Here is a 520984-nt window from a genome sequence, read left to right on the forward strand (position 1 = left end):
ACCAGACAGAGATACTACCGTCCTGTACTGGCCTCTCCTTGTGGAGACTGACGAGAGAGAGAATACCATCCTGTCCTGGGCTCCCCTGGTGGAGACTGACTAGACAGAGATAATACCGTCCTGTTCTGGCCTCTCCTTGTGGAGACAGACCAGACAGAGATACTACCATCCTGTCCTGGGCTCCCCTGGTGGAGACTGACTAGACAGAGAGATACTACTGTCTTGTCCTGGGATTCCCTTGTGGAGACTGACCAGACAGAGATACTACCATCCAGTCCTGGGCTCCCCTGGTGGAGACTGACTAGACAGAGATATACTACTGTCCTGTCCTGAGCTCCCCTTGTGGAGACTGACCAGACAGAGATACTACTGTCCTGTCCTGGGCTCCCCTGGTGGAGACGAACTAGACAGAGAGATACTACCATCCTGTCCTGGGCTCCCCTTGTGGAGACTGACTAGACAGAGTGAATACAGTCCTGTCCTGGGCTCTCCTGGTGGAGACTGACTAGACAGAGAGAATACAGTCCTGTCCTGGGCTCTCCTGGTGGAGACTGACTAGACAGAGTGAATACCGTCCTGTCCTGGGCTCTCCTGATGGAGACTGACTAGACAGAGAGAATACAGTCCTGTCCTGGGCTCTCCTGGTGGAGACTGACTAGACAGAGAGAATACAGTCCTGTCCTGGGCTCTCCTGGTGGAGACTGACTAGACAGACTACTTCTCAAAGTCATTCAATTTCTTCATCCTTTAGAACGTATGCGTTTTCTAAAACGTTAATTTTGGAAGACAAAAGCTTTCCAGACAGGCCCTTTGGAGCCGTTGGGAGGGGGGACAGTTTTATTCTACGTTGTGTGTTCATTCCCTCGGGGTGTGGCGTGTTTGATCCCTGGGCAGCACAATAGCTCTGAGTGATTAATGCCTTCAGCCAAAATCCAATAAAGGGGCCGTAGAGTCGGAACAGGGTGGTACGGCATCTCTCTCTCTATCCCTCCATCCATCCATCCCTCCCTCCATCCATCCCTCCATCTCCATCCATCCATCCTCTGCCACCAGGGTCTAAATCAGCCTGCCGTTTGTTCTGCTGTGATCAATGTGTTCTGACAAAGTGAGAAGCCAAATTGCGGCACTTTATTGAAATGCTTCCTCCCACCTCCTCCTACCTGGCTGCCTGCCCATGTCTCCTGTGGTTTCAAGCAGCCGCAGCACAGGGACCAGACGTGTGTGTGTGTGTGTGTGTGTGTGTGTGTGTGTGTGTGTGTGTGTGTGTGTGTGTGTGTGTGTGTGTGTGTGTGTGTGTGTGTGTGTGTGTGTGTGTGTGTGTGTGTGTGTGTGTGTGTGTGTGTGTGTGTGTGTGTGTGTGTGTGTGTGTGTGTGTGTGTGTGTGTGTGTGTGTGAATATGAGGTTGTGTTTGTGTGTCTATCTTTGGTTTCAGGAAGCCAAAGCTAGAGCACATATATGCACAGACATCAGAACCTGTCAGTCTGTCTGTCTGTGTGTAAGTGCCAGGCTGATTCAGTGGCATGAGAATGCGGTCCTGTTAGTGCTTCTACAGACAATGAGAAGACGGACTAGTTAGCACCAAATCAACTGAACTTAATTTGAATGCTCTAGGTTTTATATTGAATTCTGATGTAATAGTCATTCGGCTGTGTGTGTGTTTGCATGTGTGCGCGTGTGCGCGCGCGTGTGTGTTTGCGTGTGTGTGTTTGCGTGTGTGTGTTTGCGTGTGTGTGTGCGCGTTTTTAACACCAGCACCCTGTTTTTCTTTTAAATAGAGAGGGTGAAATTAGGGTTGGAATTATGTTTTTTTTTCATTACAGTAAATCTCTGGTGACCTGACCTCGCCTCCAGTTGAATAAGTGCTGTGTATTTTACTACACTAATTAACTTTTTGGATGAATATGTGTGTGTTTGCCATCGTCTTGCAGAGCCAAGTGGCACGAGTGATGACCTCTTTAAGGAATACCTAGGATAGGTTAAGTAATCCCTCTCACCCCACCCCCCTAAGTTTTAGATGCACTATTGTTAAGTGACTGTCCCACTGGATGTCATAAGGTGAATGCACCAATTTGTAAGTCGCTCTGGATAAGAGCGTCTGCTAAATGACTTAAATGTAAATGTAAATGTAATGATTAGGACAGAATCAGAAAAGACAGGCCTGAATGACAGGCCTTAGAGCCTGTGTCAATGAGGCCATTACATGACCTCAGAGTTGTTAATTATTCAGTCCTACCAGTGTCATCCTCCCCTTAGAGATACAACAGTATCTCCTTTCACTCAGTAACAATACCAGTCGGTCTCATCATGCTGATTTTTATTGATCGGTTTGGTACAAGGAAATGGTTCCATTGTGTATGGGTGGGGAAGCATATATACTGTATATATGTTATGAGAATAATCAAACCAGACCACTGTGTAGTTGACATTTTAGGACACATGCCTCAATGGACAATCATGACATAAGGACTCAGTTCTTGATGTGCAATCAATTCATTGTACAGTATCAATGATCTGTTTTCCAATCATATCATACTCCTCAGCCCGTATGTGCTTGGTGTCTATTAAGCATGTTGTTTCATCTGCTCCACTGGACCTGTGTGTGTGTGTGTGTGTGTGTGTGTGTGTGTGTGTGTGTGTGTGTGTGTGTGTGTGTGTGTGTGTGTGTGTGTGTGTGTGTGTGTGTGTGTGTGTGTGTGTGTGTGTGTGTGTGTGTGTGTGTGTGTGTGTGTGTGTGTGTGCACTCCAGTGGACCCTCTCTATAATGAGATCCATGCTTAGAGACCATTCATAATTGAATTGATAATGAGGCATTAGGAGGAGTGCTCTGGAAAAGAGGGGAGATGGAAATAAAACATATGCACGTGAGATTACATTGGCATTAAATATTTGTCTGCTATGGGTCCTTTTCAAAAGTAGTGCACTATAAATTGAATAGGGTGCCATTTGGGATGCATCCCTAATCTGACTGTTTAAACTGGTGACGATGACATACCATGTTGACATTCAGTGTCTGGAGTGGAGGCATCTATTTTTCTCATGCCACTACGGTACTGCCTACTTCTCCACTATACAGTACAGGACCCATCGTGTCCTTGAAGCTACATTTGATTCTCTGAATATTGTGATGGCGAAATGCGTAGCTTCGCTTCATTTTATAGTGCTTTCCTGGGTGACTCAGAAGTTCAATCAGTTGTTCTAAGTTGAAAAACTATTACAAAAGGGACTGAATGTTGAGGTCCCCATGGAAGGCTTTTCCTCTTACTCTGAACTGCACTGCCGTACAAGCTTAGCCTCTGCAGGCTTAAAGAGATTCAGCATGGGTGTGTGTGTGTGTGTGTGTGTCTGTTCCGTGTGTGTGTCTCCAAGTAGCTAAGACTTGATTGAATTCAGCCAGGCCTCTCCCAGGCAGGTCACTCATGATCTTGACAGAGGGTCTTTTCATTGCCCCCCTGTCTGCCTGTCTGTCTCTGTGTGTGTGTCTGCACGCATGTGTGTGTTCACTTCAATTAGTGTGTGTGTGTGTGTGTGTGTGTGTGTGTGTGTGTGTGTGTGTGTGTGTGTGTGTGTGTGTGTGTGTGTGTGTGTGTGTGTGTGTGTGTGTGTGTGTGTGTGTGTGTGTGTGTGTGTACTAGTGGACAAGACAGGTTCTCTGATGGGGGGTGTTTCCATTGCCCCCCTGTCTGCCCTCCAGGCCGCCTTCTGCTGATGGGATCAGGACTGAGGCTCAGTACCATTAATAACAACCACAGCCTCCTGGACCCCTGGTCTATCGGGTCACTGTCCACAGCCTCCTGGACCCCTGGTCTATCGGGTCCCTGTCCACAGCCTCCTGGACCCCTGGTCTATCGGGTCCCTGTCCACAGCCTCCTGGACCCCAGGTCTATCGGGTCCCTGTCCACAGCCTCCTGGACCCCTGGTCTATCGGGTCCCTGTCCACAGCCTCCTGGACCCCTGGTCTATCGGGTCACTGTCCACAGCCTCCTGGACCCCTGGTCTATCGGGTCCCTGTCCACAGCCTCCTGGACCCCTGGTCTATCGGGTCACTGTCCACAGCCTCCTGGACCCCTGGTCTATCGGGTCCCTGTCTACAGCCTCCTGGACCCCTGGTCTATCGGGTCCCTGTCCACAGCCTCCTGGACCCCTGGTCTATCGGGTCACTGTCCACAGCCTCCTGGACCCCTGGTCTATTGGGTTACTGTCCACAGCCTCCTGGACCCCTGGTCCATTGGGTCACTGTCCACAGCAGACACACACTGTATTGCCATCAATACCTCAGATTATTAGCCTAGCTGTAAGGAAATTATGTGTGGGTGGTGTGTCTGTGTGTGTGTGTCTGTGCATGTGCGTTCCTGCGTGTGTGTGTGTATGTGTACATCCATCCAGCTGTTTCTCTGTGCATTCATGAGTCTATTCAGGAGTGTGCAGAGTCTTGTTAATCATATCAAGAGTTCTCTTTTGATCTATGCAGCTGTCCTTTTGAAGTCTGTTGTAATCAATTTGCTCATCATTTAAAGTGTCTGGCGGCCCTTGTGTGTGTGTTTTGTTTTGTTTTGTGTCCGCTCCAGTTAATGAGAACAGCACTCCTTCTGTTGTCCTTGAGATAGCAGCTAATTAGGCTGAGCCGGCTCTGCATCATTGGCTCATAATTCCCGCTTCACTCCCATAGAATGCCATGCAGCCCAGTAAAACGGTGTGATAATTCACTACAATCTGCTGAAATGATGGTGTTTGGTGGATTGCATGGCTCCAAGGAGAGGCTCTGGAGGTTGGTCATGTGTACGTGAGCAAGACAGCCTGTCTGATAGGCTATGACTTTTTTTTAATCGACCAATTCCAAAGCTGTAAGCAGATTCAAAGTAACCCCAACCCACATCTGTTTGTATGAGTATCGCAGCCATCCTGTTGACATCACACGCTCCTGTTATCAGTTCTTTTCAGCTGTGGCATACAACCCTGGCACATCTGTCTCCCATTATGGTGAGGATGGTGACACTTCAACATTTGTCCTTCATTGGTCCATCCCTGCGAGAGAGAGAGAGAGCAAGAGAGAGAGAGAGAGAGAGCTGACTCGGCCCTCACGGAGGTTCTTTATGAGTTCTCGTCTGTCTCGCCTGTCTCAGCACTCACGCTCTAAATTCTACCGAGGTTTGTGGACAGGATGGCAGTGAGTTACGACTGCAAGGAAAACCTTCATTCAATGCTCACACACACACAATTATACACTGACTCATACTGACACAGAAACACACACACACCTATCTTTCCGAAAGAACATTGAGTCTAAAATAATCGAGAGAGAGAGAGAGAGAGACAGAGAGAGAGACAGAGAGAGAGAGAGAGAGAGAGACAGAGACACAGAGAGAGAGAGAGAGAGAGAGAGAGAGACAGAGAGAGAGAGAGAGAGAGACAGAGAGAGAGAGAGAGAGAGAGAGAGAGAGAGAGAGAGACAGAGAGAGACAGAGAGAGACAGAGAGAGAGAGATCTAGCAAGAAATCGAACAAAAGAGAGAAAGGTGTTGACCTCTCCAACCCTGTTCACAACCTGGGTTTTGTGGGATGGACAATCAGAGGTCGTCACCCCTGGTTACTTGTACTCTTTGTGTTTCCTAGGGAAGAAACTGACCACTGAGAGAGACCTAGATGGAAGCCTTTTCAGAATAATTGATGACACAATTTATTTTGATACCATTAATATTTTTTTTTATAGAAGTAGAGTAGCACAGCCTATTTTCATTTTTTTTCTCAGAACGGGGTGAATTTTGGAAGTAATCAAACGCGATGGGGACAAGTCAAATGCAAGACAATGCTCTATACTACAGGCTTTGCATTGGAGCTTAGAGATTTGGAAATGGTATGTTGACTCAAACTGTGAGAGGTTAATATGGAACACATCAAAGGATTGGCTCAGTGATTCTCAGTGGACTCAGTGGTTCAAGGCAAGTTGTTGAGGAGCGGATCTTTCCCAATTCCAAGTTCCAACAAGGTATTTTTAAAAACAGTTTAATTAGAGGATCTAGCAGCAGTATCTCCTGTACAGCATAACCTCTTGTTTAACTATTTCATTTTGAAGGTTTTAACCGTTTGTTTAAAACACTACCTGCAAAACCACCCAAACAAATCAAAACAAGCCCCAGGGTTAAAATTCTCTCAGTAAAGGCTCATAGACTGTGCACAATGAAGAGGTATCAGGTAAACTTGAGATATGCACTTGATGTGACTTCTCTCTGTGTCCCAAATGGCACCCAAATGGCCCTGGTCAAAAGTAATCCACTATGTAGGGAATATGAGACTGTGAATACGAGAATGTGAGGTTCTCTGCCAACTAATGCCAATAATAGATATTTTGATGGACAGACACTGTGTGTTATTACAGATCAGACTGGGGTGGAGAGCTCTGTGGTTGTGTGTCTGGGTGTATGCGTCTCTGCGTGTGTGTGGGGCACACTGACAGGCCCAAAGATTGGAAGATACCATTTCCCTCCCCTTTCCCTCCCAAATACCCTTTCCCTCCCCTTTCCCTCCCAGATACCCTTTCCCTCCTTCTGACCAACCATACATCACTCTAGACTAGACACAGCATTACTATCTGGAGTCTGATGATACAAACGGTTCTCAAATTATCACTACATGACATGCCATATCAAATCCATTTAGCTGCTCACAGCGCAGTGTGATTGGAGGGCATTGTGATTGGAGGGCAGTGTGATTGGAGGGCAGTGTGATTGGAGGGCAGTGTGATTGGCGAACAGTGTGATTGGAGCGCAGTGTGATTGGAGGACAGTGTGGTTAGAGGGCAGTGTGATTGGAGGGCAGTGTGATTGGAGGGAAGTGTGATTGGAGGACAGTGTGATTGGAGGGCAGTGTGATTGGAGGGCAGTGTGATTGGACGGCAGTGTGATTGGAGGACAGTGCTATTGGAGGGCAGTGTGATTAGAAGGCAGTGTAATTGGAGGACAGTGTGATTGGAGGGTAGTGTTATTGGAAGGCAGTGTTATTGGAGGGCAGTATGATTGGAGGGCAGTGTTATTGGAGGACAGTGTGATTGGAGAGCAGTGTGATTGGAGGACAGTGTGATTGGAGGGCAGTGTGATTGGAGGGCAGTGTGATTGGAGGGCAGTGTTATTGGAGGGCAGTGTTATTGGAGAGCAGTGTGATTGGAGGGCAGTGTGATTGGAGAGCAGTGTGATTGGAGAGCAGTGTGATTGGAGAGCAGTGTGATTGGAGGACAGTGTGATTGGAGGGCAGTGTGATTGGAGGGCAGTGTGATTGGAGGACAGTGCTATTGGAGGGCAGTGTGATTAGAAGGCAGTGTAATTGGAGGACAGTGTGATTGGAGGACAGTGTGATTGGAGGGCAGTGTTATTGGAGGGCAGTGTTATTGGAGAGCAGTGTGATTGGAGGGCAGTGTGATTGGAGAGCAGTGCGATTGGAGAGCAGTGTGATTGGAGAGCAGTGTGATTGGAGAACAGTGCGATTAGAGGGCAGTGTGATTGGAGGGCAGTGTGATTGTAGGGCAGTGTGATTGGAGGGCAGTGTGATTAGGGGGCAGTGTGATTGGAGGACAGTGTGATTGGAGGGCAGTGTGATTGGAGGGCAGTGTGATTGGAGGGCAGTGTGATTGGAGGGCAGTGTGATTAGGGGGCAGTGTGATTGGACGTTAAGAACAGTTTAATAAGTGGCCCTCTCGCCTCAAGCCTTTGTATCCTAATCAAAATTGAATTTCTTCATTGTTGGAGCCTATTTTGACTCTTTGAACTGTGCTTCACACACCATAATAAAACCCTGGATGTGCTGTAACAAGTTGTTTTGTTACAATATAAATAAGGCAACGTTAAGGGGTGCAATCTGCGATTACTATCAGGACTTTTCTTCTGGAGTCTGTGTGTTGGAGTCTGAGTGGTGCAATGCAAGTTCTTCTCACTCAAAGCCTGTGTCCCAAATGGCACCATATTCCCTATATAGTGCACTACTTTTGACCAGGGCCCATAGGCATAGGTCCCTGGTCAAAATTAGTGCACTATAAGAAATAGGATTTCATTTGGGATGCAGACAGACTCTGAAGCAGTGCTAGAATACGTAACCACACCAGTCTGGGGAAACTGTAAGAGTGTAATAGGCTCTTCAACACTTGGATTTTCAGATTGGCAGCAAGGCCACTGGGTGCTTTCACTGATGTAGACAGACAGCAAGTGATGATTGCCCTCCCTGAGATTCTACTGGCTGCTGTGTATGAGTACTCACTTCCCAAAAAGACACAGCCCACAGACACACATTCTGTAGCACTACACAAAGACGAAGATATGCACTTTGTACTCTGTGGACTGTTTCCACTCTGGAGAATGCAAAGTGCAGACAGACACACAATCATATTATTTTGTTGTCTGGGGCTTTGTGCCTGGATAGATCACAGTCAAATAAATGACATTCCATATTATTTGTTACAACCCCATCACGTCCTGTCAATGCCGTCACTCCCATAGAATTAAAAATAGAATGTTTATTCCTATGCTCAGTCCCAATGCTCTTTTCTGTGTCCGAGACTCCGAGGTCAGATGTAATTCAAGCACATTCCTTGGAAAGCCATTTCTTCTGTTTTAACGGACCTACTCAAGTGTGAGCAAGGCGACTCAATAAAAGATTTCTACTACCCTCCCATCACCCTTTTACCAAAAAGGTCATTTTCTATCAGCCCTTCCTCATCTTGTCCCACATTCCTATGGTCTTCCCCAAGTGTGTAGCCTACATATTACCCCCCTCCTGCTCCCCTCCTCTTTGGCTCTTAACGGGCCTCATTGCCCCCCTCCCATCGCCCATTGCCCAGACCCCTATAGGCCATCTCAGAGCAGGCATTAAAAAGATTGGTGAGGTTCAGCTATTGAGTAGAATTAGACATGGTCAATGTAACTGCCGACGGGACCAAACCCCTTGGGGAGAAAGGGTGAGGAGGGAGGAGACAGGGGGAGGCTGAATAGGGATGAGAATATGGTAGCAATATGTTTGTTCGTGTGTGTGTGGAGGGGGAGTGTGGTGCCTCATGCCTACTAGTTATTTATGAGTTCAGGTGGTAAAAGACAGTGTTAGTTGAACGTATAATTGGTAAATGTTTTCAGATGCTATAGTGTGGTAATAGTTAGTAGGCTATAGATATGTCTTCTTACTGCCTAGATTTCTCTTGGGGCTATACAGTAGGTTGGTATGCTTTGCGCTCTTGCTGTGTGTGTTTGCTTACCGTAGTTATTTCCCTATAAGGGAACAATAAACACGACAAGCGGGAAGTGAAGTGTGCAGCACCTAATTTTTTTTTTTTTTAAAACAACATTTGATTATGTGGGTAATCAAATGGTTTTAATTGAGAAATGTGGATATTATGTAGATTTATTTGAGAAATGTGGAGATTAGGTACACTACCGTTCAAAAGCTTAGGGCCACTTAGAAATGTCCTTGCTTTTGAAAGAAAATCACATGAAAGAAAAGCAGAAGCATTGGCCCTTTTTTTTCAATTAAATTTTTCATACCCAAATCTAACTGCCTGTAGCTCAGGCCCTGAAGCAAGGATATGCATTTCCTTGGTACTATTTGAAAATAAATACTTTGACGTTTGTGGAAATGTGAAAGGAATGTAGGAGAATCTAACACATTAGATTTGGTAATAGATAATACAAAGAAAAAAACAACCGTTTCTTTTGTATTTTTTGTATCATCATCTTTGAAATGCAAGATAAAAGCCATCATGTATTATTCCAGCCCAGGTGCAATTTAGATATTGGCCACGAGATGGCAGCAGTGTATGTGCAAAGTTTAAGACTGATCCAAGGAACCATTGCATTTCTGTTAAAAAAATGTTGTATTAAGACTGCCCAAATGTGCCTAATTTGTTTATTAATAACTTTTCATGTTCAAATCTATGCACTCTCCTCAAACAATAGCATGGTATTCTTTCACTCTAACAGCTACTGTAAATTGGACAGTGCAGTTAGATGAACAAGAATTTAAGCTTTCTGCCAACATCAGATATGTCTATGTCCTGGGAAACGTTCTTGTTACTTACAACCACATGCTAATCACATTAGCCTACGTTAGCTCAACCGTCCTGCAGGGGACCCACCAATCCTGAAGAAGTTAATTATAATAACATCAAATTGATCAGGAATACAGTGTAGACATTGTTAAAGTTGTTAATTCCTATTGTAGCTGGAGACAGCAGATTTTTTTTATGGAATGTGTACATAGGCTTACAGAGGCCCATTCTCAGCTACCATCACTCCTGTGTTCCAATGGCAAGGCGTGTTAGCTAATTCAAGTTTATCATTTTAAAAGGCTAATTGATCATGAAAAACCCTTTTGTAATTACGTTAGCACAGTTGAAACTGTTGTTCTGATTAAAGAAGCAATAAAACTGGCAATAAAACTGGCCTTCTAGTTGAGTGTCTGGAGCATTTATGGGTTCGATTACAGGCTCAAAATGGCCAGAAACAAAGACAAAGTCTATTTTTGCTCTGAGAAATGAAGGCTATTCCATGCGAGAAATTGCCAAGGAATTGAAGATATTGTACAGAGCTGTGTACTACTCCCTTCATAGAACAGCGCAAACTGGCCCTAACCAGAATAGAAAGAGGAGTGGGAGGCCCTGGGGCACAACTGAGCAAGAGGACAAGTACATTAGAGTGTCTAGTTTGAGAAACAGACGCCTCACAAGTCCTCAACTGGCAGCTTCATTAAATAGCACCCGCAAAACACCAGTCTCAACGTCAACAGTGAAGAGGCGACACCGGTATGCTGGCCTTCTAGGCAGAGTTGCAAAGAAAAGCCATATCTCAGACTGGCCAATAACAAGAAAAGATTAAGATGGGCTAAAGAACACATACGTAGGACAGAGGAACTCTGCCAAGAAGGCCAGCATTCCAGAGTCGCCTCTTCACTGTTGACGATGAGACTGGTGTTTTGCGGGTACTATTTCATTCGTTTAAAGAAGGCCAGTTTTATTGCTTCTTTAATTAGAACAACAGTTTTCAGCTGTGCTAACATAATTGCAAAAATGTTTTCTAGTGATGATCAATCATTTTAAAATGATATACTTGGATTAGCTAACACAACGTGCCATTGGAACACAGGAGTGATGGTTGCTGATAATGTGCCTCTGTATGCCTATGTCGATATTCCTAAAATATCTGCCATTTCCAGTTACAATAGTCATTTACAACACTAACAATGTCTACACTGTATTTCTGATCAATTTGATGTTATTTTAATGGACAAAAAAAGAAGCTTTTCTTTAAAAAATAAGGACATTTCTAAGTGACCCCAAACTTTTGAACGGTAGTGTAGGTTGAATTGAGAAACGTGATATTATATAGGTTGAAATGAGAAACGTGATATTATATAGGTTGAATTGAGTAATGCGATATTATATAGGTTGAATTGAGAAACGTGGATATTATATAGGTTGAATTGAGAAACGTGATATTATGTAGGTTTAATTGAGAAACGTGGATATTATGTAGATTTAATTGAGAAACGTGATATGATGTAGGTTGAATTGAGAAACGTGATATGATGTAGGTTTAATTGAGAAACGTTTTATGATGTAGGTTTAATTGAGAAACAAGTGCTGTATTTCTTCTGCCACAAATCAGATACCTGGGAGCATCTTCTGATCTGATGAGCTGGTGTTAGTATTCCACTGGTACTAAAGCTAATGTCGAGGTTAGTGTGTTTGTGTGAGCTTGTGGTTGTGTGTGCGTGTATGTTTTTGTGTGTGTGTGTGTGTACATGTGTGTGCAACAGAAGGCTTAGTGAGAACAGCACATTTTTCATACACTTACTGCTCATGGGGCCTCAATAATACTGTACATCCTGATATAAGATGCTTAACAATCACATCCACTCAACATAACTTAAGATCAAATGCATCAAAGAACCCATTGGAGTGGAACCAGTTCTCCATGGAGACTTTCCCAAAGGAAATTACCAATTTAATTTCGATTATTTTTTTCTTGTTATTTTCTTGAAGCGTAAACATCAATAGCTACATCCGTTCATTCGCAGTGAAACACTTTATTTCTCTGATATGGGGTAGGTAGCCTACCTTGTTTTTTATGAACAGCACCAGTGATTGTATGCATCCCAAATGGCACCCTATTCCCTATTTTTCGTCAAAAGTAGTGCACTGCATAGGAAATAGGGTGCCATTTGGGACACAGACATTGTCTTCTCAATGGGCTGGAAGCAATTTAATCAGTGTCCTAATTGATTCAGATGAGATTTGGTTGAAGGACTTTCTATTGAGTTGTAATTAGAAGCAGTCCCCTGGGCAACAGGGTAGAGAGTAGACCCATCACCATCCGGATGAGGGAAGGTGCAGGCATGGGCGCTCAGGGCCCTAAATCATCCGTCTCCGGTATGGCGAAGAGTGGAGCCGGAGAGGAGAGCCAGTGATTCATCCTAAACCTTTATGGCTGGTAGGGAGAGAGAAACTGTCTGACACACCTGCTGGCCCAGCGGCCTTGTGGAATGGGATAAAAGCCCTCTGATATTATTAAAAGTCAAGAGTGTTTTGAAGGAGTTTTTATGGCCTCCATTCATCTGCTCCGCCTCTCCCTTCCTGTTCGTTGCTTTTGTTTGAGTGAAAAGGCAACATTTTGAGTGAGGCTGTTGCATTTAAAAGGTCTGAAAGACTGGGGGGGGCACCCCACCCCAAAGATGCACCCCACCCCAACCCACACACAGCAGAGAAAGAGAATATGAACAAGGGAAAGAAGACAAGCTATAAAGTGTCTCTACTCATAGGCTATTCTCCAGGGCCCTTTGCCTGCTATTGCACCATCCAAGCTACGCAACTATTTACATTTCATGGCATTAATCAGACTTCACTCTCTCTCACCTTGCTTTTAGATACGCAGTATGTGGGTATCACTTAGTGGGTAGGGAAAACATATTTAGCATTTTGGTCTAGAAGATGTACCTCCCTCGCTTTAGATGCTTTTCCTATGAGGGTATTTTCATGGCCTACAATACATCATCAATCTCTGAGCTGCTCTTTCTCTCTTCAGAACGTTTTCTCTGATGTGTCTTGACACACGCTGTGGGCTCAGTGCAAACACTCTACTCTACCTGGCCCCATCTACTTCAGACCTTGTTCAATATATTCACTGTTACCATAGCTACAGGATGGCATCCAATGTCATTGACTGAGCTGAGAGACAATATGAAATCAGAGCAATCTCAATGACTGGACCTCCCACCTCCTGTGTGTGTGTGTGTGTGTGTGTGTGTGTGTGTGTGTGTGTGTGTGTGTGTGTGTGTGTGTGTGTGTGTGTGTGTGTGTGTGTGTGTGTGTGTGTGTGTGTGTGTGTGTGTGTGTGTGTGTGTGTGTGTGTGTGTGTGTGTGTGTGTGTCGTGTGCATATGGGGGATTGTACCTCCTGCTTCCAACAGTAGTCACTCTGCTCGGTTGTCAGAGGGCTATTGACAGGGGACGTGTCTGGGCATTCATTAGTCAAAACCCCTGGAAGTTCCCCTCTAAGCCATGAGCACACTGTCCACAGTCCATGGATAATTTACTGACTGACTCCTTCTCCCAGCCAGGCAGTCTGTTATGTGTGTGTGTGTGTGTGTGTGTGTGTGTGTGTGTGTGTGTGTGTGTGTGTGTGTGTGTGTGTGTGTGTGTGTGTGTGTGTGTGTGTGTGTGTGTGTGTGTGTGTGTGTGTGTGTGTGTGTGTGTGTGTGTGTGTGTGTGTGTGTGTGTGTGTGTGTGTGTGTGTGTGTGTGTATCTCAGGGATTGTACCTCCTGCTTCCAACAGTAGTCACTCTGCTCGATTGTCAGAGGGCTATTGACAGGGGACGTGTCTGGGCATTCATTAGTCAAAACCCCTGGAAGTTCCCCTCTAAGCCATGAGCACACTGTCCACAGTCCATGGATAATTTACTGACAGCTACAAGTGTAGCTGTGGTGGCGAAGGCTTGGATTCACAAGTGGGATGTAAAAGTGTTGGATAGACAGCTGACAGAGAATCGACCGCCTTGGTTTCAATTTGGCAAGTAGCGTTCAAGCAGGAGAACAACAGAGAGGGTCTGTCCTACACTCTTAGACAAAAGGTGTTATCTAGAACCTAAAAGTTTTTTTGGGCTGTCCCCATAAGATAACCCTTGGAAGAACAATGTCTTTTTTCTTAGAGTGTAGTGGGCCTCTTTGATTGTCCTTGCTAAAGGAGCAGTGGTGGACACACTCACCCAGGCAAACACAGGCTTGGTGCCAGGTCTGCCTGCTAGCTGTGACTCAGAGGGGACTGTGGCCAGCTGTTCAAGGCTTTAATTCTCCAGTTTTGTGAGTTAGACATGTGTGTGAGTGTGTGCGTACTTGTGTGTGATTTGATGATGTGTGTATGTAGACTGATGAAACCACATCTGTCCACCCAAAGTGCCAGTGGAGCCTAGTCCACCCACTCACACCTCCACCTGCTGTTAGCGTTTACCCATGGGTCTAGTTGACTGTGTCTGTGCCAAGACCAGCACTGCTCTATGGGTGGTAGAGCTGCTGCTGGCCCTCCTGGTCTTCTCTCTCTACACCAGCCAAGCACTATTTTAATTAACACCAGTTCTATTTTAGTGTAGGGACTACCTTTAAGTTTGAATATACTTTACATAGCAGTGTATCTAACAGTAGTGTTTTCCTTTCTCGCAGATTCACTGCACACTTTTCACCGCAAATGATGTTCTAGCGAGGGTTGACATGAGGAATATTGCACCAAGTAACCCATCCCTTCTTGTAACTGTTTTCTGTATGCTTAGGGCTTTTCGATGTATGTCTAGTGGCACTTCTGTGTTCCTTGGCATCTACCCTGAGACTGTTGTGTTGACTGTTACTGTATTGTAATGACAAACATCCCAGCAGCTCATGTGCATTTGCCTAATTAGTTACCAGCTGTAGTGAGAGGGAGTGGGTTAATGGATTGTGGGCAATAAGGTTGATTTTAAACTCAACCAACCTAGTAATGTGTTATTGATCGGTCCATTTAAAGGAATACTATTACAAGGAGACCTAACCCTGTGAATGTGAGAGCAGGAAGTAAGTTATTAATCTACTTTACTGGTATTACGTGCCACAATGGTAACATTGTAAGAAGGCTCAAGGGTGGGTGATGATGGACTACAGGTTTCAGCCAGGCTGTATTCCCTTGTATATTATGTCTGCAGGAAATTACATTTACTACGAAGGAGGAAGTGGAGAATTGTGTGGTACTGTTCAAGGCTGCTTAACACGGTTTATTCTGGAGTGGCTGAGCTGAAATGCACTGAAAAAAAAGAGCTTGATTCAACGTACAATGATGTTGTTGAGCAAAACTCACAACAAAATGTTTATGTCTGCAAATGTTGTTCAGCAAATTCACAATCCTATTGCAGCGGGTTACCTTACAATTGTACGTTGAATCGACTTTTTAGTTTTTTACTGTGTGGCTGAAGGAAAAGACTATGTGCTTAACCCGACCTGGAGCCAGCGAAGTGCAGCCAAATGTAAAGTTTACATGAAGGCAAAAAGGCGCAACTATCACTCTTCAAGTTAAAACATTCGGCCAGTAGGTCAAAACATGAATGCTTTTATCTTAAAAAATTTACATTTTAAGAATGAGAGCTTATGTGAACTGAGATTGCAGCAATACCTAGGCAACTTAAGTACTGTGAGAGGTGTTGGGATGAAATGATGACTAAGATATTTCAGTTCTTCATGTGCTTTATCTACTCAAAACAATTAGTTTAAAACATTGTTTTCAGTATAGGGATCTCTCTAGAGAATGTATGAAGAGAGTGTTTTTCTTGTGTTAAGCTCATTTCTATGAGCCATAGATTTGAAGCTCACAGTGTTCTGGTACATTAACTCATGGTAACTTGCACTCCATTGAACAATCCACTACCCTTTCATTCAATTTTCTGATTTTAATCAGCCGTTAAATTAGCTTCTGAGGTTTAATTGCGTATTTTGAACGATTATGGTGAGGTCAGGGGTTAGGTACTTCACAGACATGGCTCCTCGGTGTTTAAGTGTCTCTGTTTGCAATTTTCTCTCCTCACTCTCTCACCTGTCTCTTTGTTTTTCACCTTGTTTCATATTCATATACACCACCGTTCAAAAGTTTGGGGTCACTTAGAAATGTCCTTGTTTTTGAAAGAAAAGCACATTTTTTGTCCATTAAAATAACATCAAATTGATCAGAAATTTGTAATTTAATGTTGTAAATGACTATTGTAGTTGGAAACGGCAGATTTTTTAGGAATATCAACATAGGCGTACAGAGGCCCATTACCAGCAACCATCACTCCTGTGTTCCAATGACACGTTGTGTTAGCTAATACAAGCTGCAAAGAAAAGTTGCGGAGTTTCAAAGAAAAAGCCTTATCTCAGACTGGCCAATAAAAAGAAAAGATTTAGATGGCCAAAAGAACACAGACACTGGACAGAGGAACTCTGCCTAGAAGGCCAGCATCCCGGAGTCACAGTTGACATTGAGACTGGTGTTTTGTGGGTACTATTTAATGAAGCTGCCAGTTGAGGACTTGTGAGGCGTCTGTTTCTCAAACTAGACACTCTAATGTACTTGTCCTCTTGCTCAGTTGTGCACCGGGGCCTCCCACTCCTCTTTCTATTCTGGTTAGTGCCAGTTTGCGCTGTTCTGTGAAGGTAGTAGTACACAGCGTTGTACGAGATCTTCAGTTCCTTGGTAATTTATCACATGGAAAAGCCTTCATTTCTCAGAACAAGAGTAGACTGACGAGTTTCAGAAGAAACACCAGTCTCCGGGATTGTACTTATGTGTCAGGAACCAGAAGTGTTATCATGCAACCACAGACTCTTTGCAACACATCTTCTTTTTCAAACACTCTCTCTTTCTTCCCTTATTTTCTCACAGTTGTATCCCAGAGGCCCACCTTGGCAGTTAGAGGAAAGGCTCCGCCCCCATCACCATGACAGCAGCGTTGCCACGGAACGCTGCCCCCCCTGTCTGTGCCTGGCCTGTTGCTCCTCCCCCTGCTTCTGCTGCCCCTCCCCATCGCACTGTCCCAGAAACCCATGCTGCCCTCCCCACCCGCCCCCACGCCCGCCCCCCCAGTACCTATCCCGGCCGGAGTGTACCCGGAGAGAACACCCTGTGGTCACCTTCCAAGGTAAGTCTTAATATACTGTACACTGTACACACCCTCCTGATTGGACAGAGCCATTCACGAGGCCCTTCCTCTAACGAATGTATGCAAACTTGATTATTTACAGTAGACTTAAACCCATTTTATTACTCGACATAACATTGGTCTTAGATACCCCATTTATAACACTCTCAATCCTTTCACCTCTATAATGCATAGTTTCATGACCTAAAGGCTCTTCTTGAACCAAAGTTTGGATGAAATTGTTTGACCTAAGAATGTTTTGCCAAAGGGATCAGTGTGAAACTGTACACCCATTATGATTAAATCAGTGAAGCGAATGACTGAACAGACTACAAGACTAACAGGTTACAGGGAGGAGCAGCCCTTGGTACAGACAAGCTTATAGCCATCTCTCATATCACGCTATACAGCAGGGGTCTCCAACCTTTTCTGGCAGGAGAGCTACTTAAAAAAGATTAAACATATCGCAAGCAACATTTTTTTATAGCTTTCAAATAGGCACATTATTCTTTTCTCCTCTACCCTGAAACTCTTCACCGGGTCCTTGGTGTACTAGAGATGTGTTTTACATCAATATACTGTACCTAGTAAGATAGTGGTTAATAAACAATATTTTGGCAAGACAGCCCCATAGAATTATCTTTTCTATTTTCCCAAATTCTGACACAACGGATGTGGATGTTCAGAGTTGATGTCAATGCTTAAATCACATCAGAAGACCGTTTTTGAGGCCTGGAAAAAAGTCATTCAAATTATCTTTGGTGTCATTCCCCTTTAATTGCACATTTAGCAAGAGAGGAACTGTGTCAATCTAGCGATGTTTCTGCTGTTAGGCCCACTGCTTCAGCACATGTCATGACAGTTTGCAAAACAATGGCAACACAATTGATACAAATAATCATGAAATAGTTCTGTCAGGTAAGCCTATTTTGTATTTAACAGTTAACATTTAATTGCGAAGGTTTTTGGGGAAAGTATTTCTGTCTACCCACAAGACGGCTATCATTAGCATCGACAACAGACAAGGGCAATATTGCTGGAAATTAATTGGCTGTTTAAACCAATAGTAGGTAGCCAGGGGTGGGATAATGTCAATGTGGCTTTGATTGGATAGTAGCCTGGCGCTTTATGTTTACGACAGTTTGCAATGGAACACATGACAAAATGCACATACTTTCTGGAATTGATTGGCGAGCTACTCATAAGTGGGCTGCGAGCTACTGATAGCTTGTGTTCCACCTGTTGGAGAACCCTGCTATACAGAGAGAAACAGAGATGCTTTATGTTGATGCCAGCACCGTTTGACAAACATACCAGTAGACAAGGAGATAAACACTTTTCATTTCAATCTTTCTGGCTGCCAGCTTCAATAATTCCACATGTTGGTTGGTTTACACACACTCAAATGCACATACACACATAACACAGACAGAGAGAACAGTGTGTACAGGGATATCCCCTTTATCTTCTCTGTTCATCTATGCAGCGGGTTAAGAAACAAGGTGTTCTCCATAGTGAGAACTAGACATGCAGAGTGAAGGAGGGAGGATAACACTCAAATGGCTGTTTATTTCAGGAGAAGGTGTTTTTGTTAACCTTTCCAAGGGCCACGAATAGATAGGTTGGTCAAATAAATTCTGTTCAGTGTGTGGAAAGGAAGACGGAAATAAATGGTGAAGTGAGAGCTAGAGGTTTTACTTATTATTGGAAATATGCCCAAACCTCTCTAAAATCGATGGGTCATATGAACGTTTCCTGGGGCCCCTATAACCTGCTTTTTATTGCAGTGCAGCATTATCACCTGAAATGGTCTTCTTTCACGGGCCAGTTTATTAATATGATCATGAGGTTCACCGGGGTCCAGATGGAGGGCTGGAAGCCAAGGAGGACTATTTTTTTCAAATTATTCAATTTTCCATTTCCAGATTCAGATATGAATGAATCAGTAGAAAAGAGCAGGGGATATCGTTAAGACTATTCAATGTCACCGTTTCAGCACAAGGCCATTCTCAAGACCTATTCAGTATCTCTAATGGTTAGTTACCTGAATCAAAAATATCCTTTCACTCAGCTCCATTCATACCTACCTACCTTTAGTGTGCTTACAGCTACCAGATAATCCTTAGACTGATGTCAGTGCTGCCTACTGCACATCAAAGGCATACTTCACCCACTTTAGGATGACTCTCACAGATGGAGAGCAGACGGTCCATTTGCTTTGCATAGGTGGCAGTATAACCCTTTATGTGGGGGGAGCAGCTATAGAAATGCCGGAACAATGAAGGTGTCAGGCTGAACCTGAGATTAGTCCCAGTGATTGATGAACGTTTTATCACAGGGTGGTGGAGCGGTCACTGAGCCAAGTCACCTTGTGGAGGGGTGGGGTGGGTTGCACACGGGATGGGGGCCTTTTAATCTGGCTGGGGTGATGTGTGTGTGTGTGTGTGTGTCTGAGCAGGGAGAAGGGATCAGGATCAGGGGCATCTTCTTGGCCTTTCTAGCCTCTGAAGCTGGTGCACTTCACTGGAGCATGGTGTTCCATCCTCATTTAGGGGCCCCTTCCCCATCCTCTTAAGATGTTTCTGGTGGCAGTGTGTTGACCGCCATACCGTGCCCCTCTTCTTTGAAAAGGCTTAAACGCCAAAACGGATCTCATGCCGAAAAAAGTCCCCTGACTGGCAGTGAGGCCCCTGACTGTATAATTTAGAGTAAAGGAAACAGTCACCGTGCTATTGCTGTTGAAGGACTGGACATGTCACTGAGTTTGTCCCAGTTGTTGTTTGACAAACGTGATCATTATCATACTCAAGGTGTTGGAGAGAGAAACTGTAAAAGGCTCTCTGTCATTATCATCCTCTTTGTCACCTCTGTCCCAGTGGCCAGTATCACATCTCACATCTATCCATCAAATGAGGCCTGTAGGAGAGATAATCTAGCATGATAAGAGGTGGTGCCAGAGTATCACCTCAGAATCATCTCCTCTCACATTCCATCCAGAGATCTGAGGCACGGAACCTCCATTCCTCCACCCTGGAGACGCCAAGTAGCCTAATATCTCATCTGAGCCTCCCAGTGATAGCCTGGTCCCAGATCAGATTGTGCTGTCTTGCTAACTTCTATGGTCATTGTCATTCCACGACCATAGGAGTTGGCTATACAGCACAAACAGATCGTAGGTTATTGCTTTCATCATTAATCTTGTTCTGGAGGCAGCTCTGCAGAGTGGTCACTAGCTGGCACAGCCACAAAGTCATAATTTCTGATTTTAAACCAAACCATAACCGTAGCCAACTGTTTTCAGTAATTCCTAACCCTAGCCTTAAATTAAGACCAAAAAGCTAATGTTTATTTTCAGGAATTTTTACAATGTAGCCAATTTTGACTTTACAGCTGGCACATCTAGTGGAAATAGCACAGTTCTGCCTCCAGGACAAGACTCATCCCAACACACGTCGTCAACCTGCAAAGAGATCTGGGAATAGGCTGTCCTGTTGAGGCCCTGACCATCCTAGTGTCTGGTCAAAAGTATTGCACTAAATAGGGAATAGGTTGCCATTTCAGACACAGACCTAGTTTGTCTGAACACGCAATACACCATCCTCAAACTCAGAAAGGCTTGAATCAGCCCACTAGTACAGTTGTACCCTGTCATCCATCCTGACCATTCAGCCACCCACAGAGAAAATAGCACCTATAACAAGGAGGTAACCATGATGATGCCAGGCACCTAGATGCATTTTACGGCTATGGGTCCATACCAGAGAGCAGTTGACTTGAACAGTGAACCCCACCAAGCATGCTGTACAATTCAGAGCAACTTGGCCATTGATTTGGAGGTGGGGGAAGGGGGGGGGCAGAGTTGTCTGTATTTTCAGCCTGCTGTCATGATGATTCCACTGAGGTTGTGTGTGAATAGGGAAGAGGAAGAAGAGGCATTTTAGTTGCAAAATTGCACATTTTCCTTTCAGAATTGTCGCTCTTAAAGCTGGTTCATCTGCTTCGTGAACTCAGTGAAACAAGTTGCAGAGCCATCTTCTTCTCGTCTCTTTCCTCTCCTCTCCTTCTCTCCTCTTTCCCCTCCTCTCCTCATCTCTCAACCCGAAGCTGCTGTAATAGGCAGTGGATTGTTTAGTCTTCTCCGGCAGGATTGTCTCGCTATCTGTTCCTGTCTGGATAATGACGCTGTCGTTTAAGCCGTGTCACTGTCCGAAGGGCCTCTTGAGATCTTGAGAAAGAGAGAGTGAAAGAGTGCAAGAGAGAGCAAGAGGAAGAGAGAGATGGTAAAAGTTCTCTGTGCCGTGATAACGGATAGAAAAGGGAGGTGTGAAAGTTTGAGCCCCCAGTGTGTGATTTGACTGGTCCTGTGATGGATCCATCAGTCATTGTGTTGAATGGTCCTCCAACACTTCAGTTCTCCTCAGACTGTTGTTAGCAGGCTGCTAGTAGGGATGCTGCTGGGGCTTCATGGTCACTTCTGATTGGCTATCTCACTCAGAGCCTGGGGAAGGAGGAAAATAATGGATGGAGGGGAAAGAGTTGGACTTTATTGGCACTTCAGTTGAGTTAAAGGGAGCGGTATTCTCTCTCTCTCTCTCTTTCTCTCTCGTTGTCTCTCTTTGTCGCAGAAAATGAGTCATAGTGGTACCTGCTCTGTGAGCCTCACTCTTGTCCTCAAACACACACCCTCTCCCACCTTTTCAAAGAAACAGGTGTAATGCTTCTCACCAGACTCCTTTGCCAAATGTCTAGCTGTCCTGGATGTTTTCGGAAAAGACACCTCATTTAAAATTTCTGCCTGGCTGGCTGCTAGACATGCCGATTACCCCCCTGGTTCTGAGTGTGTCCATCCATACCCCAGCGTAGTGTACGTGTGTCCAGCACAGCCCAGGCTCTCTGGAGTGGCCCCTGCCTCCATTATGACTGCTCACTCTGGAGGAGGGATGTGCTTCACTGAGGCATAGTAGCACTCACACAGGAATATATATATATATATATATATATATATATATATATATATATATATATATATATAAATGAGAGAGAGAGAGAGAGAGAGTTCATCTGGCAGGAAGCATCTGAATACTTCAGGCTGTGACACACCCACTTGGCCTTTTACCTGAGTTGGGCACGGTCCATGCTGTCTATTAGCATTGTTTGTCTGGGACATTTGGATCATTGTTATTTCATGCAACAGATGCTGTGGCTTTCCTGATACACCACTGTTCATTGAATCTGCCAAAAAGGATGCTTTCTCAGTCCTACCATGTTAGTAGTACTTAGTATGTGCTGAAAATGTCAATTCACTCAATGATACAGTGGGGCAAAAAAGTATTTAGTCAGCCACCAATTGTGCAAGTTCTCTCACTTAAAAATATGAGAGAGGCCTGTAATTTTCATCATAGGTACACTTCAACTATGACAGACAAAATGAGAAAAAAAATCCAGAAAATCACATTGTAGCCACTCCTTCGTTGCCCGGGCGGTGTGTTTGGGATCATTGTCATGCTGAAAGACCCAGCCACGTTTCATTCAATGCCCTTGCTGATGGAAGGAGGTTTTTACTCAAAATCTCACGATACATGGCCCCATTCATTCTTTCCTTTACACGGATCAGTCGTCCTGGTCCCTTTGCAGAAAAACAGCCCCAAAGCATGATGTTTCCACCCCCATGCTTCACAGTAGGTATGGTGTTCTTTGGATGCAACTCAGCATTCTTTGTCCTCCAAACACCACGAGTTGAGTTTTTACCAAACAGTTCTATTTGACCATATGACATTCTCCCAATCTTCTTCTGGATCATCCAAATGCTCTCTAGCAAACTTCAGATGGGCCTGGACATGTACTGGCTTAAGAAGGGGGACACGTCTGGCACTGCAGGATTTGAGTCCCTGGCGGCGTAATGTGTTACTGATGGTAGGCTTTGTTACTTTGGTCCCAGCTCTCTGCAGGTCATTCACTAGGTCCCCCCGTGTGGTTCTGGGATTTTTGCTCACCGTTCTTGTGATCATTTTGACCCCACAGGGTGAGATCTTGCGTGGAACCCCAGATCGAGGGAGATTATCAGTGGTCTTGCATGTCTTCCATTTCCTAATAATTGCTCCCACAGTTGATTTCTTCATACCAAGCTGCTTACCTATTGCAGATTCAGTCTTCCCAGCCTGGTGCAGGTCTACAATTTTGCTTCTGGTGTCCTTTGACAGCTCTTTGGTCTTGGCCATAGTGGAGTTTGGAGTGTGACTGTTTTAGATTGTGGACAGGTGTCTTTTATACCGATAACAAGTTCAAACAGGTGCCATTAATACAGGTAACGAGTGGAGGACAGAGGAGCCTCTTAAAGAAGAAGTTACAGGTCTGTGAGAGCCAGAAATCTTGCTTGTTTGTAGGTGACCAGATACTTATTTTCCACCATAATTTGCAAATAAATTCATTAAAAATCCTACAAGGTGATTTTCTGGATTGCTTTTCTCATTTTGTCTGTCATAGTTAAAGTGTACCTATGATGAAAATGACAGGCCTCTCTCATCTTTTTAAGTGGGAGAACTTGCAGAATTGGTGGCTGACTAAATACTTTTTGCCCCACTGTATATACATAATCTGTGAAATACAGTAGAATTAGCATAAACAACACCCTTCGATCTAACAGTTATATTGTCTGCAGGGTAACTATTTCACTTGTTTGCGTCTGTAATGACAGACAGGTGCCTTCAACACAATGTGTCATTCATACCTCATTAACTAGTTAGCCCCTGAGGGGAGCAATCAACACCATGCTCAATTCACGTACGAATGAGAAAAAGCATTTCTCACATTTGTTTTCTATGAAAATGTAATGTAATTAAAGTTCTGCCCCCAGAAGCCAAACTGTAACATAAGGCTCAAAAACATTTACTGCAAATAAATAGTTTTGGTTTCCAAGGTTATCGGACCGACCCCAAGGTCAACTGCCAGTGGTTTGTTATGGTTTGGGATTTGAACGTCAACAAAAGGCATTAACGTTCTGACAATAGAGGCCTACGCAGAACTGAGAGAAAACATCATCTCTCTCATTCTAATTAAACTGGTGATTTGAATACTGGAATAAAGAGTTGTCTATAATCTCGCATTAGATATTAATTCAAAAGCTTTGCACTCTGTTTTGCAATGGGGCCCTACCAGGCCCTGTCTTTCTGAAGGATATCTGGGGTCACACTCGCACAACAGCCGTCGCAGAGTAGTCTTCCTAGACTAGATAGGACTGATCATCAGGATCAACAAATTGCATGACTCTTAAACTCTGTTTCCATCATAACCCTGATGCCCAGCAAATCTGATATTAGCCAACTCAACAAGCTACCCAAAACACTACTGGATTAGGTGAAGGAAGATTGTGGTGGCAGAATGATGATGTCTGTGTATCGGGCTGTCCATTCATGTTGTTTTAGTGTACAAACTACAGGGATTCCATCAGATTGCATGAGATGAACGGATCTGGAATACGCTCGAGAGAGAGAGAGAGAGAGAGTTTGAGTTTCCTTTCCCTCAACTGTCTGTCTAATTCTGCAATTACTGAGAACAAATTTGGTGGGCTTTCCAAGCTGCCTTTGTGGCTGCCAAGCCCCCTTGTGTATACCTACTGTCTGTCTAATTCTGCAATTACTGAGAACAAATTTGGTGGGCTTTCCAAGCTGCCTTTGTGGCTGCCAAGCCCCCTTGTGTATACCTAGTATATTTGCGGTGAGACAGAGACACTACTTCTTATTCAATAGAGGCTGTCTTTCTGTTCAAAAAAAGCTGTGAGTCTTTTTTAATTCTGTCAATGTGGGTATATAAAGGTTAGGATTCATGTCCCCCTCGAGTGTCTAAGGCAGTGTCCACTCCCGCCAGCTCTGGTGGCTAATGCATTAATCTGTCACTCCACAGAACAGTGAAAAAAATGTAATAGTCGTCCATCAACTGCAGATCCAGGCCAGTGGCGTCTATTGGGGTGGAGGGCTTTCATATTTATCTCTCTTAATTGTTCTCTGTGTGTGTGTGTGTGTGTGTGTGTGTGTGTGTGTGTGTGTGTGTGTGTGTGTGTGTGTGTGTGTGTGTGTGTGTGTGTGTGTGTGTGTGTGTGTGTGTGTGTGTGTGTGTGTGTGTGTGTGTGTGTGTGTGTGTGTGTGTGTGTGTGTGATGGATTGCCCGACAGACTTTATGAGGTGAAGGGAGCTGGCCACCCATGTAAGACCATTTGTTAGCATGGAGATGAATGTCTGTCAAGATAGAAAGGCTTTTACTGTCAGAAAGCCTTTTAACAAAGTAAACAAGCCAAGCTGTCAAGTGAATCAAATTCAGCTGGCCACTTTGCAGGCTTATAAAAAGCTCTTGCATGTACCAGAACATTTATCTCTGTGTGACGTTATTACAATTCAATCAAAGAAAGGATATGTAACCTGTGAACAATTTTGGAACAAGATCGAGATCAGGTTCTATACCTGTCAACAGAGCAAATTCTTGGCTGATTTATTAAACATTACTCACTTGTTGGACACAGATCCAACATGATTGCATTAGACATGGTGTCCTTTCTATGTGTGTGTTTGTTGGCTGCTGTGTGTGGTGTGTGTGTGTGTGAATGGGATGACCCAGAGGTTATCAACACCCTCCTACACCCGGAGAACTCACTCTGCTGTCAACACTACTCCCACTCACACTGTCTCTCCTGGCATGCCTGCGCACACACATGCATACACACACACACACACACACACGCACGCACGCACGCACGCACGCACACGCACGCACACGCACACACATGCATGCATACAGTATACTACACTCCCACTCCCCATATCTCTCCTCGCACACTTGGCACGGCACGCCACACTCCCCCAGACAGCCATCGTATGCTGGATACACGTGCTAGTTAGTTAGAGGCCCCTGGGTAACCATGTCACTTAACCACACTCTGACATGGTTTTTGCAAAGTGTGACTGTTTTGACAGTGTTTATGGAACGTGGTGTGTGGAGGTTGTTAAAGCTAATGTAACCCTTTCTGCTCTGTTCTGATCTGACGACCATCTTGGAAGTTGATTGTGCAAGATGATGTGCAGTACAGCACAAACACTCCGTTACTCTCTGCACAGTCCACCACCACCTCTATTAAACATTACTCACTTGTTGGACACAGATCCAACATGATTGCATTAGACATGGTGTCCTTTCTATGTGTGTGTTTGTTGGCTGCTGTGTGTGGTGTGTGTGTGTGACAATGTTTAATCTTCAACACAGATTAGGTGTGTGGATAAGCCTGTGAGAGATATGTCCCCTCTTCTCTCCTTCCCCTCCCTCTCTCTCCCCCTTCGCTCCAGGCTTCATCAATAGCCATTAATCACACAGTTTGACATGTAGATGTTTCTTCTCATTCAGTGTATGTGTGGTGTGTGTTCTTGTTTTGTCCATGTACGTTTTCTAGATAAGCACGTCCCCATACAAGACATTCAACCACATAATTACATGTTCAACCTGAGTGGGTTGGATGTGTGTTAAATGGGAAATCTGCAATTGGTACATCTATTTTTAGACTTTTTAATTAATGATATATATAGTACCAGTCAAAGGTTTGGACACACCCATTCCAGGGTTTTTCTTCATTTTTACTGGTTTCTACATTGTAGAATAATAGTGAAGACCTCAAAACTATTAAATAACTCATATAGAATCATGTAATTTAGTAACAAAATATATTAGTATATTAGTATATTTAGTATCAAAATATATTTTACATTTGAGATTCTTCGAAGTAGCCACCCTTTGCCTTGATGACAAATTTGCACACTCTTGGCATTCTCTCAACCATCTTCATGAGGTGGTCACCTGGAATACATTTCAATTAACAGGTGTGCCTTGTTAATTTGTGGAATTTCTTTCCTTAATGCGTTTGAGCCAATCAGTTGTGTTGGGACGAGGTAGGGTTTGTATACAGAAGATAGCACTATTTGGTAAAGTCCATATTATGGCAAAAACAGCCCAAATAAGCAAAGAGAAACGACAGTCCATCATTACATTAAGTCATGAAGGTCAGTCAATGAGGAAAATGTCAAGAAATCTTCAAGTGTAGTCTCAAAAACCATCAAGCGCTATGATGAAACTGGCTCTCATGAGGATCACCACAGGAAAGGAAGAACCAGAGTCAGAGTTACCTCTGCTGCAGAGGATAAGTTTATTAGAGTTACCCGACTCAGAAATTGCAGCCCAAATAAATGCTTCACGGAGGTCAAGTAAGACACATCTCAGCATCAACTGTTCAGAGGAGACTGTGTGAAAGAAGAAAGAAACCACTACTAAAGGACACCAATAATAAGAAGAGAGTTGCTTGGGCCAAGAAACAGGAGCAATGGACAGGTGGAAAATCTGTCCTTTGGTCTGATGAGTCCAAATTGGAGATTTTTGGTTCTAACTGTCGTGTCTTTGTGAGACGCAATATATCACTAGCCACTTTAAACAATGCTACCTAATATAATGTTTACATACCCTACATTATTCATCTCATATGTATACGTATATACTGTACTCTATATCATCTACTGCATCCTTATGTAATACATGTATCACTAGCCACTTTAACTATGCCACTTTGTTTACATACTCATCTCATATGTATATACTGCACTCAATACCATCTACTGTATCTTGCCTATGCCGCTCTGTACCATCACTCATTCATATATCTTTATGTACATGTTCTTTATCCCCTTACACTTGTGTCTATAAGGTAGTAGTTTTGGAATTGTTAGCTACATTACTTGTTGGTTATTACTGCATTGTCGGAACTAGAAGCACAAGCATTTCGCTACACTCGCACTAACATCTCCTAACCATGTGTATGTGACAAATACAATTTGATTTGATTTAGGTGAACGGATGATCTCCAGATTTGTTTCCCACCGTGAAGCATGGAGGAGGTGTGATGGTGTGGGGTGCTTTGCTGGTGACACTGTTGTTGATTTATTTAGAATTCAAGGCACACTTAACCAGCATGACTAACACAGCTGGGATAGATAATCTGGACCCTCTCTTTCTAAAATTATTGTCCACAATTGTTGCAACCCCTATTACTTGCCTATTCAACCTCTCTTTCGTATCCCTAAAGATTGGAAAGCTGCCGCGGTCAACTCCCTCTTCAAAGTAGGAGACACTCTAGACCCAAACTGTTACAGACCTGCCCAGTCCTGCCCTGCCTTTCTAAAATCTTCGAAAGCCAAGTTAACAAACAGATCACCGACAATTTCGAATCCCACCGTACCTTCTCCACTATGCAATCTGGTTTCCGAGCGGGTCATGGGTGCACCTCAGCCACGCTCAAGGTCCTAAACGATTTCATAACCGCAATCGATAAAAGACACTACTGTGCAGCCGTCTTCAACGACCTGGCCAAGGCTTTCAACTCTGTCAATCACCGCATTCTTATCGGCAGACTCAACAGCCTTGGTTTCTCAAATGACTGCCTCGCCTAGTTCACCAACTACTTCTCTGACAGAGTTCAGTGTGTCAAATCGGAGGGCCTGTTGTCCGGACCTCTGGCAGTCTCTATGGGGTGCCACAGGGCTCAATTCTCAGGCCAACTCTTCTCTGTATATATCAATGATGTCACTCTTGCTGCTGGTGATTCCCTGATCCACCTCTACGCAGATGACACCATTCTGTATACATCTGGCCTTTCTTTGGACACTGTGTTAACAGACCTCCAGACGTGCTTCAATGCCATAAAACACTCCTTCCGTGGCCTCCAACTGCTTTCAAATGCTAGTAAAACTAAGTGCATGCTCTTCAACCGATTGCTGCCCGCACCTGCCTGCCCATCCAGTATCACTACTCTGGACGGTTCTTTCGTAGAATATGTGGACAACTACAAATACCTAGGTGTCTGGTTAGACCGTAAACTCTCCTTCCAGACTCACATTAAGCATCTCCTATCCAAGTTAAATCAATAAGATAAATCAATAATCGGCGTCCTATTTCGGCAAACAAAGCCTCCTTCGCTCATGCTGCTAAACAAATCCTCGTAAAACTGACTATCCTACCAATCCTTGACTTTGGCGATGTCATTTACCAAATAGCCTCCAAAACTCTACTCAGCAACCTGGATGTAGTCTATCACAGTGCCATCTGTTTTGTCACCAAAGCCCCATATACTACCACCACTGCGACCTGTATGCTCTCGTTGACTGGCACTTGCTTCATATTCGTCGCCAAACCCACTGGCTCCAGGTCATCTATAAGTCTTTGCTAGGTAAAGCCCCTCCTTATCTCAGCTCACTGGTCACCATAGCAACAGCAAAATTCACTGAAGCTGGAGACTTATCTCCCTCACTAACTTTAAGCATCAGCTGTCTGATCACTGCACCTGTGCACAGCCCATCTGTAAATAGCCCACCCAACTACCTCATCCTCATATTGTTATTTATTTTTGCTCTTTTGCACCCCATTATCTCTACTTGCACATCATCATATGCACATCTATCACTCCAGTGTTTAATTGCTAAATTGTAATTATTTCACCACTATGGCCTATTTATTGCCTTACCTCATCTTACTACATTTGCACACATTGTATACATATTTCTCTATCGTGTTATTGACTGTATGTTTCTTTATCCCATGTGTAACTCTGTGTTGTTTTTGTCGCACCGCTTTGCTTTATCTTGGCCAGGTCGCAGTTGTAAATGAGAACTTGTTCTCAACTGACCTACCTGGTTAAATAAAGGTGAAATAAATACTTTAAAAAAAAGCATTCTGCAGTGATACGCCATCCTATCTAGTTTGCGCTTAGTGGTACTGTCATTTGTTTTTCAACGGGACAACGACCCAAAATACACCTCCAGGCTATGTTAAGGGCTATTTGACCAAGAAGTAGAGTGATTGTGCTGCTTCAGATGACCTGGCCTCTACAATCACCTGACCTCAACCCAATTGAGATGGTTTGGGATGAGCTGGACCGCAGAGTGAAGGAAAAGCACCCAACAAGTGCTCAACATATGTGGTGTCAAGGCAATGGGTGGCTAGACTATAAAATATATTTAGATTTGTTTAAGATGATTCCATATGTGTTATTTCATAGTTTTGATGTCTTAACTTCTTGCGTCGAGCCATCCCGGATCCGGGATCGTGACTACAGCCTCAAGTACATTACCATAACGCAACGTTAACTATTCATGAAAATCGCAAATGAAATTAAATCAATATGCTAGCTCTCAAGCTTAGCCTTTTGTTAACAACACTGTCATCTCAGATTTTCAAAAATATGCTTCTCAACCATAGTAAAACAAACATTTGTGTAACAATATTGATAGCTATTGATAGCTAGTGTAGCATTTATCGTTAGCATTCAGCAGGCAACATTTTCACAAAAACAAGAAAAGCATTTAAATAAAACCATTTACCTTAGAAGAACTTCGGATGTTTTCAATAAGGAGACTCTCAGTTAGATAGCAAATGTTCAGTTTTTCCAAAAATATTATTTGTGTAGGAGAAATAGCTCTGTTTTGTTCCTCACGTTTGGCTAAGAAAAAAACCCGTATCCGGGAGTGTAATTATAGCCTCAAGCTCATTACCATAACGCAACGTTAACTATTCATGAAAATCGCAAATGAAATGAAATAAATATATTGGCTCTCAAGCTTAGCCTTTTGTTAACAACACTGTCGTCTCAGATTTTAAAAATATGCTTTTCAACCATAGCAAAACAAGCATTTGTGTAAGAGTATTGATAGCTAGCATAGCATTAAGCCTAGAATTCAGCAGGCAACATTTTCACAAAAACAAGAAAAGCATTCAAATAAAATAATTTACCTTTGAAGAACTTCGGATGTTTTCAATGAGGAGACTCTCAGTTAGATAGCAAATGTTCAGTTTTTCCAAAAATATTATTTGTGTAGGAGAAATCGCTCCGTTTTGTTCATCATGTTTGGCTGAGAAAAACCCCAGAAAATTCAGTCATCAAAACGCCAATTTTTTTCCAAATTAACTCCATAATATCGACAGAAACATGGCAAAAGTTGTTTAGAATCAATCCTCAAGGTGTTTTTCCACATATCTATTCGATGATAAGTCATTCGTGGCATTTTGGTTTCTCCTCTGAATCACATGGAAAAATACATGCAGCTGGAGATTACGCACCAATTTCGGCGGAGGACACCAGGCGGACACCTGGTAAATGTAGTCTCTTATGGTCAATCTTCCAATGATATGCCTACAAATACGTCACAATGCACAATGCACCTTGGGGAACCGACAGAAAGTGTAGGCTCGTTCCTGGCGCATTCACAGCCATATAAGGAGACATTGGAACACAGCGTCTCAAAAATCTGGCTCACTTCCTGTTTGAAGTTTCATCTTGGTTTCGCCTGTAGCATTAGTTCTGTGACACTCACAGACAATATCTTTGCAGTTTTGGAAACATCAGAGTGTTTTCTTTCCAAATCTGTCAATTATATGCATAGTCGAGCATCTTTTCGTGACAAAATATCTTGTTTAAAACGGGAACGTTTTTCATCCAAAAATGAAATACTGCCCCCAGAGGTTCAAGAGGTTAAAGACTATAACTTATAAAAATGCCTCTTTAGCTTCAACTGTCATACACCTTAAGAACCCAAAATAGAAGTTTGTATAACTCCTTTGTTTGTAAACAATGTTATTACTGTTAGTACTATATATCCTCAAAACATGGTTAAAACTATAATTTCTCATGGATTGTCAGTTCTTGCATCCATAGCTCTGTCTAGGAATTTTAGTGTACCAAAACATTGGTGACTGCTTTGCTATTGTTTGAACTGCAGATTGTCCCTTTAAAGTGTCTGTGAACATCTCAGTGATACCTGCCATGCTCAGTGGATGAGATACCGTCAGCTCCATCATACACAAAGGTGGCGCTATCTAGAACTTAAAACGGTTCTTCGGCTGTCCCCATAGGATAACCCTTTTGAAGAACCCTTTTTGGTCCCAGATGAACCCTTTTGGGTTTTTTTGTGAAACCCTTTCCTTCTGCTTCTACAATGAAGTCAAGTGTTCTACCTGGAACCAAAAAGGGTTCACCTATGGGGACAGCTGCAGAACCGTTTTGAAACCCTTTATTCTAAGAGTGTATGATTACTCTGTTATCGTCTAGTTTTGTCTTAATAATCCATCCCTATGATTACTCTGCTCCCATCTCACTATGTCTTAATAAAGGATGCTCAGGATAATGGGGCCATATGATTCTAATCAATCCTAATGTAGGCTTTTTATTCGCTGGTTTAGCTAAAGCCTGTAATGTATTGGAAATCTGTGGGTCTAATTGGTTTTCCCAAGAGCTTTGCCAAGAATTCAGTTAAGTGTGAATTGTTATATCATCCCTGCTATGAATTTCCTCTCTCAAGCTGATAGTAAGGTTGTATTTTAGTTCACGATATCTGGAGAGAGATTATTCACAATGAGCTTACTTTTTTTCTTCTTTAATCTGTTTAGTTTAGTTAAAATAAAAAAAATCAATCACTCACTTCCTTCCTAAATGGCAAATGCATTTTGCAGCTTCTTGCAGTAAAACAACTGAGGCTGTCCAAGGTTGTCTTGCAGGGGGCAAAAATTATCCCCATTATTTGTGGAATAAATAGTTTTTAAAGTCCACAATGAATTATGAAAATGTCTTAAAAGGCTTTCTGCTATGTAATATGCTACTGAACACACTAAAATTATGAATATAAGCATCCAACTGCTGCAATATTGTTTTCTACGTCTAAAAATGTAAATCCCATTTGCCTCCCATGTGGAGAAATCCATTTAGGAAACCCACGCTCCGGTCACATGGAGATCAGCTGGGCCCTTTTGGTATAAAATGTTATTTTTGTGTATTTTTTTCTTCTACTCGAAATGACCCACCACTCTATTGTGTGACTCCCTGGGAGAAATTGTTTTGATCTGTGAAAGCGAGTGCCAAATGTCTGAAATGGCAGGCACTGTGGCTGTGGTTGGGATCCTGGTGTGTGTCCTGGAAGGGGTAGTTTTGACTGGGCGTTGTGTTGCATTAGGATCAGTATGCTTGATGTGGCTACGGACTTGATGTGGCTACAGTATTGTCCCTCTCTGCCGGATCCCACAGGGGGCTCAGAGCTCGGGGCACGGGGCAGAAGGGAGTAGAGCAGAGGAGGCTGCCAGTAGCTGGACACAATCACAATCTTCTCAATAACTCATTCACTGCTGCTGCAAACCACAAAGCATAGGTCGTTTCCCACTAACAGACATCTGTGCCTCTTAGATGCTACTTTGTACGTTTACATTATAGGCCTACTGAAACAATATGCAAAGGTGAAATCGGTGATAGTGTGCTGTTTGTTTCTATGACAATGTAAAGAAAGAGACACTGTTTTGTTGAACCTATAACAACACAAAATAGATCATGACGACCATATCAGAGCAGAGGGTGTTTCCAGTGTGTTTTCAGTATATATATTGTAACCCACTTCAATTTGAATTAGAAGTGTTCAGGTTCCGAATCTCTTTATTACATTTATTTCACAGACATTACTCATGCTGCTGTCACCTTTAATTTAACTCTACTGAACACGCTGCCCCAAGAGGCCAAGAGTTTGACAGATTTATCATGTTACAATATAGTAGAGAAACAGTCTCTGTGGTCCTTAATTAACTTAACTCTCTCTCTCTCTCTCTCAAAATTCAATTCAGTAGACTTTATTGACATGGCATGTTAAATTACTTACATTGTCAAAGTATACATATAACAGAAATGGTGGGACCAACATCAATTCTAATAGTAGTGGAAATGGGATTACTATTAACAGCAGCTACAACAACAATATTAATGAGAATAACAATACTAGAGGTCCACCGATTAATTGGAATGGCCGATTTTAATTAGGGCCGATTTTTCAAGTTTTCATAACAATTGGAAATCGGTATTTTTGGACCGATTTGGCCGATTTTCAAATGTATTTTTATTTGTAATTATTATTTACACCATTATTTGACTAAGCAAGTCAGTTAAGAAAACGTTCTTATTTCTAGTGACGGCCTAGGAACGGTGGGTTAACTGCCTTGTTCAGGGGCAGAACGACAGATTTCGACCTTGTCAGCTCAGGGATTCAATCTTGCAACCTTACACTTAACTAGTGCAACGCTCTAACCACCTGCCTCTCATTGCACTCCACGAGCCTACCTGTTACGCGAATGCAGTAATAAACCAAGGTAAGTTCATTAAACTTATCTTTAAAAAAACATTCCATCATAATCACTAGTTAACTACACATGGTGGTAGATATTACTAGTTTATCTATAGCGTGTCCTGCGTTGCATAGAATCGATGCGGTGCGCATTTGCGGTAAAAGGACTGTCGTTGCTCCAACGTGTGCCTAACCATAAACATCAATGCCTTTCTTAAAATCAATACACAGAAGTATATGTTTTTAAACCTACATAATTAGCTAAAAGAAATCCAGGTTAGCAGGCAATATTAACCAGGTGAAATTGTGTCACTTCTCTTGCGATATGATATGCGGTAATAATAAACGTTTTGTTTTCGAAATGATAGTTTCCGGATTTGACCATATTAATGACCAAAGGCTCGTATTTCTGTGTGTAATTATGTTATAATTAGGTCTATGATTTGATAGAGCAGTCTGACTGAGCGATGGTAGGCACCAGCAGGCTCGTAAGTATTCATTCAAACAGCACTTTTTTACCGAGATTAGGCTGGTGTAACCGATGTGACATGGCTAGCTAGTTAGCGGGGTGCGCACTACTAGCATTTCAAACATCACTCGATCTGAGACTTGGAGTAGTTGTTCCCCTTGCTCTGCATGGGTAACGCTGCTTTGAGGGTGGCTGTTGTCGATGTGTTCCTGGTTCGAGCCGAGGTAGGGGAATACTAAAGTGCCTATAAGAACATATATGAAATACAAATGGCATAGAGAGAAATAGTCCTATAAATACTATAACTACAACCTAAAACTTCTTACCTTGGAATATTGAAGTCTCATGTCAAAATGAACCACCAGCTTTCATATGTTCTCATGTTCTGAGCAAGGAACTTAAACATTAGGTTTTTTACATGGCACATATTGCACTGTTACTTTCTTCTCCAACACTTTATTTTTGCATTATTTAAACCAAATTGAACATGTTTCATTATTTATTTGAGGCTAAATGGATTTTATTGATGTATTACATTGAGTTAAAATAAGTATTCATTCAGTATTGTTGTAATTGTCACCATCACAAATATATTTTTTTAATCGGCCGATTAATCGGCATCGACTTTTTTTGGTCCTCCAATAATCGGTATCAGCGTTGAAAAATCATATTCGGTCGACCTCTAAACAATACATTAAAGCAATAGTAGTAGACCAGTCTCAACATGACGGAGAAGCCACATGACATGGTATGAAAGCCAAAACAAAACCAAACTGGGAAATATTATTGACATTACATTGCAATTTTCACTCAGGTTGTGGCAGGGGGACACATATTTGGCTTTTCAACCAATACATACATTTTTTTTTTACATTTTAAAATGTTTAAATTCTTTATACTGAATTGATAATTTTGGGAAAGAAAGATTTCTCTGAGGTCTGATTATTTGTCAAAGTGTAATAGGGAATGCAGCTCTGTCTCTACCCGTCCCCTGGAGCAGAGTGAGCACAGCCTGTCCTCTCTGGGCAGCTAAGTTTGCCTCTGATGACTGGTGTCTATTGCCAGACTGTGCTCACTGAGTCTGTATCTAGACACTGTTTTCCTCAGTTTTCTATCAGTCACAGTGGTCAAATTGTCTGCCACCATGTACTGTCAGTTCAGAGCCAAATAGCATGGATGTTTACATATATTGTTTTGTAGTGTCTTTCCAATAGGTGATATATTTTTTTTGTTGCTTTATGATGATTTGGTTCTGCCAGATTTATATACACTGCTCAAAAAAATAAAGGAAACACTAAAATAACACATCCTAGATCTGAAATATTCTTATTAAATACCTTTTTCTTTACATAGTTGAATGTGCTGACGAAATCTCACAAATTATCAATGGAAATCAAATTTATCAACCCATGGAGGTCTGGATTTGGAGTCACACTCAAAATTAAATTGGCAAACCACACTACAGGCTGATCCAACTTTGATGTAATGTCCTTAAAACAAGTCAAAATGAGGCTCAGTAGTGTGTGTGGCCTCCACGTGCCTGTATGACCTCCCTACAACGCCTGGGCATGCTCCTGATGAGGTGGCGGATGGTCTCCTGAGGGTTCTCCTCACAGACCTGGACTAAAGCATCCGCCAACTCCTTGACAGTCTGTGGGGCAACGTGGCGTTGGTGGATGGTGCGAGACATGATGTCCCAGATGTGCTCAATTGGATACAGATCTGGGGAACAGGCGGGCCAATCCATAGCATCAATGCTTTCCTCTTGCAGGAACTGCTGACACACTCCAGCCACATGAGTTCTAGCATTGTCTTGCATTAGGAGTAACTCAGCGCCAACCGCACCAGCATATCACAAGGGGTCTGAGGATCTCATCTCGGTACATAATGGCAGTCAGGCTACCTCTGGCGAGCACATGGAGGGCTGTGCGGCCCCCCAAAGAAATGCCATCCCACACCATGACTGACCCACCGCCAAACCGGTCATGCTGGGGGATGTTGCAGGCAGCAGAACATTCTCCACGGCGTCTCCAGACTCTGTCACGTCTGTCACATGTGCTCAGTGTGAACCTGATTTAATCTGTGAAGAGCACAGGGCGCCAGTGGCCAATCTGGTGTTCACCAATCTTGGTGTTCTCTGGCAAATGCCAAACTTTCTGCACGGTGTTGAGCTGTAAGCACAACCCCCACCTGTGGACGTCGGGCCCTCATACCACCCTCATGGAGTCTGTTTCTGACCGTTTGAGCAGACACATTCACATTTGTGGCCTGCTGGAGGTCATTTTTCAGGGCTCTGGCAGTGCTCCTCCTGCTCCTCCTTGCACAAAGGCAGAGGTAGCGGTCCTGATGCTGGGTTGTTGCCCTCCTACGACCTCCTCCACATCTCTTGATGTACTGGCCTGTCTCCTGGTAGCGCCTCCATGCTCTGGACACTACGCTGACAGACACAGCAAACCTCCTTGCCACAGCTCGCATTGATGCGCCATCCTGGATGAGCTGCACTACCTGAGCCACTTGTGTGGGTTGTAGACTCCATCTCATGCTACCACTAGAGTGAAAGCACTGCCAGCATTCAAAAGTGACCAAAACATCAGCCAGGAAGCATGGGAACTGAGAAGTGGTCTGTGGTCAACACCTGCAGAACCACTCCTTTATTGGGGGTGTCTTGCTAATTGCCTATAATTTCCACCTTTTTTCGCCAGTTGAGAACAAGTTCTAATTTACAACTGTGAGCTGGCCAAGATTAAGCAAAGCAGTGCTACAACAACACAGAGTTACACATAAACAAACACAGTCAATAACATAAAATAAAATAGAAAGATCTATGTACAGTGTGTGCAAATGTAGATAGAATAGGGAGGTAGGCAATAAATAGGCCATCGAGTCAAAAATAATTACAATTTAGCATTAATACTGGTGTGATATATATGCAGATGATGAAGTGCAAGTAGAGATACTGGGGTGCAAAAGAGCAAGAGGGTAAGTAAAAATATGGGGATGAGGTAGTCAGGTGTGCTATTTACAGATTGGATGTGTACAGGTACAGTGATTGGTAAGTTGCTCTGATAGCTGATGCTTAAAGTTAGAGAGGGAGATATACTACTCCAGCTTAGATGATTTTTGAAATTTGTTCCAGTCATGGCAGCAGAGAAGTGGAAGGAAAGGCGGGCCGAGGAAGTGTTGGCTTTGGAGATAACCAGTGCAAAATACCTGCTGGAGCGCGTGCTATGGGTGGGTGTTGCTATGGTGACCAGTGAGCTGAGATACGGTGGGGCTTTACCTAGCAAAGACTTATAGATGACCTGGAGCCAGTGGATTTGGCGACGGAGATGTAGTGAGGGCCAGCCAACGAGAGCATACAGGTCACAGTGGTGGGTAGTATATGGGGCTTTGGTGATAAAAACGGATGGCACTGTGATATAGTACATCCAGTTTGCTGAGTAGAGTGTTTGGGGCTATTTTGTAAATGACATCGCCAAAGTCAAGGATCGGTAGGATAGTCAGTTTCACAAGGGTATGTTTGGCGGCATGAGTGAAGGAGGCTTTGTTGCGACATAGGAAACCGATTCTTGATTTAACTTTGGATTGGAGATGCTTAATGTGAGTCTGGAAGGAAAGTTTACGGTCTAACCAGACACCTAGGTATTTGTAGTTGTCCAAATATTCTATGTCGGAACCATCCAGAGTAGTGATGCTGGTCGGGCGGGAGGGAGGGTGCGGGCAGCAATCGGTTGAAGAGCATGCACTTAGTTTTACTAGCATTTAAAAGCAGATGGAGGCCATGGAAGGAGTGTTGTATGGCTTTGAAGCTTGTTTGGAGGTTTGTTAACTGTCCAAAGAAAGGCCAGATGTATACAGAATGGTGTCATCTGCGTAGAGGTGGATCAGGGAATCACCAGCAGCAAGAGCGACATCATTGATATATACAGAGAAGAGTTGGCCTGAGAATTGAGCCCTGTGGCACCCCCATAGAGACTGCTAGATGTCCGGACAACAGGCCCTTCGATTTGACACACTGAACTCTATCTGAGAAGTAGTTGGTGAACCAGGTGAGGCAGTCATTTGAGAATCCAAGGCTGTTGAGTCTGTCGATAAGAATGCACTGATTGACAGAGTTGAAAGCCTTGGCCAGGTCGATGAAGACGTACAGTCTTTTATCGATGGCGGTTATTATATCGTTTAGGACCTTGAGCGTGGCTGAGGTTCACCCATGACCAGCTCGGAAACCAGATTGCATAGTGGAGAAGGTACAGTGGGATTCGAAATGGTCGGTGATCTGTTTATTAACTTGGCTTTCAAAGATTTTAGAAAGGCAGGGCAGGATTGTTGTAGGTCTATAGCAGTTTGGGTCTAAGGTGTCTCCCCCTTTAAAGAGGGGGTTGACCACAGCAGCTTTCCAATCTTTGGGGATCTCAGATGATATGAAAGAGAGTTTGAATAGGCTAGTAATAGGGGTTGCAACCATTTCGGAAGATCATTTTAGAAAGAGATGGTCCAGATTGTCTAGCCCAGCTGATTTGTAGGGATCCAGATTTTGCAGCTCTTTCGGGAACAACAGCTGTTTGGATTTGGGTGAAGGAGATGCAGGTGGGGGGGGTTGGGCTCGTTGCTGCAGGGGGTGCTGAGGTGCTGGCCGGGGTAGGGGTAGCCAGGTGGAAAGCATAGCCAGCTGTGGAAAAATGCTTATTGAAATGATCGATTATCGTAGACTTATCGGTGGTGACGGTGTTTCCTGTCCTCAGTGCCATGGGCAGCTGGGAGGAGGTGCTCTTATTCTACATGGACTTTCCAGTGTCGTAAAACTTATTGAAATTAGTGCTACAGGAAGACAATTTTTCTGAGTGTTGTCCTGAGGTCTCTATGGTGTTGGTTTGGGTTAGTGAACTGAGCCTCAGAACCAGCTGACTGAGGGAACTCTTCTCTTGTTTCATCTAGAGGTCGACCAATTAATCAGAATGGTCGATTAATTAGGGCCAATTTCAAGTTTTCACAACAATCGGAAATCGGTATTTTTCGACACCGATTTGCCGATTTGTATTTTTTAAATTCACTATAAAAAAAATGTTACACCTTTATTTAATCTTTATTTAACTAGGCAAGTCAGTTAAGAACACATTCTTATTTTCAATGACGGCATAGGAACGGTGGGTTATCTGCCTCATTCAGGGGCAGAATGACAGATTTTCACATTGTCAGCTCGGGGGATCTAATCTTGCAACCTTACAGTTAACTAGTCCAACGCAATAACGACCTGCCTCTTGTTGCACTCCACAAGGAGACTGCCTGTTACGCGAATGCAGTAAGCCAAGGTAAGTTGCTAGCTAGCATGAAATTTATCTTATAAAAAACAATCAATCAATCATAATCACTAGTTAACTACACATGGTTCATGATATTACTAGATATTATCTAGCATGTCCTGCGTTGCGTATAATCTGACTGAGTATACAAGCATACAAGTATCTAAGTATCTGACTGAGCGGTGGCAGGCAGAAGCAGGCACGTAAACATTCATTCAAACAGCACTTTCGTGCGTTTGCCAGCAGCTCTTCGTTGTGCGTCAAGCATTGTGCTGTTTATGACTTCAAGCCTATCAACTCCCGAGATTAGGCTGGTGTAACTGAATTGAAATGGCTGGCTAGTAGCGTTTCAAACGTCACTCGCTCTGAGACTTGCTGTAGTTGTTTCCCTTGCCCTGCATGGGTAACGCTGCTTCGAGGGTGGCTGTTGTCGTTGTGTTCCTGGTTCGAGCCCAGGGAGGAGTGAGGAGAGGGACGGAGGCTATACTGTTACACTAGCAATCCAATAGTCAAATGTTAATGAAATACAAATAGTATAGAGGGAAATAGTCCTATAATTCCTATAATAACTACAACCTAAAACTTACCTGGGAATTTTGAAGACTCATGTGGGAAGGGAAAAGTTGTTGCTTCTCGGTAGGTGTTCATCCCCATGACTGTTAATAGTGTCTAGTTCTTCTGCTGTTCTAGCATTGACCAGTACATTGCCTTGTGCCTGAAAGTGACTAATCTCCCCCTCTAGAATGGAGAAACTATTTTCATTGAAGTAGGGTGACTGAGGAGTGAATGTATGCTGCACAGAGGAAGACGTTTAAGATCGGTTAAGATAGCCTCTTTGTTGATTTTTAACCCGATAAAGAATTCTACTGTTTTAATCAATTCGATTGAATGAGTTAGTTCAGATTCATACCATATTAGCATTCCCCCTGAGTCTATGCCCTGTGTGATTCCTTTTAATTTGGTGATTCCTTAATTGTAATTTATAATTTTGTGATTTTTCTTTTAAATCTCTCTCATTCCCTACTTTATTCCTCTCTTTCAGCCCTGAGTCCTTGGATCACTATATTCTCCCACCCAGATGTGAGAGACTACTCTCAACTGACCCTTGACCTGACCAGGAATGAGTTGATAGTGGGGGCAAGGTAAGAATGCATTCCTTAACGTATCCCTAATTCGTGTGTTAATTTATTCCTTATTCAGTTGTTCATTTATCCCTTATTCAGTTGTTCATTTATCCCTTATTCAGTTGTTCATTTATCCCTTATTCAGTTGTTCATTTATCCCTTATTCAGTTGTTCATTTATCCCTTATTCAGTTGTTCATTTATCCCTTATTCAGTTGTTCATTTATCCCTTATTCAGTTGTTCATTTATCCCTTATTCAGTTGTTCATTTATCCCTTATTCATGTGTTCATTTATTCCTTATTAATGCTGTAATTGACTAATTATTCAATTGTTTATTTATCCCATATTCATGTGTTCATTTATCCCTTATTCATGTGTACATTTATTCCTTATTCATGTGTACATTTATTCCTTATTCATGAGGTAATTTACTCCTTATTCATGTGTTCATTTATCCCTTATTAATTTGTTATTTTACCCCTTATTCATTCATTAATTTATCCCTTATTCATTTGTTCATTGATCTCTTATACATGTGTTAATGTACCCTTATGCAAAACACTCTGCCTGGCCCTATACTGCACTGCTGCTGAAAATTGGAGATTAATCATTTAAAAGTGATAATCATGTATACGTGTCATGTTTTTTTTAATGAGCATGGCTGTCATATTCCATTCACCCTGCTCAATGTAACATCGATAGGTTCAGGCTACTACATGATACTCTAATTGTCCCTATACCCATCATGAGATTGCTACAACCTAGCCAATGAATGAAAGTTTACAACGTAGGTGCACAGGTCGAGAGAAATATTACAGTAATCAAGGTGACAGTGACACATTCAATACCACCTTGCACACTCTTGCCGGCATCTAGCTGATCTAGGATGTAATCATTAGTCCAACAGTTGCAATAGAGAGTTTCTATTGGACAAATTCAGGTAAGTTTATTCCCTTTTCGTTCCATTTAAGCAATGTTTTTCAACAGAATCTGTTTGAATGGATAAACACCTGATCAATGTCATGGTCAACATATCTAGAACTAATGCATTACTAAACCAGCTACAATCATGCTGTACAGTCAGTATGCAGTTTAGCAGTTGCACCGGTGGTCCCAGTGATAATAAATTAATAAAACCAAATGCTTACCTTGACTTGGAAGACATCCAGTGTTGGCTAGCCATAGCCAGCTAGCTAACATAGCTTATATCTCTGTTTGAGTTGCATTTGCTAACTAAGTGAAAGTGAAAAAATACTATGAAATACAGCTAGCTCTCTCTCTCTTGCTTCTCCTTCATTTTTAAAGAAATTAATTTATTCGAAACTGTTCAACTATTGTCTTTCTCTCTCTGAGTCAACTACTCAACACTTTTTATGCACTGCCGTGCTAGCTAGCTGTATCTTATGCTTTCAGTACTAGATTGTCTGTTCCTTTGATTGGGTGGGCAACATGTCAGCTCATGCTGCAAGAGCTCTGACAGATTGATGGGCGTCCTCTGAAAGTTGTAATAATTGTTGCGTAAGTCTATGGAAGGGGTTGAGAACCATGAGCTCCCTAGGTTTTGTATTGAATTCAATGTACCCAGAGGAGGACAGAAGCTAGCTGTCCTCCGGCTACACCATGGTGATACCCTACAGAGTGCTGTTGAGGATACAGTAGATATTCATTGCAAGACAGTGTGTTTTTATCAACTATTTGCTGATGTGAATATATTTAGTGTAGTTTCAATATTTTTATTTTTATGAAATTCACTGAGGAGGATAGTCCTCTGTAATATATAATCTTTTGAGGCTTGTTGGATAGGGCCTGGTGTGGAATTGGCAGCTGGAGTATTTGAAACAACTTCAAGTTTCAGAGAGTTCTTATGTGACTACAAAATATCAGTGCCCTGAGTTGAACTCACTGTAAGAAAAAACACACACGTAAACTAAGTGTTTATTAAGTTTTTAACTGTTTTAAACTAACTGTTTTTCCCCTCTCTATTGATTCTACACAGAAACTTCCTCTTCAGATTGAGCCTCAACAATGTGTCTCTCATCCAGGTAAGCTGAGCTTCCAACCCACCTCTTCCTCTCCCCTATCCCTGTGTGTGTGTGTGTGTGGTCCACTGGTGGATAACAACCCACACTCATTCGTCCGCAGCCAGTGTTCCTCTTTTACTGGCCCCCAGACCTGCCTCTCTTCTCCTCCTGTACTCCTCTCTCTACTCCTCTGGTCTGCTGCTCCTCTCTTTAACTTTCCTGGCTGCAGTCAGACAGCGTTGGCTTGCTGTTATTGATTCTGTGGTTTTGGGACTGGAGTGTTTTCAGCTCCTCGAATGGGGTGGGATGGAGAAAGAGTATGATTAATTGTGTGCATGAGTGTTTGTGTGTGTGTGTGTATATACTATACGTGTGTGGTGTGTGTGTGTGTGTCTGTGTTGACGTGTATCCTTGCCTGCCTGTGTGCGTGCCTGTTTCTCTCTACTTCAGTCCGTTCTCAGGTGGGTGGAGAAGCGAGGCATGTCTCCATGGTAATGTGATGTCTTTATGGAGGTAGCTACTGTTACATTTTACATTGACATTTTAGTCATTTAGCGACTTACTTTTTTCGTACTGGTCCCCCGTGGGAATCGAACCCACAACTCTGGCGCTGCAAGAGCCAAGCTCTACCAATTGAGTTTACAGTGGGCCTACTGTACTGAAGGGTCATGCGGTGATATGGGACCGGTCTAAAAGTTTTTGAGCTTGATAGTGTACATCAGACACACTAAACACCTTGGGTTCAAATACAGTACCAGTCAAAAGTTCGGGCACACCTACTCATTCAAGGGTTTTTCTTTATTTTAACAATTTTATACATTGTAGCCACCCTTTGCCTTGATGACAGCTTTGCATACTCTTGGCATTCTCTCAATCAGCTTCATGCGGAATGCTTTTCCAACAGCCTTGAAGGAGTTCCCACATATGCAGAGCACTTGTTGGCTGCTTTTCCTGTGGTCTAACTCGTCTCAAACCATCTCAGTTGGGTTGACGTCAGGTGATTGTGGAGGCCAGGTCATCTGAAGCAGCACCATCACTCTACTTCTTGGTCAAATAGCCCTTAACACAGCCTGGAGGTGTGTTGGGTCATTGTCCTGTAGGGAAAAAAGGATTTTCCCACTAAATGCAAACCAGATTAGATGGCGTATCGCTGCAGAATGCTGTGGTAGCCATTCTGGTTAAGTGTGCCTTGAATTCTAAATAAATCACAGTGTAACCAGCAAAGCAATCCCACACCATCACACCACTTCTTCCATGCTTCATGCTGGGAACCACACATGCGGAGATCACCCGTTCACCTACTTTGCGTCTCACAAAGACACGGCGGTTGGAATATGGACTCATCAGACTAAAGGTCTAATATCCATTGCTTGTGGTTCTTGTCCCAATCAAGTCTCTTATTGGTGTCCATTAGTAATGGTTTCTTTGCAGCAATTCAACCACGAAGGCCTGATTCCCACTGATTATCCTCTGAACAGTTGACATTGAGATGTGTCTGTTACTTGAACTCTGAAGCATTTATTTGGGCTGCAATCTGAGGTGCAGTTAAATGAACTTATCCTCTGCAGTAGAGGTAACACTGGGTCTTCTTTCTTGTGGAGGTCCTCATGAGAGCCAGTTTCATCATAGCGCTCGATGGTTTTTGCGACTGCACTTGAAGAAAGTTTCAAAGTTCTTGAAATGTTCCACATTGACTGAACTTCATGTCTTAAAGTAATGATGGACTGTCATTTCTCTTTGCTTATTTGAGCAGTTCTTGCCATAATATGGACTTGGTCTTTTACCAAATAAGGCTGTCTTCTGTATACCACCCCTACCTTGTAACAACATAACTGATTGGCTCAAACACATTAAAAAGGAAAGAAATTCCACAAATGAACTTTTAACAAGGCACGCCTGTTAATTAAAATGCATTCCAGGTGACTACCTCAAGAAGCTGGTTGAGAGAATGCCAAGTGTGTGCAAAGCTGTCATCAAGGCAATGGGTAGCTACTTTGAAGAATCTCAAATATAAATATATTTGCATTTAACCCTTTTTTCACTCCATGACTCCATATGTGTTATTTCATAGTTTTGATGTCTTCACTATTATTCTACAATGTAGAAAATAGTACAAATGAAGAAAAACCCTTGAATGAGTAGGTGTGTCCAAACATTTGACTGGTACAGTACAGTACTGTAGTTCTACATTTTTCAAATACTACAGCTGTATTGGCCCGGCGAGATGGAACGCTCAAAGTATTTGAAAGAAGATGAATACTATTTGAACCCAGGTCTGCCTAACACTAGGAGGAAAGGGGTTGAGTGAGATGAGTGAAGGCTGTATGTTTGGCTTGCTTCTACAGCACTATAGCACTACAACCTATTCTACTACACTGCGATGTGTGTATGAAAGCGTGTCACCACCCAGTCTTGGGATTCTCTGACAAAGTGCTCTTTCAGAACAGTCACAGCATAGTGACATAATATGTGAGCAGCTGCCACCAGTGTGCCAAAGTCAATGTGGGCTTTGTTTTGGTGCTCTTGTTGTCTTGTTTTTGAATGTGGAAGAGGACTGGGGTTCATAGGGTTTACTTTTGTTTAATCTGAGTTTCACCAACTGAGTTCCTCTACTGGCAGTCCTGAATCAAACGCCCATCTTTCAACATCTATATCCCACTTTCCTGGCATGCACACAGACGTACGCACACAGACACACATACTTTTTTGGCTTTTCTTGAGCTGGGGGATAAACAAAGGGGCTCCCTCTTCGTTCTGTTCTAACTGGAGGTGTCGCTAGGCGTGCCAGGGCCCAAATCGACGAGTACAGAACATTGCTGCTGCCCACTTAATAGGAGGAGAGGATCTGAGCCTGCCAGTATGCCTAAACATATGAAAGAGATGGAAGGATGCTGCTTCAAACTACCCTCCCCCTCCTCTCCTCTCCTGCTTGTTAGCCTGTTAACCAGTAACCACCCCTGCAAAGCAGGAGAGAGCGATACAACCCAATCCTGGGGGACCACAGTGTTGGCTGCTAAATCTGCACAATCACACAGACCTGAAATGGAGGTCATGTATTGAAATGGGGTGAAAGTCAGTCTACGTTACCTTCTATCCTCTAGTTTGAAATGAGTCACTGATTGGTTGAGAAGTAACTGGAGCAAGTAACGACCACAAAGCAGTATTCTGTGTTGCAGACATATTCATATACTGAACAAAAATATAAACGCAACATGTAAACTGTTGGTCCCATGTTTCATGAGCTGAAATAAAAAAATCCCCAAAAGCTTATTTCTCTCATCATTTTGGGCACAAATTTGTTTATATCTCTGTTAGTGAGAATTTCTCTATTACCAAGATAATCCATCTACCTGACAGGTGTGGCATATCAAAATGCTGATTAAACAGCATGATCATTACACAGGTGCACCTTGTGCTGGGGATAATAAAAGGTCACTTATGTCTCAAGTTTTGGGGGAGCGTGCAATTGGCATGCTGACTGCAGGAATGTCCACCAGAGCTGTTGCTAGATTAATTTAATGTCAACTTCTCTACCAAAAGCTGCTTCCAATGTCGTTGTAGAAAATTTGGCAGTGCGTCCAACCGGCCTCACAACCGCAGGCCATGTGTCACCACGCCAACCCAGGACCTCCACATCCGGCTTCTTCACCTGTGGGATCATCTGTAGGGGGTTGGAAGGAGGGTGCTGAGGAGTATTTCTGTCTGTAATAAAGCCCTTTTGTGGGGAAAACTTATTCTGATTGGCTAGGCCTGGCTCCCCAGTGGGTGGGCCTGGCTGCCAAGTGGGTGGGCCTTCTGCCCAGTCATGTGAAATCCGTTTATATATTTTTGTTCATTAAACATTTTGATCGAAGTCCCGTCTTTATCCAAGCAGAACCATTATCACTGTATCCACATCCCTCCTCTCACCATCCCTACCATATCTATAGCTCCCTTACTCCCTTACTACTTCTCTGATAGAGTTCAGTGTGTCAAATCGGAGGGTCTGCTGTCCGGACCTCTGGCAGTCTCTATGGGGGTGCCACAGGGTTCAATTCTTGGACCGACTCTCTTCTCTGTATACATCAATGAGGTCGCTCTTGCTGCTGGTGAGTCTCTGATCCACCTCTACGCAGACAACACCATTCTGTATACTTCCGGCACTTCTTTGGACACTGTGTTAACAACCCTCCAGGCAAGCTTCAATGCCATACAACTCTCCTTCCGTGGCCTCCAATTGCTCTTAAATACAAGTAAAACTAAATGCATGCTCTTTAACCGATCGCTACCTGCACCTACCCGCCTGTCCAACATCACTACTCTGGACGGCTCTGACTTAGAATACGTGGACAACTACAAATACTTAGGTGTCTGGTTAGACTGTAAACTCTCCTTCCAGACCCATATCAAACATCTCCAATCCAAAGTTAAATCTAGAATTTGCTTCCTATTTCGAAACAAAGCATCCTTCACTCATGCTGCCAAACATACCCTTGTAAAACTGACCATCCTACCAATCCTCGACTTTGGCGATGTCATTTACAAAATAGCCTCCAATACCCTACTCAACAAATTGGATGCAGTCTATCACAGTGCAATGCGCGACCTGTACACTCTCGTTGGCTGGCCCTCGCTTCATACTCGTCGCCAAACCCACTGGCTCCATGTCATCTACAAGACCCTGCTAGGTAAAGTCCCCCTTATCTCAGCTCGCTGGTCACCATATCATCTCCCACCTGTAGCACACGCTCCAGCAGGTATATCTCTCTAGTCACCCCCAAAACCAATTCTTTCTTTGGCCGCCTCTCCTTCCAGTTCTCTGCTGCCAATGACTGGAACGAACTACAAAAATCTCTGAAACTGGCAACACTTATATCCCTCACTAGCTTTAAGCACCAACTGTCAGAGCAGCTCACAGATTACTGCACCTGTACATAGCCCACCTATAATTTAGCCCAAACAACTACCTCTTTCCCAACTGTATTTAATTTATTAATTTATTTTTCTCCTTTGCACCCCATTATTTTTATTTCTACTTTGCACATTCTTCCATTGCAAAACTACCATTCCAGTGTTTTACTTGCTATATTGTATTTACTTTGCCACCATGGCCTTTTTTGCCTTTACCTCCCTTCTCACCTCATTTGCTCACATCGTATATAGACTTGTTTATACTGTATTATTGACTGTATCTTTGTTTTACTCCATGTGTAACTCTGTGTCGTTGTATCTGTCAAACTGCTTTTCTTTATCTTGGCCAGGTCGCAATTGTAAATGAGAACTTGTTCTCAACTTGCCTACCTGGTTAAATAAAGGTGAAATAAATAAATTCTCCCCCACCTTACTCCCATCCACACACCCTATTTCCTTCCTTCTTTCATTCTCTCTCGCTCTTTCTTGCTTTCCCCCCCTCCCTCTCTCTATGATGCTATTAGAGTCACCCTGTGTGTTGCCCAGAGGACAATAGGGCCCAGTACCCTGCCCTGAACTTAGTCACTGTTACTAGCAGGCTACCTCCCAGTACTCTACCCTGCACCTTAGAGACTGCTACCCTATACAGAGTCATTGAACACTGGTCACTTTAATGTTTACATACTGTTTTACCCAGTTCATATTTATATTCTATATTGTAGTCAAGGCTCATCCTATATAAATACTGCTGTAAACACCATTTCTATTCTTATACTGTCCATACTGTCTATACACACATTATATATGTACAATTAAATAAGATGGTGCTGCAGAAGGCAGACGTTTGACGTGCTTTATTGTTTCTTTATTTGCATTGTTTGTAACTTATATTTCTACTTATTTTGTACATAATGTTGCCGCTACAATCTCTTATGACCGAAAATAACTTCTGGACATCAGGACTGCGATTACTCACCACGGATTGGCAGAATCGTTTTTTCCCTTTAACGAGGCCGACGCTAATGATATACTGCTTTCTCGGGAACAGGCCCAGATCCCCGTAATTTGCGCGAAGAGGAGGCGGAGAAAAAGGGGCCAGAGGGCAGGCTGCCTTCTGAGAATTCATAGGTGATTGAATAAATCCCTACTTCCTTCCATTCTGCGAGCAAACGTGCAATCTCTGGAGAATAAAATAGATGACCTACGTGACCTACGTGAAAGACCAAAGGGATATTCAAAACTGTAATACCTTATGCTTCACGGAGACGTGGCTGAACGCCGACACTATCAACATACAGCTGGCAGGTTATACGCTGCACCGGCAGGATAGAACAGCAGCGTCTGGTAAGACAAGGGGTGACGGACTATGTATTTTTGTAAATAACAGCTGGTGCACAATATCTAAGGAAGTCTCGAGCTGTTGCTCGCCTGAGGTAGAGTATCAAATGATAAACTGTAGACCATACTACCTACATAGAGTTTTAATCTGTATTTTTCGTAGCTATTTACATACCACCACTTTCAGAGGCTGGCACTGAGATAGCAATGAATGAGCCATAAGCAAAATACAGCTTACGCTCACCCAGAGGCAGCGCTCCTAGTAGCAGGGGACTTTAATGCAAGGAAACTTAAATCTGTTTTACAAAATTTCTATCAGCATGTTAAATGTGCAACCAGAAGAAAACAAACTCTGGACCACCTTTACTCCACGCACAGAGACACATACAAAGCTCTTCCTTGCCCTCCATTTGGCAAATCTGACCATAATTCCATCCTCCTGATTCCTGCTTACAAGCATAAATTTAAGCAAGAAGCACCAGTGGCTAGATCAATAAAAAAGTGGTCAGATGAAGCAGATGCTAAACTACAGGACTGTTATGCTACCACAGTCTGGAATATGTTGGATTGGATTCCTCCGATGGCATTGAGGAGGACACCACATCAGTCACTGGCTTCATCAATAAGTGCATCGATGATCTCGTCCCCACAGTGACTGTATGTACATACCCCAACCAGAAGCCATTGATTACAGGCAACATCCGCACTGAGCTAAAGGCTTGAGCTGCCGCTTTCAAGGAGCGGGACTCTAACCCGGAAGTTTATAAGAAATCCCGCTATGCCCTCCAACGAACCATCAAACAGGCATAGCGTCAATACAGGACTAAGATCGAATCGCACTACGTCGGCTCTGAAGCTCGGCAAATGTGGCAGGCTCTTCCAAACCATTACAGACTATCAAGGAAAGCACAGCCGAGAGCTGCTCAGTGACACAACAGCCTACCAGACAAGCTAAACTAGTTCTATGATCGATTTGAGGCAAATAACACTGAAACATGCATGAAAGCACCAGCTGTTCTGAAGGATTGTGTGATCACGTTCTCTGCAGCCGATATGAGTAAGACCGTTAAACAGGTAAACATTCACAAGGCTGCAGGGCCAGATGGATTACCAGGACGTGTACTCCGAGCATGCACTGACCAACTGTCAAGTGCCTTCACTGACATTTTCAACCTCTCCATGTCCGAGTCTGTAATACCAACATGTTTGAAGCAGACCACCATAGTCCCTGTGCCCAAGAACATGAAGGTAACCTTGAAGGTAGCCATGAAATGCTTTGAAAGGCTGGTCATGGCTCACATCACCGCCATTATCCCAGAAACCCTCAACCCATTTTAATTTGCATACCACAGCAACAGATCCACAGATGATGCAATCTCTATTGCACTCCACTGCACTTTCACATCTGGACAAAAGGAACACCTATGTGAGAATGCTATTCATTGACTACAGGTCAGTGTTCAACACCATAGTGCCTTCAAAGCTCATCACTAAGCTAAGGACCCGGGGACTAAACACCTCCCTCTGCAACTGGATCCTGCACTTCCTGACGGGACGCCCCAAGGTGGGCTACCCCAAGGGTAGGTAACAACACATCCGCCACACTGATCCTCAATACAGGGGCCCCTCAGGGGTGCGTGCTCAGTCTCCTCCCGTACTCCCTGTTCACTCATGACTGCCCTGCCAGGAACGACTCCAACACCATCATTAAGTTTGCTGATGACACAACAGTGGTAGGCCTGATCACTGACAACGATAAGACTGCCCATATGGAGGAGGTCCTGACCGTGTGGTGTAAGGAAAACAATCTCTCCTTCAACGTGATCAAGACAAAGGAGATGATTGTGGATACAGGAAAAGGAGGACCGGACACGTCACCATTCTCATGGACGGGGCTGTAGTGGAGCAGGTTGAGAGCTTCAAGTTCCTTGGCGTCCACATCATCATTAAACTAACATGGTCCAAGCACACCAACACAGTCGTGAAGAGGGCATAACAACACATATTCCCCCTCAGGAGACTGAAAACATTTTGCATGGGTCCTCAGATCCTCAAAAGGATCACCATCGAGAGCATCTTGACAGGTCGCATCACTGCCTGGTATGGCAACTGCTTGGCCTCCGACCGCAAGGCACTACAGAGGTTAGAGGGTACAGCCCAGTGCATCAACGGCCAAGCCTCCTACGTTCAGGACCTTTATACCAGGCAGTGTCAGAGGAAGGCCCTAAAAATGGTCAAAGACTCCAGCCACCCTAGTCATAGACTGTTCTCTATGCTACTGCACGGCAAGCGGTACCGGAGCGCCAAGTCCAGGTCCAAGAGACTTCGAAACATATTCTACCCCAAGACATAAGATTTCTAAACATCTAACCAAATGGCTACCCAGCCCCCCCCAGTCTACACTGCTGCTACTCTGTTATTATCTATGTATTGTTATGCAGGTGAATGAGGACCCAAAAGCGACTTGGCGAAAACAGAGTCTTTAATCCAGTAAAGTAAAAATACAATCAAAAAACACAATTTCCACTCGTAAAGACGAGAACCGACTGGAGACTCGATCTTGAACTGCAGGTTGCCTCGGGAAGGCACTTGAACTCAGCAGACTCAGACACCTGCTCACAGCGCAGCATCTGAGGGAAACACGACACGACAGGGCGATACACAAACACAGCACGGTGAACAATAGACAAGGATCCGACAGGACAGGAACGGAAAACAAGGGAAGAAATAGGGACTCTAATCAGGGGAAAAGATAAGGAACAGGTGTGGGAAGACTAAATGATTGATTAGGGGAATAGGAACAGCTGGGAGCAGGAACGGAACGATAGAGAGAAGAGAGAGAGGAAGAGAGAGAGAAAAAGGGGAACGAACCTAAAAAGACCAGCAGGGGGAAACGAACAGAAGGGAAAGCATAATGACAAGACAATATATGACAAAACATGACAGTACCCCCCCACTCACCAAGCGCCTCCTGGCGCTCTTGAGGAGGAACACTGGCGGCAACGGAGGAAATCATAGATCAAACGGTCCAGCACGTCCCGAGAAAGAACCCAACTCCTCTCCTCAGGACCGTAACGAAAAAACGATAAAAAGGGAAACTAGGGTACTACTCTAAAAAAAAAATGAGACACGGGAAGAGAACTGAAAACTTTAGAGCAAACAGGACCAAACAGGCCAGGAGAGTAACAACTAGGGACAGACTGAGACACAGCAAGGGCAGGAACAAGAACAGGAGAGATGCGATGGCAGGGAACAGACTGAGACCCAGCAAGACCAGGAGCAGAAGCAGAAAAATACGCACAAGGGTGGACCCCATCGTCAGTATCGGAGCGCTGGGACAGAATGGCTCCCACGCCCACCCCCGACGCGTCAACCTCAACAATAAACTGTTTAGTGACGTCAGGTGCAACAAGGATAGGAGCGGATGCAAAACGCTTCTTAAAGAGATCAGAACAACAATCATACGACCGGTGAGGAGGAAGGGAGTTGGTTCTGGACCGACTGAAGACCGTGCGCAGACCATGATATTCCTCCGGCACTCCTGTCAAATCACCAGGTTCCTCCTGAGAAGAGGGGACAGAACAAACAGGAGAAATAGCAGACATTAAACACTTCACATGACAAGAAACGTTCCAGGAAAGGATAGAATTACTAGACCAATCAAAAGAAGGATTATGACACACTAGCCAGGGATGACCCAAAACAACAGGTGTAAAAGGTGAACAAAAAATCAAAAAAGAAATGGTCTCACTATGGTTACCAGATACAGTGAGGGTTAAAGGTAGTGTTTCACATAATATACTGGGGAGAGGACTACCATCCAAGGCAAACATGACCGTGGGCTCCCCTAACTGTCTGAGAGGAATGTCATGTTCCCGCGCCCAGGCTTCGTCCATAAAACAGCCCTCTGCCAGAGAGTCTATTGATGCACTGCAGGAAGCTGCCGATCCGGTCCAGCGTAGATGGACCGGTAAAGTAGTACATGTACTTGACGGAGAGGACCGTCTAGTAGCGCTTATCAGTCGCCCTCCGCTTACTGATGAGCTCTGGCCTTTAACTGGACATGAAATGACAAAATGACCAGCGGAACCGCAATAGAGACAGAGGCGGTTGGTGATTCTCCGTTCCCTCTCCTTAGTCGAGATGCGAATACCCCCCAGCTGCATGGGCTCAACACCTGAGTCAGTGGGGAAAGACGGTAGTGTCGGAGAGAGGGGAGACACAGTTAACGCGAGCTCTCTTCTATGAGCTCGGTGACGAAGATCTACCCGTCGTTCAATGCGAATAGCGAGTTCAATCAAAGAATCCACGCTGGATGGAACCTCCCGAGAGAGAATCTCATCCTTAACCTTAGCGTGGAGTCCCTCCAGAAAACGAGCGAGCAACGCCTGCTCGTTCCAGTTACTGGAGGCAGCAAGAGTGCGAAACTCTATAGAGTAATCCGTTATGGATCGATTACCTTGACATAGGGAAGACAGGGACCAGGAAGCTTCTTTCCCAAAAACTGAGCGATCAAAAACCCTTATCATCTCCTCTTTAAAGTTCAGATAATTGTTAGTACACTCAGCGCTTGCCTCCCAGATAGCTGTGCCCCACTGCCGAGCCCGACCAGTAAGGAGTGATATGACGTAGGCAATCCGAGCTCTCTCTCTTGAGTATGTGTTGGGTTGGAGAGAGAACACGATATCACACTGGGTGAGAAAGGAGCGGCACTCAGTGGGCTGCCCAGAATAACAAGGTGGGTTATTAACCCTAGGTTCCGGAGGCTCGGAAGAACCGGAAGTAGCTGGTGACACGAGACGAAGACTCTGATACTGTCTTGAGAGGTCGGAGACCTGAGCGGCCAGGGTCTCAACGGCATGTCGAGCAGCAGACAATTCCTGCTCGTGTCTGCCGAGCATCGCTCCCTGGAACTCGAGAGTAGAGTAGAGAGAATCCATAGTCGCTGGGTCCATTCTTGGTCGGATCCTTCTGTTATGCAGGTGAATGAGGACCCAAAAGCGACTTGGCGAAAACAGAGTCTTTAATCCAGTAAAGTAAAAATACAATCAAAAAACACAATTTCCACTCGTAAAGACGAGAACCGACTGGAGACTCGATCTTGAACTGCAGGTTGCCTCGGGAAGGCACTTGAACTCAGCAGACTCAGACACCTGCTCACAGCGCAGCATCTGAGGGAAACACGACACGACAGGGCGATACACAAACACAGCACGGTGAACAATAGACAAGGATCCGACAGGACAGGAACGGAAAACAAGGGAAGAAATAGGGACTCTAATCAGGGGAAAAGATAAGGAACAGGTGTGGGAAGACTAAATGATTGATTAGGGGAATAGGAACAGCTGGGAGCAGGAACGGAACGATAGAGAGAAGAGAGAGAGGAAGAGAGAGAGAAAAAGGGGAACGAACCTAAAAAGACCAGCAGGGGGAAACGAACAGAAGGGAAAGCATAATGACAAGACAATATATGACAAAACATGACATGTATAGTCACCTTAATAACTCTACCTACATGTACATATTACCTCAATTACCTCGTCATCGGTGCCTCCGCACACTGACTCTGTACCGGTACCCCTTGTATATAGCCCTGCTATTGTTATTTACTGCTGCTCTTTAATTATTTGATTTTCTTTTTTTTTTTTTTCTTTTTAGGCATTTTCTCAATCTGCATTGTTGGTTAAGGGCTTTTAAATAATCATTTCACTGTAAGGTCTACATCTGTTGACTTACCTTCATGTCTTAAATTAATGATGGACTGTCATTTCGCTTTGCTTATTGGAGCTGTTCTTGTCATCAAGGCAAAGGGTGGCTACTTTGAAGTTGTGTAACACTTTTTGGTTACTATATGAATCCATGTGTTATTTTATAGTTTTGATGTCTTCACTATTATTCTACAATGTAGAAAATAGTAAAAATAAAGAAACTCAGGAATGAGTAGGTGTGTCTGAACTTTTCACTGGTACTGTATATATACACACTACCAACTGAACAAGAAAACAAGTACATTAGATTGTCTAGTTTGAGAAACAGACACCTCAAGTCCTCAACTGACAGCTTCATTAAATAGTACCCGCAAAACACCTTCTAGGCAGAGATCCTCTGTCCAGTGTCTGTGTTCTTTTGCCCATCTTAATACTTTCTTTTTATTGGCCAGTCTGAGAATGGCTTTTTCTTTGCAACTCTGCTTAGAAGGCCAGCATCCCGGAGTCGTCTCTTCACTGTTGACGTTGAGACCGGTGTTTTGCGGGTACTATTTAATGACGCTGACAGTTGAGGACTTGTGAGGCATCTGTTTCTCAGAGTCCAAACGGTACAAGACGATAGGTAGGCTCGAGGTCAGGGGCAGGCAGACTGGCTCAGAGTCAGGACAGGTAAGGGTCAAAACCAGGAGGACGAGAAAAGAGAGCCTGGGAAACGCAGGAGCTGAGATACAAAAACGCTGGTTGACTTGACAAACAAGATGAACTGGCACAGAGAGACAGGAAACACAGGGATAAATACGCAGGGGATAATAAGTGACACCTGGAGGGGTTGGAGACAAGCACAAGAACAGGTGAAACAGATCAGGGCGTGACAGTAGTACACAGCATTGTACGAGATCTTCAGTTTCTTGCCAATTTATCTCATGGAAAACCTTTCATTAAACAGAACAAGAATAGACTGACGAGTTTCAGAAGTTATTTGTTTCTAGCCATTTTGAACCTGTAATCGAACCCACAAATGCTGATACTCCAGATACTCAACGAGACTAAAGAAGGCCAGTTTTATTGCTTCTTTAATCAGAACAACAGTTTTAATCCGCGCTAACATAATTGCAAAAGGGTTTTCTAATGATCAATTAGCCTTTTAAAATGATAAACTTGGATTAGCTAACACAACGTGCCAGTGGAACACAGGAGTGTTGGTTGCTGATAATGGGCCTCTGTACGCCTATGTAAATATTCCATAAACAAATCTGCTGTTTCCAGCTACAATAGTCATTTATAACATTAACAATGTCTACACTGTATTTCTGATCAATTTGATGTTATTTTAATGGACAAAAACAAGAAATTCTAAGTGACTCCAAACTGTTGAACGGTGGTGTATGTATTTTTTCATATTCAGGACTCTGACATTGCTCGTTCTAATATTTCTTAATTTGTTTGTTTTCCTTTTTTAAATTATTACTGCACTTTTGGAGCTAGAGATAAGCATTTCGCTGAACCTGCGATAACATCTGCAAAATATGTGTATACGACCAATAAAAGTTTGTTTTTATAATGGAGGGAGAGAGAGACAGTGACAGAGCTCGGCTTTCCATGACAAACACGAAGCACCTGGCAGGCAAGATCAGTAGGACAGACCTAGCTCTTCCCTGTGCTGTGCTGGGGTGGGGGTTGGGGGGGAGTTCTGATGCTTCGGTGGCTTTGAGGGCATGCCCAGGCCATTCTAACAGACACCTGTGAGAACACCTGTCATTGCCATTAGTGGGCAGGCAAGCATGGAGGGGAGAGGGAAAGTGAGAAAAAGGAGCAGAGAGAGGGAGGGAGGGAGAGAGATGGGAGGAGAGGAAAGAGTGAGAGGAAGAGAGGGAAGTCTTTCTGTCATCACAGTCCAACTAAACATTCCCAATCTGGCCTTCTGGCCAGCCCAACACACACCTAACCCATGCGTGACACCTAACCTGCACAGGACACATCCATGGAATGCCTTCAAAAGGTCTGAATTGATTTTTATAGCCCACCTCTCTTGTCTTTATGGAGGAGTAGCTACTTCTGCCTAACTGCAGAAATCGAAATAATTTTCCCTTATACCGATAGAATGTGCCCACACACACACACACACACACACACACACACACACACACACACACACACACACACACACACACACACACACACACACACACACACACACACACACACACACACACACACACACACACACACACACACACACACACACACACACACACACACACACACACACACACACACACACACACACACACACACACACACACACACACACACACACACACACACACACACTTAGAGCTCTCAGCTCTGTGTGTATAGGAGTCTAAGCTGGTAGGTGTTGTGGAGGGTGTATATAAATTAAAGATCTCCTTTGTCATCTTAACAAACACATACACACACATGCACGCACACACATAGGAGGTGGGCCCTCCGATGGGATCACTGTCCTTCTCAGGTAAACAACAAGGACACTGAACATCTGAGACTATCGTCAGTGCTCTTCTTCCTGGAAAGTATCTCACCCCCCCCCCCGCGCTTCTCTCTCTGTGTTTCTCTCTCTCTCCATCTCACCCCCCCGCGCTTCTCTCTCTGTGTTTCTCTCTCTCTCCATCTCACCCCTCTCTCTGTAGGGGAGAGTGAATGAGGGATGTGAATGTGGTGAGGGGAATGTGATTTTCTGATCGAGTCCCACCCACACACCCTGCTGAAAGTATATTTCTGTGATGTAGACTGCCTGCTCCACCAGTGGGCCTGCTCACAGGAACAATAAAACAGCAGAAAGAGAGGCTGTTTCCTTCATCTGCGTTCCTCTTTTAGTGTTTGTTTCCCTTTGGAGCATGTCATTCAGATAGGCCAGATGTCTCTGTGTAGGCACTACAGGCAGGTACAGTATTTAGAGTTTTTATCTTTTTTTGATCTGGAGTGTCTGGTCTGTGCTTCCTTTGCTTCACGTTGAGGTGATGGTCTGGTCAGTTTGCTTATTTGTACCAAGAATACCACACTTTCTGCCTTGTCTTCTCACTGCTTGTAGCTCAAAGCCCACTCACTCACACATTCCTTCATGCAGTGGTGGAACATTTACTCAAAACTCCTACTTGAGTAAAAGGAAAGATAACTTAATAGAAAAGTGAAAGTCACCCAGTGAAATACTACTTGAGTAAATGTCTAAAAGTATTTGCTTTTAAATATACTTAAGTATCAAAAGTAAATGTAGTCATTTAAAAATATATTGTAGTGAAGTTGTCAAAATATAAATAGTAAAGTACAGATAGCCCAAAAAACTACTTAAGTAGTACTTTCAAGTATTTTTACTTAAGTACTTTACACCTTTGCCTTCATGTTACATAGGACATGACTGTGGCTGCATAATGTCGTACAACCACATGTCAGTATAGTGTGGTAAGTGGGAGTTACAGAGCATGCAATATCTTCTGGCTTGACAACTGGTGTAGGAGAAGTCAGGGATGAAAAGTCAGGGATGGGAATGTCGTTCCACTGACATGGATGAAGAGAGGGGTTTGTGATTCTAGGTGGGAGATGGGTGAGGAGGTTAGGAGTTTGTGAATGTAGGTTGGAGATGGCGGGAGACAGGAAAGAGGGATGAAGGATTTGTGAGTGGGGGTTGAAAATGAAGGGAGACAGGAAAGAGGGATGAAGGATTTGTGAGTGGGGGTTGAAAATGAAGGGAGATGGGAGAGCGGGATGAAGGGTTTGTGAGTGGGGGTTGAAAATGAAGGGAGATGGGAGAGCAGGATGAAGGGTTTGTGAGTGGGGGTTGAAAATGAAGGGCGATGGGAGAGAGGGATGAAGGGTTTGTGAGTGGGGGTTGAAAATGAAGGGAGATGGGAGAGAGGGATGAAGGGTTTGTGAGTGGGGGTTGAAAATGAAGGGAGATGGGAGAGAGTAATGAAGGGTTTGTGAATGAAAGTTGGATGTTGGAGATGGAGCGAGAGGGGGAAAAGGAGAGGTGAGAAGGTGTGTTTAGGCCAGCTGAGCTTCCTTGTGAGAGGTAATAGTTGAGCTCCGCAGGGTTGGAATGTAAACAGCCTGGGCCTGCAGGAGCATACAGTCCAGAGGGAGATACAGCCATCCACAGCCAGGAGAACCAACTTCACAATCTGTCTCTATCACCATCCCTTTATTCATCTATACCTCTACACCTCTATCCCTCTATAGCTCTATAACTCATTCCACATCTCTCTCTCTCTTCCTAGAACTAAACTCTCCCCTACCCTCCCCTCTTTCTCTCCCCTCTCTCTCTCTCTCTCTAGAACAAAACTATCCATCTTAGTCTCTCTCTACTCGCTCTCTATATCTCTCTCTCCAACCGAACTTCCTTGAAATTGATAATACATACTTCAACCCATCAGGGTACCTTAACCTAGCCCTGCCATGCCGCTAATAGCACAGCCTTGGGGACGTCAATTTGTTTTCCAAGTCAAACTCCAGGCCAACTAAGACGTACTGTTTTCTCAGCTTCACTCTTCAGCCAGCTTGTCCTCCCAATTGTCCACTGAGTGTCTTTTTGGGTCAAGAGTCACTCTGTCCCACGTGACTGGAATGAAAGTTCCAGTGGTATATTTTTCAAAACATGGAGGGGAAGGTAGTTATTTTATCATAATCTCCCTCACCATTTTTTTTTAGACAACTGGGGTTTTGTGTTCTCTAGTTCAGTTTAGTCTGATCTCTTGAATGTTCCTCAAGGGGAATTTGTTTGCATTATAAAAAGTAATGATAAATATGATATTTACACATGTGGATGGCAACTGAGATGATCTATTCTGAGGTGCACACCTCAGAGATGTTGTTCACCCACCTGAACCATTCTCTCAGATGATTAGAGTGCAGTCAGAGAGAGAGAGAGAGAGAGGGAGGAGAGAGAGAGAGAGAGAGAGAGAGAGAGATGTTGACGTCTTCAGAGCGGTAAATAAAGTGTTTAGTTCAACTTGTATTCCTGTCTCTTTAAGCTCTGAAAGACACACATTTAGTCTGACCCGGTGGCTCTCATGTTGAATTGCATTCTTCCATTCGGCAGAGCATAGCAGCTGCCATTTCTGATGATTGTTTTCCTCCTCTGTAAATGTAAGGAAGGTATTGCAGGGAGTTTCTTTGTGATTATCTCTTTCCTTTCGAAAATACAGGGTAGTGTGCCCATTCTCTCTCCAAAACGACCCAATTTCAATAACCATTATCTCAAATATCAGGCAGAAAGAAATCCATTCAGGTCAATTTCTCTCTATTGTTGTCCTTATGTTCCACAAAATACTTTTCAGTTTCTACAGATAATGTTTTAGAACATCTTGAGAAATGGGTAACCTTGTGCACTGCTGAGACCCAGATCTGTCCTCAGACCAGTCATTAACCAGGTCCTAAAGCTAGAGAGGACTCTCAATTTGCTGGACCCAGATCATTTTGGCCCCAGTTGGCCTACGGTATGTTCCATGGCTCTTCTCAAACACCAGGGCTCTTTCTCAATTCATCTTTCCACAATTCCTCACTTCCTCTTTCTAACCTTTCCAACTGTATTGAAGGTGAAGGTCCAAGGTCCCTTCCCACAGACCTTCTCCTACAATGCCTTTTGGGAAGAGGTGATGCAAGAAGATGTGTGGAATTGAGGAAAGATGAATTGAGAAAGAGCTCTGGCCTTATAGAATCACATGTGACATTTGACTGAGTCAAAAGGAAGCTGAAAGCTGTTTTCGGTCATTGGGGGAAAGCCTTGTTTGACTTGCTGGTATTGTTCTGTCACATGATGCATTGTTTTGGGCTGTGAGGACCAAGGTCAGGGGAGTAGCGGTGACCTCTGAACTATATCTTCCCCAAACAACAGGATGTTTTCTCTTCAAACTCCCTGGTCAACAGAGGTTTGTGGGAAACTCTTTATGCTCGAGAAGGAAAATAAATGATTTTCTCTTGTTTAGATTTACTTACTTATGTAAACTTCTTGAAGTAGTTTGTTGAAGGACGGAGAAGAACAAAATGACATCTGGTTGTTTGAAACATCTTGACATGAAGATGCAAAGACTGAAAGGTATCAAATCAAAATAAAATAAATGTCACATGCGCCAAATACAACAACTGTAGACTTTACCGTGAAATGCTCACTTATGAGCCCTTTCCCAACAATACAGTTAAAAAGTAAGAAAATGAGCAAATAGATTAAAACAATATATTAACGCAAACTAAAAATAACTTGGCTATATACAAGGAGTACAGAGCCAGTGTACTGGGGTGCGAGGTTGTTGGGGTTATTGATTGAGGTAATATGTACATGGAGGTTTGGTTAGGTGGTTGATTGAAGTACTATTCCTACATGTAGGTAGGAATCCAGTCTTTCACAGGCACAAATATGAATTGCGTTGGTGTAAGTCTTGCCTATAGCCATACGGTGTATTTTGGGGTTAAAGTCTTCACTTTCTGGTATCCTCATCAACAATGCCCCTCACATACAACTGTACATTATGACAGTGGACAGACTGGTATTATAAAGACAGTAGAGGAGGGTCAAAATATGGCTGATGCATTACATGTATGTGTGTCTTGAGCTTCCCTAATGAGATGTTCACACCCTGCAGTTGTCCTCAGAAGTAAAGCACCCAGCTCCATCCCCAGCTCCATGACCCAGCTCCAGCCCCAGCTCCAGCTCCATGACCCAGACCCAGCTCCAGCCCCAGCTCCATGACCCAGAGTTTGATGAGTCACGCCTGATATCATTCATCCAGACTCATGATCACATTTTTCTGCTGCAATTTCAAAAGAGAATGAATAATTGATGTGGTCTTTGTCAGAATGGGAGGATAATCTGTGGCCTACAGAGCCAGATAGGGACAAGTCATCTGCTAGTGTCTCACAGCAGGACCGTGTGTGTGTGTGTGTGTGTGTGTGTGTGTGTGTGTGTGTGTGTGTGTGTGTGTGTGTGTGTGTGTGTGTGTGTGTGTGTGTGTGTGTGTGTGTGTGTGTGTGTGTGTGTGTGTGTGTGTGTGTGTGTGTGTGTGTGTGTGAGAGAGAGAGAGTGCATGTGTGCATGTGGTGTGTGCTTTTGTGAGTGTATGTGTGTGTCAGCGTATGTGCTGAGGGATGATCCAAGATGGTGCAGCTAATCAAGGAGACGGCCCAGCCGGCCTGTTTCTGCCTCATCTCTCCTGATGTAGAGTAATGGTCTGTAGGAGACTGTAGGAGGCACCACTGGGGCAGAGAGGAGCTATCGTGCACCACACTCACAGATTAAAGTCATCATTCACCCACTCTTACTGGATAGGATACTGCCCCTAGCCCCCTTCACAAGGAGGCTGAGGGAGCTGGGAGTTGCTACAGATGTACAGGAGTGGTGATAGAATGGTGTTCTCAGATGGTTTACTGTCCCCTCTATCTCTTTCTCTATTTCTCTCTCTCCGCATCACTCTCTCTCTCTCTCTCTCTCTCTCTCTCTCTCTCTCTCTCTCTCTCTCTCTCTCTCTCTCTCTCTCTCTCTCTCTCTCTCTCTCTCTCTCTCTCTCTCTCTCTCTCTCTCTCTCTCTCTCGTGTACATATTGGGTCAGAACAGCTGTGGCACTTCAAAGATGGTCTACTTTACGGACAAACACACGAGCACACACTCAGGGAGGAGGAGAGGGCCCAGTAGAGGGCTGGAGTGCACAGCACAGGGAGGAGGAGGGCAGCAGAGGAGGGCTGGAGGAGTGCACGGGGGAGGGGAGCATATCTGCGCCCTCTTGTGTAGGGATCAGTGTTCATGGACAATGAGGCAGAGCCATTGAGAGTCCTGTCACATCCGTCAGTAGGGCAGGGGGGAGAGGGCGGGACTGGTGAGTGGACAGGGGACAGGGTGAATGAAGAGGGGAGTGGAGAAGGGGACGGAGGAAGGAGAGGTAGTGGAGTGGAGGGTGGGTTGGTTGGAGCCTGAATAGGGTACTCTGTAAGAGTATGTAAGAGGACGAAGCAGAACGGGATGCTGGCCCATTGAAGTGAGGGAACCTTGGAGTAGAGCAGAGAACAGCTAGCAGGCTATAACATGTTGTACAGAGCTGGGTGATCTCTGCCTTCTCTCCACACTTTCATCACAGATCAGTATGCAAATAATGTTCCCTACTCTTCACGTCAAAGGAGGAAGAGGTTCGACAGAGATTTTGAGGTTGAGTCAAGGATATAGGGAGGGAAATGGATGTAGCAGTGCATAGATTCAACAGCAAATATATTCTCAGTCCACTAAATAAATTTGTAGAGTCTGTATAGGTACAAAGGGAAGTCCACAAGAGTCAATGTACATACAGTCCACTGCATGGTCCCAAGCTATCACAGTGGTTGTGATCGTAGTACTAAATACGGTACTTGTAGCCTACTAAAACCAAGCACACCAACTGAAATGTTCTATTGTGGCAAAATGGTTCTGTTACAGTCTAATGCTATGTAAATGCTTGAGTTGAAAAGTACTATCGATCTATCTATCTATCTATCTATCACCGACCGACCGACCGACCGAACGTATCAACTGGTAATTTTCCATAGCTGTCCACTACCCTCTTCACACACCGCACAAAGGCGTGATTTGCTGGTGGCTCCTTATCGCTTTGGGCACCAGAGACCCAGCTCAAGGCCAAATTCTTCTTCATACTGAATAGGCTTTAAAAAACAAATCACTTCCTTCTCTTAGACATGTAGGCTAGGAGTGGCAAGCAGCTCATTGTGTAAAATAAGTGTATAATGACTGTGTGACTCTAACTTTTGAGTTCCTCTCCTGTTTATCCTGAGAGTGATCTCCCTTGCAATTGCTTGAATAAACTCTTACTGCTGATAAAGAAGTTCTGCCTGATTCCTGGAGTAAGTTTTTGTCAACACTCCTCTACAGACACATTTATTCCTCATATTTACAAACCATAATTAATAGTCAACATGATTGTTGTCAAATGTCACTGAACGACAGAGTCTTATCTACAGAGTGCCATCCATGTTTAAGGAAGAGCCATTTCCCATCTCTTTAACTGTCTGGCTCATTGTTAGCGGTTTGTTTCATTAGCATTTATTACTTCCTCTGTAAAAATACAATTCATTTCCCTCCCAAACATGAATCCTTCATCCTTTCACTAATTGTACTTTCAGCTATTTTATTTGTCCATGAAAAATCCATGATTTTTTTTTCTGTAGCGGGTTGCCGAGGGCAGAATACTTATTGCCTCCAAAAGTGGCAAAGTTGGAGAAATGAGGTGTCACACTTGGGTTTGAGGGTAAATAGACAGTGTTGTTGGAGGCACATCATTGTTGTTGGCCCTACTAATAGAGGAAATGCATCTGAGAGTGCTGTCGCAATTTATCTTCAAAATCAGTCCAGGTCTGGAATAATTCGCTTCATTTAACTTCATTTAGTTTTTTGAGTAATGGCCATTTTCTATTTCTCAAACCATTGTGTTATAGTCCTCTTCAAACTGGCATGTCGAGTGAATGACTTGTTGAAATTATGTTTCTTCTGTAAGTTTTACTTAAAAATGTCAATAGCTCAATTTAACAAAAAATCATCCAAAATGTAATGTCAAACTCGTATAACAGGATTAGGAAACTGGTCTAGAATACTTTGTATTGGACATGAACAGTGATATTGACATGTCCTCCACCTCTCCTCATCACTATGTCATATATCATTATTTCTAAAGGAACACTTGTAGTTGGAACTGTAACACAGGTTCAAGCCTCTACACTGTGACCTCATTCCACCACTGCCTTGAGGCCCTACGGGCCTGCTCACAGGCAGACATACAGTACAAACCGCTCCATCCATCCCAGCCCGGGCAGGCAGGAATTGTACAACCATCACCCCACTCAGAGTGCCTGTCACAGCTGGGGGGGTAGAGTGGTATTGGTATTCTGAGTGCATGGGCCCTGTGGTATTCAGAGTAGGACTGGCTTTGAGCTGGCTTTGTTCCAGACCGGGGTGAAGAGAGGTAGGGGCGAGAGGTCAGGGGTTAAGCCGATGGGATCCTCGGAGATGGGGCCTCGCTGAGAAAAGATGGTAATGACCTGAACGATGATTCACCACATAGGCATCCATCACACACCAACCTCCCATTGAGACAAACAGAGCTACGGCAGTGGAAGGATAGGTGTGAATGTCTGAGTGTTTTGAATCATGTCATCTCAGCACTGCTAGCGCGGGGGTATGCGTGATGGTATTTGAAGTGCTTGTTGACTGTCATGGTGGTAGAGTAACGCCTTTATATAATAAAAGGCTTCTGTTTTTTTCTCCATTTGAGGCCCGAGCTCTTATCAGTTGTGAGTTTAAACTGTTCTAGTTGTCTAATTTCATCACAGTGTTTTCAGTATGGCTGGCTGGCCTACATGACAGACTGCAGCTTTCTCTCTCGGCTGATTTCTCTCTCTCCCTCTCTCTCGTTCATTCTTTCTGTCTCTGTCTTTCTTTCTGTCTTTCTCTCTCATTTTTCACTCTCCATCTCTCTCTTCCCCCTCTTTCCCTTGTTCTCTCTTTCTCCCCCACCCTTTCTCTTTTTGTATCTTTCTCCCCCTCCCACCTCTCTCTCGCTCTCTCTCTCTCTCTCCCTCTCTCTGCTCAGTGCAGTATGAACAAGGTTAATTAAAGAGTCTCTCAGAACAGAGAGATAACACCCAGCCTCATCTCAGGGACAGCAGACACATCATATGCATCCCAAATGGCAACCTATTCCCTATCTAGTGCAGTACTTTTGGCCAGGGTCCATTGGGCTCCAATGTAGTTCAATACGTAGTGAATAGTTTGCATTTGCGACACAGACACGGCTAGCTTACTCCTCTCTCTCATCGTGTTAAATATCGATTTATTTCACTAATCAATTTGTCTCTTTCTTTCTTACTCTCTTTCCTTTTCTTTCTGATGCTTCTTGGACACTTTAATCTGTGTCCAGATTCCAGTCTTGGGGTATCTGTTTTCATACCACGATGTGGTCTCTGTAGTGTCCCCAAGCCCTGTTGTGCATGACAATGTTCCACTGTGTGAAGAATAAGCCAAAATATCGGTCGATGTGGTTGTGTTGTGTGTTATGGATGATCCGTCTTAAAGTCAATACTCGATAGAGAACCCGGATGGCAGACTCTTTCTCCAGTGCGCAGAGAGGACCCCCATTCACTGTAAGAGATTAGAGGAGAGGGAGAGGGAGAGAGGGAGAGAGGAGGGAGACAAGTGACACAGTGGGGGTATAAGCTGGACCTAGTCCGTGCCAACTCCAGCCTCTCTCTCTCCCAGCACTAGGGTTAGGCCAGCAGCACCACAGCTATTTTTAGTGAGACTGAGACCTAGACACAGTATCCAACATGAGAGAGAGAGGGCCATCTCCCAGGCTCCCATACAAAATGCCAATGCTGCTCTGATAGCCAAGTGTGTGTGTTTGTGTGTGTGTGCCCCAGCACTGAGCAGCAAGACCAGTCTCCTGGTGCAGCATTCCTAATTTAACCCAAGTCATACGGTTCTAAATAAATAATTTTAAAAATGCAATTGGGCAGTGAAGAAAAAGCATGTGGCGGTGTGGTAGAGGATTGTAGGACGGTGTGTGTCTGCCTCGTGTGTGTGTGTGTGTGTGTGTGTGTGTGTGTGTGTGTGTGTGTGTGTGTGTGTGTGTGTGTGTGTGTGTGTGTGTGTGTGTGTGTGTGTGTGTGTGTGTGTGTGTGTGTGTGTGTGTGTGTGTGTGTGTGTGTGTGTGTGTGTGTGTGTGTGTGTGTCGTGTGTGTGTGTGTGTGTGTGTGTGCCTCGTGTGTGTGTGTGTGTGTGTTTTGTTTTTGTGTGTCCCAGCACTGAGCTGGGGCTGAGGCATTCTTATTTAAACCCAATGCGGTTCTAAAGGAATGTAAGTGGGCTGTGGTGTGGTAGAGGATTGGAGGATGATGTGTGTGTGGAGGATTGGACGTTGAAACACATTTCCATTCTAATGACATCTCGGCTGCAAATTAGGACGCAGCCCTGGTCCTATCTGGTTACCTGACCTCATAATCCACTGGCTGGCGCAATTAACAAACATCAATAAGGTTCATGTCTTTTCATCGCATCTGTGTTGTTAGTAGCAATATTAAGCTCAACAGTTGCATCATTGTCAGGCTGCCAGCAGGCACTAGTCAGGCAGCCCCCTTGGCAACAGGTGAATGCTGCATCCAGTCACTCTTTTATGTGTGTTTATTTTGGTTTCCAAGGCAACGGAATGGGGTCCAGACGATGACACCAGGAGGTCCTGTCAGAGCAAAGGGAAGACGGAGGTAAACGATGACTTTAAGGGTGTCCCCCCACACACACACACACACACACAGGATGCCACCCCGAATAAAAGCTTTTACTTTAAAAGCAGGCAGTTGATTGGATGAGGAAGTGGCCCTTCTCCTCTCCGTCCAACGGCTGATAAACACTGTGAACATTTTGTTATTTCACTTTTTCTTTGTAGGAATTTAATGCCTTGTCATTTTTTTCTCAAGAGGGGAGAAACAAAAAAGCAGTCACTTCTTTCTGAAACCTGTAGAACCTCGTCTGACCTCAAGTTCTGAAACAAAGTTACTCTATTTGCCAAAACAATATACAGTGCCTTACGAAAGTATTTGGCCCCCTTGAACTTTGCGACCTTTTGCCACATTTCAGGCTTCAAACATAAAGATATAAAACTGTATTTTTTTGTGAAGAATCAACAACAAGTGGGACACAATCATGAAGTGGAACGACATTTATTGGATATTTCAAACTTTTTTAACAAACCAAAAACTGAAAAATTGGGCGTGCAAAATTATTCAGCCCCCTTAAGTTAATACTTTGTAGCGCCACCTTTTGCTGCGATTACAGCTGTAAGTCGCTTGGAGTATGTCTCTATCAGTTTTGCACATTGAGTGACTGAAATTTTTTCCCATTCCTCCTTGCAAAACAGCTGGAGCTCAGTGAGGTTGGATGGAGAGCATTTGTGAACAGCAGTTTTCAGTTCTTTCCACAGATTCTCGATTGGATTCAGGTCTGGACTTTGACTTGGCCATTCCAACACCTGGATATGTTTATTTTTGAACCATTCCATTGTAGATTTTGCTTGGAAGACAAATCTCCGTCCCAATCTTAGGTCTTTTGCAGACTCCATCAGGTTTTCTTCCAGAATGGTCCTGTATTTGGCTCCATCCATCTTCCCATCAATTTTAACCATCTTCCCTGTCCCTGCTGAAGAAAAGCAGGCACAAACCATGATGCTGCCACCACCATGTGTGACAGTGGGGATGGTGTGTTCAGGGTGATGAGCTGTGTTGCTTTTACGCCATAACGTTTTGCATTGTTGCCAAAAAGTTCAATTTTGGTTTCATCTGACCAGAGCACCTTCTTCCACATGTTTGGTGTGTCTCCCAGGTGGCTTGTGGCAAACTTTAAACGACACTTTTTATGGATATCTTTAAGAAATGGCTTTCTTCTTGGGCCCTGTAGCTCAGTTGGTAGAGCATGGCGCTTGTAACGCCAGGGTAGTGGGTTCGATCCCCGGGACCACCCATACGTAGAATGTATGCACACATGACTGTAAGTCGCTTTGGATAAAAGCGTCTGCTAAATGGCATATATTATTATTATTATATTATCTTCCATAAAGGCCAGATTTGTGCAATATACGACTGATTGTTGTCCTATGGACAGAGTCTCCCACCTCAGCTGTAGATCTCTGCAGTTCATCCAGAGTGATCATGGGCCTCTTGGCTGCATCTCTAATCAGTCTTCTCCTTGTATGAGCTGAAAGTTTAGAGGGACGGCCAGGTCTTGGTAGATTTGCAGTGGTCTGATACTCATTCCATTTCAATATTATCGCTTGCACAGTGCTCCTTGGGATGTTTAAAGCTTGGGAAATCTTTTTGTATCCAAATCCGGCTTTAAACTTCTTCACAACAGTATCTCGGACCTGCCTGGTGTGTTCCTTGTTCTTCATGATGCTCTCTGCGCTTTTAACGGACCTCTGAGACTATCACAGTGCAGGTGCATTTATACGGAGACTTGATTACACACAGGTGGATTGTATTTATCATCATTAGTCATTTAGGTCAACATTGGATCATTCAGAGATCCTCACTGAACTTCTGGAGAGAGTTTGCTGCACTGAAAGTAAAGGGGCTGAATAATTTTGCATGCCCAATTTTTCAGTTTTTGATTCGTTAAAAAAGTTTGAAATATCCAATAAATGTCGTTCCACTTCATGATTGTGTCCCACTTGTTGTTGATTCTTCACAAAAAAATACAGTTTTATATCTTTATGTTTGAAGCCTGAAATGTGGCAAAAGGTCACAAAGTTCAAGGGGGCCGAATACTTTCGCACGGCACTGTATTTAAGGAAAACTAAGAAGTTTCATTAAATAAAATGTCCCCCTCAATCGTCAGACAATGGTTCCCTCAATGTGCATGACAAACCTGGAAGTAAGCAATTAGTTGCACTGTGTACTCCATATACTGCATATCACGTGTATACGACAAATAAACAAACTTGAATTCTTTCTAAAAATGATATGTGATTGGACTAGGTTTAGATGTGTTACATTTCATCTCACAGATGAAAGATAGACAGTCATTACAGTCATATCATTGAAGTGAGTGGTGAGTAATGCTGGCTCGTAGTGCATACTGTTACAAACTGTAGCCAAATGTTTTGCTATGAAAACAAGCAGCTTTTTAAATCAGGTTTCTTATCAAGTACAGGTAGACCCACGCAGTTTCGGTCAATTATCTTCCATTTGGTTTCTAGTGAATACAATCAAGGTACTGTATGTAACTCTCTAACCTATAACATCTCTGTACTCTACTACCCCCTGTAGGTGGAGTGTCAGAACTACATCCGCGTCCTGCTGGTCAATAAGACTGAGGTCATTACCTGTGGAACCAACGCCTTCCAGCCCCTCTGTATCACCCGGGAGGTAAGGGGGGAGGGATGGATGCAATGATATCTGTCAGGGTGGATGGGGTTCGAGGAAGAAGTATAATGGAGTGAAAACCTACAGGGGGCTGGGTAGGGGTGATAGGGAAGGAATGATAAGAAGGTAAAGGAGGATGGTGGGAGGAAGAAAGAGTGGATGGAGGGAAGAGGGGGATAGAGTGATAACTGGCAGGGTGGGGGGTGAATGATGGAGGGAATAAGATAAAGACTTGAATATAAACATCAAACAGCCATATGGTCTGAAGGAGACTTTAGAGGTAGGGGAAGACAGTAACAACACTATCATTTTCTTACTCTCTATTTCTTTCTCTATCACCCTATTTATCTTTCTCCCCCTCTCTCTCTATCTCTATCTTTTCTATCTCTATCTTTTCTATCTCTATATCTCTATCTATATCTCTATATTTTCTATCTATATCGCTCTCTATATCTATCTTTTCTATCTCTATATCTATCTTTTCTATCTCTATATCTATCTTTTCGATCTCTATATGTATCTTTTCTATATCTCTCTTTTCTATCTCTATATCTATCTTTTCTATCTCTATATCTATCTTTTCTATCTCTATCTATATTCTCTATTCCTCTTTCCCTCCTCCCAGGTTGGGAATATGAGTAGTGTGTTGGATCGCGTGAACGGCGTGGCAAGGTGCCCCTACGACCCTCGCCATAATTCCACGGCGGTGGTGACGGAGAGCGGCGAACTATACGCCGCCACGGTCATCGACTTCTCTGGTCGCGACCCTGTCATCTACCGGAGCCTAGGGGGCATGCCACCCCTCAGGACGGCCCAGTACAACTCCAAGTGGCTCAATGGTAACACACACACATACACACAAACACACACCACACACTCACACACTGCCCACCATGTGTTAGCTCATTTATCATTGTGTAGTGTCAATTAAAGTGGATTGTTGCATAAGGGCTAAGATCTTTGTCAGAGATCCAGCGCTTCCAAATTGTTAATTGTCTTGATGCAGTCTATCAACCATGTTTCTCAGTGGAACTATGTCCTACCCTTTCCTAGTATCCTAGTACAAAAACCATGGTAATTTGGCACCCCAAAAAGCGATTTGAGTAATCCACCACAGTGTTGTTGAATAGGGATCACATGGGTATGAAGGGTGTGGACAGTATGAGCTGGTGTTGGCTGGCACCATAGAAAAGCTAAGTTAGATACACCTCCATCAGCCCCAAAAGTCATGGCTATGTGTCTATAATATCCCTGTTGCTGACACCAAGTTCTTTTTTACTGAATGCACCTCCAAAATACATCCTGACTCATGCAGAAAAAAGACAAACCTTCCAGAGACGGTGCTTCTCATCTGCAATAATTCAAACACAGCAGCCACACAGTTCTTGGCTTCACGGAGTAGGAGGAGAAAGGGGGAGGAAGGAGAAGAAAAGGGGAAGAAAATGGGAGAGAGGAAGTGTGAGTAGGTAGAGGTAGACACCACAGTGTGTAGACCAGGAGAGAGGAGAGACACTCAGGAGTCAATGAATGGAGTAAGAAGGGGAAGAAAGGGAGGAGAGGAAAGGTGAGGCTTCATTAGTGGGCCAGGCAGAGGAGACGGGGGACAAAGAGGAAAAGGGGGTTGGAGGATAGAGAAGAGAAGTAAGACTCAGTAGGAGGAGACAGAAGGAGAAATGGGGTGAGAGGAAAGGTAGGAGATAGTGGTATACAGGTATACAGGCCAGGCACAGGAGAGGTGATATACTCAGAGACTCAGAAGGCAGTGAGCAGTGTAATTATTCCTCGCGTCAGGGAGAGGGTGAAATTAGAGCGTGCTGCATGCTTCATGCTACACAGGGCTCTCTTCTGACAGTGTGTGTGTCTGAGGTGTGTGTGTTGGGGAGGTGGGCTTTACCGAAGTCTCTCTAGCAAGCGAGTGAGGGAGCAAGCAAGGGAGGGAGGAGTAGAGAGGCGAAGAGAGTGCTCTGCTCATCAGCATAATCACAGCTAGTTGCAGACAGACAGGCAGATAGACACCACACCACTCACTTTAGTTACACACCACCTTTTCTTTCCGTTCCCTCAGCCCCCCTAAAAATACACACAGCCTCTTGGGGCAAAACTCCATTTTCTTCCTCCAGAGTCTTGAGCTGGATCGAGCAACCTCAGAGGAGACTGAGTGAGAATTAAAATCTCATTTCTAGTCATAAGCCTCCCCAGTTAGGGGGATTCACAAACAAACAGACAGAATAGAACAGAGGGGGTTCTGAATCTAATCAATCTGTTCTTTATTGGATTGGGACCTGCCAGGTACTGACCAACTGTTTTATTATAAATGAGAATGAAGTGGGGAGCCTGGGGAGCATTGAGGATGTAGAGGTCCCTAAAGAACACAGGCAGGCAGGCAATAATATTCTCTCTCTCTCTCTCTCTCTCTCTCTCTCTCTCTCTCTCTCTCTCTCTCTCTCTCTCTCTCTCTCTCTCTCTCTCTCTCTCTCTCTCTCTCTCTCTCTCTCTCTCTCTCGCTCTCGCTTTCTCAAATTCAATTCAAAGCACTTTATTCAATTCAATGCAAATGGAACAGACAATAATCAAAATGTAATTAAACAAGGTAAAACAGTACTGAAGATTGCACTCACATAATATTTTTTTAAATATAGACATTTCAAATGTTACAACACTGTACATTGGCAATAATTATATTATTGCCCAAATGTGCAATAATTATAGTATTGCAGACGTACAGTGTTGTAACAATGTGCAAGTAGTTGAAGTATGAAAGGGAAAATAAATATACTGATAAATATACGTTATATTTACAATGCTCCACTGTTTGCCCTTTTCTCATGGCAACGGGCCACAAATATTGCTGCTGTGATTGCACACTGCGGTATTTTTCCTAACATATATGGGAGTTTATCAATGTTTGATTTGTTTTCAACTTCTTTGTGGGTCTGTGTGATCTGTGGAAAATATGTGTCTCTAATGTGGTCATCCATTTGGCAGGAGGTTAGGAAGTGTAGCTCAGTTTACACCTCATTTTGTGGAATAGCATTCTAGATTGCGCTGTTATTTTTGTTGATTCTTACCATTGGTTCAAATAGTTATCTTTTTGTTTTTTCATAATTTGGTTGGGTCTAAATGTGTCTGTCCTGTGGCTCTGTGGTGTCTGTTTTTGTTTGTGAACAGAGCCCCAGAACTAGCTGGGTGAGGAGACTCTTCTCTATGTGAATCTGTGTAGGCGAGGGCTTTGTGGTGGAATGTGTGGGCATTGCTTCCTTTTAGGTGGTTGTAGAATTTAGCAGGTATAGTCCTAATTCTGCTCTGTTTGCATTACACAAAGTATACTTTGGAGATGGGAGAACCTTCCAGAAGGACAACCATCTCTGCAGCACTCCAATAATCAGGCCTTTATGGTAGGCTGGCCAGACAGAAGCCACTCCTCAGTAAAATGCACATACCTACAGACTCTCAGACCATGAGAAACAAGATTCTCTGGGCTGATGAAACCAATATTTAACTATTTGGCCTGGAGGAAACCTGGCACCATCCCTACGGTGAAGCATGGTGGTGGCAGCATCATGCTGTGGGGATGTTTTTCATCGGTAGGGACTGGGAGACTAGTCAAGATTGAGGCAAAGATGAATGGAGAAAAGTACAGATAGATCCTTGATGAAAAACTGTTTCAGTGCGAAGGTTCACCTTCCAACAGGACAATGTCCCTAAGCACACAGCCAAGACAACGCAGGAGTGGCTTCGGAACAAATCTCTTAATGTCCCTGAGTGGCCCAGCCAAAGCCCGGACTTGAACCCTGCAACACTCCCCATCCAACCTGACAGAGCTTGAGAGGATCTGCAGAGAAGAATGGGAGAAACTCCCCAAATACAGGTGTGCCAAGCTTGTAGTGCCATATCGAAGAAGACTCGAGGCTGTAATTACTGCCAAATGTGCTTCAACAAAGTATTGAGTAAAGGGTCTGAATACTTATGTTTAAAAAACTGTTTTTGCTTTGTCATTATGGGGTATTGTGTATAGATTGATGAAGGGAAAAACTATGTAATCTACTTTAGAATAAGGCTGTAACGTAACAAAATGTGGAAAAAGTCAAGTGGTCTGAATACTTTCTGAAGGCACTGTATTTGTTGAAGATGGTGGGGCTTAAGCTGCATCCCTGTCTCACCACACAGCCCCGAGGAAAGAAATATGTGTGTTTATTGCACATTTTATCTGCACACTTGTTGTCTACATTGATTTAATAATGTTGTATGCTCTCCCCCCAACACCGCTTTCCATCAATTTGTATAGCAGACACTCATCCAAAAATGAGTCACAAGCTTTTTTTGAAATCAACAAAGCATGATAATATTTTGTTTTGTTTTGTTTGTTTGTCAATAAGGGTGTGCAGGGTGTATATGTTGTCTGTCGTACGGTATTTCGGTAAGAAGCCAATTTTACATTTTCTCAGGACATTGTTTTCACTGAGGAAAGAGTCTGCTGTTGATGATACTGCAGAGGATTTTTTCAAAATTATTCCACTGTATTTATCTGGGTCAAATTTATCTTCACTTTTGTGGATTGGGGTGATCCGGCCTTGGTTCCAAATTCTAGGAAAGATGCCAGAGCTGAGGGTAATGTTTAAGAATAGCTCATTTGAATTTGTGGTCTGTATATTTTATCCTTTCGTTTAGTATACCATCAACACCATAGTCCTTTTTGGGTTGGAGGGTTTGTATTTCTCTCTCTCTCTCTGCATCCTGGGAGTGTTGGTGCATGTTGGGAATTGTATGAGTGAGTGTGAGTGGTGTCTGTAGTTAGATCGCCTCTGTTTTCTTTTCTGTTTCCTTTCTTGGTGGTTTTCCTTTTTCTATGCATGATGAAGTATTTTTGTGTTTTTGGTGGTAGAATTAGGTGTGTTGTAGTTCTTGTTGGAATTGCCATTGTTTTGGTGGGGATGGCGACCCACATGGGGATGCCATCCCTGTCACTTCGGCATGACTTCAGGTGTGTTACTGAAGCTACTGTCACTGTGGAGGAGTTTCTGGTCACCGTAGGAGAGAAGGTAGGCTATTAGGCCAATTTTGCTTATGTTGGATGAATAAAGCAATGGTGTTTTTTGTTAAAGAAGAGCGTCTTGTCGATCGGATGGTTGTGCATGCCGTACTCCTTTAATGTATGTTTATTTAAGTTACTCCACTTTTTCTCCATCTACAAAGGCTACGATTTTGAATGTACCGCTGTTTATTCCCAATGAGCTATTGGAGATGAGAGATGTTTTACACACTTCTAAACTCTCTGATGTGAATGTGGGTTTGCTTTCTTTGGACCAGGAGAAAGCTTTTGACCATCTGGACCACCAGTACTTGTTCAAAACAGTGAAAGCCTTTTGGGGATGTTTTTTTTGTCTTGGATGAGACTAAAGTATGCTGGGGCCTCATGTATGGTGAAGGTGGGGGTGGTTTGAGCTGACCCTTTCCCGTCCATAGGAGTATTAGGCAGGGATGCCCAATTTCAGGACAGTTATCTTGTCTGGCAATTGAACCAGTGCTTTGTTTTTTAAAAGTGAGGCTTACTGTTTTCTCTGTGCCAGGGGTTATGAAGGGTCCCACAATAGCACTGTCTGCGTATGCAGATAACGTGTCAGTTTTTATTTCAGGGGTTGAGGATGTTATGGTTCTCTCAAATGCTCTAAAGGTGTATGAGGAGGTCTCCTCATAATCGGGAATAGAATGAGTTCCTGTGGGCAGATCAGCTTCAAATTGGAACCACTCCATGGTTACCAGGGGGGCTTCAGTGTGGCAGAGATGGGATGAAGACTGGGATTTATTCTAGAATCTGATGTCTTTCAAAAAAATTACTGAGAAAGTGTGTGCCTGATTGCCTACGTGGAAATGGGTTCTAGCCCAGTTGTCTTATAGGGGAAGGGTGCTGGTAGCCAGTAACCTAACCAACCGCCTCTACCCTGTGGTACAGACTAATGAGTTTACAGACACCAAGGGGCCTGATAAAAGAGCTTCAGAGGACCCTTGTCAATTTCTTCTGGTCTGGACAACATTGGATTAAAGCTGCAGCCCTGTACCTGCCACTGCACGAGGGTGGGTAATGCCTGGTAGACATTTCTTCTAGGGTCATGGCTTTCTGGCTTCAAGCAGCCCAGAGACTGTTGTACAGTGATGGTTCTAGCTGGGTTGATACAAATCAAATCAAATTTGATTTATCATATACACGTGTAGCAGATGTTATTGCGGGTGTAGCGAAATAATAATAATAATAATAATAATAATATATGCCATTTAGCAGACGCTTTTATCCAAATACTTGTGTTTCTAGCTCCAACAATGCAGTAATATCTAACAATTAACAACAATACACATAATACACACAACCTAAAAGTAAAATAATGGAATTGAGGAATATATAAATTCCTAAATTCCTACAACCTACACATTGATGAGGAGAGTGGGCTGTTTGGGCTTAGACAAGCACCTTTTCACTTAATAAGGGTCTGACCCTTTTTTTCAATTTTCGCCTAAAATGACATACCCAAATCTAACTCTCGCTCAGGACCTGAAGTAATGATATGCATATGCTTGATACCATTTTTTTTCAAACACTTTGAAAATTGTGGCAATCTCAAATTAATGTAGGAGAATATAACACATTAGATCTGGTAAAAGATAATACAATGAATAAAACATGTTTATTTTTTTTCATCATCTTTGAAATGCAAGAGAAAGGCCATGATATTATATTGCAGTTTAGGCGCATTTTCGATTTTGGCCACTAGATGGCAGCAGTGTGTGTACACAGTTTCAGATTGATCCAGTGTAGCATTGCAATACTGGACAATATTTTGTCTCTGCCCAAATGTGATACATTTTCAAATACATAACTACAGAGAACATACACAAATGATATGGTAATACAAAATTTAAGTTTACACACTCCCAGGAATGTCATACATGATGGATCTTTAGCTTATACACTAACTTTCACACATCTAGATGGCCAGACAGGGTGGGTGTGGAGCCTGAGACAGCTGGGGTTCAAACTGTAGATCCCACTTCCTACATTTGAATATAAAAATTTATTTTATCAAACAAAACTATGCTACATTTGATCTCTGGGACCCTCAGGATGACAAATCAGAGCAAGATTACAAATCAGAGCAAGAGTACATTATTTACCTTCAGAGGTAAATGTATCAAACAAGTTGCTGTAAAAGTTTTTTGTTGTTGTGCACTCTCCTCAAACTATAGCACGATATTTTGTCACTGTAATTGCTACTGTAAATTGGAAAATCCAGTTAGAGATTATAAGCTTTCTGCCCATATAAGACCTGTCTATGTCCTGGAAAGTTTGCTGTTACTTACATCGTCATGCTAATCACATTAGCGCACGTTAGCTCAACCGTCCTGGTATAGGGACACTGATCCCGTAGAAGTTAAAGCTAGAGGGGGTGATTTGTCTGACCTGACTCCATTCTATGAGTCTGTTCTGCAGGCTTGGAGAGTTTTCGACACGTCCTGTAAGGCCGGCACACCACTAGGGATGTGGCTTTTTGAAGAGACTCTTTTTTTGATAACAATGTCATCCAATCCCGTGCTAAGAGTTCAGCCAGCCTACGTTCATGTCTGTTAGGTGTGGGGTGTACCAAGCTGAGTCATCTGATGCTGAGCAGGAGCAGATTGTTGGAGGAGCTGGGAGAAAGAGTGGGGATCCGATCATCTTGCCTACTGTGAAAGGTCGTAGCTGAGATCTGCGACTCCTTGCCAGTACTTCATCAGCAGTATGTGACTGATACTTCCCACTCTGGTCAACGTACGGAGGGTCTGGATTATGTGTTCCCTGCGCTGAATGTAAGTGCTGCGGTGGGGGCATTCCAGAAGGACATGGGTATTCTGTTTTCCTTCGACACCCCGGAGCTGGGTGAGTTCAACGCGGTGGGAAAGAAGGCCACATACATAATATGTGTAAAAGTGTCCCCTGCTTCTTCCCTGGAAGGGGTAAAGTCGACGAGGTGGTCGGATGTGTTGGTCAAGGTGCCTCCCCAAAAGGCTGTTGCCGGTCTTTATATAAACTGCCTATTGATAAGAGGACAGCTGAACTTCAATGGAGGATAATACATGGAGCTATAGTCACCAACATGCATCTGGTACACCTGGATCCAACTGTTGGGGAGGGGTGTCCATTCTGAAACTCTGGCACATCTGTGTACCAGGTTGGTCGGGATGATTTGACCTGATCACTACTTGGTTCTCAGCTCTGGGAGAGGTTTTCTCTTCCCAACTGTTTATATTTGGGCCAAAGTACAGGTTTAGTCAAAGGGGTGTAGTGTTCCTACTTAACCTTTCTGGCGCAGGTGTTCCGCTAGCGGCCCACCTCAACAACATCCGGTGAAATTGCAGAGCGCCAAATTCAAAATACAGAAATAGTCATAATAAACATTCCTAAAAAATACAAGTGTAATACATCGGCTTAAAGAAAAAGGCTTTACGGCGAAAGCATACCATGCGATTATCTGAGGACAGCGCCCTGCCTACAAAAGCATACAAACATTTACAACAAATTAAAGTAATTATAAAAGTCAGAAATAGCAATAAAAGTAATCATTTACCTTTGAAGATCTTCATATGGTTGCAGTCACAAGAGTCCCAGCTACACAATAAATATTCATTTTGGCGCATTTTGTTCAGTAATCCACTGGCTCAAAGGTGGTCAAAACATGCAGACGAATACATCCTAATAGTACTCGTAAAGTTTGTCGAAACATGTCAAACAGTGTTTATAATTAATCCTCAGGTTGTCAATTGTCTAAATAATCAATCATATTTAAACCAAACAATAGCGTCTTCAACAGAAAGGAAAAACAACGAAGGGCGCGCACTCGGTCAGGCGGGCACTCGGTCAGGCACGCAAACCAGCTCTGCATTCTTCCTCAGTCCATAGACAGAAAGGTCTCATTCTTCTTCATTTTTCAGAAAACAAGCATGAAACAATGTCTAAAGACTGTTAACATCTAGTGGAAGCCATATGAACTGCAATCTGGGTCCTAACCCATTAGATACTCTATAGGCATTCAATTGATAATACCCACATCAAACAAATGCCACTTCATGGATGGATTTTCCTCAGGTTTTCGCCGGCCATACCAGTTCTGTTATACTCACAGACATCATTTTAACAGTTTTGGACACTTTATAGTGTTTTCTATCCAAATCTACTATTTGCATATCTTTGCTTCTGAGCCTGAGTAACAGGCAGTTTACTTTGGGCACGCTTCTCATCCAGACGTCAAAATTCTGCCCCCAAGCCATAAGAAGTTTTAACTTAGTGGCAGCTAAATTATCAATCTGGAAGATGAAAGAGCAGTATTCGGGGACAGGCTTCTGTGGACGTGGTGGGTATGCTGGAGGAGATGTTGGCAGCAAGACAGAGGGTTGAGTTTGCCTATTATAAACTGGTTAATGACATTGGGCTGTTATGAGTATATGGGGTATTCAGTAGTTGTTGTGTTAAGTTACAGTGGAGGAAGATTTGGTGTTGTGTTTTTAATTGATGTTTAACCATTGATGTTTGAGTGTTTATTGTGTTGTGGGTTCCCAGACCTAAAGTTTTTTTTTTTTACTCTCTCTCTCTCTCCCTCTTGCTCTCTCTCCTCCTCCTCTTCCCCATGGTCAGTCACGTGGCTGTGTGTGAGTTACAGCCCTCAATCAGACTGTGTGGAGATTGAACAATCTGTTTGTTGGATTGACGCCCACACACATTACGCAGCCTAAACATGTATATTATACTGTATCGACTGTGTATAGAGTATTAGCTCATTCAAATGCCACCTCTGACAGCAACCGGGCCGTATGTGTGCGTGTGTGCGTGTGTGTGTGTGTGTATGTGCGTGTGTGTCTGACAGCCGTGGGGAAGCAGTAGTGTTAATATACGCTGAAGCCTTTTTCTGGCTTCTCTCTCTCTCTGTGGTAATTATCTAGGACCCAGCAGGAGGTCTGGTGAAACAGTACCACACGCGCACACACACACCTTCATTTACATGGCTGTAAGCATCGGTTAGCTGACTGAACTGGAGAACTCAGTCCTCCATTAAACAGTATCATGAAGAGCCAGGTTTGGGAGGTAATGGTAGATTTGTCATGATAGCTTATCAGAAATGGATTACATGATTTTACATGGATTACATTACATGTAATTATTTACAGCAAAGCTGTGGGTTGTAACATGGCTCCCCATGCTGGCATGTTAACATTAAGCTTACCCTAGAGACAATGATCAAGCAGTGCGATAAAACATATGGAGAAAGCAAACTATAGGATAAGAATAATGGGACAGTGGATGAAGCTACAGCTGACAATATATATTATTTTTGGTTAACATTTCATTTTGTGTCATGTTTGTCATTTATTATCATGTCTTGTCCCTGTGCTCCCCATGCTATTCGTTTCCCTCTGCTGGTCTTATTTGGTTCTTTCCCTCCTTCTATCCCTCTCTCTCCCCCTCCCTCTCTCACTCTCTCGCTCTCTCTTCTCTCTATCGTTCCGTTCCTGCTCCCAGCTGTTCCTATTCCCCTAATCATCATTTAGTCTTCCCACACCTGTTCCCGATCCTTTCCCCTGATTAGAGTCCCTATTTATTCCTTTGTGATCCGTTCCTGTCCCGTCGGTTCCTTGTATTGTATTCACCATGCTGTGATTGCGTTTCGCCCTGTCCTGTCGTGTTTTTGCCGTGATTGTGTATCACCCTGTCCTGTCGTGTTTTGTGCCTTCATCAGATGCTGCGTGTGAGCAGGTGTCTCAGTCGACTACGGCCTGCGCCTACCCGAAGCGACCTGCAGTCTGTGGCCGCTTCTCCAGTTGTTTCCCCTCTACAAGTCTAGAGGATTTCTGTTATTCCGTTTTGGACTTTAATAAACTCTGTTTCTGTTAAGTCGCGTTTGGGTCCTCTTTCACCTGCATGACAGAAGGAACCGACCAAGGAATGGACCCAGCGACTTCAGACGCTCGTTACACTGCCGTCGAGATCCAAGGAGCCATGCTCGGCAGACACGAGCAGGAATTGTCTGCTGCTCGCCATGCCGTGGAGAACCTGGCCGCTCAGGTTTCCGACCTCTCTGGACAGTTCCAGAGTCTACGTCTCGTGCCACCTGTTACTCCCTGGCCTGCCGAGCCTCCAGAACCTAGGGTTAATAACCCACCTTGCTACTCCGGGCAGCCCACTGAGTGCCGCTCCTTTCTCACGCAGTGTGAGATTGTGTTCTCTCTCCAACCCCACACATACTCTAGAGAGAGAGCTCGGGTTGCTTACGTCATTTCACTCCTTACTGGCCGGGCTCGAGAATGGGGCACAGCTATCTGGGAGGCAAGGGCTGATTGCTCTAACAAATTCCAGAACTTTAAAGAGGAGATGATTCGGGTTTTTGACCGTTCAGTTTTTGGTGGGGAGGCTTCTAGGGCCCTGGCTTCCTTATGCCAAGGTGAACGGTCCATAACGGATTATTCCATTGAGTTTCGCACTCTTGCTGCCTCTAGTGAGTGGAACGAGCCGGCGCTGCTCGCTCGTTTTCTGGAGGGACTCCACGCAGTGGTTAAGGATGAGATTCTCTCCGGGAGGTTCCTTCAGATGTGGACTCTTTGATTGCTCTCGCCATCCGCATAGAACGACGGGTAGATCTTCGTCACCGGGCTCGTGGAAGAGAGCTCGCATCAACGGTGTTTCCCTGCTCCGCATCGCAACCATCTCCCTCCTCTGGCTTTGAGACTGAGCCCATGCAGCTGGGAGGGATTCGCATCTCGAATAAGGAGAGGGAACGGAGGATCACCAACCGCCTGTGCCTCTATTGCGGAGTTGCTGGACATTTTGTTAATTCATGTCCAGTAAGAGGCCAGAGCCCATCAGTAAGCGGAGGGCTACTGGTGAGCGCTACTACTCAGGTCCCTTCATCTAGATCTTGTACTACTATGTCGGTCCATCTACGCTGGACCGGTTCGGGTGCTACATGCAGTGCTTTGATTGACTCTGGGGCTGAGGGTTGTTTCATGGACGAAGCATGGGCTCGGAAACATAACATTCCTTTCAGACCGTTAGACAGGCCTACGCCCATGTTTGCCTTAGATGGTAGTCATCTTCCCAGTATCAAATTTGAGACACTACCTTTAACTCTCACAGTATCTGGTAACCACAGTGAGACTATTTCTTTTTTGATTTTCCGTTCACCGTTTACACCTGTTGTTTTGGGTCATCCCTGGCTTGTATGTCATAATCCTTCTATTAATTGGTCTAGTAATTCTATCCTATCCTGGAACGTTTCTTGTCATGTGAAGTGTTTAATGTCTGCCATCCCTCCCATTTCTTCTGTCCCTACTTCTCAGGAGGAACCTGGCGATTTGACAGGAGTGCCGGAGGAATATCATGATCTGCGCACGGTCTTCAGTCGGTCCCGAGCCAACTCCCTTCCTCCTCACCGGTCGTATGATTGTAGTATTGATCTCCTTCCGGGGACCACTCCTCCTCGAGGTAGACTATACTCTCTGTCGGCTCCCGAACGTAAGGCTCTCGAGGATTATTTGTCTGTGTCTCTTGACGCCGGTACCATAGTGCCTTCTTCTTCTCCGGCCGGGCGGGGTTCTTTTTTGTTAAAAAGAAGGACGGTACTCTGCGCCCCTGCGTGGATTATCGAGGGCTGAATGACATAACGGTTAAGAATCGGTATCCGCTTCCCCTTATGTCATCAGCCTTCGAGATTCTGCAGGGAGCCAGGTGCTTTACTAAGTTGGACCTTCGTAACGCTTACCATCTCGTGCGCATCAGAGAGGGGGACGAGTGGAAAACGGCGTTTAACACTCCGTTAGGGCATTTTGAGTACCGGGTTCTGCCGTTCGGTCTCGCCAATGCGCCAGCTGTTTTTCAGGCATTAGTTAATGATGTTCTGAGAGACATGCTGAACATTTTTGTTTTTGTCTATCTTGACGATATCCTGATTTTTTCTCCGTCACTCGAGATTCATGTTCAGCACGTTCGACGTGTTCTACAGCGCCTTTTAGAGAATTGTCTCTACGTAAAGGCTGAGAAGTGCTCTTTTCATGTCTCCTCCGTTACTTTTCTCGGTTCCGTTATTTCCGCTGAAGGCATTCAGATGGATTCCGCTAAGGTCCAAGCTGTCAGTGATTGGCCCGTTCCAAGGTCACGTGTCGAGTTGCAGCGCTTTTTAGGTTTCGCTAATTTCTATCGGCGTTTCATTCGTAATTTCGGTCAAGTTGCTGCCCCTCTCACAGCTCTTACTTCTGTCAAGACGTGTTTTAAGTGGTCCGGTTCCGCCCAGGGAGCTTTTGATCTTCTAAAAGAACGTTTTACGTCCGCTCCTATCCTCGTTACTCCTGACGTCACTAGACAATTCATTGTCGAGGTTGACGCTTCAGAGGTAGGCGTGGGAGCCATCCTATCCCAGCGCTTCCAGTCTGACGATAAGGTTCATCCTTGCGCTTATTTTTCTCATTGCCTGTCGCCATCTGAGCGCAACTATGATGTGGGTAACCGTGAACTGCTCGCCATCCGCTTAGCCCTAGGCGAATGGCGACAGTGGTTGGAGGGGGCGACCGTTCCTTTTGTCGTTTGGACAGACCATAAGAACCTTGAGTACATCCGTTCTGCCAAACGACTTAATGCCCGTCAAGCTCGTTGGGCGTTGTTTTTCGCTCGTTTCGAGTTTGTGATTTCTTACCGTCCGGGTAGCAAGAACACCAAGCCTGATGCCTTATCCCGTCTGTTTAGTTCTTCTGTGGCTTCTACTGATCCCGAGGGGATTCTTCCTTATGGGCGTGTTGTCGGGTTAACAGTCTGGGGAATTGAAAGACAGGTTAAGCAAGCACTCACGCACACTGCGTCGCCGCGCGCTTGTCCTAGTAACCTCCTTTTCGTTCCTGTTTCCACTCGTCTGGCTGTTCTTCAGTGGGCTCACTCTGCCAAGTTAGCTGGTCATCCCGGTGTTCGAGGCACTCTTGCGTCTATTCGCCAGCGCTTTTGGTGGCCGACTCAGGAGCGTGACACGCGCCGTTTCGTGGCTGCTTGTTCGGACTGCGCGCAGACTAAGTCGGGTAACTCTCCTCCTGCCGGTCGTCTCAGACCGCTCCCCATTCCTTCTCGACCATGGTCTCACATTGCCTTAGACTTCATTACCGGTCTGCCTTTGTCTGCGGGGAAGACTGTGATTCTGACGGTTGTCGATAGGTTCTCTAAGGCGGCACATTTCATTCCCCTCGCTAAACTTCCTTCCGCTAAGGAGACGGCACAAATCATTATTGAGAATGTATTCAGAATTCATGGCCTCCCGTTAGACGCCGTTTCAGACAGAGGCCCGCAATTCACGTCACAGTTTTGGAGGGAGTTCTGTCGTTTGATTGGTGCGTCCGTCAGTCTCTCTTCCGGGTTTCATCCCCAGTCTAACGGTCAAGCAGAGAGGGCCAATCAGACGATTGGTCGCATACTACGCAGCCTTTCTTTCAGAAACCCTGCGTCTTGGGCAGAACAGCTCCCCTGGGCAGAATACGCTCACAATTCGCTTCCTTCGTCTGCTACCGGGTTATCTCCGTTTCAGAGTAGTCTGGGTTACCAGCCTCCTCTGTTCTCATCCCAGCTTGCCGAGTCCAGCGTTCCCTCCGCTCAAGCGTTTGTCCAACGTTGTGAGCGCACCTGGAGGAGGATGAGGTCTGCACTTTGCCGTTACAGGGCACAGACGGTGAGAGCCGCCAATAAACGCAGGATTAAGAGTCCAAGGTATTGTTGCGGCCAGAGAGTGTGGCTTTCCACTCGCAACCTTCCTCTTACGACAGCTTCTCGTAAGTTGACTCCGCGGTTCATTGGTCCGTTCCGTGTCTCCCAGGTCGTCAATCCTGTCGCTGTGCGACTGCTTCTTCCGCGACATCTTCGTCGCGTCCATCCTGTCTTCCATGTCTCCTGTGTTAAGCCCTTTCTTCGCACCCCCGTTCGTCTTCCCTCCCCCCCCCTCCCGTCCTTGTCGAGAGCGCACCTATTTACAAGGTACATAAGATTATGGACATGCGTTCTCGGGGACGGGGTCACCAATACCTAGTGGATTGGGAGGGTTACGGTCCTGAGGAGAGGAGTTGGGTTCCGTCTCGGGACGTGCTGGACCGTTCGCTCATCGATGATTTCCTCCGTTGCCGCCAGGATTCCTCCTCGAGTGCGCCAGGAGGCGCTCGGTGAGTGGGGGGGGTACTGTCATGTTTGTCATTTATTATCATGTCTTGTCCCTGTGCTCCCCATGCTATTCGTTTCCCTCTGCTGGTCTTATTTGGTTCTTTCCCTCCTTCTATCCCTCTCTCTCCCCCTCCCTCTCTCACTCTCTCGCTCTCTCTTCTCTCTATCGTTCCGTTCCTGCTCCCAGCTGTTCCTATTCCCCTAATCATCATTTAGTCTTCCCACACCTGTTCCCGATCCTTTCCCCTGATTAGAGTCCCTATTTATTCCTTTGTGATCCGTTCCTGTCCCGTCGGTTCCTTGTATTGTATTCACCATGCTGTGATTGCGTTTCGCCCTGTCCTGTCGTGTTTTTGCCGTGATTGTGTATCACCCTGTCCTGTCGTGTTTTGTGCCTTCATCAGATGCTGCGTGTGAGCAGGTGTCTCAGTCGACTACGGCCTGCGCCTACCCGAAAAGCGACCTGCAGTCTGTGGCCGCTTCTCCAGTTGTTTCCCCTCTACAAGTCTAGAGGATTTCTGTTATTCCGTTTTGGACTTTAATAAACTCTGTTTCTGTTAAGTCGCGTTTGGGTCCTCTTTCACCTGCATGACATTTTGTTAGTCCCATCTATAGATGCTCCACTAACTAACAATCGACTATCATTAACATGTCAATGCATGTCTTTGGACTTGCAGCAGGGAAGCATCTGTAGATATCACCAAACATTGTGCTATTTGGTAAACTAGTCCATCTCTACCACCATTTCACCCAATTCCTATTTGCTGCCCCCAGCCACTACCCGCAGTAGTTTTTTTATGAGTGTTCTGAAATGGAATTATGCGTTCTGTTATTGCTTCTGATGCTGTTTCCATTCCTGCTGACCGCCTGCGTTCTCCTATAATCTCATTCTCTTAAAAGGTAGTGCTGGCCCCCCGGGGCACTTATCATCATGACTGTTTGCAGGTTAATATCTACGCTCTCTGCTCTGCATCCAAGCTGTCTGTTTGTGTGAGAGTGTGTGTGTGTGTGTGTGTTTGATATCACTGAGAATGAATGTTACCTTAGGGAAAGCAGCATTGACTGCACATACTGTGTTGTTCTCACAGCCCCACTGCTTCTCTAGTCATGAACAATCCTCCTCTACATTATAACTCTACAGGGGAGAAGGCATGCCACTGGTTATCACATCTGGGTTCAAATAGTATTTAACACCTTTCAAATGCTGTCATTGAGTGTTTGTTTGAGCCTGAATGTAATGCCAGATGGGCAGAGTTTGCACTTTTGGGATTAAACCATTGGTTCCATTTTGTCCAGGCATGCTCAATAAAGCACATTTTAAATGTTGTTTGAACCCTGCTATGTCTGCTGTTAATGTGTTCAGTGTTGAGACTGAGGCTAACCCGCGTCTGTAATAATAACAACTCACAACAGGGAGACAGAGTGGCCGTACCATGCAGTGTTTCTGAGCACCAACTAGAATGGATGATGAAGTCACAGTCTATATTGATTTTGTTCCACTCATCGAGTGCATTAGTCTCATTTCTTTACCACATCAAGATTGATCATGTGTTCTGGCAATTTACAGATGGAGGAATGAATGCAGTGTACGTTTTATAGGATGACTGTGACTAATGAATGTATCTCCCAGGATGACTTTATTATCAACATGACTGGACACATTCATTCGTCAGTATAAACTAGCATGACATTAAGAATCATCCCCTATGGCTGCATGGACTCTAATGCTCTCTCTGACTTTGTCTCCTCTTCCCCTATGCCCTTCTTCCTCTCCTTCTCTGTCCCCTCCCCTCCTCCCTTGTCCTCTCCTCCTCTTCCTCAGAGCCCCATTTCATCTCAGCCTATGATGTGGGTCTCTTCACATTCTTCTTCCTGCGTGAGAACGCTGTGGAACACGACTGTGGGAAGACCGTCTACTCCCGGGTGGCCCGTGTCTGTAAGAACGACATTGGAGGGCGGTTCCTACTGGAAGACACCTGGACCACCTTCATGAAGGCCAGGCTGAACTGCTCGCGCTCCGGAGAGTTCCCCTTCTACTATAATGAGCTGCAGAGCACCTTCTATCTGCCTGAACAAGACCTCATCTACGGGATATTCACCACCAATGTGTGAGTGATGAGTAATAGTCTTCTTATGCAAGACACACACACACACTCAGGAAAGCACACACACACGCACTCATGTACAGGTGCAGTAACCACGCACGCACGCACCCTCTCCCTCCCACCCCCACGCAAACTCCATTACTGCAGTTTCCAGGCCTAATGATTATCATTATTCAGCATCCACTTCTTGAGAACACTTAAGCTGTGTTTGAATACTCATACTAACTGCACTAGCCATACAATTTATGTCATAAATTGATTATATAGTATGCGTATTGGTCATAGTATGGGTATAGTTAGTATGCCAAAATTTCCCGGATGTCATGCTACATTCGCCAAAATACGATATGACAATTTGTTAGCTATGCTATCCTTACAAACAGTGGTGGAAAAAGTATCCAATTGTCATACTCAAGTTAAAGTGAGTCACCCTGTAAAATACTACTTTAGTAAAAGTCTTAAAGTATTTGGTTTTAAATATACTTAAGTATCAAAAGTAAATGTAATCGCTAAAATATACTTAAGCAACAAAATATTTTTGTAACGAAGTTCGTCTGTTGTTTGAAGAGAGTCAGACCGAAATGCAGCGTGTAGGTTACTCATGACTTTTAATGAAGATAATGCGGTACATGAAATAACTGAAAATATGAAAACAACAAACGAGTGAAACTAATTACAGCCTATCTGGTGACTAACACAGAGACAGGTACAATCACCCACGAAATACAACGCATACTCAGGCTACCTAAATACGGTTCCCAATCCGAGACAACGAGAATCAGCTGACTCCAATTAGGAATCGCCTCAGGCAGCCAAGCCTAACTAGACACACCCCTAATAATACACACTCCCAATTACTACAAACCCCAATACGATATACAACATATAAACCCATGTCACACCCTGGCCTACCCAAACATATAACAAAAACACAAGATACAATGACCAAGGCGTGACAATATTCAAATTCCTTATTTACAGCAAACCAAGAGGCACCATTTTCTTGTTTTTGAAGTTTACCGAAAGCCAGGGGCACACTCCTAAAATCAAGACATAATTTACAAATGAAGCATGTGTTTAGTGAGTCCGCCAGATCAGAGGCTGTAGGGATGACCAGGGATGTCCTTTTGATAAGTCTGTGAATTAGACAATTTTCCTGTCCTGCTAACCATTCAAATTGTATCAAGTATTTTTACTTAAGTACTTTACACCTCTGCTTACAAACCACATAGCATATCATTACAGCAGTAGGTACCGGTATGTTAGCTAGCTAGTTAATGTTAGTTGGCTAAACTTGCCAGATTATTAACGAAATGCTATCTAACTAACTGCCCAAAGTTTATTGACTTGATTATCCCTGTCATTCTTAGCTAAGTGGTATAGTCATTGTGCATTCTCAATGGACATTTGGGTACTTTCGTAAATTTGTTCTGGCTATCTACTCCGATTTCAGAGCACTCTCGTCTGAGTGTACCAGAGCGCAGGATAACTGATAAATTTACAAACGCTCAACAGCCGTTGAATATGGTCGGTGTCAGTAAATGTTGGCAAGAAAAGGCGTAATAAAATTGTTGCCAGCAGCACAGTTACAGTCACCAACACTCTTGATAACATGAAAATTGCCTAACCAGCTCTGCTAGGGCGAGTAAAATAGTCAGAGTGAGGTGTCCTCTCATTTGTGTCTGGAAGTAGCTAGCAAGTTAGCCAGTTAGCTTGGGTGCTTGACTGCAGTTGTAAGGTCAGAACACTCGAATCAACCCTACTGCCAGAGCGTCCAGTGTGCTCTGAACGCTCCAAGAGCGAAACGCTCTGAATTTACAAATGGACAATCTGACAACACTCTGAATTTACAAATGGACAATCTGACAACACTCTGAATTTACAAATGGACAATCTGACAACACTCTGAATTTACGAACGCTCAGATTGAATTTAAGAACACACCTGAAGTCGTAAAATGTCTAGCTAGTAATTTGTTATGCTAGCAAGAGTTTGAATAGCAACAGCATCAACTTCCGGTAGACAGGCGAAGCTGGTATGGCAACTGCTCGGCCTCTGACCACAAGGCACTACAGAGGGTAGTGCGTACGGCCCAGTACCTCACTGGGGCCAAGCTTTCTGCCATCCAGGGTCTCTATACCAGGCGGTGTTAGAGGAAGGCCCTAAAAATTGTCAAAGACTCCAGCCACCCTAGTCATGGACTGTTCTCTCTGCTACCGCACGGCAAGCGGTACCGGAGCGCCAAGTCCAGGTCCAAGAGGCTTCTAAACATCTTCTACCCCAAGACATAAGACTTCTAAACATCTAACCAAATGGCTACCCAGACTATTTGCACCCCCCCCTATTTTAAACTGCTTCTACTCTCTGTTATTATCTATGCATAGTCACTTTAATAACTCTACCTACATGTACATATTACCTCAATTACCTCGACTAACCGGTGCCCCCTCACATTGACTCTGTACCGGTATTGGGATGGTTAGAGGAAGGAATCTGTGGTTGTTTTCCAAATGGTACCCTATTCCCTATATAGTTTACTACTTTTCCTTTTCCTATAGTGCATTACCCCATGGGCCCTGATCAAAGGTAGTGCACTACATAGGGAATAGGGTGCTATTCGCGACACATCCTGTGTGTTACTGTACTGTGTGAGCTGTGCCCTGACTCATAAGCCTGGGTTACACAGACCATTGTTTAATGAATGCGGTATCATCCACTTCACTAGAGGGAGAAATGAGTGTGAGCAGAACAGAAGATGCCTCCACAATGTGGATGTTGCCCTTTTGTGGAAAAGAAAGAACATGAATGTGGTCCATAGGTGAAGAGGAAGTGAGAGAGTTTTGCCCTTTTCTGAAAGAAAGAAAATCTCACTGTGATGCTTTCACAGACTGAGGTGTTGGACTGTGGAGTTGAGGGGTGTGGTAATAGTACAGTTGTTGGCATTCAGATGTGTTCCATGCTCTGCTCTGCTGTGCTCTGCTCTCTCTCGGGGGAGAGGAATCATCCTCCTCGCCTTCTGCTGCTCTCACCTGTACAGTTCTGACTCCCAGTAGGTGGCTGCTCTCCATCACTACCGGAGCTGAGGCTATCATTACTTCTCAGTACAGGACATATGTGCGTGGATGTGCATGTGCGCGTGTGTGTTTGTGTGTGTATCCCTCCCTCTTTCCCATTCCAATCTTTTGTCTCGGTCCCTATCTCTCTCCCAATCCCCCAGTCCCTCCCTAAAACTATTCTGAATAGTGTGATATCATAATGCAATCACAGGAAGCACTGTCTCCAACTGTCTGTGTTAAATTGAACGTGGTCAAAGAACTCCCAGGAGTTTGAACTGTAAAACAGAACAGAGAATTAAGGGGGGAGTGGATGAGGGAGGTAAAGAGAGAGTTTGAGAGAGAGAGAGATATGCTTGTCTCCATCTGCATTTGCTTTTAGCAGCTGACTGGGTTTGCAATCATTATCTCGTCAGAGTAGTGAACTTAAGACCCTGAGAGCATGCTAAGGCCTTATAATTAACTCTGGACCTTATTGGCATCTCCCTCCCTCGTCCTTCCCTCTGTTACGGCCTCTGAGTGAGGCTTTACAACATCTGTGTTTCTCACATTGAAATGAGACTGTCACTGGCTAATGTTGAAAATCCTGAGGTGATTTCATTGCAATTGCTTTCTCCATATTTGGTATGCGTTCTGAATGAGCAGCTGGATGCTGCTGCAGGTGTTATCGTAGAAGAAGCTGATTGGCTCACACAGTGATCTGATTTGGCATGTCTCCTCAGTAACCTGGTAACCATGGTGTCCTGGCATGGTGTAATGTGTGTGTGCAGCTATCTGAAGGGTGATAAATATTTTTGCCTGATTCTGCCAGATTTTTTTCTAAACTTTTTCCTTCACCTCAACATAATAACATCAAATGCACCTTGAAATGAGCTATATTCCCCCTGGAACATGTTGGGTAAGAATCAAATAGATATACTATTACTATGATTATTCGCTTTACTTTTACAAATGATTCTTTCAGCTAAAAATACTACTTCCAGGCAGCTTTTTTTAGCATGTGCACAAGACAGTAATGTTTTATACTGTATTGTAACATACAGTGCCTTGCGAAAGTATTCGGCCCCCTTGAACTTTGCGACCTTTTGCCACATTTCAGGCTTCAAACATAAAGATATAAAACTGTATTTTTTGTGAAGAATCAACAACAAGTGGGACACAATCATGAAGTGGAACGACATTTATTGGATATTTCAAACTTTTTTAACAAATCAAAAACTGAAAAATTGGGCGTGCAAAATTATTTAGCCCCCTTAAGTTAATACTTTGTAGCGCCACCTTTTGCTGCAATTACAGCTGTAAGTCGCTTGGGGTATGTCTCTATCAGTTTTGCACATCGAGAGACTGAAATTTTTTCCCATTCCTCCTTGCAAAACAGCTGGAGCTCAGTGAGGTTGGATGGAGAGCATTTGTGAACAGCAGTTTTCAGTTCTTTTCACAGATTCTCGATTGTATTCAGGTCTGGACTTTGACTTGGCCATTCTAACACCTGGATATGTTTATTTTTGAACCATTCCATTGTAGATTTTGCTTTATGTTTTGGATCATTGTCTTGTTGGAAGACAAATCTCCGTCCCAGTCTCAGGTCTTTTGCAGACTCCATCAAGTTTTCATCCAGAATGGTCCTGTATTTGGCTCCATCCATCTTCCCATCAATTTTAACCATCTTCCCTGTCCCTGCTGAAGAAAAGCAGGCCCAAACCATGATGCTGCCACCACCATGTTTGACAGTGGGGATGGTGTGTTCAGGGTGATGAGCTGTGTTGCTTTTACGCCAAACATAACATTTCGCATTGTTGCCAAAAAGTTCCATTTTGGTTTCATCTGACCAGAGCACCATATTCCACATGTTTGGTGAGTCTCCCAGGTGGCTTGTGGCAAACTTTAAACGGCACTTTTTATGGATATCTTTAAGAAATGGCTTTCTTCTTGCCACTCTTCCATAAAGGCCAGATTTGTGCAATATACGACTGATTGTTGTCCTATGGTCAGTCTCCCACCTCAGCTGTAGATCTCTGCAGTTCATCCAGAGTGATCATGGGCCTCTTGGCTGCATCTCTGATCAGTCTTCTCCTTGTATGAGCTGAAAGTTTAGAGGGACGGCCAGGTCTTGCTAGAGTTGCAGTAGTCTGATACTCCTTCCATTTCAATATTATCGCTTGCACAGTGCTCCTTGGGATGTTTAAAGCTTGGGAAATCTTTTTGTATCCAAATCCGGCTTTAAACTTCTTCACAACAGTATCTCGGACCTGCCTGGTGTGTTCCTTGTTCTTCATGATGCTCTCTGCGCTTTTAACGGACCTCTGAGACTATCACAGTGCAGGTGCATTTATACGGAGACTTGATTACACACAGGTGGATGGTATTTATCATTATTAGTCATTTAGGACAACATCGGATCATTCAGAGATCCTCACTGCACTTCTGGAGAGAGTTTGCTACACTGCAAGTAAAGGGTCTGAATAATTTTGCACGTCCAATTTTTCAGTTTTTGATTTGTTAAAAAAGTTTGAAATATCCAATAAATGTCGTTCCACTTCATGATTGTGTCCCACTTGTTGTTGATTCTTCACAAAAAATCCAGTTTTATATCTTTATGTTTGAAGCCTGAAATGTGGCAAAAGGTCGCAAAGTTCAAGGGGGCCGAATACTTTCGCAAGGCACTGTAGCTGCTGCTGTTTTATAGCTACCTGACTCAGTCTCCACTCGTGAAAGTGATTGTTTCAGACTATAGCATTGTAGCTCAGATACTGCATCGTTATGCAGTAAAAATATATATGGATGGGCCTCCCGAGTGGCGCAGTGATCTAAGGCACTGCATCGCAGTGCTACAGTAGCAGAGCCACTAGAGATCCTGGTCTGTGGCTGTGTCATAGCCGGCCAGGCTGTGTCGTAGCCGGCCGCGCCCGAGAGAACCATGAAAGACCCCCCAACCCCTTCCCCCCAAAAATTATAAAATAAAAAATCAATATATATGGATAATCTTAGCCTTACTTCATTTTCTGCTCGCTGCCTCCCTGCCTATTGTACGGTACAGGGGATGCTGAGTGTGCTTTTTGTTTCTGCTGCGATGCAGGTATTCACTGAGGTTGGAAAAACATTTTTACCTTAACTGTGTCCCAAATTCCATAGGGCTCTTTTGAAAAGGAGTTCACTATATGGGGAATAGGGTACCACGTGGAACACACTTGATGTATTTTTTTTTCAATTGAGGTGAGGTGCACAGACTGCATTAGCTCCATATACCCTGCTGAGACTAGAGCCTGCCAATGATAGGCACAGCACATCTGTTACTGTGTGTGCATGCATGCGCGCACTTGTGTGTAATTGTGTGTGTGTTAGAAAGTATTTTGGAATCCAGGTGTCTCTATACCACACATACAGTGTGTATATATATATATACAGTGGAGAGAACAAGTATTTGATACACTGCCAATTTTGCAGGTTTTTCTACTTACAAAGCATGTAGTAGAGGTCTGTAATTTGTATCATAGGTACACTTCAACTGTGAGAGACGGAATCTAAAACAAAAATCCAGAAAATCATATTTGTATGATTTTTAAGTAATTAATTTTCATTTTATTGCATGACAAGTATTTGATCTATTGGCTGCTTTTCCTGTGGTCCAACTCGTCTCAAACCATCTGAATAGGGTTGAGGTCGGGTGATTGTGGAGGCACTCCTTCACTTTTTTGTCCTGTTGGGGAAAAAATGATAGTCCCACTAGGCACGAACCAGATGGGATGGAGTATCACTACAGCATGCTGTGGTAGCCATGCTGGTTAAGTGTGCCTTGCTTCACTGTGGGAGCCACACATGCGGAGATCATCCGTTCACCTACAGTACTCTGCGTCTCACAAAAATATGGCGGTTAGAACCAAACATCTCAAATTTAGACTCATCAGACCAAAAGACAGATTTCTACCAGTCTAATATCCATTGCCTGTGACTCTTGGCCCAAGCAAGTCTCTTCTTTTTATTGGTGTCCTTTAGTAGTGGTTTCTTTGCAGCAATTCGACCATGAAGGCCTGAATCGCTCAGTATCCTCTGAACAGTTGAGATGTGTATGTTACTCGAACTCTGAAGCATTTATTTGGGCTGCAATCTGAGGCTGGTAACTCTAATGAACTTGTCCTCTGCAGCAGAGGTAACTCTGGGTCTTCCATTCCTGTGGCGGTCCTCATGAGAGCCAGTTTCATCATAGTGCTTGATGGTTTTTGCGACTGCATTCGAAGAAACGTTCAAAGTTCTTCAAATTGTACGCATTGACTGACCTTCATGTTCCAAAGTAATGATGGACTGTTGTTTCTCTTTGTTAATTTGATCTGTTCTTGCCATAATACAGTATAGTATGGGCTTGGTTTTTTACCAAGTATGTATATCTTCTGTATACTAACCCTACTGTACCTTGTCACAACACAACTGATTGGCTCAAACGCATTAAGAAGGAAAGACATTTCACAATTGTTTTGGTTATTCTACAATATAGAAAATAGTCAAAATAAAGTCTAAAACCTTAAATGAGTAGGTTGTGTTCGGACTTTTGACTGGTACTGTATATATGGGCCATCTGGTGTGATGATGTGTATCATCCATGCTAGTCTGCTCTCTGTGATTTATTATCATAGAAGCCTTCACCACTGAGCTCCACTGAGCATGTGCAGAAGCAGGCAATGGCTGTGTCCCAAATGACACCCTAATACCTATATAGTGTTACACGTTTGACTAGACCCTATGGGCCCTGGTCAAAAGTAGTGCACTGTATAGGGAATAGGATGCCATTTGGGATGAAGCAGTGTCACTTAGCTGCACTGAGCATGTGCAGAAAAATTACAAAGTCCAGTGGATGTTGTTGAAGTCACCAGCTCTGGTTGGGCTCTTCTGCCTTTTTCTCCCATAACACTTTGCAACCATAGGGGAACTGTACAATGACACAAAAACTGCTGTGTCATCCTGTCCGACTGGTTGGCTGGTGTGGTCAGGGACATCAACCTTTTACTCCCATAAAACTGGCCATAGGGGAACACCAGCCAGCCAGCCACAGAGGAACAGTACCATGACACCACAGAAAGGGTTGTGTCATCTGTACCGACTGGCCGGCTGGTTTATGTAAGAACATGAAGGGCACTGTGGATTATATCTCCTCTGTATCCCTAGGCTACATCCCAAATGGCACTCTATTCCCTTTTTAGTTCACTAAGGCCTAAGTCTAAAGCCCTGCTCTGCTCTCTACTTGGCTGCTGATTGCCCTTTTTGTGAGAGGAGCAGAGGAGGGACTCGTGCTCCCTAAGCACTGCTTTCTGACACTCTTTTTTCACTGTTCTCATCCCTCTCTTTCTCCCTCTCTTTCCCCTCCACATTTAGCAATAAAGACACAGTGAGCTGAGTGTGATTAAGAGGTTCTGTTTAATACTATAGGGACTGACTCATTGAGGGGAGGTTTTAAAATAGCCTAAATCTTTATTAACGGTTTAGACGTTAACAGTAACAATGGCTTCATTTGTAACTGTAACCACAGCCATGGTCACAACATAACACGTGGCTGCAGACTGCAGTCCCTGGGACACCACAGTGTCAGGCAGGCGGGGAAAGGGTGTATCTAGCTCTGTGGCTGTGGCTGCAGCCTGGTTAGTGGTTGTTGCAGCTAATTGTCTGTGGTTTTGTAAGTTGGGTTAGGTTGCTGGCTGCTCACCGCAGGAAGCACACTCACTCACTGACGCAGTCTCACCCTCTCTGTGGAGAGGGTTCCTCTGACAGTGTTAATGCATTTCTACAGAGCTCAATCGGATCTCCACGATGGTTGCTAGATACAAACCACTAAGGTGTAGGGACAATACAGGTATATACGTATATAAGGCATGTATGACATACAGTGTTCATACTGTTCTCTGTAAGAACATAACAGATATAGAAATGTATAAAAGAAGAACGTAACATGTCAAACCATACAGTGCTTCCATAGGGCCCTATTGTATCGTACTCCTCACCATCCCCGTGCTACATTATACCAGCCCATTTATGAGTGTGCTAGCATTCCATACAAAGGAAAGTATAGAGTTTATTGTACAGTAAAGTATGTTCAGTGCAGTGAGTGTGTGTGTGTGTGTGTGTGTGTGTGTGTATCTTAATTCACTTTAGCAGTCTCATGACAATTGTGAAGCACAGACACAGCTTCCAGCAGAATCACACGGGCTGTGTCTTTAATGCACCTGTAAAAGATGGGACTGTTAGACAGTGTGGTGTACATAATGGATCAATTTGAGCTCTCAGTTAGAGAGACGTATGGGCAACACTGTAACCTCTTTGTTCACTGGGTTTTTAACACTGTCTCTCTCTCTCTGTCCCTCTTCTCCCCCCTCTCTCATTCTCTCTTTCCAACTCTCTCTCTCTCTCTCTCTCTCTCTCTCTCTCTCTCTCTCTCTCTCTCTCTCTCTCTCTCTCTCTCTCTCTCTCTCTCTCTCTCTCTCTCTCTCCTCTCTCCCTCTCCTCTCCTCGCCCTCTCTTTCTCTGTCCTACAGGAACAGTATAGCAGCGTCTGCAGTGTGTGCGTTTAACCTCAGCTCCATCACCCAGGCCTTCAATGGACCCTTCCGTTCCCAGGAGAACCCCCGCTCTACCTGGCTGCCCACCCCCAACCCCATCCCCAACTTTCAGGTACTACCAGTCCCAACTTTCATGTACTGCCCACCACCAACCCCACCCCCAACTTCCAGGTACTGCCCACCCCCAACCCCTTCCCCAACTTCCATGTACTACCCAACCCCTTCCCCAACATCCATGTACTACCCAACCCCTTCCCCAACTTCCAGGTACTGCCCACCACCAACCCCACCCCCAACTTCCAGGTACTGCCCACCCCCAACCCCTTCCCCAAATTTCAAGTTCTGCCCACCCCAACTCCATCCCCAACTTCCAGGTACTGCCCACCCCAACTCCATCCCCAACTTCCAGGTTAGTGCTGGTCTGCAAAATCCTGCTCAACCTGCATGTCCCCAGAAACAGGACTAACAGACTCTGCATCTAGGTGGCACTGCATATAAGAACCAGGGATTGTGCACCCCAAAGCCCACATCATTGACTTTTTAGCAATGCAACTGTAGCTTTATGAAGAAATTCATGTCATCCGGCATTTCAAAAGCATATTGTTTCTGTAGCTTGCCAGACACAGAGATGTTGTTTGCCAAACAACAATCATTAAAGTGTAACAGTATTGTAAGTGTGAATAAGCGTGATTACTGGAGGAGAAAATGAGAAGGAAATGACCACAGGCAGAGGCATAGTATTGATTTATTCAAAGCAACAATGACTATTAAGATGATGTATTATTCCTTTTCAGTAACTTCTTTTTTTCTCTCTCTCTTTCTCTTTCTTTCTTTCCCTCTGTCTTTCTTCACTCTTTCTCCTGTTCTCTCACTCCTCTCTCGCACTCTCTCTCTCTCACCCCCCCTTTCCCTCCCTCCCTGTCTCTCTCCCCCTTTCTCCCTTCCTTTCCCATCCCCCCTCCCCTCCTCAGTGTGGTACCATAGATGACGACGGCGGTCCTAACGATGGTCTGACGGAGCGCAGCCTCCAGGACGCCCAGCGGCTGTACCTGATGAACGACGTGGTGCAGCCCGTCTCTGTGGACCCCTTGGTCATGCAGGACGACGTGCGCTTCTCCAGGCTGGTGGTGGACATCGTACAGGGCCACGACACACTCTACCATGTCATGTACATCGGCACAGGTCAGTTGAGTTCAAAGGTCAGGGGTCAATCAGTTAAATGGACTTATAAAGGAAAGGGCACATTAGCAAGGTAAATCTCCCTAGAAGGAAAAAACCTAGAGAGGAACCCGGCACGCTTCACTAGCTGTCCAGCCAAAGGATTTTATATTGTCATATTATAGAGCTCTGAGTTTTTCCTAGCCACATGAGCTGAATAGGAAAACCTATTTACTCTAGGCTGTATACAGCACAATCAATGATTTCTCATCATCCTCTTCCTCCTCTTTCCTCCAATCAGAGTACGGCACCATCCTGAAGGCTCTTGCGACCACCAATAAGAGCCTTCAAGGGTGTTACCTGGAGGAGATCCAGCTCTTCCCCGATGGGGTGCAGGAGCCAATCTTGAGCCTGCAGATTCTTCAAAGTGATAGGTCACTGTTTGTAGGACTCGACAACAAAGTTCTGAAGATCCCTCTGGAGAGATGCTCCAACTACAAGACTGAGATGTGAGTTTCTTACATTTTTCTGTTTTGTACAAGTGCAATAAAAGCCAACCTGGCCAACAAACCCAACCTTATGGAAGAGTACAGGTGAGCAAACTTGCAACTACAAGACTGAGAGATGAATGTCTCAGACTGAGAATTATTCCACATTCTGCATGTCATCCCAGGGTTGTGGTCAGTGGTGTAGTGGATGGTAAACGCAAATAGACACATCTTACCAACCTTTCGCGGAAAAAAACATTGAAAGTATAGGAAGCGTTACTTTTCCTGTGTTTTCCCTCTCGAACTCGCGCTCTCTCACTCTCTCACCTCCACTTTCTGTAAGTAAGTAGCCTTATTTATTCTGCAGCGGCTGCAGTGTTGTTTGCATGGTAGTGATACGTTGTAGTCGAATAGACACATCTTACCAACCTTTCGCGGAAAAAAACATTGAAAGTATAGGAAGCGTTACTTTTTTCACCGTTCCCGGCAATCAGAGATTGCGCACCAATTTTTCTACCACTACATCACTGGTTGTGGTATATTACCATAGAAATGTACAGAGTGTTGTTTATTGCTTAATTATAGTCACTTGCCATGAGTATAAAGTGCTGGAATTATACCAGCCTGAGTAACTGACTGTGTAGTCTTATCTCTTAGGACTCGGTACTAATATATTCATTATTTGATGATACACTACCAAAACAATAACACATTTAATTTGTTACGGTGTTGCTTTTAATTAACGAAGCAGTGTTCCTAACAAAGAGTGAGAACAGAGAAAGGAAGCCTTACTTTATCTTTTACTGTCTCTCTGATTCACACTCATTTAGTGGGAGACGTGTGGCTCAGACTCTGCCCTGCCTGACTCCTGCCAGTTCAATATGAGTCTCTGAGTGTGAGCTCTGCTCAATGCTCTGGCTGTCATCTCCAGAATAAGCTGCCTGATGGCTGCCTCTGTCGTTCATCTAAACCTCCCCCTCTCTCTCTCACGGCTGAGTGAGGAGGAGAAAAGCCCTCCCCTCTCTCTCTCTCTCCCTCTCTCTCTCTCAGCTCTCTGTTTGCCAGGCCTTATGCATTTCATCAATGCTTTCAATCAACTCTCTAGAGCTGCATCCATGCTTTGTCAGCTCGCTGTGCAATATACGCATGTGGGTGTGCATGAAGGGCAACCGACTGTATAGGAGATTGTTGTGTGTGTGTGTGTGTGTGTGTGTGTGTGTGTGTGTGTGTGTGTGTGTGTGTGTGTGTGTGTGTGTGTGTGTGTGTGTGTGTGTGTGTGTGTGTGTGTGTGTGTGTGTGTGTGTGTGTGTGTGTGTGTGTGTGTGTGTGTGTGTGTGTGTGTGTGTGTGTGTGTGTGTGTGTGTGTGTGTGTGTGTGCGTGTGCGTGTGTGTGTGCGTTCGTGCGCGTGTGTGAGTGGGGGGGCTCATGCATATGGTGAATCAGCTCGCTCCTTTCTCCATCACATGTCACCAGCGGTAACACACACACAGATGCGCACACACTCACTCCTCTCTGTCAGGTACAGTGGTGAATACTAAACAAGGTGTGAGTGAGGAGATGTGAGAGCAGAGCGGAAGCCTCGGTAGCCAGGCCTATTTAAAACACAGTGGGGTGGAATAATCACACTGGGCTTCAAGGGCACAACAGGGGAACACTGTCCTTAATCCTGCATGCTGCCTTATATCTACCAGCTTCAGTAGCAGACACAGTCAGTTGTCAGGGGACACAGAGAGAGAAAACCATGCAGAACTGCAAATATACATGACAGGTGACGGGCTGTCAATCACTGTGATTTATTGTGATAGGGTCGGCTCAGAACATGCAGGAAAGTGTGAAGGGCCTATTATTCTTTAGTTTTGTCATGTTTTGTCATTTATTATCATGTCTTGTCCCTGTGCTTCCCATTCTATTCGTTTCCCTCTGCTGGTCTTATTAGGTTCTTTCCCTCTTTCTATCCCTCTCTCTCCCCTCCCTCTCTCACTCTCTCGCTCTCTCTTCTCTCTATCGTTCCGTTCCTGCTCCCAGCTGTTCCTATTCCCCTAATCATCATTTAGCCTTCCCACACCTGTTCCCGATCCTTTTCCCTGATTAGAGTCCCTATTTCTCTCCTTGTTTCCCGTACCTGCCCCGTCGGATCCTCATTTATAATTCACCGTGCTGTGTCTATGTTTTGCCCTGTCGTGTCGTGTTTCCCTCAGATGCTGCGTGGTGAGCAGGTGTCTGAGTCTGCTAGGTTCAAGTGCCTTCCCGAGGCAACCTGCAGTTCTCGATCAAGTCTCCAGTCTGTTCTTGTCTTTACGTGTAGTATTATGCTTTTTGTTTTGTAAAGTTTATTCTGGATTAAATACTCTGTTTTCGCCAAGTCGCTTTTGGGTCCTCATTCACCTGCATGACAGAAGGATCCGACCGAGGAATGGACCCAGCGACTACAGACGCTCGTAACACTGCCGTCGAGATCCAAGGAGCCATGCTCGGCAGACACGAGCAGGAATTGTCTGCTGCTCGCCATGCCGTGGAGAACCTGGCCGCTCAGGTTTCCGACCTCTCTGGACAGTTCCAGAGTCTTCGTCTCGTGCCACCTGTTACTTCCTGGCCTGCCGAGCCTCCAGAACCTAGGGTTAATAACCCACCTTGCTACTCCGGGCAGCCCACTGAGTGCCGCTCCTTTCTCACCCAGTGTGAGATTGTGTTCTCTCTCCAACCCAACACATACTCTAGAGAGAGCTCGGGTTGCTTACGTCATTTCACTCCTTACTGGCCGGGCCCGAGAGTGGGGCACAGCTACCTGGGAGGCAAGGGCTGATTGTTCTAACAATTACCAGAACTTTAAAGAGGAGATGATTCGGGTTTTTGACCGTTCAGTTTTTGGTGGGGAGGCTTCTAGGGTCCTGGCTTCCCTATGCCAAGGTGATCGATCCATAACGGATTACTCTATAGAGTTTCGTACTCTTGCTGCCTCTAGTGACTGGAACGAGCCGGCGCTGCTCGCTCGTTTTCTGGAGGGACTCCACACAGTGGTCAAAGATGAGATTCTCTCTCGGGAGGTTCCTTCCTGTGTGGACTCTTTGATTGCTCTCGCCATCCGCATAGAACGACGGGTAGATCTTCGTCACCAGGCTCGTGGAAGAGAGCTCGCATCAACGGTGTTTCCCTGCTCCGCATCGCAACCATCTCCCTCCTCTGGCTCTGAGACTGAGCCCATGCAGCTGGGAGGGATTCGCATCTCGACTAAGGAGAGGGAACGGAGGATCACCAACCGCCTGTGCCTCTATTGCGGATTTGATGGACATTTTGTTAATTCATGTCCAGTAAGAGGCCAGAGCCCATCAGTAAGCGGAGGGCTACTGGTGAGCGCTACTACTCAGGTCTCTTCATCTAGATCTTGTACTACTGTCGGTCCATCTACGCTGGACCGGTTCGGGTGCTACATGCAGTGCCTTGATTGACTCTGGGGCTGAGGGTTGTTTCATGGACGAAGCATGGGTTCGGAAACATAACATTCCTTTCAGACAGTTAGACAAGCCTACGCCCATGTTTGCCTTAGATGGTAGTCATCTTCCCAGTATCAAATTTGAGACACTACCTTTAACTCTCACAGTATCTGGTAACCACAGTGAGACTATTTCTTTTTTGATTTTTCATTCACCTTTCACACCTGTTGTTTTGGGTCATCCCTGGCTAGTATGTCATAATCCTTCTATTAATTGGTCTTGTAATTCTATCCTATCCTGGAACGTATCTTGTCATGTGAAGTGCTTAATGTCTGCCATCCCTCCCATTTCTTCTGTCCCCACTTCTCAGGAGGAACCTGGCGATTTGACAGGAGTGCCGGAGGAATATCATGATCTGCGCACGGTCTTCAGTCGGTCCCGAGCCAACTCCCTTCCTCCTCACCGGTCGTATGATTGTAGTATTGATCTCCTTCCGGGGACCACTCCTCCTCGGGGTAGACTATACTCTCTGTCGGCTCCCGAACGTAAGGCTCTCGAGGATTATTTATCTGTGTCTCTTGACGCCGGTACCATAGTGCCTTCTTCCTCTCCGGCCGGGGCGGGGTTCTTTTTGTTAAGAAGAAGGACGGTACTCTGCGCCCCTGCGTGGATTATCGAGGGCTGAATGACATAACGGTTAAGAATCGTTATCCGCTTCCCCTTATGTCATCAGCCTTCGAGATTCTGCAGGGAGCCAGGTGCTTTACTAAGTTGGACCTTCGTAACGCTTACCATCTCGTGCGCATCAGAGAGGGGGACGAGTGGAAAACGGCGTTTAACACTCCGTTAGGGCATTTTGAGTACCGGGTTCTGCCGTTTGGTCTCGCCAATGCGCCAGCTGTTTTTCAGGCATTAGTTAATGATGTTCTGAGAGACATGCTGAACATCTTTGTTTTTGTCTATCTTGACGATATCCTGATTTTTTCACCGTCACTCGAGATTCATGTTCAGCACGTTCGACGTGTTCTACAGCGCCTTTTAGAGAATTGTCTCTACGTAAAGGCTGAGAAGTGTTCTTTTCATGTCTCCTCCGTTACTTTTCTCGGTTCCGTTATTTCCGCTGAAGGCATTCAGATGGATTCCGCTAAGGTCCAAGCTGTCAGTGATTGGCCCGTTCCAAGGTCACGTGTCGAGTTGCAGCGCTTTTTAGGTTTCGCTAATTTCTATCGGCGTTTCATTCGTAATTTCGGTCAAGTTGCTGCCCCTCTCACAGCTCTTACTTCTGTCAAGACGTGTTTTAAGTGGTCCGGTTCCGCCCAGGGAGCTTTTGATCTTCTAAAAGAACGTTTTACGTCCGCTCCTATCCTCGTTACTCCTGACGTCACTAGACAATTCATTGTCGAGGTTGACGCTTCAGAGGTAGGCGTGGGAGCCATTCTATCCCAGCGCTTCCAGTCTGACGATAAGGTTCATCCTTGCGCTTATTTTTCTCATCGCCTGTCGCCATCTGAGCGCAACTATGATGTGGGTAACCGTGAACTGCTCGCCATCCGCTTAGCCCTAGGCGAATGGCGACAGTGGTTGGAGGGGGCGACCGTTCCTTTTGTCGTTTGGACAGACCATAAGAACCTTGAGTACATCCGTTCTGCCAAACGACTTAATGCCCGTCAAGCTCGTTGGGCGTTGTTTTTCGCTCGTTTCGAGTTTGTGATTTCTTACCGTCCGGGTAGCAAGAACACCAAGCCTGATGCCTTATCCCGTCTGTTTAGTTCTTCTGTGGCTTCTACTGATCCCGAGGGGATTCTTCCTTATGGGCGTGTTGTCGGGTTGACAGTCTGGGGAATTGAAAGACAGGTTAAGCAAGCACTCACGCACACTGCGTCGCCGCGCGCTTGTCCTAGTAACCTCCTTTTCGTTCCTGTTTCCACTCGTCTGGCTGTTCTTCAGTGGGCTCACTCTGCCAAGTTAGCTGGTCATCCCGGTGTTCGAGGCACTCTTGCGTCTATTCGCCAGCGATTTTGGTGGCCGACTCAGGAGCGTGACACGCGCCGTTTCGTGGCTGCTTGTTCGGACTGCGCGCAGACTAAGTCGGGTAACTCTCCTCCTGCCGGTCGTCTCAGACCGCTCCCCATTCCTTCTCGACCATGGTCTCACATCGCCCTAGACTTCATTACCGGTCTGCCTTTGTCTGCGGGGAAGACTGTGATTCTTACGGTTGTCGATAGGTTCTCTAAGGCGGCACATTTCATTCCCCTCGCTAAACTTCCTTCCGCTAAGGAGACGGCACAAATCATTATCGAGAATGTGTTCAGAATTCATGGCCTCCCGTTAGACGCCGTTTCAGACAGAGGCCCGCAATTCACGTCACAGTTTTGGAGGGAGTTCTGTCGTTTGATTGGTGCGTCCGTCAGTCTCTCTTCCGGGTTTCATCCCCAGTCTAACGGTCAAGCAGAGAGGGCCAATCAGACGATTGGTCGCATACTACGCAGCCTTTCTTTCAGAAACCCTGCGTCTTGGGCAGAACAGCTCCCCTGGGCAGAATACGCTCACAACTCGCTTCCTTCGTCTGCTACCGGGTTATCTCCGTTTCAGAGTAGTCTGGGTTACCAGCCTCCTCTATTCTCTTCCCAGCTTGCCGAGTCCAGCGTTCCCTCCGCTCAAGCGTTTGTCCAACGTTGTGAGCGCACCTGGAGTAGGGTGAGGTCTGCACTTTGCCGCTACAGGGCACAGACTGTGAGAGCCGCCAATAAACGCAGGATTAAGAGTCCTAGGTATTGTTGCGGCCAGAGAGTGTGGCTTTCCACTCGCAACCTTCCTCTTACGACAGCTTCTCGTAAGTTGACTCCGCGGTTCATTGGTCCGTTCCGTGTCTCCCAGGTCGTCAATCCTGTCGCTGTGCGACTGCTTCTTCCGCGACATCTTCGTCGCGTCCATCCTGTCTTCCATGTCTCCTGTGTTAAGCCCTTTCTTCGCACCCCCGTTCGTCTTCCCTCCCCCTCCCGTCCTTGTCGAGAGCGCACCTATTTACAAGGTACATAAGATCATGGACATGCGTTCTCGGGGACGGGGTCACCAATACTTAGTGGATTGGGAGGGTTACGGTCCTGAGGAGAGGAGTTGGGTTCCGTCTCGGGACGTGCTGGACCGTTCACTCATTGATGATTTCCTCAGTTGCCGCCAGGATTCCTCCTCGAGTGCGCCAGGAGGCGCTCGGTGAGTGGGGGGGTACTGTCATGTTTTGTCATTTATTATCATGTCTTGTCCCTGTGCTTCCCATTCTATTCGTTTCCCTCTGCTGGTCTTATTAGGTTCTTTCCCTCTTTCTATCCCTCTCTCTCCCCCTCCCTCTCTCACTCTCTCGCTCTCTCTTCTCTCTATCGTTCCGTTCCTGCTCCCAGCTGTTCCTATTCCCCTAATCATCATTTAGCCTTCCCACACCTGTTCCCGATCCTTTTCCCTGATTAGAGTCCCTATTTCTCTCCTTGTTTCCCGTACCTGCCCCGTCGGATCCTCATTTATAATTCACCGTGCTGTGTCTATGTTTTGCCCTGTCGTGTCGTGTTTCCCTCAGATGCTGCGTGGTGAGCAGGTGTCTGAGTCTGCTAGGTTCAAGTGCCTTCCCGAGGCAACCTGCAGTTCTCGATCAAGTCTCCAGTCTGTTCTTGTCTTTACGTGTAGTATTATGCTTTTTGTTTTGTAAAGTTTATTCTGGATTAAATACTCTGTTTTCGCCAAGTCGCTTTTGGGTCCTCATTCACCTGCATGACAAGTTTAGGCTTTTAGGAAATCTTATTAACAAATAAAAGTTCATGCAGAATGCATACATTTCACAGCCATAGATACAGACACAAACAGGATTTACACAGAAATTGACATGGTTCTATTTTCTGTCTTTGCATATTGTTTGTCATTGCAATCCCAGGCTATTCTGTGTCTCAGCCCTCTGCCTCTGTGTTATTAAATCAGTCTGCAGGAGACAGTCCCAGGACAACAGCACTCTGCCTCTGTGTTATTAAATCAGTCTGCAGGAGACAGTCCCAGGACAACAACACTCTGCCTCTGTGTTATTACATCAGTCTGCAGGAGACAGCCCCAGGACAACAACACTCTGCCTCTGTGTTATTAAATCAGTCTGCAGGAGACAGCCCCAGGACAACAACACTCTGCCTCTGTGTTATTACATCAGTCTGCAGGAGACAGTCCCAGGACAACAACACTCTGCCTCTGTGTTATTAAATCAGTCTGCAGGAGACAGCCCCAGGACAACAACACTCTGCCTCTGTGTTATTAAATCAGTCTGCAGGAGACAGCCCCAGGACAACAACACTCTGCCTCTGTGTTATTACATCAGTCTGCAGGAGACAGTCCCATGACAACAACACTCCGCCTCTGTGTTATTACATCAGTCTGCAGGAGACAGCCCCAGGACAACAACACTCTGCCTCTGTGTTATTACATCAGTCTGCAGGAGACAGTGCCAGGACAACAACACTCTGCCTCTGTGTTATTACATCAGTCCGCAGGAGACAGTGCCAGGACAACAACACTCTGCCTCTGTGTTATTACATCAGTCTGCAGGAGACAGTCCCAGGACAACAACACTCTGCCTCTGTGTTATTACATCAGTCTGCAGGAGACAGCCCCAGGACAACACTCTGCCTCTGTGTTATTACATCAGTCTGCAGGAGACAGCCCCAGGACAACAACACTCTGCCTCTGTGTTATTAAATCAGTCTGCACGAGACAGCCCCAGGACAACAACACTCTGCCTCTGTGTTATTACATCAGTCTGCAGGAGACAGCCCCAGGACAACAACACTCTGCCAGAAGCCTAAAAAGAGGTTATGTCTTTCTGAATTCGATTATCCAAAGAGGACCTCTCCCTTTCTCTGTCCCCCTCTTTCTCCGTAGGCGTGGCGGATGTCAGTGGGTCTTATGAAGGACACCCACCAGGTGGTGTGACAAAACACATTGTCCTGCTGTCTGTCTGTCTGGCTGAGCCGGCCAGGCTATTCTCCAGTCGGTCAGTGGCCTTGCCTGATCTGTGGGTGGCCCTCCCAGTTCCATTCACACATACAGCCTTTCATAATGAAACCTCATAATAACTAGTCGAACTACAGCAATACATCAATTCATATTGGCTAATTCAGCCCCCTCTGTGTGACACAATGGAGGTTTCTGTGGAGCAGTCTTGTGTAGAAAAGCTACAGAGGCCATGGCATGGTTTATTTTGAAGTCTAAAGTTATCCGTTTTTTTTTACAGAGATAACCCCTCGCTCTGGAAAAGGATCCTTCCTCTGTTACCACATGAATGGAAGTACTATACTAGTGTTCAGCCAGAGAAGGAAATGAATGGTTCTGTCTTTGCCCCCTATATTAGCATGAATGGATAGGATGTTAATGGAAATACAGCACTGGGAAAACTTCTAATGTTTAAGTGCTGTTATTATTATACTTTTTTATATCTGTGGCCATTCAGGGGGTGAACGGGCAAGACAAAGATTGTAAGTGCCTTTGAACAGGGTATGGTGGTAGGTGCCAGGCACACCAGTTTGAGTGTCAAGAACTGCAATGCTACTGGGTTTTTCACACTCAACATTTTCCCGTGTGTATCAAGAATTGTCCACCACCCAAAGGACATCCAGCCAACTTGACACAACTGTGGGAAACATTGGAGTCAACATGGGCCAGCATCCATGTGGAACGCTTTCAACGCCTTGTAGAGTCCATGCCCCAATGAATTGAGGCTGTTCTGAGGGCAAAAGGGGATGCAACTCAATATTAGGAAGGTGTTCCTAATGTTTTGTACACTCAGTGTATATTTAGCTAATGTGTACAGCTTTGAATGGTACAGTGTGCCTGGTGTCTGTTTAGGGATCAAATCAGCCATATTGCTTTGCACAGTGTTGTCTGTTTAGTGGTGACTTACTGCTATGTGCTGCACCGCCTACAGAGGTGGTGTAGTCTGCCCTCTGTTAGTGAAAATTACATCTGACCTCCTCAATGGCCACTACCTACTGCTAAGTACAGCCTCCACCTCCACTCTCAATCTCTCTCTCTCCTTCTCTCTGTGTTTTCCCTCTCGAACTCGCGCTCTCTCACTCTCTCACCTCCACTTTCTGTAAGTAAGTAGCCTTATTTATTCTGCAGCGGCTGCAGTGTTGTTTGCATGGTAGTGATACGTTGTAGTCAAGCTGCGCCAGAAAAGTCGCTCTGTCAACACTTTCACTGAGGAAAGGTGTTCCAGGTCCATACATACAGCTCAATGGCAGGATTGGGAGGTGGTGTAATAATGTTGTGAATGTGTTAAATCAGGATAGAAGCCCTGAGATACTAACCACTTACCCCTACTTCCCTGCCAACCTCTTAAGTGTAGCACCCTTGATGTTTAGGTGGTGAAGGTGAAGACAGAGTAGGAGTGGGAGTTTTGCTTGCTTTGTGATTTACAGCACTACCATAGCTGCAACTAGCCAGCAGGTAGCATATTAGTGGGTCTGTGCTGCAGGAGTTTATAACAACATCATGAAACCACAAAGTGGCTGTCTCGGTGTGTTCACCATGTACATGACCAGCTAATTTTTCCAGTGTAGAAGTTCAACGATTTCCTGATCCTCTCTAGCTCAGGGAACTTCAGGTGTTTTCAATGTTTATGAAATTATTTTTACAATCAGACCATTTGTGGATAGCAAGGGTAGCCTAGTGGGGCGGCAGGGTAGCCTAGTGGTTTGAGCGTTGAACTAGTAACCAGCAGGTTGCAAGTTCTAATCCCTGAGCTGACATGGTACAAATCTGTCGTTCTGCCCCTGAACAGGCAGTTAAACCACTGTTCCTAGGCTGTCATTGAAAATAAGATTTTGTTCTTAACTGACTTGCCTAGTTAAATAAAGGAAAAATACATGTCTACAGCTGTATTTCACAGACCCTCAGGCAAAATAATAGTTATTTGCTTTTACAGGTGGGAACTATTCAATTCTCAAGTTTATTTTGGGCATTTTTTTATCTTATAAACCCTAGTCATCAGCATTGAGTCCTGAGGTTGGGCCCTGGGGACAATAATAACCTCTTTATATATAGTATTCTGGCCTTAACATCTCCAGAGCGTCCCAGGAGCCCTGAATAAATCCAGTGTTTTATTGTCTGTGTGAGAAGAACTTTAATTCCACCCACTGGTCCTCAGCAGAGACAATTTATGGTCTGTTGATGTTGCCGCCAGCCTGTCAACAGGGTTCTAAAACACAGTGCTGTTAAGCCTGTATGAACACTCCACTCCCAGGAACACACCAGGGAGCCATGGACAAAGAGGGAGAAGGGGGAGAGAGAAAATGGGGGAGAGAGGGGATTGAGAGAGATGGAGAGGGGGATTGAGAGAGATGGAGAGGGGGATTGTTAGGGATTGGGGGATTGAGAGAGAGTGAGGGGTGGGGGGAGAGGGGGATTGAGAGAGAGTGAAGGGAGGAGGGTAGAGGGGGATTGAGAGAGAGTGAAGGGATGAGGGGAGAGGGGGATTGAGAGAGAGTGAGGGGAGAGGGGCGGATTGAGAGAGAGTGAGGGGACGAGGGGAGAGGGGGAAGTAATCACAAAGTCTACGTATTTATCACTGGTGCAGAATGTTTTTGCTGTTAACGGGTTCTCCTCTCTGGCAAACCCCCAATATTAAAAGCATTTATATTTCTCTCTCTATCCCTCTCTCTCTCTCTCACTCACTCTCTCTCTCTCTATCCCTCTCTCTCTCACTCACTCTCTCTCTCTATCCCCCTCTCTTTTACACATTCTTTCCCTCTCTCTTCTCCTTTTTCCTCCTTCAGCCTTTATTTGGGCAGGCAGTTTGTCTTAACCGGCCTCACACCCTCCCAGCTCCCGAAATGCTGACAAACTTTCCCTCTTTTTTTCAGTGAGGTTGTACTGTCTGCTCTGCCTTCTCCTCTCTCTCTCTCGCTCTCACACCTCTCTCTCTCTCTCTCTCGCTCTCTCTCTCTCTCTCTCTCTCTCTCTCTCTCTCTCTCTCTCTCTCTCTCTCTCTCTCACACACACACACCTCTTTCTCTCTCTCTCACACCTCTCTCTCTCTCTGTCTCTCTCTGTCTCACACCTTTCTCTCTTTCTGTTTCTGTCTCCTGCTACTATGTGTGCACTATCAGTGAGGTGACCATCACCCCCCCCTTCCCCCATAGGACAGTAGAAGAGGGATAGAGGAAGGACTTCGCAGCAGACAGGAGGACAACTCAGTAGGCAGACGGCTCCTTCTGGCAGGCAGCCATCTTTCTGCTTCTGGACGTTTCAGCCCTCCCCAGCCCTCTAGCACGGTGCTATGCTAATTGGATCCTGAGCTGTGATTAGCGTGTAACGCTACGCTAAACTGGGGGATTTATCTGGCCAAAGGTTTATGATGAACCACGGCCGGCACGTCAGAGCAGCCCAGCGCAGGCTGGAGGGAAGCCCCAGGGACAGAGCCTCTCTTCTGGGATGAGGAAGCCTTGAAGCTGGCCTGTCCCCTGGGGGGGTACTATACTGTACAGTCATTCAGGAAGCTGCCCGCCATTTGCATTTCAGACGTCCCCAATATGCCTATTGGCTATGACAGCTTACATTTCTAATCAGAATATTTCCACAACCTGTCTGTCTGTCTCTGTCTTGTTTACAATTATGAGGTCATGATTTGCAGTTAAACGGAAAGTGATAACTGCTGTCTTTATGACGTTCTATTAAAAGGCCTAGTAAAGGACAGCAGGTTTACAGCTCTCACAATCCCTTTTAAAATGTCCATTAAGCCCCCTGGCGAACTCTGGAGATTTATCACAAGCTGTCTGTCGACAGCCAAGCCACATTGTTTTATCGTTTGGTTTATTTTTGCCGGTCGCTCTGTTCTAAAATTTAACAGCCCGTGTTTTGTTTTGAGGCTTCGCTGTTTTGATATAGTGTGCTATGTCACCGGTAAAAGAGGACGGTGAATTAAATATCTTGGGTTGGTGTCAGAACCATACAGAAGCCTTCTCTCCTTCTCTCTTTCCTTTAACTTTTATATCTCGCTTAGTCTTCTCTCAGTCATTGAAACACACACATTTACGTGCACATACACCCCCCCCCCCCACACACACACACACACACTACAAAACCAGTGTTGGGGTAGTTACTCTGAAAATATAGTTTACAAAGCTACCAATGACTTAAGTTCATTTACACTACAGCTATCCTTGAGAAAAGTATACTTTACTTATGAGCCCGTAAGTCAGCATTTCACTGTAAGGTTGTGTTTGTTGTAGTTGGACAACATGTAGTTCGCTACTCCCCAACACTGTGCAAATCCCACATTCCTCTCTATCAGCAGACACCATCACATGTAGACTCTTAGAAAAAAGGGTTCCAAACGGGTTCTTTGTATAGGGATAGTGTTTTACCAAGAACCGTTTTGATCTGAAGAACCGTTTTTGAAAGACAAGGGTTCTTTGTAAAGCAAATGGTTCTACCTAGAACCTTTAACATCCTAAGAACAGTTTTTGGAAGAAAGGGTTATTTGATGATTCTTTGGAAGGCAAACATGATTCTTTGGAATGCAAGAAGGGTTCTACATTAAGCCATATGTCATATTTCCCAGCATGCTCTATTGCAGGGTGATTTTCAGAATTGTTTGTTTTAATATCTGTGTTTTTGCATGTACACTCATTGGGCGGCAGGTAGCCTAGTGGTTAGAGCGTAAGACTAGTAACCGAAAGGTTGCAAGATCGAATCCCTGAGCTGATAATGTAAAATGCTGTCGTTCTGCCCCTGAATAAGGCAGTTAACCCACTGTTCCTAGGCCGTCATTGAAAATAAGAATTTGTTTTAGTTAAATAATGTTTTTTTTATTTTACCCCGTTTTCGTGGTATCCAATTGTTTAGTAGCTACTTACTATCTTGTCTAATCGCTGGTGCGCGATGAGACAAGGACATCCTTACCAGCCAACCCAGGTGACGCTAGGCCAATTGTGCGTCACCCCATGGACCTCCCGGTCGCAGCCGGTTACGACAGAGCGTGAACCCAGTGTCTCTGAAAGCACAGCTGGCGCTGCAGTACAGCACCCTTAACCACTGCGCCACCCGGGAGGCCAAATAAAGTTTATTTTATTTTATTGGTTGATCCAATCTGTTAGTAATTTGACTTATTGCACATGTGACTGAGATGGTTATTCCAGTTTAGATGATTGAGGTAGTCTCAGTATTTAATCTGCCCTACACTGGCAGTCATTGTGAATGCAGGTTGCGGGTGATAAAACATTTCACTTATTGGCTATCCTAACCCTGGCTGGATTCCAATAGGAATTAAACATCACTTTGCAAACCAGCATAATGTGACTTGCAGGCCTGATGTGGCCTGAAAAGCAGGAGCAAAACAACTTCTCACGCTACATAATGTGACTCTGTAAAGGGATCTACCTAGCACCAAAAAGGGTTCCCTTATGGGGACAAACTGAAGAACCATACATGGTTCTACTTTTCTGAGTGTACCTGCTCCCACTTCATCCCTTACAGAGCCTACATCAGAGCCTTGTCTGTAGCTGGCTGGCTGATCTCCTTTACTTTTACAATGCCCTGTGAGCTTTGGCTGGCCAACAGTTGATGCAGCTGGAGAAAGGTCAGATGGGATCGGAGCTAAACCCACTAGTCTGCACTGTAAATCCTACAAAAAAAGGTGCGATCTAGAACCTAAAACGGTTGTTCGGATATCCCCATAGGAGAACCCTTCGAAGATCCCTTCGAAGAACCCTTTTTGATTCCTGTTAGAACCTTTTTGGTTCCATGAAGGACCTTTTCCACTGAGGATTGGAAAGAGGGTTCTCCTATAGGGACAGCCAAATAACCATTTTAGATTCTGGACAGCACCTTTTTTTGAACGATTTACAGTGTAGACTAGTGGGTTTAGCGTACTGTCCACACTGTGTGTGTTTGTGTTTTTGCATGCTTGTATGTGCGTGCATGTGAGAGAGAAAGAAACGGAGAGAGAGCGGGATTACCCCCAATCTCTTTATCTAAAGAATTCCTACGAGGCCCATTGTTACAGTAAGCTGGCATGAGTAAGGTGAGCAGACGGGACGGTTGGCATGCCCTGCCTGCGGTGATGTTTGTACTGCAGGGTGGCTCTCTTTTTCTCTCTTGTAAACCCGTCCTCCACTGCCCCTCTCGCTCACTGTGCTCGTCAAAAACCGTCAAGTCAGCATTCTTTTCAAGCTGACGCATTTTCGTAGTCTTAAGAGCTTACATGGATGGCTGGCTTTCATCGCTGTGTGTGTGTGTGTGTGTGTGTGTGTGTGTGTGTGTGTGTGTGTGTGTGTGTGTGTGTGTGTGTGTGTGTGTGTGTGTGTGTGTGTGTGTGTGTGTGTGTGTGTGTGTGTGTGTGTGTGTGTGTGTGTGTGTGTGTGTGTGTGTGTGTGTGTGTGTGTGTGTGTGTGTGTGATTTCTTCACTGTAATTAATGAGACCAGGTCCAGGGTAAACTCTTTCAGCTGAAGGCATTTTAGCTTTGAGGTGTGCGCCGTGAGGGTGGGTGTGTGTCCTCGGGCCTGACTTCTGGCTTACTGTAACGGAGGGTAATTGGACCTCAGATCTGCACCATGCTCTTAGATATTATCCTCCTCTAAGAAAGAGATCTGCTTTACAATGAATTATTATGCACATCCACCTGGCTTCTTAAGTGTGAGTGTTTAGCCTGTCTGTCTGTAAGCAGCATTCTGTGTCTGAGTAAACAGAATGCACACTAACAGTGCTTGGTGAGGCAGCTAAACGTTTCAACATGTTATGCTTGCCAGGTCTTCACCCTCTCACTTACCACTCATTTAAAGCTATGGTGCGGCAGAAGCATTCCCATCTCTCTGATGTCACCACAACAACAAGACCACAACAACATGGATCCCTTCCCATAGCCTCTCTCTCCCTCTAGCTCTGAGTCAGGCCATCTCTGATGCAGGTTGATACAATATGTCAGCTCAGCACTGACTCCTAAAACACCTTCCCTACTGCAGGACTTGGCTCGGGCTTGGCTGTGTGTTCTGTAACAACACAAAGTGATGCTTAGACCTCGTAGCTGAAACACCAGAGGCCCCACTCAAATAAACCAAGGGGGCTGGTGCCAAGAATATAATTCTCTTTCTTTCTCTCTGCTTGCTAAGGGGGCTGTAAAGAGGTAGTACAGGCAGGAAATAGGGAGCATATATGGGTTCAAATAGTATCTGAGATCTTTCAAATACTTCAAGCATTTGCTTTAGCCTGCCTGGAACTTGTTTGTACTTTTCTATTGGTTCTACAGCAACAGACCAGCTCAATCAAGTGTTTGAAATTATATTAAATACTATTGAACCCAGGTCTGCGAGGGAGGCAATCAGGAGTTGGTACAGGGCAGTAAGGACTCATGAACTCTGGTTCTTTTGCTCTCTCTCTACACTTTTAGTCTCTCTCTCTCCCTCTCTGTCCAGCTCTCTCTTTCCCTCCCCATCTTTCTCTCACTCCCTCTCACCCCCTGTCTCCCACAGCCTAACTTCATCATTAACAGGTTTAGATTTAATTACCCCTCATTAAGCTCCTGTTTTACTGGGAACTTGCATATTTCATCGATGTTTGGTTGCTGCACGGCTGTATGTGTGTGTGTGTGTGGGGGGGGTTTACCTACATTTACATTTTTTACATTTACCTCTAGTCAGACGCTCCTTAGTTTAGGAATCACAGGGGTACGGGCTGTGTGCCTGGAGGGAGAGTGAGTTTATTTGTACATGGTTTAGTGGGCCAGCCTCACAGGGCTGGCGGGTGTTCTTTGCTTGTGTTTACTGCTTTGACTGACTGCTCTCTCTATCCTTCACCATCTCCCTCTCCCTATCCCTCCCCCTCTCCTCCATCTCTCTTGCCCCCTGTAGGCTATGCCTGGAGGCCCGGGACCCATACTGTGGCTGGGACAGGAAACAGAGGCAATGCACCACCCTGGAGGATAGCTCTAACATGAGCCAGTGGAGTCAGAACATCACTGTGTGTCCGGTAAGTGCCAACAGGGACCCCCAATTCCCCCTACCCCACTTGTTTTGTTATTTCCCTAGGTGTCAATATTGTCACTGGTAAGCCCCTGGGGCGTCACTGTCTGACAACCTAGAACCACTCTGCCTGGTCTCTCCTGGGAACTCTGGTCATATACAGTACAGTAGTAGTCTGACAGTTTAACATTGTAACATTTTGTTTTGCCTTGGGGACTCAGTTTGTCCAGGTCGCCCTTGGAAAATATATTTAGCCTCAGGTGTCTTTCCTGATTAAATAAAGGTAAAATAACAGTTTTCCTGTGTCAAGGTTATTGTCACATGATTAATGATATCCAGTAAATTCCCTGACACTCTTATCTCTCTCTCTCTGCCCTGTGTGGATTATCAGCTGAGGAACCAGATCACCATTGGCGGCTTTGGACCCTGGGCAGCGTGGCAACAATGCAGCAACGACGACGGCGAAGGCACCAGCACCTGTCTGTGTCGCTCCAGGGAGTGTGACAACCCTCCAGCTCGCTGTGGTGGGAGGAACTGTGAGGGGCCCACCATCGAAGTCTCCAACTGTTCCAGGTATGTAAAACAAATAGGGATTTATATAGATCCTGATTGGAGGATTGCGTATTTCCTGCTTCTTCCCTCCTTCCAAGCAGGATTTCTGGAAAACCTGGTAATTTGGGGAAAGTTACAGGAATTTTGCCACCCTAACCACCAACCACCATCTCATTTAGAGTGTGAAATAACAACCCATTCCCTACTCATGAACTCTGGTCAAAAGTAGTGCAGTACATAAGGGATAGGATGCCATTTCAGATGCAGCCTCATGTCTGTCTGTCTGGAAGTGGCTATTGAAAATTGAGAAATGCTTTCAGAGGAACAGAGCACTTAAGCAGATTGAAGAATGTGTTTCTGGTGTCACATTTAGCTCCTGAGCAAGTGGTTTTGCTTCCCTCTCAGAATCCCAAATTAGGGCCATATTCATAAGTGTGTTGAGTGCTTAAAGAGATTGAACGGAATCTTAAGCACTTACAAATTTGTACTTCTATAATGCATATTGTAGGGCAAATATCTTTGGTACAAAAAATTCTGTAATCGTCTTTCGTTTACCTGGAATATTGGAACCGTTTTTTTACCTGAAACTTTTTATTTTAGATTCTACAAATAAACGTTTTACTCTGTACTCATCAAGCCATCGTTTCCGTTTGGAGTCATTGGACTTATTGGATGTACATCTCAATCTTGAAACTGGTTTCCCCACGGCGCTACAGGATTCTTTGAACCTCCTATAACATCACATTTCTGTTGCCGTAGAAACGGAGGCTGGACCCCCTGGTCGTCATGGGGACAGTGCAGCACCACCTGTGGAACGGGGTTTGAGATGCGCCAGCGCTCCTGCAACAACCCGTCGCCCCGTCACGGTGGTCGCGTGTGTGTGGGCCCCGTCAGGGACGAAAGGTGAGAGGAGAGGGGGAGATGGCAGGTCTATTTGTGAACAAATGTTGGTTATGTAATACTTTTATCTTATGTCATTTTTTTTGCTGAATAATGAACGTGTTCGCTTGACTCAAAAGAGCAAAACTCTCAAACATGTATAGGTGATTTACTAAGAAAGGACATTTATGATTAATTTATGAGACGTGTTTTGCACTTTTCAGTAACAGTATTGGCCCTCAGTATCTTTTTGGGCATGATGGTCTTAGTTAAATATCAGCCCTCTTACACACGCCAGTGCCTCTCACCGTGTAAGGCAGAAGATACATTTATATTTCTTCCAAAATAGATATCAGTTTCTACCCTCCCATCCCATCTCCTCTCCTCCCCTCTCTAGGTTCTGTAACGAGGGTGTGTCATGTCCCCAGCCTATCTTCTGGTCCCCGTGGGGTTCTTGGACTAAGTGCAGTGCTGAGTGTGGAGGTGGGGTCCACTCCAGGGTCAGGAGCTGTGAGAATGGGAACAGCTGCCCAGGCTGCGCACTGGTAAGATATGGATGGACGGACAGACAGATGCATGCGCACGCACACACACACGCACACACACACACGTGCACACACACGCACGCACACACACGCACACACATACACACACCTCTTGGCTCACAGAGCTCTAGACCTGTATGTGAGCCTGAGAGGTGCCTCTTAGCCCTTCCAGTCCTCAAAGTGCGATTTTTGTTGATGGTATAATTTAACCAAAAGGTTTGTAAAGTTAGTTACAAATTGGTTGTTGTTGTTGTTCTGAACCTACTGCCCGCATGCCGTTGTTAAATTCTCATCTATGTTTCAGAACCAAAAAGTTGTGTGTCTTGATTGTTGACCAAGGACCATTCATCAGCACAAAGGACTGTGTGCATATCTAGATTAGTGACCAGAAAGATTTCCCTCCACTTTTTCCTGGAATAAACAGAAAGGTCTACATTTATCATCCATATAAAATACAGTTTATCTACTACTGACTCATCTTTACCAGAACTAGAATAGGCTACCTGGCAATTTTATTGATACTTTTCATAATTCAGATAGGCCTAATTTAGGTGGTACTGGCGATGTGTCTAAAGATAAGCAGCTGTAACATCGCACTGACTTCAGTATTATGGAATTACGATGTAACATATTCTGGCAAATTTATGAAGGTATTTGTGAGGAAGCACAGGTCTACTCAGCAGCCAACAAGCACTCTGCAGGCAGGCTGCCCTCCAACGTGATGGAGCGGTACGGACACAACATGCTTTCCATCAGATCCTGCAACATTCACGACAAGTAGGCGTAGGATTTTGCTCTGGTTGACCTGGCCTCCACAATCACCCGACCTCAACCCAATTGAGATGGTTTAGGATGAGTTGAACCGCAGAGTGAAGGAAAAGCAGCCAACAAGCGCTCAGCATATGTGGGAACTCCTTCAAGACTGTTGGAAAAGCCTTCCAGGTGAAGCTGATAGAGAGAATGCCAAGAGCGTGCAAAGCTGTCAAAGCAAAGGGTGGCTACTTTGAAGAATCTCAAATATAAATATATTTTGATTTGTTTAACACTTTTTTGGTTACTACATGATTCCATGTGTTATTTTATAGTTTTGATGTCTTCACTATTAATTTACAATGTAGAAAATAGTAAAAACTTTCTTAAAATGTATTGGAAACTATGGCCCTGCTCTGGACTCCGGAGAAGTGAGATAATATATCGCTCGTTGATATTGGCTGCTAACATGAATGACTTTCAGCACCAAATGCAGGTGTAAAAGGCAGTTTATTTCTGTAGCCTATCTTGCGTTTTGAAAATAAATCACAGTTTATGGCTGGCTACATTTGCGCAAACAATTGTGTGCACACTTCCATGTGCAAGTGCGGGGGTCGCAAGTTTTGTACCACTCTTTTTTGGGAGTCGCAGTTCAAAAATTAAAATAAAAACACTGGGATACATGTTACTGGCAACAAATCTAGTTGGGTTGGATATAGTAATAATAGGCTACAGTATTTCTTACAATCTTCTATTTTGGCTGGAATTGTGTTGGTCATTGTTAATAAATGCAGCATTTATCCCCCCCCAAAAAAATGTTTTGCCTGCGCTGAACATATCGGACTAGTAAAGTCCCAGTGCACTACTTTTGTGAAGAAATATAATGTAAACTAAATGTATTTGAGTGTTTACCAGGATTTGTAACTTGAGTCTGATAATTATATGTACAAAACAGTTCATTTGATACTTGTGGAATATAAAAAATACTTGCTTGATATAGGTTTTCAGTTTCTTTAAATACTTTGCAAATGCAACTTATTTCTTTTTTTGTTGTAATTTTACCCCCTTTTTCTCCCCAATTTCTTGATATCCAATTACGATCTTGTCTCATCACTGCAACTCCACAACGGGCTTGGGGAAAAGCAAAGGTTGTGTCATGCGTCCTACAAATCATGACACTCTTCTTAACACCTGCTCGCTTAACCCAGAAGCCAGTCACACCAATGTGTCAGAGGAAACACAGTTCAACTGAGGACCAAAGTCAGCCTGCAGGTTCCTGGCCCACCACAAGGAGTTGCTAGAGCGCAATGAGCCAAATAAACCCCTCCCAGCCAAACCCTCCCCTAACACAGACAACACTGGGCCAATTTTACACCGTCCTATGGGATCGAACTCCAGGCTGTTGTGACACCACAGCACAGTGCCTTAGACTGCTGCGCCACTCAGGAGGCCCACAGCTTATTTCTATGTGAGAACTGAAATGGTCTATTCATTCCTTTTCTATAGACACTCTTATCCAGAGGAATGTACAGTAGTGAGTACATACATTTTCAGACTTTTTATGCTGGTCCCCTATGGGAATTGAACCTATAACCCTAGCATTGCAAGCACCATGCTCTACTAACTGAGCCACATCATCACATTATATCCTCACAAACCACCCGATGCCTCAATGTACTCAATTACTGTATTATATATTGTCCATCACCATGAAGAAAAACAATCTACAGGTACAAACCTAGATGACCACATTAAGTGGTTTGTAAGGATGGTAGATTAATACTGCACAATTTAAAAAAAATGTTATTTGATAAAGGAAAATACACTGCTCAAAAAAATAAAGGGAACACTTAAACAACACAATGAAACTCCAAGTCAATCACACTTCTGTGAAATCAAACTGACCACTTAGGAAGCAACACTGATTGACAATAAATTTCACATGCTGTTGTGCAAATGGAATAGACAACAGGTGGAAATTATAGGCAATTAGCAAGACACTCCCAATAAAGGAGTGGTTCTGCAGGTGGTGACCACAGACCACTTCTCAGTTCCTATGCTTCCTGGCTGATGTTTTGGTCACTTTTGAATGCTGGCGGTGCTTTCACTCTAGTGGTAGCAAGAGACAGAGTCTACAACCCACACAAGTGGCTCAGGTAGTGCAGCTCATCCAGGATGGCACATCAATGTGAGCTGTGGCAAGAAGGTTTGCTGTGTCTGTCAGCGTAGTGTCCAGAGCATGGAGGCACTACCAGGAGACAGGCCAGTACATCAGGAGACGTGGAGGAGGCCGTAGGAGGGCAATAACCCAGCAGCAGGACCGCTACCTCCGCCTTTGTGCAAGGAGGAGCAGGAGGAGCACTGCCAGAGCCCTGCAAAATGACCTCCAGCAGGCCACAAATGTGCATGTGTCTGCTCAAACGGTCAGAAACAGACTCCATGAGAGTGGTATGGCGCCTTGTGCTCTTCACAGATGAAAGCAGGTTCACAAAGAACACATGTGACAGACGTGACAGAGTCTGGAGACACCGTGGAGAACGTTCTGCTGCCTGCAACATCCTCCAGCATGACTGGTTTGGCGGTGGGTCAGTCATGGTGTGGGGTGGCACTTCTTTGGGGGGGCCGCACAGCCATCCATGTTCTCGCCAGAGGTAGCCTGACTGCCATTAGGTACCGAGATGAGATCCTCAGACCCCTTGTAAGACCATATGCTGGTGCGGTTGGCCCTGGGTTCCTCCTAATGCAAGACAATGCTAGACCTCATGTGGCTGGAGTGTGTCAGCAGTTCCTGCAAGAGGAAGGCATCGATGCTATGGACTGGCCCGCCCATTCCCCAGACCTGATCCAATTGAGCACATCTGGGACATCATGTCTCGCTCCATCCACCAACGCCACGTTGCACCACAGACTGTCCAGGAGTTGGCGGATGCTTTAGTCCAGGTCTGGGAGGAGATCCCTCAGGAAACCATCCGCCACCTAATCAGGAGCATGCCCAGGCGTTGTCGGGAGGTCATACAGGCACGTGGAGGCCACACACACTACTGAGCCTCATTTTGACTTGTTTTAAGGACATTACATCAAAGTTGGATCAGCCTGTAGTGTGGTTTTCCACTTTAATTTTGAGTGTGACTCCAAATCCAGACCTCCATGGGTTGATAAATTTGATTTCCATTGATAATTTTTGTGTGATTTTGTTGTCAGCACATTCAACTATGTAAAGAAAAAAGTATTTAATAAGAATATTTCATTCATTCAGATCTAGGATGTGTTATTTTAGTGTTCCCTTTATTTTTTTGAGCAGTGTATTTAATTGGATGTGGATGTTTTGTGTCTTTTCCCATAACTTTGCACCTTTTAATGTAAATGTTTGAGGACAGGTTTTTGTTCTTTCTGGATTCCATTACAATGACAATGGCAGAGAAAGGGACAGGGCAACAACTCTTACAATTTCAACTATTGAATCCTGTAAAATACTGTTCTTAATTAAACAACTACCTTTTTTAGCCAAAGATGAGATGCAGAATTGTTTTTTTCCCCCTGCGCTACAGATGTCTATATCTCCGCTAATACTAGTAAAGGCCCAGTGTACTACTTTCGTGAAAAAATATATATATTTTGTATTAATATATATTTTGTTATTCAGATTCATCAGGGGGTACTGCAGCACCCTCAGCACCCATATAGCTATGCTTTTATAATAAAGACCTCTCTTTCGCTCTCTCTTTCTTCTCCCTCCCCCTCAACCCTCCCCCTACAGGAGTACAAGGCGTGTAACCTGGAGGCGTGTCCAGAGGTAAAGAGGAACACCCCCTGGACCCCGTGGATGCCCATCAACGTGACCCAGGGCGGGGCACGCCAGGAGCAGAGGATGCGCTACATGTGCCGCGCCCAGCTGGCAGACCCCCACGAGCTGCAGATCGGACGACGCAAGGTAGAGACCCGCTTCTGCCCCAACGACGGCACGGTTGCCTGCGAGACCGACAGTGAGTATCCGATGTGGAATCGCTAGTTAGTTGTGATGTGCTAGAGCATGTTGAAGGAATCCTCCTGTTAGTGTCTGTTAGTGTCTGTCAGTGATTGAGTGTCTAATAGTGTCCGTTAGTGTCTAATAGTATCCGTTAGTGTGTTATTGTCCGTTATTGTGTTAGTGTCCGTTAGTGTCCGTTAGCGTCAGTGTCTGTGTTAGCGTATTAGTGTCTGTTAGTATGTTAGGGTTTGTGTCCTCATGTCAAAGTGAAGAAATTCAATGAAGCACGGGTAAAGGGCGGGAGTGATTGTGACTCCCTTAATAACAGAGTCACAATCACTCCCGCCCTTTAACCACGCTTCATTGAATTTCTTCACTTTGACATGAGGAGCACCGGTCGAAGTGGGGCTCGTCTCTTTTGAACGTGAGCCATTTGACCCTCGGTTGATCCGCACGGAGGGGCAGACTCTTTTGAACGTGAGCCATTTGACCCTCGGTTGATCCGCACGGAGGGGCAGACTCTTTTGAACGTGAGCCATTTGACCCTCGGTTGATCCGCACGGAGGGGCAGACTCTTTTGAACGTGAGCCATTTGACCCTCGGTTGATCCGCACGGAGGGGCAGACTCTTTGAACGTGAGCCATTTGACCCTCGGTTGATCCGCACGGAGGGGCAGACTCTTTGAACGTGAGCCATTTGACCCTTGGTTGATCCGCACGGAGGGGCAGACTCTTTTGAACGTGAGCCATTTGACCCTCGGTTGATCCGCATGGAGGGGCAGACTCTTTGAACGTGAGCCATTTGACCCTCGGTTCATCCGCATGGAGGGGCAGACTCTTTGAACGTGAGCCATTTGACCCTTGGTTGATCCGCACGGAGGGGCAGACTCTTTTGAACGTGAGCCATTTGACCCTCGGTTGATCCGCACGGAGGGGCAGACTCTTTTGAACGTGAGCCATTTGACCCTCGGTTGATCCGCACGGAGGGGCAGACTCTTTTGAACGTGAGCTATTTGACCCTCGGTTGATCCGCATGGAGGGGCAGACTCTTTTCCGGCTACGGGCCGTCAATTCGCCTACGAGCCGTCTTGTGCAGTGCATTACTTATCTGGAAACAAGGTCGCCAAGGTCTAGCACTACTGTATCTGGCATCCTCCAGCTGGAGAGGGCATCATATTCCTACTGCCTGACTCCGTCTGACACCGCGAAAGACCTGAGGATGACAAAAGATTGGGATTATTCGACCGTGCGTCAGATGGTAGCGCCCTCTGCATTGTATGGAACTGTGACACCAAGTGTGGGCTTCGCCGGTGTGAGTGATACATGTTCCCATTCCGCCCCTGCGCACCTTACCATGTGCACCTATGCATGTAGGGTACCTCCCTTTCGGCCTGCATTTTTATCCACTATTCACCATGGGGATAGTTATTACCCCCGGGTCCTCGGAACCTAGGACCCATCCGTAGACAGTATGATTTTGCTAAGAGTTAGTCACATGCCATCCCACTTCATGTTCCGAGAAGCGTGGAAGGGAGCTCCCCCTTAATGTGTAGAGTCCCGTACTCAGGCGAAACTTACACCTGGTGGTACCTAACCACTAAGCACCGGCCGTCTCCCTTTAACCTGTTGCGACGAGCAATCCCGTATCCGGGATCGTAATTATAGCCTCAAGCTCATTACCATAACGCAATGTTAACTATTCATGAAAATCGCAAATTAAATGAAATAAATATATTGGCTCTCAAGCTTAGCCTTTTGTTAACAACACTGTCATCTCAGATTTTCAAAATATGCTTTTCAACCATAGCAAAACGAGCATTTGTGTAAGAGTATTGATAGCTAGCATAGCATTAAGCCTAGCATTCAGCAGGCAACATTTTGCACAAAAACAAGAAAAGCATTCAAATAAAATCATTTACCTTTGAAGAACTTCAGATGTTTTCAATGAGGAGACTCTCAGTTAGATAGCAAATGTTCAGTTTTTCCAAAAATATTATTTGTGTAGGAGAAATCGCTCCGTTTTGTTCATCACGTTTGGCTGAGTAAAAACCCTGAAAATTCAGTCATCAAAACGCCAAACTTTTTTCCAAATGAACTCCATAATATCGACAGAAACATGGCAAACGTTGTTTAGAATCAATCCTCAAGGTGTTTTTCACATATCTATTCGATGATATATCATTCGTGGACGTTTGGTTTCTCCTCTGAATCACATGGAAGAATACTTGCAGCTGGAGATTACGCACCAATTTCGACGGAGGACATCAGGCGGACACCTGGTAAATGTAGTCTCTTATGGTCAATCTTCCAATGATATGCCTACAAATACGTCACAATGCTGCAGACACCTTGGGGAAACGACAGAAAGTATAGGCTCGTTCCTGGCGCATTCACAGCCATATAAGGAGACATTGGAACACAGCGCCTCAAAAATCTGGCTCACTTCCCGTTTGAAGTTTCATCTTGGTTTGGCCTGTAGCATTAGTTTTGTGGCACTCACAGACAATATCTTTGCAGTTTTGGAAACGTCAGAGTGTTTCCCTTCCAAAGCTGTAAATTATATGCATAGTCGAGCATCTTTTTGTGACAAAATATCTTGTTTAAAACGGGAACGTTTTTCATCCAAAAATGAAATACTGCCCCCAGAGGTTTAACTGGTTAATGCTCACTCTTGACGGGCCACGTCAAGGTTGGCGTTCATTTCAAACCATCGTGGTTTAGAGTTACCTAAGTAAGCGGGGGAGGCGCGTTTAAACGTTTCACAACAGAGGCTCTGTGGTCAGGCTCTGTGATTGCAGAGCCTCCCTTACCTCCTCATACTAACCTGTGGGCAGGCGTTTGATATTGGAGCCCGAGGTGGGAAGACCCGGTTCACCCACAGGCAACCCCCAATCCCCTTCGGACGCGGCCGACGCACCTGCCCACGGGGATTGAGCCAGTCAGGCACAATCCAGGCGATGTGGCGATGCGCGAACTGGGCTTGGGCTCCGAACTGGGCTCGGTCCGAAGCCACCCTCCCGAATCAGAACCCCATACCGAGGGAAAGGAGGAGCCTATCCCATTTTCGGAGAGTCGTAGAGTCTCGCTTCGTTTACCCGCTTTTCTTTGGTCTATTTCGCTCGATGGCCTTCCTATCTGCTTTTGTTTAATGACCTTCCGACCGGCAACCGGTTCAATTTACGGTTATATATTGTTCCCCGTTCTTGTACTGTATTTGATCGCTTCGCTATTGATCTGGGATTATAGATCGAGACCTGCTGCAGATATGGGTACAGCCCAGCGCGAGATTTAAACAGTCTCCCCCAGATTTTCAAGGGCCAGCGAGAGCTCACCAGACGCCGCCCGAACAGCGATGCTTTCCAGTGCTTGGGTCCCTCTCTCGGGGCGAACCCATTCCAGGGCACCCTGCCCTTCACAAAGAAAAGAGAACTCTCCCCGGGGATCCCGCCAGCTTCTCCGGGATCGATCACGTTACCGCACTGGATGCCTCGCGGCGCCCATCTCCACAACTCCGGATTCGTGGATCTGAAGCCGACTCCCTTTCGATCGGCCAGGGGTGACGGAGGCCATCGCCCCTCCCTTAGGAACGGCGTTCGCCCATCTCTTAGGACCGACTGAACCATGTTCAACTGCTGTTCACATGGAACCCTTCTCCACTTCAACCTTCAAAGTTCTCGTTTGAATATTTGCTACTACCACCAAGTTAGTGTTTGTTCGTTTGTTAGTGTGTTAGTGTCTATTAGTATGTTAGTGTCTTAGTATGTTAGTGTCTATTAGTATGTTAGTGTCTATTAGTATGTTAGTGTCTATTAGTGTGTTAGTGTGTTAGTGTCTATTAGTATGTTAGTGTGTTAGTGTCTATTAGTATGTTAGTGTCTTAGTATGTTAGTGTCTATTAGTATGTTAGTGTCTATTAGTGTGTTAGTGTGTTAGTGTCTATTAGTATGTTAGTGTGTTAGTGTCTATTAGTATGTTAGTGTCTATTAGTATGTCAGTGTTTGTTAGTTTGTTAGTGTCTATTAGTATTTACGTGTGTTAGTGTCCATTGGTATGTTACTGTTTGTTAGTGTGTTGGTGTGTATTGGTATCTATTAGTATGTTAGTGTTTGTTAGTGTGTTGGTGCCTAATAGTATGTTAGTATGTTAGTGTCTAATAGTATGTTAGTTTCTAATAGTATGTTAGTGTCTGTTAGTATGTTAGTGTCTGTTAGTATGTTAGTGTCTAATAGTATGTTAGTGTCTATTAGGGTGTTAGTGTCCATTAGTATGTTAGTGTCTGTTAGTATGTTAGTGTCTGTTGGTATGTTAGTGTCTGTTGGTATGTTAGTGTCTGTTAGTATGTTAGTGTCTGTTAGTATGTTAGTGCCTAATAGTATGTTAGTGTCTAATAGTATGTTAGTGTCTAATAGTATGTTAGTTTCTAATAGTATGTTAGTGTCTGTTAGTATGTTAGTATCTAATAGTATGTTAGTGTCTGTTAGTATGTTAGTGTCTACTTGTATGTTAGTGTCTATTAGTGTGTTAGTGTCCATTAGTATGTTAGTGTCTGTTAGTATGTTAGTGTATGTTGGTATGTTAGTGTCTGTTAGTATGTTAGTGTCTGTTAGTATGTTAGTGTCTGTTAGTATGTTAGTGTCTGTTAGTATGTTAGTGTCTAATAGTATGTTAGTGTCTGTTAGTATGTTAGTGTGTTAGTGTCTGTTAGTATGTTAGTGTGTTAGTGTCTATTAGTGTGTTAGTGTCTATTAGTGTGTTAGTGTCTATTAGTGTGTTAGTGTCTATTAGTATGTTAGTGTGTTAGTGTCTAATAGTGTCTTAGTGTCTATTAGTGTGTTAGTGTCTATTAGTGTGTTAGTGTCTATTAGTATGTTAGTGTGTTAGTGTCTATTAGTGTGTCAGTGTCTATTAGTATGTTAGTGTCTATTAGTATGTTCGTGTCTATTAGTGTGTTAGTGTCTAATAGTGTGTTAGTGTCTATTAGTGTGTTAGTGTCTATTAGTATGTTAGTGTCTATTAGTGTGTTAGTGTCTATTAGTGTGTTAGTGTCTATTAGTGTGTTAGTGTCTATTAGTATGTTAGTGTCTATTAGTGTGTTAGTTTCTTTTGGTATGTCCGTGTCTATTAGTGTGTTGGTGTTTGTTATTGTGTTAGTGTCTATTAGTATGTTAGTGTCTATTAGTGTGTTAGTGTCTTTTGGTATGTCCGTGTCTATTAGTGTGTTGGTGTGTTAGTGTCTGTTAGTATGTTGGTGTGTTCGTGTCTGTTGGTGTTTGTTAGTGTGTTAGTGTCTAATAGTATGTTAGTGTCTTTTGGTATGTCCGTGTCTATTAGTGTGTTGGTGTTTGTTATTGTGTTAGTGTCTATTAGTATGTTAGTGTCTATTAGTGTGTTAGTGTCTTTTGGTATGTCCGTGTCTATTAGTGTGTTGGTGTGTTAGTGTCTGTTAGTATGTTGGTGTTTGTTAGTGTGTTAGTGTCTGTTAGTATGTTGGTGTGTTCGTGTCTGTTGGTGTTTGTTAGTGTGTTGGTGTCTGTTAATATGTTAGGGTCTGTTGGTGTGTTAGTGTTAGTGTCTGTTGGTTTGTTGGTGTCTGTTGGTTTGTTGGTGTCTGTTAGTGTGTTGGTGTCTGTTAGTGTGTTAGTGTCTGTTAGTATGTTGGTGTGTTCGTGTCTGTTGGTGTTTGTTAGTGTGTTGGTGTCTGTTAATATGTTAGGGTCTGTTGATGTGTTAGTGTTAGTGTCTGTTGGTTTGTTGGTGTCTGTTAGTGTGTTTGTGTCTGTTCGTGTTTAGTGTCTGTTGGTATGTTAGTGTCTGTTGGTATGTTAGTGTCTATTAGTGTGTTAGTGTCTGTTAGTATGTTGGTGTGTTCGTGTCTGTTGGTGTTTGTTAGTGTGTTGGTGTCTGTTAATATGTTAGTGTGTTAGTGTCTAATAGTGTCTTAGTGTCTATTAGTGTGTTAGTGTCTATTAGTATGTTAGTGTCTATTAGTGTGTTAGTGTCTATTAGTGTGTTAGTGTCTATTAGTGTGTTAGTGTCTATTAGTGTGTTAGTGTCTATTAGTATGTTAGTGTGTTAGTGTCTAATAGTGTCTTAGTGTCTATTAGTGTGTTAGTGTCTATTAGTGTGTTAGTGTCTATTAGTATGTTAGTGTGTTAGTGTCTATTAGTGTGTCAGTGTCTATTAGTGTGTTAGTGTCTATTAGTGTGTTAGTGTCTATTAGTATGTTTGGACCTTAGCCCATCTGGAATCCACGCAGGGGCGCAGAGTAACGTCCTTCTTCTTAGTGTGTTAGTGTCTATTAGTGTGTCAGTGTCTATTAGTATGTTAGTGTCTATTAGTATGTTCGTGTCTATTAGTGTGTTAGTGTCTAATAGTGTGTTAGTGTCTATTAGTGTGTTAGTGTCTATTAGTATGTTAGTGTCTATTAGTGTGTTAGTGTCTATTAGTGTGTTAGTGTCTATTAGTGTGTTAGTGTCTATTAGTGTGTTAGTGTCTATTAGTATGTTAGTGTGTTAGTGTCTAATAGTGTCTTAGTGTCTATTAGTGTGTTAGTGTCTATTAGTGTGTTAGTGTCTATTAGTATGTTAGTGTGTTAGTGTCTATTAGTGTGTCAGTGTCTATTAGTATGTTAGTGTCTATTAGTATGTTCGTGTCTATTAGTGTGTTAGTGTCTAATAGTGTGTTAGTGTCTATTAGTGTGTTAGTGTCTATTAGTGTGTTAGTGTCTATTAGTATGTTAGTGTCTATTAGTGTGTTAGTTTCTTTTGGTATGTATGTCCGTTCTATTAGTCTGGCGAAAACAGAGTCTTTAATCCCAGTAAAGTAAATACAAACAAAAACACAACTTTCACTCGTGTTGGTGTTTGTTATTGTGTTAGTGTCTATTAGTATGTTAGTGTCTATTAGTGTGTTAGTGTCTTTTGGTATGTCCGTGTCTATTAGTGTGTTGGTGTGTTAGTGTCTGTTAGTATGTTGGTGTGTTCGTGTCTGTTGGTGTTTGTTAGTGTGTTAGTGTCTAATAGTATGTTAGTGTCTTTTGGTATGTCCGTGTCTATTAGTGTGTTGGTGTTTGTTATTGTGTTAGTGTCTATTAGTATGTTAGTGTCTATTAGTGTGTTAGTGTCTTTTGGTATGTCCGTGTCTATTAGTGTGTTGGTGTGTTAGTGTCTGTTAGTATGTTGGTGTTTGTTAGTGTGTTAGTGTCTGTTAGTATGTTGGTGTGTTCGTGTCTGTTGGTGTTTGTTAGTGTGTTGGTGTCTGTTAATATGTTAGGGTCTGTTGGTGTGTTAGTGTTAGTGTCTGTTGGTTTGTTGGTGTCTGTTGGTTTGTTGGTGTCTGTTAGTGTGTTGGTGTCTGTTAGTGTGTTAGTGTCTGTTAGTATGTTGGTGTGTTCGTGTCTGTTGGTGTTTGTTAGTGTGTTGGTGTCTGTTAATATGTTAGGGTCTGTTGATGTGTTAGTGTTAGTGTCTGTTGGTTTGTTGGTGTCTGTTAGTGTGTTTGTGTCTGTTCGTGTTTAGTGTCTGTTGGTATGTTAGTGTCTGTTGGTATGTTAGTGTCTATTAGTGTGTTAGTGTCTGTTAGTATGTTGGTGTGTTCGTGTCTGTTGGTGTTTGTTAGTGTGTTGGTGTCTGTTAATATGTTAGTGTCTGTTGGTTTGTTGGTGTCTGTTAGTGTGTTGGTGTCTGTTAGTGTGTTGGTGTCTGTTAGTGTGTTAGTGTCTGTTAGTATGTTGGTGTGTTCGTGTCTGTTGGTGTTTGTTAGTGTGCTGGTGTCTGTTAATATGTTAGGGTCTGTTGGTGTGTTAGTGTAAGTTGGTGTGTTAGTGTATGTTGGTGTGTTGATGTCTGTTGGTGTGTTGGTGTCTGTTAGTGTGTTCGTGTCTGTTGGTGTCTTAGTGTCTGTTGGTATGTTAGTGTCTGTTGGTATGTTAGTGTCTGTTGGTGTGTTAGTGTCTGTTGGTATGTTAATGTCTATTAGGGTGTTAGTGTCTGTTGGTATGTTAATGTCTGTTGGTATGTTAGTGTCTATTAGGGTGTTAGTGTCTGTTGGTATGTTAATGTCTGTTGGTATGTTAGTGTCTGTTGGTGTGTTAGTGTCTGTTGGTGTGTTAGTGTCTGTTGGTATGTTAATGTCTGTTGGTATGTTAGTGTCTGTTGGTGTGTTAGTGTCTATTAGGGTGTTAGTGTCTGTTGGTATGTTAATGTCTGTTGGTATGTTAGTGTCTGTTGGTGTGTTAGTGTCTGTTGGTGTGTTAGTGTCTGTTGGTGTGTTAGTGTCTGTTGGTGTGTTGGTGTCTGTTGGTATGTTAGTGTCTGTTGGTGTGTTAGTGTCTGTTGGTGTGTTGGTGTCTGTTAGTGTGTTAGTGTAAGTTGGTGTGTTGGTGTCTGTTGGTATGTTAGTGTCTGTTGGTATGTTAGTGTCTGTTGTTATGTTAGTGTCTGTTGGTGTGTTGATGTCTGTTGGTGTGTTCGTGTCTGTTTGTGTTTAGTGTCTGTTGGTATGTTAGTGTCTGTTGGTGTGTTGGTATCTGTTAGTGTGTTCGTGTCTGTTTGTGTTTAGTGTCTGTTGGTATGTTAGTGTCTATTGGTATGATAATGTCTGTTGGTGTCTGTTGATGTCTGTTGGTGTGTTGGTGTCTGTTAGTGTGTGGGTTTCCCAGCAGGCACGCTATGCTGCTGGCCACAGTCTGACTCTCCTCTCTTGATGGCAGCTTTACGCTCTCCGCCCACTGTATTGATTAACTGTAGCTGGCAGACAGTGGCCAGGCTGGCCAGAGTGGGCTGTGTAGGCAGGGTGGGCAGATAGGAGGACAGGAGGACAGGCTCAGAGTGCAGCTGATGAACTGCTTCTAAACAGGAAATACAGTCCAGACTGGACAGGACTGAAGGCTGGCCTCTCTCTCTCTGCCTCTCTCTCTCTGTCTCTCTCTCTCTGTCTCTCTCTCTCTGTCTCTCTCTCTCTGTCTCTCTCTCTATGTCTGGCCAGGTGGCTCTGTCTGTTGTATATACAGTATATTCAGTTAGTGAGGTCACTGTAAAACACTTAAACACTTCCCAACGTGTCACAGTCGAGCCAGACTTACCCAGAATAAGACCAGAGCTGACTTGAGTAAGATATGAATAAAGTAAGACTCCTTCCTCAGAACAGAGAGGAGATGATTTTTCAGTTGTATAACTCTCCATGAAGGCATGGTTGAATAATCTGAATGACTTCAGAATGGAGAGTGTGTTTCAGTATAAAGAAATCCTGGTCCTATTGATCCCATGGTATCAGTGATCTTTCGCTTGAATGTGTGAGCTATTCCATACACCTATATAATATACAACGGTAGCATACTACTCTATCTCTATGACCTGTGTAATGTAGAAATGATTCAGTGTATTGAACAGACCAGTAACCTGTGTATTAACCCTTTCCTCTTCTGCTAGCTCTAGTGGAGGACCTCCTGAGGACCCCTGTGGTACGAGTGGCAGGCGCCGACTGGTCGTCATGGGAGACGTGGTCCGCCTGCTCCCAGGACTGTGCCAAAGGGTACCGCACCCGCAAGCGCACCTGTACCACCCCAGAGGGCAAGGCTGCCCCGCCAGCCTGCAGGGGCTCGCCCGTGGAGTACCAGGACTGCAACTCTCAGGCCTGCCAAGGTAAAGGGGAAGAGAACATGCACTTGCACACACATACACACACACACACACTACTTCCGTAACTATACATCAATGACCTCCAGTTGTGGTTAGCATAATACACACATTAAAACACACCACCAGGGAGAGAGCTGTATGCTGATGCTAGTCCTGCAAAGTTATGCTGAGGGGACCATTACTTCCATTAGCTAATGAAACAGAACCAAGAACTCCTTGGTTACAGTAGCTGAGTCTTTGTAGCGTTGAAACTAAAGCTTCTCATCATCCCCTAATCATGCCGTTGGCCTGCTTTAACCAGTAGTAACTCCACCAAGCTCTGCTCTTAACACTCATGTAGACGGGATGTGGATTGGCTATATTCATGTTGTATGGTTGGTGCATCACTTATGATCATCCTTGAGTGTATCATTTAGTAATGGTCATTGGCTGTGTGTGCCAAACTATTCTCTTATGTCTATATACTCAACTCTTAATTAACCTGACCTAAATGACTCAGTCTGTAATTTCTCTCTCTCTCTGTCTGTCTGATAGTTTGATATTATGTGACTGAGGGAGGGAGGTCGCGTGCGAGAGAGGGAGAGAAGTCCTTGATTGAGAGACAGAAAAAGACAGAGAGAGAGAGTGAGGGAGGGAGAGAGAGCGGTCCTTGACTGATAGACAGAGGAAGACAGAGGGAGGGAGAGGTACCTGATTTACAGAGGCAGAGCAAGACTCACAGAAAGAGACCGTGAGACCGAGAGACAGTGAGACCGCGAGACTGAGAGACAGTGAGACCGAGAGACCGAGAGACTGAGAGACCGTGAGACCGTGAAATTGACAGATGGATTGGCAAGGTAGAAGAAAATTTTCACAAGAATGAGAGATGGTAAAGAGTGAGAGATGGTGAAGAGTGTTACAGAGAAATGGCTATAAGGAGAAGCCATCTTTATTTTACAAGCCTTCTGTTTGCTGGGTCTCTCTTTACTCAGCACTCAGAGGGGCCAGACAGACAGCCAGAGGAGTGTGAGGCAACCAAAGCAGTCAGGTCCCAGTTCACTCTCCCTACTTTCTAATCCACTGAAGTAAATGGAGTTTTCTAGAGCACAGGGCAGGGCGATGGGGGCGAGGACGGCATTACAGCCCCGGCTCCTCTCACCACTCACCTCCATCTCTCTCTGTCAAACGCATTCTTTACTGTCTCGCTTCCCTCATCGTTCACACTCTCAGCTCAAACACTCTCATTCAGATGGACATGCTGAAAGTACCTGTACAATGGGGTGGCAGGTAGACTAGTGGTTAGAGTGTTGGGCCAGTAACCAAAAGGTTGCTGGATTGAATCCCCGAGCTGACAAGGTAAAAATCTGTCGTTCTGCCCCTGAACAAGGCAGTTAACCCACTGTTCCCCGGTAGCTGTCATTGTAAATAAGAATTTGTTCTTAACTGACTTGCCTAGTTAATTAAAAACAAATGTGAGTGAAATGACAACACACTTAATATAGCAAGTCTTAATAGAGGGGTTAAGCATAGCAGAGTTATTCTTAGGCATGAAAAGTGCCGTGTAGGGACAATGGACAGCAGTGTAGTTTTTTAAGTAGATAATCTATCTGGTCCTCTGGGTAGACTTTGGTTGTGTTTATTGCAGCTACAAGAGGATAACATTTATTATGTTTATTTTTGCCTAGTTAGTGATGAGAGAGATAGCTATCTGACCTTGCTTATATGTTTATGTCTTTGCGTGTGTGTTTGTCTTTTTGTGTGTGTGTGTGTTCCTGTCAGTGAGTGGAGCCTGGTCGTGTTGGTCGTCCTGGTCTCAGTGTTCAGTGCCCTGTGGTGGAGGGCACTACCAGCGTACCCGCTCCTGTAACAACCCCAGCCCTGGCAACGGAGGAGATATCTGTATTGGTCTACACACTGAGGAAGCGCTGTGCAACACACACACCTGTGATGGTAAGGCACACACACACACACCCAACACCACCCCAACACATCCATCAGAGTCACAGGCTTCCCTGTCCTTTACATCAGAACGATCATTACCTCTAATCAATACATTACAACTAGCCTATCATGATAATTACTTACTGATCAATACTGTGCCAATCAACACCTTGTTATGTCGCTCCAGAGAGGGCTGTGATGGAGTCCCCGGCCTGTCTGCTGCTTTCCTTTTGCAGCCTCAGTGCCAGCCTTGTGGTGGTGCAGACCGGTGGTGTGCCTTTTGGCCCAATATTGTGTGATGATGGGATCTGATACAGTGGGGCAAAAAAGTATTTAGTCAGCCAATTGTGCCAGTTCTCCCACTTAAAAAGATGAGAGAGGCCTGTAATTTTCATCATAGGTACACTTCAACTATGATGAGAAATGAGAGAAAAATCCAGAAAATCACATTGTAGGATTTTTAATGAATTTATTTGCAAATTATGGTGGAAAATAAGTATTTGGTCACTAACAAAAGTTTATCTCAATACTTTGTTATATACCCTTTGTTGCCAATGACAGAGGTCAAACGTTTTCTGTAAGTCTTCACAAGGTTTTCACACACTGTTGCTGGTATTTTGGCCCATTCCTCCATGCAGCTCTCCTCTAGAGCAGTGATGTTTTGGGGCTGTTGCTGGGTAACACAGACTTTCAACTCCCTCCAAAGATTTTCTATGGGGTTGAGATCTGGAGACTGGCTAGGCCACTCCAGGACCTTGAAATGCTTCATACGAAGCCATTCCTTCATTTCCCGGGCGGTGTGTTTGGGATCATTGTCATGCTGAAAGACCCAGCCACCTTTCATCTTCAATGATCTTGCTGATGGAAGGAGGTTTTCACTCAAAATCTCACGATACATGGCCCCATTCATTCTTCACTTTACACGGATCAGTCGTCCTGGTCCCTTTGCAGAAAAACAGCCCCAAAGCATGATGTTACCACCCCCATGCTTCACAGTAGGTATGGTGTTCTTTAGATGCAACTCAGCATTCTTTGTCCTCCAAGCACGACGAGTTGAGTTTTTACCAAAAAGTTATATTTTGGTTTCATCTGACCATATAACATTCTCCCAATCTCCTTCTGGATCATCCAAATGCTCTCTAGCAAACTTCAGACGGGCCTGGACATGTACTGGCTTAAGCAGGGGGACACGTCTGGCACTGCAGGATTTGAGTCCCTGGCGGCGTAGCGTGTTACTGATGGTAGGCTTTGTTACTTTGGTCCCAGCTCTCTGCAGGTGATTCACTCGGTCCCCCCGTGTGGTTCTGGGATTTTTGCTCACCGTTCTTATGTTCATTTTGACCCCATGGGGTGAGACCTTGCGTGGAGCCCCAGATCGAGGGAGATTATCAGTGGTCTTGTATGTCTTCCATTTCCTAATAATTGCTCCCACAGTTGATTTCGTCAAACCAAGCTGCTTACCTATTGCAGATTCAGTCTTCCCAGCCTGGTGCAGGTCTATAATTTTGTCTCTGGTGTCCGTTGACAGCTCTTTGATCTTGGCCATAGTGGAGTTTGGAGTGTGAATGTTTGAGGTTGTGGACAGGTGTCTTTTGTACTGATAACAAGTTCAAACAGGTGCCATTAATACAGGTAATGAGTGGAGGACAGAGGAACCTCTTAAAGAAAAAGTTATAGATCTGTGAGAGCTAGAAATCTTGCTTGTTTGTAGGTGACCAAATACTTATTTTCCACCATAATTTGCAAATAATTTCATTAAAAATCCTACAATGTGATTTTCTGGATTTTTTTTCTCATTTTGTCTGTCATAGTTGAAGTGTACCTATGATGAAAATTACAGGCCTCTCTCATCTTTTTAAGTGTGAGAACTTGCACAATTGGTGGCTGACTAAATACATTTTTGCCCCACTGTATTTATACTGTATGTGTAACCAGGCCCTCTGCTCTGTGCATCCCTCTGTGTAGTCTCTTCTGCCAATAGGACACTGTCATTCGTATGTGTGATTCTGAGCCAGCTAATCCTGGCCTGGGTAGAAAGTTACTCTCAGACGTGTCTCTGAATATGCCCACAGCCCTAATGAGACACCATTTCTAAAGAGTTTCTGATTCCTAATCTATTCTTTATTTCCTGGAATTTGCTAGCCAGTTCAAATATTGCTTCTGTTGCTGCTGCGGCGTGTGGCCGTGTGTGTGTGTGTGAAATGTGTTCGAAATGTGTGTGTGTGCCTACCCGGCTGCCTGTGGTTGTGTCCACAATTTACCATGCTAATGACGTGGCCATTTCATTTGTCTCCGGCTACGGTACATTTACTGACAAGCAGGACATTGGTCATCTATGCACAGATCCCTGCTCACTTCACGACAGATACAGTGCACCTCCAATTAGCCAAAAGGCCTTGTGTCTGTCAGTCCCCGGACTATCTGATGTCCCTTTCAGAGGTGGCTTGACTAAAGAGATTGTGCTAACTAATGGAGGACAGGTGTGTTTGTGCTTTTGTGTTTGTGTGTGTGTGACTGTTATTACAGTGAATGCTAATAGAGGTGCCTCTGGGTTTTATTTCTGCCATGATCCAATTCTACAGCTCAGACGCATTGGTTTGGTTGAGTGACGTAAATAAATGAATGAAATGAATGAAGCAATTATAGTAAGAGGGCTGGTTTGCTGCGTTATTAAACATAATTGTAATATTATGCAACAGTACGGTGTCCATATTAGGAAAGGCTCAGAGTCACAAGGCCACCAACTCCTTTTAGACTCTGAGCCTGTCCTAATATGAATGCTATCCTAATATGGACACCGTACCGTGGGTGTTATATTCTGTTGTTCTACCAACACAAGTTGTGGGAGATCAAAGAGCATCTTCAACAGCCAGTGACTGTGTCTCTGACTGATACAAGAGGTAAACAGAATGGCTACAGTCATAGAGCCTTATATATGTACAGTTTCTTTGGACTAATGGGTTTTGTCATTATGTGTTGGGAAACCGGGATTGGATCCTTTCTGTTTAGTGTATACAAGTGCCTGCCGGCCGGGAAACATGACTGCCACTTGGCTCTGGACACAAAAATCTCGGCTATGCACGAAACAAACTATGGGTTTGCTTACTCAATACAGTTTACCTCACAAACGTTTGGGTCTGTTTGTATATGGCTACGGTTGTTTGTGGCTGTGCTGTGGTGGGGCTAGTTTGTTTGTTTGTCTCATGCTCTTGGGTGGGCATGTTGGGTTCCAGCCATTCTAAGACTGTAGCAGTTACTTCAACTCAGGGTGAGTCCATGATCATTTGTCTGTGTACTGACAGTCACAGTGTGTGTGTGTGTGTGTGTGTGTGTGTGTGTGTGTGTGTGTGTGTGTGTGTGTGTGTGTGTGTGTGTGTGTGTGTGTGTGTGTGTGTGTGTGTGTGTGTGTGTGTGTGTGTGTGTGTGTGTGTGTGTGTGTGTGTGTGTGTGTGTGTGTGTGTGTGTGTGTGTGTGCAGGCGGCTGGATGGCCTGGTGTCTGTGGTCAGTGTGTGACAATGCAGGGCTGCAGGTACGCAGCAGGGTCTGTGGAGCTCAAGGCTCATCCCCATGTGTGGGAAACAGCACCGAGCACAGGGACTGCAATGAGATCCCAGGTGAGTCAGACACACCTTCATCATCATTATCATCATTGTTATCATCATCATCGTCGTCGTTATCATCATTATGTAACAAAGACACACACTGAAATGAGCCGTGTCATCTCACGCCAGTTTTCCAGAATAAGCCATTTCCTGGTCTAAAAATTATGTTAAATTGAAAGTGCTTTTAAATCCATTAGTGTCCGGGAAACTGCCCCATATACTATCAAACTCCTCCAATCCCCACCAGACAGAGGCCTTGCCCATCTACTATCTTAATTAGTGTTAATCTCAGTAAATCAGGCTTCTCTGACTGCTCCTCTGATGTCTCTGTCTGTTAAGTCTTCTTCCTTTATTTTTGCTGTAGTCGTAGTGATCTTTCAGGGCCTGGCTGCCAGAGACGAGACAAGATAGACCCACTAGCCCAGAATACCAAGTGAATTAAATCAAGGCTTCTCAAAATTAATATTAATGTGTCACAACACCAAGGATGCATCCCGAATGGCCCCCTATTCCCTATATAGTGTACTACTTTTGACCAGAGCCCTGTGCCCTGATCAAAAGTAGTACATTATATAGGGAATAGGGGTGCCATTTGGGATGCAGACCAAATCACATATAATTTATTGGAATTTTGGATGAGGCGATAGAAATCGTAAGGTCACTGGGATTGCGTGTGACACTGCCTGGGGGAAAATTGCCCCAAATTTAATCATTGGATTGTTGCGTCTCAATTAAAAACACACCCTTCCCTCCCTCTCTCCCACTACCTTCCTGATGAATTAGTGGAAGGCAGACGTGGTTTAACTTTAAATGATTGGCTTTACTTTGATTAAATGATTGGCTCAGGCTACACAACATTCAACATTCAAGACATTTACAACATTCCACTGGAGAAATGATTAATTGATTTGTGTTTCATGATGTTTGTTTGTGCTGTATGTACCGTATACAATATTTCATCTTCCAGTTAAAATGAAAGTCGACTCTGGTGTCTTGGGGTGATTCCAGCTGGTCTGTGGGTGGTAAGACTATGCATGTGCTGGTAGCTGACTGTCTGTCTGTCTGTCTGTCTGTCTGTCTGTCTGTCTGTCTGTCTGTCTGTCTGTCTGTCTGTCTGTCTGTCTGTCTGTCTGTCTGTCTGTCTGTCTGTCTGTCTGTCTGTCTGTCTGTCTGTCTGTCTGTCTGTCTGTCTGTCTGTCTGTCTGTCTGTCTGTCTGTCTGTCTGTCTGTCTGTCTGTCTGTCTGTCTGTCTGTCTGTCTGTCTGTCTGTCTGTCTGTCTGTCTGTCTGTCTGTGTTGTGTTGTGTTGCAGTGATTCTCCCGGCGTCTGGCTTTGATAAGGACCAGCAATGCGGAGGTAAGTGGATTGACAACTATCTACGTGTGTGCATGTGTGATCGTTTGTGGGGGGGTTGGAGGTAGGGGGGGTGTTAGGGATAGAGCTAAATAATTAGTTGTGAAGGCTGCCACTACAGTGCCTTCAGAGAGTATTCATACCCTTTGACTTACTCCACATTTTGTTGTGTTACAGCCTGAATTCAAAATGGATTACATACATGTTTTTCCTCATCAATCTACACACAATACCCCATAATGACAAAGTGAAAACATGTTTTTAGAAATGTTAGCAAATGTATAGCTAATTTACATGTGTATTTTGTAGAAGCAGCTTTGGCAGCGATTACAGCTATGAGTCTTTCTAGGTAAGTCTTAGGGTTGTATCACATTTCAGGTAAGACCCAAATGTAGACAGACTGTGTTGAAGTAACAAACAGGAGACAAAGGACTGTGACACATGGATTTACATCTAGACACATGAAAAGTAGGAAGTATACAGAGGCTATGGGACAACAGAGGACGAACAGCAAAGGGGCTAATGATTTTGGAGAAGGAGACACTGTGGCCCCATCCGAGGACACCCCCGGACAGGGACAAACAGGAAGGATATAACCCCACCCACTTTGCCAAAGCACAGCCCCCACACCACTAGAGGGATATCTGCAACCACCAACTTACCATCCTGAGACAAGGCTGAGTATAGCCCACAAAGATCTCCGCCATGGCACAACCCAAGGGGGGGGGACGACAACCCAGACAGGACGACCACATCAGTGACTCAACCCACTCAGGTGACGCACCCCTTCCAGGGACGGCATGAAAGAGCCCCAGTAAGCCAGTGACCCAGTGACTCAGCCCCTGTAATAGAATCCCAGTGGAAAGAGGGGAACCGGCCAGGCAGAGACAGCAAGGGCGGTTCGTTGCTCCAGAGCCTTTCCGTTCACCTTCCCACTCCTGGGCCAGACTGCACTCAATCATATGACCCACTGAAGAGATGAGTCTTCAGTAAAGACTTAAAGGTTGAGTGCGAGTTTGCGTCTCTGACATGGGTAGGCAGACCGTTCCATAAAAATGGAGCTCTATAGGAGAAAGCCCTGCCTAGAAATTCTAGGGACAATTAGGAGGCCTGCGTCTTGTGACCATAGCGTACGTGTAGGTATGTACGGCAGGACCAAATCAGAGAGATAGGTAGGAGCAAGCCCATGTAATGCTTTGTAGGTTAGCAGTAAAACCTTAAAATCAGCCCTTGCTTTGACAGGAAGCCAGTGTAGAGAGGCTAGCATTGGAGTAATATGATCAAATTTTTTGGTTCTAATCAGGATTCTAGCAGCCGTATTTAGCACTAACTGAAGTTTATTTAGTGCTTTATCCGGGTAGCTGGAAAGTAGAGCATTGCAGTAGTCTAACCTATAAGTGACAAAAGCATGGATTAATTTTTCTGCATCATTTTTGGACAGAAAGTTTCTGATTTTTGCAATGTTACGTAGATGGAAAAAAGCTGCCCTTGATATGTTCTTCAAAAGAGAGATCAGGGTCCAGAGTAACGCCAAGCTCCTTCACAGTTTTATTTGAGACGACTGTACAACCATTAAGATTAATTGTCAGATTCAACAGAAGATCTCTTTGTTTCTTGGGACCTAGAACAAGCATCTCTGTTTTGTCCGAGTTTAAAAGTAGAAAGTTTGCAGCCATCCATTTCCTTATGTCTGAAACACATGCTTCTAGCAAGGGCAATTTTGGGGCTTCACCATGTTTCATTGAAATGTACAGCTGTGTGTCATCTGCATAGCAGTGAAAGTTAACATTATGTTTTCGAATAACATCCCCAAGAGGTAAAATATATAGTGAAAACAATAGTGGTCCTAAAACGGAACCTTGAGGAACACCGAAATGTACAGTTGATTTGTCAGAGGACAAACCATTCACAGAGACAAACTGATATCTTTCTCACAGATAAGATCTAAACCAGGCCAGAACTTGTCCGTGTAGACCAATTTGGGTTTCCAATCTCTCCAAAAGAATGTGTTGATCGATGGTATCAAAAGCAGCACTAAGGTCTAGCACTAAGGTCTAGGAGCACGAGGACAGATGCAGAGCCTCGGTCCGATGCCATTAAAATGTCATTTACCACCTTCACAAGAGTCGTCTCAGTGCTATGATGGGGTCTAAAACCAGACTGAAGCATTTCTGCACTCTAACATCCATGAGAATGGAGAGGGGATGTCCAGCTCGGACGCCAGGGTAACATCCATAAGACTGAAATTGTCCCCTGCGTCGATGAGTATCTGGAGAGACTTGGACTGGTTTCCCCACAGAAGGGTGGCATGGAGAAGGGGGCGAGTAAGGGAAGAAGCAACATTATCCTTAAGACCCACCATAATACTCATTCCTACCAATGAGCTAGGTCTCTTGAAGGGACAGGTAGCCACATAATGACCGGCAGTCCCGCAATACAGACAACACTGGGTGTTAAGTCTGCGTACATGTTCGGCTGGAGACAGCCTAGCCCTGCCAAGCTGCATCGGCTCGGGAAGAGGCAAATTGGCTGTCTGCGGAGGCTCTTGGAGGAACTTGGGTAAGCTCGGATCCTCTCTGGGACGAAGACGCCGGGAACTTCCGGAGTTCATCAGATGCAAGGTGGGATCATTGAGTGAGCGATTGCGACCTTAATCAGACCTCTTCTCCCTCTTACTTTCCCGTAGCTGACCATCGATGAGGACATAAAATTATGTCCAGCAAGCCATTCTAGTCTAGCTTTTCCTGCCTGGGACTCCAAGAGCTAAGGAGTGTTTTTTAAGGAGAGAGGTCAGCGGCGCACGGGTGCTTGCGTATTGCGCAAGAGACAGAGGCTATAAGTTAGATGCTTATTATGCATAACCCATCATTAATTAGCTAAATATCGGGCTAATACCGCATTGAATGTATTACCTGAAAGAGGCTAGAACATATATACAGTGCATTCGGAAAGTATTCAGGCCCCTTCTCTTTTTCCACATTTTGTTACGTTACAGCCTTATTCTAAAATTGATTTAATTAAAAATGTTCTTCATCAGTCTACACACAATACCCCATAATGACAAAGCAAAAACAAGTTTTTAAACATTTTTTAAACATTTTTGCAAATGTATTAAAAATAAAAAACAGATACAGAATTGTACATAGAGCTCAGAGACAGGATTGTGCAGCATTGAATGTCCCCAAGAACGTAGTGGTCTCAATCATTCTTAAATGGAAGACGTTTGGAACCATCAAGACTCTTCCTAGAGTTGGCTGCCTGGCCAAACTGAACAATCAGGAGAAAATGGCCTTGGTCAGGGAGGTAAACAAGAATCCGATGGTCACTCTGACAGAGCTCCAGAGTTTCTCTGTGTAGATGGGAGAATCTTCCAGAAGGACAACCATCTCTGCAACACTCCACTAATCAGGCCTATATGGTTGAGTGGCCAGACTGAAGCCACTCCTCATAAAAGGCTCATGACAGCCCGCTTGGAATGATATTGTAGGTCTACATGCATTGTGAACTGAGCTCCATACTGAGATGGGCTGTCTGTCCCCACCCTGAGCGTTGGATGATTCATCATGCAGAGGCAGTAGAGAAGACAGATTTAGACATCACATATTATTTAACGCTTCCATTTCACATAATGCTGTTCATTTAAAATTTTTATTATAATTTACCGGTTTCTCACAGTTCTTTATCCTGGGAAAAGTGAGTCGTTTTGGGCGGTAAATATTGGTAACCGAGTTCCCGCCATTCAACCCTAGTAAAGTATAAGAGCTTTCCACACACACCTGGATTGTGCAACATTTGTCCATCATTCTTTTCAAAATTGTTAAAGTTGTGGTGGTGACGCAACTTAGGAAATGGCTGCCTAGTTTTTTGTACTGCACATCGGTTGGGTATTTCCCCCCCTAAATTCAAGTATTTACTCTGAGCATTATAATAACTTACGCAAAATGGAAAAGGGGAAAATAGGAAAAGGTCGCGGAGCTACAACAACAACCCGTAACAAGACAGCAGAAGATATAATCGTCAATGAACCCGAGATGGCTAATGCTAGCGCAAATAAGATAGCAGCCGCAAAAGAGCCCTCATTTCGTGAGGTGATAAAGGAGAAATTGCTGCGAGGCGCTCACAGGCTTACGAGAGGAACTTCGAGAAGATGTAAGAAAATAACTAAATTAGCTCAAGAAGGACATTAACCAGAAACTGGAAGAAAACAAATTAGAACTTCACAGCATATCTACAAGAATGGGGGACGGAGAACAGCACTTTGGTGAAATGGACACATGGACCTCTGCAGTCAAGGAAATACTTGAACAGTCACTGAAAAGCCAACACGCACTACAGGCAAAAGTGACAGAACTCGAAGGTTTCTCACGTTGAAACAACATTAGACTTTATTACATAGTAGAGGACGCAGAAAAAGATTCTATGCCCAACTTCTTGGAGGACCTATTCAAGGGCATACTTGAAGACGACACTGACCTGGGAATCGAGAGAGCACACTGAGCCCTGGCCTCCCCCCCAGCGGCGCCCCACCAAAAATGCGATATTTCTGGAAAATGGCCCGGTTACATACGAGCATGCAGACGAGGCGGCTAAAGTCAAGGGGCTTCCCAGTGGAGTATACCGCCAGGAGAAAGGCGACATCACCAGCGGAAAGACATGAGCAAGATCTCCCATGGATCATTGTTGACAAGCAGGGTCATGGAGAAAGAGGGAAACCATCTCGGCGAGAGGACGTTCACATCCGATAGAGACTCAGGCATTTCCCATGGGAAGATGTAAGACACTGAATCGGATTTAACCGAATTAATAGTTACCGCGAGCTGTTAAGACTTTGGGTTGTTACGGTTGACATTACAATAGGTGAAATATATCCCATATTTTCTCCCAATGATGAACAAGGGTGAGTAGCCAAAAGCATGTGTTCTTTACGAACACACTAAGTAGCGTCACGTTAATAACATATATATTAGCTAAGGATTAATGACACATTGACAACGGGGCGACAGAAGGGCATATCAAGGGGAGGATTCATGATATGCAAGCATGACCGATTATAGTTTTCACTTGTAATTAACCAATGTGTATAAGTGACGAAATAGGCGCCCTTATTATTTTTGGTTCCACCAGGTCTTGTTTGTGACTACGTCACGCATTTTCATATCTGAGCGAGGGGCCCCTTCTGCGGACAGGCTCATCTCCTCAAACCCCAGAGGCAAGAGACAGTCCTCTGACATGGAAGTCCAAATACCAAAATATTTTCCCACTTTGGTTTACTTTATTATTGTTCTTGATTTTTCGTTCATTTTTAGGTTCATGATAAGCAGGCAGATATGGTGCACAGTTTTTATTTATTTATATCGATGCATCATCAGGAATTTAAGGTCATAAGTCTCAATGTAAACGGACTGGGGAGTGCCAACAAGAGAAGTAAGGCAATAGCAAAGATGAAACAGGAGAGAGTTGACATACTATTCTGGCAGGAAACTCACTTATCCACACCTGAACACGAGAAACTCAAGAAAATTAGATTTAGGAACACTTTTTTTTCTTACAAAATGGGTAGAAGGGGAGTTGCAATCTTGATCCCAAATTCACTTCATTTTGAGTTTATGTCAGAAATAAAAGACAAGGGAAATTTATACTTGTTAAATGTAAACTGGAATAACAAGGAAGTTACATGATTTAATGTATACGCATCCCCAGGGAGTGACATGGTCTTCTACAGGAAGGTGTTTGATTTAATTGCCACAGAAACCACTGGCACACTTATCTGTGGAGGGGACTTTAACACAATTCTAAACTCAAAATTGGACAGCACAAAGCAAAATAGGAAAATGAGCCTAGTTTCCCAAAAATATCAATAGGATACTGCAGGATCTAGGACTGCTCGATGTATGGCGTGACATCCACAAGACCGATAAGGAATATACTTTTTACTCAGCCCGCCACACTGAATACTCCGGGTTAGACTACTTTTTTATGTACAGTGCAGATAGACACGGGTTTAAGGATTGTAGGATCGTGCAGAGCGACTTATCAGATCATAATGGAGTTTACCTAACTCTACACCTTGATAGCAAACCAAGAAATACTATATGGAGACTTAATACAAGCATGCTGAATGATCCAGCATTCAAGGAATCAATAAAGACAGAATTGAACATCTATCTGGAGAATAATGATAATGGGGAAGTATCTCCTGCTATATTGTGGGATGCAGCTATGGCGGTTATTAGAGGGAAGATCATAGCCACATCATCTCTCAAGAAAAAGATTAAAGCACAGAAACTGCTGAAATTACAGGAAACCCAGGAACTATCTCATGGTCAACACAAAGACCATCTTATATTACGAGAGATTCAAAAGGTAAAACAGGAAATTGACCAGATTTATAGAGAAAAAGTAGAGAAAAGGCTAGGTTCCTGAAACAACGATATTATGAAGCAGGCTCAAAGGCAACCAAATTACTAGCATGGTGACTCAGGAAACAACAAGCACAGAATACCATTTTCAAAATAAAAGACCCCAAAACTAAAAAGATCACATGCAAATTAGATGAAATACAAAATGCATTTGAATCATGTTACACAAATCTGTACAAGCAACCAGAGAAGGCAGATGCACAGACAATAGAGCACTTTTTGAACTCACTTGATCTCCCCTCAATTGGGACAGAGCAAAATGATAAACTAACTTTGGAAATATCCCCCGAAGAAATTAATAAAGCAATATCTCAACAAAAAGTCAACAAGTCTCCAGGCACTGATGGCTTCCCTTCAGAATGGTTCAAGACCTTCAGAGAACAATTAGCACCTCTACTTAAGGCCTGTTTTAACTGGATTCTGAGGGAGGGGAGTCTCCCACCGTCATGGAGAGAGGCCATCATATCAGTAATCCCAAAAGAGGGTAAAGATAAGAAAGAATGCAGTTCATATAGACCTACACATGGAGAACATAATCCCAGAATTGATTGATGGAGATCAAACTGGTTTCATACAAAATAGGCAGACATAGGACAAAATAAGGAGAACACTACATGTCATGGACCACATTACTCAGAATAAGACAAGTGCAATATTAATCAGCCTAGATGCAGAAAAAGCATTTGATTCAGTGGGATGGGATTACCTATTCCAAGTTATGGAAAGATTTGGTTTCAACAAAGAAGTGATACAGTGCATCAAAACACTGTATTCATGTCCGACCGTTAGAATGAAGATAAATGGACATTTGACACGAAAGATCAAATTAGAGCGAGGGGCAAGACAAGGCTGTAATCTTTCACCCACGCTCTTCTCCTTGCACCTCGAACCATTAGCACAGGGAATAAGACAGGACCCAACCTCAGAGGGAATAACAATAAGAGGCAGGGAACATAAGATATGCATGTATGCTGATGACGTTCTGTTATTCCTTAAAGACCCAGGCTCAAGTGTACCTAGATTGATGGATGATTTACAAACATTTGGAACATATTCAGGGTATGTGCTCAACTTACACAAGACCCAAGCCCTAGTTTATAATTATACCCCAAGGAAAGAGCTGAAGAGTAGGTATAACTTCACCTGGACCTCTTCATCCATTAAATTCTGGGAGTAAACTTTATGACATGAATTACGATCACATCAACAAGAAAATATATGATGACCTGGACAGGTGGAATTCACTTCCCTTAGATCTTAGTAGTAGAATTGAAACAATCAAAATGAACATCCTGCCAAGGTTACTGTATTTGTTCCAATCACTGCCCATAGAAATCCCACCTAAACAGTTGAGGGAATGGGATAAACGGATATCAAGGTTTATCTGGATCGGTTAGACCAATAACTAGATATACAACATTACAGTTACCAAACAACTGTGGGGGTATGGCCTTACCAAACCTAAAAGATGATTATGTGTCAGCCCAATTGAGACCTCTGGTGTGTTGGTGCAATTCAGAATACGAATCCAAATGGAAAGACATGGAGACTACTCTGACAGAGATACCCATACAGTCAGTACTGGGAAATAAGGACATGGTAAAATAAATATACAATACACAAAATCAGTGGATTAATTTCTCTCTGAAGACATGGTTTAGGGTAGTTAAGCAAAATAATTTAGACAGAGAGATCAAACTGCTGAGTTGGCTCGCATACGACCCCAGCTTCATCCCTGCAACTCAGGACAGTAGGTTTAAACAATGGATGCAGAAAGGCATCACATCATTCAGTACAATTATAAGGAATGGGAACCTAGATAACTTCCAGGACCTAAGTAAAAAACATGGCTTGGATAAACAAGATTTTTACAGATACCTACAAGTTCGACACTATTTCTTATTAAGGGAGATAAAGGTGACTGACCCTCGAGCACCTCCAAAATTAATCCAAGTATTCACTAACGCATACAAAAAAACGATTTCAAATCTCTACTTGGGTATTAATTCCTCAAAGAAACATTCTACAAATTATATTAAAAAGAAATGGGAGGAGGAACTTAACATTGAAATAACTGATGAAACATGGTTGAACATATTAGAGACTCAACAAAGCTCCACCAACTCAAGGTCACTGGGGAGCTTACTGGGGAGAAATAAGATCAAACATTGGAAAAATAATGTGATTTGACATAGAACAAACATTCATTTCTTTGTACATGGGTGAAATACCTGATAACTTACACAATAGAGAAAAGTACCTCTTGAAGGTCCTTCTGGCAGCCAGTAAAAAGGCTATCACTAGGCAATGGCTACAAAAAGACCCTCCCACAGTGACACAATGGATAGACATTGTTAGAGGAAATACACCACATGGAGCGTATGACCTTTGCTTTAAGAACTCAGCAGGAGAGAGGTCAAGAATACTGGGGAAAATGGGTTTCCTCCGTGGAAAAGGTCTAATTCAAAGATGTCAATGTAACTAATATGATATGATGAGGAAGGAATGAAGAGCACTGTAACTGACAGATCTTTTGTTTTTTGTTCTTTTATTTGTACTTTCTTTGTGTTCCGACAATAAAAACTAAGTATACAAATATTTAAAAATCTCAAAAGTTCTGTCAAATTGGTTGCTGATCATTGCTAGACAAACATTTTCAGGTCTTGCCATAGATTTTCAAGTAAATCTTAGTCAAAATTGTTAATCGGCCACGCAGGAACATTGTCTAGCACTGTCGTCTTGGTAAGCAACTCCAGTGTAGATTTGGCCTTGTGTTTTAGGTTATTGCCCTGCTGAAAGGTGAATACATCTTCCAGTGGAAAGCAGACTGAACTAGCTTTTTCTATAGGATTTTGACTGTGTCCATAGCTCCATTCGGTTTCTTATTTATCCTGAAACAAAACCCAGTCCTTAACTATTACAAGCATACCCATAACATGATGCAGTCTTCACTTTTCTTGAAAATATGGAGTGGTACTCAGTAATATCTTGTATTGGATTTGCCATAAACATAACACTTTGCATTCAAGACCAAAGTTAATTGCTTTGCTACATTTTTTGCAGTATTACTTTAGGATGGGGGAGCTGTGAAAAAAGAGACGGCTATCGGTCCACTAATACAGGACTCGTAAAGGCCCAGTGCACTACTTTTGTGAAAAAATACCAAAATAAATGTCCGCGCTACAGACTGAAATATTTGTGTGCTAGTACTGGACTTTTGTGAAAAAGCACCCTCAGTTCCCCTACTTCCCACCGCTATGCAAACAGGGTGCATGTTTTGGAATATTTCTTATTCTGTATTATTCAGTAATTACGATGTTGTTGATCCACCCTCAGTTTTCTCCTATAACAGCCATTCAACTCTGTAACTGTTTTAAAGTCATCATTTGGCTCATGGTGAAATCCCTGAGCGGTTTCCTTCCTATCTAGTAATGGAGTTTGGAAGGACGCCTGTATCTTTGTAGTGAATGGGTGTATTGACACACCATCCAAAGTGTAATTAATAACTTCACCATGCTCAAAGGAATATTACATTTTTCACCCATCTACCAATAAGTGCTCTTTTTTGTGAGGCATTGAAAAACCTCCCTGGTCTTTGTGGTTGAATCTGTGTTTGAAATTCACTGCTTGGCTGAGGGACCTTACAGATAATCATTATCATCATAATCATAGTCATTCAAAAATCACGTTAAACACTATTATTACACACCGATTGAGTCAATGCAACTTATTGTGTGACTTGTTTAAGCAAATGTTTTTATTTAGGCTTGCCATAACAAAGGGGTTGAATACTTATTGACTCAAGATGTTTCAGCTTTTCGTGTTGAATAAAAAATACATTATGTGTTATTGTGTTTAGGCCAGTGACAAGAAAATCCTAATTTAATCCCTTTTCAATTCAGGCTGGAGCACAACAAAATGTGTGAAAAATCTAGGGGTGTGAATACTTTCTGAAGGCTGCTGCTGGACAAAATCAAGATGGCACAAGCCTTTGAACCAATCATTAGATGGGGAATATGCATTATGGTGGATGGCCATTAGAATGAGGTGTAGGTAGCCTCCTGGGAATGGGAATGGTTTGAAAAGGCTGCGCCGCCACACCATTAGACATTTTCCAGGAAGATGCCAGGGAAACTGAGAGCTTGGTGCCCTTCAATAAACCAACATTTTGCTAGCCTGGTCACCCATCTGTTTGTGCTGTCTTGCCAACTCCTGTGGCTATTGAATGACCATAGGAGTTGGCAAGACAGCACAATCAGATTATCGACCAGGCTACTGAAGTAGCGCTTGTTGCCCCTGAATGAACCACCATTTTACTGCAATATAATAGCTCATGGAGGACAGAAAGAGAGAAAACGACAGATTACAGGCACAGATAAGTGAACCAAACATCCTGACTGATCTCCTACCATCTGTCGGCTTTGTTGTGTCTTCCCAGCATTCACCTCGCTGCACCTGATAGCCACAGGCGTGTCCTGTTTCCTGGGGGCGGGCCTTCTGTCCTTTCTGGCCTACGTGTATAGCCAGCGCTTCCACAAGCCTTCGCAGGAATCCGCTGTCATACACCCCACCACGCCCAACCACCTCAACTACAAGGGCAACACTACACCAAAGAACGAGAAGTACACGCCCATGGAGTTCAAGGTATTGTCACAGGTATTCAATGATTCTCACACACGTAGACACGGACGCACGCATGCAGACACATGCTCGCATACCCACACCATTAAACACAATTTTCTGCGTAGCACAACGATTAGGTAACACCAGTCATTAATTTGATTTTGACAGGAGATTCCATATGCATAGGTTTATTTCATTACATTAACTACTGTACAGGGAATAGAGATATGGTGGGAGCTCAGAACATATATTTCTTATTTCTCTTCACCTGGTTTCCTTACTCCACTTTCTGTTCACAGTCTCAGTCCTTATTAATGGCCCTCATTAGCCTGTTATACCCATGGACTCCCACTGCTGTTTATAATGCTGGAACCAGCATCTTATGAGGAATGTAACACCTGTGTGTGCCTGTGAGCCACGGTCCGATCTCATCGATCTGTCCCACAATGGCATTGCCCTCCCTGCATGTGGCAGGGTTATCCCTAGGACCGACGTTGTATCATGATCCACCTAGTATACATACTGTTTTGGCAGCATTATGTGGCAGGTAGCCTAGTGGTTAGCGCGTTGGACTAGTAACCGAAAGGTTGCAAGATTGAATCTCCGAGCTGACAAGGTAAAAATCTGTCGTTCTGCCCCTGAACAAGGCAGTTAACCCACTGCTCCTAGGCTGTCATTGAAAATAAGAATTTGTTCTTAATTGACTTGCCTAGTTAAATAAAGGTACATTTTTAAAAAATGATATTGCCGCATAATTAGTCAAATACTATGCTAGAACGCTCTTTATCTCAGGTGACGGTTGCTGCTTCTCAGGGAGGAACCTGATTATTTTCTGAAGATGTTAGCCACCAACTGGCTGAGTGATGTGTTTGTGGCTGCGTGAGGCTGGGTACTCATGCAGGGCCCTAATTATGAGAGTCATACGTTGAGAGCAGGGTCTCATTAGGTTAACAACCCGACCAGGCAGGTTTCATACTACAGGTAGTTAGTTAGCTATTTGCCTGGCATCCTCATGGATTTCTCTTAAGTTTCACCATTGAGTGCAGCATTCAGTCTGGTTTAACCAGGCTACCTAGCTAGAGCCACTGGCTCAACCCGAGAACTACTGCTGTTATTGTTGCTTTAGCCATTACATTATGCGGTTGTTTCTTCACAGCGTTGTTGTGCATTTCACTGATTCTGTAAACCATTTTACACAGCCGTGTTTTGCCTGGCTGTTAACATAAATGACATTACTCAGCAGCCCTCCGTAAAGTGTTCCCTTCGTCGGCACATTGTGGCTTCTAGCTGCCACGACCTGCCTCTAAAGTGCAAGTGTATTAAATTAAGTGTGTCCCAAATGGCACCTAATTTCCTATATAGTACACTCATTTCCCTATGGGCCCTGGTAGTGCACTATAAAGGGAATAGGGTGCCATTTGGGATACAAACTAAATGTTTTTGTATTTCGTTTTTTGGAGCCGCCTACTGTAATTTATTCATGCCTCTCATATTTGTTCATTGATTACGCTTGATGTTTGGCTGCTAAATCATATTTGTTGAAGGGTTGTACCTTACTTAGAAATCCACTTACAGTACCCAGCACTGTTGCCCACTTTTCAACCTGTAAGAGTCTAATATATTGATATTGCTCCTGTCTGAGTCGTTGGTAAACTAACCCATCTGTTACAGCACTGGTATAAAACTCTTATGTCACTGTTATAACACTGTTATGACTGTTTTCTCTACTCTTCCCACCTCACCCAGAAAAACACTTTACTAAACAGTACGTACCTTTTCAACTGATCAGTGTTTTTTGTATAATTTTGTAGCCACTGTCACCTGTTATGACACTGTCTTCTCTCCTCCCCCAGACTCTGAACAAGAATAACCTGCTCCCAGATGAGAGGTCTAACTTCTACCCAACACCCCTGCAGCAGACTAACATGTACACCACCACCTACTACCCCACAGCGCTGGGCAAATATGACTACAACAGGCCTGACTCCTCCCCTTCCCCCTGCAGGACCTATAACAACAGCTGAGACACCCCGCCCCCACAACCATGGCCCCCGGCACCGCCCACCCAGACTGAACTGAACTCCACCCCAATCACAATGGTGACAGATGGAATGGTGACTGAACCCATCCATTTTTGCTCCCCTCTCCTTTATCCCATGGTATCTACCAAATGGTGAGGGGGGTGTAAGGGTATACCTGGAACATACACTCTGTAGAGGTGCTGATGCCTCCATTAGACTCGCTAAGTAGAGCCAGGATTTTGATGATAGTTTGGGGTATATTTTGGGGGGTGTGAGTACTGGATATCACAGTGTCAACATAGTGCTTCGGTGGAGAGATAAATTATGAACTCTATAAGACACTATAAGCTACAGTATGGAGTTGAACTACTTATCCCTGTGGAACTTGACAACCTGGGCGCCTTACTGTAGGTTTGTGTTGCTATCCAGAGAGGCTAGAGTTGGCCATAGGAGAAAACTCTTCCCTGGTCTGTCTGGTCACCTCTATGATTGAGTCTTTTTTTTTTTTTTTTTCAATCTTGTCTCATCGCTGCAACTCCCCAACGGGCTCGGGAGAGGCAAAGGTTGAGTCATGCGTCCTCCAAAACATGACCAGCCTAACTGCGCTCCTTAACACCACAACTAGCTTAACCTGGAGGCCAGCCACACCAATGTGTCAGAGGAAACACTGTTCAACTGGCGAACGGGGTCAGCCTGCGGGAACCTGGCCTTCCACAAGGAGTTGCTAGAGCGCGATGAGCCAAGTAAAGCCCCATCGTCCAAACCCTCCCCTTACCCGGATGACGCTGGGCCAATTGTGCGCCATCATATGGGACTCCCGGGCCATGGCCGGTTGTGGCACTCCCCGGGTATGAACCCAGGTCTGTAGTGGCTTAGACCGCTGCACCACTTGGGAGGCCTATAAATGAATCTCTATGACAACAACATACCCTCGGTCTGCAGCATCCATCCCCATGATAAACACCTAATTCTCCCAACAACAATAGCAGTTACCCAGAACAACCCTACCAGCGCATATCATTATGTCTGTCCTTCAGTATGGTGGATGCGAATCGGGAGGTAACAAAAAAAAAGAACTAAATTAATTCAAGAGATTAAGAGATCAATATCAGTTCTATTGTGTTTGGAGGTGGATGGATGCACTCAGGTCACCTCGCCTCATCAAATGACACGAGGAGGACAAGTACCTGGGACCTCAGCTCTGTTGTGGCGCCATGTTTTTGGGTGGTACTATGGGACCAGGAGAACAGAGGCACATCCAGGAATGGCAGCGTGTGATCTGTTATAGGAAAAGTGCCTACACTAGACCACATCGATACAGACATACTCACTGCTGGAGAGAATCTCTATCTGCTTATGTCCAAACAAGGCCCACACCTCAGGCTGGCTGTGTTATGTACTGTATCGGTATGTTCACAAAGGCAATGTTTCCCAGGGAATGATCTGAACATGGGCTAGAGAGATGTGTCTGACTGAAATACAGTGGGAATCATCCAGCTTTGGGATGCTTTGGGTATACAATAGAGAGGATCATGTGGAGTCAAATTTGACTTTCTATCACTTCTTTTTTTATGATGATATAAAGACTTTTGATCCAGGATTCCCTTGGTTCTAGAATGGAATGGATGTATTCTACTGAGTACTATACCTACCTACCGCTCAGTGGTCATATTAAATATGGCCAGTGTGCAGAACTGGACTGCAGACGATTTTCTATGATATCATACAAGGTGGGATAAAAAAGATAGTAGCGGGGCATTTTTTTACGAGGGAGGTTATTTGTTTGATGTTCAAGAGAGCAGTAGGATAGGAGGACATCTTTTATTTCACAAATAAGGGATAGCTGATTCACTTGAGTTTCTCATCGGTTTCACACCACAACATATTTAAACAATCACAGCAGCTTAGTAGCCAATAGGTGTCTGACAAATGAAAGGAGAATGTTGCTTTATTACAACCACGTCTTTATTTTTGAAGGCATGTTATAGAAGGGTCCAGACCTTTATTTTTGTTGTTGCAATTTCACTTGTTTTTGAGAAACATACCCCAACCAGCGAGTCACAACCTCATCCTCGTTGTGCAGTACGGGAGCTCTGAAAAAAAACATGAACAAATGCTCCAAAAACACTCAAATCCTTTTAGAAACGGAAAACCTTCAGTATAGTGATGCAGGTCTTTAGATATTGTACACGTGAAATTGTGTCATTCCGAACTTTATCCGCAACATTATATTCCATTTTGTGCAACTCAAGCTGTTTCCCCTATCCAGCTGTTCCCATTCTCCTAGTGGCCTGCTGCTAAAATGGACGGAGAGGTATCATTCGAGTTGCAACAAAATGGAATACACGTTGCGGATAAAGTTCGGAATGGCACAATTTCATGTGTACAACATCTAAAGACCTGCATCACTATACTGAGAGGGTTCCTGTTTCAAAAACTATTTTTGGAGCATTTGTTCATGTTTTTTCAGAGGATGAGGAAATGACTTGCTGGTTGGGGTAAGTTAAATAAAATAAAATAAAAAGTGAAATTGCAAAAATAAGTGTCTGGACCCTTGTATAATACTCCAATTCAGTACATATAAAATTGAGATTTGGTTGTAAAAACACACACTATTCTCCTTTAAGATCTTACAAAAATAAAATAATGTAGAAGCAAATATTCAGACTGACTGTAGCGAATATCAATGTGTCCTGCTCTTTACAATGCTAAATCATGCTTAAAATGTTTTGGTATGAGATTATTGTTGTGTGCGTGTGCATGTGTTTGCATGTGTGTGTGTGTGTGTGTGTGTGCGCGCATGTTGGCGTGTGTGTGTTTGCTTGCTTCGTATGTGTATGCCTGTGAGAGTGAATGAGGAGAGGAACAGACATCTGTATGTATTTTGTACAATGTAAATGTAATTCTTTCTTACATATGACTGTGTATATAATGGGATCTGTAAAGGGGTATGTGCATTTTTTCCACACATTATGATGATAGCACTCCTAATGTTCCACTGGGTTTCCATATGTTCCATGTATAAGATGATAATCATTGTAAGTTAACGAGAGCTGCGCAGGTCTCATAAGGAAACACTATTTATAGTGAAGCTTGGATCATAAAGGGCATTTCAGAAACAGAACTGAGCTATATTTTATTATTATGCCCGCTCTTAAAATGAATGCTAATTTAGCAGCAATGCTTTCAGTTCCACTCATAGAAATGGTATGATTCGTTCTAATTCTATAGTTCCGTTATATGCACGAGAGCTCTATCTGTACATAAGAGACAGCCTTCGATCTGCAGAGCATTAATGACATCTAAAGGTTAGTATAATGTAAATGTATATTGTTGTATAGCTAACACTGTTTTTTTTTAAAAGCCTTAGTTGAAAAAAAGAAAAAAAAGTGCAGCAGCTATGTACTCACCAACCATGGGGTTTGTAAGGGGATAGAGTTTGTCAATGTGACTGGTTGATTAAGGCCTGGACAACTTCTCCAGCTGTTTTGTAACTTTCTATAGATGTACAGTTTGTCCAGATCCTATGTAGTATCTTAATCCCCGTTTATACCTGGTGCTAACATACATGCCTTGTCCTGATTGTGTCCACATCCTGGTTGTGCCAACATATGCAGACAGGTATAGATGATCAAAAGACACATTATGATCTGATTGTGATTCGATCTTACTGACCACCTCTGGAGGTAGTCAGGGACTCATTCTGTCTGGCCATCTCACAAGTCTCTGGACAGTGAAACCATTTAAATCATAATTATATTGCCTTCTAAAAGAATTGACATGTGTCTTAAAATAAATAAATAAATATTATTTTGAAAGAAATCCATCAAATAATTTTCATACAGTGAGGGACCATGAAATCTGGTCACAGTGCGGACACGGTGGATGAATAAGGCTGCGTTTAGACAGACTGGCTGTCTGACTGGCTGTCTGACTGGCTGTCTGTCTGACTGGCTGTCTGACTGGCTGTCTGACTGGCTGTCTGACTGGCTGTCTGACTGACTGGCTGTCTGACTGGCTGTCTGACTGGCTGTCTGTCTGACTGGCTGTCTGACTGGCTGTCTGACTGGCTGTCTGTCTGACTGGCTGTCTGTCTGTCTGACTGGCTGTCTGACTGGCTGTCTGACTGGCTGTCTGACTGGCTGTCTGACTGACTGGCTGTCTGACTGGCTGTCTGACTGGCTGACTGTCTGACTGGCTGGCTGTCTGACTGGCTGTCTGACTGGCTGTCTGACTGGCTGTCTGACTGGCTGTCTGACTGGCTGTCTGTCTAAACGCAGCCTTATTCATCAACCGTGATACGGATGTAGTTTTTTTACAAAAAAATGTTCACCAGGTATAAATAAGGTTTAGAGTAACAATGACAGCCTGTACTTTTAGAAGCACTCGTGACATTTTAATCCAAAATATCACCACAACAGTTTAAAAAACATAAACATTTTAAATGAACAAGAACAAGACACATAAATTGGAGAGTAGTTTATAGTAACAGTATTACGATAGTCCATTGACTAGATCAAAGTAATTCAGCTGTTTAGAGGATTTACAGCAACCCCTCCACCCAGTGGTTTTCCTTTTCCCCACTTGCCTGACCCACATTTTGGGGTTTGTGATTGGCTCCCCCTAAATGATGACTCCCTTTGATTGTCTTCCTCTGGCCCTGTAGTAATTTTTGATTGGGCAAGCTGGATGTCACATTGTGAATCTTTGTCCCCTGATTGGCTCGGTGCCCTTCTATGCAACTGACCTGGTGGTACTATTAGATATGTGATGTAGACTGTAATCACTGCCTTTTAGACACTGTGAATTTTTTGGTACTCTATATTTTTGTATATTGTACATTATAAAGGATAATAAACCTTGATGCCAACATGGCGTGTGTGTGAACTCCATCATTCCATCAGGTCACTCCAATGCCTCTGCAAATTACGCTATACGGTATGTACAGGTATCACCTGAAATTGACAACACATCATCCCTATCATTTTATACCTAAACTTCCCTCACGCTGAAAGTATCTATATACTGTATGTAGCCTACAGTACTGTGCTTGGCAGGGCTGAAATCAATCTGACAAGTCAGAAACCCCCACCCCACTCAGGTACAGTGCTTCCTCATTTGGCTGGGGTGCTGCCCTGGCTGTGCCTCTCCATTACTCAGAGAAGCATAGGACTAATGAGAGTGTCTTTATTGATGAATGCAGCAATTGCATTAATCACCTCATCTGCTGAGCTGACCCACAGGCATGGACATGATGGAGTGTGATCATGGTGTGATGGGAAAGCTGGCTCACCATCTATAGTAGTCTCGCCCTATAGGCTAATACTGCTGAGTATTGCCCTATAGGGATGGCTGGTGTGTGAGGTAACTATCCATCAGATGATGTAATGAGAGTCAGAGTAGAAATGAAGAGGACTATACAGGACACCACTGCTCAAAAGAGGTGACCCTCTCTCTCCACTCTGGTTTTTAATGATCTATGTCACCATGGGAGTCCATCCTCCTGTACAGTGTCCTCTGGGCTGCAGAGCTGCAAGTTAGAACAAAGTGTTAACACATGACTATACTTATTGGCTCCAGTGCTTTAAAATTAGTGTCGGCATAAGTGTGCCACGGCCCTCTGATGTACATTACACCATGACCAGTAGCCTTTGAGAAACATGGATCTTAAGGACTGTCCTCGTTATTGGCTCCAGTGCTCTACCATTAGCTTAGCATCAGTGCGTCTGTCTGATGTACATTACAACATCACCAGTGGGCCTAGTAGATCTTAGATGCTCTAGTTCTCTCTGATGATGTTTATCAAGTGGAGGGCCGTTGTTGATTGTGTTGATGTATTGCTTCCCCAGAGGGAGGATCAAGAGTGGGATGCAGAGACAGACGTGTTTGTGTGTTTACATGACAGAGAAGATCACACAGAACCCCATCTCTGAGCCAGACGATGGCTCTCATCGCAACGTCTGTGGGTTCTGGATCGTGTCGTCGTGTTCAGTGGCCAGTCTCACACACACACACACACACACACACACACACACACACACACACACACACACACACACACACACACACACACACACACACACACACACACACACACACACACACACACACACACACACACACACACACACACACACACACACACACACACTCACAAAAGCTCAGATCTCCATCCTCTGAGAAATACTGGGAAATTGTTTGATTTGACGCATTAGCTAACAATCCACCAGCCAACTCTTCTTTGAAGTGAACGATGGAACTTTGCCTGAAATGAACTCAAAGGGACTTCATGCCATTTCAAATCTAATTAAAGAGTAGATTCTACTGTGTCTTGAACAACAATTATAAGGTCCATCTACAGGTTTGTAGACATTTGGGTTTTGACACTTTCAAACTGACCATTTCAGTGATCTGTCTTTATAAAAAGTCAGCAAATTTGAGGCAAGTTTCAGTGTTTACTCTGCTAATCAACAACCTTTGTCGAATCAGGTAGAGCTGTGGTGCAGTTGACCAGTGGACAACACTGGAACTTTGGTTGAGGCAAGGGTTATGGTTGAACCGGGATGTGGACATGACAATTAAGCGGAGCCAGTTCAGAAAGGAAACTTGAGGGACCCGCCTCAGCTGACGCATTAGCTGAGATGGTAGGTCTGTAGCCAAGTGCTTTGAAAGGCTGGTCATGGCTCAGATCAACACCATTATCCCAGAAACCCTAGACCCACTCCAATTTCATACCGCCCCAATCGATCCACAGATGATGCAATCTCTATTCCACACTCCACACTTCCCTTTCCCACCTGGACAAATGGAACACCTATGTGAGAATGCTATTCATTAAGTACAGCTCAGCATTCAACACCATAGTGCCCTCAAAGCTCATCACTAAGCTAAGGACCCTGGGACTAAACACCTCCCTCTGCAACTGGATCCTGGACTTCCTGATGGGCCACCCCCAGGTGGTAATTGTAACAACACATCCACCACGCTGATCCTCAAGACTGGGGCCCCTCAGGGGTGGGTGCTCAGTACCCTCCTGTACTCCCTGTTTACGAATGACTACATGGCCAGGCTCGCTCCAACAACATCATTAAGTTTGCCGATGGCACAGCAGTTGTAGGCCTGATCGCCTATAGGGAGGAGGTCAGAGACCTGACCGTGTGGTGCCAGGAAAACAACCTCTCCCTCAACGTGATCAAGACAAATGAGATGATTGTGGAGGACCGAGCATGCCCCCATTCTCATCGACAGGGTTGTAGTGGAGCAGGTTGCGAGCTTCAAGTTCCTTGGTGTCCACATCACCAACAAACTATCATGGTCCAAACACACCAAGACAGTTGTAAAGAGGGCACGACAATGCCCATTCCCCCTCAGGAGACTGAAAAGATTTGTCATGGGTCCTCAGATCCCCAAGAGGTTCTACAGCTGAACCATCGAGAGCTTCCTGACTGGTTGCATCACTGCCTGGTATGGCAACTGCCCGGCTTCCAACCACAAGGCACTAAAGAGGGTAGTGTGTACGGCCCAGTACATCACCGGGGCCAAGCTTCCTGCCATCAGATGAAGGCCCTAAAAATGTTCAAATACTCCAGCCACCCTAATCATAGACTGTTCTCTCTGCTACCGCACGATAAGAGGTACCAAAGTGCCAAGTGTATTTCCAAAAAGCTTCTTAACAGCTTCGACCCCCAAGCCACCGTGGGACGGTTGAGGTAACGTAGGCTAATGTGATTAGCATGAGGTTGGAATCATAAAACACGGGGCGAGATGTTTTTGTGACTAGGGGGCAGTATTTTCCTTTTTGGAAAAATAACGTTCCCGTAGTAAACGGGATATTTTTCAGGACAAGATGCTGGAATATGCATATAATTGACAGCTTAGGATAGAAAACACTCTAAAGTTTCCAAAACTGTAACAATATTGTCTGTGAGTATAAATAACAGAACTGATGTTGCAGGCGAAAGCCTGAGAAAAATCCAATCCGGAAATGCCTCATGTTTTGAAAGCGCTGCGTTCTAATGCGTCCCTATTGAGCAGTGAATGGGCTATCAACCAGATTACTTTTTCTCCGTATTCCCCAAGGTGTCTACAGCATTGTGACGTAGTTTTACGCATCTATGTTGAAGAATACCCGTAAGCGGCTACATTGCGCAAGTGGTCACCTGATGCTCCCGATTATAAACGACGTTTACCATGATTCTGTCAATATTATGGAGCTAATTTGGAATATGTTTGACTGTGACTGCAATTTCCGGGCGATTTCTCGGCCAAACATGAAGAACAAACGGAGCTATTTCGCCTACAAAAATAATATTTTTGGAAAAAAGGAACATTGGCTATCTAACTGGGAGTCTCGTGAGTGAAAACATCCGAAGCTCATCAAAGGTAAATTTGATTGCTTTTCTGATTTCCATGACCATGTTACCTGCTGCTAGCTGGACAAAATGCTATGCTATTTCTGTCCCTCCCGGATGAATGTTGTTGTTTTGACGGGATTGCCTGTTTTTGGAGGTAATGAATTGGTTCTTGAGGACCCGATTGTGACTCCAGGTGTAGCGGCCTTGTTAGAGGCTGGTCTTGCAACCTGTCATTATATGCCTGAGAGTCGCTGGAGCTGGGCAGAGGGGGCAGGTCGCGTCCTCGCCATACCATTGATGTAGGTTTTTTGGTGATGGAAGCACATCATAAACAACTCTTATGATGAAGCTGATGTTGCTTGCCTCCATTTGCCAAAGTTCACTCCAGTTGATCTTTCTCTTCTCCAGGCCTTCCCACCGCATCCATTGCCCTTGTTTAGCAAGAGAGACAGCCTTTGCACTTCTTGCAGTCTCCTCCTGTCTGTGCACCTCCTCGACCACCAGCTTCCTGCGTTCAGATGTTGTTGCGTTATGGAACGTTGGTTTGCTTGCTGCCAGGCCAAAGCCTCCTCTTCCATGCTGGATATTCCCCACAATGTCTTGGTGTCTCAGGGCTGATGTTGCTTGCTGCACAGCCTTGGATGATGTCCATTTCCGTCCAGTTTGTAGGGGAGGTGCAGCCTTGCTAATGGTCTGGTCTTTGGAGTCCTTCAATGTCATCTGAAGTCTTACTTTAGAGCACTTGTACTCCTCCGTTAGACTTGTAAGAGGTATTTCAACGACCCCTTTGCCATAGAGGCCGATGTTACTCAGGCATCGTGGGACACCCAGCCATTTAAGTAACAAGAACATTTCCCAGGACATAGACATATCTGATATGGGCAGAAATCTTAAATTCTTGTTAATTTAACTGTGCTGTCCAATTTACAGTAGCTACTACAGTGAAAGAATACCATGCTATTGTTTGAGGAGAGTGTATAGTTATGAAATTGAAAATGTATCAATAAACCAATTCGGCATATTTGGGCAGACTTGATACAATATTTTGAACAGAAATGTAGCAGTTCATTGGATCAGTCTAAAATGTTGCACATACACTTCTGCCATCACATACACTTCTGCCATCTTGCACCTAACCTGGAATAATACATTGATCTTTTACTTGTGTTTCAAGGATGATAAAAATATGTTTTATTTCTTTGGATGGCTGGTATTTTTGTCTTTGTTTTATCTTTTACCAGATCTAATGTGTTAAATTATCCTACATTAATTTCACATTTCAACAAACTTCAAAGTGTTTCCTTTCAAATGGTGTCTAGAGTATGTATATCCTAGCTTCAGGTCCTGATCTACAAGCAGTTAGATTTGGGTATGTAATTTTAGGCAAAAAAAAATGTTTAAGGGTCCGATCCTTAAGCATTGAATAATGAAAGCTTTTCGATATACACTCTTCCTCTTCAGGTTAGCGGCCATTCCCCGGCAGGCGACCAGAACCTGTCTAGCATGGCTCCTTGGAATGGCAGTGGACGGCTCACCCAGAGTTTATTCAAGTCCAAACAGGGAATAACAGAAATCCTCTAGTCTGTAGAGGGGAATAACAGGAGAAGCCCACAGACTGCAGGTGTGCAAGAACAGCGCCCATATGAAATATAGCCTACGAGCAGTGAGTGTGGTAAATTATACTATTCCCCCGGCAGGAACACAGAACCTAAAAGGTGGAGGCTGTGGTGGTGCTGGGCGCAAGAAGCCAGTGCATTGAAGCAGTAGCAGCAAGTGCCAACAGGATGAGTGAGCAGACCCTTCAACTTAAATAGCCTGCCCAATAAATCAAATCAAATTTTATTAGTCACATGCGCTGAATACAACAGGTGTAGGACACCTTACAGTGAAATGCTTACTGTAGCTTCATGTCCACATCCAGAGATGGGCAGTATTTCTGTATCTAAAATATGCATGTCAATTATTTCTGAGTATTTTGTCATTTGTATTACACTGGGCTGAATTACACTCCAATGTATTTTGTAACAAGATACTTTCGAGAGCTGTATTTTCAAAATACAAAATACTTTTTTTACTTTTTGTCATTTTTTATAGCGGTTCACCATTTTGTGTCCCCTTTTCACCCTGCATTAATATCAGTAGTCTATTGGCACTATTGTGTGATAAGAGCATCTGCTAAATGAACTAAATATAAATGTGTATATATAATATTTTAATTGCAAAGCATGCTGGGTAGTATTCCAATGAGCGCTGCCCCAAAACAAGGTTTTGTCTTGAAGTGATACACCTTTTGCCAAAATTGACTTTTTGTAGCAGGTTGAGGAATTAGGAGAACAAGGTTGATCATCAACATTTTACTGTAGTGGGCTAAATCAAGGTCACACAAAGTGATTATTGGTGTCTTATACAAATCTAATTTGAAACAAAAATATATGCCTCACACACATGGCTATGGGTTTAAAAAAGAAGACACCTGTACCATGTCAGATATGGAGATGATATGTATTCAATTTTGAGTTTGCATCACAGAAGACTGAAATATAACAAAAATGTTTGACATAGAAACACAGGATTTGTCCATTTTCTTTGAAATAATATGAATATCATTATAAAAATATTAATAACATTCCACCCATGAGGCCAAAAAGGGCACTTTTGGTCATTGACTGCAGGAAAGGGCTACGAGTCTATTGATTCACCCATGCGTCAATCTAAGTAAAATCATTTTTAAAATCCTCATCTAAATCCATTTGTTTAAGCTAGAGATATCTGTTTTGCATGGGTTGTGTCTCAATCCACCACATCTGCAAATGGCAGCCTTCTGTATCTGTGGTGGAAGGTGGCTGAGCCGGTGCTTGTCAGACCATGTGACATCCCGAAAATCGGTCTTCTCACAAAAAAACATCTGTAGCGTCGGAACGGTTTGGCCTACAAACTAATATGATGCTGTTCTCCGTTTGGTCTACGACCCTCATAAATGTCACAGGACTCGTATATGAAGGTAACAACGTACAGGTTAAAAAAAAGGAAATATGGAGTTAGTTTTGTGCCCCCTGAAATCAGGTTAAATATGTGTCCAAAAAACTAAGATATTTCTTGAGCTTTCTTATATCTCCTAGATATAGGACAGACACTTCAAAACCTTATTCCTTATGATAATTTTTTACTGTCTGTTTTTTCCATTTATGAATATGTTATTCAATGCATTTCTGTGGGCTATAGTATTAAAGGCCAAATTCCTTTTTAAATATATTTTTTTAACCTACAGGTAAAAATTCAAAACATGACCTAGAAACAAGGCCAATGATAAATGGTGTGCTTTGCAGTTCATTTTGGTATGTTCATTTTCACATATATATTTACATTTAGTTAATTTAGCAGACACTCTTCTTACAGTCAGTGAATTCAACTAAGGTAGATAAACAACACATATCACAGTCATGGCAAGTAAAACGTTTCTATAACCATTACTGAGAATGTTGTTGCTGTTCTACTTGCAAATATATTTCTATATTTCAAAATTAAACACATTTCAAAATATAAGTACTTTTTGTTTATTTTGATACATTGATCTTTATGGTATTTTGGTCATTTCTTCCCATCCCTGTCCAGATCCTGTTTCAACCCTAACCCTAGATGACCAATAGAGGACCAGAGGTACTGGTTAACATAGCCTGAAGGTGAGTGATGAGTGGGAGGCAGAGAAAGGGCAGTGATGTAGGGTCTTCTCCTGTACACCATCCCTCCCCAGTCCTCTCTAATGAGAGAGAGAGGAATGAAAGAGGGAGGGAACCAAACAATGTTAGAACACCATGAGGCTCCATCCATGCTCACATCTTTAAAAAATAAAAAATAAATATAGTTCCAGTCTCAAATTACATGCTAAAATCAATTCTAGAATGTTTTACTTTTATATTTATTTTATTAGGGACTCATTTGAGCACCTCCAGTTTAAAGTTGTTGGTCGTTGCGAGGCTGTAAGGTATTGATGGATACATCCATTTGTGTTTTATTTAATCAACTTAACCACCTGTCAGGGGTTGTAAATGCTAAAGCACACTCTGAGGAGTGGGGATATTGATGACTTGGCCATAAAATTTACAAAAAAATTGCTGATGGCACGAAAATGTGGATGGGGACATGCATAAATCTAAAGATGGTATAAAAAGGGACTCCATGCCCAAATAAAGGAAACAGGGTCTTACTGAATCACTCAAGTTGCCAAGTGATATATAACACATTTGACACAATTGTTGTGAAACCACTTTTATTTTTGTGATGCTACAGAGAGTTTGTCTGCACAAAAATGTTTAAACAACCATTATCCGGTGTCTATACAGGTAATTACTTTTTGCATAGGAAAACTCTGTTGGCCTCCCAGGTGGCGCAGTGGTCTAGGGCACTGCATTGCAACGTGCCACCAGAGGCACTAGCTGTGCCACCAGAGACTCTGGGTTCGCGCCCAAGCTCTGTCGCAGCCCGCCATGACCGGGAAGTCCATGGGGCGACTCACAATTGGCCTAGCGTCGCCCGGGTTAGGGAAGGTTTGGCCGGTAGGGATATCCTTGTCTCATCGCGCACCAGCGACTTTACATTTAAGTCATTTAGCAGACGCTCTTATCCAGAGCGACTTACAAATTGGTGCATTCACCTTATGACATCCAGTGGAACAGCCACTTTACAATAGTGCATCTAAATATTTTAAGGGGGGGGGGGGTGAGAAGGATTACTTTATCCTATCCTAGGTATTCCTTAAAGAGGTGGGGTTTCAGGTGTCTCCGGAAGGTGGTGATTGACTCCGCTGTCCTGGCGTCGTGAGGGAGTTTGTTCCACCATTGGGGAGCCAGAGCAGCGAACAGTTTTGACTGGGCTGAGCGGGAACTGTACTTCCTCAGTGGTAGGGAGGCGAGCAGGCCAGAGGTGGATGAACGCAGTGCCCTTATTTGGGTGTAGGGCCTGATCAGAGCCTGGAGGTACTGAGGTGCCGTTCCCCTCACAGCTCCGTAGGCAAGCACCATGGTCTTGTAGCGGATGCGAGCTTCAACTGGAAGCCAGTGGAGAGAGCGGAGGAGTGGGGTGACGTGAGAGAACTTGGGAAGGTTGAACACTAGACGGGCTGCGGCGTTCTGGATGAGTTGTAGGGGTTTAATGGCACAGGCAGGGAGCCCAGCCAACAGCGAGTTGCAGTAATCCAGACAGGAGATGACAAGTGCCTGGATTAGGACCTGCGCCGCTTCCTGTGTGAGGCAGGGTCGTACTCTGCGGATGTTGTAAAGCATGAACCTACAGGAACGGGCCACCGCCTTGATGTTAGTTGAGAACGACAGGGTGTTGTCCAGGATCACGCCAAGGTTCTTAGCGCTCTGGGAGGAGGACACAATGGAGTTGTCAACCGTGATGGCGAGATCATGGAACGGGCAGTCCTTCCCCGGGAGGAAGAGCAGCTCCGTCTTGCCGAAGTTCAGCTTGAGGTGGTGATCCGTCATCCACACTGATATGTCTGCCAGACATGCAGAGATGCGATTTGCCACCTGGTCATCAGAAGGGGGAAAGGAGAAGATTAATTGTGTGTCGTCTGCATAGCAATGATAGGAGAGACCATGTGAGGTTATGACAGAGCCAAGTGACTTGGTGTATAGCGAGAATAGGAGAGGGCCTAGAACAGAGCCCTGGGGGACACCAGTGGTGAGAGCGCGTGGTGAGGAGACAGATTCTCGCCACGCCACCTGGTAGGAGCGACCTGTCAGGTAGGACGCAATCCAAGCGTGGGCCGCGCCGGAGATGCCCAACTCGGAGAGTGTGGAGAGGAGGATCTGATGGTTCACAGTATCGAAGGCAGCTGATAGGTCTAGAAGGATGAGTGCAGAGGAGAGAGAGTTAGCTTTAGCGGTGCAGAGCGCCTCCGTGATACAGAGAAGAGCAGTCTCAGTTGAATGACTAGTCTTGAAACCTGACTGATTTGGATCAAGAAGGTCATTCTGAGAGAGATAGCGGGAGAGCTGACCAAGGACGGCACGTTCAAGAGTTTTGGAGAGAAAAGAAAGAAGGGATACTGGTCTGTAGTTGTTGACATCGGAGGGATCGAGTGTAGGTTTTTTTCAGAAGGGGTGCAACTCTCGCTCTCTTGAAGACGGAAGGGACGTAGCCAGCGGTCAGGGATAAGTTGATGAGCGAGGTGAGGTAAGGGACTTCTGTAACGGGCCTGGCGCAGTGCACGCTAACCAAGGTAGCCAAGTGCACGGTGTTTCCTCCGGCACATTGGTGCGGCTGGCTTCTGGGTTGGAGGCGCGCTGTGTTAAGAAACAGTGCTGCTTGGTTGGGTTGTGTTTCGGAGGACGCATGACTTTCGACCTTCGTCTCTCCCGAGCCCGTACGGGAGGTGTTGCAATGAGACAAGATAGTAATTTCTAACAATTGGATACCACGAAATTGGGGAGAAAAGGGGGTAAAAAATAAATAAAAATAAAACTCTGTTGTATCAGAACCGTTCTGCCAAATGCGTAGTTATCACAACTCAAGATATGGTCCAGATGCAGACACGGGAGGCAGATAGTACAGTTCTCACATGATTTATTGGAAACAAGGGGCAGGCAAAGGGCAGGTCGAGGGCAGGCAGAGGTTCATGATCAGGTCAGAGTCAGGCAGGTACAGAATGGCAGGCAGTTTCGGGGTCAGGGCAGGCAGAGGTTTGCCATCAGGTCAGAGTCAGGCAGGTACAGGATGGCAGGCAGTTTCGGGGTCAGGGCAGGCAGAGGTTTGCCATCAGGTCAGAGTCAGGCAGGTACAGAATGGCAGGCAGTTTCGGGGTCATGGCAGGCAGAGGTTTGCCATCAGGTCAGAGTCAGGCAGGTACAGGATGGCAGGCAGGTTCGGGGTCATGGCAGGCAGGTTCGGGGTCATGGCAGGAAGAGGTTTGCCATCAGGTCAGAGTCAGGCAGGTACAGGATGGCAGGCAGGTTCGGGGTCAGGGCAGGCAGAGGTTTGCCATCAGGTCAGAGTCAGGCAGGTACAGGATGGCAGGCAGGTTTGGGGTCAGGGAAGGCAGAATGGTCAGAACCGGGAAAAAATAGGAAACAGAACTAGAGAAAAAGGAAGGCGGGAGAGAACGCTGGTAAGACCTGACAAGACAAGACAAACTGGAAAACAGAATAACAAAGAACACAGGTATAAATACACAGGGGATAATGGGGAAGATGGGCGACACCTGGAAGGGGGTGGAGACAAGCACAAAGACAGGTGAAAACGATCAGGGTGTTGACAGTAGTACTGGACAATCTGCATGTGTACACTGTTTTTCATAAGTACAAGGAGTAGCCAGCCAAATAGAAAAAGTTGCCAGCTAGGGAGCTCTGGGCTGGGGGAACATGCCCCTGGGGAAAGAAATTGCAGAAAAATCTCTACTTTTCTGGCCTCTGGTACATTCTAATGCCTTGATTCCATCTGAAATACACAGATAAATGATTGTGTAGTTTAAAGGGTGACTGCACTTTCTGATTTGGCCTCATTTTAGATTTGGTTAATTAAGAAATGCTAGCGGCCATTACTAAATTAAAATGTGAGTTGGTTTCGGGGTATGGTTTGATGTGTGTGTGTTCTTTTCACTATACCGCCATAAAAAAGCCAGACTACAGTTTGCAAATGCACATGGGGACAAAGATCATACTTTTTGATGAAACAAAAAAAGAACTGTTTGGCCATATTGACCATCGTTATGTTTGGAGGAAAAAGGGGAGGCTTGCAAGCCGAAGAATACCATTCCAACCATGAAGCACGAGGTGGCAGTATTATGTTGTGGGGGTGCTTTGCTGCAGGAGGGACTGGTGCACTTCACAAAATTGATGGCATCATGTGGGAGGAAAATTATGTGGATATATTGAAGCAACATCTCAAGACATCAGTCAAGAAGTTAAAGCTTGGTTGCAAATGGGTCTTCCAAATGGACAACGACTCCAAGCATACTTCCAAAGTTGTGGCAAAATGGCTTCAGGACAACACAAAGCCCTGACCTCAATCCTCTAGAAAATTTGTGGGCAGAACTGAAAAAGCATGTGCGAGCAAGGAGGCCTACAAACCTGGCTCAGTTACACCAGCTCTGTCAGGAGGAATGGGCCACAATTCACTTGGAAGGCTACCTGAAACATTTGACCCAAGTTAAACAATTTAAAGGCAATGCTACCAAATACTAATTGAGTGTATGTAAACTTCTGGCCTACTGTGAATGTGATGAAAAAAATAAAAGCTGAAATAAATCACTCTCTGCTATTTTTCTGACATTTCACATTCTTAAACTAAAGTGGTGATCCTAACTGACCTAAGACAGGGAATTTTTACTAGGATTAAATGTCAGGAATTGTGAAAAACTGAGTTTAAATGTATTTGGCTAAGGTGTATGTAAACTTCCGACTTCAACTGTAGTGTAATATTGGGATGCCAACTCAAAATGTAATACATTTCAACTCTATATCTAACATGGTACAGGTGCCTTCTTTGTTTTAAGCCCATAATCATGTGTGTGAGGTGTATCATTTTGTTTCAAAGTAGATTTGTTTAAGACTACCAAGAAACACTCTGTACGACTTTGATTTAGTTCACTGCAGTAAAAGGTTATTACACTAAAGACTTACCATGTCTTGTAGTGGCTGCAGCTCAATCACCTCTTTCTGCTGACATAACATGGGACTTGTGAAAGCGGACTTTTTCTACACTTGAGAGGATCCGGAAAAGAAAATCATCACCAAATCGTCTGTGAAACCCAAATCGTGTGATGAGACTCTCGAAAGATGAGACTCTCGAAAGATGAGACTCTCCACAAACACGAAAGATGAGACTCTCCACAAACACGAAAGATGAGACTCTCCACAAACACGACAGTGTCGTTTATTTGGCTCTTCAACATCCACAAGCTTTGCCCCGTTTCGAGGTCTTAGAGTCTCCAGACCGAACCGTTGGAGCTACAAACTAATGTTTCCCCAATATTGAATGGGGAGACTCTCACCAACAAGAAGATGTCAGTTGCTTCAGGGGAGTCATCTGAAGGTAACCCAGTAGACTACTTGGCTGTAAAACTTGCAAAAGGTTCATAGGGGGTAAAATGCGACACAAAAAACATCACCAAACATGGGTCTAGATATATATGTATTGTATCATATCTGCTGCTGCTCATTCTTTTCACAAGATTGGTGTGTGTAGCTTGTTGTTGTTGTTGTCCAATAATAAGTCATCAAAGCGGCAGGGCAGTAGGCTACAGTCATAGCCTCCGTGTGGGGCAAAAGTTAGGCGATATCTAATCAATGGAAGATGTAATTAAAATGCTGCAACTAGCAGGAGGATAGGCTACAATGATCAAGAGACAACAGGTAGGCTGCTACTGAAAAGAAAAGCACACAAATATAGAGGACAAACATACAGTGGTTCCTTGCGCTGCCTCAGCAATCAATGGCAGTCGTTTCATGCTCAGCCATTTTTTCTGTTACTGCAAGTTATTGTTAGTTTGACCAGCAGAAGGCATCTTTGAGAAGCATTTGATAGTTGTCCAAATTGCAGACACTGGAAGACCGGGATTCAATCCCCCAACGGGGAGGAAGGAGTAGGCTGTCCTTGTAAATAAGAATGAGTTCTTAACTGATTCCATGTGTTATTTCATAGTTGTGATGTCTTCACTATTATTCTACAATGTAGAAAATAGTAAAAATATAGACATATAGTGCAAACGTTTGACTGGTACTTGATTAATATTATGGTGTTTGAAAAACACAAAACCCTCTGGGTAAATTCAGACCATTTCGCTCTCGGAGCGGACACTGGATGTTTGGGCCGAGGCAGTCAAGCACCCAAGCTAACATTGGCTAGCTACTTCCAGAAACAAACGAGACCACATTTTACTTGCCCGAGCAGAGCTGGTTAGGCAATTGTCATGTTAATCAGAGCATTGGTGACTGTAACTGTGCTGCGGGAAACGATTTAATTGCGCTTTTTTGCTGACGTTTACTGTCACCGGCCATATTCAACGGGTGTGGAGCGCTCGTAAATGCATTATACTGCGCTCTGGTATACTCAGACGAGAGTGCTCTAAAATCAGAGTAGATAGCCAGAAGGAATTTACGAAAATACCCGAATGTCCATTGAACGCACACTTGTCAAGCTTTGATGACTTATTATTGGACAACAACAACAAGCCACACACACCAATCTTGTGAAAAGAATGAGCAGCAGCAGATACCATTTAGCTAAGCTAAGAATGACGGGAATAATCAATTCAATAAATGTTGGGTAAGTTTGATGTACAACTACTAACGTTAGGTAGATAGCGAACATAGCGGTCCATACTGCTGTGTCACGATCGTTATAATGAGTGGACCAAAGCGCAGCGTGATCTGGGTTCCACATCTTTTTATTACTAGGTGAAACTCACAGCAAAATAAAACAATACATCTCTAAATGAAACGTGAAGCTAACAATAGTGCTAACAGGCAACTATAATAATAATAATATAATATAATATATGCCAAGATCCTACAAAGGGGAAATGGCTGCCTAAATATGATCCCCAATCAGAGACAATGACAAACCTCTGATTGGGAACCATACCTGGCCAATATAGAAACATAAATCACCTAGATGTCACACCCCGACCTAACCAACGTAGAGAATAAAATGCTCTCTATGGTCAGGGCGTGACATGCTGTAATGACATGCTATGTGGTTCGTAAGGACAGATTAGCTAACAAATTGTCAGCCAACATAACGTGTACGGTAACTTATTTGAAAAGTCATTACTTTATTACATTGAGTAGCAAGCTACCGAGGGGACGCGCTTTATCAACTCTGCTGCTTGAGCGTGCTTTTGGTGCACTGTCGACAGCGTGCTGGGCAAGAAGGTTGAGGGTTCGAAAACCTGCTCCCTGCTTGTTTCATTTGAAGCCGTTCACAATTATCAGTTTATTATTTGGTTTATATTGCCCATTCATTGTCAGTTAGACAATGGTGCATTGGGACCCAAAAGCATAATCAGTGCTCTAACTTCCCCTTGGTCGTTAACTTTGGGGCGGCAGGGTAGCCTAGTGTTTAGAGTGTTGGACTAGTAACCGGAAGTTTGCGAGTTCAAACCCCCGAGCTGACAAGGTACAAATCTGTCGTTCTGCCCCTGAACAGGCAGTTAACCCACTGTTCCCAGGCCGTCATTGAAAATAAGAATGTGTTCTTAACTGACTTGCCTGGTTAAATAAAGTTAAAATTAAAAAATATATTTAAACAATTAAAAAACTAGGGTAGAGGGCAGCATTTGGAATTTTGGATGAAAATCAAATAAAATTAGATTTATATAGCCCTTCGTACATCAGCTGATATCTCAAAGTGCTGTACAGAAACCCAGCCTAAAACCCCAAACAGCAAGCAATGCAGGTGTAGAAGCACGGTGGCTAGGAAAAACTCCCTAGAAAGGCCAAAACCTAGGAAGAAACCTAGAGAGGAACCAGGCTATGTGGGGTGGCCAGTCCTCTTCTGGCTGTGCCGAAAAGCGTTCCCAAAGTAAACTGCCTGCTACTCAGGCCCAATTATGCATATAATTTGTAGATTTGGATTGAAAACACTCTAAAGTTTCCAAAACTGTTAAAATAATGTCTGTGAGTATAACAGAACTGATATGGCAGGCAAAAACCTGAGGAAAATCCATCCAGGAAGTACTATTATTTTGAAAGACTTTAGGACCCAGTTAACAATCGCTATGGATTCCTCTACATGTGGTCAGTCATTAGGCAAAGTTTTAGGCTTTTACTCTGAAAAATGAGGGAGACACAGCACTTTCAATGAGAGGACATGAGTGCAGCGTGTGATCATGTTTCTCCTTTTCAATTGACGAAGCTTTTGTCCGGTTGAAATATTATTGATTTTTCATGACAAAAACAACCTGAGGAATGATTTTTAACAACATTTGACATGTTTCTATAAACTTTTATGGTACTTTTTTGATTTTTCATCTGTCTGTTGTGACCGTGCTTTGTTCCAATGGATTGCTTGGATATAAAGAGGGACATTATCGAACAAAATAAACTTTTTTTTTGTAACATGGAGTCTTTGGAGTGCAACCACATGAAGATCATCAAAGATTTTATCGCTATTTCTGACTTTTGTTACTCCTCTTCTTGGCTGCTAACTGTTTGTAATGATTTGTCTGCTGGGCGCTGTTCTCAGATAATCACATGGTTTACTTTCACCATAAAGCCTTTTTGAAATCTGACACAGCGGTTAGATTAACAAGAAGTGTATCTTTAAGCTGGTGTGTAACATTTGTATCTTTTATGTATGTTTATTATGAGAATTTTTGTTTTGTTGAGTCTCACGCTCTGCAATTTCACAGGATGTTGTTTGAGACAGTTTGATTATTGAACAAAACGCTCTAACAATATAAACGTGGACTTTATCGATGGACTTTATCGAACAAAACAAACATTTATTGAGTAAATGGGAGTCTTGTGAGTGCAAACATATGAAGATCATCAAAGGTAAGTGATTAATTTTATCACTATTTTTGACTTGTGTAACTCCTCTACTTGGCTTGTTATTGTTTGTAATGATTTGTCTGCTGGGCGCTGTCCTCAGATAATAGGATGGTATGCTTTCGCCGTAAAGCCTTTTTGAAATCTCACTCCGTGGTTGGATTAACAAGACATTTATCTTTAAACCCATGCATAACACTTGTATGTTTCATAAATTCTTATAATGAGTATTTCTGTTTTTGAATTTGGCGCTCTGCAATTTCACAGGTCAGGTGGGACGCTACCCATACCCCCTAGTGAGGTTTTAAGGCGAATCTGGTCTGTGATAGGATGGGGTTTTCACACCTAACTCGGCTATTAGACTATTATTTAGTAAAGGTTGAATAGTCTATTGTTCAGCTATTAGCCCCTCTCCCCAACCTGCAACAAATGGATGTCTTTTTGTCGAGAGCAAAACTTTTTTATTTTCAAACAAAAATAATTGTTCTGAAAGCAAAAACGAGGCTTCAAAGTAAAAAAACATGTTTTGCAAATATTTGGTAATAGAATGCAAATCTTTGCATTTTATTCCCCCAAAATATTTTGAAAACAAAAAGTGTATTTGAAAACAAAACTCCAATTTAATTTAAGTTATCAACAACCCTCCATTTTGGCCATTTTTTGAGGGTCAGTTTGGCTATAACCAATACTGTTCAGCCTTTCTTTCTGACACAAAGGAAGTCATATCAGACACCTATGAAGAAGGACTGTGTGATGATGGCATCTCAGGTAAGCAGCACTGTGCGTTCTTCCGTCCAACTTTTACATAGCTAGTAGTTAGCTCCGACGATTCAGTGTCTGTTCATGACATTGTACTATATTACATAGATACATACTTGAGGTCGACCGATTAATCGGAATGGCCAATTAATTAGGGCCGATTTCAAGTTTTCACAACAATCGGTAATCTGCATGGACACCGATCATGGCCGATTACATTGCACTCCACGTGGAGACTGTGGGGCAGGCTGACTACCTGTTATGCGAGTGCAGCAAGGAGTCAAGGTAAGGTGCTAGCTAGCATTAAACATATCTTATAAAAAACAATCAATCTTAACATAATCACTGGTTAACTACACATGGTTGATGATATTACTAGTTCATCTAGCTTGTCCTGCGTTGCATATAATCGATGCGGTGCCTGTTAATTTATCATTGAATCAGCCTACTTCGCCAAACGGGTGATTTAACAAGTGCATTCGAGAAAGAAGCAGTGTCGTTGCACCAATGTGTACCTAACCATAAATATCAACGCCTTTCTTTAAATCAATACACAAGTATATATTTTCAAACCTGCATGTTTATTTAATATTGCCTGATAACATGCATTTCTTTTAACTAGGGAAATTGTGTCACTTCTCTTGCGTTTTGTGCAACAGAGTCAGGGTATATGCAGCAGTTTGGGCCGCCTGGCTCGTTGCGAATTGTGAAGACTATTTCTTCCTAACAAAGACAGCCAACTTCGCCAAACGGGGATTATTTTTTTTTAAAAGCACATTTGCGAAAAAAGCATAATCGTTGCACGAATGTACCTAACCATAAACATCAATGCCTTTCTTAAAATCAATACACAGAAGTAAATATTTTTAAACCTGCATATTTAGTTAAAAGAAATTCATGTTAGCAGGCAATATTAACGAGGGAAATTGTGTCACTTCTCTTGTGTTCTGTGCAACCGATTCAGGGTATATGCAACAGTTTGGGCCGCCTGGCTTGTTTGCCGAACTAATGTGCCAGAATTTTACGTAATTATGACATAACATTGAAGGTTGTACAGTGTAACAGCAATATTTAGACTTAGGGATGCCACCCGTTAGATAAAATACGGAACGGTTCCGTATTTCACTGAAAGAATAAACGTTTTATTTTCTAAATGATAGTTTCCGTATTTTACCATATTGATGACCTAAGGCTCGTATTTCTGTGTGTTATTATGTTATAATTAAGTCTATGATTTGATATTTGATAGAGCAGTCTGACTGAGCAATAGTAGGCAGCAGCAGGCTCGTAAGCATTCATTCAAACAGCACTTTCGTGTGTTTTGCCAGCAGCTCTTCACAATGCTTCAAGCATTGAGCTGTTTATGACTTCAAGCCTATCAACTCCAGAGATTAGGCTGGTGTAACTGATGTGAAACGGCTAGCTAGTTAGCAGGGTGCGCGCTAATAGCGTTTCAAATGTCACTCGCTCTGAGACTCGGAGTAATTGTTCCCCTTGCTCTGCATGGGTAACGCTGCTTCGAAGGTGGCTGTTGTTGATGTGTTCCTGGTTCGAGCCCAGGTAGGAGCGAGGAGAAGGACGGAAGCTATACTGTTACACTGACAATACTAAAGTGCCTATAAGAACATCCAATAGTCAATATGAAATACAAACGTTATAGAGGGAAATAGTCCTATAATTCCTATAATAACCTCAACCTAAAACTTCTTATCTGGAATTATTGAAGACTCATGTTAAAAGGAACCACCAGCTTTCGTATGTTCTCATGTTCTGAGGAAGGAACTTAAACGTTAGCTTTTTTACATGGCACATATTGCACTTTTACTTTCTTCTTCTTTTTGCATTATTTAAACCAAATTGAACGTGTTTCATTATTTATTTGAGGCTAAATAGATTTGATTGATGTATTAAATTAAGTTAAAATAAAAGTGTTCATTCAGTATTGTTGTAATTGTCATTATAAATAAATAAATAAATAAAAATGAAAACAATCAGCCAATTAATCGGTATCGGCTTTTTTGGTCCTCCAATAATTGCTATCGGTATCGACGTTGAAAAATCTATAATCGGTCGACCTCTAATACATACATACCGTAGAATGATAAATCATGCAATTATTATTCTCAAGCTATGAATGCCCGTTCTCGCCATTTTCAGTTGAATTAATCTAACTTTATTTCATGGCAACTCATAAACAGGTCATGTGGTATTTGTTTCATAGTTGATATGTAATCATATTTCATGACAGTGTAACGGTTTGCTTTTTTTTACAGAAGGATGAAAGAACACAATATGTCTGTCAGGGAATGCTATTGATATGTCAGATGAAGAGTTAGACCAGAAAGTCAGTGCCATTAAGGCAAGGATGCCCCATGTGGGCTTTAGAATGGTCAAAGGAAGTCTCAGAGCAATGGACCATCGTGTACAAAGGCGAAGAGGCTTTGCAGCGTGTAGATGGTGCAGGTATCATTTCCAGAATGATCCAGCTTCGTTGCATTGCTCGGGAAAAATACTCTGTTCCTGCACCCATGTCTCCCGTCCACATTGATACAAATCATAAATTGATAAAGTATTAAGATGTATAATGTCTCCATCAAATCTAAGTTATTTTAACTTTTTATTCTTACTTATTCGTCAACAAATGTTCAATGATGTATGAAATTGGAGTTGTTCTTCTTCAATTGGTAATACATAAATAATGAAACAGGTTAATAGGTTAAACATTTCACTTTTAATTCCAATGCTTTTTTTCAAGATACAGGTAAGAGGTAAGTACATTATTTTGTATATATATTGCATATTTCCCATCACCTAATGAACAACCACAATACCAGTCTGGTGTTAAGCATATTTCCCATCACCTAATGAACAACCACAATACCAGTCTGGTGTTAAGCTTTCTGTGCTGTATTGACGTATCCTGAAAGTGACATCTGCTGCTTTAGATTAAACGGTCATATCTCAGTTATTGTTTTCATATCTACAAAAAATAAGCTATTTTCTTTACTTTCAGAGTGCGAGCTGATCAAGGGGTCGAAAATGTAGATATTGCCAGATGTTCACTGCCTGAGGTGCAGGCTGTGGAAGCTTTATTGCTGGCAAAAGTGTCCATAACCAGAGGTAATTAAACTGTTCGGTGTTCTTTTTCTCTCTACCTCTCTGCCTGTCTTGTTGTACATGGAACCTGTCTCACATGCACAGTTTGGAGGAAGAAGGATACTTTGACCTGTCGAATTCTTTCCACCTCTTCTGTGTGGGATATGTGTTCCTACCTCGTCTGCGGGTAGATCTGCAGCATTTCACAGAGAGTTGGAATAATCGCCCCTTAAGCACAGAGGCGAACCTGACACCTCACCAGCTGTGGCATATCGGAATCCTCCAAACACTTGTGCACATTTTTGCCTTAGCACTATACAGCTGATTCAAATGATCAAGTCATCATCAAGCTTCTAGTGGTATTTATGTCTCATAATGACATGATCTTCTATTGTTTGTCCTCATGTGTCTGTTTTTCAGCATAAAGTACTCTTTGGCCACTTATAGTGTGGACACCAGTTGAGACCACACACACACAATAACACTCTCTCCTTCACTTCATCCTTTTCCCTAAATCCTCTAGGTTATATCAGCTGTGTCGGGGAACCCCTCTCGCATCTGAACTGGCTGTCAAAGTGGGCACAGCATGATCATAGATGGGGTCAGGTCGACAGGAAGTATCATTAAAGAGATGCTTTACATTGAAATACAGATAGAGATGTAGTAGTCCCACAGTTAATGATCCAAGGTCAGTTTTGAATTTTACCTCCTGATGATTATGATGATTGACCGTGTTAGAATAAAAAAAACAAGGCATAATAATGCTCACTACCCATCTGTATCTCGTCTGCAGGTATGTTTTGATGTGAGAGAGGAAGCCAGTCCCGTCATCGCCACCTCACCCTCTCTTAAGATAACCTTTGGGCCAACTGTGGGCCCAAGGCTGGTTAGGAGACACCGCTAGAGACACTGAAATTGTGATGAACTGAGAGAATATTAGGGTAGCACTGTAATTCATGAATCATATGCTCTGTCTGCCGCTGTTCTTACCTCTTTCCCTTTCTGTCTTCTACACCTCTCTCTACACCTCTCTCCCCACCTCGTCCTTCTTCTTCGCTTTATAGTGCACACCATATGTGCATTGAAGTACAGATTGAACTTGTATTTATAATTTAATATTACAATTATCATAATTATAATGCATGTATTATGTATTTAAAACACCTGGATAATGAACTTCTTTCAGTAAACCGTTTCACATTCTCCACTGGCTGAAATTAAGTATCTCATTGAAATACTACCCTGTGTCCTGATTAATGCAGATGAAGTGAGTTAGATATGCATAGTTTATTTTCTTTCTGTATATATGAATTACAAATCACCCTTTACTTAAATCATGTTTCTAGTCTATTGCACAGTTTCAATGTGTAATCATTGATATCCCAGGAGCAGGAGTGGTAAACACTGTTTAAGTGTATAGTTGTAATACATACATGCAGACACATTATCATTCAAAGAATGTAGTTTGATACACCTGGTTTTGGATATGACTGAAAAAGAATGTCTCAGAGATTCATACCTGAACCACACCTTTATTTGCCAAGGAAGAGTCATGATCAGTGAATATATTCAATGTACAGCGTACAATGCGGGGGGGGGGATCTCATGTGTGGTAATAACTACAGTACATGTATATAGGACTTGTATCCTTGGCCCAATAAAGTTGTTATATTCTACTCAATCCATAGACTTCAAGTTGATTTGACTTGAAGTTGATACAACAACTATGATAGCTGAGGCTTATAGATTGGTATGAATATTAGTTCAGAACGTTTTAGGGTCCATACACAGATCGGCTACATACTGTAGCTAGCTACACATCCATAGGCATACAGTTATTTTTATCCTCCACTACACAATAAGCAAGTAAATAGTTAGCTAACGTTAGCTATGTTACTTCAGCTGCACTGCATGGCAAGGCAATCTTACACAATTGTACATTCAATTTGCAGTAAATGCTTTAGCTAGCTAGATTCTTTACATCCATTGTTTCCCAAGACGACAGCCTGGTTTACTAGTTTTCTCAGGAGTCCCTAAAACATTAAACAACACAAATTACAATGTCATACTGTACTCATGTCATAACACCAGCTAGTTCGCTGCTAACTTGCTAAAATCGTGATTTTCTTAAATGAACTTTGACAGAAAAATATGCAAAATTGTACATTTTTAGTTTGACTCGTTATGACGTTATAACTACTTACATCTGCTTCCCCCGTAATGTTTTGTCAGCCAACTTTGTTGAAGAAAGCCACCAGGGACGGGTGACTCCCGTCAAATTTGTCATTGGAACCACTCAATATTATTGGTCATATAAAAACCTTGGGACCAAAATGCATAATGAGTGCTCTATCTCCCCCTTGTGGTGGTCTGGAGAAATGACGCCGTGATGCTGGGTACCTCGAAGTCTCGAAGTGCAAGCTCGCAACTTTTAAAGGAGGAACCAATGTAGTTACAAGGCGGGCATTTCATAATGTATATATTTTTAAGTATTGACCTTGGGATATTCAATGTAGTCGGAGCTAGATTCCACAAAGCCTGGTCTCGGATTCACAATGTTGGAGAAGTTCATCAGAAATACGGAATGGGTCTAGTTGTCCTCGGGTCCTTGGAAAGCCCCAGGTCCATTTCGGAAACACGTCCAACTTTTTGGATCCATGAAGGCCTCTACAGTACGGGGCCACAGGGTAGCCTCAATCCCAGCTGTCCTAGGTCTGGTAATGGTGCGATATTTACCAGTGCAACACTATACAGTGAGTACCAGCGTAAATGATAACAGTCCAATGTACCACAGGGAGCTATCCCCAACATTATATCCTTGTGTCATCGTTTATTGGCCTTTTATTGGCCTTTTATAAGGTTTTTGTCCTAAAAACAGTAAGGTCTTTCTCTATGTTAGCAAACACAACAACCCACCCAGGACCCGAGGGGCATGGTATAGACGATTAAAGCCCAATTCCAGATCCATACTTGATAGTTTCCTCCCTCCTGTCACAACTGATAAGACTTACATCTTAGTTTTTCTGCAAAACAGTTTTTTTCAGGACCTCTGAGATTCAGATCGTTTGTTTTCTTCTACAGAGACTAGTTGCTATTCTCCACAATAGACACATCTTGATTTATATTTAATCCATTCTCACAGGTCTCACTGCGATGACAAATAGGCTTCCTGTTCCCCTGCTCCCTGTGGAAGGTTAATGCGTTGAAACCGAATCCAACCTGGGTAGCTAAGAACAAGTAGCTAAACCTGAATAATATATGTAGAGAGCTGCAAGCCTTTTTCTGCCCCCTTGTATCCATCTGAAGTTGAGAGTTCTGAAAGGGGGGCAAGCGCGTGCTTAGGCAACAATAAAGGCTCTCGATGGTAGTGCATTAAACTTTGAGAAACAAGAAATCAGGAGGCAGAAAGTAAGTGAAAATCAGTGTGTCAGGTCATATTCTAGGCATTCTCCACAAGGCTTTTAAGCACACACACACACACACACACACACACACACACACACACACACACACACACACACACACACACACACACACACACACACACACACACACACACACACACACACACACACACACACACACACACACACACACACACACACACACACACACACACACACACACACAGGACGCACTCTATATGAACCATCAATTTGTTCCAACAAAGCTAAGGTGTTGTTTGAAGTGATGTGTTCTTATTTCCGCCCTCAAAACACTTTCTACTTCTCTGTCATTTTTCGAAACAGATGTAGAGACAGATGTGTACAACAGTCTTGTTTTATGTTGAATAAGCCAACATCAACCAAACATAGAAATCTGAATTCAGTGGAAAACAATGAAACAGGTCAGGTGCCTATCTTCTAAATCAAAGTGCTTTTTCAGCAGTACCGTGTAACCTGTATACAGTATGTACATTACAGAGTGACAGAACTCCTTACTGACATTTCAGAGCCGCTAAACCACATATTATGCATGATGATGCTGCTGCTAATCGTTGCACAGACAGTATTTATATAAAGCTACAGTGCTGCAAAGGCCATACGTACTGTGTATGTACCGAGTGGCAGAACCTCCAGAGCCTTTCCACCATATAATCATGCAGTATTTATATAAAGCTACAGTAGAGGGCTGAGAAGGTCAGGTGTTTTTTCTGATTCATAGTGGTCCTTATGGGGAGGAGGGTAATTTAATGGATAGATTGTGAGGTAGCTTTTCCACCTCTCTGAGACACACACACACACACACACACACACACACACACACACACACACACACACACACACACACACACACACACACACACACACACACACACACACACACACACACACACACACACACACACACACACACACACACACACACACACACACACACAGAGCTTTCCTCTCAGAGGAGGAAAGGACCTATTTCCTTTCAGCTGGAGAGCATTATGTCTGAGAGGGCTGGAGAAGCTATACACAGGGCCTCTTCTAGGACGGCTGTGTCCCACATGGCACCCTATTGCATATATACAATGGTGCACCCAATGGGCTCTGGGCTGTTGTCAAAAGTAGTGCACTATATAGGGAACAGGTCATTTGGAACAAGGTCAGTTGGAGCGCAACAGTCACCATTGTTAATGTTCACCACTCAAATTTTTTCAAATGGGTCATGCATACGTGATGAAATGTATTTATGTCTTTCCATTTGGTTCTGTTCAATAGTGATGAAACTGTCGCAAAGGTTTTTTAAAGACTAGATATCTTATAGTATAGTGGGTTTTACTTGGTTTAAATGTGTGCAAGCGTAGAAGAGATATTTTGGTCACTCTTGTGATCTATAACCTTGCCTGAGACCAGAAGACTTGCATTAGCTCCTCTAGCGAATGCCTAGGCTTGAACTTAACAGACAGTTTTGGGTTCCATATTAACTCTGGGTGTTAACCTCCACTGGGGCTATTCAGACTTACTTTATATTAAACCTTTATTTACCAGGAAGTCTCATTGAGGCCCCAAATGATGTTCAGGGAGAGATTTGATGGTTTTTCAAGGAGTATTTTCTCACCTTACATCTCAGGTAAGCCCCTGTAAGCCTCTGGGGACTCTGGCTCTCCCAGTAGGGGCCCCATGTGAACAGAGACAGAGCTGCACTGTGTTTAACTTAAAAGCAACAAACAGGTTCATTGTTAGCAGATCTCTCCTGGCAGTTGCCTTTCTTTAGCCTGTATTATCCTCTCCTCTATCCTCTCCTCTCCTGCTGTGAAGAGGGCCGTAAGCTGCGGAGAGGATCTATCTAGTCATGCTAGCTCTCTCTTCTCTCTTTCACAGCCTATATACCCTCTATGCTGAGCGTAGGAGGAGGAGGGGGGGTAGGCATGGGGATGTGGTACATCTTGGTGTTTAAAAAAATTATCTTTATTTCACCAGGAAGATCAACATACCTCTTACCCTTATGGGAGGTTTTGGCAAAGAGCAAGCTAGGGGGATGTAAAGCCAACACAGATACTGTCTCCCATGAGATATGAAGGAGGATGGGACTTTTATTTGGGGAGGTGTTTGGCAGACTATCTGCTTATCTGCTCAGGGATTTGAATCGATCTGTTCAAAGATTAGAACAGTTGGCTGATTTGTTGTAGGTTGCAGGGAAATCCAATTACTTTATAATGTGGTAGTTCTCTGCCAACGTACAGTAGGTGGCAAGACAATGACAAAAATATAGAATACCGGGGATGTCTTTCACTGTAACCGGTTATGTACTTGGTCAGCCCTGTCCTCACCTGTGTCTCCCCTCACACCCACTCATCCATTGGCAATGTAAGCCACCCCAACTGGGAGGCAATGTGTTTCAACCCAGTGTCCAATTGTGAGTGTACTGGCTGCAGTCACCTCACAGAAGGGAACATAACAGACAGGGTCCAGGCGCTCTCATCGGCATCAAAGATATGTATATATATATATATATATATATATATATATATAAGTATTCAGACCCCTTTACTTTTTCCACATTTTGTTACTTTACAGCCTTATTCTAAAATGGATTCAATTGTCCCCCCCCCCATTAATCTACACAAAAGAGCCCATAATGACCAAGCAAAAACAGCTTTTTAGACATTTTAGACCTTTTTTAGACCTATATTAAAAAAACGGAAATATCACATTGGGTATGACACTACAAGCTTGGCATACCTGTATTTGGGGAGTTTCTCCCATTCTTCTCTGCAGATCATCTCAAGCTCTGTCATGTTGTTCAATCAGTTTGAAGTCTGGGCTCTGGCTGGGCCACTCTAGGACATTCAGAGACTTGTCCCGAAGCCGCTCCTGCGTTGTCTTGGCTGTGTGCTTAGGGTCATTGACCTGTTGGAAGGTGAACCTTCGCCGCAGTCTGAGGTCCTGAGCGCTCTGGAGCAAGTTTTCAACAAGGATCTCTCTGTAGGAATGGTATTGACCAGGTGATGGGTGGTGCCTGGTTTCCTCCAGACGTGACGCTTGGCATTCAGGTCAAAGAGTACAATCTTGGTTTCATCAGACCAGGCAATCTTGTTTCTCATGGTCTGAGAGTCCTTTAGTTGACTTTTGGCAAACTCCAAGTGGGCTGTCATGTGCCTTTACTGAGGAGTGGCTTCCGTCTGGCCACTCTACCATAAAGGCCTGATTGGTGGTGATGCAGACATGGTTGTCCTTCTGGAAGGTTCTCCCATCTCCACAGAGGAACTCTGAGAGTTCCAGAGTGACCATCTGGTTTTCGGTCACCTCCCTGACCAAGGCCCTTCTCCCCTGATTGTTCCGTTTGGCCGGGCAGGCAACTCTAGGAAAGGTCTTAGTGATTCCAAACTTCTTCCATTTAAGAATTATGGAGGCCACTGTCTTCTTGGGGACCTTCAATGCTGCATAACTGTCTTGGTACCCTTCCCCAGATCTGTGCCTCGACACAATCTTGTGTCAGAGCTCTTGGGACAATTTCTTTGACCTCATGGCTTGGTTTTGGCTCTGACATGCACTGTCAACTGCGGGACCTTTTTTAGACAGGTGTGTGCCTTCCAAAATCATGTACAATCAATTGAATATACCACAGGTGGACTTCAATCAAGTTGTAGAAACATCTCAAGGATGATCAATGGAAACAGGATGCACATGAGCTCAATTTCAAGTTTCATAGCAAAGTGTCTGAATACTTATGTAAATGTGATATTTCAGTTTTTTATTTGTAATACATTTGCCAAAATTTCTAAAAACCTGTTTTCACTTCGTCATTATGGGGTATTGACTGTAGATTGATGAGAGAAAAAAACAATTTAATCAATTTTAGAATAAAGCTGTAAACATAACAAAATGTGGAAAAAGTCAATGGGTCTGAATACTTTCCGAATGAGAGAGAGAGATGCTACCTCCATCTTTAAGCACTCTACCTCAATATTCATCACTTTCTCTCTCTCTCTCTCTCTCTCTCTCTCTCTCTCTCTCTCTCTCTCTCTCTCTCTCTCTCTCTCTCTCTCTCTCTCTCTCTCTCTCTCTCTCTCTCTCTCTCTCTCTCTCTCTCTCTCTCTCTCTCTCTCTCTCTCTCTCTCTCTCTCTCTCTCTCTCTCTCTCTCTCTCTCTCTCTCTCTCTCTCCTACTTTCTCTCCCCTCCTCCAAGAGAGCAGCAGTAGAGAAACATCCCCCTTGTGTGTGACAGAGACTTGGAGCCCATCTGACTTAGAATCCTTGACGTCAGCGCCAGGCCGGTGATGGTCTGGACTGGAACAGCTGTTGTGACAGCAGCCGGTCACAGCAGAGGTCTCAGTGCCACTCCGCCATGCCACAGGGACAGGAGACTATAGGTTAATGAAACTGGTGACACACACATTGGTTGCCTGCTGATTGCACCTTTGAATGAATGTACCTCTGACTCTCCCCCAGCCGTTTTCTACCTAAACCCGGACACGTTTTTATCCAGAGGGAAGAAACTGTAGCCCACTGAGCCTCTGCATCCCCCAGCTATTCAGTCACCCAAACCCCTACTGATCCACCATGAATGCCCAGTTTTCCACTGAGTACACCTCTGACTGTCTCTTTCCCAGTCAGTCACCCAATTCCCTGCGGATTCATCATGGACCCTCAGTCTCCTACTAACTGTACCTTTACATCCCCCCCAGACATTCCCTACCCAAAACTCTGACTGCCACATCATACAGAGGGACAAAGGAAACTAAGTACCTGATCCACCTTGGTGGCTCAGTTGCCTACTGACTGTGCATTTGCAGCTCCCAACCGTTCAGTCACCCAAACCCCTGCTGAGCCACCATGAACTCCCAGTTGTCCAGTTGCCCACTGACTTGCTGCTCTCAGACCTTCACTAGTCAGCCAAACCCTGGTTGCAACATTTTCATCCAGAGGTATAAATGAAGCTCAGTCCCTGGCTGTACCCCCTTAGTCCCTGGCTGTACCCCCTCCTACACTTTGTTCAGGGTGCTGAGTCACATTGTCTGAACACAGCAATCAAAGGAAACCATGCTGTCCGGTAGCCACATGAAACAAAACAAAAAAAGATGTTCATTTTTGATGAGGGGAAGGGAGGGGAGGAGGAGAAGGTCTGTATGTGTGTGTGTGCATCTGTGTGTGAGTGCATCTGTGTGTGAGTGCATGCAAGAGACTGCTCCCAGGAATCCACAGAGGTATAGCCAGACTTCTGGGGTGACTTTCTGTGAGCCTGTTTGCATTAGCTAAGAAAGGCATGCATCTCTCTGTAGGTGTGTGTGTGATTTAAGTAGGAAGCCTGCTAGATCAAAGAGTCCAGTGTTCTCCTGGCCGTGGCGTTTCCGCCTGCCTGGTTATCATAATTGCCTTAACTCTGAGGACATGCTGATTCCGTTAGACCTTGTCTCCCCACATTACAGTTAGGAGACTGAACTCTGGTCTGGCTGTCTGCTTGCTATTTCTTCTCAACCCTTTACAGTTAGAAATGGAAGTGTTGAAAATATTGATGTACTGTAGCTCTTTTTGGGGTGGACAGGAAAAAGAGAATTTGTACCATAAACGCTTTTAACAATTTGTAGAGTCCATGCCCGACAAACTGAGGCTGTGATATGTGGTTGTCTAGCTGTTTCATCAAAAGTAAAATGTCTAACATCTGGGCTCATATTCATAAAGCGTCTCAGAGTAGGAGTGCTGATCTGGGATCAGTTTAGCCTTTTAGATCATAATGAATAGGACAAGGGGGATATGATCCTAGATGAGGTACTCTGAGACACTTTATGAATATGGGGCCTGGAATTTCTTTATATACTGCCAGCTGCTAATCTCCTTCCAAGTATACCCCTCACACACATCCATACAAGGCCATCTGTCTCCTTCTCCTCTGTCTCCCTTATCCCCCCATCCTCAGTCTTCTGGTTAAAATGTTATACATGTTGGGATTTATTTAAAGGTATGTCTCCAAAATATAGAGGCTGGAGGGTACCAGACACTACACCTCAAAGTCACTTCTGATGGTGTGTGTTTGCGTGAGTGTGGGTATACACCTCAAAGTCACTTCTGATGGTGTGTGTTTGCGTGAGTGTGGGTATACACCTCAAAGTCACTTCTGATGGTGTGTGTTTGCGTGAGTGTGGGTATACACCTCAAAGTCACTTCTGATGGTGTGTGTTTGCGTGCACCTCAAAGTGATGGTGTGGGTATACACCTCAAAGTCACTTCTGATGGTGTGTGTTTGCGTGAGTGTGGGTATACACCTCAAAGTCACTTCTGATGGTGTGTGTTTGCGTGAGTGTGGGTATACACCTCAAAGTCACTTCTGATGGTGTGTGTTTGCGTGAGTGTGGGTATACACCTCAAAGTCACTTCTGATGGTGTGTGTTTGCGTGAGTGTGGGTATACACCTCAAAGTCACTTCTGATGGTGTGTGTTTGCGTGAGTGTGGGTATACACCTCAAAGTCACTTCTGATGGTGTGTGTTTGCGTGAGTGTGGGTATACACCTCAAAGTCACTTCTGATGGTGTGTGTTTGCGTGAGTGTGGGTATACACCTCAAAGTCACTTCTGATGGTGTGTGTTTGCGTGAGTGTGGGTATACACCTCAAAGTCACTTCTGATGGTGTGTGTTTGCGTGAGTGTGGGTATACACCTCAAAGTCACTTCTGATGGTGTGTGTTTGCGTGAGTGTGGGTATACACCTCAAAGTCACTTCTGATGGTGTGTGTTTGCGTGAGTGTGGGTATACACCTCAAAGTCACTCATGATGGTGTGTGTTTGCGTGAGTGTGGGTATACACCTCAAAGTCACTCATGATGGATACTCCAATTAGGATCCAGCTGTCATGCAGCTCGTCGCTCCGGCCCTTAAACCCATCCATCCTCATCAACACTACAGCCCGGTAATATGTAGAAGATAAGTTACAGCCAATATGATAGTATTTATGCTAAATGAGCCATTTGAAAGTGCAGCCCATTTGTCATAATCCAAGGTTTTCAGTTAAGACACATAGTGTAGCTAAGGGAGTCCCAAGGAGACAGAGACACAGGAGACTTGCATGCTTGCCAAGGATGGAGGGAAGCGAAGCGGGTTGTTTTTCATTAAAAAATAAGGGGGGAAAAACTACCAATATCATAAAAGAAACAACACAGATATGAAGAGTGGCAGTTGGAATGGAAAACAAATGATGGGGTATAAAAATGTCACTTGGACAGACAGGGAGGCCTATTTTCTCCCAGCCAGCCACTTGGTCTCTAAACCTATGACAGACAGGGAGGCCTATTTTCTCCCAGCCAGCCACTTGGTCTCTAAACCTATGACAGACAGGAACAACAACGGGGGAATAGAAAGACAGAGAGAGAACAAAGCCAAAAAGAAAATCACCAAATTGCTTGTCAGACAATGAAAACTATTGTTTCCAACAGGCTTCTCTGCTCCCAACAGACCTGCTGTCAACAACAAAGATGTGTTTGTTTTTTGTGTGTGTGTGTGTGTGTGTGTGTGTGTGTGTGTGTGTGTGTGTGTGTGTGTGTGTGTGTGTGTGTGTGTGTGTGTGTGTGTGTGTGTGTGTGTGTGTGTGTGTGTGTGTGTGTGTGTGTGTGTGTGTGTGTGTGTGTGTGTGTGTGTGCGTGCGTGCGTGCGTGCGTGCGTGCGTGCGTGCGTGCGTGTGTGTGTTAAACAGGCAAATGGTTGTGTTTTGTTTTCTGAACAATTGAAACTGTCTGCATCATTGCCCTATCTCTCTCTCTCTATGACAATATAATATGGAGGCTCCTGCATCCACGCTTACTACACTACAGTATAAATACTATTCTTGCCTTTTGCACTGATGCAATGAACTGCAATCCAATTACCCTAAAAGCGAAATAATTGTGTGTTTGACTGAGGCCCTCTCTATTCCCATAGAGCGGTGGTCTCCAAAACTGTTTTGCTTCATGAGGTGTCTGATTCGCGACCCACCATAACATTTGAGCAGCGAAAAAACGTACACAAAGCCAATAAGTACAAAATATTTGCAGGTCCAACGCTAAACTCCTGCAATTCCACACATCCTGTCATGGAGCTGAAAGAAAATGTTGCAGTTTTAAAGCCAATTTCCTGCAATTATACGCATTTTGCCATAGAACTTGAGAGAAAATATTGCAGTTTTTAAGCTAATTTCATCCAATTCTACACATTTTTACATGGCTAATGCTGTGTTCTAATGCTCAAAAATCAAATGGGGCCCTTTTATTTTGGTGATTGCAAATTCTCAAAGACTATTGAAAAATAGGTCCATTATGGGGTGGCAGGGTAGCCTAGTGGTTAGAGTGTTAGACTAGTAACCGGAAGGTTGCAAGTTCAAACCCCCGAGCTGACAAGGTACAAATCTGTCATTCTGCCCCTGAACAGGCAGTTAACCCACTAGGCCGTCATTGAAATTAAGAATTTGTTCTTAACTGACTTGCCTGGTAAAATAAAAATGAACTTTTCTACATACTTTTTACTTGGTTTTAGTCATTTAAGTTTACACTAAAAACATTTGGGCAATGTCATCCGGCGGCCCACCTGCCACGATCCACAAGTGGGCCCCAACCCACAGTGTGGGAACCACTGCCACAGAGTACTGTTGAATTCCAGTTCACCCCCTGGGTCATGAGCACTGTGTATTGCGTGTTCCGATCCAGGTTGAGGTACACCATGATGCAGAGTGCTGTGCTGCACCATAGCCTGGTCTCAGATCTGATTGTGCTGTCTTGCCAACTCTTATGGTCTTTGTCACAAGAAGTTGGCAAGAGAGCACAAACAGAGTGGGACCGGGCTATCTAGATCTGGGACATACAGCTTCCCAGTAGCTGGTCTCTCTTGTCTTTGAAAACATCTTGCACTCAACTCCAACACCTGACAGAGGAGGGGTTAAGAGAGAGATCAATCAGACAAACACACAACTATGGGTCAGATAACAAATCTCTAGATTGAGGAGAGAGAAACATGAGTGAGAGAGAATCTCTGCAACTAAAATCAATCATAGCATCTAGTGTATCCAGAGAGCCAGTGAGTCAGAATGAGCCAGAGCAGGTCACCTCCTTTTGCATGCATGGGGACCCCAGAGTCCAATATTCCGCGCTGATCGTAGCCTACATATGACTTCATGCACAGCTGGGAGAGGGTCTTGTGTGTGTCTTCTAGAGGGAATAGGCGTCTTTGTGGACTTTACACAAGTGAGGTCATGTATGTTGATCTTCATTTGTTTCATTAACTGGAAATGGGGAAATGAGTGCTGACATTTCCTGGAAGAAAAGAAGGTGAAATGTCCTGCAGTTTTTTGTACTTTTACACTTGGTCTACAGTTGCATTCATTGTGAAATAGAACATGAAGGGGAGGAGAAGAGTGGATGATGGATGATGGAGGAAAAGAAGAGTGGGTATACTGTATTTCAAAATGTATTTTTAATAAGCTGCTTAAAATCTCACATACATTTGTTTTTTGTTTTCACAGGACAATAACATCTATACCCCCAAAACACATGATAAGCAGTGTAATAGGAACGGGTTTCACTACTGTACACATACAGACTACCTCATCATCACAGAGTGGGTGGAGAGGACAGAAATCACAGATCACAGGGAATTAAGGCAACATGTCACAAGGTTCGGAAGGTAAAGAGCATGAAGACAAAGTGTTCTATCACTGGGTCGATCCCCGAAGAGTGTCTTTGGCATACCTTTGATATTTTAAGTAGAAATTGTGCATCAATATTGAATTTCAAAAACCTGTTATATTAAATGAAGTGCCCTTTAACCTAGACCACATGTAGAATTGAATCAATCTGAATGAATAAATAAAGTCTTGACTAAGTGCCAAAATTCAGCATTTTGACATGTCCCTCTGTCTACCTTCTGTGACTTCTAGGAAGATGTTTTTTAACCCACTTAATCCCCACAAGTTCTCACCCTCATTGTAAAGCCCTAGTTATTTTGCTGCTTTGACAAAGTCATTTCTGAAGATGATTATTTATTTTGTGTGATGAGTGATTCATTTACATCTGTCCCTCATTCTAAAGGTCAAGCCTGTTACGTGAACTGAACTCTCATTGTAATATGGTGAAACTCTTCCTTTTAAATATTTTTTTCAAAAGAAACCATAAACATCTAATAGCCAAATCCTAGCGTAAAAGCAGGTGAGATGGTTCTACTCTGAGAGGATCAAGCATAACATGTCAACCCTGTTAGCCATACATAGACAGGCTAGAAATATATTTTGTATTTGACATATTGAGCTGGGAAAAAGTGTTTTAATGAACTGAACATGTGCTCTGACAGAATGTTAAAATTAGGTGAAATTCCTTTTTCTTTTAACAGTTCTCAAAAGGCACCAAATTGGTGGAACGACCCCATGAGGTAAAGAGAAAAACCCTTACTGTACAAGGTGAGTTAAAAAATTAGAGAGAGAGGAAAAGACAAGCGCCATTCAGAACATACAGTTAAAGTGGGAGGTTTACATACACTTAGGTTGGAGTCATTAAAACTTGTTTTTCAACCACTCCCCAAATTTCTTGTTAACAAACTATAGTTTCGGCATGTCGGTTAGGACATCTAATTTGTGCATGACAAGTCATTTTTCCAACAATTGTTTACAGACAGATTCAAAATACAGACTTATTCAAAATATCACAATTCCAGTGGGTCAGAAGTTTACATACACTAAGTTGACTGTGCATTTAAACAGCTTGGAAAATTCCATAAAATGTCATGTCATGGCTTTAGAAGCTTCTGGTAGGCTAATTGACATCATTTGAGTTAATTGGAGGTGTACCTGTGGATGTATTTCAAGGCCTACCTTCAAACTCAGTGCCTCTTTGCTTGACATCATGGGAAAATCAAATTAAATCAGTCAAGAACTCAGAAAATAAATTGTAGACCTCCACAAGTCTGGTTCATCCTTGGGAGCAATTTCCAAAAGGTACCATGTTCATCTGCACAAACAATGGTACGCAAGTATAAACACCATGGGACCACACAGCCGTCATACCGCTCAGGATGGAGAAGCGTACTTTGGTGCGAAAAGTGCAAATCAATCCCAGAACAACAGCAAAGGACCTTATGAATATGCTGGAGGAAATAGGTACAAAAGTATCTATATCCACAATAAAACAAGTCCTATATCGACATAACCTGAAAGGCTGCTCAGCAAGGAAGAAGCAACTGCTCCAAAACCGCCATAAAAAAAAGGCAGATTACAGTTTCAACTGCACATGGGAACAAAGATAGTACTTTTTGGAGAAATGTCCTCTGGTCTGACGAAACAAAAATAGAATTGTTTGGCCACAATGACCATCATTCTGTTTGGAGGAAAAAGGGGAAAGCTTGCAAGCCGAAGAACACCATCCCAACTGTGAAGCACGGGGGTGGCAGCATCATGTTGTGAGGGTGCTTTGCGGCAGGAGGGACTGGTGTACTTCACAAAATTGATGGCATCATGAGGCGGGAAAATTAGGTGGATATATTGAAGCAACATCTCAAGACATGAGTCAGGAAGTTAAAGCTTGGTCACAAATGGGTCTTCCAAATGGACAATGACCCCAAGCAAACTTCCAAAGTTGTGGCAAAATGTCTTAAGGACTACAAAGTCAAGGTATTGGAGTGGCCATCACAAAACTCTGACCTCAAACCCATAGATAATTTGTGGGCAGAACTGAAAAAGTGTGTTCGAGCAATGAGGCCTGCAAACCTGACTCAGTTACACCAGCTCTGTCAGGAGGAATGGGCCAAAATTCACCCAAATTATTGTGGGAAGCTTGTGGAAGGCTACCCGAAACATTTGACCCTAGCTTAAACAATTTAAAGGCAATGCTACCAAATACTAATTGAGTGTATGTAAATTTCTGACCCACTGGGAATGTGATGGAAGAAATAAAAGCTGGAAGAAATCATTCTCTCTACTATTATTCTGACATTTCACATTCTTAAAATAAAGTGATGATCCTAACTGACCTAAAACAGGGAATTTTTACTAGGATTAAATGTTAGGAATTGTGGAAAAATGAGTTTAAATGTATTTGGCTAAGGTGTAAACCTCTGACTTCAACTGTACATACTATATACCTTATCACCCAGGAAAAACATTTTCTGTGGCACAGCCGAGTAATGGGAGTTGGTGAGTGGTTTTGGGGAGTACCCCCCACTTGTGCACGGGCAGGGGGCATGTTGAAAAAATAAATGCCCAGTTCAAGTCCCTTGTAGATTAGTGCCTTTCAGGACCAGTCACTCCACAATCTGGACAAAGGTGGTTCTTTCCCGTTCCCTCTCTTTTTCATATTAAACATCAGTTCAATATGTGTTATTTCTCCGTGGGAAAGTAAGCATCTCCTCCAAGTCCAACCCTGACCGTCCAGGCAAGGAGGTGCTTACCGAACCACTACCTGCCTCTTTTTGTCAGTGTCCTCACCACAGTGACTACTGCTGGTGAACGCTATGCGTTAGATGTAGAGCAGCTTCATGGTGACTTAACAGTTTGTGGTTTCCACAGAATCAGCCACAGTCTCAGCTGTGCAACAGCGGTATTCACATATTTCATGACAGTCTTTGTATTTGTCTCTGCATCTACTGTGTTAGTGTTCTGATCCCTCAGTAAATACATCTGTAATAATAATGGACATTTCTACTGAGAAATATTTCATGTTAAAACCATTTTAAAAAACATGCCTTTCTCACTGAAACAAGTTTAGTTCAAAATTCAAAAATCTCCTATATAGTATTAACAAACTGTAAACAGCAACAACAAAAAACATTTGACAATTCTGAAATGTTCGTCTGCATATTAACCAACTCAAAACAAAAATATCTGACTCCTGTTGTCAGCTGAAAGGTCAGAATGACACGAGGAAACTACTACTTCCAACGTCCATATTCTGAACGGCTCATTAAAACGGACTGTGTGGGAACACCATGAGACCCGCGCAGCAGAGCCTCGACACACACAGAGAGGAGAGTTTAAAGCAGTGACTTTGCATGCAGAGCAAGGCGGTCTCTGCGGCTCATCCAATCAAATCTCAAGACACTGGCGTGCACCAGGGTGGTGTCCAATCATAGTCGACTACACTGGCAGGAACCTGCACGGCCTGCAATCAATTCAATCCCATAGGGAGAAAAAATGTCTTGCATAAGTCTTGAGAGAGGGGGATATAGTAAAAAAAGGTGACCATTTGTCACTATTAAAAGACATGTAATATCACAGGTAATTCTACAGAACAGCTTAGTTTGATAGTTTTAGCCCCGTGCAATTCATAACCAGCAGTTATGAGTGACACTAAAATGCTATACGGTCCCTTGTTAGCACAGACTGGTGGGGCTTGCTGATTGGCTGCTAGAGCTACTCAGCCAATCAGGCCTCTCTTCTCTCATTAAGATCAGAGGACCAACAGGCCACAGGGAAACCACCTGCCACAGGGTGCATCTTTAGACAACAACAGTCCCTCATCATACCATGACCAGGTCCCACTGTAGTTTACATTATAAAAAAGACAAGACAATGCTGCGTCAGAGGACCAACTGGCCAAACCGACAGTTATAAAGACTTAACATTAATGACTAATTGTCTGAGGCCCTTGGCTGGCGCTTCTCATTGGCTACAAGGAAATCACAATGAATCACCGACCACCGTCATATTACAAGATTACACCTACAGCTATACTTAAAACGTAAAAGAGCGCAAGGTTGCACTTCTGAAATCCATTTTTCTTCCTCTTCTTCTTTGTGCAGTGCGTTTCAAATGTTCCTGTCTTTGTTCTCCTCTTGTTCCAGTCTTTTTGTGTGTGTCAGACTGAGACAAAGACGTCTAGGTAGAGGCGGTCGTAGGATTCCCTGAAGAAGAGGATGAGGACGAGGCTGAAGGCACAGGAGCCCGTCAAACACCAGTTTAGCCACGACAACTCTGAGGAGAGATGGAAAAGGTTAATTAGATCACTGAAGGTTACTCATTACATCTGTACCTCTACGCTCACTGCAGGCCAGGCATTGCCAGTACACTACTGTACATCAACATCACAATGACCTTTATAACAGACGACAAGAACAACCAGTCATATAGTTAAAGTATTGACTCCATGACTGTGTATAAACCCAACCGACGACATGCAATAGTAGTCGTATAACGTGTTCTAATAGGTTAATGTGTGGAGGTTATTCATGTCCGTTAACTCAAAACAAGCCCTAATTCATGAAATGTATAGACTAGAGGGTGACATCGTTCTGAACTTTGTGTCATGCATCTAAATAATGTCAGTAATGGCCTGTTTTCCCTTCCAGCATTGAACTAAACTTGAACCCCAATGTTTTTCCTTTTCCCTCCTGTTTTGCTGTTTAAGCTCCAGTGGCCCTAGTTAGCCTGTAATGAAGACGTAATGGAAAGCCACGTGTAGAGTGAGACTAATTGGTGTGAGCCATGGTTCTACCTCAACACACACACACACACACACACACACACACGCACGCACGCACGCACGCGCGCGCACGTAGAGCAACATATACCTTGACAGACACATTACTTCCTGTTACTGCACCAGAAAGAAATCGATATAGGTCTCCTTTCAGCGGCACAGCACTAGGCATGCCCTCTCAACATGATGCAGAGGTGTGGGTGGGGGGAGAGAGAGAACGAGAAAGAGAGAGAGACGGAATACAGAGAAAGAGTCACCAGAGAGAGCAAGGGAGACCAGAGAGTGAGAGAAACAGAGACAGAAAGAGAGAGAGCAGAGAGAGAGAGAAACAGAGAGACAGAAAGAGAGAGAGCAGAGAGAGAGAGAGAAACAGAGAGACAGAAAAAGAGAGAGCAGAGAGAGAGAGAGAAACAGAGAGACAGAAAGAGAGAGAGCAGAGAGAGAGAGAGAGAAACAGAGAGACAGAAAAAGAGAGAGCAGAAAGAAAGAGAGAAACAGAGAGACAGAAAGAGAGAGAGCAGAGAGAGAGAGAGAAACAGAGAGACAGAAAGAGAGAGAGCAGAGAGAGAGAGAGAGTAAAACTGAGCGGGGTGCCCAGCACCCCTACCACTAAGACAGGAACCACACGGCCTGATAAGGTAGAAGATGACAGCCCTCCAGCAGCTGGCAGGGACCTGATAAAGAAACAGCAGGACTAAATATAGAGAAATGAGGTCAAAACACACCAACTTGAGTGGAGCATGCATCTTAATTCCCCCTGCAGGGCATTTCAATTTCAGTTGCCCGGTCCTATAATGCAGTTGATCAATTGCCCCTGAAGTGAGCAGCTCAATCGATGGGTGAGAAGTGAGACTCAAGCTAGGTCAGCCGTTTGGCCTGTTTGGGTAAATTCTATGATTTGGCCCTCTGGCACATCTCAGAGTGAGTCAGCCAGAATGGATCCACCTCTCCACCATGGTAACGTTAAGGAGACAAGGGTGCATTGCACACAGGATAAAAAATAGGCCTTTTGGCTTACTCTTTCACTTATTGTTGCTACCTGAACCTACACAGAAAACAGTCATAGTGTCCAGAGGGGCAGAGGACATAAGGGAGAGAGTAAGAAAGAGAGAGGCTCCTCCTAAGACAATGTGAAGGAAAATAATATTTTTTCTTGCTTATCCTTTCATTTGTCTCTCCACTAGGGTACAAAAAGAGCCTCTTCCTGAAGCCAGGAAGAGAGAACATCTGTGGATCCAGAGCACATTGGACAGAGAGCGAGAACATCTGTGGATCCAGAGCACATTGGACAGAGAGAGAGAACATCTGTGGGTCCAGAACACAGTGGACAGAGAGAGAACATCTGTGGGTCCAGAACACAGTGGACAGAGAGAACATCTGTGGGTCCAGAGCACAGTGGACAGAGAGAGAGAACATCTGTGGGTCCAGAGCACAGTGGACAGAGAGAGAGAACATCTGTGGGTCCAGAGCACAGTGGACAGAGAGAGAGAACATCTGTGGGTCCAGAGCACAGTGGACAGAGAGAGAGAACATCTGTGGGTCCAGAGCACAGTGGACAGAGAGAGAGAACATCTGTGGGTCCAGAGCACAGTGGACAGAGAGAGAGAACATCTGTGGGTCCAGAGCACAGTGGACAGAGAGAGAGAACATCTGTGGGTCCAGAACACAGTGGACAGAGAGAACATCTGTGGGTCCAGAGCACAGTGGACAGAGAGAGAGAACATCTGTGGGTCCAGAGCACATTGGACAGAGAGCGAGAACATCTGTGGGTCCAGAACACAGTGGACAGAGAGAGAGAACATCTGTGGGTCCAGAACACAGTGGACAGAGAGAGAGAACATCTGTGGGTCCAGAACACAGTGGACAGAGAGCGAGAACATCTGTGGGTCCAGAGCACAGTGGACAGAGAGAGAGAACATCTGTGGGTCCAGAACACAGTGGACAGAGAGAACATCTGTGGGTCCAGAGCACAGTGGACAGAGAGAACATCTGTGGGTCCAGAACACAGTGGACAGAGAGAACATCTGTGGGTCCAGAACACAGTGGACAGAGAGAACATCTGTGGGTCCAGAACACAGTGGACAGAGAGAGAGAACATCTGTGGGTCCAGAGCACAGTGGACAGAGAGAGAGAACATCTGTGGGTCCAGAGCACAGTGGACAGAGAGAGAGAACATCTGTGGATCCAGAACACAGTGGACAGAGAGAGAGAACATCTGTGGGTCCAGAGCACAGTGGACAGAGAGAGAGAACATCTGTGGGTCCAGAACACAGTGGACAGAGAGAGAGAACATCTGTGGGTCCAGAACACAGTGGACAGAGAGAACATCTGTGGGTCCAGAGCACAGTGGACAGAGAGAGAGAACATCTGTGGGTCCAGAGCACAGTGGACAGAGAGAGAGAACATCTGTGGGTCCAGAGCACAGTGGACAGAGAGAAGAACATCTGTGGGTCCAGAGCACAGTGGACAGAGAGAGAACATCTGTGGGTCCAGAGCACAGTGGACAGAGAGAGAGAACATCTGTGGGTCCAGAGCACAGTGGACAGAGAGAGAGAACATCTGTGGGTCCAGAGCACAGTGGACAGAGAGAGAGAACATCTGTGGGTCCAGAACACAGTGGACAGAGAGAACATCTGTGGGTCCAGAGCACAGTGGACAGAGAGAGAGAACATCTGTGGGTCCAGAGCACATTGGACAGAGAGCGAGAACATCTGTGGGTCCAGAACACAGTGGACAGAGAGAGAACATCTGTGGGTCCAGAACACAGTGGACAGAGAGAGAGAACATCTGTGGGTCCAGAACACAGTGGACAGAGAGCGAGAACATCTGTGGGTCCAGAGCACAGTGGACAGAGAGAGAGAACATCTGTGGGTCCAGAACACAGTGGACAGAGAGAACATCTGTGGGTCCAGAGCACAGTGGACAGAGAGAACATCTGTGGGTCCAGAACACAGTGGACAGAGAGAACATCTGTGGGTCCAGAACACAGTGGACAGAGAGAACATCTGTGGGTCCAGAACACAGTGGACAGAGAGAGAGAACATCTGTGGGTCCAGAGCACAGTGGACAGAGAGAGAGAACATCTGTGGGTCCAGAGCACAGTGGACAGAGAGAGAACATCTGTGGATCCAGAACACAGTGGACAGAGAGAGAGAACATCTGTGGGTCCAGAGCACAGTGGACAGAGAGAGAGAACATCTGTGGGTCCAGAACACAGTGGACAGAGAGAGAGAACATCTGTGGGTCCAGAACACAGTGGACAGAGAGAACATCTGTGGGTCCAGAGCACAGTGGACAGAGAGAGAGAACATCTGTGGGTCCAGAGCACAGTGGACAGAGAGAGAGAACATCTGTGGGTCCAGAGCACAGTGGACAGAGAGAGAGAACATCTGTGGGTCCAGAGCACAGTGGACAGAGAGAGAGAACATCTGTGGGTCCAGAGCACAGTGGACAGAGAGAGAAACATCTGTGGGTCCAGAGCACAGTGGACAGAGAGAGAGAACATCTGTGGGTCCAGAGCACAGTGGACAGAGAGAGAACATCTGTGGGTCCAGAACACAGTGGACAGAGAGAACATCTGTGGGTCCAGAGCACAGTGGACAGAGAGAGAGAACATCTGTGGGTCCAGAGCACATTGGACAGAGAGCGAGAACATCTGTGGGTCCAGAACACAGTGGACAGAGAGAGAGAACATCTGTGGGTCCAGAACACAGTGGACAGAGAGAGAGAACATCTGTGGGTCCAGAACACAGTGGACAGAGAGCGAGAACATCTGTGGGTCCAGAGCACAGTGGACAGAGAGAGAGAACATCTGTGGGTCCAGAACACAGTGGACAGAGAGAACATCTGTGGGTCCAGAGCACAGTGGACAGAGAGAACATCTGTGGGTCCAGAACACAGTGGACAGAGAGAACATCTGTGGGTCCAGAACACAGTGGACAGAGAGAGAGAACATCTGTGGGTCCAGAGCACAGTGGACAGAGAGAGAGAACATCTGTGGGTCCAGAGCACAGTGGACAGAGAGAGAGAACATCTGTGGATCCAGAACACAGTGGACAGAGAGAGAGAACATCTGTGGGTCCAGAGCACAGTGGACAGAGAGAGAGAACATCTGTGGGTCCAGAGCACATTGGACAGAGAGCGAGAACATCTGTGGGTCCAGAGCACAGTGGACAGAGAGAGAGAACATCTGTGGGTCCAGAACACAGTGGACAGAGAGAACATCTGTGGGTCCAGAGCACAGTGGACAGAGAGAACATCTGTGGGTCCAGAACACAGTGGACAGAGAGAACATCTGTGGGTCCAGAGCACAGTGGACAGAGAGAGAGAACATCTGTGGGTCCAGAACACAGTGGACAGAGAGAACATCTGTGGGTCCAGAACACAGTGGACAGAGAGAACATCTGTGGGTCCAGAACACAGTGGACAGAGAGCAAAAACATCTGTGGGTCCAGAGCCCAGTGGACAGAGAGAGAGACAGAGAGAACATCTGTGGGTCCAGAACACAGTGGACAGAGAGAGAGACAGAGAGAACATCTGTGGGTCCAGAGCACAGTGGACAGAGAGAACATCTGTGGGTCCAGAGCACAGTGGACAGAGAGAACATCTGTGGATCCAGAACACAGTGGACAGAGAGAGGACATCTGTGGGTCCAGAACACAGTGGACAGAGAGCGAGAGAGAGAGAACATCTGTGGGTCCAGAATACAGTGGACACAGAGAGAGAGAGAGAGAGAGAGAGAGAGAGAGAGAGAGAGAGAGAGAGAGAGAGAGAGAGAGAGAGAGAGAGAGAGAGAGAGAGAGAGACAGAGAGAGAGAGAGAGAGAGAACATCTGTGGGTCCAGAGCACAGTGGAAGACAAAAGAAGAAGTGAAAAGGTGAAGGACGTTGCATTGTGCAGTAGCACAGTCATTAATCAAGTTAGCTCAGTAACCTGTTTCCTGTTGGTGTGGAGGCCCGTTTACGGAGTTGTGTTTCTCTGACTGTGTTGTCACCACAACCCGCCTGCCCCTGATTCATCCATTTAGATTGGAGATTAAGAGAGGAGAGATATGTGAACGGGTGTAGAGTCTGAATGAATGCTAATGTGTCTTTGTATGCTTACCAACAAGTATTTGTTTGTGAAGATGGGGCTAAGTGGCTTGTGCGGTCATGGTCCCTCTGACATCGTCAGTGAGGAGTGGTGGGCTGTACTGTGTAGAAAGTTGCTTGAACAGCAATACACAGGGGAATAGGAGTGGACTGAATCTATTTCCCTTTCTGTACATTCATAATGAAAGAGCCTCTGGGGAGAGATACGCTGATGCAGGCTATCATAGCTCCAGTAGCTCAGTGATAATTCCCAACTGACAGTTAGGAAGGACAATTGAAATGATGTTTTCACTTCTCCCTCTGGCTATATTGACGCCTCACCCTGCGCCCTGGGACATCAGCCAAAGCCGCTTATCATACCAGAATTATTCCTAATTGTCGCCGATAATGCCACGTTTTAAAATGGATGTAGCTTTTCAGAGCTGGTTAAATGTCTTCTCACTTTACATAGCTGTTTTTAGGGGAATGGAGCTGGCTGACTGGCTGACTGGCTGACTGGCTGGCTGGCTGGCTGGCTGGCTGACATTAGCCAGAAATAAATGAAATGAAATCATAAAACGTTCAATGAAACAAAATGAGAATAATTATTTTCTATTACTGTCAGAATGTTCCGACTGGGTGGGTAGACATTAAGACTGTTTAATATGACTGTGTGTTCCTAATAGGGTGTGTTTGATTACACTGTCAACTGTTCCCACGACGATCCTTCAAAAACATCCCAGAAATAAAAGTGCAACTGCAAAACAAAAGGCTTGTTAATGATCAACGTGGCGCTACAGTCTGACGCCTCCATAACATTCACAAAAGGTTAGGAATTACAGATATGCCAAATAACATGTTATTCATCTCATAGTGTTGTACTTCAAGACAAACACAGCAAAGTTTGACAAAAAACTAAGTTTAAAACAAAAAGAAAAGCGGCAATTATTTTCGGTCTGTTCCCCTCGTAGAAGTCTTGGCAACAAACACAACGATATAGCTGCCTATCCCACACAAACGCTAACTCCTCCACATAGACGAGGAATCTTTGACTCTACACTTCACAATAAGGCTCCCTACTTTTGTATTCCACCCACCTCTCCATAGCTAAATCACAAACACAGAGACGATGAAATCTAAAGTACCAACAGCTGTAGCTGTATGCATTCATATGGCCAATGTTGTCTCCATTCGTGTTTTCAGACAGATTCAGTCCTATATAGAGCAAAGGGTGCCATTTGGGAGGCACCCTGAAATACCCTGCTGGAATAGAAGGAAGTTGGGACCCGCTGAGCCGAAACCCTAGCAACCCTTCAATATTAAAACAATATGTATAAAAATATATTTTTTAAAGAAGTTAAAGCATTGATACTTCAGAATTTGTTCTTTTGGCAGTGAGCAGCGAATGGAAATTTTAAATCAACTGTAACCAAAAAATAAATGAACATCTTTGAGGCTGAGATTGCCAATTTAAAATGAAGGATGGAGCGGGGTTCATTTTGAAAAGGCAAAGATTTATATGGAATTCTTCTGCTTTTAATTCCACACCACCGCATATGCCACATCGATTACTGTATAAGGCTGAAATGAATGAAGGATGAATTAGAGGTAAAAAACAAAATATTGCAGCCCTATCATACAGTGGAGGCTGCTGAGGGGAGGATGGCTCATAATAATGGCTGGAACAGAGCAAACGGAATGGCATCAAACCACGTGTTGGATGCATTTGATACCATTCCACTCATTCTGCTTCAACCATTGCCACAAGCCCATCCTTCCCAATTAAGGTGTGACCAACCTCCTGTGCTATCATGTTTTGTGGTGGTTGAATGTAATCCTCCGTTCATCCACATTGGTTGATAAACAGGACAGAGACAACAGGAACTGGATTTAGTCGTAGTTGTCCCCCACAATGAAATCGATACGTCTCCGTCCGTTAGTACATTTGTACGTTCGTCACACACGATATCTCAGACAGCACTGGCCCGATTTTGACGAAACTTGGGTGAATGATGTGTGTTGCTATAGAGAGCCAATATTTACAAATTTGCTAAATTCATGAGGGACAACATGTTTACTATTACCTTTTAATAAGTTGTCTCAAATACATGTAAACCAATGGTCTAAATTCCTATAGGGACATGTACATATATTAATTGTTCCTAACACTGATTCCTGAGGAACACCAACTGCTCTACTTTTTTTTAGGGCCGAGCTACTGGCAGTCATCAAGAGGGTCCAGTCCACACAGCAATACCACAGGATTCTGAACTCAAGATGTCTTGGGCCCTTAACTATAGATCTCAGACCAGTCTCAGCTGGGTATAGTCTCTGAGCATCAATCAGTGCAGAAGAGAGGGAGCGAGAGACCCAAGGGTAACATAAACCACACTACTGCCTGTGACCACAACAGGGTTATATTTTAAAAGCTAAAGCTGCGCCAAAGCTCTCTCATCTCAGTTTAATTTCCTGGGTGTCAGAGGGAAAGAGGGTAGGAAGCCGCCAACACTGTTCCCTTCACAGTTCCCACCATATGGGCAGCATCCAGCACACAGACCCCTCTGTACACATCCACCAAGATGTCATCAACCACCACCACCAACAACAACTAGAAGAGAAAAATGTATAGATTGAGGCCTGTGTCCATTTGCTGATCCTACAGTACATACATCTCCATCTGACACAGCCTGGCTATTGACAGTCGGCACTTTGTCTACCTCCCAAATAGCACCCTATTACAGTGCACCGCTCTGGGGAACCAGCCAGACTGTACACCCCCTGTACTCTGGGGAACCAGCCAGACTGTACACTCCCCGTACTCTGGGGGACCAGCCAGACTGTACACCCCCTGTACTCTGGGGGACCAGCCAGACTGTACACCCCCTGTACTCTGGGGGACCAGCCAGACTGTACACCCCCTGTACTCTGGGGAACCAGCCAGACTGTATCAACCCCTGTACTCTGGGGAACCAGCCAGACTGTACACCCCTTGTACTCTGGGGGACCAGACAGACTGTACACCCCCTGTACTCTGGGGGACCAGCCAGACTGTACACCCCCTGTACTCTGGGGAACCAGCCAGACTGTACACCCCTGTACTCTGATGGACCAGCCAGACTGTACACCCCCTGTACTCTGGTGGACCAGCCAGACTGTACACCCCCTGTACTCTGGTGGACCAGCCAGACCGTACACCCCCTGTACTCTGGTGGACCAGCCAGACTGTACACCCCCTGTACTCTGGTGGACCAGCCAGACTGTACACCCCTGTACTCTGGGGAACCAGCCAGACCGTACACCCCCTGTACTCTGGTGGACCAGCCAGACCGTACACCCCTGTACTCTGGTGGACCAGCCAGACTGTACACCCCCTGTACTCTGGTGGACCAGCCAGACTGTACACCAACCGTACTCTGGGGAACCAGCCAGACTGTACACCCCCTGTACTCTGATGGACCAGCCAGACTGTACACCCCCTGTACTCTGGTGGACGAGCCAGACTGTACACCCCCTGTACTCTGGGAGACCAGCCAGATGTACACCCCCTGTACTCTGGGGGACCAGCCAGACTGTACACCCCCTGTACTCTGGGGGACCAGACAGACTGTACACCCCCTGTACTCTGGGGGACCAGCCAGACTGTACACCCCCTGTACTCTGGGGGACCAGACAGACTGTACACCCCCTGTACTCTGGGGGACCAGCCAGACTGTACACCCCCTGTACTCTGGGGAACCAGCCAGACTGTACACCCCCTGTACTCTGGTGGACCAGCCAGACTGTACACCCCCTGTACTCTGGTGGACCAGCCAGACTGTACACCCCCTGTACTCTGGGGGACCAGCCAGACTGTACACCCCCTGTACTCTGGGGGACCAGACAGACTGTACACCCCCTGTACTCTGGGGGACCAGCCAGACTGTACACCCCATGTACTCTGGGGGACCAGCCAGACTGTACACCCCCTGTACTCTGGGGAACCAGCCAGACTGTACACCCCCTGTACTCTGGGGGACCAGCCAGACTGTACACCCCCTGTACTCTGGGGGACCAGCCAGACTGTACACCCCCTGTACTCTGGGGGACCAGCCAGACTGTACACCCCCTATACTCTGGGGGACCAGCCAGACTGTACACCCCCTGTACTCTTGGGGACCAGCCAGATGTACACCCCCTGTACTCTGGGGGACCAGCCAGATGTACACCCCCTGTACTCTGGGGGACCAGCCAGACTGTACACCCCCTGTACTCTGGTGGACCAGCCAGACTGTACACCCCCTGTACTCTGGGAGACCAGCCAGACTGTACATCCCCTGTACTCTGGGGAACCAGCCAGACTGTACACCCCTTGTACTCTGGGGGACCAGACAGACTGTACACCCCCTGTACTCTGGGGGACCAGCCAGACTGTACACCCCCTGTACTCTGATGGACCAGCCAGACTGTACACCCCCTGTACTCTGATGGACCAGCCAGACTGTAAACCCCCTGTACTCTGGTGGACGAGCCAGACTGTACACCCCCTGTACTCTGGTGGACCAGCCAGACCGTACACCCCCTGTACTCTGGTGGACCAGCCAGACCGTACACCCCTGTACTCTGGTGGACCAGCCAGAGTGTACACCAACCGTACTCTGGGGGATCAGCCAGACTGTACACACCCTATACTCTGGGGGACCAGCCAGACTGTACACCACCCTGTACTCTGGGGGACCAGCCAGACTGTACACCCCCTGTACTCTGGTGGACCAGCCAGACTGTAAACCCCCTGTACTCTGGTGGACCAGCCAGACTGTACACCCCCTGTACTCTGGTGGACCAGCCAGACTGTACACCCCCTGTACTCTGGGGGACCAGCCAGATGTACACCCCCTGTACTCTGGGAGACCAGCCAGACTGTACATCCCCTGTACTCTGGGGAACCAGCCAGACTGTACACCCCTTGTACTCTGGGGGACCAGACAGACTGTACACCCCCTGTACTCTGGGGGACCAGCCAGACTGTACACCCCCTGTACTCTGGGGAACCAGCCAGACTGTACACCCCCTGTACTCTGATGGACCAGCCAGACTGTAAACCCCCTGTACTCTGGTGGACCAGCCAGACTGTACACCCCTGTACTCTGGTGGACCAGCCAGACCGTACACCCCCTGTACTCTGGTGGACCAGCCAGACCGTACACCCCCTGTACTCTGGTGGACCAGCCAGAGTGTACACCCCGTACTCTGGGGGATCAGCCAGACTGTACACACCCTATACTCTGGGGGACCAGCCAGACTGTACACCACCCTGTACTCTGGGGGACCAGCCAGACTGTACACCCCCTGTACTCTGGTGGACCAGCCAGACTGTACACCCCCTGTACTCTGGGGAACCAGCCAGACTGTACACCCCCTATACTCTGGGGGACCAGCAAGACTGTACACCCCCTGTACTCTGGGGGACCAGCCAGACTGTACACCCCCTATACTCTGGGGGACCAGCAAGACTGTACACCCCCTGTACTCTGGGGGACCAGCCAGACTGTACACCCCCTGTACTCTGGGGAACCAGCCAGACTGTACACCCCTTGTACTCTGGGAGACCAGCCAGACTGTACACCCCCTGTACTCTGGGGGACCAGACAGACTGTACACCCCCTGTACTCTGGGAGACCAGCCAGACTGTACACCCCCTGTACTCTGGGGAACCAGCCAGACTGTACACCCCCTGTACTCTGATGGACCAGCCAGACTGTACACCACCCTGTACTCTGGTGGACCAGCCAGACTGTACACCCCCTGTACTCTGGGGGACCAGCCAGACTGTACACCCCATGTACTCTGGGGGACCAGCCAGACTGTACACCCCCTGTACTCTGGGGAACCAGCCAGACTGTACACCCCCTGTACCCCGGTGGGACCAGCCAGACTGTACACCCCCTGTACTCTGGGGGACCAGCCAGACTGTACACCCCCTGTACTCTTGGGGACCAGCCAGATGTACACCCCCTGTACTCTGGGGGACCAGCCAGACTTTACACCCCCTGTACTCTGGGGAACCAGCCAGACTGTACACCCCTTGTACTCTGGGGGACCAGACAGACTGTACACCCCCTGTACTCTGGGGGACCAGCCAGACTGTACACCCCCTGTACTCTGGGGAACCAGCCAGACTGTACACCCCCTGTACTCTGATGGACCAGCCAGACTGTAAACTCCCTGTACTCTGGTGGACCAGCCAGACTGTACACCCCCTGTACTCTGGGGGACCAGCCAGACCGTACACCCCCTGTACTCTGGTGGACCAGCCAGACCGTACACCCCTGTACTCTGGTGGACCAGCCAGACTGTACACCCCCTGTACTCTGGGGGACCAGCCAGACTGTACACCCCCTATACTCTGGGGGACCAGCCAGACTGTACACCACCCTGTACTCTGGGGGACCAGCCAGACTGTACACCCCCTGTACTCTGGTGGACCAGCCAGACTGTAAACCCCCTGTACTCTGGTGGACCAGCCAGATTGTACACCCCTGTACTCTGGTGGACCAGCCAGACTGTACACCCCCAGCCAGTACTCTGGGGGACCAGCCAGATGTACACCCCTGTACTCTGGGGGACCAGCCAGACTGTACACCCCCTGTACTCTGGGGAACCAGCCAGACTGTACACCCCTTGTACTCTGGGAGACCAGCCAGACTGTACACCCCCTGTACTCTGGGGGACCAGCCAGACTGTACACCCCCTGTACTCTGGGGGACCAGCCAGACTGTACACCCCCTGTACTCTGGGGGACCAGCCAGACTGTACACCCCCTGTACTCTGGGGGACCAGCCAGACTGTACACCCCCTGTACTCTTGGGGACCAGCCAGATGTACACCCCCTGTACTCTGGGGAACCAGCCAGACTGTACACCCCCTGTACTCTGGGGAACCAGCCAGACTGTACACCCCCTGTACTCTGGTGGACCAGCCAGACTGTACACCCCCTGTACTCTGGGGAACCAGCCAGACTGTACACCCCTTGTACTCTGGGGGACCAGCCAGACTGTACACCCCCTGTACTCTGGGGGACCAGCCAGACTGTACACCCCTTGTACTCTGGGGGACCAGCCAGACTGTACACCCCCTGTACTCTGGGGGACGAGCCAGACTGTACAGCCCCTGTACTCTGGGGGACCAGCCAGACTGTACACCCCTGTACTCTGGGGAACCAGCCAGACTGTACACCCCTTGTACTCTGGGGGACCAGCCAGACTGTACACCCCCTGTACTCTGGGGGACCAGCCAGACTGTACACCCCCTGTACTCTGGTGGACGAGCCAGACTGTACACCCCCTGTACTCTGATGGACCAGCCAGACTGTACACCCCTGTACTCTGGTGGACCAGCCAGACTGTACACCCCCTGTACTCTGGTGGACCAGCCAGACTGTACACACCCCCTATACTCTGGGGGACCAGCCAGACTGTACACCCCTGTACTCTGGTGGACCAGCCAGACTGTACACCCCTGTACTCTGATGGACCAGCCAGACTGTACACCCCCTGTACTCTGGGGAACCAGCCAGACTGTACACCCCTTGTACTCTGGGGAACCAGCCAGACTGTACACCCCTTGTACTCTGGTGGACCAGCCAGACTGTACACCCCCTGTACTCTGGGAGACCAGCCAGACTGTACATCCCCTGTACTCTGGGGAACCAGCCAGACTGTACACCCCTTGTACTCTGGGGGACCAGACAGACTGTACACCCCCTGTACTCTGGGGGACCAGCCAGACTGTACACCCCCTGTACTCTGGGGAACCAGCCAGACTGTACACCCCCTGTACTCTGATGGACCAGCCAGACTGTAAACTCCCTGTACTCTGGTGGACGAGCCAGACTGTACACCCCCTGTACTCTGGTGGACCAGCCAGACCGTACACCCCCTGTACTCTGGTGGACCAGCCAGACCGTACACCCCCTGTACTCTGGTGGACCAGCCAGAGTGTACACCAACCGTACTCTGGGGGATCAGCCAGACTGTACACACCCTATACTCTGGGGGACCAGCCAGACTGTACACCACCCTGTACTGTACACCACCCTGTACTCTGGGGGACCAGCCAGACTGTACACCCCCTGTACTCTGGTGGACCAGCCAGACTGTAAACCCCCTGTACTCTGGTGGACCAGCCAGATTGTACACCCCCTGTACTCTGGTGGACCAGCCAGACTGTACACCCCCTGTACTCTGGTGGACCAGCCAGATGTACACCCCCTGTACTCTGGGGGACCAGCCAGACTGTACACCCCCTGTACTCTGGGGAACCAGCCAGACTGTACACCCCTTGTACTCTGGGAGACCAGCCAGACTGTACACCCCTGTACTCTGGGGGACCAGCCAGACTGTACACCCCCTGTACTCTGGGGGACCAGCCAGACTGTACACCGCCTGTACTCTGGGAGACCAGCCAGACTGTACACCCCCTGTACTCTGGGGGACCAGCCAGACTGTACACCCCCTGTACTCTGGGGGACCAGCCAGACTGTACACCCCCTGTACTCTGGGGGACCAGCCAGACTGTACACCCCCTGTACTCTGGGGGACCAGCCAGACTGTACACCCCCTGTACTCTTGGGGACCAGCCAGATGTACACCCCCTGTACTCTGGGGAACCAGCCAGACTGTACACCCCCTGTACTCTGGGGAACCAGCCAGACTGTACACCCCCTGTACTCTGGTGGACCAGCCAGACTGTACACCCCCTGTACTCTGGGGAACCAGCCAGACTGTACACCCCTTGTACTCTGGGGGACCAGCCAGACTGTACACCCCCTGTACTCTGGGGGACCAGCCAGACTGTACACCCCCTGTACTCTGGTGGACGAGCCAGACTGTACACCCCCTGTACTCTGATGGACCAGCCAGACTGTACACCCCCTGTACTCTGATGGACCAGCCAGACTGTACACCCCCTGTACTCTGGTGGACCAGCCAGACTGTACACCCCCTGTACTCTGGTGGACCAGCCAGACTGTACACACCCCCTATACTCTGGGGGACCAGCCAGACTGTACACCCCCTGTACTCTGGTGGACCAGCCAGACTGTACACCCCCTGTACTCTGATGGACCAGCCAGACTGTACACCCCCTGTACTCTGGGGAACCAGCCAGACTGTACACCCCTTGTACTCTGGGGGACCAGCCAGACTGTACACCCACTGTACTCTGGGGGACCAGCCAGACTGTACAGCCCCTGTACTCTGGGGGACCAGCCAGACTGTACACCCCCTGTACTCTGGGGAACCAGCCAGACTGTACACCCCTTGTACTCTGGGGGACCAGCCAGACTGTACACCCCCTGTACTCTGGGGGACCAGCCAGACTGTACACCCCTGTACTCTGGTGGACGAGCCAGACTGTACACCCCCTGTACTCTGATGGACCAGCCAGACTGTACACCCCCTGTACTCTGGTGGACCAGCCAGACTGTACACCCCCTGTACTCTGGTGGACCAGCCAGACTGTACACACCCCCTATACTCTGGGGGACCAGCCAGACTGTACACCCCCTGTACTCTGGTGGACCTGCCAGACTGTACACCCCCTGTACTCTGATGGACCAGCCAGACTGTACACCCCCTGTACTCTGGGGAACCAGCCAGACTGTACACCCCTTGTACTCTGGGGGACCAGCCAGACTGTACACCCCCTGTACTCTGGGGGACCAGCCAGACTGTACACCCCCTGTACTCTGGGGGACCAGCCAAACTGTACACCCTCTGTACTCTGGGGGACGAGCCAGACTGTACAGCCCCTGTACTCTGGGGGACCAGCCAGACTGTACACCCCCTGTACTCTGGGGGACCAGCCAGACTGTACACCCCCTGTACTCTGGGGGACGAGCCAGACTGTACACCCCCTGTACTCTGGTGGACCAGCCAGACTGTACACCCCCTGTACTCTGGTGGACCAGCCAGACTGTACACCCCCTGTACTCTGGTGGACGAGCCAGACTGTACACCCCCTGTACTCTGGTGGACCAGCCAGACCATACACCCCCTGTACTCTGGGGAACCAGCCAGACTGTACACCCCTTGTACTCTGGTGGACCAGCCAGACTGTACACCCCTTGTACTCTGGTGGACCAGCCAGACTGTACACCCCCTGTACTCTGGGAGACCAGCCAGACTGTACATCCCCTGTACTCTGGGGAACCAGCCAGACTGTACACCCCTTGTACTCTGGGGGACCAGACAGACTGTACACCCCCTGTACTCTGGGGGACCAGCCAGACTGTACACCCCCTGTACTCTGGGGAACCAGCCAGACTGTACACCCCCTGTACTCTGATGGACCAGCCAGACTGTAAACCCCCTGTACTCTGGTGGACGAGCCAGACTGTACACCCCCTGTACTCTGATGGACGAGCCAGACTGTACACCCCCTGTACTCTGATGGACCAGCCAGACTGTACACCCCCTGTACTCTGGTGGAACAGCCAGACTGTACACCCCCTGTACTCTGGTGGACCAGCCAGACTGTACACCCCCCTGTACTCTGGGGGACCAGCCAGACTGTACACCCCCTGTACTCTGGTGGACCAGCCAGACTGTACACCCCTGTACTCTGATGGACCAGCCAGACTGTACACCCCCTGTACTCTGGGGAACCAGCCAGACTGTACACCCCTTGTACTCTGGGGGACCAGCCAGACTGTACACCCCCTGTACTCTGGGGGACCAGCCAGACTGTACACCCCCTGTACTCTGGGGAACCAGCCAGACTGTACACCCCTTGTACTCTGGGGGACCAGCCAGACTGTACACCCCCTGTACTCTGGGGGACCAGCCAGACTGTACACCCCCTGTACTCTGGTGGACGAGCCAGACTGTACACCCCCTGTACTCTGATGGACCAGCCAGACTGTACACCCCTTGTACTCTGGTGGACCAGCCAGACTGTACACCACCCTGTACTCTGGTGGACCAGCCAGACTGTACACACCCCCTATACTCTGGGGGACCAGCCAGACTGTACACCCCCTGTACTCTGGTGGACCAGCCAGACTGTACACCCCCTGTACTCTGATGGACCAGCCAGACTGTACACCCCCTGTACTCTGGGGGACCAGCCAGACTGTACACCCCTTGTACTCTGGGGGACCAGCCAGACTGTACACCCCCTGTACTCTGGTGGACCAGCCAGACTGTACACCCCCTGTACTCTGGGGGACCAGCCAGACTGTACACCCCCTGTACTCTGGGGGACCAGCCAGACTGTACAGCCCCTGTACTCTGGGGGACCAGCCAGACTGTACACCCCCTGTACTCTGGGGGACCAGCCAGACTGTACACCCCCTGTACTCTGGGGGACCAGCCAGACTGTACACCCCCTGTACTCTGGTGGACCAGCCAGACTGTACACCCCTGTACTCTGGTGGACCAGCCAGACTGTACACCCCCTGTACTCTGGTGGACGAGCCAGACTGTACACCCCCTGTACTCTGATGGACCAGCCAGACTGTACACCCCCTGTACTCTGGTGGACCAGCCAGACTGTACACCACCCTGTACTCTGGTGGACCAGCCAGACTGTACACACCCCCTATACTCTGGGGGACCAGCCAGACTGTACACCCCCTGTACTCTGGTGGACCAGCCAGACTGTACACCCCTGTACTCTGATGGACCAGCCAGACTGTACACCCCCTGTACTCTGGGGAACCAGCCAGACTGTACACCCCTTGTACTCTGGGGGACCAGCCAGACTGTACACCCCCTGTACTCTGGGGGACCAGCCAGACTGTACACCCCCTGTACTCTGGGGGACCAGCCAGACTGTACACCCCCTGTACTCTGGGGGACGAGCCAGACTGTACAGCCCCTGTACTCTGGGGGACCAGCCAGACTGTACACCCCCTGTACTCTGGGGGACCAGCCAGACTGTACACCCCCTGTACTCTGGGGGACCAGCCAGACTGTACACCCCCTGTACTCTGGTGGACCAGCCAGACTGTACACCCCCTGTACTCTGGTGGACCAGCCAGACTGTACACCCCTGTACTCTGGTGGACCAGCCAGACTGTACACCCCCTGTACTCTGGGGAACCAGCCAGACTGTACACCCCTTGTACTCTGGTGGACCAGCCAGACTGTACACCCCTTGTACTCTGGGGGACCAGCCAGACTGTACACCCCCTGTACTCTGGGGGACCAGCCAGACTGTACACCCCCTGTACTCTGGGGGACCAGCCAGACTGTACACCCCCTGTACTCTGGGGGACGAGCCAGACTGTACAGCCCCTGTACTCTGGGGGACCAGCCAGACTGTACACCCCTGTACTCTGGTGGACCAGCCAGACTGTACACCCCCTGTACTCTGGTGGACCAGCCAGACTGTACACCCCCTGTACTCTGGTGGACCAGCCAGACTGTACACCCCTGTACTCTGATGGACCAGCCAGACTGTACACCCCTGTACTCTGGTGGACCAGCCAGACTGTACACCACCCTGTACTCTGGTGGACCAGCCAGACTGTACACACCCCTATACTCTGGGGGACCAGCCAGACTGTACACCCCCTGTACTCTGGTGGACCAGCCAGACTGTACACCCCCTGTACTCTGATGGACCAGCCAGACTGTACACCCCCTGTACTCTGGGGAACCAGCCAGACTGTACACCCCTTGTACTCTGGGGGACCAGCCAGACTGTACACCCCTGTACTCTGGGGGACCAGCCAGACTGTACACCCCTGTACTCTGGGGGACCAGCCAGACTGTACACCCCTGTACTCTGGGGGACCAGCCAGACTGTACAGCCCCTGTACTCTGGGGGACCAGCCAGACTGTACACCCCCTGTACTCTGGGGACCAGCCAGACTGTACACCCCTGTACTCTGGGGGACCAGCCAGACTGTACACCCCTGTACTCTGGTGGACCAGCCAGACTGTACACCCCTGTACTCTGGTGGACCAGCCAGACTGTACACCCCCTGTACTCTGGTGGACGAGCCAGACTGTACACCCCCTGTACTCTGGTGGACCAGCCAGACCGTACACCCCCTGTACTCTGGGGAACCAGCCAGACTGTACACCCCTTGTACTCTGGTGGACCAGCCAGACTGTACACCCCTTGTACTCTGGTGGACCAGCCAGACTGTACACCCCCTGTACTCTGGGAGACCAGCCAGACTGTACATCCCCTGTACTCTGGGGAACCAGCCAGACTGTACACCCCTTGTACTCTGGGGGACCAGACAGACTGTACACCCCCTGTACTCTGGGGGACCTGCCAGACTGTACACCCCCTGTACTCTGGGGAACCAGCCAGACTGTACACCCCCTGTACTCTGGGGAACCAGCCAGACTGTACACCCCCTGTACTCTGATGGACCAGCCAGACTGTAAACCCCCTGTACTCTGGTGGACGAGCCAGACTGTACACCCCCTGTACTCTGGTGGACCAGCCAGACCGTACACCCCCTGTACTCTGGTGGACCAGCCAGACCGTACACCCCCTGTACTCTGGTGGACCAGCCAGAGTGTACACCAACCGTACTCTGGGGGATCAGCCAGACTGTACACACCCTATACTCTGGGGGACCAGCCAGACTGTACACCACCCTGTACTCTGGGGGACCAGCCAGACTGTACACCCCCTGTACTCTGGTGGACCAGCCAGACTGTACACCCCTTGTACTCTGGTGGACCAGCCAGACTGTACACCCCCTGTACTCTGGGGGACCAGCCAGATGTACACCCCCTGTACTCTGGGGGACCAGCCAGACTGTACACCCCCTGTACTCTGGGGAACCAGCCAGACTGTACACCCCTTGTACTCTGGGAGACCAGCCAGACTGTACACCCCCTGTACTCTGGGGGACCAGCCAGACTGTACACCCCCTGTACTCTGGGGGACCAGCCAGACTGTACACCCCCTGTACTCTGGGGGACCAGCCAGACTGTACACCCCCTGTACTCTGGGGGACCAGCCAGACTGTACACCCCCTGTACTCTGGGGGACCAGCCAGACTGTACACCCCCTGTACTCTTGGGGACCAGCCAGATGTACACCCCCTGTACTCTGGGGAAATAGCCAGACTGTACACCCCCTGTACTCTGGGGAACAAGCCAGACTGTACACCCCCTGTACTCTGGTGGACCAGCCAGACTGTACACCCCCTGTACTCTGGGGAACCAGCCAGACTGTACACCCCTTGTACTCTGGGGGACCAGCCAGACTGTACACCCCCTGTACTCTGGGGGACCAGCCAGACTGTACCAGACTGTACACCCCCTGTACTCTGGTGGACCAGCCAGACTGTACACCCCCTGTACTCTGATGGACCAGCCAGACTGTACACCCCTGTACTCTGGGACCAGCCAGACTGTACACCCCTGTACTCTGGTGGACCAGCCAGACTGTACACACCCCTATACTCTGGGGGACCAGCCAGACTGTACACCCCTGTACTCTGGTGGACCAGCCAGACTGTACACCCCTGTACTCTGATGGACCAGCCAGACTGTACACCCCCTGTACTCTGGGGACCAGGGACCAGCCAGACTGTACACCCCTGTACTCTGGGGACCAGCCAGACTGTACACCCCCTGTACTCTGGGGGACCAGCCAGACTGTACACCCCTGTACTCTGGGGGACCAGCCAGACTGTACACCCCCTGTACTCTGGGGGACCAGCCAGACTGTACACCCCCTGTACTCTGGGGACCAGCCAGACTGTACACCCCCTGTACTCTGGGGACCAGCCAGACTGTACACCCCTGTACTCTGGTGGACCAGCCAGACTGTACACCCCCTGTACTCTGGGGGACCAGCCAGACTGTACACCCCCTGTACTCTGGGGACCAGCCAGACTGTACACCCCTGTACTCTGGTGGACCAGCCAGACTGTACACCCCTGTACTCTGGTGGACCAGCCAGACTGTACACCCCTGTACTCTGGGGACCAGCCAGACTGTACACCCCCTGTACTCTGGGGGACCAGCCAGACTGTACACCCCTGTACTCTGGGGGACCAGCCAGACTGTACACCCCTGTACTCTGGTGGACCAGCCAGACTGTACACCCCTGTACTCTGGGGGACCAGCCAGACTGTACACCCCTGTACTCTGGGGACCAGCCAGACTGTACACCCCCTGTACTCTGGGGGACCAGCCAGACTGTACACCCCTGTACTCTGGGGGACCAGCCAGACTGTACACCCCCTGTACTCTGGGGACCAGCCAGACTGTACACCCCTGTACTCTGGTGGACCAGCCAGACTGTACACCCCTGTACTCTGGGGGACCAGCCAGACTGTACACCCCCTGTACTCTGGGGACCAGCCAGACTGTACACCCCTGTACTCTGGGGGACCAGCCAGACTGTACACCCCCTGTACTCTGGGGGACCAGCCAGACTGTACACCCCCTGTACTCTGGGGACCAGCCAGACTGTACACCCCCTGTACTCTGGGGACCAGCCAGACTGTACACCCCCTGTACTCTGGGGGACCAGCCAGACTGTACACCCCCTGTACTCTGGGGGACCAGCCAGACTGTACACCCCTGTACTCTGGGGGACCAGCCAGACTGTACACCCCTGTACTCTGGGGGACCAGCCAGACTGTACACCCCCTGTACTCTGGGGGACCAGCCAGACTGTACACCCCCTGTACTCTGGGGGACCAGCCAGACTGTACACCCCCTGTACTCTGGGGGACCAGCCAGACTGTACACCCCCTGTACTCTGGGGACCAGCCAGACTGTACACCCCTGTACTCTGGGGACCAGCCAGACTGTACACCCCCTGTACTCTGGTGGACCAGCCAGACTGTACACCCCCTGTACTCTGGTGGACCAGCCAGACTGTACACCCCCTGTACTCTGGGGGACCAGCCAGACTGTACACCCCTGTACTCTGGGGGACCAGCCAGACTGTACACCCCCTGTACTCTGGGGACCAGCCAGACTGTACACCCCCTGTACTCTGGGGGACCAGCCAGACTGTACACCCCTGTACTCTGGGGGACCAGCCAGACTGTACACCCCTGTACTCTGGGGGACCAGCCAGACTGTACACCCCTGTACTCTGGGGGACCAGCCAGACTGTACACCCCTGTACTCTGGGGACCAGCCAGACTGTACACCCCCTGTACTCTGGGGACCAGCCAGACTGTACAGCCCCCTGTACTCTGGGGGACCAGCCAGACTGTACACCCCCTGTACTCTGGGGGACCAGCCAGACTGTACACCCCTGTACTCTGGGGACCAGCCAGACTGTACACCCCTGTACTCTGGGGGACCAGCCAGACTGTACACCCCCTGTACTCTGGGGGACCAGCCAGACTGTACACCCCCTGTACTCTGGTGGACCAGCCAGACTGTACACCCCCTGTACTCTGGGGGACCAGCCAGACTGTACACCCCCTGTACTCTGGTGGACCAGCCAGACTGTACACCCCTGTACTCTGATGGACCAGCCAGACTGTACACCCCTGTACTCTGGGGGACCAGCCAGACTGTACACCCCTGTACTCTGGGGACCAGCCAGACTGTACACCCCCTGTACTCTGGGGGACCCAGACTGTACACCCCTGTACTCTGGGGGACCAGCCAGACTGTACACCCCTGTACTCTGGGGGACCAGCCAGACTGTACACCCCCTGTACTCTGGGGGACCAGCCAGACTGTACACCCCCTGTACTCTGGGGGACCAGCCAGACTGTACACCCCTGTACTCTGGGGACCAGCCAGACTGTACACCCCCTGTACTCTGGGGACCAGCCAGACTGTACACCCCTGTACTCTGGGGACCAGCCAGACTGTACACCCCCTGTACTCTGGGGACCAGCCAGACTGTACACCCCCTGTACTCTGGGGACCAGCCAGACTGTACACCCCCCTGTACTCTGGTGGACCAGCCAGACTGTACACCCCTGTACTCTGGGGGACCAGCCAGACTGTACACCCCCTGTACTCTGGTGGACCAGCCAGACTGTACACCCCAGACTGTACACCCCCTGTACTCTGGGGGACCAGCCAGACTGTACACCCCTGTACTCTGGGGACCAGCCAGACTGTACACCCCCTGTACTCTGGGGGACCAGCCAGACTGTACACCCCCTGTACTCTGGGGACCAGCCAGACTGTACACCCCTGTACTCTGGGGGACCAGCCAGACTGTACACCCCCTGTACTCTGGGGGACCAGCCAGACTGTACACCCCCTGTACTCTGGGGACCAGCCAGACTGTACACCCCCTGTACTCTGGGGACCAGCCAGACTGTACACCCCTGTACTCTGGGGGACCAGCCAGACTGTACACCCCCTGTACTCTGGGGACCAGCCAGACTGTACACCCCCTGTACTCTGGTGGACCAGCCAGACTGTACACCCCCTGTACTCTGGGGACCAGCCAGACTGTACACCCCTGTACTCTGGGGACCAGCCAGACTGTACACCCCTGTACTCTGGGGGACCAGCCAGACTGTACACCCCCTCTGTACTCTGGGGGACCAGCCAGACTGTACACCCCCTGTACTCTGGGGGACCAGCCAGACTGTACACCCCCTGTACTCTGGGGACCAGCCAGACTGTACACCCCCTGTACTCTGGTGGACGAGCCAGACTGTACACCCCCTGTACTCTGGTGGACCAGCCAGACCGTACACCCCCTGTACTCTGGTGGACCAGCCAGACTGTACACCCCCTGTACTCTGGTGGACCAGCCAGAGTGTACACCCCTTGTACTCTGGGGACCAGCCAGACTGTACACCCCCTGTACTCTGGGGGACCAGCCAGACTGTACACCCCTGTACTCTGGGGGACCAGCCAGACTGTACACCCCTGTACTCTGGGAGGACCAGCCAGACTGTACACCCCTGTACTCTGGGGACCAGCCAGACTGTACACCCCTGTACTCTGGGGGACCAGCCAGACTGTACACCCCCTGTACTCTGGGGACCAGCCAGACTGTACACCCCTGTACTCTGGGGAACCAGCCAGACTGTACACCCCTGTACTCTGGGGACCAGCCAGACTGTACACCCCCTGTACTCTGGGGGACCAGCCAGACTGTACACCCCTGTACTCTGGGGACCAGCCAGACTGTACACCCCTGTACTCTGGGGGACCAGCCAGACTGTACACCCCTGTACTCTGGGGGACCAGCCAGACTGTACACCCCTGTACTCTGGGGGACCAGCCAGACTGTACACCCCCTGTACTCTGGGGACCAGCCAGACTGTACACCCCCTGTACTCTGGGGACCAGCCAGACTGTACACCCCTGTACTCTGGGGACCAGCCAGACTGTACACCCCCTGTACTCTGGTGGACCAGCCAGACTGTACACCCCTGTACTCTGGGGACCAGCCAGACTGTACACCCCCTGTACTCTGGGGGACCAGCCAGACTGTACACCCCTGTACTCTGGGGACCAGCCAGACTGTACACCCCTGTACTCTGGGGACCAGCCAGACTGTACACCCCCTGTACTCTGGGACCAGCCAGACTGTACACCCCCTGTACACCCCCCCTGTACTCTGGGGACCAGCCAGACTGTACACCCCTGTACTCTGGGGGACCAGCCAGACTGTACACCCCTGTACTCTGGGGGACCAGCCAGACTGTACACCCCCTGTACTCTGGGGGACCAGCCAGACTGTACACCCCTGTACTCTGGGGACCAGCCAGACTGTACACCCCTGTACTCTGGGGACCAGCCAGACTGTACACCCCCTGTACTCTGGGGACCAGCCAGACTGTACACCCCTGTACTCTGGGGACCAGCCAGACTGTACACCCCCTGTACTCTGGGGGACCAGCCAGACTGTACACCCCCTGTACTCTGGGGGACCAGCCAGACCACCCCTGTACTCTGGGGACCAGCCAGACTGTACACCCCTGTACTCTGGGGGACCAGCCAGACTGTACACCCCTGTACTCTGGGGACCAGCCAGACTGTACACCCCCTGTACTCTGGTGGACCAGCCCTGTACACCCCTGTACTCTGGTGGACCAGCCAGACTGTACACCCCCTGTACTCTGGTGGACCAGCCAGACTGTACACCCCTGTACTCTGGTGGACCAGCCAGACTGTACACCCCTTGTACTCTGGGGACCAGCCAGACTGTACACCCCTGTACTCTGGGGGACCAGCCAGACTGTACACCCCCTGTACTCTGGGGGACCAGCCAGACTGTACACCCCTGTACTCTGGGGGACCAGCCAGACTGTACACCCCTGTACTCTGGGGGACCAGCCAGACTGTACACCCCCTGTACTCTGGGGGACCAGCCAGACTGTACACCCCTGTACTCTGGGGGACCAGCCAGACTGTACACCCCCTGTACTCTGGTGGACCAGCCAGACTGTACACCCCTGTACTCTGGTGGACCAGCCAGACTGTACACCCCCTGTACTCTGGTGGACCAGCCAGACTGTACACCCCTGTACTCTGGTGGACCAGCCAGACCGTACACCCCCTGTACTCTGGGGACCAGCCAGACCGTACACCCCTGTACTCTGGTGGACCAGCCAGACTGTACACCAACCGTACTCTGGGGATCAGCCAGACTGTACACCCCTGTACTCTGGGGGACCAGCCAGACTGTACACCCCCTGTACTCTGGGGGACCAGCCAGACTGTACACCCCTGTACTCTGGGGACCAGCCAGACTGTACACCCCTTGTACTCTGGTGGACCAGCCAGACTGTACACCCCCTGTACTCTGGGGGACCAGCCAGACTGTACACCCCTGTACTCTGGGGGACCAGCCAGACTGTACACCCCCTGTACTCTGGGGAACCAGCCAGACTGTACACCCCTGTACTCTGGGGACCAGCCAGACTGTACACCCCCTGTACTCTGGGGGACCAGCCAGACTGTACACCCCCTGTACTCTGGGGACCAGCCAGACTGTACACCCCTGTACTCTGGGGACCAGCCAGACTGTACACCCCCTGTACTCTGGGGGACCAGCCAGACTGTACACCAACCAGACTGTACTCTGGGGACCAGCCAGACTGTACACCCCTGTACTCTGGGGACCAGCCAGACTGTACACCCCCTGTACTCTGGGGACCAGCCAGACTGTACACCCCTGTACTCTGGTGGACCAGCCAGACTGTACACCCCCTGTACTCTGGGGACCAGCCAGACTGTACACCCCTGTACTCTGGGGGACCAGCCAGACTGTACACCCCTGTACTCTGGGGACCAGCCAGACTGTACACCCCCTGTACTCTGGGGACCAGCCAGACTGTACACCCCCTGTACTCTGGGGGACCAGCCAGACTGTACACCCCCTGTACTCTGGGGACCAGCCAGACTGTACACCCCCTGTACTCTGGGGGACCAGCCAGACTGTACACCCCCTGTACTCTGGGGACCAGCCAGACTGTACACCCCTGTACTCTGGGGGACCAGCCAGACTGTACACCCCCTGTACTCTGGGGACCAGCCAGACTGTACACCCCCTGTACTCTGGGGGACCAGCCAGACTGTACACCCCCTGTACTCTGGGGGACCAGCCAGACTGTACACCCCCTGTACTCTGGGGACCAGCCAGACTGTACACCCCCTGTACTCTGGGGGACCAGCCAGACTGTACACCCCCTGTACTCTGGGGGACCAGCCAGACTGTACACCCCTGTACTCTGGGGGACCAGCCAGACTGTACACCCCCTGTACTCTGGGGACCAGCCAGACTGTACACCCCCTGTACTCTGGTGGACCAGCCAGACTGTACACCCCTGTACTCTGGGGGACCAGCCAGACTGTACACCCCTGTACTCTGGTGGACCAGCCAGACTGTACACCCCTGTACTCTGGTGGACCAGCCAGACTGTACACCCCCTGTACTCTGGGGGACCAGCCAGACTGTACACCCCCTGTACTCTGGTGGACCAGCCAGACTGTACACCCCCTGTACTCTGGGGGACCAGCCAGACTGTACACCCCCTGTACTCTGGGGGACCAGCCAGACTGTACACCCCCTGTACTCTGGGGAACCAGCCAGACTGTACACCCCTGTACTCTGGGGACCAGCCAGACTGTACACCCCTGTACTCTGGGGGACCAGCCAGACTGTACACCCCTGTACTCTGGGGGACCAGCCAGACTGTACACCCCTGTACTCTGGGGGACCAGCCAGACTGTACACCCCCTGTACTCTGGGGGACCAGCCAGACTGTACACCCCCTGTACTCTGGGGGACCAGCCAGACTGTACACCCCCTGTACTCTGGGGACCAGCCAGACTGTACACCCCTGTACTCTGGTGGACCAGCCAGACTGTACACCCCTGTACTCTGGTGGACCAGCCAGACTGTACACCCCTGTACTCTGGGGACCAGCCAGACTGTACACCCCTGTACTCTGGTGGACCAGCCAGACTGTACACCCCCTGTACTCTGGTGGACCAGCCAGACTGTACACCCCTGTACTCTGGGGACCAGCCAGACTGTACACCCCCTGTACTCTGGGGACCAGCCAGACTGTACACCCCCTGTACTCTGGGGGACCAGCCAGACTGTACACCCCCTGTACTCTGGGGGACCAGCCAGACTGTACACCCCTGTACTCTGGTGGACCAGCCAGACTGTACACCCCCTGTACTCTGGGGACCAGCCAGACTGTACACCCCCTGTACTCTGGGGGACCAGCCAGACTGTACACCCCTGTACTCTGGGGACCAGCCAGACTGTACACCCCTGTACTCTGGGGACCAGCCAGACTGTACACCCCCTGTACTCTGGGGACCAGCCAGACTGTACACCCCTGTACTCTGGGGACCAGCCAGACTGTACACCCCTGTACTCTGGGGGACCAGCCAGACTGTACACCCCCTGTACTCTGGGGGACCAGCCAGACTGTACACCCCTGTACTCTGGGGACCAGCCAGACTGTACACCCCCTGTACTCTGGGGGACCAGCCAGACTGTACACCCCTGTACTCTGGGGACCAGCCAGACTGTACACCCCTGTACTCTGGGACCAGCCAGACTGTACACCCCCTGTACTCTGGGGACCAGCCAGACTGTACACCCCCTGTACTCTGGGGACCAGCCAGACTGTACACCCCCTGTACTCTGGTGGACGAGCCAGACTGTACACCCCCTGTACTCTGGGGGACCAGCCAGACTGTACACCCCCTGTACTCTGGGGGACCCAGTGAATCTCACGAATAGTAATCCAGTTCGCACAAATATGTGTACGTATATATTCTGTCTATTTACTCAAAAGGGTTTGAAGGGGGAATGCTGTCAAGTTCTAGAAGCATTATTCATCATTCCACCTGAGTGGCTTTGTGATTAGCCTTTACTGGAAGGTTAAACAATCAGACAAAGAAGAGCTCTGCAAACAGAATGTAGCTCAGCCAACAGAGGAGAGAAACAGAGGTTTCTTCCCAAGTGACACGATAGTCCTTTCATAGTGCACTATTTTTGACCATGGCGGCAGGGTTGCCATGGCGGCAGGGTTGCAAGTTCAAACCCCCGAGCTGACAAGGTACAAATCTGTCGTTCTGCCCCTGAACAGGCAGTTAACCCACTGTTCCTAGGCCGTCATTGAAAATAAGAATTTGTTCTTAACCGACTTGCCTAGTTAAATAAAGGTTTTAAAAAATGGCCTGGTGAAAAGCAGTACACTATGAAGGAAATTGTGTTCCATTTGGGATGCACCCACAGAGAGGAGGCCTGATGCTTCGGATCCACTGACTTTATATTTCTACAGGTTCCAGACCTGTTCCTGGAGCCTGTAGAAATTGAGAAATGGGAGAAATAGAGGTAGAGATAGTCTGTCCTCTGTCCTCTACTTACAAATTATACATAAACCTCCACTAGACCAAGACAATGAATACCAGGCTGGGAGAGATAAAACATTTTTTTAAATTATTATAATCAAAATAAATATTATATCTTAAAAAGTCTGGGAATCTAATTCTAATCTAAATCTGACCTACTGCTCTAGAGCTCTCTCCTATCCACTTCTTTCTCTTCCATCTTGTGTTGTAGCTGTACTCTACCCGTCAGTCTTACCTGTGCTGTAGAAGGTGAGGAAGAAGAGGAGGCAGCCGGTGACCAGGTTACCGAGGAAGGTGACCACGCCACAGGTGATGCCCTCTGGCACGGGGTACACGGTCTCGATGAAGAGCTCAAAGAAGATGGGCACACTACTGTTGATGAAGATGCCCACCAGGATACAGGAGGTGTAAAGAGTAGCTGAGGGGAAGAGGGGAGGGGGGTTAATCAATCAATCATCACATTTTATAAAGCAGAGGACAGGGATTCATGGGTTAACCAATCAAATGTGACTTATAAAGCCCTTTATTACATATGGCACTTTAACTAGTATGAGATGACACTAGTCTAGTGTGACCATAAGAACAGTGTCACCATGAGAAGGCCTCAAAGTTCTCATTGTTACATATCAAAGCTTACTCTTAATGTCATTCCAGCTAAGACAATGGTGGTTCAACAGTGGGTGGTGGATGGGGGAAAAACACAGGCAAAACCACCTGCTGTGCAGCTTGTGTTTTCATGAGATTGACTACAGTTAGTTATTCTCAGGGCACAGGCAAATTGCGTTGGTAAGTGCCATATGCTGCTGGCCGATTCCCCCAGTGTGTGTGTGTGTTTGTATGTGTGCACGGGTGCCTGTGTGTGTGTGTGTGTGCATCTCAACTAGTGTGCGTGCGCACGCGTGTGTGTCCCCAATTTGCTTGCACGCATGTATGTGTGTGTGTGTGTGTGTGTGTGTGTGTGTGTGTGTGTGTGTGTGTGTGTGTGTGTGTGTGTGTGTGTGTGTGTGTGTGTGTGTGTGTGTGTGTGTGTGTGTGTGTGTGTGTGTGTGTGTGTGTGTGTGTGTGTGTGTGTGTGTGTGTGTGTGTGTGTGTGTGTGTGTGCTCACAGTATCTGTGCGTGTGTCCGTGCATGTGTGTCTTGGCCACCACTGATCGAGGTCTCAGCTGCTCTGAGGCCGAGCCCGAGGGCCCTGGGCTGGGAGAGGAGATTAAGCCATCACCGTGGAGCAGAGCATTGCTACATCCCAAATGGTACCCTATTCCCTATAAAGGGCACTACTTTTGACCAAAGTACTATGGTAGTGCACTATATAAGGAATAGGGTACCATTTGGGACAGAACATGGCTCAGTCTCCTCCGTCTCCTTTATCACTGCAGATTGGGCCAAATCAACTCCTCATTAGCCAGCACCGCTCTAAATCACACTGCTGCCTCCGAGGACCCAGCCTGCCTGCCTGCCTGCCGCTGTCACAGAGAAACTGAGGCGATGCCACTGCACCGACGACACAGTCATCAAATCCTGAATGAATTTCCCCTCTTCCCTCTCATCACCCCTTTGTTCAACCACCCCCGTCCTGCTCTAAGACAGGCTGGTATCAAACACAGACAACCTCTAGTGTCCCACGGCTGCTCTGTTCCTCCCACTCTGTCTCAGTCTCTCCCCGGTTGTAGCTAGTTGATCCCCAGGGGATGGTGCTGCTTCATCGCAACATTTTAGACTTTTCCAGTAGGGGAAGTATCGTAGTAGAACCATGAAGAATGTGTCCAAGGGAAACCCCACGCTGTCAGCGAATACCTTCAAAAAAAATTGGACCCCCTTATTTATCTCCCAATTTTAATTACGATCTTTTGTCATCGCTGCAACTCCCCAACGAGCTCAAGAGAGGCGAAGGTGGAGTCATGCGTCACATGACCCGCTTAACTGCGCTCTTTAAACACCCGCCAGCTTAACCCAGAACCCAGCGGCACCAATGTGATGGAGGAAACACCGTTCAAATGGCTACCGGGGTCAGCCTGCAGACACCCGGCCCGCCACAAGGAGTCACTAGGGCACGATGAGCGAAGTAAAGCCCCCTCCGCCAAATATTCCCGTCACCCGGACGATGCAGGGCCAAATATGCCACGGCCGGTTGTGGCACAGCCCAGGAATGATCCCGGGTTTATACTAACGTCTCTAGCACTGCGATGCAGTGCCTTAGACCGCTGCGCCACTCGGGAGCGGATCCAGCGAATCACTATTACATGAATGATAATAGACGTCGTTGAAGAACAAAACCAGTGAAGTTGTGTAAAAAAGACACATTATTATTCATTTAATAAGTGCGCAAGCTGAGGATTTAAAAAAGGGATAACAAAGAGAGGTGTGTAATGTGGAAGAGGCTCCTACCAGAGCTATGTATATTACCACCCATGCACAGTACACCAGATGGATGGGCAATCCTGGGATCTGTTAGCTTGGCACTGTCAGGCAGTAGCGAGAGGATTGGAAAAATACTGATGACAAGCATGAAAATGATGATAGATGAGAATGTTAGAGCTGGTGAATGTGAAGTTCATGTGTTTGTTTGTTTCAAGGGAATCTGCGAATGTGCTACTGCATCGCAGTCCATATCTGCCCTGAGATTGGAGAGTTGGGAGTTCCATCCCCGCCGAGTCATACCAAAGACTGTACAAATTGGCACGATGCATCTCTTCTTGACCCTGCGATAGACAAGAGTCTTGTCCAGGCTGTGTACTTGTACATCAACCTGCCTCACGCTACAGAAACAGGAGATCTACTTGCTTTACTCGGTCCATGCGTCCCTTCCTAAATCTAAAGGACAAGTCTGCTATTGAAGTATCCATTGTGGCTCTATTAAATATCCATTGTGGCTCTAGGATTCTCTGGAAACCATGCTCTACTAGGCCTACCTGCAGTGGAGGGTAGGTGTGTGAGCCTGGTCAGGCAGGTTAATGTGAACCAGGTGGAGGCCAGGGAAGCACCAGCCATCATCAGGACCAGGATGAGCTTCAGCATGCCCCGGATAGAATCTGCAAACCTGGGGAGAGACAGAGATGGAGGTAGTCAACCTGGAGAGAGACAGAGATGGAGGTAGTAAACCTAGAGAGAGACAGAGATGGAGGTAGTAAACCTGGAGAGACAGAGATGGAGGTAGTAAACCTGGAGAGAGACAGAGATGGAGGTAGTAAACCTGGAGAGAGACAGAGATGGAGGTAGTAAACCTAGAGAGAGACAGAGATGGAGGTAGTAAACCTGGAGAGAGACAGAGATGGAGGTAGTTAACCTAGAGAGAGACAGAGATGGAGGTAGTAAACCTGGAGAGAGACAGAGATGGAGGTAGTAAACCTGGAGAGAGACAGAGATGGATGTAGTAAACCTGGAGAGAGACAGAGATGGAGGTAGTAAACCTAGAGAGAGACAGAGATGGAGGTAGTAAACCTGGAGAGAGACAGAGATGGAGGTAGTAAACCTAGAGAGAGACAGAAATGGAGGTAGTAAACCTGGAGAGAGACAGAGATGGAGGTAGTAAACCTAGAGAGAGACAGAGATGGAGGTAGTAAACCTGGAGAGAGACAGAGATGGAGGTAGTAAACCTGGAGAGAGACAGAGATTGAGGTAGTAAACCTGGAGAGACAGAGATGGAGGTAGTAAACCTGGAGAGACAGAGATGGAGGTAGTAAACCTGGAGAGACAGAGATGGAGGTAGTAAACCTGGAGAGAGACAGAGATGGAGGTAGTAAACCTGGAGAGACAGAGATGGAGGTAGTAAACCTGGAGAGAGACAGATATGGAGGTAGTAAACCTGGAGAGAGACAGAGATTGAGGTAGTAAACCTGGAGAGACAGAGATGGAGGTAGTAAACCTGGAGAGACAGAGATGGAGGTAGTAAACCTAGAGAGAGACAGAGATGGAGGTAGTAAACCTGGAGAGAGACAGAGGTGGAGGTGGTAAACCTGGAGAGAGACAGAGATGGAGGTAGTAAACCTGGAGAGAGACAGAGATGGAGGTAGTAAACCTGGAGAGAGACAGAGGTGGAGGTAGTAAACCTGGAGAGAGACAGAGATGGAGGTAGTAAACCTAGAGAGAGACAGAGATGGAGGTAGTAAACCTGGAGAGAGACAGAGATGGAGGTAGTAAACCTGGAGAGAGACAGAGATGGAGGTAGTAAACCTGGAGAGAGACAGAGATGGAGGTAGTAAACCTAGAGAGAGACAGAGGTGGAGGTAGTAAACCTGGAGCACACAGATAGAAACAGGATTGTTTTTAAACAACAACAAAACAACAACTGAAACGTGTACAACATTTCCTAATTTGGTATGTTTCAAAAATGGCTTAAAGGAAAACTCTACTCAAAAACTATATTTTGGTATTTTCTTCCACTGATGGAAGTCCAACACTGTAGTCCACTGTTGATACGGTCCCAAAATGTTTTGCATGTCAGGAGTTTAAGATATTGGACTTTCAAGAAGCAATGTGTCACCCGCCACATCATCATGATGATGCAAATCATGACATGCATCAAACCACAACAAAGAGTGTAAACAAGTCTCAGGGTGACTTATGTGCCTCCATGTCACCATCGATAAAAGGGAAGCAGTCATGGTGTCAGGAGAATGTATCTGTCCCTGGGTTACAACTGGTGACAGCTTACAGTGATACACCATGATATGAGTCGATGTCATTTAGATCACCAGTGACTGTGAAGCAAGCAGGCAGATATTTGATGTCTGCTACTCCCTATCCATCCAGACACGCTAAACAAAGCCTTGTGTTTTAGCGTTCAAAATCAAATCAAATTGTATTTGTCACATGCGCCGAATACAAACAAGTATAGATAGACCTTACAGTGAAACACTTACTTACAAGCCCTAACCAACAACGCAGTTAAACCCCCCCCCCAAAAAAAATATAAGAATATTAAATAAAATAAACAAAATAATTAAAGAGTAGCAGTAAAATAACAATAGCGAGGCAATATACAGGGGGTACCAGTACAGAGTCAATGTGCGGGGGGCACAGGTTAGTCGAGTTAATCAAGGTAATATGTACATGTACACTACCGTTCAAAAGTTTGGTGTCACTTGGAAATGTCCTTGTTTTTGAAAGAAAAGCTATTTTTTTATCCATTCAAATAACATCAAATTGATTAGAAATACAGTGTAGACACTGTTAATGTTGCATCCTGGAGTCGTCTCTTCACTATTGACTTGGTGGTTTGCGGGTACTATACAATGAAGCTGCCAATTGAGGTCTTGTGAGGCATCTGTTTCTCTAACTAGACACTTTAATGTACTTGTCCTCTTGCTCAGTTGTGTCCCGGGGCCACCCACTCCTCTTTCTATTCTGGTTAGGGCCAGTTTGCGCAGTTCTGTGAAGGGAGTAGTACACAGCGTTATACGAGATCTTCAATTTCTTTGTAATTTCTCGCACGGAATAGCCTTCGTTTCTCAGGACAAGATTAGACTGACGAGTTTCAGAAGTAAGTTCTTTGTTTCGAACCATTTTGAGCCTGTAATCGAACCCACAAATGCTGATGCTCCAGATACTCAACTAGTCTAAAGAAGGCCATTTGTATTGCTTCTTCAACCAGGACAGTTTGCAGCTGTGCTAACATGATTGCCGGTTTTCTAATGATCAATTAGCCTTTTAAAATGACAAACTTGGATTAGCTAATACAATGTGTCATTGGAACACAGGAGTGATGGTTGCTGATAATGGGCCTCTGTACGCCTATGTAGATATTCCCCCCTCCCCAAAATCTGCAGTTTCCAGCTACAATAGTCATTTACAACATTAACAATGTCTACACTGTATTTCTGATCAAGTTGATATCATTTTAATGGACAAAGAATGTGCATTTCTTTCAAAAACAAGGACATTTCTAAGTGACCCTAAAGTTTTGAACAGTAGTATAGGTAGAGTTATTAAAGTGACTATGCATAGATAATAACAGAGAGTAGCAGCAGTGAGGAGGGAGAGGGGGCAATTAGTCTGGGTAGCCATTTAATTAGATGTTCCTCTCTCAACATGTGTTGAACTATCCCTCCTGACAAGTAGGCTTGGCCAATATATCGTTTATTCCATATACAGGGGTATTTTGAAATATCGATGGTATGATTTTCAATACCGTAAACACATTGTTTTATTGTAAATGGTTTTGGGGTTGAGGGCAACCCCACATCGCGAGGGCTGCGTGCTATGTCACTGATGAACTGTAAGTTAAGTAGAACTATAAGATGTGTCAAATAAATGATATCAAACTCAGGGCTCCAGCTATGCATTTAGTTGGCTATGGAAGTGGCTAGATGTCAATATCAAGCTTCTTGGTTACAGAAGATTTCTAATCCCTTCTTGGATCAAGATCCCTGTTGACAATATTATTTTATTTATTAAATAGTGTTAGTAAGTTTTAGAAATAGTGTTTGTCCCTTGTACTGTATGCACTTCTGGTAACACTGTATACCCCGGTATGGTACAAAAATACAGAAAATATGGATACTGCCCAACCCTACTGACAAGGTTTACTCCTGGACTGACAAGGTTTACTCCTAACTGTCTGACATCGCACATATTGAAGCTCGTAGTGGAAAGACACTAATTGCCTTTGTTTTGTTGTGCTCAGACAAAATAGTTCAACCCAACAAAGAACTATTTGTGAAAAAACACCCGCAGGAAATGTTGAATTTGTCAAACAGTCTCTCAGAGTTCAATAAAACTGTAGCAGGGGAACATAAAGGAAATCCGTTTTGGACAGCCTCACAGACAACAAAGCTATTTAACTTCAAACCATTTATTTTTGCACTGTCTGTGTGTGGCAAGGAACCATATGTCACTCAGACTGTCTGATAGTATGACCCCCATAGTGTTCTGTCTGAGTGAAGAATACATCTAGGATCGACTTTCTATTCATGAATGGACAGAGCAGTCTGCCTAACATGCTATTATGTACCTTTTGGAAGAAAACACAACAGGGATGCTGGGCCATGGAAGGAGGTGCTTTGGCAGGGACAGGCAAGTACTGCCCAGCCCAGTCTGCTCTCTCATTCCCCAGCCAAAGCCTGCCTCTGCTCCTACCCATCTGCCACTAGCTCCAACTCTCCCCTGGCTGTGCCAGAGACTACAACCCTGCACCTACCCAGTCAACCCCTCTCCTCTCTGGGTAGAGGACCACAGCTAAGTCCTCTACACAAACAGCACCACTATCCTATTATATACGTCTCCTACACCCAGCCAAACCCTTGTCTCACTGGGTAGAGGAGCACAGTTAATGGTCCCCTACACCCGTGGTTCCCAAACCTCTCCTCAGGGACCCGCAGCCATTCCATGTATTTGATCTATTCCAGAGCTAGCACACCTGATTCAACGTGTCATCTATCATCAAACCATTGACTAGGTAAGCCAGGGGAGTTAGTTTGGGGCTATTACAAAATAGTGAAATGTCTGGGGTCCCTGAGGAGAGGTTTGAGAACCACTACCCTACCCTACACCACCACCACCACCAGTATCATAATTACTATCACCCCTCTCACATCTAATTTGTTTACTGACACCTGCAATAAATGCAGCATGCATCTAAGTAGTATATTTCAAGACTCCTTTATGCCCTACAATGTCAGCTGACAAGACTGGAGCATACTGTATGCCTATCTTGCTGTGAGGTAATGTCTAAATTAAAAGCACATCAATAACAGTTGTGTCCGATTTATTGGCTAGAAGATAGTGACGCTTAAATCTCCTCTGGCATCAGATTTCATTTTGTGCATTCTCCTCTGGCTAACTGCAGGAATAATTCAATTCTTATTCCATTTGATATTATCATTATTAGGTCTATTTGTCTCCATTCTGTGCCAAGACAAGGGCATGTACTGAATGAACAAACCAGTCTGATAGATGGCTGTAATGATATCACTGACAGACAACGGCCAAAACAAATTCAGTTATTTCCATTTTCCATTTTAAATATCTTGTTTATCCCTCGTTTATCTAAGATAAATACCTGATCATCTCTCAGGTCTCTAGTGGCAGTTAATGTGGTTAAAAACTCTTCCACCTCCCTTCCCCCCCTCCCTCCCTCCCGCCCCCCCATCACTTCCCCCTCCCTCACTCACAATTAAAAGGCGCAGGCTCATTTGTCAAACGTGTCTGTGACGCACACACAGACACAGACAGACACAGACACAGACAGACACAGACAGACAGACACAGGCAGACAGACAGACAGACAGACACAGACAGACAGACACAGACAGACACACCTCTGAGCACCTGTCGCTAATTGCCCCCACAGTGACAAATACTGCCATCCATCTATAATATATAATAATAATAATATATGCCATTTAGCAGACGCTTTTATCCAAAGCGACTTACAGTCATGTGTGCATACATTCTACGTATGGGTGGTCCCGGGGATCGAACCCACTACCCTGGCGTTACAAGCATCTAGTGGTGGGCGCATCTCAGGGGGAAGAAAAATTAGGAATGTGTGTGTGTTGGGGAGTGAGTGTTTGTTTGGCTGTCATAAAGCCCTCCTGGGAAGCAAACCACTTAGTATTTGCAACCATAACACCTGCAGCAAAAGTTATTGAATGTCTGCTGCCTGTGGCAAGCTGCTCTCTGATGTGTGTGTGGCGTAAGGTGAGACAGAGTTGTGTTATAACTTACGTTCAGGCACGAGAGTGTGTGTGTGTGTGTGCGTGTGTGTGCTCTGTATTGTAACTCAGCAGTTCCATCAACACCAAATCGTCAGGCAAATGATCATTAATGGTTCCACAAAGGTCCCAGTACTATAGAGGTAAACAGGGGCATCTGCTACTGCGCTTCCCAAACACAACACATCACCAATCACAGCAAAACCCAAACAAACACATACATGGAACGCAACCCCACCCGAAGCACCGCTCTGCTCAGATCAGCTCCCCAAGCTCACCGCCAACAGACGCCAAATTAAGTCAGACGTGAGAAGGAAGCCAATCAACCGGCTGACTGAGACTCTTTAATGAGTTTGTTTCTGTTTCTCTGCCATGACATCAACATCTACTGAGGCTGCAAACCTTACCCAACCCTGATTAACCCTGGATCTATAGTTAACACACAATAGTTTGTTAAATAGCTCCAGTCCACTCCAGCCTATACCAAGAACAGAACAGTTCCATGAATCAAGGCTGGAGTTATGGCCTAGTTCTCCAAATGAAAGAGTTGTGAGACTTTGGCCCTGCCTGGAAGTGCTGATTGGACCGGGCGATGAGCGTATACATGTCAGCTGGACGACGGATCCTTTCCTTTTGCAGAGTCCACAGACTGGGGCCCACGGTGTGTCAGTCTATCCATCAGCTAGAGAGATGTGGCCCATTGCATTAGCATTCACTTACTCACCTCCGTCCATCACAACAACCATGGATTTAATACACTAAGAGAGATGGAGGGAAGGAGTGGATGAGGTGAGCTAAGGGGTTTGAGACGGCGGGCGCATCCCAAATTGCACCCTTTTCCCTATGTAATGGACAACTTTTGACCAGAGCTCATAGACATTTAGGACACACCCTGAGACTCCTACCCCCCTCCAATACCACTAAACACAGTAATGTTTCAAGAAAGTGAGCGAATCAGACTGGAATGCAGCATAAGCAGACAGAGTAATAGACTCATTTATTCTTGTGAACATGCTTAGTAATGGGTTTCTAGTTGCTAATCTTGTTGACAGGCCTTGGAGGCAGAGCCAAAGCTATTACGACCAAACATGGGCTGTGTATTTTCATGCATACTTAATCTGAAGATACTAAGCGAGTGTATGGAGTTCACGATAAATGCTTATCCTCCAATTTGACGGCTCACCTGGTCCAAGGAGATGGTTTAGGACTGAAATGATGAGACAGGCTTATTAATGGGAGGATCTCTCCTCACACATCACTGGACAAGAGCTAGCTGTTGGTAGTCAGGCTTAGTCCAAGCCCAGCCTACCTTCAGACTGTACTGGGCCTACTCCAGACAACGTCTAACTAGAAGCCGGATTCACCGTTGAGATAAGCACACTCAACTCAACTCAGACTTTCACTCAATTCATTCAGTGACGTCAATAGGAGAAAATCTGAGTTAAGCGAACAGATCTCAAGTCAGAAAACTGTCCGGGGCATTTAAGGACATCAAATATCTGACACCCCACCAGGGGTTATCTGTGGGCACATTCAGTTCAAGTCATGCTACAATGCTAAACCACATGGAAATGGTCTGCTGTTTCTGTTGCTTACCTGGCCATGGCCACTCCAAACACACAGCCACCCACAATGGACCAGAACCCGATCCAGCCAGCATCCACCTTGAGAGAGACAGAGAGACAGAGAGAGAGAGAGAGAGAGAGAGAGAGAGAGAGAGAGAGAGAGAGAGAGAGAGAGAGAGAGAGAGAGATGGATGGATGGATACAAAAGGAGAGACCAAGAGAGAATGAGGGTATTGACAGAGAACGAAATAGCAAGGAAGAGAGTGTGGAAGCGAGAACGAGAGACAGAAAGAGGGGAGCATTATTCCATGTTCAGCATGCCAAACACGACTCAGGGGACCGAGGCTAAACAGAGAGCAGGCACTGTGTCTGAAGACTGGGGAAAACGGTCAATCAAGCCCAGGGTAAATTGCAACCCTGTATTCTGATAGTGGTGGGAGTCAACGGCTGGTGGTGTCAACGTGATGATTCATCACAGACAAACGCCTGCTCTGACAGATGGAGAAGAAAAAACAAACATTATGACCAGGGTCTTGTTCTGTAGGGAGAAAACAGAATAAAGCATGGAAACACTACCACAACTTGCCCAATAGGAAGAGAGATGTTAGATTTGTGTTGCAAAATGTTTTTCTACAGTGTTCCCTACTGAACTAGACCCAGGGTCTACTGCTGCAGCATCAGCATGAGAGACTGACTGCATCACAGACGGTGGCCAATGTGCCACCCACACAAAACACAAACGCTCTTACACACACACACACACACACCTCTCTGGGGAAGCTGAGTGCCAATGAAGGTGTGCTGCGGTTCACATCAATCTACCTTAAACTATAACTCAGGTAGAAAAAAAGAGGAGCCACGTTGAAAGAGGCCAGATGTGAGTATAAACAAGATGAGACCAGAATGTGAATAAACCATCGTGTACAGAAGAGATCCGTAAGGGGCCTTTTCTGAAACTTTCTTGAAAAGGAACAAAGGTTGTGAAGCTGAATGCAAATCGTTCTGCTTAAGTGTCACGGAAGAGATCATAGCATTTTGTGTGTGTGTGTGTGTGTGTGTGTGTGTGTGTGTGTGTGTGTGTGTGTGTGTGTGTGTGTGTGTGTGTGTGTGTGTGTGTGTGTGTGTGTGTGTGTGTGTGTGTGTGTGTGTGTGTGTGTGTGTGTGTGTGTGTGTGTGTGTGTGTGTGTGTGTGTGTGTGTGTGTGTGTGAGTGTGTGTGAGTGTGTGTGTGGTTAATTAACTGAAATATGCTCAGTCCTAGATGCAGCCGTACAGGCCTGATTTGTCCGTGCTCAGCTTAATAATCATGCGCGTTGTTACTACTGTGTCAATAACCAGGAAATGGTTTCCGTGCCGAAGTTATGTACGGTGTGGAAGCCAGGGCTTCAGGCTCCTGGCACATTCACTTATTTGTCTTTCTTCAATTTTCTCTTGTTTCTGAGCCTTTTAAGCCAGTAATCATGGCACTTACCGTGGGTGTCGCACAACACGATGGCATTGCCATGCTAATTCATTCAGAGGTAACCACGGATAGCATCAAAAGACACCACGGAAGTTAGTTGGTACACTGTCTGTCTGTCTGTCTGTCTGTCTGTCTGTCTGTCTGTCTGTCTGTCTGTCTGTCTGTCTGCCTGCCTGCCTGCCTGCCTGCCTGCCTGCCTGCCTGCTGCCTGCTGCCTGCCTGCCTGCCTGCCTGCCTGCCTGCCTGCCTGCCTGCCTGCCTGCCTGCCTGCCTGCCTGCCTGCCTGCCTGCCTGCCTGCCTGCCTGCCTGCCTGCCTGCCTGCCTGCCTGCCTGCCTGCCTGCCTGCCTGCCTGGAAGCGTAACCAACCACCACTCTGACTGGGCCCATGGCCACAAAGCATTTAAGAGTAGGAGTGCTAATCTAGGATCAGGTTTCCTCTCGTATACATTATTATTTAAAAGTCAAAATCGATCCTAGCTTAACACTCCTTCTCTGAGATGCATAAAGGTTACAGTTTACCGTCTGTCTGGAGGCAGCAGAATTAACCACCACAGCTAGATGTAACTCTAGATCAGGAAAAGTACCAGGAGTTCACAACAGTGACTTTCTCAGTGCAGAAAGCCTCTCTGTAATCAGAAAGCTGAAGCTACTGCTGTGCTTTCAGGTGAAGTATCAACTTTCAGAGTGTTTAATGTTTATTCTCCATTAACGGAGCAATTACATATGAGTGATTAACACGGTGTGGGACCTTGTTCTTAAAGCGATGTTAATTACGTACAGCGACACAGAGCTACGTGCCTCAGGACACGGTCTTGCCAAGCACTGGGCTGGGTGTCTGGAGGGAGGGAGGGCTCCTGCAGAGTTCAGACAATAGTCCAGGTTTACCTCAGCCTCATCTCCTCCACCCTTCCCAAGTCACGTTCCAAACTACAACCATCACATCCCCTCCACCTGTCCCCAGCATACTACTCTCTCATGACATATCCCTAGCTGCTGCCCCATTCTTGTCTATTATTTATAGGATCACTTCCCCGTGGGGAGAGGAGACACCGGTTGTGTCCCAAATAGCACCCTATTCCGTACATAGGTCTCTGGTCAAAAGTAGTGCACTATGGGATAGGGTGCCATTTGGGATGCACCCACCGTGTGGAGAGGGACGCTATGGGATGTCACAGAATGCATTCTGTCAGCAGGAAGAAAGGGTCACCTTAGAGACACTGCAAACGGCCACTACTCATCAGCTAGGCAGCGTGGTGGTTGACACTGTTATGGCCACTGGTGGGTGAACCACCTTAGGTTGGACAGCTACAAAATGAACAGGAAATAATCTCAGAAGGCTGGGAGGAAGGCTGGGAGGAAGGCTGGGAGGAAGGCTGGGAGGAAGGAAGGTTGGGACTGTGGAGGTGAGGGTTTGTGTGTTCTGAGAAAGACAGGATGAAGCAGGGGTGAAAAACAAAGTATACACCTTCACAGATTTTCTTTGTATAAAAAAAAAAAATGCACTGACTGCTTTGTCTGCACACACACACCCCTCCCCTGTGGGTGGATGTACTACATGGCAGAAGATTGAAACCAGTGTTTGATATCTGCAGAACAGAGCCTGTTAATGGGAATGCAGAGAACAGCACGGCCGCTGCAATGGCTGGAGGGACACGGCAGCAGTAAGATTGGCAAGTGGCATTTGAGTGGAGAAGTGGAGAGCAGCTGGGAGGTGATTGGAAGGCAGTGAAGGGGGACGAGGGGCTAAAGCAGCGCCTCTGTATTGATCGCCTCGCTGCAGAGAGAGAGAGAGAGCAGTGTCTGGGATGACAGTGGGACCGCGCAGCATGTAGTGTAGAGGGAAAGAGAGAGTGTGTGAGTGTATCACATCACCCACTTTGTCAGCACTGTTTTCCTCTTGATCCCTGACCTAAATATGTTTAGTATGTGTGTCAGACTGTCACATCCATAGAGATATCATTTCACACCTTATATCTACCCTCATTGTATTCCTCAATGAATGTTGCTGCTGATAGCATCTTATCAGAATATGGTCATGGTTTGTTGGTGCCAAGGCACCTTGCAGGCTGTATGGCATCGTAAGTTACGTAGGCTAATGTGTTTTACAGTAGTGTGTGGTGTGCAATGTGAAACTCTAAAATCAAGATCAAACATAAAACATACTGAAAGTCAAACTTACACTCCTTACATTCTGAGGAGTGAATGCTGCCGTAGTGATGCATTGTAACAACTCTGTTTCTAAGTTTTGAGCCTGGGAAAAACTCTGTACAGAGTTTAGGTAAGGCAGCATCTTTGTGACACCATCTTTAGACAGCCAGATAAAGGCAACTTGGATGAGAAAAGTTCCTTAACATTTCATTTTGACGACAAATGAAACTGTAAGACATAAAGAGTGTAAAGAATTGATGATACTCCCTGTGGGTTCTGACAGAAAGGAAAGATAGCGAAGCGAAGGTGTGTGTGTTATCCCACAGCTTTGTGATTTCTTCTCAAGTACCTGTCTGATGGTAACCTTGAAAAGAAGCCTCTTTTGTCTCCTTTGAGCCACTGTGATCGTGTTAAAAGTAGAGGGTGCTCTGCTCTGTATCCCAACATCTCTCCTCGCGTTCTCTCTCATCCTGGATCTCTGATGCTAATCCTGTACCGTTGAAGGGTCTGAGATGCAGCCGGTCTAATTAAGCTAAGAATCTAAAGTGTTAAGTGCCTCGCTTTCTTGACATGCTCCACATTTTCCCATATGCAAATCATGTGCTGTGGATTCCACCCATGTTTTATTAGACCCTTAAAAAGTTAGCTACACTTAGAGAAGAAGATGGTCTGATAGGAGAGGGAAGAGGACGGACCAACCAACCAAACAAGCCTATGCGGAATGGAGGATAGTTTTAAAAACTTGTAATTAGGTATTTTTTGAGGGTGGGTTTTGAAGTTCAAAGTGGTATTCACAAGGGCTTGCTGCTTTTTAATGAGTCCAGGATGGGAAAATAAAAAGGAATTTGTGAAGAAGATATTTTGAGTTGCCATGCTGGGCTGGAAGTTATGTCAATACTGTATGGCATGGGCCACTGGGGTTAATTATGAGTCAACATCCATTTCCGTCTGGGAAATGACAGAGTCTGAATCCCAAATGGCATCCTACTCCCTAGATAGTGCACTACTTTTGACCAAGGTCCATAGTGCACTATGTATGGAATACAGTGTTATTTGGCATGTAAATGTTCACTTCAGCAAGGGAAATTACACCTCACCCAAAATGTGCCACATCACAGGCACTTTTAGAATGATGGGGATGATTTCAGGAAGGCTAGCAGTCCCGTTTCAGTGCTTCAATAGGTGAGCGCCAACACTGAAAGCTTTTCATTGTGTGTTGTACCAGAGCAGATCATTTGGAGGAGATTGGAAGCAGATGTTATAAATACTCTGTTGTAATAAATGCCCTTTGTAATGATCAGTTTGAACATGTCTAAATTTTCTTCCAGAACTGCTATTACTGTACTACCATTCAGAGTGAATAAAGTGAGTAATGCTAGGATAATTGGGAATAGACAATCTGTGTCTTTGGTATGTTCTAAACTCAGCGGACATGTTATGGGTGTTGGGTCAAGTGTGTGTTCCTTACCTGGCTGACTCTGGCAGGGGTGAGGATCATGTCCAGAACTCCTGACCAGCCTGCCACCACCCCTGTAGGCACCGCATAGGCCAATGCTATCATCAGGAACCGGAAGTTACTGGAGGGAAAGAGAGAGAAACAAAGGCTTTTAGCAGCAAGTCCTACAGTATCCCTACCTAGCAAACTTCCTTCTCTCTGGTTGACAGTGTCTGGACACCTGCCACCAGACAACCTCTTGCTTTCCTATCCTGTCAGCCCACACCACACAGCATCTCTTATTGTCAGGGAGGATCGATCCCACCTCAGTGTAGTGACAGAGAGATAAACACCTGGTCAGGAACCAGGAAGAGAAGAGCTGCCTGGCAGGCTGGCAGGGCTAGGCTGGAGGTGACACCATGATGAGGTTTGAATACAGGGGAGAACAACAGCTATGAAATGAGATTGAGATGAAGAACCAAGATCCTTTGATGAGGTGTCACCAACCACACACAGACGCGCTAAACTGATGAATCAGCCGAGGCTCAGAACAATAGAATTAACTGATCTACTTAATCATGTATTTATTCATATTAATGGGTTTGGCAATAGTAGCATGTCCACAAATAAAGTCATTTCACATCTGAGATGATGATCCGAGACAATGACTCCCTCCGATTGTTCTGTGAATCAAAAGATCCCTGGAAGGAAGGTCATTCCAAAGTCAAAAACTATTTAGCTCCATCTAATGCCCCATCTAACGTCCCCCACAGGCATACTTTCCCAGACCAGATAGTGGCATTTGCTTTCAAGTAGATTAATCCAATCCCATTTAAATCAATTCCCCAGCCCTGATTCCTCTGTGGGTCTACAAACGACACATTTACCACCTGCTGTAAACAGTTTGTTGATGGTTATGAGAACGTTCTAGGTTTATGCTCTGCCATTGAGACATTAAGATGGTGTATCGGGTAGAACCAAGGCATCGTTCAAACAAGGGAACTAAGTGAGATGCCTACAATATGGAACACAAGCTCATTTTGTGTGGTCTCTGGCCAAGTAACAGTCTGAGATGAGAGATCAGGGGTAAATCTAATATAAATTGTTGGAGTTGGTCATATGAATGTTGACTTTGGCCAGGTCTGTCAGTCTTTGTAAACACTGACAAACCACTAAGAGGTGGGTTATTCTCAAGCATGAATTTTACAAGATGCTAATCAAGATCATGACCACAATGCTGGTTGTTTGTCCATAAATGTGCTCCATGAATCTGTATCTCTGTGGAGGTTCTCTTCAAGGAGAATAAAACTGCAAAATTGCTGTCTAAAGTGCCAGAGGAATACATTGATGTCATATAGTGCTATGCAGCAACTTGGGACAAGTTTCCCCCTCAACTTAGTTTGAAACAAAACAATAGACTTTCAAGTCTAAGTCTATGTAGCTGTGAACTAGATTTTCCTCAGAGTTGCTTTTCATCCCCCCTCCCTCCCTGAGGATGAGGAACGCCTTAAGCATTCACCAGATGTCCCTCCGAGATACATACAGGACGCAGCCGGCATATCAATGGATATCATGAACAAATGCATGAGTAAACGCCAGCCGTCCATCCTGAACAGAAGCTAGGAAAACAAACAGTCCCGAGAGAGAGAGAGAGAGAGAGAGAGAGAGAGAGAGAGAGAGAGAGAGAGAGAGAGAGAGAGAGAGAGAGAGAGAGAGAGAGAGAGAGATTTCCCCTTCTATGATGGCTGCTGTCACTGTCAGACCAGAAGGCTGGAGATTTAATGGTGCTGTTAGAGAGGGGTGAAGTGATGGTCCTCAAATTAAATCAGCGACATGGCAGGGACAGGGTTTTGGGGCGGAGGCGGCAGTGATGAGAACAAGGTGTTATGGATGATTGTAATTGGGAAGAGAGTGATTGGAGGGGTGCCAGACAGACAGTGTTAGCAGCTAGTTGAGACGGAGGGTTGGGAGGGGGGGGGCTCCTCTGTTAGGGGGAGTCTTCTCTCTGTGTTCAGATACACAGACACACACACACACACTCCTGGCTACACAGGCCTGGTGATTGGCGAGACACTCGTATAAATGCTAATAAGCATGATGGGCTGGCACCACTCTTAACTCTCTCAGCTGATTACCTCAGTCTGTGCTGAGATGAAACTGGGATAAACAAACTGAGGAGACAGACAGACAGGAAAACAGACTAGGGGATGTATTGTATGTATCAACTAGAGGTCGACCGATTATGATTTTTCAACGCCGATACCGATTAATCGGCCAATTTTTTTAGTTTGTTTGTAATAATGACAATTACAACAACAATGAATGAACACTTATTTTAACTTAATACACTGCTCAAAAAAATAAAGGGAACAGTAAAATAACACATCCTAGATCTGAATGAATGAAATATTCTTATTAAATACTTTTTTCTTTACATGGTTGAATGTGCTGACAACAAAATCACACAAAAATGATCAATGGAAATCAAATTTATCAACCCATGGAGGTCTGGATTTCGAGTCACACTCAAAATTAAAGTGGAAAACCACACTACAGGCTGATCCAACTTTGATGTAATGTCCTTAAAACATGTCAAAATGAGGCTCAGTCGTGTGTGTGGCCTCCATGTGCCTGTATGACCTCCCTACAATGCCTGGGCATGCTCCTGATGAGGTGGCGGATGGTCTCCTGAGGGATCTCCTCCCAGACCTGGACTAAAGCATCCGCCAACTCCTGGACAGTCTGTGGTGCATGGATGGAGCGAGACATGATGTCCCAGATGTGCTCAATTGGATTCAGGTCTGGGGAACGGGCGGGCCAGTCCATAGCATCAATGCCTTCCTCTTGCAGGAACTGCTGACACACTCCAGCCACATGAGGTCTAGCATTGTCTTGCATTAGGAGGAACCCAGGGCCAACCGCACCAGCATATGGTCTCACAAGGGGTCTGAGGATCTCATCTCGGTACCTAATGGCAGTCAGGCTACCTCTGGCGAGCACATGGATGGCTTTGATGTGCCATCCTGGATGAGCTGCACTATCTGAGCCACTTGTGTGGGTTGTAGACTCTGTCTCATGGTACCACTAGAGTGAAAGCACCGCCAACATTCAAAAGTGACCAAAACATCAGCCAAGAAGCATAGGAACTGAGAAGTGGTTATCACCTGCAGAACCACTCCTTTATTGGGGGTGTCTTGCTAATTGCCTATAATTTCCACCTGTTGTCTATTCCATTTGTACAACAGCATGTGAAATTTATTGTCAATCAGTGTGGCTTCCTAAGTGGACAGTTTGATTTCACAGCAGTGTGATTGACTTGGAGATACATTGTGTTGTTTAAGTGTTCCCTTTATTTTTTTGAGCAGTGTATAATACATCAGTAAAATCAATTTAGCCTCAAATAAATAATGAAACACGTTCAATATGAAATAAATAATGCAAAAACAAAGTGTTGAAGAAGAAAGTAAAAGTGCAATATGTGCCATTTAAGAAAGCTAACGTTTAAGTTCCTTGCTCAGAACATGAGAACATATGAAAGCTGGTGGTTCCTTTTAACATGAGTCTACAATATTCCAAGTTTTAGGTTGTAGTTATTATAGGAATTATAGGATTATTTCCCTCTATAACATTTGCATTTCATTAACCTTTGAATATTGGATGTTCTTATAGGCACTTTAGTATTGCCAGTGTAACAGTATAGCTTCCGTCCCTCTCCTCGCTCCTCCCTGGGCTCGAACCAGGAACACAACGACAACAGCCACCCTCGAAGCAGCGTTACCCATGCAGAGCACGGGGAACAACCACTCCAAGTCTCAGAGCGAGTGACGTTTGAAACGCTATTAGCGTGCACCCTGCTAACTAGCTAGCCATTTCACATCGGTTACACCAGCCTCATCTCAGGAGTTGATAGGCTTGAAGTCATAAACAGCGCAATGCTTGACGCACAACGAAAAGCTGCTGGCAAAATGCACGAAAGTGCTGTTTGAATGAATGCTTACGAGCCTGCTGCTGCCTACCACCGCTCAGTCAGATACTTGTATGCTCAGTCAGATTATATGCAACGCAGGACACGCTAGATAAACTAGTAATATCATCAACCATGTGTAGTTAACTAGTGATTATGATTGATTGATTGATTGATTGATTGATTGATTGATTTTTTTATAAGATAAGTTTAATGCTAGCTAGTAACTGACCTTGGCTTACTGCATTCGCGTAACAGGCAGTCTCCTTGTGGAGTGCAACGAGAGGCAGGTGGTTAGAGCATTGGACTAGTTAACTGTGAGGTTGCCAGATTGGATCACCCAAGCTGACAAGATGAAAATCGGTCGTTCTGCCTCTGAACAAGGCAGTTCACCCACCGTTCCTAGGCCGTCATTGAAATTAAGAATGTGTTCTTAACTGACATGCCTAGTTAAATAAAGATTATAAAAAGGTGTAAAGAAAATAAATAAAAAAATTAATTAAAAAACGGCCAAATCGGTGCCAAAAAATACAGATTTTCGATTGTTATGAAAACTTGAAATCGTCCCTAATTAATCAGCCATTCCGATTAATAGGTCGACCTCAAGTATCAACAGTAGGATTGCTGAGGATCAGGTCACCCCTGTCCATTCATTACAATCAATGAGACAAAACTGATCCTGGATTGGCACTCCTACCTACTGTAAGAGAGTGTACCCCAGTACCCTGTCCTGTGGTACTTGGGCTTAGAGGAGTCTAGACGAGAGAGAGTGTTATAGACTCATAAAAGTGACTTGCCCTCTCTCTCCAGCTACCAGCTGCTACTGTATTATTAACCTTGCTGTGATGGCGGCCGGCGGGAAATCAATATACTTGCACCTTTTTCCGGCCCACAGCTTATTTAGATTACTGTATAGTAAGGTTTTGTCCCAAATGGCACCCTATTCTCTATGTAGTGCACTATAGCCCATAGCGCTCTTGTCAAAAGTGGTGCACTATATAGGGAATAGGGTGCTATTTGGGACTCAGCCTAAGTAAGCACAGCACAGGGCAAAGCGCCGGAGGGTGAAATATTCTGGGGAGCCACGAAGCCAGCAGCATCATCAGCTAAGTGCCATTTGTCCTTGGCAGGTCTTGGCTGGAGTTCAATGCATCAGAATGAGCAGGATAGAACCTTCCTAGGCAAAATGACTCATACAACTCACTCAGACAGCTGTGCCAGTTCCTTTCCATAGCTTTAAAATCCTCTATATTTATGACATCAACCAACTTAAATTCTGTCTGTTTGTATTTTACATTAAAAAACAAATCTACTCCCTGTTTCTTTTCAAATTGCTAATCACATTTAATACTCAGGTCCACCACTACTCCACTAGAACTGACACCGATCTCCACACCTCTTTTTCCCGTAGAAGACTATGCCAATTTTCCATCTCCCACAGAGGTGCATCTCCCACAGAGGTCCATCTCCCACAGAGGTCCATCTCCCACAGAGGTCCATCTCCCACAGAGGTCCATCTCCTACAGAAGTCCATCTCCCATAGAGGTCCATCTCCTATAGAGGCCCATCTCCTACAGAGGCCAATCTCCTACAGAGGCCAATCTCCTACAGAGGCCCATCTCCGACAGAAGTCCATCTCCTACAGAGGTCCATCTCCGACAGAGGTCCATCTCCGACAGAGGTCCATCTCCGACAGAGGTCCATCTCCCACAGAGGTCCTTCTCCGACAGAGGTCCGTCTCCGACAGAGGTCCGTCTCCGACAGAGGCCCATTTCCCACAGAGGCCCATCTCCCACAGAGGTCCATCTCCTACAGAGGTCCATCTCCTACAGAGGTCCATCTCCGACAGAAGTCCATCTCCTACAGAGGTCCATCTCCGACAGAGGTCCATCTCCGACAGAGGTCCTTCTCCGACAGAGGTCCTTCTCCTACAGAGGTCCATCTCCGACAGAGGTCCATCTCAGACAGAGGCCCATCTCCCACAGAGGCCCATCTCCCACAGAGGTCCATCTCCCACAGAGGTCCATCTCCCACAGAGGTCCATCTCCGACAGAGGTCCATCTCCGACAGAGGTCCTTCTCCTACAGAGGTCCATCTCCCACAGAGGTCCATCTCCCACAGAGGTCCATCTCCCACAGAGGTCCATCTCCGACAGAGGTCCATCTCCGACAGAGGTCCTTCTCCCACAGAGGTCCATCTCCCACAGAGGTCCATCTCCCACAGAGGTTCATCTCCCACAGAGGTTCATCTCCCACAGAGGTCCATCTCCCACAGAGGTCCATCTCCCATAGAGGTCCATCTCCTACAGAGGCCCATCTCCTACAGAGGCCCATCTCCGACAGAAGTCCATCTCCTACAGAGGTCCATCTCCGACAGAGGTCCATCTCCGACAGAGGTCCATCTCCGACAGAGGTCCTTCTCCTACAGAGGTCCATCTCCGACAGAGGTCCATCTCCGACAGAGGACCATCTCCTACAGAGGTCCGTCTCCGACAGAGGTCCACCTCCCACAGAGGCCCATCTCCCACAGAAGTCCATCTCCGACAGAGGTCCATCTCCGACAGAGGTCCATCTCCGACAGAGGTCCATCTCCGACAGAGGTCCTTCTCCCACAGAGGTCCATCTCCTACAGAGGTCCATCTCCTACAGAGGTCCATCTCTCATAGAGGTCCATCTCCCATAGAGGCCCATCTCCTACAGAGGCCCATCTCCTACAGAGGCCCATCTCCGACAGAAGTCCATCTCCTACAGAGGTCCATCTCCGACAGAGGTCCATCTCCGACAGAGGTCCATCTCCGACAGAGGTCCTTCTCCTACAGAGGTCCATCTCCGACAGAGGTCCATCTCCTACAGAGGTCCATCTCCTACAGAGGTCCATCGTCCTTCTCCGACAGAGGTCCTTCTCCGACAGAGGTCCATCTCCGACAGAGGTCCATCTCCGACAGAGGCCCATCTCCCACAGAGGCCCATCTCCCACAGAGGTCCATCTCCTACAGAGGTCCATCGCCTACAGAGGTCCATCGCCTACAGAGGTCCATCTCCGACAGAAGTCCAGCTCCGACAGAGGTCCATCTCCCATAGAGGTCCATCTCCTACAGAGGCCCATCTCCTACAGAGGCCCATCTCCGACAGAAGTCCATCTCCTACAGTGGCCCATCTCCGACCGAAGTCCATCTCCGACAGAGGTCCTTCTCCGACAGAGGTCCTTCTCCTACAGAGGTCCATCTCCCACAAAGGTCCATCTCCCACAGAGGTCCATCTCCCACAGAGGTCCATCTCCCACAGAGGTCCATCTCCTACAGAGGTCCATATCCGACAGAGGTCCATCTCCGACAGAGGACCATCTCCTACAGCGGTCCGTCTCCGACAGAGGTCCACCTCCCACAGAGGCCCATCTCCGACAGAGGTCCATCTCCGACAGAGGTCCATCTCCGACAGAGGTCCATCTCCGACAGAGGTCCTTCTCCCACAGAGGTCCATCTCCTACAGAGGTCCATCTCCTACAGAGGTCCATCTCCGACAGAGGACCATCTCCGACAGAGGACCGTCTCCTACAGAGGTCCGTCTCCGTCAGAGGTCCACCTCCCACAGAGGCCCATCTCCCAAAGAAGTCCATCTCCGACAGAGGTCCATCTCCGACAGAGGTCCATCTCCCACAGAGGTCCATCTCCCACAGAGGTCCATCTCCGACAGAGGTCCATCTCCGACAGAGGTCCATCTCCTACAGAGGTCCATCTCCTACAGAGGTCCATCTCCGACAGAGGTCCATCTCCGACAGAGGACCATCTCCTACAGAGGTCCATCTCCGACAGAGGTCCACCTCCCACAGAGGCCCATCTCCCAAAGAAGTCCATCTCCGACAGAGGTCCATCTCCGACAGAGGTCCATCTCCGACAGAGGTCCTTCTCCTACAGAGGTCCATCTCCGACAGAGGTCCATCTCCTACAGAGGTCCATCTCCGACAGAGGTCCACCTCCGACAGAGGCCCATCTCCCACAGAGGCCCATCTCCCACAGAGGCCCATCTCCCACAGAGGTCCATCTCCTACAGAGGCCCATCTCCTACAGAGGCCCATCTCCTACAGAGGCCCATCTCCTACAGAGGTCCATCTCCTACAGAGGTCCATCTCCGACAGAGGTCCATCTCCGACAGAGGTCCATCTCCGACAGAGGTCCTTCTCCTACAGAGGTCCATCTCCGACAGAGGTCCATCTCCGACAGAGGTCCATCTCCTACAGAGGTTTTTGGAACAGTTTCCTGGAACACCTCAAGAACTGCAACTCTATGCACTGTACTTGAATTGTCTTTTGACTTCTTTACCCGCTTGTTCATCATCTATTTTGCTACTTATTTTTGTATGGTTTTGTTTTCTAAACATTGAAAGAGAGGTGCCTACAAGCCCGTCTGGGTTTCTTACCTCTCCTGCATATTCTTTTAGATTGCCTTTTAAACCTTCATCCTTTTGTTGTGTATTTTCTTGCGTAAATAAATCATTTGTAAATAATTATAGTGGGACCATTAGCAATACTAATGCTGCTAACTAATGTCATTACTATACCAAGAATAGTTGTCAGGTAGTACTGAGAACTTTTCTACATGTGTAGAGAGCTGGGTTGTGTCCCAAATGACGAAGGTTGGCATTTATTGTCCAGACTTGTGTACTGGAGGCAGCTCTGCAGAGTGGTCCCTAGCTGGCACAGCCACTGTTATAACATCAGATTTTAAACCAAACCATCACCTAACCCTAAATTAAGATCAAAAAGCTAATTTTGGTTTCATGAATTTCTATAATTTCAACTTTTGATTTTGCAGCGGCACAATCTAGCAGAATTCGCTCAGTTCGCGGTCTCCCAGAAGCTTGGCTGGTGCGTAAAACCCAAAATTAAGGACAAACGTCAACCTGCCCAAACGGCACCGTATTCCCTATTAGTGCGTTACTTTAGACCAGAGGTCTTTAGACCCTGGTCAAAAGTAGTGCACTATAAAGGGAATGTGGTGTCATTTGGGACACACCCTGCTCTGTGTTGTGATGAGGCTCTGCATCAGACCTGAACAGATGGGGTAACCTATCAAGCTCCAGATCATTAACTATGGTTCAAACTCTCTCACCAACAGGAGTGGAAGAAAGGGCAAAAGTGGTGGCTTAGAATACAGCTCAAGACCAAGCTAACTCTGGGAAACACTGGTACAACAGAAGTGGAAAGGCTGGCTTAGAAGGAAGGATACAACTCAAGACCTAGCTAACTCTGGGAAACACTGGTACAACAGAAGTGGAAAGGCTGGCTTAGAAGGAAGGATACAACTCAAGACCTAGCTAACTCTGGGAAACACTGGTACAACAGAAGTGGAAAAGCTGGCTTAGAAGGAAGGATACAACTCAAGACCTAGCTAACTCTGGGAAACACTGGTACAACAGAAGTGGAAAAGCTGGCTTAGAAGGAAGGATACAACTCAAGACCTAGCTAACTCTGGGAAACACTGGTACAACAGAAGTGGAAAAGGATACTGGCTTAGAAGGAAGGATACAACTCAAGACCTAGCTAACTCTGGGAAACACTGGTACAACAGAAGTGGAAAAGCTGGCTTAGAAGGAAGGATACAACTCAAGACCTAGCTAACTCTGGGAAACACTGGTACAACAGAAGTGGAAAAGCTGGCTTAGAAGGAAGGATACAACTCAAGACCTAGCTAACTCTGGGAAACACTGGTACAACAGAAGTGGAAAAGCTGGCTTAGAAGGAAGGATACAACTCAAGACCTAGCTAACTCTGGGAAACACTGGTACAACAGAAGTGGAAAAGCTGGCTTAGAAGGAAGGATACAACTCAAGACCTAGCTAACTCTGGGAAACACTGGTACAACAGAAGTGGAAAAGCTGGCTTAGAAGGAAGGATACAACTCAAGACCTAGCTAACTCTGGGAAACACTGGTACAACAGAAGTGGAAAAGCTGGCTTAGAAGGAAGGATACAACTCAAGACCTAGCTAACTCTGGGAAACACTGGTACAACAGAAGTGGAAAAGCTGGCTTAGAAGGAAGGATACAACTCAAGACCTAGCTAACTCTGGGAAACACTGGTACAACAGAAGTGGAAAAGCTGGCTTAGAAGGAAGGATACAACTCAAGACCTAGCTAACTCTGGGAAACACTGGTACAACAGAAGTGGAAAAGCTGGCTTAGAAGGAAGGATACAACTCAAGACCTAGCTAACTCTGGGAAACACTGGTACAACAGAAGTGGAAAAGCTGGCTTAGAAGGAAGGATACAACTCAAGACCTAGCTAACTCTGGGAAACACTGGTACAACAGAAGTGGAAAAGCTGGCTTAGAAGGAAGGATACAACTCAAGACCTAGCTAACTCTGGGAAACACTGGTACAACAGAAGTGGAAAAGCTGGCTTAGAAGGAAGGATACAACTCAAGACCTAGCTAACTCTGGGAAACACTGGTACAACAGAAGTGGAAAAGCTGGCTTAGAAGGAAGGATACAACTCAAGACCTAGCTAACTCTGGGAAACACTGGTACAACAGAAGTGGAAAAGCTGGCTTAGAAGGAAGGATACAACTCAACTCTAACTTCAGAAAACAGAATGTTGCTGCTAACCCAAGTTGATCTTTCTTTGAAGAGTGGAACTTACACACATAAGGCGCAGCTTTTATTTTTTTCCCTTCCGTCTACAATCCTCAGCCAGACAGCTACTGATGCTGCTTGAGTGTGAAATAGGTCAGACTGGCCACTGGAAGGCTGCCTATCAGTGGGACTCCAGATGTGTGTGTGTGTATGCATGCGTGCATCAGACAGTGTCTTCATTGGGTTTATGTCAGCTTGACTGGTATTATCCCTCTCTTGAAGCTGTGTGCTTTGCAGGGAGTTTGTTATTGTTAATCAGAGAGAGTCAGTGAGAACTAGAGAGAGAGAGAGAGAGAGAGAGAGAGAGAGAGAGAGAGAGAGAGAGAGAGAGAGAGAGAGAGAGAGAGAGAGAGAGAGAGAGAGAGAGAGAGAGAGAGAGAGAGAGAGAGAGAGAGAGAGAGAGAGAGAGAGAGAGAGAGAGAGAGAGAGAGAGAAAGAAAGAGAGAGAGAAAGTGAGTGAGTCAGCAAGTGAGCAAGTGATAGACAGAGGGAGAGAAAAGGACAGAGCGAGAGAGAATGAGAAAAATTAAAATAATAAGTGAGACAGAGAGGAAGAGAGAGAAAAAGAAAGAGTGCTCCGTCTGGCTGAGGGGGTGGACTGTAGGGAGTTCAACCAGCCTGCTCACTGGCGGTCTGTCCACAGCCCAGCGCGTGATCCCCAGCCCACAGACAGTGCATTCTGAATGCAGGCTGTATGAGCATGTTACATGACCATGGCCTCCAGAGAACCCTGGCTATGTGTGGATGAGGGGAAGAGGATGATGATGATCTATTTATTCAACAGGGCCAGGGGAATGCCAGTGCCATTTTATGACTGTGTAATTAATCTAGGGGGAGAGAGGATGTCTTTGATGCACATTAACCAGCAGGCCCAACAGATGGCGCATGGCAGAGGAACAAGACCCCTTCATTTAATTTCTCCATACCCACTAATCAAACAGACCCATTCATTCCTTCCTCATCTCAAAGTTAAAACAGGACAGGGCATGTTGAGAGGCGACCGAGGACACCCCAGGCCCTTTTGTGACAGTTGTGATGAATCATTTTAATCATTTTAAGGTCTAATAAAAAAAATACCACTTAAGGTGTGTGATGATGACAAAAGACCCGACAGTACATACCTGAGTAGTTTGCAGATGCTGCTCCTGTAGCTGAGTCTCTGGCTGGCAGCAGCCACACTGGGAGGCATGGGGGGTCGGGATGGGAAGTAGAGCAGCACCGCAGCAAACAGCATCGCCACCACACCAAACTCTTTATGTCAGGAGGGACACAGAGACACAGGAAAAGACAGATCAGTAGCTTATTAACACAGTCAAATAGAAGGGTTGTTATTGGTTTACTACCTACCTGAACTCAGTCAATGTGTCACCAAAACCATTCCACCCAGAATCACGTCTCTGATTCCACCCTACTTTGAGATAGAACTGTGTAGGACTGGCAGAGCACAGAACCCGAGGCCTTCAGAAACTATTCACACCTCTTAACCTTTTACACATTTTATTGTGTTACAGCCTGAATGTAAAATTGATTAAATTGAGATGTTTTGTTACTGGCCTACACACAATACCCAATAAAGTCCAAGTAAAATTATGTTTTTAGAAATGTTTAAAAAATGAAAAGCTGAAATGTCTTGAATCAATAAGAATTCAGCCCCTTTGTTATGGCAAGCTTAAATAAGTTCAGGAGTAGAAATGTGCTTAACATGTCACATAATAAGGCTCGCTTCGAGGCAAGTAACACTGAAACATGCATAAGAGCATCAGCTGTTCCAGATGACTGTGTGATCACGATCTCCGCAGCCGATGTGAGTAAGACCTTAAAACAGGTCAACATTCACAAGGCCGCAGGGCCAGACGTATTACCAGGACGTGTACTCCGAGCTGAACAACTGGAAAGTGTTTTCACTGACATTTTCAACCTCTTCCTGTCTGAGTATGTAATACCAACATGTTTCAAGCAGACCATCATAGTCCCTGTGCCAAAGAACACTAAGGTAACCTGCCTAAATTACTACCGACACGTAGCACTCAGGTCTGTAGCCATGAAATGCTTTGAAAGGCTGGTAATGGCTAACATCAACACCATTATCCCAGAAAACCCTAACACACTCCAATTTGCATACCAACCCAAAAGATCCACAGATGATGCAATCTCTATTGCACTCCATACTGCCCTTTCCCACCTGGACAAAAAGAGCATGCCCCCATTCTCATCGACGAGGCTGTAGTGGAGCAGGTTGGCGTCCACATCACCAACAAACTAACATGGTCCAAACACACCAAGACAGTCGTGAAGAGGGCACAGCAATGCCCATTCCCCCTCAGGAGACTGAAAAGATTTGGCATGGGTCCTTAGATCCTCAAAAGGTTTAACAGATGCACCATCGAGAGCATCCTGATGGGTTGCATCACTGCCTGGTATGGCAACTACTCGGCCTCCGACCGCAAGGCACTACAGAGGGTAGTGCGTATGGCCCAGTACATCACCGGGGCCAAGCTTCCTGCCATCCAGGACCTCCATACCAGGCGGTGTCAGAGGAGGGCCCTATAAATTGTCAAAGACTCCAGCCACCCTAGTCATAGACTGTTCTCTCTGCTACCACACAGCAAGCGGTACCGGAGCGCCATGTCTAGGTCCAAGAGGCTTCTAAACAGCTTTTAGCCCCAAGCCATAAGACTCCTGAACATCTAATCAAATGGCTACCCAGGCTATTTGTTATTTTTATCTCTTACTTTTTGGGGTGGAGAATTTTCTAAAAACTGCATTGTTGGTTAAGGGCTTGTAAGTAAGCATTTCACTGTAAAGTCTACACCTGTTGTATTCGGCGCATGTCACAAATACTATTTGATTTGAATAAGTTGCATAGACTCACTCTGTGTGGCATAATAATGTTTAACAATGATTTTTGAATGACCATCTCATCTCTGTACCCCACACATACAACAATTACCTGTAAGGTCCCTCAGTCGAGCAGTGAATTTCAAACACAGATTCAACCACAAAGACCAGGGAGGTTTTCCAATGCCTTGCAAAGAAGGGCACCTATTGGTAGATCGCTAAAAAAATAAATAAAGCAGATATTGAATATCCCTTTGAGCATGGTGAAGATATAAATTACACTTTGGGTGGCGTATCAATATCCCTGTCATTACAAAGATATAGGCGTCCTTCCTAATTCAGTTTTTGGAAAGGAAGGAAAGCGCTCAGGGATTTCACCATAAGGCCAATGGTAACTTTAAAACAGTTACAAAAGTTGAATGTCTGTGATAAGAGAAAACTGAGGATGGATCAACAACATTGTAGTTACTCCAGAATTACTAACCTAAATGACAGAGAGAAGAGAAGGAAGCCTGTACAGAAGACAAATATTCCAAAACCTGAATCCTGTTGCAATAAGACACTAAAGTAATGCATGGGGCAAATCCAACACAACATATTACAGAGGACCTGTATCAGAACCTGTATCAGGACCTGTATCATGACCTGTATCAGGACCTGTATCAGGACCTGTATCAGGACCTGTATCAGGACCTGTATCCTGTTGCAATAAGACACTAAAGTAATGCATGGGGCAAATCCAACACAACATATTACAAAGGACCTGTATCAGGACCTGTATCAGGACCTGTATCAGGACCTGTATCATGACCTGTATCCTGTTGCAATAAGACACTAAAGTAATGCATGGGGCAAATCCAATACAACATATTACAGAGGACCTGTATCAGGGCCTGTATCAGGACCTGTATCATGACCTGTATCATGACCTGTATCAGGACCTGTATCAGGACCTGTATCAGGACCTGTATCAGGACCTGTATCATGACCTGTATCATGACCTGTATCATGACCTGTATCATGACCTGTATCAGGACCTGTATCAGGACCTGTATCCTGTTGCAATAAGACACTAAAGTAATGCATGGGGCAAATCCAACACAACATATTACAGAGGACCTGTATCAGGACCTGTATCAGGACCTGTATCATGTCATGTGTATGTTTGTAATCATTAAGGACTAGGGAGTTTTCAGTATAAAAACAAGAAACAGAATGGAGCTAAGCACAGGCAAATTCCTAGTGGAAAATCTGGTTCAGTCTGCTTTCCACAACTGGGAGACAAACTGACCTTTCAGCGGGATAATAACCTAAGAGACAAGGTCAAATCTACACTGGAGTTGCACCAAGAAGACAGTGAATGTGGGTGGCCGAGTTACAGATTTGACTTCAATTTACTTAAAAATCTATGGTAATACCTGAAAATGGTTGTCTAGCAATGATCAACAACCAATTTGACAGAGCTTGAAGAATTTTGAAAAGAATAATGGGAAAATGTTGCACAATCCAGGTGTGTAAAGCTCTTACAGACTTACCCAGAGAAAGACTCACAGCTGTAATCGCAGCTGAAGGTACTTCTAAAAAGTATTGACTCAGGGGCGTGAATCCTTATGTAAATTACATTTTTCTGTATTTAATTTTTAATACATTTTCTAACATTTCTAAAAACATGTTTTCACTTTGTCATTATGGGGTACTGTGTGTAGAAAGGTGGGGGGGTATATTTAATCAATTTTGAATTCAGGCTGTAACAACAAAATGTGGAATAAATCAAGGGGTATGAACACTTCCTGAAGGCACTGTAGAGTTCCAGGCCTGCTCTATTGCAGATGCCCAGATTAGTCAATTAAGAGACAAGCGGCTTATCAGAGAGCTGGGCCTGGGACTACATCACTCAGCTGGCACAGAGACTGTAGAGGTCTCTGATACTCTCTCTGTCAGCATGCCCTAACAGCCCTGCCTTCCAGACAAGCTCCTAAATTCCCCCAACCCCTTTCACTGGGCTTGGACTGGCCTGGGCAACCAAACATGACCCATTTCTCTTTGAAATTCCACAGCATTTTTATTCTGTCCATTTCCCAAAAAGTACCACCAGAATCATAAATCATGCTTTTTCCTATCATAATGTGCAGTTTGATTGGACAGCAGCTGCATTTGTACTCTCTGGCTGGCACAGGACAGGGTCCATGCCAGATCACATAGATTTTTCAAACCAAAACACTTGGCACAACTGTTGATTGCTGCTTTTCTGTAGTGCAGGTGTGACTGCGGAAGTATATAATTTATTCTCCTCAGAGGAGCAGGAGAAAAACGTCAATGAATTTAATTCCATCTAAATGCTTTCTGACGTCTAAAGCTCTCAGTTCAGGAAATGTGTCAGTTTTGTCCTTTGAAATGTAATACTAATAGTTAACACAAAGCCTCAATCTACTATTGTTGGGGATGCTGTTTTTTTCTTTCTTTAAATGCTTTAATTTTCTGAATCAGTTAAGCAGAACAGGCTAAGCCTCCATCTTTTTATGGCAGCCAGTTCTGTTCTGAATGTTATATTGTTGAGACGTTTGAATCTGATATTTGCGTGATGAGACAGACAGTCGCATCACTTTCAGCTGATTGTATTTCTCTACCTGGACAAGACAGGGCAGACATGATCCAGAGATGATCTGCTATTGATTCCTGTTGGGTAATGATGAATGACTGAGAGGCTGCGGGGCTGTCAGTACCTACCTGCATACATAACATGAGAAGATATTCAGCTACTCTTGGTAGGACAATTGCGCTATAGAGTTGCTGAATATCTTCTCATCTACAGTATGCGCCAGTGTTTCAAAGTGAGGTAGAGACCGCATTTCTTTTTCTCAGTACCTGCCTGCATACATAACCATGTGGATCTTGTCTCTTATGTATCTGAATAACACTTCAGAGTATGGCTCCTTATAAAAACTTTATGAATGCATACATTACAGCTACATAAGATATTAGAACATCAGTACCTGCATACAAAACCAGTTGGATTCTGTCTCGTATGTGGTTCATCTGGGTGTCTGTCGAAACGTCGGCTCGGTTCACCATGGCACGTGTGGTGTCGTTGGGGGCGGGCACAAGCAGTGGACCGACAATGAAGGAGCACGCCGCCCCCAGGTAGCTCACCAATGAGGCGACAGCGGTGGCTGTGGCTCGTTGGTCCGGAGCGAACCATGTGGTGGAGAGGAGGGGGCCGGCACTCATTATGGTTGGACCACCCAAACCATTCAGCAGCTGACCGGCGTGTATTAACCTGCAGAGAGGATAAGGAGGGAAACATGAAACATTAATATCCCATTATGCATATAGACAACAGATGCAATGTAGCCAGACAGTGTAACCAGAGAGATGCCATTAACTAGAAAGAATCCATTTCCCTCAGCATGTTTCTATGTGAGAAACGACCTGCAATTTTCATTCTAGTGTTAGGAGTTTAAAGGAGTTTAAAAAATGAATAAATATAATTCTACATTTAAAATATATACAGTGCCTTGCGAAAGTATTCGGCCCCCTTGAACTTTGCGACCTTTTGCCACATTTCAGGCTTCAAACATAAAGATATAAAACTGTATTTTTTTTTGTGAAGAATCAACAACAAGTGGGACACAATCATGAAGTGGAACGACATTTATTGGATATTTCAAACTTTTTTTAACAAATCAAAAACTGAAAAATTGGGCATGCAAAATTGGCCCAGGATTTTTAATGAATTTATTTGCAAATTACGGAGGAAAATAAGTTTGGTCAATTTGGTCAATAACAAAGGTTTATCTCAATACTTTGTTATATACCCTTTGTTGGCAATGACAGAGGTCAAACGTTTTCTGTAAGTCTTCACGAGGTTTTCACACACCGTTGCTGGTATTTTGGCCCATTCCTCCATGCAGATCTCCTCTAGGGCAGTGATGTTTTGAGTCTGTTTTGGATGCAACTCAGCATTCTTTGTCCTCCAAACACGACGAGTTGAGTTTTTACCAAAAAGTTATATTTTGTTTTCATCTGACCATATGACATTCTCCCAATCTTCTTCTGGATCATCCAAATGCTCTCTAGCAAAAGCAGGGGGACACGTCTGGCACTGCAGGATTTGAGTCCCTGGCGGCGTAGTGTGTTACTGATGGTAGGCTTTGTTACTTTGGTCCCAGCTCTCTGCAGGTCATTCACTCGGTCCCCCCGTGTGGTTCTGGGTTTTTTGCTCACCGTTCTTGTGATCATTTTGAACCCGCGTGGAGCCCCAGATCGAGGGAGATTATCAGTGGTCTTGTATGTCTTCCATTTCATAATAATTGCTCCCACAGTTGATTTCTTCAAACCAAGCTGCTTACCTATTGCAGATTCAGTCTTCCCAGCCTGTTGCAGGTCTACAATTTTGTTTCTGGTGTCCTTTGACAGCCCTTTGGTCTTGGCCATAGTGGAGTTTGGAGTGTGACTGTTTGAGGTTGTGGACAGGTGTCTTTTATACTGATAACAAGTTCAAACATGTGCCATTAATACAGGTAAAGAGTGGAGGACAGAGGAGCCTCTTAAAGAAGAAGTTACAGGTGACAAAATACGTATTTTCCACCATAATTTGCAAATAAATTCATTAAAAATCCTACAATGTCACTAGAAAAATTTCAATTCAATTCACGTGGAAACTCCAAACTGTTTAATGAGGCTTGGGCTCCATTCCGGTCTTACTTTAAACAGTCCATCCTCTGATGGCATTCCAATTAAAACTAAAATAAGTCTGTATTTGACCCCCCTGTGACTTAAGGGTTGGAGGAGCCTCTCTGTGTTTTTGCTGGGGGGGGCATTAAGATCCATGTGCTTATTGATTGTGACCTGCGGATGCCTTGTTCATCTTGCCCGGGCAGAGACTGAAGAGTGAGCTTGGCCACTCTTGAACGTCTAAAACTAGATCGGAAGTATGTCGGATTTACAATGGACTTATATATTTCTATATATTACATTGGACCTATATATTTATATACATTATAATGGACCTATATATTTATATACATTATAATGGACCTATATATTTTCAAATAACTTTAAATAGCTTTTGACAAAAAATAAAACATCTTGTGACCATCCACTGAATTTTGAAGCTCAACGAGGCCCGAGACAAAATTGCCCACCTCTGGTGCAAATCCATTAACGATTTTCATTATTAGCATTAATGTTATTTTAAGATAAAATGGTTATCTTTCCAGATAGAAGCTTCTTCAGCTTGGTAAATGTACAATAACTCTTCTAAAAGATTACAAGGCAGGCAACAAAGGTGAGACTAAAAAAAACTATTAAGAACCTGTGCATCTTCTTTGCTGAGTCTTATCTCGAGGAAAAGAACACAGCACTAATATTGACAGACATTCTGCTACAGTCCTGGCACCCATAAACCAGTCAAACACTGCTGTCTGCCTTGAGTTCAAACCAGATAAGCTCATAGCAGAAGACAAAGAGCTGTCAACGCTGGCAAGACAGATCGATGGAAGTGTAGCTATCCCATATCTCCTCCTGAGATCTTCTCAAACGACGGTTAACTCCCCCCTCCCTCCATCTCCTACAATACTCTCCCTCACTTCTCTCATGTCTCTCTCCCTCTCCCACTGCTTTCCCTCAATCCCTTTCACCTTCAGCCTCTCTCTCCCTCCCCTCACTTAACAAACTCCTTCTCCAGCTCTCTCTTCCTTCCCCCCCCAGTCTCTCTAACTCCTCCACACTCCCTCCATCTCGCACCCGTCCCCAGTCTCCCTCCCTCTCACGCTGTGATCATTCATTCCATTCAAGTCAAACAGAATGATCAAAATAATTAAAATATTTATGGTGTCCGCTTGTCCACAAATCTATCTTCCATCTTGTATACTTGATGACAACACATCCTAAAACTGACCTGCTGATAATTCAAAATCTTTTGGATTACTTCCCCTTTAAAACTAATTTGGTGTGTCATCATAGTCTCTGACTTGTGATCAGACTCACTCAGGTGGAACAAATTAAAACTGGCACCTTTTTTTCAATGCCCGAATTGAATGTTATTGAGAAAACAGAATGGTGTCATAACATCTTTTTGCAATCCAAAAAGTAACCTAGTTTTTCAATAGTATCTGTAATCTGATTACAATATTTTTGCCGGTAACATAACTGATTGAAGTTGGTTTTAATCAGATCACATGAGTAACTCTCCAACCCTGGGTGTGGAAGAGTGGAAGAGGGTTGGATGGAGGGAGGGCAGTCGTTCTGCGAGAGATGATTCACTTAATGTATATTGATGAACCCTGTCAGAGAAGATCTCATTGCTCTGAGACCAAGCCAAGCCCAGCGTGCGAGTAAGTCAGTTAGATAAACGATATGCTCGTGTCTAACCTGGCACTGTGCGACAGAAATGATACCACTGCCACTTCCAGATACCTGATCGAATCTAATGTGTCAGAGGGTGGCACAATCAGAGAGGCCATGGCGGTATCATTGCCACAGTGGCAAAGTTTGCAGTTGGTACAGGGACACAACACGTCATGGTTGTGTGTGTGTGTGTGTAGCCAATCAACGAGACGTGAAGATATTTCCGAGAGAGAACTTTTGCATCAGTTTTCTCTGTATTTGCAAACATTTGAGCATTGCCTGCTTTAATTCAAGAGTTATCATATTGGTGCTCGGACCTCTGTCAAATTAGTGACCATTGTAATGGTGTCTTGTCTTTTATCCTCCTCCCCTGCCCTGGCCTCTTTTCAGATATTCTGACTCACACAAAGATCGCCTTCAGGTACGTTTCCTTACTTGAACTACACCAGAGAGCAGCTCTGACAACAGGAAGGTGTTTCAATCTCACAACCCACTCCCTTTGATTCTCAGAAATGAGCTCCAAACTGAACAAAGTTTACCCTCCAGAGCATATGGTGAAGAAATACGCCCATCGAACATGAAACGATTGTTCTCCCTCTTTAAAAATATGATCTAGTGCGTGCTGTCAGGGGAGCCATCCTGTTTCTAAATCAATCTTTAGGAGGGGGTGAAAATCAAAGACTGTTTGATCGCTGGCTGGGATGCACTTGAACTCACTCAGCTCCTTTCAGATTCTCTCCTTTTCTATCTTCACCTCTTCTTCTCCGCTCCTGTCCTCCTCTCAGCTTCCTTCCTCTTCTCCTCCTCTCCGCTCCTGTCCTCCTCTCAGCTTCCTTCCTCTCCTTTTCTATCTTCACCTCTTCTCCTCCTCTCTTCTCTCAGCTCCTGTCCTCATCTCAGCTTCCTTCTCCTTTTCTTTCTCCTCTCTTCTCTCAGCTTCCTACCTCTCATTTTCTATCTTCACCTCTTCTCCACTCTTCTCCTCCTCTCAGCTTCCTTCTTCTCCTTTTCTATCTTCTCCTGTCCTCTCTCAGCTTCCTTCCTGTCATTTTCTATCTTCACCTCTTCTCCTCTCAGCTTCCTTCCTCTCATTTTCTATCTTCACCTCCTCTCCTCTCAGCTCCCTTCCTCTCCACTTCTCTCAGGTCCTCTCCTCCTACTTTCCTTTCCTCTCCTGTCTGCTCCTCTTTCCTTTACTTCCCTGACCTCTCCCCTCTTCTACACTGTCTTCTCCTCTCCCCGTTCATCTCCTCTTATTCCCACGGACCTCTCAACAGATCAGCAGAACCTCTTACCATTGGTCGTATCTAAAATCACCGTCGTAGACCCAGCAGCACCCACACTCTTGACGTTTCAAGAGAGATGGAAATGGAATATTTATGTGTGTGTGAGACAAGTACATGGCAGCAGCATGGGTAAAAATAACACAAACCCCATGTCTCATATCTCGAACTGTGCAGCCATAGACCTGTGTGCAGCAGCAGCAGCAAACACAATGCAATGAGTGACACCTGCTGGTGACTTGGGGATCTGTTTCTGAATAGATCATAGGCTGTTAGATACACAGCTCAATAAGGCTTTACTGTTCAGTGGAAATATTAAGGAATCATATACGCCTGAGTGAAAGTGTCAGAGGTTACCTCAGGTTATCTGTTCTGATCTCCAAAGGTCAGAACAATTTTAAGCCCTCTGAGAAACTTGATAAATCTTTATGATTTAAACGCACAGTGGCTGCTTGCTCAGGAACCGCACAACAGTACGGTTGCCATGGTATGAGGTAGGTATTCCACTCGCATGGCATAAGGATCTACCTTCCCTCTAGGAGTATATTTTGACATCACTAACGCGTTTTCATAAAAGGCACAAAGTTGATCATAAAATCCTCCCTTACTGGCATTACAACTGTTACGTAATCTTAAATACTACAACTATAAACATAGGTTGACAGGAATTAGTACAGGAGTTAGGCGTGGAGTTAGTAGACGTATAATGTAATCACCGGAACTGTGAGAGGAGAGACACCTTCTCAGGGATAGTGTTTTACATAGATGGGTGTTAAACCTTTACGTATCGGCACTTTATCACCTCGATAGCAACACTTTCTGGGTCTCAGTTGGATGCGGAAATCTTATAATCACAACAGCACTCCACAGAGTACTTCGTCTGCAGAGTGCAGTTGTGTAGGCATCCTTACTGCCTGCAATGTAACGCTCCTCCACGAGAACCACCTCCCTTGTTTGATGGTGTATGCCTCAGTGTGACCCTGTATTTCTCACATGACAAAGTACAACAGCATATGCCCTTTTCAGCCACGTAGGCATAGTCACTGTAAAAACGTCCACACCAGCACCATATATATTATGTCATGCTTATGGATGACCCTTGGCCAAGGACATGTACTGTCAAATCAACTTTATGCAGGTCTCTAGTCTAGTACGTACACACACACACACACACACACACACACACACACACACACACACACACACACACACACACACACACACACACACACACACACACACACACACACACACACACACACACACACACACACACACACACCTATTCCGTTGTTCCATACTCAGCTGCCCTCTGAAGCATAGAGGTGACAGGGAGAATGAAGACTTGTGGGGCATGAAGAGGTTGTTGTCAGTTAAATGCAGTAAAGGCACATAGCCTTAGCCTGGTCCCAGATATGTGTTGCAGCATAAACAGATTTGGGACCAGACTTTACAAAGCCTGGGGCAAACACAATATAAAAGTTTATACTTTCTTCAAACACCTTTATATAATTTTCTACAATGAAGGAATCAATAATGAGTCATTTCCTAAGCATCTCTCCTAAAACAAGAGCCAATCTTTCACATTTATTTTAGACTTTTTAGTCTGTATTAATATTGCAATAAACTTAACTAAATGGTCTCATTTTACAGACCCAATCAGACTCCGAGAAAATGTGCCGTTAGAATACAATGAGTTTTTACCTAACCTTTGGGAGCAAAATTAACAAACCTAACATCATAAATTCAGTTGGTGAAAGTGCTATACACCTCATTAAGGGAATACAATTTCCTTCCCCAATTGAAATACCCTTCATGTATCACCTGAATCGAGCTCATTGTCGAGCCTAATAAGAAATACGTGGCAGATGAACAATAGAGCTGGTAGGATAATAAAAGTACCTTCATACCTAAAGTAATCCAGATAACCTTGCCTAGGCCTCCTTTAAACACACAGATGCCTTTTTAGAAAGTGGAGGAAATATTGACTATATTTTTTAAGAGAGCAATGGAAGAAAGGACATGGTTTCCTTCTGGGGGGTTTTCAGCTGGTGGAAATAAGGATGGCAGAAATGACAGTGTGAATGAAAGCAGTAGCCAATAAGAGCAACAAAAAAGGAAGCATCCACACAATTCAACTATTTATATAGAATTCAAATTTTGAGGAGGAAAAGGTGAGACTCAATCCCATTCCAGGTCTCTGCTATTGTGAGGCATTCAAAACGAGCAGGAACTATTTCAATGTGACAGTTCAATATGAGTGTAAAACAAGTGGTTCATGAATTCTTTCATCCATCAAAACTATGCTCAACTAGATGGGTCCTTTCTTTCCTCCCTAAAGCTGCAATTTAAAAGCAGAAACCAGCAAATTACCATAGCTATTCAAATGATTTGTAATTTTAATAAATATACAATTCTGTGTAGCCTACGTTTGATCTGAGTAGCCTACGTTTGATCTGAGTTTTCTAGAGAAATAATCTCACAAGATTATGGGTCATGATCTTGTATCGAAACTCATGCCAGAGTACAGTGCATTCGGGAAAGTATTCAAACTTCGACTTTTTCCACATTGTTACTTTACAGCCTTATTCTAAAATGGATTAAATAAATGAAAAATCCTAAAATCTACACACAATACCCCATAATGACAAAGCAAAAACATGTTTTTCGAATCTATTGCAAATTTATTACAAATAAAAAACAGAAAAACCTTATTTAAATAAGTATTCAGACCCTTTGCAACGAGACTCGAAATTGAGCTTAGGTGCATCCTGTTTCCATTGACCATCCTTGAGATGTTTCTACATTGACTGGACATGATTTGGAAAGGCACATACCTGTCAGAGTTGACAGTGCATGTCAGAGCAAAAACCAAGCCGGGAGGTCGAAGGAATTGTCCGTAGAGCTCCGAGACAGGATTGTGTTGAGACACAGATCTGGGGAAGGTCTCCAAAAACACAGTGGCCTCCATCATTCTTAAATGGAAGAAGTTTGGAACCACCAAGACTCTTACTAGAGCTGGCCACCCGGCCAAACTCAGCAATCGGGAGAGAAGGGCTTTGGTCAGGGATGTGACCAAGAACATGATGGTCACTCTGACAGAGTTCCTCTGTGAAGATGGGAGAACCTTCCAGAAGGACAGTCATCTCTGCAGCACTCCACCAATCAGGCCTTTATGGTAAACTGGCCAGACGGAAGCCACTCCTAAGTAAAAGGCATATGACAGCCCGCTTGGAGTTTGCCAAAAGGCACCTAAAGGACTCTCAGATCATGAGAAACAAGATTCTCTGGTCTGTTGAAAAAAATACTGAATACTTATGTAAATGTGATATTTCAGTGTTTTATTTTTAATACATTTGCAAAAATGTCTAAAAACCTGTCTTTGCTTTGTCCTTATGGGGTATTGTGTGTAGATTGATGAGGAGAAAAAACGATTTAATATATTTTGGAATAAGGCTGTAACGTAACAAAATATGGAAAAGTCAAGAGGTCTGAATACTTTCCGAATGCATCGTAGACCAGGTTTGAGCAGAATCATACAGCGTGGAGCAAAAAGTCAGGTTCAAAATTATTGGCACCTTTGATAAAGATGAGAAAAAAAAGACTGGATAACTTATTCAAATACTGAGCTATATTGTATTGTCATGATGTTGCCCTCTTTGGGTACAGCAAGCCCATCCCCCTCTCCCAGCCTCCCCCTGCCTCCTTCAACTAGGCTGCTGTGGTCAGTGAGAGGTCGTAAATTCCTGAGAAGACCCTGCCTCATGGCCATAAGAGACAGAGTGAATTTCCATAGAGAACAAAGGAATTTCTTCCACCTCACAGAGCTTGAGGTCCGAACAACATTTATGTTCCAGAGAAGGTATAAAAGATCGGTGAAGAATCCAGTTACATTTTGGTGAAGCTCATGGGAGACGGTGTGGCCACATTGCCATAACACTGTTTATATAATAGCCTCAGATATGAGGATTACATCTAATTGTTGTATAAGATGAATAAGTGAGTATGATACTGTTTGTAAAATTGTGTGATGTGATTTTGGACTGTTTAATGAAGGAAACTCCAATTCCCTTTTGAGTTTAACTAAATCAGAGGACCGCCCCTTAGCCCAGTTAGGGTCAGGCATCCTAGGACAGCCCTTTTCTGCAATTCCGAATAAAACCCAACTTTGAGAAATTATCACCAGACCATGTTTTTCTCCATTATGAGAGGACGAAGGTTGCAGACCATTGCTGAATCTTTTAACCATACCACGTGGTTAAACTCTTAGACAATCGATACAGACAGAATAAGACAAGTCTTTGATATGAATTACTAGTCTGCAGCTAGGAATTCGGTATCATTGAACGCGAAGAACGACAACCGCAGAAACATTCACTCCATAACGAAATAGATGAATGTCGCTCTGAACTATCCCCTCTAACCAAGACAGAGAGAGAGAGAGAGGACAAACTCCCCAACAGAAACAAACTTTTCAACAGCGATCAAGACGACACACTGAGCGTAAATATATATATTGATTGCAATTGTTCCCGAATGAGTGAGCGTTCATGTGCAAAGGATTAGCATTTCAATTGTTACGATTATCACTCTGTAGTGACTTCTCAGCTGACTCCCCCTTTTGTCCACCAAACCGCGATGCCGGTTTAGCCCACTAGGACACATTCCTCTGTCATTTATTGTAACCATATTTACCTTGATTGTTTGTTTATGTATTTCTGTGAATTACTTAGTTAGTAATAAATAAATGATTTAAGACAATTGATGTATGGATGACTCATAGTGAAGACTGGGTTTGTGCAGATAACCAACAATTTACGACGTTTAGAATGAGATTAACGTGAGGTAAAGTAAATAATTAATTAACCAGAAGACTATTGATCAGATATGAAAATATCTGAAAGGTTATATTGGGAAATTCTAACTTTGTAATCTGAATATTTTCCTTGGTGCCCCGACTTCCTAGTTAGTTACAGTTACATGATTAATCAGTAGTTAATCAGCAGTTATCCGCACTTTTTTAACAGCCTTTTTCAAAAATGTTTTATGAGATTAGAGAACACATTGGGATCTTAGACATTTCCTCAATACAGAATCTTTACAGAGCCTTTATATCCTTGTGGGTTTTGCTGTTTATGAACCATTTTTTGTGGATTTTGATATGTGTTTGGGATTATTCTCTTGCTGGAAGGTCCACTTGCGGCCAAGTTTCAGGTTCCTGGCAGAGGGGAGGGTGCTGGAGAATTGAAAACAGGGGTTCCAATCATGAACACCTATCTTTGAGATTTTTTTGTATTACAAAAATGTATTTTCTGAGCAATTGTATAAAATAATATAATTTTCCTTTTTGTTGCATACAATAGCTCAGTAATTTAATGACTCATTTTATAAAGTCATCTTTATCATTGGCAATATTTCTGGACCTGACTGTATCACTATATAAAGCAAGGGTGGGCAATAATTCTGGACCTGACTGTATCACTATATAAAGCAAGGGTGGGCAATAATTCTGGACCTGACTGTATCACTATATAAAGCAAGGGTGGGCAATAATTCTGGCTTGAGGGTCACATCGGCAGTTGAAAATTCAACAGAGGGCCGCACAGATCCTTTTTCAGACTGGCAGGTCGAAAGGGCAGATATTTGAAAATACAGTGCCTTGCGAAAGTATTCGGCCCCCTTGAACTTTGCGACCTTTTGCCACATTTCAGGCCTCAAACATAAAGATATAAAACTTTATTTTTTTGTGAAGAATCAACAACAAGTGGGACACAATCATGAAGTGGAATGACATTTATTGGATATTTCAAACTTTTTTAACAAATCAAAAACTGAAAAATTGGGCGTGCAAAATTATTCAGCACCTTTACTTTCAGTGCAGCAAACTCTCTCCAGAAGTTCAGTGAGGATCTCTGAATGATCCAATGTTGACCTAAATGACTAATGATGATAAATACAATCCACCTGTGTGTAATCAAGTCTCCGTATAAATGCACCTGCACTGTGATAGTCTTAGAGGTCCATTAAAAGCGCAGAGAGCATCATGAAGAACAAGGAACACACCAGGCAGGTCCGAGATACTGTTGTGAAGAAGTTTAAAGCCAGATTTGGATACAAAAAGATTTCCCAAGCTTTAAACATCCCAAGGAGCACTGTGCAAGCGATAATATTAAAATGGAAGGAGTATCAGACCACTGCAAATCTACCAAGACCTGGCCGTCCCTCTAAACTTTCAGCTCATACAAGGAGAAGACTGATCAGAGATGCAGCCAAGAGGCCCATGATCATTCTGGATGAACTGCAGAGATCTACAGCTGAGGTGGGAGACTCTGTCCATAGGACAACAATCAGTCATATATTGCACAAATCTGGCCTTTATGGAAGAGTGGCAAGAAGATTTCTTAAAGATATCCATAAAAAGTGTTGTTTAAAGTTTGCCACAAGCCACCTGGGAGACTCACCAAACATGTGGAATAAGGTGCTCTGGTCAGATGAAACCAAAATTGAACATTTTGGCAACAATGCAAAATTATGTTATGTTTGGCGTAAAAGCAACACAGCTCATCACCCTGAACACACCATCCCCACTGTCAAACATGGTGGTGGCAGCATCATGGTTTGGGCCTGCTTTTCTTCAGCAGGGACAGGGAAGATGGTTAAAATTGATGGGAAGATGGATGGAGCCAAATACAGGACCATTCTGGAAGAGAACCTGATGGAGTCTGCAAAAGACCTGAGACTGGGACGGAGATTTGTCTTCCAACAAGACAATGATCCAAAACATAAAGCAAAATCTACAATGGAATGGTTCAAAAATAAACATATCCAGGTGTTAGAATGGCCAAGTCAAAGTCCAGACCTGAATCCAATCGAGAATCTGTGCAAAGAACTGAAAACTGCTGTTCACAAATGCTCTCCATCCAACCTCACTGAGCTCGAGCTGTTTTGCAAGGAGGAATGGGAAAAAATTTCAGTCTCTCGATGTGCAAAACTGATAGAGACATACCCCAAGCGACAGCTGTAATCGCAGCAAAAGGTGGCGCTACAAAGTATTAACTTAAGGGGGCTGAATAATTTTGCACGCCCAATTTTTCAGTTTTTGATTTGTTAAAAAAGTTTGAAATATTCAATAAATATCGTTCCACTTCATGATTGTGTCCCACTTGTTGTTGATTCTTCACAAAAAAATACAGTTTTATATCTTTATGTTTGAAGCCTGAAATGTGGCAAAAGGTCGCAAAGTTCAAGGGGGCCGAATACTTTCGCAAGGCACTGTATATGTAGGTCCATTATAATTTCTACACACAACAATTGTTTTACTCAAACCTCCCGGGGGCAGTTTGAATGGACTCTGACCGTAATTTGCCCACCCGATACAGTTGAAGTCGGAAGTTTACATACACCTTAGCCAAATACATTTAAACTCAGTTTTTCACAATTCCCAACATTTAATCATAGTAAAAAAATCCCTGTCTTAGGAGTTAGGATCACCACTTCATTTTAAGAATGTGAAATTTCAGAATAATATTTGAGAGAATGATTTATTTATTCACATTCCCAGTGGGTCAGAAGTTTACATAAACTCAATTGCTTAACTTGGGTCAAACGTTCCGGGTAGACTTCCACAACCTTCTCATAATAAGTTGGGGGAATTTTGGAACATTCCTCCTGACAGAGCTGGTGTAACTTAGTCAGGCCTCCTTGCCCGCACACACTTTTTCAATTCTGCCCACACATTTTCTACAGGATTGAGGTCAGGGCTTTGTGATGTGTGGGTGCTTATTTCTGCTTTACCAAATGAGGAGAGTTACAAACTTCACACACCAGTCAAAGTTATACTTAAAGTACATCTTAAATAATAAGAGCTTTGCAATAGCCTTTTGACTTTCAATGATGCGCCATCTCTAATGAACCAATGAAAGTACCAACAGATATATATATATATATATATATATAAAAGTACAAAGATCTTTTATAGCCAAGATACACCCCTCTCAACCTACATGATGAACCACAGATCTTAGGAACAGTTCACAAAGGGACTTTATAATTGAGAAAGGAGTATTCCTTAGCCAGATAACAATCACTATAAATTATCGTTCAGTTTGGTCCCTAAGACGAGGTTCTAATCTCGTTCCTGGTAATTCATAGCACAGAACCATTACCTCATGTTATCTGGAATGCTCTTTAGGTTTTATCACCCAAAGACATCGTAAATCTCCTCTGTCAGTGCTCTCACATAGAGGCCCATCCTCAGTGGAACACATACACAATAGTTAACAGAATACTCAACCATTATTTTAAACAACCATTAAAATATGTTGAATAAAACAACCATTAAAATGCAATACAAGCATGATAACATAATCTTGCAATTTTCCACGACAGATGGCCACTCCAATACCTTGACTTTGTTGTCCTTAAGCAATTTTTCCACAACTTTGGAATAATGCTTGGGGTCATTATCCATTTGGAAGACCCATTTGTGACCAAGCTTTAACTTCCTGACTGATGTCATGAGATGGTTTCAATATATCCACAGAATTTTCCACCCTCATGATGCCATCAATTTTGTGAAGTGCACCAGTCCCTCCTGCAGCAAAGCACCCCCACAACATGATGCTGCCACCCCCGTTCTTCACGGTTGGGATGATGCTCTTTGGCTTGCAAGCATCCCCCTTTTTCCTCCAAACATAACGATGGTCATTATGGCCAAACAGTTCTATTTTTGTTTCATCAGACCAGAGGACATTTCTCCAAAAAGTATAATCTTTGTCCCCATGTGCATTTGAATATCGTAGTCTGGCTTTTTATGACGGTTTTGGAGCAGTGGCTTCTTCCTTGCTGAGCGGCCTTTCAGGTTGTCGATTTCGGACTCTTTTTACTGTGGATATAGACACTTTTGTATCTGTTTCCTCCAGCATCTTCACAAGGTCCTTTGCTGTTGTTCTGGGATTGATTTGCACATTTTGCACCAAAGTACATTCATCTCTAGAAGACATACCGCGTTCCTGAGCGTTATGACGGCTGCGTGGTCTCATGGTGTTAATGCTTGCTTGCTATTGTTTGTACAGATGAACGTGGTACCTTCAGGCATTTGGAAATTTCTCCCAAGGATGAACCAGACTTGTGGAGGTCTACAATTTGTTTTCTGAGGTCTTGGCTGATTTCTTTTGATTTTCCCATGATGTCAAGCAAAGAGGCACGGAGTTTGAAGGTAGGCCTTCCATAGGTATAGCTTCAATTGACTCAAATTATGTCAATTAGTCTATCAGAAGCTTCTAAAGCCATGACATCATTTTCTGGAATTTTCCAAGCTGTTTAAAGGCACAGTCAACTTAGTGTATTTAAACTTCTGACCCACTGGAATTGTGATACAATGAATTATAAGTGAAATAATCTGTCTGTAAACAATTGTTGGAACAGTTACTTGTGTCATGCACAAAGTCGATGTCCTAACCGACTTGCAAAAACTACAGTTTGTTCGCAAGACATTTGTGGAGTGTCTTGTGTACACTGTACACTGTGTATACAGTATGGACCGGGTTGATCATGAGCCACCAGTAATTCTCAGGCCACCTAGGAGTAGCTCACCAAACAATTCTGAAAGTACGTGAAATGGCCATGGTCTTACCTCCCTTATCTTACCTCATTTGCACACACTGTATATATTATTTTTCAACTGGATTATTGATTGTGTTTGTTTATTCTATGTGTAACTCTGTGTTGTTGTATGTGTCTAACTGCTTTGCTTTATCTTGGCCAGCTCTGCATTGTAAATGAGAACTTGTTCTCAACTAGCCTACCTTTTTGAATAAAGGTGAAATATATATATATATATTTTTTTAAACCTAACGCGTTATCTGCCAATTAATTTCCAGCAATATTGCCCATCTGTCTGTGTGGTGCGCGTGTCTGTCTATCACTCCGTGTGTAGACAGTTGATGTGATAACAAACTTGTGGGTTGACAGAAATACTTTCACCATAACCTCCTCAATTAATTGTTAACTGCATAGTAGGCTTACCTGGCAGATGTACAGTACCAGTCAAAGGTTTGGACACATCTACTCATTCAAGGGTTTTACTTTATTTTTTCTACATTGTAGAATAATAGTGAAGACATCAAAAGTATGAAATAACACATATGGAAACATGTAGTAACCAAAACAAGTGTTAAACATATCAACATATATTTTATATTTAAGATTCTTCAAAATAGCATTCCTTTGCCTTGATGACAACTTTGCACACTCTTGGCATTCTCTCAACCAGCTTCATGAGGTAGTCACCTGGAATATATTTCAATTAACAGGTGTGCCTTGTTAAAAAAAGTTAATTTGTGGAATATCTTTCCATCTTAATGCATTTGAGCCAATCAGTTGTGTTGTGACAAGGTAGTGGTGGTATACAGAAGATTTGGTAAAATACCAAGTCCATATTATGGCAAGAACAGCTCAAATAAGCAAAGAGAACTTACAGTCCATCAATACTTTAAGATATGAAGGTCAGTCAATGCGGAAAATTTCTTCAAGTGCAGTCACAAAAAACATCAAGCTCTATGATGAAACTGGCTCTCATGAGGACTGCCACAGGAAAGGTAGACCCAGAGTTACCTCTGCTGCAGAGGAGAAGTTCATTAGAGTTACCAGTCTCAGAAATTGCAGCCTAAATAAATGCTTCACAGAGTTCAAGTAACAGACACATCTCAACATCAACTGTTCAGAGGGGACAGTATGAATCAGGCCTTCGTGGTCAAATGTCTGCAAAGAAACCACTACTAAAGGACACCAATAAGATGAAGAGACTTGCTTGGGCCAAGAAACAAGAAACGGACATTAGACAGGTGTATATCTGTCCTTTGGTCTGATGAGTCCAAATGAGAGATTTCTGGTTCCAACCGCCGTGTCTTTGTGAGACGCAGAGTAGGTGAACGGATGATATCCGCATGTGTGGTTCCCACCGTGAAGCATGGAGGAGGAGGTGTGATGGTGCTTTGCTGGTGACACTGTCTGTGATTTATTTAGATTTCAAGGTACACTTAACCAGCATGGCTACCACAGCATTCTAAAGCAATACAGTTCGACACAAACAACAACACAGAGTTACACATGGAATAAACAAACATACAATCAATAATACCACATCTGGTTTGCGCTTGGTGGGACTATCATTTGTTTTTCAACAGGATAATGACCCAACACACCTCCAAGCTGTGTAAGGGCTATATTACCAAGGAGAGTGATGGAGTGCTGCTTCAGATTACCTGGCCTCCACAATCACCTGACCTCAACCCAATTGAGATGGTTTGGGATGAGTTGGACCGCAGAGTGAAAGAAAAGCAGCCACCAAATGCTCAGCATATGTGGGAACTCCATCAAGACTGTTGGAAAATCATTCCAGGTGAAGCTGGTTGAGAGAATGCCAAGAGTGTGCAAAGCTGCCATCAAGGCAAATGGGTGGATACTTTGAAGAAACTAAAATCTAAAATATATTTTGATTTGTTAAACACTTTTTTGGATACTACATGATTCCATGTGTTATTTCATAGTTGTGATGTCTTCACTATTATTTACAATATATAAAATAGTTTTTTTTTAAATAATTGAATGAGTATGTGTGTCCAAACTTTTGACTGGTATCTAATATTTGTTATTTGTTATTTGCAAACTAGGCCATGAAATGAGCAGCAGCAGTACAGAACCATCACTAGACAGGCACATTAGACGGCACATTCCTCACTCAATAGATGCGCAATAAATAAAAAATAATCTACTTGTTAGTTTTCTTTCAGACCCCCACAAGAAATGGTCTTCTGTTGTAATTTAAGCATTTACATGATTATCCAATTTCATTGTTTCTCTATATACAATTGTAATGTTGAGAGTGAAAAACAAAAACCAGGAAAAATTAAACTGAGAAAACAGAATTTGGGAAAATATCAAACAATTTGGAAAGAGAAAAATCACAGATTTTATAGGGCCATCCTTTTATTAAGAGTTGTTTATTTACCATTATTTCTTTTACCAAGTATGTTGACAGAAAACGTTCTTGTGTACAGTAAGGACCAGTGGAAGAGTTGCAGGCAAGAGGAAAAGAGAACCATTTGAAAGTTTGAAAATAAATTAGTAGCTCTCATGCTAAAAAAGGTTGGAAACACCTGGTATGGACTATATATAAAGTATATAGCATGGCTCTGGAAGTGAGTGTTGTTACCATCGTCTTAGATGTTGCTCTGGTACAGGGACACTTCGCAGCGCTGCCCCAATCACCATGAAGAAGGCTGACAGTAGAAGAGACACCCGCAGACCTGCAGCACAAGAGGGGAGAGATGTAGCATGAAAGGGGCGAGGTGGAGAAAGAGGAGAGAGAGTAAAGAGAAGAGGGGAGACAGCGATGGGAGAGGTGGGGTTGAAGTAGGTTAGTTTGGGGACTAGAGAGAGAAAAATGGGAGGTTATTCTGTATAACTGTTCCAAATGTTACAGTACTACTACACAGTGCATTCGGAAAGTATTCAGACCCTTTTACCTTTTCCATTTTGTTAAGTTACAGCCTTATTCTAAAATGGATCATTTAAAAAAAATGTCATCAATTTACACACAATACCACGTAATGACTAAGTGAAAACAGGTTAAGAAATGTTTGCTAATTTATAAAAAAATTTAAACAGAAATACCTTATTTACATAAGTATTCAGACCCTTTGCTATGAGACTCGAAATTGAGCTCAGGTGCATCCTGTTTCCATTGAGCATCCTTGAGATGTTTCTACAACTTGATTGGAGTCAACCTGTGGTAAATTCAATTGATTGGACATGATTTGGAAAGGCACACATCTGTCTATATAAGGACTCACAGTTGACAGTGTATGTCAGAGCAAAACCAAGCCAGGAGGTCGAAGGAATTGTCCGTAGAGACAGGATTGAGTCAAGGCACAGATCTGGTCCCCAACAACACAGTGGCCTATATCATTCTTAAATGGAAGAAGTTTGGAACCACCAAGACTCTCCCTAGTGCTGGCCGCCCGGCCAAACTGAGCAATCGGGGGAGGGCCTTGGTCATGGAGGTGACCAAGAACCCAATGGTCGCTCTGGAGCTCTGCCAGAGTTCCTCTGTGAAGATGGGATTACATTCCTGAAGGACAACTCTGCACCACTCCACCAATCAGGCATTTATGTTATACTGGCCAGCAAGAGCCACTCAGTAAAAGGCACATGACAGCCTGCTTGGAGTTTGCCAAAAGGCACCTAAAGACTCTCAGACCATAAGAAACAAGAATCTCTGGTCTGATGAATCCAAGATTGAACTCTTTGGCCTGAATGCCAAGTGTCACTTCTTTTTTCCCCTTGTTTTATTCTTTTTGTTTTATTTTACCCCCTTTTTCGTGGTATCCAATTAGTAGTAGTTACTGTCTTGTCTCATCGCTGCAACTCCTGTACAGTCTCAGGAGAGGCGAAGGTCAAGAGCCATGCGTCCTTCGAAACACAACCCAACCAAGCGCACAGCTTCTTGACACAATGCACATCCAACCCGGAAGTCAGCCGCACCAATGTGTCGGAGGAAACACCATACACCTAGAGACCTGGGCAGCGTGCACTGCGCCCGGCCCGCCACAGGAGGATGCCACCTTCCCTACAAGTCAGTTAGTCACATTTCTGCCCTGCTAGAGCTGTCCCAGTCAACTGCAAGTGCTGTTATTGTGAAGGGGAAACATCTAGGAGCAACAACGGCTCAGCCGCAAAGTGGTAGGCCACACAAGCTCACAGAATGGGACCGTCAAGTGCTGAAGCGTGTAAAAATTGTCTGTCCACGGTTGTAACACTCACTGTGTTCCAAACTGCCTCTGGAAGCAACATCAGGACAAGAACTGTCGTCGGGAGCTTCATTAAATTAATTTCCATGGCCGAGCAGCCGTACACATGCCTATGATCACCATGCGCAATGGCAAGCGTCGGCTGGAGTGGCCACTGGACTCTGGAGCAGTGGAAACACATTATCTGGAGTGATGAGTCACACTTCACCATCTGTTAGTCTGACGGACTAATTTGGGTTTGGAGAATGCCAGGAGAACGCTACCTGCCCGAATGCATAGTGTCAACTGTAAAGTTTGGTGGAGGAGGAATAATGATATGGAGCTGTTTTTCATGGTTCGGGCTAAGCCCGTAAGTTCCAATGAAGACAAATCTTAATGCTACATCATACAATGACATTCTTGACGATTCTGTGCTTCCAACTTTGTGGCAACATTTTGAGGAATGCCCTTTCCTGTTTCAGGACGATAATGCCCCTGTGCAAAGTGAGGTCCATACAGAAATGGTTTGTCATAATCGGTGTGGAAGAACTTGACTGGCTGGTACAGAGCCCTGACTGCAACCCCACCTTTGGGATGAATTAGAACTCTGACTGCGAGCCAGGCCTAATCGCCCAACATCAGTGCCTGACCTCACTAATGCTCTTGTGGCTGAATGGAACAAGTCACCGCAGCAATGTTCCAACAAGGCTTCCCAGAAGACTGGAGGCTGTTATAGCAGCAAAGGGAGACCAAGTCCATGTCCATGATTTTGGAATGAGAGATGTTCGACGAGCAGGTGTCCAAATACTTTTGGTCACGTAGTGTATTTTGTATAATTGTTGAGATCATTCTAAACATTATCCCAAATATGAATCACCAGTCCCCAGTCAACTCCCCCCAAACCACAACCTCCCAGTTCTCTTCCTCATATACACACCCAGAGAAATGCAGCTTCCTTTCTGACTTAAGTCTACATTTTCAGTTTCCACCACATGACCATCATTTAAGAGAACTTCTGTTCCCCTAGTCATTATCTGTTCCCCAATTTCCTCTTGGTAGTGATGAGTGCGAGTCACTAGCTGAAAAAGTACACAACTGGTGACAAATTGATAATCCTATCATCAGATAAATTAAATCTGATTTTGATCACTGCCTAGTTAATTAATGGTTTAATAAATACAAATAAACTAAAGAAATGTTACAGAATTCATGTTTCCCTATCTCCGAATGTTTCTGCGGGTTCCCTTTGGGAAATCTGTTCCTGTCTGTCAGATCTCCATGTACTAAAGATGGCACAACTAAACAATGGCAGATGCTGGTATGTGGATCCTGTGTACAAAATACATTTCATTCTAATCTCTACCAGACAGTCATTGGAGCTGCTTTTCATCAGGGTTGGCCTACATACTACAGTAGCAAAAAATGATATTACACTGTATGACCTGCTTAGATTATGTAACACCCATAGCACCATCATCATTTTGTTTTAGAGAGAGAGTCATGTCCCTAGATGACTAACTAACCACATGACAAACTTATGACAAATGCCCTTTGCTTTAATATGCTTTATATGATATTTGCTTTTATGTTTCCTGGGGGATAAATGAACTGTTTTTGTCACCTGACAGTGTGTTCTGTGTGTTAGATGGGTGTTAGCTAACGGTGTCAATCAAGTGATGTGGAGGAACTGGTTTGGTTTGGTGGTTAGCTAGCCTGTATGGGAGCACTTGTCACCACATTTATACATGGCTCCTTTTAAGTGTTACTTGAACTGCCTGTAAATTACACTTGACTGGACTGTGTTGTTTTAGAGATTGGTGAAAGAGATTTCAGAGACTACACATAAGTTGGTCCTAGCAAAAACTCCACAGAGGCAGTAAGTCAGTCACCATTTCTTACAGGAACATGTTATTCTGTGGAGGCTGGTTTGTAATGGTTACTAAAACGACTTGGTGAAAAAAACATACTGAAAAGACAGAAACATTATGTTATTTATGGCCGTGTTATGGCCGTGTGGTGCAAGGACAACAACCTCTCCTTCAACGTGATCAAGACAAAGGAGATGATTGTGGACTACAGGAAAAAGAGGTCTGAGCATGCCCCCTTTCCCATCAACGGGGCTGCAGTGGAGCAGGTTGAGAGGTTCACGTTCCTTGATGTCCACATCACCAACAAACTAACATGGTCCAAGCACACAAGACAGTCGTAAAGAGGGCAAAACCTATTCCCTCTCAGGAGACTGAAAAGATTTGGCATTGGTCCTCAGATCCTCAAAAGGTTCTTCAGCTGCACCATCACTGCCTGGTATGGCAACTGCTCGGCCGCCGACCACAAGGCACTACAGAGAGTAGTGCGTACGGCCCAGTACATCACTGGGGCCAAGCTTCCTGCCATCCAGGACCTACATTCCAGGCGGTGTCAGAGGAAGGCCCTAAAAATTGTCAAAGACCCCAGCCACCATAGTCATAGACTGTTCTCTCTGCTACCGCACGGCAAGCGGTACCGGAGCGCCAAGTCTAGGTCCAAGAGGCTTCTAAACAGCTTCTACCCCCAAGTCATAAGACTCCTGAACACCTAATCAAAATGGCTACTATTTGCATTGTCCCCCTTTTTTTACACCGCTGCTACTCTCTGTTGTTATCATCTATGCATAGTCACTTTAATAACTCTACCTACATGTACATATTACCTCAACTAACCAGTTCCCCTGCACATTGACTCTGTACCAGTACCCCCCTGTATATAGTCTTGTTATTGTTATTTTACTGCTGCTCTTTAATTACTTGTTACTTTTATTTCATATCTGTATTTTTTTAACTGCATTGGTTAGGGGCTCATAAGTAAGCATTTCACTGTAAGATCTACACCTGTTGTATTCGGTGCATGTGACTAATACAATTTGATTTGAACAACAACATTGCAACTAGGTCAGTCTGAGGGAAATGTTAAGATGTTTCTTTGTTTCCTTTCTTGTGGTTGATTTGGTTTGGTGGGGGGGTAGCTTAGCTGATCAACTTTGATCTGATTTCTCAGAAATATCATATCTTGAAAGTTTTATAGGGATTTGTGTGTCAACAATTCACAACTTCATGCACTGCAATAAAACTATATAATGTTGGAATGGAGACAAACATTTTTTTTAATTACATAAAGGAAAGTACATTGTGTTCTAGTACAGTATTGTCAACTGTCATTTAGAACAAAACAACTCACCCTTTTTGTCCATTAGCCATATAAATAGCAGCCAAGGCACGAACCCCACTGGCCCCCAAAGAACAAGCACGGCGATGTCAGATTTGTTGAAATCGTACGCATGCATGGCAGAGTTCTGAATTGGGCCCCAGGTGTTCCATACTACCCCTTGCATGAACGCCAACAAGGAAAACAGAGTCAGAACCAGCCATCTTCTCCCGTAGACTTGGCTGTAAACTGGCTGAATGCTCGTCTCGCTGTCAGGAGGAACAAGAAGAGGTTCCCTTTCACCCTCTGTGCTCGATGCAGCACCCATCGCATTTGATACAATGTAGCGTTCGTTCAGCAGCGATTTAGTCCGCGCGCTATGTCCAATATTCGATTACGCAATGGCAACAAATGTACCGGTATCTAACTTCAATATCAGTTGCCCAGAGAAACAACAACAATCGATGTCATTGCTACTTCACTGCGCATGCCTGGACGTTCACGGAAATGGTCACAATTTTGAAAGCGAAACCTGGGATGTACAGTAGGCATTACTATTTGTTGGATTCCGTTGAAAAACGTTTCGTCTGTTGCAAAATGTTTTGCAACGACAAATTAATGTAGGTCCCGCTCCGTTTAGTTCCTTTAGCTAGTGTTGCTTCTGTTTGGTTCCTAAAGTAAATGGTAAACAATTTCCATTGCAAAACATTTTGCAATAGATGAAACATTTTCCAGCGGAATCCGACTAAATGAAATCAAATTTGATTTGTCACATACACATGATTAGCATATGTTATTGAGGGTGTAGCGAAATGCCTGTGCTTCTAGCTCCGACAGTGCAGTAATATCTAACAAGTAATATTTAAAAAATTACACGACATATACCCAATATACACAAATCTAGGTAGGAATTAATTAAGACTATATTCATATGAACGAGCAATGTCAGAGCAGAACGGACTAAGATACAGTAGAATAGTATAGAATACAGTATATACATATGAGATGAGTAATGCAAGATATGTAAACATTATTAAAGTGACTAGTGTTCCATTCCTTAAAGTGGCCAGTGATTTCTAGTCTATGCCTATAGGCAGCAGCCTCTAATGTGCTAGTGATGGCTGTTTAACAGTCTGATGGCCTTGAGATAGAAGCTGATTTTCAGTCTCTCGGCCCCAGCTTTGATGTACCTGTACTGACCTCGCCTTCTGGGTGATAGCGGGGTGAACAGGGAGTAACTCGGGTAGTTTATGTCCTTGATTATCTTTTGGGCCTTCCTGTGACATCAGGTGCTGTAGGTGTCCTGGAGGGCGGGTAGTTTGCCCCCAGTAATGCGTTGGGCAGACCGTACCACCCTCTGGAGAGCCTTGCCATTGCGGGTGGTGCAGTTGCCGTACCAGGTGGTGGGTACAGCCCGACAGGATGCTTTAAATTGTGTTTCTGTAAAGGTTTGTGAGGGTTTAGGTGACAAGCCAAAAAAAATGTAGCATCCTGAAGTTGAAGAGGCTTTGTTGCGCCTTCTTCACCACACTGTCTGTGTGGATTGTCCATTTCAGTTTGTCAGTGATGTGCATACCAAGGAACTTGAAGCTTTCCACCTTCTCCACTGCGGTCCCGTCAATGTAGATAGGGGGTGCACCCTCTGCTGTTTCCTGGAGTCCACGATCATCTCCATGGTTTTGTTGACGTTGAGTGAGAGGTTGTTTTCCAGGCACCACACTCCCAGAGCCCTCACCTCCTCCCTGTAGGCTGTCTCATCATTGTTGGTAATCAAGCCTACTACTGTTGTATCATCTGCAAACTTGATGATTGAGTTAGAGGCGTGCTTGGCCATACAGTCATGGGTGAACAGGGAGTACAGGAGGGGGCTGAGCTCACATGCTTGTGGGGCCCCAGTGTCTGAGGATCAGTGGAGTGGAGGTGATGTTTCCTACCTTCAGCACCTGAGGGTGGCCCATCACAAAGTCCAGGACTCAGTTGCACAGGGCAGGGTTCATATTTAGGGCCTTGAGCTTAATGATGAGCTTGGGGGTTACTATGGTGTTGAATGCTGAGCTATAGTCAATGAACAGCATTCTTACATAATTATTGCTCTTGTCCAAATGGGATAGGGCAGTGTGCAGAGTGATGACGATTGCATCATCTGTGGATCTATTGGGGCGGTATGCAAATTGAAGTGGGCCTATGGTGGCAGGTAAGGTAGAGGTGATATGATCCTTGACTAGTCTCTCAAAGCACTTCATGATGACAGAGGTGAGAGCTACGGGGCAATAGTCATTAAGCTTGGTTGCCTTTGCCTTCTTGGGAACAGGAACAATGGTGGACATCTTGAAGCATGTGGGGACAGCAGAGTATATTACATTTACATTTACATTTAAGTCATTTAGCAGACGCTCTTATCCAGAGCGACTTACAAATTGGTGCATTCACCTTATGACATCCAGTGGAACAGCCACTTTACAATAGTGCATCTAATTCTTTTAAGGGGGGGGTGAGAAGGATTACTTTATCCTATCCTAGGTATTCCTTAAAGAGGTGGGGTTTCAGGTGTCTCCGGAAGGTGGTGATTGACTCCCCTGTCCTGGCGTCGTGAGGGAGTTTGTTCCACCATTGGGGGGCCAGAGCAGCGAACAGTTTTGACTGGGCTGAGCGGGAACTGTACTTCCTCAGTGGTAGGGAGGCGAGCAGGCCAGAGGTGGATGAACGCAGTGCCCTTGTTTGGGTGTAGGGCCTGATCAGAGCCTGTAGGTACTGAGGTGCCGTTCCCCTCACAGCTCCGTAGGCAAGCACCATGGTCTTGTAGCGGATGCGAGCTTCAACTGGAAGCCAGTGGAGAGAGCGGAAGAGCGGGGTGAGTAGGATAGGGAGAGATTGAATACACTCGCATTAACATCTGCTAACCATGTGTATGTGACAAATACATTTGATTTGATATTATATGCCCATAAGCACACCAGCCAGCTGGTCTGCGCATGCCCGGAGGCTGCGGCTAGAGATGCCGTCTGGGCTGGCATCCTTGCGAGGGTTAACACGTTTAAATGTTTTACTCGGCCACGGTGAAGGACAGTCCACAGTCCTTGGTAGCGAGCTGCGTCGTTAGCACTAGGTTATCCTCAAAGCATGCAAAGAATGTGTTTAGCCTCTCCGGAAGCAAGACGTCGTTCTCTGCGACGTGGCTGGTTTTCCTTTTGTAGTCCGTGATTGTCCGTAGTCCCTGCCACATACTCTTGTGTCTGAGCCGTTGAATTGCGACTCCACTTTATCTCTATACTGGCGTTTAGCTTGTTTGATTGCCTTGCGGAGGGAATAACTACACTGTTTGTATTCTGACATATTACCGGTCACCTTGCCATGGATAAATGCGGTGGTTCACGCTTTCAGTTTCGCTCGAATGCTACCATCTATCCATGTTTTCTGGTTAGGGTAGGTTTTAATAGTCACTGTGTGTACTGCATCTCCTATACACTTCCTTATAAACTCTGTCACCGTATCCATGTATTTTTGCAAGCTACCTGGAACATATCTCAGTCCACGTGATCAAAACCATCCTGAAGCGTGGATTCCGATTGGTCAGACCAGCGTTTAATAGTTCGAAGCACGGGTACTTCCTGTTTGAGTTTGTGCCTATATCTAAACACGTCGAGATACTGATTGTTTAGAACACGTCGTCGAGATACTGATTGTTTAGGCTGATACCAGTGGTTGGAACCTAAATTATTTTCCAATCGTTTCTTTCTGAAGAGAATAATAATTTTTTTCCCTGTTCTGTTCTATTGTTCTGACAAGCAAAATTAAGTTCTGAACTGGTTCGAACCAAAATAATTATGGTTTATATTGTTACTTTCTTAACCCTCTGAATTTTTATTTTTACATTTAGCTCGAAATTCAATTACTTCACCAATGGATACAGAAGCTTGCTATGGCGCAGGAAAGCTATGCATTGGACATACAGGTGTAGTGTAGGGTGCGACATGTGCCTGAAAGTTTGCTGGTGAGGAGAGCGTGCTGGGCATCTTGCTGTTATGACATGCATTATCTGAATTAGCTAGGCCCACAGAATTATACTGACACGTTCTGACCATTGTTCTCGTGTGTTTTTCTTGTTTTAGTGTTGGTCAGGACGTGAGCTGGGTGGGCATTCTATGTTGTGTGTCTGGTTTGTCTATTTCTATGTTTGGCCTGATATGGTTCTCAATCAGAGGCAGGTGTTAGTCATTGTCTCTGATTGGGAACCATATTTAGGTAGCCTGTTTTGTGTTGGGTTTTGTGGGTGATTGTTCCTGTCTTTTGTGGCACCAGATAGGACTGTTTCAGTTTTTTCACATTTCTTGTTTTGTAGATTGTTGTATTTTCATCAAGATGGACAAAACTAACCACGCTGCATTTTGGTCCGCCTCTCTTTCACCAGAGGAAAACCGTTACAGAATCACCCACCACAACAGGACCAGGCGGCGTGGTGACAGGCAGCGGCAGCAGGAGCAGCAAAAGGAGGAATGGACATGGGAAGACGTTTTGGACGGCAAGGGTTGTTACACTTGGGGGGAAATACTGGCTGGAAGAGATCGCCTCCCATGGGAACAGGTGGAGGCACTTAGGAGAGCAGAGGAGCCGGCGATACAAGGGAACACGGTTGGCAAGGAAGCCCGAGAGTCATCCCCAAAAATGTATTGGGGGGTGGCACACAGGGAGTATGGCGACGCCAGGTAGGAGACCTGCGCCAACTTCCTGTGCATACCGGGGGGCTAGAGAGACCGGGCAGGCACCGTGTTATACTGTGGAGCGCACGGTGTCTCCAGAGCGGGTGCGTAGCCCGGTGAGGTACATACCAGCTCCTCGTATCAGTCGGACTAGAGTAAGAATCGAGCCAAGTGTCATGAAGCCGGCTCTACGCATCTGGTCTCCAGTGCGTCTCCTTGGGCCGGCTTACATGGCAGCAGCCTTGCGCACGGTATCCCCGGTTCGCCTGCATAGCCCAGTGTGGGCTATTCCACCTAGCTGCACTGACAGAGCGACCGGGAGCATTCAACCGGGTAAGATTGCAGGGTAAGATTGGGCAGGCTCGGTGTTCAAGAGCTCCAGTGCGCCTGCACTGTCCGGTCTATCCAGTACCACCTCCACGCACCAGCCCTCCGGTGGCAGCTCCCCGCACCAGGCTTCCTGTGCATGTCCTCGGCCCAGTACCACCAGTGCCAGCACCACGCATCAGGCCTATAGTGCGCTTCGCCAGTCCGGCGCTGCCAGAGCTCCCGCCCCTCAGTCCAGAGGTGCCAGAGCCCCTCATTCCAGAGGCGCCAGAGCTCATCAGTCCAGCGCTCCCAGAGCTTTCCTCTCCAGCGTTGCCGGAGTCTCCCGTCTGCCCGGCGCCGCCAGTCTGCCCGGCGCCGCCAGGATCTGCCAGAGCTGCCAGTCAGCCAGGATCTGCCGGAACCACCAGTCAGCCAGGATCTGCCGGAACCACCAGTCAGCCATGATCTGCCAGAACCGCCAACCAGCCAGGATCTGCCAGAGCCATCAACCTGCCCGAGCTTCCCCTCAGTCCCGAGCTTCCCCTCAGTCCCGAGCTTCCCCTCAGTCCCGAGCTTCCCCTCAGCCCCTAGATGCCCCTCAGTCCAGTGGGGCCCGTTGTTAGGGTTCCTAGACCAAGGTCAGCGGCGAGAGTCGCCACTCAAGGGATGCTAATAATCTGAATCACGCCTGTAAAGTGCATGCTTCTGAGAGGGTAGCCTACACACACACTGGCAAAGATGTTCAGCTGGCAGGCAGGCAGACACTGGAATAAGTTCCTGAATGACAGTCAGGGCTTTGCATAGGCGGTTTGTGTACAATAACATAACCGGTTCCCATGCTTTTAAAAGAACGGTTCTGTTCCAGAACAGTATAGATCACTTTCGTTCTCAGTTCTGGTTCTGTTCCTCAAAAAATGTCCTTATTTTCTGGTTTTCTGCTCTATTCCCTGAACCAGTTACAACCCCTCATACATATAGGATATGTTTCTTTATTTCTAGCATTGTGGATATTTCCATCTATCCATGTTGCAGAGATCAGCACAGCAGCGCTGTCGTCAAATGTGTGGCGAGCTGGCATATGCCCCAACACTTTTGATTCGGTTTAACAAAAAATATTGACACAAAAGTGTTGAAAATAGGGACAAAGTACTATTGTTTAGACTGATTTGCCTCATAATTTGTCAACTCGTGCATAATTAATCTGTGCGTTGCTGCTCCTTTTGCAGGCCTTAAAGAGTTGCCAAAGTTGCAAGTTAAAAGTGACCAAATCAGAAATGTGTGTGCTCAGACAGCAGTAATTTGCTGGCATTGCTACGCAAGTGATCATAGTAACGACAGATGTGTTCGCAGTGGTATTTATTTATTTAAATTTGATTTAACCTTTATTTAACTAGGCAAGTCAGTTAAGAACAACTTCTTATTTACAATGACGGCCTACCAAAAGGAAAAAGGCCTCCTGTGTGGACGGAGGCTGGGATAAAAATAAAATAAATAAAATAAAAATATAGGACAAAACACACATCACAAAGGCTGATTGGTGTATAGGCTGATTGGTGGTGGGGCTCGTACTTCCTATCACTCAGAAGTTACGTAGCTAGCTAAAGTGACAACATTGCCTGCCATGAATGTTTCCCAGTTGCTTTGAACGTTCAAAATCATAGTAAAGGAACACTTTCAAAACATGTCCTTTTTGGCTACCACATGTTCTTGTTAAATTGTCAACAAAGTAGCTAGCAAGCAATAAGATATGCCAAATAACAATCTAAAACCACTTGAGAGCAAATACATCAGATTTGATCATTCAGACACACATTGCATGGCCAGGAATAAGATTTGTATGTGGCATGAAATATTTGATTCCATGTAATTTTGGCTGTTCAGACTACAGGACAAATAACAGATTCAAGTTGGATATGCAAAAAATAAAGAATTTGATTTGAGTCACTTCAAACTGCCAAAGTTCTTCATCAAATGCCAAACCAGATTCCCATTAGTTTGCATCTCAATAAGGTCGGTCGTTACGCACAATCTTGTTGATGGTTGGAATTACGCACTATAATGCCAGTCAGAAACACGTTAAAGTCTTGTGTGGAAACAACATTTTATTTATAATTGGAAACAATCGAAAAGTATCTGAGCTAAAAAGTATAAACATTTTTGTCTATGTGAAATAAAACAAACAACATTTACCAAATAGAGTAAACTCTGAACTAGGCTATATAATACATGTTTTTTATTTAACTAAGCAAGTCGGTTAAGAACAAATTCTTATTTACAATGACAGCCTACCCGGTCAAACCCTAACCTGGACGATTCTGGGCCAATTGTGCGCTGCCCTATGTGACTCCCAATCACGGCTGGTTGTGATACAGCCCAGAATCGAACCAGGGTCTGTTGTGACACCTCTAGCACTGAGATGCAGTGCCTTAGACCGCTGCACCACTCGGGAGCCCATACATAGGCCTATACCGATCACCCATCCTACTCTCTTATCCCTTCCCAGTCCTTGTAGGTATCTAGCAGAGTAGAATGGACCCCTCTTTGTGTACCAGTACTGAGTCAATGTGGGGGGTACAGGTTAGTCAAGGTCATTTGTAAGGTGACTATGCATAGATAATAAACAGCGAGTAGAAGCAGTGTAAAAAAAAGAGAGGGAGGGTCAATGTTAATAGTCTAAGTGATGAACTTTGTGGGCACTATGGTGTTGAACGATGAGCTGTAGTCAATGAACAGCATTCTCACATAGGTGTTCCTTTTGTCCAGGTGGGAAAGGGCACTGTGGAGTGCAATTGAGATTGCCTCATCTGTGGATCTTTTGGGGCAGTATGCGAATTGGAGTTGGTCTAGGGTTCCCGGCATTATGGTGTTGATGTGAGTCATGTCCAACACCGGCATTATGGTGTTGATGTGAGTCGTGTCCAACACCGGCATTATGGTGTTGATGTGAGTCGTGTCCAGCCTAAAGCACTTCATGGCTACTGATGTGAGTGCTACGGGGCGGTAATCATTTAGGCAGGTTACCGAGCATCAGAGACGGTGTAGTAGGATTCAATCTTAGTCCTGTATTGACACTTTGCCTGTTTGATAGTTTGTCTGAGGGCATAGTGGGATTTCTTATAAGCGTCTGGATTAGTGTCCCGCTCCTTGAAAGCGGCAGCTCTAGCCTTTAGCTCAGTGCGGATGTTGCCTATAATTCATGGCTTCTGGTTGGGAAATGTGCATACGGTCACTGTGGGGACAACGTCATCAAAGCACTATTGATGAAGCCGGTGACTGAATTGGTATACTCCTCAATGCCATTGGACGAATAGTATAGTATAGTATCCATTATGTACAAAATGAGTTACAAAACAAACAAAATAGGGCAGTTGGTTAGGAGCCCGTAAAGCGGCAGCCATCCACATCCGGCGCCATTCATTTTTAGGGGGCGGTACATCCTGTATAAACACAAACTCACTTCCTTGACAACTACCTTCACAATAGCTCTGCTCTGCTAAGCACAAGAAGTATGTAAGACCTGACGTCTGCGGAGGCTGGTGTCAGATTGACCATGCAGAACCTTTTCTACACACAACACACACACTACACACCCATACTTTAACACTCATCATTTTCTGCTACTCTGTTCTTTATTTCTCTCTTATTATTTATCTGTCCTGATGCCTAGTCACTATACCCTACCTTCATGTTCATAGCTACATCAAATACCTTGTACCTCTGCACACTGATCTGGTACTGGTACATGCATGTATTTTTGCCATGAACCCGACGTCAGTTCAGTTATTAGAATTTAATTTAATAAAACATTTTCTGTAAGCTCGATATGCAGTTTCTATAGAGACAAATCAGATCAAGCCTGAACTGTGTGATGTAGTAGGGAGTTGTTTCCAATAGACCAATATTCTACATAGTTTAGCACAGAAAACTTTGTAATTAACTACAATAACCATAATCCATGCCTGGTGTCAGAGTATTTCGTATTATTCTGAATGTAAATCCAAGACACTCCTTTTAGTAAGATATGTTACATTTCGTATGGTATGTATTATTGGATGTCATCACCCATTTTGTATATGATATGTTACGAATTACAATTTGTATTATGTTACAAATGTGCACAATAGCTCTGCTCTGCTAAGTGCAATAAGTATGAAATTCTAACTAGAGTGTGCAAAGCTGTCATCAAGGCAAAGGGTGGCTACTTTGAAGAATCTAAAATCTAAAATATATTTTGATTTGTTTAACACTTCTTTGGTTACTACATGATTCCATATGCGTTATTTCATAGTTTTGATGTGTTCACTATTATTCTACAATGTAGAAAATAATAAAAATAAAGAAAAACCTTTGAATTTGTATGTGTGTCCAAACTTTTAACTGGCACTGTATACTGAACCTACTGTCGACAAATCATGTCAATGTGGAGCTATACGAAGCTCTCAGCATTGGTACAAAGTGTGGGTTGGTGCACAGCGATTCGGTACAGAGCTGACCTCTGTAGAGGCTATTAGGGTAGACTAGTTGAACATGCATACATGTACATAGGCACATAGATTATATTTAAGAACAATATCTAGCTTAATAGAAGGAAATATGGCATTACCCTCAACCTTTGCACAGTGACCAGACCATACAAATGTTTGTCTGCCTAGGTAGGTAGGCAGACAGCATTTGGGTACAGCCAAGTCAAACAGGCATGCTTAGGCAAATATTTTTCTAGTAAAACCAGCTAATCAGTTTTAGAGATTTACAACAGTTCAATCGTAGTATTATTGTTTCTTCTCATTGTTTCTTCTCATCAGCTTGATCGACAATAATTGCTATTGACATCGGTTTGGAATCCTATCTTGCCTATAATTTACTGATTTTTAAAAGCCTCCACGGTCATGATCCTAACCAATGTCAGCCCTTGTCAATGATGTTACATAGCTAGCTGGTAAAACTATAATGAACAAAAATATATGAAAAATGCAACAATTTCAAACATTTTATTGAGTTACAGTTCATATAAGGAAGTCTGTCATTTTAAATACATTCATTAAGCCCTAATCTATGGATTTCGCATGACTAGAAATACAGATAATGTAGGACGTTGGTCACATATACCTTTAAAAAAAGGTAGGGGCGTGGATCAGAAAACCAGTCAGTATCTGGTGTGATCACCGTTTGCCTCATGCAGCGCAACACATCTCCTTTGCATAGAGTTGATCAGGCTGTTTATTGTGGCCTGTGGAATGTTGTCCCAGTCCTCTTTAATGGCTGTGCGAAGTTTCCAGATATTATCAGGAACTGGAACATGCCGTCGTACACGTCGAACCAGAGCATCCCAGACATGCTCAATGGGTGGCATTTCTGGTGAGTTTGCAGGCCATGGAAGAACTGGGATATTTTCAGTTTTCAGGAAATGTGTACACATCCTTGCAACATGGGGCCATGCATTATCATGCTGAAACATGAGGTGATGGCGGCGGATAAATGGTACGACAATGGGCCTCAGAATCTCATCACGGTATTGCAATGCATTCACATTACCATTGATAAAATGCAATTGTTTTCATTTTCCGTATCTTATGCTTGCCCATGCCATAACCCCACCGTCACCAAGGGGCACTCTGTTCACAACGTTGAGATCAGCAACGGGAGCTCCCGAGTGATGCAGCGGTCTAAGGCACTGCTTCTCAGTGCTAGAGGCATTAGTACAGACCTTAGTTAGATTCCCTGGGTAGACCACCATTGTAAAAAATTATTTGTTTTTAACTGACTTGTCTAGTTAAATAAAAAATAAATAAAATAAAAAACGCTCGCACACATGACACAATGTCTGCTATCTACCCGGTACAGTTGAAACTGGGATTCATCCGCGAAGAGCATCATTCTCCTGCGTGCCAGTGGCCATCGAAGGTTACGACACCGAACTGCAGTCAGGTCAAACCCTGGTGAGGATGACCAGCACGCAGATGAGCTTCCCTGAGACAGTTTATGCAGAAATCCTTCCGTTGTGAAAACCCACAGTTTCGTCAGCTGTGCTGGTGGCTGGTTTCAGTTGATTCCGCAGGTGAACAAGCCAAATGTAGAGGTCCTGGGCTGGCGTGGATACACACGGTCTGCGGTTGTGAGGCGGGTTGGACGTACTGCCAAATTCTCTAAAACGATGTTGGAACTTTCCTAATCCAACTTTAGGTATTTTTAAACGTAAATAATCAATCAAATTTAAGACGGAAAAAACTGCATTCAATACCGGAGGAAAACAAAGTGGAGCGAGCTTTTAGGTCACGCGCCCCAACCACAACAGTTCACATCACTCAACCCTCGTTCTGAACAGGGCTACTTCTTCATTTCTCAAAGGAAAAGCCTCAACCAATTTCTACAGACTGTGGAAGCGATAGGAACTGCAATAAACTGCCTTAGAATTATAGATTCCCAATGAAAACCTGTCGAAAAGAGAGTGACCTCAAAAAATAAATACTGGATGGTTTGTCCTCTGTGTTTCGCCTGCCAAATACGTTCTGTTATACTCACAAACATCATTCAAACCATTTGAGAAACTTCAGAGTGTTTTCTATCCAAATCTACTAATACTATGCATATCATAGCTTCTGGGCCTGAGTATCAGGCAGTTTACTTTGGGCACACTTTTCATCCAGACTGAAAATAGTGCCCCCTAGTCTTAAGAGATTTTAAGTGTTTTTTATTCAGTGTTGTTACAGCAATCAGTCCACATAATGCATAGAGCAGTTAATGTTGAAAAAAAACGTGATCTTTTTTTATAATCGCACAGCACTAATATAGCTCCATTGTTCTATTTGATTTCATTACTTGTGTTAATATTTAATTAGAATTATTATTATTAAACTGCATCGTTGGGAAGGGCTCGTAAGTAAGCATTTCACGGTAAAGTCTTCACTAGTTGTATTCGGCACAAAATGTATTTGATTAATATTGGCTGTGTGTGTCAGACTGTGGACCACCTGTCACGATGTCTAGGAGGGAAGACTGTCAGACTCAGAATGGGAGAAGGCATGAGAAGAAGAGTAAGAGAACGGTCCAGTGCAGAAACAACTCTAAGCCATAGACTTTTCATGTATCCACTGTACCTTAGCCACTTCTTGTACTGAACAAAAATATAAATGCAACAATTTAAATGATTTTACTGAGTTACACTTCATATAAGGAGATCAGTCAATTTAAATAAATTCATTAGGCCCTAATCTATGGATTTCACATGACTGGGCAATGGTGAAGCCATGGGTGGGCATGGGTGGGCCAATCATGAGTTTATCCACACAAAAGGGCTTTATTACAGACAGAAATACTCTGGTGGACAAAGCAGAGTCTTTACATCCCTTGATAACTACACCATAGCAGCCATCGAGTTTAACAGAGAGGCGACAAAGACATCTACGTGTAAACATATACATTGCATTCCTTTCCTGAATGAGCGGTCGTTCATGTGCAAAGTATTCATATTCCAGTGAGCATAGCTTCCAACTGTATGTACTATAAGTCCACTCTCTTTGTCTCTCCAGCTCTTTATATTATTGATATCATATTGATCCAAGATGGCATAGCAGTCAGACGTCCTTCGTCCTCGTCTTGTCGTGTCCTGTGTATATATATATTTACATATTTCTTCACATATCTTTTATATATTTTCTTTTCCAAAAACTCAACTTCAAAACACTCTCATGCAACCCGCATCACCAATTTTTTTATTTTTTTTTATTTACCTCAAATCTGAAATCCACAATAGAAGCTAGCCAGAAGCTAACCAGAAGCTAGCCAGTAGCTAACCAGAAGCTAGCCAATTTACTGGCTAATGTTAATATTCAGCTAACCACGGTTTGTAGTCATCAGCTATCCTTTAGCTCGAAAAGCTATCGCCAGTTTTGTACAACGCAACTCAGACCAGAACATACCGGACCTATTTCTCTCCATAACCCCGGATTTCAACCGTAAGCTCTGGACATTTTCACCTGGATCTAGCTAGCTAGCTGTTATCCGTGTGACTATTGGCTTACGTCGATCCAGGAGCAAACATAAATTATTCCGGAGCTAGCCAGCTGAAGAGTTCCATCAGCCACTCCTGGGCTACAATCACCTATCCGGACCCGTTTTACTGCCGATGCGGAGCCCCACCGGGCCTTCACGACTGGACTACCAATGTTATCTGCTCGAGGGAGTTATCCAACTGGCCCCTCTGTCGCGGCGTTACCTGAACGCCCATCTGTGGCCCGCTAATCGTCAGCTGTCTTATTGGCTGCTATCTGAATAGGTCTATCGGACAATTTTTCCTGGGTCATTATAACTATATCTATTTTGCCAATTGGATTGATCCCCTCTACCACACGGAACCCCACTAATCTACCAACGGAAACGCAAGATGTGGCTAAAAACAGACCTCCATCCTATGCTAGCTTGCTACCGATGGCCCGGCTAGCTGTCTGAATCACCGTGACCCCAACCAACCTCACTATTCACTGGGTCCTTATGATCACTCGACTAAGCATGCCTCTCCTTAATGTCAATATGCACTGTCCATTGCTGTTCTGGTTAGTGTTTATTGGCTTATTTCACTGTAGAGCCTCTAGCCCTGCTCATTATACTTTATCCAACCTTTCAGTTCCACCACCCACACATGCGATGACATCACCTGGTTTCAATTATGGTTCTAGAGACAATATCTCTCTCATCATCACTCAATACCTAGGTTTACCTCCACTGTATTCACATCCTACCATTCCTTTGTCTGTACATTATACCTTGAAGCTATTTTTATCGCCCCCAGTTCCGGACGTTCTAGACGACCAATTCTCATAGCTTTTAGCCGTACCCTTATCCTACTCACCCTCTGTTCCTCTGGTGATGTAGAGGTGAATCCAGGCCCTGCAGTGCCTAGCTCCACTCCTATTCCCCAGGCGCTCTCTTTTGATTACTTCTGTAATCGTAATAGCCTTGGTTTCATGCATGTTAACATTAGAAGCCTCCTCCCTAAATGTGTTTTATTCACTGCTTTAGCACACTCTGCCAACCCGGGTGTTCTAGCTGTGTCTGAATCCTGGCTTAGGAAGACCACCAAAAATTCTGAAATCTTCATCCCTAACTACAACATTTTCAGACAAGATAGATCGGCCAAAGGGGGCGGTGTTGCAATCTACTGCAAAGATAGCCTGCAGAGTTCTGTCCTACTATCCAGGTCTGTACACAAACAATTTGAACTTCTACTTTTAAAATCCACCTCTCTAAAAACAAGTCTCTCACCGTTGCCGCCTGCTATAGACCACCCTCTGCTCCCAGCTGTGCTCTGGACACAATATGTGAACTGATTGCCCTCCATCTATCTTCAGAGCTCGTGCTGCTTGGCGACCGAAACAGGAACATGCTTAACACACCAGCCATCCTACAATCTAAGCTAAATAAAATTTGATTTGATTTGATGCCCTCAATCTCACACAAATTATCAATGAACCTACCAGGTACCACCCCAAAGCCATAAATACGGGCACCCTCATAGATATCATCCTAACCAACTTGCCCTCTAAATACACCTCTGCTGTTTTCAACCAAGATCTCAGTGATCACTGCCTCATTGCCTGCATCCGTAATGGGTCAGCGGTCAAACGACCTCCACTCATCACTGTCAAACGCTCCCTGAAACACTTCAGCGAGCAGGCCTTTCTAATCGACCTGGCCGGGGTATCCTGGAAGGATAACCAAAGTATAAGAAGTGGACCAAAGTGTTCATGATGTAATAATAGAACTGAACACTGAATAACAAAACCAACAAAGAGAACGAACAAACCGAAACAGTTCTGTCTGGTGCAGACACAAAAACAGAAAACAACTTCCCACAAAACACAAGTGGGAAAAGGCTACCTTTTCAGACACAATGATAGACAGCTGCCTCTGATTGAGAACCACACCCGGCCAAACACACAGAAGTAGAAAACATAGAACACAAAACATAGAATGCCCACCCCAACTCACGCCCTGGCCAAACCAATAGAGACATAAAAATGATCTCTAAGGTCAGGGCGTGACATCCACTGCAAATCTACCATTCCAGTGTTTTACTTGCTATATTGTATTTACTTCACCACCATGGCCTTTTTTTTGTTTTTACCTTCCTTATCTCACCTCATTTGCTCACATTGTATATTGACTTATTTTTCTGCTGTATTATTGACTGTATGTTTATTTTACTCCATGTGTAACTCTGTGTTGTTGTTTTTGTCAAACTTCTTTGCTTTATCTTGGCCAGGTCGCAATTGTAAATGAGAACTTGTTCTCAACTTGCCTACCTGGTTAAATAAAGGTGAAATAAAATAAATAAATAAAAATCTTTCCCCACCCACTTTCCATTGTGTAACAAGCCATTATATCGGGTTAGTCCACTTTTCATTGCATTATGTTTGTGATCAATATAACCTGTGTGTTTTTGTAATTCTGTGTGATTGTTTAGTTAGTTAGTAAATAAATAATTAAGCCAATTTGTGTATCGCTGATTCATCACTTAGGCTAGGGTTTGTGCAGATATCCAAGGATTCTTTTTTTATTTTACCTTTATTTAACTAGGCAAGTCAGTTAAGAACAAATTCTTATTTTCAATGACAGCCTAGGAACAGTGGGTTAACTGCCTGTTCAGGGGCAGAACGACAGATTTGTACCATGTCAGCTCGGGGGTTTGAACTTGCAACCTTACGGTTACTAGTCTAACGCTCTAACCACTAGGCTACCCTGCCACCCCATAATCCAAGGATTATGCGATGTTCAGAATGAGACTGATATGAAAAAATTGATGATTGATGACTGGTATGATATTGATGTGTTCTTGAGTTAATTCGGGAAATGGTAACTCATTAAAAAAAAAACTTTCTCGTGGTGCTCCAAATTTCTAGTGAATTAATTGTTACATGATTCATTTAATCAAGTAATAATTAAACGTAGGAGGTAATTATTCGATGAATAGCAGTCATCACATTAATGATAGTCACGTCACGACACCAGTTATTTCAGAGGCTGTATGTATTAAGTGTCTCACATTAGGAGTGCTGATTTAGGATCAGTTTTGCCAAGTTAGACAAGTGCCTGTAGGAGCTATGGGTTGTGTCTGGGCTGGGCCAACTTTGCATTACCTCACCCAGCCTGCTGCACTAAAACTTCAGGCATTGTCATGAAGATATTTTACGCCACCATTCTTCATAATTTATGTGCAGTCAGCCATTGAGCTCTGTGCATCTTGCATGGCTATGTTGCCTCTTTGGCTCCAAAGACCTTGTTGTTTACTGTTATAATTACTGAACAATTTTTAGGCCTATGTTTAGTTTAGTTGTGATAAATTGTGCTTTCCCAATGTTCTCAAGCCATTGTCTTTATAATCACTTGGCACTTTATCATCACTTTTTGGCTGCAGAATGACCAACCTCAAGTTTCCTCCAGTTGCACTGGTCTCTGGCAGTTTTTGCAGTTTGATGTGGTCTAAAATAAAGCTCCAGTAAATTGTTTGTACATTTGGTAGTGTAAATATTGGCTTTGGTCTGCCAGCCTTCAGAATGTCAAAAATATTTTTAAAGGTACATATTTTGTGACAGCAGACCGAAGGTATAATTTAACATGGTTAATTAAATGTCATCACCCACCCTTGATCCGACTGACACATTGTTCACGCAGAATAAATCAAATGGAGACGCCAGTAGCAGTGTTTCCCATTAGTGCCGGCTGTCGGCTAATCAGCCGGTTACGGACTCATTTTCAGCCGGCTACATTTTCCACTTCATATATTTTCATTTAAAAGATTCAATTTGCAAGTCCGTCGAGACCTCTCCCACTAGAATGAACGATATGCATCTTCTAACGATCTATTGATAGGATAGGCACCTGTCAGTCACAAAGTGAGCGATGACAGGGAAATGTGCCAGAGAGGAAGAGGCGAAGTGAGAGGTTTCACCCCCGCCAAAATCTGTCCAAAATAAGCCCAAAGCATTTCTATGGGCTTATTTTGGACCTAAGCTTGTCGCCTGCCTTACCGCCTTTGGGACAACGATTCACATTGTTGTTCACATGAGCATCTCGTCATTATATACAATGCATCCATCCCCTTCACTTTCTCCACATTTTGTTATGTTACAGCCTTATTCTAAAATGGATTATATAAAAAATAAATCCTCATCAATCTACACACAATAACCCATAACAAAGAAGCGAAAACAGGTTTTTAGAGGTTTTTGCAAATGTACTAAAAATAAAAAAACGTAAATACCTTATCAGACCCTTTGCTATGAGACACGAAATTGAGCTCGGGTGCATCCTGTTTCCATTGATAAACCTTGAGATGTCCACTGTGGTAAATTCAATTGATTGGACATAATTTGGAAAAGTCCCACAGTTGACAGTGCATGTCAGAGCAAAAACCAAGCCATGAGGTCAAAGGAATTGTCCGTAGAGCTTCGAGACAAGATTGTGTCAAGGCACCAATCTGGGGTAGGGTACATTTATGCAGCATTGAAGGTCCCCAAGAACACAGTGGCCTCCAACATTCTTCATAAATGGAAGAAGCTTGGAATGACCAAGACTCTTCCTAGAGCTAGCCGCCCGGCCAAACTGAGCAATCGGGGTAGAAGGTTCTTGGTTAGAGTGGTTACTCTGACAAAGCTCCAGAGTTCCTCTGTGGAGATGGGAGAACCTTCCAGAAGGACAACCATCTCTGTAGCACTCCACCCATCAGGCCTGTATGGTAGAGTGACCAGACAGAAACCACTCCTCAGTAAAAGGCACATGACAGCCCGCTTGGAGTTTCCCAAAAGGCACCTAAAGGACTCTCAGACCATGAGCAACAAGATTCTCTGGATTGAACACTTTGGCCTGAATGCCAAGAATCACGTCTGGAGGAAACCAGGCACCCTCATCACCTGGCCAATACCATCCCTGTGGTGAAGCATGGTGGTGGCAGCATCATGCTGTGTGGATGTTTTTCAGCAGCATGGACTGGGAGACTAGTCAGGATTGAGGGAAAGATGAATGGAGCAAATTGCACAGAGATCCGCGCTCAGGACCTCAGACTTGGGCGAAGGTTCACCTTCCAACAAGACAATGACCCTAAGCACACAGCCAAGAAAACACAGGAGTGGCTTCGGGACAAGTCTCTGAATGTCCTTGAATGGCCCAACCAGAGCCCGGACTTGAACCCAATCTAACATCTCTGGAGAGACCTCAAAATAGCTGTGCAGCAACGCTCCTCATCCAACCTGACAGAGCTTGAGAGGATCTGCAGAGAAGAATGGGAGAAATACAGGTGTGCCAAGCTTGTTGCGTCATACTCAAGACTCTGTTGTAATCACAGTCAAAGCTGCTTCATCAAAGTACTGAGTAAAGGGTCTGAATAATTATGTAAATATGATATTTCAGTTATTTTTTCAAAAATTCATAAAAAACAGTTTTTGCTTTGTCATTATGGGTTATTGTGTGTAGATTGATGAGGGGAAAAAATGTTGAATCCATTTTAGAATAAGGTTGTGACGTAACAAAATGAGTAGAAAGTGAAGGGGTCTGAATACTTTCCGAATGCACCATACATGTCATGTTTTGTCTTAGATTGTCTTGTCATTTTGCTTTTCCTTCTGTTCGTTTTCCCCCTGCTGGTCTTTTTAGGTTCGTTCCCCTTTTTCTCTCTCCCTTCCTCTCTCTCTTCTCTCTATCGTTCCGTTCCTGCTCCCAGCTGTTCCTATTCCCCTAATCAATCATTTAGTCTTCCCACACCTGTTCCCTATCTTTTTCCCTGATTAGAGTCCCTATTTCTCCCCTTGTTTTCCGTTCCTGCCTTGTCGGATCCTTGTCTATTGTTCACCGTGCTGTGTCTGTGTATCGCCCTGTCGTGTCGTGTTTCCCTCAGATGCTGCGTGGTGAGCAGGTGTCTGAGTCTGCTACGTTCAAGTGCCTTCCCGAGGCAACCTGCAGTTCATGATCGAGTCTCCAGTCTGTTCTCGTCATTACGAGTGGAATTATGCTTTATGATTGTAGATTTACTTTACTGGATTAAAGACTCTGTTTTCACCAAGTTGCTTTTGGGTCCTCATTCACCTGCATAACAGAAGGATCCGACCAAGAATGGACCCAGCGACTATGGATTCTCTCTACTCTACTCTCGAGTTCCAGGGAGCGATGCTCGGCAGACACGAGCAGGAATTGTCTGCTGCTCGGCATGCCGTTGAGACCCTGGCCGCTCAGGTCTCCGACCTCTCAGGACAGTATCAGAGTCTTCGTCTCGTGCCACCAGCTACTTCCGGGTCTTCCGAGCCTCCGGAACCTAGGGTTAATAACCCACCATGTTATTCTGGGCAGCCCACTGAGTGCCGCTCCTTTCTCACCCAGTGTGATATAGTGTTCTCTCTCCAACCCAACACATACTCAAGAGAGAGAGCTCGGATTGCCTACGTCATATCACTCCTTACTGGTCGGGCTCGGCAGTGGGGCACAGCTATCTGGGAGGCAAGCGCTGAGTGTACTAACAATTATCTGAACTTTAAAGAGGAGATGATAAGGGTTTTTGATCGTTCAGTTTTTGGGAAAGAAGCTTCCTGGTCTCTGTCTTCCCTATGTCAAGGTAATCGATCCATAACGGATTACTCTATAGAGTTTCGCACTCTTGCTGCCTCCAGTAACTGGAACGAGCAGGCGTTGCTCGCTCGTTTTCTGGAGGGACTCCACGCTAAGGTTAAGGATGAGATTCTCTCTCGGGAGGTTCCATCCAGCGTGGATTCTTTGATTGAACTCGCTATTCGCATTGAACGACGGGTAGATCTTCGTCACCGAGCTCATAGAAGAGAGCTCGCGTTAACTGTGTCTCCCCTCTCTCCGACACTACCATCTTTCCCCACTGACTCAGGTGTTGAGCCCATGCAGCTGGGGGGTATTCGCATCTCGACTAAGGAGAGGGAACGGAGAATCACCAACCGCCTCTGTCTCTATTGCGGTTCCGCTGGTCATTTTGTCATTTCATGTCCAGTTAAAGGCCAGAGCTCATCAGTAAGCGGAGGGCGACTGATAAGCGCTACTAGACGGTCCTCTCCGTCAAGTACCTGTACTACCTTACCGGTCCATCTACGCTGGACCGGATCGGCAGCTTCCTGCAGTGCATTAATAGACTCTGGGGCGGAGGGCTGTTTTATGGACGAAGCCTGGGCTCGGGAACATGACATTCCTCTCAGACAGTTAGGGAGCCCACGGTCATGTTTGCCTTGGATGGTAGTCCTCTCCCCAGTATATTATATGAAACACTACCTTTAACCCTCACTGTATCTGGTAACCATAGTGAGACCATTTCTTTTTTGATTTTTTGTTCACCTTTTACACCTGTTGTTTTGGGTCATCCCTGGCTAGTGTGTCATAATCCTTCTTTTGATTGGTCTAGTAATTCTATCCTTTCCTGGAACGTTTCTTGTCATGTGAAGTGTTTAATGTCTGCTATTTCTCCTGTTTGTTCTGTCCCCTCTTCTCAGGAGGAACCTGGTGATTTGACAGGAGTGCCGGAGGAGTATCATGGTCTGCGCACGGTCTTCAGTCGGTCCAGAACCAACTCCCTTCCTCCTCACCGGTCGTATGATTGTTGTCCTGATCTCTTCAAGAAGCGTTTTGCATCCGCTCCTATCCTTGTTGCACCTGACGTCACTAAACCGTTTATTGTTGAGGTTGACGCGTCGGGGGTGGGCGTGGGAGCCATTCTGTCCCAGCGCTCCGATACTGACGATGGGGTCCACCCTTGTGCGTATTTTTCTCATCGCCTGTCACCGTCGGAACGTAACTATGATGTGGCTAACCGCGAACTGCTCGCCATCCGTTTAGCCCTAGGCAAATGGCGACAGTGGTTGGAGGGGGCGACCGTTCCTTTTGTCGTTTGGACTGACCAAGAGAACCTTGAGTACATCCGTTCTGCCAAACGACTGAATGCGCGTCATGCTCGTTGGGCGTTGTTTTTCGCTCGTTTCGAATTCGTTATTTCTTATTGCCCGGGTACTAAGAACACCAAGCCTCATGCTTTATCCCGTCTCTTTAGTTCTTCTGTGGCTTCTACCGATCCCGAGGGGATCCTTCCTGTTGGGCGTGTTGTCGGGTTGACTGTCTGGGGAATTGAGAGACAGGTTAAGCAAGCACTCACGCACACTGCGTCGCCGCGCGCTTGCCCTAGTAACCTTCTTTTCGTTCCTGTTTCTACTCGTCTGGCTGTTCTTCAGTGGGCTCACTCTGCCAAGTTAGCTGTCCATCCCGGCGTTCGGGGTACGCTTGCTTCTATTCGCCAGCGGTTTTGGTGGCCTACTCAGGAGCGTGACACGCGCCGTTTCGTGGCTGCGTGTTCGGACTGCGCGCAGAAGTCTGGTAATTTTTTTTCTGCTTCTACTCCTGGTCTTGCTGGGTCTCAGTCTGTTCCCTGCCATCGCATCTCTCCTGTTCTTGTTCCTGCCCTTGCTGTGTCTCAGTCTGTCCCTAGTTGTTACTCTCCTGGCCTGTTTGGTCCTGTTTGCTCTAAAGCTTTCAGTTCTCTACCCGTGTCTCATTTTTTTTTTAGAGTAGTACTCTAGTTTCCTTTTTTTTTTTTTTTTTTTCCGTTACGGTCCTGAGGAGAGGAGTTGGGTTCTTTCTCGGGACGTGCTGGACCGTTTGTGATCTATGATTTCCTCCGTTGCCGCCAGTGTTCCTCCTCGAGAGCGCCAGGAGGGCGCTCGGTGAGTGGGGGGGGTACTGTCATGTTTTGTCTTAGATTGTCTTGTCATTTTGCTTTTCCTTCTGTTCGTTTTCCCCCTGCTGGTCTTTTTAGGTTCGTTCCCCTTTTTCTCTCTCCCTTCCTCTCTCTCTTCTCTCTATCGTTCCGTTCCTGCTCCCAGCTGTTCCTATTCCCCTAATCAATCATTTAGTCTTCCCACACCTGTTCCCTATCTTTTTCCCTGATTAGAGTCCCTATTTCTCCCCTTGTTTTCCGTTCCTGCCTTGTCGGATCCTTGTCTATTGTTCACCGTGCTGTGTCTGTGTATCGCCCTGTCGTGTCGTGTTTCCCTCAGATGCTGCGTGGTGAGCAGGTGTCTGAGTCTGCTACGTTCAAGTGCCTTCCCGAGGCAACCTGCAGTTCATGATCGAGTCTCCAGTCTGTTCTCGTCATTACGAGTGGAATTATGCTTTATGATTGTAGATTTACTTTACTGGATTAAAGACTCTGTTTTCGCCAAGTTGCTTTTGGGTCCTCATTCACCTGCATAACAATACAGATCTCTGGTACAGTCAAATGTCTTTACACTGAGGAGGGAGAGAGCGCGATGCTTGAGAATTTTAATGTCCCATGTTGATTAATGTAAATTGTAACAATGAGTCGAAATCCAGGATTTAGCCGAATTATTGTTTTCTGACACATTCATTTCTTTTATTTTGCGTGTTTCACATAGCCAGCACGCATAGTAGGCTATTTAGGCCACTGTGTGTTGATTGACAACTAAACAGCAAGTGTTGACAAGTTCATAAAAGGTGTCAAACTGACTGAATAAAGTTGATCTCCTCTTCCCTTTGTTATTCATAAATCATGCAACGTGGTTATATGTCCATGGTATCGCATCAGGACACGTAAACCAAAGGATTTCCCAGGATGTTGGTTCTTGCCAGACAGTAGCTATGTTTCTGTTAACTTGTCCAGGGATTAGAAAGTTTTCATAGAAAATAGGTGTGACAATTGCCTACTTGGGTGCGTTTCCATTGAACTATTTTGTGGCGATAAAAACAGTAATGACGTCACATAAAGACAAAGTTTTCGCAAAAAACGCAACTTTTTCCATGACCCATTTAGTCAAATTGTGCATTGATAAATTAGAGACAGCCTGTATACCCTGCACCAGTAATGTAAACTACTTAATTAAAAATACTTGAAAGTACTACTTAAGTAGTTTTTTGGGGTATCTGTACTTTACTATATATATTTGACAACTTTATATTTTTACTTTTGCGTAAACTTTGTCTTAATGTGACGTCATTTGTGTGTCCAGGGAAAACAGTAAAGTACTTGTTACATTTTGAATGCTTAGCAGGACAGGAAAATGGTCTAATTCACACAATTATCAAGAGAAAATCCCTGGTCACCTCTGATCTGGCAGACTCACTAAATACTAAATGCTTCATTTGTAAATTATATCTGAAGGTAGGGGCAAGCCCCTGGCTCTCTGTAAAAAAAACACATGAAAATGGTGCGGTCTGGTTTGATTAATATTAGGCATTTACAATTATTTATACTTTTACTTTTAATACTTCAGTATAGCAATTACATTTCCTTTTGATACTGAAGTATATTTAAAACCAAATACTTTTAGACTTTTACTCAAGTATGATTTTACAGGGTGACTTTCACTTTTATTTGAGTCATTTTCTATTAAGGTATCTTTACTTTTACTCAAGTATGACAATTGGGTACTTTTTCTACCACTGCCCTGCACATGCAACATTTTGGCAATTCATATCTTGCAGTAAAACTCTAAATAAGGCTTTAATCTCAAGAGAATATGGGTTAAATGTTTAATATTCTTTTACTTAGAATATCATATATTTACAGTGAATTAATACATTATCAATAATACAATTGTAAATTCATGTCTTTCTACACAATACCACAACACATTTTTCCAATCTGGGAGGTGAACTTGAAAAAGGTATTCAATCATTTCACTATGTATTTCAGATGGAATCAAGGCATTAGAATGTACCAGAGGCCACCAAAATAGAGATTGTCCTGTACAACTTTTTGGGAAACATATGGGAAACATATGTTCTCTCCCTTTCTATCTTTTCATTGTCAAGCACTTATTTTTGAGCACAGTGCTCATATGTAGAGGCCAGACTTGAGGAGTATCAGTCCTGGACAGAGGGTCAGACTGGTGCAGATGTTGGGTGTTTTCTGACTACCACCTCTCAGAGTACTGGGCCTATGCAGACTGCAAGTACATGGCACTGCTGCTCCAAGACAAGACATATTTGAGGTAAACTACTCTCCATTTCAGATATACACACCCTCCTCAATCAATCTCATGATGCTACACAGTCACATAGATCTTATATAATCAAGGAACTGAAAAACATCATTAAGAATTATTAGTCTTTTCAGCACTGACAGAATGTTGAGAAGGATTACATGTTGTCACTCTGCAATTTGTCTGCCTGTGATTTCTTACTTTTTGTATGCTATTTCTGTCCTCAATCACTAACTTTCTGTTTACAGGTTGCCAGGTGTGATGAGTAACTTGTAGGGCGGTTGAGGACAGGGCTCACATAAGGCGCTCAGCCATAGACAGATTCAAGCCTTGGGGTTAGTTCTACGGAATGTCCAAGTGGTTCTGTCACAATCAAAAGCCTGTCCCTTGAATCACTCTGCAAAATGAAAGCCATTTTGGTTAACACATGGGCTGCTCTGATCTGTTATATTCAATGCACAGACACAACTATATGGGATTTTTCCTCAGTCCATTCAGGTCAAGAGATGTATTTGAAATTCCATTCTTTAATAAAGTTGTACTCAGAGAAAATAATGGCCGATTATCAATTTGTGCCGTGATTTTTTATTTATTCATCAAATTTAATTTAAATGAAATTGAGTCCAGTTCTGACAGTATCACACCAACATGTAAATGTCAAACAGATGCATGGGTATCTTTAATGAATTCCTTTGCCCCATCAGCAACCCTGGAGAAGCTAACTAGCCTAAGCCTAAATTGATACAGACACGTACAAATCAAAAGTGACAACTTTAGCAATCAGCAGACATTCTCTCTCTTTTTGATGATATCCTGTCGTGATAGGACAGACATTTTCAGTGGAACTTTTCAATGGCAGCCCTTTTCCTTTTGAGTCCTCGGGCAGTCAAGGCCTTGAATGTCCACTCTAGTTCAAGCTGGCCTCCATTAATTCATTTTCCTTTAATGATAATAGATGCTTAAAGGGGCGGCCTGCATTTTTTCACAAGTCTGACGAAATTCATGCCTTAAAGACAGGCAGTCAGATGCCTTTTTAAATGATGAATAGCGCCATTTAAAAGTTGCTGAAAGCCAAGATTGTGAAGTCGATCATTTACAGTTGCCTGAACATGGTAATGGTTTCATTATCCAGGGTGCTGGGTAGAAACCCCACTTTTTTTGTTGCTTTTTAACAGGAAATGATTGACAGCCCACATGGTTTGACAAAGAGCCTACAGACAACAAACATCTTGTTTCCTCTACAGAGTGTCTGTCCCAATTGGCATCCTATTCCTACATAGTGCACTACTTTTAACCGGGGCCCATAAGGGTGTGGTGAAAAGTAGTACAATATATAGGGCATAAGGTGTCATTTGGGGTACAACCTTTGTTGACAGTCATTGCACTGCCTATTAAGCAACCAATGAGATGGTGAATGGGCATGCATTTTCACCTGTGTCTAGTGACAATGGAGGTTTCCCTCGGGATGTATTGCTGCCATACCGTAATATTGAAACTGCTCATGGCCATGAATATGAATTGTTTTCTTTACAATGACATGTTTAAAATGTTAGATGAGATTATTTAAATAGATGACCACATAAATTGATATGGGATTATAGCAACCATGAATATACAGTATGATTGGTAATTACAGTGTTAGTAATTGGAACTGTATTGTGTGCATTACAGGACGTGGTGTGGTCTCAGTTTGGGTTCCTGGGTTGTAGTGGGAGAGACAGCACATTGTGGATTGATACAGAAGGTGCCAATACTCTCTGCCACCTGAACTCCTATGGGTCGAACCTGGTACTACAGGTGCAAGGAAGGTAATTGTACAGAACTGGGTTGTGTTCAGTAGGCACAAAACAAGAAAAATAAAAACTGAAATGGAGAAGGACTACCTGGATATATCCAATAAGAAGCGCCTTTTGTTTTCTGTTGCCAATTGTTTTGCTTCAATGAGCCCTAATGAACAAAACATCTCACTGGCAAGTGGTAGTAGTGCACACTGACGATGGATGTTTCCCTTCACAGAGGGAATTGTACAATAGATTAGAATGAAACAATTTAACAGCATTATAGCTGAGAAGAAAGGAGTGGTGCTGGAGTCAGACAATAGATACAGCAAATCAATAGAATGAGAACTGTCTGTAGGGCAAAGATCTACTCACCATTCATCCCTCTATCTCTGAGGAAAGAAGGTTTAGAAACTACTTTTGGAGGATGTAGAGGTGGCTGTTTTTATTTCCTGGGAGGGGAGTGGGGTGAGAGTCAGGAGGGAAGTGGAGTGAGGGGCTGAGAAAAGGGTAGGGAGACAGAGGGGAAGGGACAGTACCCCCCTCCACGAGCCGCAGGATGACGCCAGGCCCATACCCTCCCAGTCCACCAGGTACTGGAGCCAACCCCCACAACGTCAGGAGTCCAGGAGGGATCTGACGGCAAAGGCAGGCGCCCATCGATGTCCAGGGGCGTCGCGGGGGGCGTCCAACGGGACCCAACAGCGCTCCTCTGGACCGTACTCTCCCAGTCCACCAGGTACTGGAGCCAACCCCCACGACGTCGGGAGTCCAGGAGGGACCTGACGGCAAAGGTGAGACTCCCATTGATGTCCAGGGGCGGGTAACCAGGAACCACCGGGTAGTTGTAATCTATAGGTTACCTCATTGACCGGAGGACCTTAAAGGGCCCCATAAACCGGAGACTCAGCTTCCTACAGAGCAGGAGGTTCCCGGTGGCAAGCCAGACACAATCACCACGATGGAATACGGGAGCCTCAGTCTGCCGGCTCCACCTGCTCCTTCTGAACTACTCATCTGCCGCAGAAGCGTCGGTCTGGCTTGGGGTCCATGGAGCCAGAGCTGGTTGATATCCCAGGACACACTGGAAGGGGGTCTGCCCGGTGGAGGAGTGGCACAGTGAATTCTGGGTGTACTCTATCCAGGGATGGAACCAGGCCAGCACCTAAGGAACCTCCCCAGCACCTGGTTCATCCTCTCCACCTGCCCGGTGGACTGAGGCCGGTACCCAGAAGTGAGGCTGACGGTGACCCCCAGCTTCTCCATGAAGGCTTTCCATACCCGTGACGTGAATTGGAGGCCACTATCGGAGACGATGTCCTCCGGAAGGCCATAGTGTCGGAAGACCTGCTGTAACTGTGCCTCAGCGACCTGGAGAGCAGTAGGGAGACCGGAGAGAGGGATACAATGGCAGGATTTAGAGAATCGTCTTATTCCACAGTCTGGAAGATGAGGGCGTACTCTGCAGTGATCTGGGCACCCTGACGGAGCAGTCGCTCACCTCCCGCTCTGCCCTCAGGTGGATGATCGAAGATTGCCATAAACAGAGCCATGAACCTCTCATAGGAACTCAGCTCCTCCTCTCCTAGAAGGCCGTAGCCCACTCCAAAGCCCATCCGGTAAGCAGGGAAATGACCGCAACAACCTTGGACCTCTTGGTGGTGGGTGCTCCTGTCTGATGATTGAAGTAGAGAGAGCACTAGAGAAGTAAGCCACGGCATTCCGATGGAGTCGCATCATTTGTCCGATTGGGATACATACAGTGCCTTGCGAAAGCATTCGGCCCCCTTGAACTTTGCAACCTTTTGCCACATTTCAGGCTTCATGCATAAAGATATAAAACTATTTTTTTGTGAAGAATCAACAACAAGTGGGACACAATCATGAAGTGGAACGACATTTATTGGATATTTAGAACTTTTTTAACAAATCAAAAACTGAAAAATTGGGCGTGCAAAATTATTCAGCCCCCTTAAGTTAACACTTTGTAGCGCCACGTTTTGCTGTGATTTCAGCTGTAAGTCGCTTGGGGTATGTCTCTATCAGTTTTGCACATCGAGAGACTGACATTTTTTCCCATTCCTCCTTGCAAAACAGCTCGAGCTCAGTGAGGTTGGATGGAGAGCATTTGTGAACAGCAGTTTTCAGTTCTTTCCACAGATTTGATTGGATTCAGGTCTGGACTTTGACTTGGCCATTCTAACACCTGGATATGTTTATTTTTGAACCATTCCATTGTAGATTTTGCTTTGTTTTGGATCATTGTCTTGTTGGAAGACAAATCTCCGTCCCAGTCTCAGGTCTTTTGCAGACTCCATCAGGTTCTCTTCCAGAATGGTCCTGTATTTGGCTCCATCCATCTTCCCATCAATTTTAACCATCTTCCCTGTCCCTGCTGAAGAAAAGCAGACCCAAACCATGATGCTGCCACCACCGTGTGTGACAGTGGGGATGGTGTGTTCAGGGTGATGAGCTGTGTTGCTTTTACGCCAAACATAACGTTTTGCATTGTTGCCAAAAAGTTCAATTTTGGTTTCATCTGACCAGAGCATCTTCTTCCACATGTTTGGTGTGTCTCCCAGGTGGCTTGTGGCAAACTTTAAACGACACTTTATGGATATCTTTAAGAAATGGCTTTCTTCTTGCCACTCTTCCATAAAGGCCAGATTTGTGCGATATACGACTGATTGTTGTCCTATGGACAGAGTCTCCCACCTCAGCTGTAGATCTCTGCAGTTCATCCAGAGTGATCATGGGCCTCTTGACTGCATCTCTGATCAGTCTTCTCCTTGTATGAGCTGAAAGTTTAGAGGGACGGCCAGGTCTTGGTAGATTTGCAGTGGTCTGATACTCCTTCCATTTCAATATTATCGCTTGCACAGTGCTCCTTGGGATGTTTAAAGCTTGGGAAATCTTTTTGTATCCAAATCCGGCTTTAAACTTCTTCACAACAGTATCTCGGACCTGCCTGGTGTGTTCCTTGTTCTTCATGATGCTCTCTGTGCTTTTAACGGACCTCTGAGACTATCACAGCGCAGGTGCATTTATACAGAGACTTGATTACACACAGGTGGATTGTATTTATCATCATTAGTCATTTAGGTCAATATTGGATCATTCAGAGATCCTCACTGAACTTCTGGAAAGAGTTTGCTACACTGAAAGTAAAGGGGCTGAATAATTTTACTCGCCCAATTTTTCAGTTTTTGATTTGTTAAAAAAAGTTTGAAATATCCAATAAATGTGGTTCCACTTCATAATTGTGTCCCACTTGTTGTTGATTCTTCACAAAACAAATACAGTTTATATCTTTATGTTTGAAGCCTGAAATGTGGCAAAAGGTCGCAAAGTTCAAGGGGGCCGAATACTTTCACAAGGCACTGTACATACATACATACATACATACATACATACATACATACATACATACATACATACATACATACATACATACATACATACATACATACATACATACATACATACATACATACATACATACATACATACATACATACATACATACATACATACATACATACATACATACATACAATGACGCCACTGACCTGGGCAGACTGCTGGATCGGCTGCTGGATCGGCTGGGGATCTGGCTCGCTGGGACGACTCGTGGTAGAGGATCATCCACTAGTTGGAGATGAATTCTCGCGGGTGGTGGAGAACGTGGAGGACCTGATCCATTACCGTACCCAGTTGAGCCAGCTGGTCATGGTGTTGACGAAGTAGGTGTTCCTGTTCGTCGACCCTCTGGGAGATATCCTTAACTTCTGCTGCTTCCATATGTTGAGAGGCAGTATTCTGTAACGTATACACAGGGAGTCAGGAAGAAGGTGAGTTTAATAATAAAACCATGACTATGCTCAAAACAGGCGTAAACCAAACCAAAACTGCCTGAAGACTGAGCTACTGAGGGCTAAATAAAGGGAAAGTAATCAGGGTGATGATGAAGTTCAGGTGTGCGTAACGATGGGGAGTAGGTGTGTGCAATGATGGTTTCCATGTGTGCGTAATGTGGATTGCCAGGACCGGTGGTTAGTAGACCGACCACGTTGAGTGCTGGAACAGGAGAGCTCGGTTAATAATTGAGTAATCGTGACAGAACAGAAGCTTTAATGTTAAACATTATTGACTCTCAAAAGGAGCATGTGTCTCTGCCTCAGCGCACAGCCTCTCATCTGTTAGGATTCAGGATTGGTGATAAGGACTTTGGTTTATAAATCCAATTAATCTATAACACTGGCTGCTGAGGATTGTTCTGGCAGAACAGAGCAGAGATTCATTATAGATGAAGAGGACAGGTATGCTACATGAAAGTAAGATTGTAACATCAGCCACCCAGACTTCTAGGAGTTCCAAATAGCATGCTATTCCCTATATAATCCACTTATATTGACCAGATTCACCAATTCAGACGCAGCAGCCCAAGTCAATGGAATATTAATCATTGGAAGGTTCAGCCTTACTCAACCCCACATTGCTGCTGCACAGTATGAGCTTGCAGGTCAAAGATGTTTAAATAATTTAAATTCTCTTTGTCTCATTATTGATACTTTGGTTTGTGACCACTGGCCTTTACCTGTCTTGATACTGACTCTAGAAGCTAATTAGGAGAGGGGTTGTGTTGTCTTTTGTCTCTGTGATACCCACCACTCTTTCACCCTTCAGATTCCAGCAGTATAAGCCAGCACATCCACACACTCTCTTTGAGTCAAGACAGTGGCAAAGCAATGAGTGTCTGTCCCACTTCCTATCTCTGGGAAACTAAGTGCTCCTGCAGAATACTGATGAAGTTAGTTACAAGTGCTACCACTAAGAAACAAAACAGTGGGGGCTGTTCAATTGGTTTATAAGTTAAACCTATAACCTATTACGTAGGTACATGACACCTAGTTTAAAGGGAACTTCAAAGAATTAGGTCTTTAGAGGTTATACACTTATAACTGACGTCTGTTGTACAAAGCTGTGGATGGGAAACCAAACATTATCGTACAGGTTATCCTGCACTATTATCTCATAGGTGATTAACTTTCAGATTTTTAGCAACTCATTTCTGTTGTTTTCCACGGGTCCATGTCTGTGGGGTTGAACTAGGACGTATCGTCTATTGTGTCAAGACTATGCCCAGTTACCCCCTAGAATAAAACACTTATCACTGTGATTTATTGAAATATTGTTAAGTCTGTCCAAATCAAACATAGCACACAGCAGACTTCTCTCTAGGCTGAATGAATTAAGACTGCAGTGGAACCAGAGGATCAATATGGCCTGTTCACTCGAATAAAGACCAGAGCCACATTATGAATTGGACAGAAGCCTCTAAGAGGGAGTGGAGGGAGGTCACAAGCTGCCATCTAGTGGCTAGTGTCCCCACTGTGTTGAACCAGTCTCAAATTTCTGTTTCATATGTCACGAACCGGCTCGAAGCCCGTAACAACAAAAAAAAGACTTGGAGACGACTTGGAGATAAGAAATAACAAAAATATATTCAACTGAGGCAACCTATATACAAATCAAACCGGGGACCAACAAGGACCCCAGGACACCACACCAATCACACAAACAACAAAATACTGCCCTGGATCCTAGTCCCACTGCCCCAGCCAACCTCGCCCTCCCCAGACCTCAGCAACCTTTGGCAACAGGAAGCAACCTTTAAGAGGAAAGAAAGAAAACAAGGCCAGAAGGGAACAGACAGGAGCAACAGAACAGGACAATACCAAACAAAATAAACAACGGTCAGTCATGTAGACATTCAGGAACAGGGCGCACGAGACCACGTCAGCAACAAGTTCCAACGAAAAGAACATCTCAGGGTCCTTCCATTAAATGTTGGCAACAACCATAAGTATACAACAATATCAAATCATTTCAACCTGGTAGTGATCAGCGATCTTCAACAGATGCTCTTTAGTACATATTTGAACAGTTCCTCTGATGGAAAGCGAATGAACTTGTCTACATTAGACACCATAGTCACGAGTAAATACAACATGATTCTCTTCCCTCTGCTGAGCACACCAGACCACAAGAGAAATGCCAATCACACTGGGCACCACAGAAGACAGATGAGATATATGGAGCTTCCCCAAATCCTACAATAACTCAACCCTAGTCTTTGTGCGGATTCATGGCGGGTAATGACACACTGTACCCCACTGTTAAGAGAAAAACCCCACCAGCACACTAGCAGATTCCCCCCAAGCCACAGATGTGCCACCGAGACAACTGCTGAGTCCACACAAAAACAAACAAAATAACCATGCCCAACCTATTCCAAAATGAAACATCGCTCAGCCTAACAGGGGAAAAAAAGAAAGGCTATAGCTCCAGGTAACAAATGGCACTACCCTACCTATTACTCCCACTGAGGTACACTGCAGATTGTATTCACCTCAGACCGATGTCCCAACAGCGAGTAGAGCAAGAGTTTCCAGGCTGGGCAGGGGCCTGGAAACTAACCAATGTACTCTCCAACGCAGCACACAATCAACTATCCACCGCAGTGGCAAGTTTACCAAACAAAAAGGCAACCAACACAGCACCAAACATTACAACTAAAAAAATCTGTAACAAAATATGCAAACAAAGCACCTACAGAGGTTTCAAACATTAACTCCACATTTTCTACCAAACAATACACATACCAGTTAGCCTAATGACACTAGTATTAGTCCTTCATAATGCCAGAAAGTGCAATACACCAAAATGTCTAGGAACCAACTTTATGATCCTGGATGACTCAAAGCCACAAAGCAAAAATCAAAACTTCAAAGGCCGAGGTGTGTCCCATTTAGCTGACGACCCTCCCAGCTCCGCCCACTGACATCCTAATAAGGAAAACAAGAGCAAAGAGAAAGAATTTGGCAGACAGAGCAGGAGGGTCATCACACAGAGCACTCAGCATTCTAATCTTTACAGTCCTTGACTCCTTCAGCTCTACTACTTATTGACTGACTATGCTCTGCTCTCTGACCCCTGGACTGTGATCTGTGGTGCTAGAAGACAATTCTAGACATTTTTGGCTCCTTCAGTACTCCTACTAAGAAATACGTTCCTTATCCATATTCCTACCCATCACATTGCGTTTCTTCTGACATCTGACCCTGTTGCCCTCCTACTACAATAGGTGCTATTTGTTCCCAGACACTGGGGGCACCATGTGGAGTCTGTCGACCCTGTTAACGTCTCTATCAACTCCTGGACTGAGTTGGTAAGTACAGTAAAGTCACCTCATATGCTTCAGAGGAAATTAAACATTTCAGAGGGCCATATTTACAGCTTGATGTGGTTTTCCCACCACAAGCTACCCCTACCGCCCATAGGGCCCTGGTCAAAAGTAGTGCACTATATAGGGAATTAGGGTGTCATTTGGGATGCAACCTCACGAGGGATGGATGTGACGGGTATTGAGATTCCCTGATGATGACTGTGGGTTTTTGAGTAATGAACAGGCCTCAGAGTAAAGCTATGGCTGTCATAATGATTTGTGGGTGTGCATGTAAAGGAGTGGTGCACTGCATAACACATTGATATATCTAGATGAGAGGAATGTGTATTCGGGTAGTGTGTCACCTCTGGCGCCTCCTGATAACTGGCTCTGAGACAACGTCACAGACACAATCAATTATGCCTGCTGCACATAATGTCTTTATCAGCGACTTCTTTCCCATGATAGGTGTTTTTCTTTCTTCTTCCGGATCTGATACAGGAAGTTGATGATGAGGCAAGAGTAGGCGAGGCCCTCGCCAAAGCCATCGTCTGTGCTCTGAGGACGACACTTAGTAACGACAATGATGATGACTGGCTCAATCCCACTGAGGTACAGTATCCTGACCCTTGGTCCCAGATCTGTTTGTGCTGTCTTTTTTATTTTTTATTTTTTTAATTGCACCTTTATTTAACCAGGTAGGCTAGTTGAGAACAAGTTCTCATTTACAACTGCAACCTGGCCAAGATAAAGCAAAGCAGTGTGACACAAACAACAACACAGAGTTACACATGGAATAAATAAACATACAGTCAATAATACAATAGGGAAAAGTCTATATACAGTTGAATATATATACCAATTGTCATTGACAATGACCATAGGACTTGTGAAGACGACATAAACAGATGTTGGACCAGGTTACCTTGACCCTGACTTATCCTCTTCACACTCTACTCTATGTCAAAATATTGACAGTTCAGTTGGCACTTGTCACAAGCCACAACGAACCCTCTGTACCTTGCAGAATCTGATGGTACATTTGTCACACTCAGGGTCATTCTCAGTGCAGTCTGACCATTTGTTGTCCTTATAAGAACATAGATCACAGGGAGGAATGTGTCCCATTTGGCTGAGGTCCAGGGAAAGACAAAAGTCCCAGGAATGGAGCATAGAACAACAGAGAGGAGATGACTGAATTCCAACCCACCCATATTGACAAATCTGTCTAGCTCCAATTAGCATTCAAGCATTTGAGTTGTTGACTGACCTTATGCTAGAGATTGCCTAGCCTAAAACTTGGCTTTTTAGGTAAGAAATTAAGAGCTCGAAAGAGGGTGCAGAACAAAGGATTACATGTGTGAGACTAGTTAAGAGACAGAGACCTTGTAAACATACAGTACTGACCATAGTCCCTGAGGTATGTCAACCCTGAGTAAGGTGGATTGTGCCGAAACATTGGTTCTTTTGGTTTCGACTATCTTTATTTGTCTGAAGGAGGGGTTGCTGGTACTGATGTGAACATGCAGTACCTGAAGCTGGCTGTGGGGGCCTGAATAGAGACTAACCGATCCAGGATACACCAGCAGGGGGCCATCCAGTGACCCGTACAGGGCATATCGTGACTCCAAGGTCCAAGCTTGGAACACTAGCCCTTCATCACCACCAGCAGAGGACTCCTACTCACCCTCCTCTTCCTTACAATCTACTGTACCCTTCGGCCCCCACCTCATCCCTGTGACCTGGAACCAGAATGGCAAACAGAAAACTACAGAGCAGAACCCCAAAGAGAAAGACGGACCATCAACATCCAAAGACTGTGACAGAGTCAGGCCTAGCAGACCTGGTTGTGGGAGTAGAGCCCACACCAGCATGGAGGGGAGACATGTCCAATCGCCAGTTCAGCCTCAGACCCTCTAGTGTTACCAGAGCCAGGCTACAGAGATATAGGAAGGTCACCACCTGGGGACAGATACGAGGGTGACGGAGCACACTGCCCCATATCCATCATCACCAACGACCTACTGCAGTGCCTGGTTCACCCTAAGTTCATCACTAGAGTCACTGAACTATTGACTGAGAAACAGTCAGATCAGGGACAGCCCCAACATAGCCTCATAGTCTGCATTACAATGTTCATACTTGCATACTACTTAGAATGAATGCCATACTACATTACTTCATACTAAGTGGTAAGCTAATATATGGATATTGCAGCAGAGTCTAACACTCACAGAAGAAGTAGATTGACTGTTAAAAGAGTAGTTAACTATTTTACAACTTGATGTTAGATGGTTAATTGCCTGGAAAGTAGTCTATGGGCCAGGAGAAACTGTAATCTATGGTTCAGTTCTCTTTACACATCCACTACAAACTTCAGCTAACTTTAGCCACCACAGGCTAACAATCAATGGAAGTGATGGGACATGTGAGCGTGTTTTTTTCAATGGCCAAATCACCTTTAACATAAAACTAAATGTAGAGTTGATTTTAATTGATTTCAGGGGATTTGGACTTTTTTACATGCTCTCTCTTCCATTGATTGTTAGCTTGTGGTGGCTAAGGTTAGCTGGCATTTGTTGTGGCTGTTTAGAGAAAAACTATAATTCAGGGTTCAGTTATCTTGGCCCATCGACTAATTTATGGGTTAAGAAACATCTAATATCAAGTTGTAAAATAGTGAACTACTCCTTTAATTAAGTTCCCTCAATTGTTAAAAAGCATGAAAACAGTCATCTGTAAGTATATCGTTTTGGACTTCGTTGAGTAACACTTGAAAAGCACCACAACACTCATCAAAGAAGTAGATTGTAAATAAGTTCCCTTAAGTGTTAAAAAGGGGGAAGGAGATCCGTAAGACAGTTGACTTGAGTACCTGAGGTAGTGAAGGTAGATCCTAGTAGTAAAACCTCTGACAGTGGCTCTTTTGTCCTCTAATACTACTGCTGAGATCCTCTCTGTGGAGTTAGCAGTGTTTTAGAGATTTGGAAACCACGGAATGAACTTCTGTGCTCTGCAGTGCCCACATGGGAAATCCTGCCTGGCTCATAGTTATTCCAGTGTCAGAGAAGGAAAAAGGAAAGAGATGCTCCTTCTTTTTCTACCCCCTTAGATATGGTTTATTGTAGTCTGTTATATGACTATTATAATATTGGGGACTCAGTTCCATGAGGTCAAATCCAAGACAAGATTATTTCTTACATTCTTATCATGTTTTGTTGTCTTGTGCTATTAGTTTAATTCATTTAATTCTATACACGCCGAGCAAATAGTACTCAAATAGCACTTAGAATGACTTTGTATGATCCTAATCTTTGTAATAATAGTGATATCTCTCAGACGTCGGCTACATTTTCTGCATTACATTCCCCAGCTGTTTACATCCCAAATGGCACCCTATTATCTATTTAGTGCACTACTTTTGACCAGAGCCCTATAGGTGCCATTTGGAATGGTAGAATGTCAGCCTGTTATGAAACAGTGATTAATGAAGGTTGTCTAAGGAGTGATGGATGTAATATGTCCATTACTAGGAAGTGGTGTGATTGCTTTCTGTCGGTAGTCATGGATCTGTGATAAGGGAAGCAAATCCCACGAGCCAAAGCCATGAATGAGTAAAGATTATAAATGTGCATACCGATTCCATCAACAGTGAGCTAGTCCTGCAAAGCCATAAGAGTAGTAAGCTTTCCAGTGACACCATCAGAAATAAAAGTATAAAATATTCAACTAGAGAAATATACACCTTTTTATTTAGCATTTCATTTTTTATTTACAGTAAAATTACAAGAAAATGTTTCTCAAGATTAGAAAATGTTATGCTGATGATTAGGAGCAGCATGTCTTCTCTAGAGTGCCTTGAGACTTTTCCCTGACTCCATAGTTGTTCCCCGCGATGAAATTGGGGAGGGGACTGTGGATTTGTCTCCATCCTTCCTTTTGTTCATACGTTAGTCACACACAATATCTCAGACACCACCGGGCCAATTCTGACGAAAATTGGGTGAATGATTGCGTCTTGCCGCAGAGATCCAGCTTTTACAAAATTACACTGATTGGCCAAGGCGTGGAGCTATAGTAATTAACAGAAATTTGCTAGTCACACACAATATCTCAATTAGCCCACGCTGGTGGCGCTGCATCATTTGTGCGGGACTACATGTTTATTGTTGCCTTTGTCATGTGTACTTTGGTTTAGTCAAGTATTACTGGACTTCAGTCTACTCCAGTTTTGTCTCAAGTAGCCAGTATGAAGAGGGACCATTTTTACAATGTTCTGTTATTGTGTTGTTTTTGGATAGGTTCCCAATCATGTATCATTAACTGTAAGAGACAGTTGTGTTCCTTGTCTACTATGAACAACATTATAAACAGGAAGCTAACGTTTGTTTAATTATGTGCAGTACTGCAAAATTCTGTAAAATGTTACAAATTCACAAAAATTCAATTTATTTTGCCATAAAGTATTTCAACAATGTTGTTTTGTTCCTACTGGTCCTGGTTTCACCTGTGGATTTTGAGGTGTCTAGGTTGGAGTGCTAACTCTGGTTAGTACATAAGATCACACAGACAGGGTGTGACAACAACAAACTACATACAGTAAGGCTCAGTCAAAATATACTCAAACAGCATTCACCAAATCGTAATGCTTTGCTTCGATTTACCAATGCATAAAAACATTCCACAATAGGGGCTTACAGGTCTATCGAGGGGGGAAGTCGTAACACAGTACGTCAGTCACCAAGCTACATCTTAGTGACCTTCTCTATTGGGTTCAAGTACATACTGTTGTCTGTCTGGTCCATGTGGTATTTCTGGTTCTTTTTCAAGTTGTCTTCATCATCGTCGTCATTGACGGTCTTGTCTGGGAACAGCTTGTCTAGCTCGTCGGGGTCTACGTAGGTGTAGAAGTAAGCCATGATGGAGAAGATGATGCAGACTGCCACCAGGAGGCCAGCGAACAGCAGGAACTCCATCCACTGGGAATTAGAAGTTCGACTCAACATTAAACACATTCAACACAGGCCTATGTTGTTATTTGAAGGCCATATTTATTACCCTGGTGTACTCTACTTGAGAAAGGGACCAAGACAGTAATGATGTTGTGATTGGTTGCCCTCTAGTGGACTACCACAGACATTTGGTTCTGTGTTTTTAACTGTTTTATGCAGTCTATGGGTTCAATGGTGCAATGACAAGATCTTCTAAACAGCACAGTGAAAACAAAAGCACTCTTCTACTACTGGGACTGAGACTTACCTGATCCAGACCTGCCCCCTCTGCGACGATCAGCACAATGACATTGCCAAAGGCTACAGTCAGCAGCCAGCCGGCCTGCAGCACTGACTTCATGTTAGCTGGGGCCTGTATTGAACATAGACCAAAATATTGTTTATCATTGGTGGGGAAAAGCAGGGACAGATCACAAAGCTCTGGGGGATATTAACGATGATGCACACGTTCTTTACTCAGACATTATATTCTCTCCTTGTAAAGGCGGAATTCCAAATAATCAACCCATAACCTTGTAATCCCCCTATGCATTTCATGTAGATCTGAAAGGGTTCAGGTTGGTATAAGCAATATAGTTTTAGCTTCATCTTGCCCTCTGAAAGTCTAGGTAGAATTTTCATCATATTGGACACCCCAATTCTTTCAGATATTCAGAGGTACCTACAGTATGTAGGCATTTTAGGCTTATTATCAATACTCAACCAATAACCAATTACTAATCACTGCTGACCTGCGAGGAAGACAACTACTGACCTGTGAGTAGGAGAACTCGAGGCCTGTGATGGAGAACATGACTTCTCCCGCTGTGATCAGGACGTATTGTGGAATCTGCCAGGCTATATGGACATTGTTGGCCTTCACATCCTCCATTTTCTGGAGAATGATCTCTCCAGGGTCCTGGGAAAAAAAGTAGAGGAGGTTAGTACTGTATGCCAGTGCAGGCACTGAAAATGCTAACAATACCAAGGTTGTGGGTTCAATTAACGCAGGGATCACATACACTTACTAGTTTAACTACCAGGTAGCTAGTACTGTGCTAGTCCAGGTATTTATAGTTATACTGGCTTCAGGCTGTAGCAGGAAACACATATAGTATCGACAGTATGGTATTTTCTGGTCTCATGTAAAGCCAGTGGCCTGACTCACTCCTTTGAGAATGACAGTGTACGAGGCTCCAAAGTCAAGCAGGCCCAGGGTGATGAGGAAATTCTGTGAGCCTGATGTACACTTATCATTTGTGTACCTGTGAGAGATGGGATAGGTGAAGGATTTAGAGAAGGCAGAGGTAAAAGTGATCTGTGGATACTGAGATATGATCTAGTATTGTATCTATTACCGATTTGATAATATATCAGTCAGATTTTCAATGTTAGAAAATGAGGAATATCAATTATAGGATATTCTGTCAGTGGACTGGGATGATATACTTTCATATTTGTTAAGATGAACTGCAATGGAAAGGTAATATGCAAGTCATACTCACTCTTTTCTTTCCACACTGTTATGGGGAGATATGCCATAGTCAGCAGGTACGTAAAAATCCACAGCACCTACTGTTATGTTCACAGCCTCGCTCCGTGTGTTGATGAATCTGTTCGAGACAGTGACCATGTTAAATGCTTCAGCTCCAACACATTTCTAATGCAGGTATGTAGAGATGGGATAAAGTATATTCATTGATCTATGGCTGACAGTCATGGGGAACATGTATTTTTCCATTGTACAAGATGACTTCACAAGATGATGAACTCTTATTCTTTCCTCCAGTTAAATTCAGACATAGAAACATCATTACCTCAGGTACGCTTCCATTTTTTCACTTTTATGTATGTTGTCTGTCGCCTATATTATGAAACAATAAATAAAAAATAAACAGAACAGATCATGAAAGTTGGAAATACAGAAATAATTTCTCTAGTAGGCTATTAAGAAGAGCTACCACATCGTTCAATAACTTTTGTAATCATTATGGTGCTTCAGATCAGACTTCAGACTCACTAGTTGACACACAATCCCAGAACCATTGCTGTGCAGGACGAGAGTGTAGGCTTTCTGCTCTGTGAAGGACTGGACACACTGGTAAAGGATTTCATTTTGGGTGACTGCCATATTGATGGTCTTGTTGTGTCCCCCTAGTTGAATATGCTGATATGCTGGTGGATCCTAATGGACAGACACAGTGGCATAGTGTATTGACAAGGTTTATGTTCACCTATATAGCCAAAACAAAAGACACGCTGACCCCAGAAGAACACACTCCTATCTGGTAGGACTGCTTTCTGTAAGAGCTGCTGTCAACGTTTATAAATACATGTTATACGCATAGCATTAACAACTTAAGTTAAGTTCATAGAAATAGAATTACAGGAATGTACAAAGCCACAGCAATTTGGCCACACCCTCATGGGTACATGAATTATATGGTTAGGTTACAGTAAAACATCCTGTAATGTGCTTTACTGTTGTATTGTTTTACAAAACTGACCATCTAGTTTACCTCATAGGATTTGATGGGTTGTGAGAAGAGGTTACTCCCGGGGATGTTCAGTTTGATGTCACTGACAGCCAGATTGTAGACCTGTAGCAGACATTGTCCCTGTGGCGCAGGCTCTACCACCGTTTTCTACCAGAGGCAAGGAGAAGATAGAGGGGACATTAGAATCAAGGTAGTCTCTTCCCACAGCTACAGCTGCTATAGGTAGGGTAAAACGCCATGATTCTGTCACTATGGATTTAAAGAGGTCGTTTCAGAAGTTATTGAGAATTATGATAATCTTGCAAAAACACGATTAGGGATTTTTCTGGCAAGTTATACAAACAGTGAAATTGAGCCAGAGATGTTTAGTCTTACCGTGACATTGACCTCCACCAAGGTGGCAGAACCGAAGGCCAGCGCTGCAAAGATCATACCCACGGCCATCTTCTTCAGCGGCCTGAGAAGAGATGGAAGAATCTGACAATAAAACAATCTGACCCCACACTACCCTTAGATACCTTACACTACACTACACGTATAGACTTTTAAAGATGCCCTCAAGGATCTTAAGCACAACAAATTTGTTACATATAGTACGAATTGGATAGCTTTTTCTGCATGACATAACAAAGCATACGAAATGGATGTATATGATTTGATGACGTAGTACACAAAACACGGGGACCCCTTTTGGCTTGTGAGCACCACTTTCAAAACTACTGGCTGAATTTATACAAACGTTTGAGAGTGCACCTTTAACAGAGTGCTTGACGGTCAACTCACATTGGTCAACATTGTCCCTAACCACGTGCTACTACACAGTGCTAACCAGTAGTACACAGTTGCTACTACACAGTAACAACAATTTCTGTTCTCAGAAATGACTCATTTGGTCAGTTGTTTTATATCTCTGCAGGAGAAGACGTTTGCACAACATTGTTTCCACGTATCTTTCACCCATCTCTATGACACGATAAGATCACAAGGTTTGGTAGAGCAGCTACAAATGTTTTCTTTATGGCCAACGGGCAGCTGTGTAAGCCACATGATGCCTGTTCTTGCACCATTCCTTACTCCTTTAGTTTCCTCATAAAAGATGACTTTGGAACGCTGTAGTGTCCACCGTCAGCTAAAGCTCCCGCTCGTTTAGAGACGGGCTGTATCTGAAAACGTAGCCTTGCTTCCTTCATCCTTGCTTCCCCAATTGTCCTTAAAACGCATTGGAGAAGATGATCCAAGGTCCCTCCTCCAATGAGCTTTGATAGGAAAGGCATGGAATTGCGGAAATAAGGACGGAAGAAGGATGAGACAGCTAGTGTTCAGACACACAAGGTCCACTCACGTGAGATTGATCCTACACAGGCCTATGAGTGGGTACACAACCATGTCAAAGATAGGCACAAACACGAGGATCAGCAGAGCGTTTAACATCTGAAAAAATAAGCAAGAACAAAACACAGGGCACACGCCTATAAATGACAATAAAAAATCCCCTAAAAATATCATAAAATCATAAAGGTTAATGAAGCATACTTATAAAAGACACCCGTAAATATTTGTACTCAATGTTCTCAATAAAAAGATAGCATTATGGTGGTAATATCCATTATAAAAGGGTTTGGGTTCAGGAGAAAACAAGTGTGATCTTAGTCAAGGTCATGAGAGAGATAACCCATGGTTACAGTTCTAAACTCAGCAAAAAAAAGAAATGTCTTCTCACTGTCAACTGCGTATATTTTCAGCAAACTTAACATGTGTAAATATTTGAATGAACATAACAAGATTCAACAACTGAGATATAAACTGAACAAGTTCCACAGACATGTGACTAACAGAAATGCATCTCCTCCTCATGTACTGCACCAGATTTGCCAGTTCTTGCTGTGAGATGTTACCCCACTCTTCCACCAAGGCACCTGCAAGTTCTTGGACATTTCTGGCGGGGAATGGCCCTAACCCTCACCCTCCGATCCAACAGGTCCCAGACGTGCTCAATGGGATTGAGATCCGGGCTCGTCGCTGACCATGGAAGAATACTGACATTCCAGTCTTGCAGGAAATCACGTACATAATGAGCAAAACCGCAACTCGTCAGTGAAGAGCACTTTTTGCCAGTCCTGTCTGGTCCAGCGACGGTGGGTTTGTGCCCATAGGCGATGTTGTTCCCGGTGATGTCTGGTGAGGACCTGCCTTACAACAGGCCTACAAGCCCCCGGTCCAGCCTCTCTCAGCCTATTGCGGAAAGTCTGAGCACTGATGGAGGGATTGTGCATTCCTGGTGTAACTCGGGCAGTTGTTGTTGCCATCCTGTACCTGTCCCGCAGGTGTGATGCTCGGATGTACCGATCCTGTGCAGGTGTTGTTACACGTGGTCTGCCACTGCGAGGACGATCAGCTGTCCGTCCTGTCTCCCTGTAGCGCTGTCTTAGGTGTCTCACAGCAAGGACATTGCAATATATTGCCCTGGCCACATCGGCAGTCCTCATGCCTCCTTGCAGCATGCAGATGAGCAGGGATCCTAGGCATTTTTCTTTTGGTGTTTTCAGAGGTAGTAGAAAGGCCTCTTTAGTGTCCTAGGTTTTCATAACTGTAACCTTAATTGCCTACCGTCTGTAAGCTGTTAGTGTCTTAATGACCGTTCCACAGGTGCATGTTCATTAATTGGTTATGGTTCATTGCAAGCATGGGAAACAGTTTTTAAACTCTTTACAATGAAGATTTGTGAAGTTAGTTGGATTTTTACGAATTATCTTTGAAAGACAAGGTCCTGAAAAAGGGATGTTTCTTTTTTTGCTGAGTTTAGTATAAAGATTATAAGCAGTAGTAATGTATTATGTACTGTTAGGAAGTGAGTAACCTAACGGAGCAGGCGTAAAGAAACTATTGAGCCGAAGACTCCATATCCATTTTTCAGGGGAAGCGGAAGTTAGGTTGAAATACTGTATCCCTGAAAACTGGAAACACCGGCTTTCTGTAGACCGCGCAGAGAGTGGGAAGAGAGTAAGGAACTGCAGGTACCTGCATTTGATCAGGCTTCAGGACAAATGTTGATCCCTGTAACATGGAGACCGATTTTACAACAAGATCTCAATTTCAGATTACAGTCAACGATAATAAAACAATTCAGAATACTATGAAATCATAAATATTGTACAATCATCTTTTACCACAGTTGTAAAGCACATTGCTACACAAAGAAATAAACTTACGAAGACCATTCACTGCGAGACTCATACCACTGTTGTTATGTACTGTACATTGAAAGAAAGAAAAAGGAACTTACGAAGGCCATGTTCATCCGCGTGGCCTGGAGAGTCCAACGGGATCCCTACAGCATCACAAAACAAAGACGGCTGAATGTTATCATGTTATCACTGGCCCATTCATTGTATTCTATGGCACTGAATAGCTGGTTCGCCATCACCATTCACTTCAATGGCATAATCAGACCTCATTAATCCAATGTTCTAACATGCCTAATGGAAAGCCAAACTAAATGTTAGATGTGTGTTTGGAATTTGCAGTTATCCCTAATCAGATGGTAGTGTGGTGCTGTTTGTTGTTGGCCAGAGGAGAGGAGCCTTAGGCAAGCAGAACTTGGGGTCCCAGAGGGCAAAGCTGGTTGAAATTACTGTCTTAACTTTGTCCATACCCATTGTATTGGACTGTATCTTGGGTTTCGGAATCATGAAAGGAATTGCTTAGGCCGGGGCTTTTTAACAGTGAGGGTGGTGATTACTGTTCTCGTGAGGCTGGTTAGGGTAAGGGTAAGCGTTGGGTCCTTACCTGCTGGTCAAACAGAGCCCAGAACATGGGCAGAGGGATGTAGAGCACTAGAACCCTTAGGACCATCTTAATCTCATGGATCAGACGTCTCTGTAGAGAAACACATAGGAAACCATACATTATGGGTCACTATCAGGAGAGACTTCTTTATACATACACATATACCTTCTCCTGTAGACGTTCACCTGTATGCCAGATCACCAAAGACTAAATGCAATTTTATGAAAATGTTAGGGACAATAGGGTTTTCTTATCTTTATATTATCTTATCATATCTTAATCTGAAACACAGTTAATGGGGGCAGTCAAAAGCTCCATGAAGTCATTCTAGTCGTCACTGGAGTTAATCAGAAAAAGTTATTTCATTCTTGATAATCATACCGGATACTTGTCCTCTGCCCAGTCCAGCCAGTGTTTCTTCTTAGGGTCATATTTAGAGCTCTTCCAACGGTTCTTGATGGCCAACTGTAGGGTGGAGGGAACAGGAGCAGTCATGGTACAATATTCAGCCCAGGGACAGAGGTTTATCTTTCTGTAATCTCAGAACCCAGAACCAAAGTGTGCTGGCCAGCAATGTTAACAGTCTGCCACGAGAGACATCTTTCTATGGAAGTATATGACTGCTGAGAGAGTGAGAGATGGATGACTTACCCCCATGCACTTACACACATCCAACAAGATGTTCCCCTCCGGTGGACTCTTCTTATACATGCCACTTCCAGAGATGAACACAACTACAAAGACATAAACATATAACGAGTGGAGTTTGAGTAGATGTTGAGTAGAAGTTGTGCTAAACTCAGCAAAAAAAGAAAAGTCCCTTTTTCAGGACCCTGTCTTCCAAAGATAATTCGTAAAAATCCAAAATAACTTCACAGATCTTCATTGTAAATGGTTTAAACAATGTTTCCCATGCTTGTTCAATGAACCATAAACACCTGCACAGGATTGGTACATCCGAACATCACACCTGCGGGACAGGTACAGGATGGCAACAACAACTGCCCGAGTTACACCAGGAACGCACAATCCCTCCATCAGTGCTCAGACTGTCCACAATAGGCTGAGAGACGCTGGACTAAGGGTTTGTAGGCCTGTTGTAAGGCAGGTCCTCACCAGACATCACCGGGAACAACGTCGCCTATGGGCACAAACCCACAGGACTGGCAAAAAGTGCTCTTCACTGACGAGTCGCGGTTTTGTCTCACAGGGGTGAGGTCGGATTCACGTTTATCGTCGAAGGAATAAGCGTTACACCAAGGCCTGTACTCTGGAGCAGGATTGATTTGGAGGTGGTGGGTCTGTCATGGTCTGGGGCGGTGTGTCACAGCATCATGAAACTGAGCTTGTTGTCATTGCAGGCAATCTCAACGTTGTGTGTTACAGGGAAGACATCCTCCTCCCTCATGTGGTATCCTTCCCGCAGGCTCATCCTGACATGACCATCCAGCATTGCAATGCCACCAGCCATACTGCTCGTTATGTGCGTGATTTCCTGCAAGACAGGAATGTCAGTGTTCTGCCATGGCCAGCAAATAGCCTAGATCTCAATCCCATTGAGCACGTCTGGGACCTGTTGGATCAGAGGGTGAGGGCTAGGGCTAGGGCCATCCCCCCAGAAATGCCCGGGAACTTGCAGGTGCCTTGGTGGAAGAGTGGGGTAACATCTCACAGCAAGAACTGGCAAATCTGGTGCAGCCCATGAGGAGGAGATGCACTGCAGTACTTAACTTCTCTAGGGTAGGGGGCAGCATTGGGAATTTTGGATGAAAGTGTGCCCAAATTAAATTGCCTGCTACTCAGCCATAAAAGCTAGAATATGCATAATTAGTATATTTGGATAGAAAACACTCTGAAGTTTCAAAAACTGTTTGAATGATGTCTGTGAGTATAACAGAACTCATATGGCAGGCAAAAAACTGAGAGAGAAATCCAACGAGGAAGTGGAAATCTTTGTAGTTTTTCAACTCTTGGCCTATGGGGTCATATTGCAGTTCCCAAGGCTTCCACTAGATGTCAACTGTCTTTAGAACCTTGTTTGATGCTTCTACTGTGAAGTGGGGGCGAATGAGAGGGGAATGAGTCAGAGGTCTGCCAGAGAGCCACGAGCTGGCTACGCTCGTTCACGTGAGAGTTAGCTTGCGTTCCATTGCATTTCTGAAGACAAAGGAATTCTCCGGTTGGAACAGTATTGAAGATTTATGTTAAAAACATCCTAAAGATTGATTCTATACTTCGTTTGACATGTTTCTGCGGACTGTAACGGAACTTTTTGACTGATGAATTTGGAATACTGGGCTAAATGCGCAAACAACAAGGAGGTATTTGGACATAAATGATGTCAACATTATCGATCAAACAAACATTCATTGTGGAACTGGGATTCCTGGGAGTGCATTCTGATGAAGATCATCAAAGGTAAGTGAATATTTATAATGCTATTTCTGACTTCTGTTGACTCCAACATAGCGGATATCTGTTTGGCTTGATTTGTTGTCTGAGCGCTCTACTCAGATTATTGCATGGTTTGCTTTTTCCGTAGATTTAAAAGTTTTTTTAAAATCTGACACAGCAGTTGCATTAAGGAGAAGAGGATCTAAAATTCCATGCATAACAGTTGTATCTTTTAGCAATGTTTATTATGAGTATTTCTGTAAATTGATGTGGCTCTCTGCAAAATCACCGGATGTTTTGGAACTACTGAACATAACGCGCCAATGTAAACAAATACATGCATTGTGTAACATGAAGTCCTATGAGTGTCATCTGATGAAGATCATCAAAGGTTAGTGATTAATTTTATCTCTATTTCTGCTTTTTGGCTGGAAAAATGGCTGTGTTTTTCTGTGACTTGGCTCTGACCTAACATAATCGTTTGGTGTGCTTTCGTCGTAAAGCCTTTTTGAAATCGGACACTGTGGTTGGATTTACAACAAGTGTATCTTTAAAAGGGTGTAAAATACATGTATGTCTGAGGAATTTTAATTATGGGAATTCTGTTGTTTTGAATTTGGCGCCCTGCAGTTTCACTGGCTGTTGACGAGGTAGGACGCTAGCGTTAATGTTAGTGCAGATGGTGACCACACCAGATACTGACTGTTACTTTTGATTTTGACCCCTCCTTTGTTCAGGGACACATTATTCCATTTCTGTTAGTCACATGTCTGTGGAAATTGTTCAGTTTATATCTCAGTTGTTGAATCTTGTTATGTTCATACAAATATTTACACATGTTAAGTTTGCTGAAAATAAACGCAGTTACAGTGAGAAGACAATTCTTTTTTGCTGAGTTTATTATACATTGGTTATTAAAAAAACTGATTGTAGGGCCTCCCGGGTGGTGCAGTGGTTAAGGGCGCTGTACTGCAGCGTCAGCTGTGCCATCAGAGACTCTGGGTTCGCGCCCAGGCTTTGTCCGGTAGGGATGTCCTTGTCTCATCGCGCACCAGCGACTCCTGTGGCGGGCCAGTAACCAAGGTTGCCAGGTGCACGGTGTTTCCTCCGACACGTTGGTGGGGCTGGCTTCCGGGTTGGATGCGCGCTGTGTTAAGAAGCAGTTGGTTTGTGTATCGGAGGACACATGACTTTCAACCTTCGTCTCTCCCGAGCCCGTACGGGAGTTGTAGCGATGAGACAAGATAGTAGCTACTAAAAACAATTGGATACCATGAAAAAGGGGAAAAATTCTAAAAAATAAAAATACAAAATAAAAATAATTAAAAAACTGATTGTAAATGTACTATGGCAATACAGTTTTATGAGTGTTGGTCTCCTCCAAAGCGCACCTGCAAACAAACTATCATCACTGTTGTCTTTCTGTCAGACCAAGGGGAAACTGAGGGGAGATGGACGTGTGGGAGTTCCCAATGAGTTCCCGAAGTGAAGTCCTTTTGGAATGTAAAAATTGGAATTCTAGGAGTTCCTAGATAAGCTTTTTCCACCCATGGTCATCTCCGAATGGTTAGTAATCAAGACCCTTACTCTCTGTTATAGTAAACTTCTTGACTACACACTGAAGAGTGTTGATGATGTGTGCTATCTGGGTAGATGACATTTGTTTAGGAACTAAAACAAATTAGCCAAAAGACCTGCAGACTGTATTTACATATGTCAACAACATGTGTGTCCTGTTTGTATTGTTACTGTAACCCACCTACCGCTACATCAAGAATATGTTTTAACGGACAAGATAAGAAATTAGCAAATACCAGCCGTCTGTGTGTGTGTGTGTGTGTGTGTGTGTGTGTGTGTGTGTGTGTGTGTGTGTGTGTGTGTGTGTGTGTGCGTGCGTGTGCGTGCGTGCGTGCGTGCGTGCGTGCGTGCGTGCGTGCGCGCCTATGCATGTTTGTGTATGTCTAACACAGTTCTATGTTGTTTTGACTGGCGAGGCTCCATGTTTACCAGGCCCTACACACACATCGGTGTTCCTGCCATTAGGGTCTTTCTGCTGACTGCCTCAGAATCCCATTCTTCTTTAGGGTTCACTGCCTCTGCCTGGCTAAAGCATGCTCTATCAAAACAAACTCTGTTTTCCGACTCGGGGGCCACAGCCCCCCACTGTTACCCATAATGGTAGCTTGCCTATGTGAAAAGTAGCTCATGTATACACGTCTGCTGCACAACCAGGCCTGTGCTGAATGCATTCAATACATACTTTACCCAGCAGGCAAGGTTGTAATCTGGTAAAGTAATAACATCATTTCTACCAGGTTTACTAACTGGGTATATTCTAGTCTCAAGTAGAAATCCAGACTGGCTTCATAAGAAGAGGTGTGAAGAAGAAAGTACACTCACCTAGAGCAATGACCATCAAAATCGCTGGTACTCCGAAGGCAAGAGCATAGCAGTCACCACCAAAACACTGCACATCTCCTGCAAGTATAAGAACACACATACAATACAGTTATGCTGTGCTATCTATGCAGCAGCCATATGCAATTTCAGAGGCCAAAGCCCTCAATATTAAGGTTAGGATTAAGGTTAATGTTGACACGAACCTCGCAATATTGGTGTGATGAGTGTCGATAAGACACTCCCACCATTGATGGACATGTAGAAAATGGAGAAGAATTTCCTCCTTTCATTTGTCTGAGGGAAGAGGGGAGAAAACCAATGATGGTGAACACTGTTTAATATCAGAAAATCAATTTAGATTAGTTCTTTTACAGCTCAATAAAGTTGTTTTCTTCAATTCATGGCTGAATTTCTATCATATTTCTACTTCAATAGCCCTTCAACAAAACACATTTTAGTAATCACAGATGTTAGATTGAACCATCCCTCACATATTGCAGTGACAGTATGAAAGCAGGGGTTGGAACTGAAAATAGTTTCTAATTATTTTGTTCTGAACAGAAGTATTATTATTTTCTCTTCGTTCCACTGTTCTGAACCGGTTCGGGCCCCAAAAAAGTACAGATATACACTACTGTTCAAAAGTTTGGGAAAGAAGTTTTTGAAAGAAAAGCACATTTTGTCCATTAAGGTAACATCAAATTGATCAGAAATGCAGTGTAGACATCGTTAATGTTGCAAATTACTATTGTAGCTGGAAATGGCTGATTTTTTATGGAATATCTACAAAGGCTGAACACTCCTGTGTTCCAATGGCACGTTGTGTTAGCTAATCCAAGTTGATCATTTTAAAAGGCTAATTGATCATTAGAAATGCTTTTGCAATTATGTTAGTATAGCTGAAAACTTTTGTGCTTATTAAAGAAGCAATAAAACTGGCCTTCTTTAGACTAGTTGAGTATCTGGAGCATCAGCATTTGTGGATTCGATTACAGGCCCAAAATGGGCAGAAACAAAGAACTTTCTTCAGAAACTTGTCAGTCTATTCTTGTTCTGAGAAAAGAAAGCTATTCCGTGCCAGAAATTGCCAAGAAACTGAAGATCTCGTACAATGCTGTGTACTACTTCCTTCACAGAACAGCGCAAATTGGATCTAACCAGAATAGAAAGAGGAGTGGGAGGCTCCGGTACACAACTGAGCAAGAGGACAAGTACATTAGAGTGTCTAGTTTGAGAAACAGATGCCTCACAAGTCCTCAACTGGCAGCTTCATTAAATAGTACCCGCCATACACCAGTCTCAACGTCAACAGTGAAGAGGCGACTCCAGGATGCTGGCCTTCTAGGCATGTTTTTTTTACATTTAGCTTGACATTAAATTGCTTCACCAATCAGTGCGGATAGACCAGCTTTCTTTGGAGCGGGAAAGTCTACACATAAATGCATACCCACTGGCAAAGATTTCCAGCTGGCAGCAATACAATTAAAATCCCATTTTACCTTTTGTAGTTAATAAATCCACTGTGAAATGTGATAACTATAGTATCCTTAACTAGCATTAAAAAAGCTAATCCATTCTTTTAGACAACTCTTCCTCATTTATGGATCATGCTTGTAATGTTGTCAGTAGGCTACAAAGTAACCTATGCTTCAGAGGGGGAGAGGAACCCTACAGATAACGCATACCCACTGGCAAAGATTTCCAGCTGACAGGAAGACACTGGAATAAGTTTCTGAGTGACAGAGTGCGGGCTTTGCATAGGCTCTTTGTTGTAATTTTTGTGGGACTGGAAAAAAATACCCGGAATGTAAAATTACGTTATTTACCATTTCCCATGCCTTTAAAATAATGTTTCTGTTTCGGAACAGTATAGGTCACTTTCGTTTCCGGTTTGGGTTCTGTTCCTCAAATAATTTCGTTATTTTCCGTTTTTTTGGTTCTGTTCCCTGAAAAGTTCCAACCCTATTTTGGATATAATAGTCTCTTACATGCTCTTCATCAAACTGGTCACCTCCGAACGCTGCTACACAGGGTTTGATACCTCCTGTACCAAAGGCTATGAGGATCAGACCCACCATAGACAGTACTCTAGAACACACACACATACACACACAGAGCACAGCGTTAGATGTCAGATTGGTCAACACATTTACAGGGCAACATTTCTAGCTCTTAATCAATCAGTGATCAACTACTCACATGTGTATGGTTGAGTCCCCCACACTCGGTATGGCCCCAACAGACTTGATGATGTGACCGAGCACATAGACAACAGAGAGGTAGATAATGGTCCTGTGGATGACATGACACACAGTAGTTACTTTCACAATTAGCTTAGAATAGAAAATAATAGAATACTTGAAACCACAATAGATCAAACAGAGTATATTTCCCTTTAAGGGATGAAAAGACTCTGAAATTTCCATCCCTAACTATAACATTTTCAGACACCATATATAACTGTAAAAGGGGGTTGCGTTGTAATCTACTGCAGAGATAGCCCAAAGAGTTGTATCTTACTATCCCGGTCTGTGCACAAACAACTGGAGCTTCTACTTAAATGTAGAAAAAAATCCACCTTTCCAGAAACAAGTCTCTCACTGTTGCCACTTGCTATAGACCACCGTCTGCCCCCAGCTGTGCCCTGGACAGCATATGCCAATTGATTGCCCCCCATCTATCTTCAGAGCTCGTGCTGTTAGGTGACCTAATCTGGGACATGTTAACACCCCAGACACCCTACAATCTAAGTGTGATGCCCTCAATCTCACACAAATTATTAATGAACCTACCAGGTACAACACCAAATCTGTAAACACGGGCACCCTCATTGATATCATCCTAACCAACCTGCCCTCCAAATACACCTCTGCTGTCTTCAACCAGGATCTCAGCGATCAGTGCCTCATTGCCTGCATCCGTATTGGGACTGCGGTCAAACGACCACCCCTCATCACTGTCAAACGCTCCCTAAAACATTTAATCGAGCAGGCCTTTTTAATCGACCTGGCCCGGGTATCCTGGAAGGATATTGATCTCATTCCGTCAGTAGAGGATGCCTGGTTATTATTTAAAAGTGCTTTCCTCACCATCTTAAATAAGTATGCCCCGTTCAAAAAATGGAGAACCAGGAACAGATATAGCCCTTGGTTCACTCCAGACCTGACTGCCCTTGACCAGCACAAAAACATCCTGTGGCGTACCACATTAGCATCGAATAGCCCCCGCGATATGCAACTTTTCAGGGAAGTTAGGAACCAATATTGTCACGCCCTGGTCGTAGTATTTTGTGTTTTTCTTCATGTATTTGGTCAGGCCAGGGTGTGACATGGGTTTTTGTATGTGGTGTGTAGATAGTGGGATTGTAGCTTAGTGGGGTGTTCTAGGTTAGTCTATGGCTGTCTGAAGTGGTTCTCAATCAGAGGCAGGTGTTTATCGTTGTCTCTGATTGGGAACCATATTTAGGCAGCCATATTCTTTGGTTGTATTGTGGGTGATTGTCCTGAGTGTCTTGATGTCCTTGTGCTGTGTTAGTTGACACAAGTATAGGCTGTTTTCGGTTTTCGTTTCTTTTATTGTTTGTAGTGTTTGTGTTTATTCGTGTTTACGTTGTGTGATTAAACATGGATCGCAATCGACACGCTGCAGTTTGGTCCGACTCTCCTTCACCATATGAAAACCGTGACAAATATATACAGGCAGTTAGGAAAGCAAAGGCTAGCTTTTTCAAACAGAAATTTACATCCTGCACAAACTTCAAAAAGTTCTGGGACACTGTAAAGTCCATGGAGAATAAGAGCACCTCCTCCCAGCTGCCCACTGCACTGAGGCTAAGAAACACTGTCACCACCGATAAATCCACAATAATTGAGAATTTCAATTTCAAGCATTTTTATACAGCTGGCCATGCTTTCCACCTGGCTACCCCTACCCTGGTCAATAGTCCTGCACCCCCCACAGCAACTTGCCCAAGACCCCCCCATTTCTCCTTCACCCAAATCCAGATAGTTGATGATCTGAAAGAGCTGCAAAATCTGGACCCCTACAAATCAGCCGGGCTAGACAATCTGGACCCTCTCTTTCTAAAATGATCTGCCGAAATTGTTGCAACCCCTATTACTAGCCTGTTCAAACTCTCTTTCATATCGTCTGAGATACCAAAAGATTGGAAAGCTACCGCAGTCATCCCCCTCTACAAAAGGGAGAGACACTCTAGACCCAAACTGCTACAGACCTATATCTATCCTACCCTGCCTCTCTAAGGTCTTTGAAAGCCATGTTAACAAACAGATCACCGACCACTTCGAAACACACCGTAACTTATCCGCTATGCAATCTGGTTTCCGAGATGGTCATGGGTGCACCTCAGCAACGCTCAAGGTCCGAAATGATATCATAACCGCCATCGATAAAAGACAATACTGTGCAGCTGTATTCATCGACTGGCCAAGGCTTTCGACTCTGTCAATCACCACATACTTATCGGCAGACTCAACAGCCTTGGTCTCTCAAATGACTGCCTCGCCTGGTTCACCAACTACTTCTCAGACAGAGTTTAGTGTGTCAAATCGGAGGGCCTGTTGTCCGGACCTCTGGCAGTCTCTATGGGGGTGCCACAGGGTTCAATTCTCGGGCAGACTATTTTCTCTGTATACATCAATGATGTCACTCTTGCTGCTGGTGATTATCTGATCCACCTATACGCAGATGGCACCATTCTGTACACTTCTGGCCCTTCTTTGGACACTGTGTTAACTAACCTCCAGACGAGCTTCAAGGCCATACAACTCTCTTTCCATGGCCTCCAACTGCTCTTAAATGCAAGTAAAACGAAATGCATGCTCTTCAACCGATCACTGCCCGCACCTGCCCGCCCGTCCAGCATCACTATTCTGGACGGTTCTGACTTAGAATATGTGGACAACTACAAATACCTAGGTGTCTGGTTAGACTGTAAACTCTCCTTCCAGACTCACATTAAGCATCTCCAATCCAAAATTAAATCTATAATCAGCTTCCTATTTCACAACAAAGCCTGTCATTTACAAAATAGCCTCCAACACTCTACTCAGCAAATTGGATGCAGTCTATCACAGTGCCATCCGTTTTGTCACCAAAGCCCCATATACTACCCACCATTGCGACCTGTATGCTCTCGTTGGCTGGCCATCGTTTCATATTCGTCACCAAACCCACTGGCTCCAGGTCATCTATAAGTCTTTGTTAGGTAAAGCCCCGCCTTATCTCAGCTCACTGGTCACCATAGCAGCACCCACCCATAGCATGCGCTCCAGCAGGTATATTTCACTGGTCATCCCCCAAAGTCAATTCCTACTTTGGCCTCCTTTCTTTCCAGTTCTCTGCAGCCAATGACTGGAACAAAATGCAAAAATCACTGAAGCTGGAGACTCATATCTCCCTCACTAACTTTAAGCACCAGCTGTCAGAGCAGCTCACAGATCACTGCACCTGTACATAGCCCATCTGTAAATAGCCCATCCAATTACCTCATGCCAATACTGTTATTTATTTTTTGCTCCTTTGCAGCCCAGTGTCTCTACTTGCACATTCATCTTCTGACATCTATCACTCCAGTGTTTAATTGCTCAATTGTAATCATTTCGCCACTATGGCCTATTTATTGCCTTACCTCAATTATCTTACATAATTTGCACACACTGTATATAGAGTTTTTCTATTGTATTATTGACTGTATGTTTGTTAATTCCACGTGTAACTCTGTGTTGTTGTTGGTGTCGCGCTGCTTTGCTTTATCTTGGCCAGGTCGCAGTTGAAAATGAGAATTTGTTCTCAACTAGCCTACCTGGTTAAATAAAGGTGAAATTAAAAATAAATGTTTTTTTTATTTTTAAAGTGGCTTCTACATCTAACTCACTTGAACTTGCCCAGCCAAGAGTCAGCGATGAGGGCCCCCAGCACAGGAGTGAAGTAGCAGAGGCTGGAGAAGGCATGGTACACTGCTGTGGAAAGGTTTGGGTCCCAATGCAGGTAGTTGATGAAGTACAATGTCAGCACCGCTACAATGAAACACAGTGTGCACCAGGTTAGGGATCAGATTTTGCAATATAATAATGTGGCTAAACAGTCTTCTGTTCTTATTTTCAATTAGCGTACAATACAATTCAACAAATACAATTTTGAGACCAACTATCTCACTGACTACTACAATGTATTTTTTTTATATGTGAGACTACGTAAACGCTTTGCTACTGAAAATAAGGATGAGATTATGTAAACTCTTTACTACTGAAAATAAGGAAATACACTTAATACCTTTTAAACTTTAAGTCCCCTATTTAGGAGACTTTCGTTATAATGTAATTGTTTTATGAAGTCATATCAAGGTTATTGGCTTATTAATCGACTTCTGTTACAGTGGGTTTTCATCAACAACGAATTTGACTGCTTCAATTAATTTAGCCTCAAATTACTCTGGGGTATCCGGGTCATATATCCACAGCCATTGGAGACTTGGGAGTACCACCTTATCGCGCATTCACTGATTGGACTGTCTGTCAATTTGTGTTGGAACGGTACATCACCGGTACATCACCGGCGCATAAGCTGCATATAGCTGCAAACTGAGAGTCTACTGGAACGTTAGAAAGTAGTTCCATCGTTCTATGACAAACACACATCAATTTCTTTAGAATTAAATTTTAAAAATTGAACAGTTTGAAGTTGTGAAACAAAACCACTTTGTTCATCACAGAGGGACAAACTTAAAAATAGATGAAAGATGAGATTGTGATGAATCAGTAGAGTTGCTGGCCAACACTGTGTTACGTTCACAGGGGGACAGAGACTACAACGAATGAGAGCAGTCCACTAGGACTGATCAGTCCACCAGTCGTTAGATTTTCCCTGACCAATAGTTACACTTGAAGTCAGAAGTTTACATACACTTAGGTTGGAGTCATTAATTAAAACTCGTTTTTCAACCAGTCCACAAATTTCTTGTTAACAAACTATAGTTTTGGCAAGTCGATTAGGACATCTACTTTGTGCATGACACCAGTAATTTTTCCAACAATTGTTTACAGAATGATTATTTCACTTATAATTTACTGTATCACAATTCCAGTGGGTCAGAAGTTTACATAGACTAAGTTGACTGTGCTTTTAAACAGCTTGGTAAATTCCAGAAAATTATGTCATGGCTGTAGAAGCTTCTGATAGGCTAATTGACGTCATTTGAGTCAATTGGAGGTGTACCTGTGGACCTATTTCAAGGGCTACATTTAAACTCAGTGCCTCTTTTCTTGACATCATGGGGAAACCAAAAGAAATCAGCCAAGACCTAGAGACCTCCACAATCAGCCAAGAAATGGGAGACCTCCACAACTCTGGTTCATCCTTGGGAGCAATTTCAAAATGCCTGAAGGTCCCACGTTCATCTGTACAAACAATAGTACGCAACTATAAACACCATGGGACCATGCAGCCATCATACCGACGTGTTCTGTCTCCTAGAGATAAACTTACTTTGGTGTGAAAAGTGCAAATCAATCACAGAACAACAGCAAAGGACGTTGTGAAGATGCTGGAGGAAACAGGTACAAAAGTCTCTATATCCACAGTAAAAAGAGTCCTATATCGACATAACCTGAAATGCCGCACAGCATTGAAGAAGCTTGCAAGCCAAAGAACACCATTCCAACCATGAAGCACAGGGTTGGCAGCATTATGTTGTGGGGGTGCATTGGTGCAGGAGGGACTGGTGCACTTCACAAAATTGATGGCATCATGGGGCCGGACAATTACGTAGATATATTGAAGCAACGTCTCAAGACATCAGTCAGGAAGTTAAAGCTTGGTTGCAAATGCGTCTTCCAAATGGACATTGACCCCAAGCATACTTCTAAAGTTGTGGCAAAATGGCTTAAGCACAACAAAGTCTAGGTATTGGAGTGGCCATCACAAAGCCCTGACCTCATTCCTATTGAAAATTTGTGGGCAGACCTGAAAAAGCGTGTGCAAGCAAGGAGCCCTACAAAGCTGACTCAGTTACACCCGCTTTGTCAGGAGGAAGGGGCCAAAATTCACCCAACTTATTGTGGGAAGCTTGTGGAAGGCTACCTGAAATGTTTGACCCAAGTTAAACAATTTAAAGGCAATGCTACCAAATACTAATTGAGTGTATGTAAACTTCTGACCCACTGGGAATGCAATGAAAGATATAAAAGCTAAAATAAATAATTCTCTCTACTATTATTCTGACATTTCTCATTCTTAAAATAAAATGATGATCCTAACTGACCTAAAACAGGGAATCTTTACTAGGATTAAATGTCAGGAATTGTGAAAAACTGAGTTTAAATGTATTTGGCGAAGGTATGTAAGCTTCCGAGTTCAACTGTATATTAAACATTATTAGGCAGCACAAATCTTATAGCATGTTAATTGTAAATGTTCATAGCATGACATTTGAAAATGAAATCTATGATGTGACTTTCTAACAGTGTAAGGTATTACAACCTACTGTTCATGGCACTCTCATGAAGATATGTTTTATATGCCCATCCACTTAACATTGACGTTCAACGGGTGGCACCCTTTTCCCTATATAGTGCACTACTTATTAAAACACTACATAATCAATAGGGTGTCATTTGGGATGCATTTATCTCTTTTTTCTTTAAGTGTGTTTCACAGGAAAGGATGTAAGTCAGGCAGTCAGGCAGACAGAAAGGCAGAGACAAACAGACAGACAGAAAGGCAGAGAGACAGACAGACACAGACAGACAGACAGACAGACAGACAGACAGACAGACAGACAGACAGACAGACAGACAGACAGACAGACAGACAGACAGACAGACAGACAGACAGACAGACAGACAGACAGACAGACAGACAGACAGACAGACAGACAGACAGACAGACAGACAGACGGTCTAGATCAAGTGAAATGAAGTTCAGGTCTGAGGCCAAAATGGATACATAGTGTGGACCCTTTGACAAAATGGCCTCATTGACTTATTGCATTTGACATGGGCGTTTGTGTTATGCAGGTGAATGAGGACCCAAAAGCGACTTGGCGAAAACAGAGTCTTTAATCCAGTAAAGTAAAAATACAATCAAATAAAACAATTTCCACTCGTAATGACGAGAACCGACTGGAGACTTGATCTTGAACTGCAGGTTGCCTCGGGAAGGCACTTGAACTTAGCAGACTCAGACACCTGCTCACCACGCAGCATCTGAGGGAAACACGACACGACAGGGCGATACACAAACACAGCACGGTGAACAATAGACAAGGATCCGACAGGGCAGGAACGGAAAACAAGGAGAGAAATAGGGACTCTAATCAGGGAAAAGAATAGGGAACAGGTGTGGGAAGACTAAATGATTGATTAGGGGAATAGGAACAGCTGGGAGCAGGAACGGAACGATAGAGAGAAGAGAGAGAGGAAGGGAGAGAGAAAAAGGGGAACGAACCTAAAAAGACCAGCAGGGGGAAAATGAACAGAGGGAAAAGCCAAAATGACAAGACAATCTAAGACAAAACATGACAGTACCCCCCCACTCACCGAGCGCCTCCTGGCGCTCTCGAGGAGGAACACTGGCGGCAACGGAGGAAATCATAGATCAAACGGTCCAGCACGTCCCGAGAAAGAACCCAACTCCTCTCCTCAGGACCGTAACGAAAAACGATAAAAAGGGAAACTAGGGTACTACTCTAAAAAAAAAATGAGACACGGGTAGAGAACTGAAAACTTTAGAGCAAACAGGACCAAACAGGCCAGGAGAGTAACAACTAGGGACAGACTGAGACACAGTAAGGGCAGGAACAAGAACAGGAGAGATGCGATGGCAGGGAACAGACTGAGACCCAGCAAGACCAGGAGCAGAAGCAGAAAAAAAAAATTACCAGACTTCTTCTGCGCGCAGTCTGAACACGCAGCCACGAAACGGCGCGTGTCACGCTCCTGAGTAGGCCACCAAAACCGCTGGCGAATAGAAGCAAGCGTACCCCGAACGCCGGGATGGCCAGCTAACTTGGCAGAGTGAGCCCACTGAAGAACAGCCAGACGAGTAGAAACAGGAACGAAAAGAAGGTTACTAGGACAAGCGCGCGGCGACGCAGTGTGCGTGAGTGCTTGCTTAACCTGTCTCTCAATTCCCCAGACAGTCAACCCGACAACACGCCCAACAGGAAGGATCCCCTCGGGATCGGTAGAAGCCACAGAAGAACTAAAGAGACGGGATAAAGCATGAGGCTTGGTGTTCTTAGTACCCGGGCAATAAGAAATAACGAACTCGAAACGAGCGAAAAACAACGCCCAACGAGCATGACGCGCATTCAGTCGTTTGGCATAACGGATGTACTCAAGGTTCTTTTGGTCAGTCCAAACGACAAAAGGAACGGTCGCCCCCTCCAACCACTGTCGCCATTTGCCTAGGGCTAAACGGATGGCGAGCAGTTCGCGGTTAGCCACATCATAGTTACGTTCCGACGGTGACAGGCGATGAGAAAAATACGCACAAGGGTGGACCCCATCGTCAGTATCGGAGCGCTGGGACAGAATGGCTCCCACGCCCACCCCCGACGCGTCAACCTCAACAATAAACTGTTTAGTGACGTCAGGTGCAACAAGGATAGGAGCGGATGCAAAACGCTTCTTAAAGAGATCAGAACAACAATCATACGACCGGTGAGGAGGAAGGGAGTTGGTTCTGGACCGACTGAAGACCGTGCGCAGACCATGATATTCCTCCGGCACTCCTGTCAAATCACCAGGTTCCTCCTGAGAAGAGGGGACAGAACAAACAGGAAAAATAGCAGACATTAAACACTTCACATGACAAGAAACGTTCCAGGAAAGGATAGAATTACTAGACCAATCAAAAGAAGGATTATGACACACTAGCCAGGGATGACCCAAAACAACAGGTGTAAAAGGTGAACAAAAAATCAAAAAGAAATGGTCTCACTATGGTTACCAGATACAGTGAGGGTTAAAGGTAGTGTTTCACATAATATACTGGGGAGAGGACTACCATCCAAGGCAAACATGACCGTGGGCTCCCTAACTGTCTGAGAGGAATGTCATGTTCCCGCGCCCAGGCTTCGTCCATAAAACAGCCCTCTGCCCCAGAGTCTATTAATGCACTGCAGGAAGCTGCCGATCCGGTCCAGCGTAGATGGACCGGTAAAGTAGTACATGTACTTGACGGAGAGGACCGTCTAGTAGCGCTTATCAGTCGCCCTCCGCTTACTGATGAGCTCTGGCCTTTAACTGGACATGAAATGACAAAATGACCAGCGGAACCGCAATAGAGACAGAGGCGGTTGGTGATTCTCCGTTCCCTCTCCTTAGTCGAGATGCGAATACCCCCAGCTGCATGGGCTCAACACCTGAGTCAGTGGGGAAAGACGGTAGTGTCGGAGAGAGGGAGACACAGTTAACGCGAGCTCTCTTCTATGAGCTCGGTGACGAAGATCTACCCGTCGTTCAATGCGAATAGCGAGTTCAATCAAAGAATCCACGCTGGATGGAACCTCCCGAGAGAGAATCTCATCCTTAACATTAGCGTGGAGTCCCTCCAGAAAACGAGCGAGCAACGCCTGCTCGTTCCAGTTACTGGAGGCAGCAAGAGTGCGAAACTCTATAGAGTAATCCGTTATGGATCGATTACCTTGACATAGGGAAGACAGGGACCAGGAAGCTTCTTTCCCAAAAACTGAACGATCAAAAACCCTTATCATCTCCTCTTTAAAGTTCAGATAATTGTTAGTACACTCAGCGCTTGCCTCCCAGATAGCTGTGCCCCACTGCCGAGCCCGACCAGTAAGGAGTGATATGACGTAGGCAATCCGAGCTCTCTCTCTTGAGTATGTGTTGGGTTGGAGAGAGAACACTATATCACACTGGATGAGAAAGGAGCGGCACTCAGTGGGCTGCCCAGAATAACATGGTGGGTTATTAACCCTAGGTTCCGGAGGCTCGGAAGACCCGGAAGTAGCTGGTGGCACGAGACGAAGACTCTGATACTGTCCTGAGAGGTCGGAGACCTGAGCGGCCAGGGTCTCAACGGCCTGCCGAGCAGCAGACAATTCCTGCTCGTGTCTGCCGAGCATCGCTCCCTGGAACTCGAGAGTAGAGTAGAGAGAATCCATAGTCGCTGGGTCCATTCTTGGTCGGATCCTTCTGTTATGCAGGTGAATGAGGACCCAAAAGCGACTTGGCGAAAACAGAGTCTTTAATCCAGTAAAGTAAAAATACAATCAAATAAAACAATTTCCACTCGTAATGACGAGAACCGACTGGAGACTTGATCTTGAACTGCAGGTTGCCTCGGGAAGGCACTTGAACTTAGCAGACTCAGACACCTGCTCACCACGCAGCATCTGAGGGAAACACGACACGACAGGGCGATACACAAACACAGCACGGTGAACAATAGACAAGGATCCGACAGGGCAGGAACGGAAAACAAGGAGAGAAATAGGGACTCTAATCAGGGAAAAGAATAGGGAACAGGTGTGGGAAGACTAAATGATTGATTAGGGGAATAGGAACAGCTGGGAGCAGGAACGGAACGATAGAGAGAAGAGAGAGAGGAAGGGAGAGAGAAAAAGGGGAACGAACCTAAAAAGACCAGCAGGGGGAAAATGAACAGAGGGAAAAGCCAAAATGACAAGACAATCTAAGACAAAACATGACAGTTTGCTGCTTCTCATGACCAGGGCCATGCACAGACATGCTCAAAATAACAAATGACACATGTCAGATCCAACTTAAAATGTGGATGTCTGCCCGGCACCCTTCCTGCCACCCACAGCCAGTGGCCACTGCATGCAAGTCAAACGAGTGTGCTCTTGGGGCGGAGGAGGCGATTCAAGAGCTTATGAAAGTATCTAGCGTGATGTGCAAATCGTTACATTTAAAATGAAAAGAGACTCAAAATAAAATGTAAAAGTACGTTATAACATTTTTTTTTAATCCATGGAGCTACAAGAGCACTTTCATAGGAGGGCAAAAGGGCAGGTGCTCAGGCACTGGATGAGCCCCAGTGGAAGCCACTGATTGGCTGAATACTGGACTTTTCTTTAAGAAGATATATCACGTGATCTGTGCATTGGAACAACAACATACATACACCGACTTCAACCGAAAGATCGCTGCTGCACATGCTGCCAATGTTTTGAACAGATTATATTATACTATTTAGAATGAGCAGCTAGCTCACGTCACAAACTAATAAGTGCACCAGGAAGAACACAACAAGCATTACTTAACTGGGGATATCTAGCTAATATTGTTATGCAGGTGAATGAGGACCCAAAAGCGACTTGGCGAAAACAGAGTCTTTAATCCAGTAAAGTAAATCTACAATCATAAGGCATAATTCCACTCGTAATGACGAGAACAGACTGGAGACTCGATCAAGAACTGCAGGTTGCCTCGGGAAGGCACTTGAACGTAGCAGACTCAGACACCTGCTCACCACGCAGCATCTGAGGGAAACACGACACGACAGGGCGATACACAGACACAGCACGGTGAACAATAGACAAGGATCCGACAGGGCAGAAACGGAAAACAAGGGGAGAAATAGGGACTCTAATCAGGGAAAAAGATAGGGAACAGGTGTGGGAAGACTAAATGATTGATTAGGGAATAGGAACAGCTGGGAGCAGGAACGGAACGATAGAGAGAAGAGAGAGAGGAAGGGAGAGAGAAAAAGGGAACGAACCTAAAAAGACCAGCAGGGGGAAAATGAACAGAGGGAAAAGCAAAATGACAAGACAATCTAAGACAAAACATGACAGTACCCCCCACTCACCGAGCGCCTCCTGGCGCACTCGAGGAGGAATCCTGGCGGCAACGGAGGAAATCATCAATAAGTGAATGGTCCAGCACGTCCCGAGACGGAACCCAACTCCTCTCCTCAGGACCGTAACCCTCCCAATCCACTAAGTATTGGTGACCCCGTCCCCGAGAACGCATGTCCATGATCCTACGTACCTTGTAAATAGGTGCGCTCTCGACAAGGACGGGAGGGGGAGGGAAGACGAACGGGGGTGCGAAGAAAGGGCTTGACACAGGAGACATGGAAGCCAGGATGGACGCGACGAAGATGTCGCGGAAGAAGCAGTCGCACAGCGACAGGATTGACGACCTGGGAGACACGGAACGGACCAATGAACCGCGGAGTCAACTTACGAGAAGCTGTCGTAAGAGGAAGGTTGCGAGTGGAAAGCCACACTCTCTGGCCGCAACAATACCTTGGACTCTTAATCCTACGTTTATTGGCGGCTCTCACAGTCTGTGCCCTGTAACGGCAAAGTGCAGACCTCACCCTCCTCCAGGTGCGCTCACAACGTTGGACAAACGCTTGAGCGGAGGGAACGCTGGACTCGGCAAGCTGGGATGAGAACAGAGGAGGCTGGTAACCCAGACTACTCTGAAACGGAGATAACCCGGTAGCAGACGAAGGAAGCGAGTTGTGAGCGTATTCTGCCCAGGGGAGCTGTTCTGCCCAAGACGCAGGGTTTCTGAAAGAAAGGCTGCGTAGTATGCGACCAATCGTCTGATTGGCCCTCTCTGCTTGACCGTTAGACTGGGGATGAAACCCGGAAGAGAGACTGACGGACGCACCAATCAAACGACAGAACTCCCTCCAAAACTGTGACGTGAATTGCGGGCCTCTGTCTGAAACGGCGTCTAACGGGAGGCCATGAATTCTGAACACATTCTCGATGATGATTTGTGCCGTCTCCTTAGCGGAAGGAAGTTTAGCGAGGGGAATGAAATGTGCCGCCTTAGAGAACCTATCGACAACCGTAAGAATCACAGTCTTCCCCGCAGACAAAGGCAGACCGGTAATGAAGTCTAGGGCGATGTGAGACCATGGTCGAGAAGGAATGGGGAGCGGTCTGAGACGACCGGCAGGAGGAGAGTTACCCGACTTAGTCTGCGCGCAGTCCGAACAAGCAGCCACGAAACGGCGCGTGTCACGCTCCTGAGTCGGCCACCAAAAGCGCTGGCGAATAGACGCAAGAGTGCCTCGAACACCGGGATGACCAGCTAACTTGGCAGAGTGAGCCCACTGAAGAACAGCCAGACGAGTGGAAACAGGAACGAAAAGGAGGTTACTAGGACAAGCGCGCGGCGACGCAGTGTGCGTGAGTGCTTGCTTAACCTGTCTTTCAATTCCCCAGACTGTCAACCCGACAACACGCCCATAAGGAAGAATCCCCTCGGGATCAGTAGAAGCCACAGAAGAACTAAACAGACGGGATAAGGCATTAGGCTTGGTGTTTTTGCTACCCGGACGGTAAGAAATCACAAACTCGAAACGAGCGAAAAACAACGCCCAACGAGCTTGACGGGCATTAAGTCGTTTGGCAGAACGGATGTACTCAAGGTTCTTATGGTCTGTCCAAACGACAAAAGGAACGGTCGCCCCCTCCAACCACTGTCGCCATTCGCCTAGGGCTAAGCGGATGGCGAGCAGTTCGCGGTTACCCACATCATAGTTGCGTTCAGATGGCGACAGGCGATGAGAAAAATAAGCGCAAGGATGAACCTTATCGTCAGACTGGAAGCGCTGGGATAGAATGGCTCCCACGCCTACCTCTGAAGCGTCAACCTCGACAATGAATTGTCTAGTGACGTCAGGAGTAACGAGGATAGGAGCGGACGTAAAACGTTCTTTTAGAAGATCAAAAGCTCCCTGGGCGGAACCGGACCACTTAAAACACGTCTTGACAGAAGTAAGAGCTGTGAGAGGGGCAGCAACTTGACCGAAATTACGAATGAAACGCCGATAGAAATTAGCGAAACCTAAAAAGCGCTGCAACTCGACACGTGACCTTGGAACGGGCCAATCACTGACAGCTTGGACCTTAGCGGAATCCATCTGAATGCCTTCAGCGGAAATAACGGAACCGAGAAAAGTAACGGAGGAGACATGAAAAGAGCACTTCTCAGCCTTCACGTAGAGACAATTCTCTAAAAGGCGCTGTAGAACACGTCGAACGTGCTGAACATGAATCTCGAGTGACGGTGAAAAAATCAGGATATCGTCAAGATAGACAAAAACAAAGATGTTCAGCATGTCTCTCAGAACATCATTAACTAATGCCTGAAAAACAGCTGGCGCATTGGCGAGACCAAACGGCAGAACCCGGTACTCAAAATGCCCTAACGGAGTGTTAAACGCCGTTTTCCACTCGTCCCCCTCTCTGATGCGCACGAGATGGTAAGCGTTACGAAGGTCCAACTTAGTAAAGCACCTGGCTCCCTGCAGAATCTCGAAGGCTGATGACATAAGGGGAAGCGGATAACGATTCTTAACCGTTATGTCATTCAGCCCTCGATAATCCACGCAGGGGCGCAGAGTACCGTCCTTTTTCTTAACAAAAAGAACCCCGCCCCGGCCGGAGAGGAAGAAGGCACTATGGTACCGGCGTCAAGAGACACAGATAAATAATCCTCGAGAGCCTTACGTTCGGGAGCCGACAGAGAGTATAGTCTACCCCGAGGAGGAGTGGTCCCCGGAAGGAGATCAATACTACAATCATACGACCGGTGAGGAGGAAGGGAGTTGGCACGGGACCGACTGAAGACCGTGCGCAGATCATGATATTCCTCCGGCACTCCTGTCAAATCGCCAGGTTCCTCCTGAGAAGTGGGGACAGAAGAAATGGGAGGGATGGCAGACATTAAACACTTCACATGACAAGAAACGTTCCAGGATAGGATAGAATTACTAGACCAATTAATAGAAGGATTATGACATACTAGCCAGGGATGACCCAAAACAACAGGTGTAAAAGGTGAACGAAAAATCAAAAAAGAAATAGTCTCACTGTGGTTACCAGATACTGTGAGAGTTAAAGGTAGTGTCTCAAATCTGATACTGGGAAGATGACTACCATCTAAGGCAAACATGGGCGTAGGCTTGTCTAACTGTCTGAAAGGAATGTCATGTTTCCGAGCCCATGCTTCGTCCATGAAACAACCCTCAGCCCCAGAGTCAATCAAGGCACTGCATGTAGCACCCGAACCGGTCCAGCGTAGATGGACCGACATAGTAGTACAGGATCTAGATGAAGAGACCTGAGTAGTAGCGCTCACCAGTAGCCCTCCGCTTACTGATGAGCTCTGGCCTTTACTGGACATGAATTGACAAAATGTCCATCAAATCCGCAATAGAGGCACAGGCGGTTGGTGATCCTCCGTTCCCTCTCCTTAGTCGAGATGCGAATACCTCCCAGCTGCATGGGCTCAGTCTCTGAGCCAGAGGAGGGAGATGGTTGCGATGCGGAGCAGGGAAACACCGTTGACGCGAGCTCTCTTCCACGAGCTTGGTGACGAAGATCTACCCGTCGTTCTATGCGGATGGCGAGAGCAATCAAAGAGTCCACACTGGAAGGAACCTCCCGAGAGAGAATCTCATCTTTGACCACTGCGTGGAGTCCCTCCAGAAAACGAGCGAGCAGCGCCGGCTCGTTCCAGTCACTAGAGGCAGCAAGAGTGCGAAACTCTATAGAGTAATCCGTTATGGATCGATCACCTTGGCATAGGGAAGCCAGGGCCCTAGAAGCCTCCCTACCAAAAACTGAACGGTCAAAAACCCGAATCATCTCCTCTTTAAAGTTCTGGTAATTGTTTGAACAATCAGCCCTTGCCTCCCAGATAGCTGTGCCCCACTCTCGAGCCCGGCCAGTAAGGACTGAAATGATGTAAGCAACCCGAGCTCTCTCGCTAGAGTATGTGTTGGGTTGGAGAGAGAACACAATATCACACTGGGTGAGAAAGGAGCGGCACTCCGTGGGCTGCCCGGAGTAGCAAGGTGGGTTATTAACCCTAGGTTCCGGAGGCTCGGCAGGCCAGGAAGTAACAGGTGGCACGAGACGAAGACTCTGGAACTGTCCAGAGAGGTCGGAAACCTGAGCGGCCAGGTTCTCCACGGCATGGCGAGCAGCAGACAATTCCTGCTCGTGTCTGCCGAGCATGGCTCCTTGGATCTCGACGGCAGTGTTACGAGCGTCTGTAGTCGCTGGGTCCATTCTTTGGTCGGATCCTTCTGTTATGCAGGTGAATGAGGACCCAAAAGCGACTTGGCGAAAACAGAGTCTTTAATCCAGTAAAGTAAATCTACAATCATAAGGCATAATTCCACTCGTAATGACGAGAACAGACTGGAGACTCGATCAAGAACTGCAGGTTGCCTCGGGAAGGCACTTGAACGTAGCAGACTCAGACACCTGCTCACCACGCAGCATCTGAGGGAAACACGACACGACAGGGCGATACACAGACACAGCACGGTGAACAATAGACAAGGATCCGACAGGGCAGAAACGGAAAACAAGGGGAGAAATAGGGACTCTAATCAGGGAAAAAGATAGGGAACAGGTGTGGGAAGACTAAATGATTGATTAGGGGAATAGGAACAGCTGGGAGCAGGAACGGAACGATAGAGAGAAGAGAGAGAGGAAGGGAGAGAGAAAAAGGGGAACGAACCTAAAAAGACAAGCAGGGGGAAAATGAACAGAGGGAAAAGCAAAATGACAAGACAATCTAAGACAAAACATGACAAATATAATGTCACAAAGCATGATGCACTAGCCAGGTAACTTTCATTCTGAAATAACTTAATATTTCTGAGTTAGTCAGATATTAATTTAGAAAGACTTGAAATTGGCATGGGAGCTAACTAGCAAGCAAGTTACTAGCAGCTATAGCTAGCTAGCTAGCTGCTTATCAAAGTTAGGTAAATAGTTAATTTGACCAAAAAATCTACCAAACTATTTCTCAATGTTTCTCAAAATGACTGTAGCTGGCTAATTCATTTGATTACGCTTTGTGATACACACAGTTGTATACTGTTTTAGTCCACACAACATGTTGCCCTGTCACTTACAGTATAACCTGATGAACAACATGGTAGGAAAAAATACAATTGGTCATGCTTTTTGTGTTAAAGATCCGCTATGGGAAAGTTCTAGCTAGTGTATCCCTGTCCTTCGACACGTGTTGGGTGTAGTTGTCTGGTTTATCAGGTCCCAGGCTACCATGACTGGTATGATTATTTATTTACATGTTAATTAGAATTTGTTTTTTGCTTTAGGGCCATCTGTACCTGATAGAGCAGATCTAGTCTCACAGTAAAAGTAAGCCGTCTGATGCAAGAGAGTCATTGGTAGGGAGACTAGAGCAGAACAAGATGTTGTGACTGAAGAGACGCACATTTGAGGGGCCCAGAATGGTCCATTTACTTTATGCTGTTATAATTTATGCTCCTGAGATTTCATTGGATCAGTTCGCCCTCATAAGCAAATAGGTGGAAAACAATCCATGTTCGCATGCGCCCACGGAGGTAGAGCTGCTGCTGCTGGCAGGTACTGAGGGGCAGAGTAGTAACTGAACAGCTTGTTTTGAACAATATATTTTTGAAACATGAAAAAGTACATATTTACCACACTTTTATGACGATTTAAAGCATAATACATTAATTATATATTTTTTATTTACACTGAACATGTAAAGTGTAAAGTGTTGGTCTTATGTTTCATGAGCTGAAATAAGATCATAAACATGTTTCATACGCACAAAAAATATAATTTCTCTCAAATTACATCCCTGTTAGTGAGCATTTCTCATTTGCCAAGATAAGCCATCCACCTGACTGGTGTGGCATATCAAGAAGCTGGCCTGCATACTCACCAGAAATGTAACGATTGAGCATGTTTGGATGCACTGGATCGACATGAATGATAGTGTGTTCCAGTTCCCACCCATATCCAGAAACGTCGCACAGACATTGAAGAGGAGTGGGACAACATTCCATAGGCCACAATCAACAGCCTAATCAGCTCTATGCGAAGGAGATGTGCCGTGCTGCATGAGGCAAATGGTAGTCACACCAGATACTGACTGCTTTTCTGATCCACGCCTTACCTTTTTTTAATGTATCTGTGACCAACAGATGCATATCTGCATTCCCAGTTAAGTGAAATCCACAGATTAGACCTAATTTATTTATTTCAATTGACTGATTTACATATATGAACTTATATGTAACTCAGTAACATTTTTTAAATTGTTGCATATTACATTTATATTTTTGTTCAGTATAGTTCAAAATATATATTTTTTGGACCAGTCAAAGTGGGGCGCTGCCCCTAATGCCCTCATGGGAGGGCCACCGCTGTTGAACCCTATCTGTGTGTAACCAACTTCACATAGCCACCCAGAAGAAAGGCACATGGATACCCACACATGAGATTGACTCGGTTTTTATCTGCAGTAAAATATATTAAACAGTGATGACAGGGCGGTCACTGCTCTCAGAATATCTCTGACTCAATACACAAAGTGATCGTATAGTATGCGTTGTCTTAAAGAAAATACAGAAAAGCATACCTGCAGTAAAATATATCACACAGTGATGACAGGCTTTGACATGACGGTCGCAGCCACACGTTCACTGGTTAGGTAGAACACAATATATATTTTAGATAAGAGGAACCGTAGTGATACATACTCTCAATCTGAAGTGATATTAATCCATAAACACAGAGCACAAGTACAACCCTTTTTACATAAACCTTTTAAGCTAGTAAGAAAATAAACATTCACTTAATATTTCAATAAACCACAAGCTAGCAAATCACATGCAAGCAATATATAGAGTTGACATTGTAGTGCAGTGACCAACGCTGCTAGTTAACTCATCATTAACATGGCTAGCTAAACCAGCAAAAACTTGGTTAATTTGCCGAAATATGTCTTAAATACATTAACGGCAAAATAAATATATACATAGTCACATTCGTTTTTGACATCAGGATATATGAACCCGTTTTCCAAAGACACTATTGTGTTATACAGTTTTAAACCGTATTATATACAGAGGGAGGAGACACAAAAACGCTCTCAGAATACCTCTCTCACACTGAAGAGCAGGCAGACCAACATCCCAAATAGGGGAGAAGCACTCAAAACCCACCAGTTGTTCTTTCATAGAAAATAATACAAAAATGGTCCAAAGACCTCTCGTATTGCCAACCTTACTACAATGGCAGCAAATATTCTTTTGAATTCAGCAACACATAATCAACGGAAACTTTATTTATATCACCCCTTTTCCTGAAGTTAATGGTTTCACCTACTACTCCACGAACTCCGGCGGTCTTTGATCTCTACATTGCATGCGAAGTTGATGGAAACACTACATTTTCACTTTGTCAGATGTGCACTTGCCTGCTCATTTCGCTTGTTTGTGTCTTAATTAGGTGAACTATCTTTCAAGCCATTGTAGGAGAACCATTCTTCGTAATGTTCATAGTTAGGTTCTTACTTAGGAGAACAATTGTATTATATTCTTAGGTTCTTAGTTAGGAGAAACATTCTTAATTATAGGTTACTATACCTTTCATGCCATAGTAGGAGAAGCGTTCACAGAACTCATTCACCACTATAAAGGAGATGCTGACAGGGTAGTTGGTCCCACATAGTTTCTGAGAAGAAAGGAGAAAGAGAGACAGAGGGACAGAGAGAGGGGAGAAGGGAGCGAGAGATAGAAATGCAGAGAGAGCGAGGGAGAGAAAAAAGAGAGAGGGTACATAAAGACTGTATGCACAGTTTACTGGAGTATCCGATATCCATTCTACAATCAGTTAAACAATACAATTATGACATTATCCATTCATGGTACAAATAAATGACAAGTCTAAGGTCTGAAGAAGAAGAAATTATTGTTGAAATGTTGCTCAACTAAGAAACCCAGAAAACAAAGACAGGCCTATGGATATAGTGCAATGAAACATGAAAGTAGAGAAATATCAAAAATTACCGGTGATTTGCTTGTCTTTCCATTTTCATGAATTATCAACTCATGTTCTGTAAGGAAATCACAAAATAATTTAACATTGGAGGTATTGCATTTACAAGATGCATGTACATGACGTACTGTATCTACATTTAAAGATGCATGTACATGACGTACTGTATCTACATTTAAAGATGCATGTACATGACGTACTGTATCTACATTTAAAGATGCATGTACATGACGTACTGTATCTACATTTAAAGATGCATGTACATGACGTACTGTATCTACATTTAAAGATGCATGTACATGACGTACTGTATCTACATTTAAAGATGCATGTACATGACGTACTGTATCTACATTTAAAGATGCATGTACATGACGTACTGTATCTACATTTAAAGATGCATGTACATGACGTACTGTATCTACATTTAAAGTAACTGTCCAGTATTTCCAGATTTTTATGAAATAAGACCTATAATTAATTACAATATGAGTGAAATTGTTTTCCTTCCACTTTTTTAAATGATGTATGATCATTTAAAAAAGCAGCTTTTCTTTGTTGGAATGGTGTGGGGGTAGCCCAACAACAGAATGGTGTGGGTGTACCCCAACAACAGAATGGTGTGGGTGTAGCCCAACAACAGAATGGTGTGGGTGTAGCCCAACAACCGAATTGTGTGGGTGTACCCCAACAACAGAATGGTGTGGGTGTAGCCCAACAACAGAATTGTGTGGGTGTACCCCAACAACAAAATGGTGTGGGTGTACCCCAACAACAAAATGGTGTGGGTGTAGCCCAACAACAAAATGGTGTGGGTGTACCCCAACAACAGAATGGTGTGGGTGTAGCCCAACAACCGAATTGTGTGGGTGTACCCCAACAACAAAATGGTGTGGGTGTAGCCCAACAACAAAATGGTGTGGGTGTACCCCAACAACAAAATGGTGTGGGTGTACCCCAACAACAAAATGGTGTGGGTGTACCCCAACAACAGAATGGTGTGGGTGTAGCCCAACAACAGAATTGTGTGGGTGTACCCCAACAACAGAATGGTGTGGGTGTAGCCCAACAACAGAATTGTGTGGGTGTACCCCAACAACAGAATGGTGTGGGTGTACCCCAACAACAGAATGGTGTGGGTGTAGCCCAACAACCGAATTGTGTGGGTGTACCGCAACAACAAAATGGTGTGGGTGTACCCCAACAACAGAATGGTGTGGGTGTAGCCCAACAACAGAATTGTGTGGGTGTACCCCAACAACAGAATGGTGTGGGTGTAGCCCAACAACAGAATTGTGTGGGTGTACCCCAACAACAGAATTGTGTGGGTGTACCCCAACAACAGAATGGTGTGGGTGTAGCCCAACAACAGAATTGTGTGGGTGTACCCCAACAACTGAATGGTGTGGGTGTAGCCCAACAACAGAATGGTGTGGGTGTACCCCAACAACAGAATGGTGTGGGTGTAGCCCAACAACAGAATTGTGTGGGTGTACCCCAACAACAGAATGGTGTGGGTGTAGCCCAACAACAGAATGGTGTGGGTGTACCCCAACAACAGAATGGTGTGGGTGTAGCCCAACAACAGAATTGTGTGGGTGTACCCCAACAACAGAATGGTGTGGGTGTACCCCAACAACAGAATGGTGTAGGTGTAGCCCAACAACAGAATTGTGTGGGTGTACCCCAACAACAGAATGGTGTGGGTGTACCCCAACAACAGAATGGTGTGGGTGTACCCCAAAAACAGAATGGTGTGGGTGTAGCCCAACAACAGAATGGTGTGGGTGTACCCCGACAACAGAATGGTGTGGGTGCAGCCCAACAAAAGAATGGTGTGGGTGTAGCCCCGACAACAGAATGGTGTGGGTGTATACTGGTCCATAAAAATATTAATTAAAGTAGACCGCTGATTGGCCAGCTCATCCTCATCAGGAAATAGTAAGCATTTTTAAAATTCCTGTTTGAGATATAGGTTTGAGGTGGGGTTTTTGAAGTGTTTTTTTTTCTACAATGTAGGCTTTGGCCACAAGTACCAGTATAGGATAGGACAACATTATTTGAGTATGAGTATAGGATAGGACAACATTATTTACAAGTACCAGTACAGGATAGGACAACATTATTTGAGTATGAGTTAACAGAATATGAACTTTTAAAAGTGAAATTTTTACTGGACAGTTACTTTAAGAATAATATCTCATAAATGCAGGCCTTCTGTCAAATGCTATGAAATCCAACCCGTATTGCAGTATTCACGCAGTGACAAATACTAGTCAATAAGGTGCATAATTTCTGGGAATAGCCATACTGACTATTAATAATAAAAGTTCAATTGCAAATAGACAGATGTGATGGAAAACATATTCAGAAGTTGTGCAGTGAAAACCAAACACTAAATGCAAAATGACAAATTCCACATATTTTAGCATTTCTATAAATCGAGCACGTTACACATTTGCCTACATCCATCCATCTTGTCAAGCATTGGCATGCATAACGACAGTCATTCACCATTTGTCACTACAAAAAACTGAAAACTATTGATAACAAAGTTTGTGTGTAAAACTATTTCCTTCAAAAATGCATGGACCATGGATCAAATAAAAAGACACGCATTACCCTTTCGTTTCTCCATTTCCTCTGTTTTTTTCTGGAGTGTTTTTGGCACACTAGCGTCGCATCGGTCGGTGGACCTCTTGACGTGCGTCCAAGTCCGTTCCTCTCTTGTCTGTGACTGAACGCACTGCGCAGCATTGGAAAACGCAGCTCTCTTATAACATATGTTCAACCCGTTAGTTAATATTCGACTCCAGATCCATGAATTTCTGACTTCAAGGGGTGTTCTGTACATATCTGCTACTGTCAGCAAAATAGCAGCTCTTACTTTACTTTCATATAGCCCAGCAGAGTCTGGACTGTGTGGGAACCTGCCTGTAAACCAGATTCTGGATGCACAATAGAGTTCTTGTTTGGGTTTTTGAACCCGCAAAGCTGAGCATGGAATGCCTGTTGAAATAAGCCTGAAGTGATCATAGCCTGTGAGTCCCGCTGGTGGATAGTAGACGAACATTAGTGTTTTCTCACGCAAAATAGGGTAGGCTAAGCCTACCTTTTGATAAGAAAATGATTGACACAAAGTTTAGAGAACATTTATCCCTCGTCGTTTTCTTATCAAATCATTTGTCTGCCTATTTAACTGATTAAACTGTGGTAGTAGTCGGCTTGATGTAAATGCATAATTCGTAACTTGTAACTTCGTTCGTCTACTCTCTGACGAAGTCCATGCTGCTGAAACGCGTCCGAGTTTTTACATATTTGTTCCAGTAAACATACTGTAAAAAATTAAGACATTTTCATGATATGAAGAGTGCCTCTGGTCCTCCTCGTTTTTTGAATACCTTCTGAATTGGATAACTTCCATATGTTCTGGCACTTTTAACTGAGACATTCGTGCATTTATAGGGTTTTGTTATAATGCATTTTTTTTCTTTCACGGAGAGTGCTATTGTTGAAGTGAAGGAATAAAACAAATTGTTCACACCAAAAAATGTTTATGTAGTTCATCTCTAGTATTTCCAGATTTCCACACACACAGTTGTAGGATCTCAATTTGACCTGTATTGTTACAGCAAAATAATCATGCAGAAACAAGATTTCAATGTAATGTTGCTTGTTCGGGGGTTATGCTATTAACCGGCCAAAAGTAGGCTACATGAAACGTGCAATACCGTTAATGTTACTGTGGGTATTCAGTGAATGTATGTACATCGCAAAGCTCATCTGCATTCCTTGCAGTGCAGGACAATTCTCAGCAACAATAGTGGATTGTATAACTCAATAGTATATACAGTACTATTAGCATATAACTATTTCCCCCATGAAACCCCTACCATGCTGTTTGGTTGTATTTGCCATGTCAATAGTCTGCAATTGTAAATAAATGAATGGTCAGCATGTCACATTTACATTCTCCTTTGATGTGCTATGATGTTCCACCCTGGTGCCAGTGACCATCCCCTATACATGAGCACCATAGGCGGCAGTAGAGACACTGACTACATAACAGCGTGACTTTTTCATTGGTTGTTGAATGTGTGTGCTGAGAGAAAGAGTACTTAAAAAAATATTGAACCATTATTTAATTAGGCAAGTCAGTAAAGAACAAATTCTTATTTACAATGATGGCCGACACTGGCAAATCCGGACAATGCAGGGCCATTTGTGCTGCCTTATGGGACTCCCAATTATTAGAGAGAGCATAGTTAAATTCACACAGGACACCGAATAAGACAGGAGAAGTACTCCAGATATAACAAACTGACCCTAGCCCCAGACACATAAACTACTGCAGCATAAATACTGGAGGCTGAGACAGGAGGGGTCAGGAGACACTGTGGCCCCATCCAATGATACCCCCGGACAGGGCCAAACAGGAAGGATATAACCCCATTCACTTTGCCAAAGCACAGCCCCCACACCACTAGAGGGATATCTTCAACCACCAACTTACCATTCTGAGACAAGGCCGAGTATAGCCCACAAAGATCTCCGCCACAGCACAACCCAAGGGGGGCGCCAACCCAGACAGGAAGATCACATCAGTGACTCAACCCACTCAAGTGACGCACCCCTCCTAGGGACGGCATGAAAGAGCACCAGTATGCCAGTGACTCAGCCCCTGTAATAAGGTTAGAGGCAGAGAATCCCAGTGGAAAGAGGGGAACCAGCCAGGCAGAGACAGCAAGGGAGGTTCATTGCTCCAGAGCCTTTCCGTTCACCCTCACACTCCTGGGCCAGACTACACTTAATCATATGACCCACTGAAGAGATAAGTCTTCAGTAAAGACTTAAAGGTTGAGACCGAGTTTGCGTCTCTCACATGGGTAGGCAGACCATTCCATAAAAATGGACCTCTAGGAGAAAGCCCTGCCTCCAGCTGTTTGCTTAGAAATTCTAGGGACAATTAGGATCACGGCCGGTTGTGATACAGACCGGATTCGAACCAGGGTGTCTGTAATGACTCCTCTAGCACTGAGATGAGGTGCCTTAGACCGCTGCCCCACTCAGGAGCATGAAGACAGGATATGTACCCACTGTCCACAAAATGAGGTGGAAACCAAGCTGCACTTTCTAACTTCCTGCCAAATGTAGGACCATATAAGAGACATATATTTCTCTCAAATTACACAAATCCACAAAGAATTTTAACACAAATTCAAAACCCCATATATGTTAGGGGAAATACCTCTGTGTGCAATCCCAGAAGCAAGATTTGTGACTTGCTGCCACAAGAAAAGGTCAGCCAGTTAGTCAAAAACACCCATGTAAATATATATAACCAACATTTATCTGCCTATTTAGTTCTCTTCAATCAATCATTCATTCTACTAGTTGCACATTGTCGCAATAGGTTACTAATAGCCACAACAGCCTATTTATTGCTATACTTCCCTGATATTACCTCATCTGTATATAGATTTTTTCTATTGTGTTATTGACTGTACGTTTGTTTATTCCATGTGTAACTCTGTGTTGTTGTGTGTGTCACACTGCTTTGCTAAATCTTGGTCAGGTCACAGTTGTAAATGAGAACTTGTTCTCAACTGGCCTACCTGGTTAAATAAAGGAGAAAAAAAATACAACTATGTAACATTTTAAATGTTATACTACATTTTTTAATCACTAACAATATAATATTTTAAACATTATTATTCTCTTGAAACGTTTTGTGTGTGTATTGTTTGCTGTTATGTAATGAACATTAAATTCTCTGGCAGCTCTGGTGGACATTCCTGTAATCAGCATGCCAACTGCACGCTGAATTTAGAGAGAGAGAGAGAGAGAGAGAGAGAGAGAGAGAGAGAGAGAGAGAGAGAGAGAGAGACGGAGAGAGAGAGAGAGAAAAAAGAGAACTCTGATGTGAAAAGAAAATCGAGCCTACAAGTTCAATATGGAACCACTTCCAAAAGGGTTAACAGTTTCAAACATTGGTTATTTCCTAAACATGTTGTGCCAACTGAATCGCTGCATCTATGGTAACTAAAATAAGCAAATAGATCTGATAGTGATATTACCCTTATCATCCAGTGACTTCAAATGACCTCTAAATCCACAACACTGATTTGTCAAGTGCATTTTAAGTCACAATTAACTCCAAATAATGCCATAAAGTGTAAAGGTCCCCTGTTTTATATTGCAATTTCATGCCAACACCTTTCTTCTATTCCTTTATGATATTCGAATGAGGACAGAAACTGCACCATTTGGCTTGGTTATTGATAGAGGAATTCTAAATTCCTGTGTGTTTTGTAGCCAAAACCAAATTCACACTCTTATCTATTTCATGATAAGTTGTAAGTTTATCATTTGCATGAATTAGCAAGAGACCAGTTTAAAAACAAGTTCAGCATTTATTCTTGATGAGTACTGACCCAAAATACAAAGAACATTACATTTTAAAGAGAGAACATAAAATGACGTCATCAGTTTCACACTCTCTCCCATCCTCACAATAGCGTAGTGTATTCAGGTCTGGAGATCTTCTACTCCCCTCATAAAACTACATTCCAACCTGTCTAAAAGATATACTTTTCTCCACTAATGGAACACAACCCAAACATTCGTATCTGTCTGAAAAGCTATCTCATCTCTCCTGCTTAAACCCGCAAGGTACAGACAATTCATTTGTTTTTACTTACATTTTCAGTAACAGCTTAACCAAGAGCCCATACATTTCATATCATAACATAATAGTATCAGAATAAATGGTTTTAATTGAAATGTATACATTATTAATAATTTCATCTATAATTTCCTTCAACAGTTATCTAGGAATGAGGATGCACTTGAAGCTATGCTGTTTGAAGGGGAGATTAACAGCCAGATCATTGAGTGAGTGGAGGACTATAAATACCTAGGAACCAACATTCACAACAAGCTCTCCTTCAAAAGGAACACTGAACAGATTCACTCTAAATGTCAACAATGGCTGTTCTTTTTTTACAGAAATGTAGGCAGTTTAATGAACACCCAGCCATCCTCCAAGCATTTCATAAATGCTTCATAGAATCCATCCTAGATTTTAATATTGTGTGGTTTGGTGCTCTATGGAACACTAGTTAAAGCTCTCACAAACCGGCTCAAAGCACGTAACAAACGAGACAACATGGAGATAGGGAATAACAAAATATATTTATTTAACTAAAGTTAACTAAATATAATTAACAATGGTTTGTGTAATCAGTAGTGTAAGTGAGTGGTTACATGCATAAATGTGATAATGAGGGATGTTGAAAGGTGCCAACGCAAACAAACGCAAACAACCAAAAACAGCCACAAAAATGCCACAACCAAAATCTGTGTCTGCATGCAGAGAGTATCCGCAATGAATGGGGAAGAGGTGCATTTATCCTGGGACACACCTGAGCCCAGGTGTGTCCCATTTCACTGACGACCCTCCCGGCTCCGCCCACCGACATCCAGAGATAGAATTTGGGAGACAGAGTGGGAGGGTCGTCACAGAGCCCACTGTAATAAAAAACAGTGGGAAGGTCATTGGAGAAAGCCAGAAACCCCTTAGTGACATCTATTTTAAAAAACAAGGAACAACGGGGAACAAATAGCTTTGAACATTATGCACATACTCCATTACCTGTACAGTCCCCTACCCTCCGGACACAGATATACTGTAGATCTGTCATACAATTCTAAGAGAGCAGCTTCTCGTTTTAATATATATTTTTTTATATGTGTATATATAGCCTGTGATTGCAGATTGCTTCTAATCTAATCTGTTATACTGTTAATGTTTCTGTGTTCTATTTTGCTATGTTGTTAAGTGTCTTGTATGTATCATTTACATTACATTTAAGTAATTTAGCAGACGCTCTTATCCAGAGCGACTTACAAATTGGTGCATTCACCTTATGACATCCAGTGGAACAGTCACTTTACAATAGTGCATCTAAATCTTAAAGGGGGTGAGAAGGATTACTTTATCCTATCCTAGGTATTCCTTAAAGAGGTGGGGTTTCAGGTGTCTCCGGAAGGTGGTGATTGACTCCGCTGTCCTGGCGTCGTGAGGGAGTTTGTTCCACCATTGGGGGGCTAGAGCAGCGAACAGTTTTGACTGGGCTGAGCGGGAACTGTACTTCCTCAGTGGTAGGGAGGCGAGCAGGCCAGAGGTGGATGAACGCAGTGCCCTTGTTTGGGTGTAGGGCCTGATCAGAGCCTGGAGGTACTGAGGTGCCGTTCCCCTCACAGCTCCGTAGGCAAGCACCATAGTCTTGTAGCGGATGCGAGCTTCAACTGGAAGCCAGTGGAGAGAGCGGAGGAGCGGGGTGACGTGAGAGAACGTGGGAAGGTTGAACACCAGACGGGCTGCGGCGTTCTGGATGAGTTTAATGGCACAGGCAGGGAGCCCAGCCAACAGCGAGTTGCAGTAATCCAGACGGGAGATGACAAGTGCCTGGATTAGGACCTGCGTATCACCCTGTCACCGCTCATGAAGTTCCCTCTCAGGACATAAACGTTTTTTGAATTGAATACTAGGGAAACATGAATGACAAGACTTCTATTGAATATATTTTGTGATAAAAGACTGTTCAGTATGCATAAGACTTATCTAGTCTTACTATCCACGGCTTGAAGTCACCATGCTTGGTGGAGAAAATCTCACTTTTTCTGTGGTTCTGACTAAAGGAAGTACAGCTACGGCCGGAAGTTACTTTTTTGTAGCAGGTTAGGATAATTAACATGGCAGGTTAGGATACTTAGGTGAAGGTTAGGAAAAGAGTTAAGGTTAGCTAAAATGCTCTCCTAACCTGCTATGAAAAGTCACTTCCGGTCATGGCTGTACTCTTCTCTAGTCACAACTCCTTTCTGTGGCACGTTATATTACAGTAGCTTTAAGCCAGTGTAACAACAGCGTACTATCATACTGTTACAGATGTGAGTAAAGTAGTAAAACAAATAGTGGAACTGTGGAATTGTCATGTTTTGTCATTGGTTATCATGTCTTGTCTCTGTGCTTCCCTTCTATTCGTTTCCCTCTGCTGGTCTTATTAGGTTCTTTCCCTCTTTCTATCCCTCTCTTCCCCTCCCTCTCTCCCTCTCTCGCTCTCTCTCCTTATCGTTCCGTTCCTGCTCCCAGCTGTTCCTCATTTACTCTTTTCACACCTGTCCCCTATTTTGCCCTCTGATTAGAGCCACTATTTCTCCCTCTGTTTTCCGCTTCTGTCCTTGTCGGATCCTTGTATGATGTTCGCTGTTCTGTGTCCTTGTCTCGCCCTGTCGTGTTTTATCTTCTTCAGATGCTGCGTATGAGCAGGTGTCTTAGTCTGCTACGGTCGGTGCCTTCCCGAAGCAACCTGCAGTCAGTGGTCGAGTCTCCAGTCAGTCCTCGCAACTACGAGTGGATTTCAGTTTTTCCTGTTTTGTTTTCTCCTTGATATTTCCAGGATTATTACTTTTGTCATATACTGGAATAAAGACTCTGTTTTCGTTAAGTCGCTTTTGGGTCCTCATTCACCTGCATAACAGGAATCTCATAATGAAAGATTCCCAGCAGTACAAGCTGTTATTCCACAGTAGCATCTCTAGTAGTGTTGAGGCTAAACGTCTGCGTCCCAAATGGCACCCTATCCACTATGGGCCCCGGTCAATATCAGTGCACTAGGGGATAGGGTGCCATTTGGGACATAAGCCAGCTTTCATCCGGCAAAGTCCAAGCTGTCTTATCAATCATTGTAATACTAGAGAATGTCCTCAAAAGGAATCTCTGTGAAAAGTACACCAATACATCACAAAAGTGGCTAAAAGGCTATTTTATTGTGTTACATTCATTTAGAACATCTTCAATACTGAATCAACAGCATAACTTTGTAGGTAATTATACATCTATAATATGTGCATTGTCATATAACATATATAAAATCATATAACTTTAAAAAAACATACAAATTAAACTGTGTTAATTAGCAACAAATAACACAGCCTCACCTGGAGCAAGACAGTTGTTAAATTAAACTAAACCTATCTACAGAAATAAATGTAAATATAATGACAACACACTGTCAACAACAGGGTCTTACTGTGATCTCGCTGTGTTGTGGTCCTGACGTTACACATTTGTGGGTCACTTATTAAGGCATGGGAAAGTTAAGTGAGGTAAAGTAGTACTCTTAGTGACTTGTCCATTAACAAGTGCTTGGTGACAGGAAGACTTACACAGTGTGTATACTAACAGAGATGAAGCAGAGTTATACGCTGCCCAAAATCTGTCCATGAAAATAAGCATACAAAGTAAGGAATGTTTGTATGGAGGCCAATCAGAGTGTCTAATTTGGTCATCAAAAAAAATTAATTGCTAATTGATGCTTATTTGATTACATATACGTATCTTGATGCTTAGGTTGTTACGAATGCACTGATATAAGTGGATGCACGTGGCATTTCGGGCTACTTTGAGTTGTGCCTGTGTCAGAGATAAATAGATAGAGGACTCATCATCGATATACGCTTTGGCAAATATTATACGCTTTAGCATGGACATTGCCTTTGAGGGCTTCCACCATTTTAAAGTAGTCAACTGGGTGGGAATTCCTATGAGTTGGGAGTCCATACTCCGTTGCAGCCAGCCGCGACCGGGAGACACATGGGGTGGCGCACAATTGGCCAAACGTCGTCCGGGTAAGGGGAGGGTTTTTGCCGGCAGGGATATCCTTGTCCCATCGCGCACCAGCAACTCCTGTTGCGGGCCGGGCGCAGTGCACACTGACACAGTGCACACTGACACGGTCGCCTGGCTTCCAGATTAAGTGGGCATTGTGTCAACAAGCAGTGCGACATTGGTTGGGTTGTGTTTCGGAGGACGCACGGCTCTCGACCTTCGCCTCTCCCGAATCCGTACGGGTGTTGTAGAAATGAGACAAGACTGTAACTACCAATTGGATACCACGAAATTGGGGAGAAAAAAGGGTAAAAATGTTTTTTTAAATAATCAAATAACAAAAATAAATATATAATAGCACAGATAAAAGATGAGTCCTCTATCTATCTATTTGGCCTGTTGTTCACACACATATCTGCCCTTTCATTGGCTAGAATGGCCTCGCCTGATCTGGCTTCCTCCATCTTTGAGGACATTTATTTCCATTGTCACAGCGGTCACTTGTTTATCTTGTCAATATAATATACCATCTTTGATACTAATGTGGTTCATAGGGAAATTCCTTCTGCTGCCATTGGTTCCTCTTGCTACTGGACTGTCCTATTAATAAACTGCAGGTTGATTGGGGTAGCAGGGACAAGAAGGGTTCTTGTGATTGGCTTAACTGTGGCTCCGGCAGGATCTGCACGTATCTCATAGTGTTTTATCAACTGGGAGGACAGAGAGAGGAAAACATGTTGACATTAGTATGTTATTATCATAGTCTGAGAGAATATTAGCTATCCATGTGTTCAATGGAAAGATACATACTGTACATAATAGATGAAAGGAACAAAAACTCCTATAACCTAGAAATATGAACTCTCCTAATTGAAACATTTACAGTAAATAGATGTGAAAGTCATTGTTTTATCCTATTATTCAACTGTGTCTCTGAATCAATAAAACATATTTAAGTCATTACATTTAACATTTAAGTCATTTAGCAGACGCTCTTATCCAGAGCGACTTACAAATTGGTGCATTCACCTTATGACATCCAGTGGAACAACCACTTTACAATAGTGCATCTAAATATTTTAAGGGGGGGGGGGGTGAGAAGGATTACTTTATCCTATCCTAGGTATTCCTTAAAGAGGTGGGGTTTCAGGTGTCTCCGGAAGGTGGTGATTGACTCCGCTGTCCTGGCGTCGTGAGGGAGTTTGTTCCACCATTGGGGAGCCAGAGCAGCGAACAGTTTTGACTGAGCTGAGCGGGAACTGTACTTCCTCAGTGGTAGGGAGGCGAGCAGGCCAGAGGTGGATGAACGCAGTGCCCTTATTTGGGTGTAGGGCCTGATCAGAGCCTGGAGGTACTGAGGTGCCGTTCCCCTCACAGCTCCGTAGGCAAGCACCATGGTCTTGTAGCGGATGCGAGCTTCAACTGGAAGCCAGTGGAGAGAGCGGAGGAGCGGGGTGACGTGAGAGAACTTGGGAAGGTTGAACACTAGACGGGCTGCGGCGTTCTGGATGAGTTGTAGGGGTTTAATGGCACAGGCAGGGAGCCCAGCCAACAGCGAGTTGCAGTAATCCAGACGGGAGATGACAAGTGCCTGGATTAGGACCTGCGCCGCTTCCTGTGTGAGGCAGGGTCGTACTCTGCGGATGTTGTAGAGCATGAACCTACAGGAACGGGCCACCGCCTTGATGTTAGTTGAGAACGACAGTTTGTTGTCCAGGATCACGCCAAGGTTCTTAGCGCTCTGGGAGGAGGACACAATGGAGTTGTCAACCGTGATGGCGAGATCATGGAACGGGCAGTCCTTCCCCGGGAGGAAGAGCAGCTCCGTCTTGCCGAAGTTCAGCTTGAGATATGACATATGAGAACACTATACAGCATCTTAAAGGCTGGAGGTTTGAAAGTACAACTCCTTCCTTCCAACAATCCAAGTTAAGTTAATGATGACATATTCCTTGCCGACAGACAGATTCATGGTATCTCCATGTATCCAGATGGGCTGAATCAAACCAAAGGTGAATGACTGGTCTGCCAAAATCAAATCAAACGTATTTGTCACATACACATGGTTATCAGATGTTAATGCGAGTGTAGCGAAATGCTTGTGCTTCTAGTTCCGACCATGCAGTAATATCTAACAAGTAATATAACCTAACAATTTCACAACAACCACCTTATACATACAAGTGTAAAGGAATGAATATGAATATGTACATAAAAATATATAAATGAGTGATGGCCGAGCGGCATAGGCAAGATGTAGTAGATGGTATAGAGTACAGTATATACATATGAGATGAGTAATGTAGGGTATGAGAACATTATATAAAGCGGCATTGTTTAAAGTGGCTAGTGATACATTTAATTACATCAAGATGGCAAGATGCAGTAGATGGTATAGCGTACAGTATATACATATGAGATGAGTAATGTAGGGTATGAGAACATTATATAAAGCGGCATTGTTTAAAGTGGCTAGTGATACATTTAATTACATCAAGATGGCAAGATGCAGTAGATGGTATAGCGTACAGTATATACATATGAGATGAGTAATGTAGGGTATGAGAACATTATATAAAGCGGCATTGTTTAAAGTGGCTAGTGATACATTTAATTACATCAAGATGGCAAGATGCAGTAGATGGTATAGCGTACAGTATATACATATGAGATGAGTAATGTAGGGTATGTAAGCATTATATAAAGTGGCTAGTGATAAATTGATTACATTAATTTTTCCATTATTAAAGAGGCTAGAGTTGAGTCAGTATGTTGGCGGCAGCCACTCAATGTTAGTGGTGGCTATTTAACAGTCTGATGGCCTTGAGATAGAAGCTGTTTTTCAGTCTCTTGGTCCCCGCTTTGATGCACCTGTACTGACCTCGCCTTCTGGATGATAGCGGGGTGAACAGGCAGTGGCTCGGGTGGTTGTTGTCCTTGATGATCTTTTTGGCCTTCCTGAGACATCGGGTGGTGTAGGTGTCCTGGAGGGCTGGTAGTTTGCACCCGGTGATGCGTTGTGCAGACCTCAATACCCTCTGGAGAGCCTTCCGGTTATGGGCGGAGCAGCTGCCGTACCAGGCGGTGATACAGCCCGACAGGATGCTCTCGATTGTGCATCTGTAAAAGTTTGTGAGTGTTTTCTTCAGCCTCCTGAGGTTGAAGAGGCGCTGCTGCGCCTTCTTCACCACGCCGTCTGTGTGGGTGAACCATTTCAGTTTGTCCGTGATGTGTATAACGAGGAACTTAAAACTTTCCACCCTCTCCACTACTGTCCTGTCAATGTAGATAGGGGGCTGCTCCCTCTGCTGTTTCCTGAAGGCCACGGTCATCTCCTTTGTTTTGTTGACATTGAGTGTGAGGTTATTTTCCTGACACCACACTCCGAGGCCCCTCACCTCCTCCCTGTAGGCCGTCTCGTCGTCGTTGGTAATCAACTGTAGTGTCGTCTGCAAACTTGATGATTGAGTTGGAGGCGTGCATGACCACGCAGTCAGTGGTGAACAGGAAGTACAGGAGAGGGCTGAGAATGCACCCTTGTGGGGCCCCAGTGTTGAGGATCAGTGAGTTGGAGATGTTGTTTCCTACACTCACCACCTGGGGACGTCCCGTCAGAAAGTCCAGGACCCAGTTGCACAGGGCGGGTCGAGACCCAGGGTCTCGAGCTTGGTGACGAGTTTGAAGGGTACTCTGGTGTTAAATGCTGAGCTGTAATCGATGAACAGCATTCTTACATAGGTATTCCTCTTGTCCAGATGGGTTAGGGCAGTGTGCAGTGTGATGGCGATTGCGTCGTCTGTGGACCTATTGGGGTGGTAAGCAAATTGGAGTGGGTCTAGGGTGTCAGGTAGGGTGGAGGTGATATGGTCCTTGACTTGTCTCTCAAAGCACTTCATGATGACGGAAGTGAGTGCTACAGGGCGGTAGTCATTTAGCTCTGTTACCTTAGCTTTCTTGGGAACAGGAACAATGGTGGCCCTCTTGAAGCATGTGGGGACAGCAGACTGGGATAAGGATTGATTGAATATGTCTGTAAACACACCAGCCAGCTGCCATCTGGGCCTGCAGCCTTGCGAGGGTTAACACGTTTAAATGTTTCACTCACGTTGGCTGCGGTGAAGGAGAGCCCACAGGTTTTGGTAGTGGGCCGTGTCAGTGTCAATGTATTGTCCTCAAAGCGAGCAAAAAGTTGTTTAGTCTGTCTGGGAGCAAGGCATTGTGATCCGCGATGGGGCTGGTTTTTCTTTTGTAGTCCGTGATTAACTGTAGACCCTGCCACATACCACTCGTGTCTGAGCCATTGAATTGCGACTCCACTTTGTCTCTGTACTGATGCTTAGCTTGTTTGATTGCCTTGCGGAGGGAATAGCTACACTGTTTGTATTCAGTCATGTTTCCGGTCCCCTTGCCCTGATTAAAAGCAGTGGTTCGCGCATTCAGTTTTGTGCGAATGTTGCCATCAATCCATGTTTTAATAGACGCTGTGGATACAACATCACCGATGCACTTGTTAGTAAACTTGCACACCGAATCAGCATATTCGTCAATGTTGTTGTTCGCCGCGATGCGGAACATATCCCAGTCCACGTGATCGAAGCAATCTTGAAGCGTGGAATCCGATTTGTCGGACCAGCGTTGAGCAGACCTGAGTGCTTCCTGTTTTAGTTTCTGTCAATAGGATGGGAGCAACAAAATGGAGTCGTGGTCAGCTTTTCCGAAGGGTGGGTGGGGGAGGGCCTTAAATGCGTCGCGGAAGTTAGAATAACAGTGGTCTAGGGTTTTGCCAGCCCTGGTAGCACAATCGATATGCTGATAGAATTTGGGGAGCTTTGTATTCAGATTAGCCTTGTTAAAATCCCCAGCTACAATAAATGCAGCCTCAGGATATGTGGTTTCCAGGTTACATAGAGTCCAATGAAGTTCTTTCAGGGCCGTCGATGTGTCTGCTTGGGGGGGAATAGAAACGACTGTGATTATGATTGAAGAGAATTCGCTTGGTAGATTATGCGGTCGGCATTTGATTGTGAGGAATTGTAAACCAGGTGAACAAAAGGACTTGAGTTCCTGTATGTTGTTATGATCACACCACTTCTCGTTAATCATAAGGCATACACCCCCGCCCTTCTTCTTACCAGAGAGATGCTTGTTTCTGTCAGCGCGATGCGGGAAGAAACCAAGTGGCTGTACCGACTCAGATAGCGTGTCTCGAGTGAGCCATGTTTCCGTGAAACAAAGAACGTTACAGTCTCGGATGTCTCTCTGGAATGCTACCCTTGCTCGGATTTCATCTACCTTGTTGTCAAGAGACTGGACATATGCTCGGGAGAGGTGTGCCCGTCTACAGAGCCTGACCAGAAGACCGCTCCGTCTGCCCCTTCTACGGCGCCATTGTTTTGGGTCGCCGGCTGGGATCCGATCCATTGTCCTGGGTGGTAAGCCAAACAGAGGATCCGCTTCGGGAAAGTCGTACTCCTGGTCATAATGTAAGTGAACTGACGTTGCTCATATATCCAATAGTTCCTCCCGACTGTTTGTAATAAAACCTAAGATTACCTGGGGTAACAATGTAAGAAATAACACATAAAAATACAAGATACTGCATAGTTTCCTAGGAACGCGAAGCAAGGCGGCCATCTCTGTCGGTGCCAGAAGTGCCATGTTTTCCTTCCAATGCAGAAGCTAACAGAGGAACACCACAACACGTTGAACCAGATTCTACAAGACTGTTACTACAGACTAGAGCAACACTAATTAACTTACTCAATGTCCTGGTTTTGGGGCTAAAAAGTAGGTTAAACTTACTGTAGCTTTAACCTTTCAACCCTCTAGCGTCACTGTCAAATGAAATAGGAAAATTGGTGTAGGAAATGTATTATAGCCAAAGGATGCTGTATTGACCCCTGACCATTATCAGATGCAGAAAATCTAGCTTTTTAACAAGTGGTCAGCATCCCAAGCTACTATAACAGTCCTACATAACAGAAGAATGCTGTTTGATGAAGGGTAGCTACTACAGAACAGGCTTGCAATTCTTACCCTTGAAAGGATGAGGTACATCTCTAGCTCGGCCACTCTCCGGCCCAGGCAGGCCCGGACCCCGAAACCGAAGGGCACGGAGCCGAAGGGGTGCTGGTTCTTCTTGTCTTCCCCCCGGCCCCCACGGAGCCAGCGCTCTGGCAGGAAGGCATGGGGCTCCGGGAACACTGTCTGGTCATAGGACACGGCATAGTGGCACAGGTGGAACAGGGTCTAGAACAGAGAGATGGAAAGAAAGGCGAAGAGAGAAGTGATGGAGGGAGAGGACAGAAGAGAGGAGAACAGTCAAACATAGTAGCTCTCTAACTCTGATTAGTGGTATACTGTATAATTGTTTGGTGTGAGCGATATTGACAAACCAAAACTCTACCCTGGTTTTGAACTAAATAAAATATTGAATGGTGAAAGTGCATGTATATCTCTGGATAAAACTGAATATACAAGTGTGATCGGATCTCCTCTCCATACAGGATGAAAAGAAAAGTAATTAAGTTCACCAATAGCAACCATTTCCAACAGTACAAGATGACAAAAGTAAAACTCACATTTTTGGGGAAGAGGTGGTCCCCTACGACTATCTCATTTTCCACATTGATGCGGGCATTTCCGGGTACTACTGGGTACATCCTGAGGAGGGAGTATACAAGAAAGTCACTAGGAGTAGAGAGTGTAGTGGAGTTTGTTATACATCTTCGAGAGAGAAAGGGATTTGCTCCATTTGACTAATTAACAAGAAATAAATCATTTTAAAAAACTACACATAAGCACATTGGCGTATAATGAATTTAACGACTCATTATAATTCATTATGAAGACCTCATTATGAATATAATAACTTTAATAACCCATTATTCATTTTATTAATTAGTGAATTTACTGAAAATGACCTGAGTGGGGATGACAGATGACTAACAACGTACCGTAGTGTCTCCCTGACAACAGTCTTAAGCCAGGGCATTCTGGCGATGTCATCACTAGTAGGCACCTTGTCCCCCGGGCAGACACTGATCACTTCCTGGTACAGCTTCTCCTGGATCTCTGGCTCCAGGGCCATGTGATACAGAGACCACGAGACGGTGTTGGACGTCTGGAGCATACAAAAACAATTACAATAGGAATAGGTTGTAAGCTAATAATATTGTACGGATACTGTTATGCTGCTGTTGTAACTGTACATGACGAAATTAGCTAATGTGGTATGTTGCAAACGTTCATTCAACAAATCACAATCTAAAGTGGTTGAAATTAAGAAAAAAAACATTCCCACCCCCCAGGCCATCACCCCTTTCCCCACCTGTTTTTTCACCCTACTGTGAAACAGCTCCTCACTGGTATTTTAAGACACACACACACACACACACATCCCTCCTCACTGTGTCGACCCCAGCCAGCAGTAGCTCAGTGATGGAGCCCAGTATCTCAGTGACAGACATCTGTTCGCTGACAAGGAGGTGTGTGAGGTACTCTCCCTGCACTGGCTGGCCCAGGGAGATCCTTTCCTGGATCTCCTTCATCTTCTGACGCACCTGCTCCTCCGCTGCATGGGGAGAGAGCTGAAGTCAGAGGATATAGCAACCAGCACAAAGACAATATAAATGCTTAGGGTGAATCTCAAGTCTTTTCTCAACCCTTGTGTAGCAGATAGGGATCTGTGAAACTCACTCCTCAGCCTAAAGTGGCGCAACTGGGTAAGACGCTTCAGGAGGGCAGTTACAGGTGATTGCAAGTGAGAGGTCCTGTGTTCAAGCCTCAGTATGAGCTAAATCATGAGAAAGTAGGACTGGCTAAGCAAGCAGTGTGACATCCTTTACACTTGCATCTTCTATCCTCACCTTCTTCTCAAACCATCAAACAAGAGTGAGGAGGGCATTGGATGATCTTCTTGGCCCTCACTTCCCACTGATGTTCTGAGGAGGAGGCAAGGAGAGGAAGCGAATAATCGAGGAAAGACCCTTGATATGGACCTGAGTCATGATGGGATGTTATTTTTGCTCATGTAGGATATCTGCCACTAGATGGCGATATACTATCATTTATTTAATTTTTATTTCACCTTTATATAACCAGGTAGGCAAGTTGAGAACAAGTTCTCATTTACAATTGCGACCTGGCCAAGATAAAGCAAAGCAGTTCGACACATACAACGACACAGAGTTACACATGGAGTAAAACAAACATACAGTCAATAATACAGTATAAACAAGTCTATATACGATGTGAGCAAATGAGGTGAGATAAGGGAGGTAAAGGCAACAAAAAAAAGGCCATTGTGACAAAGTAAATACAATATAGCAAGTAAAACACTGGAATGGTAGATTTGCAGTGGAAGAATGTGCAAAGTAGAAATAAAAATAATGGGGAGCAAAGGAGCAAAATAAATCAATAAAATAAATACAGTTGGGAAAGAGGTAGTTGTTTGGGCTAAATTATAGGTGGGCTATGTACAGGTGCAGTAATCTGTGAGCTGCTCTGACAGTTGGTGCTTAAAGCTAGTGAGGGAGATAAGTGTTTCCAGTTTCAGAGATTTTTGTAGTTCGTTCCAGTCATTGGCAGCAGAGAACTGGAAGGACTGGAAGGAGAGGCGGCCAAAGAAATAATTGGTTTTGGGGGTGCACTCTGAACTCAAGTCAACAAGCCAAAGATTATCAGTGTGAACTTTGCTATATGGGGCAAGCCTCTAGCCAGGAGTAGTGCACCTGTTTGATTTGCTTAGAACTGAAACACAGCCATTGAACTTTTGAAACCTCTGCTGAAACTAAAGGAGACAGTATTGTAGGGTATGTGAGGGCACTCACTCCTTTTACATGAGAAATCAAATCTTATGTCTCATGCTTCGTAAACACGGTGTAGATTAACGGTGAAATGCTTACTCACTGGTCCTTTTTCAACAGCGCAGAGTTAGAGATGAAAAAAATAATGTAAATAGTGGCACAAGGAATAAATACACAGTGAATAATGAGTCAAAATTTACATGGCTATATACAGCGAGTACCAGTACCGAGTCAATGTGAAGATGTAGCTATGTACATTTAGGTAGGGTTAAACTTACTAGGCAACAGGATAGCCAATAGACAGTAGCAGCAGGTAGCCATTTAATTAGCTATTTAGCAGTCTTGTTTAGCAGTCTTATGGCTTTGGGGTATAATGCTGTTCAGGGTCATGTTGGTTCCAAAGTCAGTGCACTGGTATCGCTTGCTGTGCGGTAGCATCGAGAACAGTCTATGGCTTGGTTGGCTGGAGTCTTTGACATTTTTGTCATTTTTTTGGGCCTCCCTCTGACACCGCCTGGTATAAAGGTCCTGGATGGCAAGGTGCTTGGCCCCAGTGATGTCAACACCCTCTGTAGCGCCTTACGTTGTGGTGCCTTGCAGTTGTCGTACCAAACGGTGAGGCAGCCAGTCAAGATGCTCTCAAAGGTGCAGCTGTATAACTTTCTGAGGATCACTACAGCCCTGTTGATGTGGATGGGGGTGTGCTCTCCCCTCCATTGCCTGTAGTCCACGATACGCTCCTTTGTCTTCCTGACACTGAGGAAGAGGTTGTTTTCCTGACACCACATTGCCAGGTCTCTGACCTCCTCCCTATAGGCTGCCTCATCGTTGTCGGTGATCAGTCCTACCACCATTTGTCATCAGAAAACTTGATAATGGTGTTGGAGAGGTGCGCAGCCACGCAGTCGTGGGTGAACAGGGAGTACAGGAGGGGACTACGCACACACCCCTGAGGGGCCTATTTAAAGGTCTTACTCACATCAGCTACAGAGAGCGAGATCACACAGTCATCTGGAACAGCTCATGCTCTTCTGCATGGTTCTGTGTTGCTTGCCTTGAAGCAAACATAGAAGGCATGTAGCATATCTGGTAGGCTCGCGTCGCTGGGCAGCTCGCGGCTGGGTTTCCCTTTGTAATCCGTGATAGTTTGCAAGCCTGGTACAGGCATGGTAGGATTCGATCTTAGTCCTGTATTAATGGTTTTCCTGTTTGATGACTTGTCGGAGGTGTTAGCGGGATTTCTTATAAGTGTCCGAGTTAGTGTCCCGCTCCTTGAAAGAGGCTGCTCTAGTCTTTAGCTTAGTGCGGATATTGCCTGTAATCCATGGCTTCTGGTTGAGGTATGCACAAACTAATTAATGAAGCCGGTGACTGATTTGATAAACTCTCCAATGTTATTGGATAAATCCCGGGAAATGTTCCAGTTTGGGCTAGCAAAACAGTCCTGTAGCTTAGCATCCGCTTCATTGAACCTCTTCTTCCGTATTGAGCTTGTCACTAGTACTTCCTGTTTGAGTAGTTGCACAGGTGACATGCTGGTAAAAATGACATAAAGCAGATTTTAGTTTCCCTGCATTAAATTCACTGGCCACGAGAAACACGGCCTCTGAATGTGCATTTTCTTGTTTGCTTATGGCCATTTACAGCTCGTTGAGAGCGGTCTTAGTGCCAACATCGGAAAGTGTGCAATGTGTATGTTGTTGTTAATGATGTAACATAACATCAACAACATTAACACATTGTACCATTTGCATGTTTCACATGCGAAACGAGTGAGTGCCCTCCAAATATACCCTACATCCTGCCCCTCACTTGCATATTTACATTTACACTTGCTTGCATGTAGTAGAGGTTACTTAGGTTCATGGCTATGTGATGATGTGTTATGTTGTGAAGTTTTACTGTGTAACTTTTTAAACTATTTTCTATACGTCATGGAGCCTTTGATGCAAAACTCATTTCTGTGCAATTGTGAAACATGGCATGATTCATTCTGGAAACCAAGGCTTCTGGATCACTCACCAACTTTGAAGAGGTGATCCCAGACAGCCACAAAATGTTTCCAGACGGGGAGGTAGGGCCAGGTGGACTTGGGGAAGAGAACGATGATGGGGGAGAGGCGAAACATCTCTCCTACTGAAACAATGAACTTCTGGGTCTCTTCAGGAACCTCCTCATTCAGACAGCCCATACGGGTCTCAAACAGCACAGAACAGATCCCTGAGGACAGAGACAAACAATGGTAGCAGTTCATTTAATTCTATATAGATTAGATTGGATATAAATAAAGTATAAATCTAAGGCATCAAATTCAATGCCAGTAGAGAAATTAGCAAGTATTTACTTAAAAAGTGCATGGTAAAAGGGTAATTACACAATTAAAACCTATGAATTACTTGTTTGTTTCTTTAGGACAATGTCATGAGTATGATGACATTATGTGAGGTTAAAGGGTACATTACAGCATCAGGATGGTAGTTTACACAGTGTATGACGGTGATGATGTCACATCATACAATCGCGATATGCGAGCAAAGACCATAGTACGGATCGAGAACAGGGGTGTCAAACTCATTCCATGGAGGGCCAAGTGTCTGAGGGTTTTTGGGTTTTCCTTTTAATTAATTCCTAGACAACCATGTGAGGGGATTTCTTCAATAATGAATTACCTTAATTAATCAATCAAGTACAAGGAAGGAGAAGAAACCCACAGACACTCTGCCCTCCATGGAATGAGTTTGACTCGTGATCTAGAACATCCAGATAGACATTTTTCATCACTACTGCCCTTGACCAACTGAATACGCTGTCCTTCAAAATTATATTAAGAACTGCCTACCCAACAAGGTAGTCAAACAATCAGCTACTCAGTATCCACTCAACTTCCAAGGCTAAAGATCACTGTGCAATTACTTCAAGGTCATCACTTTCTAACAGATATAGCCGTCCACAATCCTTCACAATGCACCTTGTCCTTTCACATTCACACGTTTCTCCCAATTCACAGAAAACAGATACCAAAGACACAGAAACACTTGTACCTGTGCCAGAACGTAACGTCAAAATGACATAATTATAAGATCATGATGAAGACAGCTTTTTAAACTTCATGAAGCAGATATCAGTTCCTCGATTGTTCTAAGATTTTCCTTTCTAATGACTAAACCAGGGGTATTCAAATCTTACCCTACGAGGTCTGGACTACTACTTCTGGTTTTCTGTTCAACCGTATAAATAATTGCATCCACTTGGTGTCCCAGGTCCCTGATTAGAACATAATAATTTTTTTAAGCAGTGGAACTGGCTTAGAGGTCCAGATTTGAATCTTATAGGGACTATAACATTATTACAGACAGTAATTTCCTCTGTTAATAACCTTCAAAGGCGAACTTGTAGAGTTCTCCAGCCAGATCGTTCACCATGACCCCTTCTCCCTTGGTCTCCCTGAGCCATGCCACCTTTTCTATGAAGTCTGTGACCACGTCATTGATGGCGTTGGTGTAGGCGGAGACATGCTTGGGCTTCAGCATCCGCGGGTTCAGGATACTCCTGATCCGCTGCCACTGAGCACCCATCCTGTAGTATAGACACAAACAGAATAATGCTTTAACATGGAGAAGAGATGTACTGTATAGTAATTTGAAACAAAGAAGAACTGTTTCAGAGAGAATATGCAAAACACCCTCTCAGGTAGGCAAACCCTCTCATGTGTGCTGTTTTCCATTGCAACTGAGCTCCATTTCCATTTAATCTAACATTTCTACCTTAGACAACTTGTTGTGTACAGAGGTAGGATCTTAATTTGATCACTATTTTGTTGCCTAGAATTTTCCACACCACAGGGAATGCAGATTTGTGATTTAGATAAATTCACTGAAAACCAACACTTTATGCCAACTTGTTATTCCAGCTTGTTATGCCAATTTGTGACATACAGTGGGGCAAAAAAGTATTTAGACAGCCACCAATTGTGCAAGTTCTCCCACTTAAAAAGATGAGAGAGGCCTGTAATTGTCATAATAGGTACACTTCAACTATGACAGACAAAATGAGGGGAAAAAATCCAGAAAATCACATTACAGGATTTTTAATTAATTTATTTGCAAATTATGGTGGAAAATAAGTATTTGGTCAGTAACAAAAGTTTCTCAATACTTTGTTATATACCCTTTGTTGGCAGAGGTCAAATGTTTTCTGTAAGTCTTCACAAGGTTTTCACACACTGTTGCTGGTATTTTGGCCCATTCCTCCATGCAGATCTCCTCTAGAGCAGTGATGTTATGGGGCTGTTGCTGGGCAACACAGACTTTCAACTCCCTCCAAAGATTTTCTATGGGGTTGAGATCTGGAGACTGGCTAGACCACTCCAGGACCTTGAAATGTTTCTTACGAAGCCACTCCTTCGACGCCCTGGCGGTGTGTTTGGGATCATTGTCATGCTGAAAGACCCAGCCACGTTTCATCTTCAATGCCCTTGCTGATGGAAGGAGGTTTTCCCTCAAAATCTCACGATACATGGCCCCATTCATTCTTTGCTTTACACGGATCAGTCGTCCTGGTCCCTTTGCAGAAAAACAGCCCCAAAGCATAATGTTTCCACCCCACAGTAGGTATGGTGTTCTTTGGATGCAACTCAGCATTTTTTGTCCTCCAAACACGACGAGTTGAGTTTTTACCAAAAAGTTATATTTTGGTTTCATCTGACCATATGACATTCTCCCAGTCTTCTTCTGGATCATCCAGATGCTCTCTAGCAAACTTCAGACGGGCCTGGACATGTACTGGCTTAAGCAGGGGGACACGTCTGGCACTGCAGGATTTGAGTCCCTGGCGGCGTAGTGTGTTACTGGTGGTAGGCTTTGTTACTTTGGTCCCAGCTCTCTGCAGGTGATTCACTAGGTCCCCCCGTGTGGTTCTGGGATTTTTGCTCACTGTTCTTGTGATCATTTTGACCCCACGGGGTAAGATCTTGCGTGGAGCCCCAGATCGAGGGAGATTATCAGTGGACTTGTATGTCTTCCATTTCCTAATAATTGCTCCCACAGTTGATTTTTTCAAACCAAGCTCCTTACCTATTGCAGATTCAGTCTTCCCAGCCTGGTGCAGGTCTACAATTTTGTTTCTGGTGTCCTTTGACAGCTCTTTGGTCTTGGCCATAGTGGAGTTTGGAGTGTGACTGTTTGAGGTTGTGGACAGGTGTCTTTTATACTGATAACAAGTTCAAACAAGTGCCATTAATACAGGTAACGAGTGGAGGACAGAGGAGCCTCTTAAAGAAGAAGTTACAGGTCTGTGAGAGACAGAAATCTTGCTTGTTTGTAGGTGACCAAATACTTATTTTCAACCATAATTTGCAAATACATTCATAAAGAATCCTACAATGTGATTATCTGGATTTTCTCATTTTGTCTGTCATAGTTGAAGTGTACCTATGATGAAAATTACAGGTCTCACATCTTTTTAAGTGGGAGAACTTGCATGATTGGTGGCTGACTAAATACTTTTTTACCCCACTGTATTGTTGTGTGCAAAAAGTGACACAATCGATTTGTGCTGGATGTGTCAATGGGTTTGTACATGCATAATCTATGACCAGAATAACTATTTTGACCTCATTTAGCCACAAAATACCTAGTTTGAAAGCAACTGTTTTTCTGACAACAGTGCTGCGCCATTCTCCTAAAATGTGGTCCCACGTGGGCCAGCCCCTAGCAATTTGAGTTCTAGCCAATGAGTCGTAGCCATTCGGGTGACAACTAGCAAGATGCACACACAGCAGTGCGGGAGAGAGAGCAATGACATGGTGCGCATATCTGCACATATGTGATGTAGTACGCTATTTTTCGGGGCCCACTTTTGGCTTGTGAGCGCTGCTTTCAGAACTACTGGCTAAAAAGTATTCAAAAGCACCAGAAAATGTCTTTAACATATCCCCCAGATGCACCACAATCCTTTGCTAGTACAACACTGGTTCAAACACGACATGATGGATCATGCTGAGGTTTTATGTCCTAGGTTTTGTTTTTCATGTATAGTCTGGCTCATCTAGGCTCTGTATATGCAGCCCATGGTTCAAGTGTTTGTGCTTGTCAAATTCTTGCACATGTTCCTACTACTACACTGATATTTCACTGTGGTGTTGGGACAAGCAACAGAGGAATAACTACATACCAGTGGAGTGACATTCATACTCCACAAGACTTGCAACCAGAAGACTCTTCCAAGTCCCTATAACCAAAACAAATTCAAGGCAACACACAGTAATGTATGTGATAGCATGATAGCATTAAACTCCTTGCAATCTCAAATGACTCAAGCAAGCAGCCAAAGCAGCAACTTTTGCTTTAAAAAACAACTAAAACAGCACAACGCCTCTGACCTAAATAGCTTGTCGCACCTCCCTCTTGAGAATTTCTGGTATTTGGGCTGAAGTTCAAGATAAGGTGTGCCCTTGGCATTAGGATATTAGGGCCTGCTCAGAGAAAGTAATTGTAAACAAAGCCTCAGTAGAGTAAGGATTTCAGTCATGCTCCGTATGACATGATAGTCTGCTCAGCTCACTGACTAGCTGATGTCTTGAGAACCTCTCAGGTTGTTTAAAGAACATTGGTGCAGTGACATTAGGATTTCAGGGCCTCAGTAGATCAAAGTATTGTTGATGTATGGAATGTTAGGCTTAAGGGTATGAAGTGTGTACTCTTATTTTAAATCTAGGTAACTAGTTCTGTCCTTGAGTTGTTACCTACAGTGCATTTGGAAAGTATTCAGACCCCTTGACTTTATCCACATTTTGTTACGATACAGCCTTATTCTATTTTCTGTTTTAAATTGTTTTTTTCCCCTCAATCTACACATAATACCCCATAATGACACAACGAAAACAAGATTTTAGAAACGTTAGCAGATGTATTGAAAATAAAAAACTGCCAAATACATTTACATACAGTTGAAGTGGGAAGTTTACATACACCTTAGCCAAATACATTTAAACTCTGTTACACAATTTCTGAAATTTAATCCTAGAAAAAATAATAGTGGAGAGAATGATTTATTTCAGCTTTTCCCAGAGGGTCAGAAGTTTACATACACTCAATTACTATTTGGTAGCATTGCCTTCAAATTGTTTAACTTGAGTCAAACATTTCGGGTAGCCTTCCACAAGCTTCCCACAATAAGTAGGGTGAATTTTGGCCCATTCCTCCTGACAGAGCTGGTGTAACTGAGTCAGGTTTATTGGCCTCCTTGCTCGCACACGCTTTTCAGTTCTGCCCACAAATGTTCTATGGGATTGAGCTTTGTGATGGCCACTCCATTACCTTGACTTTGTTGTCCTTAAGCCATTTTGCCACAACTTTGGAAGTATGATTGGGGTCAATGTCCATTTGGAAGATCCATTTGCAACCAAGCTTTAACTTCCTGACTGATGTCTTGTCTTGAGATGTTGCTTCAATAGAGCAACACAATTGTCCTGCCTCATGATACCATCTATTTTGTGAAGTGCATTAGTAGTTGCAAACCGTAGTCTGGCTTTATAATGGTGGCTTTGGAGCAGTGGTTTCATCCTTGCAGAGCGGCCTTTCAGGTTATGTCGATATAGGACTAGTTTTACTGTGGATATGGATACTTTTGTGCCTGTTTCCCCCAGTATCTTCACAAGGTCCTTTGCTGTTGTTCTGGGATTGATTTGCACTTTTCGCACCAAAGTACGCTAATCTCTCGGAGACAGAACGCGTCTCCTTCCTCAGCGGTATGACAGCTGCGTGGTCCCATGGTGTTTATACTCGTTCATCTGTACAAACAATAGTACCCGTGGTACCTTCAGGCATTTGGAAATTGCTCCCAAGGATGAACCAGATTTCTTTTGATTTTCCCATGATGTCAAGCAAATAGGCACGGAGTTTGAAGGTAGGCCTTGAAATACATCCATAGGTACACCTCCAATTAGAAGCTTCTAAAACCATGACATCATTTTCTGGAATTTTCCAAGTTGTTTAAAGGCACAGACAACTTAGTGTACAGTGGGGAAAAAAGTATTTATTCAGCCACCAATTGTGCAAGTTCTCCCTCTTAAAAAGATGAGAGGCCTGTAATTTTCATCATAGGTACACTTCAACGATGACAGACAAAATGAGAATTTAAAATCCAGAAAATCACATTGTAGGATTTTTTATGAATTTATTTGCAAATTATGGTGGAAAATAAACTTTTGTTATTGACCAAATACTTATCTCAATGCTTTGTTATATACCCTTTGTTGCCAATGACAGAGGTCAAACGTTTTCTGTAAGTCTTCATAAGGTTTTCACACACTGTTGCTGGTATTTTGGCCCATTCCTCCATGCAGATCTCCTCTAGAGCAGTGATGTTTTGGGGCTGTTGCTGGGCAACACGGACTTTCAACTCCCTCCAAAGATGTTCTATGGGGTTGAGATCTGGAGACTGGCTAGGCCACTCCAGAACCTTGAAATGCTTCTTACAAAGCCACTCCTTCGTTGCCCGGGCGGTGTGTTTGGGATCATTGTCATGCTGAAAGACCCAGCCACGTTTCATCTTCAATGCCCTTGCTGATGGAAGGAGGTTTTCACTCAAAATCTCACGATACATGGCCCCATTCATTCTTTCCTTTACACGGATCAGTCGTCCTGGTCCCTTTGCAGAAAAACAGCCCCAAAGCATGATGTTACCACCCCCATGCTTCACAGTAGGTATGGTGTTCTTTGGATGCAACTCAGAATGTTCTGTCCTCCAAACACGACGAGTTGAGTTTTTACCAAAAAGTTATATTTTGGTTTCATCTGACCATATGACATTCTCCCAGTCTTCTTCTGGATCATCCAGATGCTCTCTAGCAAACTTCAGACGGGCCTGGACATGTACTGGCTTAAGCAGGGGGACACGTCTGGCACTGCAGGATTTGAGTCCCTGGCGGTGTAGTGTGTTACTGGTGGTAGGCTTTGTTACTTTGGTCCCAGTTCTCTGCAGGTGATTCACTAGGTCCCCCCGTGTGGTTCTGGGATTTTAGCTCACCGTTCTTGTGATCATTTTGACCCCACGGGGTAAGATCTTGCGTGGAGCCCCAGATCGAGGGAGATTATCAGTGGTCTTGTATGTCTTCCATTTTCTAATAATTGCTCCCACAGTTGATTTTTTCAAACCAAGCTCCTTACCTATTGCAGATTCAGTCTTCCCAGCCTGGTGCAGGTCTACAATTTTGTTTCTGGTGTCCTTTGACAGCTCTTTGGTCTTGGCCATAGTGGAGTTTGGAGTGTGACTGTTTGAGGTTGTGGACAGGTGTCTTTTATACTGATAACAAGTTCAAACAAGTGCCATTAATACAGGTAACGAGTGGAGGACAGAGGAGCCTCTTAAAGAAGAAGTTACAGGTCTGTGAGAGCCAGAAATCTTGCTTGTTTGTAGGTGACCAAATACTTATTTTCAACCATAATTTGCAAATACATTCATGAAAAATTCTACAATGTGATTATCTGGATTTTTTTTCTCATTTTGTCTGTCATAGTTGAAGTGTACCTATGATGAAAATTACAGGCCTCTCATCTTTTTAAGTGGGAGAACTTGCACAATTGGTGGCTGACTAAATACTTTTTTGCCCCACTGTATGTAAACTTCTGACCCACTGTAATTGTGATTCAGTGAATTATAAATTAAATAATCTGTCTGTAAACAATTGTTGGAAAAATGACTTGCGTCATGCACAAAGTAGATGTCCTAACCGACTTGCTAAAACTATAGTTTGTTAACAAGAAATTTGTTGAGTGGTTGAAAACGAGTTCTAATGACTCCAACCTAAGAGTATGTAAACTTCCGACTTCACTGTACATGTAGGAAAGCATGTATAAAAAAATATGTAGTTCTGTCCTTGTCTATTAATGTTAAGTATTATGTCAAGTTTTATGTTTTGTTTGGACCCCAGGAAGAGTAGCTGAAGCTTTATGGGATCGTAATAAATACTAAATATCCTGTCTGTACAATGACAATAGCCTGATCCTAGATTGTACTGTATAGCCCGCTCCGACACTCTTAAAACAAAGAGTTCCAAAATGGTTCTTCTGCAGTCCCCATGGGAGAACCCTTATTGGTTCCAGGTAGAACCTCTGTGGAAAGGGTTCTACATGGAACCCAAAAGGTTTCTACCTGAAACCAAAAGCATTCTACATGGAACCTAAAAAGGTTCTTCAAAGGATTCAGATCTGGGATCAGACTACAATGAAAGTGTCTGGGACTGGGTTTCCACTGTCTACTCACTCCGTGAGGGGCCCATAGGCGTGGTTCCTCAGCTCGCGGTAACTCCTCCAGTGGGGCATGTCCATGCGGGTGGGATGGCGGCCCTCCTGTCTCAATACCTGCTCAATCAGCTCAGCACTGGCCACATTCACTATCACCAAGGGCCCGTACTTTGACTTCCACAGAGGGCCATAGATCTTGCTGTGTTCAATCTGGGGGAGAGGGGAGAAGAGCACAATTGCAGTGTGAGGTCTACAGTAAATGCAAAACAATTTTATGGAATGGTTTTGATAAATGAGTGCATGCATGGCACTTCTGGAAAGTACAGCAAGACATAATTGTCCAAGATGTGAAGATGATAGGTTGAAAAAAGTATAACTGCACATTGTTTTGTCCAATAGAGGCCTTGGTCACATTGTGCTAACTTTTTTATGATGTTTACCTAGCAAAAAACACAGTTCAGACTGGTCGAAACATACATACATATCATTACATTACATACATACTTCAGGAATCCCATGCATGGCTTTCTACTGTGTGGCAGGAATAATGTGATACAGTGCCTTCAGAAAGTATTCACACATCTTGACTTTTTCCACATTTTGTTGTGTTACAGCCTGAATTTAAAAATGATTCAATTGAGATGCTGTGTCACTGGCCTACACACTATAACCAATAATGTCAAAGTGGAATTATGTTTTCAGATTTTTTTTAAAATAATTAAAAATGAAAAGCTGAAATGTCTCGTGTCAATAAGTATTCAATCCTTGTTATGGCAAGGCTAAATTAGTTCAGGAGTAAAAATGTGCTTAAAAGTCACATAATAAGTTGCATTGACTGTGTTTAACATTATTTTTTGAATGACTACCTTATGACTAACTTAAATTTTAAAAAGCAGACATTGAATATCCCTTTGAGTATGGTGAAGTTATTAATTACACATCAATACACCCAGTCACTAGAAAGATAATGGCGTCCTTCCTAACTCAGTTGCCGGAGAGGAAAGAAACCACTTAGGAATTTCACAATGAGGCCAATGGTGACTTTAAAACGATTACAGAGTTTAATGGCTGCGATAGGAGTAACTGGGGATGGATCAACAACATTGTAGTTGCTCCACAATACTAACCTGTACAGAATAAAAGTATTCCAAAACATACATTCTGTTTGCAACAAAGGCACAAAAGTAAAACTGCAAAGAATGTAGCAAAGAAATTTGCTTAATGTCCAGAATGTCATCAGCAAGGACTATTACATTTTTTGGGGATAAAAATAAATGCAATAGAGCGAAGCACAGCCAAAATCCTAAAGGAAAACTTGGTTCTGCTTTCCAATAGACACTGGGAGACAAATTCACCTTTCAGCAGGACAATAACCTAAAACACAAGGCCAAATATACACTGGAGTTGCTTACCAAGACAACCTTGAAAGTGGCATAGTTACAGTTGAAAATGACAAGACTTGAAAATGGCTGTCTAGCAATGATCAACAACCAATTTAAAAGAACTTGAATAATTGTTGTTTTTTTGTGTGCAAATATTGTACAATCCAGGTGTGCAAAGCTCTTAGAGATTTACCCAGAAAACTCACAGCTGTAATCGCTGCCAAAGATGATTCAAACATGTTTTGACCCAGGGGTGTGAATACTTATGTAAATTAGATATGTATGTATTTCATTTCCATTAAATTTGCAAATATGTCGGTTTTTTATTTTTATCTCCCTTATGGGGTATTGTGTGTAGATGTCCTTAATTTAATCCTTAATGAAATTTTATCCTTTAATCCTTAATAATCTTAATCTTCAAGCATGTCAAATTGATATATACATGTGAAATCTCATGAAATATTGCAATTAAGGAACTTCAGAAATCAGTGATTTGGATAACATTTTGGGCATATTCTTAGAACAATTTGGTGAATAATTTAACATCTTTATACAGTATATCTGACACATCAGGGTTATTCTATATCACGGTGAACATTTATGATTTTATTGGGCATTATACAATTATATTTCATACAGGTATGGTCATGGGAAATGGATCCAATAAGACTCCGTTAAATTGTTTGGCGGCCATATTAGAAAAAGGCTTCTCATGGATTAAATCATGAATCCTGTGGTGGCCCTGTATCTACAAATCTTTTTAAAACACTATTCTAGATGTGTGAGTGCAATTTGGTGCTTCTATCACTAAAGTTACAATCCACGAATGTAGCTCTCCCACTACATGGAATTCTATGGCTAAACTTCCAATTTTCTACGGTCAAATTACTGCACAACATGGGCTATTTTTAAACAATAGTTGTAGGTGGTGCTTTGAAAGTTGTTTTAATTATATATAATTTGAAAGGTAATTTCATGACCGTTCAGAACCACTTGTCAAATAAATTTTTAAATGTATCAGGGTTTCTTTTTTAAAGCAATTTATACGGGCACATCTGATATGTACCCTAGAGGTCAAAGGTCAAAGTCTATTGACCTGAACATTGCGAAAATATGCCTAATGGATAGCTGTGGATCTAAGCTTTCCAATTATATATGATTAAACTGTATACATGACAAATAACTTGTTGTATACTGACAATGTTTGCCAATGGATAAAATACATATTGGAAAATGTTATGGGAGGGAGGGAGGGATGGATGGAGGGGTGAAAGCAATCAAACAAAGCTGCCATTGCTACACTGCTATCACACATTTTCTAACTCTATGGACAAAGAGCTTCAAGAAAATCATTATAAAACATCGTCACACCACCCCAAATCAACCTGACCGAACCCCTGGCACATGGACTAGGAGATTAGACATAATAATACACAACCAGTGTGGTATAACACTAGCAGCTAGGTTTCGCAATGCACTGTAATGACACTGTACAGCACTTACTTGCATTTGATGTGTTGTTTGAAAATACCCTTTACCGAAAAGCCAATATAAAGATCTCAGAAAACTAGGCCCATCCAAATCATCCATAGTTTTCTGCTTATTGTTGTCCCCCACGATAGTGGTAGAGGCATCGCGACGCCTGTCACTAATATAGGTTAACGTCGGTGTCACGCTTTTAATCCCGTTCCTATTCTCCTGTGTACAAACACGCAGTCCGATCTGTAATAAAGATCTGCTAAACATGTTGACGCATAAATTGTCCTTCCGACTGCTGGAAAGTGTAGTCTGTTATTCTTATCCGTACGACTGAGCTCTCTCCTGCCTATTATAATGGCCACTTGTTTTCATCTACTGAGAGCGCAGCCAGATATCCAACTGCCACTATTGTCCTAGTTTTTCAGAACGCTACTGAACTTTGATACCGTTTATTGTCGGCTATCCATGTGAACTAATCTTTACTGCCAGAGGAAACCTTTCCCTACAGTCCAAGGTTACAGTCAGTGTCTTGAGCTCTATAAATCATCAAAGCAGAGGTAGAACAAAGCACAATAATGTTTTTTTCACATCTCTAATGTCTCCCATTTTTATGAAATCGATGATTGTGAAAAAATATTTAACTGCAAAAGTGGTTAAATTGATAGATACTGTGACATCTCACACCCTCCAACCGTGAGACACAAAGAGACACAAACTCATATAATCCAATATCAGAAGCTCTGATATTTCTAACATTTGTAATACAAGTAGTCAATACACAAACAAACAGCGTTAGGGTATCTTAATGCATCTTGGAAATATAGACCAGTAAACACAGAGATACAATAGGTTGAAATATCTACCATGAACAGGCTATTGTTGCAAGAATGTGCCCAACATGTCCAATTAGGGATTTAAAAACACTCAGCTATCTACTCACAATACCCTACAAATTGAAAAAAAAATGTGGTTATATATTTTTGCAAATTTTACAAAAATGAAATACAGCAATATCACATTTACATAAGTATTCACACCCTTGAGTCAATACATGTGTCACGGGTCCCTCTGGAACTTTCATTACGCACACCTGTCCCCTATTCCCACTGATTAGTACTTGTCACACCCCGACCTTAGAAAGCCGTTTTATTTCTCTATTTGGTTAGGTCAGGGTGTGATTTGGGTGGGCAGTCTATGTTTTCTAATTGTTTGTTTTTGGCTGAGTGTGGTTCCCAATCAAAGGTAGCTGTCTATCGTTTCTCTGATTAGGAATCATACTTAGTCAGCCTTTTTCCCCCCACCTAGGTTGTGGGTATTTAAAAAATATATATTTTCTGTACGTCATGTTTATCTAGGCTTTTGAAGGTTTCACTACGATTAAAAGAAATGTGGAATTACATGCATGCTGTGTCTTGGCTCATCTATGACAGGGAGTTTGAGGACAGTGAACGTGACAATACTTGTATAAGTGTGCCCTTTGTTCACCATGGTGCTGTCGATATTGTTACCATGTCCGTTGGTGTGTGTGATACCTGTGCTGTGTGTTTTGGGCAGATGATTTTGGTCTTTCTGTTAAAGGATTTTATTAAGATGTACCATTTGGAAAACTTTTGCTTTCCGTTTGTGGTGATGGTTGGTGACGGGTCACGTCCCATGCGTTAATCAATGTGCGTGTGTATTTATTAGAGGTACTCATTCTTTTGTTTGGGTTTCAACCTTGTTTTTGTTACATATTTGCTTGGTCTTCCTCCCTGTGTCTTTACACAGTACGCTGTAACTTGTCTGATTTTTTTTGTGTTCTTTTTACTATTACGCATTTCTGCGCCTGTCTCCCAAATAATTTATACCAGCTTGACAACATGTTACTACCCATCCGGGAGCGTAATCATCGACTGACACTAATCAGCATAACGCAACAGACATAAATATTCCTATTCATGAAAATCACAAGTGAAATATATTGAAACACAGCTTAGCCTTTTGTTAATCACCCTGTCATCTCAGATTTTCAAAATATGCTTTACAGCCAAAGTAAGACAAGCATTTGTGTAAGTTTATCGATAGCCTAGCATAGCATTATGTCCAGCTCGCAGCAGGTAACTTGGTCACAAATCAGAAAAGCAATGAAATTAAATAGTTTACCTTTGAGCTTTGGATGTTTTCACTCAAGACTCCCAGTTAGATAGTTTGTTCTTCACATTTGGCTGAGAAATCAACTAGAAATTGCGGTCATGAAAACTCCAAAAAATATTCAAAATTAGCTCCATAATATCGACAGAAACATGGCAAACGTTATTTATAATCAATCCTCAAGGTGTTTTTCAAATATCTATTCGATAATATATCCACCGGAACAGCACCGTATTTAGCACTAACTGAAATTTATTTAGTGCTTTATCCGGGTAGCCAGAAAGTAGAGCATTGCAGTAGTCTAACCTAGAAGTGACAAAAGCACAGATTAATTTTTCTGCATTTTTTGACAAAGTTTCTGATTTTTGCAATGTTACGTAGATGGAAAAAAGCTGTCCTTGAAACAGTCTTGATATGTTCTTCAAAAGAGAGATCAGGGTCCAGAGTAACGCCGAGGTCCTTCAGTTTTATTTGAGACGACTGTACAACCATTAAGATTAATTGTCAGATTCAACAGAAGATCTCTTTGTTTCTTGGGACATAGGACAAGCATCTCTGTTTTGTCCGAGTTTAAAAGTAGAAGTTTGCAGCCATCCACTTCTTTATGTCTGAAACACATGCTTCTAGCGAGGGCAATTTTGGGGCTTCACCATGTTTCATTGATATGTACAGCTGTGTGTCATCCGCATAGCAGTGACATTATGTTTTCGAATGACATCCCAAAGAGATAAAATATATAGTGAAAACAATAGTGGTCCTAAAACGGAACCTTGAGGAACACCGAAATTTACAGTTGATTTGTCAGAAGACAAACCATTCACAGAGACAAACTGATATCTTTCCGATGGATAAGATCTAAACCAGGCCAGAACTTGTCCGTGTAGACCAATTTGGGTTTCCAATCTCTCCAAAAGAATGTGGTGATCGATGGTATCAAAAGCAGCACTAAGGTCTAGGAGCACGAGGACAGATGCAGAGCCTCGGTCTGATGCCATTAAAAGGTAATTTACCACGTTCACAAGTGCAGTCTCAGTGCTATGATGGGTTCTAAAACCAGACTGAAGCATTTCGTATACATTGTTTGTCTTCGGGAAGGCAGTGAGTTGCTGCGCAACAGCCTTTTCTAAAAAATTTGAGAGGAATGGAAGATTCAATATAGGCCGATAGTTTTTTATATTTTCTGGATCAAGGTTTGGCTTTTTCAAGAGAGGCTTTATTACTGCCACTTTTAGTGAGTTTGGTACACATCCGGTGGATGTCCGTTGGATACAAGTCGACCGCTGATTGGCCAGCTCATCCTCATCAGGATATAGTAAGCATTTTTAAATGCCTGTTTGAGATATAGGTTTGAGGTGGGGTTTTTGAAGTGTTTATTTCTACAATGTAGGCTTTGGCCACAAGTACCAGTATAGGATAGGACAACATTATTTGAGTATGAGTTAACAGAATATGAACTTTTAAAAGTGAGATTTTTACTGGATAGTTACTTTAAGCATAATCTCTCATAAATGCAGGCCTTCTGTCAAATGCAATGAAATCCAACCCGTATTGCAGTATTCAAGCAGTGACAAATACTAGTCAATAAGGTGCATAATTTCTGGGAATAGCCATACTGACTATTAATAATAAAATAATCATTAACGCCAGGCTACTCATTATTATTATTACGCTCTATGGCCTATGAGAAGAGAGTGGTCTATGGTAATAATAGGTCAAATTAATACAAACGATCCGATCATGCGCCTGTTGACTCAGTTCCATTGCAAATAGACAGAGGTGATGGAAAACATATTCAGAAGTTTTGCAGTGAAAACCAAACACTAAATGCAAAATGACAAATTCCACATATTTCAACATTTCTATAAATCGAGCACGATACACATTATTCTACATTCATCCATCTTGTCAAGCATTGGCATGCATAACGACAGTCATTCACCATTTGTCACTCTACAAAAAACTGAAAACTATTGATAAAAGTTTTTTAAATAAATACAAGTTAAAAATGTAAAAAAATATATAATAGCACAGATACAAAGATGAGTCCTCTATCTATCTATTTGGCCTGTTGTTCACACTATTTGACCTTTCGTTGACTAGAATGGCCTCACCTGATCTGGCTTCCTCCATCTTTGAGGACATTTATTTCCATTGTCCCAGCGGTCACTTGTCTATCTTGTCAATATAATATACCATCTGTGATACTAATGTGGTTCATAGGGAAATTCCTTCTGTTGCCATTGGTTCCTCTTGCTACTGGACTGTCCTATTAATAAACTGCATGTTGATTGGGGTAGCAGGGACAAGAAGGGATCTTGTGATTGGCTTAACTGTGGCTCCGGCAGGATCTGCGAGTATTTCATAGTGTTTTATCAACTGGGAGGACAGAGAGAGGAAAACATGTTGACATTAGTATGTTATTGTCCTCGTCAGAGAATATCAGCTATCCACGTGTTCAATGGAAAGATACATACTGCACATAATAGATAAAAGGAACAAAAACTCATGAATTGCACAATAACCAAGAAATATGAATGACAATGTTTTATCACAATGTGTTGTGACAGTTGAAATATTTACAGTAAATAGATGACGTGAAAGTCATTGTTTTATCCTTTTATTCAACTGTGTCTCTGAATCAATAAAACATATACAGGATCTTAAAGGCTGGAGTTTTGAAAGTACAACTCCTTCCTTCCAACAATCTAAGTCAAATTAATGATTACATATTCCTTGCCGACAAACATTCATGGTATCACCATGTCCCCAGATGGGATGAATCAGACCAAAGGTGAAGGTCTGGTCTGCCATGTTTTCCTTCCAATGCCAAAGCTAACAGAGGAACACCACAACAAGTTGAACCAGATTCTACAAGACTGTTACTACAGACTAGAGAAACACTAACTAACTAACTTACTCAATGTCCTGGTTTTGGGGGTAAAAAGTAGGTTAAACTTACTGTAGCTTTAACCTTTCAACCCTCTAGCGTCACTGTCAAATGAAATGGGAAAATTGGTGTAGGAAATGTATTATAGCCAGAGGATGCTGTATTGACCCCTGACCATTATCAGATGCAGAACATCTAGCTTTTTAACAAGTGGTCAGCATCCCAAGCTACTATAACAGTCCTACATAACAGAAGAATGCTGTTTGATGAAGGTTAGCTACTGCAGGGGTAGCTGAGGCTATAATAGTACTATACAGCTACAGAACAGGTCTGTAATTCTTACCCTTGAAAGGACGAGGTACATCTCCAGCTTGGCCACTCTCCGGCCCAGGCAGGCCCGGATCCCGAAATCGAAGGGCACAGAGCCGAAGGGGTTCTGGTTCTTCTTGTCTTCCCCCCGGCCCCCACGGAGCCAGCGCTCTGGCAGGGAGGCATGAGGCTCCGGGAACACTGTCTGGTCATAGGACATGGCACAGTGACACAGGTGGAACAGGGTCTAGAACAGAGAGAAACGAGGAGAAAGAAGTGATGGAGGGAGAGGACAGAAGAGAGGAGAACAGTCAAACATAGTCACTCTCTAACTCTGATTAGTGGTATACTGTATAATTGTTTGGTGTGAGTGATATCGACAAACCAAAACTCTACCCTGGTTTTGAACTAAATAAAATATTGAATAGTGAAAGTGCATGTATATCTCTGGATAAAACTGAATATACAAGTGTGATCGGATCTCCATTCCATACAGGATGAAAAGTAATTAAGTTCACCAATAGCTAGAGAGACCTGAAAATAGCAGTGGAACAACACTCCCCATCCAATCTAACAGACCTTGAGAGGATCTGCAGAGAAGAATGGGATAAACTCCCCAAATATAGGTGTGCCAAGCTTGTAGCATCATATCCAAGAAGACTCGAGGCTGTAATCGCTGCGAAAGTTTATTCAACAAAGTACTGAGTAAAGTGTCTGAATACTAATCTAAATGTGATATTTCAGAGTTTTTTAAAAATATAAATGAGCAAAAATGTCTTAAAACCTGTTTCTACTTTGTCATTATGGGGTGTTGTGTGTAGATTGATGAGGAAAACTTTAAAATAAGGCTGTAACCTAAATTGTTTTTTTTGAAAAAGTCGAGGTCTGAATGCTTTCCGAAGGCACTGTAGAGCAAATAAAATGATTCAAAAGGTAAATTAACCGCATCTCTCTCTCGCTCTGTGGTGACTTAAATAAGAGTCAAGTTAAGTTCTCAACATCTTGATGAATTTATCTGAACTAATTCCTATCTGAATTTCTGTCGGTGTCCATTTTGAAAGTGCTGAAGGAAGACCTACCTCGTCGCAGCTCATTTGCTTGCACTTGCTTATACTTAGAGATACTGTAAGTGTTAATTATATAAGAACAGACCTCATGAATTTACTGAACATAAATGTAATAATGTTTGTGTATGGTTCAAAACTCATGTTGGCATTTGTTATTATTGAAGAATTATGAGAGTTACACAAATCCACAAGGAGTCAGTAGAAACCATATTTATTTAAGCAAGTCAGCCATATCAGCTATGGTTTTTAAAAGGCAGTTGAATTGATGATTGTGGACTACAGGAAAAGGAGCACCGAGCACATTCCTATTCTCATTGATGGGGCTGTAGTGGAGCAGGTTGAGAGCTTCAAATTCCTTGGTGTCCACATCAACAACAAACTAGATTTGTCCAAACACACCAAGACAGTCGTGAAGAGGGCACAACAAAGCCTATTCCCCCTCAGGAAACTAAAAATATTTGGCATGGGTCCTGAGATCCTCAAAAGGTTCTACAGCTGCAACATCGAGAGCATCCTGACCGGTTGCATCACTGCCTGGTACGACAATTGCTCGGGCTCCGACCGCAAGGCGGGTAGAGGGTAGTGCGTATGGCCCAGTACATCACTGGGGCAAAGCTGCCTGCCATCCAGGACCTCTACACCAGGCGGTGTCAGAGAAAGGCCCTAAAAATTGTCAAAGACCCCAGCAACCCCAGTCATAGACTTTTCTCTCTACTACCGCATGGCAAGCGGTACCGGATTGCCAAGTCTAGGACAAAAAGGCTTCTCAACAGTTTTTACCCCCAAGCCATAAGACTCCTGAACATCTAACCAAATGGTTACCCGGACTATTTGCATTGTGTGCCCCCCCCCAACCCCTTTTTTACACTGCTGCTACCCTCTGTTTATCTTATATGCATAGTCACTTTAACTATACATTCATGTACATACTACTTAAATGGCCCGACCAACCAGTGCTCCCGCACATTGGCTAACTGGGCTATCTACATTGTGTCCCACCACCCGCCAACCACTCTTCTTATGCTTCTGCTACTCTCTGTTCATCATATATGCATAGTCACTTTAATGATACCTACATGTACATACTTCCTCAATAAGCCTGACTACTCTTTTTTCAAATGTCTTTTTACTGTTGTTTTATTTCTTTACTTACCTACACACACACACACACACACACACACACACACACACACACACACACACACACACACACACACACACACACACACACACACACACACACACACACACACACACACACACACACACACACACACACACACACACACACACACACACACACACACACACACACACACACACACACACACACAGTAACGGTTTTGACTTGAGGTTATTATTTATAGGGGTGCCAGTTAGGTTGTGCCCACCAGAGAAAACATTGGTTTCTCCTTTTGGTGTGGGAGGGAATGAGTCCCATCTGGTCCGTCAAGTCTACACCAATACAAAGGACTTATGTAAAAGTCAGGATGGAAATAAACTTTTCATAAACCCTTAAAACATTGGAAAGAACTTCAAAAACAACTATATTATTTTGCGTGGGTTGTATTAACAACATCACTGATTACACGCACATATATATAATAATATATACACAAAAAGCACATTTCTCTCAGATGTTGTGAACAAATTAGTTTAGATCGCTATTAGTGAGCATTTTTAATTTGCCAAGATAATTCATCCACCTGACAGGTGTGGCATGTCAAGAAGCTGATTAAACAGCATTATCATTACACTGGTGTACCTTGTGCTGAGGACAATAAAAAGCCACTCTAAAATGAGCAGTTTTGTCACTCAGCACAATGCCACAGATGGCTCAAGATTTGAGGGAGCATGCAATTGGCATGTTGACTGAATGAATGTCCACCAGAGCTGTTGCCAAAGAATTTAATGTTAATTTCTGCAACGTCATTTTAGAGAATTTGGCCATACGACCAACAGGCCTCACAGCTGCAGACCACGTGTAACCACACCAGCCCAGGACTTCTGTATCCGGCTTCTTCACCTGCGAGATTAGCTGAGACCATCCTCCATGACAGTTGATGAAAGTGTGGGTTTGCACATCCAAATTATTTCTGCACAAACTGTCAGAAAACGTCCCAGAGAAGCTCATCTGCGTGCTTGACCTGACTGCAGTTTGGGTCGTAACCGAATTCAGTGGGCCAATGCTCACCTTCGATTGCCAGAACTGTGCTCTTACAGGATTAATCCCAGTTTCAACTGTACCGGGCAGATGGCAGTCAGCGTGTATGGCATTGTGTGGATGAGCGATTTGCTGATTTAAACATTGTGAACAGAGTGCCCCATGGTGGCAGTGGGGTTATTGTATGGGAAGCCATACACAACGGTAAGCAAACATAATTGCGTTTTATTCAATGGCAATTTAAATGCACAGAGATACCGTGACAAGATCCTGAGGCCCATTGTCATGCCATTCATCTGCCGCCATCACCTCATGATGCACGGTCCCATGTCGCAAGGATCTGAACAACGCAAACATGAAATGTCCCAGTTCTTTCATGGCCTGCATACTCACCAGACATGTCACCCATTGAGTATGTTTGGGATGCTCTGGATCGACATGTACGACAGCATGTTCCATTTCCCACCAATATTCAGCAACTTTGCACAGCCATCGAAGAGGAGTGGGACAAGATTCAGGCCCCAATCAACAGCCTGATCAACTCAATGTGAAGGAGATGTGTCGTTCTGCATGAGGCAAATGGTGGTCACACAAGATACTGACTGGTTTTCTGATTCACAAACCTACCTTTATTTTGTCTTCAGGTATCTGTGACCAACAGATGCATACCTGTACTCCTAGTCATGTGAAATCCATAGATTAGGGCCTAATGAATTTATTCCCTTATATGAACTGTAACTATATTTATATAGCAAACCTGACAACACATCACTCCTGACATACAGAAGCAAGAACCCTTTTCAGAAATGTATGTGAAGAAAACAAGATGATTTCTCAGTCTGCTCAACTGAGCTAATGATAACCACTGCTATACATAGGTTACAGCCAATGCGCTCTGTCGCTCTTGCCAGGGTAAACAAAGTGGTAATGTAATGTAGCCTATGTATAGCCCATTTATTTGTGTTTGGATCGAATGTGATCAAATTTGGTTAAATTCCACCTATTGTATCTCTGTGTTTACATGTCTATATTTCCAAGATGTAGGAAGATATAATAGAAATTAATATGATTTATATGTTTAAGGTAATGTTAAGATAATGACTAAAAGTATTCTACCCTGTCACTGTATAATGGAGTGAAATGTATTTGAATCATAAGACTATAATTCTTATGATTGTGTGTGCATAGGACAGGTTAAGACTTACCATTTAGAAGTATAGGCGAGACAGTGTGTGCCTAAGAAAATACCGAGGAACAATTCAACTGTTTGACCCGACCTGGCTAGAACTCAGAGAAACGTATGATAGGACAGGGAGTACTTCTCAAGGTTTCTCTAATCTCAGGGGAATGGAACTGTCGGCTGGGTAGTGATACACAGTGGTGAGAACTCTGGAGAAGGATACAACTCACCTGCTGTTCGTGTGTATGTGCGTAGGATATCTACTGTTTGTGTGGAAGTATGTGCGTAAGTAAGGAGCAAGGTATAAAAATGGATGTCTTTGTATTATGGACTTCAGAACGTTCTCGTGAATAAACTGTACTGACCTTTTGCATAAGCTGTCTTTGCCTAATTATTATTAAACCCATGGTCTTACAAACCTCAGGGATTGGTCAAAGCTATTGATTGTTAGTTATCATTGGGATTGAAAATTATTGTGTCAATATCCTAATGATGTTTGTTTGTGTATATAGGGTAGACAACTGACTACTTGTATTCCACATTTTAGCAATGTCAGAGCTTGCAATATTGGGTTAAATTCATTTGTGGCCCACCCCAAGCCAGACATTATTCTGTACTTTTAGAGTTTAGGGGGGTATTTAACCACTTCTGCAGAAAAATATTTTTTACACAAACATCCATTTCATAAACGGGAGACCGAGATGTGAAAAAAAACATGGTTGTTTTGTTCTACCTTGTGTAGGGGTATCTAAAAAAGATGGGGCCTTGCCAAATGTATCCCTCTGATAGCAAATCACAATATGTTTCTATATTTGGTAATATTTCAATTTACATCTAGGAATATCACTGGCAGAATTTCTAATTTGCAAAGTTTTTTAATTACATTAGTATTGCATAGCAGTTGGGCCCCCCCCCCAACTTGAGTAAGAGAATAGTGCATAACGAAGTATTCCAACAAGATAAATAAAAGAGACCTAACACAAACGCTGACAAACAATTTAACGTTTTATTTATCAAAAAAGAAAAAAAGTCAAAATAGCTACTTATTCATGACCACCTACTGAATCCAAAATTCTTCCAACATATTACTATTATTATTATTACAATTTTTCATTATTCATCCAGTCAGAGGCTGTTTCCTCACTTTCTGCCCTTCTTTCCCAGTTGCCCGAGTTTGTTATGAGAGGTCATGGTTGTTACATCCCAATAAATCTCTCCTTTCTCCTGAAGTGTGCTCTCATTCACAACTCCCCACAAATATAAAGTCATTGGATTGGTGGAGGCATGGGCAAGGTAGAGATTCCATATGCCAGTGATTTCCTTTCGAATCCATGAAGGGAATTGAACAAGTGCACACTTCGGGAGAAAGGAGAGATCGCGACGCACCATATGTTCTAACAAGATACGAGATATGACCTGGGCTCTTTCTCAGAAGTCGTTCCTGGATTCCTCACATGTCTCATGAATTCCTTGATGAATCACCTCTTTCTTAAAATTCAATGGAGAAGATCCAAGCTTAATACCCTCAAGCCTTCTTCTCCAATGCATTTTTTAGAACGAGTCAATGAATCAAATCAGCGAAGCACTTGAGACTCACCCCTGTAACAATAGCAACAGAAGAGATCGTAGTGAATGGAAAAGCAGTTCTAATTACAGCTCTGAAAACTCACTGGCAACAGGCACTAGGGGTTTACCTACACTCCCATTGCTCTGATGCCCATAGAATATAATAAGCTGTTGGTCTTTGAGTAAATATATTAAATGTAAATAATCATAAGTCAGATTCAAGTATTGAAGGTTTAAAGCTACAAAGCCAAGTAATCTTTCAAATACATTAAGTAGCAACACTGAGCAAAATCTTTAAGTTGCGTGTACCCCACACTAGGCTAAATCAATCCATTTCAAGTAGTGCAATAGTTTCCTCAAATACCACCCACCTTGATATGTTGCTAGGCCAAATATATTAAACAAAAAAAGTAACTTGAAGATAATTCCTAATAAACTAAATGATATGATTGCTTCAACCTATTCCCTATATTTTAAGAGTAATTATTTCACAGCAGAAAGGCTAAGTACCACAACTAATAAAACACTGACGCTATCCTTGATAAGAACAGTACCTTGTCTGTTCAAATCAGGAGTATGGTTCCCAGTTCACTTTGGCCAACTAGTAGTAACACTAAACTAGTAGTAACTAGTAAATACTAAAATGTACAGTGAAAATAATCCAGTTCAAATGTGTAGATAAGAGAATTGATCACAACTATTGGCCCATGTCTGTCAAAAAGGCACTAACAGACAGACAAGTTCGACTATTGATAGAATTAAGACACATTAAAACTGAAATGCTGGTGGGGTGCGGAGCGGTGTTGCTTCCGGAGGTGTAGGGGTGCAGTCTTGTTTGGCATTAAGAAGATCACATCCATATTCCATCTTCTTATTCCACTTCTGTTGTGACTGTAAAGGACGCCCATCCATCTGGAGGTCAGTGCAGCTGTCCACAGACTGACATCTTGAACACACCCACAGCATTATAGTGGTCACTCACTGGTCAGTCATCGTCACTTTCACTGCCAGACTCACTTAATTGCAGGTCATTCTCTGCAAAAAGATGGAAGTGGGAAAGTTATAAATCCATAGAGTTCAAGTGGTGCATTAAATAGTATACGCAAAACACCAGTCGCAACGTCAACAATGAAGAGGCGACTCCGGGATGCTGGCCTTCTAGGCAGAGTTAAAAAGAAAAAGCCCTATCAGGCACTGGAAAGAGAAACTCTGCCTCGAAAGCCAGCATCCTAGAGTCGCCTCTTCACTGTTGACATTGCGACTGGTGTTTTGCGGGTACTATTTAATGAAGCTACCAGTTGAGGACTTGTGAGACGTAGACAACATAGACATTTACAACATTAACAATGTCTACACTGTATTTCTGATCAATTTGATGTTATTTTAAATGGACAACATTTTTGCTTTTCTTTCTAAAACTAGGAAATGACCCTAAACTGTTGAACGGTAGTGTATACACACACACACGTAAAAAGTTAACACACCTACTCATTCAAAGGTTCTCTTTATTTTTGACTACTTTCTACATCATAGAATAATAGTGAAACCATCAAAACTATGAAATAACACCTATGGAATCATTTAACCAAAAGTGTTCAACAAATCAAAATATATTTAACACGCTGACCAGACGGGACACGTCGCGTGGGCCGCAAAATAAATTTAGAAATCCATGTTATTCAATTATTGCACCCACACTGCTCGCACACGCCAACGAGTGTCTGCGGTGCCAAGGGCTAAAATATAACTCCTTCCTATTTCTGACGCAGATCGCGCTGAAAGTCCTGCCTCTCCCATCTCCTGGTTTATAGAAGCAGGTACCCACGTGCCATCTCCTCATTGGTTATACCCACGTGGGTGATTGAAAGACTGTTTTGCCGGTTTGAAAGATTGAAAGAATGTTTTGCCGGTTGTCATGGTAAAAGTGTAGATGCCAATCACCATATAAGTTCAAAGATGAAAAAGCCTGGAAGGAGGAGAGATGACTAGAAACGATTCAGTTGGCCGTTTCGTGTGTGGATTAATTGTCGGAGTGGAAGACCTTGTGCATTTCAGGTAAAATAACAACTCAATATTTATATCCCAGGACAAATTAGCTAGCAACAGCAAGCTAGCTAAATAGGACAAATTAGCTAGCAAGTGCAACCTAACTAGCTAAATTGACATACATGTTTAATGCTTTTCGACCTGTCCCCAATTGAATGTCATTGGTTCAGAGTTTTAAAAATATTTTAACCTGCGTGTCGTGATCGCGTTTGATGTAGGAGGACAAAATACATTTATGCACGATGGTACACGCGCGCAGCCGGTCTGGGTTCCATGTAAGAATCTTCAAAGTAGCCACCCTTTGCCTTGACAGATTCGCACACATGGCATTCTCTCAATCAGCTTCATGAGGAATGCTTTTCCAACAGTCTTGAAGGAGTTCCCACATATGCTGAGCACTTGTTGGCTGCTTTTCCTTCACTCTGCGGTCCAACTTATCCCAAACCATCTCAATTAGGTTGAGGTCGGGTGATTGTGGAGGCCAGGTCATCTGATGCAGCACTCCATCACTCTCATTCTTGGTCAAATAGCCCTTACACAGTTTTTGGTCGTCATTGTCCTGTTGAAAAACAAATGATAGTGGGAATAAGCCCAAACCAGATGGGATGGCGTATCGCTGCAGAATGCTGTGGTAGCCATGCCGGTTAAGTGTGCCTTGAATTCTAAATAAATCACAGACAGTGTCACCAGCAAAGCACCCCCACACCACCTTCTCCATGCTTCACGGTAGAAACCACACAGGCAGAGGTCGTCCAATCACCTACTCTGCGGTTGGAACCGAAAATCTCAATTCTCACCGGTTTAATGTTCATTGCTCGCGTTTTTGGCCCAAGCAAGTCTCTTCTTATTATTGGTGTAATTTAGTAGTGGTTTCTTTGCAACAATTCGATCATGAAGGCCTGATTCACAGTCTCCTCAGAACAGTCAATGTTGAGATGTGTCTGTTACTTGAACTCTGTGAAGCATTTATTTGGTCTGCAATTTCTGAGGCTGGTAACTCTTAATTAACTTATCCTCTGCAGCAGAGGTAACTCTGGGTTTTCCTTTCCTGTGGTGCTCCTCATGAGAGCCATTTTCATCAGTGCACTTGATGGGTTTTGCAACTGCACTTGAAGAAACTTTCAAAGTTCTTGAAATTTTCCAGATTGACTGACCTTCATGTCAGTCTTAAAGTAATGATGGACTGTCATTTCTCTTTGCTTATTTGAGCTGTTCTTGCCATGTCATGGACTTGGTCTTTTACCAAATAGGGCTATCTTCTGTATACCACCCCTACCATGTCACAACACAACTGATAGTCTCAAATGCATTAAGGAAAGAAATGCAACAAATTCACCTTTAACAAGGCACACCTGTTAATTGAAATGCATTCCAGGTGCATGAAACTTGTTTAGAAAATGCAAAGAGTGTGCAACGTTGTCATCAAGGCAAAAGGTGGCTACTTTGAAGAATCTTACATATATTTGATTTGTTTAACACTTTTTTTGGTTACTACATGATTGATTACATGCGTTATTTCATAGTTTTGAAGTCTTCATTATTATTCTACAATGTAGAAGATTTTAAAATAAAGAAAATCCCTTGAATGAGTAGGTGTATATATATATATATTTTTTTTTTACAGACATGCCAAATTACCTACCTACTCCAATTTGCCATAGCCTTTTTCAATAAATATGTGGTAGGTAGGTAGGCTTAGCCTACTATTCACATAATGCAAGAGTAGGTCTACAATGTGCCAAAAGCTGCGCAAAATGTCATGATCAACTTTCAAACGAATCTAGGAGGCCAGTAACAGAGTTCGATCTCAGAAAGTTGTTGTTGTTGGTGAATAGCCTACATAAAAACATGCTATGGTAATAATGAGAGAGAGAACCAACAATTGCCAGATAGAATAATCAAATGGGAAGTTAAAAGAAACCTTAATTTTCTGGCCTCCAGCTGACCAAAGCTTCAGGAAAAACAAATTGTGTGGAGCCGGAAACACCATGCAAACCAATGAAGTACACGTTACCTGTACAAGTTAAACTTAAAAATGAATATTTCTGTTATTGTGGAAGTGTTTATTCACGTCCTTGAATTGCGCAACTGGCATTACATAAGCAGCACTTTCGGTAAGCAGGAACAACAACAAAAAACAAAACAAAAATTCTAACCCCCCTTTGGATAGGCTACACATGACTAAATACATATTAAATTACCCCATAAAATGACACTGCAAATAAGTAATTTTAAGGCACACATTTTTTTGGGGGGGTTGTATCCTTTTATTTACACAACATGCCTACCACTTTGAAGATACAAAATATGTTTTTCTTGTGAAACAAATAAGAAATAAGACAAAAAGATAAAACAGAACTTGAGCGTGCATAACTATTCATCCCCCCCAAAGTCAATACTTTGTAGAGCCACCTTTTGCAGAAATTACAGCTGCAAGTCTCTTGGGGTATGTCTCTATAAGCTTTGCACATCTAGCCACTGGGATTTTTGCCCAGTCGTCAAGGCAAAACTGCTTCAGCTCCTTCAAGTTGGATGGGCTCCGCTGGTGTACAGAAATATTTAAGTCACACCACAGATTCTCAATTGGATTGAGGTCTGGGCTTTGACTAGGCCATTCCAAGACATTTAAATGTTTCCCCTTAAAACACTTGAGTGTTGCTTTAGCAGTATGCTTAGGGTCATTGTCCTGCTGGAAGGTGAACCTCCGTCCCAGTCTCAAATCTCTGGAAGACAAACAGGTTTCCCCTCAAGATTTTCCCTGTATTTAGCACCATCCATCATTCCTTCAATTCTGAGAAGTTCCCCAGTCCCTGCCAATGAAAACCATCCATCATTTAAATGGTGCTCCGTGGGATGTTCAAAGCTTTGGATATTTATTTTACAACCCAACCCTGACATGTACTTCTCCACAACTGTGTCCCTGACCTGTTTGGACGTGTCCTTGGTCTTCATGGTGCCACTTACTTGGTGGTGCCCTTTGCTTAGTGGTGTTGCAGACCCTGGGGCTTTTCAGAACAGGTGTACATATACTGAAATCAGGTGACAGATCATGTGACACTTAATTTGTTAAAGTCCACCTGTGTGCAATCTGTGTGACTTCAGAAGGTAATTGGTTGCACCAGATCTTATTTACGGGCTTCATAGCAAAGGGGGTGAATACATATGCACACACCACTTTTCCGTTTGGAATTTTTTTGTGTGTTTTTTTTAACAAGTAATTTTTTTCATTTCACTTCACCAATATAAATCTGTTTAAAATACAGGTTGCAATGCAACAAAATAGGAAAAATTCCCAGGGGGGATGAATACTTTTGCAAAGTACTGTAGGTAGGATGTGAGTTCTGCGCTGGCCCGTTGTTGTGCACTTAGTGTGACTGTTTGCTTAGCTCTCCCAAGTAGACTGCCCATTGATTTCTTCTATAGTGAACATGCCCAATTGATCTCAGTCAAAATTGTCCAAAATCACCATTGAAAGTGTTTCGTATCGCACTGTAGGCCTAAAATGTTTAGTTCCAAATCACCATTCAAAGTTATCAGTACCACATACCACCATATGATTGGTTTATATTTATCAAATGTATTTGCACACAAGAAAATACAATATTGGTAAGATGATTTCCACATCGAAGTCTAATGATTATACTCTAAAACGGGTGATTTGTGCATGACAGAGGCTTCATTACAGATCATTTACTGCATTGCTAGGCAACACAACTACACGCTCCCCCAGCCCTGGGAAAAATAAATAAATAGACAATACAATCGTATATCAACAATGTTTGGACAGGTCGATGAGACGATGTGTCATTCCAGACATCGCCCAACCCTAGCTTACATCCACAGTAATGCAAAAATAAATTCTGATATGGCAATGCAAATATAAAATGGTTCTATACAAGTATTTAAAAGCTGCGATGTGTAACTTTTTGGGCGACCAACCAAACTCTCATTGAAAGTAAGTCTAAGATGCTATGCTTCCTGTTCTTAAGTTTCTTTTACTTTCTGTTTTGTACACCAGCTTCAAACACAATATTTTGGGTTATTTAAATTATATTTCAGAGCGGTTTAGATGGTATAATGATTGTTTTGTCACAAAGTGAAATTAAGTGAACTATTAGAGTTTTACAGGAGAGGAGATAGACTGACACAGAGAGTAAGTGAGAGTGAGAGAGACGGGAAGATATAGGGATGAACTTACTTAGTGTGCTCAATAGGTGTCCTCCACTGCGAGTTGGTGATGGTGGGGAGGTGGCGGTGGTGACAGTGGTGAAGGCAGGCATGCCCTGGTGGGGTGGTGGCCCTGTGGGGGGACCCCCAGGGGGTCTAGGGGGAGGGGGGTGCCGGGACTCATCCTCAGAGTCACTACCGCTGGAACTGTCCCCACTACTGGAGGATGAGGAGCTGTGGGAGTCTGAGGACGAGTCCCCACTACTCATCTGGTCCATGACCCGCGCCTCTGCCATTAGCTCTGTAGCACACACACACACACACACACACACACACACACACACACACACACACACACACACACACACACACACACACACACACACAGAGACACAGAGAAAACAATGATGTCACCTCTGACCTTGAATCACAACGCAAGAGGATTTACAAACATAGCAATTGCTTAATTTATGTGACCATGGACTAGAATTTGTACAAATATACAGAACAAAAACATAAAACCCAACATGCAACAATTTCAAAGATTTTACTGGTCAGGTCATATCAGGAAATCTGTCAATCAAAATAAATAAATGATGCCCTAATCTATGGATTTCACACTTGTCCCCAGCACAAATGTCAAATTACTGGAATATTTGATTTCAGCTCATTGAACATGGGACCAACACTTTACATGTGTAAATGGACTTATATTTTTGTTCAGTGTAGATGGTTTGAGATAGCTTTTACACACGATGCTCTACTTGTGGTCTACATACCTCTCTCAATGTCATCCATGGGGGAGGCAGGGGACATATTCTCTTTGGGAGGAGAGCTCTTGGAGCCTGCTGGGGTCTTGCTGCTGCTACCATTACCACTAGTCTTCATCTGCTGGCTCAGACGACTGGTCTGCTGCTCTATACGAGACTGGATCTTACTGCTGCCTTCAGCCCTGACAACAAACACACACACGATTATAGTTAACAACTAAATATGTAATGCAAATCAGAATGACAATATAATCTAGATAGGAAGCAGTTCAAAATGGAGAGTTAGTGTCCAATAAGAAATGCTTATTGTTTCTCCATTGCAAAAATGTTTTGCTACAGTTTGCCCAAATAAACAAGTTGACCGTAGTCTGTCCACCCACCTGGTCTTCTTAACAGCAATGTTGCTGTTGAGTTTCTCCAGACGGTACTCTCCAGTATCGTGGTTTACGATGAGAATACATTCCTTCATATAAGGCCTCTTGGATCCTTTGAAGACTGTTACAGGGGCAGTGGATCCCTAGGTTAAAGAGGAAAATCAAGGTAATCAGTTGATCACTGGATATAAAGATTAAAGGAGGGGATAATTTACGTGCTTAATTCTTACCTCCAGATTGGGCAGTGTGATAGCAACTTGTTCTCCCTTTCCCACCTCCAGCTCCCCCACACAGGCGGTGTCAATGGAGGCTGGTTTAAAGTCATCTGGATCAAAGAGATAAGAACAGTCTGAGCTCCAAACTACTGAATTACACAGCAAAGCATATGGGCAGACTGAAGGCTACGCACAAAAACATCATTGGTTTGGTCCATTCTGATAAAATGAAGTTGAAGTTACCATTGTTCATCAACAGATGGAGCCACAAGGCCACCACTATTGTTGTAGCTACTCAAACGAATCAATGGATGCCAGAAGCAAGTGCGGCTAGCCAAAAGCCCAATTAAAAGTACAAACATGTAATAGTACGGTTTAAACTAAGGACTCTAAATGGACCACTAGATCACTTTTAATAAAGTGACATCGATTTAGACGAAGTAGCTAGCTATTTAATTTGAATCATATGTTTTGGGGATTAACGTTAACTAGCTAGCTATTATTATCATAGCAAGCTAGCTAGCAAGTATGATCAAAATGCCACTTACATCTCACCGTGTGGTAAGCGCCTTTTGGTTGTTTCTCAAATGTTTCGCCTAATTTCAAAACATGTTCGATATTATCAAAGTTTGAGTATGTTATTCCATTCATATTCTAATAAAGGTTTCAACCATATGTTAACAAACATTAAACTTTCCACCTCCATTCGATACCATCTATGACTGAATTATAGACTTCAGAGATACAATTCTGCCCTTTCTTCGTTGTGATTGGTCAGACTGGTCTATTTGCGTTTTTGATTCGTTCAAAGACTTGTCAATCAACAATTGGATAATTCCAGGCGGAAGTAGTTTCCGTGCTAATGTCACATGACATGGGTTTTCATAAAACAGTACAGTACAGTATGAAGATAGACTAAAACTGCTTCTCCAATAGAAATCCCCGATCACACTTATAGGCGATGTCATGGCAACTTTGGCTAGCTAAGCTCATGCGCAGAAACACGTCATCAGTTCGTTCTTGTGTCAGAAGATTTTTTGTGAGTTAGAAGATTTTATTTTAAAATAAACTACTATTAATGTTCATTGGAGAGACTGATATTTTGTTTTATTTTGATCCAAATGATATGGACGGTGATTTAACATTCACAGTTCATTTGTTTATTCTTTATCCATAAAATGAAGTGGGAGGAGAACAAAACCCTCTTCACATTATTGAAGATAGAATTGAAATATTATTTTGAAATGATCAGTAAATGTAAAAACAAAAAAGCAATACGCACCATAAAACTTTAATACAAATTGAAAATGTATCTTGATATGTAATACTGTTAGTTTTATGTACAATTTTTTTGTATATTTCTGTTTTTGTGTTTGTTTTATTCATAATAATAACAAATTAAAAGTCTAACGGTCGTCTCGTGCCTAACCGCACATGTGCAGTCCGTCAAATCAAAGACACTCCTTCAATATAAAATAGATTTTTACGAAAATGAAATGTTTCATATTGTCACATTCTGTCATGTTTGTCATTTATTATCATGTCTTGTCCCTGTGCTCCCCATTCTATTCGTTTCCCTCTGCTGGTCTTATTTGGTTCTTTCCCTCCTTCTATCCCTCTCTCTCCCCCTCCCTCTCTCACTCTCTCGCTCTCTCTTCTCTCTATCGTTCCGTTCCTGCTCCCAGCTGTTCCTATTCCCCTAATCATCATTTAGTCTTCCCACACCTGTTCCCGATCCTTTCCCCTGATTAGAGTCCCTATTTATTCCTTTGTGTTCCGTTCCTGTCCCGTCGGTTCCTTGTTTAGTATTCACCATGCTGTGATTGCGTATCGCCCTGTCCTGTCGTGTTTTTGCTGTGATTGTGTCTCGCCCTGTCCTGTCGTGTTTTTTGCCTTCATCAGATGCTGCGTGTGAGCAGGTGTCTCTGTCAACTACGGCCTGCGCCTACCCGAAGCGACCTGCAGTCTGTGGCCGCTTCTCTTGTTATTCCCCTCTACAGACTAGAGGATTTCTGTTATTCCCTGTTTGGACTTGAATAAACTCTGTTTCTATTAAGTCGCTTTTGGGTCCTCTATCACCTGCATGACAGAAGGAACCGACCAAGGAATGGACCCAGCGACTTCAGACGCTCGTTACACTGCCGTCAAGATCCAAGGAGCTATGCTCGGCAGACACGAGCAGGAATTGTCTGCTGCTCGCCATGCCGTGGAGAACCTGGCCGCTCAGGTTTCCGACCTCTCTGGACAGTTCCAGAGTCTACGTCTCGTGCCACCTGTTACTTCCTGGCCTGCCGAGCCTCCAGAACCTAGGGTTAATAACCCACCTTGCTACTCCGGGCAGCCCACTGAGTGCCGCTCCTTTCTCACGCAGTGTGAGATTGTGTTCTCTCTCAACCCAACACATACTCTAGAGAGAGCTCGGGTTGCTTACGTCATTTCACTCCTTACTGGCCGGGCTCCGAGAATGGGGCACAGCTATCTGGGAGGCAAGGGCTGATTGCTCTAACAAGTTCCAGAACTTTAAAGAGGAGATGATTCGGGTTTTTGACCGTTCAGTTTTTGGTAGGGAGGCTTCTAGGGCCCTGGCTTCCTTATGCCAAGGTGAACGGTCCATAACGGATTATTCTATTGAGTTTCGCACTCTTGCTGCCTCTAGTGAGTGGAACGAGCCGGCGCTGCTCGCTCGTTTTCTGGAGGGACTCCACGCAGTGGTTAAGGATGAGATTCTCTCCCGGGAGGTTCCTTCAGATGTGGACTCTTTGATTGCTCTCGCCATCCGCATAGAACGACGGGTAGATCTTCGTCACCGGGCTCGTGGAAGAGAGCTCGCATCAACGGTGTTTCCCTGCTCCGCATCGCAACCATCTCCCTCCTCTGGCTTTGAGACTGAGCCCATGCAGCTGGGAGGGATTCGCATCTCGACTAAGGAGAGGGAACGGAGGATCACCAACCGCCTGTGCCTCTATTGCGGAGTTGCTGGACATTTTGTTAATTCATGTCCAGTAAGAGGCCAGAGCCCATCAGTAAGCGGAGGGCTACTGGTGAGCGCTACTACTCAGGTCTCTTCATCTAGATCTTGTACTACTATGTCGGTCCATCTACGCTGGATCGGTTCGGGTGCTACATGCAGTGCCTTGATTGACTCTGGGGCTGAGGGTTGTTTCATGGACGAAGCATGGGTTCGGAAACATAACATTCCTTTCAGACCGTTAGACAAGCCTACGCCCATGTTTGCCTTAGATGGTAGTCATCTTCCCAGTATCAAATTTGAGACACTACCTTTAACTCTCACAGTATCTGGTAACCACAGTGAGACTATTTCTTTTTGATTTTCCGTTCACCGTTTACACCTGTTGTTTTGGGTCATCCCTGGCTAGTATGTCATAATCCTTCTATTAATTGGTCTAGTAATTCTATCCTATCCTGGAACGTTTCTTGTCATGTGAAGTGTTTAATGTCTGCCATCCCTCCCGTTTCTTCTGTCCCTACTTCTCAGGAGGAACCTGGCGATTTGACAGGAGTGCCGGAGGAATATCATGATCTGCGCACGGTCTTCAGTCGGTCCCGAGCCAACTCCCTCCTCACCGGTCGTATGATTGTAGTATTGATCTCCTTCCGGGGACCACTCCTCCTCGAGGTAGACTATACTCTCTGTCGGCTCCCGAACGTAAGGCTCTCGAGGATTATTTGTCTGTGTCTCTTGACGCCGGTACCATAGTGCCTTCTTCTTCTCCGGCCGGGGCGGGGTTCTTTTTTGTTAAGAAGAAGGACGGTACTCTGCGCCCCTGCGTGGATTATCGAGGGCTGAATGACATAACGGTTAAGAATCGTTATCCGCTTCCCCTTATGTCATCAGCCTTCGAGATTCTGCAGGGAGCCAGGTGCTTTACTAAGTTGGACCTTCGTAACGCTTACCATCTCGTGCGCATCAGAGAGGGGGGGACGAGTGGAAAACGGCGTTTAACACTCCGTTAGGGCATTTTGAGTACCGGGTTCTGCCGTTCGGTCTCGCCAATGCGCCAGCTGTTTTTCAGGCATTAGTTAATGATGTTCTGAGAGACATGCTGAACATCTTTGTTTTTGTCTATCTTGACGATATCCTGATTTTTTCTCCGTCACTCGAGATTCATGTTCAGCACGTTCGACGTGTTCTACAGCGCCTTTTAGAGAATTGTCTCTACGTTAAGGCTGAGAAGTGCTCTTTTCATGTCTCCTCCGTTACTTTTCTCGGTTCCGTTATTTCCGCTGAAGGCATTCAGATGGATTCCGCTAAGGTCCAAGCTGTCAGTGATTGGCCCGTTCCAAGGTCACGTGTCGAGTTGCAGCGCTTTTTAGGTTTCGCTAATTTCTATCGGCGTTTCATTCGTAATTTCGGTCAAGTTGCTGCCCCTCTCACAGCTCTTACTTCTGTCAAGACGTGTTTTAAGTGGTCCGGTTCCGCCCAGGGAGCTTTTGATCTTCTAAAAGAACGTTTTACGTCCGCTCCTATCCTCGTTACTCCTGACGTCACTAGACAATTCATTGTCGAGGTTGATGCTTCAGAGGTAGGCGTGGGAGCCATTCTATCCCAGCGCTTCCAGTCTGACGATAAGGTTCATCCTTGCGCTTATTTTTCTCATCGCCTGTCGCCATCTGAGCGCAACTATGATGTGGGTAACCGTGAACTGCTCGCCATCCGCTTAGCCCTAGGCGAATGGCGACAGTGGTTGGAGGGGGCGACCGTTCCTTTTGTCGTTTGGACAGACCATAAGAACCTTGAGTACATCCGTTCTGCCAAACGACTTAATGCCCGTCAAGCTCGTTGGGCGTTGTTTTTCGCTCGTTTCGAGTTTGTGATTTCTTACCGTCCGGGTAGCAAGAACACCAAGCCTGATGCCTTATCCCGTCTGTTTAGTTCTTCTGTGGCTTCTACTGATCCCGAGGGGATTCTTCCTTATGGGCGTGTTGTCGGGTTAACAGTCTGGGGAATTGAAAGACAGGTTAAGCAAGCACTCACGCACACTGCGTCGCCGCGCGCTTGTCCTAGTAACCTCCTTTTCGTTCCTGTTTCCACTCGTCTGGCTGTTCTTCAGTGGGCTCACTCTGCCAAGTTAGCTGGTCATCCCGGTGTTCGAGGCACTCTTGCGTCTATTCGCCAGCGCTTTTGGTGGCCGACTCAGGAGCGTGACACGCGCCGTTTCGTGGCTGCTTGTTCGGACTGCGCGCAGACTAAGTCGGGTAACTCTCCTCCTGCCGGTCGTCTCAGACCGCTCCCCATTCCTTCTCGACCATGGTCTCACATTGCCTTAGACTTCATTACCGGTCTGCCTTTGTCTGCGGGGAAGACTGTGATTCTGACGGTTGTCGATAGGTTCTCTAAGGCGGCACATTTCATTCCCCTCGCTAAACTTCCTTCCGCTAAGGAGACGGCACAAATCATTATTGAGAATGTATTCAGAATTCATGGCCTCCCGTTAGACGCCGTTTCAGACAGAGGCCCGCAATTCACGTCACAGTTTTGGAGGGAGTTCTGTCGTTTGATTGGTGCGTCCGTCAGTCTCTCTTCCGGGTTTCATCCCCAGTCTAACGGTCAAGCAGAGAGGGCCAATCAGACGATTGGTCGCATACTACGCAGCCTTTCTTTCAGAAACCCTGCGTCTTGGGCAGAACAGCTCCCTGGGCAGAATACGCTCACAATTCGCTTCCTTCGTCTGCTACCGGGTTATCTCCGTTTCAGAGTAGTCTGGGTTACCAGCCTCCTCTGTTCTCATCCCAGCTTGCCGAGTCCAGCGTTCCCTCCGCTCAAGCGTTTGTCCAACGTTGTGAGCGCACCTGGAGGAGGGTGAGGTCTGCACTTTGCCGTTACAGGGCACAGACGGTGAGAGCCGCCAATAAACGCAGGATTAAGAGTCCAAGGTATTGTTGCGGCCAGAGAGTGTGGCTTTCCACTCGCAACCTTCCTCTTACGACAGCTTCTCGTAAGTTGACTCCGCGGTTCATTGGTCCGTTCCGTGTCTCCCAGGTCGTCAATCCTGTCGCTGTGCGACTGCTTCTTCCGCGACATCTTCGTCGCGTCCATCCTGTCTTCCATGTCTCCTGTGTTAAGCCCTTTCTTCGCACCCCGTTCGTCTTCCCTCCCCCTCCCGTCCTTGTCGAGAGCGCACCTATTTACAAGGTACATAAGATCATGGACATGCGTTCTCGGGGACGGGGTCACCAATACTTAGTGGATTGGGAGGGTTACGGTCCTGAGGAGAGGAGTTGGGTTCCGTCTCGGGACGTGCTGGACCGTTCACTCATCGATGATTTCCTCCGTTGCCGCCAGGATTCCTCCTCGAGTGCGCCAGGAGGCGCTCGGTGAGTGGGGGGTACTGTCATGTTTGTCATTTATTATCATGTCTTGTCCCTGTGCTCCCCATTCTATTCGTTTCCCTCTGCTGGTCTTATTTGGTTCTTTCCCTCCTTCTATCCCTCTCTCTCCCCTCCCTCTCTCACTCTCTCGCTCTCTCTTCTCTCTATCGTTCCGTTCCTGCTCCCAGCTGTTCCTATTCCCCTAATCATCATTTAGTCTTCCCACACCTGTTCCCGATCCTTTCCCCTGATTAGAGTCCCTATTTATTCCTTTGTGTTCCGTTCCTGTCCCGTCGGTTCCTTGTTTAGTATTCACCATGCTGTGATTGCGTATCGCCCTGTCCTGTCGTGTTTTTGCTGTGATTGTGTCTCGCCCTGTCCTGTCGTGTTTTTTGCCTTCATCAGATGCTGCGTGTGAGCAGGTGTCTCTGTCAACTACGGCCTGCGCCTACCCGAAGCGACCTGCAGTCTGTGGCCGCTTCTCTTGTTATTCCCCTCTACAGACTAGAGGATTTCTGTTATTCCCTGTTTGGACTTGAATAAACTCTGTTTCTGTTAAGTCGCTTTTGGGTCCTCTATCACCTGCATGACACATTCACGACGTTGGAGTAATAACATGTTCAACTACTTAAGAAATTGTGTGAAATCTAAGTTGTGCGTTTAGATTTTGAGAAAATTCACAACTAATGAAGAATCTTTCACTTCTCTCATTGACTTATCAAACCCCAAACACCGGCCTGGTCTGTTTCGTAAACATTCCCGGGAGTCTCACGATGTTGCGCCTCTGGGTTTTGAAACTCTGTGTTATAACCTTACAAGTGTTTTATATTTATGGAGCTTCTACACTATATATACTAAATATATATACTATATATTCAACATGGCACCGTCATAGGATGCCGCCTTTCCAACAAATCAATTTCACAAATTTTTGCCCTGCTAGAGCTGCCCCATCAACTGAAAGTGCTGTTATTGTGAAGTGGAAATGTCTAGGAGCTACAGCTGCAAAGTGGTAGGCCACACAAGCTCACAGAACAGGACTGATGAGTGCTGAAGCGTGTAGAGTGTAAAAATCATCTGTCTTCGGTTGCAACACTCAATATTGAGTTCCAAACTGCCTTTGGCAGCAAGGTCAGCACAAGAACTGTTCATAGGAAGCTTCATGAAATGGGTTTTCTTGGCCGAGCAGTTGCACACAAGCCTAAGATCACCATGCACAATGCCAAGCGTCAGCTGGACTGGTGTAAAGCTTGCCACCATTGGACTCTGGAGCAGTGGACACACATTCTCTGGAGTGATCAAATCAAAATCAAATTTATTTATATAGCCCTTCGTACATCAGCTGATATCTCAAAGTGCTGTACAGAAACCCAGCCTAAAAACCCCAAACAGCAAACAATGCAGGTGTAAAAGCACGGTGGCTAGGAAAAACTCCCTAGAAAGGCCAAAACCTAGGAAGAAACCTAGAGAGGAACCGGGCTATGTGGGGTGGCCAGTCCTCTTCTGGCTGTGCCGGGTAGAGATTATAACAGAACATGACCAAGATGTTCAAATGTTCATAAATGACCAGCATGGTCAAATAATAATAAGGCAGAACAGTTGAAACTGGAGCAGCAGCACAGTCAGGTGGACTGGGGACAGCAAGGAGCCATCATGTCAGGTAGTCCTGGGGCACGGTCCTAGGGCTCAGGTCAGTTGAAACTGGAGCAGGAGCATGGCCAGGTGGACTGGGGACAGCAAGGAGTCCTCATGTCAGGTAGTCCTGGGACATGAATCACGCTTCACCATCTGGCAGTCCGACAGACTAAACTGGGTTTGGCGAATTCCTGGAGAACACTACCTGCCCCAATGCATAGTGCCAACTGTAAAGTTTGGTGGATGAGGAATAATGGTCTGGGACTTTTTTTTCATGGTTCGGGCTAGGCCACTTAGTTCCAGTGATGGGAAATCTTAACGCTACAGGATACAATGACATTCTAGACAATTTTGTGTTTCCAACTTTGTGGCAACAGTTAGGGAAGTCCCTTTCCTGTTTCAGCATGAGAATGTCCCTGTGCACAAAGCGAGGTCCATACAGAAATGCTTTGTTGAGATCTGTGTAGAAGAACTTGACTGGCCTGCACAGAGCCCTCACCTCAACCCCATCGCACCCCTTTGGAATTAATTGGAATGCTGACTGCGAGCCAGGCCTAATTGCCTAACATCAGTGCCCAACCTTACTAATGCTCTTGTGGCTGAAAGGAAGCTTATCCCCGCAGGAATGTTCCAACATCTATTGGAAAGCTTTTGCAGAAGAGTGGAGGCTATTATAGCAGCAAAAGGGGGACCAACTCCATATTAATGGCCATGATTTTGGAATGAGATGTTTAACGAGCAGGTGTCCAACATACTTTTGGTCATGTAGTGTATATGACAACATCACACAGAACAGAGTGTGATGGAGAGGAGTCGTCGATGGCCTGCTCCAAAGATTTGATGGGCCTATAATAAGTAGACAAACAAACACAGCCAAGGCCCAATTCAGACGTTTTTATATCAATATCAAATCATTTCTGGGTAACAATTAAGTAGGCTACTTCAATTTAATAGATTTCCATTCAAATAGGCAAAATAGCTGTTTAGCAAAAAACTCTAACTGAAAACTTGCTGGCAGAGAGGTTTGGAACTCTCTTTGTTATTAGTCTATTAACCAATTTAATAGATGCCATGGAAAGCCAAAACTATTCAAACTTTCTGATTAGAAGGTACTGTGTAGATTGTATTCTCAACCAGCAACTATCAGGAAATAACACTGCACAATGTTTTTCATACTTTTACAGTGTTAGTTTCATCAGCTGATGTAATATGAAATAAAACACACAAATAAAAAACAAAAATAATGTTTTTGACTGCACTGGGCCTTTTACCATTTTCAACTCTTAGAGCTTTTAACGTTATTAAAGACAACATACAGCATATAGCCAAGTATTTCATAATACAGAACAGCATTGTTTGCATTGTTTAAAAAAGAGTTGTGATTCTTAAGACAATGAGAGAGATACAGTAGCCTTGTAGGCCAATACTTTGAACAGCTGGTCTAAGTAATGAATTAGTTACAGTCATTTGCTACTATGACGATGGAATAGCTGAGCCTATGGGGCCGGGCTCTAACCAGAAAGACTTGTTGTGGTAATAATAAGCTCTTTTCCTTTCCTAATCTGCTAATGAATCCTAATCCTTTAATGCCTGCTATGTCTGTACTTTTGCTGTCTGCATAAGCCATAGCCTATGTACCCCATTTAAACAGTAGGCTAGCTAGAGGATCAATTGTAGAGAAAGAGAATGTGAAGATTATGCAAGTCAAGACCACATTCATATGACAACATTGGTCACTGTAACTGTATATGCCCGAATCACCTCAACGAGCTGAAAAGGTTGAAGTGCCAATCCCATCAGCTTGGTCTGGACCATGGTGTTGGAGAATGACGTCAAGTGTGGTGTGTTCCTGTAAATGACAACCAGGTAGAGAGGGAGGGAGGGAGAGAGGGAGGGAGGGAGAGAGACAGAGAGGTAGGGAGGTAGCGAGACAGGGAGGGAGACAGGGAGGGAGGGAGAGAGACAGAGAGGTAGGGAGGTAGCGAGACAGGGAGGGAGGGAGGGAGGGAGGGAGGGAGGGAGGGAGGGAGGGAGGGAGGGAGGGAGGGAGGGAGGGAGGGAGGGAGGGAGGGAGGGAGGGAGAGAGAGAGAGAGGGAGGGAGGGAGGGAGGGAGGGAGGGGAGGGAGGGAGGGAGGGAGGGAGGGAGGGAGGGAGGGAGGGAGGCAGACAATTGGCAATATAATGAAAGAGAAAGGATGAGGTGAGGTAGAAGGGTAAAAGGCCTATAGAGATATAATGATAGGGTGGAGTGGAGAACACTGAAACGTAAATTAAAGGGGAGGGAAAGAGAGAGAGAGATTCTTTGCTAATTTACGGTGCAAATGTGTACAGTGCAGTACTTTTGCTAGACCCAACCAAAAACTTGGCATAGGCCTACTGCATCTTTACCATAGTAGTGTATGGTATCCATGACGAGAGCCCCATCCATGTGAAAGGAAAGCAGTAGGGGTTCTGTCAACATGAATGGAAGGAAACAAAGGCAATCCTATGGTGATATCAGTTGCCAGGGATTGCCCTTGAGCTATCCTAGCAGCAATGTTGAACTTTCGCTAATGATATTGATGGGCCACAAAGGAGGATCCTCCATGTGCAGTAAGTTAATAGCCAGGCAGGAAGAGAGAGAATACCCCTGCCCCTTTTTTTCACCATAGGATCCAGTGTCAGGCTGTGTAACAGCATATTGCAGGCTGAGTGGCTGACTTTACAACTAAGATATGTCCATTCATGACCAGGTTTCATCTACTATTACGAGTTGAATGGAGCACAACCTGCTTATAGGCCTGGTGACAATAGTGTCAGTGTAATAAATTAAACAAAGCAACAACACAATGTAACAGTGTGATATACAGTATAACACATGTTTAATTGCCACCGGACATTATCTTACATGTGTTGGATTTTTGTGTAGCCTATGCAACCCCCCCCCGTCCTGTTTCCAAGGAGACTTGGTTTGTGAAGCGTGCTGTATTACAGCGTTATAGATTGGGGACACGAGTGTTCCCAAAAAATGCTCGCGCAACAAAGATACAAATATACCTATTATATCTCGTGAATTTGAAGAAGAAAAAATAGAGCGTTAAAACGTCAGCAAATCGATGAAAGCTAAAGCGCAGACAAGCGAGTTTAGCTGCAAGTGTCACTGTTGGTCCGGGATTCGGACCATTTGGAATGGAAATCTGCTCGATTCTCTGAGGAGGTGCTACTTTGAAAAGTAGCCTACTACTATACATGTAAGTAGGCCTATCAAATATACATACTTCTTTGGCTGTAGCAATTTTGCAAGATAATGTCCCATGCTGATTACAGTAGCGGTTTTCTAAACAAAGCGAGCTATGATTGTAGCTAATGTCGAAGTAAACGATAGGCTTTATATTATATTGTTTTGTGACTGAATGTGTCACCTATTTGGGATGATTTTATTGCGTTATATTATTATTCTATTGTTGCGAGGGCAACAATTATACAGCCGTTATGCATGCACTGTACAGTAGAGTAGTCTCACCTTTCCACTCATTAGTGCTCATTCCGAAAAAAGGTGACAACAGGAACAGTTTGCCTTTGTCCATGCCAATATGAGAGTATAGGGCTCCATGGGCTGCTGACCAGTAGCTCTGTCTTGAATATTTTTATCAGATGAGTATAGTTTGACTGGGGAGCTGTAGGACCATTTATAGGCTACTTGAATCGGTCTGTGTGATCTCCGTGTTGTGTCTACGACCTATCTATCTCGTAAACCCTATCTAGGCGAGGGAGAAGTGAGAGATGCAGGAAAGGTCATCAACAAAGCAATTTATGCTGCATGCGTGCCTGTAAATAACTTAACCGCATTATGTCCTGCAGGTGAAAGAGGACCCAAACGCGACTTAACAGAAACAGAGTTTATTAAAGTCCAAAACGGAATAACAGAAATCCTCTAGATTTGTAGAGGGGAAAACAACTGGAGAAGCGGCCACAGACTGCAGGTCGCTTCGGGTAGGCGCAGGCCGTAGTCGACTGAGACACCTGCTCACACGCAGCATCTGATGAAGGCACAAAACACGACAGGACAGGACAGGGTGATACACAATCACGGCAAAAACACGACAGGACAGGGCGAAACGCAATCACAGCATGGTGAATACAATACAAGGAACCGACGGCACAGGAACGGATCACAAAGGAATAAATAGGGACTCTAATCAGGGGAAAGGATCGGGAACAGGTGTGGGAAGACTAAATGATGATTAGGGGAATAGGAACAGCTGGGAGCAGGAACGGAACGATAGAGAGAAGAGAGAGCGAGAGAGTGAGAGAGGGAGGGGGAGAGAGAGGGATAGGAGGGAAAGAACCAAATAAGACCAGCAGAGGGAAACGAATAGCATGGGGAGCACAGGGACAAGACATGATAATAAATGACAAACATGACAGTACCCCCCACTCACCGAGCGCCTCCTGGCGCTCTCGAGGAGGAACACTGGCAGCAACGGAGGAAATCATAGATCAAACGGTCCAGCACGTCCCGAGAAAGAACCCAACTCCTCTCCTCAGGACCGTAACGAAAAACGATAAAAAGGGAAACTAGGGTACTACTCTAAAAAAAAATGAGAACTAGGGACAGACTGAGACACAGCAAGGGCAGGGACAAGAACAGGAGAGATGCGATGGCAGGGAACAGACTGAGACCCAGCAAGACCAGGAGCAGAAGCAGAAAAAAATTACCAGACTTCTTCTGCGCGCAGTCTGAACACGCAGCCACGAAACGGCGCGTGTCACGCTCCTGAGTCGGCCACCAAAAGCGCTGGCGAATAGACGCAAGAGTGCCTCGAACACCGGGATGACCAGCTAACTTGGCAGAGTGAGCCCACTGAAGAACAGCCAGACGAGTGGAAACAGGAACGAAAAGGAGGTTACTAGGACAAGCGCGCGGCGACGCAGTGTGCGTGAGTGCTTGCTTAACCTGTCTTTCAATTCCCCAGACTGTCAACCCGACAACACGCCCATAAGGAAGAATCCCTCGAGATCAGTAGAAGCCACAGAAGAACTAAACAGACGGGATAAGGCATCAGGCTTGGTGTTCTTGCTACCCGGACGGTAAGAAATCACAAACTCGAAACGAGCGAAAAACAACGCCCAACGAGCTTGACGGGCATTAAGTCGTTTGGCAGAACGGATGTACTCAAGGTTCTTATGGTCTGTCCAAACGACAAAAGGAACGGTCGCCCCTCCAACCACTGTCGCCATTCGCCTAGGGCTAAGCGGATGGCGAGCAGTTCACGGTTACCCACATCATAGTTGCGCTCAGATGGCGACAGGCGATGAGAAAAATAAGCGCAAGGATGAACCTTATCGTCAGACTGGAAGCGCTGGGATAGAATGGCTCCCACGCCTACCTCTGAAGCGTCAACCTCGACAATAAATTGTCTAGTGACGTCAGGAGTAACGAGGATAGGAGCGGACGTAAAACGTTCTTTTAGAAGATCAAAAGCTCCCTGGGCGGAACCGGACCACTTAAAACACGTCTTGACAGAAGTAAGAGCTGTGAGAGGGGCAGCAACTTGACCGAAATTACGAATGAAACGCCGATAGAAATTAGCGAAACCTAAAAAAAGCGCTGCAACTCGACACGTGACCTTGGAACGGGCCAATCACTGACAGCTTGGACCTTAGCGGAATCCATCTGAATGCCTTCAGCGGAAATAACGGAACCGAGAAAAGTAACGGAGGAGACATGAAAAGAGCACTTCTCAGCCTTTACGTAGAGACAATTCTCTAAAAGGCGCTGTAGAACACGTCGAACGTGCTGAACATGAATCTCGAGTGACGGAGAAAAAATCAGGATATCGTCAAGATAGACAAAAACAAAAATGTTCAGCATGTCTCTCAGAACATCATTAACTAATGCCTGAAAAACAGCTGGCGCATTGGCGAGACCGAACGGCAGAACCCGGTACTCAAAATGCCCTAACGGAGTGTTAAACGCCGTTTTCCACTCGTCCCCCTCTCTGATGCGCACGAGATGGTAAGCGTTACGAAGGTCCAACTTAGTAAAGCACCTGGCTCCCTGCAGAATCTCGAAGGCTGATGACATAAGGGGAAGCGGATAACGATTCTTAACCGTTATGTCATTCAGCCCTCGATAATCCACGCAGGGGCGCAGAGTACCGTCCTTCTTCTTAACAAAAAGAACCCCGCCCCGGCCGGAGAAGAAGAAGGCACTATGGTACCGGCGTCAAGAGACACAGACAAATAATCCTCGAGAGCCTTACGTTCGGGAGCCGACAGAGAGTATAGTCTACCTCGAGGAGGCGTGGTCCCTGGAAGGAGATCAATACTACAATCATACGACCGGTGAGGAGGAAGGGAGTTGGCTCGGGACCGACTGAAGACCGTGCGCAGATCATGATATTCCTCCGGCACTCCTGTCAAATCGCCAGGTTCCTCCTGAGAAGTAGGGAGAGAAGAAACGGGAGGGATGGCAGACATTAAACACTTCACATGACAAGAAACGTTCCAGGATAGGATAGAATTACTAGACCAATTAATAGAAGGATTATGACATACTAGCCAGGGATGACCCAAAACAACAGGTGTAAACGGTGAACGGAAAATCAAAAAAGAAATAGTCTCACTGTGGTTACCAGATACTGTGAGAGTTAAAGGTAGTGTCTCAAATTTGATACTGGGAAGATGACTACCATCTAAGGCAAACATGGGCGTAGGCTTGTCTAACGGTCTGAAAGGAATGTTATGTTTCCGAACCCATGCTTCGTCCATGAAACAACCCTCAGCCCCAGAGTCAATCAAGGCACTGCATGTAGCACCCGAACCGGTCCAGCGTAGATGGACCGACATAGTAGTACAAGATCTAGATGAAGAGGACTGAGTAGTAGCGCTCACCAGTAGCCCTCCGCTTACTGATGGGCTCTGGCCTCTTACTGGACATGAATTAACAAAATGTCCAGCAACTCCGCAATAGAGGCACAGGCGGTTGGTGATCCTCCGTTCCCTCTCCTTATTCGAGATGCGAATCCCTCCCAGCTGCATGGGCTCAGTCTCAAAGCCAGAGGAGGGAGATGGTTGCGATGCGGAGCAGGGAAACACCGTTGATGCGAGCTCTCTTCCACGAGCCCGGTGACGAAGATCTACCCGTCGTTCTATGCGGATGGCGAGAGCAATCAAAGAGTCCACATCTGAAGGAACCTCCCGGGAGAGAATCTCATCCTTAACCACTGCGTGGAGTCCCTCCAGAAAACGAGCGAGCAGCGCCGGCTCGTTCCACTCACTAGAGGCAGCAAGAGTGCGAAACTCAATGGAATAATCCGTTATGGACCGTTCACCTTGGCATAAGGAAGCCAGGGCCCTAGAAGCCTCCCCACCAAAAACTGAACGGTCAAAAACCCGAATCATCTCCTCTTTAAAGTTCTGGAATTTGATAGAGCAATCAGCCCTTGCCTCCCAGATAGCTGTGCCCCATTCTCGAGCCCGGCCAGTAAGGAGTGAAATGACGTAAGCAACCCGAGCTCTCTCTCTAGAGTATGTGTTGGGTTGGAGAGAGAACACAATCTCACACTGCGTGAGAAAGGAGCGGCACTCAGTGGGCTGCCCGGAGTAGCAAGGTGGGTTATTAACCCTGGGTTCTGGAGGCTCGGCAGGCCAGGGAGTAACAGGTGGCACGAGACGTAGACTCTGGAACTGTCCAGAGAGGTCGGAAACCTGAGCGGCCAGGTTCTCCACGGCATGGCGAGCAGCAGACAATTCCTGCTCGTGTCTGCCGAGCATGGCTCCTTGGATCTCGACGGCAGTGTAACGAGCGTCTGAAGTCGCTGGGTCCATTCCGTGGTCGGTTCCTTCTGTCCTGCAGGTGAAAGAGGACCCAAACGCGACTTAACAGAAACAGAGTTTATTAAAGTCCAAAACGGAATAACAGAAATCCTCTAGATTTGTAGAGGGAAAACAACTGGAGAAGCGGCCACAGACTGCAGGTCGCTTCGGGTAGGCGCAGGCCGTAGTCGACTGAGACACCTGCTCACACGCAGCATCTGATGAAGGCACAAAACACGACAGGACAGGACAGGGTGATACACAATCACGGCAAAAACACGACAGGACAGGGCGAAACGCAATCACAGCATGGTGAATACAATACAAGGAACCGACGGCACAGGAACGGATCACAAAGGAATAAATAGGGACTCTAATCAGGGAAAGGATCGGGAACAGGTGTGGGAAGACTAAATGATGATTAGGGGAATAGGAACAGCTGGGAGCAGGAACGGAACGATAGAGAGAAGAGAGAGCGAGAGAGTGAGAGAGGGAGGGGGAGAGAGAGGGATAGGAGGGAAAGAACCAAATAAGACCAGCAGAGGGAAACGAATAGCATGGGGAGCACAGGGACAAGACATGATAATAAATGACAAACATGACACATTACCTGAATAAAAGGTGTCAGGGATGGAAACAGTTGCCCCATTGAGCTGTAATCTCACCTGGGGAGTTCTGCTTTAGAGCAGTCTGTCATCAACGGTACCAGGGCCGGTCTTGTGCCGAAAATCCCCCCCCCCCCTTCCAGAATCTTCTAATTTCCTTAATTTTGTGGCTGGCGTCAAATACTTTCTGTGTCACACATCACAGTCAAATACTTCCTATAGAACAAACTTCACGATAGGCAACCGAAATTAATAATGTATGTGTGTTATATTAAACATAGAAGCAGGGAGATTTCGGCACTACACCGTCTCTAGCTTTTTGCGTGCTCATTCACGACTGAGTGATGATGGCCTATTTTGAAATTCGGTATGCCTAACTTGGGTTTGAGGGTATTAAAAATATAACATTTTCTTGAGACAATATATGTGGACATAGGCAGCAGTTGCAATTGAAGGATGCATTTTATGCATATTCTACTGAATTAAAATATAAATGCAGCATGTAAAGTGTTAGTCCCATTTTTCATGAGATGAAATAAAAGCTCCCAGAAATGTACCATCTGCACAAAACACTCATTTCTCTCAAATTTTGTACACAAATTAGTTTACATCCCTGTTAGTGAGCATTTCTATTTTGCCAAGATAATCCATCCACCTGACAGGTGTGGCATATCAAGAATTTGATTAAACAGCATGATCATTACAGAGGTACACCTTGTGCTGGGGACAATAAAAGGCCACTCTAAAATGTGTAGTTATTGTTTCACAACACAATGCCACAGATGTTTCAAGTTTTGAGGGAGAGTGCAATTGGCATGCTGACTGCAGGAATGTAACCAGAGCTATTGCCAGATAAATTAATGTTCCTTTCTCTACCATAAGTCACCTCCAATGTCGTTTTAGAGAATTTGGCAGTACGTCCAACCGGCCTCACAACCGCAGACCACATGTAACCACAACAGCCCAGGACCTCCACATCCAGCTTCTTCACCTTCTTCGTCTAAGACCAGCCACTCGTACAGCTGATGAAACTGATTAGTGTTTCTGTCTTAAACTCATTCTGACTGGCTGTGCCCGGCTTCCCAGTGGGTGGGCCTATTCCACCCCAGGGCTACCCATGGCTGTGCCCCTGTCAATTCATGTGAAATCCATAGATTAGGGCCTAGTCAACAGTTAAAAAGTGGAGTTGCAATTCAACGGCTCAGACACGAGACATATGTGGCAGGGTCTACAGATGTGGCTCGCTCCCAAGGACTGTGAGCGCTCGTTCTCCGTGGCCGATGTGAGTAAGACATTTAAGCGTGTTAACCCTCTCAAGGCTGCCGGCCCAGACGGCATCCATAGCCGCATCCTCAGAGCATGCGCAGACCAGCTGGCTGGAGTGTTTACAGACATATTCAATATCTCCCAACCCAGTCTGCTGTCCCCACTTGCTTCAAGATGTCCAACATTGTTCATGTACTCAAGAAAGGAAAGGTAACGGAACTAAATTACTATCGACCCGTAGCATTTATTTCTGTCATCATGAAGTGCTTTGAGAGGCTAATTAAGGATAATATCACCTCAACCTTACCTGACACACTAGATCCACTTCAATTTGCAGGAGGAGCAGGTGCACTCCAGCCTTTAGGGAGTAGCATGGGTAAATGATGACTAAGCTCCTGGCGTTTCACTGGTTTGATAGGGCCCGAGAGCGGTAGAGGTTTTATAGAGTCAGAAGTACCTTTTTAAAGTTGCAATATGTAACTTTTTGGGCGATCCGAACAAAATCACACAGAAATGTCATTTATAGATCTGTCATTCCTTATTAAAAGCAAGTCTAAGAAGTGGTAGATCTGTTGTATGTGCTCTATTTTGTCATCAAACTTTGTCATCAAAGTCTGGCATTCTCTGGATGAAATCATGCTGGATTGATAGCATGTCCAATGTTTTCAGACGCTTTAAATCCTTAAACCCAGACTTGGACCACACACCCTCTCGACAAAGTAGCAGACAAGGAAGCAAAATAGAGATTGCTTTGCGATGCTCGCAGTTAGCTACTGATTCCTTCCAAACCACTAATTTTTGAATTTGCAATTTGCCAGTAGATTATCGATGTGATTCATGATGATGACTGCTTGTCTAGCTAGCTAGCTTGCTAGCTAAGATATTGAAAGTATGATGTTGACATGAGCTACGGTAGAGAAAATGTGATTTGACATTTTGTCTGTGGCCAATGACCTTGAGCCTTCTTGGACGGGCACTTTTACTGTAAATCTATGGCAGCAGCCAAGGGGGCTTGAAGTGCCGAGCTTGTAGATTCTGCGGTAACATAGTATCCCCATGAATGGCAGAACACTGAGCCAATCACGGCACAACTTGGGAAGATTTCCAACTCCTATGCTCTGCTCTTTCGCTGGCTGCCCCTCATGACAGAAAGTACTGAGCTAGACCTACTTTTTGGAGCTTCCTTACTCAAGAAAGAGACCATGTTTGTATGTGGCTTTATTAACTCAAGGATACATTTTTACATTGTTTGCAAACTGATATGTGACACGAATTAATGCCATAATATAAAAAATATATATTTATAGTACCAGTCAAAGGTTAGGACACACCTACTCATTCAAGGGTTTTCCTTTACTTTAACTATTTTCTACATTGTAGAATAATAGTGAAGACATCACACTATGAAATAACACAACTGGAATCATGTAGTACAAAATGTTATACAAATCCAAATATACTTTATAGTTGAGATTCTTCAAAGTAGGCTTCCTATGCCTTGATGACAGTTTGCACACACTTGGCATTCTCTCAACGAGCTTCATTATGTAGTCACCTGGGATGCATTCAATTAACTGTTGTGCCTTGTTAAAAGTACATTTGTGGAAGTACATTTCTTTCCTTAATGCGTTTCATCCAATCAGTTGTGTTGTGACAAGGTAGGGGTTGTATACAGAAGATAGCCCCATTTGGTAAAATACCAAGTCCATATTATGGAAAGAACAGCTCAAATAAGCAAAGAGAAACAACAGTCCATCATTACTTTAAGACATGAAGGTCAGTCAATCCGGAAAATTTCAAGAACTTTGAAAGTTTCTTCAAGTGCAGTTCTAAAAACCATCAAGCGGAAATGATGAATCTGTGGCTATGAGTACCGCCACAGGAAAGGAAAACCCAGAGTTACCTCTGCTGCAGAGGATATGTTCATTAGAGTTACCAGCCCAAATAAATGCTTCACAGAGTTCAAGTAACAGACACATCTCAACATCAACTGTTCAGAGGAGACTGCGTGAATCAGGCCTTCATTGTCGTATTGCTGCAAATAAACTACTACTTAAAGTACACCAATAAGAAGAAGAGACTTGCTTGGGCCAAGAAACATGAGCAATGGACATTAGACTGGTGGAAATCTGTCCTTTGGTCTGATGAGTCCAAATTTGAGATTTTTGGTTCCAACCGCCGTGTCTTTGTAAGACACAGAGTAGGTGAACGGATGATCTCCATATGTGTGGTTCCCACCGTGAAGCGTGGAGGAAGAGGTGTGTTGGTGCTTTGCTGGTGACACTGTCAGTGATTTTACATTTTTATTCAAGGCACACTTAACCAGGATGGCTACCACATCATTCTGCAGCGATACGCCATCCATCTGGAATGCGCTTAGTGGGACTATCCTTTCTTTCTCAATAGGACAATGACCCAACACACCTCCAGGCTGTTCAAGGGCTATTTGACCAATGAGAGTGATGGAGTGCTGCATCAGATGATCTGGCCTCCACAATCACCTGACCTCAACCCAAATGAGATGGTTTGGGATGAGTTGGACCGCAGAGTGAAGGAAACGCAGCCAACAAGTACTCAGCATATTTGGGAACTTCTTCAAGACAAAGTGCAAAGCTGTCATCAAAAGGCAAAGGGTGGCTACTTTGAAGAATCTAAAATGTAAAATATATTTTGATTTGTTTAACACTTGTTTTGGTTACTGGACGGACATCTTAGTTTATCAATGGTAATTTATGCTGTATAGATGAGGTAGGCGGCCAGTAGCCTAGTGGTTAGAGCATTGGGCCACTAACCAAAAGTTTTCTGGTTTGATTACCTGAGCAGACAAGGCGAAAATCTATGGACGTGCTCTTGAGCCATGCGTCCTCCGAAACACAACCCAACCAAGCCACACTGCTTCTTAACACAGCGCGCATCCAACCTGGAAGCCAACCGCACCAATGTGTCGGAGGAAACACCGTGCACCTGGCGACCTGGTTAGCGCGCACTGCGCCCTACCCGCCACAGGAGTCGCTTGTGCGCGATGAGACAAGGATATCCCGACCGGCCAAACCCTCCCTAACCCGGACGATGCTAGGCCAATTGTGCATCGCCCCACGGACCTCTCTGTCGCGGCCAGCTGCAACAGAGCCTGGGCGCGAACCCAGAATCTCTGGTAGCACAGACCACTGCACCACCGGGGAGGCATTGAACCTAACATTTCTACTTGTAGAATTGCAATGCTCGTTAAGTGGTGGACAACTTGACTTTGAGCAAATCAGAGAGCATAAACACCCACTTGGGGGAGTCAACAGGAGAGACAACAAAAAGGAAAAAAGAGGGCATTTTCTCTGTACATCCACGCATGCAGCTAGTATTGATATTATAATTAAATCTCAATGGATTAGCTAGTTTCCATGAAATAGCTGCCTGTGTTAGCCTCTGAGTTAGTGCAGAGTCCTTAGCTAGCTAACGTAAACTCACCCCATTCCGTACAATTGTGCGCAACCGCGACATTCCAACGAGGCTGCAAAGAAAATTAATGGGACTGTAGTGACTGTGTTGACTTCAAAATCTGGGGTGTGAACCACGTTTCTATTCAAGCGTTGATCGACAAGCGTTGATCGACATCGAAAAGTTGAAAAAACTGACCCTCAGTTACATCGGGACGTGTCATGTCGTAACATACAGCATGCATAAAGCAACTATTTCTGTCTTACAATCTCTCTCCACCAGGTGTAGCACTTCTCTCATTGTTTAAAAACAAGAAATGGACAGTGACAGGGGTAAGGGGGGATACCTAGTCATTTTTTGCGTCATCACTGCAAGCGATCATAACTCTCAAAGCCGCTGTTTACTTCTGAAGATCACTTTAGCACCGCCCTAAAAAATTTGACACAGACCTTCAAATAGGTATGTAATGACACATTATATAAACTCTTTATAGTGTTTTATTTTCATTTTAGAGGCGATAAGGTGATAAATTGGACAGCTTGAGTGAAAAAAAGCCGTTTCCCCACACGACATCTCTCCTTCTCACTATCACGCATTAGTTTCGCTTACCCACCCGCCATTTTTAAAAAGACCTGACGGAGCTCATTGCCTTCTTGAATCATGCAGAAATGGGCACCGTGGAGGTCTCGTAATGGCTTTTGTTGGAAAGGGTGCTTTACAATGGTATTGACATTACAGTTGATCTGGAAGTATTATGTTTTTTTGGCGCTAAAATAAGGTCAATTGTATGGACCAAGGCGATGTACAAAAGTGAGTGAATTTACGTTAGCTATCTTTGTTGTGCTAACAATTGCTAGCTAGTATGGGATTATGGAGCATGAATTAAATTGTTTCTTTGTCGTCTTGCTAGGTAGTTATCTAGCTGTGGCCATCTGGCTAGTATCAACAAGGGGTTTCTACAAAATAGTAACATTAGCGCAGCTAGCTAGCTAACATTAGAATCTAGACACACACAGACATGCATTGACAAACAACAGTACTGCCACCTTCTGGTTTGGAGTATTTTATCAAGGCTGAGTGGCTGACTACTTAAAGATCTTTGCTGTGTGAAAATAAAAGAGATTGACGGGAAGGCAAACTTTTGAAAATCCTACTGGTGTGTCTGAGCTTCAAGACACAAGCTTGACATTGAACAACAAGAGTGATCATAGCCTTAACAGGTGGATTATTCACGCTGTGCCTCTCAGAGCTTAACAAGGATTTAATCAAGCGATGTGCTGTGGACAAAGGTCAGGAAATGTTGCTGTGGGTTCCTACACTACAGTATGTCTCTAGCAGGCCACACACACGCACGCACGCACGCACGCACGCACACACACACACACACACACACACACACACACACACACACACACACACACACACACACACACACACACACACACACACACACACACACACACACACACACACACACACACACACACACACACACACACACACACACACACACACACACACACACACACACACAGTGTAGCTCCCTAAAAGAGTCAATAGCACTAGATGTAATTAGACAGACAGGCAGTTTACTCAGGCTGAAGCAGCAGATATCCCTGGCAGGTTGGTAGGTGTGGAGTCTTATGCTGATGTACACTTGAGACAGCCACCCTAATGCCTATTGCTGATGCCTACTTGAGACTGTCATCGTACCGTAATGCAATCATGTTGGCATTACTTTTCTCCTCTAAGTGTAATTGTGTTCAATCCATTAAGCTATTGGCTGAGATCAGGACTTTTAGGTCCAATGACTTCCAAATAGTTAAGTAAAAGCCATTAGAGAACAGTCATTAGGTGATTACGGTAATAACTCATATTCTATTTTTGTGTAGTATACCAATTAAGATGCAGTTACACCCCCATATTCACTTCATAACTGAGCAAACCCATGTACTGAAGTTGACCGTAAGGTTTGAGGCTCCTTAATCTGTGTCCTTCTCAAAATGCTTAGGTTAAGCCTATTTACTGTAGCAAACACAGCTTGTGTTGCTGAGTGGATCTCTAACATACTGGCCTTTGGATTTCGGTATGAGTCATCAATTTGCTTCTTATTTGCACAAGCTCCACTGCTGCTGTCTGACATATTTGTGACTGACAGACGGGAGACATTATATTTGTATACTTGGATGAAAATCATAGGGCGCCATAAATATTGCTTCATGTGTATCTTATTTAGAGATGGTCGGTGTCCCTCCTTCCCAGGGCAGCAGCTCAGGTAGCTCTGATTGGACTGATGGAGGGGAGGGTCTACCGTGTACCCCCCTGCGCCTTGAAAGCACTGACATCAAATCAGTTGCTTGGCACTTGCCCTTGATCAGAGGAATGCTGCCTTCTTTCAAGAGCACCATTATCTCTCTAATGTAAAAAGAATGTGGAAAATGACAAACTGATTAAATGACTCAATCTCCACTATCAAACTCCCTCGATATGGCTGCCTCATAGTGTGAATTCGGAATAAGTGGGACACTTTTTGCATTCCTGTCTTCTGTAACCTCTTTTGACATTTATCCAACATATTAGTCCAACACATGATACATTTCTGAAATCCTCAAGATGTTTCCTAATCACAAAAAAAGAACAACAAAAAATGGATATTGTATTCACACGAGGTATGACACACCTATTTGTCAATACCATATGTTTAGTTTGCATTTGGTAGACTGGGACAGTAGGTTAGATAAACTGGGACACTATTATAAAGTACTAATTGTACCCCAGTGACAACTTCAATTTGTGTGATTAGGAAACATCTTAGGATTTCAGAAAATGACTAATATGCTGGATAGATCCCTGAAGAGGTTACAGAAGACAGGAATGAAACAAGTGCTACAATACAACATGTAAAGGATTTAGGACTAGAAAAACTAGACCCTGCCTAACCTATGTACTGTACAGGTGGTCGCTAAAGTAAACTGGATCTTTTTCCTCCATTGGAAAAGCCTATATAAGACTGTCCCACTTTACCTACTCCATGCCTTCCTACTTTAGCTAGCAATGGTTGGTAAAGCGAGACAACAATGTTTTTTATTTATTACAAAATTGAAACATAATATTGGCAACTTATATGTATTTTAATGCATCAGTACATAGTATGCACATTGACATCACAATAGGACACAGTGCATTATTTATGAAAGTTTTAGAACTTTACATTCAAAACATAAAAAAGCTATGTCACTGATCTTACCGTGTGCTTTATGGGGTAAGCTTCCTGTTTGAAGCTTGCTCTGCCCCCCTCTATGATGTCACATCAATGAAGTGTTGTGATTTTAATCATGTGGTTTCTCTGCAAGGGCTTAGTAACAATAGTTTTGATTTTCTCTTGTCAAACCAAGATAAAAACGTGTCAGGATTAAACTGTCCCAGTTTATATGATGTCCCACTCTTTCCAAATTCACTATTGCTATAAGTGATTGGTTACAGGTCAAGGTTCTAATGGAAAAACAGAACAATACAATGGCAATTTGATAGTGTCAGCCAGGTAAATAACGACTGCAGAAAGCCTGTTCATTTTAGAGGGCACCCCCGCCCTCTGTCCCCCCTCCATGACAGTAACCTCTTCCCCAGGGACCTAGGAGCAACCTTTTTTCCTGGCTTGTGGCTAAACAGATCCTATTGTGTCTTGTTAAAACATCAGTCACAGCTGCATGAAGAGAGGGAGAGAGAAAGAGAGAGAAGGAAAGGCAGATGAGAGGGAGAGGGGGATGAAAGAGAGAGGGGATGAAGAGAGAGAGAGAGAGAGAGAGAGAGAGAGAGAGAGAGAGAGAGAGAGAGAGGGAGAGAGAAAGAGAGAGAAGGAAAGGCAGATGAGAGGGAGAGGGGGATGAAAGAGAGAGAGAGAGAGAGAGAGAGAGAGAGAGAGAGAGAGAGAGAGAGAGAGAGAGAGAGAGAGAGAGAGATAAAGGCAGAGGAGGATCCCCCTCCCAGACAGACAATCAACAAAAGCGCATCAGGCTAGGCAGGCCCGGGGCGGTGGTGCAGAGGGCGCAGCAGAGCACACACAAACACACACACACATGGCTGTTGTGGAGAGACAATAATTACCATCACTGGGGTATTTAAAGACGATACAGCTGGGGCAACAACACACCACTAATGACTCACTGCACGCTGATCTATAGCTGTTTAGGATAGTGAAATGGTTCATTAACACACATGCACACACACACACAGGCACGCCCTCACGCACACTCGCACATGCATAAGGCTTGTTTTCAGCTGTCATCAGTTGTCAGCGTTTCCATCCGCGAACAAGGAGAATAAAAAGCCAAGTAGAAAATAAATGGCACTTAGTCAAAGAGGAAAGCAGCAAGGTCACCAGTCAGTCACCACTAAATAACATGCTAATACCCCTGCACTTACTGTACTACCCATGTTCTGCTGTGTCAAACAAAACATACCAGGCCTGTCTGTTGGGGCTTAGAGTCTAATTTGGTTCTGGATTGCTGAGATTAGTTGTGGGTTAAACCTCTTAAAATGTGAATGGGCCTTTGACTACCGGTATGTATGAACTATACTGAACGAAAAATATAAACGCAACATTTAAAGTGTTGGTTCCATGTTTCATGAGCTGAAATAAAAGATCCCTCAAATGTTCCAAACGCACAAAAAGCTTATTTCACTCAAATGTTGAACACACATTTCTTTACATCCCTGTTAGTGACCATTTATCATTTGCCAAGATAATCCATCCACTGATAGGTGTGGCATATCAAGAAGCTGATTAAACAGCATGATCATTTCACAGGAGCACCTTGTGCTGGAGACAATAAAAGGCCACTCTAAAATGTGCAGTTTTATCACACAACACAGTCCTACAGATGCAGTCGACATGCTGACTGCAGGAATGTCCACCAGAACTGTTGCCAGAGATTTTAATGTTAATTTCTCTACCATAAGCTGCCTCCAATATCGTTTTAGAGAATTTGGCAGTACGTCCAACCGGCCTCACTACCACGCCAGCCCAGGATCTCCACATCCAGCTTCTTCTGGGGGGCAGAGTGGCGCAGCGGTCTAAGGCACTGCATCGCAGTGCTAGAGGCGTCACTACAGACTCGGGTTTGATCCCAGCTGTATCACAACCGGCTGTGATCTGGAGTCCCATAGGGCAGTGCACAATTGGCCCAGCGTCATCCGGGTTAGTGGAGGGTTTGGCCAGGGTAGGCAATCATTGTAAAAAAATATTTGTTCTTAACTGACTTGCCTAGTTAAATAAAGGTAAAATGAAATAAAAATGTACATTTACCAGCGGGATCGCCTGAGCTAGCCACCCGAACAGCTGATAAAACTGAGGAGTAGTTCTGTCTGTAATAAAGCCGTTTTGTGGGGAAAACATTCTGATTGGCTGGGCCTGGCTCCACCCATGGCTGCACCCCTGCCCAGTCATGTGAAGTTGACTGATTTCCTTAAATGAACTGTAACTCAGTAAAATCATTGAAATTGTTGCATGTTGCGCTTATATTTTTGTTCAGTATAGTTACGTATAGTTATGTTGTATGTTGTTTCGCCGTCCATCGGAATTCCACTAGGGCATTCCCATGCAAATGCTATAGATTATTTTGTCATCACGTGATGCCCCTGGTCCACTGACAGCCTTTGAAATGATGTCAATACCTTTTCTCCACAAGATTCAACCTAGAATGCAGTGCTAGGACCTGTTTGCATTTATAACACTATTAGTAAGATAGCTTGCAGACCAGCGGGAAAATATGACCCATAGTGTTTGACTGAGTCACTGCTAAAATATTATCTCCCATGAATTATCTCCCATTAATAAACCTGAGATTAGCCGTTGTGCTTGTTCAATGCATGATTTAGCTATTTACTTTGTTTCTTAAAGAACATTCAAGGTGGATGAAATCTATGGGTTTAGGCCTGTACCTATTTTGCGATACCTGTGGTAGCCTATAGCTGTTCTGTCATAATGAAAGTCCCCCTTGTGCTAAATGACAGACATATCACAGTTCACAGCTTTCTGCTTGGTAAAAGCTCCCCCTGTGTGCTCTCTCTGTGTGCACACATCATTGGACTAGCCATGAGTAAATATATAGAGAGGCTCCAGCTGTGTTCTTTCCCACCCCTGTGCCTCAGCCCTCTTACCCCCCCCCCCCTGGCTGTGGTTGAGTGGCTGGAAGGCTGAAAGGTAATGACTGATCACTCTTCTCTGTGGGGTGCCCGTGCTAGCATCCTAGCACACAAGACCCAGCCTACAGACTACAGCCAGCCACATAACAGCAGTTGAAGTCCACAGCACTCTCTTATTTTAGGACAGTAGCTCACCAGGAATTCCCATCAGCTCCTCTGGTGGAATTAGCTGCTAGCCACCATTGACTGTACCATTATGACTGAGTGGTTTAAGGTTTGGCCTTAAGCACATTTTAGAGGAAAGAACAAAGAAAAGAAATCTCATACAAAGAGCTATTGTTATTTCATGCCGAAACTCCATATTTTTCAACTGTTGTAGATTATCTCCACAATTTCTAAATGGCTCCGAAAGGTATTCCACAGAGGGATATGCATGTAAGCATGCCGAGAGAGCAATTAGCACACAGATGTGGAATAGTAATGACTGTAAAGGCATGCAGAAAATATTATTTACCTGCACGGTTGAAGGCAGGCAGTGTGTAACCTACAAGCAATGGAATACGTTTCACGGCAAAGGAATACATTGTTGGCTCCCAGTACAACAGGAGAACTGTTGAGATTTAGGCCAGGTTTCAGACTCTGTCCATTTGTTGTTGAGTTGGGAGGATCAAACGAGCAGAATCGTCATGCTTCTGGTTCTGAATCTCCACTGACTGTGTTTATAATAGGTAAAAGGGTCAGTCTCAGTCGGTCAACATCCCTCCCAATGATAAGAGAAGCATTCTGATTAAAGAATTCTAAGGCTTTGTCTGGTTTAATAGCATCCCTTGATAGTTGCAACTCACTGCATATGATAATTTTCAGGGACTGGTTAAGCAGTATAATCAAACGGCTGTTCTGACAGACCGTAATCTCGGTTAACCCAGAACTAAAGTCTCACATAATTGGTCAGCTGCTCGATTAAGTTCTGGGTCCATAAATGTTAATAGAAGACATCAAGAAATGCTCCCGGGTGGCGCAGTGGTTAAGGGCGCTGTACTGCAGCGCCAGCTGTGCCGCCAGAGACTCTGGGTTTGCGCCCAGGCTCCGTGGTGCAACGCACAATTGGCCTAGCGTCGCCCGGGTTAGGGAGGGATTGGCCGGTAGGGATCAAATCAAATCAAATTTTATTTGTCACATACACATGGTTAGCAGATGTTAATGCGAGTGTAGCGAAATGCTTGTGCTTCTAGTTCCGACAATGCAGTGATAACCAACAAGTAATCTAACTAACAATTCCAAAACTACTGTCCTTGTCCTTGTCTCATCGCGCACCAGCGACTCCTGTGGCGGGCCGGGCGAAGTGCGCGCTAACCAAGGTTGCCGGGTTGGATGCGCGCTGTGTTAAGAAGCAGTGCGGCTTGGTTGGGTTGTGTATTGGAGGATGCATGACTTTCAACCTTTGTCTCTACCGAGCCCGTCCGGGAGTTGTAGCGATGATACAAGATAGCAGCTACTAAAACAATTGGATACCGCGAAATTGGGGAGAAAACAGGATAAAAAAAAAAAGAAGACATCAAGACATGCTAGAATGAGGAGCGAAACTGGAACGAGGAGTTCCACCCTCTCTCTTTGCAAGATATGGGTGAATGTCCCCTCTCCTTCCGACATACGAAAGATGTGCCTAACACCTGCAAAATTGTGAACTACTGCTGGTCCTATCCTACACATCACATTTAGTACCGACAGATTGTCTTGGTTTACACGCAGAATCTTTCCACAAGAGATTAGACAGAATTGAACAATGTAATTTTCTTTCTTTCTCTGTGGCTCCCTTAGGCTACAGTGGCTTCTCCAGGGCAGTAAATGACCATGCAACCTCTCAGAGTGGGGCGTCCATGTTGCATTTCTCTCTCCAAAAACAGAAATGGAGCCGTTCTGTCATGAAAAACAATAGAAATCCTCTCCTTATCTGGGGCTGAACGGATAGAGGTAAAGGCTGTAAGCATGAAGCTCTCCAGTGTGTCTGTGTGTATCTTTAATGTGTCTATAATTCTTTGATAATGTACTGCCTGCCTGTAAGCTCTCCCTGCCGTAACAAAGGAAGATTTGTCTAATGGTGTTGTATTGTTTCTGCATATTAACATAACTTTTAAAACAATCATGGTTTTTATTCAGTTCATAGCGGCTTCTACCCTCATGGATGTGGCTCTTAGTTTGAGCTGTCTGAATTGGAATACATTGTTGGTTTTCAGTAGTCATGATCTGTTTCTCAGGAATGGCCTTTTTTTCTCAGGTGCATTTCCTAGTAAACATCCATGTGTGTCCTTGAGGGTTTTTTACTGTAGTACTGAGTGTTCTGTGTTGAGTTCTAGAAGCAGGATGCTAGAGAGTTATGATCAAATCATCAATGATACTTGCCCTCTTTAGTATGACACATCATTTAGGGCTGAGATTATGGTTTCAAAAGCAATAGGATGGACATGGACCACAGTGCAGGATTTCTTTCTGGATTGAAATGCGGCTTAGGTGGGGGGCGTAGCAGGGAGTGGGCGTGACCAATGGTGCGGTTGGCAACCAGAACTTTTAGATGTCCTCCTCTTGGCCGCAGAGGCAAAATGATGCTGTTTTACATCTAATTTCCTGCCATTATACAAATTTTGTGATGAGGCACAGAGAAAATTGTACAGTTTTGAATATGGTTTTAGCAGTTTAAGTTTACACTGAAAACGTTTTACCATCCCGGCTTCGGCGGACCAAGATAAAACGTAGAAGACATTTCGTCCAAGACGTCCAAGACTTTTCTATGCAGAAAAAACCCTGCAGTGTCTGTAATGGACTCATCCTTGCCCGTCGCCTTCATCAAAATATCACTCAGGATCCTTGAACACACTGAATATTCAGCATCATAATACTCCCATCTCGGTGGCGGGATCTGTGATGAAAGGACTTCTCAAGGCTCCCTTGACTTTGTTGTGCTAATATTGATGGTGCTTCCTTACTATTACCTTATGGATTACTGAGTTGGTTTGAGTTCCACCCCCTCAACACACACGCACGCACACACACACACACACACACACACACACACACACACACACACACACACACACACACACACACACACACACACACACACACACACACACACACACACACACACACACACACACACACACACACACACACACACACACACACACGAGTCAGTGGGTCCTTAAGGATGAGTGATTTGGATTGATTACTCAGAGAGTAACCAGCCAGGTCTAATTTGCTGTGCAGTGAGACTCCTTATGGGTGAGGATGGAATAATATTGATCTGGTTGTGATGCGACGACCCTCGTCTGGGTATTAGGGGCTATGCCCCTCCTGGCTGTGAGAGGATGATCCATGGATGATTCCATTGGCCGTTTGTCATCAGTATCGCCAATTCAAAGGCTGCTTCACCTCTGTGTGTATGACTTGTTACCGAGGCAGATGCACGGACACACACACACACACACACACGAGCACACACACACACACACACACACACACACACACACACACACACACACACACACACACACACACACACACACACACACACACACACACACACACACACACACACACACACACACACACACACACACACACACACACACACACACACACACACACACACACACACACACACAGAGATGCACCATTCCATTCCTAGACATAATCAGTGGCTTGGGGCCAGTATTTAATATATATCTGGTGAGACAGTTGATTAGGCTTCACAATGTAATTGTCAGCCAATTTGCAGATGAGTGAAACTCAATCATAATATTGTGCCCTGTAGGAAGAATTAACCATACCATGTAATTTCCCTGTAGAGATTGTCAGGTCTGGTTATTTTCAGTATTGCTAGTCGTAGTAATAACAGTGCTTCTAGCCACCAGAGGATATGTATTTGTATTCAGATATAAGCCACTGGTAGCCACTAGCCTAGCCACTAGCCTATAATTACCTTACAGCAGTGGTATTACCTGACTGTGGTATCAGCCAGCTACTGATTACTAGTATAGTGAAAGGTAAGCCATGAATGCTTCCTTTAGCGGGGTCATATTCCCAGACAGTGTACTGCAGAGAGATAGAGACGATGGATAGATAGGGAAATTGGATTTCATGGGTTCCCATCAGGAGAGTTGCTGATTTGATGTACTCTGCTGCTGTTGCTAGCAGCGTGATTGTGTTAGCATGCTCCCTCGACATGCATAACATTTAATCAGGACCCCAGACCTGGCCATGCTAGGGATCTGCTGTAGCTACAGTATGCAGGGAGCCAGAGAGTCACATTATGTACAGACAGACTCAGAGGTTGTGTCCCAAATGCCACCCTATTCCCTACATGGTGCACTACTTTTGACCAGGGCCCTATAGGGAATAGGGTGTCATTTGGGATTAAGCCAGAGAGCTACAGTATGACCACTAGAGCCACCATGTTGCCAGGGGATATAGGTTACATTACTGTCTGTGGCTCTATGCAATGGATGGCATGTCCCTCCCTCCTAGTAAATTGTGTGGTGTTGTTAGTGAAAGCCATCATCACCCGCAGTAAGTGTAAAATGGAAAACGCTAACCTAACCTAGCCTTTATTCTTATATTGACCTGTGTCAATAGATCATTTGAAGAGCACAAACAATAATGTGACTATAGAAATGTATGAGCCTGTCCTGTTTTGTATCTATGTGTGTCACTGTGTTCATTGTGCATTGTGTCTGTTCATCACTCAATCGATTGTCTCTCTCTCTAATTGACTGATCATAAAATACTCTAGCGGTTGCCAAGCACCAAGCCCCTGTTATCCATGTCCTTCTCCACAAAACAAATCAGTAGAGGACATTTTTTACGACGTCCGGTGGTCCTGTATTTAGGTATCCCCCTCAGTAAACAAACATTCAGCTTCAGCGAGGCTACAAACAATGCATTGTTCCTCTCTAGGGGGGGATCACACAAGTAGCCATTGTGTGGTCCTGAAGGTAGCAGAATGCAGCGGAAGGGATGCTCTGTTAATTTACACAATGTGACTGTAAACACAGTGCCTGTAAAATGGTTCCTCTTCCTCTCTGTAGCACGGAAAACGTTTATAGACGGTGGTGGTCTTAAGGAGACTCTTATATCCTGTGTGTGTGGGGGAATGAATGTATTTCCTGATGTGCTCATTGGTATTGTGTTGGGGGGAAATCCCTTTTTCCATGCTGCATTCTCACAGCATCATGGGCTGCTGACGTCATCCACCTGAGAAAGAGATGGGCCTCCCATAATTCAGTATTGTTCTCACACTGTGCCAGTCCCTCCTTCACTCCCTGAGTCGTGAACCACACTAAATGGAGTATCCCTAAAGAAAGTGACAGCGGCACACGGTTATTTTCTTTCTTTCTTGCACACTCACTCTTTTTCTCTCTCTCTCTCTCTCTCTCTCTCTCTCTCTCTCTCTCTCTCTCTCTCTCTCTCTCTCTCTCTCTCTCTCTCTCTCTCTCTCTCTCTCTCTCTCTCTCTCTCTCTCTCTCTCTCTCTCTCTCTATCCCTCCCTCCCTAAAAGACTGTCCGTGACTCAAGGCCCCATGCATTATTGAGTCCGGTGGTGGAGCCCTCATAAATGAGACATTTCTGAGTCGCTGGCCGGGCCGGGCTGGGCGGAGTGGGGCAGCGGACGCAACGTCCCTGGACTCAGCCAAGAGACCACATTCAGCCACCCAGCTAGCCAGCCAGCCAGCCACCTAACCAGCCATACAGACAGTCAGACAGCCAGCCACCTAACCAGCCACCTAACTAGCCATACGGGCAGTCAGCCAGCCAGCTAACCGGCCAGACAGACAGCCAGCCAGACCAGAGAAGATAAATCTTTCTCACCCCAAAGCTGAAGGCCACAAACGGGCATGTCGCCCTGCCAACCTTTCTCCTTTAGTGTCATGTACAGTGATGTGTTTGAATTTAGTGGGCAGATCAATAGGCATTTTATACACATTTTTCAATGTCAAGCTTTTACACTGTGTTGGCTATGCAAATGTTCACTGTGAATAATTTTTCAGGCAATACACTTTGAGGTGTGGGACTACTGTGTGCTGATGGTTGGTTGTGTTAAGTGGTGTTTGATAGTATGAATCTCAGGTGATTATTTGCAATACATAATCCCTCTCCTCCTCCTCCATGCCACCATCGATCCCCTGACCTGTGACCTCGCCCGAGCCATAAGCCGTTACACCATTGAAGTATTTGAACAGTTCTGCATTATTTGTGTGTGTGTGTGTGTGTGTGTGTGTGTGTGTGTGTGTGTGTGTGTGTGTGTGTGTGTGTGTGTGTGTGTGTGTGTGTGTGTGTGTGTGTGTGTGTGTGTGTGTGTGTGTGTGTGTGTGTGTGTGTGTGTGTGTGTGTGTGTGTGTGTGTGTGCGTGTGTGTGCGCGCAGACAGAGGAGGGAGTATTTTGTGTATGCAGCACCCCCTGGGGAGATAGAGGCTGGCCTGACCCTGTAGCTGTGTTGAGTGCTGATAATGGATAGGCTGGAGGCTGAAGCCAAGGCTTCTCCTTTCTACATCACTAATGTATTACTGAGAGACCAAACCAAAACAAGGAAGCAGAGTAATTGGTGTTTTAAAAAGGTCTGATGGTATTGAACAGGGCTAGTTCAGTAGAGATACTCTTTTGTTGCTGAGAATTGGAAAATGCAAACTTGTAGTGTATTTGAGGTTTTAAAAGGCTTCTAAAGTTTGTAATTTCCACTTTAAAATGTCAAATTTGATTTGGCCTAACAAAAAATTGATCAACGCCTACAGAACATGTCTATTAATTATAATCCACATATATTTCACATTTCCTGTTGCTGCAGGATTATATTCCTGCTGTAACAAACTGGATTAAATCAAGGTCCTACATCTGGAGATTGTCATTGACTGGTAGGCAAGGGTGTTGTGGTACCCCGGACACACACACACACACACACACACACACACACACACACACACACACACACACACACACACACACACACACACACACACACACACACACACACACACACACACACACACACACACACACACACACACACACACACACACACACACACACACAGTCCCCCACCCCCTGGCTATCACCCATTTGACCTTATGGCTGCTGTCTGTTGCTGTTCAGTTTCACTGCAGGCTCTGGGAGCTGTTGTTCCCATAGGAAACAGGGCGGGTGCTTGGGTCATAGCTGCTGGAGGATTATCCCTGTGGTCCATATGCCCTGTAACTGTAATAGGCTGTAAATACCAAGCATCATCACAGAGTAATTACTAGAGCAACCTGCAGGCTAAATACCCTCAGTGAGCTGACACTGACCCCTGGGAATGCAATGCAACAGAATGCATTTTGATCTTGATTTTGTATATTTTCATCTGAAAATAGCAGTGAATTTATCTCTTCTGGACATATGAGATGAATTCTAGTACATAATATTGGTCATCTGTGGCTCAGTGGGTAGAGGCATGGCATTTGTGATGGCAGGATTGTAGGTTCAATTCCTGGGAGCACCATATGTCAAATTAAGTGTAAAACCTCTGCTGGAGGGCATGTATTTGATCACTTCTAACTTCACCAATGTCATATTTGTATTATTAAGATAATAATTTATTTCATAAGATATGTCCATGTAATTCATATAATAAATGCTATTTATTACATTCATTTGTTTAGATTCATTTAATTCCATTTTGGTTAATGGGACAGATTAGTGCTATTCAGGACACATTGTGAATGAATGGGCAGCTTTTATTTAGCAACAGTCATCAAAATCGTTCAAATGTTTTCAAAACAATTCTAATAAAAGCAACAGTTTGACAATGGATGAAGATACTCCAAACTTTTTGAATTTTGAAAATCAATCAGATCTTGACTGAATTATAGTACATAAATATTTTACTTGCTTTGACAAATAATTCATGGATTTCAGAGATTATGGTGGAAATTCATGTATTCAGTTTATTGTAAAATATATTACTTTCCTTTTCTTAGAATTCATACATATATACATTTTGTGTTAAAATAAAGGAAATTACAGACCAGGGTCACAGGCTGTGTCTCCGGCCGTAACCGGGAGTCCCATAGGGTGGCGCACAATGTCGTCCGGGTTAGGGGGGGGGGGGTTGTGGTGGGTCATGCGCCTGCAGGCAGACTTTGGTCATCAGTTGAAGGGTGTCTCCTCTGACACATTGGTGCGGCCATGTGTTAAGAAGCATGGTTTGGCGGGTCATGTTTCGGAGGACGCATGACTCGACCTTCGCACTCCCGAACCCGTTGGGGAGTTGCAGTGAAGAGACAAGATCATAATTGGATCATAATTGGATATCACAAAATTGGGTTGGAAAAGTGGGTAAAATCCCCCCCACACAATTTTTTTAAAACTTATTTTTTTATGTGCCTAATTTTCTTAAACACACTGGGTGTACTTATGTATATGAATAAATTAATCCTTGCTGTGTCTAGGCTTACCTGCACTCACCTGCGCTGTCAATACTGTTGTTGTTGCACCTCTCAAACACAGGAAATAGATTGCTGAAAAATACACATCCTCAGATGGGCGGGGCATGTGTGATGCTACTTTATAAGTCAGGTCCTTGTTACATCACTGTCAGGCTGTGTGATTAATCAAGGAGAATGAATAACAGAATTAAAGGACCATGACACAGCGCCCCTGCCTTATTGTGTGTGGGCAGGCATGTGTGTTTGTGTGAGAGAGAGAGACACAGACACAGCCAGACAGACAGCCAGACAGACAGACAGACAGACAGACAGACAGACAGACAGACAGACAGACAGACAGACAGACAGACAGACAGACAGACAGACAGACAGACAGACAGACAGACAGACAGACAGACAGACAGACAGACAGACAGACAGACAGACAGACAGACAGACAGACAGACAGACAGACAGACAGACAGACAGACAGACAGACAGACAGACAGAGAATGTGTGCACACAGGGGAATAGAGAAGAGGAAGTACCCTTTTAGCCCCCCCAGTGAGTTGGACGTGTGTGTTTCGGAGAGAAACAGATAGAGAGAGAGGAGTAACAGAGAGGATAAAGAGGTTGAGTAGAAAGCACCTCGGCACTTGAACAGGGCTGCTGCCTGCCCCGCTTCCCGGTTCCCATGCCGACGGGGAGGGTTGTTCAGTTGGAGCATGCTCAGTAGGGCTCCCTTCCCTTGCCTGTGACAATAGCCAGGCAGAGAGAGGGCTGGAGTATTCACACACACATACACATACACTGCTAGAGGAGAGAGCAGAGGAGAGGGTGTCTGCCTACCTGCTGTACTAAACTGAGCTCATAGGGACAGCTACACGCACTTACAACAAAGGTGGGTCGGCATAGCGGCATATCTCTCATGTTTTATGCATGTTTACAATTTTGTTGTGTAGTATTTTTCTCTTTCATGGGAAAAGGACTGGAGAGAAAACTGATGACAGTTGTTGCTGATAAATGGGCATTATGTGAAAGGGCATTTTGCTGAATACTCTGTCATGGTTAATGATTTGAGGAATGATTGTGTGTACTCATTATGTAGTAAAAAATATATATACTTTTTCGTGAGCAATCTGAATGTGAGACAGTCGGACTTCTGCATCAGTAGGCTGTTGATGGTCTGTAGGGGCTGTACGAACATGCAGCTATGTAGAATACCCATAGTGTTATTGTTGGCATGAAGTGCACATTTAGATTTTATTCTGAATGGATATAGTAAGCATAGCTTAGGGAAAGCATATCTTGCAAGGTGTTGTGTTTTTAAGGCTGTATGTATTTGAGAGATACTTTAAATCAATTATTCATCAGGTAATGTTGAATAGGAAACTCCTCGGATGACACATGGTGAATTGTCTGCTCTGCGTGTAACACAGTGCAACTTCTGTGTTCTGTACTGTACACACTTCTGACAGGACTGGAGACAAACACGATTTACATGTTTGCTTATTCCGAACAGACATCAGATGTCAGCCTTTAGCCCTGTGTGTGTGTGTGTGTGTGTGTGTGTGTGTGTGTGTGTGTGTGTGTGTGTGTGTGTGTGTGTGTGTGTGTGTGTGTGTGTGTGTGTGTGTGTGTGTGTGTGTGTGTGTGTGTGTGTGTGTGTGTGTGTGTGTGTGTGTGTGTGTGTGTGTGTGTGTGTGCGTGCGTGCGTGTGTGCGTGTGTGTGTGTGTGTACATGCGCGCGTGTGTGTTTTCATGTCCTTCTACTCCGGTGAGCAGAAAAATTCTGAATATGAGGATCTTCATCCAACACCCCTGTCACATGACTGGTGAAGGGTTGGGCAATATTTGGGGAGATATCTTGCTACTCCAAATATCCTGATATTCGATGTAATCGTTTTGCTCTGTTAATGACCAGATCATTCTAGACAGCTTATTTACGGTATTATATTTGCATTCTTATTAAATAATCTTAGTATACTGAAAAACTAAGGCTTTGTTTATTCATTTAGACTTATTTTTAAACATATTGATACAGCCTAGCAGATAAAACTGCACAGTTTTATTAATTTTTGAAGTTCAAATAGAGTATAGTCCTGCACATCACGATATATCGTCAATGTCAAATATCACAATATTTTATTTAATCATATATCGGCCCAACTCTAGACTTGTGTGTCGTGAGAAGGAACTTTGCAGTCACTGACCCTCTCTGACCCTCTGATGCTTATGTTGTGGCGGAGCAAGGCAGAGGCAGGGCCCAGGGTCATAACCATAGACATAGCAATAGAATTACCAGTCGTTCAGTGTACCCAGGAGTCAAATTCCTGTGGTCTGAGGGGCATTTTCCATTCTAGTAATTCTATGTTTATGGTCATAACACTGGAGGGCTGGTCTGTTATTCCATTATACTGTATGTAATCTCTCATCTCGCTCCATTTCTGTCTGGCCCACATGGATTGGGATTAGTCACCCGGCCTCCCACCAGATGAATTGGGCAAGCTCGATGGGAGGATCGATGGTGTGTTCCTGTGCACTGGATCGTATCATGGTCTCATCTGGTCTGGGCTGCAGCCTGCAGCAGAGACAATGCTGTGTCTATGGGCGCTGGTCAAAAGTAGTGCACTACTTAGGGGAATAGGGTGCCATTTGGGATGCAGGAATTGACTGGCTCTGTCTTCTGACCTCAGTCGCACCAGGACGGCCAGGGAGTAGGGAGCAGCCAGAGGAGGGGAGAGGGGGGGGGAGAGGAGAGGAGAGGAGAGGAGAAGAGGAGAGAAGAGAGGGGGAGGTAGCAGAGCAGCAGCAGTCAGAAGCTTTAGGTGTCAGCTACCAGCCATGTGGGTGGAAACAGCACAGCATGCCGGCTCCCCTGAATATTTCATCTGCTGAAAGAGAGATAGAGAGCAGGAGAGAGACGGAGAGAGACTGGGAGCAAGAGAGAGAGAAAGAGAGGGGAGCGAGAGAGCGGTAGAGATAGAGAGAAAACAGGAGAGAGGTAGAGATAGAGAGAAAGTAGGAGAGAGGTAGAGATAGAGAGAGAGAAATAGAGGGGAGCGAGAGAGAGGTAGAGATAGAGAGAAAGTAGGAGAGAGGTAGAGAGAGTGAAAGTAGGAGAGAGGTAGAGATAGAAAGAAAGTAGGAGAGAGGTAGAGATAGAGAGAAAGTAGGAGAGAGGTAGAGATAGAGAGAGAGAAATAGAGGGGAGCGAGAGAGAGGTAGAGATAGAGAGAGAGAGAAATAGAGGGGAGCGAGAGAGAGGTAGAGATAGAGAGAAAGTAGAAGAGAGGTAGAGATAGAGAGAAAGTAGGAGAGAGGAAGAGAGAGAGAAAGTAGGAGAGGTAGAGATAGAGAGAAAGTAGGAGAGAGGTAGAGATAGAGAGAAAGTAGGAGGGAGGAAGAGAGAGAGAAAGTAGGAGAGAGGTAGAGATAGAGAGAAAGTAGGAGAGAGGAAGAGAGAGAGAAAGTAGGAGAGGTAGAGATAGAGAGAAAGTAGGAGAGAGGTAGAGCTAGAGAGAAAGTAGGAGAGAGGTAGAGATAGAGAGAAAGTAGGAGAGAGGTAGAGATAGAGAGAAAGTAGGAGAGAGTTAGAGATAGAGAGCAAGTAGGAGAGAGGTAGCGATAGAGAGAAAGCAGGAGAGAGGTAGAGATAGAGAGAAAGTAGGAGAGAGGTAGAGATAGAGAGAAAGTAGGAGAGAGGTAGCGATAGAGAGAAAGTAGGAGAGAGGTAGAGATAGAGAGAAAGTAGGAGAGAGGTAGAGATAGAGAGAAAGTAGGAGAGAGGTAGCGATAGAGAGAAAGTAGGAGAGAGGTAGCGATAGAGAGAAAGTAGGAGAGAGGTAGAGATAGAGAGAAAGTGGGAGGGAGGTAGAGATAGAGAGAAAGTAGGAGAGAGGTAGAGATAGAGAGAAAGCAGGAGAGAGGTAGAGATAGAGAGAAAGTAGGAGAGAGGTAGAGATAGAGAGAAAGTAGGAGAGAGGAAGAGAGAGAGAAAAGTAGGAGAGGTAGAGATAGAGAGAAAGTTTGAGAGAGGTAGAGCTAGAGAGAAAGTAGGAGAGAGGTAGAGATAGAGAGAAAGTAGGAGAGAGGTAAAGATAGAGAGAAAGCAGGAGAGAGGTAGAGATAGAGAGAAAGTAGGAGAGAGGTAGAGATAGAGAGAAAGTAGGAGAGAGGAAGAGAGAGAGAAAGTAGGAAAGGTAGAGATAGAGAGAAAGTAGGAGAGAGGTAGAGATAGAGAGAAAGTAGGAGAAAGGTAGAGATAGAGAGAAAGTAGGAGAGAGGTAGAGATAGAGAGAAAGTAGGTGAGAGGTAGCGATAGAGAGAAAGTAGGAGAGAGGTAGAGATAGAGAGAAAGTAGGAGAGAGGTAGCGATAGAGAGAAAGTAGGAGAGAGGTAGCGATAGAGAGAAAGTAGGAGAGAGGTAGAGATAGAGAGAAAGCAGGAGAGAGGTAGAGATAGAGAGAAAGTAGGAGAGAGGTAGAGATAGAGAGAAAGCAGGAGAGAGGTAGAGATAGAGAGAAAGTAGGAGAGAGGTAGAGATAGAGAGAAAGTAGGAGAGAGGTAGAGAGAGAAAGTAGGAGAGAGGTAGCGATAGAGAGAAAGTAGGAGAGAGGTAGAGATAGAGAGAAAGTAGGAGAGAGGTAGAGATAGAGAGAAAGTAGGAGAGAGGTAGCGATAGAGAGAAAGTAGGAGAGAGGTAGCGATAGAGAGAAAGTAAGAGAGAGGTAGAGATAGAGAGAAAGTAGGAGAGAGGTAGAGATAGAGAGAAAGTAGGAGAGAGGTAGAGATAGAGAGAAAGTAGGAGAGAGGTAGAGATAGAGAGAAAGTAGGAGAGAGGTAGAGATAGATGGAGAAGATGAGATGGGGAGTGGGGGTAAAAAATAGAGGGGAGAGTCACCTCCCAGGAAATTAGAAAATATTTCCAGGTTTGTACAGTTTCCGTCAGAGCGAAGAAAATGTAGGTTGTGTAAAGGGTTCGGGACCAACCAGGTTCAGATGGGGGGTAATCATTTTGATTGCCACCAGTCAAGACTACTAACTAGAGGATATCCTAGGGTCATTCACAGAGTATGGCTCACCCACTCACTACACTCACTGTAAAAGCAAAAATGCCATTCATTGTATGTTTTTATTCAATTATAATGGAAACCCCCTCTGGTGTTAGCTACAATTGAAGAAATCAGACACACTAATGCTGAACATGCTTCCAGGATGAGAAGTTGTCACAGCTCCCAGGTAAAAAATACTGTACTGCTATTTTTGGCTCAGTTGAATTAAAATAGTAGTAGACAGTTCAGGCTGCCAAATTTCATTCCTAAACAGTACAGCATGTTGTGTAGGACTTTATATGGCTCTGAACTGGCACATAGTGTGACTGTCTGTCTCCCTGCAACCCAGATATGACAGCAGCTCCATATCCCTACTGTGCTCTGCTGTGCTGGGTCTGTCTGAATGATAGTGATTGTAGAGCTGTGAGGAGTGATAGACAGCTATGTGTTCATCACACCAGCATGAGTGAGAGAGAAAGCAAGGGACTGAAAGAGAGAGAGGAGAGAGAGAGAATTATACCCTTTACAGACAGACTTTACAGTATGTTGCCTGTAAAAAAAAAAAACATCTACCAATGTTTTTTTAGAGCCCAATTCATACAATCCAATTTACCACATTCTTGCTAGTGTAAGTCGTTTATATCTCCCGTGCACATGCTGGCACGTTTAGGATTGGGAGTAGATACATCCATTGAATAATCCATTGGGCTCCCAAGTGGCACTGCATCTCAGTGTAAGAGGCGTCACTACAGTCCCTGGTTTGAATTCAGGCTGTATCACATCCGGCCGTGATTGGGAGTCCCATAGTGCGATTGGCAGCCGTCGTTGTGAATAAGAATTTGTTCCTAACTGACTTGCCTAGTTAAATAAAGGCTATATTTCCAAAAATCTAAATACACCATCACAAAGAAATTCATTATTCATTTATTTTAGGCAGGTCCTAAGAAACATTATAAGACAAATAAAACATATTTTCCAGAGAATAGAGTTGCATATTTTGAATGTGATTGTGTTACTGGTCTGTGCAGCCTATATGCTAAATGTCTGCGCCATGCACATTAAATCAATACTTACTTTGTTCATTAAACATACAAAACACATAAGATCACAGTCAACACACATACAGGCTATTTAATAGTAGGCTAAGAATATATAATGAAATATACAGAATATAATACAAATAATATTTTTCTCACACAACTTGCGTCATGGCAACAGGTGGAACCACTGTCATATAAAAAAAGCCCATGCTTTTTAAAAATCCACATTTCATATTTTTCCTACCTTCACTCCGCTTTGTTAGGGAGCTGGGGGTAGGTCTTGCATTACGAGCAGGCCTTTCCAGAAACCCATTAACCAAATAGCCTATACAGACAGGAGAGAGGGAGAGATTCAGAGATTCAGTTAAACAAAATCACATTGATTGATTAAGTAAAGTCACAGGTTTTGGTCGGGAGGAGGCCTAGGATACTAAACGACTGAGTGAAGAGCAAAATAATCCACTTGTTAAGCTAAATAACATTCTGGCAAAATGCTAGCTCGGTTTCCATCCAATTGGCAACAGATTTTCATGTGACTATTCAAAAATCAGCATAAAAACAATATGCATATATCCCCACTCATGTGTTTCCTTCCATCAAATGGACTTGTTGCGGATAAAAGGCTGTGCGTGATGACATAGTGCACATAAAAATAACTTTTGCGGTTGAATTCCCATGTACTGAATAAAATGTAATGGGTTTCCATTGCATTTTTAACTCTACTGATGGTTTCCTCACAACAAAATGGTGTCATGTAGTGAGTGTGCCTACTCTGCTATTGGAACTTAACTTACTTCATCTGTAATAAACTGATTTCTGGACAAGTCGTAGTGGGAGGACCACACAACATGTCATCACGTGACTCCAAGTTTACGTCGTAATAATAGTTATTATATAAATATTTGTGCATAAATGTACAGTGTTTTCAGAAAGTTTTCCGACCCTTTTTCCGCATTTTGTTACATTACATTCTTATTCTAAAATTGATCAATATTTTGCAAATTTATAAAACATAAAAAACTGAAATATCACATTTACATAAGTATTCAGACCCTTTACTCAATACTCTGTTGAAGCACCTTTGGCAGTGATTACAGCCTAGAGTCTTATTGGGTATGATGCTGGACGCTTGGCACACCTATATTTGGGGAGTTTCTCCTATTCTTCTCTGCAGATCCTCTCAAGCTCTGTCAGGTTGGATGGGCATTGTCGCTGCACATCTATTTTCAGGTCTCTCCAGAGATGTTCGATCGGGTTCTGGCTGGGCCAATCAAGGACATTCAGAAATTTGTCAGGAAGCCACTCCTGCGTTGTCTTGGCTGTGTGTTTAGGGTCATTCTCCTGTTGGAAGGTGAATCCTCACCCCAGCCTGAGGACCCTGGAGCATGTTTTCATCAAGGTTCTCTCTGTACTTTTCTCTGTTTGTCTTTCCCTCAATCCTAACTAGTCTCCCAGTCCCTGCCACTGAAAAACATCCCCACAGCATGATGCTGCCGCCACCATGCTTCAACGTAGGGATGGTGCCAGGATTCCTCCAGACGTGACGCTTGGCATTCAATCTTGGTTTCATCAGACCAGAGAATCTGGTTTATCATGGTCTGAGAGTCTTTAAGTGCCTTTAGGCAAACCCCAAGTGGGCTGTCATGTGAGGAGTGGGTCAGTCTGGCCACTCTACCATAAAGGCCTGATTGGTGGAGTGCTGCAGAGATCATTGTCCTTCTGGAAAATTCTACCATCTCCACAGAGGAACTCTGGAGCTCTGTCAGAGTGACCATCGGGTTCTTGGTCACCTCCCTGACCAAGGCCCTTATCCCCCTGATTGCTCAGTTTGGCCCGGGCGGCCAGCTCCAGGAAGAGTCTTGGTGTTTCAACAATTCTTCCATTTAAGAATTATGTAGGCCAGTGTGTTCTTGGGGACCTTCGATGCTGCAGAAATGTTTTAGTACCCTTCCCCAGATATGTGCCTCAACACAATCCTGTCTCTACGGACAATTCCTTCCACCTCATGGCTTGGTTTTGCACTGTCAACTCTTTAACCGAAACCAAAACACTGTATATAGACAGTTGTGTTCCTTTCCCAATCATGTCCAATCAATTGATTTTACTACAGGTGGACTCCAATCAAGTTGTAGAAACATCTCAAAGATGACTAACGGAAACAGGATGCACCTGAGCTCAATTTCGAGTCTCATAGCAAAGTGTCTGAATACTTATGTACCTTTTTTTATATTTGTAAAAATGTCTAAAAACCTCCTCGGCAAACAGATGACAGCTGATCAATGACTCTTCTCCCCTTTTATTCCAAATCACCTCCCCTGACCTCTCCTCATCCCCTCCTTCTCTCCCCTCCTCCCGCATGTAAGCCCATTACTAGCCTGGCCTTGGCTTATGGAGACTAGGAGACCCAGGGAGCCCACCACTCCCCGCTTTGATCTCTCCTCTCCCCCCTTTCCTCTCCTCTCTCTGTGTTGGTTGTCACAGTTAGCTGTGTGATCCCTGTTCTGACACCAGACCCCAGAGCAATGAATGAAGGTGTATGCCAATACTTTGATCAGCTCCTCATGGGGAAAAGCTACTACCGACATGACATTCTCAGGCAGCAGGGTGAAAGGGCCACATTGATCTGTTCTTTAAAAAGACAAAACCACGAGAGCATGTGGTTGCCCGATTGAATGTTTTGAATGCATGTATTGGTTTTTGAAGTCTTATTTAGTATGCATTTTTTATCACGATGGGATGTCTAATAATTTAAGTTCTCATTATATTCTTTGGTGTTCCGTCCCACTTTAACAGAATGATTTCTCTGAGAAGAGAGCCTTTGAGACAGGAGGTTTATTAATAAGCACACTAACATGGGTCGAATTTTCTATTCGTTATTTTTTCTTGTGAGTCAAGGACAGAGCAGTCAGATACAGGGTGGTGATGTGATGGAAGACATGACTGATATCAATCACTCTAGACAGGAGCTACTTTAGGTCCCCCTTCTCCCTCCTCTCCTTCTCCCTCACTGCCCCAATCTTTCTCCATCTTTCTCTCCTTTCTCCACCCTCTCTCTCCATTCCCCTGTCAGTGATATGAATGAGTCATTCTGCCATCTGTTCCTGAGTAAATTCTCCCTTATTACCCTCTCTTTGTTTATCGACAACACTCCTGGGATTAACTCTCTCATTCTCTCTCTTTATCTCTTGCTCCCTCATTCTCTCTCCTGTCTCTCTCAATCTCTCTCTCTCACACTCTTGCTGTGTCTCTGTCTTGCTCTCTCCATCTCACTCTCTGTTCACCCTGTCTCTCTTTCTCGATCTCTCTCTGCCCTCTCTCTCTCCCTCTATCGCTCTCTCTTTTTCTCTCTTTCATGCTTCCTCTCCCATGCTACCTACTGTCTTTAAGTCATGTGCCATCATTATTTGTTAGTATCTCTCTCTCTACCTCTCTCGCTTTCCCTCTTATCTCATTTCCCATGTCGCTCTCCTGCTCCTCCTCCTCCTTTTCTGTTTCCTCAAAACATATTCTTTCCCCGAAGCTTTTATGTTTCCCCCTTCCCCTCTGCCTCTCCACCTCTCTCTCTATCACTCTACCCCAGCCTCTCTCTCCTACTCTCTCTCTCTCTCTCTCTCTCTCTCTCTCTCTCTCTCTCTCTCTCTCTCTCTCTCTCTCTCAGGAGATTTATCGTGTAGGAATGAGGTCACACTCATCTCACAGAGGTCCCTAGATTGTTTTTGTTATTGTTACCGTTGCCGCGGTGGTGGCGGTGTTGATGTCATTACCCCCTGCAGCAGTAACAACAACAAAAATAGGAAACACTGTAAAGGTGACAGCCGAGCTAGGAAGCCTCACTACTAGACTACACTGCCTGGGCTTACAGAGACCTCTACCTGAACCCAAACACTGTACTCTACTGGATCAGATCAGGTTGTTTTGTTTCCATCAGCCTGGAAAACAACAATGTTTTGTTTCCATTGCATTGTACATTTCTAAAAGGCATAAGGTGTATTTAAATGAGACAGAAAACATACATATTTGATTTCAAGTAGTTTATCAACAACAAGAAACATACAGATGTAGGATCGTATTTGATCACCCTGTTGCAGGAGAACTATCCTGCAATCCAGTGTATTTTAGGTTTAGAAAGGCCTCTGAAGTTTGTGATTTCCACTTTGAAATTTCAGACTTGATTTTCCCTTGTGAAAAATGTATCAAACCCTACAAAAATGTCCATACATTATAATTCACATAATATTTCACATTTCCTGTAGTTGCAGGATTATTTTCCTCCTGTAGCAAACTGGCTCAAATGAATTCCAAACACCGGTTCCTGTTGGGGGTACTCGAGGACTGGACTTGGGAGCCACTGTGTGTAGCCTACAATTAGATATAAAGTAGTTGTAATCAGACCTCTAAATTATATTTTTTTACAGGGGTCTGCTGTCGGAACCCACGTTGTTTCGTATCCATTGCATTAAACCTTTCTGTAGGGCTGATTATTTAAATGAGACAGGAAAGATATTTGATTTGAGGTAGTTATCAACAATCAGGTCCTGTGTTTATACAACGAGCCACTGAATTGAGAGAAACCTCTTGTGATACTCTTGTGTATAAACAAGGAATGAAATGCCTAATTGACAGAGCGCCACAAACACTGAGCTAGCATAGCTTGCTTCATTTTAAAAATAGTGCAGCTCTTTGTCACAGAAATGCCAAAAGTGGGGACGGGAGCGCGACCACCATCTTTGCCTCATGCTGTCCATGCAGCTGAACAGACCTGGGTTCAAAAAGTGAACACTATACGAAATCGTTGAAATACTTTGAGCGATTGGTTAAGCCCGTCTGGAATGCCTGACAGGCCAGGTTTATAATTTCGTGACAATTCGATTGTGTCCATTTTGCCAGGCAAGCACAATAAAACAAAGGTGAAGCTTTTGAAACGCTGTGAAATAGTATTTGAACCCAGGTGTGCAGCGGACAGAGCCCAGGGTTTCATATTATGTTCGAAGGAGAAGAAGAACAGCCTTCAGGGATGGAAGAGAGAGAGGACTGCTGTCTGCATGGACAACATTGGTTCATAAGTCTAAAAGAGAATTAGAATGCTGCTTCGTTTTCATTCAGAGTCCCGATGGGGAAACCAGCTCACTATCGGGTTATTACATTTACACTTACATTTAAGTCATTTAGCAGACGCTCTTATCCAGAGCGACTTACAAATTGGTGCATTCACCTTATGACATCCAGTAGAACAGTCACTTTACAATAGTGCATCTAAATCTTAAAGGGGGGGGGGGTGAGAGGGATTGCTTATCCTATCCTAGGTATTCATGTTACATGATATACTGTACAGCAGCCATGCTCCCTCCAGGCCTACTGTACTTTATTGATCAGATCAAATCATGCACTGTCACATGTGGATAGGAATTATTATATTACTAACAATACAGTAGCATCTTCATCTCACTAAGGGCTGTCTGCCTGCCTCTCTCCAGGCCGACTGTACTGTATTCATCAGCTTATGCACTGTCACATGTGGTTAGCAATTATTAGTCTACTGTACAGTACCATGTCATTAAGGTCTGGACTGTTTGATTGCGTAAGAGGGGGGAGCAGTCTGCAAACGGAAAAAAAGTAACTCTGGGAACTCACTAATGTAAAGCCCTTCAATTCACCATAAAAACTAGGAACTCAGATTCCCTGTGTTCCCCCTATTTCCAACCCTGGGAGACTGCTTTATTTTGGGCTGTGTCCAAAGAAACTGGTGGTAGTGACAGATCCATGATGGATCTATAACCCTCCATGAGTCAATACCAGAGCCGGAATGGAGTGACAGATACCCACTCCTCTGATTGGCTCTATTATACTGGATGTGTTCCAAATGGCATCCAATTCCCTATATAGTGCAACATTTTTGACCAGGGCCCATAGTGCACTGGTCTAAAGTAGTGCACTATGTACATAATAGGGTGCCATTTGGGACACAGTCACTGTTATTGGGTTGGCTGCTATTTACATCATACCCTCACCTCTAGTGCATTTGTGATCATTGGGTGATTACTTTATGTGGTGATTCTACAGAAGTGGTGCAAATTGCTGTACCACACATATATATATATATATATATATATATATGTATATATTTTTAAACTGTTAAGTCTCCAAACGTAGGATATTTATTTACTATTTTCTAGTATTGAGATGCATAGCCAGCAAGGGGGCTCCAACCCTCCAAGATCCCAAGCATTGACATCTAGTTGGCCAAAACATAGACATCTATAATGTGCTAAACTGTACTGTACTGTACGGCGCTCTGTACTGTATACTACTGTACTCTACTATACTATACTGTACTCAAGTTTACTCTACTTGATGGCAATATCTATACTAAAATGAGTTATACCCATCCACAGTCTATACTAAAACGAGTTATACCCATCTACAGTCTATACTAAAACGAGTTATACCCATCTACAGTCTATACTAAAACGAGTTATACCCATCTACAGTCTATACTAAAACGAGTTATACCCATCTACAGTCTATACTAAAACGAGTTATACCCATCTACAGTCTATACTAAAATGAGTTATACCCATCTACAGTCTATACTAAAACGAGTTATACCCATCTACAGTCTATACTAAAACGAGTTATACCCATCTACAGTCTATACTAAAACGAGTTATACCCATCTACAGTCTATACTAAAACGAGTTATACCCATCTACAGTCTATACTAAAACGAGTTATACCCATCTACAGTCTATACTAAAATGAGTTATACCCATCTACAGTCTATACTAAAACGAGTTATACCCATCTACAGTCTATACTAAAACGAGTTATACCCATCTACAGTCTATACTAAAACGAGTTATACCCATCTACAGTCTATACTAAAACGAGTTGTACCCATCTACAAGCTATACCTGTGTAGCTCAGTTGGTAGAGCATGGCGCTTGTAACGCCAGGGTAGTGGGTTCGATCCCCGGGACCACCCATACGTAGAATGTATGCACACATGACTGTAAGTCGCTTTGGATAAAAGCGTCTGCTAAATGGCATATATTTATTATTATTATTATATTATACTATAACGAGTGATACCCATCTACAGTCTATACTAAAACGAGTTATACCCATCTACAGTCTATACTAAAACGAGTTATACCCATCTACAGTCTATACTAAAACGAGTTATACCCATCTACAGTCTATACTAAAATGAGTTATACCCATCTACAGTCTAGAGTTATACCCATCTACAGTCTATACTAAAATGAGTTATACCCATCTACAGTCTATACTAAAATGAGTTATACCCATCTACAGTCTATACTAAAATGAGTTATACCCATCTACAGTCTATACTAAAATGAGTTATACCCATCTACGGTCTATACTAAAACGAGTTATACCCATCTACAGTCTATACTAAAATGAGTTATACCCATCTACAGTCTATACTAAAATGAGTTATACCCATCTACAGTCTATACTAAAACGAGTTATACCCATCTACAGTCTATACTAAAATGAGTTATACCCATCTACAGTCTATACTAAAATGAGTTATACCCATCTACAGTCTATACTAAAACGAGTATATACTAAACAATTGTTGGAAAAATTACTTGTGTTGTGCACAAAGTAGATGTCCTAACCGACTTGCCAAAACTATAGTTTGTTAACAAGAAATGTGTTGAGTGGTTGAAAAACAAGTTTTAATGACTCCAACCTAAGTGTATATAAACTTCCAACTTCAACTGTATGTCTACCCACCATATGTTGGAAGACATGTGTACTGAAGGTTTTGGATAAATAGGATACAAATTAGAATTTTTTTCCCAGACCCCAATTTGCAACACTTCTGTAGAATGACCCATCGCAGCATATGGCTTCTGAACTTTCAATTAACCATAACGATGAACTATGTTGACATGGAAAACATATTGATTCTGGTTGGTACCTACATTGTCTATCTGTCTCTTTGACTTTCACAGTGGCACCGTCGCCACCAGCACCCTATTGACAGGTACAGTATACTACTATTGCTAAACCAGCCAGGGGTAAATTGTACCAATGCAAAGCTATATCATCTTGTACCCTAAAGGCACCGACACACCGGTAGCGTTTGCTGGCCAAGAGTAGTAAGCACCTCTGAACAGAGTGCCAAACGCAATTTGCAATCCAATTCTACATGTAGGAATTGCCGAAAACGTCCGCGGTCAGACACCTAACCCGGCGGGTGACACCTAAACACACCGCGCCGAATGAACGGCGAACAAACAGCAGGTGAAAGGTGTGTGTGGTTCCTAACACTGTTACTGAGAAAGATGTGTCCATCAGTCGCTGCAGAACATGCCAATACATTAGGCCTGCCATTTTCCACTCAATCAAATTGAAACATCCTATGTGCGTTTCAACAAGCAAATGTATAAAGAGGTCCACAGAACAAGCACATAGTTATTGCTCAAATAGTTTGGGACATATTTGACTTTGCTCATCATCCCTTCATTTAAACCATCATCCCAGCTTCTTATCTTTATAGTCTTTTACGATAGCCTTCCCCGGACATGATTTGCATGGATGGGTTGGGTGTGTTCCTTTGAACAGTCTCTCTCTCTCTCTGTTGAAGACTCTATTCATTGTCTCTTTGAATAAATAGAGTGAAGCGAAGCTGCATTTGGCTCCTCTGTGCTCATGGAAAAAAATCATACAAAAGAAGAAAGGTGGCCGTGTCTGTGCTATCTATGAGTGCCCAAATGGCAGTTGCAGCCTATTCCCTATATAGTGCACTACTTTTGACCAGAGCCCTATGGGCCCTTGTCCAAAATAGTGTACTATATAAGAAAAAGGGTGCAATTTGGAAGGTAACCTACATATCACCTCATTCCCTGTCTGTATTATTCATAGAGCCAGTTAACAACTCAGACTGGTGAAATATTCAGTGGAAGGTAATGAATGACCTCCGCCCACTCACCGTCCAGGAACAGAACAGAGACATGCCCAGCCTTCACCTGAGCTGTAATCAGTGATGTGAAACATTCGGCACAATGCAGATAGAATTAAAGAATAGAGATGACATGTATTCTATCAATCATACAATCATGTCTGTTCTACACAATACAGTTGTATGTGATCGTCCTGTAACGTTACATTCTCCCGAACAGGCCTGTGAACTACTAAACAGATAACCTTTTCACACTGACCCGTACAGTACTGTTCTCGCTCAGATATTTTTCTTTCACATTGTCCTTTCCAGCATGGTTCAAGCAACTGGGGTGGATTCGTAACCAGACAAGCACAGCACTTGACTTGGCTTGACTCAGCTCAACAGTTGTCTTCGCTCTCTCTTTATGTAGTGTTGTGTCCCTCTTGTTGTGATGTGTTTTGTCCTATATTTATATTGTATTTTATTTTTTTTAATACCAGGCCCCCGTCCCCACAGGAGGTCTTTTGCCTTTTGGTAGGCTGTCATTGTAACTGACTTGCCTAGTTAAATAAAGGTTAAATAAAGGTTAAATAAAGGTTAAATAAACAAATAATGAGAAAAGGGTAACACTTAGACTCTTAGAAGAAAAGGTGCTATCTAGAACCTAAAATGGTTCTTGGCTATCCCCATAGGAGAATCCTTTGAAGAACCCTATTTGGTTTCAGGTAAACACCCTTTTTGGTTCCATGTAGAACCCTTTCTACGGAGGGTTCTACCTGGAACCAGAAAGGGTTCTCCTATGGGGACAGCCAAAGAACCCTTTTGGAACCTTTTGTTCTAAGAACGTAGAGTGTATTCTCTGTGTTCTGAGTCTAAACTACACACCCTCTACACAGCCTCTCCTCTCCATGGCCTTGTAGTTCACACACATCCCAGGGACATGTTGCCTAATTAACTCCAGACTTCCACGTTAGACCTTTGATGTTGCCAGAACGCTACTATGCTAGTCGTCTATACCCTGGTGGTGCTCTGTGGAGAGACTCTGTAGAGAGTTGTAGTAGGAGTTGATGACTACTGATCCCGGGATGATTCTTATTAACCCACATTTCTCTGACTGATGAAAGGGGAGAGAGGTGTTGAAATGGAGGTTATGCCTTCTTTTTTGTCTCCTGGCATCTTGCTCTCGTTCAGGCTCTCTTTCTCTCTCGTCTGGTTGAGTATTCTGTCTCCTCCTACTTTAAAGAGTTCATCTGTCTGCACCTACAGTAAGGATGGCTTGTCAGGATCCACTCACCCCTTCCCACCACTTCTCTCTCTAACCTCTCCTCCCTCCCACTTTTCCCCTCCCTCCTCTCCTCTCCCCTCCACTCTCTCTCCTCTCATTCCCGTGCCTTCCCTTGCCTTCCCTCCTCTCTCTCCCCATCCACCTCTTCTCCTCCCCTCCTCTACTTTCAACTTCCCTCTCTCTCTGTCTACCCTTTCCTCCCCCCACTCCTCTGCTCTAGGGCTGACAGGAGATGGACAGGTACTCCACTTCATCAGGATCCCAGCATCTTATCACTTTGCCTGTACTTATATCAGCCTCCTGTGTTTGACTTTTTATTCAGACTCTCCTGTTTACATGTTAGTCCTTTAGCAGACACTCTTATCCAGAGCTACATACAGTTAGCCATTATACTCAGTGTACTTATTGTCTGTGAAGGTGTTGTGTCCTGTGTGCTTGTATTACAAACAGAGAGGCCAGGAAGCAGCCATAAACCTGTGTAATTTCAGTCCTTTCCAAGGGCAATTAGTGTTATTTCATATATATTCATATATAGGCCTACATCAAGCTCACATTGGTGTAAGTTCAGCTATGCGATGCCTAAAATTAAGCAATAAGAGCCGAGGAGGTGTGGCATATAGCCAATATACCACGGCCAAGGGCTGTTCATATACACGACCCAACGCGGAGTGCCTGGAAACAGCCCTTAGCCGTGGTATATTGGCCATATACCACAAAGCCCTGAGGTGCCTTATTTTTTTATTATAAACTGGTTACCAACATAATTAGAGTATCAAGGTAAGACCCAGATGCAGACCTTGCCGAAGTAACAATGTTTATTACAGCAACAGGGGCAAAGGTACAGGACTGCAGGCAGGGTCAGGTTAGGCAGAGGTCGGTAATCCAGAGGTGGGGCAAAGGTACAGGATGGCAGGCAGGCTCAGGGGCAGGCAGAGTGGTCAGGCGGGTGGGTACAGGCTCAGGACAGGCAAGGGTCAAAAACCAGGAGGACGAGAAAAGAGAGACTGGGGAAAGCAGGAGCTGAGACAAAAACGCTGGTTGGCTTGACAAACTGAACAACAGACAATCAGAGAACACAGGTATAAATACACAGGGGATAATGGGCAAGATGGGTGACACCTGGAGGGGGGTGGAGACGATCACAAAGACAGGTGAAACAGATCAGGGTGTGACATAGAGCAGTAAATATACATGTTTTGTCGTACCCGTAATATACCACGGCTGTCAGCCAATCAGCATTCAGAGCTCGAACCACCCAGTTTATAATGTGTTGAAATTATTAGATTCCATCAGTAACGATTAAGTGCATGTGGTTTGTTTTAGTGAAATTATCTGGAGATTGATTCCCTCGGTGAGACCAGTATTTCATTGAAGGGTCATGTGAATGAATAGTTGTGTTACATAAGATATTGGCGATAAGCATCTCTAGTCGATCAATAAGCCCTTGGTATCCAAGGCTTCCAGCCTATCGGATCGCTACATGACCAGATCAGATGTAATCTCTGGGATTAATAGTCACCCCTGGAGTCCTTCCCCCAGCCCGCAAGACAGACAGGTTGTAGAATCTAATGCCAACATGACCACTGTTTTGCTCTCTAAACTAAGGCAGGTAGCCTAGCGGTTAACAGTGTTGTAACCAAAAGGTTGCTGGTTCGGATCCCAGAGACGACTAGGTGAAAAGTCTGTCAATGTGCCCTTGAGCAATGCATTTAACCCTAATTGCTCCTGTAATTTGCTCTGGATTAGAGTGTCTGCTAAAATGTAAATTCATGTGCTTTTGTAAATCCATCCTAAATGTAAATCCATCCTGCTTTTGTAGTATTAGAGCCTTATTCAGGCAGTATGGAAATAGAGGCAGGAGACAGATCAGGAGGAAACAGAACATGTGGAAGTAGGGATTGAACCCAGGACTATATCGAGCATCTAATAATGTGCTTACTGCCAGGAGTGTTCCCACTTGACCAGACATGCTCTCTAAATCAGAGCTTGTCTGACTGACTGCCAGTCTGCCACATGCCAGCAGATCAGATCAGTCATCACAGGGAACCTGGTCTGAGTGAGTTAATTCCTAGTGGAGCAAAGGGCCTCAACATTGCATCTCCAGTGATCCTTGTTCTGGCCTTTTTTTAATCTTCAGTCCTGGCCTGGGTATATTACTAGCCTAATTTACTGAAGGACACTGCTGTTACTGATGCTCCAGTGACCTTGTAATGTTACTGCACCTGTATAATGGCAACTTCACCGTACGTCGGTCTCGGCTTATTGTAAAGCACAACATGAAAAGACCCTATATGGTAAAGCTGACACACCAGTGGATAGGCCTAGATCACGTGTCAAACTTGTTCCACGGAGGGCCAAGTGTCTGCGGATTTTCGCTTCACCCTTGTACTTAATTGATGAATTAAGGTCACTAATTAGTAAAGAACTCCCCTAACCTGCTTGTCTAGGTCTTAGGTGAAAGGAGAACCCAGAAACCCGCTGATACTCTCCTGGCCTAGTTGATACCTGTATTTGTACTGTTATCCAATGCCCAATATATTGCATTCACTGACCGTAGGACAATCTGGATAAGAGATTTTGCTGAATTAACAAATGCATGTCTAACAGTTTAAACCTGTCTCATAGTCCAGCTACCTCTCTACCTTTTAACCACCCACATAGCTGTCCTACGTTCTAACTCTTGTCTTGACCATAACTTTGTTGTCAGAGGTCAATGTTATTATGGCAGCAGTGACACATGACACAGTCGTTGAGAATAGCATGGTGGTGGAAGAACCAAGACATTTTCCTGTGTGTGGATACGGTCTAGGGAATAGTCACTTCGTCTTAGTGCAGAGTGACTGAGGCTGAGCCTTCAAATCTCCAACTGGCCAGGTTTTGTCTGTGTTTTCAGGCTCAATGCCACCCAATGACACAGACTGTTGTATACTGTACAGGGCTTGCCTTGCACACACACCACCACGGATCCCACCCAAGTTTGGTACTGAGAAGTCAGTGAAGGGAACACTGAACACATCACCACACTTCACATCAGTCCACACTTCACCAGTAGCACCATCCCATGGTGTCCCAGAGTGAGGGACGGCCATTCCCTGCTCTCCAGCTGGGTTTGCTGGTGCTCCCTGTCACTCACACAGTACTCACACAGTATGGAGGATTAGCCTAAAAACACCTGCTGGGCCATCATAGTGGTCCATGATGTTTAGACAGACAGACACTTACCACCCGCAGAGTATACACATGCACATGTGCGAGCACACAAACACACACACACACCCACACACACACACGCTAGTACAACGGCACATACAAAGACAGGCATTTTCTGACTCAGACACGCACGCACACACACACACACACACACACACACACACACACACACACACACACACACACACACACACACACACACACACACACACACACACACACACACACACACACACACACACACACACACACACACACACACACACACACAGAGAGAGAGAGACAGTTCCTGGGCCTTTATTTCTGCCAAAGTGGTTTTCTCCTTCTTGGTTGTCCTCCAAGGCAGGGAGATGATTTGAGACAGACTCAGCACACATCACCTAGATGAGTCTGTGTGTGTGTGTGTGTGTGTGTGTGTGTGTGTGTGTGTGTGTGTGTGTGTGTGTGTGTGTGTGTGTGTGTGTGTGTGTGTGTGTGTGTGTGTGTGTGTGTGTGTGTGTGTGTGTGTGTGTGTGTGTGTGTGTGTGTGTGTGTGTGTGTGTGTGTGTGTGTGTGTTTCCTTTCTCCCTGGATAGGAACGGCTGGAGGAGGTGTCACAACTAACTGGCATGTTATTATCACATAATTATAGAATGTGTAAGAGTGCTCAGTGGTTAATGCTCAATGGGATACTGATACACACAGACAAACACACAGAGAAACAGACACACACACACGAAAAGCAATTAATACACTATAGTCAACTCATTGGGGCACTGGTATCCACTGACAGTGATGTCCCACATGACATACTGGATAAAAATGACTCCGACACCTGTCCAGACGAGAAAGAAACACACACCTATTTAGGCGAGGTGCTGGCTAGCGGAGTAGAAAACTTGAAAATAAAAGAGAGCCGCTCAGATGCAAAAATTTAATTACCAACGTTTCGACAGCCAAGCTGTCTTCATCAGGGTGTAACAAATGACATCTGTCCAAACACACACAGCTGCAATGTGTGTCAGATCAGGATATTGTTGTGGTAAGCAGGAAGTGAAGTGAGCAGCACCACCATGGTTTTAAAGATAGATGAAAGAAGCTTCTGGGCTGCAGCTCGTGTGTGTGTGTGTGTGTGTGTGTGTGTGTGTGTGTGTGTGTGTGTGTGTGTGTGTGTGTGTGTGTGTGTGTGTGTGCGTGCGTGCGTGCGTGCGTGCGTGCGTGCGTGCGTGCGTGCGTGCGTGCGTGCGTGCGTGCGTGTGTGTGTCAGCTCCTCTGATGCTGCTGCTGCTGCCTCACATTCTACGTTCTAGGCACTTTGCTACTCCATTCTCCACCCTCCCTACTACCTACCAAGGGGGTTGTCACAAATGGAAACTGGCTGGCTTCTAAAATAAGTAACGTGTGCCGTCGGTGACTGTGCTGCTTTTAGGCTCTGTCTCTCCAAGGTAGCTATGATGACTGAGGATGCAGAGATGCGTGTGTCGAGGATGGGATAGGGTCCTTTGGAATGGAAGACATAGGAATATATTCTAGAGGCTGAAAGCAAGTTTAGAACTAGGTAAGAATGTGCTTCTGTGATATTTTCTGACTTCTATTTCTGTGGAAATAGTTGTGTGATCTTTTCAGTTCTTCAGAGTTGTCTGTAGTTTGACATGAGATGTGTAGTTTGGCAGGAGATGTGTAGTTTGACATGAGATGTGTGATTTCGACTGTCCTGGTTGGTCTTGTATTTGTGCAGTTTTGTCATGGTGGAAAATGTTGTGTAATGTTGTCATTCAGCTCGGCTTTTTTTACACTATCAAATACATCTAGAAGTATCTCCCGATATCTCTCGATTTCTCTCCCTCCCCCACCCCCTTGGGCTGGGAATTGCCAGGGACCTCACGGTATGGTTTTATCATGATACTTAGGTGCCGATACAATGTTTATTGTGATTCTCACGATTCTATAAGTATTGCTGAAAACAAATTGGCTTCCTATTGAAAAAGAAGATGGAGAACAGGCTATGAAGGAAAAATACTGGAGTTTTGGTGCAGGTACAGCCAACGAACGCAAAAATAAGACTGCAATATTGTCAAAATTATACGATACAATATATTTTTCCCCCATCACTACCTCATAGAAGACAGAAATACTAGTTTCAGCTGTTTCTGCTGGTTTGTTTATTTGACTCTATTGAATCCACTTATTGATGGAATTGTATCTCTCTCTTCTTGCTCCAGGCCAGGACTGTCTGGGTATCTGGATGCTGTAATCTCTAGACTAGACACACTGTTGTTCTTCACTGAAGACAGACTGTGAAGAAACCAAAGAGGCTGTGTGTTTGGGATGGAGCCAATGACCAGGAGGCTAAACTGAAGGAGAACAAGGCCACCGAGATTGGATTCAAATGGGGTAAGTTTAGACTGCTACTGGGCTTAACGGGTGGTGATCAGAAGGTTACCGACATGATAGTTCACTGGAATATGATGCTTGAGGTTGTTGTGTAACCTCCTGAGAGCTAGACACACACACTGACTCATCTCGGTGATCACACACACACACAAACACACACACACACACACACACACACACACACACACACACACACACACACACACACACACACACACACACACACACACACACACACACACACACACACACACACACACACACACACACACACACACACACACACACACACTCATCTAGGTGATTCAACACACACACACACTTCAACCAACACTGAAAGGAAGTCACCTTCCAGCAAAAACAAAACTTTCCCATATTGTTTACGGACGAGCTCCTCTCTCTTATTAACTGGGGCCCTCTTCTCCTCACAGAGGATCAGTATGACTGATTTACTATGGGGTCAGAGGAGATGAAATACACCCTGGTTAGTGGCAGTGACAGTAGGAGCAGAGAGAGCAGGGCAAGTCGAGGCCCTAATAAAGCCTGCCTCAATGTGTGCCTTTAGATTAGCTGTAATTCAATCAGAAAGGGAGAGAAGCTTCAGAGACATTGGTTCTCACACACACGTACGCCACACATGTACACACACACACACATACACACACACACACACACACACCTCTCACACGCTTATCAGACACACGCTCTTAATGCAAATTAAGTCTGTATATTCACATTTTTTTCTTAGAAAAGCGAGAGAACACAACCCGGGGCAAAAAGGGCTTTCACAAGAATGATTGACAACCTCCAGCGCTGAAAGGATCCACTTGCCTGCGTACATTTAGATGCAGAGATAAATACCAGAGCCCTTGTCAAGGCACGCAGCTCATTCAATCCAGCCTAGCGGAGTTTTAAATTAAACCTGAATATCATTCTTTTACCTCCAGCATGTTAAGAATATTAATATACTTATTATCTACCATCAAACTAAGCTATTGTTTTTCTCTAGCGCCATAGAGCCAGCTGGTAAGAGAGGAGGGGTGCATTGCTAAATAAACCTCATCGTATTGCATTCATCTATGCATCAGGGAGGGATGAGGGATGATGATTCTGCCTAACGCAGCCCTGTTTTATAACTAAGTGCTGTCTGTCTCTTGACCCTAATTCGTGCTGAAGATTACAGAGAGGTAGCTAGCTATATGTATGGCCCTGTCCTGGCCCCCAGCCATGCAATTTGTACTAATTACAGCGATAGAGAGAGGAGTTAGTCCACTACGCAGCACTATTGCTCTCTTTCATTCTTTCTCCTCTCTCTCTCTCTCTCTTTCTCTCTCTCTCTCTCTCTCTCTCTCTCTCTCTCTCTCTCTCTCTCTCTCTCTCTCTCTCTCTCTCTCTCTCTCTCTCTCTCTCTCTCTCTCTCTCTCTCTCTCTCTCTCTCTCTCTCTCTCTCTCTCTCTCTCGTCTCCTCCTAATCCACTGCTCCTCTCTGCAAAGTGGCAGTCTTTATTACTGTCCGTTCAGATTCATGTTTTATTTTCCTCCTCTCCTTTTTCATCATGGCCCAAGCGGATAGAGAGAGAGGGAAATAAATCCCTTCTTTTATTCATTGCTGCGGAGCGAAAATGAACGTGATTGTTCAAGTTAAGGGAAGAAAGCACGCATCAGGGACAATGAACTTGTTTGGAGGAGGGGACAGTGGTTATCCACATGGCCAAAACCACACTATCAACATCAGTGTTGTAGTACTCGAGTCCTGTCTCCAGACCACAGATTGAGTGTTCTCGGACAATGAGGACTCATAATTTCTTCCCTAGTGCAGCTGAGACTAGCGGAGTGAAAAACTCATTATTATCAGCTCCCATTCAGTAAGAGCATACGGATTTCCTTGATTCACTGGTAGGGAAGAGTGGGGAAAATAGTAAGTAAGTCTCCACTATTAGTAAGGGGAGACTGGAGGAAGTTGTAACATATTTAGTATTGTTTTCTAGTATAGACCTGTTTGGGTTAGGGATCATTAGTAGAGTGGCTCTCTATTTCCCTCAGCATTCTGACTGTCTAAAGAATCCATATGTTGTTCTGAAATATCAAAACAGAAATATTGGACATTTTGAACTTTAATTATGATGGCGATTTGACACAATTACAATCGTGGTCTTGAATTGGACTTTTTCTGGTCTCGGTCTTGGTCTTGGTCTTGACTCAGTCTCACCCCTCTCCCGGGCTTGGTCTTGACTCAGTCTCACCCCCCTCCCGGTCTTTGTCTTGACTCAGTCTCACCCCCCTCCCGGGCTTGGTCTTGACTCAGTCTCACCCCCCTCCCGGTCTTTGTCTTGACTCAGTCTCACCCCCTCCCGGTCTTGGTCTTGACTCAGTCCCACCCCCCACCCAGTCTTTGTCTTGACTCGGTCTCACCCCCTCCCGGTCTTGGTCTTGACTCGGTCTCACCCCCTCCCGGTCTTGGTCTTGACTCGGTCTCACCCCCTCCCAGTCTTGGTCTTGACTTGGTCTCCCCCCCGGTCTTGATCTTGACACGGTCTCACCCCCTCCCGGTCTTGGTCTTGACTCGGTCTCACCCCTTCCCGGTCTTGGTCTTGACTCGGACTCGATTTGCTCCAGTCTTGGTCTTGACTCGGTCTCACCCCCTCCCAGTCTTGGTCTTGACTCGGTCTCACCCCCTCCCGGTCTTGGTCTTGACTCGGTCTCACCCCCTCCCGGTCTTGGTCTTGACTTGGTCTCACCCCCTCCCGGTCTTGGTCTTGACACGGTCTCACCCCTCCCGGTCTTGGTCTTGACTCGGTCTCACCCCCTCCCGTTCTTGGTCTTGACTCGGTCTCACCCCTCCCGGTCTTGGTCTTGAATCGGTCTCATCCCCTCCCAGTCTTGGTCTTGACTCGGTCTCACCCCCTCCCGGTCTTGGTCTTGACTCGGTCTCACCCCCTCCCGGTCTTGGTCTTGACTCGGACTCGATTTGCTCCAGTCTTGGTCTTGACTCGGTCTCACCCCCTCCCGGTCTTGGTCTTGACTCGGTCTCACCCCCTCCCGGTCTTGGTCTCGACTCGGTCTCACCCCCTCCCGGTCTTGGTCTTGACTCGGACTCGATTTGCTCCAGTCTTGGTCTTGACTCGGTCTCACCCCCTCCCGGTCTTGGTCTTGACTCGGTCTCACCCCCCGGTCTTGGTCTTGACTCGGTCTCACCCCCTCCCGGTCTTAGTCTTGACTCGGTCTCACCCCCTCCCGGTCTTGGTCTTGACTCGGTCTCACCCCCTCCCGGTCTTGGTCTCGACTCGGTCTCAACCCCTCCCGGTCTTGGTCTTGACTCGGACTCGATTTGCTCCAGTCTTGGTCTTGACTCGGTCTCACCCCTTCCCGGTCTTGGTCTTGACTCGGTCTCACCCCCTCCCGGTCTTGGTCTTGACTCGGTCTCACCCCCTCCCGGTCTTGGTCTTGACTCGGACTCGATTTGCTCCGGTCTTGGTCTTGAATCGGTCTCCCTATAGGTGGTCTCGAACACAACACTGATCAACATTTCACAGAAGCTCATTTCACAGAAGCTCAAAATGTTTTGGAAAATAATTTTTTATCTCATTCATAACATTTGCTGTATGTACAGTGTGGAATGTATTTGCTATTTCAAGGATTATATCCACAATCCTCAGTGTCTGTCCTTCAAATGAAATTCCTGAAATGTGTTAGAACAGCTCATGTATAGCTGCACTGTGGCAGTGTGCGTGCGTGCGTGCGTGCGTGTGTGTGTGTGTGTGCGTGTGTGCGTGCGTGTGTGCATGTGTGCGTGTGTGTGCATGCATGCGTATGTATGTGCGTGCATCCGTGCCTCTCCTTGCTCATTCTCCTGTGTCTCCTCTCTGTCCTTTAGGGCCAGTTTCCCAGAGCCTCTCTCTGCAGTATGGTGGCTCATACTGCAGCCATGCCGGACGTGAAGGCCCCTCCGCCATGTGATTACCCCTCAGCGGGCTGCTCCCCCGGCCACGGCCCTGCGGGCTACACCTGCACCGCTGGTCTCACCATGGACCTGGAGCCCTGCCTCAGCCTCACCGACCTGCCCCTTCCCCAACCCCTTTCTGGCTTCAGAGGCCACAGTGTACCTCCCTACCCTCCTTACCCAGGCCAGTGCCCCGTCATGCCCCGGTGTAACAGCAGTGCCCTGTTGACTAATCTTGGCCTTCATTACTGCTCCACTAACAGTGTGCAGCACCCACCCAGGGGGCCTGACTCTGGGCTGGGGTTAGGGTCAGGGTTAGGCCTGGAGCCGGACCACGCAGGGCCCTGTGTGAACATTAACCCAGACAGCGGGACTAGACTCTACCGCAGCATGGAGAACCTGAACTGGAGTAATTCTGTGTCTGAACCAGGCCTCTACTCCACCCCCTATAGTGCCCCCCACAGGGGCAGCATGGACAGTGAGTTCATCTTCCGCTGCACTGCCACCAGCCACTGGTACGATGGGCCCCCGGTGGGGACAGGGCCCCAAGGCTACAGACCTGAGACCCTTGCCTTCTACCCCAATGCTCGTCTGGGGGGAGGTCTGGGGAGGAAGGAGCTGCCCCTCTTCCCCCAGTGGCTGTTCCCCGGCGTGGATGACTGGGGGGTGAACGCTACCACCACCGCCAGGAAGGGGTTAAGGGAGAAGCTCCGCCTCCAGAGTGCCCGGGCAGCGGCAGAACCCCTAAAGCCTCTTCGACCGCAGATAACCCCAGGCAGTACCACTCCCATCCTGGGGGGGTGCTCAGAGAGGGACTCATCGCCCTACCAGGGGTACGTTGGGAAACCCCTGTGTGTCCGGCGCATCACCAGCCCGGAGGAAATCAAGAAAGAGGTTCTGAGACGCATACAGCTCCGCCGGCAGAACAGCACCCCAAACCTGACCCTCCACGCCTCCTCTGAGACCCCTCAGACCCCGGACATGACCAAGTCCTACACCACAGAGTCCATCTCTGTCGCTGGGAGTTGTGCAGAGATAATAGCCGAACGCAAGAAACCCCCCATGGGCCGCCTGCACATCCCCACCTTTGAGGAGTTTAAGAGAATGAGGCAGAGAGAGGGAGAGGGTGGACAGACAGAGAGCCAGGGTAATGTCACTACAGTAACAGCTTCAATAGACCAACAGCCAGAGCCTGGTACTGGCAGTCAGACCCCAGGGACAGGCAGAGACTGTAAGACTCAGACAGCTCTATTGGGAAGGAGAGACTCTCAGTCTCCCACTGTGGGACTGATGGAGGAGGAGAGGGAGAGCAGTGAGAGGATAGGCAGTGGAGAGATGGGGAGCTGTGAGGGGACAAGCAGTGGAGAGGCCAGGCAGAGTGACAGCTCCCCTGGGGCTCCACCACCCTGTCATCCAGACTTAAGAGCAGAGGAGAGGGTGATGGTGGTTACGCCAGCTCCCACAGCCAGTGCTACTAACTCAGCCACTCTCATCTTTACCGGACCCACTCCCCAGCCAACAACCAGTATTCAGACCACAGTCTCTACCATGGCTATATGTACCGGCCCTACTCCCCGCTCTCCCCTCCAGCCCTCCAGTCAGACGCAGGGGGAGGGGACCATGGACCATGCCCAGGCCCAAGTCAGCAGCCCCAGTGTGGAGATCAGTGTGCCGGGGGCCTCCTTAGTCCCCTTCCCTCCTCCACGCAGGGAGAGTGCTGAGGGTCCCTCCAGCTGCTGCCCAGCCCTGCTCCTGGACAGGACTGATCTCTCCAGCTACGGAGCCAAGATCTACAAGATGAAGGATGGCTTTATCGGATCAGCCCTGGACCTCATCAAGAAGAGGTTAGTAAGAAGGTAGAGTTAGGGGTAGTTGTCATGATCAACACGATCATCAATGGGCTTCAGTATTACACCAGATTGTACATTGCTCTGAGCTGTTTATCTATCTCAGTTTGACTCGTTATCTTGCCCTACTTTGTGGAAGTTATATGCATACTCAGATGAAAGGTACAATTCTAAATTAAATGCAATATTGTACCGTAGCCATGTAAAGAAAGGATTAACTAGAAAATCAATTTATGTAGTAGTTTGTCAATCTGTGTAGCCTTCATTTAAGATGAACATACTCTTGACAAAAAGCTTGTTTTGAAATCTTGTAAAGCTCTTTGATGGCTAAATTGAATCTCATGGGTCCCAGCAAACATGACCCCATTGGCCCATGTGGGTATTCGGTGGGCAAGGTGGGCACGGGTTAGCCCACAACAAGCCCACATCAGAGCCCAACACAGGCTAGCCCACACCAGCCCAACACGGGCCATCCCACACCATCCCAACAGGGGCTAGCCCACACCAAGCCCAGCTAGAGGCGGGGGCTCATTAGAATAGTTGGGAGCGTGGAATGCACACAGTTCTTTTTGTGCAACCGTTACTCAGTTTGCTCTGTTTAAGTGTTCTGTTGTGTGATGCCCAATTTTTCTTTAGCTTGTACACTGCCAATGATAAAGTCTTTAAAAATACTTAAATAAGTGCATGTGATATGTGAGAAACGTAACATTTTCTCTTGTAAAAAATATACTGAACAGAAATATTAACGCACCATGCAACAATTTCAATGATTTTACTGAGTTACAGTTCATATAAGGAAATCAGTCAATTGAAATAAATTCATTAGGCCCTAATCTATGGATTTCACATGACTGGGCAATGGTGAAGCCATGGGTGGGCCAGGGAGGACATAAGCCCACCCACTGGGAAGCAAGGCCCAGTCAATCAGAATAAGTTTTCCCCACAAAAGAGCATTATTACAGACAGGAAGAATCCTCAGTATCACCAGCTGTCTGGGTGGCTGGTCTCAGACAATCCCACAGGTGAAGAAGCCAGATGTAGAGGCCCTGGGCTGGCGTGGTTACATGTGGTCAGTGGTTATGATGCCGGTTGGATGTACAGCCAAATTCTCTAGAACGATGTTGGAGGCGGCTTATGATAGAGAAATTAACATTAAATGATCTGGCAACAGCTATGGTGGACATTCCTACAGTCAGCATGCCAATTGCACGCCCCCTCAAAACTTTAGACTGTGGTATTGTGTTGTGTCACCAAACTGCACATTTTACAGTGGCGTTTTGTCCCCAGCACAAAGGTGCATCTGTGTAATGATCATGCTGTTTAATCAGCTTCCTGATATGCCACACGTGTCAGGTGGATGGATTATCATGGCAAAGGAGAAATGCTCACTTACAGGGATGTAAACAAATTTGTGCACAAAATTGGAGAGAAATATGCTTTTTGTGCATTTGAAACATTTCTGGGATCTTTTATTTCAGCTCATGAAACCAACACTTTACATGTTGCGTTTATATTTTTGCTCAGTATACATATACAGTGGGGAGAACAAGTATTTGATACACTGCCGATTTTGCAGGTTTTCCTACTTACAAAGCGTGTAGAGGTCTGTCATTTTTATCATAGGTACACTTCAACTGTGAGAGATGGAATCTAAAACAAAAATCCAGAAAATCACATTGTATGATTTTTAAGTCATTAATTTGCATTTTATTGCATGACAAAAGTATTTGATACATTAGATAAGCAGAACTTAATATTTGGTACAGAAACCTTTGTTTGCAATTACAGTGATCATACGTTTCCTGTAGTTCTTGACCAGGTTTGCACACACTGCAGCAGATATTTTGGTCCACTCCTCCATACAGACCTTCTCCAGATCCTTCAGGTTTCGGGGCTGTCGCTGGGCAATACGGACTTTCAGCCCCCTCCAAAGATTTTCTATTGGGTTCAGGTCTGGAGACTGGCTAGGCCACTCCAGGACCTTGAGATGCTTCTTACGGAGCCACTCCTTAGTAGCCCTGGCTGTGTGTTTCGAGTCGTTGTAATGCTGGAAGACCCAGCCACAACCCATTTTCAATGCTCTTACTGAGGGAAGGAGGTTGTTGGCCAAGATCTCGCGATATATGGCCCCATCCATCCTCCCCTCAATACGGTGCAGTCGTCCTGTCCCCTTTGCAGAAAAGCATCCCCAAAGAATAATGATCCCACCTCCATGCTTCACGGTTGGTATGGTGTTCTTGGGGTTGTATTCATTCTTCTTCTTCCTCCAAACACGGCAAGTGGAGTTTAGTCCAAAAAGCTCTATTTTAATCTCATCTGACCACATGACCTTCTCCCATTCCTCCTCTGGATCATCCAGATGGTCATTGGCAAATTTCAGACGGGCCTGGACATGCACTGGCTTGAGCAGGAGGACCTTGCGTGCGCTGCAGGATTTTAATCCATGACGGCGTAGTGTGTTACTAACGGTTTTCTTTGAGACTGTGGTCCCAGCTCTCTTCAGGTCATTGACCAGGTCATGCCGTGTAGTTCTGGGCTGATCCCTCACCTTCCTCATGATCATTGATGCCCCACGAGGTGAGATCTTGCATGGAGCCCCAGACTGAGGGTGATTGACCGTCATCTTGAACTTCTTCCATTTTCTAATAATTGCACCAACAGTTGTTGCCTTCTCACCAAGCTGCTTGCCTATTGTCCTGTAGCCCATCCCAGCCTTGTGCAGGTCTACAATTTAACCCTGATGTCCTTACACAGCTCTCTGGTCTTGGCCATTGTGGAGAGGTTGGAGTCTGTTTCATTGAGTGTGTGGACAGGTGTCTTTTATACAGGTAACGAGTTCAAACAGGTGCAGTTAATACAGGTAATGAGTGGAGAACAGGAGGGCTTCTTAAAGAAAAACTAACAGGTCTGTGAGAGCCGTAATTCTTACTGGTTGGTTGGTGATCAAATACTTATGTCATGCAATAAAATACAAATGAATTACTTAAAAGTCATACAATGTGATTTTTTGGATTTTTGTTTTAGATTCTGTCTCTCATAGTTTAAGTGTACATATGATAAACATTACAGACCTCTACATGCTTTGTAAGTAGGAAAATCTGCAAAATCGGCAGTGTATCAAAAACTTGTTCTCCCCACTGTGTGATAGTAACAACTTTGTTGTCTTTCTGATACACTCTATCATGTTCCCTTTAAGACTTGAAAATAATGCAATTCATGCATTGAATTAAACTGTAATAAATGTATTAAATTAATTCATATTAAATAGAAAAAGGGCATCGTCCCAATGTGGGCAGCCTACATGGGGCCAATATTTTAGCGCACATTGGTCTCCCATCGTGCCAATGTGGGCATGTTTGCTGGGAAAAGATGGGTATATTTCAGACAAAGTGAGTGTTGCCTTCACCAGATATGGGCTGGCCACCCTGGGCAAATGCCTTGGGGGCCAACGTGGAGCCGATGAGCAAAGGCTCATTGGCCCAATGTTGGCAGCCTACATAAGGCCAATATTTTAGCCCACAGACTTCAGTCTGGTGTGGTTTGGCAAATCAAGGAGAGACGTAAAGCCTGCTTTACATTACTGGTTATTGACAAAAATGGTTTAAATTACATATTTTGTCAATAACCAGTTAGGATTCTACAACCATGTCTCAGGACAAGATGCAGTGGACTAGAGAAGAGTTATAGGACTGTACGTGTCAGTGGTGACCATGAGAGAAATGGATAGCCTTGTATTCTTCTCTCTCTCTCTCTCATGTCACAAATGGCTGTCTCCCTGACAGTCAAAGTCAGGGTTCTCCTCTGTGCATGTTCCCACCCATAGATATCACTGTGTCCTTCACCTCTCTCAGAGAGTACTATAGAGGTGATGATGGATGATACAGACTGCGGACTGAACTGCATGATACCACAGAAGATATATTATATAGGTGGTGTGTTCACCAGATAGGAAAGCTATGTGACGTACTGTACATTCAAATACTACACTCCTTACACATGTTGGACATGGGACAGAGGGACCAGAGGACAAGGGACCGAGGGAGGTTTATTCGTTTTTCATCCCCATGCTAGGAATTCCTAGAATTGATCAGGTAGCTTTTACCAAGTGTATTAATACATGTATGTAGGAAATTTTACTAATATACAGTATGTTCATATTCTAACACAAAATGTATTCTTAATGGGTTTTAATATGACTTCTGTTACATATCCGTGATCTTTGTGAATATTGTAATAGTATAAAGTTGGTTATTCAAAATGAATCATTTTCTATTGTTATGCGTGCACCCCAAGGGTCTAGTCTTAACGACTCTGTTTCCCTCAGCTCCATTAAACAAGTCTTGTGTTTGCGCTCGTCTGTGTCCCATGCAGACTTACGATCACGATGGCTATCGAACTGTGGCTAGTCTGGTGGGTTTTTCACCAGGCAATTACAATACTGGAGTTTACACCTGATGGGATGGTGGAGCAGGAATCTATTAATGGTAGGATGTTCTAGAACAGTGCTCTTGGGTGTGCTTAGTGTGCATTAAGATGTGGTTGCTCTCGCTCTCTCCTCATGACAAATACACAGGTTAGGTTGTGGTGTGTTGTTTTTTTCCTCACATTTTCCTCACAAAGACATTAACAGAGAGATTACAGAGTCACCATCCATGTTTAGAATATACAGTATGGATTCCTTATGAACAAACATGATATGGCTGGAGCGACTATATACTCATTTCAATAGCACAGTGTACCGCAGGCAGAGAGAGGTGATATATCATACACAGTCCATGAGCTAATAAATTACGTTTCAGGTTATTACCCCACATGAATCATCTACAGGCTGACAGGTAATAGTTGGAAGGAAAGGTTTTAATGAAAGTTATTCCAGCTGGAAGAAAGGATACGCACCAGCCTCTGGTTTTATTGCCTCTTTCTGGCAATATTCCCTACATCAGGGTTCCCTAATAGGCGGCCCGCATGCCAAATTCAGCCCGCAGGTGATTTTATTGGACTGTAAAATCGCCAGGAAATCATCTCAAGAGTGATTTTAATTTAGGAATCTGTTCTCACAAATTTTCACACATAAACAGAGTGGCATATATACCTTCTTGAGGTCAGTTTGCACTGTACAAATTATTTGTAACTATGTTGAATGTAATTGGGGACCCCTTGCCCTACATAGTGCACTATTTTTGACCAGAGCCATATGGGAATAATGTTCTATATAGGGAATAGGGTGCCATTTGGGACACATCCCTAAAGAAGGGCCATATTAATTTTTCATTTTATACCCATGGCACCTGCATCGTCTGGAGATAAAGAGTTTGCTTTGTTGCATTTTAAAGACTTCAAAACTTTAGCAAATGCTAGTGAGTGTTGCTAGTGTGTAGGCCAGCTGGTGCGTGTGTGCTTGCATGAGTCGCTGTGTGTTACTGATGGGAAGTTCGGCTCTTTTTACTGACTCTGATCTTTTCAACTCGTTCAGTCAAAAGAACGAATCCTTCAACTCATTTCTTTCATTTGAGACAGTAATGTCTGCTGCATGTTCAAAGTACGGAGCTCATTTTGACCTCTTAATGCCTCCGGATGCTCGGCAATTGTGTCACCCCTTCCATACAGAGCCTCCGACTCCATTCCAGATCAAGCATACATTGGCTTTAAGGGGCTTATTGGAGCTGTTATTTGTAACTGAGACTTGTAAAAGAGTGATTTAAACAATGTACATTTGTTCATTACGAGGCATACAAAGACAATGATTTATTGGTACATTTGAAACAAGGTCTAGTTGTGGCTGCAACCGGACTAGATTGTGAACGTCTCCTGGCGGAATGCATTGCTTCACGCCGGTGAGGTTAATTGATAAGCACAATATCAATCGCGAACTGCAGTACCCCAAACGGTTCGTTCTCGAGTTCGAGTTTGCTGAACAGAGGTTGTGTATGTTTTGGCTCTTCAAAGCTATGTCCGTCATAACATTCAATAATCAATTAACTGCATTCATTCTTGCACCATACGATCAATTACCAGTTCTAAACATGTATTTTTTTCTCTATCCTGCCTGCAGCATGATCTATTTTGCCTGCACGCCGGAGGAGTGCATATTAAAGGCTCTGTGTGGTCAATCTGAAGTCTGAAGTGGCCGTACAGTTTTAACTGCGATGCAGCCTCCTCAGACGTCAGGGCTTTCATACTTATTGCGCTAAGCAGAGCAGAGCTGTTGTGAAGGAAGTTGTCAAGGAAGTGAGTTTGTGTTTATATAGGATGTACCACCCCCACCTACCGTAAACCAATCATGTCATTGTGGAGCTATACGGAGCCCTCCGCATTGTTACAGCATTTGAGAGGCACACCGTGATGCGGTACAGAGCTTGATTTGGCCTCTGCGTGCCTCCAGAGGCTCCACAATTGCATCACACCCTCCATACGAAGCCTTCAACCACATTTTTGGATCACGCATAAATTGACTTTTTTTCAATGTTTTTTTTTTCTTCTTTTTTTCCACAAACAAACAAACAAGTAAAAAAAACATTGTAAAGCATAAAATCATTGAGCATGACATCCAGACATATCCTCCAACATAGCACACAGTCAAACAGTATCTCGCAAGCTACAATAGTGAACTAAATGGGTTCACAAGCATAAGTAATCACCTCCCAGTCTTAGAAACATGACAAGTAAAACGCATCCAGCTTCTAGAATTGTTTCTACCAGTGATCCTAGCAAGTATTTGTTCATAAGATGCGACCTCCAACATTGATTCTATCCACTGTTTCAGAATAGGACTGTCATGAACCTTACTCTAGCTGCTGTAACCATACCAACAGTGATCAGTGCAAATTCCTCCTTTGTTACATTAGGTAACTCTGTTCTATCGCCTAAGAGACATATTCTCAGTGAAACTGGAATTGTTAACCCCAACCATTCCTCCAGCTATTTCAAAACATCCTTCCAGAAAGGTAGCACTAATGTACATTCCCATATTGCGTGTAAAAATGTCCCAGTGTATTTTTGGCATTTCCAATACAAAGAACTGTTGGTCAGCCACATCTTATGAAGCCTTGTTGGGGTCCAGTAAAACATATGTAGTATCTTATATTGAGTACGTATTCCCCTGGCTTCCCTTATGTTCCTCCCTGAGCTGGACAAGATCTTCAACCAGGTATCATCCTCAATTTCCAACTTAGGGTCAATTTGCCATATTGAGGTTTTTACAGTCTTTGCTCTGCAGATGACTAAATATTGAGGAAAAAATGGCTGCTTTATGTTTGGGTAATTCCAAATACTCAGCTATTGGGTTCTTTCCTGGATGTTGTTGATAGCCGGTTAACAAACATTCTCTCAATTGTAATTATTTCCAGAAATGTCCCTTGTCTCTGACATCATATTTTTGTACCAAATCTGAGTATGACATTAAAACATCTTCACTGTACAGATCAGCTATAGTATGAATTCCTTTCATTAGCCACTGTTTCCAGTACACAGACTTCTTTCCTATCTGTAAGCCTAGGATTGTGCTACAATGATGAGTATCCTTGTTTTAGATGTGATATTCCACATATCTTGTGTACTGTTCTCCACACCTCTTTTGAGTGTAACAAAATTGGGTTGGGAGTTTCAACAAACCTCTCCCTGTAAGACTAGGTGACAGAGTATCAATAGAGGTGAAAATATAACTTAGTTCAAACTCTATTTTTTTCCAATCCAAGCTAGCATCCCTTTTGCCCCAATGCTTCGCAAATTTAGCCATTTCAAATGATAAATTGTACAATTGATCATATGGTAAAGCCAAGCCTCCTTACATCCCTTGGTGAGCACACCTTCTTCATATTAATCCTGGGTTTTTTCTTTTCCCACAAAAAGTATTTTGTTAATTTGTCATATTGTTTAAAATACCGGTCTGGAATATTCTGTTGTGACTTGACTTTAACATTAATCTGAAGACTGTTATTTATGCAATTAACTATGTTTGATTGTCACCCGATTTAAATTAATCATGTAACAATGAACTCATTAGGATCTGGGGCACCACGAGAGCAGGTTCTTTGAAAGAGTTACCATCTCCCGAATTAAACTCTAAAAGGTCTTTAGCTATCACATCTATAAACAGTCAACTTATTAATCATAACCTCGTATCATATCACCATTCTGAATAGTTGTAATCTCCTTGTATCTGCAAAAACCAGAGCCTTATTTATGATTCAGTACTACACAAATTGGTTTAATTATTTATTTACTGGCTAATTAAATGGAAACACAAGATAAACATACATACTCTGCACCGGTTATTGACTGGCTGAAAACAGGTCCCCTAGCGGAATGACAACAACATGGATACTTGTTAAGAAGAGATGAAGAGGGAGCGAGGGACAGAGACACTTAACATTGGCAGATTCAGAAACTACTCTCACCTACAATAACCATATACTTTACACACGAACCTCCGCCCACTTTGAGAAAGAAATCATGAATTTAATTACGTGAAATGCCTGGGTTTGCCGGGGATCTCTCAGTGAACGGGGCAGTCTTGGAAAGTGGGTTGGGCCTTTTCGCGGCACGCTTGTAAGACACTGATTGTCCGAAATGGTTCCAACAACTCCTCTACTGTTGTCCTTCTTCGTAGTTGTCCGGTATGCGGTGACTTGTCGTGTAGTGTTGAACAGAACTACAGAATGTATTTTTCTTCCATTCGCTATTGAAGATGCTTATTTGAAGATAGGCTAGCCATCTGTATTGATGGTTCCCAACTGGGGTGATGAGAGTAGCGTAATACTATGATTTGAGCAGAGTAACAGGATGGTCCTACTTAAATTCACTTTCGAAGATACTTTACTTCACACTTTTTCTGGAACGCTGTGTTAATTCGTAACCCAGCATTTACACCTTTTGCTCAAAAGGGGTGGTTCTGGCAGGCTGGCACAACTCCTGAACTCACTTTGGGCGGTTATTACTCACTGTGTAAAGTTATGGAAAACAATTATCTCTTATAACTTTATACTTCTGTTATAGTATAGTGCAGGTCCTGTACCTGGCCATCTGATAATCTAAGTAATTCTATACCAGACGAAAAAGTATCCATATCTATGGGGCTCTCTGAATAGGAGGATGAATATCAATTTTCATAAAAACATTGAAACACACTGTTTATCTCTTTCAATGAGGTCACCATCTTATTGCCCTTTATTGATGGAATTACATTAGGAGTGTTCTGCATTTTGTGTTGTCTTGCTAGTAGCCTGCCTTTCTTCTCACCTCCCTCATAAAAACTGGTTCTAAGTCTAAACAGTGCATATTCTGCCTTTTTTAAATACATTTCGTGCAACTGACATTTCTATTTGCAGGCAGTTTGAAATGTACTATCTGTGAAATGTCTTGCCAAATCCCTTTCCAGGCCACATATCTCAGATTCTAATCTTTTTACTGCCTCAGCCCCTTCTCTCTTCTTTTCTGGACTCATGTGCTATTCTTTCCCCTCAAATATATACTTTAGAGGTTTCCCATACTGTGGAAACCTTTTCAGTTGACCCTATGTTGATTTAAAAAAGGATCTAAGATCATCTGCTTGTGTTTGGGTAAATATCTCATCTTGTAATAGAATGGTGTTGAGGCTAAATCTACCCTTCCTCACATTTTCAGAGTTTATATCAACATGTAACACTACTATTACATGATATGTGAGTGCAACGGGCCCAATCTTGCAATCAATCACATTATTAAACATGAAATTAGATATCAAGACGAAATCTATTCTGGAGTGTGTTTTGACAGTGAGAGAAGAAAGTATATATATCTATCATTAGGATGGACTAATCTCCATATGTCTCTAAGGCCCGTATCTTCTACTAGCATAAGTATTGCAAGTCTATCCTTTGGCGTGGAGTTACTTGTACATTTACTTCTATCAATCATATTGTCCATTACTTGGTTAAAGTCTCCAGCAAGGACGATCTGCCCCTCCATATTTCCCAGTACAGTTGACCTCATAATCTGGATACTCCTTCTTTTATGTTGCATAATACTACCTTAATCCCATTTATAAGAGCCTCAATGCAGATAACCTGCCAAATTTATCAGAGTGTTGCTTCAAAATTACAAAATGAACTATTTTGTTAATCATAATAATCACCCCATTTTGTTTGGAATTAAATGAGCTATGATAAACTTCTGCAACCCAGTCTACTCTAAATTTCAGTGCCTCTGTATCTGTTAAATGTGATTCCTGTATGAACACAACATCTGCCTGTTTGGATTTTAAATATGTTACAATCGTTTCCTCTTCTTGGTTACCACAACCATTTATAGTCCAAGAGATTATGTTTACATAACCATTAGCCATATTTGCGCTGAGTAGTTATAGCCTGTGAGCGTGAAGTGTCCCATTTAACACTCGTGACAACTCTAATGAACATCATTATATAACATGATATATGCTCCAGCTGTACAAAAAACAGTGTGAATAAACGTAGAAAACCAATCCCAAAATAAAACAAAACAACTAGGAACGTAACGTTGCTTCTCGATGAGTTAATCACCACAGAACTGTCTTTGATGCAAAAGATAACCTGCTGTCTCAACTCAAAATTCCTTATGGGCCGTGAGACGCTTGAAAGGCTAAATTACTGTAGCAACACTCCCCAGAATCCCACAAACACATAGGCTGTACCTTGTCTCGTCTTCTTTATCTGGGCTAAACACCTTGCTCCAGCAAGAATCTCTATGCCTCTACATTGTCCTTGAAAAGAATCCCTTCCAAGTAAAGAGCAGGGTCACTGGGAATGCCAGTGTATGCCTGACTTTCTTCTCGTGTAGTTGGTTCTTCGCCATTGCAAACGTCTTCCTCTTCATTGCTAGTTCCTTGGACAGGTCCAGCCGGCTGCCTTCCCACTGAACACCACTTTTTTCTTGTGCCGCTTTAAGTACCTTGTCCCGGGGTGTAGATCGTAGGAAGCGGATGAGAACCATTCTCGGGGGCCTATTCTTGTCAGGCATGGTTAAACTACGATGGGTTTGTTCAGTTTCGAACTTCGTGCCTGTCATCAAATCCTTCTGCAATGATTTTCTGAGTTAGAGAGGGAGGCTTCAGACAGGGACACCACAGAGTTGTGTAACTACCAATTAAGAGGACAAATTATGCAAATTCACAGAGTAGATGTTATTCTACATGACAGACCAGAGATAGATGGCAGTACAGCAGGTTAAATGGGACTAGAGAGACAGGGTTTGTGAAATAGTGTAGGGCCGTGATGTGAGATGGCAAGACAAAGCAAATACACCACGAATGGGCAATTGGTGGCCAGCCCCTCTTTTGTAGACCAATAATAATGTATAAATATATATAATTTTTTTAATGGGGGGGACTCAGTTGGGGTCTCAACATTCTGTTGCGAATTAGAATAATTATTACACAAGGCGCAATTTAGAAATTTGGTTGTGCATCAGCAGTCAATCAGTTGGCACATGTCAGCAAATATTTTTTAGATTGATAAATTAGTCTAGCGGCCAGCTACAGTGCCTCAGCAATCTACACACAATACCCCATAATGACAAAGCGAAAAACAGGTTTTTAGGTTTGTTTGCAAAACAGAAATACCTAATGTACATAACTATTCAGTAAACTCTTTGTTATGAGACTAGAGCTGGCCTCCTGACCAAACTGGGCAATCAGGGGAGTAGGGCCTTGGTCAGGGAGGTGACCAAGAACCCGATGGTCACTCTGACAGACCTACAGAGTTCCTCTGTGGAGATGGAAGAACCTTCCAGAAGGACAACCATCTCTGCAGCACTCCACCAATCAGGCCTTCATGGTAGAGTGGCCAGACTGACCCACTCCTCACATGACAGCCCGCTTGGAGTTTGCCAAAAGGCACCTAAACACTCTCAGTCCATGAGAAACACGATTCTCTGGTCTGATGAAACCAAGATTGAACTCTTTGGACTGAATGCCAAGCGTCACGTCTGGAGGAATCCTGGCACCATCCTTCGGTGAAGCATGGTGGTGGCAGCATCATGCTGTGGGGATGTTATTCAGTGGCAGGGACTGGGAGACTATTCAGGATCTAAGCAAAGATGAACGGAGCAAAGTACAGAGAGATCCTTGATGAAAACCTGCTCCAGAGAGCTCAGGACCTGAGACTGGGGCGAAGGTTCAGCTTCCAATAGGACAACGACCCCAAGCACACAGCCAAGACAACGCAGGAGTGGCTTTGGGACAAGTCTCTGTATGTCCTTTGGTGGCCCAGCCAGAGCCCGGACTTGAACCCGACTGAACATCCCTGGAGAGACCTGAAAACACCTGTGCAGCAACGCTCCCCATCCAACCTGACAGAGCTTGAGAGGATCTGCAGAGATGATTGGGAGAAACTCCCCAAATACTTGTGTGCCAAGATTGTAGCGTCATATCCAAGAAGACGCGAGGCTGGAATCGCTGCCAAAGGTGCTTCAAAAAAGTACTGAGGAAAGGGTCTGAATACTTATTTATATGTGATATTTAATTTTTTATATACATAATATGTAAATTTGCAAAAATGTCTAAAATCCTGTTGTTGGTATGTCATTATTGGCTATTGTGTGTAGATTGATGATAAATAAATAAAACATTTATAAAAAATATTTAATTATTTTAGAATATGGCTGTAACGTAACAAAATGTAGAAAAAGTCAAGGTCTGAATACTTTCCAAAGGTACTGTATCTAAACTTGTAGTAAGCATGTTCGAATTACCGACTGGTCTGGGGCCCATTGATCATCAGTTATCATATTAAAAACTGCAAACATTTCTCTCCACCCCATGGCAAAATGTGTAGAATTGCAGGAAATTAGCTGTAAAACTGCACATTTTTATCTCCACCCCATGGCAGAATGTGTAGAAATTCAGCAAACTTGCTTTAAAACGGCAACATTTTCTCTACGCCCTGTGGCAAAATGTGTAGAATTGCAAGGAATTTACTTTAAAACATATTTTTTTTCCCTCTTCACTGTCACAGGGGGGCTGCTATAATGTTTTGCTTGCAAGGAGGGGAGTGGGTATGGATGTGGGTACGCAGACCCACGAGCCACTGCGGCCCCTCATGAGTTCCGTCAAAATTGCCCATCCCTGAAATACACAAACATGATGTAAATATTGACTTTCACACTGATGATTGACGGAAATGAATAAAATGTAGAATGTTGCAAATTGCTAGGGTACAGTTTACATCCCTGGCCAAATTGCTAGGGTACAGTTTACATCCCTGGCCAAATAGCTAGGCTATTTTCTTGCCAGGAGAGATACATTTAAATGGAGCTTTGGGAAGGATATTGTGATTTTTCTTCTCCATTGTCTGTATAGTGCAGTCAATCACAATGTGACGTGAACGGACACCATGATTGTGGAAGGCAGACTGATCTGTTCTAATGTTCATTCAGCAGCTAGCTCATACTGTCTCTGTGTGTGTACATGTGTGCGTATGTGTGTATGCATGCCCACATACATGCATGTCTATGTGGAGAGAGCTCAGGAGCAGGCAATGTCCCTGGGTGCGCACACACACGGCTGACACATGCTCAGAGCATGGCTGGTCGGCACACAAAGGAACCAGAGGCAGATGTGTGATGCATGTAGAGTGATGGGAGGCAGCATCTTGCCATCCTGCCCTGTGGTCCAGGAGTTCAGGTGTTAATGGGAATTGATGCGTCAAATTACCCAGCCCCTGAGCCCCTCTGCTGGGGAGAGAAGAAGGAGAGGAGGGGGAGAGGTCCCTGGAGGGGTGGAGAGGAGGAGGAAGGAGAGGGAGAGAGGGAAGGGAGGAGGAGGGGGAGGTCTGATGAAACTGAATGATTTGGATGGTGGGAGGAGAGGAGAGAGGTGCCAGGAATCATAATTCTATCCTCTGCCATTCTGCCATCTCTAACACCCCTCATCTCTTCCCCTCACTCCCTCTCTCTTTTATCTCTATCCTTTCTCTCTCTCTCTCCTCTCTTTTTTCCCTATTCCCCCCGTCTTTCTCGTCTCCAGCTGCAGTGCAGAGATTGCAGCGGCGGAGGCCCCCGTCAGGCTGTCAGGTGACCAGGACGAAAGCACTGACATCACCGCTCCCCCACCGGACTGTCACTCCTCTGCTGTTTCCATGACAACCACGACGGCCTGCGGAGCGGAGTCTTGCGACAAGCCTGTAGCAGGAGGAGAGGAACTAGCTGCAGAATGTGTAAGGAGAATCTCTCCCTCTCTCTCTCTCTCTCTCTCTCTCTCTCTCTCTCTCTCTCTCTCTCTCTCTCTCTCTCTCTCTGTCTCTCACTCACTCAACATGCTGGGGATAGCAGTGGGCTGAAGCACGCACACAGACAGGGGAATGTGAGGATGGTTAGGGAAGAACAGAACAGAATAGAGGGATTGCGTATCCAGGCAGGCAGGCGGACTACACATACACACACACACATTCATAGCCAGGCAGGCAGGCAGATGTATGTGATGAGCCCCTGACAACTGCAGGCATGCAGGTATGCAGCTCCAGCCTCAGCCTCAGCCTCAACGTCTTCCTCCCAGCTCAGCTCAGCTTTGCATCTGCCTGGGAACAGGAGTCAGCAGAGAGGGAGGATTGAAGAGCAGGTTCATGGTGGTAACTAACTGGGCTTCTTCATCTAATCTTTGTGCTGTGCTGTGCTGTGCTGCTCTGCTGGCTCGGCTGTCTGTCTGGTCCTCTCTGTGTGAAACAACGCAGCTATTCAGACGCTAGCCGTCCGTCAGTAGCTGTCGGTGCATTGTGTTAATTTCTGCTATAATCCGAGCAACACGTCTCAGCCTCTGCTGGGGTTGAGGTTACAGCAGCAGCATCGATAGCCAGGGTCGTTGGGTTTATGGCCGTCATGTATTTTGTATGAGGAAGGATGCTATAGGTGAGAACGAATGCTAACGTTGCATATGCCACCATTGCTTTTTGCTCATAGTCATTGTTGCTGTTGCATGCACTGTTTATTAAATGCATGGAGATTGGCTGTGCATGTTTCCAGCAATGGCAAACCGCAATTCATTAGTACCTGCATCGAACTGCGTCATTAATTGTTCTGTGCGATACTAGAGCCTTAGCTATGAGTCTTATTTCCCATCCTCGTTTTGTTTGAATATGGAAACTTACCCCAATGCCCTTTTATCCACAGCAATGTTGTTTATCATGTAATGGTCTGCAGCTATCTGCTGTTTATCAAGCTGATGCTAGGAACCACAGAATCTAGACATTAGCAGTTTGGGGGCCGATCAATGATGATCTGTCAATCAATGAGCTGCTATCACTCAATGCTGTCAATCGCCTAATGATGCTGAATGTGCGTCTGTAGAGAGTTGAGGGGTCAGGGGTGAGGTTTCAGCGGTTACAAGTCAGTCTGATGACCTTTCACCTGATACATAGTTCCATAGTGAGGCCCACCATGAATAATTTGACAGACACCAACGCAATCCACCCAATCCATTGTTGAACAGCACCTAGCATGTGTTGTTGGGAAATTCCATTGTTTATCTAAAAAGGATAGACTTGTCCTGTTGTCTCTGCTATTTGGGATATTTTCTACAGCCTCAAAGGTTTCCCTTGCATTCCTATTCCCTAGAATTCCTATTCCATTCCAAGGCTTCCTAAGTAATTCCGTGAAGGAAACAAATGTGTGCCCTTGGTCTGTCGGTCTGTCCGTCTGTTGGTCTGTCTGTCTGTTGGTCTGAGTACATGCAACATTGAGAGACTCTCAGAGTCAAAGCTGTCATGTTTAAAGTACAGTCTGTGTCTCAGGATATTAAACACCATTTCATTTATCAAACCAAACAAGTTCAGAATGGATTAATATCTGTTGCAATTCAGCCCATGATGGCACCATTAACAGGGGTAGTCTATGCTACAGAGAATGCTCTCTCAGGCCCCTGAGTGTATGATACAGTGAACCCACTTCCTATAGCCTCTCACATGACACTTACATCTCTCTCTCTGTCTCCCTCTCTCTATCAACACTGACCATGCCTCTTTCAGCCACTAGCAGATGACATGTACAGTTTATTGACTGGTGTGTTTCTCCAATCAGCTTAACTCTGGCCTGGGCTGCAGGCGCTCCAGCTCAGACGCAGCCTATGAGCCGGCCGAGTCGGTGAGGGCCCAGCGCGAGTGCCGCCTCCGGCCCCACTACAGCGACCCCATGCCAGCCGATGCAACCAAGCGCAAACAGCTGGAGATGAAGATCGCTGCAGCTGCATGCCTCCACAGCCAGCGTCGGGACAGGGACAGTGGTGAGTGGAGCTACATATCAAGCATCCCTGTTCAGCCCATATCAAGCATCCCTGTTCAGCACATATCAAACATCCCTCTCTAGCCCATATCAAACATCCCTCTCTAGCCCATATCAAACATCCCTCTCTAGCCCATATCAAACATCCCTCTCTAGCCCATATCAAACATCCCTCTCTAGCCCATATCAAACATCCCTCTCTAGCCCATATCAAGCATCCCTGTTCAGCCCATATGAAACATCCCTGTCTAGCCCATATCAAACATCCCTGTTCAGCCCATATGAAACATCCCTGTCTAGCCCATATCAAACATTCCTGTCTAGCCCATATCAAACATTCCTGTCTAGCCCATATGAAACATCCCTGTTCAGCCCATATCAAACATTCCTGTCTAGCCCATATCAAACATTCCTGTCTAGCCCATATCAAACATTCCTGTCTAGCCCATATCAAACATTCCTGTCTAGCCCATATCAAACATTCCTGTCTAGCCCATATCAAACATTCCTGTCTAGCCCATATCAAACATCCCTGTCTAGCCCGTATCAAACATCCCTGTCTAGCCCGTATCAAACATCCCTGTCCAACCCATATCAAACATCCCTGTTCAGCCCATATCAAACATCCCTGTCCAACCCATATCAAACATCCCTGTCCAACCCATATCAAACATCCCTGTCCAACCCATATCAAACATCCCTGTCTAGCCCGTATCAAACATCCCTGTCCAACCCATATCAAACATCCCTGTTCAGCCCATATCAAGCATCCCTGTTCAGCCCATATGAAACATCCCTGTTCAACCCATATCAAACATCCCTGTCTAGCCCATATCAAACATCCCTGTTCAGCCCATTTCAAGCACTCCTGTTCAGCCTATATCGAATATCCCTGTTCAGCCCATATTAAACATCCCTGTCTAGCACATATCAAACATCACTGTCCAACTCATATCAAATCAACACTCCAACTTCATCATAATCACACATTTTCCTCTTTATCCAATAGTCTTTCCTAACACAAGCCTCTCTTTGTGTGTTAATTCCTCTGACAACGCACCATTCCACAAAACTACCCAAAAAAAGTAATCACACACATCCTTCTCCTCCTACTTACCGTTTGGGCAGTCTTCTCAGAGGCGTTGTCTGGCATGGAGCCCATGTTTTACAGTCTAACAATGAGCCAGGTTAAGAAACCAAAACCCACATGAACCCAACCTCAGGCTGCCCAAACGCCCAAACAGTTCCACTGCCACAAACATTATTGTTCTTGGCTAGGAACTCACTTACTCTCTCTAAAGTGCTGGCCTCAGCTTTACATTATGGACCTCAACACTGCAGTGTGACTGTCTTTCTGCCATTGAAACATTCTGAATCACTGGGCTCATATTTAGAGCCTTAGCCCCCCTCTCTGTTTTCCTCATATTGTGTTCAGGGCAGCCAGCTGAATCACTGTAAAGGAGCTAGCTATCGCATGTGATTTTAGATGGCAATCTTTAGAGGCCCTTACACTAACTTACCCTGACATTTTAAGATTGGGCCTGTTTTGAAGAGTAGGAGCCTACAAGTATTGTCTCTTCAGGATAGGGCTGCTGTGCGGAGTTATATAACAACATACTCTCAGAATGTTTGTGACCTTTCACTCCCTAATTCCCTTATTGCTAACAGGAATTCAGCTAAAAATGTGTTTATTTTAGAACATCTGTTTCCAAGTATTCCCACAAATAAAAAAAGGTTTGTGATCGTGTCTCAATGTAATCAAGGTATGAAATTATTGTTATTTTCAAATACAATCTCTTTTTGGGGCGGCAGGTAGCCTAGTGGTTAGAGTGTTGGACTAGTTAACTGAAAGGTTGCTGGACTGAATCCCTGAGCTGACAAGGTAAAAATCTGCCGTTCTTCCCCTGAACAAGGCAGTTAACCCACTGTTCCCCGATAGCTCATCATTGTAAATAATAATTTGCTCTCAACTGACTTGCCTAGTTAAATAAAATAAAAAACTTGTATTCAATTTGCAGTGTATCAATTATTAGAATTGTGTTCCAACAAAAATTGGTCTGCGGCTGAATCTAGTTGCCTACCCCTGCTATATGGTAATGTTGATCTTACACTACTGACATTATTGTTAGAACAAGGGTCAAGCCTTAGAGGTGTGGGGGTAAGATTGTTTTTTACATATCTGACCATGTTATCCATTTAAACATTTTGCTTTACAACAATGTGGGATTGATTGGAGACATGGAGGCCTCCTGTACACTTGTTAACAATGACGTGTGACTTGAATCTAGCCCATAGACATATTGTGTGTTTATAAACATTAGTTGGTCTAACCTGTGTTCATTTCTGTGCATGTGTGTCCCATAGCACCTGCCTCGGTGCGGGTGCGCTCTGAGCCCCGCGGTGAGGAGCGTCTTGGGGTTCTGGGTGTGACAAGGGCTGGGCATAACCGCTGGAGCACCGTGAGCAGCCTCAGTGCCGACAGCGGCGTGGTGGGCCTGTGTGACGACCGCGACGATGACGAAGATACCCGGAGAATACACAGCAGCGGAGGGGCAGAGGTAGAACGGGTGGACAGCGGGATTGGACCCTGTCTGGCTCGCGGCTGGAAGAGACCCTCTAACTCCCTTCGGGCCTGGGAGGCCCAAAGACCCTGCCCAGACTGTGGCCAGAGAGACGGGCACGGGGTGGCCCGGACGGACGGGGAGGGTACCGGTATGTGTGAGCGATGCTCCAAGCTGAGGACAGAGAGGAAGGAAGCCATCTTGGAGTTCCTGAACACGGAGTCAAGCTACGGGGAGGACCTGAGGATCATCAAGGAGGAGTTCTACGGTCCCATGCAGAGCGCCGGGCTGCTGACCTCAGAACAGCTGACTGTGGTGTTCAGCAATGTTCAGGAGCTCATAGACGTCAACGAACGCTTCACTGAACATCTGCAGGACAACATCGATCAGGCCTTTGACCAGGTGAGGTGACACTTTCGAACCTAGAGCACCAGTCAGCTCAACAAATGTTTAAAATGATGCCAATTTCATAGGCAGCAAATCCTTGCATTCATGGCTCTGATTTTGAGTTGTGGTTACACAGTGATCAATGGAATCATTGTCATTGTTGTTGTTCCCTTTCAGGGAGATGAAGACCTCCTAACAGTGTGCATTGGAGAGATTTTCCTGGAGTTTGTCAACATGCTGCCAGCCTTCCAGACATACTGCCTGCAGCAGTCCACTTCTGTCAACATGCTCAACACCTTGGAGAAGGAGAAGGAACTGCTCAGGTAAAGACTGTATTTTTCCTAATTCAAGATCGAGACGAAGATAAAAATGTACACAAAATGTATTGTTTGGGAATTCTTTGCGCTCTTGCCCTCTTCTGTGCTCTGAGTACTGGAACAGTAACTTTGAACCCTAAGTTCCTACTGCGCAGTGTTATTCTTAATGGAAAAGACGGAAGGTTATGATTAATTCATAACTGGTCCTATTTTGAGAACAGTGCTGAAGTCATAACTTTTTGTAGACACAGCCATCTTCATCACATCTCACCCATAATGACTCAGCCTGCCTTGTCTTCCCACTGGGCACAAACGTCTGTTCAACGTCTAGCTTTGATTTCCTTATGGTTGAGATGTCAACTAATGTGACATCAACAAAAAAGATTAGATTAAAAGTTGGGTGAAAAAAAAGATGAAATGATGTGGAAACAACGTTGATTCAACCACTTTTTCCCCAGTGGGTTGTGATTCCCACTTCTTTCAAATTTAGAATTAGGTCTGAGAACCTCTGGCCTACAATCGCAATTAAACAGTATGATAATATCATTCTTTGCCTTTCTTTCTCTTTCTCTCTCTCCCTCCCTCGCTCTTTCTCCCTACCTTCTCTCTCAATTTCTCTCTTTCTTTCTCCCTCCATCCCTCTCACTCTCGCTCCTCTCCTCCCAGGATCTTCCTGGATGTCTCCCAGAATGACAATACAGCCCTGCGGCGTATGAACCTGCGGTCATTCCTCATGGCTCCCCTCCAGAGGGTCACCAAGTACCCCCTCCTGCTGAGCCGCATCAGCAAGGCCACCACAGAATGCCACCCGGACCACGCCCGCCTCCGAGAGGCCAAGAGCCGCGTGGAGTCCCACCTGGAGCACATCAACATGAAGACCAAGCAGGAAGGAACACTCACCTGGTCACTGCGTTCCTTTCGCCGCGACAGCCGCAAGAACCGCGAGGTCATCAACATTGAGATGCGGGAGATGTCCATGAAGACGGTGGGCTGGGCCAGGGAGAACACACGCTTCGTCATGGAGGGGCCCCTGCAGCTTTCCCAGCCCGCAGACGGACAGTGGGTAAAGAAGGGCAGTAAAGGCCTCAAGTTCCAGAATGTCCAGAGCCTGCTGATGGTGCGTACACAGCGTCCTGGGGAGGGGCTGTCTCCGACAGATGGCGGGGCTAAGGTGGAGCAGCAGGAGCACGGTGTCTGGGATGGTGTGCTGGTGCTCATCAAAGACAAGAGCAGCGGCAAGTTCACTGTGCTCAGGGAGCCCATCTGCCTGGCCAACTGTGTAGTGTCGGCCGACCCTGACTGTGAGGACACCTTTGAGGTGCTGGATATACGGAAGGAGGCCTTTGTTTTCAGGGCATCTGACAAATCCCGCACGCAGCAGTGGTTCCGGCAGATCAAGAGGTATACCCGTGACCTGGGACCGTGGAGGAAGAGGCGTAACGCGCTCCCCAATATTATGATAAACACAAACCAGGGCAGGTCCTGAGACCGAACGCTGAGGAACACCGTTTTACTCTTTGGCGGGATACCAGTGTAAATAGATGTACTACTCCTGCAAAAACAAATGATCATGCTTCTGGTGGACCAATTGTTTCTGAAGTTTTAGGATGGGGTTTGTCTGAGGCTTGTGAGGTTCCATGTTATGATGAGGATAACACTTTTTTATTAGAAAACTACAAGTGCACCATATTGTAACGAAATGTATGAAGATATACACTGAACAAAAATATAAAAGCAACGTGCTACAATTTCAAAGATTTTTCAGTTCATATAAGGAAATCAGTCAATTGAAATAAATTCATTAGGCCCTAATCTATAGATTTCACATGACTGAGAATACAGACATGCATCTGTTGGTCAAAGATACCTTTAAAAAAAAGGGAGGGGCGTGGTTCAGAAAACCAGTATCTGAGTTGGTAGAGCAGAAAGGGTAGTGGGTTCGATCCAGTAGAATCTGACTGTGACCAAATGGCATATATTATTATTATATTACATTTGCCTCATGCAAAGCGACACATCTCCTTCGCATAGAGTTGATCAGGCTGTTGATTGTGGCCTGTGGAATGTTGTCCCACTCCTCTTCAATGGCTGTGCAAAGTTGCTGGATATTGGCAGGAACTGGAACATTCTGTCGTACACATTGATCCATAACATCCCAAACATGCTCAATGGGTGACATGTCTGGTGAGTATGCATGCCATGGAAGAACTGGTACATTTTCAGCTGAATTGTGTACAGATCCTTGCGACTTGGGGCCATGCATTATCATGCTGAAACATGAGGTGATGGCGGGGGATGAATGGCACGACAATGGGCCTCAGGATCTCGTAATAGTATGTCTGTGTATTCAAATTGCCATCGATAAAATGCAATTGTGTTCGTTGTCCGTAGCTTATGTCTGCCCATACCATAACCCCACCTCCACAATAGGGCACTCTGTTCACAACGTTGACATCAGCAAACCGCTCTCTCACACGTCTGCCATCTGCCTGGTACAGTTGAGACCTGGATTAATCTATGAAGAGCATACTTCTCCAGCGTGCCAGTGGCCATCAAAGGTGAGCATTTGCCTACTGAGGTCAGTTACGACGCCGAACTGCAGTCAAGACCCTGGTGTGGACAAGCACGCAAATGAGCTTCCCTGAGACAGTTTTTGACCGTTTGTGCAGAATTTCTTCAGTTGTCCAAAGCCACAGTTTCATCAGCTGTCCTGGTGGCTGGTCTCTGGTGATTCCGAAGGTGAAGAAGCCGGATGTGGAGGTCCTGGGCTGGTGTTGTTACACGTGGTCTGTGGTTGTGATACTTCCAGCTTATGGTAGAGAAATAAACATTAAATTCTCCAGCAACAGCTCTGGTGGATATTCCTGCAGTCAGAATGCCAACTGTATGTTCCCTCAAAACTTGAGACATCTGTGGCATTGTGTTGTGTGACAAAACTGCACATTTTAGAGTGGCCTTTTACTGTCCCCAGCACAAGGTGCACCTGTGTAATTATCATGCTGTTTCATCTTGATATGTCTTGACCTGACTGTCAAGTGGATGGATTATCTTGGCAAAGGAGAAATGCTCACTAACATGGATGTAAACAAATTTGTGGCAAGAATTTGAGAGAAATAAGCATTTTGTGCGTATGGAAATGATTTTGAATTTTTTACTTGAGCTCATGAAACATTGGACCAACACTTTACATGTTGCGTTTATATTTTTGTTCAGTGTAGTTTTTAACTTCTGTCAAAAAACGATCAGCCACTTGGATGACCAAAAAAGACACTTGGTTGGTTGGGAACACTGCCGGCCTTGATTGTCAAAATGGTTTGCTCTTAAAGAAAGATAGATAATTGTTTTCAGTATACTGACTAACAAGGTGTCTGCGTTGAAAAGCATGGTTGAAGTTGAAGATTGAAAAAAACATGAAAAAGTTTACTCTGTAGTATTCATGAAAATGCACAAATGAGTGAAAAACAATGTTAAGTTATACAATGGGGACTTAGTAAAAAAGACAGGAACTTTAGTTTTTTGTTTACCTGACCAAGGTAAGTCAAAAGCACTGGGTTCTTCCCTCTTTTTTTACCTTCTGTGTCAGGAGCACTGTCCACTGCCAGGAGAGAAGAGCAGCTATACGGCATCCAAATAAGAAAGTCACTCAGAAAGTCACTCAAAACTTCCTACTACCCCATGAGACTTCCTACAGTACTATGGATGCCAGGCAGACCGTGTCTTTCAGACACATTGGGTGGACGTTCTTATATCACTGGGCTGGGTTCAAGTCACAAAGCAGCAATAATTTGTGCAATTTTAGCTATTTAGTTTTGTTTCTTCACATCTGATCAGACTGTAATTGGTGTAAATCGAGAGCTTATTATACCACCTATGAGTGTCAGTGATATTATAGACACAAATGAGCCACAGAAGTTACCCTAGAATAATGTGCACTTGAACTTCAAACCTAGGCCTGGTTTTGCCCCAACCAGTATTTTCCAACTGCTTATTCATACTCGAAAAAGCCTTTACCTGTAACTGAATGTGGTAGTAGAGGATGGCCAAAGTGGAGGTGGAAAGGCCTCAAACACTGGTTGGTCAACCTGGACCATGAGTTTAGTAGCTAAAGCAAACAGTAGCTCCACTCAAATGTCCCCACAGTGCTCCGTTCCACGACAAGCAGATGGGGAAATTATGAGTTTTTGTGCCTTGTGTATTTATTTCACTCTAAATTAACAAAAAGTATTTTTTGTTGTTGTCAGTCACAGTAACATTGATAAAACGTTGAGTATCTGGAGATGGTCACCGAGTCAGACAGCCCTCTGCCCCTAGGTAGCAAAAGTGACATATAGCCTGGTTATACCAGTCTGAACACTGCATTTACCAATCTGGATGCCAGACTAGACCTTACAGGCAATACTTATCACTCAATCTGGCTACTAGTGTTACTACATTATTACGTCATAGTTTACCTGAGCTCTTATCTCAAGTGTGACTTCCCTAATTCTAATGTGTTTTTGTGTCTGATGTTTCAGAATCTAAAGGCCCTTCTTTCTGTTTGATGCACTTTATAATTAAGACTACAAACCTAGATCCAGAGAATGGTGCGACTGTCACTCTCCAACAACGCTATCTGCAGTTCATGAATTCAAAAAGCTTTATTCTGTCTGTTGTATGGTTTATTTACAGAACTCTTTATGTTAGGGAAACGTATAAGACCACAGCTGACTACACACAGCAGGTCAAGGCAATACTTATCATCTAAATCTAACCTACGTATACTGTTCAGTCTGATTAGGTCTAGTCCAGGAGTAGCACATGTCAATGAGGTAGAAAATCTACTTTGGGGCAGAGAATGGTGTACAGAGTAGACTACTGCCTGTCTCTTACTGTTCATCACCTTCCAATGGCGTTACCCTGTTACAATCATAGAATTAGAATCTCATTCTATTTCTAGAATCCCAATCTATTACTATGGTTAGAATTCTTTCAGCTTCCATCTTGTTCCACTAAATGATTATTACCGTGCAGAATATGAGAAGACTGATGCTGTGTAACAGTTTGAAAATGCCCTTTTCAATATCCTAGACCTGCTGAACTGTCAAATGTTTTCCTCTGTATTTTAAAGACCTAATGTAATATTTCCTTTATGTAAGATATTGTGAATTATATTAAAAAATGACATGTTAAATACATATGTCTTTGTACGTAACTCCTTTCCACTTATTGCTATCCATTGGCATCCACTGTGCCTTGAGGTAAGTGATATTCTGAAATAGTGAACAAGGTGTTCTCTTATGCAAATAAGGCTTGGTTCATTCAGAAAAGGTAAAAGGCAATTTGACTTACATGTACTGTAGCATGTTGTTTGGACAGACGTCTCCCTTTTCAGTGAAACGTGCTTCTTTGACACCAAATAGGACATAAAAAACAATACATACTATTATGTAGAAATATTTATTTGGAACATTTTCAAATTCATAAAAAATAAACAATATTCCTTTAAATCAGGTGGAATTGTTTGAAAGGAGTAACAAATAAAAAAAATGCACATAGGAAGTACTACAATAACGTACATATGCAGTAGATGCATGGAGAGTGGCCATAACAACGTATCAAAATCTATATTTTAAGACAACGCTTTTCCATGAATGAAGTACAGTATTTTCCTCTTTCTCCAGCTGACATTTCCATGTCTGCTGTGTACATAGCTGAGTGATGAGACGCCATTAGCAGACGTCAATAACCATTTTAACCTAAACCGGGATAGATCTCAATTGTATTTCCTTGATTACTCACATGCTTTCTTCTCGCCTTCTCACATGCAACGAGTACAACAGGCGTTAACTTTACCGTGAAATGCTTACTTACGAGCCCTTTCCCAACAATGCAATTGGAAATGTAAGAAAAATATGCGCATTGGAGCTGAAGCTCTGGGGTTACTCCCCTTGGATTCTTCAAGGAAATACTATAATTGAGATTCACCGTGGCTTTTTCTTATGGAGATTCTCCATTGGTAAGGTAACTCCTCTCTCCTCCTTTTGAAAAAGATCAAAGGTAATCAAAGAGAAGAGGCAAGTACATGTGGAAACAAATGCATTTGTATGAATTGAGACTCTCCTTGTCCATAACCGGGTCATCAGGCAAATTACGTTTACAGAGGAGGATTCCCAAAAGGTGTGAAGTAGTAAACATTTATTTTGCTAGTTGTTGCAGACATTTTATAGATAAAACTATAAGTAGCATATCGTTTTTAAACTTGGCATGTTTTTCTCCTCCAACAAAACAGCTGATTCAAAGGGGTGTGGCAAATATCAAAACTCTTCCGCGAACGACTCAGGTAGGATAAACATGACTATCTTCAACGAAAGTTGGTTATCGAGTATCAGTATCACTACTTGCACATCATCATCTGCTCATTTATCACCCCAGTGTTAATCTGCTAAATTGTAATTAATTCGCTACTATGGCCTATTTATTGCCTTAGCTCCTCAGCCATTTGCACACACTGTATATAGACTTTCTTTTTTTCTCTCTTGTGTTATTGACAGTACGCTTGTTTATTCTGGGTTGTTGTTTGTGTCGCACTGCTTTGCTTTATCCTGGCCAGGTCACAGTTACAAATGAGAACTTGTTCTACCTGGTTAAATAAAGGTGAAATAAAAAATCGCTTACTAACAAATTGACACTCTCCTCGACCAATTATCGGTTTCCGAGTCATCGAGGAGTGGATGGTCTTTTTACCAAATGAGAATCTCCCTATGATTCATCTTGTCCTCTCCTACTAGGATGAACCTCAATTGCCTACTCCTCGCCTCTTTCTCAAAACCCATTGGATGAGACAGCCAGAGGTGCCGTCCCTCTGACCTCCTACAATGGGTTTTGAGAAGGAGGCGAGGAGTAGGCAATTGAGATTCTCCCCTAGTCTCCTTGCTTCCCTCTGATGTTTTGTTGATTGGTTATTTGAACATTTTGAGATATAAACCCTGAATAGAACAATCAGAGACCAAACTAGCGATATGAAAATTCCTATGTTATATCACATGGCTTTTGGCAGACAAATGGCACAAAATCATTATTTATTTGCTTGTGAACTAAAACAAAATAAGCGCTTCTTAAACATGGTAGTTAACACTCTCTTTTCTTCTGGGTGGAGGTTTACACCCAGTCATCACCCCCCTTAAATGAAATGAACAACAATAATTCATACCAGTACAAAACATCAGTTCAAAATGTATGAACAGCAAAAACCACTGAAAGATAATAACAGGCATATTACAGTATGATGTTGTATATTACAGTGAACATTTCCAAACAGCAGTAATCAAACTGGAACAACCCCTCCCCTTCAAACTGTGCCTCTATATCAAAGGCTTTCAAACCCCACTGACAAGACTGTCATTCATGCACAAGTCTGTCCTATGCTACTGGGGCCACAGACCTCCTATTCCTGCCATTCAGCAGGTCAAGACTCCACAGTCCCAGTTATGGAGAGGTCAGGTGCCAGCGAGGGTAGAGCCCCAGCCCTACACCTCCACACCCAACAGCTCTACTAGTTTCCTCCTACTCCTTGGTCAGGCCACGGATAGACAGGTCGTCGTAGCGCTTCCTCAGGGGGTCGTTCTTGAGGTTAAGCAGTCGGAAGCCAGAATCCAGCTCTTTGGAGATTCGGAGGGGTCGGCCATAGTCCCCTGCTGTGATGCTGTTCACCGCCAGGCGAGACTAGAGAGAACAGACACAGATGAGTTTATACATGTAAATAATCCATCCAAAACGTAATCATATATTATTGAAAATGGTATTGTCTCATGTTATAGAATTTATGAAGCCACATAATTCATTCTCACCAGTTCACTGGCCATGATCAGCACACCTGCCAGGTAATCTTCAACATCCAGGTGGAATTCCTTCTTTCGCACCACCTCGACTGCAAGAAATAGGGAAAATGTATGACCACCACAGCACACTACTTGACTGCCGATTGACTGTCTGAGAGAAACAGTCTGCGAATGCACCCATTCCCTTAAGAAAAGCTAAACTCAAGGCAATAGGTGCATTCGTATTAGCTTGCCTAGTGCTCATGGTGGGCAGAGATTTACCAATGGAATGGTCTAAAATGTTCAAACTCCATCCACCGGGGGAACCGGGCAAGTTTTAAAAAAGCACCAAAATTAACTGATACCTATTTCCTAGTATTTGTACCACTTCATCGCGTGTCATGAGGGACGTACTCTCCAGGTAGACCTCGAACGCTGCCAGGAAGGCCAGGCGCTGCAGAACAAACCTCCAGTGCTCGTGGAACCTAGAAGCAGAGTGGAGGATGGAAAATTACGTGTTAGATTGTCCTTTCAATAACAAGGCGAGAAGACACGCAGACAATATCATTCCATCTCTTCACATGGTAATACAGTGACTTGAAATTTCCCTTGAATTTCGTTCTGTGGAACGGGAACTGTGAATAAGTAGTTATGAATAAGTAGCCAACTTCAGATTCACCCATGTGTAGTGCCTACCTGTAGTACTGCTCCACTGGGAACTTGTTTTTGAGTTCCCCAAGTTGCGTCCTGACTGTACAAAACAGTTCCTTGGCCTTTGCGCACTTACTGGGGACTTGTGACAGACAGGGGGACAAGAAAGAGACGTTTACGTAGCTACCTGTAATGCTGTTCCAGGGGGAATTTTGGTTTGAGCTTAATTTGTGCTTAATTAACAGTTCCAGAGCAATTACACACTTACTGGGAACTAGAGTGACAAAACAGAAACAGTTATGTCAAGGTGATGGAGACCTGCAAAGCAATGAGTCAGTCAGGAAGGTAAGCCACCATAAGTGATAGTCCAGAGTCGTATTCACTCGGCTAAAAACAGAAGAAACCGGAACACAACAAGTTGGGGACTACCTTAACTGATTCCAAAACGTTTTGCTACGGTTCACTAATGAATAACTAACTTACACCCCATGTGATTGGGCACTCACCCTCTTTGAAGCCAGATGGTTGATGGACACTTTGGAACAGGGTCAGGATCTCCCTCGCCGTCTGTTCCAGAACCTGTGCCACTTTTCTTATGTCCTGCAAGAGAACGTCCGCTGTTAGCTAGCAAGACATCTGTAGTTATGATTTTGAAGAAACGAAATGCATGCATGTGTCCCATCAGCGGCCCTGACGTTAGTTAGCAATACATACATTTGCACATAGTGTTGAACATACAGTGCATTTAATGGATGTTATTATATTCCTCACATATTCAATGCAAACCTTACGGACTGTATAACTGACTGCGAGTAAATTGCTAGTGGTTCGGTGCTAGCTCGATTGACAAAAACATTAGCAAGCAGCCTGTTGATTGATTACCTCTTATTTCTTGAGCCGCACTCAGAAAAGCCTGAATGTAGCTGAACATTTCCGTCACAGACATATTACACAAGTATTTTGCAAAAATATATGCTAGTTTGGTTCTTTCTGCAAAATGAATCAAAATAGTTGGTAGTTAAACCACAGTTTCTAAACCCAGAGCCGCAACATCGCAAGATTTCTGGGAACGCTTGCAAAACAGACCAAGTAAAGCAGACCAAGCCCGGGTTTGAGCAGTCAATTAGAGACGTAAAAAAATATTCCTTAGTTGTTAATTTTTCTAGAAATCTAAAGTTACAACATAGTTTCGAGCCAAATGTATTCATATAGCCCTTCTTACATCAGCTGATATCTCAAAGTGCTGTACAGAAACCCAGCCTAAAACCCCAAACAGCAAGCAATGCAGGTGTAGAAGCACGGTGGCTAGGAAAAACTCCAGGGAAAGGCTAAAACCTAGGAAGAAACCTAGAGGGGAACCAGGCTATGAGGGGTGGCCAGTCCTCTTCTGGTTGTGCCAGGTAGAGATTTTAACAGAACATGGCCAAGATGTTCAAATGTTCATAAATGACCAGCATGGTCAAATAATAATAATCACAGTAGTTTTCGAGGGTGCAACAAGTCAGCACCTCAGGAGTAAATGTCAGTTGGCTTTTCATAACCGATCATTAAGAGTATCTCTACCGCTTCTGCTGTATCTAGAGAGTTGAAAAAAGCAGGTCTGGGACAGGTAGCACGTCCGTCCGGTGAACAGGTCAGGGTTCCATAGAACAGTTGAGCAGCAGCATGGTTATTACCCCCACCTCGTGAAAGTGACACACTGGCACGTTTTAATCTTTGTCAAATACATACATACTGTGTTCGAATAGTCATACTTATTTTATTTTTTATTAACAAATCAATTCAAAAAGTACATGGGGAACACAAGCATATACAAAGAAAATACAAAGGACATGTGGGCTAGGTCTGGGGTACAATATCACATTATACAAGGACCTTAAGGGACATACACACATTTATAATTCTAACAGCTTTTTTTGTATTTAATTGTCTTAAAATATTGTTCAATTTATTTTTGGAAGGTAATAAAATGTGGTGTTTTGTTTGTAAATTTACATTTGTGAATATGAATTTGGCTTGGGTGCCTGACTGCCGTTGAACGCTCAGATCAAACCTACTCCTCGGCCAGAGCTGGCCAGAGCTGGCCAGAGCGTCCAGTGTGCGCTCTGAAAGCTCCAAATTTTACAAATGGACAATCTGACAGCTCTCAGGATTTAGGAAGGCCCAGAGCACACTCTGGCATCCCAGATTGAATTTACGAACACACCCGAAATCATAAAATGTCTGGCTGGTCATGTGTTACGCTAACAAGCTAGCAAGACGTTGCATAGCAACAGCATCAACTTCCGGTAGACAGTCAAAGCTCTAGTACACTCAACTGGAACGATACTCTTAGTTTACAGTATACTAAAATCAACTAATAGTATTGTAAGGACCCTGGGTTTATAAGCGCGGAAATCGACTCTGCCGCACTAGCATGCTTTTGCAGCACAGTCGATAGCGAGCCGGACCTCAGGCTCGAAGGTTGAGGGTTTGAGACCTGCTCCCTGCTGTTTCATTACAGTATGTAGTATATACTCATTAAGTATGTAGTATACAGTATGTTAGTATAGGTATTCGAACACAGCTACTTAGTGCTTGAGTTGATTGCCAACACATGCGCAGTTTGGCGCGTTACCAAAGATGATCGATCTCTCCTTGTTAACCATTTGAATCGTTGTCGACGAAGCGGGAATGTGGGCTGCGGATCCTTTAGGATCGGTGGATACGTCTCATTACTGTAGTTATTTGAATATTCGATGAGGGTTGTTGACGTCAACTGCCTGTATTCAATGGAGAGAGACGCTATGCTACTAGCCTTAGCCTCATGTCAGAACACACCCGAGGGGCCCCAGTGTTAAGGATTAGCGTGGCAGAGGTGTTGTTGCCTACTCTTACCACCTGGGGTGGCCAGTCAGGAAGTCCAGGATCCAGTTGCAGAGGGAGGTGTTTAGTCCCAGAGTCCTTAGCTTAGTGATGAGCTTCGTGGGCACTATGATGTTGAACGCTGAGCTGTAGTCAATGAACAGCATTCTCATATAGGTGTTCCTTTTGTCCAGGTGAGAAAGGGCAGTGTGGAATGTGATTGAGATTGCGTCATCTGTGGATCTGTTGCGGTGGTATGCGAATTGGATTGGGTCTAAGGTGTCTGGGAGGATGCTGTTGATGTGAGCCATGACCAGCCTTTCAAATTACTTCATGGTTACCGAAATAATCATTTAGGCATTCAGAGAACTGGCAGTGTGGTGCCAGGACAACAACCTCTCCCTCAATGAAGCAAGACAAAGGAGCTGATCGTGGACTACAGGAAAAGGCAAGCCGAACAGGTCCCCATTGACATCGACAGGGTTGTAGTGGAGCGGGTCGAGAGTTTCAAGTTCTTTGGTGTCCACCTCACCAACGAACTATCATGGTCCAAACATATAAAGATCTGACCGTAAGGCGCTACAAGAGGGTAGTGCGAACGGCCCAGTACATCACTAGGGCCCACCTCCCTGCCCTCCAGGACCTATATAATAGGCGGTGTCAGAGGAAAGCCCATAATATTATCAGAGACTCCAGTCACCCAAGTTACAGACTGTTTTCTCTGCTACCGCACGGCAAGTAGTACCAGAGCACCAAGTCTAGGACCAAAAGGCTCCTCAACAGCTTCTACTTCCAAGCCATAAGACTGCTGAACAATTCATAAAATCGCCACTGGCCCTGGTACTTGCTGTTTGTTTGTTACCTATGCATAGTCACTTCACCCCCATTACCTCAACTAGCCTGTACCCCTGCACACTGACTCAGTACCGGTGCCCCCTGTATATAGTCTTGTTATTGTTATTCTTATTGTGTTACTTTTTATTTTAGTCTACTTGGTAAATATTTTCTTCTTCTTGAACTGCACTGTTGGTTAAGGGCTTGTAAAGTAAGCATTTCACGGAAAAGACGACACTTGTTTTATTCAGTGCATGTGACAAATAAAGTGAGTGACGTCACCGATTGAAACGCTGTTAGCGCGCACCCGCTAACTAGCTAGCCATTTCACATCGGCATAGCCATCTTGAATTCCGATATAAAATGTTTTTTTTTCTCAAAATACCGGGATGCCACGTGTCCTGCTTATATCAATACGCTCATAACTTAAGCATTACGAAACTTCTATTTGATCAAATAAACATCACGTAGCAAATAAACCATTCATTTTTTAATGTATTATTTATTATTAAACAGTAACATGCAAAACACAAGAAACAGAACAGCCAGGGGGATTACACAAAGAAATAAGGAAGAGAACCAAAAAACTATAATACAAATCCACATTATATATAAACAAATACAGACATGTAGCAACAAAAAAAAGAATACATTTTGTTTTGTAAACGTTTTAAAGATTCTAAATAGTTTTCCAAATCAGATTTAAAAAATAAGAAAAGGGCCTTTTTCTTCATAAATGTTTATTTGTGTATGAAAAATGTTCCCAATAAAATAAAGAGTTTTATGATGTACTGACGTTCAATTGTGTAACCAGAGTAGTAAAATAATATGTCAAATTTAGATATATCAGTGGTTGTATGCATTTTCTTGCCATGGTATAGTTTAACATGAGTCCAGAACACAATTACATAATAAGTGTTCAATAGATTAATTTTCTAGTTCACAAAAACTACATTCACTGGTAACATCAGGTATATACTTTGAAATCAAGCTATTACACGGATATAATCTATGGATAATCTTAAAGGAGATGTCCTATACTTTATTGGTCACCATACATTTGTGTGGAGTGAGCCTAGCACAGCGCAAGTTTACCTCAAACGATGAAGCCCAAAAACATATTGCAGAGGGAATAGATATCCTGTAGAAAATATCCCTTAATAAACGATTGTTGAATTTCTTATATAGTAAACCTATGCCATTCACCTGGATATCGCTTACAATAATGTTCCAAAATAAGCATTATTCTGAAGTAAAGATTTTATCCCACTAGGTATAGCTTTTATAACAGTGTCATATTCCTTGCTTGAAACCTCAAAGTTGTATCTTTCCATAAATTCTCTCTGCGTAAATAGATTCCCACTAATACTAACTAATATGCTGACAAGGACAATGATTTTCAAGAACCAGATACGGTAAAATCTGGTTTCTATGTAATATCGACCCATTATTCCATATAAAACATTTATGAGGTGAAAAGTCGACACTAATTGACCTCCATACAAAACTCCTTGCTTGGTCTTGCATGGGTCCTTCGTAAATGTGTGCATTTAGATGATGTCATAATTTCCCTACATCATCGATTGTTCACCCGTTCCTATTATTGCCGCGTTCGGAGCTTGTCGGAACTAGGAAAGTTGAACATTTCGCGTTTCCTAGTTCCGACTAGCATATGAATGCGGCATTTTGCGCAACGTTTTTCACTGCAGTTCCAAATGTCGTCACTAGTTACCACAGCCAAAGTCATAAACTTCGCCTATTTCTACAATTTATCTTCTTAAAATGTGATTTTAACCCTAACATCAACCACACTGCTATCCCTTATGCCGAACCCTAACCTTAAATGTAGTAGCCAATTTTGACTGTGGCCGAGTGCCATCTAGTGGAAACCAGTTACAAATTATCAAGATAATGAAAATGTATCCATTGTACAATGTACATTGCAGAATAATATGAAATATGAATATAACAAGAGGAAATGTTTGTTTGTTGTGTTCATTTATTTGTCTCTAAGTAGAACACTTAAATCTAAAAGTACAATACATGCAAAAACATATTTAATATCTGTTATTTCTGTCCTTTTTTAAAATACATTATCAATATGAAAAACATCCATGTCCACTAGATGACAACCATAGTCCAGATTTTCAGTGAAGACAAATCCACTAAGCTTTATCCCCATTTTTCAGTTAGACAATAGCTCTTCTGGTCTTTCGTTTAAGCATATCACTAATACAAAACATAACTGCACACTGATTCTTCGTATGTCTTGTATGTCATATTGTCGTAATTAACCATTATTCATATGCAAATATTTTGAAAACTGAATATGAAAAACTCCTGTAACACGACATAGTGAATGCCTCGTCTCTACAAAGACCAAAGGAACCATATAAGTGCTTGCCATCACAGAGTGGGTGGTTTCAAGGCATTCCCAGCCTCTAACAGACTATTTGCTGTTTTCTGAGGGTTCTGTAAGTTCTGGGGTGTCGTGTTCATGGCTGCAGCTGCCTTGTCGCTTTGTGCTCGGATCAGTTTCTCTCTCTCTAGGGCTTTCTCCATCTCTGTGTAGTAGTCCAGGGCCTTACGCACCGGGTCTATGATGTGCTGCTACAGGGGCACAGAGAGGAAAAGGGATCTGGATATGTTTACACAAATATGGCAGCTAGGCAGTGCTTTAGTTGGGCCAGTGCCAATCAGTACAGAATACCGGCACAGCTGCACCTTGCATTTTCTACTGCTTGAGTAACGGCACCCCTTTTCACTCCAAAATATTCACTCTTAAATATTCACTCTAAAATATGAATGTGTCCCAGTACCTTTCGATTCCACTTCATGCAGAGCAGTTGGGGATGAAGTTGCATCACAGTGAAGCTACATTAGTGTAGTGGTTGTAGATCGGGAGCTCTTACCTCCAGGCAGGGGAAAAGGTTAGCCAGCTCAATGAAGAGGGGTAAGAGGACGAAGCCAATGAAGCCTGTCTGAGAGGACGGCTTGGTCACCTTGTCCCTGTCCATGAACGGGGTGACAGGAAGACCCTCCAGCTTCTCCTTGTCACTCTGAGGGAGGCCAGTTGAGAGTAGGACTGAATTAATATTACATTGTAGTAGGCTATCTCTATGATACACAGTAGCATACCATTTAGAATGAAGCAGTGTTTTAGCCACACATTCCAAGTTGTATGCTGGAAGTTATATTGGAACATAACCAATATCTGTGTTGTGGTGCTTAGTTACCTGGTTGTAGAACTCCTGCAGGAGGCAGTCTAACCAGGGTTCAGCCACATCCATAGGCCGTGCTTCATTGGAGATGTCACTCACTTTGATCATGATCATCATCAGCTGGAGGGAGACAGGGGGGATATACACTATTGTTCAGAAGTTTGGGGTCACTTAGAAATGTAATTGTTTTTTAAAGAAAAGCAAAAAATAAATCCATTCAAATAACATCAAATTGAGCAGAAATAGTGTAGACATTGGTAATGTTATAAATGACGATTGTAGCTGAAAACGGCTGATTTTTAATGGAATATCTACATAGGCGTACAGAGGCCCATTATCAGCAACCATCACTCCTGTGTTCCAATGGCACGTTGTGTTAGCTAATCCAAGTTTATCATTTTAAAAGGCTAATTGATCATTAGAAAACACTTTTGCAATTGTTAGCACAGCTGAAAACTGTTGTGCTGATTAAAGAAGTGTCAACAGTGAACGGTAGTGTACATATCACTTTAATCCAGTCAGGAAGAGCCCCAGGCTGGTACCCTATCAGCACGAGTAGATACCAAGATCCTCCCATCTGATGTTGCTAGGCAACATGGCTGTAGACTCCTATGGTACCATGGCAACATCTGACTAAAAAGGAACAGGGAGTACCAGGATGACATTTACCTGACACCTCATAAACACTGGGCTAAACATAGGACTATTTCTGAAACATACTGTTTATTCATATCCTTTCTTACCACGTCTCTGTGGTCCTTGTTGCTGAAGTCAAAGATAAGCAGGATGGACTTGAATTTGTTCAGGATCTCGTTATGTCTCGTCATATCAGTGGCCAGGATGCATCTAAGAATAAATGAAATGCCTTGAGTTGATGCACTCGCCACACATTACGGTTAGATCAAAGTAAACATATATTTGTGTTGGTGAAGAGGATGCAAAAAAATACATTCTTACTTGATTATGCCCTCTCTTATCCGTTTATACTGTTCAGTTGTCAGATTTCTGAAAATGTTGTTTTCATTCTGTAAGAATAACAAACACTTTACTGTTGACATCTGAAAAGTTGGCCCACACACACCACAGCCCAACTTCAGTCACCCATGCCAATACCACCCATAACTTCTCCAGTCATCCTTACTCATACCTTCTCCAGGATCTCAAAAGCCACAGCACAGTGGTGGTTCTCAAGGGGGGAAATGTCATTGTAGCGCAGGGCCAGTTCTGTACGAGCATTTATCTGAAAAATAGAGCTGATAGTGAGTTATCAATTCATACACACACACACACATATCTGTGGTGGTCAGATAGATAGGTCACCTGGTAAGCATTGTTGTATCCCGTGTGATCAAGGTCGTGACAGACTGCAGAGGTCAGCATGGTGAGCAGGTCAATGCTGTCAATCTTACTTTTCAGGTCCGTCAGCCAGATCAGCCCGTACATCTATCAGAGAATAAAGAATTGCAAGAGCAGCAGTCCAGAGAGAATACAACTCAATGATGGATAATTGCTATAACATTCATCCACAGGAATTATATGAATAGAAACATTGACATTTGTTTTTGTTTATTTCAAAATGACTTTTAATGGTGGTGTGCTGTTGCACTGGTGTGTTATTGCATGTTATTTAAACTGTATATGCCAGGTAGTTCATTCTACATCATGGCAGGTTGTTATCCCCTGTGGGTAATAACGCAATGTCTTAACCGGCAAACCTCTGAATGATTATATTGAGTCTATTTCTAAAATCGGTTAAGGAGTCTGGATGTCCTAATCAATCAGGGTTTAGGGTGATTGGATAATTGGATCATTTTATATGATTGCACAGAGGAATGGGACTACATGATTTCCCCTGACCACCCTCTTTTACACACGCACGCACGCACGCACACACACACACACACACACACACACACACACACACACACACACACACACACACACACACACACACACACACACACACACACACACACACACACACACACACACACACACACACACACACACACACACACACACACACACACACACACACACACACACACACACACTCTCTCACCATCTGGGTGACACAGAAGCAGTGTTTGAAGTTGTGGAAGGGGATGTTGTTGTAGCGTTTGTACACCTCATACAGGAACTGGTGCAGCACCTCAGGCTCTATGTTAAAGGTGGCAATGAAGTCCAGGTCTGTGTACATGACCTGCAGTAGAACCATGATCTCTGCATCCTCCCACTGCCTGCACACACATAGCAGGACAAGTCAAGTGTCAAAAGGTCAAATCATTCATTTTTAGGTCATAAAACCGCTTGTGTATATACTGACAATCCCAAGTATAGCTTTCTTGAGATGAATATAGGTGTGCCCCAGGGTTCCATTTTAGCTCCTGTGTTGTTCTCAATTTGTATTAATGATTTGGGGAAATGGGATGCAACCAGCAGAGTTACATCTGTATGCAGATGATGCAGTTATATATTCATGTGCTCCTTCTCTAGTTCAGGCTGTTGAAGAGCTCCAGACTGCTTTTCAGTCACTCCCTTTATGGTCTCAAACTGGTCTTGAATGTACAAAAAACGAAATTCATGACCTTTACCAGAGCTAGAACTCTGCCAGAGAACATTAGCATTGTCACATCTGGTAGCTTATCCACTGAAAGTGTCATCCTACAAATATCTAGGTATTTGGTTGGATGACAAGTTGTCCTTTAAAGTTCATGTGGATAATCAAAGTGACGAAGCTTAAATTGAAATTGGGTTTTTATTTTTGTAATAAGGCTTGCTTCCCACTTATGGTTAGAAAGAAGCTTGTTCAGGCCACTTTTCTCTCTAATTGATTACGGTGACTTGTTGTATATGCGTGCAACCTCCTCCGTCTTACAGACTCGACTCTTTATCATTCATCCTTGCCCTTTATTACAAATGCCAAGTCACTCACCCACCAATGCACATTGTACTAAATGTTAGGTTGGTCCTCACTTTATATGTGCAGAAAGATACATTTGTATGTGTTCATTTACTGTACAAAGCCCTTTTGGGTAAACTCCCTCTTTACCTCTGTAGTCTGGTCTCCTACACTACTAACAGTTACCATACCTGATCTGCTAGGTGGTTGCTACTTAGTCCTTAGGACATTCACAGTATTAGGCAAGACTGCTTTCTCTTCTTGTGCACTAAACACATGGAATAATGTAAAATCCATGCTTCATCTAGATATGTTAGTGCCACTGAATGAATTTTAAATATTGATTGGAGACTGTTACAGAGGAGTGTAAATGCTTTTTTTTAAAGGTTGGATCATGTTGTATTGTTGTATGTTTTAATGATGTAATATATTGATTGTTGCTGCCTTCTTGGCCAGGTCTCCCTTGAAAAAGAGACTCTGGGTCTCAATGGGCTTTTCCATTGAATGTTAAATATATATATTTTTAAACACGGTACTAACTGTAACCTACTGTATGCTTCATATGTAGCAATAACAACTTTAAATGTGCCCTTTAGTGTCCTGGCCAAGGGTTGATAAATAAGGTAAAGCAATGGATTAATAGATTTCTGGATGCAGTAGCTCCGGGTGAGCTGCCCTTTTGACTAATCTCTGTACGGGTCTAACAAACACTTACTTGGAATATTTAATCATATATATTCAGAGAACAGTTTTGAAAGTGGTCCTAGTGTACATGTCACAAAAATATGGGTTATTGTATGGTAGCTAGGGTTTAAAAATTCCAGGAACTTTAAATAAATTCCCTGGTTTTCCCAAAATCCTGTTTGGAGGATCCCAGAACCAAGAGGAATTAAGCAGGAAATCCGAAACCCTCCAACCAGGATTTCTGGAAAAGTAGGGAATTTATTGACAGTTCCCTGAATTTCGTACCCCTAATGGTAGCTTTAGTTTTTTCCCCAAGTGGCCAGTATATATTCCCTCTTTTGAAGTGAGGTATTCATCTTATGTTAGTTCTAAAAGGCCCTGAAGTAATACATACTGTAACCAAACTGGACTGAAAGCTGTGATGTGTATGTCGTACGCATAATGCATCCTTCAAAAGTGCCTGTGTTAACGAAGCTTGTTATAAAGACCTCCTTTTGATTGGTAAACCCATAGCAGACAGCCATTCATATTGATATGAGCCTGTACGACAGATGAAAGGGTTGAATAACCCCATCCTCTTCAGGCCCTGCTCCCTGTCTCTCCCTGTCTCTCTTTTGAAGCTGCAGGTGCAGATGCTGTTTGTTTATCACACAACAGAGACATTGCTCGACCCTCTCACCTCCCACGCACAACCAGCACTCACAGGACCCTGTCTGTAGTCTCTCTGTAACTCCTACTGTGTAAAAAAGTCCATTAGCACATTTTCTAAGGAAAGTAGAAAAAATGAAAATAGATGGGGAACTCACCAGTTGTCAAAAGTTGGAGTCTTGAGGTACTGTCTCACTTCCTCTGAAACCTCCAGGGAACTATGGAGAACATACAATTACTATTCTGTTATTTTCATCTCAAATTTTTATAATGTGATATCCAAATTGTGATCTCAATTGCAACACCACTATTCAAGCAATGGAGTCTTGATAAGAGTGGCACAGCCTATTCATCTGATGACACATGGTCTCTATCATCATTGAGCGTAAGTAAACATGCCTCATCTGCAGGAACTTTTCCCGTACATGTTCACATTCCTCTCTGGTCTTGCGCAGTGTTCTCTTGTGGTAGAAAGGAGAGGGCTTCTGTGTTCCCTCAGATAGCTCTTTGAATAGGCCCAGCCAGCTGAGATGCTCAACACTCTGTGGAGACACAGATACACTAGGCTAGGCAGACACAGTGAACTTACATGATACTGGTATATGAATGAGCTTTTATACATAATTTATCAAATTCTATCTATACAGCATCAATAACACAACGTACCTCAAGTTTCTCCCGGAATGACTCCACCTGTCTCTTCATCTCGTACACGACTGCAGGAGTCTCACCAGCCTCGATCAGGATCTTCTTCTCCAAGCCCTGCAGTCTGGGGTACAAAACAGATGGCCCTCCTGACTCACACAGCCCTGAAGTCTATGGCAATGCTCCCTCGAAGCTGCGGGTGTGCATGGGCACACAGCTCCCGGGACTGCCAAAAAATAAATATCAGCCCACGTAGAGAAGCACGAGATTCAACTTCACTCAACTTTCTATAGTTTAATTAACACTATCAATGTTTTCCTTTACTGTGGGAATTGTGATTTAATCAATGCAATATTAGCCCCTTTCAGGGCAATATACAAAAACAAAACAAATTATGCAAGATATTTTGTTGTAGGCAGAACGCATCCGAGTCCCGTACTCTACATAGACCGGTACGCCATAACCAATCAGAGTTGCAGTAGGCGTATATGCAAATGAACCATTTCCATACAGTATATGGATCTGTGCGGTTCACTTTGAACTGGAATGTTTCTACAGCTTGAGCGGTCGTGAGTAGATGCGCTTGTTTTGAGATCAAAGTGAGAGCTTGATATAGCGACGTGGACATTTGTTCATATCCTTTGCTAGTTAGTGAGTTATTAGCCCAGTTATAGATAATTTGTAGTCAGCATTGGGGGAGTGATTGCCTCCTACAAGAGCACAACACGTGTGCATTTCTAGACATATTTGAAAAGCGAGTCTGGTAAAGAGACTGTTTTGTCTCAAAAGGGGCAGTGTTGTATTTTAAGACAGGCTTTAATAAGCTAAGTAGCCAATAGGCAGAGTACCCCATAATTTGTCTGATTCTCTGTAATAATGTTATGGGAACAATGATGCACTTTATTTTGTAAAGTGGTTTCTTGCATCAAACAACAACATCATTTGCAGTCACCTCCTTGTCTGAAGGACAAGTGGATAAACTGGTTAATGTCAATCCCTGCATTTTTTTGCTCAAAAGTCTTAATAGAATGTAGGCCTACATTGAACACCACACATTGGCTGAATGTTAGAACTATTTCCATGTTCAAATGTTATGGGGGGCATTTTCTCCATTGTTTTTGATGGTAAGCCACTCTGGTATGTTTTTCATGGTATGCCACTCTGGTAGGCCTACATTTTAATCAAATAGCCACAGTAGCCTACGTGACCACTGTTAAAACTAACTTAAAGCGGGTACAACCTCAGTGTTCACAGTAAACACACGCCGGAAGTTGCACAGAATTTTTCACAACGTTCAAGTTAAGCAGACCTGAGATTTGCTCAGTGTCTAAAACAATTAGAGGGAACATTGGTCTGGGGTACAGAACATGTGGTTTTCCTGACTCCCACAACCCTGCAGTCTGGGGTACAGAACATGTGGTTTTCCTGACTCCCACAGCCCTGAAGTCTGGGGTACAGAACATGTGGTTTTCCTGACTCACACAGCCCTGCAGTCTGGGGTACAGAACATATGATCTTCCTGACTCACACAGCCCTGCAGTTTGAGATTCATAACATATGGCCCTCCTGACTCACACAGCTTGATCCCTTACATGGTCTGACAGTTTCAGAATGGGCCCCAACCTTGAGAATGGTCACTCCTGTATACACCATGTCAGCCTTACCTTTTCTCCATGGAGGAGAGGTCAAATCCTAGTGCCACAGCAAGCTCCACACCTTCAACATGAGGTACACAATTAAAATATGAACATCAATATACACAGGCCCTAATGAAACAAGCAAGAGTTACAACACAATAACAATGCAAGTATGCCCACTGTCAGCCAATGTCTCTGGCGCCATGGCAGAGAATACCTAATGGCTCACTGTTGCAGTCAGCAGCCACCACCTCTAGCTTATAACAGGAGTTAGGACTGTTGGGCTCCAGGCGCGGGGAGATGTTGATGATGTTGCCCTTAGGGTTGTACAGCTTCAGAATATCATGGGGTCCTGCCTCAGCTGCAGAGCGGAACAGATCTTGAAAGTAACAAACACACACATGCATGCAAACACAGACAACATTTTAAGTTGATTTCCTGTGAAAATAGCTCAGGCAACCAATAGCTATTTTTTCCAATACTGGACACTTCAATCAACACTAGTTTCGAGTTTTGCAATCAAACACACACAAAAAAAACCTAGATCTCTCTCTGTACAGCAGGTGAACAAAATAAGTTTTTTATGTGCTCAGCAGCTTGGCCAAGCTTTTGTTAATGCTATTCATACACACAAAGATTAGAAGAAAGGGACTGTTATTGCCCGGGGTCTCTGTGAAGGGGTAATCTAAAGCTATCAATTCAAACCGTGTCTGTGCCTAAATAGACGTGCAAAACATCTACCAAAGGAATAAAAGGGAGAAGAAGAGGCGAAATGAGAAGGTAAAGGATTCGAGAGATCATTTCAAAACCACGATCAATTGCACTTTATGATTGCATTTTATATCAATGCTTTTTTTGGGGGTTTATAGGCAGTCAAATCTACAGACAGTAGGCAGAATCTTTGAAAGAAAATGAATTATCATTACATTAGCATCTATGAGATGGATCTCAAGCTATTTGATCACTGAATTAAATTACATTCCTTTATGCCTGTCCTTGGTACTGTTTGGAAAATTAATATTATTGACATGTTATGTATTTATTTATTTTAATGGACTTTCAATAACCCCTTCCCTCTATCTCATTAGAGTAACAACCCACAACATTGCTGAGACCTCAATAACCCTCACATCAATACGTCACATCTCGACTCTATTCTAAAGATGCCATATGTACACCATATGTTAGCTTTGACGCAAATGCAAGTGCAGAGTGTTGTTGTCAGCTGCACCTGTGTCTGTCTCTATCCTGCTGAAGCATCAAGCATGCACTATTTCTCTCTATCAATTCAGAGACTGTTTGCTTCTTTTGATGAAGACAATGATTGCAGGTCTTTGCAACTTCTGATGGATTGCATGTACATAACTATTTTAGGTCTCAGTGCTTTACTTGAGTTCTGATCCATTGTTTGATCTGGTAGAGAAGCAATAAAAGTGCTTTGTGATTTTAACCTTTCCATGTATGTACTTTGTTTATATATTTCAAATAAAAATCAAATCCATTCAAAAATCAACGTTTATTGGATGTGTACACAGTATAGCAGATGTTATTGTGGGTGTAGAGAAATGCTTGTGTTACTAGCTCCTAACAGTGCTGTGAAATGGCAAACAAGTATACAAATCATGAATAATTCAGAGGTTTTGAGAGGTTTCTCATATCAGCGTAATGAGTTCAAAAACAAAATCGTGCTTCAGACAACAGTACAATTTGATGATGTTTCAAAGGCACCAAAATAAAAAGGTGATATTATTTAAATTGCCTACCTTTGACATCCTGGGCAGGGCAATCCACTGGAAACTCTGCCTGCTCTGGTCTTCCATTCACAGTAAAGTAGATTATTTTTGTTGCCATATCAGTTTTTAAAGCCACTGCCCTCACTGTTCTGAATTTATTGTGTGACCACATTAATTTAGTAGAGACCCACTCCAACGACCCCTCCTCCCTCTCCCTCTGATACACACACACACACACACCCTCCCTTTGCAACAATTGAATCTGATGCCATGGATTTCCATAAACATTACACTTCTCATATGATATACATTTTATTCAAAGTGATATTGCAAGTATTTTTCGGTTATCACTATTTTCCAAACTGTCATCATTAGTTCTTGTGAATAATATTGTTTTTGTGGTCAAGATAAGGCTTGCTGTCTTGATACCTCCAAAACGATATATGACGCTGTCTCTCATGTATATGCTGAGTCTAGTCACGTGTGTTAATGACGTCTGGAAGAAGAAAACGTGTTTTCGGTCTCGCGAATCGTTGTATTTATGTAAAAATAGTCAAATAAGTGCCACGAGAGAAACTAAGGCACCCGTGGCTACTAAGCTGGCTAAAGCTTTTTTGGCTCTGAATCTGAAAGAGGAGCCTGAATTCAAGACGAAAGTCCAGGAGATGAAGAAGCGACCCAAAAAGGTTGGTTTGCCCAAATTGCACTGGACTGAAACCCACATCATGCAAGTGGGGCCAAGTTCTCAAGCTAGCTAGAGTCTACCCAAAACATATACATTTTATTCTAAACAATAGATGTGTTCGTTTATCTAATCACATTGTTTCCGTAAGGGGTGTGCTATAGCCGCATTATCCTGGTAGGTAGCTAACTAGCAAGTTAGCTAACAGTAGCTAACATCACCCAAAATTCAACCCAGTTTCTAAACCCAGAGACGCAACATCGCGAGACTTTCGGGGACACTTGCGAAGCAGACCAAATAGATTTTTATTGGTCACATACACGTGTTTAGCAGATGCTATTGCAGGTGTAGCGAAATTCTTGTGTTGCTAGCTCCAACAGTGCAGTAATATTTAACAAGTTATATCAAACAATTTCACAACAATACACACATTTTAAAGTGAAGGAATGGAATTAAAAATATATAAATATTTGGATGAGCAATGTCAGAGCGGCGTAGACTTAAGATACAGTATAACGTAAACTCTGTCAGAGTGACCATCGGGTTCTTGGACACCTCCCTGACCAAGGTCCGTACAATTGCCCTTATTTTAGCGCCGCAAAAACGTTTTAATTCCAGATGAACTGTAATGCCAATACCATTGTAAAGCACAATTTCTCCCCTTTCCAACAGAATCAATTACATGACCTAAACACTGCATATCGGGATGGCCGTATCAACGCTTGAATAGAAACCTAGTTCACACCCCCAATTTTGAAGTCAACACAGTCGCTACAGTCCCATTAGTTTTCTTTGTAGCCTCGTTTGAATGTTGCGGATGCGCACATTTGTACGGAATGGGATGAGTTTACGTTATACATATGAGATGAGTAATGCAAAATATGTTAACAGTGACTACTGTTCCATTATTAAAGTGGCCAGTGATTTCAAGTCTGTCTATAGGTCAGCAGCCCCTAATGTGCTAATGATGGCTATTTAACAGTCTGATGGCCTTGAGATAGAGGTTGTTTTTCAGTCTCTCGGTCCCAGGTCAGATACACCTGTTCTGACCTCGACTTCTGGATGATAGCGGGGTAACCATGCAGTGGCTCGGGTGGTTATTGTCCTTGATGATCTTTTTGGTCTTGCTGGCCAGTGTATGGGGTTTGAGATGTCAATGAGAGAAGTACATTATTCCTTAGCTGTTCATTTTCTTAATCTAAAGGCACAACCTAAATACGAGACAATGTCTGAAGTAGTTGAACATGTTATAACACCAATCTCGTGAAAGTGACAAACTGACACATTTTAGTTTTCCTCAAAAACAACTTTATATAAGGAGTGCTTTGGAGTTGAAGTAGTTTGGCGTGAGGCGACTATTAGACCCAATGACGTGATTCTGCACATTTGCTTATCTAGCCAATGTCGCCATGACATCGCCTACAAACCTGATCAGGGATTTCTACAGGAGAAGTCGTTTTAGCACATCTTCACATTGTACTGTCTTTGGTTCACGCTTCGTGGGGTCGCCAGAATGCAGATGTTTCAGCGATACAGTATTTTCAACCTAACTTCCGTTTCCCCTAAAAAACGGTTGTGGAGACTCTGCTCATACGTCCTTTTATGCCTGCTACGTTAGGTTACCCAACATTTGATTGACAGCATTTACTTGACTTAAAAGTTAGTAGTTAGTTAGTTAGCTGACTACTAGCCAGCAGATCCGACCCGCATGCTTACAGCTGCACTAAGATCGGATAGCATTCCTGTGTATTCATGGTTTGCATGTTTCGTTACAATATTGTTTTGAACATTCGTTTTGTACATCCTCGACTGAGCATTCTACACAATGCATTGTCAATGATTTAATCAAAAGTGCATTACAGTTGCTTGGAAATACAATGACATAAAGAGGGAGGCATAACTAGTAGGAAAACCTTTTGTCATCATTTTGATGTCGCTAGATTTACTTTAGATGCAGTATAACATTAGCTAGCTAGCTAAGATCGAGGGCTTGCTACCTGATTTTAGCTAGCTAACGTTAGCATAGTGTAATTTAGACTAAACAGTAGTTAGCCTCTTTCCAGAATAACTGGGTTTATCACCACTGTAGAAAAGGCCCATGGAGTTGGTGGAATACTCCTTTAATTAATTGCCATCTACTCAGCTGGGCCAGGGGCGCTTTAATTAGGTCAGGTGGAAATGTCCTACAGATCTCAACTCTATAAAAGGAGGAAATTGCCATCGCCTGATCTCGCTGCTTTCTCTTCCCTAAATCCATCTGATCCAGAAGTTCTGTGCGTCCATGAATCCACGTAAGTCCACCGACTCTTACCTTTCATCTGAATGATCTGTGGTGATCGGGAGAGTGGGCCATTCAGTTATTGTTTATAGTTATCACAGTGTAATGTGAATTGTTAATAATGACTGCTATGATTTGATCTTTGATTATGAATTTGATTGTATACATGTTATTTGTTTCCTTTGTGATGCAGCACAGACTACCAGTAAATATACCACTTTATGGTTAAAGGAATTCCTGCCTCAGTCTCATACATTCCTCTGTCACCTGACACGTGACCACCTGTTCACCTTCAACCACTTTAGGGCACCACTATGGCACCACTGGTAAAGGGTGGCTTGAGAGCGTTCTTAACAATGGTATGACGCAACGGCGATGCAACCAAAGGATATTCATCCTTAAGTCTATTGATGCAGCCATGCATCAATCTAATTAACATGATTTAAAAAATAGCCCTCAAAATCTGTCAATTTAAGATGTTTTTTTTTGCATGGGCTGCGTCTCAATCCACTGCATCCACCTATGTCTCAATCCACTGCATCCACCTATATCCACCTAATATGTTTTGCTCTACAACCCCGACAGGTTTCACAGGACTCGTCTGATAGTAACCTATACAAATTAATGCACGTATGTGGGTAGTTTTGTGCGACCCCTGCTGGAGAGTGAACTTTGGGTGATGTTAGCTAGCTAGCAAGGCAAGTTAGCTAGCTACCAGACATTAGCTACTGTTCGCTAGCTATCAGGCTAATGCGGCAATAGCACATCCCTTGTGGAAACAATGTGGTTGGATAAACTATAAAATGTATTGTATGAAAATGACAGTATACTTAAACTAGCAGTTGTTCAATTTATTCGGTGTAACAGTAAATCTTAATGATAATGGCACAATTCGGAGTACAACGAATTTCTCATCCCTGGATTGAGGTACGTTTTCTGAGCCATATCTCATGCTGGTTCTGCCCTGATGCAGCTGTAAGCAAGTGAGATCTGCTGGCTAGCGAACTACATTTTACACAATGTTCTGTCTTACCCACATTTTCCTCTTTCTTTACAGGGACAACAAATAAGTCCAAGAGTGATTTATGTTGGCCACCTTCCCACTGGGTTGTTTGAGCCTCAGATCAAATCCTACATTGAACAGTTTGGAAATGTCGTCAGGTTACAACTGGCCAGGAGTAAAACGGTAAAAAAAAACTTGGGATCCATTATCTTGAAAATGTAAGAATGGAATGTGTTGTGTGATGCACAGGTGTGAAGAATGGCACCGTCTGAAAATTACCTCAGATGTAACAGTTGTCTGTGGTGAGATAACTGTGCCGACAGTATTGTGGTACGTTAAGCTTATTGCCTGCTTTGTATAGCAGTGTGATTAAACCCATGTCCCAACATTACAGCCCTTGACTCATGGAAACAGCCATGCACCAATCAGATTTAGATACCATTGTTAGAGTTCATATTGGGAGGTGATACAGGCTAAATTATTTGACCTTATACCACAGCGTTGTTGAATACTTGTTTCTGATTGGCTAGAAGGGCATTTTAGAATGGGCATTTAAACCGGATATTGGGACAGTTGGATGTCCTGATTACTGAAAGACCAATGGATTTTTTTTAAGGCTGGTGATGATTTTTGGGGATCAAAGAGGCCGATGGACAATATATATCAATATCATTAAATTGGAAAAATTGACCAAATTTCCCAGACAGCCATGTATGCATTATTGCATCTGTTTTAAAATCAAAGAAATGTGACTTAGATTAGTAAAAAACAAACTACATAACATAATGGTAATCATTTTATTTGAATGGTAAATCTCTTAATAAACTGGGTAAATTAAGATGGCATAGTCCTACTCACAATACAGGTGAATGCATATTCAATAGGAATGTGTGCATTTGAGTTATTGATCTTGTTTTGGCTGATCAGTGGAGTCTATGGTGCAACAGATGGCAATCTGTTTGCCTTCAATTTGGGACATCTAGTAGCCTACTGATGAACAACATTTGCAAATAAGCATCAGCATTAACTCCGCTCCCTTTCACGTCTCCCTCATGCTAATTTCACTTGCTGCTGCTACGATGAGAAGTAACTCAATGGCGATGATGTTTGTTACCAAGCCATAAATGTGCATAATATCTAACAAGGAGAGCGAAAGTAGGAAAAAAATGTGAATCTACGATGCAACTTGTATTTTTATTTGGTTGTTATATTGTCAGGTTTGCTAACAAATGATTTAGCTCTCTTATAGCCTTGTGTTTGATATGCAATGCAATCTCCAAGTAATGAAAAGTGTCAAGTGTCCTGACGAGAAGGCAAGCTTTTCTAGCTTTGCCAGCCAGGCAAAATCGGGCATCATCAGCACATTGTTATGGATGTATCCAAATGAATGTCAGTAGAAAACAGTTTAAACAAACGCAAATGCAGTTGCTTTGCTGTTAATCTGGCTACAGAGGTTGTGACTGTGTTAGCCATAGGTAGTTGGCTGGCTAGCAAGCAAGGGATAAGAGTATGGCAATGGAACATAAAGAACAATTGACTGGGTTCGCGTCCATAAATACCTTGAAAAATGGGTTCCGCCTCTTCTCGCTGCATCGTCCATTATTTCAAAGGTAATGTACAGAACGTCAGCGTTTAACCCTTACATAACAACATTCTCCTCTCACAGACAGGTGGAGTTCGACTGATTGTCACCAAGATCGTTGCTGAGACAATGAACAACTACCTGATGGGCGAGATACTGATCAAATGTAAGTTAGGGACTGTACTTATTATGAGGAATACCAGGGGAGAATCTGGCCTCTGAAATTAAAGTGGATGGCCCTCCCTTCAGAATGAAGTCAAAGGTTTCTTCCAATTTAAAAATATATATTTTACTGAAGTGCCACAGTACACAGCAGTTATTGGTTAGGCATGCACAAAAGGGTTTACATCAGCAAGAGCATGATTGAGAACACCTATCCATTGCACTGTGTAATACAGTGTAGCCTAGTTTTATATACGTCATTCCAGCAGCACAAAAACTAGAAGGAAGTACATTTTCTTAGAAATATGACTTAGCCATACCCTAGGCCTATAGTTTAGGATATGGATAATTTTGAGACCACACTCTGCGCACTTGGTATAGTGTGCCCAGCAGGGAATCAGTGATGAGGGACACACATGGACATCACAAATTGTCAAACCCTGAGCAATATGACATTTCATCGATTACAAATTACATAACCCTCCCTTGGATTAAAAAAAGACGAAACCCTCCCCCTGACTGAAATTGAAAAAAGCAGGACCCTCCCTCATTTTCCTCCGGGTAACAATTATGTACATTTTGACCAATCCCTTATCTGAAGAAATAATCCACCTTTTCATTTATTTAATTCTAGAATCATATGTTCAGGTTTAACATTTCCCCCAGCTCTTGATGTCTTGTAGTGTGCGTGCATGTTGTGGGAGGAGAGCAGCAGACTCATTTCAGCTTCACCAGAACTGGGATAATAAAGTCCTATTGCATTCTCCAGGTAATCAGGTTCCTACTGAGGTGCATGAGGAGTTGTTTGTGGGATCACAGAGAGCTTTTAAGAAGCTGTGGCTCGCTACAACGAGACACACCAGAGGAGGTCAAGGAGATGACCGGACGACTCCTACATAATGAGGCCAAGCTCCGTAAAAGGCTGGCAGAGAAGGGAATCCACTACGACTTTCCAGGGTTTGTAAGTGTTGCATTTGACTCATTGGTTCAAAAGATATATATATATTTTGTATTCCTGACTTTTTAAACAATTTTAACTTGCATTATTTTCTTGTAGCCTAATTGTAAACTCTTTTTGAAGGCTTCTCAAGTGCAACAGAATAAAAAGTTAGATGACACTGTGAATGCATCCACGTGTAATGAGGTAAGGACAATTAATCTGAACTAGGCAACACTTTTGTGAATGACTACATCAAAGTACCCGATTGCATTTTTTTATGCATTTAGCTTTGATTTAGGCACAGTCTGAAAATTCCCTTCGATTTGCCTGTTGTCTGGGGTGAGAGAACTGTGCTGACAGTATTGTGGTACGTTAAGCTTATTGCCTGCTCTGTATAGCAAGGTGATTAAACCCATGTGCTCACATTCACTTCGCAACATCTAACAAGTAAGGGATTCTTGCACTCAGTAGGAATGAACATGTTCCCATCCATGGAAGAAAATCATTGGAGATGCTAATAGAGCTCCAAAATGCAAAATGTTGTTTCTCTGTGTTGTAAGATTCTCTGTGTTAATATGTCTTTCTCCTCAAGACGTGACTCCAGTGTGAACCACCTCAGTTCTGGACAGGAGGAGGTCCATGAAGATCAATGATGAGGATGGCGAAATCATCAAGAATACCCCCGCCCAAAAAAAGTCTAAAGGCAAATGTAAAGAGAAAGGGGGATACCTAGTCAGACTGTACAACTGAACACATTCAACTGAATGCCTTCCACATTTAACCCCAACACCTCTGAATCAGAGAGGTGCGGGGTGCTGCCTTAATCGACCTCCATGTCTTTGGCACCTGGGGAACAGTGGGTTAACTGCCTTGCTCTGGCAGAATGACAGATTTTTACCTTGTCTGCTCGGAATACGATTGAGCAACCTAAGGAGCAGAGTCTGACTAAGATTCCTCCTCTGAGGAAGAGGAGACTGAGGAGGAGTCCTTCCTAGAAGGGAGTGAGAAGCCCACAACGTGTGAAGAGCCCTCAGGGGACAAGAGCCAGTCGTACAGGAAGGAGCATAGTGAACGAACGTCAACGCCTGTTGTTTAAGGGACAATGACTCAATTGAATTGCCTTGCTTGTAAAAATGTATCTGCTTTACAAGGTGGTTGGTCCTCTATATAATTGCACAGAGGAGAATGACTAGAGAGTCAATGACTGTTTGACAGTGTTAGAGCCTATGCAGCTGTATAGCACCTCCTAAAGTCCCATAGCCAAGGCCTAAAATGAACACCTGCCAAATGTGGGTAGATTTTTGGTATCTGCTGGTAAGATGTTGATTTCACCAGCCCAGTTGGGGGTGGTCAGGGCTCCACAGTGCAAGCATTTCACTCTCATTTGTGAATAAAAATAGTAGAAGTATGATGACATTTATATAAAATAAATGCTGGAGTAGCTGATTTCAAATTATTTCTGCCGTTTTGTTTCAGAGCTGGTAAATTAATTCACAAAGTCAAAGAACTAGCTACGAATCCTGGGTTGCACCACCGTCTCTCTGTTGTGTTGTTGCCATTGCTATCAACGTTCTACAGATGCCGCAGCATATTGATGTCTGACTGATGTTTAATGCAAAGTCTTTCTGAACAGGGCTAATGACTGTTTTTTTGTCCAATTTACTCTATAGTGGCCTGGAAATACGATGACAAAAAACCTTGTCATCATTATGTCAAGTGAATTTAAAAAATATATATATATAATTTTTTTTAAATTTCATTTTTATCCACTGAGCTGATATGCTTGATCCATTTTTGCTGTAACTTTCTGCCCCCCAGATTGCTGAATCATATTGAATCACCTGACTATTATATCTGGTACTATCCCCAAGGTTTGGGAGGTGGCCCATGTACTCCCCTTCACAATGGTGGAGACCCTTGTGACCTACAGTTGATGTCGGAAGTTTAAATACACCTTAGCCAAATACATTTAAACTCAGTTTTTCACAATTCCCACCATTTAATCCTAGTAAGAATTCCCTGTCTTAGGTCAGTTAGGATCACCACTTTATTTTAACAATGTGAAATGTCAGAATAATAGCAGAGAAATATTTATTTTAGCTTTTATTTTTTTCATCACATTCCCAGTGGGTCAGAGGTTTACATACACTCAATTAGTATTTGGTAGCATTGCCTTTAAATTGGTTAACTTGGGTCAAACGTTTCGGGTAGACTTCCACAAGCTTCCCACAATAAGTTGGATGAATTTGGTCCCATTCCTCCTGACAGAGCTGGTGTAACTGAGTCAGGTTTGTAGGCCTCCTTGCTCGCACATGCTTTTTCAGTTCTGCCCACACATGTTCTATAGGATTCAGGTCAGGGCTTTGTGATGGCCACTCCAATACCTTGAATTTGTTGTCCTTAAGCCATTTTACCACAATTTTGGAAGTATGCTTGTGGTCATTGTTCATATGGAAGACCCATTTGTGACCAAGCTTTAACTTCCAGACTGATGTCTTGAGATGTTGCTTCAATATATCCACATCATTTTCCTACCTCATGGTTTGCAACTGCACATGGGGACAAATATCATACCTTTTGGAGAAATGTCATCCATTTAGTGAAGTGCACCAGTCCCTCCAGCAGCAAATCACCCCCACAACATGATGCTGCCACCCCCGTGCTTCAAGGTTGGGATGGTGTTCTTTGGCTTGCAAACATCCCCTTTTTTCTCCAAACATAACGATGGTCATTGTGGTCAAATGGTTCTATTTTTGTTTTATTAGATCAGAGGACATTTCTCCAAAAGGTATGATATTTGTCCCCATGTGCAGTTGCAAACCATAGTCTGGCTTTTTTTATGACTGTTTTGGAGCAGTGGCTTCTTCCTTGCTGAGCGGCCTTTCAGGTTATGTCGATATAGGACTCGTTTTACTGTGGATATAGATACTTTTGTACCTGTTTCCTTCAGCATCCTCAAGGTCCTTTACTGTTCTGGGATTGATTTGTACTTTTCGCACCAAAGTATGTTAATCTCTAGGAGTCAGAATGCTTCTCCTTCCTGAACGGTATGACGGCTGCGTGGTCCCATGGTGTTTATACCTGTGTACTATTGTTTGTACAGATGAACGTGGTACCTTCAGGCATTTGGAAATTGCTCCCAAGGATGAATCAGACTTGTGGAGGTCTACAATTTGTTTTCTGAGGTCTTGGCTGATTCCTTTTGATTTTCCCATGATGCCAAGCAAAGAGGCACTGATTTTGGAAGTAGGCATTGAAATGCATCCACAGGTACACCTCCAATTAACTCAAATTGTCATTTAGCCTTCCAGAATCTTCTAAAGCCATGACATAATTTTCTGGAATTTTCCAAGCTGCTTAAAGGCACAGACAACTCGGTGTATGTAAACTTCTGACCCACTGGAATTGTGATTAAGTGAAATAATCTGCTTGTAAACAATTATTGGAGAAATTACTTGTGTCATGCACAAAGTAGATGTCCTAACTGACTTGCCAAAACTATAGTTTGTTTAAGAAGTTTGGAGTGCATCCCTAGTTGTAAATTATGTGGTTAACTGTATGGATAAAAGGCAACATTGTGCTGCCCTCTTCATTGACCTGTCAAAGGCTCTCGATACTGTTGATCACTCACGGCTAATTCGCAGGCTTTCCTCAATTGGCCTAGACCAGGCTGCATGTAACTGGTTTACAAATTACTTGACAGATGGACCTCAGTGTATCGACTGATGGTGTTAAATCAGGTTTCCTGGATGTTACGAAAGGTGTCCTGCACAGGTCGATTCTGGGTCCTGTACCTTTTACAGTTTACATGAACAATATCGACTTTTCTGTAAAAAAACGAACCTGCACTTGTTTGCCAATGATATTGTTGTGTATGCTATCCCCCCCCATGGTTGACCAGGCTCTATCTGAACTACAGTCTTCCTTCATTGTATTAAAGAACATCTTTATTGACCTGAAATTAGTATTGAATGCAGGTTAAACTAAGTATATGATGTTCTCTAGAGCTCTTAGAAATTACTCTGATTTAAGCATGCATACTTTTGATGGTGTCCATATTGATGATTAGTGTCCCTGCTTACAAATATCTTGATAGATGAAACGCTGTCTTTTAAAAAGCATATTGAGGAGTTAGTAAAGAAGCTGAGAATAAAAATGGGCTTCTATAGAAATAGATCCTGCCTCTCACTAAACAGTAGAAATCAGATTATTCAGTCGACGTTCCTATCGGTCCTAGACGATGACGACGTCTATATGAATGCAGCTGCCACTTCATTAAAGCCTTCAGATGCACTTTATCATACTGCACTGCACTATATTATAGGCAATAATTTTAGTACTCATCACTGCATTCTCTATCAAAGTTGGTTGGCCCTCTTTGATGTCATGTAGGTTGATACATTGCTATGTTATTTGTGGAACAATCTTCAAAATGTTCTAAAATGTTATGTTTTGGTGCCTCTAGGGAAATTCAGAAGGATAATTGAGGACCTTAATACTGATTGTTTTTTTTATGACCATGTGTTTCTTTCTACTTTCTACTTGCATTTTGTATTTATATTTATGTGTATAATTTATGGCTTTCTGTAAAAGAGACCTTGGTCTCAGTATGACTCCTTGATAAAACAAAGGTTAAATAGAATGTTTAAAGAGATGGCAATGTTTGCATGAGTAACTAGTAGAAACGTTTTCGCTTCCCTGGCAGTTGAAACTCAAACATAGAAGTTATACTGCATCTGGAGACATCACAATGATGACAAAAGCTTTTTCTACTAATTATTTGCCTCTTTTTGGAATGTCTTTGTTTTTCCAAGCCAAAGTAATGCACTTTAGACAAAATCTTAATCAGTTGCAATTGAGACTGCATTGAGTTGAATGCTCAGCTAGGCATCAATCCTAAAACGAACATCCCTAACATTGTGACGAAACGTGCAGCCATGAATATAGCCTATTCCAACTTGCGCTGCAACATTGCCTGGATGGGGGCTGTGCGCACGTGAAGAGCTGTGCACAGGCAAAAGTTGTTCTAATTTACTTTAAACAAAAGTCTAAAGTAAGACTTTGTCCTTGAGTTTCTTGGCAATTCACTATGTATTGTTTACAAGCAAACTTGTTTTTCTATGTTTGAGTTTCAACTGCTAGGGAAGTGAAAACAACATTTCTACTAGTTAGACTCAATTCAAGGGGCATTATTGGCATGGGAAACAGGTTTACATTGCCAACGCACCTGAAATGGATAAACAAAAGTGAAATAAACAGTAAATATTACACTCAAGATCCAAAATAATGGAGACATTTCAAATGTAAAATAAATATATGTGTTGTATTTACAATAGTGTTTGTTCTTCACTGGTTGCCCTTGTGGCAACAAGTCACAAATCTTGCTGCTGTGATTGCATACTGTGGTATTTCACCCAATCGAGATGGGAGTTTATCAAAATTGTGTTTGTTTTCTAATTCTTTGTGGGTCTGTGTAATCTGAGGGAAATATGTGTCTCTAATATGGTCATAAATTTGGCAGGAGGTTAGGAAGTGCAGCTCAGTTTCCACCTCATTTTGTGGGCAGTGTGCACAGCCTGTTTTCTCTTGAGCGCCAGGTCTGCCACTGTCTACAGTACTCTCTGTTTAGGGCCAAATAGCATTCTTGTTTGCTCTGTTAATTTTTTCCAATGTGTCAAGTAATTATATTTTTGTTTTCTCATGATTTGGTTTGGTCTAATTGTGTTGCTGTCCTGGGGCTCGGTGGGGTCTGTTTGTGAACAGAGTCCCAGGACCAGATTGCTTAAGGGACTCTTCTCCAGGTTAATCTTTCTGTAGGTATTGGCTTTGTATTTGAAGGTTTGGGAATCACTTCCTTTTAGGTGGTTGTAGAATTGAACGTCTCTTTTCTAGATTTAGATCATTAGCGGGTATCGGCTTAATTCTTCTGCATGCATTATTTGGTCATTTACATTGTACGCAGAGGATATTTTGCAGAATTCTGCATGCAGTCTCAATTTGGTGTCTCCCATTTTGTGAATTCTTGGTTGGTGACTGGACCCCAGACGTCCCAACCATAAAGGGCAATGAGTTCTATAACTGATTCAAGTATATATTTTTTTGCCAGATCCTAATTGGTATGTCAGATTTTATGTTCCTTTTGATGATGGCATAGAAGGCCTTTCTTGCCTTGTCCCTCAGATCGTTCACAGCTCTGTGGAAGTTAACTGTGGCGCTGATGTTTAGGCCGAGGTATGTATCGTTTCTTTCTGTGCTCTAGGGCAACGGTGTCTAGATTTAATTTTTATTTGTTGACCTGGCAACTGGACCTTTTCTGGAACACCATTACTTTTGTCTTACTGAGATTTACTGTCACGGCCCAGGTCTGGCTGAATCTATGCAGAAGATCTAGGTGCTGCTGTAGGCCCTCCTTGGTTGGTGACAGAAGTACCAGATCATCAGCAAACAGTAAACATTTGACTTCAGACTTTAGTCTGTCCTCCGACAACAGCTCCAGGGCATGCCTAGTGTTTGGGCACCAGTGTTCTAGCCACTTTGTGTTGGGGAAAATGTTTATGCTCTTGAATGTATTTGGCATTTGAGTTAATGAGGAGCACAATTTCTGCTTTTGTGTGTCCCCAGTGGATGTGTGGGGGTTGTCAGGAAAGCTATCGGGGGGAGCTGACAGGGGGTCTGTTGGGTTGGTGGGTCCTGTACTGTCTGTCCCATTGTGCTGTTGAGGTTGAGGTCTGAGGTGGGCTGTTCTGCTGGCTTTTCAATCTCACAGGCACAAACATGACTTGAGTCATGTGACCACAGTAACCTCCCACTTTTAATTAAAGTGGCAGATTAATATTTTTTTCTCATCTGATATTTTGCTTAAAAGACTCAGGTCACAAATTTTTTTTTTACAATATACCACATGACTTCTTACTAGTAATACATTTGTTTTAGAAACGTTACAAAGCATGCTCATCTGTTTTGTGTGTGTGTGTGTGTGTGTGTGTGTGTGTGTGTGTGTGTGTGTGTGTCTAATTTGAGCAACAACAAAAAATATTTTGGCTGGTAAAAAAAAAATCTGAGTGGCTGGTACTGTAGAGTTATTTATCTATAACTGCCACAGTGGCTGGTGGACCAAAAAGTTCATTTTATGCCCTGCTCACAGCTTTACCATAAAGTGAAGTGAATTCTCAACAACAAAGGATCATAATTACTTGTGTCCTGCCTGAGGCGGCTCAGAAGTGAGCCACACATTTTTTGTAAATATAACAAACCATGAGAAAATACCCATTCTCAATATTGATCATGTCGCATTTGACATAACATGGACTCTAGCCATACTGACTAAAATTGTCATTATTTTTTAAGTCTGTATGGAAACTTGGACTCATGCTTCTCTTAAGGTTTAATTGTCAATGTGCTTTGATATTTTGGGTTGTGAAATAAATATGGTAACATCAAAATGTATTTGTTGCATACACAGTATAGCAGATGTTATAGCAGGTGCAGCAAAATGCTTATGTTACTAGCTCCAAACAATGCAGTAAAATGTCTAACAAGTACACATCTTTTTATAGGCTATATATGTTTTTACAAGAAATATCGGAACTAATCCAATTAACAACCAAAATAGCACTGTAACAGTAAACCAGATGCAATCTTTACACTAGATATACTAAGAATATGTACAGCAGTAGATACTGTATATTTGTGAGCTTTGTCAAGTATATAAATATGTGGTGTGTGTATAAAGTGTAACTAAAATGCAATGTCGAATGCGTTGTTTAAATACACGGTACAAAACCCCATGGCAAATGGATAGGATTGTAGAAAATTAGCATCCGGAATATAAATATTTGTGAATATTGTGTAGACAGTATATGAAAAGAAAAGTTATGTACAGCAGTAGTTATAGGATAAGCCTTGAATAGAATACTCTATATAAATTCAGCAAAAAAAGAAATGTCCCTTTTTCAGTACCCTGTCTTTGAAAGATAATTCATAGAAATCCAAATAAATTCACAGATCTTCATTGTAAAGGGTTTTAACACTGTTTCCCATGCTTGTTCAATGAATCAAACAATTAATGAACATGCTCCTGTGGAATGGTCATTAAGACACTAACAGCTTACAGATGGTAGGCAATTAAGGTCACAGTTATGAAAACTTAGGACACTAAAGAGGCCTTTCCAATGACTCTGAAACACACCAAAAGAAAGATGCCCAGTGTCCCTGCTCATCTGCGTGAACGTGCCTTAGGCATGCTGCAAGGAGGCATGAGGACGGCAGATGTGACCAGGGCAATGAATTGCAATGTCCACACTGTGAAACACCTTCGACAGCGCTACAGGGAGACAGGACGGACAGCTGATTGCCCTCGCAGTGGCAGACCATGTGTAACAACACCTGCACAGGATCGGTACATCCGAACATCACACCTGCGGGCCAACAACTGCCCGAGTTACACCAGGAACGCACAATCCCTCCATCAGTGCTCAGACTGTCCGCAATAGGCTGAGAGGGCTTGTAGGCCTGTTGTAAGACAGGTTCTCACCAGACAACACCGGCAACAACGTCGCCTATGGGCACAAACCCACCGTCGCTGGACCAGACAGACAGGACTGGCAAAAAGTGCTCTTCATCTGACGAGTCGCGGTTTTGTCTCACCAGGTGTGATGGCCGGATTTGCGTTTATCGTCAAAGGAATGAGCGTTACACCGAGGCCTGTACTCTGGAGCGGGATCGATTTGGAAGTGGAGGGTCTGTCATGGTCTGGGGCGGTGTGTCACAGCATCATCGGACTGAGCTTGTTGTCATTGCAGGCAATCTCAACGCTGTGCGTTACAGGGAAGAGATCCTCCTCCCTCATGTGGTACCCCTCCTGCAGGCTCATCCTGACATGACCCTCCAGCATGACAATGCCACCAGCCATACTGCTCGTTCTGTGCGTGATTAGGCATGCAAGACAGGAATGTGACAGTGTTCTGCCATGGCCAGCGAAGAGCCCGGATGTCAATCCCATTGAGCACGTCTGGGACCTGTTGGATTGGAGGGTGAGGGCTAGGGCCATTCCCCCCAGAAATGTCTGGGAACTTGCAGGTGCCTTGGCAGAAGAGAGGGGTAACATCTCACAGCAAGAACTGGAAAATCTGGTGCAGTCCATGAGGAGATGCACTGCAGTACTTAATGCAGTCGGTTTGACACACCAGACACTGACTGTTACTTTTGAGTTTGACCCCCCTTTGTTCAGAGACACATTATTCAATTTCTGTTAGTCACATGTCTGTGGAACTTGTTCAGTTTGTCTCAGTTGTTGAATCTTGTTATGTTGATACAAATATTTACAAGTTAAGTGTGCTGAAAATATGCTAAGTTTACATATAAAGTGTCCAGAGTTGAATTATTATTATATATATTTTTATTTAACCTTTATTTAATTAGGCAAATCAATTAATAACAAATTCTTATTTACAATGATGGCCTACCCCGACTCTACCCTAACGACGCTGGGCCAATTGTGCGCCACCCCTATGGGACTCTCTATCACGGCCGGTTGTGATATAGCCTGGAATCGAACCAGGGTCTGCAGTGATGCCTCTAGCACTGAGACGTCTCTAAGGTTCAGGACAGGGTACTGGCCGGAGGTATGCTAGTGATGACTGTTTAAGAGTGATTGCCTGGAGACAGAAGCTGTTTATCAGTCTCGGTCCCAGCTTTGCTGTATCTGTAATGTCTCTGTCTTCTAGATGTAGCCGGATGAACAGCCTGTGGCTCAGGTCCTAGATGATCTCCTTGGCCTTCTCGTTACACAGGGTGCTGTAGATATCCTGGAGGGCAGGCAGTGTGCCCGGGATGATGTGGTGGAAAAAGTACCCAGTTGTTATACTTGAGTAAAAGTATAGATACCTTTTAATAGGTTAATCAAGTAAAAGTGAAAGTTACTCAGTAAAATGTAGTATTTGGTTATAAATATACTTAAGTATCAAAAGTTAATGTAATTGTTCAAATATTTGTATTGTATATTATTTCCCCATTATTTAACCAGGTAGGCAAGTTGAGAACAAGTTCTCATTTACAATTGCGACCTGGCCAAGATAAAGCAAAGCAGTTCGACACATACAACAACACAGAGTTACACATGGAGTAAAACAAACATGCAATCAATAATACTGTAGAAAAATACGTCTATATACGATGTGAGCAAATGAGGTGAGATAAGGGAGGTAAAGGCAAAAAAAGGCCATGGTGGTGAAGTAAATACAATATAGCAAGTAAAACACTGGAATGGTAGATTTGCAGTGGAAGAATGTGTGAAATAGAAATAATGGGGTGCAAAGGAGCAAATAAATACAGTAGGGGAAGACGTAGTTGTTTGGGCTATGTACAGTAATCTGTGAGCTGCTCTGACAGCTGGTGCTTAAATCTAGTGAGGGAGATAAGTGTTTCCGGTTTGAGATTTTTGTAGTTTGTTCCAGTCATTGGCAGCAGAGAACTGGAAGGAGAGGCGGCCAAAGGAAGAATTGGTATACTTAAGTATCAAAAGTAAACATAGCAAATTC

General features: G+C 44.3%; 9 protein-coding genes, 1 long non-coding RNA gene and 2 other non-coding genes across 17 annotated transcripts; 5 read left to right on the forward strand and 7 right to left on the reverse strand.

The window, feature by feature from the left end:
* Positions 1 to 3317: 3317 nt before the first annotated feature.
* On the forward strand, positions 3318 to 153977 carry LOC124044424 (semaphorin-5B-like). The gene is made up of 23 exons (XM_046364063.1): positions 3318 to 3321; positions 3693 to 4192; positions 16902 to 17157; positions 41140 to 41239; positions 43219 to 43264; positions 67378 to 67440; positions 69997 to 70095; positions 70718 to 70931; positions 87114 to 87399; positions 96968 to 97103; positions 97963 to 98173; positions 98451 to 98658; positions 114947 to 115064; positions 115449 to 115630; positions 116369 to 116512; positions 116886 to 117033; positions 121541 to 121766; positions 131178 to 131390; positions 133146 to 133316; positions 136785 to 136922; positions 138222 to 138266; positions 149121 to 149326; positions 151159 to 153977. Exons 1-23 carry the CDS (start codon positions 3318 to 3320, stop codon positions 151327 to 151329), a joined length of 3885 nt encoding a protein of 1294 aa, XP_046220019.1. The 3' UTR covers positions 151330 to 153977.
* A 37436-nt stretch (positions 153978 to 191413) lies between these two features.
* Positions 191414 to 275505, reverse strand: LOC124043991 (solute carrier family 49 member 4-like). 2 transcript variants are annotated; one of them, XM_046363229.1, is made up of 9 exons: positions 275058 to 275505; positions 270269 to 270362; positions 253417 to 253700; positions 248707 to 248836; positions 237027 to 237135; positions 231979 to 232046; positions 224641 to 224768; positions 221966 to 222148; positions 191414 to 193375 (listed from the first exon to the last, which is right to left on the reverse strand). In XM_046363229.1, the coding sequence occupies exons 1-9, from the start codon at positions 275350 to 275352 to the stop codon at positions 193260 to 193262; spliced, it is 1407 nt and encodes a 468-aa protein (XP_046219185.1). In that variant the 5' UTR covers positions 275353 to 275505; the 3' UTR covers positions 191414 to 193259. The 2 variants fall into 2 exon arrangements, with proteins under 2 accessions (XP_046219185.1, XP_046219184.1); XM_046363228.1 differs by lacking the exon at positions 191414 to 193375 and adding an exon at positions 221447 to 221682.
* A 22729-nt stretch (positions 275506 to 298234) lies between these two features.
* LOC124043993 lies at positions 298235 to 307580 on the reverse strand. Of its 2 annotated transcripts, XR_006840417.1 has the most exons (4): positions 307463 to 307580; positions 304367 to 304616; positions 302299 to 302472; positions 298236 to 302168 (listed from the first exon to the last, which is right to left on the reverse strand). It is a non-coding gene; the product is annotated as an uncharacterized LOC124043993 (long non-coding RNA). The 2 variants fall into 2 exon arrangements; XR_006840416.1 differs by having other exon boundaries at positions 298235 to 302472.
* A 4175-nt stretch (positions 307581 to 311755) lies between these two features.
* LOC124043994 (solute carrier family 15 member 2-like) lies at positions 311756 to 348706 on the reverse strand. The gene is made up of 23 exons (XM_046363230.1): positions 348549 to 348706; positions 345938 to 345984; positions 345515 to 345602; positions 329991 to 330132; positions 326294 to 326386; positions 326083 to 326182; positions 324298 to 324388; positions 324095 to 324172; positions 319952 to 320034; positions 319682 to 319765; positions 319301 to 319390; positions 318798 to 318842; positions 318533 to 318568; positions 316857 to 316945; positions 315890 to 315971; positions 315536 to 315661; positions 315037 to 315201; positions 314834 to 314880; positions 314522 to 314629; positions 314185 to 314281; positions 313792 to 313935; positions 313285 to 313389; positions 311756 to 313004 (listed from the first exon to the last, which is right to left on the reverse strand). Exons 1-23 carry the CDS (start codon positions 348562 to 348564, stop codon positions 312771 to 312773), a joined length of 2190 nt encoding a protein of 729 aa, XP_046219186.1. The 5' UTR covers positions 348565 to 348706; the 3' UTR covers positions 311756 to 312770.
* A 7032-nt stretch (positions 348707 to 355738) lies between these two features.
* Positions 355739 to 378928, reverse strand: si:dkey-91i10.3 (cytochrome P450). Its single transcript, XM_046363231.1, has 9 exons — positions 378535 to 378928; positions 375669 to 375859; positions 368782 to 368981; positions 367428 to 367625; positions 364008 to 364171; positions 363555 to 363721; positions 363180 to 363261; positions 362635 to 362847; positions 355739 to 357308 (listed from the first exon to the last, which is right to left on the reverse strand). The coding sequence occupies exons 1-9, from the start codon at positions 378775 to 378777 to the stop codon at positions 357186 to 357188; spliced, it is 1581 nt and encodes a 526-aa protein (XP_046219187.1). The 5' UTR covers positions 378778 to 378928; the 3' UTR covers positions 355739 to 357185.
* A 10311-nt stretch (positions 378929 to 389239) lies between these two features.
* Positions 389240 to 398131, reverse strand: LOC124043996 (ELL-associated factor 2-like). 3 transcript variants are annotated; one of them, XM_046363233.1, is made up of 6 exons: positions 397934 to 398131; positions 397401 to 397495; positions 397177 to 397313; positions 396806 to 396978; positions 396058 to 396327; positions 389240 to 390848 (listed from the first exon to the last, which is right to left on the reverse strand). In XM_046363233.1, exons 1-6 carry the CDS (start codon positions 398034 to 398036, stop codon positions 390799 to 390801), a joined length of 828 nt encoding a protein of 275 aa, XP_046219189.1. In that variant the 5' UTR covers positions 398037 to 398131; the 3' UTR covers positions 389240 to 390798. The 3 variants fall into 3 exon arrangements, with proteins under 3 accessions (XP_046219189.1, XP_046219191.1, XP_046219190.1); XM_046363235.1 differs by lacking the exon at positions 389240 to 390848 and adding an exon at positions 392396 to 392418; XM_046363234.1 differs by lacking the exon at positions 389240 to 390848 and adding an exon at positions 394274 to 394582.
* A 10170-nt stretch (positions 398132 to 408301) lies between these two features.
* LOC124043997 lies at positions 408302 to 482110 on the forward strand. 2 transcript variants are annotated; one of them, XM_046363237.1, is made up of 8 exons: positions 408302 to 408581; positions 454757 to 454928; positions 458803 to 460712; positions 474694 to 474883; positions 476739 to 476940; positions 479304 to 479902; positions 480065 to 480210; positions 480871 to 482110. In XM_046363237.1, the coding sequence occupies exons 3-8, from the start codon at positions 458833 to 458835 to the stop codon at positions 481688 to 481690; spliced, it is 3837 nt and encodes a 1278-aa protein (XP_046219193.1). In that variant the 5' UTR covers positions 408302 to 408581; positions 454757 to 454928; positions 458803 to 458832; the 3' UTR covers positions 481691 to 482110. The 2 variants fall into 2 exon arrangements, with proteins under 2 accessions (XP_046219193.1, XP_046219192.1); XM_046363236.1 differs by lacking the exon at positions 408302 to 408581 and adding an exon at positions 433828 to 433950.
* A 5141-nt stretch (positions 482111 to 487251) lies between these two features.
* LOC124044425 (translin-like) lies at positions 487252 to 491149 on the reverse strand. Its single transcript, XM_046364064.1, has 7 exons — positions 491083 to 491149; positions 489874 to 489917; positions 489158 to 489251; positions 488697 to 488793; positions 488415 to 488485; positions 488031 to 488110; positions 487252 to 487905 (listed from the first exon to the last, which is right to left on the reverse strand). Exons 1-7 carry the CDS (start codon positions 491147 to 491149, stop codon positions 487747 to 487749), a joined length of 612 nt encoding a protein of 203 aa, XP_046220020.1. The 3' UTR covers positions 487252 to 487746.
* A 1826-nt stretch (positions 491150 to 492975) lies between these two features.
* On the reverse strand, positions 492976 to 503952 carry si:dkey-219c10.4 (high affinity cGMP-specific 3',5'-cyclic phosphodiesterase 9A). Its single transcript, XM_046361085.1, has 14 exons — positions 503830 to 503952; positions 502284 to 502445; positions 502094 to 502145; positions 500451 to 500553; positions 500184 to 500326; positions 499943 to 500002; positions 497613 to 497790; positions 496871 to 496993; positions 496698 to 496790; positions 496508 to 496575; positions 496294 to 496396; positions 495566 to 495670; positions 495242 to 495388; positions 492976 to 494939 (listed from the first exon to the last, which is right to left on the reverse strand). Exons 1-14 carry the CDS (start codon positions 503915 to 503917, stop codon positions 494736 to 494738), a joined length of 1629 nt encoding a protein of 542 aa, XP_046217041.1. The 5' UTR covers positions 503918 to 503952; the 3' UTR covers positions 492976 to 494735.
* A 242-nt stretch (positions 503953 to 504194) lies between these two features.
* Positions 504195 to 512186, forward strand: LOC124043998 (MKI67 FHA domain-interacting nucleolar phosphoprotein-like). Its single transcript, XM_046363238.1, is given in 8 exon segments — positions 504195 to 504485; positions 507817 to 507945; positions 509429 to 509510; positions 510276 to 510338; positions 510341 to 510364; positions 510367 to 510467; positions 510588 to 510650; positions 511039 to 512186. Coding segments are annotated over 8 exon segments (711 nt in total). The 5' UTR covers positions 504195 to 504242; the 3' UTR covers positions 511045 to 512186.
* On the forward strand, positions 508026 to 508153 carry LOC124044803. Its single transcript, XR_006840740.1, has one exon. It is a non-coding gene; the product is annotated as a small nucleolar RNA ACA64 (small nucleolar RNA).
* On the forward strand, positions 510747 to 510874 carry LOC124044804. The gene has a single exon (XR_006840741.1). It is a non-coding gene; the product is annotated as a small nucleolar RNA ACA64 (small nucleolar RNA).
* Positions 512187 to 520984: the final 8798 nt, after the last annotated feature.

The sequence above is a fragment of the Oncorhynchus gorbuscha genome, linkage group LG09 (assembly GCF_021184085.1).
Source record: "Oncorhynchus gorbuscha isolate QuinsamMale2020 ecotype Even-year linkage group LG09, OgorEven_v1.0, whole genome shotgun sequence".
Classification (NCBI taxonomy): Eukaryota; Metazoa; Chordata; class Actinopteri; order Salmoniformes; family Salmonidae; genus Oncorhynchus; species Oncorhynchus gorbuscha.

Bases quoted from the DNA above. Each gene is read 5' to 3' on its own strand.
- LOC124044424 (XM_046364063.1), top strand. The intron at 17,158-41,139 runs GTAAGTCTTAAT...CCTCTCTTTCAG, and splicing joins CCCTGTGGTCACCTTCCAAG to CCCTGAGTCCTTGGATCACT. The intron at 70,096-70,717 runs GTAAGGGGGGAG...CCCTCCTCCCAG, and splicing joins CCCTCTGTATCACCCGGGAG to GTTGGGAATATGAGTAGTGT.
- LOC124043991 (XM_046363228.1), bottom strand. From the start codon at position 275,352: ATGGGTGCTGCATCGAGCACAGAGGGTGAAAGGGAACCTCTTCTTGTT. The intron at 222,149-224,640 runs GTAGGCCTAGTA...TCTTCCCCTCAG, and splicing joins ACACCTACCCTCCACTGCAG to CTACTCTTTACACCTCCTGT. The intron at 221,683-221,965 runs GTAAGACTGACG...CAATTTCTACAG, and splicing joins CCTCACCTTCTACAGCACAG to GCTCCAGGAACAGGTCTGGA.
- LOC124043994 (XM_046363230.1), bottom strand. The intron at 319,766-319,951 runs GTAAGTCATCCA...TCCACCCTACAG, and splicing joins ATGTGTGTAAGTGCATGGGG to TTGGCCATCAAGAACCGTTG. The intron at 315,662-315,889 runs GTAAGACTAAAC...TGCCTCTGGTAG, and splicing joins TGGTGGAGGTCAATGTCACG to AAAACGGTGGTAGAGCCTGC.
- si:dkey-91i10.3 (XM_046363231.1), bottom strand. From the start codon at position 378,777: ATGTTTAGCAGATCTTTATTACAGATCGGACTGCGTGTTTGTACACAG. The intron at 375,860-378,534 runs GTAAGTGCTGTA...CCTCTCCCCCAG, and splicing joins AAACAACACATCAAATGCAA to ATTGAACACAGCAAGATCTA. The intron at 363,262-363,554 runs GTACGTTGTTAG...CTCCCTCCTCAG, and splicing joins GTTGTCAGGGAGACACTACG to GATGTACCCAGTAGTACCCG.
- LOC124043996 (XM_046363233.1), bottom strand. From the start codon at position 398,036: ATGAATGGAATAACATACTCAAACTTTGATAATATCGAACATGTTTTG. The intron at 397,496-397,933 runs GTAAGTGGCATT...TCTTTGATCCAG, and splicing joins CGCTTACCACACGGTGAGAT to ATGACTTTAAACCAGCCTCC. The intron at 397,314-397,400 runs GTAAGAATTAAG...TCTTTAACCTAG, and splicing joins TCACACTGCCCAATCTGGAG to GGATCCACTGCCCCTGTAAC.
- LOC124043997 (XM_046363237.1), top strand. From the start codon at position 458,833: ATGGTGGCTCATACTGCAGCCATGCCGGACGTGAAGGCCCCTCCGCCA. The intron at 476,941-479,303 runs GTGAGTGGAGCT...TGTGTCCCATAG, and splicing joins GCGTCGGGACAGGGACAGTG to CACCTGCCTCGGTGCGGGTG. The intron at 480,211-480,870 runs GTAAAGACTGTA...CTCTCCTCCCAG, and splicing joins AAGGAGAAGGAACTGCTCAG to GATCTTCCTGGATGTCTCCC.
- LOC124044425 (XM_046364064.1), bottom strand. From the start codon at position 491,149: ATGAAACAGCAGGGAGCAGGTCTCAAACCCTCAACCTTCGAGCCTGAG. The intron at 488,486-488,696 runs GTAGGCACTACA...CTCTGCTTCTAG, and splicing joins CCAGTGGAGCAGTACTACAG to GTTCCACGAGCACTGGAGGT. The intron at 488,111-488,414 runs GTACGTCCCTCA...TATTTCTTGCAG, and splicing joins GTTCGAGGTCTACCTGGAGA to TCGAGGTGGTGCGAAAGAAG.
- si:dkey-219c10.4 (XM_046361085.1), bottom strand. From the start codon at position 503,917: ATGGCAACAAAAATAATCTACTTTACTGTGAATGGAAGACCAGAGCAG. The intron at 500,554-502,093 runs GTAAGGCTGACA...TTTGTACCCCAG, and splicing joins CTCTCCTCCATGGAGAAAAG to ACTGCAGGGCTTGGAGAAGA. The intron at 496,791-496,870 runs GTGACCTATCTA...TCTATTTTTCAG, and splicing joins GATACAACAATGCTTACCAG to ATAAATGCTCGTACAGAACT.